The sequence below is a fragment of the Anoplopoma fimbria genome, chromosome 18 (genome assembly GCF_027596085.1).
Source record: "Anoplopoma fimbria isolate UVic2021 breed Golden Eagle Sablefish chromosome 18, Afim_UVic_2022, whole genome shotgun sequence".
NCBI classification, from domain to species: domain Eukaryota; kingdom Metazoa; phylum Chordata; class Actinopteri; order Perciformes; family Anoplopomatidae; genus Anoplopoma; species Anoplopoma fimbria.
This window is the reverse complement of record NC_072466.1, coordinates 13,328,363-13,823,362: the sequence shown is the minus strand read 5'-3', so window position 1 is coordinate 13,823,362 and position 495,000 is coordinate 13,328,363. Positions and strand designations below refer to the sequence as shown.

The 495,000-nt window shown below is 39.3% G+C and overlaps 22 protein-coding genes across 24 annotated transcripts in view; 9 read left to right on the top strand and 13 right to left on the bottom strand.

The window, feature by feature from the left end:
- ptprk (protein tyrosine phosphatase receptor type K) overlaps positions 1-76,525 on the top strand; it is a 107,638-nt gene extending 31,113 nt beyond the window's left edge. Inside the window, 37 exon segments of the mRNA XM_054619123.1 lie at positions 11,560-11,682; positions 18,384-18,544; positions 20,466-20,517; positions 20,618-20,676; positions 24,787-24,868; positions 26,574-26,689; positions 27,135-27,270; positions 27,273-27,308; positions 35,055-35,167; positions 35,911-36,091; positions 43,415-43,597; positions 43,795-43,914; positions 44,546-44,655; positions 44,768-44,966; positions 45,075-45,180; positions 45,837-45,909; positions 46,200-46,322; positions 46,960-47,034; positions 47,376-47,412; positions 53,222-53,357; positions 57,460-57,489; positions 59,878-60,038; positions 63,479-63,666; positions 64,261-64,348; positions 64,604-64,680; positions 66,809-66,845; positions 66,961-67,058; positions 67,369-67,485; positions 67,759-67,913; positions 68,061-68,196; positions 68,887-69,036; positions 69,735-69,908; positions 71,458-71,589; positions 72,426-72,551; positions 72,647-72,810; positions 73,290-73,425; positions 73,577-76,525. Of these exon segments, the coding sequence (XP_054475098.1) occupies positions 11,560-11,682; positions 18,384-18,544; positions 20,466-20,517; positions 20,618-20,676; positions 24,787-24,868; positions 26,574-26,689; positions 27,135-27,270; positions 27,273-27,308; positions 35,055-35,167; positions 35,911-36,091; positions 43,415-43,597; positions 43,795-43,914; positions 44,546-44,655; positions 44,768-44,966; positions 45,075-45,180; positions 45,837-45,909; positions 46,200-46,322; positions 46,960-47,034; positions 47,376-47,412; positions 53,222-53,357; positions 57,460-57,489; positions 59,878-60,038; positions 63,479-63,666; positions 64,261-64,348; positions 64,604-64,680; positions 66,809-66,845; positions 66,961-67,058; positions 67,369-67,485; positions 67,759-67,913; positions 68,061-68,196; positions 68,887-69,036; positions 69,735-69,908; positions 71,458-71,589; positions 72,426-72,551; positions 72,647-72,810; positions 73,290-73,425; positions 73,577-73,630 (4,244 nt within the window). The 3' untranslated portion in view covers positions 73,631-76,525.
- Positions 76,526-85,617: 9,092 nt separating this feature from the next.
- LOC129106954 (disks large-associated protein 2-like) lies at positions 85,618-168,510 on the bottom strand. Its single transcript, XM_054618247.1, has 13 exons — positions 168,393-168,510; positions 122,724-123,874; positions 115,943-116,160; positions 112,615-112,768; positions 111,124-111,343; positions 102,519-102,563; positions 97,348-97,404; positions 92,441-92,799; positions 91,027-91,112; positions 90,459-90,925; positions 90,107-90,198; positions 88,196-88,348; positions 85,618-85,833 (listed from the first exon to the last, which is right to left on the bottom strand). Exons 1-13 carry the CDS (start codon positions 168,508-168,510, stop codon positions 85,618-85,620), a joined length of 3,336 nt encoding a protein of 1,111 aa, XP_054474222.1.
- Positions 168,511-168,560: 50 nt separating this feature from the next.
- On the top strand, positions 168,561-176,956 carry LOC129107592 (cytospin-A-like). Its single transcript, XM_054619091.1, has 13 exons — positions 168,561-168,573; positions 170,869-170,919; positions 171,869-171,988; positions 173,458-173,928; positions 174,270-174,343; positions 174,527-175,149; positions 175,233-175,320; positions 175,469-175,544; positions 175,639-175,675; positions 175,870-175,966; positions 176,098-176,214; positions 176,677-176,736; positions 176,851-176,956. The coding sequence occupies exons 1-13, from the start codon at positions 168,561-168,563 to the stop codon at positions 176,938-176,940; spliced, it is 1,917 nt and encodes a 638-aa protein (XP_054475066.1). The 3' UTR covers positions 176,941-176,956.
- A 1,157-nt stretch (positions 176,957-178,113) lies between these two features.
- Positions 178,114-179,965, bottom strand: grcc10 (gene rich cluster, C10 gene). Of its 2 annotated transcripts, none has more exons than XM_054618750.1 (4): positions 179,861-179,965; positions 179,228-179,281; positions 178,669-178,845; positions 178,114-178,264 (listed from the first exon to the last, which is right to left on the bottom strand). In XM_054618750.1, the coding sequence occupies exons 2-4, from the start codon at positions 179,277-179,279 to the stop codon at positions 178,125-178,127; spliced, it is 369 nt and encodes a 122-aa protein (XP_054474725.1). In that variant the 5' UTR covers positions 179,280-179,281; positions 179,861-179,965; the 3' UTR covers positions 178,114-178,124. The 2 variants fall into 2 exon arrangements, with proteins under 2 accessions (XP_054474725.1, XP_054474726.1); XM_054618751.1 differs by lacking the exon at positions 179,861-179,965 and adding an exon at positions 179,516-179,829.
- Positions 179,966-180,018: 53 nt separating this feature from the next.
- saysd1 (SAYSVFN motif domain containing 1) lies at positions 180,019-182,009 on the top strand. The gene is made up of 2 exons (XM_054618748.1): positions 180,019-180,435; positions 181,283-182,009. The coding sequence occupies exons 1-2, from the start codon at positions 180,223-180,225 to the stop codon at positions 181,604-181,606; spliced, it is 537 nt and encodes a 178-aa protein (XP_054474723.1). The 5' UTR covers positions 180,019-180,222; the 3' UTR covers positions 181,607-182,009.
- An 886-nt stretch (positions 182,010-182,895) lies between these two features.
- Positions 182,896-188,758, top strand: bpnt1 (bisphosphate nucleotidase 1). The gene is made up of 10 exons (XM_054618584.1): positions 182,896-182,933; positions 183,150-183,232; positions 183,628-183,749; positions 183,942-184,046; positions 184,122-184,229; positions 184,396-184,444; positions 185,991-186,082; positions 186,160-186,357; positions 187,310-187,415; positions 187,625-188,758. The coding sequence occupies exons 3-10, from the start codon at positions 183,630-183,632 to the stop codon at positions 187,774-187,776; spliced, it is 930 nt and encodes a 309-aa protein (XP_054474559.1). The 5' UTR covers positions 182,896-182,933; positions 183,150-183,232; positions 183,628-183,629; the 3' UTR covers positions 187,777-188,758.
- Positions 188,759-192,050: 3,292 nt separating this feature from the next.
- Positions 192,051-198,654, bottom strand: LOC129106905 (serine/threonine-protein phosphatase PP1-beta catalytic subunit-like). Its single transcript, XM_054618177.1, has 8 exons — positions 198,572-198,654; positions 197,233-197,364; positions 196,848-197,078; positions 196,620-196,724; positions 196,090-196,161; positions 195,487-195,638; positions 194,247-194,381; positions 192,051-194,155 (listed from the first exon to the last, which is right to left on the bottom strand). Exons 1-8 carry the CDS (start codon positions 198,621-198,623, stop codon positions 194,051-194,053), a joined length of 984 nt encoding a protein of 327 aa, XP_054474152.1. The 5' UTR covers positions 198,624-198,654; the 3' UTR covers positions 192,051-194,050.
- Positions 198,655-201,599: 2,945 nt separating this feature from the next.
- On the bottom strand, positions 201,600-222,578 carry LOC129107591 (phospholipase B1, membrane-associated-like). Its single transcript, XM_054619090.1, has 38 exons — positions 222,499-222,578; positions 222,362-222,413; positions 222,195-222,275; positions 221,844-221,909; positions 221,693-221,754; positions 221,494-221,569; positions 221,296-221,403; positions 220,096-220,155; positions 219,302-219,373; positions 219,042-219,116; positions 218,891-218,951; positions 218,362-218,420; positions 217,462-217,535; positions 217,254-217,297; positions 217,050-217,158; positions 216,715-216,766; positions 216,508-216,588; positions 216,358-216,423; positions 216,166-216,266; positions 215,979-216,060; positions 215,783-215,887; positions 215,178-215,273; positions 214,963-215,034; positions 214,775-214,852; positions 206,310-206,370; positions 205,890-205,948; positions 205,449-205,516; positions 205,319-205,362; positions 204,869-204,968; positions 204,712-204,763; positions 204,546-204,626; positions 204,380-204,445; positions 204,192-204,286; positions 203,396-203,477; positions 203,201-203,305; positions 203,008-203,103; positions 202,836-202,910; positions 201,600-201,884 (listed from the first exon to the last, which is right to left on the bottom strand). Exons 1-38 carry the CDS (start codon positions 222,576-222,578, stop codon positions 201,600-201,602), a joined length of 3,081 nt encoding a protein of 1,026 aa, XP_054475065.1.
- Positions 222,579-228,939: 6,361 nt separating this feature from the next.
- Positions 228,940-233,424, top strand: slc35a1 (solute carrier family 35 member A1). The gene is made up of 8 exons (XM_054618455.1): positions 228,940-229,148; positions 229,353-229,530; positions 230,423-230,582; positions 231,538-231,690; positions 231,851-231,917; positions 232,198-232,374; positions 232,464-232,598; positions 232,773-233,424. The coding sequence occupies exons 1-8, from the start codon at positions 229,139-229,141 to the stop codon at positions 232,904-232,906; spliced, it is 1,014 nt and encodes a 337-aa protein (XP_054474430.1). The 5' UTR covers positions 228,940-229,138; the 3' UTR covers positions 232,907-233,424.
- Positions 233,425-234,009: 585 nt separating this feature from the next.
- On the bottom strand, positions 234,010-243,034 carry rars2 (arginyl-tRNA synthetase 2, mitochondrial). 2 transcript variants are annotated; one of them, XM_054618453.1, is made up of 20 exons: positions 242,869-243,034; positions 242,601-242,674; positions 242,393-242,495; positions 241,531-241,614; positions 241,341-241,441; positions 241,197-241,252; positions 241,029-241,112; positions 240,851-240,927; positions 240,563-240,721; positions 240,312-240,418; positions 239,402-239,497; positions 239,174-239,234; positions 238,491-238,567; positions 237,572-237,696; positions 236,942-237,009; positions 236,705-236,814; positions 235,171-235,266; positions 234,981-235,055; positions 234,767-234,830; positions 234,010-234,109 (listed from the first exon to the last, which is right to left on the bottom strand). In XM_054618453.1, exons 1-20 carry the CDS (start codon positions 242,902-242,904, stop codon positions 234,023-234,025), a joined length of 1,740 nt encoding a protein of 579 aa, XP_054474428.1. In that variant the 5' UTR covers positions 242,905-243,034; the 3' UTR covers positions 234,010-234,022. The 2 variants fall into 2 exon arrangements, with proteins under 2 accessions (XP_054474428.1, XP_054474429.1); XM_054618454.1 differs by lacking the exon at positions 242,869-243,034 and having other exon boundaries at positions 242,393-242,491; positions 242,601-242,662.
- Positions 243,035-243,909: 875 nt separating this feature from the next.
- Positions 243,910-247,669, bottom strand: akirin2 (akirin 2). The gene is made up of 5 exons (XM_054618213.1): positions 247,111-247,669; positions 246,417-246,551; positions 245,644-245,793; positions 245,481-245,552; positions 243,910-244,523 (listed from the first exon to the last, which is right to left on the bottom strand). Exons 1-5 carry the CDS (start codon positions 247,280-247,282, stop codon positions 244,513-244,515), a joined length of 540 nt encoding a protein of 179 aa, XP_054474188.1. The 5' UTR covers positions 247,283-247,669; the 3' UTR covers positions 243,910-244,512.
- A 3,241-nt stretch (positions 247,670-250,910) lies between these two features.
- Positions 250,911-252,335, bottom strand: cnr1 (cannabinoid receptor 1). The gene has a single exon (XM_054618914.1). The coding sequence runs from the start codon at positions 252,318-252,320 to the stop codon at positions 250,911-250,913; it is 1,410 nt and encodes a 469-aa protein (XP_054474889.1). The 5' UTR covers positions 252,321-252,335.
- Positions 252,336-278,841: 26,506 nt separating this feature from the next.
- rngtt (RNA guanylyltransferase and 5'-phosphatase) lies at positions 278,842-360,216 on the bottom strand. The gene is made up of 16 exons (XM_054618230.1): positions 359,777-360,216; positions 358,371-358,480; positions 358,174-358,277; positions 357,939-358,027; positions 354,871-354,946; positions 353,361-353,613; positions 350,765-350,874; positions 348,343-348,444; positions 334,020-334,155; positions 330,278-330,349; positions 321,687-321,851; positions 307,723-307,791; positions 297,165-297,265; positions 291,329-291,395; positions 283,226-283,349; positions 278,842-280,957 (listed from the first exon to the last, which is right to left on the bottom strand). The coding sequence occupies exons 1-16, from the start codon at positions 359,838-359,840 to the stop codon at positions 280,791-280,793; spliced, it is 1,809 nt and encodes a 602-aa protein (XP_054474205.1). The 5' UTR covers positions 359,841-360,216; the 3' UTR covers positions 278,842-280,790.
- A 134-nt stretch (positions 360,217-360,350) lies between these two features.
- Positions 360,351-371,694, bottom strand: LOC129106942 (interleukin-6 receptor subunit beta-like). The gene is given in 17 exon segments (XM_054618229.1): positions 360,351-361,985; positions 362,684-362,765; positions 362,948-363,032; positions 364,473-364,613; positions 364,710-364,850; positions 364,932-365,033; positions 366,355-366,519; positions 366,664-366,880; positions 367,012-367,094; positions 368,202-368,358; positions 368,488-368,514; positions 368,979-369,091; positions 369,184-369,353; positions 369,453-369,582; positions 369,691-369,960; positions 371,466-371,483; positions 371,486-371,694. Coding segments are annotated over 17 exon segments (2,334 nt in total). The 5' UTR covers positions 371,520-371,694; the 3' UTR covers positions 360,351-361,586.
- A 1,767-nt stretch (positions 371,695-373,461) lies between these two features.
- rdh14b (retinol dehydrogenase 14b) lies at positions 373,462-375,725 on the top strand. Its single transcript, XM_054618450.1, has 2 exons — positions 373,462-373,889; positions 374,767-375,725. Exons 1-2 carry the CDS (start codon positions 373,476-373,478, stop codon positions 375,382-375,384), a joined length of 1,032 nt encoding a protein of 343 aa, XP_054474425.1. The 5' UTR covers positions 373,462-373,475; the 3' UTR covers positions 375,385-375,725.
- Positions 375,726-378,096: 2,371 nt separating this feature from the next.
- On the bottom strand, positions 378,097-389,395 carry si:dkey-174m14.3 (uncharacterized protein LOC563117 homolog). The gene is made up of 6 exons (XM_054619016.1): positions 389,298-389,395; positions 386,534-386,695; positions 385,119-385,185; positions 383,649-383,756; positions 383,239-383,319; positions 378,097-379,509 (listed from the first exon to the last, which is right to left on the bottom strand). The coding sequence occupies exons 1-6, from the start codon at positions 389,393-389,395 to the stop codon at positions 378,097-378,099; spliced, it is 1,929 nt and encodes a 642-aa protein (XP_054474991.1).
- Positions 389,396-410,542: 21,147 nt separating this feature from the next.
- Positions 410,543-417,095, bottom strand: LOC129107321 (cytosolic 5'-nucleotidase 1A-like). Its single transcript, XM_054618780.1, has 6 exons — positions 416,885-417,095; positions 416,613-416,780; positions 414,039-414,168; positions 413,796-413,918; positions 412,746-412,930; positions 410,543-412,044 (listed from the first exon to the last, which is right to left on the bottom strand). The coding sequence occupies exons 1-6, from the start codon at positions 416,996-416,998 to the stop codon at positions 411,688-411,690; spliced, it is 1,077 nt and encodes a 358-aa protein (XP_054474755.1). The 5' UTR covers positions 416,999-417,095; the 3' UTR covers positions 410,543-411,687.
- Positions 417,096-428,335: 11,240 nt separating this feature from the next.
- LOC129107588 (synaptotagmin-14-like) lies at positions 428,336-434,485 on the top strand. Its single transcript, XM_054619089.1, has 8 exons — positions 428,336-428,749; positions 428,960-429,137; positions 429,507-429,644; positions 430,888-431,144; positions 431,670-432,107; positions 432,889-433,069; positions 433,460-433,516; positions 434,169-434,485. Exons 1-8 carry the CDS (start codon positions 428,336-428,338, stop codon positions 434,483-434,485), a joined length of 1,980 nt encoding a protein of 659 aa, XP_054475064.1.
- A 2,661-nt stretch (positions 434,486-437,146) lies between these two features.
- On the bottom strand, positions 437,147-466,902 carry extl3 (exostosin-like glycosyltransferase 3). Its single transcript, XM_054618934.1, has 6 exons — positions 466,721-466,902; positions 444,256-446,888; positions 443,404-443,531; positions 442,016-442,160; positions 441,775-441,903; positions 437,147-440,028 (listed from the first exon to the last, which is right to left on the bottom strand). The coding sequence occupies exons 2-6, from the start codon at positions 446,389-446,391 to the stop codon at positions 439,819-439,821; spliced, it is 2,748 nt and encodes a 915-aa protein (XP_054474909.1). The 5' UTR covers positions 446,392-446,888; positions 466,721-466,902; the 3' UTR covers positions 437,147-439,818.
- A 1,348-nt stretch (positions 466,903-468,250) lies between these two features.
- Positions 468,251-473,367, top strand: riox1 (ribosomal oxygenase 1). Its single transcript, XM_054618764.1, has 15 exons — positions 468,251-468,403; positions 468,637-468,783; positions 468,968-469,107; positions 469,281-469,380; positions 469,916-470,029; positions 470,360-470,466; positions 470,557-470,664; positions 470,954-470,988; positions 471,264-471,442; positions 471,822-471,926; positions 472,041-472,182; positions 472,324-472,444; positions 472,624-472,723; positions 472,814-472,900; positions 473,184-473,367. The coding sequence occupies exons 1-15, from the start codon at positions 468,317-468,319 to the stop codon at positions 473,241-473,243; spliced, it is 1,632 nt and encodes a 543-aa protein (XP_054474739.1). The 5' UTR covers positions 468,251-468,316; the 3' UTR covers positions 473,244-473,367.
- Positions 473,368-473,435: 68 nt separating this feature from the next.
- Positions 473,436-475,180, bottom strand: LOC129107264 (NADH dehydrogenase [ubiquinone] 1 beta subcomplex subunit 1-like). The gene is made up of 3 exons (XM_054618705.1): positions 475,112-475,180; positions 474,089-474,233; positions 473,436-473,616 (listed from the first exon to the last, which is right to left on the bottom strand). The coding sequence occupies exons 2-3, from the start codon at positions 474,226-474,228 to the stop codon at positions 473,580-473,582; spliced, it is 177 nt and encodes a 58-aa protein (XP_054474680.1). The 5' UTR covers positions 474,229-474,233; positions 475,112-475,180; the 3' UTR covers positions 473,436-473,579.
- A 204-nt stretch (positions 475,181-475,384) lies between these two features.
- cpsf2 (cleavage and polyadenylation specific factor 2) lies at positions 475,385-484,183 on the top strand. Its single transcript, XM_054618704.1, has 15 exons — positions 475,385-475,539; positions 475,892-476,058; positions 476,149-476,308; positions 476,413-476,518; positions 476,618-476,747; positions 476,843-476,958; positions 477,367-477,554; positions 477,704-477,994; positions 478,161-478,261; positions 478,609-478,812; positions 478,913-479,065; positions 479,255-479,477; positions 479,793-480,107; positions 480,962-481,096; positions 483,235-484,183. Exons 2-15 carry the CDS (start codon positions 475,910-475,912, stop codon positions 483,325-483,327), a joined length of 2,364 nt encoding a protein of 787 aa, XP_054474679.1. The 5' UTR covers positions 475,385-475,539; positions 475,892-475,909; the 3' UTR covers positions 483,328-484,183.
- The last annotated feature ends 10,817 nt before the right edge of the window (positions 484,184-495,000 follow it).

Here is a 495,000-nt window from a genome sequence, read left to right as displayed (position 1 = left end):
ACCTACGGACCACAGTGTAAACATAGCCGTAGCTGTTATTTCACGTTGTTTGACATTTATATACACACGGCCTTCTACTTACCTGACGTACAGCTCCAGTCTTAGTTCATGCTTGTTATCAGTGCAGACATAGTGTTTGCCCCTCAGCACAGCCGTCGTCATGACAGCAGAAGTGTGTAATGTATGTTTATCTCTGCAGACGGTCTCAGAAGAAGATGCTTTGGTAGTCGTCTGGCCCGCTAGCATGTTATTCCCACTTGTGCGTTGTTCCCTTTGTTTGGGCCTCTGTGGTTTCCACCGCTGTGTAATGTGCTCCTTTTCTGTGCTGCCAGTGAAAAGTAAACTTCCTCCAGGACCGTAAATGCTATCGTTAGGTATCTTTTGTTGTTCGACAGAACTGTGTCACAACCACAGATAAAAGAGCTCCTTTGACATATTCTTTTTTTCTATCTGAGATATATATTTTTTTGATTTTTATTGGTTTCATGTGCTCCTTTTCTGTGCTGCCAGTGAAAAGTAAACTCCTCCAGGACCGTAAATGCTATCGTTAGGTATCTTTTGTTGTTCGACAGAACTGTGTCACAACCACAGATAAAAGAGCTCCTTTGACATATTCTTTTTTTCTATCTGAGATATATATTTTTTTGATTTTTATTGGTTTCAGAAGTCCCAGAAACATTTTTCCAATTGTTATTTTAGGCGCTTTTTCTTCTTCTTTGAAGCTGGATGTTTTAGAGTATTTTTTTTGTGTGTTTATTTGTTTGTCTCTTTTCTTTTTTTCTCACTTCGTCTCTGTCGGCCTCTCCAGTATAAGTGCTGTTTCAGGTTGTTCATTGTGTGTCCGTGTGGAGAACCGCTTTTTTGTCCGACAGACTGAACAACAGAAGTGCTTCTGCTGCACAAACACGGGATGGACTAAATCCGACCCGCCAGTCGGTCGGTCAGTCGGTAAATCAGCCAGCCAGCCTTTGAACCAGCTTGCTGGACAATTGGAGAAGTCAGCCAGGCAGTTCAGTCTGTCACCAGCCTCTGTGCTGACTTGCTAAGCTAGCTGCCTCGGATTTAACCTGCTTTTAGCCCCTTGGGTGGGATTTTTCTCTCTGAACTCACACTCAAGTTTCCTTCTCTTCTCACTTTTCAGACTCTTTTCTTCCTCTTTAGTCTTTCTTCCCTCCTTCCCCTTTTATTTTCTGTATATTTTCCTCCTTCCTTCTCCGTCTGGCCTTACTTACCTTGTGTGTGTGTGTGTGTGTGTGTGTTGGGGGTTGGTGTTTAGTGTGTGTTTGTTCTGCTCTTATCTCGTCCACACCAGGCCTGCTTTTTCGGTCCAAAACCTCAGCTGTGCCCCGATTGGCTCAGAAACAAACGGCCTGCTGTCTGCTCTGTGATTGGCCCATTCAAATCCTCTCCAATGGTTAAAGCATTATTTGATTGTATTCTCCTGGTAATTTATCAGTTAGTTATCAGGACAACGTGATGAACGGTTCAGTGTCACAGTGTAAAGAAGCTTGCTGGCTCCGGTGGCATGTGGGTACATACAGGTGTGGGGCTCGCTGCTCCGCCCAAATGCGGACCACCAACTCGTTCTGACCTCATTCTGTCCGGCATTGATCCCCTTTACCGTCCAGGCCCCTTTTGTATAACTCAATGGGATGTGTCCATCTGGCCTCATTCACATTGTGTGTGTCTAACAGCGCTGTACAGTAAAACCTTATGACTCTCAGATCAGTCACACGATGTTTAGAAGAGATCTTTAATAAAAAAATTGAATTGCTTCCATGATTTCTTTTTTCCCCTTTCGAATCATCTGGTTTTAAGTTTTAACAGGCTGTAGTGAGTCAGCCAGTCAGCATGTTTGAGGTCAAGCGTATGACGAAGGGTGGAGAGAAGCAGCCAGTTGAGACTTGTTTTTTGGGGATTTTTACTTAAAAGGAAAAAACCAGCTGTGCTCTCAGTTCTGAGCCGGGCTGAGTGCCGTCTAAGGGGCTCAATAATTACTCCCCCCTGACTCATTGACAATGACACACACACTGACACGGGATCCGATCGTGTGGATGGTTTATGGGTTAGTCTTTTCGGTGACATTGTAAGCTACCGATGTCTAGAGTCATCTTAAAACTTAATTGCGGGCCGTAAAACTTTTCTGTCTGTGTCACTTGAGCTCGCTTTGCTACGGAAAAGCAAAAGGAAAGTTGACCTGTTGTATCAGACAAAAGGAGTGTGTCAATGTTCACAAGTCGATATGTTTTATAGTGAAAATTGGAGAAACTCAGGGGCCAAACTGTGTTGTGACCCAAACTGACATACAGAGAGGGGTGGACAGGGAGACAGTAAACAGAGTATTGGGTGTGGGGAGAGGTAAATGGGTGAACAAACACACAGAAAAGAGGGGATGGTTCAGCTTTCCTGAGAACGAGTGAAATCTGACTCCCCCCGGGGTTTATGGGTGAACTCATTCACGGACAGCGAGAAGGGGGGAGGGAGGTAGAGGAGAGGTGAGGAGGATATCCCAGTTTTTCTCAGTGAACGGCAGGCTCGCCCCCCCGTCTCTCTATCAACCCCACCTCCTCTCCTGTCCTCTCTTCTCCCAGGCCTTATCTGCCAGTCAGTCAGTGAGTCCGTCTGCATGTGAAGTTGCTTTAAATGTCAGCATTTGAATAGTAATAGAGATTAACGATCGGGAGATAGACGCAGAGCGGAAGAGGGGGAGAGGGAACGCACAGGGGGGAGGTGAATGTCATAAAGATAGTGTCTATGAAAGGTTTCGACCCCTGCTAACAGTGCTAACAGCTACCTCTGGACACACACACACACACACACACACACACACACACACACACACACAAAAACACAGTTTACTGATTATAGTGTTCAGACGAAGATAGAAATGAAGAAAGATATGGGGAAAATAAATATTCCCATAAGCCCCTTCTCATGTCAAGTTGCTTTTTTACTACATCCGTGGACTCATTTTTTAGATTGCTATGGAAACGCAGACAACAACGGTCTGACGGGACTTTAAAGTTCCCCTGAGATTTCCAGGAACTTCCTGGTGGAAACATGATGTATTTAGAGTTTAGGTGTCATGTTGACTGTCAAGAGGTAATTTAGGATGTTTATTTATGGCTCTCCCATGAAGAATTTAGAGCTGCAGACAGTTTTAATGCTGATACATTTGTTGATTGATATCTAAATTGACCAGCAGCAAAATAATTCACAATAACATTTATCATTTTTGTGAGGATATGAGGATTTGCAGTTTTCGTGTTTGCGAAATGTTGTGCTAAATTCCTGGTATTACCTGTCTTACTTGAGAGTAAATGCAGTTATCTCGTTGAGTAAAATGTAGCTACACAGGATCTTTTTCCTCTGTCTGCCATGGCGTGTATCTCACACTGTACCGCGTGGGTTTTTACTTCTGTATAATCAGTTCCCATTTGAACCCAGTTTCAACATAGAAACGAGAGCGTCATTCAACAGAGAAAGTCAAAGATTTTTTACAAAGAAAGCTCTCAAAATGTACATGTGCTATTCAAGCTTTTTGTTCGCAACAGCGTTTTAAAAGAACCAGTCAGTTAGTAACATTTTATTGTCCAAGCCTTTTCGAGACATGTCGGCCAATGAAATGCTAACAGGCAACGATTGGAGGTCATGACTGCCTTTCACCGCAGAGCCTGTACGACCAAATCATCGGTTTGTAAAAAAAATAATAATGTGGCGCACGGAAAACTGCTTGAGTTTGAATTTGAATTGAAAAGCGGCATTAACCCCTAAGAGAGGAGCAGGGTGAGGGGAGGAGATAGTCAGGGATGGAAGGACAGAAAGCCTCCTCACTGAAGGAAAAACACACATTTCTGTTTTACTGTTACTGTCAATGGAAACTCCTGAATCAGCTGAACACACACACAGACACACACACACACACACACACACGTCTCAGATTCAATTACAGCATTGTGAGATGAAGGAGAAATTCTTCAGCCTTCAGCACTTCCAATTAAACTACAGCTCTGAGTGTGTGTGCGTGCACGCATGAGTGTCACTGTGTGTGTGTGTGTGTGTGTGTGTGTGTGTGTGTGACAATGTGCATGTGACTGTGTGTCGCTGTGTAAGTCGTGTGTATTTGGGTGTGTGATTGCGCATGCCCGTGTGTATGTTTAACAGGCGAGGTGTGTGTATATGGGTCTTGGCTTTGATGGCGTCGTGCTGCGCTGCAAGGGCCACTGAAGCGTGACGAGTGAGAGTGTGTGTGTGTGTGTGTGTGTGTGTGTGTGTGTGTGTGTGTGTGTGTGTGTGTCAGCCTCTCTGATGTCACCTTGTATCATTTCAGGCTAATTTCACCTATTCTCAGAGAGGGAGAGAGAGAACAAAAAGTAGAGACAAGACAGAGAAAGTAAATGATAAGGTACAACTTTATTAGTGTCCTTGAAGTGGTCAGGGCCGCTCAGTGATTCTCTCTCACACACACACACACACACACACACACACACACACACACACACACACACACACACACACACACACACACACACACACACACACACACACACACAAATACACATTTAATAGAAGAAACACAAGCAACAGAGAGTACAGGGTGTATAACACCACAGTACACAGCAATTTTAAGAGGGCATTAAGAAAGGACAGTATATAATAATACAACACGGATCAAGTGAAGTGATACTATGTCATCACTTTTACATGAAATCCTCTCTTCCTTTCTGTCTCCTTCTCTTTTTTTTCTTTAGCCTTCTTCCTGCATTTGAGCCAAAAAGCTCAAAACTGTTAGTGAGTCACTGGTATAAAATGTCCCACAAAGCCTTATATGATTATAAATCCGGGGTCAGGAAACGTAATTATTAACTCGACTCGGACAAATTTTTAATGAGTTGGAGGGAAACAGTATTACTTGTGGTTGGAATTGGTTTTTAATGATGTAAATGTAATTATTGTCCTTGAAAATTATTTCCGTTTTCAAAATGGAGCTTAGCTTCCTCTTCTCCTCTCTTCTCTTCTCTTCTCTTCTCTTCTCTTCTCTTCTCTTCTCTTCTCTTCTCTTCTCTTCTCTTCTTGGGGTACGGTTGTAAAGCCACCTGGATTTTGATCCTCGTTGAACCATTTATAAATGCAGGAAAGACGGGGATGGAAACAAAAGACAAAAGGCAACGGAAACAAAGGGAAAAAGTTAATCGATAGGCTTAGTTTCATCTCCCAGAAAAATAATTATTTTTTCCCCTCCCTTCTCTCCCTCTCCATTTCCTTCCACCCTTTCCTTCTGTTCCACTCTCTTTCACTCATCCTGTCTTATCTGCTCTCTGGTGATAAGATCTCTGCCTGCAGACTGCAACTGAGCTCTGCTGATAAATACTAGTCACAGTCAGAAAGAGAGAGAGAAAGAGAAAGAGTAAGCACTGTAAGTACATTAGATTCCTGAGCAGATTTGAACTGTTTGTCTTCAGGCGTAAGCTCAGGGCCAAGAAGGGATGATGCATCGGTCTATCTGATTAGCTCCAATATGTATTAAAATGGAAAACATCAGATTGGAATTAAGTGGAATCAACACATTTTTCCTCGTTAACATAACGTGGAAGTAGAAGTTTTGGTAATTTCAAGTTTATTTATCTTAATATATCATATTTCCAGACCACTTCAGAACCTAATAAAGCTGCAATATGTGGGATTCAGAGTATTCATATAACAGCACACAACTATTTGCTATGTAAAGATAACGTGAAGTAACGCCTAGCTGTAGAGAGAATGAAGTCGCTCTCCCTCTGTTTGTGTGGTTATCCAAGCTCCTCCTTGCTTTCTTGACTTAGCTGGCACGGCTTCGCATGCTATTAGTGCACGTTTGTGCATGTGAGCGCCTCGTTGGTTAGATCACGTCCGCCGCTCTGCACTGCGTTCGTACCCCGGGTTACTGCTGATAATGCCGTCCCGACAGATGCCTGTGCGGAAGCCTAACGCCCACCTAGCGCTAACTGTGTTCCCCTTCAGGTCAACACAGTTCGCTTTGTCAGCACGTTTAATCGTTGTCTGCACTGTTAGCACTGTTAGCACCGTTAGCTGATAGCCGCCCACTGAACTGTCACTGTGTGGAGAGCTGTTGAGAGGCAGGAGAAATGCTTCCAATTTTCGTATGCTGCAACTTTAACATGAGTTCTTCTAACTTGACCCCTTTGTAGTTTAAAGAAAACATGTAAAATGAACAAATGTGTCTTTAATACATGTTAAGATAATTCATAGTGGTTTTTTTTTAATGAAAACAATGTTAATCATGATGGATGTTAGAATCCACTCCCTATGCCCTTATACTTTTTACTAGTTCAGTTAACTCCGTTAGTTTTGTATTTTTTTAAACTAACAAGCCATCTTGGTGTTATTCAACCCAAGTTTGGTTCACTCACATTTGTAAGGCGGCAGAGGAACATAGGTTTTAAAGTTATACCAGCTTTAAAGGATTTACAGTGAATGTGGACGGGTATAAAGAAAGAGTTTCCTTGGATATGCTGCAAAACTATATGACCTTATATTGGTCAGACTTTTCATAATTTCCAATACATGTAGTTTACTTTCTTTTTCTTTCTTTTTTTCTTTCTATTTTTCAAATTACAGCAACTGACTCCATGGCAGCAGATCCCACATATTACAGACACATTTGCTTTCAAACTATATTGACTGTTTACAATTTCACATTTGAGTCAATGTATTTTTGCTTCTTTGAACTGATAGCACAACACCAAGGTGAGGATTATTTTTTTTTTTTTTAGAAATCTACTCTGAGACAGCCTAAGAAGAGTGTTCTTTGGCACAAGGGCACAAGTATTGACTAAGCATTCTTAGATTTTATAATCAGACATCTCTTAGTTATAATGGAGTTTCTTTGTCGTAATAGATTTTCTAGAATTGTTTAGAGAAAGAGAAAAGATTCTCAGACCTTCATTTTGATTTAAGCGTGTCCCAGGGACTCCTATCTGTTCAGACCATAGCTGTTGGATCGAATTTAATACTGCCTATTCTGCAGATCGGTTGGATCCGATGGAGAAAAGGAAAAGCTAATCAAACTAGCTATTGTTACACATTATTGCTGCGTTGCCAACTAATAATCTTCATCTAAGCTAATAACCGAGGAATGAACGTGGTCTTCTTTCTTTCCGAGGCGACTCCCTGGGGGGGGGGGTATCTGTCCACCCATGTTTCCAAACAGTTTGAGTCAAAGCACTTTTACTTTGCCTTGCCTCCTGGAGGTGGAGGTCAATGCAAATCACCACAAAATGAGTCTGAGTGACGGTGGCAGATGTTGTGTCTGATGCCATTCAACAATCTTTTAGAAAAAGACTGCGGCTGTCCTGTGTCACTGTGTGTGTGTGTGTGTGTGTGTGTGTGTGTGTGTGTGTGTGTGTGTGTGTGTGTGTGTGTGTGTGTGTGTGTGTGTGTGTGTGTGTGTGTGTGTGGCGCTCCTCTCTCTGCCCTTGAGCCTTTATCAAGTCCTTTTAATTGTTTTATAATGCAAATGAGTCGCCATTATTTCATTAGTGAGGCAGCCAATCACAGAAGCTGATTAGGAAGTGATTAGCATGCAGTCGGTTCTCTCTCTCTCTCTCTCTCTCTCTCTCTCTCTCTCTCTCTCTCTCTCTCTCTCCCTCCGTGTCCTTGCGAATGGAGAGGAGGAGGGCAATAATATCCCATCTGGACACACACTCGTGCATATAGTTGGAAACCGTTGTAGAGATTTGTTATACAACACAATACAGTTAACACATGCAGACGGACCCAGGACGAATACACAAATACATACTGTATTTCCGGGACATGTCAAAAGTGGTTATAATCAATAAAGGTTTAATGGGAAAGAGGTTGGTTGTAATTACAAACCCACAGATGATTACTTTTACACTATAAAGAGTGTCCTTCAGCTCGTTTTGGTGTCACGGTTTCAGTTCGACTATTTTTGGTTCACTCTGGCCGCCTTCATACTGTTGTTTTGCAACAGTAGGCTGCTGTCTCCAGCCAAATAGCTCTAAAAACCCAAGGTATGCCACTGGTCAAACAGTCAGAAACATAAACTGGGTTTCTACTGCATGGCATGGCTCTGCTCTACTGAACTCGACTCGACTCTACTTCCTTTTGGTCCCAGGTCCTTTTCTCTATGCCGTGTTTCTACCTCAGATAGTACCTCCCTAGTGTAGGCGGGATTCTCAGCTGATGGCTGTAGTGACATCATCTTCAACGGGACACTCGCTGAATCATTTCAAACGGTAACCAATCAGAGGATTAGCACTTTGTCAATTGTACGCCGTTGTGTAGGCTACGTGGTGCATTGACTATTTATGTTTAATTATTAAAGGAAACAGTCCTAGAGAAATACTCAATCTAGATAGACGGATAGAGTTGAACTTCTTTTGGGAAAGCCATGTCTCACATCTTGTTTCCACAAGAGGTAAGATAATAGTTAAAGGTCTGCTCTTCTCATTATTGGCAACAACTATCAACTGTCAGATGCATGTGTCTTGTCTGTGTGTGTGTGTGTGTGTGTGTGTGTGTGTGTGTGTGTGTTGGTTTAAGTTGGCAGGACATTGAGGAAAGGGAGAAGTGTTAACTGAGAATGTGGGCGAGCTGGTGTGAGGTTTGTGTGTGTGTGTGTGTGTGTGTGTGTGTGTGTGGAGACAGTTTCACACATATTTGGTTTCTGAAGACCCCCTTTTCAGCAGACACACACACACACACACACACATGGACACACAGCTACTTTGTTAAGTATGTTTGCAGCTGAAAGCAGCGAGAATGTCTATCAGAGGTGTGCAGAAAAACAAGAGGAATGCTTAACGATTGAGCGAAATGTTCTTTTAAACCAGTCAGTAAAGCGGAAACGTAAAACAAGGACATGTTTTTCTTTACTGCTAAGCCAAGGCAAAATACCTCCTCTACCACGGCACTGAATCAGAGCTGAGTGCAACTCTGTGTGTGTGTGTGTGTGTGTGTGTGTGTGTGTGTGTGTGTGTGTGTTTGTGTGTGTACACAGTTGAAAGCCCACAGCACGTATTTTAAACACAGTGGGTTTAAATCCAATTTCACTGTACACTGTATACTGCTTTCAGAGGCAGAGATTCCAAAAAAAAAAAATGAGATTTGAAACTGAATAGAGCTTCTGTATGCTTTCTGTAGTTTGGCGAGGTTAAACAAGCCCAAACAGATGCTGCAGCATACAAACCAAGGCTAAGTGCTTCTGCAATCCCAAAACTACAGCCTAACATTTTGTCACTTAGAGAAAACCCACCAAACATCTGAGGCTTTAAACTCAACTAATACACACATTTTTCTCAGCAAGCAGTGGAATCACTGAGCACAATACTCCAGTCAATGAGCAACAAATAAATGATGTGTCATCTCTTACCTTAATTAGAAATAACGTACGTACAACCGACATTAACGTGACTTTCCGTTAACTGTTGCAGTGACATTGACCTTCCTTTTATTGTGACACTTTACTTTAAACGCTCACCGCCTATTCAGGAACAGCTTCACAGTAAACTGCACTCATTTTGAGCTACTATTATACATCCTGTTATCATGCACATCAGAGATCAAAGTTTATATTGGTCTCTGAAGACAAATGCTCGTCTTGTCTCATGGATTGCAAACTAATCAAAGACCATATTAATTAAACAATCATAGCTGGTATTTAAAAAAAATTCCCACCTTGCTAATTAAACCTGAACATCATGTTTACTGAGCGTCTGAATGACGGAGCTTTTTGGGAATAGTTTGGGAACAAAGAAGCAAAGCTCTACGCTAACAAAGGTAGTGCTGCTGTGCATGGGTTCATCTCAACAACCCAACTCTAGCTTTGTCAGCAGAGGCCTGTTTCTATGCTAAGTAGACAAAGGTTACCTTTCCACATACGGGCGGTTATTAACAGAAAACACACCTTTACTTGTCCCCGCTTCTGATGCCGTGTATTCCTATACACATTCAAACAAACACCCTACAGCTACACACTTTTGCTCTTTTAACCCATGCAGAGAGAGCTACCTGACGGCAAGATGTAAACTGACACACACACGGTGGGAGACAGGAAGCCATGCCGTTTTACGAACACACAGGCACACATACAGCAGCATGTGTGAGACATCAGTGGAATTGTGTTGTGTACGTCCAGGCTGAGTTTATACTAGAATAGTTCGTGGTCGTGCGGTACTCCGTGCCCTCTACACGTCCCCAGCATTTTTCGCATCATGACCGGAGGTAACTTGCTGTGACAAAGACTTAATTGAATTGAATGGGAGTTGCGTGGAGAGAGAGGCCGGGTTTTAAAGCACGACGCCAAGAGGAATGCGATCCAGTAGTGCGTCTCTGAGGCTTTGAGTCACAGCCAACCATACAGCCGGCAGCCGAAGACACTCGCTTTGTTTGATGTTAACTTGTTTCTCCTCCGGCGGCGGCTGTCATCTCTTGGTATCCGTCTGTAGCGGGAGCTCAGATCAGTGTGGTATCTGAGGGCCTGTCGTTCTGCTCTCCATCACAGCCGCCGCAGCCCCGCTCTAGGACACAGGTAGCAGAGCTAGTGAACGCGAGGAGATTTATGTTGCTGGCAGTGCTGGTTGCTGATAGTGCTTCGTGGTGGCTTGCCCTCGTATACCTTCTAACACGCCTCCTGTGTATCTTGGCGTTAAGGTTTGCCACTCTTTCAGTTCCCAAAACACCTGGAAATGTGCACATTTCACAGCCAAGCAAAGCAATAAATCACCGTAATATAGATATTGTCATAAACGACTCATTATCGTCTTGGGTTTGGTTAGTTTCATTAGAGCTGAAACTATTACCCACATAATTACAACTCATGTGTTTATGTACTGTGTAAGTGTACTATATCATTATATCACTACCATCAAATGATATGGAAGATTGTATCTTCTTCTACTTTGGCAAATGTCAAGAAGTGCACAGAGGACACATATCCGTGACCACTAACTACCAGTGACTTGAATCAGATGGTAATGTGGCTTTTCTTAGCCATATCTCTCCTAGCCATTTTATTAACACAAGCCATGCAGCGCTCTTAGCTCAATGAATCAGACGGCCGGCAGTAACCCGCACGTTATTTCTATCAGGCAACATTGCCAGTACAAGCCACATATCATTTCAAGTTGATTGTTTCAGCCAGCCGCCAGGGACAAGTGGCGTCTCTCCGCATTAGAGCCACTTCCTGTTCGAGGCCGGGCCACGGGCGGCCAGCTCACACATGGTTGTCCCGAAGGCCGCGGCGACGGGCACAGATGATCAGCTGAAGGCCCTGATGGTTGAGTCAGAGGTGATCCTGATTGGCCTTGAGTGATGACTGTTGGAGCTCAGACTCCTGGTGTTTTGTTAATGAGCTGAGACGCAGACTCGCACGGGGAAAAAAACAACATACAGGAAGAAAAACAAAAGTTTTACGGGGGATAAACCCAAGGGGGCAATTCATGTTGCATTACAGCTAATTAGATTTAGCTCATTCAGTCAATGATTATTGATGCTATGAGGGTAACTGAATGTTCTTGTGATTTCTCTTTGCAGGGAGCTGTACGTTTGATGATGGCTTCACTCCGTGTGATTACCAGCAAGATCCCTATGACGACTTTGACTGGACGCACATCAACACCCAGGATCTGCCATACGTGTCACCCGACCTGCCGCAAGGTGAGTCCTTCCTCCCCTCTGTCATCCACTTGTTCAACTCCTCCTAGTGGGGGAAAGTATTTAATCAGTCATGGTGGCCATTTTTCCTCAGAACCATTACTTTTAATACCTACGTTTAGAGTTTAAACACTGGACTTTTACTTGTAATGAAGTCTTTTTTAACATTGCATCCTCTCTCCTCTTTTCTTAGACATCCTCACTTCTCCTCTCCTCTTTAATCAGTTGTTATTTTCTCCGTGGTGATGATGAAGGGGAAATTAAATCTTTCTGCCTCAGGGCTGAGGGTCTAATTAACAGAATATGAGGTCATTAATCAACGGCAGGGAACAGGGAAGGTTGCCTACTTTACAATCTTAAAAGCTAAATGTTATAACAATAGCCAGCTATGCATTGTTGAGATATTGAGTGGCATTACAGAATGAAATCCACAGAGTAGGAATGTTGACTGGTGTATGAATAATGGCGTAAACCACAGCGAGGAAGCCATGCTTAAACGTAACAACCACAAACATGCTTGAGTTTTCTCACTTTTCTCTCCATCTCCTCTATTTTCCTTTTCTCGCGTCTCCTTCCCTCTTTTGTCCACTTGTCTACTCTCGTCTCTTCTTTTCTCCATTCACCTTCTTTCCTCCCCTCCTCTCTTGTCCCCTATCCTTTCCTTTCCTGTCCTGTAGTCTCCTCTCCTTCTTCTCGTCTCCTTTAGTCTCTTCCCCTTTACTTTCCTAGAATCTTGGCTCATCTCCTTTCCTGTCCTATATTCTACTTTTGTCTCCTATCCTATCCCATGGTCGTCTCTCTCCTCTCCTCTCCTTCTCTGTTGAGAGAGATTATGACTTTGTTACCATGACAATGTAATACGGTTATTTATCTCTCATGCTTATCATCATGACAACCCAGCGTCGCTGACATTTAGAGAAAGGTTTAGTTCAACACCAGCTCTTTATGATTTTCACACACACACACACACACACACACACACACACACACACACACACACACACACACACACACACACACACACACACACACACACACACACACACACACACACACACACATTTCCTCCTAAAATGTGTGTGTACCTACTACCTGCTGTCTGGTGCATGTGGTCCTGCATATATGTATCCCATTAAACAAGGGTGGGGTGCCTTGCCCAATTGTACAATGCCAACGTCTTAACATTTACTGATATTAATACCAAGTGGTGTCACTACGCAGAGGCGGCCGAGTTGGCAGTTTGCAGATGCTAAATACTTTGCACAGGAGTGCAAAAAGTTATGCCTTGAATTAGCATAGCATTAACTCCTGTAGAAGCTAGGAGGATGAGCAGGGGCGCGAGGATGGCAGGCCAGGTTAATGGTTTGGAGACGTTGGATGCATAAGGGGCGTTGCCTAAAGGTGCAGGAGCATGACCTGACATTTGATGTGTTAATAATGCCAGCAGGGGGAGGGACAGCAGTGCTGTGGAAGGAAAAGGGGGGGTTACTGGTGGGGATTACAGATACAGCACTTGGCCAGGTTTTGTATATGGAAGAAGTAGCAGGGAATGGGTGAGGGGTTGGGTTGGTAGCTTAAACACCTTCCCCAGGGAAACATTGGTAATGCCTATTATTAGAATTGTTGTTTTGTCAGGCAATCCTAGCCACCAGTAATTTAGAAGTACTCTGCTCTGGTCAGTCACCCTGAGGCCATGGCATGATTTAGAGCATAGCCAGCAAGCCTTTTGGGCTTTTGACCCGTTAAACAAAGGGATACCTACTCCCTTAGTTTAGGGGGGGTTGTTAAGAATATTTGGCAGCTCAAAGACCATTGGGGGTGAATTTATTTTGCTGATTAGTAGTTCAGTGAGTTATATATAATCAAAGGTATTGGCACAGAAAAGCAGCCTTCTTAGGGCTTTACGCCGAATCGTTTTCGAGTCATCGGATAGCTCAGCCAACAATTATAGTTTTGTTCCGTATAAGCCACATTGGTTTGTCCCAGTTGTTAATCGCCATTTGTGCTTAAGGCAGTATTGAATGCGGAAGGATGGTTTGGCAGTTTTTGTAATAGAGCTAAAACTATTCTGTGTAATCTCTTTGGGGGTTGATGTTGGCACTAGCCACCATGGCAGGGTCTAGATGCTACGCTGGCAGCGTGCGTTGTGCCAGTTGAACATTCATGGGCTGGGGCTCTGTGGCTCAGTGGACTAAAGCAGATACTCTTGACTCATGATGTTGTCAGCCAGTACCACTCTAAACCTATTTGGCAAGCTATTCTCTCCGTGTCTCTCTCTTTCCTCTTGTTTTCCTCTGTGTACTGCCTAATAAGGGAGTCAAAAAAAAAAAGAAGGTATTTAAACTGCACTAGAGCTTGTTACTCGTCCACTGGATGTTTTAATAATGAGAGAATAATGATGAATACATCAGCACAAACTATACAGCCCAGAAATGTCCATTAAATCAAACCTCTCTGACATCTCTGACATCTCGTCTTGAGCTCCATAAAAGAAGAATTTGTTGCATTGGATGGCATTGGATTTTAAACATGCACACCTTATTTCATCTCAGATTTATTAGTTGATTGTTAAGGGACATCAATGTATTGATAGAGCACAATAATATATTTTTCAAGCAAATATTACAACTTCTCAAATGTGAAGTTACTGCCTTTTCTTTGTCTTTTATGGTAGTGAACTGAAAATATTTGAAGAGACTCCACTTTGGACATTTTATAGGCCAAACAACTAATCAATTGATAAAGAGAAGCATCTGCAGATTGACTGATAATGAAAAAATCACACAACAAATATACATGTTTTTTATGAGAAACCAGAAAATCTCCATTCACAAAGTCATAATAATGGTCAAAAAACAACATTAAAAACAGATCTTCAACACAGGTTTATCAAAATACCAGTGTAATTGAAAGCTTGTGTATTTAGGGAAAATAAGTCCACAGTCTAGAAGCAACAATGGAAAATACTTAATCCACTGTGGATTTTTAACAGGGAACATGTGAAGAAGTGAATGAGAGGCCTGAACATGAATATGATCTGAGCAAAAACAAGCAGTTTTGGTCCATGCCATGCTTTCAAAACAAATGAAATCATCTTAAAATCATATCCACATTTGGCATTCAAGTACATGGATAGTCTTGTATCTTTATTGTGGACGAGCTGCATGTTCTTTGTATTAGTATTTCACTATTGAATTTTGTTACCATAAGAGGCTGAGAGTAAAACTCCCATTTTGCCGCTGTCCTCCATCTACCACGCTGCTGCTACTTTTGTTGTTATGTGACATATCTAGGTCTTAAGGCTGTCTCTGGGGTATTTTTAGCCTCATCGTTATATTGTGTCGTCCTTCTATTAGCGTCCATTTTAGACTTTGGCAGTACAAAGACATCAGCCATTTTAGAAACTGGCAGACTTCAAGTGTCAGATGTTCTTGGCATCAGAAGGTCTACATGTGTGTTGTGTGTAGTTTAATGTACTATCAGTCTTTTATAACTCGTATTTTCTAATACTATTTTTGTCTCCGATTAGGCGTTGTTGTTTTTCTGTAATTTCAGAAGCCATCCAGGGGCAATGCTTTAACATGTTGGACATTGCCTCTTTACCAAGTGTTATTCAGCTATTTAAACCTATTCCTAATCCATTTGGTATAAATTTACAGCAGGTAGCTTTGTGATTAGCAGGTGAAGTGCTAAAGGTTATATTTTTGCCATGTTGTGACATATCTGGGTCCCTGACTGTCTGATAGGAGTATGTTTTAGCTGGCGCACCATCTTGGCAGCCATCTTAAAGGCTCTTTTCTCATGTCACCATCTTAGAATCAGTGCCAAAAATAAAGCCAAAGGGGTGACATCCATCGTGTGTTCATTTTGGATGATAGGAGGACGGTGCTGGCCTTGTATTGTTTCTGGTATGATTGGCTTTAGTCAAGTTTGGATGTTCTCATTTTGTGTCTTATTGGTGACATTCAGAACCAGGAAGTAGAGTCATTTTAATACGGCTATTGCTACAATAGAAGTGTGTGATTTTGTGTCTCTTTAGAGGTAATAGTGGGGAAAAGAAATCAATCAAGAGAGAACGGAAGAGCCAATTTAATACCTAGGATGCAGTGTTTGGTTTTGAAAAGCTGTGTGTGTGTGTGTGTGTGTGTGTGTGTGTCCATGTTTGTGTGTCCATGTTTGTGTGCACCAGTTGAAAGCCTGTTATGTTCGGCTGTATTCTGCAGAGAAAAGTGTTTTTCTCACAGTAGATTATCTGAACAATAAGTGATAATCACTATTGTTCTACAGCTTATTGTATATAGAGCCTATTGTGTATGATTTAACATGCAAATAGATTTAACCATTAAGGATGGAGTGCTGTGTGAGTTTAACTGGAGCACATATATTGTGTTGGGTTGTTTTGTACTGTATTCTATTCTATTCTATTCTGTTCTGTTCTGTTCTATTCTATTCTATTCTATTCTATTCTGTTCTATCTATTCTATTCTGTTCTATCTATTGTATTCTGTTCTATCTATTCTGTTCTGTTCTATCTATTCTATTCTATCTGTTCTATTATGTTCTATCTATTCTATTCTATTCTGTTCTGTTCTATCTATTCTATTCTATTCTATTGAGATCTGTTCTGTGTTATTATATCCTATTAAGTTCTGTTATATTCTACTCTACTCTTTTCTGTTTTTTCTTCTTCTGTTGCATTCTGTTCTGTTGTATTCTACTCTTCTGTTCTGTTTTGCTAATTTTGTTTTATTCTGCTCAAGTACATTTTATTGCAATTGTTTTCATTATTCCTCATTAATCTATCAATTATTATTTCAATGGCTGGACAAATCGCTAGGCTCTCATTTTGAAGCCAGCGTATCACTTTTGCTTGAGAAATGAGTCATAATAAATTATCTAAGATTGACTTGCCCAATTAATCGATCTATTGTTTCTGCGCTAGTTCTATTCAATTCATTTCTATTCCATCCGACCAATAGAATTAAACACTATCATGGCTACTTTCCCTCAGTGTGTGTTGAGCCCATGTGATATTGTGAGATTAAACATCAGGCAGGAAAGGCTCACATTTCATCATATTTCACTGGAACAACATCTGGTTGAAGTCTGAGCTGATTACATTGGAACATCTGGATGGGCTGACTGACCGCCCAGTCGGCCCATCCAGATTACGAATTATTCTGAGCTAGATTTCTAGTCATTTACTATAGGTACAAGGTAAAGTACTGGGAAGTGACAGCAGACATAACAAATTACTTGAACTACATTTGTTCTTGGCTTACTCTAGTGACCGAAAACTTTCAAGGTTGGTCTGGTCAAGGAGTCTGTGCTTTCTGCAGTCATTTTTTTTTTTTTTAACTTATTTTCATTTTGCTGACATGTATCTCTGCTTAAACGCTCACACATTTACAATAATTATTAACTGAGAGCAGCACAGTTCATATACACAAATGAAACGGAGACAGGGAATAAAGAGAAGAGAACACAAAATAAAATATTTCATCAGAATATCAAATGAAGAATATAAAAGAAAGAAGAAAGTAAGAAGCAGCTTTTTTTTTTCTCCTCTTCTCTTCTCTCTCCAATTCCCTGTTTATTTGTTGTTGGCTTGATGAGAAACAGCCTCAGAATCACAAAGGAGAAACAAATGACACAGTCTTAGTAACGGAGGTTTGTTTGTCTGGGGGTGGGGGGGGGGGCCTGATTCTTGTACTGTAAGCTCTAAAGGAATGAGTCGAGAGAGAAACAGAAGTGAGTAAAAGCATGCAAACATAAAGGGAAAGAATAAAGAGTCTTTTGGGGTTTTTGGTTTATGACAAGTAACTCACTGCTTCAAAGTGTTTATGTCAAAGACGAAAGAGCAGAAAAATGAGGAAAGTTTACTTTGGTGTCTGTTTGTGTCCCAGAGGACAGAAATGAGGTGGTCATGGATTAAATTCATAGGTTGGAGTTTAGAGTGCAATTAACTAGACTCAAGCCCACAATGTTGTCAGAGGAGAATGTTCTGGTTTTCTGGTTGGCTAACTGTAATATACCATAGTGTACACACACAGTCATGGATACACAGTAATACCAACTATCAGAGAGATACAGAAAAAGGTCAGGGCAAGATTTAAGATTTTATTTATCACATGCACACCGCAGGATACATAGTGACATATAAAGATACAAGCATCACAAAAGACAACAAAACCAATATCCAATAAAGATAAAACACTGAATAATCACTAATTAAGACCACAAAACCATAAATAAGCAGCATGCAATAGATTTACTGAACTGACTTTAATAACACACAAGGGGAGGAGTTAAAAAGGTGAATGAAAAAATAGCTTTAAAATAGCTTCCTTTTTCACAGAACTGACGCTGATGTCTGTCTTAGCTGTTCATGCTTTCAACACGGATTGTTTTAAAGCTACACGGTAGCAGAGAGAGTTGGTCTACTCATGTAGCTACATGTAACACAGGCGGAGGGCATTTATCCTGCTCTTTGGCAAGTCCAGTCATACACGCTAACTTAGCTCCTCAGAGGGCACTGCTGCTAGTCTGTTCAAGCAGGGAAATTCATCAGTTATGTGGGGCACAAGCACAAACAGCTGCAAACACAAATGAGCTGATTCACTGGTCTTGAACCCAATCCACCACAAATGATATATGTTTCTCTTTTTTTGACCCTCTCCTTGTCTCTCTCTCTCTGTGACCAGGTTCTTACATGTTTGTGGACGTCTCCCAGTATGATAATGGGGAGAAGGCCAGGTTTCAGCTGCCAGTCATGAAGGAGAATGACACTCACTGTATCGACTTCAACTATCTCCTCACCAGCCCTGACGGCTCCAGCCCGGGCACCCTCAACGTCCTGGTGAAGGTAATGAGAATAATCATAAATTAAATTGTATTTATTATTACAGAGAAGAGACTTCTCATACCTTGCAGGTCTAGACCCTATTCTATAGTTTACAGAGACCCAACCGGTTGGGTTTAAAGAGAGAGATTGAGAGAGAGATGCACAGCAAAAACAATAATATCATATCTGTTATAATAATAATAATAATAATAGAGATACTCCTACTACTACCACTAGTAAAAGCCGCAGTGGATATAATGGAAATGATACTAAGAATAGCAGAGGAGCTCAGTGTATCATAGGAAGTCCCACAGCAGTCTAGTCCTATAGCAGCATAACTAGGGGCTGGTCCATGGCAAGCCTGAGCCAGCCCTAACTATCAAAAAGGAAAATCTTAAGCCTACTCTGAAGCTGCGGGTTCCACAGGAGTTGAGCTTGATAGCTGAAGGCTCTTATTCTACCTTTAGACTCTAGGAACCACAAGGAACCCTTGCCTTCAAGGAGCGCAGTGCTCCTGGGTACTCCTAATAGAGTACTTTGAGCTCTTTAAGACATGATGGTGCCTGGCCATTAAGGGCTTTGTAGGTGAGGAGAAGGATTTTAAATTGTATTCTGGATTTTTCACAGAGCTATTATGGAAAAAGAATATATTTTTTCCAAGTTTTTGTCCAAGTACACATGCTGCAGCACTCTGGATCAGCTGGGGGGAGTCTCAAAGGACTTATTGGAGCAGCCTGATGATAAGGACTTGCAATAATCTAAGACTATGCCACATACAGAAGAGGATATAAAAGATATACAGTAGTTTAATTGTCTTAACCTACTGAGACTGTTTGTACTGGTTCAATTGATATGGTTTCACCTGTCCAGTAAATAACCTGCCCATACCTTTTTAATTTCAAGACGTTAACACTAAAACTGTAAACGAACAAGATCATCTGAATGCCTTTACTGGCCTCTACATAGTATATTTCACTGTGTGAGGCAACGTTTGAATTCATGAGACACAAACTGGATTGCAGTATTTTTTTTCTTAGAAAACACAAGGTTCTTTTTATTTCATAAAACACCCCTAGATTAGTTCAAGTGCAGAGTAAAAGCTTTCTGTTTGTCACAATGGCAGATGGTGAACAGAGCCTCTTAAGTTAAAACTAAACAAAACAGAATTTATGGGAAATGTGGTCTCGGTTTTGTGAAATACAACCACAAGTAATGCAGCTTGCACGTGAGAGAGGCTGCTGACTGCCTTGCCTTTACCAAGAGTTTGTGTAAGGTTGCCTAATTAAGCTTTAATAATTCATCTTACAATAAAATACTGACTTTTAAAGTCAGCAAACATGCACTTTAAACACACTGAGGGTCTTTGTGTTTGGATTAAGATGTTATTTTGTTGGACATTCATCAAATAACTAAGTGTGATGAATAGATTTGGGGTGGGCATATCCAATGTAGAGTGGAGCCGCCCCGTACCATGCAGTGGTGCACACACAGTTTATGTTGCAATGATCCAAACTTTTCACAACATTCCTCTCTTCTCTTTCCTCTCACCTCCTTTTTTTTTTTTTTTTTTCTTTTTTTTTACAATTTGTGGAAGAGGTTAGAATACACAACAACTGAAGATTACCATTTTTACTGGTTCTGCCTTTTCCTGGTTCTGAGCAGCAGGGGAGTTATATGAGTTTGAGGACTGCCCTCCAATCTGATGACACGAAGTCAAACCCACATTACCACAAACATCTTCCCCACTGAAGTTCCCTCCACCCTAGAAGTGTTGGTGGTGTAGCTGACCCTGACCTCTGACCTAGTTTGCACAAAAACATGACACTTACAGTGTCTTATTATTTAGGCCATTGTTAATATGCTTTTGTGGAATTAAATACATCTAATGGAAAGAGGACTGTACGTTATATATGTTTTATTTTGTGTTCTGTGTTGTTTCTAGGTAAACAGGGGTCCCTTGGCCAACCCTATATGGAACGTGACGTCCTACACTGGTAAAGACCGACTCAGAGCGCCACTCAAACTCTCATTTCATAACTTATTCTGACACTGTTGGTTTTTTCCCCATGTGTTGACTGTGACGTTGTCTCTCAGGTAAAGACTGGCTGAGAGCCGAACTCGCCGTCTCCACCTTTTGGCCCAATGAATATCAGGTAATTCCCTAAATAACAACCAACAACTGTGTTAATGCAGGCTTCCTTTATCATGTAAATGTTTCTTTATTTCCACTTGGGTTCATGTGAATACAAAAACACCACACACACACACACACATGCTGGGGGGTAGGCAGCTGATTTATCTGTGTTGACTGAGGCTCAGGAGGTGACGATTAGGCTAGAAAGACTCAGATTGAGGTGTGTGTCTGTGTGTGTGTGTGTGTGTGTGTGTGTGTGTCTGTGTGTGTGTGTGTGTACGTGTACGTGTACGTGTTGGCAAGCATCGGTGTGTGTCACAATGCTGGACATTGATATTATTGTCAATGTTGTTGTATCTTCCTGTTTTTAATAAATATTAATAATAATAATAATCATTAAAGGAGTCACAGGGTCAGCCATTAATGAAAGGACCGTTAAAAAAAATGTGCTTGTATGTTTCTTCTTCTCTCTTAATATATATGGCCGTCAGTCAGCATGATCCCTCTGCGTGTGTGTTTTTTTGGCTGGTGTTGACAGATGTGTGCACGTTGTGGGGTAGCTTGTCTCCGAATGTCCTAGCAGGCATACACACACACACTGATCATGTTAACACACACAGCCTGGGGACCCTGTAATATTACTGCAAGGCGAAGTGTGAAAGCATCCTCCAAATGGCCCATCTGGAGCCCAGTCCCCCTCAGTGGCTACGGGGGGGAGATCACAAGCATGAAACTCGTGTGTCAACATGTTTTAATTGAACATAATCAACCCGGTTTGCTGAGGCTTATGTAGGTTTTTCAGGCTATGAAACAGGTTATTGGATTTGAGGCTATGAAGCTATTTTTTCATGTTGGAACATGTTTCTGTGTTAGCACTTTAGCTTGAGTTGTAATGAGACTGGTTTCACCAGGGGAGGCGTAGGCACATGCAGACGCATGTAGGCACGCACACACACAAGCACACAAGAATTAATGTGCACACAAAAGACACACCCATGCGGCATTTTTGAAACCTTGTAATTACAGTTTCGCCTTTATTTCAAGTTTATTTTGTTTAAAAACTGGCTTTCAGATGAGGATTGTGTTCCTTAACTATCACTAGACTGCAATAAAGTTAACACACCTTTGAGTTAATTAGTTGATTGGTTGATCGACAGAAAACTAAATGAAAACTATTTTGATAATCGTTTAATATTTTTTCTCAAAAAAATAAGTATTTTCTTCCAGTTTCTCAAACCAGGGAAGTGCAGTGTCTTGTGTAAAGTTGTTTAGATGATCGGTTCTCGAGAAAGCTGCAACAAGCAATACCAGAGCCAATCCATCGTCCGGATAGGCACTGCACTAGTGTTAGTGAATGTAATATCTAGTGTTTGGACTGTTGGTCAGACAATACAAGACTTTAAAGTTGCTATCTTGGACTAAGGGAAACTGACATGGAAGTTTTTTTCTTATGTAATTTTTGACATTTTATTGACAAAACGTTGAGTCGATAATGAAATTCATCATTATTTGCAGTCGTTCACTTTTTTTAAAATATGAATTTTAGGATTTTGTGTAACTGGCAATGTTTTTGTTTTCATCGCTATAAGAAACTCTTTTTTTCCTTCATTACCTTAAGCTTTGGGTCATTTAACTACAACTTTCTTATGCGGTTATAAACATGATGATGAAGTAACTATAATGTATTTATGTATGTATTTAGAAAAAAAAAAGTTGCCCTAAACCCCGATGACTTGTGACTGAGAGGATTCAAACTATAACATGAAGTGGAAAAACCCTTCTCGTCTGCAGATTCAAACATCGTTGATTCAGTGCCCATATATGCATGCATCAAAATGACATATGCCATTAACTGATAAGAGGATGTTCGCTATCGTCCCATCCCACTCCGGAGTGATGATCTGTCAGTCCTCAGCCGTCAGCGTATCTGAGTTGTTTTCCCCATGTGAGAACTTGTAAACCCGAGCTATCAGTAATCCTTCCACACTCTGATGCAACCAGTCAGGCAGCGAGTCCTCCACACCGACTTGATCGAAATGCCATCTCTTTAGAGGTGACCATGCATTGGACCAATGGATAACAGAATGCAAAAGGGGCTCATGGATGATGATTCAACTCTGCAAAGATTCAAATTGAGCAAATAAATTGCATCGCGGCTGCAGTGACCTGATGAATTGTGAAAAACATTTAAAATCCACTTTTGCTTGATCATTAACAGGTCAAAAGACTTTAGACTAAGTCACAAAAATGAGGCTCAAGTCTTGGAATTGACGGCTGTGAAACACAATTCAGAGACCTGAAAGACTTGAGACTGACTTCCAAATGTTCTTATGACTTGAACTCAAAGCCCTCCAGAGCTTCAGACTTGATTAGTATCTTAATAATGAACATACTTCCTACAAAAAGTGAACTTTTCAGATTCAAAAGATTTCATTTATACACGTGCAAACAAAGGAGAAGAAGTCATGAGGTCATGGCTACCAAGACAAACGTGGTTCTATTAACAAGCAACGACTTGACAGCGGATCGAGGAGGCGGGCAGACAGGAAAGCCAGTTTTTCAGACAGTCAGAGATGAAGGTATTAAAAGTCAACTGATGTCTCTCTGCTGCGCTCCGCAGTGAGCTATGAGTGAAAGATGATAGGGGGAGAGAGACAAGATAGATTGGTAGGGGAGGGAGTCAGAGAGGGGGGGAGAGTGTGACAAGCAGGGGATGATAAGCTATGGGTAAACAGTTCACGGCAGATTTCCTTTTGCAGGTGATGAATGACAACAACTGCTCACCCCCTCACTCTCTTTCTCTCTCCGCCTCTCCTTTGTGATAGCGACCTCCTCTCCTCTGTTCATTACAGCGCACCCCTCTGAGCAAACACTGTAAGAAAACAGAGATGCCAAGCGATGAGTGAGGGGAGAGAAAGGTTTATTTTTTGAAAGAGAGATGGTGATGGAGGAAAATAAAGAGTGGAGGGAGTTTGAGGGCTAACGTCTGGACAAGAAGGAGGGAGGGAGTAGGAGATAAGTGAGGATGAGGAGAGAAGTTATCAGACCATGAGGGAATGAAATGAGACGGTGGTCGATGGAAGCACCTGTTGAATGCAGCATTATTGTAACACTCTACTTGAAATATAGAATTAGGAGAGGCAGGTTAGCATTAGCCACAACAACCAGAAAGCAGGCCGTCGATTTCCACATTCAGCTGCTTTTCTCTTGCTTTCTTTAATTCGTTTGACTCACTATTCCCTCTAGTGTTTTTGTGGGTTCAAATACAGATAATGGATGCTTAAGAAAAGCAATAGATAGGCTACATCCTTTCATTCTCTACCTTAACTGCGTTCTGTTTCATTACTTTGTATCTTTTTTGTTGGCAGCCATTTTATGTGATTACTATGATCCAACAGGAAGTATCTCGTCTATCCTTCTGGACTTGTTGGCCTGGATGTATAAATCCAGCAGCAGTCAGGACGGCAGCTTTGTATTTATCCAGTTTAGTGCACATCACCGGCAGCCGTCACTGACTTTCTATCTATCCTGTGACAACATAGATTGGATCCCTCACGTTGACTGCAAATTTAACTGGTAATAGTCTTGTAGCCAAAATGAATCTAAAACTTCAGAGGCAAAGCTTCTGAGTTCTAACAATACTAAAGAAGTTTGATGGTTGGTAAGGCTTCTTATATGCCAGCACAGCATTTGTCAATTTTCTCCTAGCAACAGCATTTCCAGTGATTTTGCTGTGAATGTATTTGGTTTACTTGTACATTTTGTATGCAATGTAAGCTGTTCTATTTACTGGCTAATGGATGGTCAGAATTGTATTCTTATAATACTAATATACGTTTTAATTTAATAGTAATAATAATATTTTCAAAAATACACAAATAAAATAAGAAAAAATTAAAAGGGTAAATTAAACAGTATATAATTTGATGCTCTCATTTCTTCTGAATTTAAATGGAATATACATTTTATATTTATTCTGTCTCCATTTTAGCATTACTATCTCTTGAACACATCTGCATCTCAATTAGACTGTTTAAATAAAAGATTCAATTTTTTTGAAAATATGGTATATAATAGCAATGGTTATGGAGACAGTAATGCACATCTAAAGCTCCCTCTCTTTTCACAGGTCATATTTGAAGCAGAGGTTTCGGACAGCAAAGCCGGCTTCATCGCCATCGACGACATTCAGGTGCTCAGCTACCCGTGCGGTGAGTCATTAGCATGCCAGCAATTAGTCCTAGCTCGCTGAGTAGACGCTGATAGCTTTGGCCACTAATTAGACTGTACCTGGGATGGTTTCTGTTGCACTTGAATGGGTAGATAAGTGGGAAGGTGACACTGGAGAGGAGGGATGCGGGGAGAGGAGAAAGACGAGTCGTAAGGAAAAATGAGAGAAATAAAAAGGGAGAGAGAGAGAGAGAGAGAGAGAGATTGTGAGAGGGAGAAAGAGAGAGAAAAAGAGGGGAATAGGAGAGAGTGAAGCGGGAAATGAGACAGTTTTAGGGCAATCATAGAGAGAGAAGATTCTGACCACTCAGCACTTTCTCTCTCTTTAACCCACAGTTGCACACACACAGACACACACACACACAGACACACAGACACACAGACACACACACACACACACACACACACACACACACACACACACACACACACACACACACACACACACACACACACACACACACAGTGAACAGTAGCTGTCTTGTCTCATACTGACAGGAAAGAGGTGAGGGCTGCAATCCATTTTAAATTCACGCTACGTCTCAAGTCGTCTTCTCTCCTTCGCTTGAGTGTTTCCTTACTTCCAGAGGCCAGAAAAAAGAGACATGACGACAAACTGCTACTGTTAAGAGAAGTGTCCGTTAATCTAGAGCCATAGGCAGTTTCCTGGAGGGTCCCCCTGTGTCGGAAAGGAAACAATTACAACTCCTTTTGGTCATCCGTCTTGTAGCGGCGCTGAAATCTCTGAGGACAGTTTTGTTTCTTAATAGATTCTATTGATTAAAAGTCACAAAGATAAACTGTCTTGCACCGTCCTCTTGTACCATTTGTGAGGTCCTGGTATCACGGTTGTCCATGCATCTGTCAGAAGTTGTCGATGTTTCTGACCTGGACATTAATTTTGTCAATGAAGTGACCTAGAATATGAGAAAAGTGTTAAAAGAAGAGCCCCAGTCTTTTAAAGGCAGAGGAGCAGGACTCCTAATGGGAAGGAGCAATTAGTACTGAGTCTCCACAGTGGAAGCATTCATTCTCACAGCTGCATTTCTGGACAGACAGGTGTGTGTGTGTGTGTGTGTGTGTGTGTGTGTGTGTGTGTGTGTGTGTGTGTGTGTGTGTGTGTGTGTGTGTGTGTGTGTGTGTGTGTGTGTGTGTGTGTGTGTGTGTGTGTGTGTGTGTGTGTGTGTGTGTGTGTGTGTGTATTTGCATGCGTGCAAGCCAGTGTGAGTGTGTTTTCATTCACCATAGTAGCTGCTATCTAGGATTGCAATCACCTCCCCAGAGTAAGAATATCATAGCTGAACTTCATCTTCAGGGTCTAAAAGAAGGTTTATTTCACAGCTTAGCGTGGTTGTAAAGAATTGGGAGCTATACCAATTATATATAGAGGATGTGACATTGATGTTACCTCCAAGCACTGTTTTTCATTTGACTCCAGTAAACTCTAATGGCAGTAATCATGGACATGATTTTCCTTAGGGTTTTAAAATATCCTGAAATGTATACAGCGTGTTTTGTGATAACCTGACCTGTTTGTATCTGTAACCCCCCTCAGGCTCTGTCACCTCGTCTCCACTTTTAACAGACAAATATGATTAACCCGAAGAACATGTTTGAATACAAATACAAACTGTATAACCTTGGTGTAGACTCTGTCTTATTTGTTTGACCTCATTTGCTCTGTAGATAAATCTCCTCATTTCCTGCGTCTTGGGGACGTGGAGGTGAACGCCGGACAGAACGCCACATTTCAGTGTATAGCTACGGGACGAGACACATCCAACAATAAACTCTGGCTACAGGTACAGCTATAAAACATGCATGTACACACACACACACACACACACACACACACACACACACACACACACACAGAGCGACCCCGGGCCATAGCAGCTAACATGATTAAGAGTTTAATAGCTGCTGATTTCATTATGGTTCTATTGTAGCCATGACCTCTAAACCTGCTGTCAGTGAGGCAGAGGAGAGGTGTGAGTACTGCATATGTGTGTGTGTGTGGTGTGTGTGTGTGTGTGTGTGTGTGTGTGTGTGTGTGTGTGTGTGTGTGTGTGTGTGTGTGTGTGTGTGTGTGTGTGTGTGTGTGTGTGTGTGTGTGTGTGTGTGTGTGTGTGTTTGCACCCGGGCATGTGTGGTCCAGTGCTACCTTGTGACCTTGAGCAAGGCAGTTAACCCTTAACCAGCCTCTGCAGCACCTGATTTCTGTCTGTGTGTTTGTCCGTGCTTCAGAAGAGAAACGGAGAAGATATTCCCGTGGCTCTGACGAAAAACATCAACCACAGACGGTTCGCCGCCTCCTTCCACCTCAAAGAAGTCACCAATCAGGATCAAGATCTGTACCGATGCGTCACTCAATCGGACCGCGGCTCGGGGTGTCCAACTTTGCAGGTCTTATCGTCAGAGGTGAGCATTTAAAAAAATATTTGCAAGGTTATTTGATTGCTTTGCCTGATTGTTGTGTTAACCCTTTATTACCTGTGTTTTCTTTTGTTTTCTCTGATATAATACTTGATACTTCAGTGGATATCTTTTAAGTGGAAACTACAGGGCCTCAGTATCATTGGATGCCAATTGACTGTTTGCTAAACCCCACCCCCTTAGTTACTGTTGCTTCATCCTGCAAGCTTTCTGATCTTGCGGTGAAAGAAATGCCTCTCAGCACTTTTAGAAGTTATTTATTTAACAATGGGGTCTTGATGTCAGACAGAGGTAGCCGACAGCAAGCTAAAGAAGCTGCATTGTTCGTGTATTGCCCTGTAGAGCAAGTAGGGTTTTCAGTATGATAAGGTAAAATGTAAAATGAGTTTTCTCTCATTCTAACACTCTTTGACTTCTTAGCTTAAATTAGGACAACCAAGACAAAGGTTAAGTACCTTATATGCGTTTTACAAGAGAAAAACACTTTTAATTTACCGATGTGTAATGCTCTCTCAAATAATTGTAACTGAAGTTTTATATCCCCCAATTCCAACAAAGAGCAGGTCAAATTCACTAATGTTAGCTTAAATTCTGATTGCATCCAGGACCGACTTCCACACAGCGGTTTATGTTACTCAGGGGATGCGCCATCGCGTACATCACCTTTAACCCCACAAACTAATATAGTAACTCAATGATGCTTCCTCTTGACCTTTGAGGTCAACACTAGGCTATTGAATCCAAACCTTTGGCGACTTAAGGCCCACTTTGATTATTAAAAATTTCCAAGGACCCACTTTCCCAAAATAAATTAAAAAAACAAAACACGACATGACCAAAGAAAGGAGAAAAAAGAACTGGGCTATATGTGTCATGTCCTTGTCAGCTGTAAGCTAGGCTACTGAGCTAGTAGTCAGACAGGCTAACGTTTGCAGCTTAGAATAAAAAAACATTTCTCACAATTTTGGTCTTCTGTTTTTGACTTTCGAAAGGCAAAAAAGAAGATAGTTTTTCACTATTTTGAGAAACCCTAAGCCAGACACACCCTTTATGCCTCCAGTAGTTACAGCTATGCTAAGCTAATATTGGCAATGGCTGTAAATCAGATTGGTTAAGCCTATGGTCAATTATAAAGTCGATTCATATATACTGACATATATAGTGTTCTGGGTCACTTTGTTTTGTGCTTATCTTTCGGAATGTCAAATGTCTTTCCAATCAAATGTGCATTCACTGTGTCTGACTGATAAAATGTAAGTTACTAACACAATATAGACTAATGAGGAGAGTTTCTGTGTGAGTATATTTAGATGTGTTCATGCTAGCTTTGTGTTTGTGTGTGTGTGTGTGTGTGTGTGTGTGTAGTCTGTAGTGTGTAGATGCTTGTGTGGGTGTGAAGCAGCTGCATTAGTGTCTATGTGCACATGTGTATGCCCTGAATGTGTGTGTGTGTGTGTGTGTGAATGGAAACTGTGTGTGCTCCGGCTGTCATGTGCAGCTGACATGTGGTTAATAAGGTGTCACCAATGTGTGTTTGAGACGGGATGCTTTATTCATTCACATCCAATAGCTTACATATTCAATTCATCTCCCACAGAGAGAGACAGGGGAGGAGGGCAGAGAGGGTGAAGGCGAAAGAGATTCAGAAAGAATGATAAGGGAGTGACAGAAAGGAGGGGGGGAGGGGGGAGAAATGGGAGACAGAGGAGAAGCAAAGAGAGAGGTAGTGATGGTGAAGAAAAGTTAAATGTAAATAGTCTTCTCATTATCTCAAGAATATCCATATCAGAATAAGGAATATGTCTGAATATGTAAACAGCCGAGCAGAGTTATGTTTATTATTCTGCATAAGAGATAGCAGACGAGAATGAAATGAGAAATCAAAGCAGAAATGAGCCCCACGTATATTAATTTTCCATTGGTGTGGCTCAGATAATGGAGCTCTTACACTGTCCAGTATAGGGATTCAACTCTCTGTGTCGCTTGAGCAAGACACTACCACTGCCAGGGTTGGGGTTACAATCCCCACTGGGAAGGTTTTCTCTTTAAAGGTAAAATATGGCGGTTTTGTGAGAATCACTTTTTCCTGCAGGAGATTGCTGATTTAGTAAGAATACATAAGTGGGTATTTTTTATTTATCATGAGCATCTTTTCGAAAGTGTGAAGGCGAAGAGGAGCGATATGAGGGATCCACACAGCAGGAGACATGTGTCTTGACATGAATAGGACCAATCTCCATATATGAAAATAGATTGAGGTTCAATAAGCCACATTGAGTGACACGTGTTTAATAGCCAGGCATCGGCTTAAAAAAACCCAAACATCTGCTTTCTCAATCTGTGAAAAGATGCTTTTAGAGCTTTGAGGGATATTGCTGATTATGAATATTGATCCAGACTCTGGTTGATAGAAAGATATCACAATTAAAGAACGAGGACTGCGTGCATGAATATGGAAGGAGAGGAGCCTCATGTTTATTTATTAGAAATATCAGATAGGAGATGAGAGCCAAAGAAAAATCAAAGGAACAGGGGAATATGTTTATTTCCCTTCTTGAAAAGTAAGCTTGTTGGAAATTGGAGATTCCTGCAGGACATTGACAACCATGAATATGGACAGAGCTAAGCTGCATTATTAATATTTTTGCTCTGAATATTCTGCTTAAATATTTATTTATTGTGAAATTGAAGAGAGGAAGGAAGATGAGGGGTGATTACTAGAGGAATCATGTATCTGGTACAAATTTGATCAACAGAAAATGGAAAAAAGAAACATAGGCAAATTCTAAAATATGACTTTGATATATAAAACATGTTTTAAATTACCCAGGCCTTATTTCCAAAGCCTGAAAGTGGTCTGCGGGGTGATGTGAGAATGCCTCGGTTCAGGTATGCATGGGCCTAGTCTATTGATATTTATAATATGTAGATGACAGAGATGTGCCATAATGGTTTTCCTCTGTGTGTGCTGGAGCTGTCGAGATAAGAGAAAAGAAGCACACTTTGTTGAAGCAGAGGTGCATCATGGGATCATGAGAGTGTGACATGGGATTCCCAGATTATTCTTATATTCACATGTTTTTTGTTTTTCCTTTAGCAGAAATATTATTATTTTTCCAAGGATTTATTTATCTTAGTCAACAAAAACTTATTTTGTCCAACAAAAATATTCAGTTAAAAGATATTCAGTTCCTAAAAAGCCTTATTATTAAATTCACAAACAGAAAAGACAAAAAGCAGCCGACTCTCACATTTGAGTTTACTAATGACATTTTTCAATTCTAGTTCTGATTTAATACAAATTTTTCAGTACAATTTTTCAATCTCTTCTGTATAAAAATGTTTTTCTCCAAATTCCTTTTTTTATTCTGACAAAATAAGGGGAATTTCTCAAATATTGGAAATATTCTGAACCCAATCAGCCATACAACAACTCTGCATAAAAGAAATCAGTTTAAATTAAGAAACGTGTTGATTCAGATAAGGAACTATTTGAGGAAGATTATGAATTGGAAAAGACATTCAATGCCATCTTTTGTTATTCTAAAAGAATTTCTAATTTTACCATGCTTTGAGAATTTCATTATCTCCACAAAATTGAGCTCAGATTAACCATATTCTGAGGTTTCCATCAGGAATCACTCAATCCTCCTCTTCATCATCTGATGGATCCATACATTTCACAAAAGCAATAAACGGTTCCCAAACCTTTTTCAAACTAGACGTACAGTTCATGAACAGCTAATCGTTGTGTCTGCGAGAGAGACAAAGTAGTATGAGAGAGTCTGACTGTGTGTGTGTGTGTGTGCGCGTCGGTGCGTGTGTGTGTGTGTGTGTCACTAGTGGTTTGGTCAGAGCCGAACTCTAATAAAGCCTTGCCCTCTGGTTCCTACGGTGACAAAGCGCATCATCATGCCAGCTCGTATCACACTCACACACACACACACACACACACACACACACACACACACACACACACACACACACACACACACACACACACACACACACACACACACACACACACATACTATGCCAGCTTGCATTACACACAACCCATGGCCTAAAAAGATCCTGCAATATTATTGTCACACACATGCACACAAACATGTATGAGACTTAAGAGGACACACAACTGACTTGAATTCTTACAACTGTCTTAAAACTGTAATAATCCACTTCTTAAATTCCCATTCCTCCTTTATAACCCACACACACACACACACACACACACACACACACACACACACACACACACACACACACACACACACACACACACACACACACACACACACACACTCTCTCTCTAAGTAATAGTGACAGGTGAAGCTTCAGGCTTTATGGAACTATAGAAAACCTACTACCACTGTTGGCTGTCGATACGGCCGAACACACACACACTTGCACACTCATACACACACTCCTCTCGTGTTGTGGAGGTCAGATGTCCTCCAGTGAGCTCCATGGTGATGTCAGCTTTAGCACGAGGAGGGGGCTGCTATATAGAGTAGTGAAGGAGGGAGTAAGGGAACAATTGGCGGTTCCCGGGCGTAGCAGTTTGTGAATAATAAACTTCATTGACAAGGTTGCTGACGATGGACAACAAAGTAGAACATGCCTAGTGGCGGGAGTCACCAAAAAAAATACGGCCTATCCTCTTCCTTTCTTTCTGTCTCTGTCTCTTGTTGTTTGTTTACTAAATCATGAATCTTAAATTATAGAATCTACCAAACCCTCTACCAAGGCCTCTGGAGTTCTTTTAATTCTAATTCCAGTAAAGAAACTGAGTGACAGTGAAAGAAAATGAATCACGCAGACGGGTTAGGTCAGAAAACAACACACACATTTGAAGTTTTCCCGATGTTGATTTGTTTTGTTATTAACATTTACATTTGACCCATAAAAATGAGAAATGATGAGAGGGTTCACACATGTGATTAATAATAAAAAAGATGGTGACAACAAACCCATCTCAAAAACAACACCGTTGATGATTTGTTAGATTTTTTTTAGGTCAACTGTACAAATGACAAGCGATGGAACAAAACAAAAGGAAGATGAAGAAAATCAAAAGCACAAGCCCGTTCCAGCTTTTGTTTTCTCTGGAGTCACATAATGACCCACTTACATTCCTTACTGCTTCATTTTATGTGGATTATTTATCTTTTAGATATTCAATAGGTTTTTGAGTAACACACAAACATGTATTCAAGTTAACACACACAGGCTGCAAGCAGACAGACCTACTGTTTTGAATGCTCGAATAGATTTATCTTTGAGTTTTTGCTTTATTTCTTTGTTTCTTTGTTTATTTGTTAATCATCAAGTTGTTGACTTTGGGTTTTTTTGATGGCATTGCGAGATGACATGTTGTTGACGTTGTCGGTTTTCTGAAGTCGCTTCAACATTCATTACCTGGATTCAACTCTGTCTGCATATGTGTGTGTGTGTGTGTGTGTGTGTGTGTGTGTGTGTGTGTGTGTGTGTGTGTGTGTGTGTGTGTGTGTGTGTGTGTGTGTGTGTGTCTTCACTTGCATGTGCTGTCAAACTACAGTGTTTCATCTGTTGCTAAAAAGACACTTCCCAGCCTGCACCTCTCTGACAGCCATATTCAGCACACAAAAATGCAAAGACAAACACACACAGAGAAAAAGAGGTGACAGCAATGCAAAATATAGATATTAAAAGGAACAACACGCACAGTAACACACATGCACACACATATCATTTTAGATAATACTTACTTTGATATGATGTGATTGAAGCTGGATTGGAAAAAAAATAGAAAATAAATCACATTTTCCCTATCATCATACTGATGGTGTGTTTGAGAACGTGGCTGGGAGAGATAAAATCCATATGATTTACTATATGTGTGTGTGTGTGTGTGTGTGTGTGTGTGTGTGTGTGTGTGTGTGTGTGTGTGTGTGTGTGTGTGTGTGTGTGTGTGTGTGTGTGTGTGTGTGTGTGTGTGTCTGTGTGTGGAGAGGTGGTGATTAATTCATGTGTTGATCTGTGTGTGTATGTGTCAAGTAGATAAATCATTGATGCAGAGTGTTTTATGGTTGTGTGTGCGTGTTGTGCTTTCGGTTTGTCAATCATAAATGCGTGACAGTGAGCTCTGATCTGACTGACTGACCCTGAACCATCACACATACATCACATTAACATGCAAGTACAAACATACAGTATTTATTCACTGTGAGCATCACAGGACGCAGTACACGGCTGAATCACAAGATACATGTCGGATGAAAACTAAAATATATGAATATATAATATATCAATAAACTAATTATATGTTTATAAAAACGTCATTGCTCATTCAATCACTTTCGTAGTTCGGGTTTAACATATACAACATTTTAATGTCACCTTTTATGAAATATGGTCATATCCAAGTAAATGTAAGTGATTTAAAGGGAATCTAAAAGATTTTCAATGTCATTATTTTTGAAAACTGGTTTGTCACTTAAACATAGCTAAGTCAAAATTGAATGCCGTTAGATTTACGTAAACCAGTTCAATAAAGCACAAAACAAATTGAAGAGCCAATTTTTTGTTGTTCATATCAGATCATTCTCACACATTTCTCTGCATGACTTGGGGCAAAAGAGGTTCACTTTGCATGTTATCATTCTTTGATTATGCACTGTTGGATTTCATAAAATAGGCAGCAGAAATCAATCTTTAATAACAATTAAAGATGAAACTGATAAGAAATGGTATCAGAGCATTGGCTTCGATGGCAAAATAAGTATTCAAATGTATCACGCATGCAGCCCATGAGAGAAAAACACTCCCATCATATCATTGCTTATTATTTTTTTAAACTGATTGCAGTTCTTTCACCCCTCGCACCAGATGCAAAATATCACGCTAGCATTGTGGATCCTTCTGTAAGTATCCTATCATGTCTGCAATAAGCTGCAGGGAACATTTACATAACGGACACCTATGTCTGAAAGACAGAGAAAACATTCCTTTTAACAGATAGCCGTAAAATTTATACATTCCATGTGTGAAAGTGGCTCAAATTATCGGCCACTACGGTAGACAATTTCCGAAGCTGCTCCCCAATAAAAGCCTCCAGCTTCTTGTTTTGAAGGTGGAAGGCTTTTGATGTGAAGCAGCTGCAAAGGACGTGTTTGCATTAACATTAACTTCATTATAACTCCCAACATCACTGCAAAGGAGAGTCAATGCGTGAAGCGTCATGGCTACGCGTGTTGTAGATGAAAGTGACTGTATATATATATTTGGGTATGTGAAGTGTCTTTGATTGTCTAGAAAAGCACTCGATGAATAAGGAAAGTAGGAACAGGAATATAGGATGGAAACACTCAACGACTCAAAATAACATCAGGTACTGAGAACTTAAAAATACCACTAAATATTCAGCCAATTAGTTCACCATTACATCCACACTGCTTGGTTGTCGTTATATTGCAGGTCATTTCACTTTCCCCTTGTTAAAATGTCCCTTACAGTTTGTGCCATGAGTATAGTTATAGTTAACTGGTGATTTCTTTAAAATGTGAATTTGATCTCACAGATATCACATGTCAGATGTTGCACTAACAAGGCTTTGTGTCACAGTGACTACAGGATGCTGTCCTTGGCGTCACCGCCCTCCTCTGTTCTGCTGTGACCTTGTTTGAGTGTTTCATTCATCCCGTGAGGCTCTTTGAAACCTTCTTTTTTATGATCTTTGTTTTCTCTCCACAGAGCCTCCGCACCCCATCGCCCCACCCCAGCTGCTAGGTGTCGGCCCTACATATCTGCTGATTCAGCTGAATGCTAACTCCATATTTGGAGATGGACCTATTATACTGAAAGAGGTATGTTCAGTAAGAGACCTTGTATGGTTTGTTTTTAAGCACAAATGAGCTTAAAAATCACCATTTATCCTTTCACAGGTAATCCAGAAAGTAGAATGACTTCTAAATAACATATGTCCAAGGAATAGTTCAACATTTTGGAAAATATGCTTATTCTAGTTCTTGTTGAGACTTAGATGAGAATTTTGATACCACTCCCAGAGCTGTATACGGCGTCTCTTTGTTACTCCTCCGCATTCCAAATATGGTAACTTCCGTTCATTGGTTGCGAAAAAAACAACATTGCGACGGCAGTAATCCAAGATGGCGATGTCCTATTAATGAGTTCATATAATAGTGAAAATATTTATGATCATGTCTGTGTATTTATCCAGGTTTTTTTTTATATTGACAACTTTTTGAAAGGAGTTTTTTGACACATTTTTGAAATGCATGTACTTACTTTGTGGCAGACAGTTAGATGAGAAATGTCTAAACAGTAAATAAAAAAATAATATGTAGCCAGTTATCTTTGCGTAAAGACTACAAACAGGGGGAAAACAGCTAGCCTGACTCTGTCCTACTGTAATCTCGTTGTTTAATCTGCACAAAAAACATGAATGATTTTAACTCAATGCATATCTGAAAGCTAATTATATTTTTAATTCATTCTTTGACATTTAAATTGATACTAAGCATTAAATCTGATTACTACTTAATACTTAAATAACTATAATCTGTAATATGTGATTTTCCTCCTTTAGGTTGAGTACCGTATGACATCAGGCAGCTGGACGGAGACTCACGCCGTGAACTCTCCCAACTATAAGTTGTGGCATCTTGACCCGGACACAGAGTACGAGATCAGAGTGTTGCTAACCAGACCAGGGGAGGGAGGGACAGGCAAAGCTGGACCACCACTCATTACCCGGACCAAATGTGCAGGTAGGACACAGACACATACATAGTTAGCTCGACTTTACCTGGGTCTGCTTGTGCACACTGCTTTTTTCTTTCTGTCTGATTTTCTATCGATCTGTCTGTCTACTTATTCCCTTTTTTTTGTCTTGGTATCTATGTTTGAGTTGGTAGAGTGATATTTATACTTTGAGCAGGCGGGGAAAGGGGCGGAGAGGTGTAGCGAGGGATAGAATTGCAGAAGAAAGGAGACGAGAGCCTTAGTCAGTCTGTGGTTGCTCAGTGATCTGAGAGAAAGAGTGATTAAAATACTGGAGCCTTTCTCCACCTTTTTCACTTTTTTATCCTGCTTTTTCTTCTTTTCTCTCACTTCCTTTCTGATTTCTCGCTGCCTCTCCTCCTTTCTCTCATACCTTCAATTCATCCTTCCATACATCTCCTTTTCTACTTCGTTCCTTGTCGCTGCCTACCCTCTTTCTGATTGCCTCTCTCTCCCAATCTCTTTCTCTCTCTGTGGATCAATAGACGGAGGGCAGAAACACTGTCTGACATTTGTAGAAATAAACGACTGAAATATAAACACAGCTAGCCTGAGGCAGAGACGGAGCGATCGAGAGAGGGTTGATATGCAAGAGAAAGAGACAGAAAGAGAAGCAGTGAGCTTGAATGAGAAACAGAATCAAGGAGTGATGGAGAGATGATGAAAAACAATAAGGCTGGAAAAGAAAGAGAGGGAGAGAATAGAAGTGGTGGGGGAGGGAGAGAGAGAGAGAGGGAGGGGCAAGAGAATGATGAAACTGGAGAATGAAAATGAAAGAGAGATGAAAACTCATAACCACGGGGCCTGACTGATGTGTGCCAACCTGTGTGTGTGTGTGTGTGTGTGTGTGTGTGTGTGTGTGTGTGTGTGTGTGTGTGTGTGTGTGTGTGTGTGTGTGTGTGTGTGTGTGTGTGTGTGTGATTATTGACAGAGAGGAAGTCATAGACTTGTTCAGGCGACTCATGTATTGAACAGTTTCCTGTTTGACAAGAAAAGGAAATTAATCTTCCTCTCTTCTGTCACGCAGGAACACATTTGAGTTAAAGACAATTGTGAGCCACATAATGTGTTGATATCAGACCAAAGCAGGGAAATATGATTATGAATTTAGTAGATTACAACAAACAATTATCTATATCTGAATAATTTCTGTCTCCTGATTACAAAGTAAAGAGAAAAAATCTTCTACTTTCTACTTTAGCGCATTTCAGACTCTAGCACTGCAGCAAATTTCCTGATGAAGAAGTTATCTGGTTTCATGGTCAAGTATACTTGAAAAGGAAAGGCAAAATTTGTGGCTAATAGGGCCAGACTATTCAACATCATTTTTATTGAAACAGGTTCATTTCTGTAAACAATCCAGACAAAGAAAGATCTCCCCACATGTACAATCTCACCCTGCTTTTTGTGCCGGTGTACCTTTGTACTATATTTGGATCTTACAATACTAAGTGAGGCCACTTTCCCAGAATTGACTCAAAGCCCAGCACCAGACTGACTGCAACTTCCTGGGGTTCCACTGGTTGCCTAGCAACATCACATTGACAACAACTAGCCGAGAAATAGTCCAGCACGTAACATCCTGGGAATCCACAATTATAACGTTTTAACACTTGGCTTTTGTACAGAATAACATTACATTACATTACAGTCATTTAGCAGACGCTTTTATCCAAAGCGACTTACAGGAAGTGTATTCAACATAGGTATTCAAGAGAACTACTAGTCACCAGAAGTCATAAGTGCATCTCCTTTCTTAAACAAGCATCTCAAAGCATAAGCCAGAGCAAAAGTATAGTGCAGAAGCAAATTACTACGAAAACAATAATTGCAACAGACTAATACGAATATAGTAATTCGAAATAAGTAATAACGAAAAAAGATATAACACAATAAGTGAGCTTTAGCGTTGCTGGTAAAATAATTTATTCTTTATTATAGTTGCTGGTAATATCATTTATTATATTAACTTATTTCCAAACTAGCTGTGTCCCTCTGTTTTCCAGTCTTTATGCTAAGCTAACAGGCTTTAGCTTCAGATCTCATATAACCATCGGCAAGAAAGCGAGTGAGTATGTTTCCAGAAATGCCGAACTCTTCCTTTAAGAAAAAATGTTTAACCTAATTTCTAGAAAGGTAAAATACAATTCTATGTCACACAGTGTCAAAACACTGAGACTCATTTGCATAATTGGGAGTACATAAAATCCAAATGGACACAATTCCTTATACTACTTCCTGACTTTATAATTATTGTAGTGAAAAATTCCTTCATGTCTTTCTCTCTTTGTTTTCAGTGTGGCTAAGGTCATTCAAACTCTCACAAACACCTGTATTTATACACTTATAATAGTACACACACACACATACACACCTGGAGGTAGACTTGTGTGTGTTTGTATTTGTTGAGACACACACACGGGGTAGAAATGTTATTTAAATGGTAATGATTCCTTTGCTTTTTCTGTTTGGTTAGGTTTGTCTCATCCTACCACCTGTAGTTATTGAATATTTAGTTCAATGCAACACAATGAAGACATGCACACACACACTCACACGGGGAAATGTGTGCACAAATACCAGGCTTAAACCAGAGCATGTCACCACACAAAACAGTGTTTAATTAAAAACCAATAAAGTTAATAAGATACAGAGCAGAGCAATTGATATGATAAGAGGAAGGATTTCATCTCCTCCTCTCCTCTCTTCTTTTCTCTTTTCTTCTCTTCTTTTTCAGTTTTTTCTCTTCCTGTTCTACGAATCCCATGCTCCCTCTGTCTTTCCTTCTCTCCCACTCCTCTCCATTTTTCTTCTGTAGTGATTCATTGCTCTTGTCAGAAGGGTGAAAAATAATCAACTTGAAGTGAAGAGTTAGTGTGTGTGTGTGTGTGTGTGTGTGTGTGTGTGTGTGTGTGTGTGTGTGTGTGTGTGTGTGTGTGTGTGTGTGTGTGTGTGTGTGTGTGTGTGTGTGTGTGTGTCTGACAGAAGAAGGTGATAAAGTAGCTTTTAATCCAAATCCAGAATTTTCTGCTGAAAACCTCTTGGTCATGGCAGGTTACACACACACGCACATACACACACACACACACACACACATGGATACACACATGGACAGAGGCATGAGCACACACAGAAGAGAGACGCACTAAGCAGTATCGAGGTGGAGTACAAACACACACACACACTTAGTTCAGAGTATTTCTCGTATGTTGCACAAACTCAGCATCACTTGGATTAATGGAAGAATGGAATCACAAAACACACATTTCCAGACACACAAGCACAGATGTTGTAGGAATCACACACAATATATCACATGTACTTCTTTATACATGTGAAAACGCACACACATTGTCAGCAGTATGACGCTTTAAAGGTCAGGCCCTTGAAATAGCAGCCAAGCGACTTATAGACAGTAGAGTCCGCTGTGTGTGTTTGAGAGTCGGTCAGTTTTACATTCATGTTCTTCGTGTACATGTGGGAGTTTATGGCAAATTTTGATGGTTTTGCATGAATCACTTTCTGCCTTTAATGGGCACATGCAAATTTGTAGATCCGTTGGGGGAAACTATTAAACCTGATTGTGTATAAATCTTAAAAACAGTGAGACCAAAAGCTGGAAAGGTAATTTAGAGTTCATGTTTCTTCGAAATATATAGATAAGACAAAAAGTGACAGTTTTTCAGAATAAAAAATCCATTAATATAACCACAATATTTTACCATAAAAAGACGTGAAAATTAACAATGGGATGAAGAGTCGTGGACGAGCTTAACTAAACTGATTTACTTTACATACATTATGCCAGTAACATGTACAGACTAACACAATAGATGAAATATAAAAAAAAAAACTCTGAATCGGAGTAATATTTTAGGCCTCACCTTGATTGCGCTCTTCAGCCTGATTTACAGTTGACTCAAAGGGTTAACGAGGCTTTTGAGTCATATTTGAGGAGGCACACCGTAGCTAATTAAATTTCCTTCTCATGTCATCAGAAGTTTGTTTAATGACTCGTACCTCGTTGCTTTGACCAAACTGCTTTTCCATGACTAAAATGTTTTGAATGTTGTTACTTCATTCATTTCTTATTCTGAGGTTGTTGATCTCTGGCCACTGGGGGATAATCCCACCATTCATATTGATAGATCGATTCCACGCAGCCTACAAGTGCAAATAACATGAATGTTGCAGCACAAATGTGAACCTTTCATGTGCTTAACTCTGGCCCACAGAGAGAGACCGAGACATGCAGGGAGAAAATGTGAGTTAAAGAGACGGAGTTTCATTTGTCTTCCTCATGACAGTGGAAGGATTACCAGGAACTAATTGGACAGATTAACTTGGATTTAGCTGCATCGCCTGTCAACCTTTTCTGCCCCCCCCCCCCTCCCATCCTCTTCCCTTTGCTTACCTCATTTCTTCTCTGCTTTTCTTCAAGCTTCTTTCTCCCTCTCTGTGGTCTTTTAACTGTTTATTTATTGGCTCCTACTAATGCTTCATGTTGGGGGACAGTTCATTTTTTTTTTTAAATTTCGCCCTTAGCATAGTTCTATTTCATTTAGTTTCATTTCCTTTGCTTTTGTTTTCCGTTCTTTAATTCCAACCTCTGGATTCAGCTGATATGAAGCTCGCCGTCCTTGGTGTTATTGTTGGTGTTTATTGGTATTGTTATTGTTTTCAAAGCTCCATCTGTGGAGAACAAAGCCTTTTAGTTCCAACATGAATCCAGCCGTTTGTATGTCTACCGGAGGAGGGGAAAGGGACAAGGCAGCCTCTGTGGTTTAGTGTTGGACCCGGTCCCGCTTGACTCTGGCCACGTTCCAAACTAGTTATCGTCTCTCCCCGTTCCTCCTCTCGCCCTTTTTTTCTTTCCCTCTTCATCTTTCTCTCCCGTTTCTCTCTCTCCTCTCTTTTATCTTTCACTCGCTCCCTCCAGCCCCAGTTTAATTTTCTCTACGCATTGCTTTGTCTTTACACTCTTCTTTACTCATTTTCTATGCTACTCTCTTTGCCCTCCTGTCGTTTTCTGTATTTCGTTCCTCTATTTCTTCGTATTCTCTCATTGTCTCTCCTCCCACCTTGCTCTCTACTACCTTTTTCACTCCCTACAGTGAAATGCAAGTGTGTGTGTTTGTGTGGGACAGGCAGCTAGTCATATATTTTGGTTTTAATTCCATGTCTCACTGTGAAGCAGAGTTAGAATCAAGACACCCTGAAATCAATACATTGCCCTAAGTCTGTGTGTGTGTTTGTGTGTGTGTGTGTGTGTGTGTGTGTGTGTGTGTGTGTGTGTGTGTGTGTGTGTGTGTGTGTGTGTGTGTGTGTGTGTGTGTGTGTGTGTGTGTGTGTGTGTGTGTGTGTGTGTGTGTCTGTCCTAATAGCCAGGTTTATGGTGAGGATCACAAGTATTGATTTAAACCGGGAAGTCAGACAGAGAGGAAGAGACGGAGACAAGTGAGGGAGAGACAGGCAGAGAAAGCAATAGGTCTCCCTCTCGCTCTATTTAAATGTCAACCATCCAATAACAGGTTGAAGCAAAAATGAAATGCTCTGACCCTTCTGCTATTAGCAAAACACACAGACAGACACACACACACACACACACACACACACACACACACACACACACACACACACACACACACACACACACACACACACACACACACACACAATTGAGCAATAATATTTGCTCAGCAGACAATTACCTGCCTGGGTGTCATCACAACCTTTCTTTCGTCTTTCTCATTTTCTCTCATATGTCTGTATGTCTCTTTATATGAGCTATTTACATCTAAATGACTTAGCAAACGTCAACATGTTTGTATTTCGCTTACATTCCTGTGTGTGTGTGAGTGCGTTTGTCCTTGACGATGCATTGTTATTATGAGAAGTTATATGGAGGTGAGCACACACACATACCAAAGCACACCTATACGTGCTCTGCCCAGATTTAATCTTGATGCTGTCACATCCTGCAGCACACGTCTGTGTGTGTGTGTGTGTGTGTGTGTGTGTGTGTGTGTGTGTGTTTGGGTGTGTGTGTGTGTGTGTGTGTGTGTGTTTGGGTTTAGTGTGAGATTGTCCATGCCTGTGAGTTTAGGCGCGTGTGTGTGTGTGTGTGTGTGTGTGTGTGTGTGTGTGTGTGAGTGAGTGACAGGCAGATAATGGGTTGTCAGAAGAAGCGACAAGTTTGTGTCCTTGTGTTGTCTTCTCTGAGAGAGGAAGACCCTGAGAAAAACAGAGAGCGAGACAAGGGGGGGTTGGGGAGAGCCTCTCTATTTAAGGTGAGCTGTTTTTATTAAAAAATCCTGGGAGGACATAAGGAAGCAGGTGAGTTACAGAGAGAGAGAGAAAGGAGGAAGGAGCATTAACAGGTGATGGAATGACTTACACTGTGGAAGAAGTCAGTTTAGGACAAGGCCCAACAAACAAAACTTTTAATTACATTTGTTTTGGTTGCCCAGTAAAAGGTTCCACTCTTGTCTGGGGATGTCCAGAGCCAATCTGCAAGATCAGTATTAGAGTTAAGGAAGGCATATTTTTCATTGGCATAGGCTGATGAAACCTATTGCCCCCTCAGCTGTAAAGAATATCGTGTGTTAACTTTAAAACAAACTACATCTATCTGATAGCTATAATAACTAGATACTGTTGCAGATCAAGACTTATGACTCGCTCATAACATATGATTAAAGCTTATAGCTTTTTTACAGAAAATGGCAGCTCTTCTATGTACAGCTCCACCCATACTGTTGAATGGCTGGAGAAGCACAACTCAAAAGTCATGAGAATCTAGTGCCCGAAATACAGTTGATTGATATGAGCTAGCAGGAAGCAGATGAGGAAAGGTTTAGTTTTGTGATTGCAGTGTGAGTGTGTCTGTGAGGTGGTGGGTGTGTTCTGGGGTGTTATTGATCCAGTTAAATGAGCCAGTTAAGGTAATTAAAGCCCCGGGCAGGCTGGAGAGAAGCTAGATTACATTGACAATAACAGTTCTGAATTCACGTAAAAGATTGGAAACAAAAGACGTGCCTCGTAGAAGTTAATATATTTGAGAAATGGTTGAAAGGGCAGTAAGGAGCAGAAGTAGATGTTCAAAAAAAAATCCCTCTTGTTTTATCTTTGGGAAAAAGTTGACTCAGCACTTACCTCTTACACCGACAGTGCACAATAATTTAAGTCATCAAAGATAGATGGCATATTTATGATCAGAATGCTGCAGTCGAATATATGGCAATGATCCGTTGGGTTACTGAGAAAACTCATGATGTTCTTTCCATGTGTTCTCCTCTGATTCTCTGTAGAACCTATGCGGACTCCTAAGAGGCTAAAGATTGCAGAGACCAGGTCTCGTCTGATAGCGGTGGACTGGGAGTCGTTGGGTTACAACATCACTCGCTGTCACACCTTTAACGTCACCATCTGCTACCATTATATGACTGCCAACAATCGCAGCAAAGCTGACTGCTTGGACATGGACCCTAAAGGTAATACTCACTTTAACTGTCAATACAGGTTTTATCTGTTTTATATCCTTGTATTTTGTTTTGTAGACGTTGTACAGACAAAACAAGACAGTTTATATACCAATAACTAATCAATTTATATGAAGAACAGCAGTCGTTAGTTGAAGGCCTAAATGCATTATAGAGTAAAATTGGTTTTCTTTTCTTTTTCTTCTCAGCACCTCGTCACCTGGTGGGAAACCTGCCACCCTACACCAATGTCAGTCTGAAGATGATTCTGACCAATCCAGAGGGAAGGAAAGAGAGTGACGAGACCGTCATTCAAACTGATGAAGATGGTGAGATACACAAATGACACTTTTTTCCGTACAATCAAAGGTTGTACTAATGATGAGACAGTAGTGATTGTGCTATAGGCGGCTATACGATAGCTTCTTGCTGATGTAATTCATTCACTAATTAGCCAGGTTTGGGATTAGTGCTATCCATTGCAACAACGTAGTGAATTCCATTTTGTGCAACAAATAGAACAATGAAATGCATCAGACTTGCAAGGTCTCTGTGCGTAACGTTTTTTATTGAAAGGGGTATTACATGCATATAAAAATATCCACTTGGTGTTCAAAGGCCTTGAGGGAAAAAAGTAAAGGCTGTGACGCTGTGATGCTTAAATTTACTGGTACTTTGACAACTTAGGTGACTCAACAAGCCACTACTGGGAAATTAAATAAGCATAACAAATGTTGTTGTTGCTTTTATTTTCTGAGAAAGCCACAAGAAAACTCTTGAACTATAACTTGGCATACACATTAACATGTTTCAGCAAAGTCTTTGCTGTGTGTATTCCTGTTGTTGTTGTTGTTGTTATGCATTTACAACGGTCCTAAACTGACTTCTTTTCACTGTTATTTTTATTTTTATGTTATTTTTATGAGCATTTAATCATTTTGTTTGTGTGTGCGTTAACAGTTCCAGGCTCAGTTCCCAGTCCGTCACTGAGAGCCACTCCATTTGAAGACAGAATTCTTCTTTACTGGAAAGAACCAACTGAGCCAAACGGAGTCATCATACAATATGAGGTACTATAAGCAGAAGTATTGGGGAGCAGTAATTGTTGTCGGAGCCAAACTATCACTCAGCTCAGTGGGGAAAATGTATAAACTGTGATTCTGTCTCTGTGCCCCACTTCAGATCAGCTACAGTGGTGTACGTTCATTTGACCCTTCGGTGCCTCTCCAGCGGCCGGGACTCACAGTGCTGCCCTCCAACGCCACACATCACTTATTTTCTCAGCTCCACCCAGGTGTCACGTACCAGCTCTCTATACGCGCATCCACCTCCAAAGGGTTCGGCCCAGCAACCACGCTTAACGTGACTACTAATATTTCAGGTAGAGAATAAGTTTTAACATGTTTTATTGTGGCATATCATATTTCATATTTAGATAGTCAGCAAGGTGAGACATGGGCACTAATACACACTCATATTCTTTCTTCAGCCCCGACAATAGATGAGTACGATGGGTCAGAGGCCTTTCTGAATGAAACTGCAACAACCATCACTATCCTGCTCAAACCTGCCCAGGCCAAGGGAGCACCTATAAGGTACTTCATACATATACAGTACATACCCAGACCCCGGCTTTGGTCAAAACAGCATGTATTTGGCTAGAGTCCAAAGCTTTGAGCATGTAATTGGTGTGTGTTTTGTACATAGATAGTTTTCTCCATAAAGCAACTAGTAAAACATACAACTTAACAACATCAAGCAGTTTTTTTGTAAATATGTTTGTGAATGATGCACTGGTCAAGCTTGAACATGTGCATTACAATACAATCAGTCATTATATTAATAATGCCAACTATGTTATTTTTGAGGAGTAACATGGAGGTATTCAACCGCCGACAACCGTGGGCGGAGTCATTGTGGTTTCGGGTTTTCTGTCCACTTGCTCAGACGGTTGAACTGATTAGAATTTGATGGCCAAATGTCACTGTGAGCACACAAAACAGTTACTACAAAACACATTGTTAGCCATAACTTACAAAGCAATTTGCTAATTGTGACAATTTCAAGATTATAATGACATTTTGCTTAGACATGGATGTAAACTGCTACATGACTGGTTGGTAGGGGCATACAACCAGTGATAATTATAGTTATAATATTGTATTAGTATTTTATTCATCATGAATGTATCAGTGTTTCACCCCAAAAATCATGTAATAATGTATTTATATTATCTTCTTCTCGTCTACAGTGCCTACCAGATTGTAGTTGAGGAAGTGAATCCTCAGCGAACGCGTCGTCAAGCTTCCTCTGACTGTTACGAGGTGATTATTAATCTCTTCTACATACATGCCATTAACAAGACATGCAACTACAGCCTAATATATCTGATCTATATGTATTTATCTACTAACTTACACATTCAAACACATACAACAAATACATCTTAGAATAGATAGCCACCATTTGGCTCTGTAGACCATTGGACATTTAGATCCCAACTGACATTAAGCAGAACTTTTATTTGTAGAAAAGTTCAACATTGTCTAACATTGTATTTGTAAGGCAAATTTATAGACATATTACTTTAATGTAAATATATCTTCTTTCTCAGGTCCCGGTTTCCTACCACAGTGCGTCTAGCGGTGGATCTCCATATTATTATGCCGCCCAGCTGTCCCCCAGCAACCTGCCTGAGCCGCTCCCCTTCACTGTTGGAGACAACAAGACATATCAGGCAAGCCTTTTTATCTGAGCAACAAATTCTGTGCATAGAGCAGCACAAATGTCAGGTGAAATGATAAATGAACTAGAAATCATAGTAAACTCAAAATGCATAAGTATAGGGATGCGGAATACACTCGCAAGAATGGGAATAGACAAGGTGGAAAACATGTAAGAGTTGCCTTGAGTTTTTATAATTTACTGTAATGCAAGGGGTTTTATTCCTATCCATATGATATGAATGTACCAGAATATCTTCATTTAAGCAAGCGCAGTAGTTCTCGAGCAAATGGTGAAAATAAACATAAATGCCTTTGCAAAAAGTTCCTGGATCCTGGATCAGCACAAATAGAATAACAGCAACAGAATATTTCCCTTTCTGGCAGAGAGTTAAATAAGAAACAGTTTTACAATTGAACGTTCATATTGAGCATGCAGACATGAGAGTAGCATCCCATCTAACTGATTGCAAGAAAGCAAATAAGCATATTTCTCAAAAATGAGATATTGAAGATATCCTGTAACAAAGAGATAAACCAAAAAAAAGCAAAAACATATCCTCTTTAGCAGATATAATAAGTGAAATTAGTATCTGATAATCTACGTATGTTTTGCCTCTTATAAAAGTAACTTTATTTCTCCATCCCCAGGGTTTCTGGAATCCTCCACTGGCCCCGAGAAAGAACTACAACATCTACTTTCAAGCTGTTAGCAGCACGGAGAGGGTATATAAATATTTATTCATGGGAAGAAGCACTAAACACACAGTGAGCTCATATTTCTCACCTGCTTGCTGCTGTGAATAAATACACTGTATGTACACATCCAAAGAGACACTAATTACACTTTAATTACATCACAGCCTCTACCTGCAAGCATTTATGACTTCTGAGAGTACTAAAACATATATGCAGACAACTGAAAAATGCCCCACTTGTTTGTTATTATACTGTGAATACATATGTACAGTAGTTAACATACAAAGTTACATTATCTTGATTAATGCTATAGTGTGTTTGTTGTGGATTTGGGACTAAGGTATTCCTCTTAATGTGTCTTTTTTTAGGAAACTAAGACACAGTGTCTGAGGCTCGCTACTAAAGGTAAGAACTGTCTCTTTTAATACCACTTTATGTCAAAAAAAGACCCCAGATCAGTGTTAACTTTTTGGATTATCACTGATAACATTAAACTAATGTAATGTATTTTTATATCTGGTCAACTACGCTTATTTTATGTTGTTAAATTACTTAACGTCCCTTAATGATTGTTCATAATCTGATATTTATTATTGTGACTGATGTAATGATTGTTTTGGTAGTTGTTTTTATGAGTATTAGTGGGGACAATATAACATAACACAAGATAATGTTTTTCATGTTAGAGAGAGAAAACATGTTCATGTTAAGTATTTGTTTTCACATTAAGCTCCTGTATGTGCACGCCGTCTAAATGTCAAGTTTTTACCAGCAACCATATGCTGATAGATTATCAGAGTGGTTTAATCCCCGGGCAACCACACACACTCACACACACACACAGACAAACACACGCACAAACACACACATATAAACATACACAAATGCCTTCACACTGTTTTCAGGAACGATTTTTAGAAATGCGGCTGATGGATCAAAGTTAGATCTAAGATTAAAAGAAAAATACATTAATGTGTTTTCGATGACATTGACAATCCTAGTGACTGGTGGTGTTGAGCTTCACAGAACAGTGAGGTCATTTAAGGGTATATTTTATTAAGCAACGCAGAACTACAAAGCAAGCAGAGATGAAAAGGCAAATTACATTTTTACAAGCCCATTGATTGTGAACTAGTGATTGTTTTGTTTTTCTGCTTGGAAAATGAGGGATTTGAGTAATTTATTTTCAAAACAGTTTGGGATAAATTTTCTCTCAATCGACTAATAATTTAATCGACTAATCCTTTAAGCTCCATTGTCACCATTCAAGAACAGGCAGCAATTATTAATGATCTTACAGGAGACTGATTGTATTAATGTCAATGTAAGTGTTTAGTTTAAATACAAATACCTTGGACTTGGTCTGTATTCTATAGTGTCGACATTTTATTAAGCTTACCTTTATTAACATAAAAGGTTGATTTCATATTAACAGAAGTCAACATGTTACTTGAATGTTGTGCTTGCAAGTTATCTTAGTTCTACTGCATTATGACTGTTATTGTTGTAAAAAAAAAAGAAGTAGCAATCACTTTCTGCACGGCTGATGGTCTTTGCTTTGACCTTCTGGTGCCAAAGGAGCATAAAACCAGACAGTAAAAGTGGCATAATTTGCAGTGCAATCAGCCATAATTATTGTAGAATGAATCATCATGGCTGATTGATTTGCATATTTTTATAAAGACCAATCAAAGGACAGACCCTGTAAAGTCGCTTAGACAATTAATAGTGTGGTATGTGGCATTGCTCCATGCTATGTCCTTGTCCCTATAAAATGAAACAAGTTCTAAAAGAATAAGATCGAAGTTGAAAATAACTGGCATTGTTCACCTATTTTATCTTTAGGTTGCAGAGTTCAATGTGACCAAGAAGTGTGAGCCTATAGGCTCTTAGGAAATGGATCCCATGGGATAGATCAAAGGAGTGGTTCAATCCCTCCAGTGCCTGTAAGATGTCATGTTTCTGCTCTGAAATAAGAGAAAACGTTGGAAGTTACTGTGTTTCCAGTGTCAACACATTTCAAGAATTGCTGGTGGTTGTAGTTACTAGAACAGGTTGGTTTCTTTGCCAAAGGCTGCTAGAAAGAGATGACACTAGCCTTAGGAGGTCTTAGTGAAGCTTAACTTATTACTCTTTTTTTCTTTTTTTTTAATAAGGCAGAAAGACAGACTAATGGACAGAGAGGTCAGACGAGCGTCCCCTCCTTTCTCTCTCCGTCCTTCTGCATGTGTGTGCACTCAAGCGTGCATCCGGGAGGGAGGATTAAGCGATTGTGGTCCTATTAGGTCATCTGGGGTATTGTGTGTTGTCATTGCTGCCTCAGGGTGTTTTGTGTGTGCGTGTGTGTGTGTGTGTGTGTGTCTTTGTAACTGTGTGGGTGAGTTGTGGATGTTAGTGTACTGACCTGGACAATTTTTTACAGACATTAGGAGCCACTGCCGACATTATGAGGTCAGGTCTTGAGACTCAGACTCTTTTAAAGATTGTTTTTTTCATTTTTGTCATGTCTTGTTTTGATACCCTTTGCCCATTGGCTGATCTGACAGTTATTAGAAAAAAAGTAGGTTAAACCAGTTAGTGTTGGGTAGTCACTAATGCAAAAATGATTTAGAATTAAAGCCACCCTTGTTTACCAACAACAATAAATCTTTTTTCATTAATCCTACATTAATATAACATTTAATTTTAATTCTAAGAATTGTGACCAAGATATATGCAATTACTTTGTTACATTGTTGCTAAAATACCTCAAACATTTGTTGGTATTACCACAATTTACTTAGCGATTCACATATAACCAAATTATTGTAATATTGGCCAAAATATTGGTCTAGCTCTGAAAGAAACATGAGGAAACATATTCAACATGTATTGGTAGGTTCTGCTGTAACCAACATCCAAATGTAATCACCTGTAACGCTTATTTACTTGCTAGACAGTTAAGAAATTGTGCTAGGATCTATCATCTTAAGAAAAACATGGAAATGTTATTTATTTGTCTCCATCTTAAGCAACGTTTTGCACATCACAAGTTCGGTAATAATCTTGGATTTCATGAAGCTCGACTTATGGTAAAAAGAAACCTCAAAGAATAAGACTGATGATATTCTATAGTTTTCTCATTGTCAACAAATCCCATGAAAAGACCAACACCAACAATGATATAGGCATATGCTAATTATAGCATGCATACCCAAAGCCTGATATCTCTTATTCCTCTGTGCTATGGAGCCCCATTGTTGTCCAAAAACTATTAAAAGGCATCTCTGAGCCACACAGTTTACTGGGTGACATGTTGCTTTATTTCCATGAATGTGGGCACTGTAATTTATTTTAAATCGACCCCACATGCATTGTTCTGCTGGCGTAAATATTCGCCAGAGCACTAATAGTGTATTCGTCCGCAGCTGAAAATAGTCCCCAACAAATGCACTATTTAGTCCCGTTTGACTGGCGTATTCTATGATTATATATATATATATGTAATATTATTGAGCTTTTTAAAAAAAAAATGAAACGTATATTTGTGATTTGTGTTATATGGATTTAGTGTACTTCTTAGAGCTGAGTTCTACAGACAAGGAAGGAAGTTGGAAGGAAGTTTTTCTTGGTTTTGGTACTTTTTGTGGAATTTCCTTTGTGGAATTTTCTACCTCACCCTTTCAAAGTATTTCGGCTGACAAACCACTGCTCATGCTTCATCTTTCAACCTGAGTTCCATGTTTTAGTGCAATATCGTTACATAATGACACAGAGCTGGATGGGGACTTTCAAGGATTTCAGCGGCATAAACATTTTTAACAAATTAATATGTTAGGGTTGAAAATACTGAGGGAGATAAAGAGAGAGAGAGATTATGTTTATCTTGATGATATTTTTCATTGGAAGTAGATTATTGTTTGATAGATGTATTGCATTATATTGAGTTATGTGCATATGTCTTTGTGTTGGATTATTTGGATTATCATAATGCACGATAATGTTCTTACGTTGCAGGACAAACTACTCTGCCGTTATGGGATCAGATCACTAAGCTTAGGGGCATGAAAACAGATGCTGGCTCTCTTGCTGTTGACTTTCTGTGCATGATCAACATGGTAAAATCTCCACTACAGCATGCACTCGGTCTGAAACATCATTTGTGAATTATATTCCAAGCAGACGAAATCAGGGAGTTCAGACAATTCTCTGAAGTCATCAGGAACAGAAATGAGTTTGAGTGCAACTAATATACTGTGACATTGGGGCAGAAACATTGGTCAGCTACAGCCAAATTGCATTTCAAAAGCATTTCCCAATGAGAGCATGACTCTAATGATGACCTGAATTGCACAGTGCCAGACACAGTCAAATGAACATTTCTTTATTTGTGTATATGTACTCAATTTCTAGCGTGCTTGCACCTGGAAATAGGAGTATGAGTATTGCATAGAGATCAAAGGTTCAGTAAATTTTCCATCAGGTGATACAACAAAAGTAATGAGAAGCTGAAATCGGTGTAAACTGAGTGTTTGTTACTTGAATTGACCAAGCTCCATAAAATAATACAGACCAGGGATGAACATAGTCAACATCTACTGCTTCTCTGTTACTGTCTTTTTACTGGACTTTATCTTTAAAGTGTACAAGAAAATGTCAAATGGTTAACTTAACTGTTAGCGTCATAGCTTATGTAAGTCAGTTGGTCAACCACTTTGGTCCAAACAGAAATATCTGAACTACTAGATGGCTTGCCATGAGATTTTGTACAGTTATCCATGTTTCCCAAAAGATGAGTCCTAAAGACTTTGGGTATCTTCTGATTTTTAATCTAGTGCCACCAGCAGGTCAAAGTTTTAACTTATCCTTTGAAATCACTCATCTACTAGATGCATCGTCACAAAGCTTGGTACCGACATTCGTGTCCCCCGTCAGGAGGACTTTGGTTATCCCCGGAATTTTCATCTAACAACACCATCAGGTCAACGTTTTAGCCTTAGCATGATGAAATGCTTTAATAGGATGTTGAACATGGTAAACATTATACATGCTCATATGTCATTGTGAGTATGTAAGCATTCTCTTGGTAGCATTTAGCTCAAAGCACGGCCGTGGCTGATGGCAGAAGACTGAGTCTGTAAAGATCTTGTTTCTTTGTTATGTTGCTTAAACTATAACTGCTTTAAACCTGCCAGATGCCTAGTGGTAAACACATACTCTAAAATGTGCAGATATGAACTGTAAATAGCGACTGGTGTGGGTGGAAGCAGTCTCTTTTGTTCATTATTGCATACCAAATATATTAATGGGGAATTTATTGTTAATTTTGGCCTCTAAGCCAAGTTAGTTCCTCAAACAAAACTTTTGGCTATATTTGGATCCTTAATGACAGTTACCATGGCATTTGTGTGTCAGTTGTGTGACTTTGCTTAACAAGGAATATTAAGAGTCTTGATATCTTCCCAATCTTTAGCAGAGGAATGATTAAACCTTTCTGTTTAAATGGCTCATTGGGATTTGTTTCCTTATTACACTCACCACTTTCCAGATGTCAGGGCATTTTGTAAAGACAGCTTGAGAGAAAACATAATACCTGAGGCTGTAAGGTGGCATACCTTTGCAGCCTTTGGTGACACAGGGTTGCATAGATACTTAAAATAGTGGCAAGAATCCATTATTTGTTTAACAGGCTTACAGTCAGTGCAAGAGAGCTCCTTTCTGACGAATTCCACTGTCCAGTAGATTAGTATTGTAAGCTTAATAAAAAGTAGCTTGTTTTATGCACATGTATTCACCAGATGGCTAGCACATTTGCAACAGCCACCATGATAACAGTACAATAACATATAATAATAGCTTCTAGTACTATCTCAGAGGTTACAGTGTTAAAAAAGTTGTTTATTTCATCTTCTGCTGTCCAGCAAACATTAACTCTGTGAGTTCACTCAAGATTTTTTTTTTTTAAAACTACTTTTCTTATCCTTCATTATGGTTCCTTACTCTTCTGCAGCATTTCAAGATGTTGCCAGTCCCTTCGAAGTCATTCAACAGCTTTGCACTGAAGCAACCACTCTTTCAATGGTGGTTTTCACTTTGCATCTTGTAGATACACCAATGTTTAACAAATGGGGATGTAATATGTTCTTGTGTCCACACCTAATATTATAAAATAATCAATAATTACAGTAGTATCCACAGTAATAATGTTGTTTTATTGGCGTTATAAATGTTATAGGTGCTACAGAGGAGCCAGAAGTCATTCCTGACCCGGCTAAACAGACGGATCGGGTGGTGAAGATCGCTGGGATCAGTGCTGGGGTGCTCGTCTTTATACTGCTAGTGCTGGTAGCCATCCTATTGGTCAAGAAGAGGTGAGTGACAGACCACGCCCGCTAAAACAGCTTTAATGGAGAATAGCATCAAGTGTGCAAATACTACATGAAAAACAGTACTACACCAACACACATGCGGATGCAAGAACACACATACAAATGTGCACCTAAATCCATTCTCTTGTTGTGTGTTGGTCCAGTATTTGCTGTAGTAACACCATCTTCCATCCATCCACCATAAACGTTGATCTCCCTTCAGAACCAGCTTCATCACTTCCTGAAGTTTGTTCTGTTTTTAAGGCACTAAATAGCTGATGGCTTGTTTTTCTGAGATCCAAAGCAAAATATGGTGTTTCCAAATTTAGAAACTCCTGCCTCACAGTTGTGTGATTTAGTGCAGGAGAGATCTGAGGCTGTGTTGTTTTTTTGGGTTTTTTTTTCTTGTGCCGTGCAGCTGTTGAATCAAACTAGGCAGAACAACAACCCCTCAGAGCTCAGACTCACTGAGAGTGTTAAAGAGAAACACAGTGAAAGAGATCCTCAAGCAGAAGATGTCAAGTAACTTTTCAAAACTAAAATTTGAAAATTCCAATACACATAGATTATATAAACACATCCAAGACATGATACTTAGTAGAAGCATAGTATGTGGTATTTTAAAGGCGAAAGGAGACGTAGAAGAAGGTCAATTGTGCACAGATAAAGGACATTTTTTAAAAAGTTGATAAAAGAAAAAGAGATAGAGGTGCTGACAAAGAAATACATTTTTTAAATCCACTAAAGCACACACATTGCCTCAAGCACTTTATTCGTTTAAGCTAACACACACACACACACACACACACACAAGAATTAAAGAGTGAAAATTGTTATACTAGATTGTGTGCACAAGTTTATTTAAGAAGAAAGAAAATGTGAACATCTGACACATACACACACTTCACTTCCATCTTGTAGAAAAGCACAGAGAAGCGTCACAGTTGGTCCTGGTGTCACTGTAGCGTTTTGCCCTGTGATGTGTTAGTTTGGTGCAGGGCTCCACCATGTGGTGGCTCAACACACATGCAACATGTGAGTGCAGCTGAGGAGCTAAACAGCAGCCTAATCAGTAGATCAAACTAACAAATTATAGTTATAAGCACTCATAAATATTCCTAATGCTTCATAACAACAATCATAACACATTACAAAACATTTTATAATGACATGAAGTTAAAGTATTAAACTCTCATAGTTTCTGGTCACTCATTTACTTTTAGTTTTTTTAATGATCATAGTGTATTATAAAGCCCATGGTTGTAACACATTATTATTATTATTTTTTATTATTTTTATAACGCATTTAAATAACTAATATATATAACATTGTAATGTGATTATAAGTTACTATAAGTGGTCATTGTTATGCAAGATTGTTACATTGTTACATTTATGCAAGAACCACACACAACAAATGTGAAATTAATCTTACTAAACTTTCTTATTGCGAACAATGGCTAACAATTAATTTCTACTATACAGAATTATAATCCACTATGATCCTTGCAAGAGACATATTTAGTGAGCGACTGCTACTAAATGCTTTATAATTTGTTGTGATTATTGTTATAAGCACTATGAATACTTATGTCTTTTAACTAGAGTTATACAGTGCCATAAGTAGATTATAACACGTACATTTGTTTATGATACATCATAGACATTAACGTAACATTTCCTTTAGAAATCTGGTAGATCTATCGTCCTATTTAAGTTCAGAAGGACTTATTTTAATTGCTTAATAATATCACGTCAAAAGTCAATGAAGCTGTAAGGAACGTGATCTTCATGCTTTAAAAGCAGCCCCGACCCGTCCCCAAGTCTAGACAGTTTTTGCATATAACCTGCTCTCTATTCATCAAACCTGAGTAACTGTGAAGTAACACGAGTCTGAATTATGTCTTTGTACTTTTCAGGACGTACGTGTGCATATGCGTGCATGCAAGTCATGAACACAAGTGTATGCGTGTAATAATTAACCATTACTAAACACGCCGCACTTCCTGTGACCTTTCAATTAAAAGATGGTGTTCAGGGAACCTGAGTGCCTCATTAAAAAGAGAATAATCAGGGGCCCAATTTGCATATTCGGGACAAATATATTCATGTCGAGCACCTTATTTCACATTTAAAAAAATAGCAACTTAAATAGCTTGATTTGCTCATTGACCGCCATGTATCTTGAACACTGTACAAGAAATTTAAGATGAATTATCATCAACTTGGAATCATCAACTGTGTCTTTCAGGAGATACGCTGAAGTATGGCATCTTGCCAGAGGCTCAAGAGAGCAACCATGAAAACACTCTCTCAATTACAACCAATCATGATCTCACTCAGCAAATCAAAAACAATTAAGAGACATTAAATTTCAGTGAGTGATGAACTCTCGTCACCAGAGAACCCTAACCTCTGAATTTTTCTGCCAATTCTCTTAATGATTTCATGCGATCCAGCAGTCGTGCTGCTGATTTAATATGAAAGTGCAATTAATAATGATATCAACAGGCAAGGGAAGATTATTTATAAAGCACATCCAAAGGACCTGAGCCTAAAGAGGACGATTGACATTTTCTATTATTGCAGAAGCTGCTGCTATTTTGTAATACCCAACCGTATTTGAAATTCACTCACCACCATCCCAAAAACTTGACAGTGTTTGATCCACAGTTTGCACTCAGTGGCCTAATTACTGTAACACATATTACTGAGCATTACCTTACCCTCTGAGGATTTCAAGCCTTTTTGATAACAGAAAATAGGTCCAAACGGAAAGGAGTCAACTGTTCTGTATTTGCATGCACAGCTGGGAGGAGCTGATTTCAGTGTGTCTGTTGTTGTTTTGAACTGTAACCAGCTCAAGCAGCGTTTACGCATTTGGGCAAGAGAAGACTTCAAATAAACACCAGCACCAGATCACTAAGCATTCAAGGACTGCCACAGGATGACAGCGCTCTTGTAAAGGGAAATATCTTGTTAACATGTTATATTTAAGTGTATTTCTGACAGGTTGAAGTTATATATCACCAGCATCAACAACTGAAGATGAATTTAATTTTAGGAAATATAATATTTTCAAGTATTATGTTTAATTGTGTTTCTACGTTAATGCTTTGTGTGGTGTTTTACATTACTTTTTAAAGTTACATTTTTTGTTAAATTTATGAGACAATATGAGACTGTGTAGCCACCAACATTGATCAACTCATGACAGCAGTCACTGGTTGAGAAAACTTATTTGCATATCTCTGCATGGGGTAAAAAGTGAGTCCTAAACACTTGGTTTCAGTTATATTGCATCTTTGTTTTGAGCTATGACATAATTTGTGTTGAGCTATGAAAACAGATCTGACGTGTTTAGATTGGTGTGTGAACTAAACTCTCTCAACTGACTTAGAAGTGTATTTGGAAAATGTATGTGATATTATTCAAGGATCTGTGACCCTCATAAGTGTGAAGTAATGATGACAGCATTAATTAGTTTTCCATAAAGGTTTCTGGGGAGATCAATCTTCATTGTCATTGAACCTCTTCAACTTTTAACAATACTGCATCTTTAAAATGGTGGGATATGATGACATTGCAATGACATCATGCTTGCTTTACAGGAAGCAAGCTGCGTGGTGTTACAGATCGCTTTGTATCAGTTTTGTCAAATTATTTACCCTTCATAGGAGTAAGGAAATGGTTATTGGCTGATTAGGGCTAAAAGAAAACTTTGTTCAGGGCCTTTTAGATACAGCAAATTCTTCTTAAAAATAATGCATGAATATTGTATTAAAAAAGACAAGAAAGACCATGTTCTGATAGTTAATTATTAACAGTTATTTGGCATTAAGTAATAGTTTTATTAGTCTTTTAGCTAGTTTTGTAGTATTTATTTTGCATTAAACTTAAGTTTTTGAGGTTTTTGTTTATTTTTTAAATAGGGCCCATAGTTATTATAACAAACCATTGCATGACCCTCAAGTTGTAGCAATCAAAATATGTTTTCTTCTGTTTCTGTTGTTGCTGGTTGGGACATAGGACAATATTGTCCTAATTTGCACATTCATGACCTTTGTGTCTCATTCTTTGCTTTCTGATTGGCTCACAACCCCAGGAGGACCTACTATTCATACTCTTATTACCTGTAAGTAAACAACCAATCAACAATCAGCTCACCCAGCTGCTGTTATCTTATTGGGTGAATTATTAGTGGCTAGTTGTTGTTATTTTTAAAGATGCAGTATACTTTTTTCAAGACAAAACACATTTTCAGCTCTGACCAACCAGCCAAAGCCATCCTCATTGACGCCACGCCAGGGTGGGGGTCAGTTCACTTTCATGTCAGTCAGGTCGGGACTTTACTTATTTTCAATCATTCATATGTAAGTATTTTAAACGCTTAGACAATAAAATTATAATTATTAAAACGTTTTATTTGCAAGAGAATGTTGATGGTTTCATGCCTCAAAATTACAGTAAATGCTAAATGTTAGCAATTTACACTTTAAAGGGACTAAACTGACAACTGAACTGAATTGACCTCAGCCCTGGTGTCCTCTACATGCTCCAAAGTTGCTCTGAAGCAGGCTTTTAAAGGCCAAAGTGGGCCATAAACCAGAACAAAGCAGGCCAAAGTGGGACAACACAGGCCCTCAGGGTGTTATTTGAAAAAAGAATGCTGCACTTGTGACATGTAGCTCTTTGTGTGCATGTAGTCATGTGATCATCCATCCGCCCATCAAGTCACAGGTATCATGGTTACTCTGCTGCACATTCTCAATGTCTCAGTCAGCTTCCTGTGTGGAGCACATGGCTCTGATTTTTGTAGTTGTTGGTGGGTTTTCTCGTGTTGTGGGTACTCTTTACTTCTCTACTCTGTTTCTTATGTCTCTCACTAGCGGTGACCAAAATGGATTCCTAAATGCCTCTTTGCACTTAGCAGAAACAAAAACAGATTATCAGAAAAATATGGACATTTATTCATCAACTGCTAGTCCCAGAATGTATCTGGACCCAAAAAAATGTTGCTTGCCAGTTTATATAAAATATATTTACAGTACTATTACACAGCATATGGTGGTTTATAGTGCATCGCCTTCTTTCCTATTTTTGTCTTATGTTGGACAATACATTCACAAACACCCACACAAGCAGCTACACATGGTCAGCAGCTAAACCAAAGTTCTCAAGTGTGTGTGTGTATGTGTGTGAGTGTGTAAATGTGTGTGAGTGTTTGTGTATTACGTGTGTGTGGTCTTAGAGGTGATGTTGGTGTATTTAGGGGTGAAGAGGTCAAATAAACAATAAAACAAAGCATGCTTTCTGTCGGTTTACGGGGAAGAAGTCAGAGCTGTACATTGTATCAGTTATGCAACAATCAAACATTATTTCTTCATCAAACCTCTTAGAGATTTGTTTACATGTATGTCGGAGCTTAAACTTCTATACAAGTAAGGAACTAACTCTTTTAAAGCAGTTCACATAGAAACATATTAAATGTTTGCTCTCCTGTACAGATGTTGTCCTAACTGATGTACATCTATGGCTCTGGGTACAAAATGTTCCTGCATGCTCCGTCATGCTCGCAGTATTAAGCCCTATACAGTTATTTTTCCTGGGATTTTATGGATTGCACACATTAGGAGAGAGTTAAACCTGAAAAGGATACCTTGGTGTCTAGATTTTAAACTGTTATTTTTCTTCACTAGGCACCATTTTCTGTTGCTTTCAAAGACAAAAAAGGCATTTAATTCCTCATTATAACAAAAACCTGTGAAATAAAAAATCTGGTATTTCTAAAGGTATCTTTCCTAGAAAGCCGGTGTACCTTTCTCTCATTATTCTGGACTGACTATCTATGATGTGCCCTCGAGTCTTACTACTCACATGAAGATGACTCTGGTACTTTGGTTTGTAAATGGTTTTCCCTAAACCTCTACAGATCTAAGGTCATTCCCTTACTGCTGTTTTAATGGGATTTCCTCTCTTTGCTGTGGGATGAAAACCAAATAATTAATACCTTGTTTTTTTTTCTTTTACTCTTATTTGATTTTTTTTTTTTGAATAAAACTTACATTTTTCATCTGACAGCTTATTTGTGGTAGCGAGGTTGATAACAGGTTTTTTCTTTGCTACTTGAAGGCCATAGGCCATTTCCCCTGGACTGTATTAGACGCTACTTTCCCTCCGCTCCTTTGGTTGAGCCTGTTACATGCTGCCATTTACAAAAAAAACTTTCCTCTGCCCCCCTTGCCTGTCCTTTCCTCTTCTCTTCCTCTCTTATTCTCTTTTCCCCACCTTTCTACTTTTCTCTTCCTTGTTGGATCTAAACTCTGCATCTTGAATCAGCAGCCTGCAGCCCCCAGCCTTGCTTTTATTGCCAAAAATGGACATGATACCACCTACTTCATACAAACTATAATGTACTTTACAATTTGAGACTATTCCTTAAAAGGCAGTGGTCTGCAGGATAGCTGATGTTTGTGTTTTTGTTTATAAAAATCCTGACTGTGTCTGTCTCTGCCCCCGACAGGAAACTGGCTAAAAAACGTAAAGACGCCATTGGAACAACGCGGCAGGAAATGACTCACATGGTGAATGCCATGGATCGCAGCTATGCTGACCAGAGTACTCTGCATGGAGAAGATCCCATGGCTGTGACATTCATGGACTCTCACAACTACAACAACAGATGTAGGTTCAAAAACAAGACTATTATTATTGTTATTATTAACCTTAAACATTAGTAATACCATGGACTATCTTCAAAACACAACCTAATGAGTGCACTTGGAATCTAATATATAGTTTTAGCCTTTAACATTCTAACACATCTACTTATTTTCATCTTTCCTCTCTTCTATTTCCACTGATGAGACTTCTCACCTATAGTGATGTTAAAGATCTCAAGCTCAGTCGTCATTACAGCATTTCAACGTGGAAACAACTAGAATTATGAGTCATGATGGATAAACCTTCCCATTATAATTTAACCTGTCCATTACAGTTTCCCTGAGTCTAAAGTGACATCTTCAAATGTCTTGTTCTGTCTGACAAACAGTCCAAAAACCCCAAATATTCAGTTTATAGAGGTATAGCACAAAGAAAAGCAGCAAATAACAATAATCAATTCAACCATATCAGTTATACAATAAATAAAATGGAACCATTGACAGTGTAGAGAAGTTTAGAAAGTTTACGTATGTTTATGTCTGATGTGTGAACGAAAGAACTGCTGATAAATCATTTCTGTCCAATCCATGGTTTTACCAGACCACATTGAGCAAGGCACAAATTATGGGATGGTCCTGTCATAGTTAAATATGATGTATTTTCTAACTCGTGTTTAAGTCATGGCTGGAGAATGTCTCGTGTAGACCATCAGTAGCCACACAAAGATCCTCTTTGAATTGTCCTTAAGGTCCTCATGTAAGGTTTGAGAAAAACTAAAATTGAGGACATTTCCTCACCGTGTTTCCTCCCACAGTGCCCAACGATCCTCTGGTTCCAACGGCTGTGCTAGGTGAGACTTCTGGCATGGTCGGATGTGTCCCATTTACCACCAGCTCCCTTTAGTGATCACCCATCCTCATCTTAAAGCCTTGTAGCCCCCTCTTTGTGCGTCATTACATAGGTCCCAATTCAGTGTGTCCTCAGTCAAGGTCAAAGTTTCCATTACATCCTGTGTTTATACTTTGACTTCTGTGAAGTACGTTTTTGTTGGTGAATAGTTTAGCTTGACTGAAGTTTCAGTACCACAATGTTGTCTCTTATCCACACTTTAAAAGTGCCAAAAACTCTAGTATTACCACAGATATTGACATACATACATACATACATACATACATACATACATACATACATACATACATACATACATACATACATACATACAGAGACATATATACAGACAGACAGACATATATACATACATACATAGATACAGATACATACATACAGATACATACATACGATACATACATACGTACATACAGGCAGTGAATTGAAATTAAACAAAAACAACAAAAATACAAAATAGATGTTTGGATTTCGTTCAAAGGCATCTGATGATGTGTAATGAATTGGAATACATGCGGATGACAAAACTGTAAATTCATCTTTTATCTTTTTTATGCTACCCTAGTGCCAACTCTCTGTGTAAAACATTGCCGGTACTGAAAACTCCTACAGCCAAGCATTTCATCTGTCGTACTGTGTTTTCCCCAGGTTCAATCATTCCCAATCCAAGCCATGGTTTCTGTTTCCTACTGAGTGTTATTGATATTCACAGTAATTACCTTCATTCTCCCTCAGAGACCTCATTATTTCCACAGTTTTGAGTTGTTTTAAGACATGCCATATCTTGTCCCAAAAAACGACAGAAACTGCTGCTTAAAAGTAGGAAGACAATTTGTCACATTGCCATCGCAAAACGACTGCAGATTAAATCTGTGACATCGAGTGACAGTGAATAACTTAGTGCCTGCAGGCCTCCGTGCTTGGCAGAGCTTTTTCCATGCACTGGATCTCGAAGTCTGCTTGAGTATCTACCATCTGCGATATTCCCCAGGCTGAGGAGTGAAAGCTGTAGTTTTTGCCAAGTTGGATGCTCCCCCAGCTCCAATGTTGCACTGCAATGTGTTTATCTTTAGTTTAGTCTAGTGTTGACACTGCAGCATGATGTAGAGTTCTAACAAACCCTTAAGGGCTCCACAATCCACAACGCCACCAAACTGTGTTAACTAACTGGTCCATAGCCTTTAATTTAGAGTGAAGGCTGCAGTTATAATCTGTCTTGGCCAATCACATCACGGAGTGGGAAGAAGTAGCATGAAGTAGCAAATTAAGAGGCAGTGTCGGGTCAAGTTTACTGTTAATTGGCCTGACGAGGGCTCAGCAAACCTTTAACGATCAGTAATGAGCTAACATGTCCTCAGAGCAGATAAAAGCATCAGCTGGATGAAATAAACAGTGTCAGTTAATAAACAGTGGTGGAGATGAAATCACTCAGTTGTTCTGCAACCCCAAGCTACACCATTATACAAGCTGCCAGTCTGTGCTTACTACTGTCTACTCACGTTAACCCCTAGAGAAACACTCACCTGGAAGTTCTGCAACAGTGTCCCCATAATTACCTACCTCTAAAATACTTTTTCAACGTTCAAGCTTCCAAAAAGCAAGGTTAATTATAACATGCTATACTCACAAGTGATAAATAAACCTGCAACATCTCTACACTATATAGCAGATGATTCATTCCTAATACAACAGCAGCATCATATGCTGAAACGTGTTACTGTGGTGAAATGTGTTAATGTTGAATAAAACCAACTACTTTTACAGTTAAAATTGGTATGGAAGGTGCAGAAAGGTTGGGATAGCAGACTGAATTATACAGTATGTTTGAAGCGGCAGTTACTGAATGAAGGGACATAGTTGTAAATAGGACATCGCAGTAAACTTAACAGCTCATTTTAAGTTGTTGTGTCTTGATTATTAGGGTCTTCCGTGTTGCTAAAGGTGTGTTTTAATCAAGTGTCAAATTTCACTTCATGTTTTTTGGACATCTTCCATAGTTTTGTGAGATCATCAGTTTTTTTCGTCATCCATTATATATGAACCTTTGGGGTCCATGTTCATTGATCAAAGTTGCCAATGTAACCTGTTCTTCATGTTTAGAGTCTTACTAACAAATCCTCCCATCCAGCTGTCTGACTGAACCTTTTGCTCTTCTCTTTTTTCTGCTGCTTTAACATGTAGTTCCAATCACAGGTGAGAATACACAGAGAAAACTAAGTGACTTGGTTTGGTTTTTGGAAAATTCTGTATTTTCTTTTGGTATTAGTTTAAAGCCAGCAGCAGGTACTCATTTCGGAAAGATGTAAAAGTCCTTGTTTTGTTGCTTTTGTATAGATAAAAGTAATGTGTTTTATATCAGTGCTTGTATATGACTTTATCCAACCAAAGCTTTTTACTGTTTCATTCATCCCACAGTCCTGATAAGAAAAATTGGATCCGTTTAATACGTGTTTTGTACACTAGACTGTTTAAAACAGCGAAAGCACTGTTAGATGCAACTCAAATGTTTGTAAATTTGCAATTCACCTGACCAGTAATTTCCCCTCTTGTTGTAGATGAGAACCACAGTGCCTCTGCAGCGGAGAACAGCCGGCTCCTGGATGTTCCTCGGTATCACTGTGAAGGAACCGAATCCCCTTATCAGACAGGGCAGCTCCACCCTGCAATCAGAGTGGCCGACCTTCTGCAGCACATCAACCTCATGAAAACATCTGACAGCTACGGCTTTAAGGAGGAGTATGAAGTAAGATTATAATGAACAGTACTTTGATCAGTAGTACTAGTAGCGTTAAAGTGGAAAAAATACAGATGTATTGCAAGTAGAAGCAGTCATGTTAATGTTGTTTTCAGAAGTACTTTTATAACCTTACATATAGCCCAGATAGGGATATTTCTGATTTTATTCTATTCCTATTTTGGTGGACTTGACAGTTCAATACATTAAGATATTTTAAATGTATTGTACACACATTTTTTTATTCAGAAAACAGAAATCTTAGAAGGAAAGTCAATAATGCCATATTTGATGTTTTGGCTTTACATTAAAATGATAAAATGACTATTTAGGTTGAGTTGACTGTTATTACTCTTTATTATTTATTTAGTATTAGTATTTTCATCCTTATCGACTAAACAGTCAAAGTGCCACATACCATGCTTTATTTCCTCTTTTTATGTATCTCATAAGCAGTTTGTGTTTAATAAGCATTCGTGTAACCATGGAATAGTCACTGAAGTACTTCTTTCTGCTAAGAGTCATCTAGTAGGAATGATATATTTTAGGATCCATGACGTGTAATTTTCTTTTGTATTGTTTTGTCTGTTGTTGGTGATACAGAGCTTCTTCGAGGGCCAGTCGGCCTCATGGGACGTGGCCAAGAAGGAGCAGAACCGCACCAAGAACCGCTATGGGAACATTATAGCATGTAAGCAAGCTTTACTTATGTATGTTCACAGCAGAAGTTGCAATGTGCTTTATGGGAGGAGGAAAAAGGGGAAAGGGGGAGGGTAAGAGACAAAAAATAGTTACAAAACATGTGCCTTTTGACATTAAAAAGCGATATGTTCTGAAAAAAATAGCATCTTACTTTATTCTTTCATCCCTATCTCACTGTATTTATCTTTGTAGTTATATCTTTCTAATGCTCTCTCTAACCCTGTTCTCTTGTGTTTTTCCTAAGATGACCATTCAAGGGTTATTCTGCAGCCCATAGAAGACGACCCCTCCTCAGACTACATCAACGCCAACTACATCGATGTAAGTGGAAACGCATCGAATGCTACTATTGGCTCCCAACGAAACCAACGAAACCACACTCCCTCGCTCGTATGTCAGGCCTCTATACCTTTATTGCGTCAACTAGTCATCCATTGTACCATTTTACGCATCCAGCCATCCCCAAAACGCATCATGCATACAGAACATGTGTCTTTCCCAGATGTCCGTTCTTACTCCTGTCTCTCCATGCATGTACATTCAGAATTTATCATAGTATCCTAATGCAAACTATTTAATTTACAATTTAGTCTATATGAGTAACAATAGATAAAACAGTAGATTTAGGTCATTATTTGGATTTAGTTGGACTCATTTTTACAGTGGGACAACCATTTAACATTAGTAGCTATAGAAAGGGAATTGTTTAGAGAGTTGACATAAAGTGTGACTCTAGGAAGCCTTTGGCCAGGCTAAGAAATAGTCAAGTACATAAAACCCTTTAATAACCAAAACTTCTCATTTGACACTTAAGTTTTTATGCACATTTAACAAATGAGATACATATTGCAACATATTTAGTTACCTTTGGTCAGAGCAAGCAAAGCTGCTTCCACCTGTTTTAAGTCTTTACGCAAAGATAAAATAAAATAATCTAATCTAAAGTAACCAGCTGCTGATGCAAGCTTCAGATTTATTGCAATGACATGACAGTGGAATACATTTTCTCATCTTACTTACCTACACAAGTAGGTGATAAGAGTATTTCCTAGTACTTCCACCTTAATGTAGTGTCTGTTTTTTGAATAAGATAATCTGAAAAGACTGGAGTTTTTACTAGTCCATCCATCCATTCATCCTTTTTTATCATTTTTATATATAGTTTTTTCGTCCATTCACCTGACTACATAACTCCATCCAAATACATATCCACCCATTTATCCACGTCTCCACTCTGCTGTCACCTTTACAACAATCATCTGCATGTTAGTCTTTCACATTAGTACTTTTCGAAAATGCTAATTCTGCTTATAGCATGCTCTTCTATAATATCATTACTTTCCATTAAAACTGTCACATGCACGCTCCCACCTACATTAAACTAAAATTAGTATGAAAAGAGTGGACACTCCCTGGTGTATGCAGCTTATTTATGTAAGTACTGCTATGGTTATAGCCGTCATATAACTTGGATTTTCCTCAAAAATGTAATTGTAAACAACCAGCTTTCTTTGAGCTGCTTTTTGCTGTAAGGATGTCAAATGGCACCAGGAAGTGTCCTTTCTATTCAGGCTAATTCACCATTTTTTATCTTTTTTTTCTGCATGTGCTGTTAAAACTTCCATTATATCAGTGCAACTTTTCAGTGCAACTTTTCTTTTTCTGATTGACACTCACTGACATTGTTGTGCTTTCTTTCTTTTTCTTTCTTTCTTTCTTTCTTTCTTCCACTTGTTCTTTCTGCCTGTGGCTTGGGCTATAGATTTGGCTGTACAGGGATGTAAGTATCACTGTGGATTCTTTCATTCATGGCCCTTAACCTTTACAATATACATCCATTCTTGCGCTCATCATTACGTGCATCGGGTCACGTCGTCCGCACATTTTGAGTTGCCGGGGCCTCTGCAGCATGAAAGATTTCACAACCTCTTGCCGTCCAAGCAGTCTTGCTTACATCCCACTATGTGCTGAAATTTGCTTATGCGTAGTTCCTTTTTGTGTTATTGCCATCAGGAAATCCCAATCAGTGGTTGTCAAAGCTTTTTGCACCTGACAGATTGTCTGTAGATTTTGGCAGGGCCTCACTTTTAGCTTAATTTTGCAGCTTTTGATTTGATAATTCAGAAATGACAGGTAGGAGTACTGAGAGTAAAAGTTCTTCCACATACCTGAAGAATTAAATACATAGTGTAACTCATCATGTAGCCCAAAGATGACAACTACATTCATTATAACATCAAAATAATTCAGTTAACTTTACTATAAACTATAATATTTATATCGCCACAGGTGAGAACAAGCTTCCAGATTAGTTTGAATAGTTATTATGTTGCCTCTGGACTTCTTGAACCACGATAATAGATTTTTTATTTTTTTTTACAGATAACATAGTGCTTAATATATATTTTTGGGGATATTGAGTTGTTGTGTTATGTTGTTTTGTTTTCAGGGCTACCAGAGACCGAGTCACTACATTGCTACTCAGGGTAAGATACTGCGACAGTTCTTCATAACTTCTGTTATACAGGATTTAAGACAGTAAGACAGCTTTCTTCACAACCATACAAATTACTGACCATGTGTCTCTGTATCTGTGTGAAGGTCCTGTTCATGAGACAGTTTATGACTTCTGGAGGATGGTTTGGCAGGAACAGTCAGCCTGCATCGTCATGGTAACCAATCTGGTGGAGGTTGGAAGGGTAAGTTCCTCTTTTCCTCTCTTCTTGTGCAGTTGAACTGTGCAAGTCATTTTTCCTGGTATTTTGATAGTGTTAATGTAATTTGAATTGTTGATGATTGAAAAAAAAACTATATGACTGGTGCAAAGAAATTAGCATCCGTCTCTGCTGCTTTTTTGGTAAATCTGCAAAGTTTAAGGCATTATATTATATTAAATCTTTTTTTGTATTACGTAATATGCTATATCTGCAACTTGATCCAGACCTTTGAACACGTTGTATTATAATCACTATACTGTTTTTAATTAAATCTGAAATGCTATTTTAACAGGTTAAGTGCTACAAATATTGGCCAGATGATGCAGAGGTGTACGGAGACTTCAAGGTGACGTTTGTGGAAGTTGAACCTCTTGCTGAATATGTGGTCCGCACATTTACACTGGAGAGGGTGAGTCAAATATGTTAGGTTTAAGTTTGCATAATGTCTCTGTGTTGTTTTGTATTCATTTGAGTCAAGAATAGTTAATATTATGTTAAATATTGAAATGCTTGTGCCTAAAATATGTGGAACTTGACTAGTTGAGGATGTGTTTATCTCTTCTGTTCAAGGAGTTCAACATTAATTAACTGGTTAATAGGTTTGAGTCATATTCAGTGACTGAATATATAATGACAGGCTCAATTAAATGTAATCTAAAAATCTCTTTTGTCTTTAACTCAGCGTGGTTTCAACGAGGTGCGGGAAGTCAAGCAGTTCCACTTCACAGGCTGGCCTGATCACGGAGTTCCATATCACGCCACGGGACTACTTTCCTTCATCCGCAGAGTTAAAATCTCCAATCCACCCTCTGCTGGTCCAATTGTGGTCCACTGCAGGTATAGAAATACATAAAGACCATTATATACTTCAAAACACATACCCTTATATCTTAAATATACATACCATAGTCATAAATAAATCTGCTTTTCTCTCGCAATTATCGCCTTGAAGGATGATTTCTCTGTCTGTGTTTCTCTCCGCAGTGCTGGAGCAGGGCGGACAGGCTGTTTCATAGTAATTGACATCATGTTGGACATGGCGGAGAGAGAAGGTGTGGTCGACATCTACAACTGTGTGAAGGCTCTTCGCTCTAGGAGGATCAACATGGTACAGACTGAGGTGACTGCATTACCCATCCTCCATCTGCATCTACATCTTAGAAAATAGATAGAAAAGACCTAGCCATCAACATGGTGCAGTCTGAAGTGACGACATTTATCTGCCACCCATTCATCTCATTACATAAACACAGAAAACATACGATTTTATGTAATATATATTTATCTGTACACATATTATTGTGACCTGGACAAAGGTTAAATTAAGCTTTTTATTTATTAAAAGCTACTTTTTCAAGAATTTGACGCTGCAAACATTCTTTCATGAAATCATTATGATAATAAACAGAATATTAGTATATCTGTAGCAGTGTAACAACAGTTAATGTTATCTATCATAACAAAGAAACTCACAGCCATCTACTAAAGCAGCATTCAATTCACTCTCTGTCTGCTCATTGAATTGAAGCAGTCATTCGCTTGAAATATCCCAAAATACAATTTCCTGTGTGGAGTGAGTGAAGTAAACCAAAACTCGACAGTCATCATCTCATCTCATTCATAGCTCCATGTCCCATCAGTCTTCACCCACTCAAAGTGTCAGCATGCTCACTTTCATTTGTCATCACAGCTGCTTGTGTTATCCATGTGACACGCTGTGTGTGTATTATTGTTTGACAATGTTTTTATCTAGGAGTGAAAGGTGTGTTTGTATATAATAACATCTATGTCTTGAATTATATGTCTCCAGGAGCAGTATATATTCATCCATGATGCCATTCTAGAGGCTTGTCTATGTGGGGAAACAGCCATACCAGTCTGCGAGTTCAAAGCTGCTTTTTATGAGCTGATCCGCATCGACTCCCAGACAAACTCGTCACATCTGAAGGACGAGTTCCAGGTAAACCTAAATATAATCTGTGTTTTCAACCCTAAAAGTAAAACTCCTTTCACACAATGTTTTTAGAAGATGTGTTTTTACAGCAAAAAAACAATATCAAAATGTCATTAGAAGTACCTCAGGGCATTATAATCCACTCATCAATTGTTATTTTTCAGACAATAGCAATAGTGTTTTTGAGCCTCTGAATGATCATGCAGCATTTTAGCAGTATATTTTGCCACATTTTTAATCTGAATCCTTTTTCAGATTCTCAACCCTAGAATGTTACTCAAAACAACTGTATGAATGCATTTTTTACATTTACAATAAAGCTGTGCTGCTAAACGTAAAGGTTAACTTTGGTATTTTTCAACCTCTAAAATACCTATTTTCCCAAGTTTTTGGGGTCCAACTGACTAATTAGGACAATTCGTCCAGTATGGAGGGAGTACGCTGCAGCTTGCGAGTTTAATTGCGCAGCGACAATGTAATGTTGTGTGAGTAAGTCTCTATTAAACCATAGAAACCAGGTGCCATATTGTAAGCATGCATCCAAAAGAAAGCTGTGAAAATGTCAGAGCGTCCAAAAAACACAAATATATCTAATATAGTGAGTCGAAGCACCACGTGGACAAAGCTTGTTCCAAAACGAGAGTGAATCTAAAAACTCTGCTTATGAACTAACTTCCACATTGTATATCTCTCTCTTTGTCCAGACGTTAAACTCGGTGACTCCTCAGCCTCAGCCTGAAGACTGCAGCATCGCATTGTTGCCTAGGAACCAAGATAAGAATCGCTTCATGGATGGCCTTCCTCCTGATAGATGCCTCCCATTCCTTATAACAATAGACGGAGAAAGCAGCAACTACATCAATGCTGCTCTGATGGATGTAAGTGTATAACACACTCACATGCACATACAGAAAGGTTGTGTTATTTTCAACACATCAAGCAACAGCGGTTTGGGACATTTCCTTCGCAGTATGTGCTTTCTTTTTTTGATGAAAACATTTGGAAATAGCCTTTTAGACAGATGTGTTGCTTTGAACACAATTTAAATTATGCAATGAGAAATGGTATTTTAAAAAACTGTTTATAATGTGTGTTGTCCCAAACTGCAATCAAACAATTGTTGAAAATGATGCACACTTTTTAAGAACTTATACACAAATGATGATGAAAAGAAACATGCAGTACATTGCAGATATTTATGCGCATATGCTTATACAGACAACACACACAGACTCCCCTCCCTGTTTGTGTGATGCTGTGTTTGTGGTTTTAGCAGCAGAAGGCTAGAGACAAATCCAGGTTCTGAAAAGACCACTAGCTTCTCTGGCCACCATCTGATCTTTAACAGCCTCGTTGTTGCAGGACATTGTTTTCATTGGCAACAGTTGACAACATGTTGCCCATGTACCATGACTTGTAAAAACAAAGTCATTAAGTAGGTTGAAATTTAAGGTAAGACGGCAATATCTGGTTATTGTCTGACTTACAATTAAATGTTGATTAGCAGGTCTGTTTTTATAGAAATTATACAATAGATGGAAGATGGAAAGGTAGTAAGGGGTGGGCTTTAGATAACAGTATGATAATGGTTGAAGCACAAAGTGTAATATATGCATGTTGTGAAAAGAAACCTGGCTTCTCTCCAACAAAGCTGTTGGAGGACAAAAATACTGTAAGTGCTGTAAAACTTTCGCATTTTTTAAGTTTATATTTAAAGTTAAGTCACTTACCTTTGGCCTCTCTCTAACCAAGCTCTCAGAGGAGTTCCAGGTAATGGGATTTCACTTCAAATCTCCAATACTGGATTTGTTTCATGGCTTCAGTGTCATTCTGCCACCAGGTTCATATTTAGCAAAGCCATTTACACCCTTAATCCTAAACCTGACCCCCGACCCTTCAAGTCACCAAAGTCATTCTCTCCCATGTCTCACATTTGGCTGCACATTTTCATTCAGGAGGAGTTTGGCTCAGTTCACTTTTAGTTCAGTCAGTTTGTTATGTCAACAGAAGCTTTAGTCTTTTGGTTAATTGTATTTTGTGTCTGACAACTTGGAGACATTTTTAACTGAACATAAAGTAAACTGACCCGAGTAGATGTAGATAAAGATGTATAGTACGCACAATATATTTGTTTATGCGATGCATGCTCCTCACCTTCACATTTGATAGGCCCACTGCATGATCATGTGACCAAACATCACCCCATGTTGCTTGCTGTCCCACAAACTGTTCCACTCTTTGTGTGTTTTGATGTGTGTGTGAACAGTATGAATGAGAGAATGAGAGAATTTTTTTTTTTTTAAAACAAGAATATATAAAAGTGAAGGATGTGTATGAAAAGCATAACTTATTGCTTCATACTGTAAAAATGACACCCCTATTTGTATAAAGGACCTGACTTTATTTTTTGTTGTCTCTTTCCTGCAGAGCTACAGACAGCCTGCTGCATTCATCGTTACCCAGCATCCTTTGCCTAACACTGTCAAAGACTTTTGGCGCCTGGTTTACGACTATGGATGTACCAGTTTGGTGATGCTGAATGAGATTGACCTGGCTCAGGTAATTCACTTTTGTGTTGGCTTAGTATCAAAACTAAATCATTTCATAATGTGAAATATTGGTTGCTCTTTTTCTTTCTGTGAGGATGATATCTTATTTTGAAGATATGACACTAAACTTTTGATAATTTTATTATACTGTAAACATACCTCTACTATATATAATCGGATACACAGGCACAATTAACTAAATAACCACCTACATTATATTATAAGCAGTGAAGGGAGGGAAAAAAACAATATGTGATATATCCAACCGTCAGAACCAAGAATAATCAACAAGAGAAGGGTCTCATAGTAGCGTTCCACAGAGCAAACAGATACTAATATAGGTATCGTCTTTTATTATGGCAAAATGTATAATTTATTTTACGTTTGAATGTTCCACACTTTGCCATTTCTAAGGCTGTGAAGTAAAAACTCTTGCAGACCGCACTGGAATGATTTCTGTGGTCAGCTGTATCAAATAGAAATCAAATTAAACTCCAGTCTGACCAGAGAGGGACCTTTATAATACTTAAGAAGATAATCTTGTCTTGCAGTTATTGCAAATTTGTATTAAAATGCTAATATTGGCTTTAAATGTCCATCCTCAAAATGGACTTCCCACAGAAGTCAGCATACATTAATAGAATTTTACTGTCTATAAGGGTAGAAAACGGAACTTCAAATAGCCTCAAATAGGCATAAACCAAAAAACTTATAAGAAAATAATAGTTTGCTTAAAATATAGAATTTTGCACTGCTATTGCTTTCTGTTTCTCTCTGTCTTTGATAAACTACATTGTTGTTTTTTGCATTTTACTTAATCTAAATGCTGTAACTGTTTCTATTCAGGGTTGCCCTCAGTACTGGCCAGAGGAGGGCATGTTGCGTTACGGTCCGGTCCAGGTGGAATGTATGTCCTGCTCAATGGACTGCGATGTAATCAGTAGACTCTTCAGAGTGTGCAACCTCACCAGGGTTAGTAGATTTATACTGTCTTTATGTGCTAACTCATCAGTCTCCTGTATAACAAAAAACATTCCTATAAATGTGTGTGTTGTTTGATCTTTCAGCCACAGGAAGGATACCTGATGGTTCGTCAGTTTCAGTACCTGGGGTGGGCGGGACACAGGGAGGTCCCCGCCTCCAAACGCTCCTTCCTCAAACTGATCTTGCAGGTCGACCAGTGGCAGCGTGAGGGAGAGGAGGGAGAGGGACGAACCATCGTGCACTGCCTGTAAGTTCACACTAAACATACAGAGTCTCATATACTTCATTTTATTTAGTAAGAGTTTGTTTGTGAAAAACAATCGGTTGTGCTGTAAGGAACTACAGAGAATTCTGTTGACTTTGTACCACTAAGAAAGTGTAAAATATCTGTTATTTAGTTAAAATGAAAATAAAAATAGTCAACAAGGACTAAAAAGGACTTATATCCGCTTGAGGAATGGTAGTTGATAGCAGTTTTCTTGGCACTACACTGTGTTTAGTATAGAAGGTGTTCATGACTCGTGACATTCACTAAGAGAGACACTTCTCTTTCAACAGAAGATCTTTTTGTCTGATGATGCACAAGCTTTTACTGACGAGCAAGATGCTTTGTTATCTGTGTGCCCAAACAGTGCCATGAAAACTGTGAGAGGTGGCAAAACTGCAAATGAAATATTATGTTGTTCATTTTGTAACATATCTCTGTATTATTTTCTGTGTTTACAGAAATGGAGGTGGGCGCAGTGGAGTTTTCTGTGCCAGCAGCATTGTGTGTGAGATGGCCAAGAGACAGAGTGTGGTCGATGTGTTCCACGCCGTGAAGACCCTGAGGAACAGCAAACCCAACATGGTGGATACCCCGGTGAGTTAGAGAGACAGAGAGAGTAACAGAGGGAGATTAGAACCTCAATTTATTAATATACAACATATCCGTCTTTGTCTGAGATTGAACCAAAATAGTAAATATTGACCCAGATATTAAAGCCAGTTTGTCTGTCTTTGTTCGTCTACAGGAACAGTACAGGTTCTGCTACGACCTGTCACTGGAGTTCATCGAGTCCTCCTAAACAAAGGAGACGAGGAGGAGGAGGAAGTGAAGAAGGGAAGAAGATCTTTTCACTTCCCATGTGTTTGATCCTTGGAGTTCGCTTTGTCCCGACTCCCCTCTGTGGTGGCCGTTCTGTAGCACCCATTTTGCGTCCCTACAAATGGCACAAGCGTAATCGGCTCCTTGTACAGTGTTGTAAAGTATCCAAACAAAGGGAAACGCTCAGACTTTTAACAGAGGGAGCTGCTGGGAGTGCAACAGAGAGGGAGGTGTCTACTCCTTTTACTCCTTTATGCTTATTGTACAGCTTTCTGAGTGCCAGCGGGCCCCTGTAAGTTTTGGGCCCCATTTAAATGTTTAACCTATCACCACAGCCCCCCCCCAATGGATTTGATGCCTCATGCTGTTTCAGCTGCAGTACCCAATGTGCACTGTAGATGTCTCCCTCCCCCCTCGCCAACTGCAACCACAGCTTTTGAATAACTGCAAGTTTTCAGTGGCCCCTCATTCCTGCTCTCATGGTCATCATTTCTGAGTAACTCAGCAGTTTTGGGCATCTCATCATGGTGAAGTTTGAATATTTGCAGCAAGTACTTTTGTATAAGAAAAAGAAACTTAATGTTACAGCCTGGCCAAACTCTGTGAATGCTTCTGTTTCTACTTCATACATCAGCAGCATCTTCATGTTATTTTCCTGAGTCTGAAAAGCATGTATTTAAGTTCATAATAGCCACTTTGAACCCATTTGTTACATACAGTAGATTGTCAGACAACTTAATACATAGACATAGAAAATACCCTAAATGTCAATGTAAGAATTAGATGAAGTAGTTTCTAAGAAATAAGACTGGCAATGGAACTAAAACAGGAAGTTTACACAAGGAATATTATGCTTTTCATTAAATTTTTTACGATATCATGAAGTGGCAACTTGAAAAAGGATTAGTGTAGGATTTTCACTAAAATATATACGATCAACAAAAGTGTATCATTGTTTATGTTTTCTGCATTCACTGCAGAGTTGATTTGTCGCATCATGTATTGATCTACTGGATGGAAGTTTTGATGTCTTCTTTGTACCCTAAATTGTAAAAATTGGAACACTTAAGATTTTCTTCAACCATGTGATATGAGCATAATCATGTTTGTTTCAGGGCTGGGCCCAATGCACTTTCAATTCAGCCAACTCACAAATGGGATGTTTTATTTCAAACTCTAGAAAGAACAGATTTTGGGTACGAAGGAATCGGCTTATTGACTCTTAGAAAAGACTGAGAATAAGTGCCATTCCATTTTTGGTTTGAATGGAATTGGAAGTGAACTGACCCCAGGCCTGGTTTGTTTTGTGCACTGGTGGCCAACACTTTTTATTATTATTTTGTAGCTGATGTTTATTCATAAGCCAAAGACTTTGTGTAAATATGTCTATATGGATAAAGCACATTGTTTGTATTTATTGTTTGTTTACTTGCATTGCTTGTAAGAACAATCATTTTCTTCATTCCATGTTTACTCTACCACCAGCGTTTCTTAAACTGTGAGTCGGGATGCAAAATGGGCTGCTAGTCTGTTTCCTCTGGACCATTGAGAGTATTAATAGGATTTAATGAGCCCATAAAGGGTCCAGAGGTAAAAGGCTACACTGGTTCAATTTGGGTCCATGAAGAAAAGTTTAAGAACCCCTGATCAAAGCTGTATATTAAAGCATTAGAAGTAGTTTTTCAGTATCTAGGTGGAATTCAGTAGTATTGTCTTGTTTTCACTTAATGAAACTCTCTGTGATGTTACCGTGGTTTATTTGTGTAAAAGCCCATTGCTCTGTTTGTGGTCAGCAGAACATCAGAGTATTAAGGATAATAGCTCCTATCCCTCTTAATGTCTTAGTCGGGATAAGCTGTTTATCCTCATCATCATATCCTGCTCACCATTATCTCTGAATACACACGGACTCAGTGATGCAAACAGGCTTAGTGAGTGAAACATGCAGGAATGTGAAACAAAAACATTTATCGTGCCTAATCATTTGAATTTCCTTGTTGATACAAGCATTTTAACAGTATCTTAGATCGTAAACCAGGGCTTTGTTGAATGCGTTCTCATGGACGATCAATGTTTAAATACCGTTTGGACCATGACTTGATGTGTTTTATTAATCAGGATGCTTCATGAATTATTGTGAGGCTTTGCAGTCTCTACCGAATATCAGATGTGTTTCTGTTGTGCTCAAGCGGATTCAGAAAAAAAACCACACACTTTATTGTAAATAAAATGTCAGAGGTTCCACTTGGTTGGAACAAGAGTAGCCCGGGTCTACTGTTAAGGATGTTATTGTAAATAGGCTATCATGATAACTCTAAAAGGCTCTATTGTTGGATAAACAGTAGAGATCCAGATGGATACAATGTCAGAACATTAGTTCTGTTGTAGATAAAAAGTCAGAGATTGTACTCATATAGGACACAACTTCAAATTTTGACAGATATTGTTTCAAAAAAGCATAATAGTGTCCACTGAATACAAAACTTTATTCTTTTGGTGGAACATTCATTTTCAGTTTATTTCTGAAGATTTGTGTCCGATCCAAAGGTGGGAGAGAAAATTCACTACGGTAATACAGTTTACCAGTTAGACAAAACGGACAGCCATCTCTAGCATGCAGAGAGAGAAAAGAAAGGAAAATGAATGCAGTATATCAACCTTAACTACACACTTAAGGGAAAAATTAAGGAGCTTATCCTGTTAAGATGCCCATAATTTCTATTCAATAAATCTGAAGTAATGGCCCTGAAGAGTAGTGAATGAAGCAGGTGTCTGGATGAACGGCCAGTCTTGAGTATAGAATTGATATTCATGGTTCATAATTATTCTTGTCTGTAATGTTTGGCTTCTTTGCTGTAATAAAGACCACTTCTTTAATTACAACTTGTGTGCAGTGCTCTTTTATTTGCTTACAAGGTAACTAAATTGAAAAGGACAGAGGTGCTGGCAGTTTTGATCCCTTCAACCAAGCCGATGATATTCAGTGCTCCTACACTCCTTTAGTCCACCCACAAAGGTGTTTTCACTTATTCTGATTAGCCCTCTACTGTGGATGTGTGCAAACTGGACTCGAGGTCAAAGCAGCCAGAGAACTTGAGGACACCTGTGTGAAATTTAACAGAAGGTAAGATGAAGTCAGTATTTGTCCTAACGAATATGTAAATCTGTGTAGTAGTGACAAACCTCTCTGGTCTGGTACCTATTCTTATTGGTTTAAAAATTGTTACACCATAGACATTTTGACTTGTATTTGCAGAAAAAACAGTACATGTGAATTTGTGTGTTGTTCCTCTGCACTTGGTCCCAGGTGGACCTTAAGGAACCAGGTGCTGATGTGACAGTCCAACTCACCAATTACCCGGTCTTTTCCACAGTAGCAGCTTAGCCATAGTCATAGTAGGAAAAGCACAGGTGTCACTAACAACATTAAAAGTCCCAGTAACCCATGACAGTAAACCAGCATGCACAGTACCAGGAATCTTAAAGTTTGAAAGGACAACAAGCATCATATACAGTAGATTATGATTTTCCTTCAAAACTGCTCTATAATTACATATTAGATTACTTGATTAATTTAAATCATCACAGTTGTAACTGTGAGCTAAACATTGTTATATGACACTTCACTAGGATTACCTCTCAGCAAGCGTATTTCCATTTCTTATTATATAGATTGTCAGCAAGTTACTCTAGAGAATGAACACTTAGCAATTCCCCATAAATAACCTTGCCTTTGAACTGAACCTTCTTCAAACTTCCAGTTCTTATAGCGGAAAGAAGAAAGCGCTCTCTCACAACCATGCCGTTTTCTTCAAAAAGTTTAATTTGCATAATTATTTACAACAGATGGTTGATAGCAGTACTTAGAAGAGGCAAAATATACTGAGCCACGTTGATAAAGCAGAAAAATAATAAAATGATATAAACTCTTGAAACCATTTCAGAACCATGAATTAAAAAAACGAAAGTTTGCAATTCATTAATAGGAAAAACTATTTTAGAAATGAAATATTCAGCTTAAATTAATCTTACAAACACAAACTGATCTGTAGAATGCTGTAATACTGAACAGCAATGAAACACTAAATAATACATTCATTTTCACTATCCTGCATGCTATCTGAAGATCTTATAAAATAATGTTGACAAAGGAACGTTAAACAACAAAAACATGGTCAAGAGCGGAAAATAGTTCCATTTAAATTAGGCATATATTATATATTTATATATGTATATTTCTGTACAAATACTGAATATTTGGCATTATATTTATCCTCATTATTGATATATCTAACAATTCAAAATAGTTTTAAGCTAACCACAAACCTTTTATGCTATCAATTTTTTCTTATGTCACATTGCAAAACCCCATAAGACCCTTCTGTTATTTCTAACCACAGCCACGACACAAGACATTTCTCCACCAAAGGCAAACAAAATTGTGACTTCTCTCTCCCCTCATAAAACGTTGAAACAAAAAGAAAAGCACAGATTTAGAAAACATTTTTCCTCCCAGTTATACAGTCACACGCAATTCCCCCCCAAAAAGTGCAAATGTGGACAACATACGCCTGTTGATTCTGGTTGTGATCATGAAGAATTGGTGCAGAGACAAGCAGCGGTGTGAAATAGTATAACTTTCCTTCAGAGGCAAAGTAGACTGATTCACATTGACTCAGGCCCTTAACTCTGCAGATGGGCACTCATGTCTCAAAAATAAAAAATAAGAATTAGTCGCAAAATCAATCTAAGAAACATAAGAGGATTTACAGATATCAAGTATGAGAAAATGTTACATGCAAGCATCTACATTGCCTTAAAAAGTTCTCATTTAACTCAACCATAGCAAAACATTTGCCTATTCAAAGGAATAATTTAGCATTTTGGGAAATACGCTTATTTGCCTTCTTAGATAGAAAAGATTGACACTATATGGAATTACAGCCAGGACAAGTGGCTTAGTTTAAAGACTGGAAACAGCTAGCCTGGTAAAAAAAATAGCCTTCCAGCATCCCCAAAGCTCTCTAATTAATGGATACAATATTTTGTATGTTAATAGCCTACTAAAATCTATGTTAAAATGACAATTTGTGTTTTTTATGCTGCTCAATTTCAGTAAGTGGCGGACTAGCAGTTTACCCTGCTTTTAGCCTTTATGGCTAAGCTAAACTAACCGTCTCATGGCGGGGGAAAACAGCAAGTCACTGTGCCTAGTTAGCAAATAAATAAACCAAAATATCCCCTGTAAAACCCTTTAAAAATGTGTCTGGCTGTTTCCCACAATACGATAGCTTAGCTGTAAAGATATGGATGAAACAAACAAGACATATCAAGTTTAATAGTGAGCTTTAGAGGTGCTTTGAGGAGGATTTTGGTTACTTTTTAGACAGAGCCCTTACAAGCCGTCCTCCCTTTTCCAGTCTTTATACCAAGCTAAGCTAGCCAGCGGCTGGCTAAAGATTCACATTTAATGGAAACATATACGTGTATCAATCAATTTATCTTATTCTCGCCCAGACAGCGAATATGCATATTTCCCAAAATGTCAACAGTTAAGCAGCGGTATAAGGAGGAAAAGCCAACCTTAATATCTAAATTAGGCTTATTGCTTGAGGAGCAGATACACAGCCCAGTGTTAATGCAAGCGTGACATCAATTTGTCTGTTTGACTGGTGACAACAGGCAAAACTCTGATCCATGTCATCAAAAATCACACGATTTATGAGAAGAGAGAGCTAGCAATAGAAAGACATCTTTGCAGTGCAACTGTATCTAAACCAAGGAGAAAAGCTTTCTATGAAAATTGAATGAAGTCTGTAAAGACATCCTCAAGATGGGTATCGGGGAAACTCTGGGCCTTTTTCTTGAGGATATAATATGACATGCTGTTTTAGTGTATATGGGTGTTCATTTTATGCTTTGGGTGTGTGCTGATTGTCAGAATAAATAAATAAAAATAAAGCAAATTTAGGCAAAGTACAAGGAGAGAAGTTGGTTGATTCAGCACCTTTACAAACTTCTCTAAGGTTTTAGTCTAAAATATGATGCTGCAAACTGTGTTGTACAAAGCATAAACAGTTGGGTAGGGGTTTAATAAGGAAAAGTGACCCTTGCAAAGGAACTCTTAACTTATCACAACCATGTATAATAAATTAGAGTATTACTCAAAGTTAGCTGACTTTTTCTTCACACTAGATACTTTAAAACAGCATAAAGTAACTAAGTGATCATGCTTGTATAGGACTGAGTACTGGATGACAATGGCAGCACACGTTTAGCTCCTGTAGTGTAAAGCACGATACACGGCGTGCTTTCAGTGCTCTGTAAATGAAAGGTGATCTGCACGGGGGCCTGCAAGCTCTGCCGCCCCACAGAAGTACCGCTGCATAGTACACAGGCCTGACAAAGTGTACCTGTGGAGATTACAACTACTCCTACTATACCATGTTTGCTAAAACACTTAACCGTGAGGTAAATAGCTGTAGGTGATCGCCCGCCTTTCGTTGTGTGAAAACACTATTGCATTTTTTGGCTGGTCAAGTTTCGTCAGTCTCCAGATTTTGTAGATGTAGATGCCAAAAAGGCAAAAACATCCCAAGATTACAATATCACAGCTAGGAGGAAAAATAGATAAAACCTTTTAAAGAAATTATTTGCTGAAATAAATGCGCACTCTGAGATGTCATATCCGCTCCCAGAAATCCACTGATATTTTATAATTCTCTTTGTTTTTAATGGAGCTGTTTACGCTGTCATAACTCATAAATCCAATTCAAAAAATATAACTGTATCATGGTGAATCATAGCAGAACATCTACATTATCTGAACCAAATAATCAAAGTTAGCAATCCCTCCTTTGAAATCCTCTAGACTGTATTGTGCTGTAGTTTATTACAGTAGGACGTTTGATTAGTCAAATATAAATGTAAATTTATTTTCTGCAGCCGACCCAGCACAGTTTCCAGCCCTTTGTAATGGTATTACGGACAAACCTGCACTCTAAGAGGTGTTGATATCCTTTCACATATCTCAACCCGAAACATTCACTCACAGAGTCATATGAAAATCAAACTGTAAGGCACCTGAGGATTTGTCATGTACATAATTGCCAAACTCCTAAGCCCCTCATAGCATGGTGGGTCAAAAATGAAACACAGAAGCAAAGGAGAGATATCTAGCGTTTTGTCAGAGATGCCGTGCTAATCTAGATTCATCCTAAAGTATACACAACAGGAAAATGGTACTATGATTATAGAGTAGCCCTGCTTTATACCATAAAAACACATCATGTGTGTTTCACGTCACACATACTGTAATAGTGTACACTCGCACTCGCAGCAGCTGGTGTCCCTGTGACTTTTGAGGACATCTTTGCGTCTGATCAGTCTTACCGACATGTGATTGGTGCAAAAACAGCCAAAGTGACATCATTTTTCAATTCAGCCAGTGAAGGAGAGGTTGTGAGTCTCGTTCCTGTTTAACCTTTTCACTTTACTCTGTCCCACTTGGTTTCAGTCAGGCTTTAATGGCGGCGCTAGACAAGTTGACCAAGCAGGAAATGGCATTTCTGTTTGCTAAACCAACCTCATTACCTACTACCAACACTTTATAGATTTTACTCATTCCTATGTTGGCAAGTGAAAATGATTAAAACAACCCTCAAGGAAATTCCTAGCAACACAAGCACAGACTAGAAAATACAAAAAAAGGGGAGCCTGAATTGATGATAATGAGTACCAGATCATCGAATAGTAAACATGATGGAATCACAGTATGCAGTCAGAGGGAAGTAGACTTGATTTGCATGACTTGCAGTCAGATGGAAGAGCAGTTGGACCGTTAAAGTAGCCCATCAGCTGTTGTCAGAAATTAGAGAAGCTGTTGTTCGTTCCTCTTGGGTTAAGACTTAGTAAGGAACCAGTGAAAAAATTAGGACTAATCTATCCAAAAGATGAGTGAAGATGCTGATACTTACAAGGAAGATGGAAGAAAGCATGTCAAAGCAGTGGCACCAAGTGTTGAACAGTGAGAACCAAAATCTGTAAAGTTCTATACTTCTGGTTAATGACTAGTGCTTACACTTTCTGGAAAGCACTACTCTATATCAGTGTTTAGCAAAGCCAGCCTTGAATTCCTCTGAACCATGCTTAGCTGGATTATATTTACTTACATATAAATGTTCTCGCTCAGCTATTCCAAATAAATAAATAGTTTTCTCTTTCAAAATTAGATGGGCATTATAGACATTACTTATTAATGCATTATAAAGTCATACACTGACTCCTAGTTAGAGGTATGGTAAGAAGACTTCTCCCCAAAAGTGTGACCAAGCAGCCCAAGAGAAGCTTAGTGGGTAAATTCTACATTGTAGAAAATGTACAGAATGTGTTACATTCTTTAAAAAATGTGCTGGAGAAGAGATAAGTAACATAAAATAGGGGAAGAGAAACTGAACTGACTATAAAGTGTACAATTTTCACATGAGAAACACCATAACATGTGACACTACACATCAAATTGTAATGGGAGAAGTGGGCGTACTGAAACACAAAACATTTAAGCACTGATATTCGTGGAATATGAATTGCAAATCTATTCTTCAGATTGAATGAAGAGGAAAAGTCTTAATAAACTGAGATGACTTCAAATAATTTAGCTTCCTGTCTAAAAACTGTAATTAAATGGAATCAGCCACACTCATTTGGATCCTTTTTCTCTGAAATACAATATGAATGGCGTCTTAATGCTGGAGGTAAAGCCCCTTAATGGAAGAAGATGCTGTAATATTAAGAAAAAATAGAGAAATCATTGAATTTAAGAGTAAGCCCTTGCCATCTTATCAGTCTTTGTAATTATATAATGCACTTTATTTAGGCAAAGTATTCTTCCCTTCAATTACTAGTCCTTTAGTGTATACTGGGACACAGTATATGTACAGTAAGTAAACATTAAACTACTTGACTTGAATTTGGTTATAAAGAAGGTGAATTACAGAGGAAGATGAAACAACAAGACATCCAGTCTTGTAAATATATTTATTGGTGCATATAAATCTAAACTTCACAAAAAATGTGTACTAATTATTACAGTCTACATATAGAACTTTGTGTAAAAGTATTAGATAATATTGTTCACATAGCTAATTCGTTATCTGTATTTTAATTGTGAACTGTAAGGGCTAGTAGGTGTAAATGTAATATTTTTAATCATTTTATTGCATTCATTATTAGAACCTGATTGAATTGATCCTTCTAGGAGTCCATTTTTTAACATGCACTAAAACAAGAAAATCTATTCTGAGAGAAACATGTTTGAGAAGGAACTATTTTGTTTCAGTAAGGGCACACCCATCTGTGCATCCTGTGAAAAACCTGAAATCACTGTGAAATGAAGAACCGCCTTCAGTGACCTGGCATGTTGTCACAATTTTTTTGTGCCCTTAATTGTTTCACCATAAAATTTACCAAATGATTTAGAAACACTGAATTGAGTTTAATCAAACAAAAAGTAAGAGTTTGTCCAATTTAGTTGGATTTTCAGCAGCTGTTCTTCTCCTGGGAAGTTTTTTTTAATTTTTTGCATCATTAGGGGCTCTACATTCATGAGTGTTTTGGTTAAGGCCTTCTGGTAAGGTAAGGGTCTCAGATTTAGCGCTGATGAAGAAATGTCACAAAGTAAAAGCTATTAAGCCTCAACGCAAGCAAAATAAACCAAATCATAATCCTAATAAGTAAGACTCACTGCCTCGCACATGTATTTACAGACTTCCCCCCACTAGTGAGTGTTATTCTAATTACAACAAATGTTAGGGAAACGTAGTTGCCGTGGTATGAAATATGGACAGGTACAATGCAGTCTGTTCAGCTAGCAGTATGCCCTTGGCTCAGGGTGGGCATATTAGATTTTACTTTAAGGTTGGTGGAATGTCAAAGCCTGTAATCCTTCCCATTTTATGAGTTAATATCAATGACCTCTTTGCATGTTAGACAGGAAGTTAAAACATAAAACCTTCTCCTCACTTACATCACTGAGGGCAAGAGCATTGCAAAGATGATCTTTCCTAAAGTCACAATCGACCACAAGTCATTGGAGAGACACAACGGGCACCATATTAATAAATCTCTGTTTAAAAAGTCCTTGAGTGTGTGTGTGTGCGTGCACATAGGACTGGGTAAAGGACAACATTTTTAGAGTAAAAAGCAGCACCATTTACTATAGTAACTGAATATTGTTAAAGTGTCATTTGCACCTGTCTTTCCTAGACTACATGAGCAGATCAAGATAACAACACAAGTGTTTTCATTATGCCCCACTTGGAACAAAAGGTTGGATGCTGTGTGTTATGAGATATGGTTTCTGTTAGCGAGACAAACACACTGTCAAATCAACCCACAACTGTTTCAACTTTAAATACTAAATGTATACTGTAGATCGTGATGTTGGTCATATGATAGATACTGTAAGTATAATTAAAAGTGTTAGAATCACAATATTGTAATTACGAGAGGCCTGAATGCCATCAGAAAAATAAATGAAAACCAAACAACACAAGGTGCAGGTTATATGACCCTATAGAGTAACATGAAATTCTGTAGTAAATTTTCCATATCTGTCCTTGCAATTCAACTGCAACAATATCACATGATCTTCATAAACTACATTTCCCTTGGAAATACAAACATGAATATTATAAGGTGCAAAATGCATTGTTTGATACAGTCACCTCTTCCTGGCTGCGCAAAAACTGTCTTTTGTTAATAATTCATATTTGTTCTGCACTGGAAATGTATCCAGCAGCAAATAACGCACATAGTTTTCAAATGTACCCAAGTGGGGGGGGGGAATGAAGGAATGAAGGGGAATGAATAAATGCTCAGATGATGGTCTAGGATTTTTAGCCTTGTTTTCAGATCTCATTCAGCAACACTGGTCAGCAGCTGCAGCATGCCTGCTTAAAGATGGATGGATGAAATAAACTGTGCAGCACCTCAGACACGCTGTCAAACATTTTTAATACCATTTCATTTAACAGCAAACTGGCAGGAAATTGATCGACCACGGTATCAGGTTTTAGCCACCTCCATAGAAAAGGCTGTGTGTGAAGTTTGAACCTGATCAAAAAATAATTGTATTTGTATTCTGTTCAGCACGTAAGGCAATAATCAACATATTTTAAAGGCTTTTTTTGCCTTGCTAAGATCATCACTGTGGAAAACATCAATCTCCGCTGCCTCTGTCCCTTCACACAGGGTGCTTCAGCCCAAGACCATTGTTGCTGGTGAGAAAGTCTAGAAAAGTGGCACTTTGTGTTTCCCTTTGAATGTGGCAAGTATAGCATCACCCTTACTCACAGCGGGGCGATGGTGACGATGATGAAGACTGGAGGTGCAACAATAATGGTTATGATCAAATAAATGACTAACTTGACATGATGTTGCTGAAATAACAAAACAGGTGAAATGTTTATGTTGGGATATGGCAGCTCATTCTTGTGGTGTAATGAGTCCCTTGATGGGTTTAAAGCTACACTAGGCAACTTTACCGTTCAAATGTAAGTGGCTCATGTTTACCAATCCAGCTGACCTGTGAACAATTTTTACCTAAAGAATATCAAAGGTGAAAGAGGAAGTAGGTCTAATGCTGGTGTGTCCCTTTTTTGTTCTGAGCTTTGTTTATGACTTTCTGTGGGAAAACAACCGTCCACACCTGACTCATCTGAGATCTAACTCAGGGAAGATTGGCCGTTCTTCCCTATGGCAGCGCCACATTGTCATTTAAGATGATAAAAAGGATGCATTTACGACTGCAATCTTGCCTAGTGTAGCTTCATCTGGGACAACCCAGAGAATGGCGACGGATGATGAAAAAGTGGATGAGCGGTGACAGACGATGACAGCGGGCTGGTTGTGACGAGCTGGTGATTGGGTGGAGGTGGACAAGAGGAGCTGAGGATGAATCCGTGGACCTCAAAGCCGTGTCTGGGCTTCAGGGATGTAGATCTCGATGCTGTCTGCCCTCTCTGTGGCTGAGTTCTGTCTGAAAGAAGCTGCTCGTTTGGCAGCCATGAGGCGTCTGCGGGCTTCCTGTCGCTGGCGGTCCTGAAGGTCCAGAGAGCGCTCTCGCATCACACCACCACGCCCCTTGGACGGCCGCTTTGGCAAAGGTGGTGGCCACTTTCGCTCCTTAGGATTCAGAATGATACGGTTAAACAAGGCAAAGGCTTATTATTAATGCAATGTATCTGACAGAACAATATGACTCACAGGGGAGGAATGCAAACCAAACAATGCATCTCAATCAATGGTGTACAGCTCAAACAATTGTTAGGAGTGTGTACCAGATATTATAAATTATACATCAATTTAAGTAAAGAGCAATACTAAATCTAATCACCTTCTCTGATAACTGTTCTGCTATAAAGTAGAAGTGAATTGTTTGCAGAAAAACACTGCCTTTACACATAATTAAAAACTTACTGAAGCAATATTGTTTTCATTCTAGTGAGGACATTTTTCTATTGTTTTATTAAGTTTGGTCATGGTTTATTTTCCCATTATGGAAAAACAAGAGAGACGATTTATTCAGCTCTATATTTACTAGCATATTGACTGGGGAGAACATGATAAATATTGAATCAGTGCAGATCAATTAAATGCTAATAGGAGTTGTATTCACTACGGAGTGCACAGCCTTGGATAAACAGGGCAATAATCCTTTAACATATGTCCCTTGGTATCTTGGGTACATGTGTGTCGTGGACAGAACTAGGCCACTTTGCCTGAATAGGGAGAATTCATCATTAGAATTCTCCCTATTGCTGAGGCCCTGTATATTTATTTAGCAGAAAGACATTTATGTGAAAGGCATCTAGAAACACTACAGAACATATAAATTGATTAGGTAGCCACAACGACTTCAACATGTGGTTGAAACAACGAGATAGGCCTACATGTAAAAAAAGAAAAAAGCCTGAACTTGTTTAAACCGCGCAAACCACATCAGTCGTTAAAATCTCACCTGAGTGGGAGAATTGCTTCAAACCACAACACTGTTGCCTCATTGGACAAGAGTCACAGGGACCCCAGAGAGTCCCTGTGACACGGCTATGATGTCACCAGGGCTATATAAACTGGCGCATACCTTCACTCCGACCCGTCCCACTCGAGTTGTATGAAAGGAGTTGAAACAATGTTGGTGCTTTAAAGAAAAAACCCTAAGGGATAGTCTTAACTTCGCTGGACAAACATCAGACTGTTTTTGGATCCCAAAGGAGAAACGAATAACTTGCCCCGTGCTCCCCCACTTTAACCTGCAGAAGGAGGATTTGTGTATACAGGTGCTTGTATCCTTGTACTTTATTAGTTAAAGGTGCCGTGGCTTCAAAGCCTGAGTGGTGCCCCTAATATATGTTAATAAACCTATTGATATTCATAAAGTTAATTCATACCAATAATTTAATACGCTCTTGTCAGGGCCCAACATTACTGTTTACCAAAATGTATCTGTGAAAGCACAGAAATTTCACCCACATGACCTACACATCTTAAAACAGCAATCACAAGAGCTTTTGAGTGCAAGGCAAGCTTTTCTGATTGCTTAAGCTGGCGTTAGTGCAAAACTGTGCTTGCCTTGAAGGAGAGAAGCCCAATACAGAGCATCTGTGTCGATGTAGGGGCTCAGCTTCATGGAGCTTGCAATGTGCCCATTAACTGCTGGAGGTAAATAACTCTCTTACAACTACAACTGTAGCATGGAGATAATTATCCAAGTGCCCTGAAGGATCTCTAAAACCCCAATAACGTCTAAATGTCCTTCTTACAAATGCAGCTCCCTCACCACTCTGTGTGTTTATTTTAGCTGCAGGGTATTGGCGACTTAACTGGATGGTTTGATATTCTTAATGGTTTATGTTTTTCATTTTGTACAGTGACAAGCTTTTTTTAAATACTATCAATTGTACGTCAGTATCTAGAATACATAGCCTGTCTGTATGTATGCCAAAACTGTCAAAAGTTACTGGACTTTAATATATAACTGCCTTTTTGAACACATTGTTTCAATTCAGTCTTCAGTCTACTTGCAGTCATGAGTCACCTCATTGATATTTGTTTTCTTGTTATTATGTTGCTCGCTATATACTAATTTCAGCATATGTGTCATTCCACAAACACTGGTTCTTGTAGCAGTGTTGAACACACTACATGTGCATTTTTAAGGTTTAAAATTCTGTGGAATGGATGTGACAATTAAATCTGGACTTTGTGGATCTGATAGATAAAATAAGTCTGAAATTGTTCACAAATAGACACAACTGATGTGTTTTATTTATAGGAAACATTTTAGAAGATGCTACTAGCTGTCTAGGATGAAATGTTGTTTTCTCCCTATAGTTGTCCCTGCAGTGTTATGACAAGAATGATTAACCTCCTGCTGGTCAAAGGCCTTTAAAAGGAAGGCAGATTAGTTTAGTTTTCTCAAAAGCTGAGTGAGTTCAACTGGAATGCATTAAGACTAATTATAATGAGTGTATGGATCCAGTTTTACCTTCTTATCTGTGCTCTCCACCAGCTGCCACTGGTTGCTCTTGATCTGCTGCAGCTCATCAAACTTGGCAGTAACATCATCAATGGAAAGCTGCAAGAGGTCCCAGAATCCAGCCAGGTCCTGAGATGTGGGTCTGGGCATGGCACTGGGGTCCTGAAGAGACAGCGGAGTACAAAATGTTGTGGGTTGTTTTGTAATCTAGTAAAATTATTTTTCTTCTTAGTTATGTGCAGGATTGTAGAACACTAAGTACAAAAGTAAACAAACTATAATAAAGAACCATAGACTTGTACTACCTGTTGTCAACCAGCATTATACCACGTGTATCATACTGAGAATATAAAGCAACGGGAAAAAAGCAACAATTTTTCAAAATAATTGGAAAAGAAAGACAATGCTTAAATACCAAATCAATGTTTAAACCTCCATTTCCTCCATTTTCAGGAAATATTGCTACTCATAGCCACCTCACCATTCCCACCACTGTGTGGCAGTACAGCACAAACATTGGTTCATAATCTCAACCTTCTCCCTTAACTGCCTTTCATTGCATCTTTTTTATAACAGCAGAGTTGTTCTATTGTGTGCTGAGGACAAGTGAAGACAGACGGTGTAAACCAGTACATGAATTACTGTCAATTACTGTTATTTCATTCTACTGTAATTTAGCAGATTTATCTGTATTATCTTTAACATTTACAGGATACCCCGCTGTTCATGATACATTACATTACATTACATTACAGTCATTTAGCAGACGCTTTTATCCAAAGCGACTTACAATCAGTAGTATATTACATGTCATTCACCCATTCACACACTGATGACAGGCTACCATGCAAGGTGCCACCATCAGACTCTAACTAACATTCATGCAACATCCAGTCCACACCGATGGCAAGCCTTGGGGTTAAGTGTCTTGCCCAAGGACACATCGCCCCTACTGATACCTACTGTACCCAGTCGGCTAATGTCAAACCACAACTCACACTCATCTCATCATGCAGACACATACAGACATGTGCTCATTATGACAGACAGTAAACACAGAACTAGTGTGATCTCAGACCAAGAAAAGCTCTGTCAAGTCCAACTTTAAATCACCTTTGGAGTTTTTTACAGATATATCATGCAGTTCCTCCTCAGTCCAGAAGGGAATCAGAGTCATTCTTTCATTCAGACACGTCTGAAAGCTCAGGGCAATCTAAGGCTTGTCACTACCAATGCCAGACTTAATTCATCATCTTATTATCTATGGGGAGAGAGTGTGCGGCCTGAAACCAGCCAAGAGAGAGCAATGCACAGTTAAGGCACACACACAAATGCACAATAAAATAAAACACAAGGCAGTGAGAGAGCAGGTTGATTTCAACCACCTCTACAAGGTTTTGCATTTCATTCATAAAATTTGCCACGCTTTAGTGAGGTGTGATTTAGTGCCTGCCTGTCTCTTTCACTGTCTCCCTCTACGGTATCTGCAGAAACATTCCCACTTATGACACTATCATAGTCTGATATATGCTGACTCTGTGAATAGTTAGCATTAGAAAAGGTCTAAGTTTCTAGTCGACATGAGGGCTAAACAGTGAGAAGGTGTGGCAGTCCATTATTCAAGCTCTGAGATCCTGTTCAAACTGCTGCCTCTCCTAATGGATAGCTTCAACCCAGGGGCTGCTACCTATTGGAATTCCCCTTTCGTTTACTGTTGGGGTCAATAGCGGCAGAGGGACTGCTTCAATATTGATCTCTGGTCTATTTCTGGAAGGCGAACAAGTGCAGCGTCAGGCCGAGCACCTTCTCAGAGCTCTGACAAAGAGAAGCCTATCAACAAGTTTACCCCTAATCCTTTGTGTTTTTTCCATGTAAGATATGTCAATACAGTGTTCTTGTTCACAAACGCATACCACTCACCAGATTCTGCTGACATAGCCAGTAAAACTGCTGAAACTTTTGAGACATCAGTAGCTGAGCACTTCCCACTGCACTCCGGATTTTTCCTAGGACTGGTGGACACACACACATAGAGAGAGAGACAGAGAAAATAAAAGAGAGATTCTGGTTTTATGACTGACAGCTTGAAAAAGGCTAACATGTTGAGTAAATGTCATTCATATGGATCCAATCTTCTCACAAAACATCTATCACGATTCTGTGTTTTCAAAGTCAGCATGACAGCTAATACTATGAATGTTCACTTCGGTTACTTTTATACATAATGCAAAAAAAGAAATGATCGTAGAGCACATATCATGAAAGCATTGACCTGAGACAACAAAAGCAGCTCCCGTTTTGACAAGAATGTAGTTTCCCTCAGGACACTCACTCTCCTCCGTCAGGTCATGCTCCTCTGCTTCTCTCTCCATCTCTTTGCACCATCCCTCCAGCCGCTTGGTTTCATTGTGAAGGAGCTGCATGAACCAGCTGCCGTCCCTGCGGAGGGGCGACACTCGGCCTGTTTCGGTGCTCTCCAGACTGGGCTCAACCAGCCAGGTTTCAGGCTGTGGGCTGGGGGGCCCACTGGAGGGCCTGTAGTCCTCCCTGTAGCTGAACAGGCCTTGTGTGCGCACCGTGCGGATGGCCCCGTACTGCGTGGGGGTGCTGGGCTCAGAGTGGCGACCGAAGCCACCACCGAACTGCAGGCCCTTGTCTTCCATGGAGGGAAAGCCCTCCAACTCCATGTCTGCTTGCACTGCAGTGGTCACACTGTTGGAGCGCTTGAACCTCCCATGCCTTAAATGCACAAGTTAGAGGAACAATCCTTAACAAATGCAACTTTAAATGCAATATTTTTTGACTACAGATATTGTGTTCCTTATATCCGAGCAACATACCGTTTGTGATCCTCCACCTGGATCCCTATAGAGTGGAACTGAGGAAGGCCTTTACTTTCAGTCTCAGAGTCTGTCACAGTTTCCACCTAGTAAATACAGAAAACAGATCACAGCCAAATCTTCAAAATAAACAACTGAAATGAACAGTCACAGCCAAGTTGATGCACATGTCTACCATTCAAAATGACAGCTCTACATTTGGAAATGTTAGTGATATGTTGATGGGATTTCTTACTTATTCCAGAAGATTTGAGTTTCCATCATGAGAGTTAATTGTAACTGTTTTGGTTGCCTACAAATGTCTATTCAGCGTTTGATTGTACTTGGATGATATAGGCCTGATTTGTTGCTGCTCAAACCTACAGGTGTCTTTTAAATGCCTAACGCCAACCAGAGAGGCTCAGTCAGGAAAAATGTGCAACTTCCCACCAGTCCTTCAATGTGGCAAAGTCTACTGAAAGAAATAGCAAAAAGCCAGTGTTTGAATCACAAACAAGACCACTCTGTAATGATACACATTATACATAGTCTGGAAGATGTAATTGAGAGTCCAGCACCAGCTTAAATTATTGCCTTAACTTGGTGTTATTGTTACCAGCTGCAGTGTGGGTAGTTGCATGGATGTCAAGTTCAACCTTATCCTGGATTTTGGTACAAAGGAAACTAAAACTAAAATCATCAACTAGATGGCTCACTGCTGGTCAGTGTCCTCTCTAAACAGCTATATTTTCAAGAAGACCGTACATTTTTTTCGACACCATGCTCAGCATTGTCGTCCGAGGGAGACATTGAGGTACAACATGGTGCACACAGACAGCCATCCAAAGTCAGAGCTAAAAACTTAGGAAAACATGACCATTCAGGAGCTACCTCAGTTAGTTGGACAGTAAGCAATGTCCATGTAATACAGCTTGACACCTGTAAAGGTCAACAAGCCTCCAAAACCAAGTAGAGTACATTACACAGATTGGTAGATTTGGGAATTTGTAATATTCCCCCAAAAAATGACATGATTAACTAATTTGCAAATGTTGTATTGCTAGTTCAACATTGTGAAGTCTAGCTGGGGATGTGGACATTGAGTAAGTCTTCAATAAAGCATCCTTATCCTCTTGTCAGATAATAATCCAATGGTACAATGCAATTGAAACAACTAACTACATACATAAAATGTGCCTGTTGTGTTATAATAAAAACGTGTTGGGTTGATTTAAGTTATTGAGAACTCTGAGCGATGGTTTTACTGTGTTTGGATTTCACACATACATATTAACAATCTGAATATATCCTTTCAGCCAGGACTAGATAGAAGGAGACAGATGAGATTGGTGTAATTAGCATGGAGGCTGGGTAGTGAGTGTGGTGACTGCAAAGAGAGCAGCAAATTGAGTGGCATTATCAGTAATCTTGTTACCTGTATCCCAATAGAGGAACGTGGGGTTTTGAGGTACTCCTCGGCCTTGGACACCAGCACCGCTTTGTCACACGTCTGGACGGAGGTGTGGCTGCCCAAAGATGCATGCCTCTTGCCTGCTGCCGACTCCATGGCCATGGTAACAGCCTTGGTGCTGTCCAGGCTGTCCATGGAGCTGTAGATGGGACGACCAAGGCTATCCGTGGTCCACAGACCGCCCCGTGGATGCCTGCCGTCCTGGTAGGCATCTTGGGTGGACTCTGTACTGCTCTGGGCTGTCACAGAGATAAGAGGCTTGGTGGTGGTGCGCGGGGGCACAGGAGGTGGAGTCTTCTTGTAACTGGGAGGATATGATACCGCTGGATAGCACAAGCAAGATGAGAGGACGAGGACAAGGCAAGACAAGGGTAGAGGATCAAATAAAACATGAGAATGAAAAAATGTGGCCAGAAGCTGACAAGGGCCAAGTGCTGCAGTTCACCTGGATCACACAGTGTGTGATAGAAGAGCTTCATAGCATGATGGGAGATTAGGCATCAGGGCACTTAAGCACTTAAAGCGACGGGAAATGTCAGTATAAGGTGAAAAGCAACAGCAGCTTTGAACTATGTCTGTGTTTATTGGGGAGGTGCAATGAAGGATTATGGGAAAGATTTGCTCCTTTAGGTGCAAATGAGAATCTGATGGTAATCCATCCAGATGGACCTCACAGCAGAGTTGGAAAAGAACCAACTTCACAGGCTGGATATCTCCCTTTTTCAAAGCTATGATAAGCACTGAATTAACATGTAGATGCTCAGCATACACATTTTAAAATCCTGGTAAATAAAGATGTCTCTTTTAAAAGATTACAATACATAAAGTAAATTTGCGTCATTAATTTCAAGAAAATAGCATTGTTCCTTCAAGTCTCAGCATAATGGTTGTTATCCACAATCCCCATTCATGAGTTTTTTTCAAATGTTAACCTAAAATCTTCATGAATCAGAAAGAACATGAAACTGTGAGGAGAATCGGAGTCTTGTAATGACCCTTATGAGCATTCAGCCATTCACCCCTACAGTGCTTCTGATTAATTCATTTAGTCATTCACTTGTGAAGTCTCCTATTAATTTACTCATTTATTACTTTTATACATTTCTATAGTAAAATAAAACATCGATCAGACTAAACATTACATTACCAAATCCAGAAATATTCTTGTGCTTTACCTATTCAACCACATGCTGTATACTGGCGTAAATAAGTGCAGGCAGAGCCCCACACACATACACACATATACATACACACATATATACACAAACACACACGCGCACACACACAACCCACTTTGGATTACAGGTAATTAAGTGCAATAAGAAATAAGAAACCACAGGGATCTCTGTTAAGCTAAATCCAGTAACAGACTTGACTTCCTTCCAACTTGAAGGGGCTGCAATTCTGCAAGACACAGTGGGTGGATACCAAAAATGAAAAGAGCACTGTGACTCAGGCAGCACTCAACTCCACACGTTCTATTTTTACACATTCTACCAATTTGACTTACTTTCAAAACTGAAAATGCTACAGATTGCTTGCTGGTGCCAGATACAAAGTCAGTGACATGAACGTCTGCATTTCCCACCACCAGTATCTGTGTTTCCTGTGGTTACATTGCGTTCATCCGCCAATGCAACACATTAAAGTCAGGTCACTGATTATCATGTGTATAGAACAACCATCAGGATGTTAAAATAACTAGTCCATTGCTTTTCTAAAACATTCTCACTTTCAATTATTTTAATACATATCAAATAAGCGTAATGTTTTTAATCAGAGATATCTGATCACAAAACTGTACCAGTAAATGTAATGATATGAACATTAAATTAAACTGTCACTTGCTCATAATCTTTTTAAAGAAATGTAAAACATATACCTAAAATTGTTTTTCTTATGGAACCTCACTTTGTTTAAAAGAAATCCATCATGGTCCTAACACAAAATATATAATATATAAAGTACAGTATATTCATTATTATATATTTTTATAAAGTATGGCCGAGTTGCTAGCAGTGCGTATGAAAGTGATGAATTGGATTTCTTGACTACTCTTGGGCGATACAAAACTGTGTATGTTACCAACCCTAACTACAAATCTTTGATATCCTATGATCTGCTAATGTGTCGAGGAGATTGTTTGTTTGAAAACTGCATATTTGACCTAATGGTGGCGCTACATGAAAGGTCATAGGGTCTCAAACATTAGACTTTTGTGTAGATCTGCTGTGAGACTGGTAACAGACAAACAGACAAACAATTGAACAGACACATGTTTCTATGGACTCTAAATAAGCCTATCATCAGATTGAAAGTTGAGTCATCAGTTCACATTTCTTCTGCAGTTCATTCATGAATGTTATGCTTGCCTGAATGGATTGACATTTGCAAATACATTTGGTTACTTAGACACCTACATTTATGTGCATGATAACAAAATAAGGCTAATGTTGTTTAGTGTAGATACTTAATTTGCTGCCTCCTCCTAGGTAGTCATACCACCACATGATAAGCTTCTGAGAGAAATGCTCTACTCAATCTGACAAAAAGAAGAAAAAAATCACAATTTCTTGCATTAATATTGACTGGACACCAGATGTCATCCTATAGACCAGTGGTTCTCAACCTTTTTTCAGTGATGTACCCCCTGTGAAATATTTTTTCAGCCAAGTACCCCCTAACCAGCGCAAAGCATTTTAGGTTGAAAAAAAGATGTAATACACCGCGCTCTGCCATCAGTGTCTGATTTATTAAACACTGAAGATTGCATTGTTGCATTGAATTCAGTTGATGAATTTACACTTATATTTTATTGAATATTTATTAAATAACTATTTTTAAAGGATTTTCGAAAGGATGCTAATTTTAAATATATTTTTTAAAAATCTTACGTACCCCCTGGAGTGCCTTCACGTACCCCCAAGGGTACACGTACCCCCATTTCAGAACCACTGCTATGGACTGTACATAATCCCTGCTAGAAGAGCTGACTTGTACTCTGCAAAGTGTCAAAAGTACATTTATTGAAGTTGATTTGAGCAGTGGTTGAATTTAGCTCAGTACATTTACTCAACTAGCATACTTGTGTTCTTTTTTTTTGCTAAAGCACTCACCCTTGAGAGTATTATCATTTAATGCTTTTTCATATTTCTACTTCACTACATTTCAAAAGGGAAATATTCTCTATTTTACTTTACTCAACATTATTTGACAGCCACAGAGTTGACAGCTGTATAGAGAAAAAGAAAAAGGGAAAAAAACACTTTTTTAACACATCTTTAAAACTATAACAGTAACATTTACTAGGTATGGGGTTTACATGTATGGGTCCACATCCTTAAGCCTTAAAACATTGTGAGATCAAAGTTTATGGTCTTCTGTACGGACAAGTCCTTCTCTCTTCACCTACACGTAAGACCTACAGAAGTAAATGCTTAATAATGTTGAGTTAAAAGTTTAACACAAAAAATCTCCAATGAGAAGATGGAAAGGGCAACAAAATACATTTGCAGGGCTAGTGTAGAGAGGTTTCCCTTTGAAATGCTACAGCTGTATTTTAAAGTTTAGCTCATATATTCCAGGGAAGCACAGTGTCCTTTGTGTAGTCAGTCAGAACTTGCTGTGTTTGAATTTGATTGTTTGGTTTAGCACTGCTGCACTGGGCAGTTTGGTAAATAGACCCACACACTGGACGTGCAGCCAGACTAAGTTTACCTGAATGTCATGCTATAATATTGTGTTGCTGCTCTGCTTAAAAGCTTTTGTAGTATTACAAGTAAACAGTGAAGACCCTGGTAGTTTCTTCAAAACAGGCACGTTGACACACCATCTGCAGGGACATGCTTCTGCATCAAAACACAAATGAACCCATCTACCTACAGTTTATCCTCATGTAATCTCCTCCCTGTCCTCACTGAATATCCAATCTAGTTACTTTCTGTTACCATTTCTAACTTCATCAACTCTCACACTGAATCAATAGTGTGCCTGACACAGGCTTATCACATCAGAACGTTTGCAGAGCAACAGACAACTGCCTCCAATAGCATTGTGTTGGTGTTGGCTCTCAGCTGGAAGCGCGGAGCAGCAAGGTGAAGCTCTGCTCCCGGCCGGAGGAGGAGACGCTGCTGCCGGGCGTTGAGATCTCCTCCTTCTGCCGGAGCTTTGTAATGTAGGGTGAAAGTGGCAGCGAAGCCAGAACTGGGTCAGTATGTGGCGGGCCGGGCTAGGCATCGCTGGAGTTTAGCTGAAGTCGTTTCTGGTAAACTTGCATCATTTCATCTGATTTTGTGTGGAATTTGACCTGGTGGCGATTTGTCAAGCTTTGGGAATAACTATATAGAAATAACCCATCTTCTTGCTAATGGTCTTGTTTACTTATCTAGGCCATAAAGAGGCATCAGTAATAAATTGAGACTGTTTCATAACCAGTTAAAGTTCCTCGCAGTGACTTTAACCTACCTGATGTCACCTGATGTCAAAACTAAGAGCCAATCAGCTCTTTGATCAGGTGACATCCAGGCGTTTCCGTGAGTTCGAGAGCAACTGCGGCGCCTGCGTTTAAAAATCGTCATCGTTGCCCACACTTGCATGATGTCAGAGAAAGTCAGGATCAACTCGGACAATAATTTATCCGGCTTAAGATGTGCGGCGATCGATTCTGCAAGGGTTTGGCTCATCTCGAACGAGCAGGGATTTAAACTGGAATATATCAAATTAATATTGACCTTCCTTACTTCCTAAGAAGCAAAAGTAGTCGGACCCCCGTAACTACAGCCACGGATGTATGACTGCAACTGAAAGGTAGTTTGCAAGGATAATTGCTGCAAGGATGGATGAACAGAGAGGAGATGGAGACGGGCTGGTACCTGGAGGAGGCTGAGCGCGGTCCACACTGCAGGAAGTAGGGAGACGAAATTGAATCCCTGCAAGGAACAAGCAACAGCAGTTAGAGAGGACAAACGCAGGCACAGAACACCCCAATGCACAGCTACAGTGAATCTTTCTACACTTACTATAACTAACTCCAAGAGGTCTAACGCTCATTGAAACATATTTACAGAAATCTTTCTAAAGGCCTTTCCAATAGTAACTGTGAGTCAGTAATAGGCAGGGAGAGAGAGAAACACAGATATGCTCAATTTACAGTGTTAGAAATGGTTCACATCAATGTGTTATTCCTTAAGGATGAATGTGTAGAGTCGAATGCAAAATGCATTTGGCCTAAAATGATTTCACATGAGTGAATTACTTTTACAGTAAAAAAACCTCTTATGCACTGTTTCACTGCATGAAGAAACAAAATATAAATGCAGATTTCTGGGCAACAGCCATTATCATGCTTTTGCTGTGTTTCTGTCTCAAAATGCAGACAAAACTTGCAACTTGAAGAGCTATGCTCATAGGCAACAATTCTCCAGGAGGTGCCTCAACCTCCTTTAGGTGAAAACAGATTTTATTGTGAGCGGAATTTGAATGCATTTGTCTAGCATTTGTACTTCTTCCCTTTTGCTTCTGTTGTAGCTAACAATGTTGTCCTAAAAAATATTTTTCCGCATTATATAACCAACGATAGAATCACAGTTCAATTAAGGAATTGATAAAAGATGATCCAAAATGGACCAAATTAGGAGAGAAAATGGAAATCAGCTTTATTTTGTTAACAAAAATGAAGGCTAAAGCCTTTTGAAGAATCAATGTATACCAAGGTTGTTAAGAATTTTGCCCATCTGCATTGCCCTCATATGCTGACCATGTATCATTATCTTAAGATCAATCCTTACAAATCAGGCACATGATAACATGCATCATCTGAATCTGAAAATGGACAGCTACACATTATCCTATTAAACATATAAGACATGGCAGACATCATCTAAACATAAATATGAAACCATAACAAAACCAATTTAACTCACGAGATAATTCATATTTTCCAACTTTGGATATTATACTTTATCAGTATTCAAGTATTATTTTGGTTTATTATCAGTACAGTGTGTCTCCTGAGAGAGGCACAGAACATTGCAATTTGGGAGTTTAAGGCCAAAAAAATGTCATGTACAGACAAAGACTTAGAAGAAGACACACAGACAAAAGTTAAAATTAACTACTTAATTAGCCACTCCACAACTGTAGGAAAATGACACAAACATGACCTTGAATAGGACAATTTCAGTCGCTGGCAAGTGGAATTTTTCTTAGATCTGACAGAAATGAGGCTTAGAAGGAAGGCAAAGACAATCAGACAAAATGTGCTGATAGACCCAGACAAAGAACATGTTTTTAAATGTAAAAGAAAGACAGTCTATCTGTCTATTTTTTCTTTTTAATTCTTGACTGCCTCTGGTGATGCAAAAATGTAGTATATTGAAAAGTGTTGCATGCTGTACTACAGCATGTGGAGTTCCACTTTTCACATTCCCATTTTTCAAATATTATACTGAATTTGAGGACCACACCACTTATATTTATAGCCAGTTTACTGATGTTTATTTCATTTGTATTTGGTTGCATGAGCGTAAGCCATACTTTACATGAAGGGCAAGTACCCTGCTGCACTTAAAATACATGTTATTATAATAAGAGCTAATTCCGGGAAAATGGAATTATAATCACTTATCATGCTCACACTTTACCATGTGAACATGAGTAGTGCAGCTGAGATTCAAGATTGACAATTTAGGTACTATAAAAAACTATTGTACTTACATTGACTTTATGTAAAGTGTGACTTAATATCATTTCATAAAGAAAATATGAAACAGACCTTCCCTCCCGTGCTTTTTCAACAAGGCCTCTCAAACGTTTTGCTCCTTTGTGGCCAAGACATAAATTTCAGAAAAAATCGTTGCAAAAGTTCTGACTGCGTCTCCTCCCCGTCCGACTCCCTCCATTTGTGCCAGAGGCTGTTCTTGCCATAGTTGTGGACTCAGACTGGCAAAGAAGCTGGCGAGACGCTGTTCTTACTCAGGTCAGGGTGGAATGTGGCTTAATGATGTGCAATGACTGACGAGCTGCATACATGAGCATGGGGGCTGAAGATGTAACAAAGTGAATGCCTCTCAGGATTTAATATAACACTATCTTTTTTTTTTGACTCCAGAGTGTATTAACATGGAAACTGAGTGAGTATCAAGCTTCACTCTATTTTAGCAAGGGTGCTGATTTAAAAAAACAACATATTTATGTCTTTTATCTACCATGTATCTTAATTCTAGTAATTGTATCGCAAAATGATTTTCGTCTAAAGCCAAAGAATAATGGCCTACATATTTCTCTAGTCACATTTTAATGATAATGTCCCTCTTTGACAATTTGTTCTCCTTCCTGTAAGAGCAATGAGCAGTGAGTGCCTACTGTTTAATGACAAACAAGTTAAAATTGCATAAATGAGCATGTAGCCTACTCTGACCTTTTTTAATGAAGACAATGTAGCTTGTTTATCATGAGGCATCACAACATCCTTGATGTAAAAATACCTTGAAAAAAAGCATGCACTCAATGATTTCTGTAGATCTTACGTTGTATCAGTTAAATGTCTATTCAGTGATAGATTTCAGGATTACATTCAAATTAAACCTAGTTTGTGTTCAAAAAAATTCCAAAATGTACTTCTTTTATAATTTCCTTTTTCCTGCTCACCTTAATGGCATTTCTTTGGTTTGCCTAAGTGACACATATTGCCACAGGTAAAATAAATAACTGTGTTTAGCTAAAAGAAGATTGATTAAGGGCATTGACTAAGGGGAATTTATTATTTTATCCAATCAGTGTTACTATACCTAACCCAACCATTGTGAAGATATTTCCTTGGGCCTACGATTGAGCTTGAGTATGGAACTGATGGTTAGCAAAGTTGGATAAGTGGATGGAGCTATAAATGGGTGAATGGATGGATGGATGGATGGATGATTTGACATAGGACAACTAGCAGGATTTGAGGTTGTGTATAGCTCAGTGATTCCAGCTGATTCTGCTGGATTTACAAAATTTAGAAAGTAGGTTTGTGTAGCCCCTTTTTCAAGAATCGCACAACAAAACAAGCATGTTGTTCATAGCCACATACATATATACATACAGTGGTGATGCCCCCATGGATGCAAGGTGGATTAACCGTTTATGTATGAAATATAACAACAAACCAATACAAATCAATGGCCCGAAAGTATTATCATTTTAACAAACTTTCTTTGTCATTGCCTTTGCCCCAGTGATGAGGTAGTGGATAGCGTCCTAAATAAACAGGTAACCTTCTCAGAAAAAAAGGAAAAGTAACTTAAACAAAAAGCACAGCTAGCAGCCCATATAAGCTGTAAAGTTCATTGTACACTATGGTCACAAGTGCTGGACAAAACAAAGAACAAATTAAACTTATTCGTGTTGTTTGAGCATTACCCATAGTTGAGTTAAAAAGTCAAAATATGCAAGTCTAGAATGTGGGACTAAAGAGTTTTTAAAATTAAACATGAATTCACCTTAATGAAAAACTGAATCTTCTGGGTAAATTCTATTGTAAGCTTCCTGTTAGGTAAAAATATTTTGCGTGGGCAAGGATGACATTTTGGTCTGAGAATGTCACTAAAATAAAGCCTTGTCCAAAATGTAAACGGTTCATTCAATTGGACTGTTAATGTGCTCAGAAAAGGTGTACACATCATGGTACACATGGGAACTTTGGCCTGGTGGTGGCACTATAGGAGAGGTCGTGGGTTCAGCCAAAACTTTAGGATTCATCCTTTGGGGATCTGAATCTCAACAAGTCTTTAATATGTTGCTTTAAACTAACATGTTAGACAGATAAAACAACTGACAGACCATTGGATATCACCATTCATGGGCTCTGCTGCCAGTTGGGCCATTAAAGTGGGTTTGCTTTAGTAAAGCAATGGCAGCTGAATATAAACTTTGCTACCAAATATCAACATTTCATTATGAACAGACCTTTAAATAGACCTTTAAATAGAATGCTAGCCCACACAATGTGAATAGCTTGTGAAAGAATTGTATGTTTTAGAAAAGCTGTGTAAGACCACTCATAGAATCAGTAACAACTGCCACATATGATACTATAAGTATAATACTGTATGTAGGATTGCGTGTAGACTGCATAAAAAAAGATTACTTCAGTATGCCAGAATCTGCAACCATGTGATCATTTTGAGTATTAAATCCACCTCTAAAATTAAGTTTGAGTATTGGTAGTATCTAACCTTCCCTTTAAACAAATGTTAGAAGAACAGGGTGAATTTAAAATGGCATTAATGTCAAAATCACAACTACTGAAAGCCACTAACTTGAATACATCAACAACTGTACAATTTGAGTATGAAAACCCAATTGATGTAATCTAAAAGTGACATTGATTTGTGCTGGTTTGTAGAACAAAGCTGTTATGTTGTTCATAACCTGCCTTGCTGCATGCCAGGATATTTAAATATTTAAATAAAGTCACACTAGAGTGTGCTGATTTTATTCCCCTCTGTTCGCTTAAAGAAAATGCATACAATGGTTAAAGCAATAGGGTGAATCACTACTGATACTAATGGATTTGAACAGTATAGTAACATAAATCATAATAAATAAAAACAAACCAACCAATAATTTCATGGAATTTGTAAAAGGCTTCATGCACATCTCAGTTAAAGTATATTCCAGTTGTGCAGAAGAGATATTAAATGGAGCAGTTATTCTTGTGACTCACTCTGTTCAAATACAGTAGAGATTTGTACAATAAAATGCCAGTGTGCTAACACAAGGCCAACATGTTGGATGGTAGTCACCAGATGTTTTAGTTTTGTTCTTTTGGTTTGTTGCACTACTACTAGTGCATAATAATGAAAATGTGGAAACAGATGAAAACATTTAAATATATTATACATACTTAGTGAGTATGACAGCATATCCAAGTAATGATATATCTTATTTTTGTGAACAATGCAATGAGTCAGACAAAATGTATGAAAAAGTGTACTAACAACATATATATATATAGATATATATATATATAAAAAAAAGATAGAATAAAGCTGTTCCCTACCAGACCTACCGTACTCTCTACGCCCCCCAGCTAAGCTACGGATGCCTACAATGGGGGAAAAAAAGAAAAATAAAACAAACAAAAAGGTGATAGCTTAGTAGAAAAGCAATGCATATTGAGAGGGTCAAAGTAAAAGACACTGTGCCTGGCCCATGCTGTGTATTTGCGGTGTGTTAAAGTGTGTAGTCCCCCCTACGGACACAAAATATCTTTTTTATGCTATTATTCAGTTTCATCTTTGGATGCCATTGTAAAGCTATGACCCCTATTTTGCCATTTAAATTACCATAAACATAAACATCATAAACATTTTAATCCATTGTTTTATATCAATATATGAAAAATACATAAGGCCAATAAAAGTTGTAAATGAAAATTCACAAGAAACACCACATTAAGCAAACAAAAAAAGAGCAAATGTATCACATACTGGTTTCATTCTTTTAACAAAATAAGCATAAGCTAACAAATGCAGGCTAAACTATGGTTTTCAAAAGGTGCTTCAAAACTTTGACAAAGTCTGATTAACTAAACAATTCAGTCTGAGATCCCTGAAAATTGCAACATGATTGATGCAAAACAGAGAAGTACGATTTCTCCAAGAAACCTTGAATAAATGCAGGAAGAGAACTTAGGGGTAGAAAAGGATTTATATTCAAGCAGTGTTACAGGTTCAGGTGAGATCAGATTCCATCCAAAAACCTTTGTCCTAATAGCTGGACGTCAGAGAGTTGGCACAGTTGTTGCATCAGATCTCTGGATGACAACAAAATGTAAACAAAAACTCATGGGCTAATTGACCACATACTGTCACAGATAAGGGAGACAATTCAGAATTTCTTACAAATAATTATATAGTTCATTACACAAAATATGGTTGCATGGTTAAAAAATAATTTTAAATACGCTTTGTCTATTTCCTCTTGCGTCTTTGTTAAATGTTCATCTTTCAGGTATATATATTTTTAAAATACTACTTTGTTCAATATCTGTATTTTTGCTACATGTCAACTTGTTTTAAAGGAAGGGTAATTTCTTTGGGCTAAATGATGAAATGATAATGAAACACTAGATTAAACTTGTTTAAAGCACAGGTGAGTTCCTGGGATCAATCAATCACCAGTTTGCAGTTCAATTAGATAATCATTTGGAAAATGTTAAGCATTTGTAGAGCATTTCCAATTATTTTATCACGGGCTTTGTTTTCTAAATTTGCTGTACTGTTGTCGGTAAATTAATTGACTGTGTGATACACTTATGATTGTTTTTCTTTTGTATATGATGAAAGCACACGGATGCTACCACTATGCAGGAATCTCAAGAATCTTACCAACAAACTCATTGATGCTAGTTTACACATAAGCTGAAATGGGAAAAAATTTAATGAAACAACTGTCTGCCAGGAAACACTAAAGCAACCTTTAGTGGGGTCCCTAGCTCATGCAAAAATAATAAAATAAATATACTTAAAAAGAGCCACCAATATTTTCTGAAAACATCATTCCATTCCCAGCATTGATGATTTGCATGAAGGCTTAACTTAGATAGCTAATATTAATAACTGCAAAAATTTAGATGACCTAAAATTCCAACAAAGGACTTGCATAGAATGAATGAATGAAGATTGGTGACATCATGATTGGCCAGTCTTCAGCACCTTTAAATAAGTTTGCATTCCCCAAACAACGGGAAAAGATGTAAGTAAGGAATGCCACTGCAATCCCCTCTTAATCATTCAAAAAGCAAAAAAAAAAGAATACTAGCCTTTCCTTAAAAAAACAAAACCATATATACTTTATATATATATATATATATATATATACATATATATATATCATATTAAAATGATGATATGCTAAATGTTCTCACAGTTATATGCCTTTCAATAAAATAATTTACGATTTATGCTAACCGAGCCTTTGGCCGGTCAGTGATTTAAAACTCAAAATTGAGTTTGTTTGGGTTTATAACTACAATAAGTAGATTATAAGCGTTTTAAAATTCTTATTCTGTATTGCAAATGATGAGGAATGGCAACAATACATTGGAACTTATTCCTTACCTATTATTCGTTGTACCAAAACCTTCCAAGAAAAGTTCCCAGTTCCGAGCAAAACATGCCTAAATATAGTGTTCCTCTGTAACACGTATATTAGATTATCAAGGCAAATGAATCCTTTAGCTAGGCATTTAAGTTCAGGTTTAATGAGTTACTGCAACACATGTGTTGGGCGGAGCTACTGCAATAACTTTGAAAGGAAATGTCTGCCTCTCTTTCTTCCATGGCTTCCACTATAATTTTGATCTTACCTCTAGAACAACCATTGTATGAATATCATCTTTTGCAAACTGCAAAGTATTGTCTTTTTGCCGTTCAAGGGGGGAAGAAGATCCACTCTCTTTATAAAGTGAGAGATGATGCCTCTCCTTTATTAAAGGTTCTTTTGAAGGGTTCACATTTCAGTCAGGGGTCTGACACATACAGGCTTCCCATGGTCCTGCGCTGCAGTGATCGTCCAAGATAAGTGCTGTCACGCTTGGAGATGTTTGTTGTTGGCCTCAGTATTACAGTAACTTTGGTACGCCACGTTGGTACAATGGGACAGTGTCCAGATGAGTGGTTGAGGGGAATGCCAGTGGCTAATGAGCAACTATTATATTATGAATAACAGACAAAATGAGCAATTGGCCAAATAAAGCAGATGATTGAAGGCTCCCTGTCATTAAGGTTTGACAGGAGCCCAGCTAAGCCATCACTAGTGAGGCGGTGTTAGTACATTCAAGGGTACTATACTGCACCTCTGGGAACATGTCGGAGAGGTAGAGGCCCTCAGTGGCTCTGATTGTCTACTTATAGGGACTAATGTTTCTCTGTTAGCTTTCAGCGGTGATAAACCAGCCCAGCATAAAAAATACCAACGTTACTAGAGAAACGTGGCATTTAAAGAATGGGAATATCGTAGAATTTTGTCCAAATCCCTTCACATAATTTACCAAAACACTAAATCCAATTCAGTATTTTCCTTTCCTCTAGGAAAAAAAATGAATGGATAGGTAAGACACCAAACATTTAAGAACCTCCAGTCACCACTGCAAGAAAAACAATAGTCGAAACACTGGTATGAACTACCAACTTCCCTTTTGAGGTGCACAAACAGCTATTTGATGAATATGATGAAATAAATGAAGACAGACCTTGAAGACTGGAGAAAGTGCTGTGTTTGGTTTAGAACCACAATTACTATTATAACCCCGCTCAGCGCTGTCAGAAATGGGTGTTATTAACTGCAAACAGTACAAGTATTGAATATAAGTTTCTCTATATACAAAATGGTACATTTATATACATAAACAGAGTTTGAAAATGAATGCAGTTTGTGCAAGAGTGAACTGAAGCCAATACATTCATACTTCCCGATCACTGTGAATCTCCCTTACTGTTTCCTCTCCACATGCTGTTAGACTTAGTCTAGTCAGTCACAATTGATTTATCGTAAACAATTTTAGCCAGGGACTAAGTCCACAAAACCTTGAAACAGTGTCATCCATCAGTATTCCAGGATAAGGCTTTCACAAATTTTACAATAAGTTGTTGTCAGCACTATCTACTTTTTTTACTATCAAATTATTAGTTACAAAATGGATGAAGGCCATGGGAAAGGAATGCTTTGATTAGAATAACTAAAAAGTAAATTATATATCAATATATTCATAAATAAGGTATTCATCTTTAATGCATTCATTAAAAAACTAGGGTTTATAAAGTTATTCACAGTATTTTTTCAGTATACTCAGGTGCTTAAGAGAATGTTTCTACAGGAAGAGAAACTGGAATGAATATGAGCTATTTATTTGAAGAAACAGACCCACTTATGCCTCACCTCACAATGGCTGATTGTTGAGTTTAATCATTAAGTGACCCTCAGATTTCCAATCATATTTACTTGAATTGACTTTTTCTCTGAAGGTTGGGTCTTTAAAACAGTGGAGGGAAGATGATGCTGCACTTGTTGGCACTTGAGGATCTGAGCATCAGCCATATTCTCTCTCACATTCCTATGTCACCTCATTCTTGTGTAAAACAAAGTCAATCTCTTTTAATCAATGGCTAACCAAGACACTTGTTAAAAGATTGCTTGAACAACATTGTAACCTGTTCAAGAGATGACAGACTCTGTGTCTGCATAGAGTAAAGGGACATCTAACAACAACTCTGCCCTGTCTTTCTTGGTAAATGTCAGGTTTTTACCCTGACTTCCTCATCTTGTTTTACCGTATGCGTAGAATGGGAATGATTAGAATGACATAGACAGATATGACATGGGCCCACTAGTGTACTTCCTGCTCCACAGTTCAAGACTGGCGCTTCTGTGACCACCTGTGTGGCCACCTGTGTCTGGCTGCTTCTGGACCTTTTGTTTTTTGGTGATCTCCCATGGGAAATCCTCTATTGGAAGTGGGCTGGCAGGGCTGCCTGACCCCTCTGGGGTGCTATCGGGGGTTCCCTCTATGATCTCAATTCGGGGGGGGTCCATCAAATCCATAATGCTGAAGGGGGCTGGCTCTGGTTGGCACATCACTGACTTGTCCTGCGTATTCTGTCGAATGGACCAACTTGAGCCTGCTTGAATTCCTACGGACACTCTGTCGTCTGTTTGTGTGGTGCTGTCGCTGCATGGCTCCCGGCACAAAGTCCACATGTTGTAGCACTGAGTAAAGTTGAAGAAGTTACTGTTGAAAGTTTTCAATTCCCCGCAGACATCTCTACGCAGCTCCGCCAGTTCATAGCGCATTGCTGAGATTTCATCCTTCCACTGCAAGTTGAAGGCAGCAACCATGTTAGCAGACTCTTTAAAGGCCTGAATGGCCTGAGGGACCGGCGGCTCAGAGGCTATGGGTGAGTCAGAGGGGACCCTGTATGAAGGCGGGGATGTCGGTGGGACGGAGATGGCTGTTACGGTGGAGCTAGTACTGTGGTGGCTGCGAGCAGCAGCAGTCTCTCTCTCCAGCCTCTCCAGCTCCACATAGGCAGAGGAGCTAGCACCGTCATCATCCTCTATCATGTCGTCATTTAGTAAAGAGATCCCATCCACAACATCATATCCCTCTGGAAGAAAAATTTGAATATGCAAAAAGAAGGACATTCAAAGTGAAAGGAACAGCTGGAGTGAGATTTGATTTGGATTCTGAACTACAAAATACACACATATCTATGGAAAAACATACAGTATGCAAGTGGCAAGTAATTCCAAAGACATACAAGATCGGACACTATTTTTTTTTCCTGTTTGGTTTTAAGATTTAAGTGATTAAATCTGTGATGAGCACTCCTCATTGACAGATGTGCTGTTCAAATAAGACTATGTCTGCACCAGAGTAGTACAAAACTAAGATGTAACTGAGTAGTTTCTTAAAATCACAAAATTAGAAAAAGGCAAAGAAACACTCTGTACGTTTTTGATCAATATCTAAGTGTATTTTTTGTGGAGTTTACATGAACATGTTTTGGGTAGTTGCTTATTATCAGTAAATCCTTGGATGAACTTTCTGTGATGTATAGCATTTTACAGAAAATCCAAAATGGGTCAGCTCCAAGTAATAGAGCTTCTTCCTGCCGAAACCTTTACAGAATATATAGCACCTTTTTTTAAATAGGTTCTTGAGTGCCTTAACTAAACTAAGACAATAATGATTGTCTTTAAACTCACATACTGTAGGCTTTCCCCAATGTTTTACACTGCCTTCTCAGTCATCTCAAGGCTTCTTTCCATCTTTTCACTGCACAGCACAGCAAAGAGTGGAATTAAACATCAAATACATCAATCATTATCAAATCATAAATCCATTTTCTATGAACCCTTTTCTCAAAGCATATCGAAGTGATTATTTCTGTGCCATTTTGTGCAAAGGAAAAGATGTAAAGGGAGTAGAAGAATCACAACCCACTGGGTCAAGAAGCAGATATGAACCCTATTGAACATATCAGGTCCAAGGTGGCTGATTAGACCATGTGGAGTAATTAACCCGGGGAGGGGAGGGGTCTCTCCCCCCTTCGGGGCTGCACCAGGGAGAGGCTGCAATCCCACAGTCAAAGACAGCTGACAGACTCAATGCCAAGGGTTAAACTGCCACATTTGGCTTTGTTTTAAAAGAAGTCAAATTTCCATGGAAAGAAAAAATAACGTTCACACATGTACAGCAGACGCATGCTGCTCTCACAAATGATTGGAGACAGTGGCAATGCGATAACATTCAGTGCTATTTTATGGTTGCCATATGAAAACATTCTGAAACGTTTGGGAGGTACATCTTTCATACATTAACACTTACACTGTGGTCTAAGCACACTTAAAATAGAGACATGGTAACAACTCACAAAAGCCAGCATCACAATCATCACTGTTATCAATATTCAGAGGTATCAAGGTTTTAAGAAGAAATCAAAGAATCTGAGGTTTTGTGAGTTGTTTGGAACCGTGTTTGCTACTTAGGATAACATAATGAGATATGTCTACCAACTATATATATATATATAAACTCTATGTATCTATTATTTTTACTGAGAAGGCAGTGCAAAAACACACATATACATAGATATATGTATGCGTGTCAACATTAAAATACCTGCAACAATCATCACTGATGCCTCCAGTTGTTCATTCCACCTGGTTATCCTTCAAGAGATGGATGGTCAAATGGAGAGGGGTTTGCTGCTCGTCTGCCCTATGGAGCATGATGGGATCCCTTCCCCACTCAAGGGCCCACTAGCCTCACCCAGGGTTTGTTTCATAAGCCGCTTAAACTAGAACTGAATACTAACATGAGAACATGATTCCAGGAATCAATGTTTTTCTTAGCCATGGTAGCTTAGTTAATTAATTAATTTCAATGCCACTATTCCCTCAGAACAGTGCAAAGAGTATACCAAATAAATATAATTTAGAGTATGGCTTTACTGGGATGTGACGGTGCTGTAAACAATTAATCACCATCCAGGGAACCCTTCCTCTGGGTTGCTATAACCTTATCTGACATATAATAATTGATGCATCATGCCAATCTTCAATATACAACTTCAAAACATATTGTACAGTCAACTGCTTGTTTTAGTCCACATAGAATTGACAGATTTGGAGCAGAGAGTTAAATGAATAGAGTTCAGCAAATAAGACAGTGGGATTGGAGAACACTCCTTTATCCTCAATACTTGTCACATCGAAGAAATCGTAGATGGAAACCCAATTGAAGATGAAAGGATTCCAAAAACAAAAGTCCAGATTGCAGAAGAAAACAAAATCCACAAAATGAGTAAAAGTGCAAATGTCTCCAATATTCAATTGACAGAAAAGTGTACAAAAACAAGAAAAATCCAGGTCATAATATTTCAAAATGCACGTCATTAAAGAAAAATGTTTCAATAGGGTTCATAGCTTTACTCTTGCAGGTAAACACCAAATGCACTTAGTTAGGGAGTTACTGCAAAGACTGCTTGCACAAAGAACCTGAAATGCTAATTTGATATTGCTTGCACTGTGTCGCACAAAACCTTGACATTCTTGCATGTTGTATTAAAAAAGCAGCATGAAGGACATATAAATATGCAAGTCCATAGACAGAATGTGCAGTTCTCAGAAGATTTTGAGTCTGATTCCACTGTCATATTGTAATTGTGGCTAAAAATAAAAGTATTTGTTGAATTGGAAACTTGCAGTTGAAGACAACAGTGTTTAACAAACTTTAGGAAGTCCTCTAATAAACTTTGCATAAAATTCATTAGTTATTTTGACTGAGACTTGCGTTTCATGCAACACAATACAACAATAATGCAAATAATCAGAGGTTGTACTTCTCAAACTCGAATATACCAGTATAGGTAGACGGTTCCTTTGTGCAACCAGCACATGCTCTAGTCTCTAGAGGTTGTTGACTTACCTTATATTGGTTACAAGATTGTGCTATTTTTAATTTATGAGGTCAATGACCAGGTCAGGTACAAGGCATATGTTAATGTGTTGGTGCAACAGAGCAGGGGGAGGACAGGCGGAAGGCTTGTATCGTCTCAACACAAATATGTCAACAAACTACCGCTCCCCTACCCCTGCCCCATTTTGAACTCCAGCCCTCCCTAAGTAACTGACACGCTTGGCACAACACATATATAACACCACAGTTTAACATGCTTAGGGTAGGGCCTGCCCCTCTTAGGCATGCCATGTAATGTGGCTGTGCTGTGTTGTAATACTGTGTACCGTGAGCGTGTGTTTTGGCATCTCAGTGTTTATGCCACCCTCCCATCCTTCATTAGTCTACAGCTTGGCAACACCACAAGTGACCAACCAGAAGCTTGGCTAATGATGCGTGAATCGTGCAAAGTAACACACAAGCAAAATCCATCTAAACAATTGGGAGTATGCAGAGGCAAAAACAAACACACGCACACCATAGCTTCCAAAGAAAAAATAACTGGGATCATTCTGCCGGCATCGCTGAAGCTCAAGGGTTCCCCACTGTACATATGTAGGTATGTCGAGTTTGTGCGCATGTATACGATGTATGAGGTCATGTAGTCTAAGCCCTCTCTCATTTAGGGGGGGGATTGTTTTACCTGTTGTGGATCTGAGAGTTGAAGTGACAGTGGAGGATGTCATTGAAGGCAAGCAGTCATCATCTTGGGAATAACCAGCCTGAATTGCACGGAGGTAACTGTGGCTTCGAGTGCGGAACGAACCAGGCAGGTCCAAGGCTTCCATGGCCTGGGATTCTACTTCACTAAAAACGGACTCGCAAACTGACTCAAACTGGCCATTGATCTCAGTCTCACTCACCTGAGAGACAAAAACAGGAATAGCAGTCCTTAATTTTTCCTCGTCCTTTCTCTTTCTCACTCTGATTCTTCCCCTTTGCACAGCAAATATGAAGGAGTGTTAGCGTAAGGAAATGCCACTGTCATTCCGACCTTAAACTGAATAAATGTCAAGATCAAATGAAAAAAAAAGGCAGATGACAACAGGAAACAATCATAAATATATTCATATTGTGTTAAAACATTCCATTAACATCATACCCCAAATCTAAGATGTACACTGCAGTCTCAATTCTTCTTGTAGCTCTTAACAAATATTCAAATTTTTTCTAGCTTACACAAGACGAATTCACTTATTTTCAAGAACATGCAACAAAATCATGCCACTAAAAAGGAGCTATCAATCCAATTCTGTTCTCTCCTGTCATGTCCTCTTCTGTCCTCTGTCCACATAACCTTGCTTTGTTCTTATAACTTCAGATTATATCATACTAAATTAAATAACAGAAGAGAGATGTGTCTCACTATTATTTAAGACGTTTATTTCTGCTATTATTAAACTGTGTTGGCACCAGCAGGGGTAAGCTGATTGTACAACCCTTCTTTTGAACAACATTTATTCCTACTTTTGATACTCCTCCTTTTCGAGGGTCTGTTTTTGTGTCACAAATCTTCATAGCAACAATATCTTGTTCCACCATGGAGGTCCAAACCAGACTTGCACAATTGATCCAAATGTATAGATTCATAGCAGGGTATGAAAAGGGAAGATAGCTGAAAAGGTTCATGTGTGAGGTTAGACATGGCGTTACTGTGTCTCTAGCCCTGCTCTCTAATTCTAAACATAAGTAGTAGTAAATACTCTCAATAAACCAAGACAAACCACTGGATATCTGTAGGCCAAATCAGGAAACGATTGTCTAATGTGAAACTGATATGTTAGTGTCTCAATTATGTACAATTTCATGATTCTTAATCAAACAAAATACTTCAAAAAACCCACTATAAACGATATTAGACTGTCTAGAGCTGATTCAGAGCTAGACTATCAGTTACATCATCAACTTCCAGTCCAAAACAGCACAAATTAGTTATGCCCATTGACCTGAGTTGAGACAGCCACAGCTATGTCTTCTAAATCAGCTTTGGACCTCCAATATGGACACCTGTGGATGTTTTTATGTTTCTGTGAAGCCCTCCACACAAAGCTACAGCATACAAAACAACATAACTTAAGCTCTCATTAATGCCTACAGGTGTTGCCTCTGTGCGATGTATGTGTTTAAGACTCACCTGGCTGACGCAGCTAGCCTGACTGAGGGTGCTGACGGCGCGCATGTAGCTCTGGTTGCGAGAGCGGAAGGGCGGAGGGTGAAAGGCGGCAGGGTCCAGCGTGACACTAGGGTGGGGTCGCATATCTCTTGTGGTTTGCAAGTGGTAGCCCTGGCTGAACAAGGACAGGGGGTGGGGATAGATATGATTGCACAGTTCAAAAGCCACATATGGAACATCATTGGCTAGAATCAATGGGCATCGTGTGTATTTTTCTGTTTGTGAAGGTCATGTTAGAGTATCTTTATCTAAAATGAACATCAGCCATCTGAGTGACTCATGACGGTTTCTGAACTGCTGAGATCAACAGTGAACTATTTTTGTAACTAGCTCGAGGTGTCCTATGAGAAAACATTCTTCCATCCCAAAACTATAGAGAGCATGTTTTCGGCTTGTCTCTGGTTCTTATTAGACAAACAATGAGAGCTACATTCGCCACCAAAGGCTAATAAACAGGAGGGCGGATTTGTTTTATGGACAAAAGCTGAAGTGATCAGAACCCAGCTGAGATGATGGTAACAAAAATAGCACAGAGCACTGGGTGGCAGTAGGGATAACGAATGCATGCCGCCTCCCCAGGTTCACAGAATTTGGCTACATCTGAAAGAGGCACTACCTGGAAAAAAACAGTCACATAGAACAACAAGCTGAGCAACAACAAGATTAGTGTCAATGTGAAGGTGATGGAATAGCATCCTTTGGGTCACAAATTAACGGAATATGAGTTTGCAACATGTACATTTCACCACAGAGAAATTATTAAAGAGTATCTGGACATGCCCCTAAAAATCTTTGCTGACCTGCAGTTGTTAAACTTTTCACCTTGCAGCAATGAAGTACAGGTGAACTCCAAAACCCAGTCAAAGGTGATTATTATTATTATTATTTAATAACAATTGTCATAATTATAATAATTATTACTATTATTGACACTGTTTTAAGATCTCTGAAAACTTAACATCTTAACAAAATAGTCAGTAACTTTGATGTATACCCTTCTGTGGGACAATGATTCCTCATCCAGTAAGCCCTAGTACATTTGAGCCTGCTCTCTAGAGGCTGTCATTGTATAAATGTGACAGTTTTGCTACAGACTTGTCAACAACACTGTGATGAGATGAGGAACATAGCCTGTGTAAGATGTTGGACAAATATTGAAACTAGCAGATGAAAAAGGTCACAAACGAAAAAAACAATTGGCACTACAGCGTTCAGCAGAGCATATTGTTGATCTCATGAAAAATGTGTTGATCGAATACTAAGCCCACAATACTCAAGAGCAGGTAAGTGATGTGGTTATAAAACAGACCAACAAGTAATACAGCCCAGCTCTAAATAGCAGCTTAATACAGTTATCCAAGCATGCATACAATGATGTAAGGAACGACAACCAAAACTCTTTTTTTGTTGCCAAGCAACTTGGAATCACCAAATAATGGAAAACCTCTTCACATCTCTCAAGGACAGCTCAACAGCATCAGCAAACAGTTTTACTTGGACAAGCATGTACACAAAGTAGTGAGTCAGAGTTAGATGGTTCAAAGGGCGGAAGCTCTGAATTCAAATTTCAAGGAGGTTGTAAAGAAAATATTTATTGGAGACGAGGTCTACATTTTATGCAAACCTATTTTAATGCTCTCCCTTGGAACCCATCCTTGCAATGCAAGTCAGTTGTGCATGAAACTTGAAACATAATAAAATGATTCTTTAACATCCTAGAACTATAGAAGTGTGTGTGTAGTAGTTTGCATATGTGACGCACACAAAATGTATGGTCACATTTTTGTTTATTTGATTAATATATGATGTAATGTACTGTTAGTTAAAATATTCAATGAAATAGAATAATCTATTATACTAACTTCCTCAGAAGTATATTTCACCCTATGGCCAATAGGTGGCAGTGCAGCGCGCAACGTCTTCCCATAGCCCGGGAAAACTACCAAAGAAGACGCCACAGAACTGCCTGCTTCTTCATTTATTCCTGTTTTCACAGGTTAGTAAAATATGTAAATACAAAATAAACACGATTTAAATAGAGACAAATGTTTATAGAACAATTGTTAAAATTTGTGTTTCATGTATTTGTTTAGAGGCAACGTGAGTTCGGTATTAAGACTGACTGTCGGATGCTAACGTTAGCTTAGCTGAATGATAGAATAGCAGTACATTCCCCTGGGTTTTCTGGCTCCTGCACATCATAATATTTGTAAATAATTAAGTGATATAAATCTGTATGTTCAATGAGTTGTGTCACACTGAGTATGTTGGTTAAATGTGACCGAAATATGTATATTAGTGTTGTGCCTGTTTGTTAGCCTGTGTTAGCGCTCGTTCGTCGTATTGTTAGAGCGGCGCCGCCATTGTTAAAGATCCTTGTCTTCTACAGTAGGTCCATTGTTAAAGATCCTTGTCTTCTACAGTAGGTCCATTGTTAAAGATCCTTGTCTTCTACAGTAGGTCCATTGTTAAAGATCCGTGTCGTCACCTACACCACAGTAGCTGTGGGTCCAGTTTTGCTGTTGTGGAACGGTTAGAGAGGGTTTTATGCCCAGTTGTCCCAGTTATATTGACTGGATGGAGTGTTTAAGTGGGATAGTGAATATATGAATGTGTGAATGTTGCTTATTTAAGTTGTTGTACATTTATGTGATTTTGTGAAAGACAATGCACTTGAAAGAAATATGTAATAAACATAGCCCGGGAAAACTACCAATGAAGACGCCACAGAACTGCCTGCTTCTTCATTTATTCCTGTTTTCACAGGCACACATCATCTGCACACAGGCTCTCTAGCACTGAGACCTGTAACACATACAACATCCTGCATGTCATCTCCACCACCATCATTGTCTGAGTGTCTGTTTATGTGCAACACTGTAATCTTAACCCTCTAACCATTCGTACTGACCTCATAGTAAAGTCTTTGTACCATTAAATGTACCACAACTTTATCAGTCACTGGAGCCGACAGTCCAGTTCCTGACTCCTCAGATTCACTTACACACTTCAACAGAATCTATTACCTTTTATCTAATAATTAATGTTAAAGTAAAACAAGTTAGTTGACCCTAAAGACAACCACCAATTACAGAACTACTCCTATAAATGAGAATATTTTGAAAGAATGATAGTTTAAAAAGGCACATTTCTAAAACGTTGCCTACTTTTGAGCATACCTTCTGAGCATCAATTAATCCTTTTAATGGTCTCATGAAAACAATTGGAATAAATTGTAATCAGCACATAGCTTTGGAATGGACATATTAAGCAACGCAGCCAAGCTTACCTATGGGAGTCTAAATGTGGTCTCTGCATGGCTGATTTGAGGACGAGCGCATCAGGCCGAATGGCCTTCTGTGGGGAGGTCTTAGGGCTGGTGTCAGAGTCACCACTCTCATCATCCACCTCTCCCATAGCTTTGACATAACTGCTGCTGCGCATCCGTCGGCACGGGATTTCGTCATCCTTCTCGCCTGGGTATCCGCTCCACTCATCTTGGGGTACCTGTGGGAGATAACAACCCTGTTTTGAATACTACATACACATTCATACTCATAACGTTATATTACTTTAGTTTAGTTGAGCCGGTATCTGTGGTGAGGTGACTTGTTTAGCCATGTAACAGTGGGTTGAGCTTCATCAAATATACTTTTTGTAAAATACATTGGGGTCCAATTAGACAAAGGGTGTGAGAACTGTATTGAACAACTATTCGGATAAGCTCTGGCTGGAATTTCAGATAATTAGGCTGATTCACATCCCTGGTTTCAAGCTTCACCTCTATTTAATTTCCCTCAGAGTCTGGGATCTCAAATTAAACTCAATGCTTAACCTTACTCCAACCATGACAGTCGATCCAATGGGTTTCTCTAAGCTAAGTTCCTAACTGCATCCATGAACAGGCACTTTGTATCATTCTTATGAAAAACATGGACCACTGTTGGTGAAATGGCACAAACCAACGCAACAAAACGTGACAACTAAAGCAGTAGCTGAAGTCAACAGGATACATTACTCGTTTTTTACCTCCAGTGTTGGAAGTAAAATAATCAAAAGTAACAGGTTACTGTTTTTATATTGCTTTTTCCAATAGTGCAATAGTGAAACACACAATAGCAATTAGACTTTATTACTTTAAATAAGATTTCATACTTTGAGAAATGAAAAATCTGAATTTTATTTGATTCTCTTAGTTTTGTCCAAGCAGACAAATATTCCTATTTGTCAGGAATAATGAAACATTTGTTTTCCTGTTGTCATTACTGCCTGTGGCCCCTAGAGGGCCACCAAGAAGCTGAAACATTCAGACGCAGTCTCTCTTTATGGGGTGTGAAATCATTGCCTGCTACTTTATATGTTCACAATCTGCCATTTTATTCAAGTGTCCAAATTCTGAAGGCATTTATATTCTTTGGTCTAGTGAGTGGTAATAACGACTGCATTGTGTGAAGACAACTGGTCGGGTACTGTGCCTTTCATCTACAAGAGAGATAAATCAACAGCGCTATGGGTTATAAGCAGGACCTTAATAGCAGTGCTTATGAAGTATAAGTATGCTGTTGCCATGTTTGCATGGGTTTCCCTCAGATGTTAAGGTCTCTTTGCATAGTCCAAACATCTTGGTCAAAGTACAGGGTTGGATCAAAAGTTACACCCATACATTTACAGGTTTGTTGAAGATTTTTAGACACGACAAACACCCACTTCTAGATCCATAATTTAAAGGAGTTGTGGTGTATTTGTAAGTCCTAGAACTTTAAATATATTAAATATTTTCCAGTTTCACAGTATGTCAGCAGTATTTCATCATTTCAACAACTACATAACTTTAATAATATCAACAGCCTTTCTCATTCATTATTTTTAATAGAGTTTGTGGTTTGGAATAAAATTGACGTGAAGTAGATTCATCAGCATGTTTCTAGAAGGAGCTCAAATACTACTTTAAATCTGCATGATCATCAAACCAGTTGAATGGGAAGGGTAAAACAACCTTTGAGAATGGCTCTCGTATTGCAATTCAAAACATGGGCATACTCAATTCAAGGATTTGTAGAAAATGATTAATAGAATTTTCCTTCCCACTTTTGGCGGTGATGCAGTTTGTGTATTTTTTTGCTTGCACAGCTAATGCTGCCAATCATAGCGCTGAAGATAGGGCTGCAACTCTTAAATCAGCACACTGTCATTAATGGCACAGCATCCCTACTTAAATTAGCTTTGACTGACAGCCAAAGGAGCATTGCATATGTTTTTGACATGCAGTACCTGAATGTGATCAAAAACTACATAAATCCTTAACATACAAATATGTATGTGACCACAGCCATGACACAATGCAGCATAAATAGCTTTTCATGTTAAATATTCTCATAAGTGTGAACAGTAACTGTTCTTAACATAACAGCATCAGGATAAGTTTAGTGATTAAGTGATTGTGAACTAATTAGTGTACACTGTGTGGTGTTCTGCTACAAACCTCTACACGTAACCAAGTGCTCATGTACTGATAACCAGTAAGTTTTAATTAGATTTTGATGTCATAGAAATCAAGGTAGACTATAACTTACTCCTAAGAAGCAATTACCCTCAACATTTTGAGACTGAACTGTGATTAATATTGACAAATAATTAATGAGATGTAAATCAATGCCCCTCACAAACACAGTGAGGTTTTGTGTTCCCTAAGATGGTGATTTACGATGGCAATGTGTCGCACACTCCATGCTCCGGCACAGTATTGATTGAGTCGTGTACTAAGTACAACACTGTGTCAGTGTGTGGTGCAGCTGTAGCAGTTGTCCCAGTGGACAGGGCAGCCTTAGCTCTTGAAACAACAGCCTGAGGCAAAGGGCTGTCCCTAATGCTCTGCCAGTTACTCACTATGCCCAATCATATAGCTTTGGTGTTTCTCTGCCAGAGTCGCTGAACCTTTTCTCACAGAGAGCAGAGTGGCCGATGGTGGAGTAATTTTCATTTTCATCTGTTTTCACTATCTGCAGTTGTCGTCCATCTCTCACCTTCTCAGTCTTTCCTTTTCTGACTTGACAATCTGCTTCAGCAGGGCAGACAGGTGAAAGACAAGACAGCATTGGGCACTTAACATTAAATTGATGAACTTTTTTTTCTCTATGGGAGATGGTAAGTGGAAAAAACAGGGAAGAACAGAGATGCTAAAAATAGCACCCATTGCTTTCCACCATCATTAATCTAGCATATTTTACTCAGATGTTTTTGTAGTCAAAATGCAAAGGGGTTGGGAAGCATTTAGACCATATGCTACTAGAACTCTCCTTTTGAATCTTTTTGGGCAGCATGGCTCGCTGCCATGTTGCCAGTACACAGCAGCAGAGTAGGGATATGAATGATAATCATTCTGTTTGCTAATGTTGCGATATTTGCGATATCATCTTTGTGTGTCATCCACTTAAAAAAAAGGTTGTGCTTTCCAACTTCACCTAACTTGGAAAGGTAACCTAAAAATGAGCTGACTTGCTTCTGTCTTCCTTCAAAGACCTATCAGTAAAACTATCACACACACTAATTTGCCATGCATACATTTATCCTCTCCCACATGAGTGGAAATAAAATGCAGAAATTGACTGGAAACTAAATTAATTAGGCTCAAAGACAGCAATAAAGTAAAAGAATCATTTTCCTCCTAATGCACCACCTTTAATTGTCTGGGGCTGTGGTTATTAAGGCAGCCATCACTCATGGATGCATCGTGCTAGCTCATTAGCATTATCTAATTTTTGTGCTCATTTGATTCTACACCTGAAGGAGCATGTTCAGCTGTGCCTCCAAAGCAGCTACATAGGCAAGCTGTTTAACACCATCATTAGACACTAAACACTGAGAATACTTAGTAAAAAAACAACCTTGGGATTAAGAAACTTTTTACTATAGAGGGTTAATTTCGTAAAACCATGTAGCAAACACTGACCTGTAAGAACTGGCAGAACAATTTCTTGTTCGTAAGTGAATGAGTCCTGTAATTTCTTCCCACAGTGTGCTGTTTAGTTGTTGGTTGTTGGAGTGATAAAATGTGCAATTTTTGACACTGAATGCAGTCTACTAAAGTCTGAAGTAGGTTGTGAAAGCTTAGTCACCAGGAGTGCAGATTGTAACACAAAATCTGTCCCTGTAACTGTGGCATTTATTTCAGGGGAAATGCTCTGTTGGTTTATTCAGGCATACAGTACCACACTGTCTAAATGCAGGGTGCTCCATAATACATAATATGTTGCAATGACCACTGTATATTAAAGGGAGGAGACCAGCTCAACCTTTACGGATGTTACAGTTGATACTCTAATAGAGACATCAAGAAGAGACAAAGTTCCTCCCCCGATAATCTTTTCAAATCCCCTCCATCGCCTAAGAGATTTCATTATTACACTAAAGGGAAACCACTGCACTGGCTACATTTCAGACAAGCAAGTGCAAGAAGATTTGATTGATTTGAAGCTAGATGATAAATGGAATACTGCAAAAGATTTGCACAGTTTGCCTTAACTGCACATTATACTGTTTCTCATATTGTAAAACATGCTTCAAAATCTTTGGACCAGGCCAAACCATTTTCTATTTACGCTTTGTTACCAAGCTTTACCCCATTAAAATGAAGTATTTCTCTTACACAGGAGACTAAGTAAGCCATAAAATGTTTTAATTATTAGTAAAAGCCAATCCTTAAATTTTAAAGAAAGCAATACAAATGCAAAAATAGAAAGTAGATAAATGTTGTTATTTAAAGTTGGCTTTTAGTGATTTACAGCAGGCCTACGCTTATTAAGTCATTTTTAAAATCACTATAGAACATTTACACAATGAACAATATCTGTACATTGAGCCTCATTGAGATCATAAAAGTTTTAAGATTTATAGCTGAAAATGATTGCAGATTTCTTTGTAATGTACTGTAGGCTAATTCCTGTAGACATCCAATGTCTGTCAGTCGATGTTTCATGATGATCTTTAAGGTTTTCACAACCTTAGTGTGTACCCAAAATATATATATTTATTTATATATATATATATATATTCCGCCATATTGGCCGTCTATGGCTGCTTTTTTCACCATGCGTAATAGTCAGTTTGTTTGACATAATTCTCACACTACAGTACAACTGAGGTTGTTGGGTTAAGAAGGCTAGCCTGAAGACTTGACACTTGCTGAAATATTATGCTAACAGCTTGCCAAATGCAGACCTTTCCTCCTCATCACAAGTGAACAAAGACATAAATGACCCACATCAAACAGATCAAATCCGATGAGCACACAGAGCAATGACCACAACGAGTAAAGATCCCCCCTAACGTTTTCCACTGCATAAGGCTCTCAGTGTGGACACGCTCAGTGCAGAATGTGCCCATGTGGCAGCTGCATGGTCTCTGCCCGCTGACACATAAGCTTGTCAAATGCCAGTTAGAGAGCCTCTCTGTATTGACAGAGTCTTCCTGTCCCCATGGCACACAAACAAGTGCAGTTTGTGTGTCTGTGTGTAATGGTGCACTACACATCAAAGTGCCTGCACTGGGCAAAGATTCAACCTCTTCTTCTCTAAGCATGGACAGAAATGCATCTAGTAGCTTTATGTGAGAGCAGCAATGTTCACTGTCATTAGTAAAAGTAGGGTAAGTTTAATTCAATACTAGTGCATGCATATAAGTAAGTCTTGCAAATGTTTGGTCCAAATGCAAGTGTGGCCAACAAATTTAGCTTTTACCGTGATTGTGTGAGGACAAGCACAATGCTAACAGGGCATAATGTGAAAAAAGGGCTAAAGCAGGATGAATGCATTGTTACTAGAAGGCATATATCATCTTGTGGGGGAGTGGGGGGGAACTTTAATAATGGCCAACCACTTCAGCTCTATTCACCCCCATTACAAGCAGTAGGCCATTTCATTATGGGTTGTCCAGGCCAACTTCTCCTTATAGAAAAGTGTTCTTGGGAGGTGCAGAGTTTCAAAGCACAGCTAACCCCTAAATATTTTATTAAGGCCTGATGATGCCCCTTTTGTAGTTGAAAGCTGAAATACCTGTCACCATATTTTCAATATTTGTAGATCTTAAATCACCTTCATATGAAGCTAATTGAAAAGTGAATGTAACTGTGGATGAGAGTAAGTGCTGAAAATCAAAAAAGAAAAAAAATGTAATCAAAGCCAGCCGTTACCTCAAACACTTTGCTTTTGACTGTGTTTTTGAAGCCAGTATCTGTGGCTAAACTAGTCCAGTCTCTTAATGTTTCAGTGAGATGGTAAAGACAAAGGCCTGAAAAACTGTGTAAAACACTATTTATTTCTATTTTAGTTTACAACCCACTATATCAGCTCTGGCTTAACAGTTCATATTTTTTGTTTAGACACCTAACCTGTGTGTTTTCCATACTGAAGTCTCGCTAAGGTATGCCCTGTATTCTCTTCCACCATGACATTGATTCCAACAATTGATCTCTACATCTTAATAGACAATAGCTCCCTGAGGTGACTACACAAAAGGGAATCCTGGTTAAATATATTGGCTCCTCACTCTGGACACTGTAATTGTCCTTAGGAGAGTAACAGAAAGAAAGGTGGAACCTGAAAAGCCTCCCTGGCAGGATTTCTTATCCATCAATCACTGCATTTTACTCAGAAGGTCCTCTATGGTGATAGGTGGATATTGATCTCAATTATGGTTTTATTTTCAGATAGTTGATGTTCAGGCTTTCTTTGCATTTAGTGCCCTTTCAACCCACCACTGAAATTCAGGCTTGAAATACTGTTTTGTTAGCTCTTTCTAATGAGATAGATATTCAACAATGACAAGAATCCTTTTAATTGCATTGGACGAAGGCTATATATTTTTTCTTTTAAACAAAGATTAGCAACATTACTGTATTTCAAGGTTCTATAGTAAATCATGGGATTACATGGCTTTCTGTTTTTGTTTTTTTTGTTCTGCAGGAGAACGTCCTCCTGTGCCCCCATACAATTGCCATACATTTAACCACTTTTTGTACATTTAACTTTTTTTGATATATTTCCCATTTTTAAACATAAATCAAGTAAACTTACCTGCAGGTAGTGACATACTCGCGATGAAGGTTTGAGGTCCGAGTGCATCATGGGTTTCTCTAGATTAAGCGATGACTTCCTGTAGGCCTCCTTGGCCTGGCTGACTGTCAGTGTCGACCAGGAGCTCCTCTTCATGAATTTGCCCTCGGGCGCCATGGCCATGCTCTCACAGGCTGAGCACTTGACATCATTGTTACTCTTAGAGGTCTTGAGTGACAGGTCTCCAAAGTGATGGCTGTGCATGGAATCTGGGTAGCAGTGGCTGACATGTTCCCCATGGTGCCTGGACATGACACTGGGTGTGCGGTAGGTGCTGTCACTATCCAGGTTGTCATCGGAGCTCCACCAGCCGCCAGAGCGGTGCTTGCGTTCTTTGCTCTTACTCCTCTTGCTACCATGTTTGGTGGAGTGATGGCCATGATGGTGATAACTGCCTCCTCCACCTCCCATATCACCTTTGGTGCCATTCATCTTGGACGATCCCTCCAGGGAGTGGGACTTGGTGAAGAGCTTCTGGACAGAATGAACAAGGTGTCTGATGCGGCCAGGACTCTCGCTGCGTTGCTCGGTGGTGGTGGAGGTGCGCTGGTACTGTAACGTGTGGAAGCCATCGCGGTGTAGTGGCAGTTGTTTCTCAAACTGGTCCAGTAGGTTAGCAGGAAGGCGGTTGCTCTTGGTGCCGGCGAGATGGGAAGAGGCGGCTGCTGCGGCTGCGGCAGCAGCAACCGCTGGGGAGGTGGCAGAGGCTGTGATGGCAGCGCAGTCGTCCCGTGTGGCTGAGTCATAATACTGAGAGCTGTAGTGCATTCTGGGAAAGGTGCTGCTGGAGATGTGGTCAGACACAGCAGCTGGAGGCATCATGACAGGGGACATCATCATGCAGTCCGAGTGGATGGAGCTGCGTGGCGAGTAGCGGTGGTGGAAGTCCATGGGGCAGCTCTCCGTGGGGCTGAGCAGGTAGGATGAGTGGCGGGAGTCGGAGCCATGGTGAGTGTGGAGGTCATGGACGTGGGGGTCATAGTCCAAGCCATAGGGTAAAGGGATCTGGTGCTGGGAGCGGCTGCCCGATAAGCCCTTCATGTTCCTGGCTGGAGGGAGGCGTCTGTCTTCATTGAACTTTCGAGACGGGGACCAAGGCGAAAACTTCTGGTCTGTTTCAGAGAAGGGGAAAGAGACAGGAAAATAAGACATAAGGTAGAAGCAAGTTTGAGCGAGACTTTCTCTGATTGCACTATATTGTACTTTTTTCATCATCCCACTTTATGCTGTTTCCAACACAGTATAGGGAGTGAACACTCTTGCAATGCAGAGACCATGTTAAGTGAGAAGTTGTCGCAGTATAGAAATACTAGTGTGATTATAATTATCAGTAATTATTAGTGTTGAAGTAAAAAGAGCATGTTAACAAGTTGTTAACCTGCACTAAAAGTGCATAATCAATATACTGCTTTTATTCAAGTATGGAGGCACAGATATACAGTATATCTCAAGAGATGTATTTCTCTTTTAAGTCAGGTAGAAATCAGTTCTCTTCTCCTAAACGCAAAGGGTTTACACACTTTGTCAAATATCATTTTATCAGAAAAGATATAATTCCACTTCTGCACTCAAAACTGCCGGGAGCTTTTAAATCTCAATGAAAAGGAATTTACTTCTAATGAATCATTTGTCATAGATTACTGATTATCTCCTTCAAGCTATGATGAATTGAATATTGCAATATTTTTTCACAACTGATTCTATTGTTTTCCTTCATGTCTCAAGAAGAGTTTGATTTCTATCTGGGACAATTAAGAGAATACTACACAGGGGAAAACTACAGAAAGACAACAACTATATAATGTAGATAATATTATTAGTGAGACACGGATGATGTGCATGAACGATAAATGGTATTGATATTAGCATATTGATATATTGATAGTTTGCGCACTTGTAATGGTTAAGTATGTTTTTTGTGTATGCATATTGCTTTATACATCTGGCCCCGGGTTCCTAAACCTATCCCACAGCAATCGTGTAAGCAGTGGGGAACTGACTCTCCTCTGGAATCTGTGATTAAGTTATTATTCTCTCTGGGGTGGTGAACCAGTTGTTATTAGCTGTATGCCTCATTATAATGAGAGGAGCTGGGCACATCTCTGGGCAGTGATCACAAAGAGCAACACATTTTTACTACTAAAGACACTTTGCAATTAGAGAATAAAGTAGCTTTTTTATATGAAGGGTTAAAAAGTGCAGCATAACGTCCTGCATCCTTTTGTTTGTATCTCTGTAAGGCGCTTAAAGAGAAATGCTCATCAACCACTTATACGTTTTCCTATAATATCTTAATAACATCGAATCAATATTTGCAGAGTAAGCTTATAGTTTATTATATCCAACATTTATTGAACTGAACATTAAAACAGAGAAAATAGTTCATGATAAATACCTGCATTTTTATCAAGGCTCTCACCATAATATTATACCCCCAGTTTGTCCTGTAATCCCATTGAAGTAATTCATTATTCCCAAGCTTTTGTTTATTTTAAACGTACCATCGTCAAAGGGTCTTCCAGTGTTTATTATTATTCTCCATTTCCTTCCTCTCTGACTGATGCACAAATCTTAAACATAATTTCTGTTCATCTGTATCCAGGTACAAGGAGACCTCCAACACAAAACTTTTCAATAAAATTAACAGCTTTATTAAAATCATCTGTCATCATGCCTAGCTTCCTGCATATCAATTACAGCTTACATTTTACCAGGATGTAATAAAAACCGTAAGGTAAAAAGGGGGACAATGTTGAAGTGCATTAAGAGTCTGCCATTCCCCTGTAATTAATTACTTCAAGTTCTCTGCAGCAGGAAACCCCGGTCTGCTACAGTGCACATCGTCTTACATAACATTTGGGATCTCTGATCTCACACACCATTTCAAGGGAGCCAGAAATAAAATGCACAGTTGTCATGGCAACCACTGCTGAAAATCCAAGGAACTGTTATAGGATTTTTCAAGGTTGTTTGGGGTGGATCCTGGTCTCAAAAAAAGGGGAGAAAAGACTTACAGTATGTAATATGATACAGACACTATTTCATTTACATGTGCTGCTATGTTTGGTGCATCAATAGTTCAAATACATAATGAATTCACGCACTGGCTTGGAGAAAATTACTTAGCTGCACATTTGATTATCACTTTAAAAATATCCTATAATATTGGCTTTTACAATTTAAATGTCTACACCCAGGGATACCCAAACCTACATTACATCCCTTTGAAATGAATACAAGTTGGGAAACACTTCATTAACCATTAAAATCCACCATCAGTGGGATTTGTTGAGCTTCAGGTTTTTACAACACTACTGAGTAGATTATTAGTAATTATCGTTTTCATTTGATTTATGTCCTTGCCTTGCTGCGTATTTTGGTTTAACTACATTAGAAGACATTAAAACCCACTATTATTCACTAGAGGGTGTAATCAGCCACATATGTGAATCATTTTTACATTTCTTTTCTGCCTCTGTTACAGAAGAGGTTGTACATTTTGGTTGATATTAAAACAGTCTATGGGAAGCAGTAGACGTAGTGTTGTAGTAATAACTTTAATATGCATATGCTACCATCCTTCTGTGTTTGTCTCTTTATCTCATTTTCACCATCATTGCTCACAGAAGTCCCCTCTCACTTTCTCTCAAATTCACTGCATTTAAGTAGATGACATCTACCGGCTGCTGAGGCAACAAAATGTGTCAAATGAAAGCTAACTATAGTAATGAATGCACACAGAGATAGTTAATGTGCGTGTCTGTGTGTGAATGCCCCGTTCTGTTAGATACAGTACAATGTAATCCAAACACGTACTTGCAACATACATCATCAGACAATGTGCCAGTATGACTGTGGAAACATACAACATAAGATGCATTTAACAGAGCAGCTGAACATCCATCGCATATTGCATATTGTTCAAATACAGTTTTAGTAATACAATAAGGAAGTAACCCATTAAAAATGGCCAACCAAAACATTTTATGATTAGCATATAGCATTATCTGGTTGGATCAAGCTGTGTAATTTTCAACACTGTCGGCAAAGATTTTTTATGTTTCAGCAAACCGGATATGTTGAATTATGATGTTTGAATCAAAAAATATGTTTCATATCAGCCTCTTATCACGCTTGCAGAAACGCACAATTTCACGTAGTTTAAGTTAAAGTAACTATTGGTTAGGTTTAGGCAACAAAACTACTTGGTTGAGGTTGGAAAAAAAAGTGAAATAGTTTTGTGTCGAAAGAAAGAAAGAGTGTGAAGTTGCCGTTGAATTTTGGTTTCACACAGGACAAGAATATCAGTCTCCTTGGTGAAAGTCCTGTGTCCACCCGCTGTGAGTGGAATTGCTCGATTGTTATACTCATTATTGTACTATGTGTCTTCTAATATGGTTCGCACAATGTACTACATAACTTGCTCTAACCAATGCTTCTTGTACTACGCCTGCTCAGTAGTCGGCAGCAATGCCTGTTAATCTATCTTTGCCAGTCTTATAAAAGTAACATCAGAAACGTTTCCACACCATCGTCTTTAAGGTTGCGCCATATTGTAAAGATGCTCATGTTATAGGGACAAACCCCTATTTATACCGGTGGGAAACAAATTCAGCAAACATATACCACTACATAGCAAGGCGAATATTATGAAATAAGAAGTAGAAGACAGAGAACATCTGTTTGCTCCCACATAGTGGTGTCTGTATCACTGTTAGCTGATCTTCATTTTCTCTTTACAATCACCCCATGATTCTGATAATATAAACTCTCTTGAGGTGGTTTGATTACCCCATAATCAGCTGTTTAGAGACTAATCTTTCAACCCAAATTGGTCTCTTTAGCCATCAACCATTTAATTTCAATTTGACATAAATAAGAGACAGAAGGAAGAAAATAAACTTCCAAGAAAGGCACTAAAACATTTTCAGTTGATGAATTAATCATTAAGCAGATGTAGATTATAGCTGTAATTATCGTGTAAGTGTAATTATCTAAGATTATTATAGCATTAACCCTCCTTCAGTCCACAGATACATCCAGCCAATCCAGGATTACTGTTGATAAAATTTTATAAAATTTAGAATCTTTAGTATCACATATATTTGGTATTATTAGTTGACAATAATTTTGTAAAGATTTCATGAACACTAATTTCAAACAACTGAGTTTGTTCCTGTGTTTTCAGATGGTGAATAATAATCCAAAATCTTTTTATAGGAACTTAATAAAAAACTCAAACTAAAGGCACAACCCGACAAAGGATCCATTTGCTCTACTAATCGCTCCCAATAAATGTATAGCAACATTTCGAGATCTCTTTCAGGCGTTGTCAAGAAATGGAAAATTGATTGATGCGTTTTACCTGAGAACATTTTGACTGGCAACATTTATGGATAACTTTATCCTCCATGACCTACTCCTTTCCTTAGGGGAATGAGTTGAGCTGCCAATGCTCTGTAGTTTTGAACTTCTGCATTGTAGAACAAAATGTTCACCATTGTTCTTAAACTGAATATTCATATCAACTATGTTGGATTCTACTCTTCACATTGAATGTCAGTGAAATTAAGAAGCCTGTGGCAGATGTCCTTGCCAGAGCAGGAAGCCAGTGGCACCTACCATGAATCTATTGTGAGGATGTGATGGTGGTGCAGTCAAGTTATGGGAGTTCATATCGTATAACAACTTGGTCCAGTATGACAATAAAAGCATACACTGACTTTCTGCCCGAAGAGGTTTGTGTCATCCAATATTTGCAACAGACTGTTCTGCAACTTCTACGAACACATACTGGCCAGTCAACTGTTCTCTGTGTGCGGAGGTGACTTCAAGGCACGGGGCTGCCGGCAGGCTCAACAAACAGGTAAAAAAAAATACTAGCTGTGTCACAGGGCTGAGTCTGGATACCCTGCAGGCAGAAGCAGAGGGGAGGATGAGTTCCTCAGCTCTATCTTGGACAAACCCGCCCACTCTCCCTAAGAGGAGCTGATGCAACTATGGTTGTACCTTTAGCCTCCAGCTCACTCGCCTGAGGTGAACCATGGAGTGTTTCAAGTGCTGTGTTATATGAACAGACTTCCACTCGGCCACACAGCTCTTATTTCTGATTCTACAATAGCACCAGTTTCAGCCACTAAGAGAGTCCTGCCACCTGTTTCGCAAGCAAACCTCCATGAATGGACCTGGACTGGACTAGTCTGCACATTCGCCCTTCTTGACGTAATCTGTATTCTATTTTTTTTTAGCATCTTTTATTTTGTTTTTGTTTTGAAAAAATTCTGTTACGATTCTATCTGTAAAGTGGCAGGAGTGGTAGCCTTTGAACAACCACTTAACCCCGAACTGCTCAGCGTCCAACAGAACATTCCAACTTCCAGGTATGAATGTGTGGATGCAAAGCAGGCCATTTGTGGCAAAGAGCAGCTGCGCTTTGATGAATATTGGTTTAAAAAATGCACATCTTTGTGCACATGTGCATCAATCTACAATAATCTTACAGTATGAGAGGAGAGCTTAAACCAGAAGCGAAGGGAAAAAAAGAGGACATGTAGAGCGGGAGAGACCGATGGACTTCAGAGGGGAGAGAATTAAGCTCCTGAAAGGCTTTTGAGAAAAGCTTTTTTTCCTTTTAACATTTGAGAAACATTTACGGTTCAGAAGATTACACGGGTATGAATATAAATCAAACTGATTAAGTTTATATACTTTATGGAAAAGTGAAAGATTTTAGAAACTATTTTTATTAAGGTGACAATCAATGCTGTAGCTAACATAGTAAATGCTGTTAAGTGTCATAGTTGATTTTTTCTTTATTTTTCAAACAGCAATAAGATCTCTAAGTGCAAATACTCCCTCTTGGCACTTTAAGACCTGACATCGCAAGTCCATGAAACATTGATGAGAGCTTCCTGTGGCACAGCTTATGCAACAGCTATTGTGGTGCATGATCAACAGGTTGTTTCCTCCCTTCCTTAAATGTGCTTCGGATGCAGCATGTAATTATTTATTTTTTTGCCTCAACAAAGATGCCACATATTGGGGGGGGTGGTTAGAGAAAACAAGAGAGCGGGGAAAGCCTCGCTGCTTGCTGGGCTCTCTGGGAAACCAGTGTGATGCTTGCTGCTGAGTTAAAGCTCTGCCGCTGCTCTGCTACAGTCAGCGCCTGGCCAGCATTTCCCAAGATGGTTGCATAACTTGGAATAAATGAGGCCTTCCTCCTCCACACCAATGCACGGCTAGCTAATGCCACAGGGAAGAGCAGAGCAACAGGCAGCCAAACTGTGGAATATGAATCACACTGTTGAAAACATCCTTGAGAGATAATTTATTGATCACCGTTGAGCGAAAACATCCGTTCTTAATAAATCGTTATTACTCGTCCCAGATTGTTCCCTAGCCCTGACCTCTAAATCAAAGACTTGACCTCAGCTGTTTGGTGAGAAGAAATAAGCCGCCATCCACTTGGAAATAAATCATGTCATGCTAAATCTATCAAGCTTTACAGTGATACTAGGGGGCCAAAACAGGAAGAGAGCTGATGTCACTATCATGAGCAGGGACTGCCAGCTTTGATCAACCTCAACCCCCCCTTGGACAGTCTTGTATAGTAGAACCAAGCATTTTGTATTTAATGTTTAAAAGTTTGACATGCAAAATCCAAAACTGTCCTAGGTTGGGAACTGGCCAAGAGGTTAGTGTATCTCAACTGCAAACACTAACCTAAAATGTAAATTTAACAACAGACAAGTGAAACACAGATACAGTGTAGTATTAATATAGTTGGCTACCTTTACAAGCAGAGAGTAGCACTGCTGTTGGCCATACTCCATTTAAGGTCTTATTCAAGTTTAGCTGTGTACATGTTCTTTTCATAGCCTGTAATTTGGTCCATCCCTCTGTTGCCATTAATAAGCCAAGTAACACAATATTCCTATATACCTGAGATGTCTTCCAATAGCTAGAATAACCTACCAAAACAGAGACAAATAAAGCATTGAGCACACTGTTCTTTTTGACTAAATAATAGTTTAATTTTCTGTGCCCACTAATTGCTAGTTGCTTATTGTAGATGTGAGAAGGAACTGAAGTTCAAGGAATGATAATGCGTTAACTTCTGCATGGGTATCTTGGTTATAATCAGTTTTTTTGGAATATCATGGTTATGGGTTGCGCATGTATGCACCTTTTTCCTGCTTTTGAGAAACCTGGATATCCTAGCTGCAGTACCTGGATAGAAACTATACCATGTACTGTAAACAATGTAATTGGACAGATGTGTGGAAGTACTTTTATCTGCTACACTTTTGCCTTCTGTTTTTCAACAACAAATAGTAAGAGCGAGTAGCAAAATTAATATTTACTGCCATGAAATAACCGAAGCACCTTATTGTTATTAAAGGTATATATTATCCCTCTAGCAGTACTGCAGATACTACAGAAGGGAGACAGTTTTAAATGGTAATGTGTGTTTGCTCTCACACACAGAGACAGCAGTGAACATTATATAAGTGGAAACAGTGTTAGATCTTGCAACTGAGACAAAATCACATTCAATTGGATGTAGCTTTGCAGCAGAGGCTGCATTTCACCTTTTGATATACCCGCCCACTCCCTCCCACTACTGCTGCTCTCTCCTCAGCAGGCAGACTCTGGCTGATGTTGTAGTGATGCCACACACCCAGGACACGGCCTCAGTCTCTTCTCTACGCCTTTCATTGGAAGAAAACGCCAAATAGGGAGCTTATAGTCCGTCACTGCTCACTGTGAAGAGCCTTCCACACAATAGATAAGGTCCTATATAAAGTAGAGCTGTAACATACAATCCCCACTGGGTTTATGTGTATCTCTCTACACTTTTATAGATCTGTATACTTATTATCTCCACCAGGAGTTTATGATTTTGTGTGCGTGGGTGTGTGTCCACCTCTTTGTCTGTCTCACTACGGCTACTCTGCTGGACCCATCAGCTTAATATCGGTTGAGCTCTTTTATGACTGTTTGCTCAAGGACCTCTGGTGGTTGCAGTGATTCACACTTTTTGAAAACATATTGTATTGACTGTTCTATACCGTCACTGACTGCTGACTTTTAACCGGCTGCTAGGCGCCCCAAGTGATTAACAACTGCTTCAGTTTGGACTCTTCTTGCAGCCACGGTTTATGAATTGTTCCTGTCTTGAATTTGCACACCTATGTAAAACAATTACATTACATTACAGTCATTTAGCAGACGCTTTTATCCAAAGCGACTTACAATCAGTAGTATATTACATATCATTCACCCATTCACACACTGATGACAGGCTACCATGCAAGGTGCCACCATCAGACTCTAACTAACATTCATGCAACATCCAGTCCACACCGATGACAAGCCTTCAGGAGCAACTTGGGGTTAAGTGTCTTGCCCAGGGACACATCGACTGCCGAAGCCGGGTATCGAACCACCGCCCTTCTGATTGGAGAACTACCTTGCTCTCCACTACGCCACAGCCGCCCTAATTGAATGCAATTGCACGTTTATATGTATAACTCTCACTTAGCAAATGAAAAACGGAACCGAGTGCTGACTACAACAGAGTGTCTCCTCTTGTCAGAGTCCTACATTGTGTTTGGCTGGGGGGGTCAATTGTGGTTTTTATTCATTCAATCAAACATTACAGCAGTAGTGGTCGCAGACACACCTGGTGGAGATCTGCACTCCACGGAGTGCACTTCTCTAGTTGTTCATGTAATCCGAAAGGGTCTGAAATAAGTCATAGTGACCAAATGATCTTAGGTCAGCAATGTCTCCCTTTGAATCCATCAGTTCCAGTATAAATCTAACGAAGTGTAACACATCAAGGCAGCAATGTGAGATGACCATAAATGGTATAATCCCTTCCACATTCAGTCTGTCCCTTATCATCAAGTACTAATCCTAGCCTTTCTGTTGTTTCCGGCTATATATCAAAATATATTACTGCTGATGTTACATCTTAAATCCAGGTGTAGGAGGCTTAGGTTTGGCATCTTGCCTGTCCTCATTCAGGTCTTGCAGCAAATGTTGACACATTTCCATGGAAACTGCTCATGTACAGTATGTAGTCATCAGCAGAATCCTGCTTTATTCTACACATGTTGTGTCATGTGTGTTAACCCATGGCTGCCATTAATCGTAACAGATAGTATAACTGCTGATGCAGGTGCTGGTTTGCTGTTCAAACTAATAAACTGTAGTGTTAGGTTAGTTTAAAATTGAAATTGTAGTAGCCGTAACTTGCAATGTACTGGTATCACTTTCAATCTGCCAAATGCATCTGTGCATTTTCTTATTAATATCGTAAATTGATTGCTTCTATACCCCTGTTCAAACCTGGGATTGATACGTGTCTTGGGTGATCTGATCATAAGTGGACAGCCCTATGTACGTCAAGTTATACCTGGCATTAGAATGCGTCTCCGCATCTGTTTGAGTAACCACTTGTGTATCTCATTTCCTCGCTACATATGCAATAAACAGAAACATCCTTTCTGTTTAAAAATACTTTGTGTCACCACAAAGGATACTGGTAGCTACCGGTAGCTTTTAAGGTGGAATGTTTTCTTGCATGTTATTCAGTGAACGAGATGTCAATATGACAACTTTGACCACTCCATTTGTTTTTATCGACTCTCTTGCATGACAAACGCTTCAGTGAGGATTGGATCTTCAACCACTGAAAAATATAATTATATGAATTTCAACTGAATTATGCAAACTGCGAAAATATTGTTTCCTCACTTGGGAAAAAAATATTCTTTTTTTTTATTCTATCATTCTGATGCACTTCATCAGCAATACAACTATGTACTCACATACATACAAACACATGACTTGAATTGGCGTTACTTAAATGTGGCCCAGGAAATATTTGCGTACACACTGCTAAAATAATGTGGCCATTTACGGCTAGACCACAACTGAACGTGGTCTTAGTGCTGTTCGGATTTCAAATCATCCTAATTGTGTCAAGGGTGCTTTCACACCGGTACTTAGAGCTTTCCACTAGTGTTTGGATCACCTAAGACGCATATTAATGCCAGGTCTAAACAAGGATTATTTCTTCATTCTCAGCGTGTGTGTAAATACCTATATTCCCCAGCATGCATGAAACTGTGTTTGCCCTCAGGACATTAAAAAAATTATACCATCTGTTGTGGCTAGAGACACTGCATAGCTAAGATGTGGTTATCAAGTGCAGGGAAGTCACACTGTGGCAACAACAACACTGACAGAAAACAGCCAGAAAAGCACAAACGGTCCAGCTAGATGTGTGACAGACAAAATGCGTTAAACATCAACCTTAAGAAACAGCATTGCTTGTTGCAAGGTACTTGTCATGATTATGCATTATGCCATTGATCTCTGATTATTACATTAAAGATGGAGTAACATATTTTTGTGCACAGAGAAAAGTACAAAAAGAAAAGAAAATCACATAAAACCAAAAATCATCTCAAATTCCCTGCGATTTCTTTATTATTAGGAAACAGAATAAATAATAAGCTTCTTAAGAAAATGTCCTGATATCTGCCCCAACTGTAATATTTAAGCACAAGCCGGCCTTCATCCTCATCGAGTTTTTAGCAAATGTTTAATTTAGATTGCTTGATCATTTGTCAGACTTCATTAGCAATTGAAAAGTAATGCTCTTGCAATGTATCTCTTACATACACATTTACTAAAAAGCTTCTCTTTAAGTGTCTTGCATGCAAGTACAAAAGTGAAACAATGCCTGTAACCCTCTGTAACCCTTTCACATGTATTCTAACAGCAACACCATCACTGATACTGATATACAGCATTCAGCATACTTAAGCAAGTCATCCAGTCTTCCCACACAGAAGGTACAGAGACACATAGCGACAATGAAACAAATATTGTCAACAGAATTCTAATAACCTCCCTGAAAAATGATAATTCCACAGTTATTACATTATCCCTTGCTAGATAGTCTTTGGCAAAGTGGCTTTTAAAGTAATTTTAGATATACCCTCATTTTAAAACAGCTGTTTAGTAGTTGTTTCTATGAAACGACTTAATTATATTTGGACACATGCATTTGTGGCTTATGCACACAGTACTGGGCATAATACACAGGGGGGGGGGATTTAAATGTAAGTTTCATGCAGCATTGGATGAAGTGCTTCCAAACAACATCCAAGGTATTAGTGCTGTGAGAGTAATTATCAGATGTCGTGTGTACACTAGAATTTGGTGTTTTCTTCTAACTAGAAACAGCCAACCCTTAAAAATGAACACTGGAGATATTATTAGGTTATTTGGTTTAAAGTGTGAGTGATACAAACCAGCCACAGCAGAACCGCTCCAGATGGGACGTGTCAAATCAATAATTTTTAAGAATTAGCTATACCAAGCTGCCCACGATTAAACAGTATATATTCATCTACATGTCAAGAAAAAACTACAACCTCTCTTGGTGTGAAGGTCTAACAATTTGCCATTTTTGATCCTCAGCTTGTGAATGTATTCAGCCATGGAGATCATTAGGAATTTATACTGTCATTCTTTGTTGACTGCAGGTGATGTGCCATAGAAACTGCACATTTTGATAGCTTATTTGTTACATTCTCTTTTGCGAGGCCTTCCGGGTAGCAGTAAAAGCCTAGCACTTCGAGGACAAAGACAGATCATGCAAATTGAAAAATGTTTTTCTTCTTTCCTCGCTGCCAACATGTTCTGTCACGGTTCTGGAGAGGGTTTCCAAGTGTGGGAATTCAAAGGTGTACCACTCTCTTAATTAGGCTGTTTTGTCATGTACCGCTCCATCTGTCTTGAGCCTACTGCAGCAGAGTGAGAGAGAGTGAGGACAAAAGACAGAGAAAAGATGTAGGGTGGGGTGTAGTGGGGAACAACTCCTCCTCCCCAAATACCTGTACAGCCTGCACCAGATTTTCAAACAGCCAGTTTGAAAAGTTGAGCTTTAATGATGGCTTACCAAATGCGAAGCACATGAAATATAGAGGACAGGCCCTCCTCCTGATTGCTGAGCTGAAGACAGATTAAAAGATCCTGCACTTTGCTCAAGCAGAGGCACAGAGAAACTGCCATGAGAGGAGACTTACAATAAGCTATATAAAGAGGATAATACTTTGCAGCAAACCTAAAGAGCAGGATTGCCCCATCCAGCAATGCTTGTTAAAGGGAAAGGTCAAATAAGGAAAAAAAAATCATATCAGTTTAAGTGCTATATTTAGAATATTTTCACCACTTTACCTTGCTGGCAGACAGCCCTCTAAGATGGGGAATGGAAGTCATTATCTTCGATCGCTTCAAAGCTACAGGACTCCTTTGGCAAAAACAGTTATTTTACCTTGCAGAACAAAGGAGTTTCTTGTCTATCGATGCCTTAATTGTTAAGTTTTTTTGTGTTAATGTATGACTAGTGTTTTAAAGGGTTAGTAGAAATTTGCGAAAGTCATACAATAACACAAACAAAGTTCTGCAAGTTAAAATTACTGTTTTTGTCAGTGGAGCATAGTGATTTTGCTGAGATGCATAGATGGACACAACGGCTTTAGTTACCATGCCGGTTCTCCTGTCTGTTTCTCCAAACTGGGGGCCTGCTGACCCCCATCTACTGTTGTAATACCTCATACAAAACCACTTTAAAAACATTAAAGGGCGTTGCTAAAATCCAAAATAAATTCCTAAAAGGAAAGCATGTTTACAGAATTTCAGGATAGTAAAATAAGCATCTACAGCTACTATATCACCATAATTTCCAGCGGCTAAACAAGCAAACATAAAGGGGCCTGTCGGGATAGAAATACTCTGTTGGAAGTGTGTTCATTCACATGTATTATAAATAAAAAAATATGTATAATGTGTGCCCTAACAGCAATCATGATTAATTGTGTTAGATATGTTGTACTGTAGTTTAATTACGCAAAATTACGTCCTTGATATCACAGGCCCGGTCACGCCATTTGTCTAACAAATAAGAAGAGATGGTAGGATAAAAAGGCTTGTTGCTGTGGCAACCACCTATCTCTTGAGTGACAAAGGGAAGGCTGCTTTGTGAAGCCAAACAGAATGGCAAAATAATTTAAATTTGTTAACATAACAAAATTTTGTTTCATTTCATTAATAAGGGATGATGCAAACTAATAAACAGAAAAATCTGTCAAGAAGCCAGGCCTTTTTTCATCTGTAAAAACTAACTATGAGATTTTGACACAGCTTTTGGGAGATGATGAATATCATTAGGCAACAGTTTTTTTGTCACTGTAGGAATAACTCTGGTTGTCAGTTGTGTCAGAAGAGTTGTCTTGTTTCCAAACCTTGGTTACAATGTTGGGTAAAGTTTTCAAGCAGGTCATGTATTGATGTGTGACACATGTCTGTTGCACCAGATACTATGTGAATTGACTCGGTTGTTGAAGTGGAAATGGATTTTTTCCTAAATTCAAATTTTTGCACACGAGTCAATGCAAGTGTATGTTGTTTGCAACGCGGCAGTCCAGCCCTGCCAGCATCATTGATGTCTGATGTCTCTTATAAAGCTTCAAAATGATCTAATACTAGTGCATTCATGCAATTTAAATAAAGTCTAATACAGAAGACATTCAACTTGTGAATGGAATGACCAAAAATATTTATATTTGAGTTTATTTACATCTTAAACCAGTTAGATATAAAATAATTTCGGACAAATGTCATAATTTCCAATTTAAATTTATTTGTTTTATATTTCAGTTTGATTTCCTACTCATTGATATTCTAGCAATTGTTATGAGGATTTCACGGAACAGAAATTGTTAAGCACAATCTGAATCTGAATTGGCGACCAACAGGTCCCAGGATTCATTACTCATGCTATGACCTTCAAAGTGGACGTACCTTGATGTACAGGAAGTCAAACACACATGTGCACGGACATAATCACACAAACACTTCAATAGACAGCTCACATTTGTTCTGTTTATATTGCCCTGACAGATGAAGAGAGGAAGCCAACACCTGGACAACCATGTAGAATAAAGGTCATCTGAGTTACATGTAAAACATGCCATATTTAAACATGTTGAAACAAACAAAAAATCACCCTTTGACAGGCTTGGATGATGCTGTCCCTGAGACAATCCTGAAAATAGGCACAACTGAGGCAATTTGACCTATTCGCAATTATTTATTTTTTACAGTACACTTCCTTATCAACCTTAAGGTTACATTAGATTACATTACCTTACATCCAGCAGGCCAAAAATCTCTGCTACTGTTAGTTTCTGCAGTCCTTAGCATCATTGTGCACAGTCTGCCAGTAGAGAATCTCATTTATTGATTGGCAGTGTCGTCTTTAGAAAAGCTGAGGTATAAATATGTATTCTCTGTATGAGGCAGAGCTCATGCATTGATTTAATTTACCTGGGATCTAAATGCGAATACAGGCTGCAGTCCAGAGCACATTTCAAAGAGGTAACTGAGTTCACCTCCATTGATGATGCTCAGTGATTTTTGATAAAGTGTCACTTGTAGATCAAACTGTACTGTGATTTGATTTTTGATCTTTTGTCAGTTCAGTCAGTTGCTAATGCTACTTTAGGTGCATATTCCACTTTTCAGACTAATTCACTCCCTCAAAATGTGACTTTGAATCATCATTGTGTTATATTAGTCGGTAATTAAGAGGCAACTCAGTTGACAAACCAGTCTATATGTCTGTGTGGAACCAACCTAAACATAAAACTGAAACCAAAGAAAAGAAAATGCTCAACCTGCAACCCAAAGATGTGCAATTCTCCTCAGACGTTTTCTAGAAAATTTGCACTGCAGATTAATTACAGCCTATTTAGTAATTAATGAGGGTTAATGAGGGTTTAGAAGAACTTTAATTATGACTACAAGTTTCCAACCCCAGTTCCCATCCCTCTTGTTATCAAGTGAACTTTTTTTTTATTTTATAGCTGAAGTCTTAACCTGACTGTGATGAGAAAATATACTGAAATACTGGGAATCCCCTCTGGACTTTTTTTTTCCCTTTGACTACAGCAACACCTGTATGACTGTCAGCATGGTGTCTTTAAATCTTCAGGGTTGTCTATTCCACTTGAAGGAGCAGACAGCTGTTAACGACTCTGAGAGGTCCCTTGTGAGGCTTACTGCATTAGACAATTACACGTTACATGTTAACGTTTACCACCCTCAAATGAAATACTATGGTAAATGGGCCAGGCTGTAAATATTAAGTGCTTGATCATACCCATTTTAATAAAGATATTTTTCTTGTTCCAGACATGTTAAGTAAGTAGTAGATCTAAAATGATTTTCATTTGGAAATAGTATTCATGTAACTGATGAATTATTCCTCAACGTCTGTTAGAGCTTAAGCGCTGAAATGATTAGTTGATTAATCAATAAGTAATTTGACGAAAGTAATCTTGCTTAAGTTCTGGTTCCAGCTTCTCCAGTGTTTGGATTTGCTGTTTTTCTTTGAGTTGTATGAAAGTAAATCTGAGTGAGTATCTTTGAATAATTGTTAGTTGCAGCCCTCACAGGCATTCACATAAGGTATGGAATAAGAAAAGTCACAGATACCCTGAAGAGGTCAATATTAAACCACCCGTCACCTATTTGTTAATAAAATCCTACATTTAAAGTTGTGCTTTAAAAGTGCACTTAACAATTCAAATACAAAGCCCTTCTTCGTTCGTATGTATACCATGTAAAATTGATTTTACATGGTATACATAAGAATGAAGAAGAGGAGAAAGAAATAGCATAGTAAGGACCCCCATTACTAAGAATATGATTCACAAGTAAGATGTGAACAGCAAATAATCTATGTACTCTAAAGTCACAAATGCCTCAGGTCACAGATTTATATTGGTCCTGTGCAAATAGGTCATTAGTTACACAGTAACATGAGACTGATATAAAAAAAAAGATTACCCTGTGTAAGGCTGCTTAGCTACTGCAGGACTCCAGAGTGCTGATATCTGCCAAAAATAACGGATTTTGCTTGCTTTCCTTTTATGGTGCTGGTTTTCACTCAATTTCCCTGGGACCTACAGCCAGGAAGGAAGCCTTGAGCTCCTCTGCTGATTAGGTTCAGTTACCTCTAATTAAGCAAAAGGGTATATAGACTTTCTGCTCAGCTATGACACAGGAATACCGCATATGTGACAAATTGTAAAAAAAAAAAAAAAAAAAAAAAAAAAAGCTCACTTCTTTTGATCACAGTTTTCTTTTTTTTGTCAGTGTCGACTTCTCAAGGCTTTGACGCAAGAGACGGTTAAAAAAAAAGAAAGTTTCGTTTGTGTGTGTGGGAGAGGGTGAAGTGAGTTTTGCAGGGGCGGGGGTTTGAAACATATCTTCATGTTGCATTAGACGTAATGACAGTGTGATGCTTCAGCAACACTAATGCTGAGATGTTGGGGAATCCCCTGGATTACAGTTTCACAAATGTGGTGCGAAGGAGTCAACAAGAGCAGCTCCTTCAGGAGAAACACAGTCTAGGGAACAATATTTTATTGGCAGACTACTGTGTGTGACATGTACTTGTAATGTTAGACCATCCCTTCTTGCATCTTGATATTCTAAACTGTGCTATCCAATAACAGAAGAGTTGGAACTTAATTTAAAATTTAAAATTATAGCACTTTGGTAATTAATTAATTCACAAGTATTTCTGTCACCCTATTTATACTCTAACAAATGGGCAGTAATAATATAAACTCCTTACAACCATCTTAAAGAATATAGGAGTTTCAGTAGGGGTTTGGCATATGTAAAAGTGCAAACACTTGCTTAATCTTAACCAATAATTGGCTCTGCTAGTCCATGACGATGTGTCCTTGGGGAAGACACTTAACCCCAAATTGCTCCCGCAGGCTGTGCCAGTGTTGTATGAATGGGTATAAACGTTTAGTTTGAGTCCTGGTGGGCAGGTGGCACCTTGCATCGTAGCCCGTGTCATCACTGTATGAATGGGTTTGAATGGGTGAATGATGACATGTAGTGTGAATGGGCTTTGAGTGGTCGGAAGACTAGAAAAGCGCTATACAAGTAAAGTATTGAAGTGCTACGAGTGGTCGGTAGACAAGTACAAATGATCCTTTTACCATTTACACATAGGGTAACTGACATTTTGCATATCAAATAAGCACCATGACTATAAAATTCAGTCCTCTCCAATGCTGTGTCCTGACAGTTGTGTAATAGAGGGTCCTCTCCTAAAAGCTTCATTATACTGTGCGCTTTTGGGCTCTAACCAACAATCACATTTATGAGAGTAACATGCTAAAATCTTTGATTGTCAGCCAAACACAGTGATCCTGAATTGCAGTGAGAAAGGTTCAGTGTCCAAAATTTAAGACCAAAACCCACAATGTGACGTCACGGGAGGTCAAAAGTGCGGCTGGGGTGGGGTGGTGCAAGGGAGTGAACAAAAAACAGGCAAAAAGCAAAAGGTCCTCAGAAAAAGCGAAGTTTTATTCTTTTATAATTTAACAACTTAGGTAGCTCTGTGGAGATAAGGGTTTGTTAAACTGAATAACGTTAGAAATAAAAGTCAACTTAGAGTGCCCTCGGTTTCACCGGCTACCGGGCCTTCTTCCTTTTAGTTCTTCCTCGTTGGATTCTGTCCTCTCCTTTAGGCAGTCCTCCAGTCCACGTGTGCTCTCTGTGTCTTCCAGCACTCCTTCCAGCCATGTGCTCTCTCCCTCTCTCCCCTCGTCTGTTTCCTGCAGCCCTTAAGTCCTTCCTCAATCAGGTAGCTTAAACACTCACACCTGGGGGAGTGGTGAGGCATTCTGGGAGCTGCAGTTTGTAGATCGGCGGCCATTTTGTGGTGTGGTTGCCGATCTCCAAAGGGAATGTAGCACCCATCCACTACCTGGCCCCTTGTGGTGCCACACTTGCTACAACCCATGTTTACAAACCTGCTAAAGAAAACCGGCAAGACCTCAAACTCAGAAATGTACTTGAAGACACATGCGCAGTATTTAGAAAAAGCATTGCAAGAGATCGTAAGACAACGAAAATTGTTTTTCAATGGGACATGCTTGTTGTGTTACTGATATCGGTCATCGTGATGATTATTATAATGAGCAAAAGGCAAATGCTAAGTTACAGCAGATATCTGCAATTATATGAATCTTGCCGTCACAATGTTTAAATAAGCCTAACAAAACCCCTTCAATTTTAGGTCATTTTCCAACCACCTACAGATAGCAGACTTTAATAACTTAATAATCCACAAACTTCAACAACAAGCACTGCATGTCCTAGACGTGTGCATCACGTTTTAGTGTCCCCAGAAACATTTTGTGTTGTGGTGAGCTTCTTGCAGAGCTTTTTTTCAAATGGTGCGCCCGTGTCATCAACTAGATGTTATCGTGTGTTGTCAAGTTGGTGAAGATGTTTATTCATCTGCCTGTGTTGCATGTGTTTTCTTAATTTGCACTGTGTTAAATTCTAAGGGCCACTGTAGTTTGCCTATTTTCTTTGTACATATTAGCCCTCTTATTCAACAGCTATTCACTACACCACTTCAAATTCTTCAAAATTGATGCTATGCAGTCTCACACTGACTTTATTAGACCCATCTCGCACCCCATCATGTGGTACATGCAATGAACTTGTAAAATCAATTTCATTTCACGATGTTAAGGCGCTATCAGAGGAATCCATGTTGTTGTCCAGCAAAGTTAAAGTTGAAAGGCACTGATAAAAGGCACTTCAAATAAAAGGTACCACATCCTCAAGGGCAATTGATTTGATTCATGGTTTTAGAGTTTTGCAAATTTGCAAATTTGCGCTGATCAAAGAATGGAGAAATAGGAATGTATTGTTCCAGAAACACTGTCCAGGTTCCTGAGGATAACTTTTACAGATGAAATAGAATCCAAAAATGGATCTGAAGCTGAAAGTTGCCTGTCTGCATAAAGGTCATGCCTGCAACTGTGTAGTTATACATGTTTTAAAAAAGGATTACCAAAGATTGCCAAAATCACAAAAGAGTAGCAGTAGATCTAACACTGTCAAGTCTCTCTGCTCATTCTTCAGTTCATCCATTCTGTTTGTGTCACACTTTTAATTTACACTGCAGGCTCATAAAATGTCTTTTGACATTAAAATCTTGTCAAGTGGAGCTTTATACTGTTTTGAAGGTGCCATGGCATTTTCTTGTTCGATTACAGCTGAACATTTTTTTGTAATCCCTTGAAGTTACCTCGTCCCTACAGTCTCACATGCTGACCTAAGTTATTAATGATTAATGATTAATTGACACCATTGTGTGAGGTTAGAACTAACTTAATCATAGGAATAAACAAACTACCTGTAACCTCTTGTACATTATTGATATTTTGCATATCGGGCTTTGAGAGGGAAAGCACAGCTTCCATATCTGGGGCATTAGTTGAAGTGTTGTGTGCACCACACATATTGATTTTACCGCAGGGAAAGTGATTTATCAGAATTACTCAAGGATGCTGGACACCATGTGCATAAATAATAAGGCAGAGCAGCCCTCATTTAATTAGGTAGATCTCCTCTCTCTGCCTTTAAGACTGCATAGACACTCACTCATTTACTGACAAGTATAATTTCTCTCGTGTCCTCCCTACTTCTCCCTTCACTCTTTCATTCTCACACACACACACACACACACACACACACACACACACACACACACACACACACACACACACACACACACACACACACACACATACAAGAAAACACTTGTGCTCTAGGGATGAGTGGATTTGCTACAATGCGTTTGTGATAGAAAAGGTGTGTACCAGCCCAGGGACTGCAAATGGGAATTTTCTAATAGCTAAATCTGGCATAAATCACCTTTTTTTTTTTTTCAAATTAATCAAAATGTTTTTTTGTGCATGGTCCTTGTTTAATAAAAACTAATAATGATTAAAAACAGAATGTAGAGAGGAATAAGATGTCTGAAAATGACTAATGCCATATAGTACCTGCAGTATGCAAATCATCCTAACAGGAAACTAAACATAGAAAGATATAGCTGAAAGAAAAAAGGAAATGCATAATAGACTGCCAAAAAGCCCAGACAGTGACTAATAAACATGCTAGGTTATTTTCAATTTCTTTCAGTCTTTAAACAAAACCCATAGATAATTAAGACACATTTGTTTTATGCGGTGGCACACCTGGGTGTCTTGGTTCAAGTCTAAAACAATATCAACTACTCCTCCATAATTACATCATTAGATAAACAATGCCCTTGGAAATGGTGAGTTTTACAGGTAACGACATGTAATGAGCGGCTGGAAAAATGAAAAATGATTTCACACATTGCAAAAATGTAAACCGCCTTGAGTTAAGTCCAAGTTTTCTTTCATGCCCTTTCAATTAAGCTGCTAAATGAGTGGGATGTTGCACACAATGTTTTAAAAAACAATAAAATGATTCACAGTGGTCTTTATATTCCCAGGCCAAGACAAAAATGGAATTAGACAAGCAACATAAGGGGACATTATATATTTTCTCTTGACTGCCACTGGATGTAGCAACACACAAGATGATATTTTACTAAAAAACAGATTAAAGGATTTCCCATATTTTGTGTTTCAATATTCTCTTCCAGAGAAGAACCACACAACACAGTCACATTATTTTCTCCACTATTTTCAATTGTTGAGCTTTTCCTCGAAACAGTAAGCTGGACATTTCTCTCCAACAGAGCTGGGACAGTTCCTTAGTCTTATTAATTTGTTCACATTTGTCTGTTTCACTATGGAGACAGGCTCCTCATGAAAGTAAAAGCAGGATGTGGAGATAATTACAGTTACAGGCAGATCAGCTGCTGTTCTGAATCCATTACCATGTAATTTGGCTGTGACGGTGACTTCTTGCAAATTTTCCCCATGACAAATAATGAAGTTATCAATATGGCAGCCATATGTTATCCACAGTGAAACGCTGTTGGTGTTCTCACTTTCAGGCAAATAAAAATCCAGCTGAATATAATAAAACTCTGTATCCTAAAGACTTTGGTTAAACCACGTTGATGTGATGAGTTCAGAATTACTTATTTCCTTAGAATTAAAGAATTAAAGGAGTCCATCAGGACTCGATATGCTACTTTATCATTTGTGAATTGTTTAGCCCACTTTTAATCCAACTTTAATAAACATTCTTTTTTTTTTCTTAGAAATGTGTGAGTTTATTGTCATTGAATTTCTTATTTTCTCATAAATTTAAGATTTTATAATTTCAGAGAATAGTAAATATTAAACGTTATTTAAAATGTAACTCTAACGTTATTTCTCAGAAATAGTTTGTAATTTGTTTTGTCTGGATGTACTAATTATATAGAGTAAAGTATCTTTGTGGTCTTTGCTTTCTGCATACATACATACATGTTAATACATTAATCAGCAGCGATTCTAACAGGTTGCCAACATTGCCAAGACTCTAAGTTACACAGCTTCCATTAAATTTAATTTTACTATACACTCCATTCTCAAACCATCCTCAAGGCATTGCAGCCTATTGATCTCACATGAAAAGTTAATCTATAGCTCTAACTATGTTTAATGTCTTGCTGAACTTTTGCTTTTTTTTTCTGCAGCCAATGAGAGGAAAAGTTTGCAGCCTTCTTGGAAACGCCCGGGGAGGGAGGTTGGCTCCAAAAAGGACTGTGTTTGGTGAGAAACATGTATTCAGTATTCAAACACCCACAGTATGAGTTCAAAGAACTTAGCCTTAACTGGGGCTTTTTTTGAATACAGGTATAAGGGTATCCTTCTCAATAAATGCTTAGCGGTTGCCAGGCAACACCAGATTTATCAGTGGGAGAGGGTTTGCAAGGTAGGTTTCACTTACAACTTTGCACTTATCTGAAGAGGAGAATGGAGCACCCATAAATTAAGAAGAGAATGAAAGAGATAAATACAACTAGCTATTAGAGCAACACATGAACTGTAAATTTTACAGCTTGCAAATACCAAATATATCCAGCAAGAGGACAGACACATCCAAATCAGTCATCTTGACAGATGATCCTTTTCCTCCTGTTAATTAAACCACATGAAGGTGTTCACTGAGCCGTCTGGCACCTTAATGGGCCATAAGAACATGCTAAATGCACCATAAAGGGTGACACAGACATTTATGATCAAACACACCTCACTGTGCATCACATCCTCATTTATTGTTGCAACTGCCTTTAACTTTGGACATCCACATTTCATGCATGTTCTCCATCCTGCTATTAGGATTTGTCAAAGGAACTAAGCATTAAACAAATTTCCCAAACATCAAACAGCATCTCTTTTGGATTTTAAGTTTGGGATTTGCTGGTACTTCAAAAAGGCCAACCCAGCGGTGTGTGTCTTTCTGCTCTCGCTGTAAGTTACTCTTCCAGACCTTGTTTTCAGGATTTTGAAAGTGCGAGCCTGTCACAGCAACAGCCCAGATAAAAACAAGTGTGATGACCTCGCCTGTCAGCTGAGCAGCCTTCCTCTCCCCCCGAGAAGGGAAAAATAGACACAGTAGAAGCTCACAGACAGCAGCCATTGACACTGGGATTACACACTGCGCTATCAAAACACCGTTGATGTACTGCAGCTGTTTGCTAGGGTGACACCAATTGTTCTTAAGGTGTTTCTGCTATATTAGACAGTACAGGGAGTAGGATAGTAGATATATAGAGAAGGACAAGTTGAAAGGGATGACACGTAACTGTTTGTGTGGGCCTGGAGTGTCAATACAGCAATGTGTGTGAATGCCTAAAAAAACCCTGAATTGTCTCTGCTTCGACGCCATGAAATGTGTCTTCAGGCCCTTTGTAATGTGAGACTTTTACCCCAGGCAGTAAATAAATCAAAACACACATACAGCCACACGCATAGACCCACATACAGACTGCACGTACAGACATAGGCCTGTACGCTCACTCATAAATGTGAGAATACAAAACCACACACGTATAATAGTAATCAGAATCAAATACCATCTTTGGTGGTGACATTCAGCCATCTCATGACACCGTTTCTACCATTTGAGAGGGAAGCTGATAAAAAAAACTCTGAGCCCTTTACCCCCGATTCCCCTGTCTATGCTGGCCTTTTGACTGCTCAACCATGATTAAGTGACCACCATCACAACACTGTTACAGGGGCTCATAATTCAAGCAAAAGCGACTGTCAAAGCAGTTTTATTATTCCTGGTGATATACTACCTTTTCAGTGGTTGTTTCTGTCGGATCTCTGCTATAATTAGCTACCTTATTCGCCTCTATTGTGCAAATGTGTCTTAACTTTATTGTATGTGTCAACCACGGGAAAAGAATGGGAGAGAGAGCAGATACTAGTCCAGGTGGAGTAATGATCTACCAGTGCGGCCACAATTCCCATTGGTCTAATCCAGATAGCTGGTTTAGTTACTGGCCCTTTAGACTGTAAATCTTTGAAAAACGTTCAAGACTTAATTTGCAATCCTTGTGTGGCCAATGAGCTAAACTTGTGTGAACATGATGTGACGTGAATCAATCAATCAGTACAATATGATTTGCTATGTTAAGAGCAGTTGTGGAAACAGGTAGGTTAATGCTTCATGATTAAAAATGCAGCAATGAGAAATGGAGCCCCTCATACTAACCATCTGTAGTGCAAGTTGTTCAACTATGGTGTTTGCAGTTTGCAATTAAAGGTTTTTTGCTTTGGTGTGTGAGGAAAATGAAATGGATCTATGACAGGCTCAATTTATAGTTTGAAAACAAGCACAACTCCCTCTAACATGACTGTGTCAAAATGTCAGACTTTACTGCTGTCACATTGAAAATGGCTACACTTTACTACTGGAGACTGGGACGACTGAGTCATCAACCATGCCTTCTCAACATAATAGCTAATCTGCCCCATCTCTTGTTCTCTGTGCCGCACACGGCTTAATGAGGCAGAAACCACTTCAAAATGCTTTTTAGCAACGAAAATGTAACATGAAAATCTACAGTAGTTGCAATCAGGAAAGGCATCACTGACTCATCACACAGTGTTTCACCAGAACTAGTGGACAGCTGGTAGCAAGAGTCCATGTCATGCACACAGGCCGAGCCAGCCAGCCCACCCCAAGGTCACAGCCAGTCTATCGCAGAGCACTGGCACCAGAGCAGCAGATGGTGGCGAGATGATGGCCTTTCATTACTCATCCAGCAGAGAAGATGGCTGTCCTTTGTCAGAAAAGGCTTGTGGGGATTCTGCTATTTGCTGCTACACTCAAGGTATTCCATGTTCCAAATGTTTTAAATGACCAAATATTTCTACTCTTGAAGGGTTTTCCCTAAGTAAGTGTGAGGATGGATTTCTAGGGAAGGTGTCCAAAAATCAAGGCCTTTCACAAGACAGAGTGTGACATGTTTAAATCATGTCCGTTGTTTTTAAAGTTTGCAAGTTGAACTTGCGGGTCAAAACTAGGGCTGTAAATTTTATTTTCATTAACGATTAATCTGTCAATAGTTTTCTCAATTATTGGATTAATAGTTTGGTTTTTAAAACATCAGAAACTATTGGAAATTCTATCAAAAAGTCGTAAGTGACATCTTCAAATGTCAAAAGTCCAAAACCTAAAAGGAGAAGCATCGAATGTGAGGATTTTTTTGTTGTATTAATATGTTGTTTGATTGATTAATAATTGTTTATCTAAGTATAGAAATATCTGTACTATACATTTAAAGTGCCAAAAGTGCACAGATGCAATAAAAACTAAAACTTACATTTTTACCTAATTGCAAACCAAATATTAGATGTCCAACCTCTGAGATCAAAGTGTATCTCTCAGAAGTAATTATATCTTGTGTTTGAAAAAACATGCTGATGAGACATCAGTTTCAGTTCTTTCCGGGATGATCATGGACTAAGACGTCTGGACTGGCTGTTTTTGCCCGACTAGCAGGGACCCATATCTTTTAAAAAGTCTCAGCTAATTTTGAACACTTATATTTTTCACTTTTATTTGTTAGTATTAGACCACATATTCCATATGCAAAAATGTAATTGCTTGCCTTAAACAAATCTTAGTTTTGTGGCACGGTAACACACAGCTGTAGAACAATGTTTTATCAATTGTGAGTGTGATGACATCCACCAACATCACTGGCTAATGCGAAATGCATTCTGGGATACTTGTCAACCTCTCAGAGAACAAGGCCTGGTTGTCATCCATCTTATATTTCAAAACTCCATCTTCATGCTAATAAACAAGGTTATAAACCATCTTCATGGAGTTTAAAGGCACTAAAAGTTTCTGTGTTGGAGACTTTATTGCTATGGCAACCGGTGGATTGAATGTTTGGCTGTGTTTGGGCTAAAAATAGAATGGAGATGCACTTAATGCAACACTGTTACTGAAGCAGAGGCTTAGTCACCACCTCCCTCCACAGCACACACATACAGTACTGAGACAAACATAGTGAACCGCATCTCAGCAGGATATTGGAGTTCCCTTTCTAGCTGTGGGACGTGAAGAGCTGAAGGAGAGCGAGAGGAATAGAGAAGAGGAGGTGTGTGAAGGTTTAGTGAGATTGTTGCTAATGGAGACTTTGCATCCTCAAAGCACTAATGTTATGAACAAAGATGAGGCATAACAAGATTGGGCAACACCCAACGGTGCGTTCAAGAAAATTATATAATGATTTTTTTTTACAAGGTAGACAGGGAATGTTTATGCAGTTTTTGAATGTTTGAAGCTGCTATATGTAATGTGTTTAAGACAGACACTAACAGAGAACAACATTTTTTTAAAGATTATTTCTTTTTCATGTCATTTTTATGTTCATATTGGATTCAAAAGTGAATAGCTCCTTTCCCGAAACACTTTTTTGCTCATTGACTCAAACGGTCGTGGGGGTCTTGGTGACAGAGACAGCAACACCTGGCTGGAGTGTTTTTTCTCTACTGTCTCCCTGTATCTAGGCAACAGCCAACCGCCACGATTATTACATCATCTGGCAAAGTGGGCCTCCCATGTATTAATCTCAAGCAACACTTAGCTGAGCTTAGTGAGCGGTGAGCGAGAGCAAAGGGTGCTTCACATGTAGAGAGGAGAGGATGGAGAACAGGGCAGAGGGTTGTGGCATGGAGATGGTTGATGTGTGTGTGTGTGTGTGTGTGTGTGTGTGTGTGTGTGTGTGTGTGTGTGTGTGTGTGTGTGTGTGTGTTTGTGTGTGTGTTTGTGTGTGTGTGTGCCATCTGAAGCATTTCACACAGTAGCACGAGAGAGATTGTATATTACACTTCACATGCTTCTGCAGAGTAGTGACGGACACATCATTGCTTCAATGGTTTATGGCCTCTATCAGGGACCTGTATTAACTAATAACAATACTATCCAAACTGGGTAGAGTGGGTGTTTGTTCCAAAGCACAGTATGACCCATTCAGAGAGTTTTAAAGGCCCGAGATCTCAGTACCGAGTGTTATCGATGAGATAGTGGTGCAGATCAACATTCTGTAACCCCCCTACAGATATATCAGTTATGTTTTTTGCTATGCGGCAATTAAACTCTTACTTACTGACCCTTTGAAATCGTAATAATGTTATTGTGCTGTTACAAACACTGACTATTTAAAGTGACTGTGAGGAACTTTAATTGGTTATTTAACCATCGCAATTCTGATGCCTCTATACGACCTACTTAAGTAGGGACCGTCAAAATCAACACAAAAGAAAGCAAGTTGTAGAAGCTTTAAGGTCATAATAAAACAAGGAAGGAACATTTTCTATTGTATCAGCTATATACTCATATTTGAGACCTAGAAACAAATTATGTAAACTACATGTTTATTTTACCCCCATGTAAACAACATTAATGTGAACCAAAAATGTAAATTCATCCAATTATATATAAACATCCTTTAGAAGGCCACATAATGTGTTTAGGAGACTGGTTCTGTAGAAAAATTGTGCACAAACAAATAGGATCCCGAGGTCTCTCCTCCTCCTACTTGCAGATGCTAACCACGCTGTATGAATAATACATTTAATGCATCAAACAGGCTAATAACTAATACAGTTTGTCATGGCACCAAATGGCAATTAGCTCTGTTTACTCACTTCCTTCCTTTTTTTCCCAGAAACAAGTGTCTTATCACGTGGACAAGATGTCTTTTTCAGCCACCCTTGGCCTTTTGATGTAACCAGATGTCTCCATTATTTAGCTCATTAGTGCTCATCAGTGTAGCTCTGTGTGCACATGTATGTGTGAGTGTTGCTCTTAAGTTATAATTGTGCTTCACTGAAACCAATAATCTTGATCATTGACCATCCCTATTGGTGTATTAGTTGGAAAATGAAAAAACAAAGACTAATATAGAGTTAAGTTTACATATTGTGTTAAACTCTGGCAGAGATTTTCTAACTAAAAGGGCTTTGAGAAGTTGGAGCGCTCTCAAAAAAAGGGATAATATGCCAGTTTCAGCGCTATTTCTTTAGGCGGCTGCATATGCTCAACACAATTGAAAAAAGACACATCAGAAACATTATTTAAACAATAAATAAAGCATATGGTCTGAAGTGCATGGCGCAAATTCACTTAGTTCACTTAGTTCGTTAAACGGTGCATAATCTGGGCACAAAGTAAGGCGCAAGGGCCAAAGGGGTCGTATTTCTTAATTAACCACAGGTGTGTTTTGGGCGTAACATGAATTAGTGTAATCTCCCATTTCCTCAAAAAGCCAGGTGCGCCTACATGCATTGTTTTTCAAATGGTTGATACAGCAAATTGTTAGATAGGGCCCTCAGCCTTATGCCTGATTTATACTTCTGCGGAAAAGCTTGTGCTGAGCTTCGCAGAGATTGTTTGCGGAGCTCGCAGAGAGCCACAGAGACGAGTACGGTCCAAATCAAAAATAAATTACATGCTACGCACATTCCTCCACAGTACTATGCCTGGCACATTTGAGAGGTGCCCACACCAGAACGCATAGGCGCCCAGCTGCAGAAGTATAAATGAGGAATTATTTGATAGTCTCTAGACTGCACAGACTTCATTGTGCAGCCAGGGGACTGACAGACTGTTTCGTTTCCTCTTGGTTTGGCTGCTGGCTACATCTTAGTATTTCAAAGTGTACCTTCACATTCCCAGGTAGGAACCTGTAACTAGAATTGAAAGTGATCTATCATTCAGGGCATTGAGTTTCAAAATTCCCTGCTTTTGGGGTTTCACTAATCAGTTAAATCAATTTGAATTTCCTTTCATTTCACTAGTTGTTGTTTGTTTGTAATAGCGATATTATTTATAATTTGTTATTGCTTTTGGATATAATTTCCCTATTTACATTAAATTTAAAGATTTCAGTGTCTTGACTTCCTTTTTTCCTTGATTGTCACCGTTTTGATACCCTGCTGAGTTGTTTTACTTCAGTTGTATTTTGCTGCACACAAGTAACAGTGTGGCTCTCACACTGGAGTGTGATTCGTCAAAACAGTCTGACACTCAACAGAAGCTGTTTCTTTTTAAGACACCAAGAGCACACTGCAGTGACAGAATATTTTAATAAAGTTGCTGCTGATGGAGATTACACAAACACAAACTGGGGACTTCACACAGCAATATTTCTTATTATGGCCATCTGCAATAACAATAGCAAGCCTTTGTCCTGGTTTCAGAGTGCCTTGGGTAGTAGCTTTGCTGTTGTGAAGGGTTTTGTGTAGGGATAAGAGCCTAAATAGATAGCAGGTCCAGAGGCAAAAACTATAGAACTAAAATCAAATCAAAAACGCTCCTGGGCATTAAGTGATTCATCTAAATTATTTTATTTTTCAAGTACAGGATACAAACCAGCTGGTGAAAGGTTTTTCAGTAAAAGCACGCAAGTAATTCCACAGGCCTGGTTTCTTTTTTATGCAGACAAAGCTCAGCAGCAGCTCATATAACGGATCCAGATACGATTATATGCGATTTTTTTATTTTATTTTTATTGGGATCACCTGCTCAATTTTATTTTCTCATTACAAATAAATACTACCGTGGAAACTGACCATGAAATGTAGACCACAATAATGATGAAAATAAGAGTATCGAACAATGATACAATATGTCTACACATACGCTACCATAATTGTGTTTCTAGGAGAGCAAATAATTACTAGAAAGTACTCAAGAGAGCACCTTCCTTCACCAAAGCTGAGTAAAACTCCAGATGTCACGCTGATTGGTTGATGAGAGACATGATCTTTTGACAATGCCTAGATTATGTCTTCTAATGTTGGTACTTTGTTAAAGGAGGTATTGTTTAAGATTTAAGATTGACAAACTTGCAACCACTGAGGTATAGCCATTTAAATTGATCATCTTACTGTAGCGGCAGCTATGGACAAAATGTAATTTGCAGCATCATCTGGCATCATCTGGCAAACTGTTAGATATTTATTTTTTTCTTTTCAGGTTCATCATAACATGTTATGTGTTAACTTTTATAAATATCAGATGGAATTTGCTGGAGAAGTGGTGAAAATATTTATTTCAAACACTGAAACGGCAGATTCTTTTTTTCCAATTTGCTTCCGATTCCTCTTGGGTCAGATAAAATGTGTTGGGACTTAGAGTGCTTCTTAAATGAGTGGGATGTACTTTTCTTCATACTTTTATTCTCTATATATCTATTCTGACAACTCAAGTCAGTCAGTCTCCCAAAAGTCAGTTCTAGTCCTATACCAGTACTCTCTCCCCAAAATCAAAAAATCTGTATATCATCTTTTATGTACAATAAGGTAATATAAGGCCAGGGATTGCTGTGGGGCAAAACAATCTGCTGTATTTAAAGTATTCACCTCATGGACCATACCCGAACCATCAGTACCACCTCCAAAATCAATCCGGCATATCAGATCAGGAATCATAAAAGGCCACATGCTGGCTTTGTGCATGACATAACTCAAACTCAAACTGAGCAGTTTTTAGAGATATCCTTTTGACGAAAAGACAGACAAAACATAGCTAGTATTAGAGGCTAATAAACCGGATGCACTCAAACTGGCTGGCTGTGTGTGACACTTACTGACTCGACATGTAACACTTGAGAATCCTGAATGGGATCGTGGGGTATTAGTATTCTGCACTAAAACACGTATAGTGTGCTGATTCAAGTGAGCAGAAAGAGCTTTGATTTTTTAATGGGCTGACAGAATAACGGCTTAGAGAGGAGGCCTGTGCTTTTAAACTTCTCTCTTTCCTCTCAGCACACAGCATGACACACAGCAAACACATGCCTGATCTCTAAAGTGGTCATTCTAAAAACCCTGTACACAGATAAATACTCTCTATGACTTAATCTATACTGTTTCCTCATGATTTATTATGTGAAATTTGACAAGGGAAGGTGGAGTTGCCCTCTGGTGGTAGCTTTATAACCTTAGAGAAAAAGGCTATTCTCAATATTCTGTCTGCGAGTTCCCTGATTTTGGTCAGCTAAACACAAAATGTCACTTTTGTTGTTGACAATCTCTACAGCCTCTGTAGTAAAATTTGGTCAGTGACAATAGGAACAAATGTTGTTCTACAGAATGATCCCAGCCACTGAAAGGTTTTCACCCCATGCCGACTCCTCTGAGGAAACCATCACATGCTCCAGAATTTACCATAATTAGTTTTGAATTAAACTGTCACCACCAGCAGGGTGCCACACTGTGTTTTCACTGTTCTCACCTTCATGTGTCATGACACATCAGAGCACAGGCCACAATCTTTAAACCTCTTGTGTTTCTGGGGACGAACACATCCATCTAATCCCACCTATTAAAACGATTAGTTAATGCTGATGCTGCTAAAATGCCTCAAATTGAATGGTTGGATTTCATTTGTGTGCCAGCCCACATTTAGGAAGGCTCTGTTCTCTTAGTGTTGGCATTTCAGAAAATATAGATAGCTATATTATTTACATTGCTGTAAAGTCAGTTTTACCCAGGAAAAGCAGTCTCAGAATATTACAATTATTTTCTCTAAAAAGTATTAACATCTCAATTACCACAATTTTAAAATTAACCAAACTGCTAAATTGTCACACTTCGCTTTGTGAGCTCAAGACCATCCATGAGAGCCTTGATGGAATGAGTGGACTATCCAACATTATTGATATTCCACTTGAAATAGTGCTGATGAGCCAAGGGTTTGCTGTTCAGGCCAGGCGGAGGGTTCTGTATGCCAGCAGCCTGCTGGAAGTAAAAAAACATCTTACATAGGCCGTTTCCAAGTGGGCAGAGCAGTCTGATTACAGGCTAGTTAGGGATTTGCCAAAGGGATTTGAAAGTTGAAAGAATGGTTGAAGAGTGGATTGAAGAGTTTTTGTTTGAAATCAAATACAAAAGAAGTTGAAAACAGTTTTTTCAGGCTGTTTTGTTCTGACTGTGAATGCAGGACAGTAACCTGGAATAAAGCTCCACTTTATCACTGAAGTGATGAAGTTTGGACAACTAAATACAGATTTGTATGAAAGCGAATGTCAAACCAGTTGTTTCTTCTTCACAAACACCTGCTTTTCAGGTGTTTGGACTGAACACCTGCAAAATGCTTTTCTGAAGACGCCTTCCTGTCTGTCGCTCTCGCTACACGCTGCCATGCCCTGCCGGTGTTTTATCCTGTTTGTGGCGCTCTGGCTTCCCCCCCTTGCCTGACTGGACGCTGGTTTAGCACATTAGTTTTAGTACTCTGAATTCCCTGTGTGGACGTGTACCACCTGGCAGGCATCGGCACCCTGCGTGAGTCAGAACACTCAAACCATTAACGCACAGCAGGTACCATGGTAGTGGCGAAGGATCGAGCCCATGTGGCAATGTTAACCTTAGTGTGGATACACACACATAAAACACACACACACAGCATCTCTCTTGCCTGACTCTTACTGATCCTATAAGCGCTCCCCAGAGTGCAATGGACTGAGATGACTGCTACCACCCAGCTTCTCGACAGGCTAACCCTGCACACAGTATATCCTATTATCAGCTATGGAGATGTTCACTATGGATACTGCCAGAGTGAACACACACACTCTCGTATCAATTTCACGCCTGATGGCATACCGATTAAAACTGCAAAGGTCGATAAAGGTGATTCTGATCTTTTTTTTTTTTTTTTTTTTTTTCTGGTATGAATTTCAAATGTAAAATCAAAGACAAAATTGAAAAAAAAAAAAGACATTTTCTTTATGTATCCATTATCTGTTTCTATTTAATATATGCTTTACTATTTGGTTGAGGATGTATTGTCGTGTAGGCAGGGCCGTAGCCAGGATTTCAGAAATACAGAGATCATAACTACAAATTCATCCAGATACACAGCAACCTAAAACTATTTTTAAGTCAGATTTGGTTGTATTTAAATAGAAACAAAAAACATGACATTTCATTTAAATCCTATTAAATTTTTTTTATAATAACAATGTCTTCAATAAAAATGTCAAAGGGGTCATTCTTGGTGATAAACTTACAAAAAACTTTCACTTGAATCAGCAGTTCCCCTTGGTTTTACAGAGCTTTAAAGCATCTTTCAGCTCATTGCTTAGTTGTCCGGTCCACAACTTTACTTGTGGTTATTTTCTGCAGAATTGCTCTAAACACACATCAAACAGAAAACAGACACAGTTAAAGACTAGCTGGTGTACATAGTGGAGCATTTAGCAGCTAAACAGACTGATATTTCCCTCAGGAGCTGGTGGAGACTAAACAACAGAGCTAAAAACGAGTGAATATTGGACTTCCATTCATCAGGTGTCCACAAACACGACTCCACATGAATGTTAATGTTGCTCTATTAGCTGCCGGATGTGTAAATAAGCAAGTGTTTGCTCAGATGTTGAGCTGAAACAATCTGTCAATGAATCAATTAGTCAAGGGACAAAAAATGAATCCACAACAATTTTATGCGTTATGCCAAAACTTCACTGGCTCCGGCTGCGACTATGTGAAAATTTGAGGTTGAATTCGTCCCCTATGATAGTTAACTGAATAACTTTGGCTCTTAGCAGCTGTGAGAATCAATTTAAGGTTCATTTGAAAAGTTTACACAGGCCATATCTCAATTTCCATGGGCTTCTTACAACAAACTTATCAGATACGTCCTTTGATTCAAAGGGAGGATCTATCCTTCAAATAGATGCAGGCTGCATATTGACAGGGCAGAGCTTCAGGATTAGAAATTGTGTTGCTACAGGGATAGCCCTGGCCTTCATACAGCAGGGACTCTCTGTTCAGGTCTGCACTGCATCATTCTACCGAGACAGAAAGCTCCTTTTCGCAGCTATTTTCGACACGCTCCGTCCCCGTGGCGGCCTCTTTGTCTGTCCAGGAATCACTTGTCACCTTTGTCACATTGTAAGCAAGAACCAGAGTTTCTGGCTTTACAGCCCTCGGGGGATACATATATAGTAACCACACACATAAAAAGCCTCACATGTGGCTCACAGAATGCAGCAGGCTTTCTTTCAGTGAGATAACATCGTTCACGGTTTAAAGTCAACCATCTTTAGATCGTCGTCTTTTCACCTTCTGTTTCTCTGTCTCTCTCTTCTCGACCTTGCACTCCAATGATCTCACTCTTTCTGTCACTCTGACTCACTATCTCATGTACCCAAAATGCACACTCTCAAATACTTTGTTCGTAACCACTCACCATTCAGCCCCGTCGTAACACACCATGACATACACGAATGTTCACACTTGGACATTTGCTACAGCAGAGCTCCAAGATTAGCAACCACTACCAGCATGACACATCGGGAGAGAAAGAGTACAACACACATCAACACATATTACAATCACACTACTGGAGATACTGAGCTGCAACACACACCGACTCACATTCACACACACACACACACACACACACACACACAAACACACACACACACACACACTACACTTGAACTGCGGCAGAGCTTAATACTACCACAATAGCAAAAGCATATCCGTCAATGGCGCCATACATGTTTGTTTGCCTGTTTTCACACCATTGTATCCCACACACACACATGCACACCCTGGCCTAGATCCCTCTCATGAAGCAGCACTGTTTGGTAGAAATGTACAGAAGAAGAGGGGGGTGGGGGGGATGCTACAGCAGAGTATCTCCATGGAAACAGGCTGGAGAGCAGCATATCCCACTACTGTCAGAGACTGAGGATGAATCCAGTCTTCATTAGGAAAAGCGAAACCACACCACACACCAGGAGGTTGATTCCATTATTTATTGCAACAGCTTTTTCTCCGAAAAAAGAAAAAACACACACACACCTGGATGAGGGGTTTCCTCATGCTTAAAGTAGTCAATACACTCCAGCTAGATTATTGGTCTTTGACAAGAGATTCTCTTCTGAGGCGTATTTATGCAGATGATATGATTTCAGTTAGTCTCATCCTTGCTCGTCATCGAGTTGTCTTCAAATGTCTTACAGCTACCATTTTACCTCAATCTTTTACAGTAGACATGGAAACATTCTCGAGGAGCTGGAGATTAAATTTAAATCTCCCCTGAATTTCTAAGAATTTGCTGTTGATGATGCCTCAAAATCCGACACACTTAAAGTTGGATTGTAGTAAGTCATGTGCTACAAAATGTAGTGTAGTGTAGAGAAGCCTTTAACTGAGGTTGTTTCAAACTGATATTTAAGTAACAGTGGGTGAGCCTGCATTTGCCATGAAATAAATGTTGCAGAGAGAAATTGAGGGTTGACACTAGCCAGCATATACTTACAAACAGTACGTGGTTGGAGGCATTCATGCGGTCACTCACATCACGCAAACCATTTCTGAGTCTTAAATTGTCCAAAAATTTCAACCACATCTTTTGAAATTATGATGTAATTCACAGTTATCTACTTAGGTCAAATGTGACGAGAGTACGTGTTTCCACAAGTTCTTAGTACAACACAATAAATTGTATCAATCGTGCTTTCTGCTGCCAATATCCAGCTCACTCCTCTGAATGCTCTCTATATTCAAACTCATATTCACTCATCCACTCACTCATACACCCACACAGCTTCTCTCGCTACCTAACATGGTATTGTACCAAGCACCTCTTAGAGGGATTAAACTGGAAACCAGGATTCTGGTTATTTCCATCCAGCTTCTCTTGGGTTTTGCCACAAAACTGAGCATCAGGTGCCAAGGAAACATTAAGATGGGTCACTGTGTCAGCAAAGGAATAATACACTGTAGATAAGAATACATAAGTCATTAGTAAGCAAAAATACAAAATATTCCTTTGGTTCCAGCTTCTTAATTGTGAGAATCTGCTGCTTGTATCTGCTTTATATCTCTGTAAATATAATATTATTGGGGGCTGGACTAAACTAGACATGAAGACATTTTCACTATATATTGACATTTCATTTTTTATTTACCAAATGATTATTCATGAATCAAGAAAATATGATGCTAAACATAATGAAAAGTGAAAACATAGTTTTGCTGTTGCTGTATGTGTTGCGGCCCTACTCAACACATACTGCAGTTAACAGTGAGGGAAATAACTGTACGTATGTGTGTTTGATGTGCAATTATTGGCTATACAGAGAAGATATGCAACAATATATGCCGATAAAGATTGGAACCATTAACTACAAAACAGTTAGTTAGATATGTATGTGAAACAATGGTTACAATAGTCTACAGTGTTTGTAGACATTGACATTAGGCAGGAGAGACACCGAGGTGTCACCTGTGAAGTTGTAACAGTTTGAGATCTAAATAGTTAAACTGCTAAAAGAAACCAAATCCTGGCTCATTAAAATTGGAAAGTGTCACTACCTGAAGTGGTTGTCATCAACACTTTAGCTTATCGTGGCCATAGAAAAAACTGTTAATTTATTTCCATTGTTGAAATCCAGTAAAGTCTGAGGGGAAAAGAGTAGTGTTGTGCAGCTCAGTAGACAGATTGACATATTATACTGCCAAATTGGAAATGTTTTATGTTTGCAGTTTATAATAATACTAGGTTCTGTGGTTAAAATGCACAGTCATCTCCACTATAACCAACAGAAAATTAAGCTTCATCAACAAAAAAACATTAGTTTGAAATCAATACAATAGTGCCAGTTTGACTTCCAGGTGATGTTTTGATCATGTTTAACACCATGGATAAGACAATTTAAAAGCTTCATTATTTTTATTCCAAAAATGTGGATTATCACTTTAGATTTCACAGGACTGGTGACTGGTATTTGTATTGTCCTGCTTTGCACTCAGCAATGAATCAGCTTGTCAGTTAATAGCTGGTTAATCATTCCATCCTGACCTGAAAACCCCTGCAGCAAAACAAAGAGAAGAGATGCCATCAACAGCCAGATGTACTGCAGCTTTAATTCTAAAAACAAACACACACTCTCTGTGAGCATAACGCAGAGGGTATATAAACAAGTTATTCATTTTGTAATCTGTGTCAAATGGCTAAACTCCCATTTACCAAAAAAGGACACAAAAAGCAAACTGAGGGGTCCAACCAAGATCGTAAACGTTACGCTAAATTTCTTGAAATTTACTGTAGATATCAATGGGCCACAAAGGATGAATCTCAATGTTTTCTCTTAGGATATCTCATACTGTAACAGGCAGGGTACCATGAAATTTGAAATTTGGGAAATTAGCATAGCATACCAATAAGGCTGGAATCAGGGGGAAACAAGAGGCATGGCTCTGTCCTAAGGTAACAAAATCTGCCTATCACCACCTACTGATTCACACGTTATATTGTTTGTTCTATCACCAGGAAGAAAACACTCCTAAAAAGTTACTGGTCCCAGCCAAGAAATAGTCCGGCATATAACCCCCGAAAAGCCTCAAGTTGCCGTTTCAACATTTCGGTTGCAGCCTTTATGCTAAGCTAAGCTAACTAGCTGCCAGTTCCAGCTATATTTATATCTTCTTGTCTAACTCTCCGCAAGAAAGCCAATCATCTTATTTCTTGAAATATTGAGCTTTTCATTTAACCGTAGTAGTAAGCTTCGAGCAAAAATGAGTCAGTATGTTGTCCATTTCGACCAACATTTCATTGCCCAAAATTGTGTAATACACATTGCAGCCTCTAGGGGCTGCTGGAGTGGCTTTCCACACTTTATTCAACTGGCTAAATGAGGCGTTTCAGGATGCCAGTGTATCTGCTGGAAAAATCAGAGGAAGAAGCCGCCTGGGAGCTGAGACTCTGCATCTCGGAAATCCTCCTCTGCATCCTAATGTTAGACATGACAAATGACCACCTTAGACACCTTACACACGAAAGCAGCTTGATTCAGTCCACAGAGCTGTCTGAGCGTGCCTGTATGTATGTATGCATGTAGGTGTGCCTTTAGCTCACTGTTTGTACAGTGTATTGGGAGATGGAGCATGTTGCCAGGGCAAATGCTGTATGCACAGTTTGTATGTGTGCCTGTATGTGTCAGGCCACAGGATTAATGCTTCCAGTGATAAATAGCATCTGTCAGTCCTCTGCTGCATATCAAAGTACAGTTATAAAAGAAACTGGCATACTATCTGATCTGTATGCAGACATGAATGAGCGTGCACAAATCCAGGAGCTAAACGGAGCGCAAGACACTGTCAAAGGTTTTAGCACATATACATAGAAAAGCCCTGAAGCCGTGTCAAACAGCAGAATTCAGGATTTGGATACCATTGCAGCACCAGCTCGTCTCCATTTCTTAGTATGGCATTATGAAGGGTCTGTGTGTGTGTGTGTGTGTGTGTGTGTGTGTGTGTGTGTGTGTGTGTGTGTGTGTGTGTGTGTGTGTGTGTGTGTGTGTGTGTGTGTGTGTGTGTGTGTGTGTGTGTGTGTGTGTGTGTGTAAGGTGAAGGCAATAAACCTTCATTAGGTCACTTACAGCTTCAGGCTTTGAGGCTTCACACCCAACTTGTGATTAATAGATTTAAGGATTTGGGAGAGATCAAACTGTTCAGATGTTGGCTAGCAGGTTTTCAGGAATCACAGAGTGATGGAGTAAGTTCTCCTACAATCACCCCTTCATTCCTCTGTCCTCATCTACCTGCTGCTGTAATCCTTATCTCCCCCTTTGTATCCTCATTTCATCTTGAACTCCCTCTATCTATGACAAATAAGGTATGATGACAAACATACATTGACAGGGAGAGCATTTTTCCTCACTTTACAACCAAACAGAACCTCTAAAAATGATTATATAATGATAATCTACTGGTACCATGAAATAAGGTGGTCATGTCAGTCATTTTGAAGCCAGATATTGTGCCGACGTTAGTGGCCATAAGAAGATTGATGGAAAGCTGTTTGGCCACATTGTCAAGATGAAAATCCTCTTGTTACCCATCGAGAAGCCTTTTTGAGGAGCAATCCCCCCCCCGCGCTGGATTCTATTACACATACATATGAACACACACACACACACACACACACACACACACACACACACACACACACACACACACACACACACACACACACACACTTGCACGTATTGCTGTGATTGAAGAGGTGTCTTTTTCTCCAAAACTGAAGACATGTATTTTGCCATATCTGACAAAGATCTATCTCTGGGAGCTTATTTCTATCCGTTGTGTGGAATACCAATTACCTTATCTGCTGTGCCAACTTCTCATCTACCTGTTAAATTCTAACACACAGAAGCCTGTAACAGTTCTGTAGAAAATGTCTCAAGAGAAAAACACAAATAAAAATAAAATAGAGCAAAGACAAAATGCCGGTTTTCTTTTCAATAAGTCCAAGTCTTCTTACCTTGCAGCAAGTCTATGTTCCGGAGACATTGGAGCACATATGCGGTGCGTCTTCACACGATGAGAGGGAAGACAGTCATGCAGAGGTGTTTCACATCTGAGACCGGAGGGGGAAAGCAGGATTTCTCCTCTGTTTTTCTGTTCCTTTCTTCTTATTTTTTTCAAAGCCCTCAAAAGAATGGAGCACTGACAGAGGAGGAGGAAGAGGAGGTGGAGGAAGAGGTGGAGGAGGAAGAGGAGGAGGAGGAGAAGGAGGAGGAGAGGGAAGGCTAAGGAGGGAGCAGTCTGCCAGGCTGGGCTGCTGTGGATCACCTGGAGCAGTGTTGGGCTCCGCATTTACTCCTCCACTGCAGCAGTACGAGGCAGCGGCGCGAGCTGCATGTTGCTCCCAAAGATCGCCACAAAACAAGGACACGGAGTCTCCATATGCTGGATTCAGGATTCTGCAGCTCTGTAGCTCAACACGCTCCTATCCCCATCAGCATGCACACTCATGCTGTCCCTCTTCCCCTCTGGGTTTAAGCATCTCTGTCTCCCTACGTGCCTTTGCCTCACACTCATTTTCCCTCTCGAGGGGGTTTATAACGCGTCAACAACATGTTGCCATGTTATTTGGCTCTCACTTTTGCTGCTCTGTGTCCTCGTACTGACTGGTGCATGTGGTCATACGTCTGGTGCTCTTGGTGATAAAACGTCAAGCTCAATAAAGCCTCTGCCAACCTCTCCCTGTGATGAAATCACTGCTCCGACTGAAAGGGAGGGAGTCGTTCCCTGGTCTTGTCAGGACCCTGCTGACGTCACCGAAGATCAGACACGTTTTTTGGGCCATGTGCAGGTGTTTAAATGGCATACTATCCATGCATAAAGTTACACAAAACGGAACAACAGAAAGAAAGCCGAAACTGAACTTTCCACTTCGTCTGCACCAGATACAAGCAAATTACAATATGAGACTTGAACACTGTCCTGTCTTTCATAGTCCTGAGACGACCTCTTACCCAAACTCGAACTGCAACTTTCACCAGCCGTTACAGCAACACTAGCCCTCACTTTCTCCTCACCTCCTCCCACCTTCCCCAGCCTCTTCTCTGTCCTACAGCACAGTACAGTTTCTAAGGTAGAGAGACAATTTGAGAGAGGATCATGATGATTTAAGGCCCAAAGTAAGACTTATTGGTATTCTGAAGGAGCAGAGGTGCTACTCAAGAGAAATATTAGCGATTGTAGTGGCCAATTGTCCGAAAAATCCTAAAACAAACTTAAATCAAAGGGCCACTGACGCACCATGGGTTTGTGGTTTACGCAGGCAAAGAGGTTAATGTCCAAACAGAATTCCGTGTTGCTGATGATTTATTTGGTCCAACAAAACAAGCAAACAAACAAAAGAACACAGGAAATCCTGTCGCTGACTCTCATGCGCTGGTAAAAAACTATAGGCCCACCTCGGTGCATGCTGGTCCTATACCTGCCTACTCCTATATGTAACTGCAGGTCCCCACAGTGTTACCCAATTCAAAACAAATTACCAAACCCAAAACTAAGTATACTAAACAACAACAAAAACATTATTAAACTAAATGAATGACCATCAATAGAAAAGCTATCTTAATAAATCAAACAATCTAACCTAAATAAGCAAACATCTAGAATAATTAAACATTACTTATGCATAAAATAACTAAATAGTAATATCCTATAAATAGCTCCTACAGCGATCCTTAACTAGATGAAAAAGAGACTCATCAGCAATAGCTGATCCAGATGGAAAGGAAGGGGCTTAAAAACAAAGCTAACAAAACAATGAAACACCTTGTCTATGACGGAGCTTTTAAACTTCTTCTGTGATGGTGACTGTTTGGAAATAGACAAAGGTTTTCAACCATCTACCGTCTGTTGACAACTGTTAAAGGGTTGTGATGGATGGTCACCACCATAGTCTCGCCAACCAGCAGATCTACACCTTAAAGAACTGGTGGTTTTCTATCATTCTACTACATACAGTGCATGCAGACTGACAGCAAATCAAAGTAGACTGATACTGGTCCTCATTAGGTCATTAATCACAGTATATTGTTAGAAATCCCATTGTTATTTTGTCGACCCCCTTCAGATCTTAATGGGTACCATGCTTCATTTAAAAAAAAAAGCTGCTTTCAACGAAAGCAGTTAAAAACTGCACAGTCTAAAAGAATAATTAAAAAAATTCTATGGATATGTTTATTTGTAAATACATGAGAAATTACTATAAAAAGATTTGTTATTTAAAGCTTTTCATTTTAATGAGAACATTTCTAACAGCAGAGATACACAATGCCATATTTGTGATCTGGTGATTCTTCTGCTTTTAGTGCTAACAAATGTACTGTTGCACTGCTGCTGACACAACCTATTGAGCAGCAAAACAGAGCCTACTTGGTAAATTTATTTTTGCAAGATAACACAGCACACAATCTCAAATGGAAATACTGAAATGGTCAGTTTTTGAACAGCAACATAGCAGCATTTTTTACATGTTATCAAGTAAACAGTCCCACCTAGTGGTGTAAAACTTACCTGAAGTTCTTTCTGAAATGTAACTATTTACACATTTGTGCCATAGTTTTAGATTAAAACCAATAGAAGCAAAAAAAATTATAAATGCTCATTTTTAAAGCTTAAACTCAAAGTGATAAACAGCATCACTTCTCCTGCTTGCTTTATATCCCTTAAAATCATCCAGTCCACGCACTCATTAACATTCTGCCTCAACCTTGAGAAAATGATGAGCAAGGTATGATCAAGAGCAAGTTCTCCGGATGGCTGATAAAGAAGAAGAAAAAACCCAGAACAATTCTTTAGGTTATGCACATCAAACAAGCGGAGATGTTCCCTTATCCACGTTCACTTCATCTGGAAACTTTGTGCTGACAAAGACTGTAAAGACACAGAAGGACCCTACACACGATTAACTCACAGATAATCTCTGATGTGTGCTAAAACTCCAACGTCAGCCTATTTGTAATTCCTAATGTCCTATAAAAGACATTTTGAGAATGTGATTAACACATATACTGTATGATCATTGTTTGAATAAATGCTGTCAAAGTTGAGATCCCACAGCCTTTATCTAAGAATGGTGTTATGATTTAGGATGACACTGCTGCATTACAGGCACAAGGTAACGATTAATGCCGGAGCTAAATGTGCAAAATGTCCCTGAGACATTAATGGGCAGAACAAAAAGGTAAAGCTTCAGCGTAAAAATAGCCAACATGACCTCAAAATGTTTGCTCTTTGGTGAATTATATTCACCAACATGCTTTTAGCAACACACAAGTGCTATTCTCATGTCCCTTTAATCTTTAGAATGCTTGTTTTGGTCTCAGTTTGTGGTATTTATAACCAAGTAAATAAAAAATGTACTTATTTTATGGTTACTCTTTCATGATTCCGTCTTTGCCTTTGGCTTCAAAAGCATCACAGTGAAAGTGATAGCATTTGATGTTTTTGCTGATGTAAGCCAGCATTTGATCATCTACGATGCCCAAAAAATGCCAAGAGAAAGGCAGCGGACCCCTGCAGTGCTTTTTCCTTGGATGGTTCTCAGAGCTCTGACCTCTGCAGAGAAAAGGATTATGCAGATTTTACCTAATTTACCACTATCTCCTTTATGCTCTATGCCCACATTCTCCACACATCACAACAACTAACACCTCCATCTCACTTTTTTTACAGTTGATTTGTTGCCTTAAACTGTCTTTTATTAGTTATAGGTTCAAACCTTTCCCATCATACACCAGGCTAGATGGTAGAGAAACATCTCATCTGTCAGATCATGTGTAATTTACACAGCACACACAAAGGAAAGCGGGAATCGATCGTTGTCATTGTAAAAGCACGGCGTTAACAATCTGCTTATCCATAGGATTGTTGAATTGCACTGAAGTATAAAAGCTGTACCAATCAATATATCTGTATTATCAATGGATGGAATGACTATGCGTATGTGAACGTTGTCGTTTATAGTGACAAACCCAATCACGCAGTTTTCTTCAAATCTATGAGTGGAGCATTTTAACATTTTTGACGTCATTGTTAGAAGCCGCAACTTGACTGTTTTGGTTCCGACTCACTGCTCTTATCAGCGTAGTTTACAGCCTCAATAGGCAGCAGTTTACAGTGAAGAAAACTCTGATAGGCCTCCAGCACACTTCCTGCTCAGCACCAAACGGCAGACAAAGTTAGCACCTAGCTGATCAACATAGTGGAGAATTTTGCGACTAAAGAGACAAATATTTAGTTGATGGGGAGAACTAAAAGATGAGTAAATATTACGTTCATCAGGTGGACGCAAACACAACTCCAAAGGAATGCTGACGTATCTCCATGTCTGTTGGATGTGGAAGTAGGCAACTGTCTGCTAACATGTTGGCCTGATCAACTTTATAGCTTGATAATATTCCAATTTTGTGGTTACAGTTTGTTGTGCTGCCCACAAGCCTCCCCCCAAAAAACCTGAATGCAAGTTTAAGTTACAGTTTGAAACACATCTTAAGTATAATTTTAGCATTCTATATTTTTATTATTGTTGACAAGTGAAATTAAGAAGGGGCCAAAACCAGTCGGAGTCGGTTTTTTTTATACTTTTTGACTTCTGGGAAGTATTGGAAAGACATAGGGTGTAGAAAGGTCTGCATCAATAACTACATTTTGGATAGATTCCCCTACACTGATGTTGGGATATAGATCTTCAAAAAAAATCTTCATTCAGCATTTTATCTGGCTCCCAGGCTTATGAGTACACTGGTTCATTTCAGAAAACAGATGTTTTCTGTACTATTACAGAGCCTTTGTTCATTGTAATGAAGGACCCTTTCATTAAGTTCAACAGTGTTGCTCATTGAAAAGGGTTTTAATAGTTTCTGGACCAAAATGTAGGTCTATAACACTTAGCAATGATATATAGCAGGCTTTGGCTACAAAGGCATAACTTAGCATGATCAATTTTGTCTTTTTATGGTATATTTGACAATATGGAAAATATAGAATATCACCAGACAAACACTGATACCAAACACCATCTACAACAGGCCACAATGGTCTCATCCTACTCGTGAAAACTCATCTCTGGAAAAGAACAAAGGAGTTGCCATCATAACTCTCATTCCTTCAGATCCATGCAACTATAAAGCCATTATGCAACATTGAATAGATGTAGCTTTTTATCAAAGTGAATGACTTCTCCTCATTATGTTTGACATAATTGCCCCTCCCACCTCTTACCTGAGTCCTTCTCAAAGAAAAGACAGCAGTGAGTCTGTAGTAGCCATGGTAACACCTGTGACAAATGAAAAGATGGATGACAGATATAGTACAATACAGCTGAGTCACTCCAGGCAAATACACACAGACACACACACACACACACACACACATAGATACATATACACACACATTGACTGAGTGGAGGGGAGCAGCACAATGGGAATGTGTGGGCATTTACAGACAGAAGAAACTCGAGGGAGAAGCTGTAGGTCCCCTCCATTCACAATGGCTTCAATGGCATCCTACACCCTCCCTCCACCTCCAAACACATGTAGGCCCTACTCTAACTCTCACAACACCTCACAGATACATCATGCATCATTCAGTGGTATTGATTAATCAGTTAAGGAAACACCCTGACAAGTGCAAAGAATCATTCAGTGAGTGACTCATTCATGCGCAGCAGAACTTTCTGGCCTTTTACACTTTTTCTATGTGACAAAGTGCGACACGCTGGCTTCACCTGGCCCAAAGCCCCAAACCTCCATCAGACCTGATGTAGAGGAGCGCTTCTTGAGAAAAAAAATCAAACATCAATAACAACAACAGACTTCGCTGCAGGTTCGGTTCATGCACAAACACGACACGGCGAATCCTTTCTTCCTACCTTTTTCAGCGCTGACATCTTCCTCTTCAGAGAAGGTCACTTCTTCTTCTTCGATAGTAAACGGGCGGTAAATGTGTGAGAGACGATCATGTCTCCTGGTATCCGTGAAAATGTTCATCGTCAGGTTCGTTAGAAACATCTGTGGCAGAGCGGCCGTAGTTTCCCATGATGACGGCGGCTTGTATGTTGTTTCTTGTCCGACGCAAGTCCTGATGCAGCTGCAGACTTCATTCTCTGGAGATGAATTATTATTAAGCACTGATGTTGTTTTGGTCACTGATAGCACAGCTCCGCTCAAGAAGGCAGCCAATATCAGACGCCATTTTTACGTCTGCACATACAGTAGCTCACTTGTATTTATAATAATAATAATATATTTGTTGTTATTGTTATTATTATTATGATAAATAATAATTAAAGTAGACATATTGTAACACGTAACTTTTCAAGAACCTAGAACACAAATTGAAACAGAAATCTCTTCAAATGTAAAAAAACATTCAATTTAAGCGATGGCAGCTTCCATTAGATAGGCTAAGCATGACGTACGTAATTCAAAGTGAATAGTGGTTGAATTGCTGGTGAATAAGAGGTAAAACAAAGCATGATCTACTTTATGACAGCTATAAATCAAATGTAGTAAATATTAAAATATAGCACGTATATTAGTTTACTACACATATTTTCAGTCAAAACAAATCCTAGTAACAGAATTTTCAAATCATTTTATCCAGTTTATTTAATTTTCCTTATTATTCAATATTAAACATTCTAAATTTATTTAAGGTGTACTTTTCATTAACTGGGTTAGAAAGTGCCTTACAGCAGAACAAGGAATAAAAGTAAACAGACTAGCAGGTTCCTTCTCCTACGCACCCTAATAATGTTGATCATTTTGTTTCAAAGTGCCTTAAGCTTGGATACCATATGTATGGTAATTCAAGTGAGTGGGATTAGTGTGAGATTGATTTCTGATGCCAAAAAACTGCAGTGTTGTGTACAGGAGCAAGAGGTCACTGAGAAATCATGTGGGTAAAGTGCAGAAAACAACCACAAGCAAAAAACTGCCTGCACCTCTTAACCTTTGCTCAGACAGCTGAGACAAATATATTTGACAAAGTGTAAATCAATCTGCCCACATATTGATAACATAACCTTGGCAACAAGAAAACACATATAAAGTTTTAGTTATATTAAGGGAAAAAGATTGTGGATGTCTGGAAAGTGGTATAAACAAAATCAAAATCCTGAGACACTGCAGCATGTGTTGAAAAACGGCAATAATGATTATAAACACGTTTTCAAGTGTTATCAAGTGTTGTTTCTTATCCACAAAAACTCCTGTGACACTACTCCCTATAGACCCATAGGGAATACTGCCAAAGAGTTACGAAAAAACTTTTTGTGATATAATATTTGTGAAGCTTCACAATGCATACTTAAACAAAGTAACTTCATTCGGCCTTTAAACAAGTTACTGCACTAAATGGTATGAATTACTACAACTATTTGATATCAATTTGGGGAAAACAATTGAAAATAAAATATTGATTTGGTAATGACTTGATGTTTATTGTACTTTATTTGAAAAAAAAAAATGAAACAATAAATCCAGATGTTATTGCCTTTATCATTATTCCTGTCAGTACTGAGTTTCGTCACTGGAGGGCGCCAGAGACAGTCTTCTTCACTGTGCTCTGTCCATGGTCCTGAAACCTTCAAACGTAATCCACATTATAATTAAAAACTACATGATAATCGAGACACTCACGCGATTCCTCTTCATTGTGCTGAAATGTTTAAACCAGGACTAGGTCCAGCTCTCTCCAACTTGCTGAAACAAACATTATAGTGTTTGACAAAGTCGTTTTCACTGCATCAATTTAAATTGGAATATGTTTTGTAATATTGTTTATTTTGTTTGTATTTACATTATATATATATATGTTTATTTATGTATATATATATGATACATATAAATATTACTTGAGCTGTTTGCCTGTTTTCCTTTCACATCTTGTGAGCTATGACCACCTCCAGACGGGTGGAGCTGCAGCCTATTACCTGCGTGACACCACACGTGCATTTAAAGGTAATTAGCCGCCAGCAGGTGTAACTGCCTCCCTGCGATGTTTCCCCACCGCTTGTATTCACAGCAGCAGAATATAATATTTAATATAGCCTAGGCCTGCGTCACACTGTTTAGGGTTTCGCAGCGTTAGTTTGTGTTAAAAACATCTTCAAACATCGCTTTCAATGATGCCATTAACAACATTCATGTCTTCGATCCAACGTGCAGCTGCTGCGGAACCAGTTTGTTTCTGCCTCCTTCTCTTTTTGTCGCATTGGATTTAAAGGCGAAGCGGGGTTGGATATTATTGGGAATTGGACCTAAGTTATAGATGGTGGCTGTGTGGTGAACATGGGATATCAGGAAAATATCATTGTAAGCAACTCGAACATTGTCCTCCGGTAGATTTGGGAAACGGGACGCAGCAAACCGGGGACAAAACTGGACGGGGTCCAGGTAGGATGGATGTAACTGGAGGGTAATGGTGTTTGCAGTGTCCTTGGTTGTTGTTGTTTTTGTTGTTTTTTAATATATATTTTGTTGGTGGAAAAAGCATGACTCCAAACTTCATTCACAAATCGGGCAGTTTAATTTTGCGTGGCTCCTTAGAAACGTCCGTATGTGGCACAGCAAATGTTGAAGGTATTTTATAAATCGATAGGTGTTCATTGTTAATACGGCATACAATTAACTTAGCAACAGCTTGATTTGATAACAAACTCCCTGGTTTTAGAGTTGTAGCTTAATAACACAATACTCAGTTAAAATAATCTGCGGAGGCCAACAGTTAGCATTGTGACTCATTGATGCCCAAAACTAAATCACTTGCATGCGAAATTCCACTGGGGTTAACAATAACATGTAACTTAGGTTAGTTTTGCCGTTTAATGTAGCCTTGTTTTTATTTCGATAATCACAGCAACCTTAAATCGCTAGATGATCAAATAGAGTTTGATTAATAATTCGTAAAGTGAACTCCACAACACTGCAGAGGTGCCTTGTTAGAAAGAATGTTATTGTTTTAACACGTTTGTAGCTCTTTGTTGAATAACAACACATATTTGAATTGCTTCTGCAACAAATGTATGTTTAAAGCTGTATAATTGCAGCTTTGAATTCTTAGCTATTGGGAGGTGGCCAAGAAAAACTGCAGGCAGGTGTCACACTGACTGATGTATTTTCCAAAAGACATTGATGTGTTTTGTGAGACAATAATCTTGTAGAACCCCTTTGTCATGTTAGGGGAATGTTTTGGCTTCCTGACCCAATCCTGCACTAAACATGCCTCTAGCAAAGTCCTTGTAAAGCTCTTTTTTGACATGTTGCTCTCATTTCATTCTGCTAATCAAGAGTTCAGTCGTGAGTCATTCTCATAAAAGATTTATATTTATTCCCTCCCATCCAGACAGCAGTGGGCCTCACAAAACAGAGGACGCAGTGAAGGACACTGAGGTAGCCTATCCAGATACTCACCCCAGCTGGATCATGGGTAACCAGACTGGCAGAGACAGCCATGGCACTACAGGTACTTGATGACAGAAGCGATCAACACAAACACAAAATCTTTTTAGAGTATAGGGGATTAAGAACACTGTTGTTTTTTTAGTAGAGCCTGGGCAGTTTTCCCCACACTTCTTCTGGTCATTATACTGTAAAACAGACTAGTTTTAGGCTATTGTCTTCCTGGCTCCAGGACAAAAAGTGAGAATAAACTGATTTGCAATCGTAACAAAAAAAAGTTTGTATTCTTTTGTGTCGCTAAAGAGTAGCAGTAGCCTTTACACCGAGAAAGGCATCAGCTGAAACATTGTGTTTGTTACTGTTCTGCAATACAAAACAATAAAATGCAGAAAACACACATTCTTACTAATGAAAGTTCAAAACACTATTGCGTGAAACAGTGAATTTCAGTTGGAACAGCAAACTTTACTGGCTTTAGCACAAAAAAAGGGTGAGCGCAGTGATGTTTCATTACATCCCCCAAATTTGAAACAAAAAATTGAAAGACCATCATATCCTTTTGTTTGTTTACCCAAAACACACTCATGTAGTGCAATGGTAGCAAAAAGCATGTTCTGAACTTAAGTATGCCACTAAACCAGGAATAATAATACTCATATGACAAAGCCCAAATGTTACATTTTTGGGTAAATGTATTTAAGGCTAAATTACAATGTGGGGCTGCTGTAGAGGTGTTGCATGTGTGCAATTGCCCTGTGCAGTCCTGCACTGTTTACTTCCTTAAGACATTCAGTCGCTCAGTTTAATTCTCACTTACAGCTGTTTAAAATGCTGGTCTATGTTTCCCTCTCTTGGCTGTCAGTATGCAGGAAGTAGGCTCAGGCTAGAGGATGAGAATAGCTCCCCTGCTGTAGCCGAGCAGACTACATCATGCCGCTGCCAAGGAAATGATGAGTCTGCAGAATCCTGCAGCATAAACACAAGGGCAAGGAGGGGAAGCATGAAAATATCTGAGTCGAAGGAGGTGTAGAATCCTGTAGTGTGCTGTAATCCTTTATAACCAACGCACACCATAAACGGCATACTGTAAGCATCATAGAGAAATCACAAAGCTCTAACATTATTTTTCAGTGACCGGTGACGCTTAAGATCTATCAAAAGACACAAAAAGCTAAACTGCTAAAAAAAAATGATGATGGATGTTATCACCTTGTGGTGGCACTAACGGTAGCTGTTAGATTGTGGGGCAGGGTAAAATCTCCTCTCCTTCTGGATCTTGCCACATGGGGGAACAGTGTGTTGCCAAGACATTGGCAGCAGAGGCTTTTTGCTGCATCAGTCAGACCAGGACAGTAAATAAGGGAGCAGTGCTTAAATCTGCATCAAGTAAAAGAAGAGGGGGGCTTTGCATTCAGCACATTTTTCTTCTATTAGATGTTTGGGTAAGGCTCAGGGAGTCATATTATTCTCCTTTATCTCTCTGATGCTCATTTTGTTTTGCTCTCCATCAGTTTCACATTTCCCCCCTCTTAGTTTCTCCTTTAGATTTCTTCCACACGCCTCCTACCACGCCCTCAGAGGGAGAGCTGACTGCCATGGCCTCATCCTCTGCAGCTTCCTCCAGTAAGGCACAGACGCCATCACCAACCGGCACCAGCACCCCCTCCATTGCCTCTCCACACGCAGAATGGACACAGAAACTGTCTGCTCCCACAGAATGGGCTGTGATAAGCATAGACAGCGGCACCTCAGAGACAAATGTGAGCAATGCAGCAGTGAGGCAAGGGAGGGCAGCGGGCAGCCCGGTCAGCCTGGCCTCCCTGCCTCTATCCAGAGGATCGCCTTCAGAGCAGAGCTGGCAGGAGGGGGATAGTGGACTGGAGCCGCAGGCTGCAGCAGAGAGAGTCGGAGAGGAGATGACCCTGGTTTTATTCAGTCTGATGGAGCACTACAGGACCTCACTAGGCCTGAACCCCAACACTGATGTAACCACAGGAGCAGTAGGTAGGTCCTCCGCCTTCACTGTTATTTTTTTCTTAAAGATACTTTAAAGCTACGGTTGATAATGTTGAGAAACTAGAAAGAGAAAGCTGGATTTTCAAAGTATCCAACTGTTAAAACTAGCTCAATGTTAATGAAAGTAGCTAGCAGCACAAGCTGTAAACTATACTATAGAGTCAAGGCTGTTCTCAGGGCAAAATGTTTGACTTTTTAAACCTTTTTTGTTTTATTAAACATTTTAGGAAAGTGTGTCGCTCTTGACTAACAAACTAATGACCTATCCGGTTGTCATACATATTTTTACTCAACCTTGTGTGCTTTTCTTTGTTCAAATTGTTTTTCAGAGCTGCTCAGGCGCTTAATAACAGAGAAGGATGAGCTGGTTGAGGAGGTGGACACACTTAGGGAGACACTGAGGGTGAGTTGGAGCTGCAAGTCCCATGACAACCTTAGGCCCTTAAAATGTCCTAAAACTCACTAGTTTCTTTCTGCTTTATTATCTGGTGGACACTTAAGAGCCATACCGAGAACAACAGCTTTTAAATTCAGATTACACGGTATATTTTCCATTTTTTTCTCTTTCTTTTGTCCTACATGACAGACGGAGAGGTTGGAGTGGCATCAGTTCCAGTGTGACCTGCAGGTTGCAGTGTCCGTGGCCGACCGGCTGCGGGTCGAGTCGGAACAGGCTCTGGGTTTGCTCCAGGAGAGCCAAAGGGCCGTCAAGAAGCAGCTGGCACAGGCCCTCAGCAGAGAGCAGGAGAAGGAGGGAGAGCTGGAGAGTCTGAGGGCCGAGCACAGAAACGTCTGCTGCAAACTTACTGAACTCACCCTGCAGCGGCAGCTGGAGCGAGCTGGGCTGGACGCTATGCGGGATGCTTGCAAGGTGAAAGACAAAACAGACTGTGATGAACAGGCAGAGCGAAGAGACTCCGAGGAGGGGAATGGGGAGGAAATACAGGAAGTTGTGGAAGAAAAACCCGGGGAAGTTGAAACCGACACTGAAGTCAAAAATGTTGAAAAGCAAAAGCAGGAGAATGAAACAAATCAAGAGGTGGATACTCATGTTGTGGGTCATGATCCCGAGGAGGCAAATGGATCACAGAGCATTCAGCTCAAAGGGAAAGGGGTGGCGGAGGGATACCTTCGTAGTTTGGCTATACATGAGAAGAAGAAAGATGGGAGAGATCCAAGGAGGATTGTGATGCTGTCTGAAAGATCTTGGTGAGTCTACATGAACTCTCACAACACATTTGCCCCCGTTAACAAAAGACAGTGTTATAAAACATGCAAAAACTGTCTTTTAGGAGTCTCTCTCGTATCCGACTCGCAACTGACTCTTCCAGTGAAAATGGGACCTCAAAGAACACAAGCACAACACTACCGCTATGCAAGGTACCACACTCGTTGTGTTGATATTAAATGTTATTTAACCTATTATAATTATATGGATGGGTATCTGAGTGATTAGGGGGGTGGAAAACATTTATATTACTGTATGATCACACTAGGCATATGAAGAACCCGTTTCTTAACTTTCCAGAAAGAAGAGCCACCAAAAGGGAGAAGGATGGACCGCATTTTACAGCGGCAGGACAGCTGGTCCAGCTTTTACACAGGTAAGCTTAAAACCTATCAAACCGCTTTATTGTTATTTTTGACAGTTTGGTAATTGTACAGTTGTATGACTGTGACTGCATTTTTGTTCTGCAGGAAAACAGGATGAGGACCAAAGCTCAGATTCCATCAAGTAACTAACTCTTTAGGGCCTTTTTTTTTATACTGACATCTCAACAGACCCTTAAGTCAAATCAAACATAAAGTCACATTTAATCACAATCTCCATTTAATTTCATTACGTGAGGTTTTACTTTGCACTGTAAAGTTAAGTAACAAATTAAGTTTTTCTTAAAACTGTGTTGAAAGCTTTTCTTGCCCTCCCAGACCTCAGGATGGTTTCAGTGCTCTGCTGAGGCGTCATGGCGGATCCAGAAGAAACTCTCTGCTGCGCTGGTGCCAGAGTCGTACCCAAGGTTACAAGGTTAGAAAGGAGGTTGTAACTATGTTGAAATATTTTGAAATTCATCAAAATCTGTAAAATTAGGGGAATTCAGGGTAAAAATAAATTTTTACCAGTTATATCATGTCTTCATCAAGTACGTTTTCTGGCAGAATATTGAGATCACGAACTTCAGCAGCAGCTGGGATGACGGCTTGGCGTTCTGCGCCGTTTATCACACATATTTACCAACTCACATCCCATACGACACCCTCAACCCAGCAGACAAGGTAAAACTGTTGCCGTTTATTCTCAAAACAAAAGAAACGCATGCCATGAGCAGAATATGTTTTACTTTTTACATTTACAAAGACTTTTCACTCAAGCACAAGTCTCAAAAGCCTTTACAGAGACAAAAAATATATTGTGTATCCAGAAACAAATACTGATAGTATCTCGTAAAAAACAGGCATACAGGTTATTGATCAAGTCAAAATTCTTGTACTTCAGAAGTCATTCCAGGTGGGTCTGATTACTAATTCTGACTGTGAAAGAACAAAAAAAAAATCACTTGTTCTCACTTTATCAATGACAACGAAGTTCTTAATAAAGTGAGTTCAAGTGCTTGACAGTGTGCTGGGAATTTCTTTTTAGGGTTATTTTACAAGTACTCATGACTGAAAGGTATCTCTGTAAAAAAAAATATGCACCTGATAATGTAAAAGCTGCTTCTGACTCAAATGTTTTTGCAGAAGGAAAATCTGGAACTCGCTTTTAAGACAGGAGAAAGTGTCGGAATTATAGCCACACTGGTGAGACATTTAAGTCAATACGTAAAACATTTGTAAAATTACAAATTGTTCAACTTAAACCAGCCAATTCGACTGGTTTTATAATCTTGTCTTTACATGTTAACTGTGTGACAGACAGCAGAGGAGATGCTGAAGCCAGATGGACCCGACTGGCAGCAGGTCCTGGGTTACGTCGAAAGCATTTTTCGTCACTTTGAGATGTGAAGTGGTTTTGTCTTGTGTCGCTCTTCAGGCTGGTTCTCTTCCATCATTGTGACTCAAGGACTGAAAATCTGTTCACCATAAGAAGTAGTGCTACTCATAATAAATCAAAACAGCCAGGATTTAAAATGTGTCAGCAATATTTAACTTTGATCTGTTTCTATGTATCAATACTATGTCCTCCACACAGAAACTAAACTTTGGAGTATTTCTATTTTTCTACATACCATCTATTCCAATCCATGTAGCTGCTGGGTAATAATGCACAAGACACAAATATTTGTCAGATTATAAACACATGCTCAACAATCACTGTCACATTTGTTTCTGGGTGCTGGGTGCACTGATTTTGCACGGTTTTCCTTTTAAATATGAATGAGCACTTTATGATTATTGTAAATATGAGCTGTATTTTTATGGGGATAATTTCAGAATCTGGTTTACTGTTAAGTTTTATTTATCTTGAATAATAGTAGTTTTATCATGAACTACTTCTGCTGTTTTACAGGGTTGTCATGTCTGTAAAAACCCCAAACCTAAAACCCACAAAACAAAGAAATGGGAGCAGACATGAACTCAGATTTTATTTTTTGGAACGGTAATGTTTTAACCTTAAACACTACAGGAAATGTATATGTAAATGTGTGTAAGCGCTTCAGTATTTTTAAAAAACATGGTAATCCTATAACTACGTTGTTGCCAAATGCCTTATTGCAGTAATAAAGTTATGTATATGGAAGTTGCTTTTCCAACATTTGTCTATTAATACCACACAGATTAACAGAAAACATTTTAATATATAACAGAATAATGACATTTTGATACATCTGACAGCATATAAAAATGGTATAATCAAAATTATTTTTAAAAAAAAGATAGCACTGAAGGAAATATTTAAGGTTCAAAAACATAAGAAAATTTGAATGTAACAAATAAATACTGAAACATTTTAAAAGCAATAATTTAATAAAAATGTTGCAAGAATGTTCTAAACCTTAATGCAGGTAAGGCAAGTTTCAACTTTGTCTGAACTTATTAGTGTATAGAGTTTAAAACTATAGTTTTTTCTAATTATTTCTCAGGAAAGGTATATGATAGACAACATCTTGGAATTACAGTACGTTTGTGTTGAACCAAAGAATAAGATGAAAGTAACCTTGCTGTTGACCAATGAATGTAAAGAAGTCCTATGAAGCGGGAATGGCCCCTCCTATAGGTGGTGTTGACAGTGGTGGCAGGAGGAGTGACTTCAGTTTAACTGACATGGCTGCAATTTCAGGGTCCTGGGTTTCATACATCTTCACCAATCTGGCAAATTTTAGGACACCTGAAAGAGGAGCAGAGCCAATCAATGTGATAAAAATGTGTCATATGACTACAGTACTGAGATATCTGCATAAATAGTCATATCATTATAAAGTATTCTGAAGTTGTAAATTAGTATATATCAATTACAAAAAACCCAACAATATGGAGTTTAAAATACTGACATCAATGTTATATCAATATGACAGAGCTCTAATGAATAGCATGATGCATTCTGCTCTGTAGAGTTCCTAGAAGTTCAATCCGGTTGTACAAAATTTCCTTTTACAGAATGATGCTTTGGCTCTGAATTTATGAATTATATTTATGTAAGAGTTTACTCTGTTGCCTGGTCCAATGCTCCAATGCATAGAGTACATCTGTATGGTGTGTATATCTGAATGTAAAATGCTGCCTTATGCTTACCCTCTCCCTCATTGTTGAAGCCATAAGCTTTGATAACCTCTTGCTGAATCTGGGTGGCCACAGGGAGCACAAGCTGCAACATCTTGCCCATGTCGTTGCAGGCACTTTCTCGGGCCTCCTCCATTCTTGCAGTGTTTTCTGGTGCTGAGAAGGCCTGGATCACCTCACTCAGTACCACTGTGGAAGAAACAAACAAAAGATAAGAAGTTGCTCTGCCTCTACAACATGTATATGTAATTGCGATGCAATTAATTTTTTTTAATGTAGTAGATAAAGACATGATCTTGGAAATACAAGTAAACAGAATGTGCTTTTCGATAAAAATTACAAGTGCAAAAAATCCCAACCATCCAAAGACAACAAGGAGCCCCACAGACACAAACACACATAAAATAATTAATGATAAGCCTGAGAAAAGATTTCAGCTTCTGTTTAAATGTAGAGTACAGAGATCCTGGGTCATCCGCCAGTTTGACATGCTGAAACTGTCAGCAATGGGGCACATAAGACCATACGAGCTAGAATGTAAACTTATAAGAATATAATCAGTACTTCTCACCTCTGGTCTGCTCAACAGTGAGGGTAGGCTGCTGTGCTGGAGCCGAGGCCATGTCTGCAGAGAAAAGACATGAGAACAAAAGATGTACGTATGTATGAAATGGGAAGAAAGACCCTTGATGATTTAACAGAGGACTGTTTTAAACAAAATGCAATACTTAAATAATCACGACAAAGAAATCGTTTAAAGAAAATGAAATAAGCTTAGTTGTAAAACTAAAGTGAGTACTTGACTAATCCATTGAAAGAAAATTAATTTTGATTAATCATTTCTTTTTTCAAGTAATACCTGCTCTTTTACTGTGATGATTTTTTTTTCTGCTTTTCTCTACTCTACATAATTGTAAAATGAAAATGTTTTGGTTTTGGACAGACTTAAAATGCCACCTGGAGATGCCGTCATACGCTCTGATAACACATAAGTATTAATAAATATAAACATGACTGTTAGCAGCCCTATTTAGGTATTTTGTATACGAGTCTGGAAACAAGATGACACAAATCATCAGGATATAACAATTGTCTAAGTTAGCTATATCTAACAATACAATACTTTCTCCCTATCGATGGCTTTAAATGTAACACAAGATAACGTGGGCTTAACTAAGGTCGCCGACAGCTGAAACACATATACCTGAACTGATCCACTGATCGATAAACTGTCGCGTTTTGAGAACCCAGCACAAATGAAAAAACCTAGCTGGTAGCTGGACCTGTGAAAACTAGCTGGAAAGCGAAGCCTTTTACGACAATTGGCAGCCATTTGCGACATCACATCCTTCTTTCAGGTAGGCGGAAGTAAAACGTCAACAAATGCCTCTCTGAGCTAGCATCATGATGAAATCTCACCACAATGTCCTTAAAGTCGAAGATAAAGTGAATGACAGTGGACGTAATTGTAATTGACATCAAGTTGTGTTGAAGCAACGGTGAAATCAATACGGTTAGAGTGAGTGCTGGCTCTTTTGCCACGTACACCTAGTAACGTCAGTGTCGATGGAGCAGAGGCTGGCAGAGTTCAGAGCCAGACGACAGGCTGAAAATACCGTGAAAAGGGATGAAAGTGCTGGTCTGCAGTGCATAGCACAGAAAGTAGCCGACACAGCTGCTCAGAATGATACAACAACAACAACAACAACAACAACAGAAAGTGCACAGACTCAAGAGACAGAAGTTATCAGCGCTTCCAGTCAGACTTCTCCAATAAAGGTGAGACACCTGTGACGGACTGTGAATCAGCCAACTACTTCATTCACTTTCTAATTAAATGTTGTCTTAATTATTATTCATCACGTATTGCTAGTGTTCACAGCAGCTGGCTTTTACAAATTTCAAATAAATCAGTATTTTATTTATGGATCTACAATACATAGTGAAACACATATCCTTGCAATGTTAAACACAGACACGAAACATGTAACTAAGGCTGAAAATAATTAACCAATCATGTTATCATGGATTAATCTGTCCATTACTCTATTTTTTAAGTGATACAGTACCAGTCAAAAGTGTGGACACCTTCTAATTCAATGGTTTTTCTTTATTTTCTTTATTTATTTATTTTCTACATTGTAGATTAATATTGAAGACATCCAAACTATGAAGGAACACATATGGAATTATGTGGTAAACAAACAAATGCTCAACAAACCAGAATATGTTTTATATTTTAGATTCTTCAAAGTAGATGAATGAGAAGGCGTGTCCAAACTTTTGACTGGTACTGTATATCATTTGTCAGAAATGTCAGAAAATAGTGAAATTGCCATTACAATTACCCAAATAGCTTGTTTTGTCTGACCCAACACTCCAAAACCTTGTCTTGTCTTATCTGTCTATAATGGGTGTAGTTTCAAAAAGTTTGAAGTGTATCAAATTACAGTACACCAGCAGGTAACAAGTCCTCCCCTCTTAACTGAAAATGCCTACTGTCTCCTAACATGTGGGCAACCAGCAGAGAAGGGCCTGTTTTGTGCCCAGAACCACTATAGGCAATATACCTGTGATGTTGAAAGGCTTTGAACATATTTAACCTCCTGTTGCATCTTCTCTACAGGACCGTAGTGACTGGCTGCTGGACAGTGCTCTGGGAAGATGGCTGGCTTCAAGACAAGTTATTTTCACAAACCTCACTTTGCTCAAAGTGCTGCTGTGGCTGGTGCTGCTCGGCCTGTTTGTTGAACTAGAGTTTGGCCTGCCTTTCTTTGTCATCTCCCTCTTCTACTGGCTCTATGAGGGACTCCGTAGCCCAGCTGAACGCGAGCCTGGAGAACTGAGCGCTTATTCTGTCTTCAATCCAGACTGTCAGCCTCTGCTGGGCACTCTCACTGCAGAGCAGCTGGAGGGAGAGATGGGTTACAGACCTCTTGCTAACAGATGAAGCACTTGTGATTTGCACATTTATATCAAATAATCACATTTTCTGTCCTTACAAAATGTTAATTGTATTCAGGAATATTCAGGGATTACAGTAATGATTTCAATTGATTATTTCTGCATTCCTTATTAAACATCTTTCTGTTCTTAAAAGCAGTTTAATAGTGGCAAAACTGCAGGTTGTGAAAGAGGGCTCTGGCACAACAACTAACTAACTTTGTGCAAAAGTTTTTATTGTTTGAATTTTGTAGAAATGTGGGTATGGCAGTGAGTGAACTGGGGAAGACAGTGGCTCATCCTTAGCCATATACAGTAAAAGGATAAAGGACATGCAGCGTTGAAATTTTAAATGAGAACAAATGTTCCTTCATAAATGGCTTTTCAAGTTTAATAAAGAATTCTGATGTATAAAGAAGTATTGCATGTTGTCTCTACGCCTTGATATCACAAATAACAAACACACCGATCAAAAATCAAGAAATGTTCATTCAAAACTCGCAATGAACTTACTGAAACAGTAATGAGTGTAAAGCTTAAAAGGAAATCGTATCATACAAAATCTAAAGCAAATATCTCTCTAATCCTTTTCTCTTAATGAAACTGGGCGGACACTTAGCAAATATTAGTATTGCTGCGTTCCAGACAACTCGGGGGTTGGAATTTTCGAAACTTCGACCTCCAAGCGTCTGGTACACACATAGACTGTTTCTAGGGTACACTATGCAAAACGTAAACAAAACCATTTCTGTTCATGACAAACTGATTTTTATTTGGCAAGTGTACACAACATTGAACTATCAGCAGTGGAGCGTCAACGTTTTGGGCGTTTTGAACGTTTTCCCGAATAATACTTAACATATCGTTCAGAGATTGTTACCATAAACAGCTACTAATTAAATGGCGAATCACATCATTATTCATGCAGAACTGGTTCTACTAATAGCAGGTTATATTTTTATTAAATCCTGGTAATTTTACTTTTATTGCCTTTTAGTTCAGGGTTTACCACAGACGTGTTTTTAGCATTTAAAATGTTCAATGTACAATTGTTGTTGTTGTTGTTGTTGTTGTTGTTGTTGTTGTTGTTGTGGGACGTCGGACAATTGCTTCTTCGTAAAGTCAGGTTAAATGGATTAGCCGCAAATTTGCAAGTAGGAACTTTAGTGGCGTTCTATTGTATTTTGTATCGAGTGGTTGTGGGAGGAGGTCTGAGGTTTCCAAGTTCCGAGTTGTCGTGAACGCAGCATGTGACTTTTAGCACAGAGAGAACGTTAGATGGTTCACTCCCATCTACTTCCGCCTTTGATTAAAAGCCTTTAGACCACACCAAGGTTGGTTTGATCGTTTCTCTCTTTAGTGAAGACGAAAAGACAGACACACCTTCTTTTTTTTGTAAGGGCAAACGTTAAACTGGAGTTGTATTAAGAGTATAATTAGTTAGCGTGTGTTTTATTGAATGTCATGTCAAGCTGTGATAGCTCACTATTTGTCTCTTGAGTGGTCAGGTTACTATCTTGGCAATTCATCTATCTCTCTTTGGGTCAAAGGTCTTGCTCTTCCTGTAGTTCCCAAATTCAACTCATCGAATTAGAGACAACTGTTTAGTGGCTTCTTCTCCGTGTTATCATCAGTAAGTATTCAATCAACGTCACCACAGTTTTACTGGATATGTATGACTATTGTTAGATTAATATCTCCGATTTGACTAGCTATTAACAGTAGCAAGTTAGCTAAATGTGCAAAGGTTTGTTGCTTATTCTGACTGATTTACGAGCTCATTTTAGTTAGCTAGCTGGCCTAATTGTTATTAATTGTCCACTCTGTAAGATATTCACTGTGAAGGAAGATTCTGACGTTTTATGACAAATGGCAAGAGGTGCTAAAAAAATCCCTTTTTTTGGGATGTCCTTATCATTTTGGACACAGTGTATGGCCATCATCTTTATGTCAATATTAACCATGTTATCATCATGTTGGTCATGATTTTGGATGTGTCCACTCACAACTGTCTGCTCTGTCCATCAGCAATGTCTGGAAGTCCTGCTGTGGTCATGCGGCTGGTGGCCTCTGCCTTCACTGTGGCTGAAAAGGCCGGGAGCATTGTGAGGAAGGTCCTTCACAGTGGAGAACTTGGCATTGTGGAAAAGGTGGGACCAATATATGTTTTGTGTATTTAAATCAGAGCAAGTTAAAATGTTAATGTCTGGGACAAGCATTAATTAAAATGCTTGTCCCAGATGGACACCTTTGCTGTGGAAATCTTGGGCCATTTATAATGCTGGAAACCGACTGGAATCAATTGTTTTAACCTTTATTCTTATTCCTTTATCTGTGCACAGACTGGAGCTAATGATCTACAGACACTGGCAGACAGACTAGCACAGCAGAGCATTTGTGCATCACTGTCCAAACGTTTCCCTAAAATCACCATCATTGGAGAGGAGGTGAGGAGGTGGCATATACTCTTTGTTTAGTGTGTTGGTAAAAAGACTGACTATCATGTATGACTTGTTTATTAGGAGCTTCCAGATGAGGAGATAAAGGAAGATCTCATTGAGAGCGGCTTCTCAGATGAAATCCTTCAGAAGACATGTCCAGAAGAATATAGTGGTCTCAAAGAGGAGGAGGTAACCTCAAATGAAATCAGTTATAAAATAATATTTTTCACTTTAAGTTATTAAGTTAAGAAATAAAATAAAGTTGTATTTTCTATGTACCATAATTGTTAAAAGAAGTCCAGTACAGTTGTATCAATACATAAATGAACTTTGAGTTCTTCTTTCTTAATCTCAGCTTGTTGTGTGGGTGGATCCCCTCGATGGCACAAAGGAATATACTGAAGGTAGGTTATTCCAATATGCTTCTTAAAGAAATCTACTGCCAGATATGTGTGCGGCTGTGTGAAGTGAAAATTCTACAATGTGGGCTGAGACATTCTATTAGTTATCCAGTTCCTGGCCCAGAAACTCACTGAACAAATACATTTAGCACTGAAATGATTTTATTGTTTTATTTTTAAAGTCAGCAGTAGCAATAACTTCTTAGATATTAGGGGCAAAGATAAACACTTCAAAGTAGTGAACTCATTACCTTGAAAGTGTTTATTGGAACCGATTAGCTAATGATTATGCTTACTATAAGTGTAACACCAGTATTAAATATATTTTATTTGCTTTTATTGGTTATAATAAATTATTATATCTGATTATACCTAAAGTCAATGGCCATGCACACAAATGTGTGCCATTGTAAGGAAATAAAGAATGAGGCCGAGCCTCAGTTAACTAGTAATGTACTTTGTTAAGTGCTGTTGTTATGGTAACAGTTTCAGATTTACTGTGTATGCTGATACTGACCCTTTTAAGCTAATGGGGTAACAGACAGTTAAGACTTCCATGTTAAATACAGTTATTTAGTCAATGTCAACATAAATCAGTGTTTCTGCTCGGTGTTTAGTCCCACTGTAATCCCTTGCTATGTTACCTTACATTAATACGATCAAATCTGTTTCATGTGGTGTGGTACAGATTTTAAAGTTGTGGAAAAAAAGATCACTGGTATTTTATCAGCAGTCTGTATCAGAGGGTAGCCTGAGTCGAGGTATAAGAATCTTGACAGAAATATTCTAATTGGTCCATCCCTAAATATCACTAATCAGCACTGAATAACAAAAGTGGTTAAACGCTTTACTTTAACAATGTTTGTTCCGGAAACACAATTTTACTGGCAACTGTTGAACAAGCAGAAACTTTTTTTCCCTTGTGGAATGTCATAAATTATTAATCATTTCAAGGTTTAGCTTTGCTAAATATTGAAAAGTTATTTCACCACGTTTCAGTGAATATAACCACTGCTGCTTAATAGTCCTTAATTTAAATATTTGTCATTTGGCTGTAAAATCCTTTCTGTGCACCATTTTGTTGGGTTTCTTTCTGGCTCCTGGCTCTCAGAGCGTCACTGTCACATTTTACTTTATTCTTCCACCTCTTTGTGTATTCCTGCTTCTGCTGTCTACCCCTCTTCTCTCTGTCTCTATCTCTCTTTCTCTCTCTCTGCTGACCCCAGCGTCAAGGTGTCTCCATCAGCAAACTGAGGCCCAGATACCAAACAAAGGGTCGGACCCCTCTCAGCCTTACAGCACAGCTCTTTGTATGGAAAACTGATAGAAAGATTAACCCGTACAGTGTATAATATAAATTGTTCGGCACAAACAAGGATGCTACACTATAACTTATGGCCCTTTCCTTTCTGCCAAGCATGCAATTTCCATAATGACTCCTACATGTAACTGACCAAATCATAAATATATATATTTATGTCTTAAAATGCATTAAGATTGATGGCTTCAACTGCCTTCCAGCTAACATCCTTCTATTTTCCAATTGAAGGGCTCCTGGATAATGTGACGGTGCTTATTGGTATTGCCTATAGAGGTAGAGCAATTGCAGGTGTCATCAACCAGCCTTTTTACAACTACGAGGTACCGACCAAACTAAATGATCATGTAGCCGTGTCCTGACAGTTGTACCTCTGGTTAATTCAAAGTGTCCTTGTCAGCTTGGAGCAGGAGCAGCTTTAGGAAGAACCATGTGGGGAATGCCGGGTCTGGGTGCCTTTGGATTTGAGCTGCGGGAAGTTCCAGGCGACAGACGCATCGTCACCACCACACGTTCCCATAGCAACAAGCTGGTAACGGACTGTGTAGACGCCATGGAGCCTCATGAGGTTGTAAGAGTTGGTGGTGCTGGGAACAAGGTGAGGTGGATTTAGAGTTGAAAACACAGTGAGTTTTTTTTTTACATGTAAACTTGGATTTTACATTCTTGTGTAGGGATGACGTATACATATAGCAGCAAGCCTAGTCATGTTTCTGATCCTGATCTGAAATTATTTAAAGCCTTTACTATTCCTAACATCTGCCATCACAGGAATGTCTTGCTAGAATTTTAGGATCAGTATGTGCTAGTAAAAGCAAGTCCTGTGTTTTGGGACATTAAGCATTATCTTCTCTTGAAATTAATCAGTGCAGCAAAATTGCTCCAAAATGTGACGCACACAAAGTAAAATGTCTGGCAGATACGGCCAATCTTCTCCTCTATGGCCCCCTTGTGTTTTTAGTGACCAAAAATATTGTAGATTGGTTGCGCACATCCAAAAATCATTGTGGGCAGGCGCTTGCCCAAAAGTAGATAGCAATGAAAATATTAATAAAACAGCAATGAAAATATAGTTAAAGGTCTGTACACTGTAGCTTCCTTAAGCCTAATGTACATCTCTATGCCTCAAAATCACTCTGGTAGTGTTGTGAAATTACACTTTTAGGTCTTCCTGCACAGCATTGTTATTTCTTTGGTGACAGTAACATTAATAAATATTCTGTCAAAATCTCAGTTAGACTAACACAAAACATGTAAGCCATCCAACTTTCTACATGACTTATCCATTGATAGAAAATGTATGGGTTTTATCTTGATCCTCGCTGTCCAAGAACTTTGCTGCAAATTTTAAATACATACTGTAGCCGGAGGCCTTAGTTTTTTCATTAACCCCAAACTGAATGTGGGGAGTTAACCAAAGCTGGCTGGTAGCCTGGCATCTCATTACCATAATTAAGATGTATATTTATTCATATTACACTACCAGTACATATTTAAAAGAGCAAGTTGATGTGTAAAGAGCGTTTGTTTATAAAATCATCTCTCTGCAGATAATCCAGCTTGTTGAAGGAAAAGCTTCTGCTTATGTCTTCGCCAGTCCAGGGTGCAAGAAGTGGGACACATGCGCTCCTGAAGCCATTCTGCATGCTGTTGGAGGTAAAAAACATCAATTCTGTAGCGGCAGAGGATGTTTCTAAAATGCAAAAATGTGTACAAACTATAAATAGGTTTTAAAACCAAACTAGCAGTATAGTTTATAGGCATGTAAAAAAGCATTACATTGTACAAAATGCTTAGTTTACTCATCTTTGAATCACTGCCTAAAAATGTTTATTTTCCCTTGTCTATTTATTTTCCTTTTGCAGGTAAACTGACTGACATGCATGGCAATGCATACTGCTATGATGCTAACGTCAAGCACATGAATTCGGCGGGCGTTCTTGCAACACTACGAAACCACGAGTACTACGTCAGTAGAGTACCACAGTCAGTTCAGCAAGCCCTCAAGTCAGTTTGAGTATCTGTCTTAATCAGAAATCACACTAATAGCAGACATTATTCACAATTAACATAATCATTCAGAGATTTAACACTTAAAATCTATCAACAAATCCAAGAACCTTCTTCTTTATGTGAAAAATACCATGTTTTTGTGTCATGCAGCACTAAATTAACCAGAAACAGAGAGCAGACTTAATAGGACTCACATTTATTTCACTCCTGTCAAACAAACTCCTATAAGACTTGAAATGTCTTAACACACTGTTTTCACTTGTTTACCAGTAGATTACAAAGCCAGAGATTAGATTTAAATATATTTTTAAAAATATGGTAACTATAAGTTAAATGTTCATTTAAGAGATTTAATGGATTTACTTGATTTAGTATTCACTAAGTGGGAACACTTTAATATGACTAGTCAACAACAAACAAAATTATTTTGACTCTTTTTATATTGTCATGCGATGACAAGAATTGCGTGTGAGGTTGACATATACTGCTGTAAAGATTGACTATACTGACGAACATTTTCCAATCCTGGACTGTACCTTCCATGGTCTTCTTATTTCTTTAATTTAACTTGTGCTTTTACACTGACATTTTCTACTTTTCTACATACCTCCTGCTCTCAGAAAACTAAACTGGAAAATGAAACACTTTTATACACGTTGCGTGTCAGCCAATGGATTGTTGAAAACTGAACCTAGATTCAGTGTATCTATTGTAACACGGTGTCAATTATTTTTTTAGTATGCATTTGATACGCTTGATTCTGTCTTCAAATTCCACTGAATTAAATAACTGAAAGAGCTGCAACCCCTTACCAGGATGATAAATAACTGAAATTTCCACTATTCATGTAATCAAGGTGACTTCTATGAATATGTTAAACTGAACTGACAATATATTTTGGTTTGTTTCTATATTTGCCAAGATGTATTCTGACATGTAAACCTGCACAGTCATGTGAATCTGTAAAATAAAATTGTTCCAATTAATTTGCCTTATTAAATAGAGTTGAATGCTCAATGGTAATATTTGTATATGTAGTCCTTAAAGGGAAACTTTGCCAATATTCAACTGGCATTGGATTGTTGCACTGTAGGTGATATATGCAAATGAACGATGTTCGGCTCCCCCCCGTGTTACTGGCGCCCGGAGCTCCCCGCTTACCAGATTGCACATTGTCAACGATACAAGCTAGTTGAAAATCAGCCGAGTTCCCCTTTAATCGGTAGAGAAACTTGCTGACCACATTGGTTCCAAAGGTGAAGGAAACTCTTAAGTGAGTTTTTATGTCATAAACATTATGAATTTTTGTATGACATTTATTTATGTCCTACTTTATTGTTAAATATTTTATGATACTATACGATGACTTTTTATATGACGTACTATATTTTTATATTAAACCAGATAAATCACGACATACTATACCGTGTCTTTTAAAAGATGCTAAATTATGACATACTATATTAATTATTTTACGACACTGACTTTTTTAATTACGTGCTGTATTAATACCTTTTTAATATTACTAAACTTTGCTAAAAAAAAATGAAATACTATACTGTGCGTTTAAGACATTTTTTATGACTATACTATTAATTGTTTAATACTATACTCTGTACGTGGCTCAGAGGTAGAGCAGGGTGGTCCTTGCCACCTTGACCCCCAAATTTCTCCCAATCGCTGTAACCGGCCATCAGTGTATGTCTGAATGGGATTTAAGCGGTCCATTTACCATGTATGACCTTTTCTATGATATTTTTATGATGTTATCGTGAAATACTATACTATGACATTTTTATGGCTTACATACGGTATTCAAGTTAATTTCATTTATATATCGTCAAATCAGAAAATAAGTTTTCTCAAGAAACACATTAAGCAGGTCTAGACCGTACTCTATGATAGATCCAACATTCCCCCATGAAGCAAGGTCCAGAGCGACAATTACCATGTAAACTGTCGCTCTGGAGCTTGCTGGAGCTTGCTCTTGGCTGAACATGGCTCGGGGTGGAAGACGATCTGCCTCAACGGCTTGGATTACGAGAGAATGGGACAGAGACTCTTTTTTATGACCTTTTACAACTTACTATACTATCACTTTTTTTAACTTTTTACCAAATAGTATACTATCACTTTTTTTTAACTTTTTACCAAATAGTATACTATCACTTTTTGCGACATACTATACTATGACTTTTTTTCATTTTTGACATACTGTACTATGACTTTTTTTGACATACTACTATGATTTTTTTATGACCTTTTATAACTTACTATACTATCACTTTCTTTGACTTTTTACAACATACTATACTATGACGTACTGTACTTTGATTTTTCTTTTTTTCTTTTAACGACAAACTATACTGTGACTTTTTTTACTTTTTAAAACATCCTGTTCTATGACTTTATTGATTTTTTCAAAAATATTATACTATGACTTTTTATTTTCAACTTACTATACTATGACTTTTCTTGACCTATTTTTAACATACTATACATTAACTTTTTTATGACTTTTACAACATACTATACTGTGACTTTTTTATGACATATTTATGACATATGTGAATACAACTCCAATCCACTAGGGGTCTGTGTCCTTTGTCCTGGATCTTATTTGTCTTTTAGGAACTGGTTCGTTGTGGAAATGAGCCTCATACTATACTATGAAATGTCTTTTTCCTTTTTACAACATTCTATATTATGACTTTTATATGACTTTTTACAACATACTATACTATGACTTTTTTTACTTTTTACAACATACAACATACTATGACTTTTTGGACATTTTTCAACATACTGTACTATAACGTTTTTCAAAATGCAACACCAAGACTTCCCTTCATACTATACAGTAAATGCGTATTACATTTCCATGACAAACCACAACATAACTTGACAAAAAAAAAATGTAACTCTATAATTTGACATAATTTGACTTTTTAGGACATAATCATGACATCTTTGATACCACTCCAATCCACTAGGGGTCTGTGTCCTTTGTCTTGGCTCTTCTTTGTCTTCCAAGATCTGGTTCGTGGGAGGATTTGCTTGGGCTGGGACCGGCTATGATCACAGCCTTATCAAGGCGCCCTCTTGGCTGAATTGGCTTCTGTTTTTTAATTTTTGCTTCAAACATTTTCGCATATACACAACAGTTGACAATTACTGATTACTGATATCCAATGTTTGTTCTGTTCTTTTATGTTGCCTTGTAAATAAATGTTTATTCATGACCTTTATTCTTGTCTGGTTCAACATTTTTATGGCTTCTCTCAACATACTCCAATATGAGTTATTCAATTTTTTTGACATACTATCCTATGACATTTTTGACTTTATTTAACATACTATACTATGGCTATTTTCTCTTTTTTTTGACCTACTGTACCATGAAATTTTACAGCATACTATATGTGACTTTTTTTGTAAAAAAAAATTGAAATACCATACTATGACTTTTTTGACATACTATACTATGACTTTTTTTTTCTCTTTCGATATTCTTTACAATTACTTTTTAATGACTTTCTGCAACATACTATACTATGATTTATTTTTGTACTTTTGTCGACATACTATACTATGACTTTTGTACAACCTTTTACGATTTACTATACTATGACTTTTTTTTAACATACTATACTATGACTTTTTTTAACATACTATACTTTGACTTTCTTTACTTTTTATGACATACTATACTATGCACTTTTTTTTTCAACATGCAATACTGTGACTGTTTGACACACTACTATGACTTTTTTTACTCTTTTGATATTCTTTACAATAACTTTTTAATGACCTTCTGCAAAATACTATACTATGATTTATTTTTGTACTTTTTTCGACATACTATACTATGACATTTGTATGACTTTTTACAACTTACTATACTATAATTTTTTGTCATTTTTCAACATACTATACTATGACTTTTTTGACATACTATACTAAGATATTTATTTTTACTTTCTACGACAAACAATACTAAGACATTTGTATTACCTTTTTATGACACACTATACTATGACTTTTTACAACGTACTATAGTATGACTTTTTTTAAATGTTTTTTCTTTTTACGTTTTCGATATCCTATACTATGATATCTTGCAAATTTCCCAGTTGTGGGACTGATAAAGGATTATCTTATCTTATATACAATAATGTAAAAAATGTTATGTTTTACAACATATTATACTATGACTTGTTTTTTTCTTTTGACATACTTGTGTTATTCAGCAGCTTAATTAAAGAGAAATAGAGAGAACAGGCTCAACACCTTTTATTTCACTCGTTTCAAACAAACTCGTACAAATCTCAAAACATCTGAACATACTGTTTCTAACTTGAAGACCAATAGATTTACAAGTCAAAAGGCAAGATTTAGATAAATAAAAAATATGTTGCTTCAGTGTTCATTAAGGAGTTGGAAATATAAAACCAATATAACTAGCCAACAATAATCAAAAAAACATCGTCTTGCCTTGATGACTTTGACCTCTTTACAATGTCATGCAATTAAGTAGGCCTGATGCGATAATCACGTTAACGACTTATACAATATATGGACATTACTTCAATACTTTTTACGTTGTCAACTTATGGTATGATAAATTGACATGAACTCAATCATTTTTGCTGACCTCAATATTCCACGTTATGTTTACATGCATGTTTACATAAGAATGTGATCAACATTTTAGCCAACATGATGCAAGAATAAACAGCAGGGTTTTCCCTTTCATTACAAGACTTCTGCAGTGTGTGAATTAAGTTCATTGCTCTTTGAAAGGGTGTATGCTATTAAATTATCATTATACGAGTGGCATAAAAGTATCTTAAAATAACAATATAATAATATTAATATAATAAGACAATAAAATGGTATATCGCAATTATTTCTGGGAAAATACATTGTCCAACATAAGTTGTTATTGTGACAGGCAACAATGTTCAGTGTATGAGAGGTCAACATCTACTGCTGTTAGCATGAATGTACTGACTACTTTTAAATCCTGTACTGTAACACAATTTTGCCATTCCGCCATGTTTGTCATATCTGTCTACTTTTCTACACACCTACTGTACTTGCCTTACTGATGTTTGGTTCCCACATACAGAATTTACATCAGAACTGAAAATAATAATTTAAAACTATTTCATCTGGTTATTCTAACCACAGTGGACATTCTGCACTTGCCCCTTCAGTCATTAGATTGATAAAGAAAATGGATCTAATTTTGAGCATCTAATAAAATATGAATGTCCAAGGGAAGGTACAGCATAGATGGCTGTGAACTTTCAAATAGGTTGAAATAGGCTTTATTGGCTTTTACACAATTATCATTGCAAATGGCAATATTTTGGCAATATTCATTTTTATATCATCAAAATATCTGGATATTATTGATATCTCTTTGAGGATAAAACATTCTTTAGTCGAAGGTCATGGCAATCGTTAACTTGCAATTCTTTAAAGAAATGTCCATTTTGGAAAATATGTTCAATTGTGTTCTTGCCAAGAGTTTATGTAGATAAGAAGATGATGCTTCATGTTTGTTATTCAAGTTTATTTACTCTGTACAAAAAAAAATTTGATACCAGCAACACAAACACTGTGTTTCTGGTAGGTGGATGTTGTTACAGATAACGGAACCAGACTAACTGTTTCCCCGTTTCCAGTCTTTATGTTAAGCTAAGTTAGTCAGCAGCTGATGTTCCTGACTTCCTTATCTAACCCTTTTAAGAAGGTATATAAGCATGTTTCCCAAAATGTAAAACTATTCAATTAAGCAGTGTAGAACTTCTAGTGGGAAATGGCAGTAGGACGAGAAACAATTAGCCTAGTTGTCGGTGAGAATTTATGGATTTTACATTGGCCAGAGCAAAGAACCAGTCGCAATCTCACAAGCGTGCATGCATTCACATTATCACTATGAAAATTGTTAATGTGAAGGAAGAGAAGCATCTTTTCTTAACATCTTGCCCATTCCACAAGAGTTTGGTTTAAATATTGCTGAATGGAGCTAGTAGCAGGGCTGAGTTAATGCAGACCATGACATCAAATAAGAAATTGAAAAATATCACACACAAGTTCATAAAAATACCCACAGAACAAGCAAAAAAGACACTCCTGGAGTTTTTTTTTTTGTTTTTGTTTACAAATGAACAAGCTGACTGAGAGAAGGCTGGAGTGTTTGAGGCAGCCTGCAGGAACGTAGGCCACTGATTAGCCGGGGGAGGAGCAGGAGAGTCAGGGCCAGCCGCTCACCTCTTTTTTGGTGCCTGAGCGGTGCGAGGTGGGGTGACAGGGCGTCCTGAATTCACCCCTCCGTATTGGTATTTTGCTTTTTTTTCTGACGGCTTCAGGATCTGAAAGAAAGGATGATGGTCCTGATAAGCACATTTTAAGTCCACAAATTTAGGGTTTATGTAACCTCACAACAAACGGAGAGGTCTTTACCTGAAAGGAGCACATAAGGGACTCGTCCACACTCATCATGCCACCTGCATTGTCAAACTCCCCGCAGTAGTTGGGGGCAGAGAACAGCGTTACCAGCTGTCGCTTGGCAAAGAACTCATAGCCGTCTTCAACAACCTGTAAGGTGGCAGGATTAAAGCGGAAACAATCATTTCATCAACAAAAAAAAAAAATTGTATACCACTGAAGATATGTTTAAAGCAAAATTGCCAAAATTTAACTGGTTCTAGCTCATACAAAATAGGCAATTTAATTATGTCACCTTGGGCTCCACTTTTTTTCTGACATTTTACAGAGCAAACAATTAAACTGATAAATCAAGTAAATAAATGGCAGGTAATCGAAGGTCTTAAAATCAATAGCCGCCCCTAACAGAATAATGAATAATTCTAATTCTCATGTTTTATTTTAATTTAACAAAAGTCCAAGAAAAATTGCACTAAAAGTCTATCCAGTAGTGCGGCCGATCCACCCGGTCACAGCTTTTTTCTGTCCTGGCCCCTCAGTGGTGGAATGAACTCCCCACTGACGTCAGGACAGCAGAGTCACTGCCCATCTTTCGGAGCAGGCTGAAAACTCACCTCTTCAAGAAGCACTACCCTGAGCCTTCATCGTAGCACTTATTGCATTCGTATTAGTTGTTGCACTTATTGTATTCGTATCAGTTCGCTGCACTTATTGAATTCGTAGTCGTTTACTGCACTTATCCTATTCGTAGTAATTTGTAGCACTTATTATATTCGTATTAGTCTGTTGCAATTATTGTTTTCGTAGTAAGTTGCCTCTGCACTATACTTTTGCTCTGGTTTATGCTTTAAGATGCTTGTTTAAGAAAGGAGATGTTTCCTAAAAAACAATGTATAGATCCAAAAACAATCACTCTCAGACCCTGACCTCATGTTCTCTTTTCTTCTTACATTACTGTGTTCTGGGCTCTTCTTGGCATCAGCAAAGAGCATTTGGACCCCCACATGGAGGTGTAAACCCCAGCCAAGCATAGTGTGCATCCCATTATCATTCTCAGGTCAAACACTGCCGTTTTGCCATGCACTTCGGCATACCAAGGCTCACAGACCTGATGCGCTTGACACAGATAGGCAAAGTGTGACCCCCCACCATATTCTCACATCATTCATTACCAAACTACATCGCAAAAATTCACAGCCATTTGGAAATCGGCAAAATTCTCTTAATCTTAATCACAAAGCAGCACAAGATTTACTTGATGTGCTCGGCAGATGAGGTCCAGGTCGTGACGGTTGAGAAACTTGCTGACCACATCGGCCCCAAAGGTGAAGGAAACTCCCCGATCGTTCTCCCCCCAGCCCTGGACATCTTTATCTGGATCTGACCACAGTAAGTCACACAGCAAGCCTGACAAAAAAAAACAGTTAAGTCATCCACTTTGACTTCACATAATATTACATTTCATTTTATTTAACTATATCAATGCATTAAAAAAAAAATATGACACACTATACTATTTAAAGTTCATATTATCAAATAATATTAATATAGACTTTTTTTATGACATACTATACTGATACTTTTTTATGACATATTATCGAATGAATTAACTGCTTATAATGATCAACCTCTTATATGAATCAAAAAGGTTGGGACAGAATGATTCCTATTTAAATTATGTATAAATAATTTACCTATAGTGATCAAATACACTGGTAATAAGTAGTTAATGAACACAATCAGCAATCTATTATAATTGGGCAATGCAGACATAGAAATATTTACAGCTTGTGAAAGATTCGAAAAGCTGAACAATGTAATTGCCCCCTTTTAGTTCAGCAACACAAACACAACCGACCTGTGTCTGGGACATCCGTGGGTCTCATAATGCGCCGAATTTGTTCCATGGACTGTAGATCAGGTGAGAGCCCTTAGGAGAACAAATAAGTGTGATTTAAATAACAATCCTATGTGAATCAGTGAAAATATCCATTTCATTCATCCTTAAGCGAAATGGAAATGTGATGAGTTAGAGGTAATGAACTGATGCAATAAAAATGGGATTTAAAAAAGTATTACATTCTCAATCCCAGCATAATGTCATGAATGATTCATCACAATTAAAGCCTGTGGTTACATCACATATATTTTAAGTAAGTATGTAATAGAAATATAGAGAAATTATCCGTAAAAGTACTATACCATTTAATTTTAATATTACAGAAAACAATACACCCCTCATTAAATACTGAAAGTTGATAAATAGTTAATAAAATAATTACATAATCCTCTATTTTAAACTCATGTATAGGTACACTTTAGTTTAAGGGAGAAGTGTATTATCCACATTATTCAGTGGCTGCTACATAACAGAGACGCTTTACAAACCTCCATGGCAGCAGAAAATCTTCTCATCAATAATCGCAGCAATGGGCAGACAATTAAAACAGTCTGTGAAGGTCTTCCAGAGCTTTATGTTGAACCTGCGCTTGCCTGAGGAAAAAATTAAGAACAGTGGAAGACTAAAAACAGACAAGAAGCAATTGTAAACCAGGCTGTAAGACTGTAAACAGTATGCACATGTAGCATAACAAACAGGTGGGTTTTCAAACTTACACTCGTCATAGAAGCCGTAGATGCGATTGATGGAGGCACACTCGTGGTTCCCCCTTAGCAAGAAAAAGTTTTCTGGGTATTTGATCTTGTAGGCGAGAAGCAGGCAGATGGTCTCCAGCGACTGCTTCCCCCTGTCCACGTAATCCCCCAAGAACAGATAGTTGGCCTCAGGTGGGAAGCCTCCATACTCGAATAGCCTCAGCAAGTCTGTGTATTGTCCATGGATATCACCTGGAAGGATATGTTCATCTACTTTTTCAATGGTGTCACAATATTGCAGGTAACATTACAATCTCAATCATTAATGTCAAATGAATGAACCGATTAGATAAAGTTTTTGAGTGACTGTGTGTGTTTTTAACATATCCATAGGTGCTGTTCTCACCGCAGATTTTGAGTGGAGCCTCCAGTTCTAGCAGGATCGGCTGGCTGAGGAAAATCTCTCTGGACTTGATGCAGAGCCCCCTTACCTCAGCCTCTGTCATCTGTACAACCTTCCCTGGACGACATCCTCGCACTGCAAGTCAAAAGAGTTATAGCTTAGTGACAGAGAATCAATTATCTTGAAACACTAATATTCCAGTATAGTGATACCATATTCCAGTCAACACAGGTTGTTACTAACTGGCAAGTACATATATGAAGCTGGAAGTGAGTGAGTGAGGGTAGTGACGTAGTGGAGAGTAAGGTAGTTCTCCATTCAGAGGATCGGTGGTTCAATACCCGGCTTCGGCAGTCGATGTGTCCTTGGGCAAGACACTTAACCTCAAGTTGCTCCCGAAGGCTTGCCATCGGTGTGGACTGGATGTTGCATGAATGTTAGTTAGAGTCTGATGGTGGCACCTTGCATGGTAGCCTGTCATCAGTGTGTGAATGGGTGAATGATATGTAATATACTACTGATTGTAAGTCGCTTTGGATAAAAGCGTCTGCTAAATGACTGTAATGTAATGTAATGTAGTGTGGTCCAAGCAGGGCAAAAAGTCTAGACTGAAGAGTTTAACATTTTTGGTTTTGGGGTTAATTATACATTTGCCATGATCAAAATTTGTTTTTGTGTTCATCAGCAAATTCAAACGTATCCTTTATTACCATTCCAAACATGGCAAACAAATCTAAATGTTGAAACTAAAACAGTGGCTCGTTCTGCAGGTTTTTGGTGATCTCCTCCGTAAGGGGGCGTGTCCTGGGAGGTAGCCGACGTGCTAGCAACCCGCCTAGCCAAGGAGAACAGTTAGTAGCGTTACTAAGCAATAGCAGAATTCCAGGGTTCTTAACATTCCACTCCATTCCGTTCGGTTCCATTCCGTCCTTGAGTCTGCTGTCGTTGGTCGGCTCGTTTAGCCGTTACACCGTTAAGTTATACCACTGGTCCACACACATAGCCAGCTAGCTCTCTAGCTTGCTAATGGTTACGCCACTCTCCATTTTTACGCCAAGTGCCACGACCAACGTTAATTACCAATCCAACATTAGCGAGCAGGTAGCTACGAGGGGACTGTGACGTCACAATAGCGTTTTTACTAACGTCTACATTTCCTCCTGAAGCAGAGAGCTTTTACAGCGGTTGACGTTAGCTTACGGTGAACGACAGCAGAGGACGCAAGATGCTAACGTGTTTTTAAACATAGCGCCAAGTTACTAGTTACACATAAGAACGTGCGATTTAGTCAATTCCTCGATGAAGGACACGGGGAAGAGAGGGTGTCACAATGCTACAGTACCTTCCAGTAGTCGAGATATGAGGCTGTCAACGTTCAATTCGCTTTCCGCCATGTTTCTGATACTCACAGGCAGGGCGGGGGAACCAGCCCTGAGTACTGACTTGAAGGCTCAAAAGAGCTTGAGCCTTCCTGGACATGCACAAAGACACGCAGGTTTACAGAAGTGGTGGTAGAGCTACAGTACCAGTCAAAAGCTTGGACACACCTTCTCATTCAATGGTTTTTCTTTATTTTTATTTTTTTCTACATTGTAGATTAATATTGAAGACATCCAAACTATGAAGGAACACAAATGGAATTATGTGGTAAACAAACAAATGCTCAATAAACCAGAATATGTTTTATATTTTAGATTCTTCAAAGTAGTTGAATGAGAAGGTGTGTCCAGACTTTTGACTGGTACTGTATGTTTTTGTGAACTGTACTCGGAAGATTTATTTATTTTTCAACTAATCCCCAATCTTACAAGGTTTGGCAAGTTGTTGTCATTAGGCCTACATTTATCAATCAACATATTGACACAAATATCCGCCTTCCTTATTACCATGTAGACTACTGTTGCTATGCCAATTACTACTCTGTTAAAGCTAAGTAGTGCTTTATAACTAATCAGATGTTTTATTGTTTGCACATTCATAAATGTGTATTCTATCACAAGATATATCATCCTTTATCTTTCAAATTGTTTAAAAGCAGCACATTAAAACCATTTGTACTGAAATAACAAGACAGCTTGTGTAACACGAAATGTATGTACAGTACCAGTCAAAAGTTTGGACACACCTTCTCATTCAATGGTTTTTCTTTATTTTTTTTTTATTTTTTTCTACATTGTAGATTAATATTGAATACATCCAAACTATGAAGGAACACATATGGAATTATGTGGTAAACAAACAAATGCTCAACAAACTAGAATTCGTTTTATATTTTAGATTCTTCAAAGTAGTTGAATGAGAAGGTGTGTCCAGACTTTTGACTGGTACTGTAAGTAAACTTACTCAAGTACTTCACTTAAGTACAATTTCGAGGTATTTTAGTTGTTTTAATATACAGAAAAAAAATATTTTTTAAATAAAATGAATTATTGTAATATTGAATCATAGTCAGTTTTACATTTAATATAATCAATAATCATTAGAAAGGTTATGCACAACAAACTAAAACTTGTAGTAGTAATACTATATACTTAATACATAGAACAACTGTGTGCACATTCCAGGCAAAGATACTCAGGTGCAAGATAAAAAAAGACTTAAATTCAGGCCACAAAGAAGGTCTGCAAACTTTAAGGCTCCAAATAAATATTTGTGAAAGTGAAATACAGACATTTCCTGAAAAATAATCAATTCAAATCACTATCAGCTTCCACAAGAAATGGTTGAAAAGCAAAATGCCTGAACAAGAAGAATAAGCTATTCATTTAAAGCATAAACATGTGCAGTTCCTGACTGTGGTGACAGAAGGTATGGGGACAGAATGCTGACTCAGTGTGTGAGTTTACCTCAAATAAGAAGAGACCTAGAACATTTCTTTAAATAAAGATGCCCCCATGACAAAAATATGTGGAATTCATGAAAGTTTTTAATAAAAATGTGTTTACTACCAAAACAATAAAAAAATGTTTTGATAAAAAAAACAATTGCATTCTTATAAAAATAGCTTTGATGTATTGGCATTTAAAAACCTAAAAATGTAGTTCTCATTACTGATCAGATAAAACTGGTAAAAAGAAAGATGGCATCGAGTTCCTCCATAAGATACAATCAGTTAAAATAAGAAAATGTAGCATTATATCAACTTTAGAACACGGCATATTAAAGGTATATACAAATTACAAGGATTAGGACATGGCATTAGTGTGCATTCACATTTCTCTTTAAGGTTTAATGTTTCCTGGGCAGAAATTGTAATTTGGTATCAACTATAAACATTAACTATCTATTCTGTGTGAAGGCACAATATGGATGCAGCAAATTATTGTTAGATAATGGATGCTGCACACCCTGACCAGGTTGAGGACACCACTAATAGGTTGAGTGTTCTCAGGCTCGAGGACGGCTCAGTGGCCAGCTTCCTTCGAGAAAGGCCAGATCCCCGGTTTTACTGATCCCCCCGACTTACAGTACTGTCTCTGCTGTCGTCATCCAAATCCTTAAATAACCTTGTTGCCCCTTTATTTATGTAGACATATTTTATTTTTTACAACTACTATGTGTAGTGGTAAGATATCTGTCAACCGTCCAGTCAGGCTCCCAAACATTTAGCCATTAACGTTTTTCTTGTGAAATTGTACAACTATTTTTAGAACAGCAACATATTAATTTAAAATTAAAATTAAACAAATTATGATAGTCATATACATACAGACATCTATACATCATAGAGGTACGGCAGCTGTACTCACCTCATAACTGACCGTTTGCTAAGCCTCCTTAGTTACTGATGTACACTATTTTGTCAGAAATCCAAAGCTTGACAGGCCTGTCCTGCCTAGCTGCAGATACTAAACTATGAACATGCTATGATGTTCAGGTTGTGTATGTGATAAGGAACAGGAAGTATGTCCTTGTGTCCCTCAATCACTTTGCTCACAGTTGGCCCATGTTGGAAACACCAAAGAGTTTTTTCAGGACTTCATGGATTGCAATGGTAGGTTCTGGTGTTATATTGATCAGATATCAAATACTGTTGTAACTGTAAGCATGTGTGAAAGGGAGGAAATAATGCATTTGTGTATCCGAGTTTGTCATTCTGTAACAGTTTTTATGGTACCGTGGTTTGATCATGTGGGGGATTATTATGATGAAAAAGACCAGATGAACATACTTTTGTCAAGTTTGAAGATATGTTGAGGTTGGTACATAATTTATAGGTTGGCGTATAAATATAACTACACTGGTATAAACTATAATGTATAGTTGCAAGAAGACTAAAATGAAACCAAGAATTTTGTGGCTATCCATCCAATAGTTGTCCAGACATGTGTCCGCACAAACTTTCATGAAGCTTAATAACAACAACTGCATCAAAAAACAGTTCCTTTCATTTCTACTGCTTTCTCGACTTTACTTTTGCGACGCTGACAGCTGGCAAGAATAAGCCAAGTAAAAACCATGCCAGCCAGTAAACTGCCAAATCCCACAATCACTGGCACCCACACGGGCAAAGAGGAAGGACACTTGACTCCAGTGATGGTTGTTGCTGAATTGGAGCTGGTGGTAGCCGTGGTGCCTGTGGAAGCTGTTGTGGTGGTGGCGGTTACTGGTGGACTTGGTAGGCTGTTGATTTTAGTGAAGATGAAGGGATTGGCCTATAGGAAACATACCATATGTCAGTGCAGAAATATCAGAAATTAAGAATTTTGAAATTTATATGGAAGAGTCTTTGAGAAATTGTGTCCAAATATACTGAAAAGTCAAACCACAAAGACCCACACTTCAGTTTAAGGATTATGGCTTGATCAGTCAAGTAATATGTAGACCAAGCGTGTTCTATATTAAATAGATGAGACATGAAGAAATAAAATATCCGAATAAATAAATAAATACAGACGAATTATAGATCATAAAATTGTGGGATAATATAATACATATTTCAAATCAAGCTCAGAGTTATATTGCTTTTATGTCACTTCAATAGTTTCTGTTTCAAAAGGCCATTTTTACAAATTGTGTTTCATTTCAAGCCATTTTCCCATCGATTGTTTAATTTCATAATTCCACGTTTCTTGGTCAAATCTTTAGGAACTGTTGAAATGATAAAATGACCTTCTATAACCTCTGTTATTGAGAAAAGATGCAGAATGAAAGTAATCATTATATTTCAATTTGGTAACAGACGCATACAGATTAAATCCAATGTAAAACATGGACACACAGAAACACAAAACAAACAAAATACAACAAACTATAACAGCATATAATATAAAGTGTTGTCCATAAAACTGAAGCATGTTACGGGATACACAAAAAGTTCAAATAACTTATTTCCCTAATTGTTACCTCTTATATATTTCATTATATATGAGCTGTGTTTTAAAAATGTATTGGCTTGTTCAACTGTTATGTTATATTTATGTCTGTATTCTGACATATGATTACTTATTTGTTTTATATTCAACACTTTTTTCCATAAAACTGAGACTTAACGATACTTAAAACTCAACTCTAATGAATAAATAAATCTAGTTTGGTGATACAATGATAATTTGATTTGTGGGCAATGGTACTTCTCTCCAGACTTCATAAATCGCGACACATACCTCAGAGGGACAATGAATCTTAGAGCGGTCATGTGTGAAGTTGTTGTAGGTCTGCTTTTTGCCTATGGGCTCCAACTGAAGACAGAAAGAAAATTTCAGAAAAAAACCAAAAAAAAACTTGGAAACACTGGTCATTCTGCTTCAGTTTGGTACATTACCGCTTCATTCTCACCATGTTATTCCACAAGGCAACAGCCATCTCAGAATGAGATCGCTCACTTATGTGGAAACAGTCCACAGAGAAGAAACTTGTGTCAACCTCACCCTCCTGGAGAAAAGAGTTGATGTTTAGCATGGGTATGTTTCATTACTTACTGTATGTCTGGATGCTTGTTTGGATGCATTTGTATGTCTCTGTAACTCACTTTAATATGTGGAATGAAGGAATTTTGTAAAAAGGGTTGAAGGACAACAGCAAAATCTTCTTTTCCATCATAGCGATTTCCAGAAATAAGATGCTGGATCTCAGCCTGGGGGAAAAAAGAGAATTGACGGAATGACCGAGAAAAACACATTAAAAAATATATATTTAAATGATTAATAGAGCTCTTTATTTTTACCTGATACTCGAGATTGATTCTTCTTATCTCTTGAAGCTCTGGGGAGTTTTCGGCTGGGTTGATAACACAGGGACAGCTGGTCCTGTGGAAAAGAGATTATTGTTGTTGTTTTTTTGTTGAGATGAGGAAGGAGCTAAACCCAAATCAAAGGATCAGTATAAAGACCTTTGCTTGTTGAGGCTCTTGAAATCCAAATATAAATGATTTACTGATCAATAGGAAATAGATGATTTTAGAGGTTAACAGTAGTAAGGACTGTTTATGTATCAAAATAACTGAATCTGAGGTATTTACAACACCTCAAATGTTCGCCCTAATAATTGCTTTATGTCTGCATTTCGAAATGACACAAAAATTTGGAGTGAGAGACGTGAACATATCAAATGATCAACACAAACATTGCGGAATAATCTTATCTACATTACTAACCTCTGGTTGGAAAGCTTGTCTTTTATTTCACACATCTGCTTGAGAACATCTTGATATTTATAAGATGCTTAAAGAATAAACTCTCTCTTGACTAGTTTTCAAACATTTAGGGGAAACTTTTTTTGTCACCACTTGGGGTCAGCAGAAACATGTTTTAAACACAGGGATGACGTGTCACCTTTAAATTGAAATACAAACATCACACATCCAGCAGACACAAAGCAACAATATCATTCATTTGGAGTTGTGATGGGTCCACCGACAAATGCAAATCCAACATTCACTCTCCTTTTAGCTCTGTTTTGGTCTCCACCCACTCCTGATATAGATGTCTAGCTGAAACAGAGAGAAAACAGGCTAAACAAACCTCTGCATGAGGGAACAGCCCAGCGTGTTCCTCTTAACTGATTTCAATGGCTCTATCTGCAAGATCTCCACAAGATTAATCAACACCCTCGGTACCTAAAGATACAGAGAGAGAAGAAGAAGAATCATGACACACTTGTACTCATGAGGACAAGAGATGACAATAACTTATAGTGTTTAATATCTCACCTCTTTGTAAAACATGTCCAAACTGAGCATAATATTTTGGCTGTAGTTCTTCGGCGACAGATTATTCTGTAGAGAAATGTGAAATATTTTTTTGTAATGCATCTCAAAAACATACAGGAGAGTGAGGTTAATAATGTACAATACACACATTTTAAAGATCACTTACTTGGTCTAAGCAGTAATTGCAAAGATCATTTCCTCCAACAAATATTGTCACAAGTTTCCAGTCCTTTTCAAAATTCACCTCCTGTGTAACATGTTTATAGAACATGAGAAGAGGCAGACACTATTGAAGCAATCTGATATAATTATTTATCATTGGGAAGTCTTACCTTATTTTCTCTCATGGCCTTGATGAGAGCTTGGACTTGTACTAGGATCTCTCTGTAACCCAACAAAAAGTAAAAGCAAATAGCCGTTAGAGAGGTGACAATGGGTTGTTCGAATTTGTTAAACCCAGGTGAAGGAAATAAGAGAATTTGTACATACGAGGTCTTAGCTCCAGGTACAGCTACGTTGAAGGCCTTCTGTCTAGAGCCCTGGCCTTTGGAGAAACCTTTTAAAGAAGGGTTGAACTTCCTCAAGATGTCTGAGAAGATAAAGAGGAAAAAAGATTGAGTAGGATTGAGTTTTTTCTCCATCTATTCAACCGGGCCCCAGACTACAAGTGAAGCCTTTGGTTAAAGTGGATCCCATTGGGACATTGGGCCTCATGTAAGAACAGAAGACTATCTGTGTATGACTTGTAGGACAGATCTGGACCTAAAATAAAATTGTTTAGAAACTGCCAACATTAAGGTTAAATAGTCTGATCTATGTATTTCCAATATTACAAAGAATGCTCCTCTGCAACATTATGTCGGAGATATTGTTATTCATGTCACATATGGTGACTCACAGATACAGAATATTTTCCCAAGACAAGTGGCATAAACTCACTTGGTAGTGTTGTGACCATCTCCAGAGTATTATCCCCTCCAATGCTGCAAGAAAAGCCAACAAACATCAGCATGGTTAGTAAAATATTATGGTTAATGTAAACCTCATTAACGTAGCATGCATGTCATACCTCCATGATACTCCTTTATAGTCTCTATTGAGGTCGAACAGGTTCTTTGCCTTAGCGCCAGTGCCCGCCTGTGAACAGAGAGCCAAATAATGGAAAATAAAATAAAAATAATATGCTGCAGATGACCAGTGAGACACTGACAAAGTGTTAGATCAAAGCCTAAAAACATAAAAGGGAAGATCATCACCTGTGCAAGCTATCTGCCTGATAACAAATTGATTAGAGAGTTCATAGTGCAATGACACGAAATAGCTGATATCAACGGGTTTAAAGTTGGTGTTAAACACACACAGACACATATACTATATTGTGCACGAAAACTCAAATCTGTCAAGTATTCATCGACTATTGCTGATTAAGAAAGGAAAAAGATGTGTGAGTTTCAAACATTTTTACATTAAGTCTACTGTACTTATAATTTGGATGTTGTGTTACACTTACCGTTAAAGAGTCTCCAAGGGCTGCCACCACCTTGATGTCTGCTGGTCTCAGTTTGTGAACTAGGGTTAAAGACATAAAAGATGTTCAACCTACTGACATCAAGATAAACTACACAGATCATCCCTATAATATGTAATATTAAGCATTTAACCATCACCTGTTATGAGCATATCCTATTTACTTCAACCATTTCCCCCTCAGATTAAAATCATTATGCGTATAATTTGTATGTTATTAGAGCAACTGTTAAATTATCTTGATGAGACATTGTAACAATCCATGTGACAATTGGTTCAGTTGATAGCAGCCCTTTCATTCTTAGTGTCTAGCGTGTATTGCTGTCCTTCTTTCAGCTTTCAGATGAAAGAGGACATTGCATCTCATATCGACTGTCTACTGATAATGCAGAGTCTATCTCACCTGAAGATGGCACAGTGTCAGATGGAGCAACGTCCACACAGGATAAATCACTTCCCCAGTTCTAAAATAGAAAGAAATAACCATAGGAAGTCCACAGAGCCAGAGGACACGTTTATCTACTCCTTATTTTGTGCAACCAAATATCCTAAACTCAAAGATGTTCAATTAATAATCATATAAAACAGAAAATAGATGTTAGAAATGTAAGAAGCTGGAACTGGATAATCTTTGGAATTTTTACTTGATGAATAACTTGAAAATATGAATTGATTACAGAATTAGCTGATGATGTGATAGATTGATTTTATTAGAAAATGTTAAAAAGGTTAACAGGGTAAATTTAGTAGTTAATCTATGATCGACTTGTTGAGCCTTTTTGAGAGAGGACACTGGGGGGTTGATTAGTCATGCCTGCAGCGGCCGGAAGGGGGAGCTCACGGCCACGATGCCTCATTCTCAATGAAGCTGCCACAGAGAAAGCATCGTGTCCGAGCACCTTTATTGATTTCTCCCCTTTTCAGGTGCTAAATGAGTATTTCTGCTCTGAAACTTTGTAATATGTAATAGTATATAAGTTGTTTTGTTGACATGCTGACTGAATGTTGAGTGTTTTTGGCAGCGTTATTGTAATTTTAAGACTGTTCATTTGTATACTGCTAAGCAGCTAGCTGAACCCTGCTTCGTCAGTGGCCGCCACGGAGCGGCATGCGACCAGCATATTGCGCGCATTTTGATTGAGTTTTAGCTCAGTAAGACACGCATTCAAAGTATGATGTTTGAAGTATGTTTATGTTTGTGATTTAATACTAATGTGTTTGTGTGTTTACTTTTGTACCTATGTGAATACGTTGAAAACAATACAGAATTCTCAATGAAGCTGCCACAGAGAAAGCATCGTGTCCGAGCACCTTTATTGATTTCTCCCCTTTTCAGGGTGTAACATTTTGGAGGCACCGCTGGGATGAATGTGAGGAGGACCAGCTGTCCCAGATAGACGTCCCGATCATCATTCAACCCTTTACATCTACAGCCAGGGTGGACGATAGCGTGTGGTGGTTCAACAACTGCGTAGAGAGACTTGAATGCAATCTGAGGTTAACCACGGGTGCCAGGAGAGCTACGTTGTCTCATCTACAAAGAGAAGGTTCTGCATCACATTGACATTGTCCACGGGTCAGAGACTGAAATGGATTCTTCGGAGCTAGAGAACTTGAAACTAGAAGTTGGTGGCGCCCTGTACACATTAACAAGAGATGCTTTGATTGAAGTTTGTGATTTTCTACTTATTGCTGGTTCAGAAGTTGAAAATGTATCAGGTAAAAGTCGCTCCTCTCTCATTTCACATGTCACAAGGCACTTGGAGAGAGAAGAGTTAGATGAACTTGAGGATCAGGGTATGGCAGAGCTACTTATTTTGAATGATAAAATTGATGAGTTGCAACAGGCTGCTAAAAATAGTGCTCTAGAACAGGTAGCCTCAGATGCCAAAGAGACAGATTTGGTGCAAGAGCAGGTCGTTCAGCCTTCAGAAAGAGAACGGTTGCAAAAAGAGATAGAGACTCTACAATTAGCATTAGCGTTATCACTACAGGAGAAACCAGACCAAACCAGTGGAGCCAAGAAGTTAGTGAGTGGGGAAGGTATCAGTGCTAAACAACACCATGTCTCTGCTCAACAGACCCCCCAACCTCGTCTCTCATTACAGTGGAACAGAGAATTTAAAATATCAGGCCAGATTGGTGAGCCAGGACAAAAAGACAAACTTACCTTCTCCAGTCTAGCACACCAAATTGAGCAAGGCATCAGTAAGGGATTTCCTGAAATAGAAATAGTTGATGCAGTGATTAGAGCAATAGCACCAGGCTTACAATTACGCAGCTACCTGGAGGGAAAAAGCAACCTTACCTTACCTACCTTGAGGAGGATTCTCAGGTCCCATTATCAAGAAAAGGGAGCAACAGAACTGTACAAACAACTCACTTCAGAGGTCCAGAGTAGTAAGGAAACCCCACAAAATTTCCTGATCCGCACCCTAGATTTGAGACAAAAAATCCTGTTTGCTTCACAGGAAGCAGAATCCGGTCTAAGATATGATCCTGTCCTTGTACAGAGTATGTTTCTCCATACCGTTCTGACAGGCCTGCAAAATGATAGCATTAGAAGTGACCTCCAGCCGTACCTGCAACGAACAACAACAAGTGATGAGCTGCTCCTCGAGAAACTCAATATTGCTTGCGCAAATGAAGCAGAGAGACAAAATAAAAAAAAAACTACTTACCCAACAGCGGCCAACCACTGTGCACTCAGTCCAGTCGAATGACACACCTGCAGATAAAAAAGGGAAAAACCCAAATTCGGAACACACCAGCAAAACCCAGTCTGATGTACTAAATGAACTGAAAGAAATGCGTTCTGACATGGCATTATTGAAAAACCTATGCGCTGAAGTTGCACAAATCAGAGAGTCAATTCGACAGCCTAACCCAGCACAGACACAGTATCTGGCTTCACCTGTACCACAGGAATACATCCCTCCTCCCCAGTTCCAGTATCCACCACAAAGCCGCTGGCCTCCCCCAGGACCAGGACAAAGAGGAGAGACAGCTCAATACCAACGAGGGTTTGCACCACAGCACCAGTACCCTCCCCCGAATCGTGCACGACTGAGAAAATGTATTGGCTGCCAGCAAAGTGGAAGTGAGTATTGCTCCCATTGCTACAGATGCGGTAGCAGTGAACACTTCCTCGCAGGTTGCAGGGTGAGAGGAACCAGACAAGACAAGGATGGTCCTTTAAACGGAGTAGGGTTACCCCCACGGGACAGGGAGTAACCAGCAACAGTGAAATGTCCCAACAGCACTGCTCCCACTGTGGTGTCACTGCGAAAAACCAAAGACTCAAAAGATGTGCATCCTGTAAAAAAGACATTTACTGTTCTAAAATCTGTCAGGCTGAGCATTGGCCAAAACATAGAAAACGATGTAACCAGCGCTCTCACCCAAGGACAAGTACCACCCGCACCAAGAAAGAGGACAGCCATTCTCGTCTTGTTGCTCTGGTAGGGAAACGGTGTATGGTTGAGTGCTACATACAAGGTCGTAGAACTCAAGCATTATGGGATACAGGCTCACAAGTCTGCATTGTTGATGAAAAGTGGAAAAGGAGACATTTGCCACACGAGAAGTTAAGAGATGTCTCTGAGTTACTTGATGCAACCGACGATTTGAAAATCACAGCTGCTAACGGACAGAGCATGCCTTATAAAGGTTTCATTGAAGTCACTTTTGGGTTAGCTGCAGAGGGAGCCCACCCCAAAGAACTTGTTGTCCCCATGCTAGTGATGAAAGGCGGAAGTCTTTCACAGCCCATCTTAGGCTTTAATGTCATTGAGCAAATAGTAAAAACCAGTGCTACAGAACAACGTGACGCTACGGGAAGAGAGAAGTTGCATGAGACAGTAAAAGCGGCTTTCCCTAGTCTTGGGAAAGAAAATGTTACAGCCTTTATTAATCTGGTGACTGCTGAACAGTCATGTGACTATGTTGTGAGAACGACAAAAGACATCGTATACAAACACACCTCTGTTCAGATTGACTGTAAGGTGCAGACACGGCCACTGAAGAAAGACACCACACTTCTCTTTGAGCCTGACATAAATCCTCAGTGGGCTGAAGGCCTTGAGTTTTGTGAGACGTTGGTGAAGCTCAGAAGTGGTGTTTCACCTTACGTTGTCCTTGATGTGCAAAATCCCACTGATCATGATATTGAGTTGTCAGGAAGAACTGTTGTGGGTACCTTACAGCAAGTCCAGGCTGTGTATCCAGCTACTGTTTTAGAGAAACCCAATCATTGCCCTCCAGTGTCGGTGAGTCAAGTGAATGCAGAGAGTGAGCAAGTTACTGACCTTCCATGGAACCCACCAATCGACCTGAGCCACCTGAATGAACCTGAAAGAGAAGCAGTGCAGAACATGCTTCGCGAGGAATGCTCCTCTTTTTCCAAATCAGATGACGACATCGGATGTATTGAGAAGTTGAAGCTGAGCATATCGTTGAAGGATACGGATCCTGTAGCACGCACTTACCTGTCGGTGCCGAAGCCGCTATATAAAGAGATGAAAGACTACCTGCACAACCTTATTGCGCAGGGATGGGTGAAGAAATCCAACTCACCTTATGCCTCACCGGTTGTCTGTGTAAGGAAAAAGGATGGCAGCCTACGTCTTTGCATAGATTACCGAGAATTAAACAAAAAGACCCAGCCAGATAGACAACCGATTCCTCGAGTGCAGGACATCCTTGACAGTCTTGGTGGCCACTCGTGGTTCTCATTGTTAGACCAAGGAAAGGCCTACCATCAGGGCTTTATTGATGAAGATAGCAGGCCTTTGACTGCATTTGTGACCCCATGGGGCCTGTACGAATGGATAAGGATTCCATTCGGGCTAATGAACGCACCCGCAGCCTTTCAACGCTGTATGGAGGAGTGTTTGGAAGACGTGCGGGACAACATCTGTGTGCCCTACCTGGATGACACACTAGTGCACAGTCAATCGTTTGAGGATCATGTAAACCACGTCAGAAAAGTGCTTCAGCTGTTAAGGAAGTACGGGATCAAACTAAAACCCAGCAAGTGCGAAATATTTAAACACAAGGTCCGCTATCTGGGAAGAGTCGTTTCAGCTGAAGGTAGCAAGATCGATCCAGCTGACACCATCGCTGTGAGAGCCTTGAGAGCCTTGCAAATTTCCCCGCTGCGGGACTAATAAAGGATTATCTTATCTTAAAGATAAGAGACCGAGCAATGTAGGAGAGCTACGATCTATTATGGGCTTGTTAAGTTATTACAGGAACTACATACAGGACTTTTCCCGTATCGCGGGGCCACTTTACAACTTGCTGAAAGGGACAACCGAAGACAACAATGTGCCACAAAACAGGGTAAACACAAGACGAGTTACATGGAAGAGTAAAGGAGTGCTGTCAAACAAACCAATTGTGTGGACGGAAGAACATCAATGCATATTGGAGCGGCTAATAGACTGTCTGGTAGAGCCACCAGTCCTTGGGTTCCCAGACTTCTCACAACCATTTGTCCTCCATACAGATGCCTCAAACCAAGGCCTTGGGGCAGTCCTATACCAACGACAGGATGATAAACTCTGTGTGATAGCCTACGGTTCCCGGACACTGACAGCCTCTGAACGGAATTACCATCTCCACTCAGGAAAATTGGAATTTCTCGCCTTAAAGTGGGCAGTTAGAGAAAAATTCAGAGATTACCTGTATTATGCACCTACTTTCACTGTGTTTAGTGATAATAATCCGCTTACTTATGTCCTGTCAAGTGCCAAGCTCAACGCAACTGGATACAGATGGGTAGCGGAGCTTGCAGACTTCCATTTTACCATCCGATACCGTCCAGGTAAAGAAAATGTGGATGCTGACAGTCTGTCAAGAATGCCTGTAAATATCGAGGAGATGATGGGACAGTGTACCAAAGAGTTGGCATCAGATTGTGTGGCAGCGACAACCCAAGCTGTTGAGACCCAAGACTCCATCTCACCATGGGTCTGTCCTGTACTTACCTCTCTACAATGTACAGCAGTCAGTGAAGAGACGCACAAACCATTCTCAGTTGCTGAGATTCGACAAGCACAGGAAGATGACAAAAACATTGGTCCAGTAATGCAGTGCAAACTGAAGGACAAAAAGCCATCAGGACAGGAACTTAATGCCTTCAGTAAGCAAAGCAAGTGTCTACTGCGTGGATGGGAAAGTCTTCATATTGATGAAGATGGCATTCTTCGCAGGAAGACAACAAACAGAACACAGCTTGTATTACCTGAGAGGTATACGACCACTGTACTAAAAGAGTTGCATGATGAGATGGGCCATCAAGGCATTGATCGAACAACATCACTGATCAGAGATAGATTCTTTTGGCCTTATATGCAAAAAGAAATTGAACATTATGTGGCAAGGACTTGTACTTGCCTGAAGCAAAAGACGCCCTGCAAAGAAACACGGGCACCTCTCACCAGTATTGTCACCACTCCATTTGAACTCGTGTCGATAGATTTTCTCCACTTGGACAAATGTAGTGGCGGATATGAGTATATACTAGTCATGCCTGCAGCGGCCGGAAGGGGGAGCTCACGGCCACGATGCCTCATTCTCAATGAAGCTGCCACAGAGAAAGCATCGTGTCCGAGCACCTTTATTGATTTCTCCCCTTTTCAGGTGCTAAATGAGTATTTCTGCTCTGAAACTTTGTAATATGTAATAGTATATAAGTTGTTTTGTTGACATGCTGACTGAATGTTGTGTTTTTGGCAGCGTTATTGTAATTTTAAGACTGTTCATTTGTATACTGCTAAGCAGCTAGCTGAACCCTGCTTCGTCAGTGGCCGCCACGGAGCGGCATGCGACCAGCATATTGCGCGCATTTTGATTGAGTTTTAGCTCAGTAAGACACGCATTCAAAGTATGACGTTTGAAGTATGTTTATGTTTGTGAATTAATACTAATGTGTTTGTGTGTTTACTTTTGTACCTATGTGAATACGTTGAAAACAATACAGAATTCTCAATGAAGCTGCCACAGAGAAAGCATCGTGTCCGAGCACCTTTATTGATTTCTCCCCTTTTCAGGGTGTAACAATGAGTTATGTTCCATTGATTAATCAACTAACTGTTTTAACACTTCATGAGTTTCTGTGAAATTTTAGCTTCATTCAGGCCTTAAGTTAATCAATCTATATTCTATTTGTACTACAGTCCCTTATCCATTTTGTAGAAACAACAGCTTATAACCTGACTTTTAATTTATCCATTGGTTTTAGAAATGGCTCATATGAAAGCTAAAACCCTCCCAAATTATGTTTAATATACTAAAATAAATTTGCTTCACTGAAGAAAGATTGATCATTTAATGAACACAGAAAGGTCAGATTTTGGCAAGACTCGCCTACAGAGAGTAATGTGAAAATTGAACAAATAATTTACTTCAAATACAAAAATATGTTGCATAACATCAGTGAATTAAGTAGTGGTGCTGTGAGATCCATATTTAATATCTTGTATGACTTCCATGAGCTTGAAGGACTGCATCCATGCGGTTCGACAATGATTCATACAATTTATTGATGAAGTCATCAGGAATAGCAAAGAAAGCAGTCTTACATGCCTCCCAGAGTTCATCAAGATTCTTTGGTTTCGTCTTCCATGCTTCCTCTTTCATTCTACCCCAGACATGCTCAATGATGTTCATGTCTGGTGACTGGGCTGGCCAGTCCTGGAGCACCTTGATCTTCTTCGCCTTGAGGAACTTTGATGTAGAGATGGAAGTATGCGATGGAGCACCATCCTGCTGCAAAATTTGACCCTTTGTATGGTTGGGAATGTAAGAGGTAGCTAATACTTCTTGATATTTTAGGCTATTGATATTGCCTTCCACCCTGCAAATCTCTCGCACACCCCCATACTGGATGTAACCCCAGACCATGATTTTTCCGCCACCAAACTTAACTGTTTTCTGGGTGAATCTCGGATCCATGCGGGCTCCAGTAGGTCTCCTGCAATATTTGCGGCGGCTGTGATGTAATTCAACCGAAGATTCATCTGAGAAATCCACCTTCTGCCACTTTTCCAGCGTCCATCCTTTTAGCAGGCTATGGGCCTTGGCAAATGCCACACGTTTTTTTAATTGCCTTTTGTTTAGTGCTGGTTTCTGGGCACTGATTCGACCATGGAGGCCATTTCGAGACAGAATTCTACAAACTGTCCTGGTTGACACAGGGACTTGAGGTGACCAGGCCTGGTGGAGCTCTGCTGCAGTGGAAAAGGGGCTGGCCTTGGATTTTCGAGCCAACAAACGGTCCTCCCGAGCAGTTGTCTTGCGGGGTCTGCCGGACCTGGGCTTGTCAAAAACATCTCCAGTCTCTTCAAATCTTTTTCTTATTCTTTGTACTTGACGCTGAGACACATTGAAGCCTCAGCAGTGGATCTGGTCTTCAGCCTCTTGATAATCAACGCTTTGGTCTCAGGGTGAATCTTAGGCATGTTGTCAGAGGTCAAGTTGCAGTTGATGTGAAGGTCTGGTGTGCTGGGGTTCTTTTTATACACACCCACTAATTGATTGATCAATTATTGATCACAGGTGAGGCTGTAATCTAGGATTGGGTGCATCATATGACAAGGCGACAAGACTTTTGTCTTTGCAAAAACTGACTCAGTGGGCTTTACCAAGCTGTGAACGTTAGAATGCTTTTCAGCAGTTTCGTTTGGCACCAAAACATTATTTCAAAAGCTGTTGGGATTGAAATTAGCCATTTCTTGTAAAAAAAAATTGATTACAAATATATTTGAGGGGCACTTAAGGTCAACTTGTACCCAAGCGACAAGACTTTTGTCAGGGACTGTAGAAGTCACTTCTCAGCTTCGCAGATAGAGAGGAAATGCTTACTGTTATAGGTCCTGGTGTTGGAGAAGGACCAGCATACATGTAATTGCTGTTGTTATAGGTTCGGATGTATGGTGAAGACTGCAGACAAAGGAGAGGACTTACATTACATGATGGCCAGAGTGTTTACAAAGAAAACACATTCAACAGCATATAAAGCACTGACTCTCTGTTTAATCACAAATTCCCACCTTGGTTGGACATTTTAGGTCAATGTCTACAGAGAAATCCTGTAGGATGGTCTTATTGCCCAGAGGTTCCAGCTATGAAAACACGAGTTAGAGTAATTTAAAATACACTTTTACATAAATTTCTGCTATAAGAAGGGGGGCATATATATATATATATATATATATATATATATATATATATATATATATATATATATATATATATATACACTTACCATGTTGTTCCAGAGGGAGCGAGCCATTTGCGTCTGGGCTTTCTGGCTGAGATGGAAGCAGTCAGCGCTGAAGAAGGAGCGATCAGCACGGCCATCCTGTGGAAAAGGTACAGTAAATGTATGAAACTTAAGGATCATTTAGAGTCAGGTTCTCATATTGAACCTTTATTATCTAGTTAATTTCAGAACCCTGCTAGCCATTTCCCTCAGTTCCCAGTCTTTGTGATAAGATAAACTAACTGGTGGCTGGCTGTAGCTTAATACTTACCATACAAACTTCTGAGTTGTATCAATACTCTCTTCTACTTTGCACAAGAAAGCTTAAGTATGTCCCTAACCACAGCCAAGGTTTTTGTACTGTTGACCTTTGATTGGCCTAATGACAAAATCAGTATCAAAACATTCTAATTTTAGTAAGTGGTAACTGCCAACAAAAAATTGTACGTGCTGTGTGCAAAATCTTTGCCAAACATTGTAGACTGTATACTATAGCAGAGATATCGTCATGATTCTGGTGCTAAGCCTGCAGTTTTGTATTAGATAAGGTGACGAGACCAGACTCGTCTGTGCAGTCAACATATGAAAGACAGAGTTTTGTTACTGACCGGCAGTCTGGGGACGATGATTTCTCTGAAAAAAGGCTGGATGACAACAGTGAAGTCTGAGCGAGTGTCGTACCGGCTTGACTCCACAAGCTCATTCAGCATACGCTTAAATAAAAGAAAGAGAAGGTATCAATGCCTAAAGAGAAACTGGACTTTTTAACATACTTAGTATGTTTTTTGGGGGGGTCTTTCCTACCTGATAGCCTCTATTGATGTCCTCCACCATTTGCAGAGCTTTAGAGTCGGGATTTGGCAAGATGACACAAGGACACAGAATCCTGGAAAATGAGGGAGATCAAGACGTTTATACCACTGTTTATGGTAATTTATTATATTTTCAATATCAGAGAGAATTTGAAAAGGCGGATAAAATGGATACTCACTTTACCAGCCAAGTTGGACATTTAATTGAAGTGTCAACATGCATTTCTCTCAGAGGGGTTATATGGAGAGGCTCTATTAAATTCACCAGAGCTCGAGGCACCTGACGGAAATAAAGGTAAGTTAATGCGCATAAACAATCAACCAGACCAACATGTATCTGAAAATGTAGCTGCAAGTCTGTTAATCTTTACCTCTTTGTGTAGATAATCCAGGCTGTCTCGAACATTACGAATAAAATTCTCTTTAGAGTAAAGTAGCTGTTAATAAAAGGAAAACATTTTTACGTTGTGTCTTTTGGCCCCACATGAAACGACTGATGCATTATCACTCTTAGTACTCACAGAGTTGTAGCAGTGGTCACAGATGTCATTTGCACCAATAAAAAGGCTGATCACCTTCCAATCTGATTTAAAATTGATTCTCTGTGCAACAAACAAGGAGGTGAGGGAATGTGAGTACTATGTAGTGTTGATAAAGGAGAAGTTTTTTAATAGTGGAGTTGGCAAATTTAAAATAGGTAAAGAATAAATATCCACTTGTAAACTTACAGAGTCATTCTTCATCCTTGCCACCAGGGCTCGCACCTGATCTGGTACGTTCCTTAAAACACAAACAAAACAAAATATCACAATGAAATGGCAAATATTTAGCAGACAATTAAAAGCACCTTTGTTTTAACAAATATACTGTATATTCATTAAAATTCTACTTTCTTCCAACTTTTTATAAAATCAATTTTATAACGATGGAATAATTTTCATTTGAGGTCTGGAAAAAGCTAGTAAGAAGACCGTAAGTCAATTTTCATTTCATTTTATAACCTCAATTGAGAATAAATTATATGTCAAACTGTTAACAGCTTTGATCCTCTGATAGCACTCACTTGCTCTTAGCTCCTGCTACAGCCTGGTTGAGGAAAGCCTGATGAGTCTGCTGCTTGCCCTTGCCAACAGAATAGCCCGTCAGGTTGTGGTTAAAATGTTTTAAGATGTCTGTTATAAAAGAGCAAATAACAATAAAAATCCCACAACAAGAGAGCTTGACTTTGTGTTATTTGAACCAGACACAAGTCATTAAAAGGACTCACTGGGCAGCGTGGTGACAGTTGTGAGGTTTTCATCTCCACCAATACTGCAAAAAAACATATTATATAATGTTAAAATTATGACTTAAAATTCCTTTCCAACTAAAGAAATGGATGGTCATAGAACCAAATTCATACCAGCATTGCAAAAAACATGTAACATTGGTATTATGTTGCAATGTTGTGTGATAGTTGAAGAGTCTTAAGTTACCTCCAGGATAAACCTCTGTACTGACTCAGGACATCCAAGATGTTATTGGGGTTGGATGCAATACCGTTCCCTGCCTGACGGATAGACCAGGACAGTGTTTCAGTAACGTGATGTAATAAGACAGAAGTTCTCCATATTTTACAGTAAATGCGTATATCGGGCTCTTCTCTTAATTTAGATATTAAAAATGTGTTACAATTGTACTAAATTCATCTTTCAATTTCTCTAATATGATTATCTTAGAAATATCTATCAAGGCCTTGAGATCTTCGGGTTGTTCACACATTAAAGCCAACTGTTATGTAATTAAGTCTGACTATTTTCATTCTGGATTAATCCACATATTATATTTTCAATTAATCAAATAGATTTTAGTACATCTAACAAATCGTAGTAATACGAAATTATTTGATGTGGTTCAGATACAAAAGACAGGTCATACAACGTTTATCAGCATTCATACAGATCATCTATAATAATACACATCCATATGTTGTATCTTTGCAATACTATCTGCTGTTCTCTTGCACATTTTAAAATCTTTTTTTTTTTACAGCTATATACATATCTTTCTCTTAATTATTAAATGACTGACCTCTACTTTTTCTTGTGGGTAGAAATATATCCAACGTAAATGTATTCAATTTTGATATCCAAGGACAATCTTTCACTTTACTGTATAGAATATAGCATTATCCACTAGAGCTTCTAATATACAATATTTTACTTGTTATTGTACACTGCATTAATAATATATGTTGGTGCTGAAGATGATGGTCGTGCTTCTAGGATCTATTCTCAGTTTTTATTTTACATATTTAATTCTACTTGGTACTTTATATTATAAGGCTTGCACTTCACTGTAACCTATTAACTTAAAAGAATGACAAAATGACTCACTGTCAGAGAGTCTCCCAAGGCAGCCACCACTTTGATATCTCCAGGCCTGAGTTCATGGACTGGGAAAATGAAAGAGACAAGTCAGGACAGTAAAGGTTCTAAACTTAACAAGTTAGACAACACAAGACTTTCAGAGAGACTGTAATGTAAAATAATACAAATATATAATTTTTCATTATAAAATGATAGAAGTAATAAATATACAGATTAGTGACAGAAGAAAGGAAAAAACAATATAAAGTGTGTTTTATATTTTTATGTCAATGTGATGCCTTTGTTTTGTGTTATCTGTTCATGTGTCATTTACAAAAATATTTAAGTTAAAAAAGAAAGACAAAATCTTATCAATCAACTGCAATATGCCTGTCTTGCAACATAACAAGCCTATCTATGAAAAATGGAACATGAATACACCTTATGAATAAAATTACCCACAAAAAAAGCATTATTCAGCTTTTTCCAGTCAATTGAGAGTCACCCTGGCGCCAGATAAATGCCTAACATGGAAGTGTAAACCATCTTACTGTACCTGAGGTGGGTGTAGAGAGTGAGGGGCTGAGGTCTTCACACAGCATCACTGTGCCTCTAAACTGACCGCACACACAAAGCAGATCCACAGTCAGAACTAACCAAGAAGCGTACGAGACCTCCATTTGGGCTGAATACCACACAATACTCACTGGGTGAAGGAGAGGAGAGACATCACTCTGGGAATATGAAGGGGAGTTTCCCTCCGTCCTCAGGAATGGTTTGTTCTATGGGTAGGAGGCAGATAGCCAGAGAGAGGAAGAGAGATAAAAGGAAAAAGAGGAAGGTTGGGAAGGTGTAGAATATTAGCTTGAAACACTGAAACCTATTTTCAAGTACAATACATCTAATGGCTCATTTAAACATGCTGATGTAACTACATGCGTGTAAGATTGTGGTACAGTATACTAACCTCAGTCGGACATGGCAATGCAATGATATTTCCATTGTGTTCTGTCTTATGTTGGCCACTTATGGGCTGCAGCTGAAAGATAGAAAACTTATTGTCTTCATGTTTACGACAGATAGAACAATGACTCCTAATGTTTGTGTATACGTGTGTGTAGTGGTGGAATGTAACTAAGAACATATACTCAAGTACTGTACTTTTATAAAAATTCAAGGTACTTAGACTTTACTATAGTATTCCAATTTTAAACAACTTCATATTTCTACTCCATCACAAATATTATACTTTTTACTGCACTAAATTTGTTTGACAGATTTAGTTACTTTTCAAATTATAAATTTTCATCCCCTTGCTGCCCAGTGAAAACCATGTATCTCCTAAATTTGTGATTATGAATTAGATTCTTTCTGATAAACCAGTATATGAAGTAGTTAAAATTAGCACAGCCATAAATATCTACATCACTTAAATAAAACATACACATTAATGCAGCAGTAATATTAATTAAACAAAAAATCATAAACAATACTTAAACACTGACAGGAATTTTTTGGGGGAAAATGAGCACTTATACTTTTGATACTTTGATTAAAAGTCATTGTACTGACACAAATTTTACTTTAAAAGGGTTTCAATGCATGACCTTTGATTGTAGTGGAGAATTTTCCCAGTGTGGTGTCAGTACTTATCCTTGAGTAAAGGGTATGAACACTTATTCTGCTGCTGTGTTCGTGTTTCTATATTATAAAGACAGAGAGTGCAGGAGGTTGATAAGATTAGATTGCTTTAGGCCTCACCAGGTTTGTCCACATCTGCACCATCAGTGTATCAGCTTGTTGTGGTGCTTGTTGCTCACTCTGTTAAAAGAAAACATACTGTACATTAGATACAGAAAGTTCATATTTAATATGATAACCAGGACTCTGTATTTGTTCCTGTTACAAACTGTTGTTTTTGATTTGGTATTTCATGTTTTATTGTCTTTGATAAATACATTGTAACTTTGCATCATTTCACAGTCACAGGAAGAGATGTTACTAAAATACAAGAGGTATAAAATACTTGTCTTAATTATTTTTCTTTTACAAACATACAGAGCACAAGTACACGTAGGAACAGGAAGTTGTGAGCACACTAGCTATAGAGGTGGTCCCCTCCTTCGTTTTTAGTTTTTAACAGGTAAAGTTAGTGGGTTTTGTTTTCATTTTGGTTTTGGTCAGCCAGCATTGTACTTGTAGCATGGCTGTGATCCTGCGTTCATAGGAAGTTAATTGTGTTATATTTATTACTTCGATGCAGATGCAATTTTCTAAATTGTGTTGTTTTGTATCTGTTTACTGACGTCTTTGAAACCCACTCATCTGCTTCTAAACAATAAATGGTCTTAACAGCCTGATTGCAAAAGTGTTGTGTTGCTCTCCTTTAACCAGTTCTTCGATGCAGCAAAATAAATGGATGAATAAAAATAAAAAGCCACATACAAAGTTAAAGGAAACCCAGTCAACAATGAAATGGAATTTTAAAAAAAAGTATTTTCTTACAAAAGGGTTTTATATTTAAATAAATTGAAAATGTAAACAAGAACTTAGTTGTTCCAAAAAAACATAGCTTGAGTTGACTCCATATAACAACCGTCCTTTAATTTATTCTATTTTATTTTAAGATGCCATATGCTATACTTTAGCTTTAGCCTTTGAAAAGGCCTTTTTCACAAACTATATATTGACGTGTCACATGGCATACTGGGACAACTGAATAGCACAGAGCTATGTTTAAGTTAATAGTGCTTTTCCTGATATGATGAGTCTAAACATTTTTATATATTTAGTATTTGAGATCTGTCCCTTGTTAAAGGAAAACCAGGAGTCAAAGGATACACGTCCTTTCATACACCACTGAGTTTTGCAGCACTAAAGTCCTTTGTGAAAGATGACTACAGCTCCCCTCACCTCCAGTAAGGATTAACAAGGGATGCAACATGGTGCAAGTGAACTCACAGAGACAGAAGAAGGGCCTGTGATGAAAGGTGTGTCCTGCACAATGACAGTGAAGTCCTCTCTGTCCCCGTACCATCGCCTCTTTATCATGAGCTCGTCCAAAGACTCCTGCTCAGTGAAATAGAGTTGAGAAGAACATTTTAAAGCAGCTAAAAAAACAAAATGTTACAGATATTCTGATGTGAATAATCGACAAACCTGCAGAGCATGACTCAGCATGGCCCTCTGAAGTCTGGATTCTCCTTCATTGTTTGTCTCCAAGCATCGACACATCCTGTCAGTATAACAGATTTGCTCATTAAACTTAACATACATATTACTATTCAGAAAAAATGGTGTGTGATTAAGTCTTCAATTTCACTAGGCAAGAAATTAGTAATTTTACAAATTAACTCACTTTTTGTGGAAACTGTCAGGCTCTCCAACCCACAATCCAACACTGACGATGGCTCGCCTCAGCTGCGTGAAACAAAATGTCAGTTGTGTAAATATTAGCAATGCAGTTATAGCTACTGAATAAAAAATACTGTATACAATCTGAAATATACCTGAGAGTGCAGCAGCTGCAGAGCATCATCCACCTCTTCAACCACGGCCTTGATAACAGACTGAAACTTCACAAGAACACAACAGTTGGCGACTTTAGTAACCTTAATATTAATCCGTTACGCATCCCTTATTTCACTGCCTTGTTTTAGCTTTGATGGTCCTTTAAGAAGTTCTATTGTAGCTTTGTGTAATTTCAGATAAACATCAAGGTCATTATTTAAGTTATATAAGTTGGACTCTGTAACTTCAGTGTTTGAGGCAACACAGTTTAAAGAAACAGCTTTGAAAATATATCTATTTTTCCTAACAATAGTTCTGTAACATCAATATTAAAGTATTTTGCTGTTTACCTGCTGCTGCTCACAGGCACAGAGCTGATCCACTTGAGCAAAGAGAAGGACCAGCTTCCAATCTTTATCCAAATCAATGACCTGTAGGAGTAAAAAAAAATGAATAATTTTCCTATTTGATTTTTTAATATCCTTTAAGATGGGAGTGCAGACACTGCAGCACCTACCTGACTGTTTTGGAGGGAGAGGGACACTTCCTTAGCCTGCTCCAACAGTGTGCTACAACAAGGAGATTACAACAAATCATTGGAATCAGCGAGAGTCATTAGTACGATATCTCTTTTCCAGATATTGCTGTCCTTACCTGTGTTGAACAAACTGAGGGGCATACAAGTTTGTTTCATCAGAAGGAGGACTGATGAGTGCAGGATTGAACAGGGTCATCAGCTCTGATGGAGAGACATTGACACTAGTTTATCCCCAACACCGAGGGCTTCTTTTCCCAAATGGCTTTTAGGTGAAATCACAGAAGAGCTCAAACAATTTCTACATTATCAAAGTAGTCAAATGACAGAAAAATGTATCTGCAACAATTATGTGGCCTATCTAGTGCCAACATTTGGTCCTTTCTGAGCTACTGATCATGGTGTCTGGCTGCATAAAGATGACATGCTCTGTATGTAGATATAGGGTTCTTAATTTCAGGTGATTATACACTAAAGAAAACATACATATTAAAATTATATTGCAATTCTGCTAATAGATAAATGTTGTACACTATACTTCTAGATAATTTATAGTAAAAAGGACCAACATTTACTGGTTCTAACTTTAAACAAATACTTATTTGCTGGTTTTGCTGCGAGATACCAAAAACTGAAAATCTTTGTGGTTTGGACAGTTAGCTGAGCAAAACAAACAGTTCAGACATTTTTTACTATTTTATGATATTTCATGGATCAAACGTTTTTTTATGAATTAAGAAGAATATAAGCAAATTAATTGATAATGAAAATTGTTTTTTGTTGCCCTAGAACAGACAGATAAATTGAAGTGAAGTGATATTTGTCCATGATCAAAGCTTTCAAACTTAGCAACATCCAGACGTTTTTAACACCCTTACATGTTACAAATGCTTATAAGCCAGCACATATTTAGTCCATAAATGAAACACTAAATTGACAGTAAAATAAATATCTTAATTTTAATAAAACAATATATTACTGAAAACATTACAGTGTTTCAAAACAGTTGCAAATCCAGGAACAACATTTGAAATCACAAGAAACCAAATGTAAAATAACACTTAGATCAACAACTGTGAATTTCCTGCTTTGTGTAAGACAGAATTTTATCTTTATCAAGTTTTTCATATACGTTCAAAAAGATAACAGACCACAGGCATGGTGTTGTGTTGCCAGTGTATCGGGGTTCATTGTTTCAAATGATCACGATTAGTGTAGATATCACTGTCGTAAAGCTACTGCACAGTAGTGTAAAAGAAGCTCATATCAACCTCTTCAGATTAATTACAACGCGTATTTATACTACTAGTCATTAATTGGGAAAGCTAAATTTAGATATTATACCCAGCAGAGTAATTGAAGCTTTAAAAGTAAGTCTGCTTAATGGCAGCATAAAGAATGAGAGTGAATTAATTAACTTTTTAAAATAATTAAGTAAACTATCCAAGAAACATTCGGCCTAAGTTCCTGGGAACACGATGAACAACAAAATAAAACTTTGAACCTTACCTCTGAGTCTTGATAACGCTGTAGTCAGCTCAGTGCTGCAGGAGAAGAAAAGACCACATGCTAATTCTATGCCTACATTGTTGAATTTCAAACCTCCCGGTGCAAATATCACTTCATGGTTGAAACTGACCCGTGACCTGTGCTCACCTATGCATGTGAAGTCCAATGGAGGAAAGTACAGCCACATCTGAGGGCCTAACGCTGTTAACTTGAGAGAAATGAATTGTTTTAAATTGAATCAAAGCTCTGAGGAACATGGGAATTTGTTATGTTGTAAATCAGAAGTGAAATGTGTTTGTAGTGGATAGAAAAAGGGCTGATAATATGTTTTGGATTTTAGTATTCATATGATTTTCTTCAGTAAAGACAGAAAACTACAATATAGATATTCTCCATTACAAGTTAAAGTCCTGCAGTGAAAATGTTACTTGATTATAAGTATGTAAGTTTTAGAAAACTACAATATAGATATTCTCCATTACAAGTTAAAGTCCTGCAGTGAAAATGTTACTTGATTATAAGTATGTAAGTTTTATCAGCAAAATGTAATTACGTATTAAAAGTATTTCAGTAACGTAGATAGGTCTGTCAAATAAATATGGTGCAAACTATAAAGACATTTCATTTCTGATTTACAACATTTAAAGTACAAGTGAGTCAAATTTCTACTTAATACAGAATAAATATATTCAAATTACACACGACCATTAATGTATTTACTGATTACTCATTGGACCATTTTAGTATTTGCTTGTATAGAATATTCATTGATACACTGAAATGCTGAGTAATCCATTGAAAATACACCCTCGAAATCATTAATGAAGTTGCTGTAACTCAAAATCAGGAAATCCACTGAACTTGTTGTCATAATTAGCTGGGCTCTAATAATCTGATTTACCATTTGAAGGAGGTAACTGAGAGGGAAACATCTGAGTGCAAGGCAGTCCAGTTACTGAAAACGAGAAAGAGTACACCATTATAAACATACATACATATAATATAGTAGACTAAATGTAACTTTCAACAGCAGAACAGCCATGCAGAGTATTTAAATGTGGCGCTCAGCTGGCCACTTTTAAAGTTTAGGTCAAAAGTGGTCAAACTCACTTCTCTTTAGATACACACGAATAAGATACATGCAACATTAGTGGATCAAATATTACTCATGACTATCAACATCATTTTGTTGTCACTTCAAAATAAGTAATGAAATTATGAGATATTATGAAACTCTATAGAAGTTTAAAGCAGTGATAATCAGTTTCTCCAGTCATATTATAAAAACTGCAGTAGAGTGACATGAGCATTAAATTAAGCAAACAGTAGAAACCTTTAGTCCATGTGAGCCCCAGGACTGTGATCAGAACCAGCTGTGGAAGCATCATCTCTCTGATTTTCAGATTTTGTCCTCGTGGATCTTTTCTGCAGCTTTTCCTTCCTCTCTGCTCTCTCTGTTTGGTTCAGCCGTCTTTCTATGTGATTATCAGTTATACCTGGTCAGGATAACTGATAATGACAAATCATAAATATGAGCAGAGGGGAGGGACTGACCTTTTTGTCCCAAGGACACAGCCATAAAGTTTTACAATAAAACAACAACGCTGATAATGAAACTTTTATTGTAATAATGAGTGAGAGTAAACTTCAGGGTGATAATGAAATTCTATTTCTAGACTATGTGAGGATTTTTGCTATATATATTAATATACTTTACAACATAAAAACATTACTGAAACATGACTCTAATATCTCAGAACATGTTACCAGATGACATTGCTGTTGATAAGATAAAGGAAATCTGCAGCTACGCTGTTATAAACTACTACTACTACTGGAAAGGGATAATGACCATAATCAATGCATTTTGAGTTGTAAAAAGAGGTACTTTAAAGTTAAAGCTTTTGTCTGCTAAGCTACATAACACATTATCGGTTCTGCTGTTAGACAGAGAATAGACTAAGTTATATTTCTATTGGTTTAACAAGCAAAACAAAACACATTGTTCTGTAGTTTCGATCAAATGTGCACATCTACACAGCATGACTTCATGTGTATAGGCTTTGTTTTGTCTTCTTATGAGTACAGTACATTTCATATTGTGTGACACTAACTTCCTACTGAACCAGATGTGGGGTTTTTTTTCATATGATTCAATGAAACATTTGTATATACATCCACTTAATTATTTGGATTCAGTGGAGATGACCTGAAAAATGTATTTTAATTTAAACCACCCTCTGCATAATATCGTTATATTGTTGTCATCACAACGACATAGCCTGAGAAACTTGCTCTTTCTTACATAACAGGGATGCTTCAGTGTCGTAAAGTTTGACAATCTCTTATCTTGTCCAGAAGGAGAGCAAACAAGTTAAGAAAACAACTAACCAGCTTTTTAACTACTGTTTTTGTGTCATGAAATACATACATTAATACTGCCTCTAATACTGCCAGCGTTAGTACTGTATTGAATCATTTGGACAGCTGTACACAGTCACATACTGTACAAGTTTCAAGGACTCAGCTGAAGTTCAGTTTGTACTGAAACATTGTGCCCTTGTTTCTCCCAGCAGATCTTACATGCTGCAGAACTATGAACACTGTCTCTTACCAAAGAGTCGACTCCAATCATGATTACTGTAATCGTGATAGGAGGTTGCATTGCCTTTAAAGTCTGTTATCTTCCCTCAAGGACATTAACTTTACATGAACCGCCTGCTGAAGCATTGCTTTTTATCTCCCCAATCTGCATTAATCTTTGAATAGGCTTAGATGGGGTGAACAGTTTGTGCTGGAGTTACACCAGTTGAATAAAGAGAGGATAAGACGCATGAGAAAAGTGCTCTGCTATTTATTAAACTGCTGAAAGAAAATTCAGGATTTAAGTGAAAGATAAAAGTAAAAATCCTTCACTTTTGTGTCTTCTCCTAAACTTAAGAATCAAAGATATTTATCAAATTTTGTACAATTTAAAAAGGGTCATAAATTTAAGAAAGCTGGGGAGGTTTCTTAAGTTTGTCATTGACAACTTCAGTACAAAAACAGAAGTGAGAATCTCGCTTCTGAGACATGTTTTGGAGTGACAAGGATTGACTTTGCTTTCCTCAGTCAGTGTTTTTATTTTATTAAAAGAAGCATCAATGTATGTTCTTCTCTGTCTGCAAAGAGCGCACAAACAGGATTTGTCACTAGATGCAGTGATTTGTCCAGGAGGAGAGCGATCTCTGGGTGGTATTCTGGAACATCGCTAATGGCTTTGGCCTACTGTCTTGTAACTTCAGATGGGCAGCTTTGAGGTTTTTGAACAATCCGGTGAAGACATATGACATGGAGGGTAAATCACACAGGATTTACAGTCAATCTGTTGGAGTTTATATTACACCTATCTTTTTATTTGTATGTTTGACATGTATCACCAGGTTTATCGCATTGTATTGATTTTCTTTATCATAGCTGTAAAGTTAATCTGTTACTTGATTGTAGGATTGTTTTATAGAACATGACAAATAGTATTTGGCTGTATATTGATGTCTGGGTAGCACAACATAAGGTGCGGCCTGTGGTAGCTTTGACCAATGCTAAATTGGTCAATAAAATTTGATAACTACTAACTGCACTTTCTCGTGCTTTCTTTCTATTTTCCCCATCATGCTGTTAACTCTACAGTCACAAGGCTGCATTGTATTAACTTTTTTGACAAATTAAATAAACACAAACTAATATTCATTACCTGACAAACCATTGACTGATCTTAAAGGATAAGGCTGACTTTTATCTATATTTTCCCATCAACAAATACCGAATGTGTTAGTCCGTCTCTCAATACTCTCTGCCTCTGCTTATGGCACTCAGTCCCCAGCCCGTTCATATGAAAAACTACTCACAACTATATAGTTCTCTTAAAAAAGCAGAAAACTGAACTTTCATAGTTTGGGACACCAATGAAGCACTGTGGTAAGCTATATCAGTCTTTAGCTACACTAAACTTGTTATAAGGATCAATGAATGGTTGGTTTTGGTTTATTTATTGATTTGTTGACAATAAGTACAACCTATTATATCGCTAGACTTTTAAAATACTTTAATATATGTGATTAGGACACACTTAAGAGTAGAAACTCTTCCAAGATCCAAAACCTTCTCTTATGTTCTTTGGCTCCATAGCTCTCTGTCAAAAGTTGAATTCAATACAATTAAATTTACTAATTTAATCAGAAAAATCCACTCAGTGTCAGTAAAGCTTTAAGGGAATCCTGAGTGCAAGTAAATACACTTTTTAACCAAATCAAAATTGTATGAGATGTTAACATCCTGAAAATTAACAATCCACTATTTGTGGGTTATTACGCAAATGTTGTTTTTTTTATTTTTATAAATGTTGCACAAGTACTGCAACGTCCAATGCGATCGGTCAATCACAGTCCCTGATGTTTGGACACGTGCTCTCTGCTGCCCCCTTGTGGTCAATACATGGATCTACATTAAGCTACCAGAGAAACACTGAAATACCGGGGAGACTCTGCTTTCAAAACAAAAGCATAGACTCTGTAATTTCTATTAGCTAATGTTATGCATTTTTTTCTCTGAGAGACCATAGTGACTTTTTTTAATTGACAGCATTTGCTAGTTTATGATAGGAAGTTAATGTCTTGTTGACATACCAGGCCACATGTTGCCTTCAAGTGAAACCCATAACCCCCAAGTGTTGATATAAAAATCGTCCAGTTAAAAATCAGCATGTGATTTGGCAGAAACAACATACATTAAATGGCTAATGTTAAATATGCTGACCAGAAAATAAAAGCTGGAGAATTTCAAATTAAATGCCAGTGGCACGTTGTGTGATGCATTCAAGTCCGACCTTAATTAAATGTAAATGTTCGTACATTCCTCCGTGAATCGGTCACATAGCGTTCATACTGGGCAAAAAGATACCTATGAGACCATTAACATAAAGTCAATGGTACAGTGAAGTTTAACAAACTAGCAGAATGTCGGGGTATAGAAAACAAGCGCACGCTTCGGAACTCGCGCTGCATCCTGGGAAATGTAGTCCGCGGAAGCAGCCTAGACCTCCACCATACAGGCTATGGCCACTAGGCAAGGAAACAAGAACCAGGCACATGAATGTATGACTGATGTGTAGCCGGTCGGGAAACACTCGTGTGTTTCAGTGTTGATGGCACGTGAAGTGAGCAGGATTCATCCACTCGCTTTCCCCTCGGACGGACACGAACCAGATCAACCATGGCTGTCGGTGAGTTTAACCAGTCCACAGCAGCTAGCGTGGTAGCCTAGTGTTAGCCCTTAAAGGAGCAACAGTAAAAAAAAGAAACTGAGATAAATGTGAGAGCAAGCAGTTTTGTGCCCCATGTAGTTTGGTTTTAAGTGAACGAAGTGGTAACACTCGTTGTGACTACATTGATACTGTCATTAAATGTTCACCCCTTTCCCTCCACAGAGAATGCGAGCGTATTCTTCAAGCTGTACTGCCTGACAGTGATGACACTGGTGGCAGCGACGTACACAGTGGCACTGCGGTACACCAGGACCATTTCATCAGATCTGTACTTCTCCACAACAGCAGTGTGCCTCACCGAGGTCATTAAATTAATACTGAGTCTGGGGATGCTGTCAAAGTAAGTGTTAGGAAACTGTAACTGGCTCCATTACACCTTTCACCAGTATACTTTAAAAAGAAATACATGGAATACATGGCAAAGAAAGTGACCAAGTAAGTGGATAGAAGTTATGAATAAGATCTCAAGATGAAGCATCACATCGTAGAGGAACCACAGGGAAGGAGGAGAAACACATCAGTCCGTGTGTATTTTCATATACAGTACCAGTCCAAACTATGAAGGAACACATATGGAATTATGTGGTAAACAAACAAATGCTCAACAAACCAGAATATGTTTTATATTTTAGATTCTTCAAAGTAGTTGAATGAGAAGGCGTGTCCAAACTTTTGACTGGTACTGTATGTTCTCAATGAGAGTATTATTATATTATTGTTCAGGTGAGATGTAACAACAGGGTCAAGAATCATATAAGAACTTACAGATTTCCCTAACTCTCAGACTTTACTGGTTTTCTATTACTTGTCTGCCGATTTCAGAACAGAACAGCTATTCTTTCTTATGTTGAATATATGTGTATGTGGTAGTTTCCAATTATAAGCAAACTTTGTTTGTGTAGCACCTCTTAAACACACATTAATTAATTCATATTCAGCACACTCTAAAGTACATACAGGTGACTGAAGTTAATCGTTAGACAATTGTAGTCTAATGCTCATGAAAACCTGACCCACTACATGCATTTGTCATGAACTTTGGACCAATAACAAAATTGTCCTGAGCTGCCTTATTGGTTTGTATGCATCTATGCTTAAACACATGTAGATTATAGAAGGAAATTCAAGAAAAATGATTGAACAACCTCCACAAGTGGAATTAATATCTATTTAAATGAATCATCCAAAGTATTTATAATCTTCATGAGTCTGATTTATGCCTCTTTTCCCAGAGAAACAGGAAGCCCCAGCAGACTGAAGAATGCTTTAGTGGAACATGTATTAAGCAGCCCAAAAGAACTGCTGAAGCTGAGCGTGCCCTCGTTGGTGTATGCAGTTCAGAATAACATGGCCTTTATTGCCCTGAGTAACCTCGATGCAGCAGTTTATCAGGTATGAGCTAAATCTGGTTTCTATGATGTTCAAATGAGTGAACTGAATTAAAAGGAAAGCACTCGTAATACAATGGGTGGTGGTTGAAGGTGGTTAATCCTGTTGTGTTTGTGCTGCACCCACTTTTTTTAATTCAACAATATAGACTGTAAGGTGTTTCAACAGGATATTTAGAAAGGATAATTTGATAACTCACTCTGTCAAATACAGCACTGGTGTATCATGCTTATGTTGACCTCGATGGGTAAAGTAAGATATGTATTAGAGGTTTATTGCTATTGTCTTTGAGAACTGTCTGCATTTATGACGGCGGATACATATTTGACAAAGTGTAGATTAGCTTGCAGTTGGTCTAATCAAATACAATTTTTATTGTATTTTCATTATTGACTAATTTGTTGATTATTTATTTTATTAATCGCTTACTCGTTAAGGTCTACTAAATGTAATTTCTTGACTTATCCAACCAGTAATCCCAAAACTCTAATACAAACTGAGAAAAGCAGCAAATCCTGACATTTGAGAAACTGGAAACTATGAATATTTGCCGTTTATGCTTATCAAATCACTCAACCAATTGATCAGTTAGTAGAATTACTGTTGATTAATTATCCGTCATTCCACTAATGATTTCAGTACAACTATACATGTTGGGGCACAAAAGTTGAAGCTTGCAGACCTCTATAGACTTAGTTTTTAAGGTACAATGCAACTATATAGAAAACATTTACATGAACTAAACTTCCAATACAGTAATATTGATCCCTCCAATGTGGGAAGTTCATGGTGACAGGCGTGTAGCAGTGGTTATTCTCGGCAGTTCTCATAATACACATTATGTATGTGGAGCTGTATCAGTGTGTTGTTGAAAAGGAATGCTCAGTCCACCTAACTTTTATAAATAGGTTTTAAAAAATCAATAGATTTTAGACCTAACTTGTGTTTTCCTGTATAGGTGACCTATCAGCTGAAGATCCCGTGCACAGCCTTGTGTACAGTCCTCATGCTGAACCGCTCTCTTGGCCGGCTGCAGTGGTTCTCTGTGTTCATGCTCTGCGGGGGTGTAACACTCGTCCAATGGCAGCCTGCAGAGGCCACTAAGGTTCAGGTGGGGGTGGCATATATTAAAAATGTAGTCTCATAAACATCCTGCTTATCTGCTTAGATATAATATACGTCCTGTGACTCACTCTATTGTGGATCAAAATGAGAGTGGTATTTACCATCTTTCTGGTGGCTGGTGCCATGTCTTTTCTTTTTTTTTTCAGGTTGAGCAAAATCCTTTTCTTGGGTTCGTCGCCATCGCTATCGCTGTGCTTTGTTCTGGGTTTGCAGGTAAACTTGGCAAAGGATTCAGTGAAAATCACTGATGGATTCACCGTTTTGTCCAATACTGATTTTGCCTCCATACACCATACAAATACTGACAAAAAAACACTGCATTCACCAGCCAAGTAGACACATGATGTGCACTCAAATATAAAACTGTTACCAGCGGATGTCTTTTCTCAATTTATTTGCATTGCTAATCTTTAAGTCATTTTGTGTTTAACGCTATTTGACATTTGAGTATTGACTTTGCACTAACAGTGTTGTGTTCTACTTTATGATTAAGGTGTGTACTTTGAGAAGGTGTTGAAGAGCTCAGATACGTCTCTGTGGGTGAGAAACATCCAGATGTACCTGTCCGGTATTGTGATCACCCTGACTGGTGTTTGCATAACCGATGGTGAGAAGGTCCTGGAGAAAGGTTTCTTCTTCGGTTATACGCCCTTGGTGTGCTTTGTAGTATGTAAGTACGACTAAACCTGCCGGAAGTTTTCTTTTTAATTTCACTTTTCTTCACAGTATTATAGCTGACACTGCGTTTTGTGCTTGCAGTGTTGGCCAGTGTTGGTGGTCTCTACACGTCGGTGGTATTGAAGTACACAGACAACATCATGAAAGGCTTCTCTGCTGCAGCCGCCATCGTTCTCTCAACAGTGGCGTCTGTCATCATGTTTGGACTACAGATAAGTAAGTTAGTTTCTCAAAACAACATTGTTGGTATGCTGAGCCTTTCTGGCTCATCAGGTGAGGTGTTATGGCTTATGATTGTCAATTTTATTTATAAAATAAAGATATAATTTTATTTATAAAATAAAATTGAAATGAATTGTCTTGTTTTGTTACTCTTTCCCTGTAATGCAGCAATCCCATTTGCTTCTGGAGCACTCCTGGTGTGTGTTTCCATCTACCTGTACGGACTTCCAAAGCAAGACACATCAAACCTGAGCCGGAAAGAATCAGACAAGGAATCTAAAAAGAGACTGATCACTGTGTGAGCCGCCGACCTGCAGCACAGAAGTCTCTCGCTGTTAGACCTGTTCTGTGTTATGGTTGGGTAATTTGGGAGCCAAAGGAACACCCAGTTGAGTTCTCTCCGTGTTCAGCTCACCACATAGACGACAGCTTTTGAGCCACTTCAATGTAGATACAAGGAGTCTTTCAGTTGATGCGAAGAAAAAAAACCCACATCTGATCTTTAACTGGCCTTTTATAGCTAGCTGTTTAAAGTTTGAAAAATGATCTGAAGCCTGCAATTCATTTTCAGCCATGCTGGAGCAATAACCAGTAACAGGACTTGGTTACTCTTATTTTGATGCCTCCATATATCTATCTGTTGTAGGGGACGTATAAATATCACATCTTCTTATCATGTCGACTTTTTTTAAAATCAGTAATTAGTTTAACACTGTGCAATATTTGGCATATGTCCATATCACACAGTGCTTATTCTGAATGTGAATGAAAAAATATTTCAAAGAAGGATTACGAGAGACTGCGTATGTTTATAATATCATCTCTCTAATGTATTGAATCTTTTTTATCTCATCTGTGTTGCATTCCGTTTTGAAAGTCACTTTAAAACTTTCATTAAAAGTTAATGGAAACATGTTAACAGCAACTATTTCTGCTCAACAAAAGCGTTAAACACGTATGCCATCCTACCAATGAACTTTCATTTGATTCACCCTTGTTCCAACAATACTCAGCTGAACCAGTTGTACTAGTCTAACCATGAAAACCAGAATTACATCATATCAAGTTACATACGTGCATCTGCCATGAGCATAATAGGAGTTGAGTAACATTCCTATCCCTTTTTGTGTTTGACATGCCTCCAACTGTCAAATGAGGATCTGAAACCAAGTAATTCGCTGGCGAGTATCACAATCTGTGGGTGGAAAATACCTGAGACAATAGAAGGACAAGCAAATGCTCCTGAGAGTTCAATTAAGATAAGAGATAAGATAAGATAATCCTTTATTAGTCCCGCAGCGGGGAAATTGAGGAAGATGGTATTTTATTTAGAAAATGTAAGGCATGTATTTACAGTAACAATTAACTAAAGCAGTTGGTATCATAGCAGTTAAAATAACACTGATAAATTAATACATTCACATTTTATCAACTGGTGTGATGCCAAGTATCCTCATCCCATTGGCCAGGACTGAGCAGGCCCCACTGAACAGCTTCAACCTTGCCTGTTGACATTCAGATAAATGAAAAGGAACGCTTAATCTTTTTTAATATAGGTTTAATGTTTGCAATTAAAAGCATTTTTATTTGTTGTAACGTTCATGAACAGGCAATCACTGATGTTAGCTGAACCTAGACAGAATTAAGAATCCCTTTTCAGGCTTTTTCTCATTAATGCATTAATACGCTGTTTTTTCTGTGACATGGTGCAGATGTTATGCTAAATGATAAATTGTTTTATATATTAATAACAATATTAGCAAAGTCCTTATACTGTAAAAACATAACCTGTGACCATCTGTAAATATAAATGTTTCTAGCAAATTTATTCAGCTGCAGAAAATTTACATAACACCACAAAATGTGTTCTGCTTGCAACTCACAATTACAATGTTGTGCTTTAATACCAAGCAGACCACTAATTCAGAATTAGAGTTAAATAAATACAATAATAATCACAATTTGGATCAGAAATATTTGTGTTACATTTTCCTCAAATTTGTCATAACACAATCCTAATATGTATGTTTGGAGATTTTTTTTATAGTCATTACTTTAATGTCTTTAAGGTGATAAGGATGCACTGACTGAATAATATTTCATGATGGTGCATTTAAAAAGTAAAAAGCTGTTGATATGTACTTGAGTGATTCTCTTCTTACCTGTGCAACATCCTGAGCACTTCCTTTCACCGGCAGCTCTCTGTGTGCTGAGGCGATGAGGTGGCTGGAAGAGTAGGGGAGGAACAATGTCAAACAGTTTTCATCACCACGTCTACAAAAAAAACCCATTGTGGTGACACAGACAGTAAGGAGCCAGGTAAACATTGAAAACCTATAGTACCTGGCAAACCCTCAAGACTAACATCCTTCTTACCATAGCTTCAATAAAAAGTTGACAAGGTGTTTGGGCTGCAGATCCTGGGCCGACTGGTACAACACTTCATCGTAGCTACAAAGAGGATATCCAGTTCCTTATTAGATATTGAGCAAATATTGATAAAACACTGACATACTTATTGTTTTATTATGCAGAAGGAATAAGGGATGAAAAGTGGTTTGCTTACCGAAGGAGGTGCTGCAGGATGGTGATACTCATCTGCTCAAGTAGGAGGGATGGGTCAAATATAACTGCCTCGTCACCTTCATTCCTCCGTATTAAACTGCAGTAAGAACAGCATGATAAAAATGTGTAACAGCAACTTTATAATTCAGCGCCTATGTTTTTGGGGGACATTTGGAGAGTATTTTTATACAATAACAAACAAATGTAGAGTTTTTAATCGTTAACAAAGACTAAATCCAAAGAGCAACTTTAAATGATTAATTGATTAACCATTGCTTCTTTCTCTTCAACATTAGAGGAAAGTAGGACTGAAATCAGCTGGAGTATTCTTTCAAATAAAACCCTTTTTCCCGGCGGTACAAGATTAAGATAATATGTACTTGCACTTAACTTAAAGTGGCCCTATTATGCTTTTACACTTTTCCTTCTTCTTTAGTGTGTTATATATATATTTTTTTAAGGTGTAAAAGGTCCATAGAGTGTAAAACCTGAAGTCCACGCCTAAAAGGAGTTACCCCCCCCCTTCACAAGTGACGTAAAACTCCTTCCGGCTAGTTTTGCCCGCCCTCCAACAACAAAAGAGAGAGAGATGGAGCTGAAGCTCTGGAGGAAGAGTTTTTTGTGAAACGTTGACCAATCACAACAGAGCGGGCTAGCTGACCAATCAGGGCAGACTTTGCTTTCTGGAGGGAGGAGCAAGCACTACAACGGAGCATTTCAGAGAGAGGGTGAGAAGAGATGCTGCAGGACAGCCAGGATGAAAAAACAAGGAGGATTATGAGCATTAACGCATGTAAACATGTTGTAACTGTAACTTGAGATACAAATATGCACCCGGAAAAAAATAGAATAATAGGGCCTGTTTAACTTCTATTTTAGGCCACTTTATACTTATACAGCACAACATTTGAGACTATTTACGGCACTACATTAATCTGACAGCTATTGTTAATAGTTACATTGTAGATTCAAATTACTCTACATCCAAATCATATGATCAGTTTATAAAATATGATCCAATGTCATGATTAAACAACACGGAAGCAAATTAAAAGACCAGTGTATAGGATTAAGTGGCATCTATTACTGATGTTGCAGATTGCAACCAACTGGATACAATATATACCTGAAATAAACATAATTTATTGCTTAGTTGATCAAATAGAAATTAAAATCATCAACAATGCAAAAGTAATTTATAAAGCAAAAACATCATATGTCAGAATCTGCTATTCTCCATTTTAAATAGTTAACAACTGGATACTTTTGTCTGCCATCGGACAAAAACAAGACATTTGAAGTTGTCCCCCTGGGCTCTGGGAAATAGTGATTTTTAGGGGGTTTTTTATAAATATTTTATGACATTTAAAGACTATGGATTATTTAATGAAAAAATGATTTGTTGCAACCCTACTGTAATGAAATTACACTACAAAGATTGACTAAACTAAATTACCAAAATGACAGAATGACTAGAGCACTACTAGAATACCTGAACAGAGTTTAATTATTTTTAGCAGGTGGTGAATACAGACCTGCGGAGTCGAGCATGTGTGTACTGGAGGAAAACTCCTGTGTCTCCCTGAGCCTGCAGCATCCTGTCCCAGTCAAACTTATAGTCTGACTGCAGCGGACCTCTGAAGTCCTGAAACAAAGTCAATGGAAAATAGAATCTCTCTATTCACATTGTGCAGACAAATCAGAAAATAAAACAGTTCAGTATTTGACTTGATAAAAGAGTGTAGAGGTAAGGTTTAACACTAACAACTCACCTGCACTATTAGAGCACTGATTCCCACTTTCTCTGCCGTGTCCTCTGGGTTGTCCATTTCCTTTGTTGCTGTGGGAAGAGCAAATATGGGCTCTTTATTCCCACGTTTTCGTACTATTTGCCATTTTAAAGAGATTGAGAGAGACATTTGCTTTCCTTATAACACGCCAGTAGTTAAATCTTGTCAATCAATATTCTGGCATAATGGAAAAAAAAATCCTAAATTACACTGTGGTTGAGACAACTGGGAACTTCCATGTTGAGCTGGATTGAGCACTATATGTAATATATGCTAACCTCTGTGGCGGTTAGTATACTCGAAGTCAACATACTTGTAAACCAACAGGAAATTGTACTATAGTTTAAACATTAGACATCAATCAAACTGTAACTTTAGGATACCACTGAAAATTAAACTTCACAAAAATGTAACACGGAGAGACACTGTAAAATGCACCACATTGGAAGCAAATGTCGGTTTCAATACCACACTTATGACACAGGACAAACCACTTGTATGAGCAGTATTTTAGGTATTAGCTGCCTTGGGACTATGATAGCACATGCACATTTTGGCATCTGTGCCCTGTGTTGCCAAATAACTGCCTAAATTAGGTGTGGCAGGTCTTACTTTTTGACTGGTTCATGTTGTGGAGCATCCTGGCCCGAGCTTCGTCCAGCACATCCTCCAGAAACACCACCTCCCCCCTCCGGGTATTCATACCTCGCACCAGGCCAAAGGGCACATGCTCACACCTGCAACCAATGGTGGAATATGCATTTATATCCTGTAATTGACTATGATCAAGGAGTACTACACTTAAAAAAATACTGTTACACATCATGGTCCTGCATTAAAAAAAATTAAAAGCAGTTTTATGAGCAAAACTATACTTAAAGTATAAAAAGTAAAGGTAGTCATTATGCAGAATAGGCATTTTTCATTATGAAAAATGAATGGGTGTTTTGACAGATACCAATTTATCATATTTTATAACTTTATTATACATTCTGAAAGAAAATATACAACCTAACTGTCAGATAATATAAGTGGAGTAAAAAGTAATATTTCCTCTGAAATGTAGTGGAGCAGAGGTTATAAGGTGGTATAAAAAGTATAAAAATGATATCCTAAAAGTATACAAAGTTAAGCACCAACACTTCACATGGGACAAAAAGCATTTTCGAAGAAACAATGTTTCTAATTAAAAACAGATGTCTGTTGTGGGTGGGGTGCGGATTACGTAAAGTATTCATAAATTCAACTTGATTGACTTTCAGTGTTTTTAAAACTTAGTTACATAACTTCTGTCAGAAAGGCAAGTTTCCCTGTTATTCCAGACTAGAACACATTTTCACGATTAGAATCTCATTTTAAAACATAATGTGCCTTTCCATCAGTGAAATGTCACTTTTTAAAAACATTTAACAAAACCATTCTTTGATCTGTAAGAACTCATTAACAACTAGCATTAGCAAACATTAGCTAGCAGCTTCCGTAACCTGGTCTATGTTTTGTGTGTGGTTGTGATAAGGTGTGATACTGCTACCTGTCAGCCCAAGAATGTCCCATAGCGAGCAGGATGTGGAACAACTGGTGGAAGTGATTCGCTTGGCTTTTATCTGTCTTAAAAGAAAAACAAACACAGACGTAGCAAACTGATGAATATGCATCAATAGAGAATTTAAGGAAACAACAGTAGTAGTAGCTTGGTTTTAACCAGGCGTACAGGAGTCACTAAATCAAAGATTTTCAGACTTTGGGTTTACAAATATACACACATCGATTTGTATTGTTGTGTTTGGCATGTTTTTCATTATTCATTTATTTCTGCTGCCAAGAAAAACGATAAAATTGACAATATTAGGAAAAAAGAAAGCACAAAATATAAAAAATGCCACCCATTGGCCCATTATTTTTAGACAAACTGACTTATTTCAGCATGAAGCCTTCATCAAAGCATAATGGATATGTTACTTGGTCCTCAAAATAACATTTAAATAAATGAGTATGGCTGCGACCAACTGTTATTTTCATCATCTATTAATTTAACAATTATTTTCTATTCATTATATATAAACCACTTATGACTGCAATTAAATATATTTGATGTTGGAAATAAATGTGCATTGAATAGGTAAAGTTACCCCCAACTGTTCTATCATGTCTTTAAAGGACAGAAATTGTACAAATTAAAAAGTCAATAGAGAGACAGTGCATCAATTTCCTTACCACATAAATCATCTCATCAAAATGGTACTTTTCTTTTCGGTCAATTGCTGCAGCAAGATCTCTTAAAATGCAGAAAAAAATAGAAAATAAGCCATTTCTGCCACTTACAATATACAAATAACTTTCTTCTGCATTATTAATCTCTGCTAGCTCAGCTTTGATCTGTCGTTTTAACAAAATTAAACATTTTCATTCAAATTTTAATTGACCATTTGTACTAGTGCTGACCTGGTGATGTAGAGAGATGTGCCATCACTGCGGAGCACTGTACAGATGCTGCTCATGTCTCCAGAAGACGAGACATCCACTACACCTGTTCCTTTCCTGTAAATACAACCTTGTCAGCTCAGGGTTTGCTGTCATTAATTTAATTATACATCAGTGATGCCGGCAATCATTAAATTACTGTTACAGGTAAAAAAAATACACAAAATAAATATTAAAAATGATTGGGATTAACAATATATTGACGGTTACATATTTGATAAGCACATGTTTCATACTGTTCATATGATACTGTATATTTGTAGCATAGTCATACACACTTTACTTTTTAATACTATTTATATTACCATTATACGCATGTACATTATTCTGCACTTTTACTGTTTTTTGCAATCCGGGTTAGTTGCTTCATTTTGTTGTCTCAATGACAATAGAGTTGAATCTAATCTAATCTAAAGATATGTACTGAGCAGTTACAGGGTCAAAATCAACTTGTCAGTGCTCTCTGGTGGACAAACTGAGTAAAGAAGACTGTTTCTAAACTACCTCAAACATAACTATGGCATTTCTGTGGATATTTCTGAGATAAGATGAAATCAGTTTCTAACTCAAAATATAATTTCAAGATCTAGAAGCATCGAGAACAGCAAAAATCGTTCGTCCCCATTGCAAAATGAATAGATAGCGAATACATTGATGGTCTGCCAAAGCTTTCAACACCCTACACATAAAAAAATCAATGACGGCCAACAAAACATTGAATTACTCATTAAAGCTATCATATGTGTATTTTAGAAACACCTTTGTTATATATGTTGAAATCCTCTTCAAACCCCCCCAAACCACCCATTCATTTTACTTAGAGTGTGTTAGGCCAGCTACTGATTCAAGACCATCACATACAGATACATACTCAGAGGTTTTCATCAGGCCTCGACTCTGAAGCTGCTGCACCACCTCTTGGGCTTGATGTTGGTGAAAGGACTCCCCGGAGTAAATATCAAAGTGGACGCCTAACCGCTAAAAAGATTTAAAAATGAATGTCAAATTTACAGTTGATCATAATTATTCTTCTGACATTTTCTTTATATATATTTCAGAGTTTAGGTTATTCGACCATGGAGTCAGTTTTTCATGCAGCTTATTCAGTCCAGCAGGTTGTACCTTGTAAACATGTTGATACTCGTCCACTGTGATCTCTCTGAACTGTTGCCATAACGACACAGCCTCGCTCTCATGCTGCTCCAGCTGTCTAAAGAAGTTTCTGGCAGCCAGCATAATTTCCTCATTGTGCTCTGCCTCCTTGTTTACTTGAACATAAACCTGCAAGACAAAAACAACAAACATAATTCTGACTATGTGGTTCATGTTTAACACTTTTTATGAAACATCCTCTCATAAAATATCTCTTTGATAATGATTATTTGTCTTTACCCATACATACAAACTCACCTCAAACAGATGCTGTAAGGGATTCTGTTTCAGTTTCTCCTGACATCCAAATAGACCAAACCCAGCACCCAGCAAACCTGAAATCAAAGATGGAATACAAATTCAATAAAATTCCTTCAAAGAGAAGCATTAATGACAAGAGGACACCAGCTGAATACTCAGCACATTATTTACTCACCAAACTGCATACCCCAGTCTCCGAGGTAGTTCATTCGAATAACGTTGTTTCCAAGACACTGCTTTAAGTTAGCAATAAAGTTACCTGGAGGTAGAGATTTTATTTATTTTGCTTTATCACTGTTCTGGTTTCAGTTACTAAATGAATCAAATTTAAGACAAAACTTACCAATAATTGTAGATCTTAAGTGTCCAGCATGAAATTTTTTGGCTATATTTGGAGAGCTGCAACATAAAAACACATTAATTCTGACTGACAATAATCTACAAGTGGAAGACATTGCATGTAGTTAAATAAGTTATACAAACATACCTATACTCAACTAATGTTGTTCCTCTCTTGAGAGTATTGAAGAGTTCACTATTTAACCCAAATTTCTCGCCCTCCTCTTTTCCAAATGGCTCCAACATTTTCTAAAAGATAAGTAGTCTAAAAGATTATAATCACAGTAGAATCAGTCAGATGATTGATTCCACCATCGTGGAAAAGAAAATTGACAAACCTGGACAAGAAGCTTGCGATTCACTTTAAAGTTGATCACTCCACATCCAGCAGATATGTCCTCCACCACACTGTCCTGCTTCAACTGAAAAACACAGAGTAGATTAAAAGGAAGACAAACGGGCTGTTGTTTTTTTATAAACCAGTATTATATCAAGCAGAATAGACTTAGAGTGAATCTACATAGATGAAGCAGGGACTATTCAGTAAACTTTGTGATTTTGGTTCCAGGTGAAAGAGCAAGGACAACTTTATATTACACGTTTCAAACACAGGAAAACTCAGTTTTTCTTTATGTAGAACACAAAGAGAAAAATAACAATACCCATTCACAACAAGCACAAACAAAGGTGCACACATTAATAACATCTCAAGTAAGTTTATTCAAGCAAAGAAGAAAAAAGGCAGCCTTACATGGAAGCAAATGCGGTAATTTGAGGACAGTTGTGTCGTGATAAGCTCTCTTTCTTAGCTCCTGTTTAAAATGTGGTCACAGCTTTGTGACTGATCTGCAATAACTATAATAATAATAAATCTTCTTTGGAATAACAATTATTAAATGGTACAATAAATAAAGTTGGCTGACTGTAAATCAACTTGTAGTGTGTTTCACTGAGATAAACATTGAACCCCAAAGTGCAAACAGTGCATTGGCATGCAAACATAATACTTGATGTTGACCAAAGCTGTCTGAAAAATGAATGTTATGAAAGATGAGATTATTTCGTTGACTCTTTGCCTTGGCACTAAAAATACTTTTTTTGTCCCCATCAACGTGTATGTCCTCTGTAAATAGCAGAATGAAATGCAGTCTTTTTGTGAGCTTAAAACAGCGTGGTGACAACACAAGTCTTATCCTTTACCCGAGTGGCCAAGCCTTCAGTCTGCAGCTGAATGTCACCACTGGATGGTAAAATCCCACTCATCCGTAATGTGCTGATTGATAGTTTGAAGTCAGCAGTCTGCCTGCGGAGTACAAGTTTAGGGAGCTTTAACAAACATACACATATAGAGCATCTGACTCACACTGGCACACCAGAGTACTAATGGAGTGAGTTAAACACACTTAACTGTTTCTTAAACACTGGAACTGCTGACAGAGCTGGTATGAAGGCATCCTCAGACTGCTGCAGCGTGCGGCCCAGCTACACATCGAGACACACGAAAGGGTATAAGATTTAATTCAATATTTGTTTATAGAGCCTGTGCTAACCGTTATGTGCAAGGATCAACAGAAAGTCTTGCAACCGACTTGTTGTGACTTGCTCCAGGGTCAAGGCATGCTGCTAAGTTAGCATTAGCAGACAGTGTAATATTTCAAGACTTTCGGCTTCGTTACCTTTGCTGCTATTTTTCTTCTGAAGAAACAAGCCATGTTTGTTAAATGTGCAAAAACAATATAATAATCATACTCTTGTTGCCAAATTTGCAACAATCAATGTTGCATGATCCATTCACATTGACTACTGTACTTCCGCCTTAACCCCGCTACTTCCTCTGAGCTTGTCCAATCACAGGCTTCGTTCGCAAATAGAACGGGTGTGCTCGATTATATTCTCCGTTGCTCCCGACGGCGAGTAGCGCCTATTCGGACACTTCATTTCGGTTTCTCAGACGTTGTCCTATAACTTTAAAATAATGAACCGTCCAAGTTAAAGTCTGTAGAGCATCCTCGTTGTGATTTATTAGGGGTTCAACAGCTCAAAGTCATTTTAACTAATTCATCAGGACTGTTGGGTGGGGATTGCTGTACTTTGGCGTTTCCATGGCAACAAAAACAACAACTCCGGCAACTATCACGTTCTAAATATTACGTTGGTACATTCAGATTGGTGCAATGAGAGTTCGAGCATTTTGAGCCAAAACGAGTTGATAATTGTTACTAGAGGATATGCCTCTTATAAAACAGTAAAAAAAAGTTAAATGAAAAATATTGAATTCATTAAAAAAAAAAAAATTGAATCACATTCATTATCAATACATTTTGAGCAGAGTGCTTTTTATACTTTTCAAAGACTGCTGCTTTCTAGGTCCCACCGCCTGCTTAAGACATTTCTTTCTGATGGAAATTGAGACATTGTTAGGTCAGAGCCCTTTCAGTGACCCAGAGTTGAAAAACAACAAAAATCATTACAATTCCCTGCAGAAGATATGGGCCCAGTGACAACTGACAGGAGTGTCATCAACTTATCCCATATAAAGGGGACAGTTTGTGAAAAGAGATTAAGTTGTTTGGACATTTAAGATAAAGACAAACAAAAACAAAATTCAAAGCAGTATGGTGGAAGCATGTAGAAAACAGTAAAGCTTATAAGATTTGTGTGATCCCTTCTTACAGTCATACATAGAAAAAAAAAAGAAAAACACTTATACTTGTGTAAACACTTTTTTTATTGTCTTTTCTTGAATCAAAGCCCCTTTATACCTACAGCAAATGAAATCAGGAAATTTTGGTACAGTAAACAAAAGTCACACAAAAAAAATACAGTGTATACAAATGTTATAACAGTAATTGCCAGTACAGTTTAAAAACAAAGCTGAAAAAGCCAAGATGTCTCTTCCTGGAGGCCAGTCTAAAGGCATTCTTGGTTTATCCACTCGTCAATGTTCAATACCTTTTCAAAATGTACATATAGAGAAGTTGCACAACTAACATCCTCTCTGTGAGATAACAGAATTTAACATAAAAAATAATATTAAAAAGGCCAAGTTTGTGGTGGCAGTCAGCCTTTTATGAAGGCATCAGAAAAAAGCCAAATAAATATTGACACGGCAGTTAAGAGGCCACTGGTAGAGTCACAGAGAGTCCTATATCAGTTGGCAGCAGGAAACCCTCTTAACTCTGGTAGACACAGCAAATGTGGATACCACAAACTGAGTCCACATAGAGGCGATATGGCACAGCTAGGAGAAAAGTCCAACCAGACAAAGTCCCTGGAGTAGCCTGCAACAAATTGCATTCTTCAATATCAGACGCTGAAACTCAGGAAACATCTGTGGAGGACAAATAAGACAAGAATGAGGACGCTAGAATATTGACCCATATCATATCAGGAGATGGCTTCAGAGCTCAGCACTGTAAGTTGAACGTTTGACCTGTGTCGGTCAGAGTAAGACAAGTGGATTTAATAAAAAAATTCTTTTTTAAAAAAACAGGCCTTCTTTACAGCACAAATTACTGTTTCATTAAGACAGTCAAGTCGGCCCTCCTGCACTATTATATTTGGCATACAGCTACTGTTAATTGTGAAGCTAAGCAACACATTACACAGCAAGATACAGTCCGCTGTGAAAAAACACTTAACGCATGCAGTGACTAACTCATGAGTCTTGTGTAACAGCTAGTGTAGACAGATGAACAGCAGGACCAATGTTTACTTTCAGGAATCAATAACAATGTGTAAAAAATGCCCAGTTTGATGAATCTAGAATCTGCTTCCAAGTCGGAACTAGTACTTAAAAAACAGCCAACTCTATTCCTAAATGTAGGACTAGGGGATATTGAGAAAATCAAATGCTAATATATTTTAAACCAAATAGCTAGATATGAATATTGCAATGATTTTGTAGGGTTGACTATTGGTGCTGTCACATCTTAACAATGAGATCTTTTTATTAATAATCATCAGTAATGTAGCTATAATGACTAAGTGGGTAAAGGAAAATAAAAGAACAGGTGGAACCAGGATGGTGAACTCTGAAAAATGACATCTTTACTGTAATGCAGCCATTAAAACCAGAAAAAAATGTATGCCATATCAAGATATCAAAAATCCAAGATGATATCTAGTTTCACAATATCAATATCATGTCTATACATTGCTCTGACTTTAAATGTGTTCTTAATCATGTCATAAATCGTGGATGACCGAAAAGACAAAACCGCAGAGACAAATTTCGTAGAGACCCATTAATGAGTTACAAGTGTGATTTTAAAATAAATATACTCACAGCTGGCAGGCTGCTCTCCAAACCTCCGCATCAGTTGATCATGAGTGAATTTGACAAAAGCATCATATTGCTCTGTTGGAAGAATAAACACATTGATTGGCACACGGTATGGATTAATCTCTACAAATAGTTTTCTATACCTTTAAAAAAAATAACACCATACCTGCAAGTTTTGTAGTCAGTATTTCATCGTACTCTTCACGGATTTTGTCCTCTCGCTCTTTCAGCAGTCTTTCACAGATCATCCCAACCTGTCTGAGGGAAAAAAGAGGCTGCTCTTTTCTGGTGGGAGATAAGGCACCGGAGGATGTACCTAGGGGAGTTAATGTCATACAATTAATTCTAGACACATGACATTTAAAAACACAGTAACAACGCTGTAACTTGGTATGGCTAATGATACAATAGACGGTACACAGAAATTTTCCAGTTTTAATGCAAAGCAGGTATGGCAACATAATTATGCTCCTCGTTAATCTGCAACACCTGATGTACACTTCCCTTAGGAGCGTCACTCCATTTCACTTTTTCCACAGAGTGAGGTTGTTAAAAGGTGGAAGGATAAGCTGCTAGGAATTGGCAAAGGATAAGGGATTTCCCATTGTAGTTTACAAATCAAAAGTAAACATGCCAAAGCATCACTGGGTGTGCCAAATCAAATTGCCTACCGAGTGAACATGGCTAAGAAGAAGGCAATTTCAGACTGATTTTATAAATTGGTGACAAAATGTCTATTCAATCTGAATTTCAGGCTTGTAACCATGTGCTATGGTCCATAATGGCATCCATGTTGTCATCATAACCAGGAACTAAACTAACCAGATCATAATAAACGTATGTTTGAGTTGATCAGTAAAATGATTGGTGTATAATAGGTGTATTAAGTTCACCGATTTGTGAAAAAATAGGAAATATCCTCAAAAAGATGCCAGCTACCTGGTAGGGCGGGTCCACTGTGAACATTGTGCAGATCCAGAGGACAGCAGCCGTCTGCCTGCTGGAAAGCACTGTCCAGGTGTCGTCGTTTCTGCAGCCGCTTATACTCCTGTTTGATGTTGTGGAGAATTTCCTCTGAAATAGGAAGGAAAATATTTACTCCATTGTAAAAGAGGCATCTTTGTACAGAGGTGCTGCAACTGTGTGGACACAAAGCAATGTTGATACTTCCATGTGGCCTTGCTGATATATTGAGATAAAGCATGACTTAAATCATTTGAGGAGATGGTGTTTATCATAAGCCAGAAATCAGTGAGCATCGAATACACCATCATCTGTTAATTACTCAAAATCATCACAAACCTTAGTTTCCTGCTATTCCCACACTTGACTTACACAAAGCCTCCATCACATTATAAACTGTCATTCATAAAAAGAAAGCTGCTACAAAATGTATGCGAATTTACAACTGGGCCATACAAATGCCCATGACATCGTGTACAATGTCCACCGACAGGCAGCAGCAACAATTTGATCAATGACGTGTGTTTTGTTTTAACCAGACACCAGTAACGTGGGAACTTAGGGTATGCTAATGGAGATGCTAACTTTGTCCAGGTTACAGTGTATACTGGATTTACCATCCTGCATTTGACACAACTTTTAAATTCAAAATGTAGGTTTAAAATGTTACCTGTGGTGAGTCTGGACGACACTTCCCCGAACGGGGAGGGCTCCATCCTCAAATACTTCTGTGGTGAGGAGACTGGAGAAGAGATCGGGGCGCACCTCCTTCTCTTAGGTGAAGCCTGGCTCATTATTGGATCAAAGTCCAGAGTCCTTTTCAGGGTAGCCCCACAAGCCATCACGCTGAAATGTGTCTAAAAAAACGTAAGACCGAAAGGCTAAAATGCCCTTTTATCTAGGAGAGTTGCTGAGCTGGGCCCCGGTCTGTGCCGCTGGTGCTAGCTAGCGTTAGCTAGGTCAAACGGCAGGAGAGATTCCGGTCAGCCGACAAATTCGCACTATTTTCGTCTCCTGTTGCCTTCTGCTGATTAATCTCACACAGATTACGTTGCCAGATATATCTAGAGCGGATTGTGATAGAATACGCTACAATAAGCTTTCTATACAATCGGATGATTGCAGATTTAGCAGGACTTGCTCCGAGTTGCACCCATAAACGGCTCAGAGTAGTTTAGCTACCTTGTTCCGTCTGGATTGATCGGTTATGAGCATGCGCAAAGACATGGCTATTACTGGGACTTGTAGTTTTTGTTCCCGATCGCGTTCATTGTTTTAGTAGCTTAAATACTACATTTCCCGATGATGTTGAAATTCTTCTGCTTTTCAAATGTTTTGTTTTCTTACAAACCCCCCAAACAACGTCAGAGTTTCATTTTCACTTAAAACGTTTGCACAAAAGCAGTAAAAGCCTTCTTTAATGTTAAAAAAAACTAAGTATAATACTTACAGTTAGTTTTTAAGAACATACTATATCACACTATATGAGCATTAAAATGTACACAAAATGACCTAGTATGAGGATTTGACTAAAATGCAAAGAAGAACAATTATAATGTGTAGATATTAAATGTTATTTCTCAGCCATATTTATGAGTACAGATCAAATATTTAATGTGAACCCATGGTATAGAATTAGGAGCGTATTTCTGGTTCAGAAGAAATAATAATGCTGCCTAAGAATGAAAACATTTGAAATTATAAATTAAAATGAAAGTACACCTTTAAAATGAGTAGCCAACTAATTGTCTGTGGATAATGTATGAATGAATTTAGTTTTCCAAAAGACAAATACTTCTGCAGTGGGGTATCAGGGTATGATTTAGTATGATGAATAATTATTGATCAAATAAAGGACTTGGCCTAAGAGTAGCCTAGTACTAATGCCTAATGCACTTGGACTTTTCAAAGCTTACTCTTGCTTCAAAACTCCCTGTCTGGCTTGTACATTTTAATTTGAAAACAACACACGACCAACTGCACACACAACCAAAAGTTTGAGACATTTCCCTTCCATCATTACCACTTCCTCAACCACACTTCAAACGTATGTAAACTGTACAAAAATGGAGGAGGATGTGTGGTATTTCAACACGTGTCCTCCAGCCATAGGACTTCACTAAACTTTACTTTTTGTGTCATCATTTTGCAGTGTCAAGCTGTAACGTTTACCAAATGTTGTTAAACAATATCAATATTTCTGTTAAGTAATGGTGTTATACTTTGATTTGTAAGTGCTACGCCATTAAAGACTCCTGCAGCTTGGTACCATCTAGGACTGCAACAAAATATTATTTTCATTATCAATTAATCTGCCACTTGTTCTCTCAGCTATTTGTTTGGTATATGAAAAACGTCAAGAAAATGTCTTATTGAGACTTTTACACGTGGTAGAGTAAACCTGCAGATGGGAGTATTTGATAGATAAATGAACACAATCCTGGTGACATCTGTGTGAACATAGCCAAGAGATGAAAAGGGCAGAGCAGATGTTGTGTCAGAGAAATTGCAAGACAATAGCTACCACAGCGTCCTCTGACACCAGAGGATGCTGTGGTAGCTATTGTCTTGCAATTTTTCCCTTTTGGGGTTACAAGAAGTAACCACTCCTTTGTAAAGGCTGCCACCATTGGCAATGACATATCTTCCACAAGGGGGCACTGAAACCTCACAGATGCCTTTAGCTTGAAGTCAGATCATGGCTTGGCTTCCTCTCAGCCTCTGTTCCTCTTGAATCAGTCATTGTTGGATGAATTGAGCGACATGTGCTGAAACCTCCTGTTTCCCACCATCAACTAATCAATCAAATAACTGAAGGCAAAATGACAACCAGCTGCAACTTTATTCAAATGTTTCAAAACAGCAATAATAAAAACACTGGACTGATTGTGGTTTTTAAGTCATAGATTCCTCATTATGCCACCACTGTACAGAAGCCACTTGACAGTTGACATTTTGATCTTCAATACTCAATAACACAAGAGGCAGCAAAGCATACTGATAAACAGCGGTCTGGATAACTTCACACCAAGATAAATGTCTACAGAACAATTGTGCTGTGAGATTTTTAGATTAAAAGTTCTACATCATCTATTAGAAAAATCACAATTTCTCAGATTCTTTTGTAAGGTCAGTTGTTGAGTTTCCACACAATGCATACACACAGACTTCCCAGTTACCAGCTAATCAGAAGACCCTTGTTTCTTTGTTAGGATAAGTAAAATTGACAGCAGACATATTTTTATTTAGTGTTACGCTAAAAGTACTGCACTAGGCCTGTGCTTGGGTTGCTTTTATTTTTTCTAAATGATGCCCCCCTGCAACAGTGGCACTAAAACAACTCACTGCAATGATCAAAAGGCTTGGGTTTGGAAATATATCATCAAGTCACAAGGTATCACACACATACAAGGCAATAAATCTTACATTTGATAAAAGCAGCACAGAAACTATTTCAGTTTGTTACAGTAGTGACCAGCACACTGCGTCCAAATTCAGCTGTGATGCGTTCTAGCTTTGGCCAAAAGCTTGTTGTTGTTGTTGTTATTGTTGTTGTCTTGTTGGCTGTATAGCTGAAGGAGTCGATTTGAACACTATATTTTTGCAAGAAAAGACTGTACAGCTGTTAGGTACATATTTGAACAAAGACACGTTACTCTATAGGTCTAACAGCGAGCGGTTAAAGAAGAGGACAACAGGGACGATCGTCTCTCTGCCACAGAAAAAGCAATTTGACACACTCAAAAGCTGCGAATCCATTTACCTCCATCTCATTTGTGATGGTGATAAAGGTGTATTTTTTATTTTTATAAAGTCATTTCTCAAAATGTCTTCATGCAGTTTGCCACTCACTGAGTGTTGTCAGAAGATGTACTAAAATGAGATGTTTTAATGTAAATTTTGGAAATAAACAATCAGAGTCATTTGAACTTTATTTTTATCATTCCCTCAAAGAAATGTCTCTATGCAACATGTACATGAAGCCTGTAGAAAGTCAAGACAAGAAGATTTGTTATATGTATGGTGCAAGATACATTTTAAAGCCTAAACAACACAGTAAAACATCTCAAATTAAAAATGTCAGTAGCCCCTTATCCCATAAATGGAGATATTTTTTTTTCAAAACCTGAATTCACAGTACAAAAATATAATATGCCTTCACTAACTGGACATCATGAAGTCTGTGGTTAATAGTAGACTTATGATAGTCTTTGATAATCCTTTCAAATTGCGAGTCCTTCCTATGAACTTGCAATACAGTTTGGCACTTTGGCACACCATGTACTCACAGACCAACGCCATGACCAACACCATGTACTCACAGACCAACGTAAAGTAATGCAACCATTGACCTATGAGAGGATGTAAGTCGAGGATTTTATTTCTCTAGGATATCTAACCTCTGCTTTATTGTGTTAAATGGCATTATTCGGGGAAGATGACATTTACAGTTTACCCTTTGATGGCCAATTAGACAGCCTCTGCAGAAGTTTCAGTTGACACAGACATTGTTACTTTAGCTATTTTCACAGTGGTCTTCACGCAGCTCTCTGCAGCCCTGTTGGCAGAAATGTTGGCATTTCTGTTCTGGCAGTCTGACTCGAGGCTATTGTCCAACTGCTGGGCACTGCCCCTGCAGGCATGGCAGGAGCTAAGGAAGGCGTGCCGCATGTCCTTGCTCCTCAAGGCGTAGATTATTGGATTGACAGTGGAGTTGAGCAGGCAGAGCATGCTGCAGAACGCAAATACTGTCTTGATGTCATCATCCATCCTCCAGAAGAGGTCATAGACCATGATGGCGAGCACTGGGCCCCAGCACAGGACCAGCACCGCCAGGATGAGCACTAGGGTCTTGGCCAGACGGATGTCCATGCGTGTCTGCTCAGGGCGTGCGGTCTGCACTTTAGTCCCATCTGCTGAGTAAACAACAAGGCTCTTTTGGGAGGTACGGCTGAGCATGCGCACAGCGTGATGGTGTGCCTTCCACAGGATGTATATGTAGGCGTAGATGATGAAAAGAACCAGCACGCTGGTCACACCGATCCAGAACAACAGGTAGTTCTCATCTATTAGAGGGAATATGTCTGAGCAAACAGAATTGAGACGTTTACAATTCCAGCCCAGCAGAGGTAGCACTGCAATGACGATGGAGATGGTCCACATCACGCAAAAGGCAATGACAGCCTTGGTCCGTGTCACTATGCGCCTATAGGCGAGAGGCCGGTGTATGGAGATGTAGCGGTCAATAGCCGTGAGGAAAAGGCTTCCCACAGATGCAGTGAACGATGCCGTGACTCCACCCAGCTTGAAGAGAAAAACATTGGGGCTGTCCTTCCTGTGGAAAACATGGAAGTCCAGAAAGCTGTAGACAAATATGACACTTCCCAGCAGGTCAGCCACAGCCAGGCTGCCTATGAAGTGATAGGACGGCCGGCAGCGGAGGGTGCGGGACTGGAAGATGACGCAGAGCACCACAAGGTTCTCCAGCACCGTGAAGGTACCCAGAGTCAGAGACATCACAGCCACAGCCAGCTGCTGGCTGGGGGTCAGGATCATGAAACACTCCATGTCCATAAAGTTCTCCCCACATTGTATATTGTTGGTCTCATCTCTGAATGTGCTCCGGTTGCCAAACAAGTCCGTGGCATTGGTGGGGAAGAAGGGAATGCCCTTGAGGATGAGCTCCTCATCTACAGGTACTTTGTCCGGGAAGGAGTTGCTGCGGAAAGCAGATAAGGGCTTCTGCAGAGATAAACCCGCCTTGAAGTCTACATTGCTGAGGGGGTCCTCATAGTTAGCATCATTGGAGCCCAGATACTGTAAACCAGATGTAATAGTCCGGAAGGTGGTGTCCGCCACACCATCCAGCACAGACTTCATGGCTGTGTCTGAGGGAAATACTGCAGTCTAAGACGCCTGGACAACCTACAAATTGATGACAAACATTTCAGACATGTTTGAAAAACCTAAAAAGAATCCCATGCATATTATAACAGGAAATTCAATTTGCAGCAGTGCATACCTTTGATAAAAAAAAATCAATTTACATGAGATAACCTTTACATTATGCAAATATTTGGGAAATCTTTGTTTTGTACAAACATAGATGTTAAAAAAAATCATTTTATAGAATTCCTGATTTGGGATGAACCACACCTGGTCTCTGAGAGCTGGTTTACTTATAAATACTGTATCATGCACCCTGTAGTTATCAATACACATACAATTACAAATCACTGAGTGCTTCTTTTTATACCAGAAAATCTACTTATAAAACTGGAAAGATGAGGCTGAGGACAAAAAAAGTCTCCTATTTTCTAATAGATGAAGAATCAGATGAAGCAATGCAAGTCCTTTGTACCGGACTGGAACACTATAGGAAAAACAAGCTTATTAAATCTGTGTAAAACAATGCACAATATATGCATGCTCAAATTCAAATTTACTGTAAGAGTAAAGAGGTATATGACAGAGGGTTATTACGATTACATAATTCAGAATTTGAAAAGTTATCTTTATATTAGGCGTTTAAAAAATATTGAAATCAATGCAGGAGAGTAGATATATTGTTATGTATTGGATGTAAAAAGCTAAAATGTGTTCAGGAATAAAAGAAAAAAAGAAGCAAAAAAAACGTTTATGCTTCGACAAACAACACAAATCATATAAAGTACAATTATATGAAAGAAAAACAATATCAAAAGCCGAAACTAAACATTTTAAAGAAGAAAAGTGGTTCTTTACCTTACATAATTTTCCAAGTGCGCAGAATCGCCCTTAACCACCGTTAATCCAAGTCAGAAGAGCATCATCCAACCAACACAGATCTTACATTCAGGGAGATACAACCAGCGTGCGTGTGTTTAAATGTGAAATCACTACTATCATCATAATGATTAGTTTCTTTTCAAATGCTATATATTACATTTAAGTGAAGATGTCTGTATGTGTCCTGTGGCTCTTGGAGTGGCTCCTGTTATGTGGATACAGGTTGCTGCTGCTGCTGCTGCTGCTGGCTCCAGCGTCTCTCCAGTCTTTTTCTCTCTGTCTTCACACTTATGAAGCGTCGCTCCTACAAGCCCTGTCACGTGTTTCCATATAACATTATCTGCCCAACCCATGAAGCTGTCAAGTGCGGTGCATATCGGAACAGGGGAGACGACAGTGGTAATGGAGGAGGCTTATAAAAGGACCTGATTTGAATTTCCAAAACTCCTCCTAGCAGACGATGTGCGCCTCGGACAAAGAACCGGCATCACAAAGCACCAAAAAAAAGAACTTCGAATAGCTGTTTTATCTTCCTAATTCATAATTGTGAACACAATTTCTACATTTTGCAGGGACAAAGAGCTGCATTGCTCCCAATAAATCTCCACACAAAGGTCACTTTTAACGTAGGCTTTCCATTCCTATTTTGTGCTTTTAAAAAGGCAAATGTAGGTTGCAGACTTCATTGCTAGTCAGTGTATTTCAGTTTTTTGTGTGAATAATTGACTAAAATTGAGAACCTCAAAGAACAGAAAGCAGACTTCATAATTTTGGTGTTGGCTGAACAGAAATCATCCTCACATGTCTGTTTTCCCCTTTAATAGCCGCTTTTTGCTTTGTGAGTCTGTGATTGTATTTGGATGAAAATGCAAAATGAAGCAGGCTGTTAGGATAAAAAAAATGTCATTTACATATTTTGTAATGCAATTCAGAAGAGCTGAGCATTGAAATGACAACACAAGATGATTCATACACATTTAGTTATGTTTTTTTTCTTTCTGATGTGCCTTCCCCTCGGCATAAACCATTTACTTTTAGCACATGAAATCAGATTACACACCACCAAATGAATGAATCAGATAGCAATAACAAAGATTTGGCCTATGCTTGGCCTTAATCAAAACATATTCAATTCACTGATTATACATAGTCCAATTTACACATTTTCATTTGGCAATATCCATCTAAACATTTTAGCAACATTTTTTAATTTCCTCACACAATGGCAAAATGAACGGTGCAGGCCAAGGAGGCACGAGTTCGGTGTCTTTATTGGCGCAGATAAAATCAGAATAGATGCATTAATGTGACATTTCATGGCCACAGATCGCATCAACCAAACAGAATATGAAAACCTTGTGCTCACGCTGGGACTGAAATGAGGCTATGGCTCCATCATCATCTACATCATCACCATCATCACAGGTGTAATTATTAATATCGCTCAGCTGTGGCTGCCATGTCTGACTGAAATGAACAAAATGTTCTACTTTACAAAATGAGGAGACATTTGCAGTCAGGAAATGAGAGAAATGTGTCAAACAAACACAAATCTTGGGGAATTTTTAGGCTCATAGTTCTGTGAATTAATTTCCCATTTTTGGCAAATCTTCTCCAAGCTGATTCTCATCAATCTTTAGGCAAACTGAGAATGAACAGATCATTTACAGTCGTCATCTGCCGGGCAATACAGATAAAAGCTGAGATCCACATACAGAATCAAACCTGAGAGCAGCCCAAAATAAAAACCCTCTTCCTGGCTGATAACTGGTTATTTCTAGCAGAGTAACTGGCAGATAAATGCCTTGTTCCAAGGAAGCATCAAAGGACTGAGAAGACTCTGATTCACCTCCTCTCCTCATGGCTTCTTGGATTGTACAGAAGCCTGAAGTAATGATGTTCCAGCCTTCAGTTTTCCTTTTCAGCCTTGGAGGGAAACCATCTCCTCAGTCGCACTTTCACTATTAGAGAGCAGCCGTCTGTGATGCTTCAGTGCATTCTAGGGGGAATGTTTTGATCATGGGTTGTAGTTTACCTTTTCATCGTTTGTACCTTCAAGGTTTCGTGTCGACTTCTGTTTTCTACGTTTCTGGGAATGTCAGTGATGAAGTCATTGCATGCAATTAACATTTTAGGCATGTACGTGTAGTCTAGCCAGTAAGCCAAATAACAGTGTTTCTATTATTGAGGGTATCTCTTATGGAAGAAATCCATATCACTGACACCTCAATGATTGACTTCTCTGTGTATTATGTTTCAGTGTTCTTGTAAAATTGCAGAATTATTGAAAAAGCTTTTTATAGAAGGACTGGAACTAATATGTGTTGTTTATCATTGCAGTTATAATTCTCCGAAAAATAAACTATGTTATTATTCCTCTATAATACCAATATTATACCATATCTTGCTGGTGTTCAGCAGGTGTGGTGTTCACTACATTCACCATCATAGTTTAGCACGTTAACATGCTAAAATTTGCTATTCAGCACTAAATACAAAGTACAGCTTAGGCTGATGGGAATGCAATTAGTTTTGCAGGTATTTGGTCATATATCAAAGTATTAGACATGTTGAAATTTTGACCTGATAATCAAAGACGTTACAATTCATCCTGAGGGGGACATAAATGTCCTATTGGGCACGCCAAAAGAAAAGTCAGGGATCACCCGAGTTATTAGGATCATCATATGGGGAACTTAAATGTCTGTAAAAAATAAATCATGGCAATCCATGCAGTAGTTGTTGAGAAATTACAGTCTGGACCAAAGTAGTGCATCGACCAACTGACCATCCAGAAACAGGAAACAGAAATTGAGAATACATCAGCAGCAGCAGTTCTTATACATTTTTAAATGGTGGATTTGACTTAAGCTTGATTTGTATTATTTGACAGCATGCTGAAATATGCAGGTTTTTCTTGTATCTATAATATGTAATTTCTACAGAATGCCCTATTATGTATTCACACCCATTTGATTGACAACCAGCAACAGCTAAATGTGTCTCTGTGTTTTATCTCTGGGGCCTGCAACCTACAATCCTCCCTGTCACCCGTGTTAAAGTGAGTGATTGCCTTTTATGTCTGTTTGGACATGCAGCCCATATAAATATTCACACATCTGCCATAAAACAACTGCAAGAATGGTGTAGAATCAAGCACGATGCAGTCTTACTCCAAACATAACATGACAACACCTGATCTAGCAAATACAAAATGTTCCAGCAAAAATGTTTGAGCATAATTTCAATTCCATCAGTTTATTATTCTGGTCACAGTAACTGAGACTTTGTAATATCCACCACATGGAGCAGTTAGACTTTAGGCAGCATTGTTTGCCAAACTGACTGGTGTACTGTGACAGTTATCTCTGACATTGTTGGCACGCTAACCTGTGAGTGAGCAATGAGCGATGGCTCAAGCAAAGCTCACAGCCATCTGCGTTTTAGTTGTGGTACATAACATTTTGTCCTCCAGTTACTCACTTTGAGTCCATGGATCAGAGGAAAGAGCTCAGGGAGGGAAATAAAAGCTGAAGTCAGGGGAAGGAAGTCTCTATTCCAGTTTAAATTTAACTAACTATTCAGCGCCAAATGTCAGACTCCCAGTCTAGGTCTGTTTGTACCACTTTATGCTATTTGAGCACATTTATTATGCATAGAGAGAAGTGTTCCTCCATAATCAAACAATTCATTTCGGAACATGTCATCAACACCTTCTGTTTGTAAGTTCAAACACAGGCTATTATGACATGAAGTGTTTACTAAGTGAAGATATATGCATCATTAAATTGACATGGGTTGCACTACATGAACTACTTCTTATGCATAAGTTAGTTGTTACTAATTATATACCCCAGTAACTGCCTGGTGCATAGTAGTCACAACTGCGTAAATAAACAAACTATCTAAATGGCAAAATTAACATTAGCTTCCTACATGAAGCGATAAATTAACTTGTTAGTCGGGAATATGATTGTGACCTGTCTGAACTAACACTTCATGTTAACTGAAAAAACTTGAAATTAAATTTCCAAAATATACCTCAAATTACAAAAAGATAATAATAATGTTAGGTGAAATGATCCAATTATGTTGGTCAGGTGTTAGTGTAATTGTATATTTCCTACTCATTCCAAACTTCTTGAAATGTCTACAATTGACTCAAACCAGTTAACTATGAAACAGACAGATTTCTCGATTTACACTTTGTCATGATAGTTACATTTAATATATATGGTTTGTTTGGCCTCCTAAACTGTTATTTTTTGAAGTTTTGTTAAAGCTTGTTGCTGCAGTTGATTGCTTTTTAGGAAGGACTTAGTGCAGATACTTAGTGATTGAAGTGCTTCCTTGCCTCACATGGTTCACATTACAATGCTGCTGGATGAGAGGTAGATAGGAGTTCACTCTGGACTCATAATGCATTTTGCACCAGCCTCTCTATTGCAGTTTGTTCCACATTCAAAAAGGCTTTTTCAGGAGGGAACTTTAGCTGACAGAATCCGAGCCAAAGATTCCCAGATTCTCCTCTAATGCATCAATAACAACCTCATCAATAAGAGAGGCCAACTAAGGGTTGAATAATCAAAATCTGTCATGGATTCCAGCATTAATCTAAGCTTTGTTTCTCGCAGGTACCCATCTGATCTGAATCTTCAAATGGCTGTTATCGTTGAGGACAAACGAGTTCAGCTCATGCTTTTACTAAATAAACCAGGTATTAAGGTTATCACATGGCCTTTGCATGAGTCATCTCAATCTGAAAATATGCCGCATGAACTATAAGAAGATACTTTTGTCTTGTTGCCAGGAAGCAGTTCCATTAACTTAGAGCTCATTTTTCACATGTGGCACTTGCTCATAATTCTGTGTGAAATGGTGAGCAAATTATAGAGACAAATGAGTCTGGTGCTTCCGTAAATAGCCATAAAGTTTGTGTGTTTATGTTGCAGATCTGCAGCTGCACCATCGGTTCATAACAAATTACAGTTTATACTGAACAAGGTCCATACTGAACTTTTGCTCATCATGCTAAACAACGACTTAATCATCAGCACTTGATGATTAATGATGAATACATTAGAAGTGAGGCAGGAAAGGAGGCGTCACCACGCTGTGTATAAAATTATCTGTAGATATATATTGCCATTGTAAGTCCTCCCGCCTTGAAAAATGTCTGTGATTTCAGAAGGTCAACACATATTGCAATTGTGTCGATGCTTTTATTGATTTGATATTTTGTGTTTGAGCACTCTTTTTCATGTACAAGTCAAACAACCTTGCTCTCAATTATAAAAAAAACAACAACAAAACAAACACAAAAACAGGCTGACAGAACAAAAAAAGAAAATTTCCCCTGACCTTTCCTCTAGTGCCACCGGAAGGCCATTTATTTTCACATATCCTGAAGAAGATCTCAACGTCTACAAGCCGGATTGGTAGGTCATTTTGTACAGACATTCATAGTCCCGTGACAATATATCCTTATGACTTTAGTGATCCCCGGACTTTTCCTTTAGGGCCACCATCAGTTGGACATTTGTTGTTTTGAGTGAAATGTATTACTGTTCAATGTATTGCCATGACATTTGGTATGGACACTTATGTCCCTCTAAGGATGAATTGAAGTAACTTTGGTGATCCCCTGACTTAATCGTTTAATTCAGGGGACTTAAACGATAAAGTTTAATTGTTTAAACGATTAAACTTTTATTTGTATTCGACAAATTTGAATTTGTCGAATACTTTACGTGTGAAACTAATGACATTCCATCCCTAATTAACAAATGTTAGCATACTAACACTCTTGACAAAGATGGTGAAAATGGTCAAGATTAAAGCTTCGAAACATCAGCATGTTAATTGTGAGCATATTAACGGGCTAATATTAAATATGTTCAATTTGTCAGTATACAATATTTGTCTGTGAATATACTCTATGTTATTTAATTTGTTGTAAAGTCATAAGCTAAAGTGGATGTTGGAAGATATGCGTTGTGGTAGTAAAATAGGAAACAAAATGAACAGCAAGCAGGAAAAGACTGGCATATCAGCATTTCTTTATCTCCTTGTTTCCACTAAACTTGTATAAAATGCAATAAAGTCGATGTCTCACATGAATGAACACCGCAGCTCTCTCCTGCTGTATGTGGACTGATGGTGCTGCCTCTGCAACCGTCCTCATACATATTTTATGAATCATAAGTCAAGTTGACTAATGTTGTTTAACAAGCTGCACTCTGAGCGGAATATCAGGAGTCATAAAATAGGTTCATTCCTCACCTTATCAGGTGTGGGCCTCCATTGGCTGCATGTAAATCCCATAATCCTAATGAAAGAAGCATATGTGCAACTAATACAAAGTAAAGATTACTGTGTAACAGGACTTTTTGGGGGTTTGGGGTGGGACTATTTCTTGGTTAAAAGCATGTTTTCCAGAAACTTTTAATTATTTTATGTTTTTTATGGATCAAACAAGATATACATGGTGAATGTGGATTGTTTTACTTTTGAACACCTGTTTCTAGTCTGTATTATAAGCTTAGCTAACCAGCTGCTTGTTGTAGCATATTTAATGTACAGACATCTACTCATCTTCTCTCAGCAATAATGCGAATAAGCATACTTCTCAAAATGTATTTTCCTTTAAAAGTAGAACAATGTGGATGCAACACAGCTGAACACAGGTGGAATATAAAACTGGTTTAACACTAGTTAGTCTTTCATGATAACTGGGCAAACTTCATCTGCTGATCAAAAGCTCCAGAACAGCTTCTTAATGGACCTTGAGGTGAGATTGTTTGTAATAAGGGCTGTTTCCAAGGTCAGGAATAACTTTGTAACTGAGCATTGTAAATGTTGTCAAATCAGTCCAATGACGTCTGTGCACTGAAAGCTCCCATGTTGATCATTGTTTATGACCAAAAATTACTGATAATAATAGACATATGGAGATTCAAATCTGAAGATTATTTCTTGTTGTTTAATTGTTCTGATTCCTGCCCTTATTCTGTTATGCATCTCATTCATTAGAATGTTGTTGTGTGTTGACATCCCATCTGTTTTTTCTTCATTTATGTGTTGTATGAGACATTATGCTAGCTTATAAATGAAAGGCCATTAAGTGCATAAGTAGAGGTTTAATGACATGTAGCTGGCATCTCTGCTGTTTGCAGATATTTTGTTCTCCTGGCCTCAATCGGCCATAATCCTCAAATGGCACTGAAGCAGTTTGCATTTCAGCTTTAAACAGTTTAAATGAGGATCAACACCTCTGAGTTGGAGTTCACAATCATCCCTGAACAAAGAGGCCTGTCCTTTTTAGGTGAGGGTGCAACAGCCATCTTGCTGTCTTCAGAGAGTAGGAGACTGACCGGCTGGCATGCACGCTTGTGTTAGCCTGTGGCAGGGAACGGATATGAGCAGGGCAGCTGGTGAGGATGCCCGCTGGGCGCCTCCTGTGTGGAGGTGCTCTGGATAAGACTGACTGGGAGGAAACCTCAGGCTGACCCAGGACTCACTGAGGAGTATGTATCCCATCTGGACTGGGAATGCCTGAGGCTCCAACTCACTAAATCTTACTACTCACAATATTAGCTGCATGTTAATACGAATTTATGAAAGTATCACGTTTAGGTACTCATGTTAAGCCAACTAAATACAGGAAAAAAGTATTTAATACCAGAAAGCTTCTAAAAAGATTTAACTTTTATTCTTCAATACACTTTGAAGCATTTTGGAATCTTTCTTTCTCGTTGTGTTAAAAAAAACAGTAATATTCATAATGTTTGGATCTTATAGACACCAAACATTAACTGTTTTTCAGTCACTGAGATACGTCTTGGGTCACGACAAGGCATCTGAAGGAAATGAGCAAATAACTGCAGCTCCTCCTCTTGAGGTAACTATCAGCAACAACAAGAACAATACTGATCATGCCAAAGTAAACCCCACTAACATTTGCACAATATGTTTTTTTATTATATTCCCTGAATATAAACTTCACGGAGGGAATAAAAGGAGAAAACTGTATGAGTTAATAGTCAATATAGAGTTGATAGTCTTAAGTAAAGTGAAAAGGTAAAACCTAAAGCAAAGGTTTGAAATAAGTCAGCAAAACAGAACCTTTCCATAAAAAATATTAAAAAAAATATGTCAGAAAAGTCATAAGGTAAACAGGCTTTTTATTAAGACAATCAGGAAGACAAAAGAAAATATACAAAACAGATTCAGAGGATTATTTAGTCAGCAGGCTTATGAATTTACTTCGGATCATAAATGATGATAGATTTGATATCATTAGGGAACTGAAAAGAAAAAAAAACTGCATATAAAAGTATGGAGGCCCATAAGGGATCATATTAAAACGAATATGTAGTAATAGCATAATAGTATTCCACATATTTATATCTGGTCTGATTGAAGATAAGAATTAAACGCAATAATCCAATTTGCATTTTCATTTTCACATACTTTTATGGGCTCTAGCAATGACCATATTAAACTGAAAATGGAAAAGCTGTTTGACATTTAATTTTCAATTGTGCCATTGCTGCACGGTGGAGAATATTAACCTGTTAATTCAGATTAGAAAATTAAAAAGCAATATAAACATTGTAATGTTATGCAAGCAATATTTAAGTTGTATATTCAAGGGCTTCCATGTAAATGTACTTTAATAGTGTACCAGACAGACCGAAGTGTAAAATCTGACCTACTGGATGTGTACTTACCTGCCTGTCTGTGAAATGTGCAAACTTCCCATCCCTCCACTACTAAACTAGCAGGACTGCCTTATATATACTGTTGGCATGACAACCAGTGAAGACTGAAATGACTATCACATGACACAGCCAAGGTTGAGCACAGACAGAGCAAGAGAACATAATCATTTTTTCCACAGGGAGAGACTTCACAACAGACAGCGTTGCATCAAATAAAGGGGGCTGGGGGGGGGGGGGGGGCAATAACAAGATGTTATTTGCCAATTATCCCAGGGACATCCAGAAGGTGCATATTCATCCTCTGCTGCACAACAGAGCTGAAGTGGGTATATATTCCGGCCCAGCACATCTTAATCCGACAAGTGTAACTGAGCTGCGCACAAATGGTGCATTACGGCTCCTTGAGGAAAGGTGACGAGACAAAGAAGAAAAGAAGAATGAGTCGAAAATGGTAAACTGCTATCTGAACCAAGGCTAAGCTTGGGAGTCATGGCAACCGTGTCCCTCAAATCTCCCCTTGAATGAAATGTTGGTGTTGCCGAATCATGTGGCCTCTGGACAGATATGGGCATTAAGGGCAGTAATTTGAGCTTCTGTCCCCTGAGACTCCAGCAGAACCTTTACTGAGGCAGACTGAGATCTTCAGTCAATAAAAGGTGCGACAATATCAACATCTCTGTGAATGTAGCGTCAGTATGTTCATGGGGTCAAAATCCAGTATGATGATAGAATTGAGAGCATTTTGCTGTTCCTCAAACATGAACAAATAAAAGATGTTCTATACATTCAATACAGAACAAATTTCTTTTTTCTAGTTTTCGAAATCTGGGGGCCAATTCCATGCCTGTTCAATAAAACGTATCAAAACTATCAGGGCCTTTGCCAGGTTAATGGAAATACTGAGGTCAGGCAACGATATTACCAAGCTAGATTAAAACTAATGAGAAAAAGCAGGTATCACAAATGAAGCAGCTATTTTCATATGAGAATGCTTTTCAGTTTCTGACAAATGTTATGTAGCAAACTAATTTACTTCGCCTCTTCCCCACTATGACCTCCTCCCTCTGCCTCACTCACACATACACCAGTGTGAACACATGTGGACACAGAGATTATCAGACTCTATTAAGTTAATTTAAGTTAAGTTATGTCAATTATTTGCAATGTGGCAACAGCAAAATGGTAGAATTCAGTACCCCTAAAAATTCACATTGCCTGCTAATGTTTACCAGGTTTCTGTGGACAGAGCTCTCCGTCACTGCTTTTGTGAGACATTTAGTGTTTCAGTTTCAGTTTGCCAGCTGTTCTCTCCCAGCTCCAGAATTAGATTTGGGAAAATAGAGCGAATGTTTAATATGTCAGTTATCTTGGATGAGAGGCTGCTCTCTGTTGCAGCATCACTTTGAAGTTTGCCTAGTGCAGCTTTTACTCTTAAAGCTTGGGAAGGAGAGAAACCAGCAAGAGTAGGATAGATTTTAAGAAGTATCCAACCGAAAAAAAACAGCCCAGTGTAGTCAGCTCTTTCCAATAAAAGTAGCTTGCAGTACTAGCTCCGAAAGTCGCTAAATCTAGTGAGAAAGTTGAAAAGTCGGCAACACTGACAGCACGTCCCTTTAGGCCTCCCTCCAAAGCCACTATCCCCAAATTATCATTATGAAAATAAACAACGAACGTGGCTATTGTTAGTTCTTACAGCTGTCAAGCTAGTATCTTGTAAAAGAATCAATGATGCAATGAGTGCACGGACAGAGTGTGTGCAGGTAGACAGGTGGAGTTTTTTTTTTTGCCAGAGCATTTGATTTATTGAAGGCTGTCAGGATCTAAAGAGAATTTCAACAAATATAACTAAACATGTTTCTAAATTACATTACCTACCCTTTAATGAATTGTTTGACATTATGGATGATGAACTTATTCACTTCCTATTGCCAGCAGCTTAATGGGCTTAAAAGATAAAGGTATAGTCTGATTTGTTTTACTTTTGTAAAGAGTCAGGCTTCCTTTTCCCCCCATTTAGTCTTCATGCTTAGCTAAGCTAACTGGCTGCTGGTTTTGGATTCATATTTACCATACGCATATCAGTGTGATATCAATCTTCTCATCAAACCATTTTTTCCCAAATGTCGAACCATTCCTTACATTTCAATATTTTGAAATATTAATACGCTGTATTATGGATCTCCATTAATGCTTCTCTGTGATGATGAAGAAAAGTATCAAGCTTTAAGGTGCAAATTTAAACTTCAGTGACATAAAAGCTCATTTTCTCAGCTGTAATACTATTCACTTTGCATCCACACTGTGTCCTGATATGATTTATGTAGGCAGATTGCATTTACCATCTACGTCCACATTGAAATCAGATTTCCCTTTGCTGAAATGAAGATGAATATAAGATAGGAAGAAACTTTAATTACTCTTCTGTAGAATGCTGCAGCTATCACCATAAAATGTCCCATCAAAGACAAATCTAAATAAGAATGAAAATGGGTCTTTGGAGTTGGACTATTGCAGCAAAACTTCAGCTTTGGAATAGAAAGAAAAACTTATAACACACTCTCACCCCAATGCATCAAATACCGCAGCATGATCAGTGCTCGAGCTTCAAACTATGGCACTCCAGATACTCCTATAGCGTAAGATTTGGATGTGTCGGTACAGCATGTCAGTAAAAGCTTCTTACATGCATAGTGTTTTTTCGAAATAAACTTCCATCTTCACAGGAAGTTAAGTTTAGGCAACAAAACCAATTGGTTAGGTTTAGGAAAAGAGTGTGTTGGACACAAGCCCCTTGGAAGAGCGCCATGTTTTGAAGTAAATCTTTCGTATATAAATATGGATTTGGCTATCAATGCATTTTACAACTTTTAGGAGCTAATGATTTAAATAAATGCTATTCAAGTATTCGCACAAGGAAGTTGATTCACCTCAAACTAAAACTATCCATTGAGTTACAGATGTCTCTTCTCAATGTAAGTCTATGGAAAAAAATATTTTTGGGCTTAATGACATCACGACCTAAACGGAAGTTGTGTTGCCACAAGAGATATTGTCTTTTTAAATCCACAGATTTCTTCCTTGTCAAAACCTGGCAACACAACTCAACACCTGTAAACAAACTTTGATGTGTAAATTTGCTGGACTTACCCTTTAAAACTGCCTTCTTTCTATAGCTGCTAGTACCTGAAAACACGTGTTAACACATCTATTACTTTCACTTAAATTCTGCTTCACATAAAGTTGAGAGATATATAGAAGAGAATATGTGATGAGAAATTATAGCACATTTATGCAGGTATGAAAAAATCATCAGGCATCGTATTGAGATATATTCAAGCCATCCATATATAGAAGTGTCTGTGCGTGTATGAATGTGCCTTGTACATAAGCACACACCTTGGCAAGGATGTTTACATCACAGATTTAGCTTGTACAAAATGTACAGATCTGTGTCTGTCCATCATTGTAACTCCCCAGCGGCAAATACTGCACAGTATGTTCTGTCAGAATTGTTGCATGGACTGTACAAAGTGTGGGACCGCACAGGGCCTCGCACCTCAAGAGCCTCCCGTCTGGCCTGCAAAGCTAGAGTTGTTATATGAAATACAACAACATATAATCTGTATATGGTTCCCCTCTGCTCCGTTTCAGTACCACGGACAGTGCCGTAGCTACACACAGCAAACAGCGCTGCTCATGATACAGAAACAACAGCTAATAGCTCGTACCCTGGCCAATAATTCTGTTGTTTTTGCTTTTTTTTTTTGAAAAGTCAAGTCTAAAATCATGTTTGTGAAAGAGATTTTGTGGTTTTATCCAGAATTTGTTGCTATACCTTTGAAAAATAATGCACCCAAATTTGTATGTATATCTGTATCAGCACCTCCATTGTTATTTCAACCAAAATGACTGTCTTTTCCCAAACCAAGTAGTTTTGCTGCCTAAACCTATTATTAACCTATTATTATTTTGAAAAGACTGTATGCATGTAACCAGCATAAATTGACATGTGTCACTGGCTTTCGTAAGAAAACACACAAAAAATGAGGAGTAACTTATTGTAACATATAATATGAATCGTTTGGACGAAACACAAGTACAGAAAAAAAAGTAAATCATGAAAACGGTAGCTAAATATCAATTTGTTTATAAAGGCATCTCACCAAAACAATCAAACAAAACAAAATACGACTAAAATTATTACCATAAATGATATGTCCACATAAGTACATAAATACAAACTCATTGGATTATAAAAGTGGTTTATAGATGAAACCAGAACACTGAAACTGTGTGTGTGTGTGTGTGTGTGGTGTGCGTGTGTGTGTGAGTGTAGTTTGTACAAGCGGTGAAGCAGAAAGCATAAAGCAGCTTCGGAGGGTGGGAGGTGCTATTTAAGATGGAGTTTATGTTGAATGAGTTATGAATATTTATTATTATTTATTTATTATGAATAATGAATGATGTTGCCAGTGTGGGAAGAAGACTGAGGATGTTGACTGACAGACAAGTTGGAGGAGGTGAGGTACGACTGTCATCTCCCCCTTGTGCTATATACACACCATGATGTCAAAATACAGACTCTTTTTCTTATTTTTTTAAATTAGAAGAGGAGGACGTTTGACATAATTTAAAGAGCTCTGCCTGAGCTGACAAGGAGTGGGACAACCAAAGGGTGCTCATTTGTCAGGACTTTGAACAGAAAATCAAGAAAAGGGAAATGTTAGAGCATTATTCGGGAGTATAATCTAAATTTTAGGTTGTCAAGCACCACGGTTTCTCCTTATTAATTTTGTCCACATAGAAAGATGCTGCCTTGGTTATCTGGTGATCCAAGGGAGGATGCTCAAAAAGTCTGTAATTAAAAGTTTTCATCTGGAATTTTCATTATTAACATAAAAAGTAAACTTTTACTGCTGGCTTAATATATAGTTTAACAGACCCTTTCATCTATTTAAACTAATGGGAGAACACATGGTTTAAATGATTCTGACTTTAGGAGGATTTTAAAGAAATTATGATATTTAAAAAAAGTTAAATCAGGCTACCAAATTTGAAAGGAAAGACAGGGGAGTGAAGACTATGGGGTAGCACTTAATTCTGCAAATAATTATCATTCCAGAGAAGTCTTATTCAGTTTTCTTGCATCATGAAATATGGCAATACAGTAATCCACTCTGAGTGTAAGTAAAATGGCTTTCAATTTTTATCTTATGGTAAAATGAAGACCTTAAAACTGTGACAGAAATGATGTTGCAAATTCTTACGGTGAAATATTCACACAGTAATTGCAGTACGTAGAGAACAGAAAAAAACCTTTCAGATGGATGTGTTTACTTCTCTATAGAATTATTTGTACGGGGGTGGCAATGGATTTATTAAAAGAGCGAAGCTGCATAACAACTTTTAACACATTTTTACGCTGCTGTTGTTTGAAAAGATCAAAGCTCAAGTGAGCTTTAAAAAATGTCTTTAGACGAACAAACCAATACCCAAACAAAGCCAGAAGTGAGGAAAATGTGTCCTAACAGGTGGCACCGTACTTTTATTACAAATTTGGGGCTTTGAGTTAGACTAGACGGCAGCTCTGAGGCGTTTGTTATCTAAAGTGCTGTCCAACTCGAGGGATTAAGCACAACGCTGCCAATACTTCATTATTCTGGATTCTGTGGTTTGTTCTGAGTCTTAGCTGTTAAATCCAATAACATCTACACAATATAAATGCAGTACATACATACAATAAAGTTAGTTTATATGGTTATAAACTAACTTCAGGAACAAAAAACAACCATCTTGTTTCATTTCCTGTCTCTACCTGCAGTATTTAGATATACGTATAACCCCATTTTCCCCTTATTTGTCTTCTTATACCCATTTTCGCCTTTTTTCCCCTCTCTCTCACTAGTAAACCTCAGGGGGGAGGGGGATTGCAGTCATGACATGCCTCATTTACAACATGTTGAGCCTCAACCCGCTGGCTTCCTCGACTCGACCTTCATCTGTTCTCGATACAAACATCGTCTGCCGACCCCCTCATGTGTGACCGTACTTTCATCTCTGTCAGACCTTTTCTGATTCCTCTGTACCAATGAACCAGTCAATAAATTCAGCAGTGCATTTGAGAGAGCCTATAGGCACTATACTTTCAGACTGTTTATATGTTAGTTTGTTAAATAACATAAAAAGCCAAGCTCCACATATTCACAATCGAGCATGTATACTGTAACCTTTTTGTTGACATGTTTTCTAATTGTTTACTCTGGACCAATCAGCTGGCCGGCCACCAGGAATACTCCCCATGATACTGATAGTTCTGGGCCTGTCACCATTAGAGGGCTTCCCAACCTTTTTTGGCTTTTGACCCCTGATCACAGGTCTGAGCTTTACGGTGAACGGGTCCCATTAAGCTGTCTCATCCAATGATACTTCACATAGGAAAGCTCAGGGAAGTGCTGCTCTTTATGGGAGCTGGGGATGTTATTCAGTTAGAGGTTAGCAATAACCCAGCGCAGTGTCCCTAGGAATTATGTCTTATTGGACAATTCTTCACAGCATGATTTAGGTACAATGTCATCGCTAACATTCAGTGCCAAAGCCAGAAGTAGTGTGCTGAAAGTAAAGGTGTGGGGGGTGTCAAACTTTTCACATTCTGCTACATACCTGCAACCAACATTTCCTTTCTTTAAATTGACAGTATGATCTTTCCACATATCTTACCCATTGCAATGTGCAGATATTGTAGAAAGCGCAAATAAAAGAGTAAAATAAAAAAGTTGCCATTTGGACCTTAACCAATATTTTCATTGAATGTAATTTGCACTTTGCTTCCTTGGTTTTTTCTTTTTGGCAATAGGGTTTATCACAGTCAGAAGCTGTCATTTGTCATTTTCCATTCTTGCCGAACATTAAGAGGAGGGGTCTTATCAAATGTTAGCCTGTCAGAGATAAGAAGCTAAAAAGACAGAGAAGAAGAGAGGAGAGTTGAATATTACTGATAGTGAGGATCTATTTTGTCCAGGCAGTGATGATAACCTTCAACCCTCACGCTTTCTTGCTGTTGACAACCGAAGGCGTTCGGTGCATGTTGCCTGTTAGCAGCTGGTACAGCCCAAATGTTAAGTAGCGGTCATTAAATCCCCCTAGACCTAACCGGAAATAATTTTACCAGTACTATCAGTGCTGGGACAAGTTGAAGTATCCAGTATTTCACAAGAGAAATCAGAGAAAAATCAGAGAACATTATATATTTTTTATTCTCACCTTTTTATCATGCACCCCTTGAGCTCAAGTGCACTTTCAGCTTTTGCTTCAGATGGGATCAAATCATTGATCCACCATCAAACAGCATGCGGATATCTGAAAGTATGACACAGCAATTTCAGATCCGACAGTAGCGCTTAGCTGGAAACAGAGCAGGCTGACTTTATAATATACATAGTCCTTCATCTAAAAAAATGAAGTGATTTAGGAAGGTAGTAAGTCCAAAATGTACTGATACAAGGAGACACTATCAATGCAGTCCACTAATAAACCACCAAGGATGCTAAACAACACAGAGCCGAGAGGGCACTCTTTGTCAATGTTATGGAGGAATCAAATCCTTACAAAATAATGCTGTAAAACTTTGAGCTTTGGGTTGCCTCTGTTCGGATAGACAAAGATCCTGTGCAGCAGTTGCACTCCTTGTTTAAGCTCTAATTTAAAAGCTTTTCCCCTAGCTCCATTATATCAATTACAAACACCCCCTCACATTAAAATCCCGACTCAATTTTCTGCTATTGGATTTCAAAAATGCGTAGTTACAAATAGCAGCAATTTCCAACATCTTTTTTATTCTCTACAGCCTCACAGCCAATTGACGGCATGTCTTTTTGAGGCATACAATTTTGAAAAGCAATTTGTAATATCTTAATACTATGTGCGGATTTATTTTTGTTTGGGCGTGTGAATCATGCTTTACAATATCCAACAGCGTGAAAAAGGACTCATTATTGGTCTTTTCTCTATCTGGAGGAGTCACAGAATAAAGACACTGCTACATGTTTTCATTCACATGTCAATCGTTCTGTGCTAGGCCTTTAGAAAAGTGTCAGGGTCTGTAAGCTGGCTGTAGAAAACCAAACCATCTACTGCGGTGAACACACTGTTGGCTAAATGAAGCTTGGAGTTTCCCTCCACTCTAAATGTCTTATCCTCAACTATCAAATACCTCTCAAATGAAACCAAGTCGTGTCATTAGTGCAGCTGGAAGCTGAGCAGAGGCGGAGCTCAACGAAATCTCACAGATCCCTGCGGTGACAGCTGTAGAGGGTGATCAGAGCTACACCAACCTCCAACACTTCTGCTGCTACATTTTGACGGTTTGCTATACAAGCAGATGGGAGGGAGACAGCATTGGCCAAATTGGTCCCACTCGCTTTAACCTATATGGGCGTGTAATTCACTCCAGAAATAAAGTCATATTTTCAAATTAGAGGCAGGCAAGATAACTGATTAGAGGTTCAACAGAAGCAGCGAAGAGAAAAGCATAGCCAGGCTGAGTCATTTAGGTTTGTTATTGTCTTTCTTGGGTTAAAAGATAAATCTGGTCATATCCTATATTTTTCTCATTAACAAAATCCACAATTAATTGATCCCACTAACAAGTATTGTGGTCTAAACCATACATATCATATCAGTCCGTTGTTGCCACAAAACTATTATAAATACTTCAGTGAACCACAAAGTTGGGTTCCTTTATTAGGATGAACATGGGAACTGTAGCATGTTTTGAGTCAATCCAGCATTCTTCTCATTAGTACATCAAATGTGTATCACTACACAACTAAAATAGTCCCCAATAAATAAACTATTTATTCCTGTTTGGGTAAAGCTTAGCTCCACCACTTAAGGCTGTTCTCATACACACGTACTGTTTGTCGCTACACCTACGATCAGAACAATAAATGCGTGTGTAATCCATTTAATTGTGAGCACGAACAGGTGTCATAGTATAATGATCGACAGAGTCCATGTAGGGAGGAGAATGGGATAAGGAGACTGCTATTCGTGTCCTGTGTGAAATTAGAAGTAAACCTTGACTTGTACTTTGTGTAACTTCCTTACTTAAGTAATGCCATTTCTGTAGTTATTTCAAACCAAACCATGATCTCTTACTTAACCTAACAGAGTAGTTTTGTGTCCTTAACACTGCAGGGGCTTGCACAGGTGGACTGATCACTTGCGTTGCTGGAAGTTTGTGCGGAAAATACACGAGAAATCCCAAAAAAAGCTTTTTGTGAGTTAGCATACGAACAATTTGCCAGGCTACAAGCTAATTTCAAACCAATAATAAGTTCATCATTGACAGACGATAGCCAGTGGGTTCCCATATTGCATTTCAGCCAAAGCATTCAGCCTCTTTCGCTCTCATCACAGACTGTTTACCTGCTTTCAACCAAAGCCTGTTGGAATGTGATAAGGCAATATTATGCAGACTACAAACAGAAAAAATAATGCTACTAATTCTAAAATCTTGTCTTGTTGCGTATAAATGCGGAATTTGTTTATATAGATTATGATACAACCCTAGACAAATCATTTTGACTCACACTCATATAATTAAATTCCTAAAGCCAGATTCATTACTTTTGCACTTTCACCTCATACACCACATTGCATCCAAAGTAATTACTAGCAAAAAGTTCACATAAACAAATCAGGTTTTTTTCCATTCTGCATAGCTCATCGCTTTCATTCAATAATAAGTACCCTGAAATAATTTCAGATAAGTTTTCATATTTGGTCTTTGCACATAGGATGTGATGATTTACTTATACTTATAACGAAGAAAAAATATCTTTGAGAATTACTGACAGTTTTCCTGAGAATAACGTATATCAAAACATTTGCAGATTTCCTCTTTAATGTTATGTAACCGAGACCTTATTTGCACCATTCCAAACAAGTTCGAAAGATACTGATGATTTTTCAATCTCATAAACTTTGTTTGAAATTAAATGGAATAATAACGAGTTGTGATGGACTAATTTCTCTGTCTGCACATCAATATTGCACAATAAATCCATTTAATGTCACCACAAATGGCAGTTTTATGAAATATTGGCTATTTATTGGCGACTTTGTAACGAGGCAAAGGTAATCTGTGTCTATTCCTTTGTGTATCTGAAGCACTGATAATGAAACACCGTAGGAATAAATTCATACAATTAGTCACGCAGAGCTAGACAAATATGAGTTTTATTATGTCTGTTCTAGTCTGACTTTTTATTGAGCATCAGTGTAATGATTCAGACCGATCTGCATCAGCTGGTTGGTGAATGGACTATGGTTTCAAATTGGGCTGTGTTCATCACCGTTTGCTCATGAAAGGGAATATAAAGGGAATTTTAGAGACAGAGATCGAAGGGGTGGAATGAGTGTTGAGAACAGAGGAGACATATCAATAATATAAAGATACTTCATCAGTGTATTGTCTCCGGTTGACAGTGAGAGTTGCTGTACAGGGAGCACTGCAGTCCAAAATGACTTGACAGATTCTCCATAGACGGCAGAGTCTTTTCTTCTTAGTCAACTCTGTCGTTCAGACTGCAGTCCTTTTCGAAGAGCTTTTGTCAGGTCCATTTCCTTTACAGCTCCTGACTGGATGCACATCACACCTTCCCACACTTCACTTTTCGCTTTTTCCCCAAACATAATGAGGCGTGGCAAGATGAGACTGTACCTTCTGGCGTTTTACAATGAAACTTTGTCAAGGAAAAGGTCAAGTTCATGTATATGACAAGTGAGAAAGGATTTTGTTCTTTTTCCCACTCCCATCATTTTGATACACAGCAGTAGCACCACACAGTCCTGCAGCGATGCCACATGAAAAATTACTTTTGCTTTCCATCAAATCCAATTTACTCGCCTCCAAATCACTCTGGCGCCTCTTTGACTATGATAATCTGTAGATCTGCGAGACCGAGTCAAGGAGATTCTGGAGATCATGTCTTAGTACAATCATGCTGAGATCTTGGGATGATGCATCTGGAAATTGCACCAACAAGAAAAAAAGTTTGTCACTTAGTTTGTGACAAAGTATTTTTCAGGCTCAAAAATACCTGCAAAGAAAAGAAGAGTTTTATCGAGAGGAAAACATAAGCACATAATTTACAAAAAAGGGAAAGTTACAACACACACAAATATTTTTATGTAATGAAATACAGCATCTCTATAATAATGGGTTGAAATCCATGGAGCCTCTCAAACCCATTTACTGGATATTAAAACTGCCACCATTTGGCTGAATCCAAAAGTGCAGTTAGCACTCGACGCTGCTGATAGCAAAACCCCATCGTCCAAAAACACTAAAAGTGAGCGCACTCATCTGTGTTATGACTAGTGGAAACTACCGCAGAGTAACTACGTAGTCAATAGCAGTATAAAACAGGCAATAAGGTGTTTTGAAAAAGTTTGAGTCACTGCAACCATTAGAGGCCCTCAAGCAGGCAGCCCAGACTGGCAACCCAAAATACTATGCAGTTTGCTGCAGAAGAACGCGAGTTTAGCTTTGGACAGACACAGATGTGCACACTCACTCACAGACGCACACATCTAAGAGATTAAGCCAATGCGAAAGTGCAAAAAAAATGTAATTGAAGGACGTGGCCATTTCTGTTTACTGAAGAATTTCACTACTTATTTGCACGCAGTAAAAAGTTAGCGTCACAAATGGTTGCTGATGCTTTAGAGACTGAAGATGCTCATGAACAGGTTCATCTGGACTGAGCGGTTCCTTGATTCTGTAAAACAATCCGATTTTAAGTTTAATTGTTTCACTTTCTTAGGCTGGAGAGGATTTTCTCCCTGTGACTTTTAGGATTTTATGTGGGTAACAAACACCTTCTCAATTAGTGGAAAACTGCTGCTCTTTTTTGTTGCAGCAGAATATGTGAGTTATGCTGATAAAATGGACGTAAAAGAAAAATCCTGCCAAGAGCAGATTCATACTTTAAATAGCAAATCAACTGCAGTGGAGGCTCATGCAACAGTTTAAAGTTGAATAAATGTTCCTGTGATAAGGATTTGAAGAATAGCAGCAATCATCAAAAAAAGACTGAAAAGATGAAGAAATCCTGAGTATGTGAGAATATTCTTTGCTTTGAACCGATTAGGTTTACATCCTTCCAGACAAACAAGGTTTCACAACACCTGTGAAGTGAAAACCATCAATGAAACAAAGAAAAGCAAGTATGAAAAATGAGGGAAATTAGTACATATTGACAACAAACTGAAACAAACACAAACCCGATTAACATTGTTGTCTGCGACATCAAGTTTACTATAGCAATGACACCCAGGAGGAGCATTAATGGCATTTGGTTACCGTGGGCAACAGATCCCCTGAAAGCCCATGAACTGTCCAGCTGCAGATCCAAACCTGAAATCTCCCCTGTTGACCATGAATGGAGAGCTACAGTATGTGCTCCAGTGCAGCGAGGCGAATCAGATATGTTCTCTGCATAGGTCTGAATTATTTATTTGAACAGTGTTCAACTTTGAACTATTTAATTTTTGGAAATATAAGAGAGTGAGGTTAGTCGAGTACTGCTGCTTTGAGAGAAAATGTTGGTGCTCCTGTGATGGATCATGCTCTCAGTGCACATCCAAAGTACATCCAACTTGCTACTGTCAAGGACTCTCACAGCAATGCTTGATTCATCTCATGTCCCCGGAAACGCAGGTAATGCTCTGTGAAGTTTGCCGCCAACAGGCAAATCACCTAATTTCCTTTTCGTGAAAAATGACATTAAAAGTCCTGCACTGCACTTCCATGAAATGTAAAAAAGGAATGCTCAAAATTGATGTAGCAGAGGCAGGGATAGATCATGACATTAAGTTTACTTTTAAAACAATGGATCCTAAATTTACCATGATGCAACTCAGCAGCATCTCTTACCAAGATGCTTTCAGATAAAAAACAGCACAAAGTTCATGCATTTCAACGAGACCATGCTCTGGGAAAAGACTAAAAAACAAACAAACGTTAAAAAACTCAAAAACACAAAGCTGAACTTTTGTCTAAAAATGTTGGCCAATTAAAAATATGTCCAAGCGCACACTCCTTATTTCTACAGTTAACCCTGCAATAGCTATATTTTACAGAGTTGTATAATCCTGTCTCATAGTATCATAAACGTTAATTTCCGGTGTGATTGCTCGGTTTGAAAAATACCACATCTTTTAATCTCTACACCTCCAGTTTGTGACAAATGTTCTAAATTTTCTTGTAAAATCTGAGAAGTTTTGAAGCGAGGTAATCGCCACTTTTCCCTGTTTGCATCATTTATTCAGAGTCCGCTCTATTAAAGCCCCAGTGACTGGAGGCAGAGTGGCAGGGAAATAAGTGGCAACGATTGCCAACATTTACACTGAAAAGGTCAGGACATTCTTTATTGAATTTCCCTGTTTTATTTTCTGAAAGTGTCTCCAGCGAGTATAACGCACTCCTCCTTCAGCACCCCGGCACTTGCTGTAATCAACATCAAATCACTTTACCAATAAGTTTTCTGCCGTTCCACCAAGTTTGTATAAAGCCAATGACTTTTTCAGCCCGCTGGCTACCGAGGAGTAAAAACCCAGAAAATTAAAGAATGCAATGTGATTCATGTTTTTCCTTTACTCCATTAACTTTTGTGCATGTGAGAATGTCAGCAGGAGGTGGAGAGATACACCCAGGAGGTGTAATTTTCTTTTTGTTTTGTGAGTGACATTTCCAATATCTTTTAGAGTCATTAAGCGTGAAAGCAGTTTGACCTAAAAGCTTTAAACTTGATGCTTTAAACTCAAAACAGGCTGAATTTGAGATGCATATGACTGTTCTAAAAGACTGGTCTGCTCTGACTTGAACCAAAGCTCAACAACAAAGTGCAAAACAATATTGAAAATGCATCTTATGAAAATAACCTTTAACACAATTCTTATAGCTCTGACCATATATTCTACTGGACTCCCAAAGATCTTGCAGTGATGCGACATTGCTAAACAACAAACGCCATCAGTCAGAGAATTACACATATTGAAACATTTATTTGGGGGTAAAAATCTAAAGTAAGCACAGCCGTATTGTCGCTAATCATTTCCTTTTGCATAGGTAACCAGTGAGTTTATGAAACTACGATGCAGTTGAACCAAAGTCTGTACCGCTTGCATCTGTTTCTTATCCGCATTAATCTGACAAAACCTCTGGGTTTGATTACGACCTCTCTGATTGCCTTTACCACCGTTGTGTATTTGACCAATTTTTTTGCATCATACCGCGTTCCCAGATCTCAGCATTTTACTTAGACGAGTTGTGACAATGTTTTTCTAACTAATGGACGTCAAGGGCTGAGCAGTATAAAAATAAAACTCAAAGCTTCAATTAACTGTAGTTTTTACTTTAAAGACAGTAGAATAAATAAATAAAAGACATTTTGATCTACTGTTTTCATTTCCCTAATTGTTTGGTTATTTCTTGTTATGTGCCAAATATGTGTTATAAAAAACATGTTTTAATATAAAAATACCTCTCTTTTCTTTTCTGTAAAAGGTTCAAATAGCTCTTGAGCCGTAGTAGCTAGCATAGGGATTTCATGGCAGGAGGTGTTTGTACTTTAAAAATGCCTCTTATTTCTCTTCCTGTAAAACCTTAATATGTTTTTGGTTACAGGTCTTGGACTTTTTAAACGTAAAATATGTTTAGATTAAACAGATAATTATTGTATTTGACCATTAGCCTCTCATGACGTTATAGCTAGCGGACTGATTTCATAGCAGGTGTGTGTTTGCATTTCAGTTGGCAAAAACTTTTGTTTTGCATTATTCACCCACTTTTGAATGATTTTATCTTAAGGATTTGGTAGAAACTATATCCTTCCCACATATTTAGTTCACTCAGAAAAATGCCACAATAGCCCTAAAGATGCTCTAACTGACCTTTCACTGTTCTTCATTAAGTTATTTCAGGGACTTTAGGAGCAGAAATGCAACAGCAGGCACAACTTCAGTTTCTCCCTCCTCAGGCTCACCTTTGTCATGTTCATTTGAAAATGACATTGGTGCAGAGAGATCAGACATTAACATGACGATGGCAGCCTTGCTGTGCTGCTGTTACAAATGATGGCAGCAGAATGTGCCGTCACAAACAGCCACCTCCTGATTGCTGCTTCTGATGGAGCTTCAGCTTCATCGCCATTCCCCCCAAATAGGAGTCATTTGTTGCCACATGGCATCACGCCTCAGTAGAGCTTGTGAGCAGGAGAATCTGTTATAATAGATTTGCGGCGCCATGCCTCCCCGACTCCAGCAGATGAAACATTCATGTGATTAAATTTCTAATTTCAGCAGGGTAATCAGGTCAGAGCTGTCTGACTTCATTATCAAGAGCAAAGCACGTTCAATCAGATCAGATGATTCACAATTCCGAGATTAGAGCAGTGGAAATTATCACTGGAAGTTAGCTTCATTAACATCTGCAGAACTTTAAGATGAAAATGCAACTAAATAGATAATTTAAATATATTGGGGACATTATTCAGGGAAGTTCACTGAACTTGCGATAAGTTCAATAAATTTAAGATGTTAAGTTGAAGAGTCATACGATCAAACATAACAATCAATGCATGCTGGGAGGTCTGCTACTATGATGATTATGTGGCTTCCAAACTCCATTTGTTTGGACTTCAAGTTCGAGAAACTGTTGCTGGTGATATGAAAATATAAACTAGAAATTCAAGTTTAATTAACTTGAAATGACAATGAAAATAACTCAAAATTCCTGTATCATGTTTCACAGTTTATAAATTGACTTTAATGTATGTATTTATGCCTTGAAACGGAAATGAAATGAAATGAGGCTAAAAATGAGGGGATCTTACATTATACATTATATGTGAAGGAAGATTAGAACTGATTATTTTGTCTTAACAATGATTATGTATTGTTTTTTTGCATTGTTTTATTTAAGATGACATAAATAGGTTCAAGTATAAAAGGTATGGTTTCAAATAGCAGAATCAAACAATAAGTCAGCACACAAGCTGGTTTGAGCTCAACAGAAGGCTTTGCAGCTCAGATCATGGACAGCGAGAACCACATAAATGCATTATTTAAAATGCAGATGATATTGGGATGATAATGGCCTGCAAGTCGTCTGTGCTGATTTAATATGGCTGTGGAGCTCAGCGGCTCCTAGCCTCTGACCACCTGAGCCAAGAAAGAGGGAGCCTCATAATAATCTTTGCTGCACCACCTGCTAATGCAAAGTGTGAATTTTACATTCCCTGAAACACACAAGTGCTCCCCTTCATGCCTTCTGCACTCGATGGCACCCAGAGAAAACATATTTATTGATAACCTGGATCCGCCCGTTCGTGTGCTTTTTCTCTTACTTCCACCCTGGCGATGTTTTCCCAAGGAGAAAGATTCAGAAACCCCTGCAAAGAGAGAACAGGTTGGAATAAAACAGGTTATGTTAGATCAGGCAGCTAAAGTAGCAGCTCAGTTTGAGAGGATGCAGAATGAATTTGAGTGAATTGAATTTAAGAAAAACTGGTATAAAATGTGTCTGCACCTGCTGCAGGAGGGCCGGCAATGTCTCAGCGGAAGCCACCTCACGACAAAAAGGTCAGAGAGGCTTTGATGGGAATCAGTCAGCTTTCATGTGCAGCCAGAGGGGAGAGAGCCTGGGAGTACAGCTCATCCATCTCTGCTATAAGGAGAACAGTCGCCTCCGGCACCAACAGACAGGAATTCAAAACACACATGCATACACATTCTTTTGTGTTTCACTCCACTGACTTACATTTACACCGTTACTTCTGATCTAAATTCTCCATGCTGCATGACTAACTACTGCCTTCATCCTAATCTTAAAATAATCACAAATTCTGACCCCCGGGTCTGAAAATAAGCCGTTTCACTGCATGGGAGCTCAGAAACACTGATTTCAAACAAACTTCCACAACACACTGGTTCTGAAATACACACTTTCTTTAGTCAGACAGAAATAGAAATATTCCCTCAGTGTTGAATCATTTCTGTAGCATCATCCACTTAAGAAGAGAGATTGTCCTTCATAAAAAATAAAACATACATAAAAATAATAAAACTAATGGAGACATTATTTCAACACAAACCAAACCAAAGAATGTCAATAAACCAGTCAGCATGTGAGATCTGCCGAGTAAATCGTTTCTACAAACACTACAGTGGGTGATAAACAGTGCAGATGGGCGACACTCCTAGCAACAAGCAACAACGTGGGCAACGGGGTAAGAAAATGAAACTGAAATGTTCCCTGGCAACAAGGTTTTCCGATTGGGATTAAAATGAAAGAGCGATGATGAGCATGTTTAAAAACTCTGATGGGAAATCATGTTCATTTAGAGAGGTCAGAGGTCAACTACAAGATGGCCAATCAGAGATCGTATGGGGAGATTTAGAATCAAGAAGCATTAAAAGAGGTGATGCCACGGGTCACATCATCAGGGTATAACACAAGCACAGTTAAATCTGGTCTTGCCAACGAAACCAGAGAGCACCAGAGCGGACATTATTCCTTTAGATCTCTGTTTGCATTAACCTTCCAACACTGTGCATGTGCCATACCCCATAGCTCAGGATTGTGTCTTAACCTTCATTCAATAGCCTTGTTAACTGTGGGGCATCACCTTCACACGTAGCCAGCCATCTACCTAAATCCATGAAAAGCAGCTTCAGAAAAATGACGACCAGTGTGAATAAAATTGACAGTTAAACCAGCATTTTTGAACACTGAATGAACGAAAGAAAAATTAAATTGTGGTCATCAGACTTCATATTCACTGTGGCCTGTACAGTATAAACATGCCTGTGACATCCCAGGATGAAACATTTCTGAGGGGCATTGAAAGGTTTAATCAGTGCTTAATAAGAACTTCCACACGAGATCTCAACCCAATTTAACAGTGTTTTTCTTCTTAGTAGATAGTGCTCTCCATCACTATCTTCAAAACATCAATTGACTCATAGATGACTAAAAGTATACACCTTACAAAGAAACTTTGTTGTTGGTTTATGTGTATTTGTCACCCATCTGTAGCTTGATTTCACAGTATCTACTCCTTTGGAGTTAGTTTGTTGAGACTATGTAATCATGTTGTCATCTAACCGCCCACCCAGGTGGCCTTTAAAACAAAAAGACCACACAGATGGGCTTCCATTGGACAAAATCTTATGAAACACAGAGCTGCTTGGATATGAAAACAGTTGGAAACCCCTGACTCAGCATTATGGGCTGAACAATGGCAGCAACATTATTCTGTTAATTGAAGTCAAAACACATGCAGTTTAGAGTTTATATTAATGAGATCTGTGATGCTGCAAATCATTAGTTGAAGGATTGTTTCCTGATTTGAATGCATTCAAACAGCAGACTGAGTGTTAATGATGTTTACTCTTCCTTCAATACAAATAAGGAACTAATTGACAAAACATAGACAAGGTTTGCATTGTCAGATGTTACCTTGTAGCCATAACAATGTCCCTGTAGATAAATAGCTCAGACTTTAAAAAAGATAAATAGGAAAAGAAAAATAAATTAACTAAGCGTCATGATTTTCATTTTAATAAGAACACCAGCAATTAAAGCTACAAACAAGTCTACATGGTAAATTAATGACGTTGAGGCAGTCAATCAAAGGTTTCTGAAGTCCTTGCATGTACAGGCTGAAAAAGCAAATGTGCTGAGGGAAAGGAAGCCTTGAAATGTCTGTTTTCTGTACGGGGGGGGTCAACGTGGCTGGTGATGTAGATGCACACTGTGACTGTAGAGCAGTCCAGAGAGCCCAGCTGTGGGCTAAGGGATGGCCCGGTTGGGTCTCTTTGGAGGAGGAGGGGGCATTAGCTCAGCGTCTGGGTCTGCTGGGTGTTTCCGGTTCTGGGCTTGGACTCCTTGAGAACAGCGGTCCACGTACTTTAAGAGGATGTCCTTAGTGACGGGCTCCTGGATGCTTTTACACACAGCTGGGGAGAGAAAAGACAAACACAGGAGGAAGTCAGGAAGTTACAGCATATATGGTGAAAGGCTTCAGCAGCATCATGGAACACAGTGAATTTATATTTTGTTTATTTTAGAACTAGCAAAAAAAAAAAAATACATTTAACAATGAAACACATAATTGACTGTTTACTAAAACCAAAATACAGCTTTGTCAAACTGAGGATTTTTTTTTACATGTTGGAGCTTCAGAAAGAGATTCTTGACATTTAATGAGTTGGAAAGGTGGTTTATTTTCTTAGCCTTTTTAAAAATGAAAAAAACAACAGCGACTGTGTGTGTTCACAAAGTTGAGAATGATCCTTCACTGGCTAAATTTCAAAGATGCTTCGTCATCGGATCCTGCCAAAAAGACTGTTACAGTGTCGAGGATCCTTTGATTTCTACTGAGACCTTGGTTCAGAGGCTTTTTAAGCATACATGTATATCCTCCGTGCTCTTAAAACACCCACAATCCTAAGAGCATGATGCATTTCCTGTGCCCCTATTTGGAAACAAGGAAAATATAGCATTTAACTTTCACTTTATTCACCTCAGCAGTCCACAAAAATCGTAACAAATTTGAGGCGAGGAATTGGCATTGCTGTATCTTCACTGGTAGTAGATCTACAAGGCCTAACTTAGTTTAGTTAGTTCCCACTTTGGTTGGCCAGCATACTTTCACCTCTACCTTGGTGAAGGTGAAGACTAGGCAAAAAAACTGTTCTGATGAGTTTTTGTTGTTAGTGAGTGTTAAAAATAAAGTATAATCCAGTCTAAAAATCCTGCTTTCCTTCCCAACTGGTGGTGACAGTATGCTTTTTCCTCACAGCATCACAGACATCACATCACAAAGTGTGGTCACAAGAAAATCTGATCACACCTGACACCTGAGTTTTCAACCAAGAGAGAGTTTGTAAAAATAGCTTGCTAGCTACAGCTACTGAAATGTTCTAAATTTCAAATTTCAGCCAGCAAAATGTGAAAGAAGTTTGAAATGAACGGCCAATTGTTTTGGAAACGTACAACTAATGTTTATTGATCAATGTGCCACACTGATTACTGTAAATCATTATGTGAAGTTATGTTATGTTAAGTTTGACAGGCATAGCAACAGTAACTGAGGCCAATCAGATAATTCATTCAACCATGCCACGATTCCAACAAGTCATGAGTGATGTAGATGACTGTGTTCTTGTTTCAGTGTTTTAGCTTGGGGATAAAATCAATACTATCTGTCCAGATTTCAGATAAAAGGTGTTTTGTGCCATCCGGTGTACAAACTGCCTGCCTGAGGATGTTAAGCTCAATAATTCAGGACAATCTTCTTCTATCAATTCAATTCATTCTTTAAATGTATTTTCTCTTGCATTGTGCTTGTGTTTTTATTGCTTCAATTTGTAATTTTATGTGCCACCTTGGAAAGCACTGTAAAGTCAGCATTTAGATAAGTGCTATACACAAATAAGGTTTTATTCCAGTGGTAAACTTTTATTTTTGCATTCTCTCACAGTATTGCTCTCTCTTTGTTTTTCCTCCATCTGTTTTCAAGAAGCTATTATAGCTGTATTATTGTCATATGAAAAAAAGGTTTGTTCAGAATTCAAATTAATCACTCTGATTGTCTTTTATTGAACTGTGAAACTAAATTAATTTTACACTTAAAAGGTGCTTAATCGTCTCGAAATTATATTGAGTATTTAACATGGCAGCAAACAACTACTTGAAGTAAAGTATATCTGAGCAGAGAATGATCTAAAGCCTGAGCAGAGCTTCTCTTGGCTTGGTTTACATAATCTTGCCAGCCTCGTACCTTTTAGTGCATGTGAATCCCTCTAGCCAGCTCTTCTCTGTGCTCATATGATGGTTACTACTAGCATAGCGTCCTAGTGAAGCGCCCACCCAGGATGATGATGATGTTACTGCACCTCCTATACCGTTACAACCCTAGTTCACCAACAAGACGCTATCTTTCTCTGTCGGCTTTTTTGTTGCTGAGCATGTAGCGTGCCGTTTGTTTTGTTCTTTTTCTTGAAACTAGTTTTTGAGAACATTGAGAGTGAACAAAAACATTAAATCTGCAGGTCGTAAAACCAAAACAATGAGCTGAAAGATGCTAAAACGCTCAGAAGAGCTGAGGGGAACTGCAGAGTCAGGGGATAATTAGGTTAATTTAGGTTTGTTACGGCAAGTGACCCTCGGATTGAGGAGACAGTGAGACATTAACTGTCAGACAGAGAAGGACAAAGTCTCACCCATTGCTGTTTCGTAGGAGTTTGGGAAGCTCTTGTCCACCCGTTGCCTCATGAACACCCAGGTGTTATTGGCGAAGGTGCACTCAATGATCTTGTTGTCGTACTGCTTCAGCTCCTTAGTGGCCTGTGAAGACGAAGATGAAAGGACAAAGACGGTTTGTACTTCACCACACAGAGTGAATGAGACACCAGTCATTTTATTTTCTCCTTGCTGCCACCATTGCCGGTGAAAATGATAAACCCTCTCATGTATTTTAAGAGACACTTTCATCGACATGCTGCTGCGCTGATGAATGGCTGTTTTTTCAAACACAATATGAATACGCTGCAAATTATTATCTTCACTTTTGCTGTTACTACTTAGCAGTGGATACTTTTTAGAAGCCGTTAACAGGGAGAGTGACGCTTCAGGCAGCGTTGGACGACAACGTTTAAATGCACACACAATGACAGTGGTGTTTAAAATTAAGTTAGGAAAAATAATTGTTCAGCTTGTGATGAATTATGTTGACTCAGGCAGCAGTAGCAAACACATTTGCTGCTTTCACCTCTCTTAATGGCGAGACGGGCAAAAAAATATCTGGTATTATTTAAATAGGCAAACAAATTGCATTCTGGAGGCTTCAAATGGAAGTGAGCAGTCTCCAATTTTAAACCCATTACCCTTTGAGGAATCAAAAATGATGTATAGCGGTGACTAAACTGAGCAATATTAGGACTGCAGCTAAGTCATTTTAATTCATTGTTTAGTCCATAAAATTCTGTTTTGTTTGACCAAAATCTAAAATACCTAAGATATTAAATTCACAGTGACATAAAACAGTGAAAAGCAGCAATTACCTTTTATTCGTTTTTATAGTAAGCAAGTTTATACTCTTGATGGACTAATTTAACAGATATTGGACATTAAATAAACCAAATGACTTGTTTTAGGATTCTTACATAAATACATACAGATACTCACACAGTGTGATTGTATCTCTATAATGCAGCCCTCAACAAAAAAAGTGCAACAGTTCATTTTCCTCCTCCTGAGCTACACAGGATCACTGACTTATTACATCATATTCTGTTTTGAAAACAAAATCAAATCAACACACTTAGCACTGTAACATAGTTGAAGTATATGAAAATGGCACACGGCGCTGAAGATCAAGCATGAGTCAAAGAAGACATTTGAGCATCTGTTGTTTATTTGTCCAGGGTCCCACTGAAAGGATTCTCAAGACAAGGAAAATGCTAAATCCTGACCTCCTGGGTTCAGTGTGACCGTCAAGATGACCATCACTGCCAGGAAAGCACCAGTGTTTGGCAAGACATTAAAATACTAAGTGAGGGCTCGTGTGATCCCGGAGTGTGTGGCATCTGGGCCCACAGTGGAGGGCGAAATCACACAGGAAGCAAAGAAAATGTGTGAGTAAGAAATACAGAGAGAGAGAAAGATGCTAGTTATTTGATTTAAGAAAACAACCTTGAATCATAAATCATGAGAATGCCTAATTAATCACTGTCATCATTCCAAAATTCAGATTTATATCCAAAACATTTTCTCTGATCCCAGTTTGAAGATAAACAGCACATTAATAAAACTAACTATAACTCAAACGTTTCTGTATTTGGAGAAGAACAGACGAGCTAAAGGAGCGACAGACTCACAAAGCCTTCCTAAAGCTCAACACAGCAAGCTGCCAGAGAACTGTGAAGGGCAGCACAGGCAGGCAGGACGCTCTGCTACAGACTGGGATGTCTTCCTGCTGGTGAAGGGCGACATGTTGGCTGCTGCTTTTCATCGCCACTTGGTGTTTAATCCGTCCAAATCCGTCTCATTATGGCAGCACACGTGTGCCACCAGTTATCAGGGACTTTGGCAGTCGGACTGTTTAGCAGCCAGTGTTGCACTACTGCAGAGCAGCAGGGGTCCATCCTTCTGCCTTTCTATTCCAATACTTGTATGTTCTGATTTACAAACTACAAACAATACTAACAAGAATGAAAAGCAGTACTGCCAGTTGGTACATTTGTTGTGTGGAAATTTCAAACAATCTGCACAGTCTGTTTAATATCTGCTACTTGTTAGAAAAACCTTGGGTGTCCTTCACTTGTAAGAATGTCTTGCTTCGATCATTTTACATAAGAAATACTTTTCTTGAACCACTGCCAGCCCTTGAACTAAAGAAAAAAGAAAGACAATTATCATGAGTGTAATCATTTTAAAAGGAATAGTCTGCACCTAATCGCTTTTAGTTAGTTGAGAACATCCATACCACTTAATGTATTTGCCCAACAGAGCTTGAGCCAGGAGGTGATTAGTTTATAATAAAATCTAGAAGAGGGGGGGCTTGCCTGACATTTTTCCCAAAACAATAAATGTCTCTAAAGACACATGATATATCTCCTTTGTTTAATTTGTAGACAAACACTAATGTAAAATACAGAATTTGTGGTATTCAGGCGAGATACTCACATTATTACTAACATTATTGTTACAGAATTCCCTCACCTCCAATTCTCCAAGCCTGACTTATTATTTGAATATTTGTATTATTATTATTTTCACCATTGGAGAGAGTCCTTATGCTATGCTAAGCTACGCTCCTGGGTCTATAGATCCATTGTTAGCATACAGATAGTGGTATTGATCTTCTCACCTAAGTCTCAAAGAGAAAGCAACTTAGCAGACATCCTAAAAGTCCAAGCTATTTCATTCAGGCACAGGCTCATGTCCTTAAAACCCATTAATTCACTTCCCGGAATCAACCTATTAATTTTAAATGCTGTTCCACCACTTTAACTTCCAGTACGAACTCAGGTACAACAGGACGAAGAGCTTTCAATACTCGGAAGCGCTAAACAAATACGGCATTAATTCTGTATCTGTAAGCAAAAACTGGCAGAGAAAGCAAAATCCTACAGACAACTGGAAGTATATGACCTTTTACTAGCCAGTGCACAACACGTACATTCAACCTGCCTTTTTATCAAATACTGGGATCTGTGGGGACAGCTGTACTGGTACATTGTGCTACAGTTTATTACAGAAAATGTTTGTATTGATACTGAAGTGGATGCGCAAAGATTCAAAGTTTGTAATTTCCTTGCATAGCCGCTTTGTTTTCCCCCACATTGCTCTCCGACTGACCGTGCCCTTGTTTCATTCTAGACTTAATCAAAACCGGCCCGCAGGTCTGCGACATGGCAGCACTCGGGTCAATTTTAATAACGAGAAACTGGATGAAAGAATATATAAGTGGCGAGAAGGATATAAGATGCAAAAGTAGGAACATGAACGAACGCTCCCTCGAAGGGGAACAACATAGCCGATGGACAGTACTAAACTAATGTGCAATCTTTAATATACTAGCAGACAGAATACATTAGACGTCTTCTGTCCATTAATATAATTTCCTGCTAAAATATACACAACTCAAGTGAGTCACTCAGCCAGCAGTGTGTATGTAAAAACTGGAAAACCTCACATGTTGTATTTGTTACAGTGTAATGGGACTCCTGAGAATATATACAGTGGGGCAAAAAAGTATTTAGTCAGCCACCAATTGTGCAAGTTCTCCCACTTAAAAAGATGTGAGACGCCTGTAATTTTCATCATAGGTACACTTCAACTATGAGAGACAGAATGGGGGGAAAGAATCCAGGAAATCACATTGTAGGATTTTTAATGAATTAATTGGTAAATTCCTCGGTAAAATAAGTATTTGGTCACCTACAAACAAGCAAGATTTCTGGCTCTCACAGACCTGTAACTTCTTCTTTAAGAGGCTCCTCTGTCCTCCACTCGTTACCTGTATTAATGGCACCTGTTTGAACTTGTTATCAGTATAAAAGACACCTGTCCACAACCTCAAACAGTCACACTCCAAACTCCACTATGGCCAAGACCAAAGAGCTGTCAAAGGACACCAGAAACAAAATTGTAGACCTGCACCAGGCTGGGAAGACTGAATCTGCAATAGGTAAGCAGCTTGGTGTGAAGAAATCAACTGTGGGAGCAATTATTAGAAAATGGAAGACATACAAGACCACTGATAATCTCCCTCGATCTGGGGCTCCACGCAAGATCTCACCCCGTGGGGCCAAAATGATCACAAGAACGGTGAACAAAAATCCCAGAACCACACGGGGGACCTAGTGAATGACCTGCAGAGAGCTGGGACCAAAGTAACAAAGGCTACCATCAGTAACACACTACGCCGCCAGGGACTCAAATCCTGCAGTGCCAGACGTGTCCCCCTGCTTAAGCCAGTACATGTCCAGGCCCGTCTGAAGTTTGCTAGAGAGCATTTGGATGATCCAGAAGAGGATTGGGAGAATGTCATATGGTCAGATGAAACCAAAATAGAACTTTTTGGTAAAAACTCAACTCGTCGTGTTTGGAGGAGAAACACCATACCTACTGTGAAGCATGGGGGTGGAAACATCATGCTTTGGGGCTGTTTTTCTGCAAGGGGACCAGGACGACTGATCCGTGTAAAGGAAAGAATGAATGGGGCCATGTATCGTGAGATTTTGAGTGAAAACCTCCTTCCATCAGCAAGGGCATTGAAGATGAAACGTGGCTGGGTCTTTCAGCATGACAATGATCCCAAACACACCGCCCGGGCAACGAAGGAGTGGCTTCGTAAGAAGCATTTCAAGGTCCTGGAGTGGCCTAGCCAGTCTCCAGATCTCAACCCCATAGAAAATCTGTGGAGGGAGTTGAAAGTCCGTGTTGCCCAGCGACAGCCCCAAAACATCACTGCTCTAGAGGAGATCTGCATGGAGGAATGGGCCAAAATACCAGCAACAGTGTGTGAAAAGCTTGTGAAGACTTACAGAAAACGTTTGACCTCTGTCATTGCCAACAAAGGGTATATAACAAAGTATTGAGATGAACTTTTGTTATTGACCAAATACTTATTTTCCACCATAATTTGCAAATATATTCTTTAAAAATCAGACAATGTGATTTACAGGAATTTTTTTTCTCATTTTGTCTCTCATAGTTTAGGTAGAACTTGCACAATTGGTGGCTGACTAAATACTTTTTTGCCCCACTGTATATGACTAATAATTTGTCCCGTATTTTCAGATTGACTGTCACATCAGATGCGAGGACAAAAATAAGCTAATAAAGTGTAATTGAGGCAAATGAGGAAAAGCAGGTGCCCATTGTCAGGTTTGGCAGTCAAAAAAGAAAAGAAATACAAATACATTTGTGTTTTTCACCTCACAAACTTTTCATTTATTAGTTTGTTTTGTTGCTCAATATGATGAGTTTTCTGTGGGAACCGCTTTCAATTACTTTGACGGTATTCATGGTTCTCAATCCCACATTTTCATGTAATTTACAAAAAGCTGTGGGCAACAAAAACCTAAAAAATTAACAGAAATGCAAACATATCTTTTAATTTCTGTTCAATCCGAAGTGTTACGGTTGATAAATAAAATGCTAGTTCTCACTCCTTTGATGCATATAGAGTCTTTAAATTAGAGTCTTTAAATTAGGGAAATCATGAATGAAAAAAAAAATTCTGCACTGAGCAGGTGAATTGCACACTGCCAAACTCTCACAGCGTCATCAAAGCGGCTGGCCTCTGACAGAGAGCTGCTCTTATCTCCGTCTCTGGTGACTAGATCTGTCAGGCACCATTCAAATTATTTATGGTTAATGAGCTGTACTCTCAGCAGGCCACATATAGCCCTGCGAAGGGAGCAGAATCCATGAAGTGGTGAAACTTAACCTAAATGGGGAATCAATAGCCATTACTTCTACCAGGCTTTAGCAAAGACCACCTCTTTAGAAGTCAGAAATTTTAATAATGACACCCAGAAGGACTGAAAAGTATTTTTTAGTGGTTAATCTCAATTTGGGTTTCTACTTTCATAGCTTCAACTAGGTTCTATTGATTTGATATCATTGTACTTAACTTAGTAGTCACTGAGATATGTTAAGGGAGGACATGGCTAATAATAGGTACAATGAGGCAACAAGCACAAGTGATCGGACGCGGGCCTGAAGCTGTGATGATTTTGTTACCACTGGAGAGAGCCAGACTAGCTGTTTGCCCCCATTTTCAGTCTTTATGCTAGGCTAAGCTAATCAGCTGCTGGTTCCAGCAACATAATTACTGGACAGACATGGGAGATTAGGGAAAGTACAGGAAGTCAAATATGTTTGACCTCCTGTACTTTGTGTCATATATGTCATATCCGTTTGAACCAACAAAGGAAGTGACAAAAATAAAACTTGCTATAAACCATAGTTATGTTGTAAAGACTATACCTAACTAACTGATATATGAAATGTATATGCAGTGGTGGAATGGGCTTCAGTTGCAACATTACTAACAGTGATAAACAATCAAATGAAGGCTGCAGGACTAACTGTATTTCTGTGATTAAATCACTGAGTTTGTTTCCCACAAAAAAATGTACAATAAGATCAGGAGATACAATGGAAATATAATCTGTAAAGCATGCATCTACACATATGTTTACAACTTTATCTATATATATATTCATTTTAGTCATACCCTGTAGGTACAAACGGGACAAATTGGAAAAAGTGAGCGAATACAGAGGTTTTCAGGATGACATTTTTTTGAATTACAGAAAATGTTCGGGAAAGGTTTGCTTTCTTTTGAATGAGTCAGAAAATGGAAGTTCCGCAAATAACATCGAATATTCACATCGACATTACTAACATGCCCACGAGCAAGGCAATGAATATGAAAACTACTTTGTGGTTGTGCACCACAGGCTGCAAACAAACACACCACAAATCGCTGTGTCCAGTTCTGGCAAGTAATTACCATTTTTTAGCATATTCACACAGACTGTAAAACCACATTTCACAACAAAACTAGCAACATGAAAGCAAGCAGAAGATGACCCCAGGGCTGCAGCTCTGTCTCACTGAGAGCAGCTTATAGACCGAGCAGCAAGTAGAGCCTCTACCTTGTTCAGCTACACAGCCCAGGGCTGATACATGGGAGTCTGGTCCAAAAGGTACCAGAGGGAAAAGCACGACTGAGACTATTAAAAGGCCTTCACATATACATAAGAGTCATTTAGTCAAAGTGACAAATTTCCATATAGTGTAATAGCATTATAGAAATTTACATCAAAATAGTAAATTAAAGAACAAATGGAATTTTTCTATAATTTGCTCTTCAACCTGCTCTCCACCCCTAGATTAGTAACTTCCCATAATATCCTAATGGAGATGAGATCCTAGTGATTGTAGAGAGCACTTGACTGAGTCCTTGTCCCTGGAGGTCAAAGTTCTTCTAATGATGTGTGATCCTATATAAAACAGTGTTTTCATATAGACAATATGCAACAGAGAAATCCTTTAAATCCATGTCACTATGCTAAGTACAGCTGACAAATACCTCTCTACAGTAGAGCAGATCACAGACAGATCATTAGAAATTAAACGTTTAAACGTTTTACCGGTTAATTGTTAGACTATAAAATGTTGAAATTACTAGAGGTCTCCAGGTAATACTAGTTCTGTGTGAAAAGGGATTAGGAATGATGATATTTGGGCGGCTTCGATGTTTGTTGAAAGCCTTCCACATGTGCACTTTTCATCAGTTGATTGTTTACACTGTGATCAAGTGTAAACAATTGGTAAACAAACATGTACGTACTGATGATTTACACATGTTCAGGGAAAGGTATACAGTATATAGGGAGAAAGATTAAATACAGAGACGGTATGGGGACCATGTCGTTGCACTGCACATGTACATTTAACAGGTAACCATGGAAGTGTAAGGTTTGCATTAACATCAAATTAAACCAACAGTAGGTCAGAAAACAGGAAATCGTTTTACTAGAACTCATAAAATGTTTGTATAAATCAGGGGAAACTTATGATAAAGATTTGTCACTAAATAAAATGACCGCAATGAAACTGGTACCATTCCTCATGTCACACAGCAACTTAATGCATTCCCTTTATTCTTGGCTTACTATCAATAAAAAATAAAAAATGACTAAAATCTTGTGCCATTCTAAAAGGGATTTGGAACCACACAGGGGTCTTTGGCTTCTTGGCACAATGATGAATTCAACAAAGCAACACATTTATTTTCTCACCTTCATTTTTGCAAAGGGCCTGTCATAGCTGCCGACGTAGAGTAAACCGACAGTCTGTGGAAGTAGCCTACAGAGACAGAAACATCATGGTTAACACCCTCAACACAAGAGTATCTGAGTGGTGACGACAGTGCATAGAAATCACTACATTGCTTCCATTTTCCAGCTAGTAACAGAACGGCAGAGATGTGAGATAACACCTCTCTGAGCCCTTCTGTCGCTCTGCATAGCTTCACGTTCCTAAACTTACAGAGAAAACTACAGTGTGGGTACGTTGATGATAAATCTGTGGAGAATTTATAGAGATTGAACACAATGTCATTATACGGAACTTTATCTCTTAGCACAGTTAATTCTTTGTTTATATGTACTGTAAACTTGTGTGTGCATCTCTCAGTATCCTGAACATGTGTCAGTGCAGCATTTATCTCATCCCAAAGATCACGCACAACAGATGTCTTAATCACACACTGCGCCTTACCTCCCGCCATCAAAAACACCCCCTTTGTTATTTCCAGACACTATGTCTTCCGTTACGGCTGCGTCTACGAGCACTGGTTTTATATCAGATAATCTTTTTTTTGTTTTAACAGAAATAAGGGGGGCAATTGAGCTAAACAGACAGCTTAACATCAGTACCGCAACGTAGTCTAATGCACCTTATTCAGAGCTTTCACATGGAGCTGAAATCGGAGACCATCTACCCATCCACCCCAGCCCCCCTCCTGTGTAATGATAGCTAGCACAAGCAGGAAGGAAGCAGCAGTAAACATTAAGAGAGCCAAATAGCCATGCAGTGATGGACAGTATCAAATGCCAAGACCTCACAGAGTCCATTCCCGTCATTTGTTCTATTAATACCTCTGACTAACTAGTTGTTCGTCAAATACCACTTTCCTAAACTTGCAGGAATGATCGTGGCACAGTTTTCTAAGGCAACACTAGATAACAATAAGAGTTTACCAGAGGCAATGGAACATATGAGGAAAGAGATGAGAGTTTATACTAGAGCGTCTCAGAAGAACAGACTCTTTTGTTGTTGTTTACCAGCTGTTTCACGATGCTAAGTTGCTGCTCCACTCACAATCTAAATGTTTGAGGTCTTGAAAGTCCTGCTGTCTTAAATTACACTGGAACATTATTTTCTCTAAGTAAGGATCAGATGAATTACGTTAAAATGAAAGACCTTAACAACACAGAACAGCGATGAGAGTAAGACTCCAGCACAAGGCAGGGTTTTTATTAAACAATCAAGATGGTGTTATATGTCACGGTAGTCTTTAAAAGGAATGCAATCAGACTTGTAGAACCAAACGGCTGGAACAATATGTCAAAGAATTTATGAAGCATGAAAGAAAAAAACGTAATAATAGGTACTGTTTGAAAGTAATGGCTGAGGTGCCAACTATAAAACAACTAGTGAGAGCTTTCTTTTCTGCACCCTGCTTAGTTCTCTATGTTTAAAGATGAGGCAGGTGGTGTTCTATAATTGTGTCACTGTCAGCAAATCCAGCGAAAAGACTGAAACTATCCATTAATAGTTCCTGGTAACAAGTATTGCCTGTGTAGCCAAACTTAATAAAGGCTATTCCTGTACGACAAAGACCTCCAATTTTGCCAAATCAATGAGTCACAGCATGGTTGTCATGTTCCTTCATTTCCATGAACATGGGCACTGTCATTTATTTTAATTCAATCCCAAATATTACATACATTATTTCTCAGTAGTGTACTTAACGTGCATTAATTAGTAACTGAAAATAGTCCCCAACAACAAATTTCTCCTTTTTCATTTAAGTTAGCAACAAAACACATTGCCCAGCTGCTTTAAGACCTTATTTAGTGTTTTATAAAAACAAAGTATACAAAGTACAATGTATATTTTTCTTCAGTATGGCCATAGACAGGGTCAGGAAGTTGAAGAGCATAGAGGTACTTAAATGGGTTTCTGGCTCAGTAATTCGTATTTCTGTTGGGGAAATCAATATGTAGAACTCCTTAAAATGGATCATAAATTTTTAAACACCATTTAATGAAGATCCAGTCACATAGTCCTGAATGCTCTGGAGCTCGTCATTGAGTTTTACTGTGTCATACTTTGGTGCTGTTTTGTAAATATTGTTTGCTATGGTATGTGTCATTGCTATATGCTACATAACTGTGCCTATAAAAACAACATTAAAGAAATAAAGAAATATTGAGCGATGGACTAATGCCTTGCTGTTTTTGGTCTTTTACATTACATTACATTACATTACAGTCATTTAGCAGACGCTTTTATCCAAAGCGACTTACAGGAAGTTTTTTTTAATTGATTTGTGGACTGTAACAAAAGTATAAAATATTGACAACATTATCCTTCAAATATGCTGACTAATGCCTAGTTCACTATACACGTGCAATGATTTTTTTTGAGCTTCGAGTCAAAAGACCCAGATCAGAGGAATATTGGTGTTGGCTCAGTGCTCGCAAATCGGCGCTCGAGCAATATGTGTTAACTGTTAAAACACCTATACCGAGACACTTGTCGACGCATCGCAGACACCTTCCAGATATCTAGCATGGTAAATATCTGGGCCTGTCTTGGAGCACCTGGAGGAAACAGGCTATAAATAGTTAAGACATGTGGAAAAAGGTTATTTTATACGCGTTCCAACAGTAACTTCAACATGGACGATTACATGAGTAGTTCTGCGATATGGTTAAACAAAAACCCTGTCTCACTCATAGTATCAGGTTATTTAGCATGTCACTTTCCACATGTGTTTTCAAACATATACTCATCGGGGATTACTCCCGGTAAAAGATCTGTAGTATGTAACCCCCAGTTGCCGGTCAGTCATGTAGTGCGAAAACCACAACGACTTTAAGACTTCTGAATACAACACATTAAAGTGTGAATGGTACAAAGATGTGACAACTTTGAGAGTCTTGTAGTGTGAAAGTGGCTTAAGAAAAGCCATTATGACATGTTACCAATTATTATAAATAATAACTGTGAACATGTGTCCAACAAATTTTACAAGACTGTTCAACAGTGGAATATTATATTCCACAAAATGTGTATGCTGGAGTTCAGCCAACCTGACAGCCTGTGATGACGTGCCAGCTGGAGACAACCAGGTCAACGAGATGTCAACTCCACAAAGCTCTACAGAGCAATCCATTCACGGTTCAGAGTCCAAAGAAAGGCGACATGTTTGTTCTGAAGCATTCTTCATGTTTTTGGAGGACTGAGAAGCTGCAAGCTTAAGCTCTTTTGACATGTCAGATCCACTTTAAGTACAGGGAATGTCTCTCTTTCCCACGTTCTTTTCTACAGCTTCGAAAAATTGCAGACTGTTTGCATCTTAAAACTGACTGCAAAAATAATGCATCTAAAGATCTAACATTCTGACACCATGCAGAGTCTCCATAATGGTCTGAAACTTTTTCCACTTAAAACAATAAATGACAACGCCACGGTGGCTCTGCAGGTGAAATGTTGCAAATGAGATAAATTCTCATGGTAATAAAGTCGGGAAAAAAAGCAATGATCATATGTTGTTAACTTCCCTTTGACACTTTTATATCATCAGTCAGAAATGAAAGTATCTTACTGGGATCCGTTACATAAAATATGGATTGGGATGCTGTAATGAGAGAGCCAATCCAATCCAATCAAAAGGTAACATTCTCCTTCTCTGGGTCCGTCAAAGAAAAAATGATGATGTAACCCTTACTCTTCACCTCTCAAATTATCTTTAAGTCAAGCCATCTATACAATACTAAAGACTGTTCAGTTCGACGCTTGGGAGGGGCACTTGCATGCTTTCTGGGATTGCTTCATCTTTCCATTTTGTTATTTTCCAACTCTCCGCTCTTCCTGCCACACAGTAATCACGGTGTGCCTCCGTGCCTGCTTTCAGAGAAGGTAATAAAACTTGCAAGGCTGTATATGCCTCTGCGGTTCACAAAGACGAGCTCAAGGACTGACTGTGTGGGCTGATGAATAAACAGTAGTTACCTCTGATATATCTGTCCATCTCTCTCTCAGACAGTAACCAAGGAGAGATTTGAAAACCTACACCGAGACAGAGTGAGGTCTGCTGATTGCTCCTCTGCCAGCAAAATTCATCTTTCAGGGAAATATCAGAACATTCTCAAATGGCAACAATGATCGTCTGTGTTCTCCCACACACAGGGAGGAGTCAAGAGGCTGACTAGCCGGCTGGCTTTGGAGGAAAATGCCCTATTGTGATCCTCTCAGTCTGTTGTTGGTGAATGGTGGCAGGCTCACGGCTACAAAGCTGGGACAGTCACCAAGGTCACCTGGCTCTCAGAGGAAAAGGCAGCGTGACCAGAAACCTCAGTGCTAAGGGTCTGTTTGCTCACACTCAGACAATACTCAGATTCATCTGAGGAAAAAGCACCCAGAGCAAAGAGATGCGCGTTGTGCTGACAGAAAAGAACATGAATAAGAGTCGACAAGCCGTGCATAAAGCTCCGTGAGATTGCATTTAGGCACAATGTGCTGTTTTGAGATAAAAGTTAACGTGCTTAGAATTACAATGCTCATAGGCTGATGTTTGGAAAGTACCATGTCTGTCTTTGTAAATTAATGTGTAAGCTGTTAATAAGCACTAAACGCAAAATGCAGCTGAGGCTGATGGGAAGGTTTGTGTCTTTGAAATGAATTGGTCAAGTATTGAATAAAATTTAAATTTGTACCTGATGTTTAGTGATCATTAACGTTATTACGATATATGTTAAGGGGGATATGAATATCTGTACCATGTTTCATGGCAAATAATCCATAGTTGTCGAGCTATTTGTCAAATATCTCTAATGCCAACCACATGGTGGTGCAACAAGAAAAGTCAAGGGATCACCAAGGTTATTAGGATTCATCCTCTGAGAACCTTGAATGTCTGTACAAAATTTGGGGAAAATCCCTTAAACAGTTGTTAAGTGAAAATCTACTTTGAAATGCGGAGGGTGCTAGAGGAAAAGTCAGGGGAGCACCAAAGGTATTTGGATTCATCCTCTGGGCACCATGAACTTTTGTATCAAAAGTCATTGCAATCCATGTGTGTCAACCTGCTTGGTGTGACTCGAGCAAACGTCAAGAGATCAATCCATCCAATACTTGCGGAGCTATTTCGGTCCGGACCAAAGTAACCAACTGAAAGACGCACATTACCTTTCCAGATTACGAGAATGGCTAAAAAGAGATTTTTGTAAACTGCATCAGACTTTTAGACAACTACCAATGTTACAGCTTGCTTATATTTGATACGACTGTATACCAAAAGCTGTATTGATCTCCAGAAATCGATTGTCTTTTCTAGATATGGAATTGTTTTTCTGCAGAGCTCTACTGTTTACCAGGATAAGGTCTAGGATGAGGACCAGTGGATCTGAATAATTTATGTCGCAGAGGATGATAAACATAAAATGAGAAAAAAAGGGAAAGGCAGTACCGATTTTTTCTTTGCACATATAGCAAATAAAACATTGCTGGGGCTAGAGACAAAAGCGCATGTAGGCTATGATGGTGAAAGGAATGAACGTTTGCACACTGTAGCACCGTTACTGTAACAGGAATTGAACCCCAAGGCAAAAAGGAAATGGGAGAAAAAAAAGATTAAAGCATTGCCTTTGATACAGACACACAAAGCAACTGTACAAGTGTGTGTGTGTGTGTGTGTGTGTGTGTGTGTGTGTGTGTGTGTGTGTGTGTGTGTGTGTGTGTGTGTGTGTGTGTGTGTGTGTGTGAAGTACTCCAGTGTGTCACAAAATGATAGGTGCCATTAGACTCATCAGGCAGAGTGTTTCCCTGGCAACAGTGACTTACCCTTCTCCTCCGACTTTGGTGATCTTGAGGCGAAAGTCCACAGAGTTGAGATTGGGCGGCTTCCACTTGAGGATGTCATCACACCTCCCGGCCTTGTATCTCTGCAAGTGAAACCCAATCCCCCCAAAAATTGTGGATGAATACGTATTAAGGTTGCTTTCATGGAACGAGTGCGACCCTGTGGTTTCATGAGTAGAAGTCGTAATGACATAATGGCTGAGTAATTTGTGAGTTCTTAAGCACAGTTAATGAGCTGAAAAGCCTGCATCAAATTAGGCTCCATTATGATACACTGTTGGTATGTAACAATCTAAGAGCAGCAAGGCGTGAAGCTTTATTGATCTAAGGCTAATAGTAAGTCTCTTGGTATCAAAATCGTCATGAAACACGAAAAAAAAAAGTGCTTATTAAATAATTTGTTCAAGTACTCCACATTCGAAATGAAAATTAGAAAAGTAGAAAACAGCACAGTGGGATGGTAAGAATAGCTGTGTAAATACATTACAGGCTGCAAAATAATGATTCAACATGAAAACATTATTCACATCACTACTGTTCAATAACGGGCATTGATTATCTGTGCGTGGCTGACATTTAAGGAGGACATGAAACAAGTGCAGTGGAACATGAGCAATGTAAAGGCAAGACGGTTGGAGGCGGGAACAGATGACCAGACTCTGTCACTGTCAGGTTGCCCGGTAACAGAAGTCTACTCCAGGGAAATGTGTGGAAAACAGACAGGATTCCTCAGGAAAACCTGTCAACGCACAGGACCAAATAAGGGCTTCCCGGCTTCACTTACTAAAGTTTTTATACATTTTTAATGTTTGTGATAAACTGAAGGATGAAGTGGTTCTTAATGGATTGAGAAAATGTTCCTTCTTAAACTTGGATCACCCAGAAAATTACTTTTTTTTCCTGTGCTCATGAAATGTTGAAGGTTCTTACAGGACCACGACGCTGCAAACTATAATGATCTTAAATAACATTGCTGAAGATTAAACAAGCCAACAGTGCCTAAAAGGTGTTAAAATGATCACAACCTTAAATATCTACAGCAGTAAAAGCAAAATACATGTTAATGCAGCAGTAATATACCAAAAACATCATAAGTAATCATAAACACCGACAGGGAACATTTTACTGCACATTGATCACTTTTCATACTATACATATTGCTGATAATACTTAATACTTTCATATTTTTACTGAAGTAAGGTTTGAAATGCATGACTTTTACTTGTAGTGGAGTATTTTCATCACACTGCCTCCCCAATATTTCGCCAGGAACGTGTCTTTTGAACGCCTTTGTAGTCCCAACACAACAATGCATAAAAGGTGGAGATAATGGTGCACAAGTTTGGACAGTCTCTCAGTGAAGAAAATCATGGTGTTGCACTCCGTTGAACACACAAGAAGTGACGGAAGTACAATAGTTGTGCTAACACTAATAAAAGACAGTCAGATCCAATAAGCACTTTGGTTGAAGCATAATGACGTCTAGTGACTGTTTTGCTGGGAATTGTTGATGGAAATGTCGCATATTTGACTTTCAGGTTGGAAACCAGAGTTGTGAGTGATAATCCTTTAGGATTTTTTTTTCTTTCTTTTAGTAAAATAAAACTATAAATAATAATATATTGACATTATTTTTGACCACAAAAAGGGATGACTTAATGTGACTTCAGTTACACTTTAACATGATTGTAACATAATGTATGTATGAAAATAAAATCTTGTTCTGATGGCAAAGTTGGGAAAATATAGTTTTAGTTAAATTGGCGGAATCAAGGGCAGACTGACTTTGTCGATTTAGAAGTGAAGGGAACACGAGTGTGGGGTGTCTTTCTGCTTTGTCCATGGTGGAGCTCTCCGTGTGGGAGGCGTCCTTCATGTGCCTTTGAAACCAGCACACTCCAAAAAGGATATTCACCGCAGTTAAGCTAGAGAGCAGGAAAAGAGTGAATGTCTCTTTTGAAGAACCTGAACAGAGTACATCCTTTCTACTGGATACGTGGGCTTTGGAAAGAAACATTCTGCGATGCAGTTGGTTATGCTCTGCTGCACAGGCATCAAAATAACCTCTTGTGAAATTACTTATTCCTCTTCTGTAGCTCTAATGCCAAATTAAATGAAATACATGCGACGGGTGATTAAGTCCTCGACAGTTGTCGTTCAAATTACTTCATAATTGAGCTTAATAAAAAAAAGAGAAAGAAACATACTTCCGAAGAGCTCAAATCTATAGGCATGGTTTATCTTCACTGTGGTAAAACAATACCATGTGAACCTATGTTAGTAAATGAATAACCACTAACAGAAAATCCATTGCCCTGAGGATCTGTTGAGGCTTGTTAAAATTGATGTGCTACATTTTTCAACCACAGTGAAATTTGCTTTATACATGCCAGCAGAACCATAGCAACACCTCTATGACAACCCAATCAGAATGCCGATTAAATAAATAGCCTACCTTCAAATGCATTCCTAAATGAAAAAGTGCTACCAGTTGCACTCATGCTTTCATTACTATTGTCAGCCTTGTCAATAAGTGACTGCACACACAAAACAAGAGCTTTATTATTGAAGTGCAAAACAGACCTTCAAATTGGAAATTCAGAGGCAGCGACTGTCAGACCGAGGTGAGGAAAAACTGAGGGACATGCATAGTGTGAAAGGAAAAGTGTGGCTGCTTCATAAAAAAACAATGTACAACCCAAATGCCAAAACAATTTAGTGTAATTACTATATAGAAAATACATTTTGGAAAAATACAAGAAAAACATCTTTCTGATTACTTAACAGCCAACCACGTGTTCAAGGTCTAACAAAACATACAGCCCTAAAATGACCTTTAACTTAACCATGATTTAGTATCGTCTTTCAAAGTTATTTTAAGGTTGATTTAAACCAGGTGCATTGTGGAGTTTTCTCGGCCCAATAGCAAGTTATGTTTACATTCAGTGTTTCTCACCAACTGTGCATTCTTGAGGTCTAACGGGTGTGTTGAATGCATTTCTTTGCTTCCAAAAAAATTTGAAAATCCAATTTTTGAATATTTTACATCCTACATTGTTAACATTAATGTTTACAAGCTAGCGGTCATTTTCGCTGCCTTTGTTTGCTTGTTACCGTTAGTGATAGTGGATGTGGTCAGAGGTGTGGTCAGAGGTGCAACAGAAAGATGGCCATTTTTTACCCGTTAGTTTCTGACCATGCAGATATTTTAGTTTTTTGTGAAAACGCTGTGACAATCGCTTTGTAAATTGCTATTGCAGCCCTGTAATACGAGGTTAAATGGAGAGAATGTTTAAGGATTTACGGACGGTCGGCTAGTCTTATCTATTCTGTTCTCCATTTACTATTTTTAACCTGCACCCGCTTATATTTGATGCTGTTTTCTGGACTGCATCTACTTATCTCTTGTTCAAGAATTGTGAATATAACAAACTCTTATAAATTGTGCCAGCTTTGAAAAACACCAGCATGACCTGACTGCAGGCATCATCAGCAGTACTGCTGTGCAAGCACTGCTTGGCTGACTTCGCAGTTCTACTTCAACTAAACATTTTTTGGTGACAAAGATAAAAACTCAAATTAGTCCACTAAACTGCCATCTAAGACTTTATAACTTTCACAAGAAACTGCATTTTCAACATCGTCCGAATTGGCCAGAAAACCAAAAGACAGAAAATACACCAACAATGCTTGTCCAGGCATGAACTGAACATTAAAGCTCCTGAAGAAACCTGGAGCTCACGAGTGAAAAGGCAGGCAGTGGTTCATCAAAACAACATATATAACTTTTACAAGGTACAGGTGCTTGGCAGGTTATCAGGCAGCAGCTTTAGAGATGCTGTTGGGATAGACTTAGATCAACATCAGTTTGACCCCGTAAATTTGAGATTGGTAGGACCAAACCGTAGCCATTCCTTGATGTCAATAAAGGGAAATAAATAACCGAGGGGAGGGAGTTCAACTATTAGAATCCAGCGATATAACAGAAGACCGACAATCTGTCAAGCTATTTGTTACCCTTTTAAAGTCCAGAAATAGCCAGGCTGCATTTGCTTTTGTACAATCCATATTTCCACAGAAAGAAACAGGACTCTATCCTTTCTTCACCTCAAAGTATGGAAACACTGAACCAGAATACGAAAATGTGGAACCACTGCTCTTTTACAGCCGTGTGTATACACCAAGTAGAAAAATGGTTATTTTCTAACCCCCTAAAGCGGTATGTAAGCAGTTCAGTGGTATGCGTGTATTTCTCTGAAAATATATGATAACATAGTAATATTGATTAGAAAATATTTACTTAGACTTCGATGAGATATTTTGGTTTAGGCTGAAGTAGTGGACCGCCTGACAATGCCATGCTGCTAACATGCCTAAAAGGTTAAATTAAGAATTAGGTGCATCACTGTATCAATGATGGATTGCTTCCCTTTAATGTCCAATTTTTGCTCCTAGTTTCTACTAGCAAATTAAACCGTACTGTAACTGAAGTTGCCATGATTAGAATTAGGTTTGGCGTTTCTAAGATAAGATTGCCTTTACGTGGATATAAATATTGTACCTCCATCTCACCACTGTTTTGACTTCTGAGGGAAATTAGGAAAAAACAAGTCAGAAATATTGCTCACTAACATTTCAAGAGCGGTTTTAGATTCGAATGATTTTTTTTGGCAATGATATGAGATAAACAAAAAACCAAAGCAATATGTGCAGCTAAATTATATATAAATACTGGAGTGTCTGCTTAAAATAGGTTGTAGTATAGTGATAGTGGTGAGCATCCACAATACACAAAAGCTTAATACATGTTTCAAGTGTAATTTGATTAAAGAAAAAGCTGCTTGCGGGTATGCTTGAAGAGAATTCCTTTGATTAGCTGAGTCTCATTTCAATAACAGCTTTTTGCTCTGAGGCAGACTTATTGTTTAAGTGTGCTGCAGATTACAGACAAAAGGCTGGGCTTGTCAAATAAATCTGTTCCCCAGAGAAAAGCTCCCTCTGTTACAGCTCAGACACACTGGCCCATTTCTTAGGATCAACATTGTTAATGTAGGCGTCTTTGTGTTTTTTGGCGTTTTGGTGTGAATATGAAAAAATGGTGCAGTGACAGGAAAGATTTGTCTTGGAATAAAGAAGATTGAGGAATTCAAGGACGGGGATTCAAAAGCTTTACTAGGTCCAGAATGGATGTCAACCACACTCTCTGTAATGACTTGAATTTTTGAGTGATGCTGAAATGATTTGAGTTTTTTTTCTAATGTCTTCTTTGTATTTTTGTAAAGAGATCACCATCTGTAGTCCTCTCCCAAAAGCAATTGTACCATCTGTGCCAATGGTTCTGTTATATTTTCAAAATCTTTCCGATTTCCCTTGAACAAAGAAAACATATTCCAAGGACACCATATGTTGGGTGAGATAACGCACCCAGTGACTGCGGGTTGCCACGGGGGCAACCTTTGTGCTAATATTAATGGGCATTCACAGCAGCAAGACCCTGCTGAGATTAACACTGAGACAAACACATTCACAGAAGAAAAGATTAAGATTGCATTGATTGGTGTAGAGAGTGACAAAATCACTGAGTTTGGAAAACAATTGCAATGTGACGCAGTTCTATTGGTCCCATGGACCCATTAATGGTTGATAGTGGTGTTGGTGATTAGATAATGCATGATCATCCTTCTGTTGCAGTGAACTGATGTTAATCTCCCTTTAATAAACAAGTGATGTGCTCGGTAAACCAAATCTTATTAAATATTTAGTTTGAGGCTGATATTGACAAAAGATCCTTGTGCTGAAGCAAAACGTGTAGAGCCGGCATATTTTCAGATCTTCCTCTGTGAATTAGGGATTTATTTCAACCAAACCTGCCGATTGTTGTGAGCAGTGGGAAGACTAAACAAGGTGTGTTTCTAGTTCAGTGTAAGAGAGATACTTGAATCAGAATGAGTACGAGTGTATTTTTATGTGAAGGTGAAGGAATATTTCCTTCATTTAGGTTTTGTGTGTTTATTTCATAGAGAATTCACCACCCTTCACGCAATACATCTTGGGTCATGTAGGCACAGCCAGAATAGCCAGGGAGAGAGATCAGCTTTCTTGGTCAATAGAGCACCCACCAGAGAATTTATTACCACATTTACCATCAGTATTGATTCAACATCCACGTAAAAGGTTTTTAAAAAAAACAAAACAAGCAAACAGCTTCTTGACCAAGAGGGTTTTAAAGTTACTGCCTAACACAGACTTCACAATCAGCTAAACCACTTGAACCAGAAGCTGTTGCAGAACCCCCCCCCCTGCCATGAGTCCCTCTGTTCTTTAATACTTAATGCATTTAGGTAAATTAAAGCAATCAAACATGATTTCTTACTGAAGAGGGAAACACATGGAACTGCCCCAAAGGAGAATGGGCTTCCACATGGAGAACCTCAAGTCTTCACTCTAGGTGGTGGCATTAAGAGCTCCCCCCTACCCCAGCATGTTCTCTCCCACTGCACAGCATCCTTCACTAATAATGGCTTATTTACATAGGTTGGCATATCAAGGGGATCTCAAACAACAGTCACAGTGTCAATCAATAATCCAATGACACGAGGCAAAGGTCAACAAAAGTAAATGCGTTTTAGAAAGTGCATTAATTCAGTAAACCACACAATGCAAAACTTTTCTTTACATGCAAAGGTGACCGGAACAACTTCAAACGTGGAATGTTTGCTAACATGCTGACTGTGCCCGGCATAATGAGAACGTTCAACTGAAAAAAGTGCCAAATAGCAGCAATCCCCTTCATCGCCTTATCTGCCGTCAAGCCAATGTCCTTAATTCTTCCCTGTACATTTTTAATAGCCTCTCTAGTATTTCAATGCCGTTTACTATTGTGCCTTACAAGTTGTATTTTGTGTAGGTCATCACATTACACAATCTCAATATATTTAATTATTCAATATTAAGTTAGGTTTCCTATAACTGACTGTGTAGATGCACTAGCAGAATGCTGCTATCCATGTTCACTGTTTTTCATTACGCCAGCATGTGGAGAAAATCTAAACACTGCAACATAAAAAAAGTATTTTTTTATATTCATGTTAAAATTGCAAACCCATACAGTTGGAACAGAAAATGTCAGGATGGATTCGTCCAATTATTTGGTGATAGTTAGATCTATGACATCACCACAGACTATTTGAAGGTAGTCTTACAAACAGCAAGTGCAGTCTGTCTTCTTGTCATCACCAGGATTGAGGTTGTTAATGGTTAATGCCATTTAAATGAGCCTCTGCTGTTGTATTTAAGTGCATGCAGACATCGTCGTAATGACCACTGTCACACTGTTTTTATCAGCCGAGTCTGGTTATTGTTGTTTTATTGCAAAAATCCTATTTGTTTGTGTTGTCTAAAGTGCTTAAGACTTTCTGATTCATAAAACCAAAACCACCATACAAATGTTTTTGTTTAATGTTGATGTTAGAATAAAAAAAGTAAAGCCAGACAATGTAGCATAATAACTCCTTTTGTAATGTCACATCAGATGGCCAACTATCTGCATCGTCATTTAGTCACATCAGACTTGCCAGCTTTTAAAATGTGGCCCATTTGTTTCAGCGCCTGTGCAGATGGGAACCAGCTGCTGACCTTCAGGAGTTGGGAGAGATTTCCTTCTGTCAGATTCATGAAACTGCAGAGAAGCATCTTAATGAACAGTGATTTGATCACAGATCTACAAATCAGAATGAGCACAGCCAGCTTTGATGGGACACATGGGAAATCTGGGTCTGTGGCAGTAATTTCTAAAATGAGCTGTGTATCATATGGGGCCTTGCAGCGCTATGAAAGGACTTCCATCTAATTCAAAGGCGAGAATTATATTATGAGGGGTGAAAAAAAGCACCTGCCAACAGAATGGACCTGTCCACGCAATCAGTTTTCTTGTTGGCAGAACATTTGCACGTTGTTCGGGCTGATTCTATTCCTGCTTGTAGAAAAGCAATAATTTCAAAAGCACCTGCCAGAACAAATCACAAACCCAGGTTAAAAGTGTTTTCTTAATCCATGACTGGGAGGAGGATGATGTTATTGCAGTTTCCTCAGCCAGTTTGATACACGCCAAATACATCTTTGCACCCAGAGGGCCACAGTGCTTTCCTTCCCTTTCTCTGGCCCTGTTGTTCATGATCGATTAAATGTACTGAAGCTACAGAAGAAAATAAATCAATGGCTGGCTGCATCAACCCTAGTGCACTATATCAAAAAACATTTTCTGGTTTGGATTGTGTTAAGTTCGGAATTCAATACAACCCACTTAACCAATTTAAACATAATTGATTTCTCTTCCAGCAATCATACAGCACTATATTTCCCCTACAGTTTTAAAAAAAATGGTATAAACTGTGGAAACAAGATAACTAAATCTAACTAGCATCCCCTCTTGATTACAGACCAAGCACTTTTTCATAAAAAAGAAAAGTCCAATTTTGACAACAAAATGAGTGGAAAACTGACGGTGGAAAGATTATATTCTACAAGAAACCAACTGAGTAGCAGGAAATGCAAGCACCTGCAAAAATAAGACATTTATGTTGCCATTTTGATCAGGATGCATCAATTAACCAGCCTCAGAGAGAAATCAGCTGCTTGGAGATGCTCTGCTCATGTTGCGGTGGAGAGAAAATGCAGCTGTGTAAACTTGTAGCCTCCAAATTTCATTTTCACATCTCCTGAGACCTGTTGCTAGCTGACGGCTACAATTATACACTAATTACTTCACAAATCAAAGTGAAGAGAAAAACCTGAACTTGTTCAACAACAACAAGAGGGAGGAACACACAAAATATGTTTTCTTTTGCTTTAAAACAACAAAGAATAATCTCACGTGCTAATGCAATCCAATGCATCCAATCCAATTAATATCATTCTCCCATTTGAACGTTCTACCATTTGTACGTTACTTGCATTTCAATATATTAACATAATTAACATTAATATTCTTTTTTATTATATCTGTCACTTCCAGAGACATTCACCCTGTTTGGTGGATGTCCTGTATAATTTATATTTGACCCCATGCATGTTTTATCTCACTATATTCATCCAAGGCATGCTGAACTCGTTTTTTACTGCTGCAATTCTGATATACATTTACATAATCAATATGATTTCAATGAGACGTATACAGCTATGCTGAAAGAAAAAAGCCTCCATGATATTCCTTAAAGGGAAATCCTCATTATTACAAATTCACCTGCTCATTCCCTCTCATGGAAATAAGCCACATTTAAAAGGTTTTAAGAAATGTTGGAAATCATCAAAAAAGAAAAATCAAAAAATAGGCACGAAGAAAATGTAAGAAGTAAGCCGCCGCAATAACATATGGCAGAACATTTCTACATTGCTAGCTGTGGATACAAATGCAAGTTGGGCTTGAAATCACACTTTCAACCAAGAAAAATGCCAAACACCTGAATTAAAATCTCTGATTGGGCTGTGGCCAAAGAAAAATATAGGGTTTCAGTGCACCATGGCAGCATATTTTTGAACTGTTGTTTAACCCTTGGTTGATTATATACCTCTGACTGAAGAGATACTCAACATGTCTGGGGTTTAAGACAAATGAGAAGCAGGTGAGCAGGCACAAAATGTTAACACCGTTACCCATGTAAGCGAGTGCTGCCCAGTTCTTTCATGCAAATCTGTTGGAGTTAATCAAGCCAAAAAACATTTTTGTTGCTTTTGTTGCCATTATGAAATTCGCCATCTCTGCTTAAAGGCATACCAACAGGTAAAATCAGAGACCATGGTGTAAAGGATAATGTCGCACCACTCCAAAGGTAGTTGTCAAGCCATTCTCCATCTCAGTGGAGATACTCAGATGGGGATAGGTGTATGCTAATGAGCCTGAATGTGACAAAGGAAGGGTAGCCAAATCTAAATGGTTTGATTGATTATGTGTTTTCTGATCGAGTTAGCCCATAAACAACAGACTGGGTTGTCTTAATTCAGAGTTGTTGGGTTAGTGGGCTCTCCAGATACCTAAATGTATGCAAACACGCACTGAAAAGGGGAGTTTTTAACAATATGTTCACTTTGATACTATTTGCTGCTCACAGCTAGATTCCTACCTGTACTATTCCTGCACCATTGTTATGAGCGACGCAGTGTTTCATATATTACACTGTGGAAAATTGACCCATGAGTGTATCACAGGCGAAAAGAAGAGGAACGGTATGACAGTCACAGATAAAGGTGATTTTCTGCTGTTCTAACAACCAAGTAACACAAACTGCCATGTGTCTGTTTTACTGTGCAGCCTCTTTCAGAGGGCACTGTGTTTATGTGAATTCGTGTAGGAGTGTGGCTTCCTTTACAATAACAGGGGGCAATACAGATATAGAGAGTGACGAACAGCGGGTGGTAGTGACAAGCTGTCTGATTTTTATGTAGGAGCTCTCTGGAAGAAAAAGCTTTGCCTGAATATCAACCTGTGGCAACTGGGCTACAGCTTTGAAAAATGACAGATTGTCAAACATAGATGGAGGCTTACCCCGCATGGCTGGAAGATAAGTCCGTCGACTTCGTGGCTGACCTGGGACGTGAAGCTGCCTTCCAGTAGCTGAAAAAATTAAAAAAAGGAGGACACAGTTTCAGCCAAGCAAAACAAAGAAAGGTAGCTGAAAGCTTCAGCTGAGAACACATGAAATGGCATTGATTTATAAAGTCAACTATAGCTATTGAGTCTACCAACAATTCATAACCTTAAAAGTAGGCAAAGTTTCAAGATACCTAGAAGGTTTCTACGCGGGAAAACCTGCAGAGTTATAAGTCTGATACCTTGTTTTCATCCATCTAGCCCTGAAACTTAGCACCAATCTCTTTGACTGATAATGCATGACCGAGAGATCAATATCTGTAACTTGACAGCCCAGGTTGAGGACCAGAATGGCAACAAATCCTTAAGTTCCTGATGACTTGGAAAGAATGGATTTCATTAACACAAACCACCAAGCACCACAGTAGACATGGGATGCCCAGGAGACAGGGCAGAGCTCCTACACAACAAAAGCAGATTTTCTACATCACGAAGCACATCAACAGCCATGGCAACTACAGCACGGCACATTAGAGGCAATAAAATGAGGCGGAGAATCCAATCTGCATATGGAAACCGATTAAGAGATCCCCTAATTTAAAAGTGCTTTCATTTCTGACTCTTCTTTCATACAACTCCTCTCTTTCCCTGAAACTGAAGCCTACTTATTTACATTCCAGCAACTACACTCAAGGCGAAGTACTGAGTTTTTGTCTTAAAACACAAATCCAACCCAAATCAAAAACCACAGATGTAGAAAAGAAAAGAACAGATTAGAAGAGAACAGAGACCTTTTGATTCCACTGCAGTGTTTATTGAAGTACATGTGCCTGTTGGAAATATGGGTAATGAGTTCAATATTTTTGTCTTGTTTTTTTATTAATATTATTCAGTGGGTTTATTTTCAACCTTTTTATCATTATCAAGTGTGTTTTGTTACATTCATTACGGCATTCTATTCCTGTTTTGTTCATTATTTTCCTATTTTCCTTTGTTGCAAAGCACTTTGTTCTGCATTTCATGTGTGGAGGTGCTATACGAATAAATTTATTGTTATTATTATATCACATGGAAAATACAAGCATGCTGAAACTTCAAGTAAGATATATTGTTAAACAAAACCTGCTTCATCTTGACACCTCAGAACCAGATACATTAGCTGTTGTTTGATGTCAATTCCTAATTCCCCCCCAAAAATATCAATCCTATTTGAACTTTAAAGTATAAACTCACCCTCCACTGAGGCCATAGAACAAACGTAGGTAAAGACCACAATGCCAAAAAGAGTCTTCATGGCAGATGGGCTGCTACAATAATTTAACTACAACTCTTAAAAAAAAAAAAACACCTTCAGTACAACTTTGGCTAAATTATTTCAGATTCAAATCACTTTACTGTCCATTAGATCTGCAAAACAATATTTTTGTGTGCGAATCAGGTTTGCCTAACATTTGACAAACTTCAGGATTTTAGGAAAATGTAATCCCCCTCATCCTAGCAGGGGTTTCAAAGTCTGACACTGTTGTCATAGTTTAGGGCTTAAAAGGGCCATAAACAGGAAATATAAAGTTTCCTTAGAGTAAGCTAGCTGTGGGCTACATTTTGGATAATTGTCACCACAAAAAGCATGCCGCTAATAGCTAAGCAATTAGCTATTAGCAGCTCCCGTTTGCTATGTACCTGTGGATGTACAAAAGATCCACCGTCCTCAGGAAGTATAAGTCCCAATGAATCACTCAGGTTAAACACACAGCCATACCTTAAGAGTTAAAACTCCAAAAAGGAGTGATCTTCGCCTCACCTCTCTAACATACCTTCAATTAAATATATAGAAGTAAGGCTGAATATTGGAAAAAGATAAGCTCACATCAGTGTTTGGGTTCAATTTCAAACACACTGTCAAAGCAGAGAAGCAAAACATTACAGTGTCAAGAAATATGTGAAGTCAAGTATGAATATGAAGACTTGCAGGCTTTTATGTGCTTACACAAGGTTAGCTGAGTGCTCCTTCTTCAGTGATATTTGAAAACGCAATGAACTGGAATATAGGACCTTCAAATCAATGTTCTAAAACTGAACACAATATGTGAGATAAAACTGAAACTGCACCGTAAATTCAACTATGTCACATTCACAAAAAGAAAACTGCAACAACTTTTATGAAAGGTTGTGCTCTTCATGATGGAAGACCAATCTGAACAGAGTTTATTTCCATACTGCTCTGGCACGAATGGAGACCTGCTGCTGCTTGCAAGGTAGGAAATCAATTTAAAAGCGTATCACATGCCTTGGAAAATGTTCGGCTGTAATGTAATACCAAATGCCAAATCTAATATATGATTGCACACAGAACAGAATCTGTAAGCTTTTCTAAAGGGTAGACATTAAAAGAGACTACAGAATCACTTTTGACCATCAATTGTCAGTGTCAGTATTGCAGCAATATGGATTCTATTGCAATCTTTTGTGTGAAATCCTGTCAAGTAATCATTGCTATTCTATACGTGCATGTAGATGGTGAATATATTTAGGCAGACAGGAAATGGCATTGGTCAATAAAATATAAAGCGTATGCATTAGTGCACTGCAGCGGATATTAAGTATCATATACAAGCCATCAAGACGAGGGAGATATTGAAAGGTTGAACAACAACAATGTGCTTCGAGTGGCCTTTTTTATAAAACACACTGTAAGTCGTCTCCTGTCCTGAGACTATAAAATGTATTATTAATTTATTAACAATGCCTGTATCTCTGTCCAGCTCTGACTTTTCAATTAGCAGGCATTGCCAATGTAGGTGCCTGTTGACTAGGAGATAGCAAAGTAGATACGGACACTGTCAACCTTCATCAGAGCGAGGACGCATTCTCTATCCAGGAGTTGACAGATCATCATCATCCGTCCTGGTGCTGCTCGCAGACTAACCAATTTATAACCTCAATCACAAATGCAAGAAAGTGTGTAATATAACATAATTACATTGGTACAAGACTGGCAAAATATTTCATACACAGCAGCACTGCAGGCTCTCTTGCGAAAGATGCCTTTGACATGTGCCTTTTTGTGCAGCATTAGAGCAATCTGGTCCGTCTCAGCTACTCATTGGGTAACCATCTACTGACACATTTAGTCTGCCTAAAAAAATATATTTTTTAAATTGAGCAGATACTACTGTATACTGTAATTCATCAGATAATATGTGCTGCAAAGCATCTATCCATATTATGAGATGAATGAAAATACAAAGTACCGGTATGAAAACACAAATGTCTGAATTATTAGTTGAAATCAAGAGAGAGCTAAAGTCCTGACGTCTCGCCGTTTAAGCTTCTGTTCCACAAGGATCTGAAACTCACTGCAAGCTCTCAATGAGCATTTTCTGGCTTACAGATTTTTTTTTAAAGTGTTTTCAGGGCATACTTTCTATTGTTAAAAGGTGCTTATTTGTGCATCTCTGAGTTCCAACAAACATGCTGAAAGAATTTCCTTTCTAATAAATCATGTACAAAGCAGATTTAAAACAAACATTTTGAATCCTGCATTGTTCCATAATTGCATGTTCATTTGCTTGCAATGTGCTTCCCTGCCTTTGTTGGCACAGTCAACACGTCTTTGCATGTTACCACCTTTAACTGTCATAAAAATAGGTGGATGGAAACAAACCCTAAAAATGTGATTGTGAATTATTATCTTACTTCTCAACAGAACTTGGACCTTCTGGTTTCATTCCAGCTCGCCGTTGCAGAAAATAACCCATAATGGGTTCAGTGAATCCCTTACAAAAAACACAGCTGCAGAGCACTGCTTTTGATGGAGAAAAATTCTTGTATCGGTTATATTTATACCACAGGATGATTTCACCTTTCCTCAAACTACTTTGATGCAAAACAATGCTACTTCTAAAAAGATGTGTTCCAGGGAAGTAAATGAAGTCATCAGCCCTCAGAGGAGCGAGCATACATTTATCTACAACACAACCACAGAAAAATGTTCTCTCCCTGCTCTATCTGAAAAAGAAAGCGGAGCAACATCAGTGCTCTCCAGAATGATGAATGAGTCACAGCAGATCACACAAAGCTTGACAACCATGCTGACATGGAGAAGGCAGATAGCCAGACTAAAAAGAACTGGTGCCTTTATGATGGAGCGGCATGTAGGCGGTTAGATCTGGGAGTTCCATTTCAGTTCTCTTGCCATCTTAGCACGCCCACCCACCACCTTCGTCAAGCACAATGAACCCTGGATGGAAAGATGAGCAGAAAGAAGACTTCCACTCACAAATCCACCTACACTAAGGAAATTCCTCGGAGTGATAATGCAGAGAGGGGGCAGCGACCCTGCTTTCATGGTAAACCTTTCTAGGAAGGAAACACAAAGTTGTGCCTGGTACAGTAGGGTTGTGTGGGCAGAGGCGAACAGCAAAGCCCCATTAAGAGATCAAGCTTTCACTGCGCACTCCAGGGCAGAGACGGGACAACGGAAGAGCTCGGGGAGACAAATCAACCGCTGACATGCTATGTCTTTCCCCTCGAGAGACTGGATGTCACAGTGATGGAAGTCGGACCATTTTCCTCTCCAGTGTTTCATGTTTGGGCTCATTTCACAAAAGGACACAATGATGAATGATATCTGGCTTGTTGTTTGCCGGATGGCACCAAAGTGACATGAAATGTGCCATTCACCTTCACTCTAATGTAGTCTTTCAACGCAGCTTATTTCAGTAAGCCAATCAGAATCACTTGCAATCAATTCTATTTGACCCTTTATTTTACCTCAATGAAAAACAGATCAGAAAATAGTAATATATGCAAGTTAAATGTCATAAAAATAAAAATAAATGTAATAAAATTGCACACAGTAACCCCAAAATATAAAAATTTATTAGCGTCATAGTTAGATTCAAATGTATTGCTCTGTCTCACAAACAACGGATATTCAATTACTTATTATAATAAGTATATGATTATAGCTGCAAATTGTGAGCTTTGGGAAACTGGAACAAGAGAATATTTGGTATTTTTGAAAAAATGACTCCAGCCATTTATTAGTTATCAGAACTTTTGCAGATTAATTTCCATTTGATAAACCGATCGACTGATTATTACAGCTCTCGTCAAATCTAGAGTCAAGAAACCTTGAACAAATAAATGGCCCAGCAGATGTGATCATTTGTAGCATGAGTGGGAAAATTCCCGACAGTGAATGCATCTGGCGAGAAAAGAAGCAAATCAATCAAATACCTTCAGTCTGTGGGGATCTTGGTCTGTCCAAAATGTGTAAATATATACCAGCTGAACAACCGGGCTAATTAACTAAACATGACTAATTTAGAGTGAATCATGGAAAAATGTATGATCCTTGGGCATTTACTAAGACAAGGCATTTTTATGGACAGTTTCTTGTTTTTACCTTTTAAGATCATTTAACTGGATTTCTGTTTCAAGAAAACTTTCGACTGTGTTGTCTTTTTATGTTCAGCTGCAGCAAAGCATCCCAGCTGGGAAAATTACAGCTTTGACCTTGTCTTTGAATACCAATAACTTGGTGTGAATAACAGATTGTATGGGCTTGTGTACAATTGTTCCACCGGAATATAAAACATGCAGAAGTGAATGGAATGCAGAACAGGTTTCCTACTAATTTCTACTCAAGGTGCCATCGGCGGGGGCTTAAACCAAGGTGACAGCAAACCAAGAGGCAGTAAAGATTTATCATAAAAAAAATAGGTTTACTACAATCAGCCTAAAAACTGTATTGTAAAAAAGACGAACGTGATAAATAAAAAGGATTTTGAACCAGTGGTTTTAAGATTTTAAGATGTTTAACTAGTAGTAAGTAATTTGCATGCATTAGTAAAGGTCTGAGAATTATGCTATTAATTGTAATAAGTGCTAAGAGCCCACATGTATGTATGGTAAATAATTATACACCTTATGGTTTATTAATATGCTTATGCAATGCAATCCAGCATTGCTCTAATTTACAAAACAATGTCGTGGCTCATTTTCTGTGCGATATCGCTAGCTTTTCCTCAGCAAACCTGAACTTATACGATACACACTTTCCATTTCTGAAGTCTTTGGGTTTTTCTGCCGTCTGCTCAACCTTGTGGCTCTGAGGAGGTTTAGGTGCGGGGCTGAATCAAATGCGGAAAGAATGGATTGATATTCCAGTCAGACTACAGGGCTGCTGCTGGAGGCTCCTTTCAGACCTAATGGGAAATGCGCTCAGAAGCCGGAATGCAGTTCCCCATTAAACGAAATGCACACCGCAGAGTGCATAGGCAGGGCTGCTAAACCTCTGGCTGGTTACAGTCTGAAGAAGTTTAACGTCTTCTGACAGCTTATCTTTTGATTGGAAATAGGCCATTTCGTAAAAAAGATTCAGTTTTAATCATACATTTATGATAACAGGGAAAAGATGAACAGAGACCTTACATTTTTAAGGATTAGACCTAGAGGGGATAATAAAAGACAGCTAAGGGTGATGAGAAATATCAGGGCACTGCATGAAATTGAATTGTGATATGAAAAAGAAACCTGCAGCAGACTGGACAAGTGTCCTGATGAGTGACTAGCACCTAAAACCCCCAACCATGAAATTAGAAAAAGTTAGCAGCAAGTTATTGTAACCTGAGGAACCAAGAAGGGTTTGCCCTGAAATTCATAATCTCAGCTGAGTCAAAGTTTCAGGCAATCTTGGGTTTTGTTTCAGTTTCTTTTTTTATCATCAGAAATGGCCATCAACATGAATAAGCTCTGGTTATCAGTGTTAATAGGGAGATGGGTTTGAATTGGGCTCAACGAAAAGTTTCTATACCCCACCACTACATTCACTATATGCCAACATTACATTAATAAAACTAAAGTCTCTTTCCCATACGGAATTCTGCCTGAAATAATAGAAAACAATTTGAAAGAAAGCTGCAAGTAATTTTTTTTTTTTCATTAGAGCAATCTACAGACTATTTCTGGATTTATCAGTTGATCGATTGTTCCGTAGAATGTCAGCAAATTATATCACAAGTTTCCAGAGCACAAGCCAATGTTGTAAAATGTCAAAGACTAACAAAGACAAAGACTAATAAAAAAAGTGAATATTTACATTTGAGAAGCTAGAGACAGAAATGTTGTACTTAAAAGCATAATCTACAATCAAAACAGCTGGCGTTTCATTTTCTGACAAAGTAAACTTTTCATTGACTAATCATTTTAAGCTTAACGGAAAAAATATATATTTTTCAGGATAACAGACAATGGATGTACCCACTATAATTTATTTATATACTTTTGTTAAGAGGTTTCAAATAACGTGTTTACGCTCAGATAACAGCTAAGCCTGAAGAGTGTGTGAAACAGAGGATGACAGTTTAGATAGCAGGTCACTATCAGGCATGCTATTAAAACGTTGATGCCCTTCAGAAGAGTTGAGGGTGCAAAAGTTGGCGGGACAGAATAGTGAAATCGACAATAATGCAGTTAATTCCCCAAAAAAGAAACCATACAAGGATAAAGTTCTCATGTTGCAGAGATGGGACTCTGTGCTGAAGCTGTACTACTGCCAGTTAGACACCTCGCCGGCCTGTCTCCGGGAGAGAAAAGATAAACCATCAACCACAAACACACAGCGGTGCTGAGCACAGCCCACACACTCAGACACATTCATACAGACAGCAGACAAAGAGTAAGTGTGAAAAGGCAACAACCACCAGGCAGCCCTTCTTTGGGCTCCACCAGCATGTGTGCTGTCTAATTTACAGTAGGAGAAGAGACTCTGCCCTGAGCTTTGCTTTCTAGCTGGATGTCAGAAATTTCCAATAAATATTACTTCATTTTTGGAGCATTAATGACATATGCCAGAAAACACTCATCAACATTGGAAAAGGAAGCAAGGAAGATTGGATTAATTCCTGGGGCGCGGACCTTATGATGAGAACTGCCGAACCACTCAGACAGACCAGAAATAAAGGAGTCAAGAGGGTGGAGAGCAGAGATGGAAGCTAAACTGACCTTAGGCTATTCTATCACCCAATCTGCTCCTTGCTTATGCCAGATCACAGTAAAGCTCAGGATAACCCAGCAGCAGAATGTCTGTGACTTTTGTGCCCACATCTTTACAGAGACCATATTAACAATAAATTATCCTTGAATGAGCAAAATAGTTGCCTAAGCAGAGATGAACAAATGAAAAAAGTCTAGCTAGTTTTTAGGCCTTGTGTGCACCATCCACACAAGGCACAAAAACAGCAATTGTTCACTCATGACACATACAGTGGGAATAGAGAATTGTGTGGTTTCCTCATCATAGACTAAATAAAAACATTACCACCATATATTGACGTACAAAAATTCCCCAAAATATAAGGTGATAAGAATGTAGGATGCTCCTTTTCATTCATTACTTTACTCTCACTCGTAATTACTTTGCCTAAACTGTCTAGACTGTTTATACTTATTGTATTGTGTGTGATGACTAATAAAATATAACTACTTTTTTTTGGTTTTTGCATAAATGTACTCCCATACCACCACTGAAAATACACACAAAATCATAATAGTATCACTGTATTTTATATATCCTAAAATAAAATCGGATAAATTTGACTTTAAAATAAGCATAACACAGAAATGATTACATTAGATATCTTAAAAATTAAGCATTCAAGAAAAAATGTGTATGTATTTTTAAAGCAGCAGTGCTGTTTGTCTCAGAACAGGAGAGCAAGGTTCTCATGACGTCAACAAATTGGGACAAACAGAGAAGGCAGACAGCAGATTAAAGACAGAGTAGGTGGTCAAATGCAGAATGAACTAAAAATGTCCAAAGAACATCTGAAGAAAAACACCTGTTGACAAGAAACAGAGGATGTTTGTTCCTTTCCCTGAGTACATCAGCCCAGGAAGGCACAACGGGAGCAGGCAAGCATAACAAATAAAATGAGCCGCTCCCCTCGATGCCTGCCACATATTCATCCGATCTCTCTCCAGTGAATCAGACCTCTACTGTATGGATGTGCTGTGCATCATCAGATGTTGCGTAATGTCTTGGGGGCTTTGAACAAAAATATATATCAAATATCAAATATCAAAGCAAACTGAGGTACACAAACATTAGTCATCAAGTCCATGTTGTGTTTTCTTCCAAGCATCCTTAGCCCTTATACAACAGTCAACATGTTTCCCTCTGTGAGTGGGTGCAGCAGAAAGAGAGAGAGGATGCAGGTGATAAAGGGCAGCTTGTTCTTGAACCTTACAGTGGAGGTTTGGCGTATCACCAAGGCAGAGGAATGCTTTATTTGCACAGTATTTCATAAACTAAGTAGGACAGCAGCTGTGAGACATGAAAAGTTTATCTTTCCCCGCCGAAAGAGTTCCCACATTTTGCTGTTCATTTTAACAAATAAGATTCTGTAGGTTTACAGGCCAATAAGGAAGCTTTAATCATTCTCGAGCAAAAGGCTTATGACAATATTGTGAAGTGACAGAAATACACATCTATATTTGTATTTGAGCTGATAAAGAAGGCATGGATACACCACAAACTAAATCAGATATCCAGCTTGGATTCAACACAATACCAAAGCTTGATTTTGTTAAAGCACACACACATAAAAGAGAGGTTGGAGACCCAAGGTCATGCCTTTCCATCTCAAACAGCTGCAGACTCGACAGCTAACAGAGGTGAGGTCAGTGGCCAACAGGGAAACCTGCAGACTGACAGCCCTCCACTAATGAGACATGCTGTTTTTGATCTGGCCTGGCAACTACAAAACTGCAAAGAGCAAGACCATGAAGGGGACATTTACATGGATTCGATGTCTGTTAATGACAATGGAGCCCTCGTGAAGTTACGTGGTTGGCTGCAGTTACTCGACATGCTGTCTGGGATCAACACTTTGGCCTTCTACACAAGCAACAGACTGAGCTGCAGTGCACGCTGAGATTTACACACAAAATGTAATGTAATATTGTCTATTTGAAATTGGTTTACATCTGTGGCAACCTTTTCAAAGTGCATCTAATAGCATCTAATAGCCATCATAATATCCTTATATCAGTGGCATAAAAATGTTTTAGAATGTCAATAATATTGTTAATCGCAATTATTTCTGGGACAATATATCGTCCAACTGTAATCGTGACAGATCTAAACTCATGTCAAGACTTGTGTTAGCTTTAACTCTGCACTGATTCTGCAACCCATCATATGTAGACATTAGGGCCACATGACAGCCACATGTGACACAGAACACACCACAATTATATTAATGATAATCCTGAGACCACGATGTAGAAAACAATAAGCTTTACCCTTACCACAAACTTGGCATGGAAGGAGTATGACTCTATCAGGAAACACACAATCAGAATATTGAAATCCACAAAATGTCAGGATAGTCTGGAAAGGATCGCAAAGATCCTAAAGGTAGGTTTATAATTCAATTAAATTAGATAAACTATTCAGGTCTAGAGGGGAAACCAGTTTAGTCACCCATGCACTGTGAGGTCAGCGCCCACAACATACGTATATTATACATACTGCTGCAACAACACTAGTGACAAACACAAAAACTCACAGATAGGCCACAAGGACATTAGTGTTGCCCAGCCACTAAATTGAAAAAAAATGTCTTAATACAATCAATCAATTAATGAATAAAAGCAAACTATAGAGACACACTTAAAAAGGGGACCAATAAAAAAGGCGATAAATATGAGATAAAAGAAAAATACAACACATTTAACACAAAACCTTAATGAAAGGGCAGTATCACATGTCATTCAAAAGTTTCCCAACAAAAGACTCGCTGACTCGCTCTATGGAGCATCTTGGCATCCTTAACCAGTCACTCAAAACACGTTTTAGACAATGTGCCTGTCAAGTCCATAAACAGCAGTCAAGATAGAGTCTTTTGACTACTTTTGGTCCCACTTTTAAAAGATCTTTTGATTAAACAGCAGCAGCAAAGTAGCTCCCAGTACAAGACAACCAACAGCCCACCAAACAACATAGGCACTCTGCAATAATGCACATCAGCGATTCAACGTGATTTCATTATTTTGTATTCAGTACATACTCTAAACCTTTATCTCAGCCGCCGTGATTACGTTTAAGCTCCATAAAAAAACACTGCAGTCTTGCAAAAGTCTACAGATAACTACTTTTTAGGTCTCTATCCAAATTCAATCTCATTTCAAAAGGGTATTTCAAGATGAGATCTACTCTCAGGTAAGAAACTCATTCTGTCACCTTAAGTCATTCTCTCCTATCTGGGCTCCTGGGAGGAGGTGGGTGATGGTCTGGTGTCAACTCGAGATACCGGTTTCATTAGGGGAAACTTTATTCAGCTGACACCTAATTTCTTGAGAAATATGATAAATGAGCCAAGGATATGAGATATTCTGCAAAGAACAAGGACAAATTAATACCAGTTAATATCCTTTTGTAATTTTAAAGTTATCAAATGGGACATTAATAAATCTGAGTTACATTTAATTACTGTACGCTTTCTGCAAATGTTAGGCTTATTCAAACAGGGTACACCTTAGAGAAGGTCTCAAATGGTCCCCCCCCCTTGATGTTTTTCCTATTTTGTTACATAACAACCTGGAATTAAAGTAGATTTTATCTGAATTTTATGTAGTAGCCTCACACAAAAATAGTCAAAATTGTTGAAGTTCAATGGCAAAAAAAATAAAACACTTGTTTCTAAAATTTCTAAAATTTTAAAAACTGAGAAGTGGCATGTGCCTTTTCACCACCTTTGCCACGAAGCCCCTTAATACGATAAGATCTAGTGCTACTACTATCCTTCAGAAGTAAGTAAGTAAATAAAGTCCACCTGTGTGTAATCTAAGCAACTCATGATACGTAACATAATCTAATGGAGCACAATTAAATCCATTCTTACAAAATAGAATATGGCACCACAACAAATTTGTCAACAGAGGCAAACACAAAAAGCAAATATATAAAAATGTGACAGTTTCACATTATTTATCAGTTTGTTGCTGTCATTATGACATTTAAAAGCATTCATATTTTTCAGCAGCATTTAGATTATGTACTGTAAGTGAGAGGCTAAATATGCAAAAAGCAATTAACTGTCAAACAGACAACACCAACTGAGTTCTGAAGGTCCATAAAATTCAGAATTATTTTTATACACAAAATGCATTTTGTCAGCCAAGTCCATTCAACCTTAACAAAGGGGAAATTCCAAAATGTGTTTTCTGGTTGTGCCAATGTAGAATTTCTGTGGTACAAAATGAGGGCCTTTGTTAGATAATTGGACAAGTGGTGGAAGCATAAAGAATAAATGGTCCCAATTGGTGGGAAATGGAGACATGAATGTGTAAGAGCCTGAGCTGATAAACAGCAGCCTAGCAACAGACAAAAGCCATCATACAACTCTAGTCTGTGACTGAAATATCCCTTAAAGGACTTTCTGGTTGATGTGCCATGAAGTGGAGGGTTGTAATGCTATGAATTAATAAGCCAGATTCCAGTTTCCCTCTTCTAATGTCCCATACAACAGAGATATGACTGTATGGGGAGCAGATGGCAACTGTAAACCACAATAGAGCAGTCAGAAACCAGACATAGTTCCAGTGACTTAATTCCTAGAGTATCTTCATCAACATCCCCCTCTGAGGGTGGGGGGGTTGATCTTTGATACAATTTCTTAGAGGAGCAGACAGCCAAGGGTTAGGCCAAAGGTAACCCAACTATTCATACTAAGAATTTAACAAAGTACAAAGAAACCAGGATATCGGTGTTGGCAGAGGAAGAAATGCGACCACAACAAAGAAATGTCTAAAACTTTCCCGCCTTCATATACTTTGATCAACAGCGAATGTGCAGTGCCAAGATTTCCACTGATCTTGGCCCGACCAAACATCAAATTAATTGTGCTCTGACCTCCCACAGGCCTGATATTAGGGCACAAGTGCAGGCCTTTGATGAAGGCTTAACAGCTATTCAGAGGATAAAAACTTTGCTGTCCTCAGCCTGTGAACTAGCCGTTAGTTTTTGTCTCACAATTGGATGGAAAATGCAAAAAATACGATCTGAAGCAAAATAGTCCAGAGAATTTATAATAAAAACAATAATGACTTTCATCTGCAGTGTATTGTCATGCTTTATTCCCCTGCCATCTTTTCACATTAACTTATTATACGTCATGGTGTATTCCAAAGTCAAAAATATAGGAGGAAGAAGGCTCAAGAAACGTGTTTGACCAATTAAAGATACCCATTACAGCAAACAGCCCCATGACAGTTGATGGGCTATTAGAGGTATTAGCCATAAAGTATTGACTTGTTTACAGCCAAGAACGAGACATTTAGAAACTGGGTCCTCCAGCTAATTCCTAAAAAGGTTAGCTGGTTTCTGGAAAATGGGCTGCATAAAAATCGGAATCTGCTACAAGACTAAATCTTGGTTGAGCTCAAATTCCACAAATACTGAGCTCTCACTCCAGTTATACAAAGTGTGAATGACAACATCCCAAAACTCAATTTCTCCATCCCCAGAAGGACTCTGAAGGGAAATGGTCAGCCTTCCCTAAGTTTACAATACACAGAAAAAATAGCTGGACAATCCAAAATGGCCTCTCCAGCATCTTTTAGAGTAAAGCACCTTAGGCCCGACTCTAGGGGGAGGCCAGTCTCCTTATTCTGGGGAATATGTGCTTTCCAAAAGAAGCTGGTACATAGATGTCTTTCAATTGCTTTCTCTCTCTGGCACCTCAACTGGGGCATTGAAACACATATTTCATTTGGAGATGAGTTTGAGGTAAGAATTTTGAGTTAACTGTATTAAAATGTATTTGTGTGTTTTGACTTGGTCACATCTGTGAAATAAATGGGGAGAAAAATGGGTTGGAAAGTGTAAAAGATGCTTTTGTTCACGTTACCTTCCGTGCTGCATGAATGTCAAAGAAAGGTTTATTTCGGACACTGAAGGGCTCCTTGGTTTTGTCGATCTGTCCAATCTTCATCTTTTCCATCCTGGGTGAAATGATCTCCTTTTCTATGCATAACAGCCGGATATTGAAATCACACTGGCCGACAGGCTGTCCCTGAAACACAAAAAACAAACTCAGTCATCTCTTAAAGTAACCTGGAAATTAACTAAATTAGACACACAAACTATGTGTACTCTTTGCTAAACAGATAAAGAAAAGTAATTTAAATACAATCAATAAAATAATACAGAATAGTATAGTCTATTTAGGCTGCACTGTGCACTATCTCCAATATTAAATCAATAGCATATATCTAACATACATACTAAATCACTTTGGAATTTACAGATTAATGAGCTGTAAATCCACTGCCATGGCAACACTGTTCATCTAACTTAACTATTGTGAGTCAGAACAAGAAAGATATTTTAAGAATAGACCTATACACCAACTCTAAGTTATATTTATTGCAGCTTTTTGTTGGAATCCTTTTTATTCCATGCATTTGGGAACATGGTGATGAGAAACAGGATTAGCGCTGAAAATTAAAAAACGAGTTGGTTGACAGAAAATACAAATTTCTATCGTGATAAAAAAAAAAATTACTTGAGAGAAAAACTGATCAAGTAAAAATGTCCGAAACTATCTGGTTCTAGCCTGTCAAATGTGAATATTTCTGGTTTCCTTTTTTCTTTTCTTTAGGTTTTAATATGATACATTTTTGATGAGATAGTGACTATGTAAAATTGGGAAAATTATGGATATTTACTATTTTCTGGCAATTTATGGAGCAAAGGATAAATGAATTACTCAAATAAAAAGAACTATGCAACCTTGGCAGGCACAATAACATCCTCAAAGAATCAATATAAACAATCTAAGTCTCTTCATACAGCTCCTATTCATAGCTAGAACCTAGCCGAGCAGTATGCAGGCGCATACAGTAAAACAACAAGACCTTTACAACAGCTGAGCTCATGGGAATGTCAACGCAAAAAGTAGACAGTGCAGTGAAATCGTTTTTTTTTTTCCGTTGTCACTATGACAACAGCTACCTCCCCTCATTGGTCAGCTACTTCTTCTCAAGGGATAAGAACAGCGACCTGAGCCGTCAGACAGACAGGGCCACTGCTGCTTCTAGTTATCAATAAGCAAACTTGGCTGGAAAATAAGAACAGCCAAGGAACAAATTTAAGAAGCAGAACTGTATGACCATTTTTAAGTGTTAAACGGGGGCAGAGGAGTTGTGACTCCAGTCAACTGACGGCCACCACAACATATCTCTGTTTTTCAATTGACAAAGTGATTAAACCCCATTGACTCACTTTTATCAGCATAAAAAAAAAAAAAAAAAAAAAAAAAAAAAAAAAAACTAAAAGTAGAGGACAAAATATTTTTATAAATATTGCCAGATGGACACAGACTAAATGTATGACAACAATTTGACATTTAATATTGCTCACAAGTTATGGGAAAGGAAAAGACGGAGCTCAAACTCAGCAACCAAGCTGTCTTTTAATTTGCTGCCAAGAGACTGATAAATTGATGAGAGGCAAACACTCTCTACGTCACCCGGCCATCATGTGCAGAAAAGCCTATTTAAAAATGATTTCCGTGCACTTACAAATGTTTTGTCACATTTCAAATCTTTCACCCAAACTGGATGTTTTCTTGATGACTTGAAAACGGTAACTCTTTGCTCCTTCGAATAAAGAAGGCATTATTAAAAGTTATTTACACAGTTAATATATGATTACAAAAGGAAGCATTAGATTTGCTGATGGGAAAAAGGAATGGAATAATTTATGAAAAAATGATTTGCTCTACTGTAAACCTTTAATCAAAGCTGTGTGTTTAACACTGGGAGGGATACCAGACAAGCATTTGGCTTCTTTTGTAAATTCTAAGATTTTTCTGTGTACATTAAGCAATTTTTTCTTTGTGGACATTGTGTGTTTTTACCCTTTTAAAAAAGAAGTCTTCCAATAACAAAAAATAAACATATACACCTTTATTGTGCCTACACAAGTGGGTTATGGATCAGTATTTCCTGATCTATATTGAGAGGCACTGAGCAAGAAGGTGTGACTTGGGGGAATTTGTATTCTGCTCTGTTACTGTTTGGTAAAGGCCACTTCTTTTCTCAAGAGCCTTCTATGGAATTATTGGACCACAGGGGGAGGAAAGCAATTTCATTTCAAAGGGGATGAGGAGGTGGATGGCCAATAATTAGTTAAGATTAGATACAATTACTAGACTGTCCTGTCTCGTGAGTCACACATATTTTACAAAAAACAGTATAAAAAGATCAGCGCAGTCTTATGTAAGCAATTACAATGTCAAGCCTAATAAATGACAAAACATATTTAACCAAGTGCCAGCTCTGTGTATAGAAACAAGCCATTACAGTGTCAAAGACTGTGAAATGTATAGAAATGTGTTACTTATGAGAATATTTTACTCAATTTTGAATGAAGACAGCACCATGTAGGGGTGAAGCCGTGGTAAAAATTTAGAGCTGAAATTTTTGATGACTGACAGAAAAAGCTCTTATAATAGCAATTTGAAAAACAAGTAACCGTTAAGGTAATTGAAGTAACAAAATAGCCAAATATGCTCTATGTTCCAGATTCTCAAATCAAATGATTTGTAGCTTTTGGGTTTTCTCTAATTTATATGATTATAAATTGAATTGCCTGAATTCAAAATAAACAACTTAGTCAGCTTGGGCTCTGAGAATGGGTGATGAGCAATTTTACTATTATTCTGGACTCAAAAATGTGTTTAAGCCCATGTAAAATTAAGTATTTAATCAATCTAAGGGGTTTATGGTCCACAACAGGTAAAAGGTAGAATAGATATTGCACTAGCAATCATCAGGAGGCCTGAAACAACTCCTTTGCGATGCCCACGTTGCCCTGTGTCTGCTGCATGTTTAATTAAGCAATTGTCTGGTTACACATTAGCCCACAGAACATGATAATCAAGTATTATGCCATGATTGTGTCTCTGTTTCAGAGTCAATCCGACTTACTCGATGCAGCCATAACTCGACAAGGACAGTTTGGCATCAACAAATAAGGTCAAAGGCAAATAAAAAGTAAAAAAAAAAAAAAAAGTTTGAAAAACTCTAAATTAAGCTGCACTTGGAGGACTTGTTTTTCTTTTTCAGTTTGACTGCAAAAAAAATAAAAACACACACACTATATTCTCCTGGAGCAACAGCTGGTATCATGTCCCACACATTCTGCACCGTCTGTCAGCCGTGTTATCAGGACAGAACAAGATGTAAGTGCGGATGATTCAAGGCATGTGCTGTCCACGCCTGTTCAACAGTAAAAATACAGACGACAAGAATCTTGTTTATCCCACATTTCCGGGAAAAAAGACCGATCATATCGGTGAAATTCCCTTATGATTGTTTTGATCTGGTTCAAAAGGTGATACTTCTCGATGGCCATGTACTTATTTGTGCTGCTACACTTTGACTTAATGTCATCACTGTGGGTTTGAGCTAGGCCAGAGCCACTGTTTTAAAAGCACACTGCACCATTTATGACAAGCAACAGCAATGGCTGTTTGTATAGTAACTGATACTAATCTATAAAGAAATGCTTTTATCTGCTCTGATGCTGATAGTGCAGATCGCCTGAGGAAGCCTCTGCCTATATCATCTCCAATTACTACACATGTACTGTAAAGCTCACCAATGAAACGATTCCATAGTAAACTTCTCACTTGTGAAAATGTGCTGCTTGTCTTTGTCTTATGTAATAGTAAACTGAATATCATTGTATTCTAACAAGCAATGTGGAGAAAAAACTTGTTGCATAGACTCAACATTTGTTCAACAGTTGATCAAGAAACTACTCTGCAGATAAGTAGATCATAAATACAATCCTAAATTGCACCCGTACAAATCTCAGTCAGTTTAAGATACAAGCATATGCTAGCTGTGCTAACTAACAATAAATGTATATCACTTTTCTCAACATACGGTAATGAGTTTAACCACCATATTTTAAAGATTCTTAAAATACTCAACATTATATAATGGAACATGAATCGACAGATGCATTCATCACAAATGGAAAAACTAAAAACATTGTATTCATGTCCAACAAGGAACGATTCAGTGGATTTCTTACATGACCCTATAATGGGTAAATTGAAAAGTGTGCATAAAGAATCTCTCTCTCTATATATAGATACTCATTCAATGTTAAAAACTAGAGAGCAGCAGAACCTGAAATAAAGCCTTCTTCAGTGTGAGGCTGTAGAGGCTGACGGATGCCCTAAAGACTACGGCAAATAACATGTTAAAAAGAAAACTCTGACAGTGCTGGGAATATTGTTAAAAGCTGTGTGACTGCCTGGGATGATTTGGAATAAATTACATTATACCAAGGTGACAAAATCAGCGTTGGGACCACTCAACGAAGCTTAATGTGCAGCTTCCCTTGGGATTATTATTTTTTTTTTTTACAAAAAGGCTTTTAGGCTGTTTTGGCCTGAAACTGTTTATAAACACATACTGTATCCATTTGAATCATAGGGCCAAAACTATTGCACATGCAGTATCTTTTTGCAGATACAAAAATATACCTACCTACCTACATACACATGTTAATGCCATTCAAACTATGACTTCCACTCCATGTTTCTTATGTTGGTCTATCCTCTATGTTTCTTTGTTGTTGGTGTTGAGCTGTCTGAACACAGCAGCCTTTTCTAGCTCTAAATCTAAATTAACGTGAGCAGGTTTAAATCAGACCTTGCCCACAGGAGAGCTTCCATCTTTTTCCACCACCTTCCCTTAGTGCCTATCATTATGAGCTAGGGTCTTCATTATCTGGCCACTGAATTACGAGAGCCTTACTTGTGTACTTATGTACAGATGTAGACTGGCAGGTCGTAGGCCACAATTTATGGTCTATGTAGTCCCTGTAGCCTAGCGTTTCTGCTCCTTTATGAGACACTTACTTACTCATTAACAAACGCAAATGGGCTTACCTCTTCATCTCAGATTGAGTTCCAAAACAGTTAAGGAAATGCATTTCAAACACAGCAATGAGATGTCAGATCACTGTATTTAAACATAGTTGCAAGATAATTTGCAGAAAGAGAGAAGCACTTTTTTCAGAACAGACGTTTTGATACTTTGATACTACATGTTTAATGCCAAACACTGACATTTTTTTCAAATGAAAACCAGTAAAACAACACAAAACATTCTTTGGGTCAGCCGTGGTAATTAGAAGACATCTGAGCCAGTGGTAGGGGTTGATAACAAAGTACATTAGTATATCCTATAGAAAATGCATTGCATAAAACGAACTGCCTCATTACATAACTGCCTCCTCAGCTACATTTTAGTACAAATATCCCCATAATAACCACTTTCATTCCTTAATCAATCTCCACATGTTACACCACATGATCAACATGGAAGTCTGATGAAGATAATCACGGGTAAAATGCAAATGAAAGTCCCAGCAGAGTTACGAGGATGTGGTGCAATTTATGAGCAAATTAATAACGACGTTTCCGTTTCCTGTAAAGTCATTGTTAGACACTAGTGGTGTATACTTGCTAGAGAGCAATAACACCTTGATACCAGTACTAGTGTTTACCGGTCAACCTGTACCTCTTCTTATCTGCAGTGCGTCACTAGAGTGATGCTGCCTTCGGTTTGAAAGGAATGATGCAGACCATGGACTATTCTTAGGGTGGCAAAGCCCTGCAGAGCGACAGACTGTACCTGCAGACAAACTTCTCAAGTGGAAGTAAATGGGGCTGAAATCAGTAAAGCATTCCATACCTCCAAAGGTAATGTTTTTTGGGTGAATTTCACAAGCATTCTATCTGCTCGGCTGTTAATCTGATTGAGATGATTATCTTTCTCCAACTAAAATGAGATTACTTTTGGCAAGATAAAACATCACGGGATCAATCAAGTGTCAGGACATTGACGGTGATGTCGAGTGAAAACCTCCACAGTTTTATTTCTAGATAATAGCTTTCTATAGTAACCTCAAAATTAAGGACCTATATGTAATTGTGGTGGTGCTTTCATCACATCTTGTCAGTTCCCCCACAGCGGGGGAGCCGACAGGGACTGACGAGCTGTAACAACTTTCCAGGAGGACACAAAAAAAGGCTTTTAATAGTTTGCAGCATGAGCAGAAATAGATTCCTTCCATGTCTCAGGGTGATAGTCAGGGTCAGTCAGTTACATGGTCAGAGAGGTACACATCAGTACTACCAATATAATAACATTGACTGATGACCGAAAATATAAATTGCTCTGACATGAACAGCACAGTGTATCCACAAAACAGTAAAGTCTGACCCTTCACTCCCTGCTTAATCACCCATCACGGCGAGAGGACACACACCTCTCATCACGCTCTAATCAACAAGAATCCCCGGACAGTGCTGTGTGTGACTTTCCAAACAAGTAAGGTGTCACGTAGGGCTTGGCAGGTGGCGTGCTCTCCCTCCTGCTGCATTTCCATCCTCGGTCTCGGGATTGAGCCTCGGTGCCAGGGAGCGGCCCACCGCAGATAATGGAGCAGGCTAATAATGGCTGGCAAGGATCAATACAAGAGCGCTTCACTGATGGCTCGGGGGGGGCAGCCATGTGGAGCTGCTAACCTCTGCACCATTTTATAGAGACGTTCCCCTCACCACTGGAGCCTTTATTGAGCCGCTTGCATGTTTGACCCTCCTGATCAATGGAGAAAAGGAGGCTACAGACAAACATAATGGAAGGAGTAACCCTACTCCTCCGCCTCATCCTGAGGTATTCATCAAGTTTTTCTAAGTAAGAGGCTGCTAAACTGAGGCTTGCTTAGAGCAAACCGTCTGCTCATTTGTCTCGGTGCTTGTCTGCTTGCCATTAGCAGCATTGGTTGAAGGGGTGAATTAATTTACTGTTTGGAAAAGTGTTAGCAATTAACAGCCCTTAAATGCGGTCCTGAGGCAGTTCTCAAGACGAATGGCCATGTCAAAATAATATACAGTGGAAACCTCTTGTAGGTATTACATCTGCACGGGTCCGATTGATCACTATAAGCAGATGATTATTATAAAATCTTTTTTTTTTATTTTTATTTATTTCTCATGCAGATAACCATAAATAGAAATTTGTATATATTTTACATTAATATAAAGTATTCAAACAGAGAGCTTCACTATTTAATTACTTTTGTTGACAGTTTCAAAATACGGAAGTTGTTTTTAATTAGCTTGAGCTGTTTTTAAAAAGGACAGCTTCATCCACATGTGCTTTTCTCGCCTGCATTCGTTTCCTGTCTCCATCACTAGCAGCCAAGACTTTTTCTCGTTGTTTTTAGTTGACTAAATGAGGTAGCTGAGGAACAGTTTTGCTGCTGCAGTGCATTGGCTTGTTTTTGGCAGTTTGTCACAGGCTTGAAGGAGACAACTTGTTTCATTGAGAGACATTTACTTTCTTTGCCCCGTCACAGTTTCAAAGTGCACTCAGCACCAGCCAGACAGGTTACCATGAATTTAAGTAGGCTACAGTCGCATGTCTTGGGAATAAAATACAAAAAATAAAAAAGACAGTAGTTTAACTTTTCCCCCCCAATATGCTGTCATGTATCAAAAGGACCCAAAATGAACACTGTAATTGGACTACTTCATTAGTATAAGCAAAATATTTAAACAGCATTTGTATAGAAATGATTCGGTCCCAAGCTTTTTAATACTATAAGCATATAAGCATTTTACAATTCGACAGTAAAAACATCCTGTTACACATAAAAGCTAATTTCCCATGTACAGATGCACCAGGAGAATAACTGCTGCCCAGCTATAATTCATGTAATGGACTGATGATCAGCTTCACCTCAACCCAACACAGTGACTCTGACAATGTTTAAAGTTTAGATTAATATTTAATAACATTTTAGTTCAGCAAAACCAATTTAAGTGGTAAAAGCACAAAGACCTAGCTTATAAATATTCAGTGTGGGTCAGACGCCCTTCAGCCCCAGTGTGGTGCCTAAGGTAAGGCTTTAGTAAAGTGCGCTTCTAGTACGTGACAGTGTGGCGGTTAAGCAGAGTCACGCGCTTCCCTCCAACATGCAGACTGACACAGCTTGGTCATGCATGTGCAAATACTGCAGAGCCTGAATGAGCACGGCTCTGCTGCCTGCTATAGAGCCTTGAAGCAACCCAACGGGGAATTAAATATTTCAGACTAGCAGGATATAAAATCCCATCAAAGCTTTATACCGACGAACAGCCGACAGCTTGCACTGATTATGTATTCTACCAACGGCTGAGAGACCAAGCCGCAAAAATTACAATTTCCTCTGCTAAACTAGACCCTTGTTAACAGTAAATTAAAAGGAGAGGGCAGAAGGAGCTGTTGATAGACCACACATGCTTCAAATGTTTCTATTTGTTTATTATGTTGGTTAATTCTGTCTGACCTCTTAGTCTGTCAGATTCCCAGGAGAAATAGCTCAAAGAAAAGACAACACATTCCTAAACGGCCCGGGGCTACTCACATTGAATTTGATGATGTCGTATATCAAATAGCGGGGGACGGGCTGACCATTCACCTTGTCGATGATCATCTCCTGCACAGATAAAGACAAGAGATAGACATTGTTGTTATTGAGATAAGTATACATGATTGAGGGGAGGAGAAGTACAAAATATATAGGAAGAAAAGTCCTTTATCTGGGCAGAATTAAGATCACATGTGGTTCCTTTGTGAGAGCAGTTATGGAGGATGAAAACAGTGGGACACCAGGGGGTGAGCGCTATCAAGAGGGTGAATGTTCAGAGAGGGAGATGCCTGCAGGGATGAGGGGGATAGCAAGGAATAGGGGAGGTGGGTGTTTGCCGTGTGTGTATATGTGTGTGTGTTTGTGTGTGTGTGTGTGTGTGTGTGTGTGTGTGTGTGTGTGTGTGTGTGTGTGTGTGTGTGTGTGTGTGTGTGTGTGTGTGTGTGTGTGTGTGTATGGTAAAGAAGGACATGAAGCAGAAATAGCAATGCGCATCTATAATGCAAGACTCTCAAGTTGAAAGTCAGGTGCAGCGGTGGTGCAGGACACCCAACACACACGTGGGAAACTTTTCAAAGAACTGTTACACAACCAGCCGATATAGTGACAGCAGAGATGCAGACATCACCGCAGCTGAAGTACCGTTTGCGAAAGTAAGGTCTCAACTCAGACGCTTTACCAGGTATATATTTAAAAGCGAAGCACTACATTTAGAGCACTACATTCATTCCCCTGTCCCTCATAAAACTTTCAGGTGACCAACTATGCTTCTTCTGCTGTCACTGAAAGGTAGAGGGGAGGCAGGTGAGAAGTTGCTGAAAGGCTTGGCAATTATATCAACACTCGGCATCCATTTTGAACCCAACTGAACAAACAAGGTAGTGTTAGGGTTGAGAAGCACCAATCGATCGGACAGGCCATTTTTCAGCTGACCGGCCAGTCAGTATCATATTTCTGTGTTTTTAGCCGGTTATATAGAAGTTCTTCAGCTTGAGTGAAAAATAAGCTGTAACAGTAAACCATTTGAAGGAACTAACTTAATCACTCAGTTATCATATTGTCATTCACTCGCATGCATGATGCTCAGAGCAATTGTGACTAATGACCTATTTAACTTCCTAACACTAGCTCTAAACTACTTAAACCAAGATTTTTTTTTTTTTTATCAAAGCAAGTATTTAAATAAAACTATAATACTTTATTTGCTATAATTAAAAAAAATGTGCAAATAACCATTATAGATAAAGTAAAATGATCATATTTAGAATTTTTGACGGTTTACACAGATTTTGTGATGGTTGAAATAATTGTTTGGGGCTGTGGTGAAAAGATGTTAGTCAAGAGACCCTAGATGTTGATTTTAGATTACAGAATCAGCAAAAATAGGATTCTGCAGAATAAAAAAAAAAATGGAAATTGGAATTGGTGTTTTTTTATTGACAGGAATATACAAAAATATAGATTGATTTATTTAAATTCATGTTGTTTAAGATTTTGAAAGATGGAAATTATTTTGGGTAATTTAAGTTGCTCAATGCTGCAGCCCTCTTTTGAAGTTGACATTTTTTAAATAGTCCACACGATCAAGCTGTTTTTATTGAAGTTGACTATATATGAGCATACGAGTGCACTGATAATGTGCCATTTTCAATTAATTTCCCTCACAGTGTTGCCCTAGTTCTGAATTTCTCTCCTAAAGGGCCTGTGTGGACATAACAGTTAAGCTACTGCTGTTTCATCTGCGCTGCATGTTGTTTAGCGCCAGGCCTGTTGAGATGATGGAATTATGTTTTCTGAAATGGAATTTAAATGTATTATTAAGATGCACTGAGCAAAGTCTGTTGTGTTTTCCAGATGTAAAGACATGTTGTTTGCAGCTCCTTGTTCCATAAATTATTCAGATGTGTTTTGTGAATGTGGATGAAAACCTGCTTTAGAATCGTAAAATATCAACGTAGTGACAGTATTGTCACCCATTGGCTTCGGACATCTTGAAGCTGAAGTGTATTTGGAGCTAAGGTAGGACGGGAGTGGAGCTAGTGCGTACAGTCTGCACAGTTACACATTTCGGGATTCATGCAGAGGTCTGCAGACTTGGGCAGATGACAAAGTTTACATCAAGCAAAATCACATGAACCAACGCAGTCACGTGGACGCCGAAACCCGGAATTGGTTGTAGGTCAAGCAAACATGTCCCGAATTTTCTTTGACTTTAAATATCCCCATCATGAAAACAATTCACAAAGCTGCCTTAAAGATGCACATGAGAATAAGTGAAATCATCTTCCACTTTATATTTAGCTATAGGTGCTGGGACTTTTTTAAACAGCCCTCAAGAGTGGTAGTGTTTGAACACACCTGGCAGCCAACAATGAAGGCACTTAACATTGGCTTCACAGGTAGCAGTGGAAAGCACTTGACTACTAGCTTACAGACCAAACATTTTTTTAGATGTGCATCCCTACTGGCTGACATGATTTAACTCCACCGGACAGGACAAAAGACATCAACAGTAAATTGCCAAAAAAGCCAGACCGGTGGAGTGGAGAAGAGGAGTGAATGGCTGGCATACAGATCTCTGTAGGAGGGGTTGGAGAGAAGCAATGATGTCATACCAGGAGGCTGCCATCACTGTGCATCTGGTGCACTGAACAGTTACACAGAGAGCAGTGGATGAATGCATTTATGTGACCAAATGGAACCGCCAGGAATTCAATCTGCATTGCGCACTTGTCCAATTTTGGAACTCAAGTTGATGTAAAGCTCATTAAAAGCTGTCCAACAAAAACAGCCCGTCAAGACAAAGACCAGTGCCTTTGGGCTGAAGATGAAACATATCAGACAACCCAGCTGGGCCTCTACAGGGCTCACCATGCAGCCTGTCTGAACTGAGAGCTAGAAGCATCGACAGACGAATAAACAAAGTCAAAACAAACCTTGTAGCAATCTAAACTCGCGTCCGTACCGCTCCTTAAAAGTAATGCTAATGCGCTGCAATTAGATGTGCTGCCTGATGAGGAAACTAAATGCACCGCATCAATCAGCGACTGTTTAGCCAAGAGGAAGCCCATACCTATTTTGCATTAAAATGCTAAACTCAGACAAAACAAGACCAGGATCAAAACAAAAACAATCAAAGGCGACTTATCCGTCATCTCCCCGACTGGAATATCAAAAACAAAACATTGCCAGACATTTACAAAAAGCTGAGGTTTCCTTTCCCTGTGTTTCCAGTTAGGGAGTGGGATAATGACTCATGCATGTGCACCTGCTGCTGCCGGGGAGCTGTGTGACCTCAACAGCTCCAAGTCTGAGCCTGGTATTAAAGGTGAAGAGAAGTCAGCGACCCCCGTCGTCACCCAGGGGAGCGCACCGCTGAGCGTTACAACACAACGCAGTGTGGAACAGCGTGGCGACAGTGAAAGAAAACCGTGAAACATTTCATAAGGTATTTCTCCAGGACACGGGTGCTCATTTTCCTTTCAGCTGCCTTTTACAGGCTCTACTGTCGGACTGAAACACGGTTTTCTTTCACCTAAGGTTTGGCAACCGATGTCAATTATCTGCAAGGCTAAGCGGCGGGGTGGGAGTGTGAAAAGGTTGGCGATGGAGGGGACATGCAGTTTCAGTCAAGGGAGAAACCTCTATGGGATTACAGAAAAGCAACCAGAGAATCTTACATGGCATAATATATAATAATCCAATAGAAAGACATGAATTAGGAAGGAAAATAACTCACCCCATCCAATAGAGTATTTGATAGGTGGATACGTGGATCCTTCCGGAACGGAAACTCTAGGTTCGCCATGTGGAAGATGCTGTTGTCTCTGTCGACCATGAATACTTCATTTTTTCCGTTGATCAACATCATGTACCTGCAGGAGGAAAAGATGAATAATTATGATACAAAGTAGCAAGTTGTATTCGCGCTGGTCACTGTGTTAGAGAGACTCTGGATGGACCACTACGAGCTAATCCGATATCTTATGTTCATAGACGACTCACCGATATTCGTTGTGGGCGCCATAATTACAATGTTATATTGCAGATCGCACTGCTTGGGTCTGATGACGTGGTTTGAGAATTTTCTTTAATTTAAAAACATTTTTTAATTTTACATTATCAATCATTTGTTTCATTATAGTTATATTTAATTGATTGAGAATATGCAGATATTTTTCCATTTCAGTCAGTGTATTGGATTGTTAACTCTATTATGACCCTTGTGACACTTTATTAATACATTAAGCACTTCTCTGCTAAAAGTGCATTCCTCCAGGCAAACAGAGCTGCCTATAATTTTCTTTAGTTTGTTTATTTGGAGGGCTTTAAATGGTAATCACACTTTAAAGCAGAATTGCTGTGAGCGAAGTGAAACAACACTTAAGATTATAAAATAACAACACTGGTTCCACGCTGCGACTACAAAACAACACAGACTGCTTATATCTCCAATGTGCAAAATGGTTGTGTTCAATTCAAATAACAACAAAAGACGAAGCTGTTAGAGCTTTTATAATGCCTGGGAAGATAAGTAAGATAAACGAACAGGTACCTGTTAATTGTATCACATTACCAAAGAAAACACTTTTCCTTTTATCTAGCCGTCCTTTGTGGGAACCATCATTGCAAACGGTAAACCTTGTTTTTAGTTTTTACACTGGACTGCTTGGCAACAAATATACACATAACAACCAACTTTAACCTCTTCTAACTGCCTCAGTAGGATTTAAGAAAAGTAAAAAAGTAGTTTCTTTGGTTCACAAATACTAACTGGTCAACAAAGCCACATCGAAATGTGTGAACAATGAATTGCATCAGTCGTCGCTGGTTTCCTTGCACCAACACAAAAGCCTTCCCTTGTAGGAGATCTTCAGATTACATACATCACCAGTGTTTAGATGATTTGTCTGCATGAGCACGAAGCTCACCTAATCCATGGCCAGTCTTTGTAGGTGAGGTAAGGCCTTAGAAGCAGAAAAAAACAAAACTTCTGAGGGTATAAACTAAAAACTTTTTTTTTTTTGTTTGCCATGGTAATCAAGATCCAAATCAATATTCAAATGCAGCTTATTGTTTTGATTTTTTTAATTACATATGATGCATTACCTGAAAAATTGCCTGTGTAATACGGAAAAGCAATCCCACATTATTCATTAACACTAATTATGATAAATTATTCTTAGACGGATAGCGCTCTTTGTTGTGTGTAGGTGCAGCACTAACCCGGCTACTGAAACACAGCGGAGGATATTGATCGACAGTCTCAGCAAGTCCAGGTCTATTATTTTATATGTTGGCATAGGCTAAAGGTTATCATTGATTCATTTGTTTATATTTATGACAAAATTCATTTTTATGGGATATCTTTGTAAGGTATTTGATACGATTATTGCACATTTTGTTGTTGGTGTCAATAAAAGGAAAATGTGTCCTCATCTCATTTGACAAAAATAGCGAAGTAAACTAAAATATAAGAGCAGCGACCAAACGTTTAAGGAAAGTAAGACAGATTGTGTTATAGTCGTTGTCGGCGAAGCTTAAAGGCCTCCAAAATGGTATTCGGGACAGCGAGAAAGGACTCTATAACAATCATTAGCAACTTCAAACTCCATTTGGCAAAACAAATGCAGTCATTAGCAGTAGTTCTATTATATATATATCTTGTTGGTATTATTGGATTAGACTGCATTACACTGCAAGGGTTTTTCTGCAATTTCTGTATATTTCCCTGTTTTGGCCTCTGTAAAATGAAGTAGAACCAATGGAGAAACTCCAAGGACTGCTGGAAAATTACTTTTTCACCCACGAGTGCACTCAATTGCATGATTCAAAAACCTGAGAGCAGTGACTGTTATACTGCAAAAAAATAGCTGTCAAAATAGGCCAGTTACCTAATACAGTGGGGCAAAGAAGTATTTAGTCAGCCACCAATTGTGCAAGTTCTCCCACTTAAAAAGATGAGAGAGGCCTGTAATTTTCATCATAGGTATACCTAAACTATGAGAGACAAAATGAGAAAAATAATTCCTGAAAATCACATTGTCTGATTTTTAAAGAATATATTTGCAAATTATGGTGGAAAATAAGTATTTGGTCAATAACAAAAGTTCATCTCAATACTTTGTTATATACCCTTTGTTGGCAATGACAGAGGTCAAACGTTTTCTGTAAGTCTTCACAAGCTTTTCACACACTGTTGCTGGTATTTTGGCCCATTCCTCCATGCAGATCTCCTCTAGAGCAGTGATGTTTTGGGGCTGTCGCTGGGCAACACGGACTTTCAACTCCCTCCACAGATTTTCTATGGGGTTGAGATCTGGAGACTGGCTAGGCCACTCCAGGACCTTGAAATGCTTCTTACGAAGCCACTCCTTCGTTGCCCGGGCGGTGTGTTTGGGATCATTGTCATGCTGAAAGACCCAGCCACGTTTCATCTTCAATGCCCTTGCTGATGGAAGGAGGTTTTCACTCAAAATCTCACGATACATGGCCCCATTCATTCTTTCCTTTACACGGATCAGTCGTCCTGGTCCCCTTGCAGAAAAACAGCCCCAAAGCATGATGTTTCCACCCCCATGCTTCACAGTAGGTATGGCATTCTTTCTCCTCCAAACACGACGAGTTGAGTTTTTACCAAAAAGTTCTATTTTGGTTTCATCTGACCATATGACATTCTCCCAATCCTCTTCTGGATCATCCAAATGCTCTCTAGCAAACTTCAGACGGGCCTGGACATGTACTGGCTTAAGCAGGGGGACACGTCTGGCACTGCAGGATTTGAGTCCCTGGCGGCGTAGTGTGTTACTGATGGTAGCCTTTGTTACTTTGGTCCCAGCTCTCTGCAGGTCATTCACTAGGTCCCCCGTGTGGTTCTGGGATTTTTGTTCACCGTTCTTGTGATCATTTTGGCCCCACGGGGTGCTCCTTGGGCATTTCCTTCGACCTCATGATTCTCATTTGTTCTGACATGCACTGTGAGCAGGTCTTATATAGACAGATCTTGCGTGGAGCCCCAGATCGAGGGAGATTATCAGTGGTCTTGTATGTCTTCCATTTTCTAATAATTGCTCCCACAGTTGATTTCTTCACACCAAGCTGCTTACCTATTGCAGATTCAGTCTTCCCAGCCTGGTGCAGGTCTACAATTTTGTTTCTGGTGTCCTTTGACAGCTCTTTGGTCTTGGCCATAGTGGAGTTTGGAGTGTGACTGTTTGAGGTTGTGGACAGGTGTCTTTTATACTGATAACAAGTTCAAACAGGTGCCATTAATACAGGTAACGAGTGGAGGACAGAGGAGCCTCTTAAAGAAGAAGTTACAGGTCTGTGAGAGCCAGAAATCTTGCTTGTTTGTAGGTGACCAAATACTTATTTTACCGAGGAATTTACCAATTAATTCATTAAAAATCCTACAATGTGATTTCCTGGATTCTTTCCCCCCATTCTGTCTCTCATAGTTGAAGTGTACCTATGATGAAAATTACAGGCGTCTCTCATCTTTTTAAGTGGGAGAACTTGCACAATTGGTGGCTGACTAAATACTTTTTTGCCCCACTGTATATCATTACGCGCACAGGTGTGCCAGGTTGCTAAAGCATGAAGCACGAACATTCAGACTCTTAACACTTCAACCTTTTAGACTTGTATCAGCCTCACGCCTCTATCTTCACTCTCAATGTTACTACACAGGACACAAAATATTCTTCAAATAACACAAGGGCACACTTTTACTTTAAGGTATAAATATCTCTGGAGATGTAAGTGGTAAACATTATCCTTTAACAGCTCCAATTCCATCAGTTATAATATAGTATGAGGACCACATCTGGACAACATGGTCATAGATCATTTGAAACCTAATTGTAATTTCAAGCAATCATCCATCTCTGCATGTGCTGCCCATTTTATAAAGACTAGGCTAATATGTGGCATATGGGCTTATTTTCTGGTCTGATTGGGGTTAATTAAACTAGAGGTGAGTGATTTGTAGGGGGTCAGTTTGTTGATTAGTTACATTTAAAAAAAGGGTCTCACAGTTTTTGAATAAACAGATTATATACAGACTTGGTGACAAAAATATAATAGTCTGGAAAGGCATGAAAGCAAGCATCTGTACCTCTGTACCAAATGTTTTTGTTTGATCAATAGAGTCGTATGATCACAGTGCTGGCAGACATGATAGGCATTTTAGAATGAGGGACAGAAGACTGACAAAATCCTTGATCCTCCCTTCTGTTGGTTCCCAGAGACGAGCTGAAAAGATGGGCTACACCCAAAAAAACAGGCACCATTGTTGCCTTTGTGTTATTCCTCAGAATAGTCTTCAACTGTAACAGTGAGACTGCTGAAGGATCTTTATCCAACTGCTTTGTACTCACTGTCATTTACTGGGATTTATATTTTGTCACATGTCATTTCTGATGGCAGAATCTTTATTTCAATATAAATGTATCTGGTATAATGATTGGCTTTATGGTGTTCTGTAATATTAGCATACCCAGCATAAGCCCAGAACTGTAGGCCAATAAACATGTCCGGGTCATTTTACAATATTAGAAATAATTTACGCATATGGAATTAAACATTCAAGGTGTGACAGCCCACTCAATGCAAGACTCGAAAGCCCGTTAGCAATCTAGAAAAGTTCAGCTTTATGTAAATGTCTTCTGACAAGTCGGAGCAACCACCTGGAGACAACCCATCATGGTCGTTTTAATTCCCCTTCATGAAATAGAAGCCCAGTCGTTTTCCGCTTAAGATCAACTATGTAAAAGTGCTGGTCTGCGCAGTCTTTCCCATTCCATAGGATTACAACAACAGCAAATTGAATAAGGTAAGCAATGCCTGGAAACACATCGCTTGGTAAATTACGTTCTTCAGCTTTTAGATAAGTACATTTTGTCCCTCATTTCTCACACTGTAATTAAGTTGGACAAGAATATCTTCACTGATGGTATGGACATGAGGAACGATTACAGCGAGATCCAATATAACTATGGGCATGTGAGTGGTGTTTTAAGACGGACTTGAAAAATGTGAACCTGTCCTTTATCAATTAAGGCTGGTGAGAGGAAAGAGAGACCCTTAAACTTTAAGGTAGCTTTATTCAGTAAAAATTGGTAAGTATTAGCTGTATCAGAAGACATGGCTCATCGCTCAGCAATCAGTGTCAGCCAAGAAGAAATGGGATTGGGGATCTCTCAATGTTTTATATATATTTTTTTTTCTGCTGATGCAATTCGTGACTCAAAACTGTGATCAGTCTGAACAGTGAGTTTTGTTATCAACTACTTGCAGTTAGTGGTTTGTTGCTATATTACTGATGTGAATCCTATGTATAGAGCCTTTTAAAGATGTCAGAAAATTGGTGAAAATTCCCAGTGAAATATCGTTGAGCCCGATATGACATCTTGAAATATCTTCTGAAAAACAGGCCATAACCCATAGATAATCAGTTTACAACAATCTACCTAGAAAAGCAGCAAATCTACATATTTAGAAAAACTAAACACAGCAAATGTTTGGCATTTTTCTTAAGAAACAACTTGAATAATTACCCGATTACCTTAATTGTACCCAATACATTTTTCTAAATGAGCATTTGATTGATTGACTGGCCTATTTCAGCATTAGGTCTATTGCATCGTTTTGTTTTCTGGTTGATTAGTTAGTGGTGGGTTTATCTGGTGAGGCATGGTGCTGGGAGCTCACACGCACGCACGCACGCACGCACGCACGCACGCACACGCACACAGTAAATGAAAAATATGAAATGAAAAAATCTATTAGCAATCTGATGGCTTCATTACAACCCAATTACACTTTGCGGGCTGCCTGCTGCTCTTTAACACAAAATACCAAGTGGTAATAAGCAGGATGGACTAATATCCTTATGTCGCAGCCCTGCTACGTTTCCTAAGGTTAAATATTTCAATCAATGCGACTGGAAATAGAGGCTAATTTTCTTGTAACATTTCTTGTCTTGTTGACATATAAGAGAATTTATGCCATAAAAATGAGTAGAAAACTTTGATGGTACACAAACTCAAATATTACCATAGGCTGAAGGGATGCACACCTTTGAGGGGAAACAAAGTCTGATGACAGATTTGAGCTTAATGACCTCCCCACTGACAAAGCTATGCATTTCTCATGCCTGCTGTGACTCTCAATCATTATCACAAAGGGATTAGATGTAATAAATATGCCGTCAATACCAGCTGGTTCAAAGTGGGGAACTTGACAAGCTGCCAAGCATTAGTGTGTGTAGAATAATATACCAGCTGACAAAAGTCAGCTCTGAAATCAGAATTTTACTAAGGTTGTACTTAAATGTAATTTAAGTTTTCCAAATTCAGTGTGGAGCTGCAATTTATGTTTCATAAACGATTCATCTTCTCAATTAATAGATTTTTTTTTTTGTTAAATGCCCATCGAATACATTGGGAGGCCATGCAGATGTTGTTCAAATTGTTTCGTTTGTCCGACAGTTATCCTCAAAGTTATTCAATTTACAAAATGATATGACACAAATCATCACACAGGAGAATCTGGGACCAAACCATGTTTGGTATGTTATAAAAAATGTATCAATTATCAGAGTAGGTGCCATTTTTGCCATTTGTGTCGATCCAACTTTATTAAAAAAAGCAGCAAGGCTGAATAAATGAAGGTGAACTGGGGGCAAGTTCAAATATTGGAAAAAGTGAAACTTTCATATTAGACTGCAATTTGGATTCTCACATGAAAAGATATTTAAAATCGCTTCGAAATCTGCACAGAATTACACCCCATAGATGATACAAAAACCTATGAATGACTAATCATAGTGTGTGTTTTGTACAAAAGATTGTACAAATTTTGAAGTCGGTGCTCTCTCTTCAGAGGGCAGTTCTTTAGCACTATGTCCATTACATTTGAGGCATTTGAATTTGACAGCTCAATTTTTTTAAATTGCAGTGAATATTGTTGTAATACAAGTAAAGTTGGGTGGGGATGAGAGGAAAAGAAAACAATCAGCTTTAGAAATAGCCAGCCATTGATTAAATGCTCTGGTTTTTGTACCTTTGGGAATAAATGCGTAGGTAGAAGCCACTCCCTTAAAGTAAGTGCGTGATCATTTCTATAAGGGTTTTTATTTTTTTTTTTTTGGGGGGGGGGAAGTAGGATGAGAGGCTAGACATGTAACCTAATTATTTCCATTACACTCGAGTGCTCCTCGACCCTCAACACATTGTTCGGTTAAAAGATATCGGTGGAGAGCTCAGAGCGATGACTCTGACCCCCCCTCCCCCTCCGGTCACGTCAGGAGGGAGCAACAAAACACAAGCCTTAAGATATAAATCAGGGTCGTCCAAAAGTCCTGTAGAAACTCCAAGGAAAAAAATAAAAAAATGTGGGAGGAGAAGGAAAGAATGGTGAGTGGGCCAGATATAGCCGAGTTAAATTTTCGGGCAGGGAGTGGACATGTTGGAAGCATTAAAAAGACATAAAATGCAAATTGCCACAGTCAAGAAGATCCTATTGTGTGAAAAGGACGATATCTTTTATCCTCAGAAAAGGGGCCGTTGTCTGAGAAGATCAAACAGTGTGTCGCATCAGAGAGGATCAGTCAACCAGTGAGGACACAACAGGTCTGAGCTCAAGTGGCTCCCCTGCTGTCTAATTGGCCAGTTAGCCGCGGCTAACGCCGTCAGAAGAAAGAATAGGGAGCCCATTAGTGCGGTGTTACCCCCAGTGGTCCATTTCTTCATCTCTCCCTGAAATACACTGTATTTTCTTTTCATGTCCTATCATACTCAATCCAATGGTGCTCCTTTATTCCCTTCCAGCCTGCACTCTCCTTTGCAATCCTGTCCTCTGATGGGTGCTGCGAGCCTCAGATTTCATCCTCATCCAGCCCCTGTCCCCCCCGAGCACTTTAGCCCTAATGAGGCACAGACGGCCGTTGTGTCGGCTTTGACAGTCTAGTCCCGCGGCATGACTGACAGCATCTGAGCTCCAGGGGAGGCCTGAGATCAGATCCAGCAGCTTTGCACATCATTAGTGGAGCGTCAATGGGCGGCACCGCACTGTTAAACCCAGAGAGGCCAGGGTGATTTCTCATTTAGAGAATAGAGTTAAGAGTAGAAGCAAAAATATCTACCTTCCGATGTCATGGTTCACATGCTGCAGATGACAGATATTTTATTCTTATGCTAGATGTGATGCTGTTCCGGTGTTTTTTTGAGTAAGTAACATGCAGAAGAAAATGCAACAAATGGCCCAAACTATTCAAAATATAGTGGAATTTAGATGTTCAGAAAGAAAATAATTCCATGTTTGGGTCTCATCCAGTGTGTAGGAGACAGCCCTGATGCTTCCCATAGAAAAGCAGCCAAGCAGCTGTGCACTTATTCAGAGATTTGAAGTTTAACCAGACGTACATTTGCCAAAACAACCATTTAGTCCTCATCATTGAAGTGTTTTCACTTGTAACTATTTTACAGTTTGAAAACCGAGGAAGCATAAGTCACACGTTTGCACCAATGTTTTGGCAAATGCATTTCTGTTTTTTCCCTACCTCCAATGAAAAAGAGCTGCTTCCCTTGGGCTTTCTTAAATAATATTTTTGGGGCTACGAAGCATTAGTGCAAAAATATTCAGGGGTATTACTGAGCTTTGAAGGGACAATGACGATGACAATATTGTCAACAAAAGCGGTCCGACTTTCCTCAAAATTGCTGTCATCATTTACCAAAGCCCACATATTTTTGATATATGAGAAATCGAAATAGCACGACAAACACTGAACAGGATGCTAACCTAGCCATAACCAATTCCTTGACCCAATGAATCTGTGAAACTACAGAGAAATAACATTAGAATGTAACAAAAGTCAGGTCTTAACTAACCATAGCCCATATCTCTGCGAAAGAAGAGTGACAAATAAAAAAGTAATGGATTTAGAAATGAACAAACTGTCTCCTGAGCAGCAGCTGAGTATGTGCTTAACAAAGCTCAACAAAACCCACATTATTGCTTTTGCAACTTATGTCCCAGTGGTTTCTTTGATACACAGCCTTACAGAACAGATGAACTCCTAAACATAAATGAGCTGTAATGGAGTTTACAAATTTCCTGTTTGCAATACGATTTGTACTTTTGTAAAATAAATTACTCCCATTTGTATCACTCACCATTTGGAACAGCAATAAGCAGCCCAGAGTTTTAGTTACAATATTATCCTGAGAGAGAGGCAGAGTTTTGGTGCAGTCTGGTGCACAAGCCGTCCACTAAGAAGGGATATTGAAATAATAAATTTAGTAACCAACAGAGACAGTTAAACAAAAGTAATAATATTCTGATAATAAGCAGCCAATAAACAGAAAATAGCTTAAACTCTCTAAATGAAAGATCTAATCTGGCACATCAAAGTAAACACTGGATTGTTGATTCCTCATTGTAATGGAGTGACTGATGTGGTGTTGATAGGAGAGGAAGTTGAGTAGGAAATTAAGAAAGTATTTCTCAAGTCCAATTTCTCTAATACAGTCCAAGTTGAGCAGCATTGTTTGTTTAAAGTCCCAAACACATAATTGGTCCCTACTCCTTCTCCCAGTCCTCTCTGGGGCTCAAACCAATCTAGCCCTGACAGAAGGCTCGACAACAAGTTGATTAAAAATCCAACTCAGCCTATTTTTTTTCCCTCTTGGCAAATCCACTGAAGTTGCTGTCCTTTCCAAAGCCCATTAGCAGCCACCTCCTTGGCAGATAGCAGACAGCGACCATTTTTTTTCACTGTATGACTTGTCTGTGCATTAGGGAAGGCTTAAGAATGGTACGATTTATTGTTATTGGCAAATATTCAGTAAAAATACATTTTCCTGGGTCTCTAGGAGAACTGCATTATAGTCTTAGGCAAGAGGGGTTGGTTCAGTACTCTGTCACCATATTGTGCATTTCCCCATGGCCATAGGAAGAGGATGCAGTTGCGCTGGAATAGTCCACAAGGGACTGAGAGAAAGTCTGTCCTAGCGTTTCACGTTGTTGAAAGTTAACAAATTTGCTCACTTAACCCTTTCCTTGCTTTTGTATGCAAACTATGTTTTTCTTATCCTCACCCAAGTTACAATGGGTAAGATGGGGGGTTTTAAATGGGTTACACAGTGAGGAGCGCTGGCAATATGCAAAGAGAAAAATCTTTTCAGACCACCTTGAAGAGAAAAATGTCCTATTAAAAATCCATTTCAGTTCTTAAAAAATGCCACTGGCTAGAAAGTATGACATCTAATAAGAAATTATCTGCACACTCTATACGACACATGGCGAGAATGACAAATTACACCGCAGCACTGCGATCAGTGAATCTTATTGAAAATGTAAAAAAACTCAAAACTCATCAATATTATCTAATGCACTGCAAGTCCTTCACATGCTACAGCAAAAAAAAAAAACAGAATTTATGCTTTTTCCATCATTAGAGAGAGTTTAGGATTAATAGAGCAAAATAAATGGTGATTAACAGTGGAATCAATCATCATTGCTCATGTGCACTGACACCAGAAGAGTCTGACTCGGCTTTAACGCTGCTGTTTGTTGTCCATCAGTCTGAGTTACTGCCCAGATTTAATGAGGACCAACAACTGGAAGACATGTGTAAGTTTAATTATAAAAAATCTTATATTATCTATTTTTTTTCACCAAACTGTATCTGCTATTTTGTTTATACAATTAAAAAATAATTGAAAAGATGAAGGCCTATTGTGCTGATGAATAAAACACCAAAGTGGTTCTGGTGAGGCACTGATAAGGTAGCAAGCTTTTAAAAAAAAAAAAAAAAAATCCATTCCATTTTCTCAGCTCAGTAGAATAAAGTAATATCAGACAAGCAGCACCAGAACAGACTGTCCCTCACAGCTTCCAGCACTGCAGCATCCTTTCTACAAATTCATATAACCTTTGTCAGACATACTGTACAGCCTGTGTAAAAAAGCAACAGGAGACTGGCACCATACTGACATGACAACAACAAAGACAATCAAAGTACCAAATCAACACTAAAGCTCTGAGGTTGTCTACACAAGGAAGGATATGAATAGAAACTCAGTTTTTGTCACAGAGTGTCAACAAATTTCAAGAACTTGCAGATATTCTGTGCATGAGTTAGAAAACATATTTATTTATCAGAAGATAGGATGCGGCTCCAAAAAACACATTATTGCATTGGGAGGAAAAAATTATTGATGGGACACCACTCTTTATGTTGTTATACTTTACTGTTGTTTATATGATTAAGTTAAGTTTTACTCACTGCACATCTCCAAGTTCCCTACAGAGTCAGAAACATCGACTGGCAATAAAGACTGCATGTATTAGGGCAGTGCTAACATTAAGTATGGCTATAAAGGTAGGCTTTCAACGATCCAAGAGACGGGGTCCAAGCAGGAGGAGATATGAAAAACTGAGTGCACCAAGACCCTCTCATCTCTAATGCATCTCTCTCACACACTCACACTCACACACACACACACACACACACACACACACACACACACACAGACACACACACACACACACACACAGAATTACACTTTGGATAAATAAATTAGTATCTGTAAATTACTCAAGCACAAAATATTCTGGTGACACTGAACTCTGAAAACAGTGTCAGAGCTCATATAAGGTCTAAAGAGACAACAAACCAATCACCTAAACTGAAAAAAGCCTTCAAACGGACCTTATGAGCTTGTGATTATGACACGGAAGTTCATGTTCATGATAAGCTTGGCGTGCAAGTCGTGAGAACGCCGGTGCTAAGCAACAGCAACTTGGACCCTACCATTCTACCAAGTGGTGTTCATTTGTGAAGATTATCTTGCTGAACAACACGTTTAAGTATAATAAACTTTTGTTTAACACAGAGCTTATCTTCTGCGAAAATCCAATCCAATATATCTAATGGAAAAATCTCATTGGCTTTTTGAACGTCATCCTTGCAGTACTTCATTTTGTAAGCTGGTGAGCAGGTAGCATAATGCAGGAAATGTAAAGGCATAAAAGATAAGTTGGGAATATCAACATTTTCCTCAGATGTGTACAATTATGAAGAAAAACTTGAAAATCACAATGTATCAATTTAGCATTATCTAATAAATCAATTACCATTGCCTCGGCTTTTTCTGAAAACGTCATCAAATACGTCACAACCCATGCTTTCAGAAATGTTCCACTTCCACCACGACCCCATGTGAAGGCAGCATCAGTCTACTTTCTGACTCCCCTCTCAGGCTTTTGCACTCAGCAGTTCAAAGGAAGCTAGTCTCTACTGAAAACGTAATTATTTTAAAACAGATGACAAAACTGGTTGTAACAGCACTTGTTGGGGACTATTTTCAGGCGTGGAGTGATACATAGTAGATACAAGAACATTTTGAGTATTGACTTAAAATAAACTATGGAGCCCACGTTAATCTTAATGAGGGAACATGTTACTCAGTGCTACAGTGTGACTCACTGATGTGTTTTTAATAGTCTTTGGAAAGAAGTGAGGTCTATGGCACAGAGGAATACGATATATCAGGTTCTGGCTACACTGGCAGTATTTCAAGTTGCTAGAATTTTTTTTTTATGAAACCCAAAATCACAAATTGAACTCTAAGGGATTACCAATATGTACAACACAGAACACTCTCAATAATTGGTAGCAGGACACATCAATTGTTAATTCAGGGCTTTACAAAATACAGAACACAGCTAATGTAATCCTTGAGGCACAAAATTTTAACAAAGGATTCTCCACATACAATTATTCTGCATTGAAATGATGTAATTTTCAAGTTCATTGTTGAAATTGTTAGCTTTCTTCAAGTATGGAGCATGTCTGCTTTTTTTGTAGCGTTTATGATTAAGTCTAAACTTAATGGAACACGAAAGGTGTTATTTACTACACACGCACACACAGACACACACACATTTCCTTTTCCTGGATTCGCTGATCTTGTTTTGATTATTAAAAAAAAAGCAACTTTATTCCATATGTTGCAGGGTAAGTCTATAGTTATAACTTCTGCGTTATGTTTTACTTCTTGAATGTTCACATTTGAAGAGAACATAATATATCATCTTCTCAACATGTTTCATATCCTATAGTTGAGGGATGACTCATACCTAACATTATGCATACCATGTCTCTCTCTCTCTCTCTCTGTTTCTCATGACTGAAGAAATATGGCGTCACTACTCACTACTCAGCGAGACTCTTCAAGTAGCCGGAGGGAAATTGGGGGTGAAGGACAAGAGCTCCATGCAGGAGGTGGAGAACGCAGCATCACTCTCTATACACATTTGGGAGCAAAACTTTCTAACAACACTCTCAAGCATTTGCAGATGATGGCAGCCCTTTACACTCCTCGACAGCCTCTTGTTCAGGGGGGCAAATCTGTACTCTGCTGGTCTCTCTTAAAGGAAATTGAAGCGCCGATATGTAAAATTCTGAAATTGACTGCAGTCATTAAATATTCACCAGCACATTTGCACCAGCTAGAGACGCAGTGCTTCACAGCAGACTAGTGGAATACTAAAATTCCTATTCACCTGCTCAACACAAGCTTTTGGCAACTGAGGCATAAACAGGAGAATACAACAAATTAAACCTCAAAAATGTGAGAGGAAAGTCACAACGCCTTGTTGCATCTCTTATTCCACATTGGACACGGCCATCCTGTTCAGTCTGTGCCTCCATCAGTGAAGCCATTTTACAATTCCACAGGTCACATCTCCACAGCTTAATGATTACTCGGATTGACTTGTTATATGAAGGTACTGTGATTAAAATCTAATGAGAAACAGAAGTCATGTTAGCATTCCTCTCAGTCTTCACTAACAAGACAGAGAGGTAAATTAACACCTCTGATATACAGCCCTGCTGGACAACTCCCATGCCAGTGCATACGTACTGACTCTCAAAAGGAGGCTAATGATTGAGAGGAGAAGCCAATCAGTCCGGTCAGAGACACAAAGACCGATGCCGTATTGACAACTGTAGATGAGAAGACATTTATTGTAATGACCAATACACCTACCGTGTGCCATCAGCTTTCCAGCTGACTTTGTATGGATTCTGTTCCAGGAAACAAAGGTTTTGTCGGTCCATGGACACAGGCTGAGCACCAGGAAAACCAGACCTGCAACAACAATCAACACGCACATCTTATAACTGTGTTTCTACAGACGTCATGTGATCACCAGCTCCCACCACTCCGACCTCTGTTATTAATCTATGACATGCCGTCACCACTGCACGCACTTCAGCTAGTCTGAACTTAAAATAGAACTTATGACCAGAAGCCTCTTATATGTGGGCTGTGCAACGGCAACAATCTGGCGATACAATACGCATCATGACGCACAGATTAGGATTCAATGTATAGCAATATATTGCGATACTGTAAGCAAGGAGATATATTGCAATTTTTTTAATTTACTTTTAGGAAAACCGTCATCGTATAGGAACACATCCCCATATGTATAAAATCAGAGTTAAAAAGAGGAGTTCACTTTTACAACTTTACGCTACTTATTGTCTCAGTTTACGTTGTTTTGTTAGAGTGGATGGGTCAAATGGCTGAAGATAGATTAGAACGCTGCCATCGAGCGGTCAGGGTTTTTAAACATAATACAAATGAAACCACTGTCTGCCATGAATCTTGCATGTAATCTATTCATTAAAAAAATTAAAAAAATTCAAGCGCTTTTGAGAATCAATACGGTAACACAAAACATAATACTGTGTAACTTCGGTGTATCAATATATTATAACATTTTGGTCGAAAAAAGTTGTTTTATAAGACCTCTATAGAGGAGTTTAACTTGGTTATTTCCTCTTTAACTCATTAAATATTTTTACAACATTCAAATAGGTTAGGGAGTAAATATAAATGTAATATCTTAACAATATCACAGATTACTTAATTTGATATTGTCAACGTAATTGTAGGAAGAAATATATTACATAAGCTTTGTTCTTTCATGTTTCAATATACCCCAGGAAATGTAGTTGTTGCCAAGGCAACAACAAATTGGCATCCTTTTATGAAGCTGCCAGGGCAGGGACATTTGGTGAAATTGAGACCAGGCCACATGTGAAGGGACAGGTATGAGACGCTGAATCTCTATCAGCTACAAATCAGACATCAGGTGGTAAAGAATCAGATGATGTGTAATATTTAATTTTCATCTTTTCAAGTGATGGCAGAGACTCTTTAGTACCTGCTCCGCCTGGATTCAGCCAGGACAAGACGTTATGTAACAACCAAGCCCCACCAAAACAAAACAAACCCGCACTTTGCCTCTCTGGTTTCTAAGTGCACTCCAAGCTCTTGGGAGTCACTGCAGTCTGCAATTAGAAATGGCACTTCACTCTGCTGAAGTTGTGCTAATACTTACTATAGCAGTCACTATATTTGGATCTCATTATATTATCAGATACTTGCCCATACAGGTAGAACTAAAAATCAACAACTTTGGAAACAGCAGCTTGGACTTCTGTTGTGACAAGATGCAGCAGTAGTGCTGACTCCCCGCAATTTCTTTTTAAAAAGCTACAGCTGCAATTTCTCCAGAAAAGAAAAAAAATTGAATCCCTTACTCTGCCGCCTGTCTGTAAGTGTCAATGAAAATTTTTATTCCAGGGCTGTCCCAGACAAAGGATTTACATATATGAATATGATTGGTGAAGTCTTGGGGGACGGGGAGGTTTGCTCATTGAACCTCCTCTCTTTGAGCTTTATTCATCTGTTGAAAATTAGTAAAAAACAACATAATTTGCCATGACGCATGCGACTATTGCTTATCTGTTGTTCAAGGATAACGGACAACACTGTTTGTTGTGTGTAGTATGCGTAGGTGTACAGTAGGTATTTGTGTGTGTACTTTAGGTGCGTCACTTTCCATGGTACTGAAATGTATATTGTGTATTTCCATAGACAGACAGACATGGTCTCTTAACCTGCTTGCTTTTCGCGGTTCTTAATTCCATTTTTGCTCCGATGAATAAATCTATTCTTTTCTTTTGAAAGAGTAGCCTTATGATGTTGTTCATTATCCTCTCTGAGGCTTTCGCAGAGTTGCTGCTCCAATGATCCCACAAATTTGGATAATGTAACTTAAGGTGATTTACTCAAGCACATTAAGGAGATTTATAGAAAGCACGTGAAATATTTTTAAATCTGTATTAACAGTATTTATCAAAAGGCTGGAATTTAAACCAAAATAGTCTATATATCATGATTTATAGGGGGAAATCAAGCAATTCTATATAAATTCACACATTCAGCACCACCATACAGCCCGACTGGAATGAAACTTAGACTGAATAGTTAACTATAAGGGATCACCCCTGGGAGATAAGTGAGTCACCTGCAACACAGTACACTACACCCACATATACAGTATGTGTAAACAGAGCAACAGAAGAGCGTGATGAGGGCAAAGAGAGGTTCTTACCTTTCCCACTCGGCCATCCCTTGACACATTCTTTGGATTTCTCCTAGTTTGGGTTGTGTGGTGATCTGTGTGACGCCTTTCACTGTGATGCCTTCCAGGAATACTGCACCCTGGGAGATAAAAAAAAAAGAAGAAAAACAGAAGGTTGAACTTGGATTGAATATTAAAGACACTCATACCCTCCCACACAAATGAGAAAAACATTCAAAATCCCTGTGATGCTTTGCAAACAGCTGCTTATTTGTTTTATAAATCCCTGTGTGCAGAGACAACAGGTAGAATTATTATAAATCCAGTTTTTCTTTTGAGCTATACGCTTTTAGAACCATTCTCAGTTTACTTTTTTTTAATGAATCCGCCTCATGAACCCTTTTCCTCTGCTTCATCTCCCAGGAAACTAGACTGCCGCCTCTTTCGTCACCCCCTCACTACCTTCACCCCTATACTCCTGTTTATGCAGATATCATCTCCTATCTGCTTTGAGTGAAACACTGACAACATCTGTAGCACTCCTTTCTCTGCTAAGAATGATTCTTGCTCGTTTACTTGACCCATTTCTCCTTTGACATGACCTTTGACCCCTAAATCTGACTAGTTGAGACCTGCCTACTGGTATAATATGATAATATACGCCAATTAGAACAAAAACAGATGTGGTATGATAATATATGTCACCCCAAGAGCCAATGGTGCATATTATTTAAGTATGATGGCTGCAGTGAAGAGAAAGCCTCATGGTCATATTAATCTTGTTTTCCACCTTTAAGTTTAGAAGGAGGTTAAAGTCTTAAGTCATAATATGTAAAATACAATTTGAAATTGTATAAAACAATCTAAAAAAAAAAAAATCAAGGCAAACTCAGCGGCAGTATTTAATTTTGGATAAGCTTGTAAGGATGGGGCTGGGCAACATGGTTAAATAAATATAAACACGATATAAATATATGTATATGTGATATTTTCAGATATTGATAAATATGTATACAAATGAATCCAAAACCACATATAAAACAATCAAACTGACATGCAAACCAATGAACTGTGTTCTACTGTAAAGCTTTACTTGAAACCAAACTCTGCATGTGAAACAGCGTGTCTAGACAGAAGGTGTGAAGCACTGTAATGACTAGTCAATTAAACAATTAGCCAAACAGCAGTACACTAATTGGCAAGTGTTTTGATAATTACTTAATTGTGTGAGTAATTTTGCAAGCAGAACTGCCAAACATTCAACAGTTACATCAGCTAAAAAAAAAAGAAGCATTTGTTGCTTTTCTGTGTCTCTGTTTTGGACTGATGTTCGGATAACACAAGACATTTGAACCTCCCTAGTTTGGACAACAGACATTTGTAAAAAGATATGCTATGCTCATATCATTAAAACATGCAATATTATTCCAATTAGCTTATATTCATGTTCCTTCTTAAAAGGTTTTACCATATTTCAGTGGAGTCCATCAGAGAGAGAGAGAGAGAGAGAGAGAGAGAGAGAGAGAGAGAGAGAGAGAGAGAGACACACACACACACACACACACACACACACACACACACACACACACACACACACACACACACACACACACACACACACACACACACACACACACACACACACACACACACACACACACACACACACACACACACACACACACACACACACCTTGTTGACCAGTGCGGAGAAATGCCCTGATCAGAATAGCCTCAAGGTCCTTGAGGTCCAGGCCTCCATGATTATTTCCTAGGAAGCCAACTGTCTCTCTGCATTTGAATGACATAAAACTACTTGAAACTGACAGCTATCATCTGTGCGGTTGAGGTGAATGGAGACAAGAGTGTGTGTCGACCGCGGTGTCTCTAGTGACAACACACAAAATCTATATGAAAACTCAAATCATACTTGTTGATATATGCAAAGTATTTGAAGATATTATTGAAAACGGTCTGCCATTCCTTAATGCTATTTGATGTTATTTTGGATTTCTACAATCAATGATGATCATTTATCAGATGCAGCTGACACAAGTGTCGGTAGCATACAGTGGGGTCCTCTCCTCGCTAATATCTCAAAATATTATGAATGTATTCTCAACTTCTAAGAAAACACTGATATATATGAATGTGCAGAGAGTTTTGAAATGAGCAGAAATCGTAAAATAACGCAGTCCACAAGAGTCTGTCTACTCTGGCTCTTCCATCTAAACGTGTCTAATGTGTAACTCCACTGTTAGATTTGTTAGATTAAGGTTTTCAGCTATCTGAAGTGTTACAAATCAACAAATGTATGTTCTGATTTAATTTTTATTACATTTTTATTTAATTCTAAACAATGTTGCTCTTGCCTTTCAGTTGGCTCTACACTGACTGCTCGAAATGTTGGTGATACCACTTGAATTTAAGCTTCTTTTAAGCTTCCAAAATGAGTCTGGCATCAGTTCAATGTAAACAAAGAAAACGTATTATGTGCAAGAGCTTCATCACTTAGAAACACAGTCTCCCTACAGACCCTCCCTCACTCTGCATGAGGCCCACGTTGTGCAGAGAGGGACCAACGGTACTTAACAGTCCATTTCCTGGAGCTCCCCGGAAGTCTTACCAGTTTTAGCTTCTCTTTCTTTCGTCTGCCGGGCAACGACCCCGAGGAGCTGGGGCCCGACTCCTGGACGACAGAGTTACCGTCGTCGTCCACTTCCCCGGACTCGTCGTCGTCGAAGCACCAATCGGGGAGCGCGGGGGCAGTGGGCGCGTCCTCCTCGTCACCATAGCGACGGAAAAGCTCTTTGAGGTACTCTCCCTTGTAGATCCCTGGGGCCCGGGCCACGGTGAAGGCGGCCACAGCTGCCTCGACGCTGATAAGAGACAGCAAACACAGCCAGGATATCTTTAAAAAGCGGGAATCTTTTTTGTGTAGTGTGTGTGTGTGTGTGTGTGTGTGTGTGTGTGTGTGTGTGTATATATATATATATATATATATATTTATTATGTTCTGTCATGACAGAATTTCTCATTTGACCTGATTTCATCACAAGTAGGTGGAGCACCTATTAGTCAGCAGCTATTGTAATAATCAATTTACCATTTAAGTAATTTTTCAAAATTCAAAACATTCAACAATGTCTCCAAATGTCAAATGTGATAACGTGCGACTGTTCCATGATTAGGGTTATTGAATTAGGGCTAAAGCTGAGGGAATATTTCATTATACATTAACCTGACGGTTATTTTGTAGATTTTATTAAGTCTTTAAAATGGTCAAAATAGTGAGAAATCACAATCACAAATTCCCGAAGCCCCGGATAAAGCCATGACATGTCTTGGAGTTTATTTTGAGAAAAGCAGCAAACCCTCACACTGACAAAACTGAAATTAGGATCATTGGCCATTTTCGCTGGAAAAATCAATTAAACAGTTATTTGATTGATCAAAGAAGTTGCTGTTTATGTAAAGTGTCTCATTGTTTCAGCTTTAGGGTTTTAGAAGGTGTGTAAGATGAAAAAAGAAACTTTAAGACTTTCCCTTGGGCTCTAGGAAATAGTGATTTCAGCATTTTCAACGATGAAAATAATCTTTAGTTGCAGCCCTGAGCATAACTTCATGTTTTTTTATCAATGACTAACCATCTCCCGTTAAAAATCATTGTGCCAGTGTTGATCATTTGATAGTAAAACGATGTCGCACACACATGACACTGGACTAGGGCTGTAAATGCTCTCAGAATATTCATTACACAGGATGTAGTGGGCGTCGGGAGGGTTTTATCCAGCCTACATGTCGACAGCTTCCAGGGATTCAGCCTTCTCAGCCTGCTGCTCCACCTCTGACTAAAGACACATCCTCGCCCTCCCCTGCTCAGCTGCTTTAAATTATTTAACATCCCGGTCACTGCTAACCAGCCAGCTTCTTTGTAAAAGCCTGTGTTGATTTGAACTGACAGTGCAACGTCTCGTGCCGTCACCCATACAGAAACTACCAGGAGAAGACGAGATTATCAGCTAAAAAAGGCTGACAGGGGTGGGAGGGGTATGTGTCAAAGTTTTTGTTGTCATTCAAGACAACTGGGAGGATTGTGAATATATTGAGTGATTAAAAAAAGTGTCATCTCTTACCTCCAGTCCATCTTCTCCACCAGGTAAGCACACATCAGAAAGCCTGTCCGGTTGAAGCCATGAGTGCAGTGAACTCCTTCAAGAGATAAGAAAAAAGGCAGCACAGAGGTTAAAAACTAAGGATCCCACTTTATATTAAGTCTTGGGGATTATGCAAACACTGTCTTGGTAGAATATGCTGCACAATGTTCTCCAATGTGTTCCCCTCTCCCATCAGTACTCTTTGTTGTACAGAGGCCATGTTTTGAGCAGGGGCATCAAGGCATAAACTCAAAAACAGTCACAAGAAAATCCCTGTGTCCTCAGAAGGGTGATCATTCCCTTATACCCACATCAAAAACCAGCCACACACAGACGAGACCAAGATATCGATTAACCACTCAGGGTGGTAAAGAGTGGATGAAATAAGCGCTGGAAAAGGGGGAAAAGAAAACACACTCTTTACAGGTGCTCAGCAGGGTTCAAACTACACAAAATAAAACTATCCGACCCTCATATTTCCCCTGCAAAGGGAAGTTTGCCTGCCACTGCTAATGGAGATGAAAATGAAATGAAGCAACCATAGGATGGGGATCACATTTACAAGCCCAGCTGTCTAGTTTGGACATGTCTACCACCGAAACAACAAAGCCTAATCACCAGCTGACTAAAGACAGGACATTACAGATATGACATTCACACGTTCATCTCTTGATGTTTGAGCAATTTCATTTACAAGCGAGGCATCAGTTAGTTGGTAAGAACAGATCTGGACGGGGTTAAAGGATTCCAGAGAGAGGTACAGGAGAGAACCCTGCTGTCAATACTGTGAAAGTGCATCTTCTCGACCCATGTGTCCATGATAAGTATCTCCCAGGATGTCGTTAGGCTCCATGTCGCAGCAGAATATCGTTCCAAACCAACTTTTTGACACTAAAGTGTGAGGGAGCTGCTATAAAACAGGAGAAATGAGGAATAAAAATGTGTTTTTGTTCCACTAGAACACCCCTAAGCCGTTTAGATCTTGACCCACCATTTTTATACATAATGTATTTTGACACAAGCCAATTTTTATAAAAAAGTAGACCCAGTTAATTATAATTATAACCCGACTCATGCAGTGTGTTGAAAAGCATTCACACTTGCATGAAGACTGGTAACATTAAGCAATCAGCATCATATGATATGATGCTTATAGATGATTATGTCCCAACTCATATTAACACACTTATAAATATCAATAAAGTGAGTGATGTAACATGCATCCCTTACTGTCATGGTTCCATGAAGTAAAAAAAACTCAATACAGTTGAAACAACGGAGCAAATCCATCCCACATACAGACATCTAAACAAGTTTGCCTTCTGAACCAAATTTATTTAGTGAGGGTTTTGGCTTGGTGCCTACTGATGTCCTTTCACCTTAAAATCACCTACACAGTGTTCACTGGGAGAGGAGTATTGTTTCTCATGTGAAACTCCCACACTTACTAGCAACATAGTGACTTACACGGCACTGTCTGTGTTTTGTTTTTTAATAAAGGATGTTGGTTAGAGAGCCATGCCCTTTTGCAAATGTGCAGATGCCATGTGACGTGTGAGCAAACCTCAGGACGGCCATTTAACCTTCAGCTGCTACATGGAGCTACTCTGTGTTCATCAGCAGAAGACCGATTGTACCGAGAAGCTATCAGATGTTTAGGAGAGTAATAACTATATGAATATAAAACATGCACCTCTTGTCTATTTGCAACGCAGAGTAACGCTGCTCTCTGCTGGACACAGTAGTTGAGTTGATGTAACTAACAGCTCTATGAACAAACATAACAATAAACATGTAGTTTCACAAAATAAATCTAAATCCATTAAGTAGTTTTATCCATCAATATATTATTATCACATAAATAATGCTAATAAAGACAGGCATTACTTGAAAATCTTAAAAGTCTGTTTCAGTTAACCTCATCTATTTAATTTTATAAATAACCTTTACTTAAAAGGGAACACCACTTTTCCAATAATATTATTTCCAAGGCCAAGGAAAGTTCAATCAATATGTCTGAGCATGAGCTGCTCTCGCTGAAAAAGGCAGAAACCAGAGAAGTACGTCTCAAACTTATGTTGTCATCGCGTATAAAATCTGGAGCTGCTCCACTGACAATGAATGGGAGACTGGTTTTCTTATTATTTTTTCTCAGAACATTGCTCAGGGTGCACTCAGTGTCATCTATAATATATTTGTCAATTCATTGTCCGTGGAGCAGTTTTTGCACTCTAGCTTTTGAATTAGGGAGAGAGTTGTAAATGTTTACTAACATTTTAGGAATGTCTTAGACCATTGATATATAGAAATAACATTTATGAATCCTGAAAATGGGTTTAGTTATACATCTTCTTCATAATGTTAGTTAAAAACACAGAAACACGCAAAGATACTATCCTTTTTCTGAATGTTTCACTTTTGAAATTAGACTACTTGGTACACTAATGCATCCCTAAATCTATCTGTAAATCAACAATGCCTATTTTCACTATGTAAGTCTGTGAGGAAATCAAAAAAAGATCTACTTCTGAACTAAATATAACTTAATATTTATTACAAAATCAATTTGCAATTTAAAGAAATGAAGAAATGTTACAAAGAAAGAAAATAATTTCTGCTTTCTTTTCCATCATCATGCTCACGTCCCTTGTATGAGAAAGAAATTCAACAACCTGGTCCAGAGTTACATTTTCACAGCAGGCAGAACTGAGCATTTCATAATTTCCAAATATTCAAAAACTACATAAACAAAGGTAAATCACGCAAAAAAAAAAATCTATCAAATCATCAAAGAGGTGCAAACATATTGCTCAGATCAAATACTCCAGTGACAAGTATTGATTCCTCTCATGTACTTCAGATTCAACAACAAAACACACATAGTATATGACGCTGCTATGCCATATCTCAAGAATTTCCAGGTTATTTAAGCCCTGTTATGAAAACAAGTTCACAGTCAGAAATTAATCTCTGATTATTGACAAAAATACAAAGAAACACAAAATCCCCATCTATTTGCTCTGACTGTTAGGCTGTGGTTTCCTTACCTATCAATTCTTCAGGATTCTTCTCGATGAAGTGTTCGCAGAGCCTGATGAACTTTGAAGTTGTCTCTTTTGTAGGGCATTCTCCGTGGCTGGAAAAAGCAGAATGACACTGGTCTTAATACATTACCATTGATGAACTACAACTCACAATTTGTTTAACTCATCGAAATCTGGGTGTTGAAAATTATTATTATTATTATTATTATTATTATGATGACAGTGAATTTACTCGTACCCTTTACACTGAAGCTTCATGTATTTTATGCCTTCTTTTTCAATTTCGCTGCGTTCATAAAAACGCGTAGTATTCGTCAAATCCACCAGCAAACCCATTTTAACCTGAAGAAAGACAAAGAGAAGACATGGTGAGATGTAAGGGTTTTCCCACTTCTAAATGTCACTCTGAACTTCAGTCTTTACAGAGTTACTTACTTTTAGACTTTTTAAAAAGTTGGACAGCATGCTCGGGTGAAACCTGTTCTCTTCTGCAACTTGGTCATCATATCTGGGACCCAACATCGTTTTCATTGGCAGGAATTTACCTATGAAGGAAAATACAAGCAATGAACGGGCGGTCCTCGGTATAAAACTAGATAGCCAACGCATTGATTGGTTGGCTCAGTCAAAGCTTATTTTTTCTCAACAGGATGACATTAGCCTTAATTGAATTACTGAATTCTGCCAAGTCCAGTCAAATAAACTACGAAAGCTTGTCAACAATTATATTACAGATAGCAGGTTAAGTGCTCTGGTCGTGTTAAATCAAGCCTGAAATAGCACAAATGTCATATTTGTAGGCATAGATGGTTAATATCCAACAAAATGTTAGAGCTGTGCCTTGAAACATAAGACCTGTCTAGACTTTATTATTGACATACAGTACCAGTCAAAAGTTTGGACACACCTTCTCATTCAACTACTTTGAATAATCTAAAATATAAAACATATTCTGGTTTATTGAGCATTTGTTTGTTTACCACATAATTCCATATGTGTTCCTTCATAGTTTGGATGTCTTCAATATTAATCTACAATGTAGGGGAAAAAAACATATATATAGCAAATGAGAGTGTAGCTCGGTTTGGCAATTTGAGATACAAGTAGACATGTTGTTGCACATGGCTTCACTAGATAACGACCACCGCTCAGCATCATCCACACTACAGCCACGGTTTGTTTTGACACGTGACGCGTCGACAGTGCAGCTGGCCAACTCAGTATCACTCCTCTGTTGCACTATTTCTAGACGTAAACAAATGGACGAAGCACAACGCACAAATTCAGCTCTTGTTCAGAATTAAATTAGGAGTTAATTAAATAACAAAAAGCACGCTTGTTTGCAAGGAGTTGGGCATAGGCAGCCCGTTAGCCACCGGTGCCAAGTTAGCTAAACAAAGCGCGCTGGAAACAAACCAAACTCCATTTAAACATGAAGCTAATTTAGTTATTCTCGCTACAACAGGACAATGTACCTAGTATTTAAATAAAGTGTGAGCTTCTGTTGTGCATTAATGTCATTTAGTGAGGCAGGCACCCCCAGTGCATCCCAACCATCGCGTGATTTAGAGACCGATGCATTAGTTTGGCTACATGCTCGCCTTCGTCACTATGTTGTGATGCTAGCCTGGACATTCATGCACGACTGAAACAAGACAGAAATCACTGCTTAGGTGCTACTTGTTACATCATGACTGTTTGGGAATCAAAAAGACTGATAATAACGTATCCGAAGGGGTCATGGAGATGTTAAACTAGCATGTTGTGTGCGACCAGGTTGCTTGTAGCACTAGCACCACGTCCATTAAGCTGCTTAACCTCGCTGTGTTGTCTCCTCTCACCTGCCACAGGTTGTCCTCTCCTGGGACAGTTCCGCCACCGAGGAGGGGGTCCAGTGTGTGACATGGTCAGTGGAGGCTTTGGTGCAGTAAGTCGTTGGTATTAACTAACACCTCGATGCTGCCTCTCTCAAAGGCAGTGATCCCGGGGTCTCGTTCACCCAAGCACCGCGGACTGAGGGCCCTGCAGCTCCTGATTCAACACAATCATCCAGTAACTTCACGCTTGCAGTCAACTCTATGACGGGCCGGCTGGTAATCTCACGAAACATAGGTTATCGCGACTCGCCGCCGATTAACATCCTCAAAATGATGTCATATTTTTAGTAGGTTTTCCTGAAATCCAGATAGTTAGCAATTAGCTAGCATCACGTCACACCAGTCACCAAACGAGCCTTCTACTACGAGTTAATGTCTGCAGCTCAGGGGACATCTCGCACCACACTGCCACCTGCCGGCGTGTACGAGGAAGTACCCTGAAAGTGATACTGAGTTGGCCAGCTGCACTGTCGACGCGTCACGTGTCAAAACAAACCGTGGCTGTAGTGTGGATGATGCTGAGCGGTGGTCGTTATCTAGTGAAGCCATGTGCAACAACATGTCTACTTGTATCTCAAATTGCCAAACCGAGCCACACTCTCATTTGCTATATATATGGGGTTTTTTCTACATTGTAGATTAATATTGAAGACATCCAAACTATGAAGGAACACATATGGAATTATGTGGTAAACAAACAAATGCTCAATAAACCAGAATATGTTTTATATTTTAGATTCTTCAAAGTAGTTGAATGAGAAGGCGTGTCCAGACTTTTGACTGGTACTGTATGTTTTTGTGAACTGTACTCGGAAGATTTATTTATTTTTCAACTAATCCCCAATCTTACAAGGTTTGGCAAGTTGTTGTCATTAGGCCTACATTTATCAATCAACATATTGACACAAATATCCGCCTTCCTTATTACCATGTAGACTACTGTTGCTATGCCAATTACTACTCTGTTAAAGCTAAGTAGTGCTTTATAACTAATCAGATGTTTTATTGTTTGCACATTCATAAATGTGTATTCTATCACAAGACATATTATCCTTTATCTTTCAAATTGTTTAAAAGCAGCACATTAAAACCATTTGTAGTGAAATAACAAGACAGCTTGTGTAACACGAAATGTATGTACTTTATTTTATTTTTTGCCCATCTTGATATTCTGTTGAAAACAATGAACCTGGTAATGTTTGTTGCTTTTGCATGTTCAATAAAAATAAATCATAAAATCATGCCAGTTTTCAAACTCCTTTACTTTGTGAATATGTATTACATGTTGCAGTGTCTGTTGGTAATTTATACAGTTTGACCCATTAAACAATTGTAATATATAAACATTATTTTAAATGTGTAAAAATGCATAAGATCATGTCTGTAAACAGCTTGAATGCAGCTCTGAGGCCTTTTGGGACCCATTTTACACAAAAAGACCTCCTCATGCATATTTAACATTTGCAGTGAAACAATACATTATATACAGTTAAGCAGCTTAATGTTTAGTACATTAGTTCATTGTTAAAATGATGCCAAATTGTACAGAAGAGTAACGTATAGCTATAAATATTACAAGTTGCTATCAATAAAGTATAGAGAGTAGCATAATGTACTTTAATTTACACAAAACATTTATGACCTGGGTTGTGAAGTCTGACATAAAAGTACAATCATTCTTCTTTACCTTCACTCCACAGTTGGCACATTGCCAGGCAGGAAAATGCCTTTGGCAAGACTTACCACTAATATTGTTTTGTTTTCTTAATTTCCCTCATTTGCCCTGGTCTTGTTCATACCTGTCCAAAGTTACGTAAACCGTCATTGGCGCTATTTTTTCTATCTGTTTCACTTGAACACGCTTACATTGATTTATGGACTTCGAGGCAGAGCTTTCCGCAGAAGTCTGACTTCGATACGGGCTGTTCTCTGGAGGAAGCAGGGCCGTGGAATCATCAGGAGAAGATAGATTCTGTGTCTCTACAGGTTCGGCTGGGTCTTCTGGCGCTGGGAACGTGGTTGGGTCGACATATTCCTCTGTCCCATCACTGGCTGGGTTACCATCCCAGCCTGTAGAGAGCGGAGAGGTGGACGCTTGCTGAGTTTTCCCTTCGTAAACCCTGTCACAGAGGCTTTCTGACGGATTGCTGAATGGCTGAATGGGACTCATTCCCTATGGACACATTCACACAAACACACACAGGAAGTGGATTATTCAGGAGATAACACCATGGTTACAGAATCATGACAGTGACCTCTCCATCTAAAACCATCTGAGCAGGTGTTCATTCTAATCAAAGACTTCTCCATGAAATGCTGTTTAACCAGAGAGAAGTGACCTCAAGGATACCAAGCAGTGGAATTAGCTGGTGTCTTTTTTTGAGTACTGATGGCACATCATGGCTGAACTTGGTGGATATTTGTACATACAAAGGCTGATTCCAGTATTTTAGACCCAATATATTTATAAATGTGACATACATCTTAATTCGTTAGATCTTTATGTTGAGAAGCTCAATTTGAAGTAGAGCTGCACTGATGATCATTTTCATTATTTCCTCAAATGAACAACGTATTTTTTTTTCCTCTGTAAAATGTCACAAAATAGTGGAATACTCTATGTCCATTATAATTAATCAAATAACTTTTTGAATTAATAAATATTAAACCTTGATTTACAGACAATATAATCTTGAACAGATTTTACTTTTTTGGTGTCTGGTCAAATTCTCCACTGCAATTCATCTATTCGTTTCCATGACTACAACCTGTTCATATTTTCCTCCTCGACACCAAAAGAACTAGAATTGAAGCGTCTCACTCCCTTTAACCATTTGAAAAACGATGTAATTCCCTCCTCACTGAGTTCACCTCTTGATGGCTTGGTGCTGGCCACGACGCTAAAAAGCTGCGGCCGGGGTTAGGCACTGGCTTCTCCCTGTATTTCTTCAATCTAAAAAGCAGATTAAAAACAGCATTACACAATTTTTCAAGATGTTGCGCTCATAATGTGAGGATTATTTCCTGTATGACAGCAAAATGTAGTTGCTGACCTGGAAATGCTCTTGGTTCAGCTTATTTTTTAGAAACAAATCCACATCATATCTTTAGTGACAATAAAATATTAAAACTCACCGAACAGCACAGCATAATCCAAGGGATATCACAAGAAGAATGACGATGCTTCCGCTGACACTGGCTGCTGTGATGAGCTTCGGATCTACGGAAGAGTTAATAAATTATGTTGAATATTAGTTTGGTTGGCACGAAAAAATTACTCACTTCTCCAGAACTCTGTGTAATGCATGAAGTATGTTACTGCATCAAACATTTTCCTCACACTAATGGGAAAGACGGGATGATTTATGACTTTTCGAGCAACAAGGAGCTAACACCCAGATTTGACATTTGTGATATCATACTGGTTTACAAACCCCAAACAAATAATGAGATATAAAAAAGTACTTTTATTTCATGCAGACCCTTATTCTGCCCACATCTCACAGCACCTGAACTCAGCTCGCAGCTGCTGGTGTCCAGGAACCTCCAGTTTGTTTGAGTTTCTTGATACTTTCTTGACACAAAAACAGTGGCGCTTGTTTCATGGCTGTCACTGGAGGCTGAAGAGAACCTGTGGTTATTGGCCACAGATACATTTTCTCTCCCTCAAGGCCCTCCATGTCTATGTGTTGTCCAAAAGCGCACGCAATTTGACACTGACTTGGAGCAGGTTGTTGTGGCAGCTGTTGTGAGCCAGATCCGGGCTTGATTAAAGCCAGACTGTGTAACTTTTTCCAGGACAGCAGCTACTGTATACACAAGTGACAGTACAGGACAATGGTAAATGTCATAAAGTTTGTGAATTGTCTTACTATAAACCACTATAAGCTACTGGTTATGCTGCTTAACTTAGGTTTTAAGTTAAGCAGCAAAACCCCTGATGGTATGGATTTGAGCAAGGTTGTGTTTGATTTACCAATGCATGTAACTCTTTTGCTTTTGTTTGCAAGACAGATATTGTGTTATTTAATCTTTAACAGATGACATAGTATCTCTTAAAAAGGAAGGTGGCTGTTGTGAGCATCTCAGCAGGCTGTACCACGCACCTAACATGCCAAAGCAACAACACAAGTGATGCATCTGTTTGAGTTAAGTGCTGACAGTAACAACATGGGAAAGTTTTCGCTTCTGACTCCAGGCTTATCAAGAATTGCTATGAGTTGTTTGTAACCAATACCCCAAGGCTCTTCCAGACTGGCCAGAACAATCTACTCCTGAAGGTGAACACATTTAAACACTTCCCCTGAAAGGACAGTTCTGTCAGCTGGTGGAGCCTTCTCGTTCATGGAGATGTTAAGGATTGTTACATTTTCACTGGTATGTTGTGTTGGCGCCAGTGTTGGCCTTGGCTTCATTGAAATTATAACCCAACAGAGGGAGACAACTGTGTGTATCAAAATTGTTGCACATTATACCCCTAGTTCACCGAGTGCAGGCCTAGCAAGACACTCTGCGCAAAGTTGGGCTCATGAAAATAACGGTAAAGGTGCACATACTGTAGCTCACCTAGGTGCAATTCATTAGTACATCCAGCAGTTGTGCTCATATAACTACGTATGGCTCAAACGTGTGTAAAATGTGTGTCTTACAGAGTACTCACCAAACATGTTGGTTTTAAAGAGCGTCTCAAGGCTTTTGGTAGTCCCAGTCAGAGCTGTGGCTTCGACATGGATGTTGTACTGGGTGTCTGGATCCAGATCTTTCAAAGAGATGGTCTGCTGTGTGCCATCGACAGTAACATCTAGAAGAAAACCACGACAGAAATGTTTTAGGAGAAACAGTAAGAGGAAATATTCAACTCATTTGTAAACTTAAAACAAGTCTGAGGTGGACTTACTGAGCTGTGGTCCTCTCTGTTTACTATAGAAGACATTGTAGGTGACAACAGCACCACTGCATGCCCCCTGGGATTTCACATTCCAGCTCACAATGGCACTTTTGTCCTTAGCCCGAACTTGGATCGTGAAATTTCCTGGATCTGTAGGGACCACGTTTTTTAAAATCAGTCATGAAAAAAAGAAACTTCTACAGAATCATAATAAATATCTGAATGACACACCTCCTACTCTGGAGCAGATCTGAAGGGCTTGTGTGCCATGACCCGTCTTGTCATCGAAGAGGGGAGTTACTGTAATATTGTATGATTGCTTATCCAGGAGGTCTGTAAGGAAGGGGAAAAGTGATTGTTAAAACGCATTAAAGTGTCGGCCGGTCAGGTTGTCCACTTCTTTTGACCAGACTGAAATATCTCAAAGACATGGATTGTCATGACATGTCATGTTCCCCAAAGGGTGTCAACTGGCTTCGGGGATCCCCTTAGATTTCCACCTAGTGCCACCACAAGGTTGACAAATTTATGGTTGTAAATTCTATTAGGGGGATATTTTTTGCCTTTTAAAGATAACAACAGTAGAAAAATGTTAATTGTTTTGTTTTTAAGTGAAATGTCTCAACAACAATAGAATAAAACTGGTGTGTCATTTTGTACAGGCATTAAAGGTGCAATGTGTGTAATGAGGCTGATTAGATCCTTCAGTAACTGCTGTTACACAAGTAGACTGATGACTATAAGTTAAGATTGTATGGACCAAGTAGTGGAGATGAAATGTCGACCCCTATTTCTTTGGAGCAGGTAGCCTGGCAATACACATTTAAAACTTTGATGATACCCAGACTTTTAATTTAGCCTCATCATCAGGTCAAAATGTCAATTTTGACATTCTTTGTCTCTTAAACTGCTAACTAACTGCTAATACGCTAAACTAAAATGGTTTAGCTTTGTAAACATTATACCTGCTAAACATCAACATGTTACATGTAATGAGGCTAACAATCCTAATTTTAGTTGATTGTTCACAATAAAAGCGAAAGGTCATGTCAAGGATGAAAAAAGACAGCTTGAGAGAGTGAAGTTCAAACCCTGGCTCCTCTCTCACTTCATCACCGCTGGTCAATCATAGAGTGAAGTGGGTGTGAACATCTGATAATCGGTTTGGGAAAGTTACAGAAACGTTCAGACACAGGCGACCTCCCGTAAATCCTACGACACTCAGGTTCCTGAGAGTTTCTAAAATCATTCAACAAGCATTTCTGACAGAGTTCAGTGGTAGCTTTAGTCATGTTGGATTTTAGAGAATTAAGCGGGAAAGCAACAGAGAAGACTGCAGCGTGTCCCGCCTTGTGAGAGATGAGTCACAGTAATTGTAAAATCCACATTTAAAATGTAAAACGCATTACAGACCAGCTTTCAAAAGTCTGTTTCCACCAGTGAATCCATTATTTGCCACACCCAGACGATGAAAGATAAGCAATTAATTGATCCGATGGTAAAACAGATGAAGTCATAGCCCATAAATCAGCATGGGTCTGATGATGACTCACTCCATGGAATACTGTGGGAAACATAGAGCCGGCTGGATGTGACAGCCATAAAGTGGTAATTCAACATCAATCAAACATTTCGTGTCTGTTCGATAACCTACCAGACAGGGTTGCATTAGTGTCGTTGCTCTCCTTCCAATAGTATTGATTCCCACTGTGAGTCCAGTCGATAATGTAACCAATGACAGGCTCAACAGGAGCTTTCCAGCTGACCAGAATAACGCCTTCAAGCGTTGAGGTCCGGATGTCGGTAACTTGAGGGAGGCCTGCCAAGTGAGTTCAAGTGAAATGAAGCAAATTGCTTGAAACAAAATCCCCAACATGCATTAGGGCAAAGCATCGTTCCATTATAATAAAGCAATTTGATCCCTAGATTGTGGTTAGCCAAAATCAATAGCATTAAAACTCACTCTCTCCAATGGCTGGGACATAAACAGAGTCCTCCACAAAAAGGGTATCATTATGGAACACTCTGAGTTTTATTCTGTGTGCATCTTGGTTCACATGAACATCACAAGTTGAGCTGCCACACAAAGTATCCGTATAATTCGCTCCCATCATGTGTTCCTTGTAGGGAGTCTGTTTGATGGTGTAGGTATATGTGTCTTGGCATGTTGAAGGAATCTCCTGCGTAAACAGTTTGAAGAACTTTTGATCAATAAGTTATGTATGGAGCATGTCTCTTAGGAAATGTAGGTTGTAAAGCTGAATTATGAGTTTAGAAATGTGGGAATTTAATTTGAAAAGGCTTTCCTTACTGTCCACATGGCATGAACTTTTCTAAGTCCATTCTCCTCTGGTTCAGCCACCTTTCTCCACAGGCGCAGCTTGACATCTCTCTCTGTAAAGGGTTAAAATATGTCACACATACAGAAATATGATGATACAGCAATACGATAACTAAGTTAATTAAACAGTTTTGCTCTAAACTAAAGAGAACAGGACCAATGCTACACTTGAAACTGAAAGCAAAATAGCCTTAAGCTCATGGTGACGGCTACAAACAATAGTGTGGTGTTTCGGTTTTCTCTGCAAAGCAAATCCAAACTATTAATCCTCAAGTCTGTGAAAGCTTGATTCTGTGTCATCAGGCAGATCTCTGTAGTAATTTCAACACAGTGTCTGTTAAAATGTGAGTCACACAAACTACATCTGCTACAGACTTAACATTTGTCGTAGGTGTTTCCTAAAATATTCCCAATCAAGTTCAGACCTGCAACCCAAATGTGTCAGATCTGTTTTCCCTCACTGAATTTTAAACATTCACCATTTCTACACAATTTTGAATATTAAAATATTTCCACAAGACAACACAGAAGTGAATATAAACATGAGTAGTCATTCTAGTTGATGGGGATACTTCAAAAAATGTATCTCATGTGAGATATTCCTGACATGGTCTGTATCTTGTTTGTTTATTTGCACTTATCAATAAAACATGAGTGTCACAGTAACATTTAAAAAAACAAATACTTGAGATAAGAAAGAGCCACGAAGCTTCTGACTTTATTCATAAGGAATCCCTGTTAGCTGTTACCTTAGTGGCAGCTACATTTTCCTTTATCACAGACTGCAGTGATAAATCCTAAATTGTCAAATATTCTAATATTTGGTCCTAACTTAACAGGTCTGATTAAGGTCTAAATCAACTGTGATTGAATTATTAGCAACTCTATGCTCCAATATGATGCATATATGCATACAGTAATTTACGACTAAAAGCATCTAAGGATGCATTTCTAAGTTAGCTGATAACACAGTATGAATTTCATTTAGTTGATCTTCATGAGCACCTGGACTCAGTCTGTCACCTACATACCTGACACAGTTACTAAAAATAAAATCCCAAAACTCAAGAACAATGAAAGATATTTTAACGATATTTATGCAAAGTTGATTTAGTAGACTGCTTTTATCAGTAAAGAAACTGTTTCGACATTGCTCTTACTGTTTAGTTTGGTCAGAACTGTCTTCTTCTCGCTCCAGTCGCTCCAGGGGGCCTCGACTAAAGCACAGCGGACTGAAAATGTGTAGTTACGGCAGGAATCCAGTTTTTCAATGATCAGCTTCCCGTGACCTTTCTTTAGAGTCTCATCGAGCACCCACTGGGAAAAACAGAGAGAATTTCGTTAGAAACATCCATTCAAATTCTGGGGTAGTCCCAGAAGGTCCAATGTTGAGTACATTATTATACTACCAAGACAGATCTTAAACGACCACAGCTGTGCTTTTACCTCTTGAGGATGTCTTTCATCAACAGCCTGGAACAGAAACGGCATCAATAAGTCATTAAGGAGAATAAAAAAAAAACATCTGAATCAAAATCAGCTGTTCTACATTTGTCCTGTTTTATATCCATTGGGAGAAAAACAGCTGAACAAATGTTGGTGTTCTGCCGGTGGCAGTTATGTTTCAGTTTAACATTCGGTTAATGTTAATGTTAATGTTACGTAGATTGCTCTTTTTAGATATGAGATCTGTTTCATTGTGTGATACTTTGTTTCTTCCTGGCATGAGGGAGATTGTACAGATACAGATTACTCTGAATCCAGCTCAGTCCAGTTGCTAGTGTGCTGGTTCATTTCTATAATACCTTTGGTCCAACTGTTGTTTATCGTGTTATGATTTGTGATCACTATCGTTGAATGTTGTGTTTGATTCCACACTGAGTTGCTTCTGGGCAAAAATTAAAACGCTGCATTTAGGAGATCAAAGAGGGACTTACCTCGCTGTATTTGACTTGACAGTGACACTCTTTTGAGAAACTTGCTCGGATCCACTCAACCAACAGATGATCAGAGAAGGCAGTTATATTTAACCTCGGACGGATCATTTTCCCTGAGGGATTACGACAGCTCATCAAAATGCAGAAACATACTATGTTAAAACACAGAAATGATATTGAGAGATATATTTTACAAGTTACTTACATATGTGACCTGGGTAAAATTCCCGAGGTTCAGAGTAAGCTTTCCAAGCAGCAGCATTAGCTCTCACAATAATAGTCATATTCTCAAATAAACTTATTCCTTTAGATGTGTTGCATTGTGTTATAGTTGAATTGCAGATCTCAATCTGGGACGGATCTGACCCAGAGGACCTGAAAGAAACACATTTTGTTTTAAGTACATAAATAAGCGAGACAAAGAATTGTTCCTGCATTAGTTCTTACACAAAATGAGGAAACCAGGACACCCACCTCAATACACTGTAGTTTATTGGCGCTGAAGTATTAACCTGATCCTCCCAGTTGCATGTGAACCGGTCTGGAGCCAATTCCTGTGACTGATCTTCATTATGCAAGATACATGATATTTTGCTGGGTTTAGCTGTGAAAAAAAGCAAATCAGCATTTGCATTGTGCATTGCATTTAATGTTATTGCAAGCATCTACAGCCATACCAAGTGTATATAAGAGCCAAATATCCAGTTCTTACAGTACGTTCTGATGGTGGTGCCTCCAACGACTTGCTGAATATCAGCATTGTGGCACTCCAGTGTCGCGCTTTGATGGGTGAAGTTCCTCAGTGACAGGACTTCGTATGAGGAGTTGACAGTGCTTGACAGGCTCTGATTTATGGGTCCGTTGTTCAGTGTCCAGTAGAATTTGCCAGGGAGACATGATGTCTGGCACACTATATCAATATCGGATCCCACTTCAATGTATTTATCTGTAGGGACAACGTTGCAGCCATTCCCATGCTGGCCTGCAGGAAACGGTAATGTGAATGTTAATATTTAAAAAATGCAAATGTATTCTAGTTCTTTAAATTCTAGTTTGACGCTTTAGGAAATACACCTGGTTGTTTTCTTGCTGAGAGTTAGATGAAAAGATTGATATCACGCTCACATCTGTTTGGCAGGTTAGCTTAGCTTAGCATAAAGACTGGAATCAGGTGGAAACAGTAAGGTTCGTTAGTTTTATAGGTGCTGGTGGACAGATTTTGCACTCCAACTAGGCCGAGGGTCATCCATGGTGGTGGAAAAGGTGATGCATATTTTGTGGTTTGTCTTTCTGTTTCCATATGCTGTAAAGTGACACAACATCTTCTCTAGCGTCCCTCCAGTTTATTTCAGTTTTATTTTTTCGACCGATCACTTCACACTTGACTGCATCTTTTCTAAGGGTCTTTGCTTGTGATATTCGAAACTGGTCAAACAAACAATAAAGTGCAGATGAATCTCAAAATCTACTTGCATACCAATCTTTTTCAATCAAATGAGTTAGATTTGTTGAATGGTTGTACCTGATAACTCAACACTTCCCGTTGCTGCTTAACAAACAGTTGCAGGTTGAAAGTTTTCCATTTCAAAGTGCAATTTGAAGACTTCAGATTGCATAATGAAAACCTTGGCATCGCAAGATACTTAATTACAGCCCCAAAAGCTAAGAAGTGCCATTAGCAGGTTAAAAAGATCTGCTTTGTCATGCACCAGACAGCACATTGTTTGACTTGATAGTTGTAGTACAGTTCATTATGTTTTGGACCAAGGTAGAAATTACTTTTAGGTATGGTTCAGTTCACACTGACTTTTTACAATATTTATGCTCTCTGGTGTCACCAATAACTCAAACTAGAGCTATTGGTATACTGTTGATGTTATTTAGACTAGTTTTACCACGGATGAATCTGATTCACAACCTACTACCATCCAACTACGGTTGAGGCTCTTTATTCACTTGGCTGTGCAGATGATCCACAAAACTTTTACTTAAAAGGACTGTTCTGCAAATAGTGTGCTCATCTTAGAAAGATTATAGAAAATATCTGCAGCTACACCTGAAGTCTAGCAGTTGGTAGTGTTGTTTCTTTTCAAAAATTTGTTTCAACTTAAATGATTTGTGAATGTTAAAAAAAGAACTACCAGTAGAAAAAAACTCCAAGAAGCCTATTTTCAGTGGTGGAAGAAGTGCCCGGATAGTTTACTTAAGTGAAAATGACAGTATAATCGTGTAGTAATGCTCTGTTCAAAGTAAAAGTCTTGAATTTAAGTTTTTAATTTAACAATTATGATAAAAAATGGTGATTGGATGAAAGAAATTACATAATTTGACTTTATCAAATTATTTCTAGCTAAATTCCAACACTTGTGTTTATAAACCCACGTTAACCTCGGTGAACAATAAGTTATGAAACCAAAACAAGCAATTCCCATGAATCACAGAACCGTCTCTGGCCAGTCAAATATCAAATATAAGCGTTTTACTTACCGTTACAAATGGAGGGGTTGCAGACAAGATAAATAGGGCTAGAAATAAAGACATTTCTTTTATCCCATTACCAGAAAGAATGAAAGAAAAATGAAACGTCCTTTAAAAAAAATAATACTTTTGAGCTGTTAGATAATCAGTTGCGCAAGATGGAATAATTAAAATCGCCTTTTATTATACTTATAACACCGACATTAATACAGCTACGCATTTTCTCACTAACTCCGTATTTTAGCCATCAAGTAACAGGAACTAAAGCAAACCCTGAAATACACGGGATGTATTACCCAACTGGAAATACAGCGAGCCAAGAGGAAGTGAACTAACTGGTCGACTGCCTCTCAGACTTCGATCAGGTTTTTCCTGGAGACACGTGAAAGTAACGTAAGACAACAAATTCAACAAAATACTCTATGACTCAGTTATGAGTCACAGAGTATCACTCGCTACTGATAACAATAAACACTAATTGCCTGGCGCATATTTGGCTGCATCATATCTTGCACTAATGGGTTCCCAGAAGAGAGGTTGTAGATTAAAAGTAGGATGCAATAACAGATAAATGGAAATAACATACGATTATAACCGAGAGAATTTCAAAACTGTTAATGTAAGACTGGGACTTATAAAATAATATATATGATATATATGATGTTTGATAGCTCACATCTAATAACTTATATGCAGGAGAAATCCAGCGCCCAGCAACTATACAAGGAAAGAAGTTCAGTTTCACGTTGTGCTGTGAAAATAAAAGTGGATTAATTAACTCAAAACCATGATGGATGCAGTGCATACAAAGCACATAAGAAAAGAGGAAGAGAGTGTCAGCAAACTTATTTCACACTCTCACATGCCAAGAGCGCTTTAACCATGGAGTCACCTGTTAAGAGAAGAAGTAGAAAGGGTATATAGTATGTATATAAGTAAATATCAGGTCCAGTGGGCAAATGTATTTATAGCAACTTATTAGAAATAAGGATCCCCAACATCTGGTCCATCAGCCAACTCTTGGAGTGAATTACTGATTGTATTTTATAAAAAAAACAACACCAGTATTTGAATGTGGCATGACTGATGCAATATAAACGATGAGTACATATGCTGACTTTATGATTCAGCAAACAATATGCCACATCTCAGAGGTGGCTTGGCTTGAGATGGTTGAGAGTGAAACAGCCCATTTTGCCACCTTGCTGCCCTGCTAATGATCATAGAGCTCCACCTAGTGTTCAATGCACATATTACACATATTACACGTACTGGAATTACAAATGGGTGAACTAGACAGGCTGAGAAAAACACTTCTTAAGGGATGGACAATATTTAAGTCTTCTCGGTATTAGCATGACGTTTTGAAACAAACGTAACGCTTTATTTAGTAAAAACGTGTAATAGAGTTCGGTGTCCAAAATACCCCGGAAGTAGAATCCGGGCTTCTTGGGCTTTGCTGCTGTTGTGACTTTAGTCCAGCTGTTTGCTTTTAGCCTACTCGTTTAAAATGTGTTGATTATGCAAATTAGTTTTATACAATACAAACCCACAATATATATATTTATATTAATATATATATGAAATAATATATCAAATATAGTATAAAGAGAGATTATGAGGAATACAGGAAGTATATATTAATTAAATAAATATTAATTATTGAACTGTGGAAAAGGGGTAGGATTAAATAAGTGTTACACTTCTTCCTACTCCTTTTCAGACATATCAATTGAATGTATGTAATTTTTTTCTTTAGTGAAATAATTGGCACATCGCTTTTGTTTATTGTAGTGTCATGTTTTTTATTTTGTTTGGTGTTATTTGTGATGTTTGATTTGTATTTTGATATGTCTGAAATAAATAAATGAAATCAAAATGAAATCAAATATATATATATATATATATATATATATATATATATATATATATATATATATATATATATATATATATATATATATATACAAATACGTGGGTGTGGAGCATTTCCGGGTTAATTTCATAACTCTTGATCACATGACACACCAGCCATTAGGCAGTCCTGTCTCGCTCCCCGCTGACCCGTCACCGGCCCTCATGTCCGCTGCGGTGATAGTAGCCGCGGTCGTCGGCGGAGGGGTACTGCTCCTCATGCGCCGTCTGTTCCCGCGTCAGAAAGCTGTGCAGCTCCTCCGGTATCCAGCCGACACTATGCGCGGAAAGACGGTCATCGTGACCGGAGCTAACTGCGGGATAGGGAAGGCCCTCGCCGGGGAGCTGCTGAAGCTCCACGCCCGGGTCATCATGGCCTGTCGGGACCAGCGGAGCGCCGAGGAGGCGGCTAAGGACATCAAGAAACAAGCGGGAGCAGAGCAGGGGGAGGTGATCATCAAACACTTGGACCTGGCTTCTCTCAGATCAGTCCGAACATTTTGCAAAGAAATCCAAGAGGTAAAACTGAGACGATAGGCCAGGTTGGATGGAGAAGTGAGCCTTTGTTTAGCTGCTGTCTAGTTCATTCCAACCATTGTCATGTCCAAAACAAAAGAGGGTTTTACATGTGCTTTATCTGCAAGGGGACTGTCCTTGGTGCTGAACTTCAGTATTGAACCTCACACCACTGTTAATAGGTATCGGTGTGATCACCTATTAAATAATAAGGATGAGAGAGTCTTGACAGCATCTACCAGCTAATTTCTACCAGAGGTCTAGATAGAAATATTGGCTTTTAAAGAAAAAAGATGTAGTAAAGATGCACTTTCAGTCCTTTAAACTAAGCCAAACATCCTCTGAATGATTCACAACAAAAATTAAAAAGTGTGAATTTAGTTTTATCTCAACTAGGGCTGTAACTAAGGATTAATCAACTACGTGAATAAAACACACAAAAAAAGTGTCCATAAACCTTTTGCTTATGACTTGAGGAAATTAATTAACTGATCTATTGTTGTTCTTTATTTAAATGAGACTCTTTAATTAGTCTCACAGTTGAAGCCATCTCTTGTGATGAAGTTCAAACGGAAGTAATGTTTTAATAAAGGCAGGTACATTACAAAGTTTTGTCAGATAAGCCTGTATATGTTCAGCACTTGCTTCAATGAAAGACAAATGTAGAATATATGGTGTGCTACAGCTGGCTAATAACACTGATTCTATTTACACTACTTCTTATATTTATACACAATATATTACTTATAGTAGCTTTAGATTTAACGAAGAAAGATCTAAATTTCCTTTTGTCTATATATGCAAAAGGTATTTTAGTCTTTGATGTCATTCATTTTGAATTGCGGAGTTTTAAATGATTTAAATTTCTCTGACCCTTTAGGAGGAATCCAGGATTGACGTGCTCATCAACAATGCAGGACTCTACCAGTGTCCCTACACAAAGACAGAGGATGGTTTTGAAATGCAGCTAGGCGTGAATCACCTGGGTCACTTCCTCCTCACTCACCTCCTGCTGGACCTCCTGAAGACCTCGGCTCCCAGCCGCATCGTTGTGGTTTCCTCGAAGCTTTACAAGTACGGCCACATCAACTTCGATGACCTGAATAGTGAAAGTAAATATGACAAGGCGTTCTGCTACAGTCAGAGCAAGTTGGCCAACTTGCTGTTCACGCTCAAACTGGCTCAGGAGCTGGAGGGCACGGGGGTCACAGTCAATGCTCTCACCCCAGGCATCGTGAGGACCAGACTGGGCAGGCATGTTCAAATCCCTTTCCTGGCAAAGCCGCTGTTCTTCCTCGCCTCGCTGTTATTTTTTAAGAGTCCATTGGAGGGGGCCCAGACTCCTCTCTATCTGGCCTGCTCCCCTGAGGTGGAGGGAGTGTCGGGGAAGTGTTTCGCTAACTGTGAGGAGGAGGAGCTGATGGACAAAGCTACAGATGAACAGGCAGCCAAGCAACTGTGGGACCTAAGCAGCAGGATGGTTGGACTCGCTAACTGAGCAGAGTACTGTAATGTGGACGGTATGTGTTCTTGGTCCAAAAAGTAGCCCCACAGACACGGCTATGCAGAAGATGGCTTGTGAAAAGGCTTATTATAAATAATGATATAATATAATGAATGACATGTTGTTCCAATAAAGTGTGTACATTTGTAAGTGAAAGTGTGCATTGCAGTGGGTTGAGCAGAGAATGTATAAAGCTTTGAATAAAAATGTTAAAAATGTCAAACAGAGATGAATCTCTTTGTGAAATGATTTCTCATTTCATTTACCTGCTCATTAATAACTTACCCTGTAAGAAGTCTTCATCACGAGCATGAATATAAGTTAAAGGCCAATAAAAACACCTCGTTACCTGTATGTATACGTTGACAAGAAATCTGTGTTCTCCTGCAGACTGAGCTGGGGAAATCTTTCTGTAACCTGTCTATGGAAAAATGGTTTCTTGTTTCATTACTTGACATTGAAGAAATCACCTGACTGCAGAAATATGTAACCCAGCTAGTTAAGACTACAAGAGCATCCACATGAAGTTCAGACCTTTTGGCTTCCTGGAAAGACACTCGGGGAAACAAACTAAGATTCTAAGACGACACACAAGCTTAACAGTATTTTACTGTCAAAACTACTACAAAACAGTGAAGGAAATCAGAAACATTTCAGTGCAAACAGTTGTGGAAAAAAGAACTACATCTCAATCATTAGCTATGTCCAGCAAACCTGATCAGTCTTGGTTTATGAATACAAAACCTTGATCTTTCCTTATGGCAGAAGTGACCAAGATTCACACACACACACACACACACACACACACACACACACACACACACACACACACACACACACACACACATCAGGATCAAACTCATCAGCTTATGGCATACATCAAAGACAAGCTGAGTTGTCACCTTCTCCATTGTGAGGTCCAATTATTGGTTGTACTGTGGAAATCCTCAGAAAAGCAAATCTATTCCCAGTTCAGTTATTGTTCTTGCTTTAGCATGCATTATGCATTGTAAAAAGAAAGAAGGGGTGGGGGGGAAGCTGTTAATCTAGTTTCCCTGTGTTGATGTGTTTGAAGTGTAAATGCCTTCTGCTGTGTCTGAAGGAGACTTAACAATAAGGTCGACAATGTAGATCAGTGAGATGCCGCTGCACCACCACTCCCTCCTGTGGAAGGATTCAATCTCACATGTAAATCATCTTTCAGCTCGGCAGGAAAGAGATATAGCAATAAATACGTATGCTATACTATATGAAACTTCACAAACATGTCATTAACCAAATTTATTTATTTACATTGTAAGGTATTCTTGTTATTTTGTCCACACTGTGTATATGTAGTGCCAGCATGACACTGGTACTATGCAGCAGAAGAGAAATTGCTGCTGTATGTGGAGGAATAACTGTTATTTAGTGTGTTTGATATCACAATAACTCACAGCATAACAAACATTTCCTTGTAGTATTTCCTTGATGACTCCTTGGAACACACAAATAAACCTCTTTTTGTTTTAGTTTGCTGATCTTGGCATACATCCGCCTCTACAAACGTAATTTTGAATTCACAACAGTGATAGTGCAGGGCTTCCTAGTGACTCAGCAGGCACACACCACATGGCTGCATCAATGTGAGTTTGAATAATGAAGGATCTCCCTCTTAGTTTGATCACTCAACTTGGATCAGCAGACATGTAATTATCTTTAAACATCCATTTATCATATATGACTACATTAAAGTGTTTTTCAAATCCCCCCACAGCAACATTAAAAAAATTAAAGGAAGACGTGGGAGCGCATATGTATAACTTGTGCTTTATTAGGCGAACGAAACAACCAAAATATATAAACATGCATTGTTTTAAAGAATCAGGGTTACAGTGGCTTGATGGGGTGTGGGCATCCAAATCTGAGGTAGAATGGGGACAGAAAAGCCTCTCCGTGGGATATATAAGAGCAAAAACAAAATAATACTGACTGCTAAGACAGATCTCAAAATGTTCCATCAATAACAATATAACACACCCACCGATACCGTCAAATTCAATCAACAGAACAAAAACTAAATGTATGTTTCTCATTTAAGTGATTCATTGGTTTTGTTGTCCTAATATGTTCAACATTAACATTTAAAGCCTCAAAAGGCCAGCACTGTTTCAGTCCATTGAAAATAAGGACTGAATCTATGTGCAGTTGATACGCGCATCAATTCTCAATTAAAATACCTCTCTGAGTTTTTGAATATAGGATTGGCAGTTTTTACTCTATGTACAAGTTCCAGGTTTTTTTAAGAGGATTTGCATTTTTGTTTGATTGATTTGGATGTATATCTTGCTAACAGCTACATACAAAATATATCAATCAATTTTTAGTTATAAGTATATATTTATACATTTGTAATTTAAATACATACACATTCTTACAAATTTCACGTGCTGCTTGAGCTCCTCACCGTCCAACTCTTGTAACTATGACTTAGGGTACTTGCTCAGGACAATTGTAGTGTAAACAGTTGCCATCCAATGCCATACGATCAAAGCTTTTAAATACTCAGCAATAGTTACGTGTTCATGACACTGAATTATTCGGCCACTGGCTGCTTTCCAAACCATTTTCTCTCAAAATGATCGTGCTAACAGAAGGCGTAGCTGGACGTACCAGGGCCTTGCGTCTAGCGTCCTATCGAGGATGAAAACCTGATTGGAAGGTCCATCAGTTTAAAAGTGTCCCATAAAGCTGGGCCTTGGTCAGACTGTCCTTCCTGGAAAGTCCCAAGGAGCCAAATTTTTGGTTGTATGGAGGAGGAGGGGGTGGGGCCGGTGGTGGCGACTGGCTGGCCTGTGCGGGCAGGCTGTGCATTTCCACTTGGTAGTGCTGCAGTTCTGCGGCCATCTCCAGGGACCTCTGGTTCAGAGACTCGGTAGAGCTGTTGGGGCTGGGGTCTACATAATCCGTGCTCTGGCCGCCAGCTGCCACGTTGCCCTCCCTCTCTTTGGAGCTCCCTGAGTGGTAGAGACTGTGCTCCGACCCCTGGCTGTCCTCGGCTCGGTACAGGTGGGCTTGGCTGTGAGCCTGCCGCAGCCCTTGGCTGCATTCGGGGCTGGGGCCGGCGGCTACCCACACGGGGTCCATGACACCCCCTCCGTGATGGTAGCAGTCAGCCCCCTCCTGGAAGCTGCTGTAGAGCGGACCAAGTCGGATCTTGGAAGGCCGGACGGAGAAGTGCTGCTCTGAGAAGCTGTAAGGGGAGGCCCGGCCCGGGCTGCGGTAGGTGTGGGCACTTAAGTCCTCCACACTGAGTTGTCTCCATCGACCAATCAGCTCCTCCTCCTCGGGGGCAAATGTGCTGCCTCTACGACTGTCTCCATAGGCGACGCTTGGGGATGAGGAGGGAGGGAGGGGCTCATAGGGCTCGCTGAAACAGGAGGACATGGTGCGGCTGTAGACAGGCGAGCTGCCGTTCTGGTGGTGGCTCAGCTCCGTCTGCTGGAAGGGATGTGCGTTGGCAAAGCCTCTTGGACTGTCCCTCTCCCAGGATGAGTCACTCTTCCTCTCATAGTCCCCTGCATCTCTCCACTCCATGTAGAGGGAATGGTGGTGCGGGGAGGAAGCTGCACTGCTGGGCGGACCGTTGCCCTTGTCCTCGGACCCACCTCCACTGAAGCTGGAGTAGGAGCTGGAGCCTGCACCCAGTGTGGCGGGTAACTTAGCAAAGTGCTCCTGGGAGAAGCCAGCCCTCAAGCCCACCGAGCCCTCCTCAGGGTTGCTGTCGGTGGAGATTTGGGGCCCGTATATAAGCTTCCTCTGACCGTGGAGATCCATGCTGGGCCTCCGCTCACGGTGCCGGTCATCAGGGCAGTACAGCGCCGTGTCGCTGCTGTACAGGTCAGACTTGTAGGCTGCGCGGAGCCCCAGCCGCCCTCCTGGTCCCAAGCTCTCCAAGATGAAAGTATGGTCCTGGGCTTGGGGGCTGGGGGAGCGGGAGGCCTGGCTGCTGCTGCAGGCCTCGTCTGGTTTCTCGAGCACTTTGCCAATGAGAGAGGCCGGGACAGAGTCGGAGTAGGTGTGGCAGAGAGGAGACTCTTCCATGTGCATGGTCAGACGCTCCTGAAAATCAGCCGGCAGCTACAAGTGCACAGAAAAGAAAAGGGCAGGAAGATACATGTGACATAGGTGTGGCTGTACCAACAGATGGAGCTGTGCTGTAGCACTACTTTCTCTACTGATGATTGTTTGAGGAGGGTTTTACATACTACAACATTTACAGGCTTTGAAATTGTATTCAGTGTAAATGCTTTTTACTGAACTCTTTGAACACTTGAAAAGACTCCTTGGATATTTACTTTAATCAGAATGGTCTACCAGGCTTTCTACATTAAAGGTGCATCAGATTTTGTGACAGTTGTGTAAGTTTATTGCATGTCACACTGATCGATGGGTCTAAAAAAAAATGTTCTCCCAATCTGTGTCAGATTGTGCAATGAATGCATGGTGAATTTTAAGCACGTCAATGTAAATAAAAAATGGTGAATGAAAACCAGAGACACGTCATCAGCTCACGTCATGAAAATGCAACTCTGAAATGTTTCTGTCTTTGCCGGAATCCCACAAAAGTCTTTTTCATTATTCAGTTGCTGGATTTTATACATTTTCCTATTTTACTGGGTAAATATACTGGGTAATATTTTTTTTCTCCAATTCTCCAAGTCTCCAATTTACATCCAAGATAAACAGAAAACTGAAGATTTGTATTCTGATATTCCCATTTACTTTTGCCCCATCGTCTTTGTTTGTGAGTGTTTTCCTTCCAAAATGTAGCACGCTGGCCCGTGTATTACCCTTCATTTTATGTTCATTTTATGTTGGCTGTGGTTTAAAGATGTGGGTTGTAGCAATTTGTGAGAAAATTGGTTCCTAAATTTCTGACAATGTCAGTATTTTGCAGAAGGTTGCCTTTGGTCAGTGGACGTGTCTCCATGTGATCTAGGACCACGTTTTGGGATTGATCCAAAAACCACATCGTGAAGGGGCCTTAACATGAGAACTCTGTATTGCAGGAATACTCAGTGTACATTTGTAGTAAGATATCTATCTCATACTACAGTTTACTTTCTTAACTAAATATATTGCAGTTTCTGTCCCTGTGCACTGCAGTGTGTCAGTTCATAGTACAGTAGTATGAGTATGCCACCACAACATACACCTCTGCATTTACCTCTCTTGAGAGCCGTAACAAAGAGAAAAATAAATGTGAAAATGAAGGAAAACTTGAAATCTTGAATAAAACAGAAGTTGCTCTGTTCTATATGCACTTCTCAATGAATAAAAGCCTCCATCTATTATATGTGCCTCTCCATAGCAACAAGCATTAAGCAAATTGCAACGCATCATCAACAGGAATCTAGTCAGTTGTTCCTAATTGGCAATGAGCGGCAAGCTAATTTTAACTTTGTAGATAGAGGAAAGACTGACACGTAAATACATTTTATCAAAACAATTTTACTACAACTAGAACCAAACTAAATGCCACTAATTCTGTCCACACATTTCTCATTTGGGTTTGTTTTGAACATGATCACAATTAGCTTTTATTTGGCGTTTCAGAACTCAGAGCCTTATCGTTTCACACCCTCTCTGTGGTTGTTTTGCAGCAAAACAAACGACTGGAGCACTTCAGTAGGCGCTGAAGAGCCACTGCACTCCTCAAAATGCTGCAGCACAATTCATCAATATGCTTTCGATTAGCTCCCACCCATAGGAGACTGGTGGACATACAGAGCGTGCATGTATAGCCTCTGACCTCCACTCTGTTTGGCAGCTCTGCATACCAGTTTTTCCCTCTATAACCAATCCTATTCTCTGTACAGCGTGGGTGTGTATTTGTTTGTGTGTAAATTGATATTTAATCAGCCTTACGCAACCAAATGCAGTTTGCATTGATATTTCCATTCAGCCATATGGGCTGAAAACGTGGGGAGCCATCCTTTAACCACGTGGATGCTTGCCAGCTCTAAAAGCCACCCCTGTCACAAAGGCGAGGCACAAGGCCAGGGCTGATGCAGCGGAAAGTGGCACCAAGCTGGCCCAGTGTTAAAACACTCATCGATACCAACATGCATCTCTTTTTTCAAGAATCATCTTGGTAGCATGATGAGGCTGCAGTGCAGTTTTAGTCCCTTGAACAGTTAACTGTCCCTCACATTTGTGCACAAATTGCCTTGAAGTAGTTTGTGTTGTGCTTCATGCTTAATCATTCTCATAAAATGACATGATCACTAAACTCTGTGCACTATAATTACACTCTGACTTAGCTGCATGTTGGGTGACAGGAGGAGAATGACTAGAGAGGCCTCCTGTCTTACTGATCAGTGCAAACACAAGATTTGTGCTACTTTTGCTTTTCATATCAAAGCCTGCATGTAATATCAGTTAATTTTCAAAAGATTAATTGAGAATGAAAGGAGAGATGAAACAGTGAAGACATACCCCGTTGCAAGTAAAAGTCATTAATTTCAAAAGCATCAAAATATAATTAAATTACAAAAGCGCAAAAATACTGCAGAATGGCCAAATTCAAAGGAATAAAAAATTATATAATTGTATTTGAATTATTAATGCATTCATGTCTAACATCACTTTCATGTAGCTGGTAAAGGTGGAGCTACTTTTAACAAATGTCTAAATTGCTGGGTTGCCAAATCTATAATTATTAATAATTAAAATGTTAATAATGTTTGTATTAATAATCATGGCATAGTAACTACAGCTGCATAATATGTGTAGTGGAGTAAAAAGTATGTTCCCTCAGTAATGTAGTGGACAAAGTTGCATGAAGTAGCACTAAAGTACCTCAAAATTGTATGCAAGTACAGTACTTGGATAAATGTACTTAATTAATTTATATTACTGGTTTATGTTGGCAATTTGTAAACTCTAAATGACATTTCTATTGTTTGGCAATATAATAAATGGACAAATGTATAAGAGGAAAATATATACTCAATGAAAAGCAAAGTTAAATGTTTTAAATAACTTTTAAACCCTCAAAAAGTAAAGTGACTGTTGAATTTGCTTCTGTAAATATATAATACCGGAAATAATTGAATAATAATTAGTAATATAATAATATTTCCATCAATTTACTTGTTATAATGTTGTAATAATTATTTTCCAGCATGAGGTAACCACACTTGAATGGTAAATATAATATTGTAATACTGTATGATTTTTAATTCATCCACAATAAAAACAACATGGCTTTCATGGCATAACTACTGTTTTTTTAAAGTAAATTATTATTTGTCAAAATGTTTAAGGTAGCATGTTCAGCTGTGTTAAATTAGCTAACAACCTTTTCAAAGTTCTTCCCCTTCTCTCAGTCGAAGGTTATTTAGCCACAGAACAGCTTTACTTCTCTAATCTCTGGCCTTCCTGCAGTGACTGACAGCAGTCATCGCTCCGCCATGTCTCGTCTCTTATCTCCTCTGCCTCTCAAAAGGACAAGATGACCTTCAGTTATAGTCAAGACAGCACTTTTTTTGACCGTCTTTATGTCATGAGCTGAAAATTCATCTTAGTGCTGCTCAAGAAACTCCTCACTCACACCTCCTCTGCCTTCACATATAACAGCTATTTCTCAATTTTTTTCCTGTGCCTATTTCAGGGCAAAAGGGTTTTCTTGTGACTTTCAATGACTGTTACACTGAAACTTATAGGGATTTGAGGTGACTGAAGTCTTGATAATATTGATGAATCATGTAAAAACATATATTAAGAAGAATTTAAAAAATAAAAAATAAGATTCGAGCTTGATTAAAAGCCTGAATGACGCGTAACAGTCAGTATAGATCTCACCTCAGAGAGCTGCGCCCTGTAAAGAGACTTGTTGCACTGGAGAAGCTGAGCAGCCAGGTTACAGTCCTTCCTGTACATGTCCTACGGAGACCAAATTAAAAGACAAGAAATAACATTCAAGGATGAATATGCACTAGTGTTGGTGATAATCTTTATCATCACAACTGATTATTCTACTCCTGAAACTTTCTTTGCTCTGAAAACTGAAAGTTTGACTGTTTATAGCTGGAAATATCTCTTTTTGCTTTTATGCAGAATTATGAAGGACCAAAGGTCTCTGTCACTGCTCATCTGTGTCAAGTTTTGTAATGGCAAATTTCCCAGTTTTTGTTCAAGGCAGGTAAACAAATCAGAGCTATCAATATGCTTTATTTTATTCTCTAAAGATGAAAATACAACGAGGCTCTTACATTGTCTTCTTGTAGCTTCTCGATGGTGAGCTTTGCCTCCATCAGGTGGTTGTTGAGGACGAGGATCTCTCTGCTCAGCGCATGCTTCTCATCGTCATGGTGCTGAGACTGATGACAAGAGAGACGTTTATACAAATTACCAGCATGGAAACAAGACTTATAGATTTTTAAACACTTAGATGTTAACATTGAAGTTTTCAGTTGATACAACACTCATCAAAGCATGTGTCCCCAGTTTTGACAATCTTTTAATTAATCAAATTCCACAACAGTAATTCACAGAACTGAGCACATTTGCCATGACTTGTCTATGTTAAGGATTATTATTAATATTTCGTAACTGAAAATATGCTTTGATGACTTTGTTACTTTTTTAACATGGTGAAAAGCCGAAGAACCCTATATTGTTAGTTCCTTTACTTCTAAGAGTGTACACTAAAGATACATAAAGCAACTTCACACATTGATTATATAAGTGGCAGCAAGAGATACTGGAGCTGATTTTTTGGTTACTAGGGTAACCAAGAAACCATGACATCAGTAAACTGAGCACTCCGCGGAAGAACATTTTTTCTCTTCTTGTTGGCTAATGAAGACTTTCTGCTTTCTGATTTACCACCTCTGTTTGACGTTAGTATGATATGAGAGCTGCAACAAACAAAAAGTGGCCTTGTCTGCAGTCGTTTTGTCTCTCTTCAGGCTCTTTCTCTGTTGAACCGTGTAGCTGTGCAAGTACGAGCACACACAAAGTATATCACTGTGTTTATCTGTCTTGTAATTACATCCTCTCTTTGTGCAGGGCCATGGGGTCAGATGGGTTTGTGGCACCTCTGGAGTAAACAAGCTTTACGATTGCAGAGAGACTTACTCAGCACCTCTCTCACCCTTGAGAAGGGAAGACGTGAGATGAATCAATAACAGCTGATGAGGACGCTTCAAGAGAATAAAAAAGCCTTTGCCGTTTATTTAAAAAAATGACAGTTTTCCTTGTCATAAAAAGTCGGGTGACCCTCAGCTCCTTACTGACTTGGTATCTAACTGCTGAAGCGTTGTAATCACGCAGAGGGCAGTGATGATTATTATCTTGCTCTGTAACAAACCCATTGCTGAGCGTTTTCAGCTGCCTATTCAACAGCAAAGAAACCTGATTGTCATACAGTGTTCTCAGGCCAGCTAGTTAATTGCATCTTTCCACTGGCAAAAGCGGCGTCTGACAAATGAAGTCAGGTGCGACGCACTAAGGAACAATGGGTTTGCTATCACGCTGCCATTGGAAGGAGGACAGCCAATTGTAATAGGCCATAATTAACGTCAGTGGTACCAACAGCGGGGCATATTCATATTCAAATTGGCCCCTCCAAATGCTCTACACCATGTCTAAACCCCATGACTTGCTGAGGCGCTTCTTTTTTGTTAGCAGGGACATTCAAATGACTGGATGTTTCTCAAACATGAGGTGTACACACTTACATTTCTGTGGATTTTTTCCTCCAGATCTTGGTTGATCCTTTGCAGTGCTGAGTAGCTGCTTTGTATTCTAAACGACACAATAAACGACATTGCTCATTTGCAGATAATAGTTTGAACATAGCAGCCTGAGACTTCTCCAAAGCATATCAGCATTCTCAGCAGTACACAAGTCAGAGCTAAATTACATGTCACGGTTTCAGTTTATAGCACTTGTAAGTCATTTTCACACTAAATGACCTCACTCTACTGATATGAGGATTTAGAGAATGTTTTATTCTGAAATATGTCACCCAGAAGGCAGGTACATACTGTTTAAGGCAAGATAATGGCGTGAATCACAAACTATGAGCATTGGATCCAAACCTGGGGAGAGAGGCTTTTACGGTGTACCACAAGGTGCATAGCTTGGTCCATTATTGTTGTTTTTTTTGCTGCGTGAATGCATTTGGCTTTGCTCCAATTCAAGCATTGTCAAGATTACGATCTGCTTTTGACATTTTTCAGAAACCCCTTCTGAACGTGTACCAAATGCTGTACCAAATGCTGATATGACATGATATGATATGATGATATGATATTTGTTTCAATCACAAAAACCCACATTTCCAAGAAAAAATATGTCCTCTTCCTTGTACTCATAAACTAATACTAAATAGTATTTGAATAGGGTCAAAGTTACTTTGTTAATGATTTTTTAAAGGTTCATATTTCCTTATAATCTACAGGGTAGTAGATAGTTTCATAATTTCATACTAATAAGGAAAATAGAGACAAAATGTGTCGCTTGGTTTTTTGTAATAAATGTTTCTCTTTAGATGCCTGTGCTTCATTCTTGATATTCTCATACTATGAGACAAAGTCATCTGGTCCTTCATTGCAGCAAGAGTAGAAATACATACGTTCCTTTCTATTAAGGCTATGTGGGACTCCTTTTAAACATCAACAGTATATTACCACTCTCCTCAATTTGAAAGCTGCTGTTCACTGGACCAGAGCATAACACAGGCTAACTTTAGACATCCATGGGAAAATACTGAAAGTTCAGTGCATTGCTTCATAGCATATAACTGAAGTGAAAAACAAAGGATTTATAGCTTGAACGTCTCATCTCACTGGATCAATTTATCCTTTTAACTGTGGGCATTGTTGGAGAAGGATTGTTTTGGATTCCTGTTTATATTCACGTGTGACTGGGCTCTTTGGTAAAATTTTCCCTGTCTATCCATGTTTTCCCTCTGTACTCAGATTTCTCTTACAATAGCTATTTCAGTCTAAATCAGTTTTAGATTTTTTTTCACAAACAACACAAAATTAAAGTTTCTCATACTAGCTTTAAGTACCATTTTGAGGCACTTGTACATAAACATATATTGTGGATCCAAACACTTCACCACCGTGTTGACCAGTATTTATACCTGCGCAGTTTATCAGTAAACTTGTCCAGCTCCTCCTGTGCCCGCCGCAGCTCCGTCTCCAGGTACTGCCGCGTGGAGTCGAACTCACTCTGCAGCAGTTCCAGCTTGTGTGTTGTGTAGGAAAGCCTCTTCCGTAAGTCCTCCTTCTGCTCCAGCAGTGAGCTGCACACACACACACACACACACACACACACACACACACACACACACACACACACACACACACACACACACACACACAGCAGATGATTGTGTTCAGGACATATTGTGCAGGAAACAAGCTTGTAAGTTGGGTATATGCTTATCTAAATGGACTTATAAGGGTCTACATATCATTTTAATGGACCCCTGAGCGGCCATGCAGTGGTGACGAGAACATCATGAGAGGGTGATAAAAGCAGAAAAATTGTGTGAGAAAGTGCTTTGTGTGAGGAAAACATGGGACCAAAACACAGATCTCTAATTAAGAATCCAGGCAGGGGTAAACAGGGACACAGAGCTTTTTATATATATCTTTTGAGCATTAGATCTTTTTTCTCAGCATTAAAGATCATCACAGAAACCCCATCATCACTGAGAAAAAAAGATGATGAAATATGAGCCAATGAGCTCTAATATATCACACAAATAGACTGTGAAGGCTCAGATTTACGGAAAAGAGATACCCCCCACATGTAATTCAGCCAGACAGCACAATGATGACTTTTTTTCAGAGCATTTGCATTACTTGGACCTCATCTCATAAAAGGGCAAGTGTGAGTGGAAAAAGCGGAAATGTCTGTTGCCTTGATGGATATGAGTGTGCACGGCTGGGCTTAATGGAGCCTGTATTGACGGACAGATGGAGGAAGGAGGGTAATGACTCTATCTGCAGCCGGATAACAGATAGCAGAGAGAGTGGAATGGAGATGTGGGGCGCTCTTATCACTTCCTCTCTTTGCCTCCGTTAACAAGATCATAGATACACAAGGTGGGGGCTGAGGAAGACTGAAAAAATATTAGGGACAGATTCCTTTCAATGTTTTTCAGGTCACTAAGTGGAGGTGCTATCCAGTTCCTAGCTCATTAATATGCATGATAAGAACTACAGTTGGGAAGAATAAATACCACCAGCCACTTTTCTGTAATTCTGTCTTGTTTAATTCCAGTTACATGTTTTATCTTATTAACCACTTTAGAGAGAGTTTTAATGTTGGACAGTCACATAAATAATACAAATAAGCAATTTTTGATATGAATTGATTCACAGACACACAATACCCAGTGGTATTTGATGTCACATATATACTGTATAGAGTACCATGCATTGGCTTGCTTTCCTTTTTTTTTTTCTTGACATTATAGGTGATGCAACTTGTGCCATCAAAGCCCATGTGGGCTGGGAGCCTTGACGATATAAAAAGAAAACATTCATTTATTCATATAGTAGAGATGCTGCAGAAAGATACATTTCTCAGAGACGGAGCTGCTCTAGAGGCAGAAAACTCACAAGCCTACTTAAATTTCAGTGTGCAGGGTCAAAGAATTTTTGGCTACAAGTCATCATATCTAAAAGACAATGCATTTAATTTGTTTAATCTCCAAAAACTACTCAAATGAGAATTGTGTGATTTGATACTATTATTATGGTAAAACTAAGTTTAGGTTAACTAATATTTCTTGGCTTAAAGACTAACGTTTTGATGCCAAGTCTTTTAATAAAGTTTGTTGCCTTAAATCCATGTGTTACATTGTACTTTGGACCTCCTGATACAACATTGCCCTATTCTGAGAGCAGCAGACAGGCCTTACATTCCTTGCGAGTTTGAGCGCTATTTACTCCCTATTTTTATTTCTTAATGAAAGATATTAAACTACGAACTGTAGTTGACTGTTGGTAGAAGAAGGGACATGTAGGTTTTCAGCATCAATGTCACAAGTTTTAAAGGCACCGCCTTCCTTCCTAAGATGCTTTGTGACAGTACGACAACTAGAGGTGGAAAAATATAATAGTAATATAATATACAATAAAGGGCCCTTAAAAAGCATTTACTTTTGTCCACAGATTGCATTTGTGTTGCCAGTTAGCTAACTTTCGTTTCTATCTTTCTTACTTTCTGTCCTTTTAAATTATTTTTAACTCAATCAAAAAAGTATTTCTGCCACAGATCTGCAGCAAGACATATTTGTACAAATAAAGCTCCATTTACCAAATAAAAGAAAATACAGTTCTAAACTAAGCTAAATGATGAATAAAAGACTAGTAAATTGGATTAATAATTACACACGGGATCTGGAATTTTGTTTAATTTTTTCAGGTGGTTGCCATGAAAGCTGCTGCATCTACAACGAAGTCGGTGAGTAAAACAATACCTGCCTACGAAGGGATTCAATGAGTGTCTCAACTGACTGCAAGGCATTTCGGTTCTGCGTTACCCAGCAGCCCCTCACATTCTGCTTCTCTTTGATTGACAGCCATTAGCAAGGGAATACAGGTGTTTGTTGTTTGATAGAGGATAGGTTTACGTGAAGTAGCTCCAGGGATGAAAAATCCCCCATTAGTGACCTCCTCTGTGAACAGAAGCTGAGTCAGACATAATGAGTGCTTTCATTCCGGTGAGATGAGATGACGAGGCAGCATGACTCCTGGGCTTGGATAAGCGGGATGAGGCCACTTTCGCATCACCGGGTGACTACAGGAGACACCTTCGTGGGCGGATGAACGGACAAACAGATAAAAAACGAGGAGAGATGGAAAGATGGCGTCTGAGAGTTACTCTCTTACCTCTTTTTCGGATGTTTTCCGCCATTTCGGGGGACTTTTAAGGCAGTTTTGCCAATGTATATCTTTTTCATGGTTTGTCTGTGTTCCTTCCCTCTCATGTGTTTATAGGGGTTGACCACAGGGAGCCATCATATGTGTTAGTTTCCCAAAGGAGACCAGCTAAGTGTGGCCAGCAGAGTTACACTAGAGTAACTCTACCTGCGTTGATCCTGCCAAACAAAGTAAACACACAGATTTGCAATTATTAGTAACTACAGATCAACGAGGGATCCTGTTTGAAGGACAAACTTGATATATATTTTGCAGTGATAGTCATTTAATGGCAAAATAACCCACAGTTTTGTCCTTGACAGGAATGCTGAAATAGCCTTAAACTGTAATATATTAAAAGTTACAGCACTATAAAAATCTTAAAAGGTTAAAATCCACCCAGGGTGTTGTAGCTTTTGGTCTCATTTTTTTTTTTTTATGTTTTACTGTGTTGTGAAAATAAAAGTATCTGGGACATTGGTGTAAATGTCAAGCTTTGGTCTCAGTCCTTCAGACTCAAAGAGCAAGGGATTCTTTCTTTTCTGCAACAAAGTTCAACAATCAAATGAGGACAAATCTACTGAGGGAGAGGCAGGATATGTTCCACAGCTTGCACCTTTGTGGAATTCATGTTGGTTAAAATAAAAATGTTACAACCTATTCGTACTTTTTTCCTCAAATCCATGGGGGGGGATTGTTTGCATTAACCTCTTCTAGCCCTCTTTACCATTGAGTCAGTTCTTGTAAGTCTGACAAAAACATAGTGTTTTGTTTAAGCACCTATTCAATTGTTTAAAGTTTAGAGTGTGGGCTTAGAGCATAACAATTGGAAGTATATGATGGCCATTCTTGTGTCCCGTAAGTTGCTGCAGCAAACTTTTAGGGTTGATATTATTTGTTACATAGATTTAATCTGAGGTAATGGTTCAGGAAGTATTATCGATTGCATTTTAACAATGGTCTGGCAACATACTGAAACTACCTGATACCTGTCATCAGATATCGATTTAAATGTTTCTTTAAACAAGAGAAAAGAGCACAGAGACAAACATAAAAACAAAAATCTCTCATGTGAAATGACTAAAAACTGTCTCAATTTAGCAGATGTGATTTTGCTCTAAAGTAGTATCCCATTTTTCATAGTAATAAGCTGACAGCTCAAAATGTTTTCAGGGCCCTTAAAATAGAAAGGGAAATGTATTTGTAGGTTTTATGCTGCTTTTGTGTTCCCGCTGGACACAGTCCTGCTTCATATCACTGGTGCTTGATGAAAGGCCTTTGTGACAAGCAGGCTTATCAGTAAAAACAAACATCCCTCTATTCTCTTTGTGGCAGACTTTATCTCTTACATGTCCAAACAAAAAGGACATGAACTGACACATCCACCCTGTGTTGAATGAAAAGAGTTTTGACAAGGCCGAAGCTTCTTTTCCAAATATTTCTACAATCCCCTCAATCGAGTGTGTCTCGATGGATGTCCACAGCACAGGTGCAGCTGTCAGCTTGCAGACAAATAGTGCGTGTTATTAGATGAGACGGCGCGTCAAAGCTTGATCAAAGCTGCTCTGATGCGAGCGCTGTACTGTCCACTCGGAAAGGAAACAATGACAGACGGCGCATGTGACTGCGGTTTGGGGTTACAGCCGTGGAAAGCCTCACGTTTGGGATGTTGTATCCATAGATACGGTACACACGCATGAGTAAAAACCTGATGACATACAGAAGAGAAACATGTTGATCCACTGACACCCAGTTGTTGTGAGGTGATTTATGCTGCTGGCTGAGGAGGCAGCCAGGGAGACATGTACTCCTCCAGATGGTGACAGCTCACCACCGCCACTGGAGCCTTCACTCCAGCTGCTCCCCTCTGAGTCATAGCACACCGGCTCTGGATGTGTGTGTGTGTGTGTGTGTGTGTGTGTGTGTGTGTGTGTGTGTGTGTGTGTGTGTGTGTGTGTGTGTGTGTGTGTGTGTGTGTGTGTGTGTGTGTGTGTGTGTGTGTGTGTGTAAGATGTGGTGGGTGTGAGCATGTTTTCGTGCATGTATGAGGCTCTCGGTTTGTTTTCATGCAGTATGCATGCGTCTATACGCCTCTGATTGTGCATCTGTATGTGTTTTTCATGTAGGTGTTTGTGTGCTGCGGCATCAGCTGTGCCAATTCAATCCCCTATTTCAAGGAACGTAATAAACCAACAGTCTCTATCATGAAAGTCAAAAAAAAGGACAGCTGTTGGCGACATATCTCCGGCCACGTCAGGTGTCCGCTGTCAAACTGCCAGCATACAACAACTCTCCCTCTCTCATTCACTCGCTTGCTTTTTTCTTCCTTCAGCCCGATCCTTACACTGCAGCAAAAGCATAGACGGGGCTCGTTCAGATGGCGCTGCCTGCCACCCACTCGTGCCATGCTGACATTTGAGAGGAACTCAGAACATTGAAAAGAAGAGGAAGGGGAGGTGGTAGAGGAGGAGGAGGATATTAAAGTTGGGGAATGGGGAAGAGGGTGAAGCAGGAAGCGTTTTAGGGGGGGGGGACGCCAGCTAGAGTAGTCGCAATTTAGTCAAAGACAGGAAAGAGAGTGGAGCCATCACTAAATTAGAGAGGAAAAGCAAACAGAGTGGGTGTGAAGTCATAATTTTGTCTTTCTCTTTCCTTTCCTCTCCTCTCCTCCGTCTGTTCTGTTTCTTCCTTCCTGCCGCGCTGATTGCATCTACCTTGCAGATAGACAGGCTCTCAGGAAAAGCCCTTATAAGAGGCCCAGACCTCAGCATTAGAGCGGGGGGAACCCAGGCGGCTGACTCATCCTGTAGCAGCAGAGGAAGGAAGACGCTCTTTCTGCTCCGTATCCACGCAGATTAACAAGGTAGCTAACCCGAAGCAGTCACTCAGCACAGTGACATGTACACTATGACTCAACCACCTAATAAAGAAAAGAATCAACTCTAAACTTAGGGCACCAAGAGTATATGTGCTGTGTGGGTTTATGTCTCAGCTGTTTCTCTGTCCAGCATTGATTAACTCTGGAGCAGACAGCTAAGTAGTTACACACCAACTACCAACATCATTAGTAGCAGCAGGGGATAATGACCTGCTGAACGGATTTCATGTGCTGCTGATGGCACCCGGCAAATGGGGGGGGTATAATCACAACAACCATCCCGAGAGGATTTTCCGAATACAAACACAAAAATATACACAATTCTGTTGCTCTTCTGATACCCAAAAAAGTCAACACACAGAGCCGATTGAGTCCAACACCAACACCAGATCAAGTTGAGGTTTAGGCTTAAAATAGCTCTGCATTAAAAATCTAAATGGGTTTTGCCACAGGCACCAAAAGGGAATAAGATCCCAAATTAGGCATTTTTGGAGTGGAATAGCTCTTTCACAGTTTTAAGAATGTAGTTCTAAAAAACACCATTTTTTAGGAACAATCATTGTTCTTAGAATGTAATTTTGAGGGACTTCTTTCGCTCCTATTTCAGAGTCGGAACTTTCCCAGCACAAGAGGAACTATGTGCGATGTAAGCATAGGTTGATGGGTCGAACACATGAGCCAATGAAGCATCAGCAATCACCATTTTCAAAAAACCTGTTAGCAAAACGACAGACAACACAAAACACAAACAACAGCTTGTAATGAAAAATATGGAAGAAAAGGGAACTAACCCAGTAGCACAAACGGTAACTAAGCCGAAGACTTTCGTGACGGCTATTTGGATTCCGTTGATAGGATTTTGGAATGTATGTGTGTGCGAGCGGACATCGGTTAGCATTCCTATAAGTGGCGCTATGCAATCAGAAATAAGCCGTTCAAGGTTTGGTCCGAAAAAGAAAATGTCAGGTTTTGTACACAACAATGAATTTTAATGGAATATTCAGGCATTTTTGGGAAATACACCATTCTGTACAGTAAATATAAAGCTAAATGCAACAGCCAGTTAGCTTAGCTTAGCATGAAGAAACAGGGGGAAACAGCTAGCTTGGCTCTGTACAATGGTAGAAAAAGTTGCCAACCAGCACCTCTAAAGCTCACTTATTAACACTTTGATGTTGAGTGAGAGGTAAATGTTTTTGTAAAAGGTGAAAAATGTTGTGAAATAATTTTTTTTAACATTTCAATATTTTAAAATATCTCCTAAAGAGTAAAAATAAAGATACTGAGTACTATAATGATGTTGTTGTTAAATAATTTAATAAATATGTTAACTAAAGTTGTATTTTATTAACAACTTTATGGAAATCTAAACCTTGAGTTCGTATCCCAACTTATATAGAATACATACAAAATAATGTAAAATGCTGTCACAAAAAAAGTCTCTCAAAAGTGTTTTTCATAAATAATTAAATAAAGAAAAAATACAAGTTTGGAGTAGAGTAGAGGCAAGAAAACCCCCAAGCTATAAGACCACTACCCCACACACACAAACACACACACAAGCTGTTCTACAAAAAACAGCGTCTGCCTCAAGACAAGAAAATTATGTTACGGTGCCAGTAAATCCTACTGAGAGCTGGCCTAGCAAAGCCACTGAGACCTGGTCTTCTTCCGATCCAGAAGATCCTGAAACATTTTACTCAATTTGAAACTCAAGTTTCCTGGTGATAACTGTGTGTTCCAAACCAGTGAGTCTGAATTGCTTCAGTATTTCATTTTTTTCATAACGTAAATGGTAAAGATATCCTTATTCTGTCCACTTCCTTGCATTCAGTACCATCATTTTTTTGGCTCCCAAATTTTTGGTTGAACAATCATTTTTATAATAAAAGACGTTAGTAAAATGTTGTGGCATATACGCAAATAAGGCTCGTTCGCCATCTTTTCAGCCACAACAAAAAGGAGATGGGACGAAGAAGCACAAGCAGCTTTTCAAAAGGGTTCAGCTCATTAAAAATAGAACAGAGACAAACACACATACATGCACACACACACACGCACACACACACGTACAAGACACACCCACTCACGATCACAACTGGTGTTTACGAGTGGCGCTCAAATGGACAGGTAGTGATTAGACACAACAAAGGAACCACCTCTGCGAATCTGCTAGCCTGCAGTGTACCCCTCTGTGTTCTGTGTTTCCATGTATGTCAGTCTGTATATGTGTGTGTGTGTGTGTGTGTGTGTGTGTGTGTGTGTGTGTGTGTGTGTGTGTGTGTGTGTGTGTGTGTGTGTGTGTGTGTGTGTGTGTGTGTGTGTGTGTGTTTGTGTGTGTGTGTACATAAGCATTAGCCTCTTATACATCACAACTGTATAGCAGGCGGATTGTGCTTACAGGTCCATCCATGACTCTTAAGAGGCAACCTAAAAAAGTTTCAACTCAGGGATGCATGAATGGAGCTTTTACGACAAAAAGGAGACTATACTGAGAGAATATAGAATGCAATAAAGTGCTAGCAGGTTTACAGCATAACAGCAATAATTAAGTGGCATATTAAAAAAAAGATATGAAAACTGTGACCTCCAGTTTGGGATCATCAAATGCAAACAAGCAACAGAAAAGAGAAAAGAAAATATGTATTTATGTGTTTAATATATTTATGCTGCTGTGATTTTACAGTGAAAATAAAGACCTAAAGCAATAGTTAAAGATTTTGGGGAATAAGTTTATTTATTATAAGGCTACAGCCAACAGCTTGTTAGCTTAGCACAAAGACTGGAAGCAGTTGCTTTTCTCTGTCTAGGAAATGAAATCCCCATTTCATCTTGTTCGTTTGTCATCTATAACAATTGAGGTGTAAAACAACAAGTTGCGGTTTTACGGGGTTGATGTGATAGCTGCAACTTTTCATCCATCTAATCTATTACTTTAATCAAGTAACAGTTCCTTTATAAACTTCTTTAATTTCATATTTTATTCTTCAATTAAAATTTGATGAAACATTCTCGTTAGTATTTTTTGTCTGGATTAAACAAACATACATAAGATAATGATAGATATAATGTGCTAATCGTCGAGTTTAAGAGGTGCTGATGGACCGATTTTTTCTATCTTGAATTCAAACTCCACTTGTGCCACTATCACATTAGCTGCTCAGCAAGATTCTTAATTCAAACTTAATTAAATTAGTGTCATGTTCTCTTAGTTCAGGAAGGAACTGATTTAACACATACTGTAGATCACTATGTTTATGTTCAATACAAGTCAAAAACTTGAGCTATGGCAGCTGGCATATGCAGTGAAGCAATTAACATGGTCACCGTCGCCAGGAATAAATCTGACCTGTGCGATCTGACCGCTGGTGCTGAAGAGGGCAAAGGGGAGGAAGAATAATGGGGTTGAGATGATAAGATACACTTAATAACCCCAGATGAGCTGTCAGTGCTCCACCACAGGAGGAGAGAGAGAGAGAGACCTAGACACAGAGTGGGAGAGAGAGGCTGACTGTTCAGACCACAGAGGATATAGAGGAGAGCATTAGTCTGTTAGACCAACAACGTCCACTTAAGCAGATCAAATCTAACCTCTCTTCAGACCAGCCTCTCTCCCACACCACTTTCAAACATATAAGTGTCTGCTATTGCTCTTCTGTATCATCGCTTCATCTATAATAAAAGTGATTCACTGGATGCCTTATTCAGCTGGGATGATGTAGTTGCTAAAGTGTTTAATATTTCTGGTATTGATATTAGTTAGAAATTGCTTTACGTGGTTCAGCATGAGCAGAAACTACCATCTGAACAGGTAGAAAAGACTTCATCAACTTGGCAGCCAGATAGCTTAGCTTAGCATAATGACTGGAAACGGTGGGTAACAGCGAGCTTGGCTCAGTTTAAAGGTAACAAAAGCTCCCTGCCAGCAAGTCTAATGCTGGCTAATTACCATGGATCTTGTTTGTTTGAAAAACAAAAGTGTAAACACGGCAATTCATTTTGTGCCAGCCTATTTCTCAGTGACTTCCTCAGGTGTCTGGACAACAAAACGAGGAAGGAAGTCACTGCAACGTGTTATTAGAAACAAACCAGATATAACGTGTACGTTTGTGAGGGTTAAAGGTGCTGGTTTGCAGCTTTCATTATTTAAAGACCGAGCCAGCAATTTCTACATTCAGATCTTTATGCTAAGCTAACCGTCTCCTGGCTGTTGATCGATATTCAATGGACAGACCTCAGAGTGGTCCTGATCTTCTCATCTAACTCTCAGCAACAAAAAGGCATAAATCCAAAAATGCCAAACAATTTATGTCAAAGAAAAACTTGAATAACAATGGGGTCACTTAATTTAAGTGAAAATTATGTGAATCACTTGCTTTGGCTTCCCTCACCAAATCTCAACTAAACGGAAATTAATGTTATATGATCCAAAGCTCAGGAAGAGCTACTTAATGGATCTGGACGTGGGGTTTGTTAAATTTAGTAATTGTTTTTTGAGTCTTTTCATTCAGGTTCCTAAATCCCTAAAACTATGTCAGACTTTTGTTCTCATGCCACCCAAGGATGTAATTTCATCATCACTCCGTAAGCTGCATTCAATTTCTGCCTGTCAACCATCCTGGGAGAGTTGCTGTCAATTTTTTCTTTTTCCCCCAAGTGGGGTCAATCTCATTTCTAAAATAAGACACTTCAGCAGAAGATGGCTTTGAGGCACCTGCTTGAATATTCTGACCGCACTTTTAAAAACTCTTAAAAACTTTAAATCTGTTTATCTAACCGAAGACTCCTCTGCTCTGGAGCTCCCTGCTGTGCTGTATCTCCATGTAAAATTTACATCTCTATCTCCACCATAGGGCCCCTGACGCAGGAGCCCAGCCAAGGGAGGGACAAAAATGAGAAGGAGAAGGAGAGAGAGAGAGCAAGAGAGGAGATAGGAGATTTCAGGACATTTCATCACTTAGAGTGGAAGGCGTCTTGGAGATGAGATGTATGGGTGGAGGTGGGGGTTGGGTGGGATGGAGATGTAGAGTCAGACTCTCAGGTAGATTGAGCAACCTTTTAAAAACTTGGCACAGTGTATTTAGAGGCCACAGGTGACCTTGTTTCCTAATCAGAACAGAGTGAGGAGAAAAGACACAGGACGACCTCCTCTTATCTCAGCAGAGCCGCTTTAATTCAATTAAAGCTGTGACACAGTGGTGAGGGCACTTGATGCCTGATATTGGAGAAACACCCTGTCAGATTAATTACCCCCCTCATCGGCTGGTTAAACGGCTTTTAAACTCTAATCTGCCTGAAATCGTAATAATACCATCGGTAATCGAACACAAAAGGGAGAGCTCTGGATCTATTTCCATCTGCGCCGGATTAATAATGGTTCATTAGTAATAGTATCAATTACGACATGTCTACTGTAGGACAGTGAGGTGAAAAGGAGAGAGAGGGAGAGGAGGGAGAAAAAGCAGAAAAGAAAGCAGATCCTTTTCTGCACGTCGTCATGTTTGCTTTGCTGCCTTAATTCCCGTGTAATGCAACTTTAATCAGAAAATTGGGTGAGCACTTGTAATTTTGTAATGAGCTCGTTAAAATCTGTTTATGCAGGCATGTGAAGGCATTAGTTCAGTTATTACCTAGGCTTTGCGTGAACATTTGAGACTGTCAGGTTTATTTAAATACACTAAAAAACACTGATTAGAGCTCTATTGCTCAGTTGTTCTGGTAAAGCAGCGCTGCCATGCAGAGTAATTAATCAGTGGCTTTAGGTGCATTCCGACAGGTGACTGTCTGAAATCATGCAGAAGCAGATGTATAACAGTCAAGGATGGACATTTTTACTACTATAACACATTCAAGAGTAATTTCAGAAAACACTCTTGATATATTCGTTAGAGAAAAAGCTTTTACAGTAACGCAACATACGCTGCAGTGAATTTTCAAGCCAAGAGATTCCCTGCATACAACCACCAGCCTTGTTCTGCAAAAACAACACCCTGTTATCTTTGACAAACTATCAGAAAAGCAGATTACTCATAACAGCACCGCATCAATGAACAGAGAGCACGAACTGACGCTGTGAGTTCAGCCACACCACATACAGATGAGCAAACATATACGCACACATCAAAACACACTCACACAGACACAGCCGAGCCAGTAACAGTAATCCAAATCAAAGATGCAAACAGTGAAGCAGTACCTTCCGCTCACGCAGAGCTTCATCCTGGAGACCGAGAGATAAAAAAAATCCTGCCTCCTGAGCCTCGCCGGGGAAATGGAGAAAACCCCCCCTTCTATATGCTATCTGGATTGGCTTACCCAGCTCTCCCTTAAAGCTCAGAGAAACCCCACCACATGCACACCAGCACACCACCACCACCACCACCACTGCCACTGCTGCTGCCGCCAACACCACCACGCCAATCCAACACCAGCAGCAAAAGCAGCTGAGCAGGGGGGGGGGGAGAGGAGGGGGGGGGGGGGGGGGGGGGGGGGAGCGAGGGAGAGAGACTGTGCAAGAGTGGAAAGACAGAGAGGAAGAGTGGGAGGGAAGGAGCTTAAAAGGAAGACGACAGGGAGAAAGCGGGGGCGGGATGATAGAGCACTGAAAGATATGTGTGCAGAGACAGAGAGAGAGAGAGAGAGATGGAGAAGCTTACCTGATAGTGTCTATGTTGTCCATCTCTTCGTCGGGCACCTAGAGGAAATGACAGCATGTTAGTGGAGGGGACCCATAGAAACCGGCCATGGAGCCGCCAAGTAGAGCGTCGCTGCAGCGCGAACACAAATCATACATATTCAGCAGGCACGCTCTCTGTTTCCCCCTCTGTTTTTGTTTATTTCTTCCCCTCTCTCTCTCTCTCTCTTTCTCTCTCTGTCTTTCCTGCTCCCTCATTCACTCCTCTCCCTCTACTCATTCTCTGCTCGTGAGAAAGCCCTCATCAGGCTGTCTACATCTGCGCTTTCTTGAGGTGAGAAGAGAACAATCATATCATGGCAAGAGTGTGAGAGGAGAGTGTGAGAAAGAGAAGGGAAGGAAGGAGGAAAGGGGGGGGAGAGTGGAAACCTCCATTGCAGCCAGACTGCAGATAGATGGCGAGGCCCCCCCACGAGAGATACTGGCAGCAACTCAATATCCTCGTCTAGGTGCTGAATCGGAGGAAAGCGAGAGCAGAGACGGAAAGAGAGAGAGGGAGAGAGAGAGAGAGAGAAGAGGAGGCGGTGTGGAGAGAGATGGAGAACAGAGGGAGAGAAGGGGGAAGGTGAGGGGGAACAGGTGGTCCAATCTGTTGAATCTAACATCTCAAGTCCCAGGCTGTTAGGGAGAATACGTTTTGTACGAGTCTGCTGCTGGCCCCTTTTTACTGAAGGCGATGAATTATGCAGAACTCCCCAAGTATTGTCATCTTCATTCAGATTTAGGGACGCGGGCCTGATCGAGTGTGGCGACCCATGCTGCCGTGTTTTCATGGTTCATGATTTGGTGGAAGGCTGGAAAGTAGGTTTAACTATCAGTTAGTGGGGGGGGAGTCGTGCACGTCCAGTAGTCCAACCGGTGCAAGGACATTGTTTGATCTCCAGGGTTAGTGGAGAAACATAACCGAGTCAGAATACCAACAGGAACACGCTTTTCTTAATCCGGTGGGGGATGCTTAACGAATCAAGTTTGCATCTCAGGCGAGAGCACAGCTGAAGGTTGTGTGCCTGTGAAGAATGTTTCGTTACTGCGCTCTCACTTGTACAAGGACTCGTGTGAGGAGAAGAAACTTTGCAGCGACACACATCCACACTCTACACCAAGATGAACGCCAACAGGCTCACATGCCTGCCTCTCTCAGCCCCCACACCGCCCACCTTTTTTTCAAGCAGTTGCTAAGGTGACGGCAAAGGCTGAATTTTAATCAGACAATAAATTAAGGCAATGTGATCTTCTCCTTTATTATTAAACGGCAGCGGTGCTACTTTCGAAGATCTGTCAAGTATGTTTTGGGTTCAGAGAGAAACACGTACAGAGTGCAAATTAAAACTCTTTGTGAGCGCCGCAATTGTGAGCACCCCTGGACAAAAGAGATTGTCCAGGGGTGGCAAAAAATAGTGATGTTTGTGCTTAATAATGACATTTTATGTTTCTTAGTAACTGAAATAATACATTTTGAAATAAGAGGAGGATAGCCGGATGGATTAACATCTACCACTGAAATGAATGTCATGCTGAGACTAGAAATACACTCACTTTTGATGCAGTAAATGCTAAGTGAGCCTCCAGGCCTGTCTGTCTGTGACACACACACACACACACACACACACTGCTGCTGTACATATGGGGGAAACCACCGGTTGCTATTCCTAAAAGACAAACAGTTGGTGGAACAGGTTCTCTGCATCCACAGCCATTTTAGCAATGTTGTGTCTCCAGCTGAGAAAATGATGGATGTCACACAATAAATGCTGCTGAGGGGGCTGAGTCAGTAAATGACTGCATTGTTCAGTTTGGATTATGTGGAGGAGCTGCTGACGGGTAGAATGCTGATGAGCAGGTAGCCATTAAGCATGTTCAACGGTGTGCATGGAGCACCGCTGATGAGAAGCGTGGTAAGTGCCGTGTAATCATCGCGCAAAATACCACTTGATTGATACTTGAGACCTCCTGAAAGACTCTAAAATCTTATAAAAAGTACTTATCATTTGTAATTGCCACTTAAAATGTCTTTAATATGATTAGGCTACTATGTCCGGCAGTATTCATTATTCAAATTGAATACATGCATTGACAAATATTAAAACTGAGTGCAAGAAAGGACTTTCTGCCGTAAATGACACCAGCCAAAAGTTTGCACAATGAGAGCCCGTCTTCCTTTTGGACAAATTTGATCCAGAAGCGTTGTTAGCAGAACATTGTCTCTCTTCTTCTTGGATGCCAGGACGACAACGCGAAGAAGCCGAGTCCACTGACGTGTGTGAAGTCATCAGCCAACAGTTGCCTATTTAGATACGGAGCAACAATAGCATTTATTTGGAGTGTTTTTTCCAGCCACCTGACAAATACAAGTCCAATACTCACTCTCCTTTTAGCTCTGTTTTAGTGAACATGCTTCACTAGCAGGTACAGTGGTTTTTTTGAGTGTTTTCACTAAAAACCGCTCCCAGCTGCAACTGAGAGCAGTGAGGGTCAACAGAAACAGTAACTCTTTTTTCCCTTTCTTTCAGTGTGTATTTGTACATGAGAGTGTGTACATGTGTATATAAATATATGTGGGGCTTGAATGTGTTGATTGAAAGTGTGTGACTGTAAATGTGCTTGTGTTTACCGTATTTTTTTACTTGCATTTGTATATTTTTCTTGCGAGACATGAACATGAGCAGATTGTGGAAACAAATTGATAATAAAGGCTAAGTTTCTTTCAGATTTTTTTTCTATGAAAATATCTTGCCCTCTAAAACCTTTTTGAAATATTCAGATTATTCCTGTATGCTTTTGTTCGAATCTTGATTGAAATAAAACCCCATCGACCCGATTGTACAAAGAACTAAGAGCATTATGACTTGCCCATTTCTTCCTGTACCTCTTTACGCTCTGAATAATAGAGCAGGAAAGCCCTACAAAAATCAAGAACAACTCACTCAAGTCCTCCAAAGACTTGATTTATTCAGGCATCCCTTCAAAACTCTTTGAGAAACAATTTTCAGCTCCAATCATAACATATGTTCTGAGGCCTGGCTTTGATTAATGACTGGGACGACTTTCATCACTCACCATGTTGATGCCCTTGGGCAGAGAGGCGGATCTGTAAGGGTATGTGGGGAAGTCGGGATGAAACTCCGGAAAAGGACTCGTCATCTCAAACCCTTCACAGAACTGTGGAGGAGGTGGAATCACGTTGTTCTCGTCTATCTCCACCTGTAGTGGTGTCTCAGCTTTCACCTCCAGGTCCGCTGTATCAATGTCCGTCTCCAGGTAGGTTTTCTCTGCTGGGTCAGGGGGAGTCTGCCCTTCATGGGTCATCTTCTGCTCGAGGAAAGGGCCCTGCTTTTGGGCCATTGAGCAGGGCAGCCTGGGGCTCCGCTGTGCCGCCGCTTGGATCTCCTCTTCAGGCTGAGGTGGACTTGTGGCGGCGACGCCGGAGGGAGAGACCGCTTTCCCAAATGCCTGCAGGCTGTTTGGATCGAGCACATTGGACGTCACCTCATCCAGGAACTGTGAAAACTTCACTTTGGCTTTGCGCTTTTCTTGCAGCAGACACTGCAGTTTTACATTTTTAGCGCCACTGTGGGTCCTTGAAGAGCCCCTCCCCTGACACAGCCCACCCCTCTCTGGCGATTCACAGTGTTTGTCGTGGTTGCTGCCTCTGTCCTGCTCCGCCTGTGGATGAGCTCTGCCGTGAGGCCCTCTGGAAGGACATCCTGCAAGCTTCCCACACCTTCTCTCCTCTCTCAGGCGAGTTTGAAACGCTTCCTGGCTTTGCTTCTTGATAGAGCTGTGCAGGAGGCCGGTCACCCCTGAGCTCCAGCTGTGCAGGCTGCCGGTGCCCTCGCTGCTGCATCCTGGGCTGCTGCTGGGGGCACTGGGGCAGGACGGATGGCTGGTGGAGGACTGGTTACATGAGGGGCCTATCAGTTCCTCCAGCCAGATATGATCACTGATAGCGCCGCAGGGGGCCCAAGAATTTAGTGATGGCTGGCCCGGCTTTGCTCTGCCTCTCTGGGACAGGGTGCAGGCTGTGCTGCTCGTCCCGTCCATTGGCCTGAGTCCTGTCTACACCAATGTGTTCTTTCACTAAGTGTAGCAACTGGCAGATGATCAACGGTCCAGTGGACAGACCCAAATTTAAAGAGTTCTACCCCAATCCTGTCTCGTTATTGTGCAAGCCTGACCTAGAAGAGGTCCAATACATTTCACTCTAGGCTGAACAGATGGCCTCCTTTAGTGCCAGAATCACCCCCTGCCATGTCAGGCGAGGACATCCTTGACTTCAATTTTAATGCAGACAATTATGGCGGGTTAGGTCAGTCCAACAAACTCACATTTTTGTTTTTTTATATTTACCCACAAACAACATGTTATGTTATCTTCATTTTGAGGCCAAAGTCAAATACAGATGATTTCACAGCTTCTCTGCTGTTATATTGCAGAAGCTTCAAGTTTGGATTTAATGAGAGGGAGTTTTAGCACAACCGTAGCAAGTGTCTTTGCTAGTTGAGCCGAGCTCACTCCGAGGGTGCTGTTCTTAATTAGACCGTCTATTGATAGCAGAGCAGCAAAGCTTTTACAGCTTTTTCCAGGTCAGTGGTCGTAGAAGAGCATCGATCCAACACAGCACATGGCAGCTGACACACAGACAACCAGACTAATGGACAGGCTTGTAGAGTAATGGATTACAATGATCTTATCAATATCTCTCGTTAGCAGAACAGCGGTGCTCTTGCAAGCACTAAAAGACATAGTGTACGTATGAAATGGAAAAAGACTTTCTAATGTAGAATAATGACTAGCTCTCAACCCCTGCCTCCGGTCCTTATGCTAAGCTAATGGTCTACATGCTCTATACTTAATTTTTAAAAAGCAGGTAATCATTTTTTAAGTGTCAAAATATTCCTTAATGAATATAAGGTATTTAAATAAATTGTTTATTAATATTTGTACAAGTTCATATTGATAATTCCACAATCTAAAATTACTTTCTGTTTCAAACATACAGTGCATATTTTAAGAGTTTATTTATAAGCATTTCTATTTTTCTAAGGATAGATATTGATAAGATCACTATAACCAATTACTGTATTCTTGGTATTGATCCTTTCAATCTAACGCTCAATGACAAAGTGAATAAGTGTATGTCCTAAAATTGCAAACTATTCTTTTGAATGACATACTTACATGGAATTTGCTTTTATAAAGAAACAATAAATATAATAAATAATAATGACATTTTGATTCCTTTTTCCACTATACGCATATAGTGGAGTACATACAATTGTGCATTAACACACACTGTCATGCCCACACTTTTTATCAGTGACTACAAAACGTGTAGTTTGCTAACTTAACCTACTTGGCCATAGCTTCGGGATCTTGTCCTCATTCTTTATTTAATCATCTTCTGATATGCATGCAATCTGTATCATGATGACACACACTGAAGCATGTATTCATATGGGCATACTGTAGCTCTAATGTTCTTCAGTATTCAGGTGGTTACATAACTGCATCCATAACACCTCTGTTAGTGTTTGCATGAGAGGAGTTAAAAGTGACTGTGATTGGCAAGTGAGTGGCAGCCATTTGGCTGAAATGAAATGCCACATATCAAGCCGGGTAGGGCAGAGACTCCTTAATGTAAGCCGCTAAACTAAAGCACAAGAGGAAGAAATCTGAACTGGAAACAAAGGCTCATTAGTCTTTTAGAATATGCAACAGGAGAAACCAGCTTCCAGCATTTTTACCTCATGCTGTGTATAACAATGTACAATAGTCTTTACTGTTTTATTCCACTTCAAAGATGGCTTATCCATAATAATCTTTTATATTCCAAGCCATTATGATCTAAGGAGACCTACAACCTGTCCTACCTATGCCGTCTTTGCCCGAGTCTTCGCTTGGATCGGACCGGGATAATATACTGTACAGTGTATCTTGTCATGCAGGAGCCAGACTGTTTCGGTCCCCAGGGGTATCATTAGCTCCGCATCTGATATGTAGGGTTTGAGCCATGACTGGATGGCCTGCTGTGCGCATGCGTTCCTCCAGACTTGGGCCCCACACCCTGCCTGCTGCTAAAGCCCAGCCAGCTCACAGGACACCCAAGGGACCCCCCCTGTCTGGTACCAGGGAGGAGCACCAAGCCTCCAGCTCACAGACATATCTCTATATCATTTTCTCTCCTCGGTCCATCCTGTTTCCCTCTTTCTTCGGGCCCTCTCCATCGTGCTGCCATTTCTCACCATTTCCAGACTTCCCAGAAAGGCTCGGGCCTCTCCTATGATGAATGTCTTTAATAATCTCTTTTCAATCTCAGGAGGAGGAGAGGGGTGGGAGCCAATTTAGAACTATCGCCCTGACGGGAGAGACAGTCAGCCCATGGCTGCCGGAAGGTAATGGTGCTGAAATGGCTTCTTGCTACAAGCGCAGAGGTGGAGATAATTGGTGATGCTTGCTTGCTCGGTGGTTGCACTGCTCTTCTCCTCGCTGGCTAGTTGTGTCTCTGCCCGGCTGGGCTGAGCCTCTGCAGGGGCCACAGTTTCTTGGTCCCTTACTAAGCCTGCAGAGCGGACTTAATGCCACAGCTGATCAGCTCTGGCCATGAAGAAGTACGGCCTTGTGCCACTCAGCTGTTTCTATGGCGATGTGTTTTGTCTCTGCTTGGCCTGCTCTTCTCATCAGATCAGCTCTCTCACCTGTCCACACAGCCTCATGCTAAACACAGGAAATCAGTTTGATGCTTCTTTTAAAGTCAGTCTAACTTGTGGGTAAATTACAGCAAAAAAAAAAAAACAGCATTGAACATACATTAAAGATGAAAAATAACATAGAGCAGACCGATCCCTTCCACACAGGGCGGATTAATCTAAAACCCTGGAAGAAAAAGTAATTTTCTATTTCCACTCTGCACCGTTTAATGTTTTTACCCTACAAACTGATAAAATGTGTCAGTGAATTAATAGCTTGTAAGAGAGGACCAGATAGCCCGACCTAAAAGTTAAAGCAATGTGCTATCAACAGATTCACTGCCTCTCTCCTGCTCGTCCTTCAAAGCAACACGCAAAGCAGCGATTGATTTCAGACTGTTGGAAGCATTACCAGAGAATCACCTGTTCCCATCTTTAGGTCTGCATATTGGATGTTTGTGAATGGAGATTTCTAACTGGGTCTTATACCTTAGCCGAGCCTGTCAATAATGGCAGGTGCACTTGTGAAAAGCCCAGATGAGGAAACAGCGTGTCGTCAGATTTGGCATCAGTAATCCATCTCGTGCAGAGACACTTGTCAATGCCTCCGGACCTGTGGGGTCACTTTCAGAGAGCCACACTGTGCAATCAAATGGGAATAGTCTAAACTGAATAAGGGCCAGCTCATTCAGGCGGTGTAGAGGTAGGTTTCCTGGGATCGCTGCATAACACACAGTAAGGTCTGCAATAAAATCAGGCAGACAGCAATTACAATGGCACATAATGCATACCACAAAGGGCAATAAGGCATCTGTTTCAAGCAGGAAGCCTGTAAGCACAGACAGAACCAGTTTCATCTTTACAAAGCATCCACCAATGGCTCTGTGCTAGACTATGGACTTGTTAATATGAAGCTTTAACTCTTGTGGGTTCGGAGTGGATGTACTCTGGATAATATTTCTATAAGGACGCGCTACTGGGGAGGAGGACCAGCTGACCTCAATACATGCCATTATCATACCACAGTTTTCTGTCAACAGAGCCCGTCATATCACTGCGTATGAGCTCCGCCAACTCAGTCACACAACAAATGGTCTCTAAAGCATTGTGCCGCAGATTCACTGAGTTGTTATCACGAGAGTGTTCACAGACTTCATGATTGAACAGATTAAGAAAAGAACGCCACCTGCAGAAACCCTCACTTTACAGAAGAAAAACGAATGCAGTCTAATACAAAGGTCCTGAAGGGCTAAGGTCGTCTTGCCATTATGCTCAGAATAACAATGCTGATGGTCGGCAGCTATGTTTACCATGTTTGACATTCAAGTTAGCATCTAACATTCGCTGATTGGAACTAAACATAAGCACAGCCGAGGTTGATGCGAAAGTCATTAATGTTGCAGGTATTTTTTTGTCATAAACTAAAGTATTGGACAAATTACAATTTTGAAAATTGTACAATTCATCCTGAGGGGAACATGTATGTCAGCTCCAAATGTCATGGCTATCCATTAAATGTTAACAACATATCATCCTCTGGACACCATGTATAGGCTATCCGTTGTATTTCAGTTGTAGTGACATTTCACTAAAAACAAAATGTTATGGTGGCGCTAGAGGAAAAGTCAGGAGATCCCAAAAGTCATTAGGCTTAATCCTTGGAGGAACAGGTTTGTATGTGTAGCATTAAATGGTGATCCATCCAATAGTTGTGGAGATATTTTAGTCTGAATCAAAGTAGTGGACAAACAGACCACTATGGACATCCAAAAAGCCAAACAGTCAAAATGTTTACTTCATGTAAACAAATCGAAAAAGCTTCTGCACATCAATGTTAAAAGCTTCAGTATATTAAACAGATAACAAGTATCTCATTATGTTTAATAAATATTCCCAAGATATTGTTTAAGCAGACATCAAGGCACCCAGCAAGGTAATGTTGGCCCAAATAAATTACTTTGAAAAAAAAATCTACCTACAAGTTTTTGGCCACCAACCAAGGAAACATATTTAGAGCAAATTGCTTGTCAAGAAGATGAATGTAGCAGCAGAGTATGAGAGAACTGTTTCCAGGCCTATTTTTCGGTAACTTCTCTTGTGGTGTCCTCACACACAAACACACGCAAATGCACACACACACACACACACACACACACACACACACACACACACACACACACACACACACACACACACACACACACACACACACACACACACACACACACACACACACACACACACAACAGGGTGCCAATTATAGTAACTGTGTGATGAGGTTTCTCATAGTGAGGCCCATGCTACCTTTGCCTCTAATCCTTTGTTATTAATTATATCTTCAACAAGCCTACACAGTTCTTGTGGTGTCAGCACCGAGTATCCATGGCAACAGCCGGTTGGTCGCGGCTCTCAGGGCTGCATACACACACACTCTGCTGCCTGACAAAACCATGCTTCGCTGCAAAGATGCTCCACTGACAAGATGAATAACTCAACTGTAGAGAAATATAATAAAAATAAAATAAATCCTCCCCCCTGAGCGTTGAGTTTTAAGCCTCAACAGCTTCTCCTCCTCATAGTCTGGCAGGAAATAATATTCACTGCTATCACTATGGTGACCAAACCGATAAAAATGCCTGTTGCTAAATCCAAATATTGCAACAATTGAAATAAAGAATGAAAGACGATTATAAAAAAATCAGTGGTTGGTTTAAAAAAAAAAAAAAAAACAGTGGTTGGTTTTAACTCTGTACTGTACTACAAATTTCAGGTATTTTATAATTTTATATTTCTAATCAACCAAATATATTGTATTCTTGACACCACAACATATATTACTTAGTTAGTTCAAACGTATAAAGGGACTACAAGACACTGTTATTGGTATGAGATCACAAGCAATTTAGTTTGGGAACCACTTGTTTAATTTTAACATGACTTAAAAGTATTTTAAAAGCTAATTTTAAGTCTTGCAATGTATAATATACTAGCTACATAATTACTAACATAATTAGCCAAGAAAAGTACCTCCACCACATTTCTTAGAGAATTATATTGTAACTGATGTTTGCCAATACTAAGCTATATTTAAGACAAAAATTGTTGCTTTAGACGATTGGGATTTTATTAAAACTCCAGTAATATGAGATATAATTCATATTACAGTTTTCTGCATAGGTAACGTTACTATTACTTTTGATGCCTCAAGCTGATTTTTCTAATAAAACTTGGGAGTACTACTGTAACGCAAGGCTATTTGTGAAAAAAAAAAGTTGTGTAGAGTCGTTATATTAGTCGTAACACATTGCCTTGAGTGATGTCAGTTGAGTCAGCGCCGGTTGCGTCACATTTTAAATACAAACAAATATGGATGTATGGAGGTATGCATTCTGGGTCATGTAGGCTCCAAGTTTTATGCACAATCCTAGCTCTGTTGTAAACAAACAAAGCCGCACAATACTACTTTAGCCAATCAGCAACAGTTAGTGCACAATACAGGGGGGAAGTCATGGATGTATAAAGATAAAGGAGAAGCAAGAATAAAGAACGAAAGAAAGAAAGAAAGAAAGAAAGAAAGAAAGAAAGAAAGAAAGAAAGAAAGAAAGAAAGAAAGAAAGAATAAAATAAAAAAAGAAAGAAAGAAAAAGGCAGTAGGAGCAAGAGCTAGGGCGTTAAATCTATTATTAGTTTTTGTTTGGGTTTTAAGTTCAAATATCAATAATCTTTCTCCAGAATAACTGACTCCAATTTTAAGACAGCTAAAATAACTTCTTACTTAACTTGCTATAAATACCTTATGTAATTTGCTGTTTCTTTAGTAAAAGAAGGATAAACATCAGATATTATTAATATAAATCTGGGACCACACTCAGGATAGCTCATTAACTTCCAATTAGGCCTAATGTTAGTACAGAGAGAGCAGAGTGATTTGCATCTTATTCTTGCTGTGCTTTGCAGTAATATGTTGGTACCTGGAAAAAGTGGGCCAAGTGGGAGCTCAGTTATTTATTTATTTAAAAAAAGGGGGGAATATATCTCAAAGCATGTTACATTGTGCAAGTTGTACATTTGTTTTCGTCTGTTTGGGATTTAATTACATTTTTAAATATTGTAACCCTTAATTTAGATTTTACTCTTATTACAGTGATCTGCTCTCTAAAAAAAACCCAAAACATTAACACAAAAAGTGGGGTTTCTTTGGTTGTTACTCCTCTCTGTAAAATCCCAATCTAGTTAAACAGGAGCTCTCTCTTGTGGCTTCATTCATCACGTACATGTAAAATGAGAGTCGACTTCCGTTAGCTGAGGTTGGAAAGACACTGAGGAACATTGAGGTTTAATGACAAGAGAGAAGATGGACGAAGATAAGCTGCTAAAGTTTGACTTCAGCTGGTTTACTTACTTTCACAAGGAAGTGGCTCCTTGCTAAACAGGAGACTGTAAGCAGTGTTTAAAGCATCAGTATGGACAATAACAGATAGACAGCACCATCTACTGCTGAGATGTACAAAGACCAGTGGTGCAAAAAGGCTCTCTAGATGCTTTATATAAGTTAACGTATCAAAACAACATGGTAAAAGTCCTAGATTTAAAATGTAATTGTAGAGAAGTAGGCTATCACCAGCTTAAAGTTTAACTTCTTTATATACAGTTTGTTAGTCTCGTTCAGTGATTTCCAAGCAGACCTTTTCTGTAATCTTTGCTTTTTGTGTGAAATGTTGGATCATTCAACCCTTTAGGGCCTTGAACATTTATGTAAATTAAACCATTCTAGAAGTCTAGAGGGGAAATTATTATTTGGAAGAACTGCCAACAACTCAGACATCTAAAACATAACAAGGAGCCCCAAAAAGACTCTGCTTTTTGTGAGAGGTTTAGATTTTAACATGACAAAAGCTCAGCGTGTTTTTAATGCAAAACTTCCAAAAATTGACTAAATGTACTTTATGACGTTCCACCACTGACAAAAACAGCCATTGCGGTTCCTCCACGTTCATTTATTTCTCTGCACTCAAAATGCCAAGGCTAGACAGAAAAAAGATAAATGGTGCAAACATCATGTTATCGTGTACACGATTACTATTAACGCAGTAACATCACATGATCTGGTGCTGAGGAATGTAACCAGACATGATACTGACATTTACAAACAAGTGTTACTGTAGAACTCCACAACGATGTATAGTTATGAAAACATTTACATATTTTTGCAATAAGAAAATACGACAAATTCAATCTGCAAACATATACAGAATATGTAGACAGTCCTATGTAAAAGAACTATAACGTGACAGAAAGTGAAGTTATAGTGTGCTGCCTGATAATGAGGTTCAGTTTCAAAGCGTAAACAACTCACATAACATAAGTATGAAAAAGTTTGAGGAGAAATATCCTCAAACTTTAAGTCCAAGATTGATATAGTTTGTGCGCATCAATAGCAAAGACAGTAACAAAGAAAAAATGCGTTAGTGTTCCCTGTAAGCCATAGACATTCTACCCTTAGAAATGCTCTTTTAAAACTAAAAGCTGATATTAATATGCCCAAACAAATTACCAAAATAATTCCAGACACCAATTATTTTAGTAATTTTGACCTGGCGTATGAGCTTGAAGTCTATTAAAGAGTCAATGCAGAAGAAAACAAAACTACTACAGCAGATATATTCTCCCGCAATGATTATGCCAAGGTACAATAGCTAAAACCAAGATAAAGAAAATGACATGTTTATTGTATAAAAGTGTACTGGACATAAACTTAAATGTAAATGAGAAAATAAGCTCCCTCTAAAGGTGAACAGGTACACAGATAGTACAGTTAGAAGGGACAGCTGTTTATTCTCCAGAACAGTATTCAGTGAAATAGTTTGTGGCATCTGGTGTCAATCTTGATTTGAAAATACATTACCCCACTCATCAATAAAACTTTAACCTCATGAAAACAGTAGAAAATATTTTATAAAAACCCCCAAAACAGGAAACTTTGTAGATGACATTACCACTTAATAACCTCAACCTTTTAAAATTGCTGGTATTCTTTTTTATTTTTCAGGAATGCAAGATTTTATTTTGGAGCGTAGTGGATATTTAATATTTCAGCCAGTTTTATTCCTTTTTCGCAGGCTGCTCGATGGGTTTCTCCTTGTGGTACTTCCCGTAGGGGACGTGTGCAGATATGGTTCCCAGTTCTTTGGCCCCCTCGATGTGGAACATCTGGTCGTCAAAGAAGATGTGCGGTTTGATTTTCTGCAGCAGGGGCCCTTTGGGAGCCCCCTCCAGAAAGAAAGCCTCGTCGATCTCCAGGCCCCAGCTGCGGAGAGTCTTCAGGACTCGATTCTTGGAGCTGGCCTCACCGCGGGCCGTCACCAGGAAGGTCCGGATGGGGCAGGTCATGCGCTCATTCTTGGCGTAAAATTTTCTCTGCAGCTTCCCCAGAGCCACCAGGAAACACTTTAAGGGACCCTATAAGAGCCAAATAATCAAGTTTATTTAAAAAAAAATTTGAAAAACACAGGGACAGATAAACAAAGGGAAGAGGAACTAAATGCACACACGAGAGTGCAAAAAGGATGCCAGAGTTGATTTTAAACTCTAAGCTCTATTAAGAGCAGGTTCCTAATCCCTGCAGACATTCTCCAGAGCCTCTTTTGGCCCCATAGAGGTGCTGTTCTAACAGCTATTAGATTTAATAACTCATCTCTTCAGTTTTTTTGCTTCTTATTGTCATTACTTTCTTTGTATTTTTGCTGAACCATGTGTATTTATCTCTCCTGACACTTCATTTTCCTGGTTTTATGCTTTTGCATAAATGTGAATAAATAAACCTAAACAAAACTGTTTACATTAGACGAATCCCCCTGAGAAATCTATTAGGATTCTATCAACTGAAGGCAAATACATATGGATAAAAACAGCAAAATAAAATTTCCTCTGAGACCCACACAGAAGGATTTGTTTAAGACTGTAAATGGCAGCGTAAAACACTGCATCAACAGTATTCAAGAAGAATTAACTACAAGGAAAACTTGTTTTTTTATGATTTGAAAGAATACAGTCAGAGAGGAAGGATCAGCATTGGATAACACAACTGGCTTATAGATGTGAAGCTCAGTACGAGGCTATGTTTGGATCACTTTAAGCACATAGAAACAAGCATCAGGTACCTGTGGGAGAGGTTTGTTCTCATACTCCTTCTCGTGAGCAAGGAAAGTGTCCAGGCCTTGTTCCTGCGTGATGTTATCGGACTCGTCTGAGAAGAGGACGGCGTCGCCATCAAACGCCACTCTCAGCTGAGTGTCGCTCAACTCATTCTCCCTCATGGACGAAAACATTGTGGCTGCAGCAATGCCTGAAAGAAAGGAGGGTTGGTTAGAAACAGCTGCAGGCGTCTTCAACTTCCTATTTTGATAACAATTTGTTTAACTGCCACGTTAGGTTTGATTACTGATACCTCCGTCTGTCACTGGAGAGTTCAAATGTTATATCTGCACAGTTCAGCAAATATGGTCTCACAGATACCACCAAGTTAAAGGAAAATTCTGAAAGATTTCCACAGATTATCCACAGACCTTCAACTGTAGGAGCTTGTTCTTAAAGGTTTGTGGATTATCTTCAGTAACCGGGTCAAGATTTCTAAAAAGAAACATTCCTTTTGAGTTTTTCAAATGTCATTTTTGGGCACTTTGAGCACCACAAGCCCAGAAGCTAGAACCTGCAAATGTTTCGTAATTTTTCTTTGATGAGTAACTTGAATTGATGAAAGTTTTCATTCGATTAATCAACTAATTCCAGCACTACATTTGGACGTCAGCGTTTCATATCGGTCTGTCCTGTGTTTATTGGACGACAGGGAGCCATGAATCACACAGCTGCCCTTAACCAGCACCTTCTTGCTGCACAGCGTGGGGTCGAGGCTTCCCTCAACAGTGTGAATGAGTCACACACACACACACACACACACACACACACACACACACACACACACACACACACACACACACACACACACACACACACACACACACACACACACACACACACACACACACACACACACACACACACACACACAGTCATCATGCAAGTGTGTAAATATCAGTGAGGTACAAACACTTCTCGGGGCTGCTGAAAGCAATTTGTGAATCAAAACAACGTTGTATGAGATAGAGATCAGCGTTACATAATCCAGCAGCAGCAGCAGCAGCATCACTTACCTTCCTCTATGGCCTCTGTGACTTTCTCCGAGTCCTTGGAGAGGTAGAGGTTTGTCATGTAGGCCTTTAGGTAGCCTATAGGACTTTTCCCTCCGGTCATACAGAATCTCTCTATGGTCAGATCTGTCAGTATAAAAGCAAGTTGGAGATATGTAAATAAGAATGACTAGACCGAGTGCTGTTTTTGATTAAGCCGCCGTCATGCTAATCAATCAACAATGTCTGGTTTAAGACGCAGCGTACCGTAGTGATTAATGCTGTTAATGAGGCGTACTCCAACTTGGGCGTGGTTGTTGGTCATTAGGACGATATCAAACAGCTCCTCGCTGTCCGGGTAGAGATCCCTCAGTCGTGAGTTGACTTGCATCAGCGCCTGTGTGAGAGGACGGACTGCTTCGCATCAAAAGGCAGGATGTTGCGTCAAGAGCGTTCAACATAAGGTTACAACACAAACATTACAACATTGTACCACAGCTTACTTCAAGTTTGTCAAAGAAACATCATCATTTGATATCTTAAATTTACCTCAAACAGAAGAAGCCACATTTGTGTGTAGTTATTCAGTCGTCAAAAACTTTTAACACATTGTGGTTTTTTTGCTGGTAAAGGAAATAAATTAGCGGATTATGGAAATAATCAACAAGCTCCAGCGCGTCATTGATCAGTTTTTATCCAACATACAGGTAGGATTACTTTTGCAGAAAGCCAAACAATGCCCATAACCCACAGTGTCTGTTGCCAGCTTTTGGTATCAAGTATGTATGCTTAGCCGCCGAGTAGTTTTCATAACAGCTGAGGGAATACAATAACAGCGTGCAATCACTCTTCTCCCGATGTTCCTCTATTCCAGGGTGATAACGTCCGTGATAGTTGCTTAACACATTCAAGGAACTACACATAAATCAACCTTTATGGGAAGTTGTACAGTAGTTTTTCCACCTCCTACACCCTTCAAAAAAATCCTAAAAATGTTGATTTTATGGCTGAAGAATGGTGTGAATTAGACCTGTGTGACTGCATTTCAAGAAGAATCAACCAGTTTTTAAGGCGAATACTTTTTCATAGGGATTTAACTTAGTTTGTCCCGGCACTGTGCATATCAACCAGCAAGGTCTTTTTCAATATAAACATTTTCCCCTTACACTTACAGCTTTATGATTGCACTGCATCTGACTTTGCCAAAATTCAAATACCTTCCTCAACATGACTCATTGAGGTGTGGCCTGATGTATGTGTAACATGCCTTTAAACCCACCCTGTAGTCCATTATCACAAAACACTGTAGTCTTGTTTTTTTCCACAAAGCAAGTATTTCCTGTTGTGGACTGGGACAACAACGTGCGTTCAGGTGAAGCAGTAACTTTACATTCCAGACACCACGCCCTGCAAACAGAGACCTTACAGCGGGGGTAACACTACCGGGGTGTGGTGGAGGTGGTGGAGGTGGTGGTGGTGGGGGGCTATACCTTAACGAAGGGGAAAGCAGCTCCTGGCATCAGCGGCTCTCCTTCGTGCTCCACCTGATAAGCCACGTACTTCTCCAATCCTTCTTCCTCGTAGATCTTCCTCTCTGCCACCATGTTGAAGAGGGTGCGAGACGAGACCGCGATGGTGACAGCATACTGGGGTTTAGGCTGAGAGTGGATGAGGGGGGAGAAGTGCTGTAGTAGTCTTTGTCTGCACTTAGAAAGTCACAAAATGTGTGCAAGAAAGTGTGTGCAGTAAAACAGTTTGAAATATAAAAGTACTTACAGGTGTCGGTTTGTTTGTTTTGAGATTGTCAGGAAAAGCTTTGGCCTCAGCCCAGTCCTTCTCCTCTCCGCTGTCTTCAGTTGGAGCTGAATCGTTTGGTTTGATTTCACTCATTTTTATAAACTTTGTAAGTCCTAAAAAAAAAAAAAACCCCGATTAAGTGATGCGACTGATGCTTGGAAACTTTGCGGAAATGTGTTTTAAATTTGAAAAAAAAGAAAAAGAAGCCTGGTGTATTCACCAGTAGTGACGTCAGCAGATCACTTGCATCTGGTTGGTTCGTGACAAAGAGACACGAAAGCTGTAGGACCTCCCCTGTCTGCATACTACAGGGGACTGTTGTTGTTGTTGTTGTTGTTGTTGTTGTTGTTGTTGTTGTGCTGGGTCCCTTAGTTTTAATTAAGAAAAATCAATGCTACAGCATACTATTAAATATGTAATTTAATGTCTATTATCCATAATTGAGAATAAATACTCAGTTTTGTCTCCCTTTCTTTCTTCTGAAATAAATAATAGTAATCAATAACTCTTACTTAAGTACTCAGTGTGTTTTTGCAGTGCCTTCCTTTACTGATATGGTGACAGTAACACAGCTTTACCCTCAGTGCAATATACCCCATAATGCTATGCAAATTACAGTAACTTACTATAAAATATTTGGCATTTGGTGCTATTTTACTGCAAAAAAATAAAATAAAATACAGCAACAGATGTTATGCACAGATTCTTGGGTTCGGAACCTTTTTGTGCAGAATATTGAAATATTGAATTTGAAATGAAGTGTAGCCTTCATATTACTTGAATTGGTAAGTAGTCTATGGTAAATTGGGAGTTAGATACATGTAGGCCTGTATTTGTTTCATTCTGGTAGACACTTTTTGACAAAAAAAGTAATGAAATAAAAAAGAAATCCATTATGCTATTTCACACCAGTTGAATGATATTGACCAGTAACTTTACATTCCAGACACCACGCCCTGCAAACAGAGACCTTACAGCGGGGGTAACACTACCGGGGTGTGGTGGTGGAGGTGGTGGTGGTGGTGGTGGTGGGGGGGGCTATACCTTAACGAAGGGGAAAGCAGCTCCTGGCATCAGCGGCTCTCCTTCGTGCTCCACCTGATAAGCCACGTACTTCTCCAATCCTTCTTCCTCGTAGATCTTCCTCTCTGCCACCATGTTGAAGAGGGTGCGAGACGAGACCGCGATGGTGACAGCATACTGGGGTTTAGGCTGAGAGTGGATGAGGGGGAGAAGTGCTGTAGTAGTCTTTGTCTGCACAAAATGTGTGCAAGAAAGTGTGTGCAGTAAAACAGTTTGAAGTAAAAAATACTTACAGGTCTCGGTTTGTTTGTTTTGAGATTGTCAAAAAAAGCTTTGGCCTCAGCCCAGTCCTTCTCCTCTCCGCTGTCTTCAGTTGGAGCTGAATCGTTTGGTTTGATTTCACTCATTTTTATAAACTTTGTAAGTCCTAAAAAAAACCCGATTAAGTGATGCGACTGATGCTTGGAAACTTTGCGGAAATGTGTTTTAAATTTGAAAAAAAAAAAAGAAGAAGCCTGGTGTATTCACCAGTAGTGACGTCAGCAGATCACTTGCATCTGGTTGGTTCGTGACAAAGAGACACGAAAGCTGTAGGACCTCCCCTGTCTGCATACTACAGGGGACTGTTGTTGTTGTTGTTGTTGTTGTTGTTGTTGTTGTTGTTGTGCTGGGTCCCTTAGTTTTAATTAAGAAAAATCTAAAAAAAGTAATGAAATAAAAAAGAAATCCATTATGCTATTTCACATCAGTTGAATGATATTGACCATTGATACTAATTTCAATAGCGTCCCAGTGATCAAAAGAAAACAATCAAATTTTGTTTGGTTGAAGATATTGCGAAATTGTAATTAGAAGTTTTTTCTTTTTTATTGTTGTACAGGGGCTTTTACTTGAAAAGTAAAGGATCTTAATACTTCCTCCACCACTACAGACAAGTCAAAACAATTCTAAATCTCAAATTATAATTTGATTTCAAATTTGAAAGGGTGTTTTCAGTCTTTCTGTAAAACCAACACTACTTTCTCTGAGACAGCTTACCTTACCTTAGAAAGGAATATATACCTAAAAATCTTTCTCATGAACAATAAGTGATTCATAAAAAAATTGCACCGTGATTGTTGTCAATTATTTGTCTATATTTCTTTCTAATTAAAAAACCTTGAACTCATCAGTCATTTGTCTGGCCATATACAGTACCTTTGAAAAGGATGAGGGAAACAAGTTCTTCATCAGGATACACTTTTTCTCTTTATTCTTCTATTTAGTGAACAATTTATTTATTTACATGTAACTATTAAGATGTATGTAAAATTGTATGATTGACTGTCAATGTAATCCCCTGTGGAATGTCCCAAATGGGTCGTATGGTAAATAAAAAGCAAATTTGATATAATGATAAGATGTATTGATTTATTGGATTTGGGCACACAAAAATAATAATGTGTATTAAGTAAAATTCATTTTTTATATTCCTTTAAGCATGAAAATATATGTACTTAATCAAGATATTTTCATTTCATTTCAGCCTCTCTTTTTGAGTTTGATTCTTTCTATTTTAATTTTACTCAACTTTTTCTGCCTTATATTTCTAATTTAAAGAAGTTCCTCAGATATAAAAAAAATAATTCCAAATGTTTATTGTTCAAATTATGAGAGTGGGAGGAAACCGGAGTACCCGGAGTAAACCCACACCGACAGAGGCAGAAACTCTGCGGCTATTTGCCCACTGCAGCTGCTGTTGTGCTGCTTTATGGGATGAATGTGATTAAAGTGAGCGCAGCAAGTAAACCCCCAATGAAAGCCAGGACCTGGAGCAGATCTTTCCACCAACAGCGGGAGGAATCCTTCTTCACAAGCTGAGCAGACAGCTCTGTGATGTGGGCCTGCAAAGACTGGACGATGCTGCGTCCACAACTGCATCCTCTAATGTTATTAGAGACTCCAGCAGCTTCTTACCGCAAAACTTCTTCTGCAGGTCTTTAAGTACGGCTTTGCACATTTTCTTGGTGCTCTTGAAATCAGAGCAGAAGCCTTTGGTGATAGTGAGTCCCTCCATGGTCTGGTTTACCAGTCTCTTTGTGTGGGGGACCCACTCCTCCTGGCTGCGGTTCTGGAGAGCGTGACACTTGGTCATCACTCTTACTGTCAGAAGGGAGACAAACAACCGGAGCTGGTCCTCACCTCCTGCCTCTGTGCTAGTTACAGATGCAGTAGGATGGGCAGACTCCATGGGTGTTTGAGGTTGGTCCATGGTGACTTCAGAGATGTTTTTCTTCTCTTGGAGCATCTCTGGTTTATCTTTCTCAGATTGAATGCTTGTTTGTGGTTCTTCTTCTGTTTTATGCATGCGATACCTTCTTCAGTACTCTTCAGTCGTTCAGTGGTCTGTGCAGTGAGATCTGTTCCCAAATGTGCTAAATGATATGTTTGTATATGTTATACATTAAAGGCTCATATAATAGTCTAATCTGTGCCTTTAATGCGTCATCATTCTAGAATCCTAGAATGTGATGTCACACACAACACACACACACACACACACACACACACACACACACACACACACACACACACACACACACACATACACATACACATGCACAGACATTCTATTCCAAAAACAACAACAAAAAGAAAAAGAAAAACTCCAGAATAAGAATATATTATCAACCATCACCATCATCCCCACCTATAATCAGTGGTGGAACAAGCTCTCAGATCCTTCAGCTAAAGTACCAATTGAGTAAAAATACTCTGTCATTCTTAAGTAGAAGTGCAGAAATATTACAAGTAAAAGGTCTTTAAAGTATTCAACTAAAAGTATTGTGCAGTATGATATATCATCATATATCACAATAGAACCTCTCACAATTATGTTGTGACCTTTTGGAGAGGTCCAACACCTAAACTGGTAACCACTGCCAGACTAACTGACTAACTGTAAAGTAGTTAAAAGTAACTCCACCTCCAGCAGCTACACCAGTTAAATGATGAGTAGATATTGAACAATCTAATAATGGCATATAGGCTATATCAGTCACAGGAGACAATTCACTTCACAGAAGTACTTTTACCTTTTTTTTGACCTTTTACCTACTTCTGTTCTTTCACTCAAGTACAATCTTGAATGCATAATTTGTAATGTAGTTTTTTCTTCTTTATTGTTGTACAGGGGCTTTTACTTGAAAAGTAAAGGATCTTAATACTTCCTCCACCACTACAGACAAGTCAAAACAATTCTAAATCTCAAATTATAATTTGGTTTCAAATTTGAAAGGGTGTTTTCAGTCTTTCTGTAAAACCAACACTACTTTCTCTGAGACAGCTTACCTTACCTTAGAAAGGAATATATACCTAAAAATCTTTCTCATGAACAATAAGTGATTCATAAAAAAATTGCACCGTGATTGTTGTCAATTATTTGTCTATATTTCTTTCTAATTAAAAAACCTTGAACTCATCAGTCATTTGTCTGGCCATATACAGTACCTTTGAGAAGGATGAGGGAAACAAGTTCTTCATCAGGATACACTTTTTCTCTTTATTCTTCTATTTAGTGAACAATTTATTTATTTACATGTAACTATTAAGATGTATGTAAAATTGTATGATTGAATGTCCCAAATGGGTCGTATGGTAAATAAAAAGCAACTAACTAACTGTACTGCAACAAATAGATAACTTATGATTCATGATATATATATAGAGAGAGGTTTCTTTATTTTAAGTTCATCTTGTTATATTGCCTTACAACCACCATGTTATATACATTGTATATTTTCGCCTGTGTAGGCTATTATTTGTAGCCTGCTTGTGTCTTTTTTGTTTACTGCTACTGCCATCACTGTCTCTTTGTCTTTAATTACTCCTGTATTACTTTGACTTCTAATCTTATTTTAGTTTCATATACTATGTATATTATCATTTATTTTTTGCTTTCTCTATTAATCTATTTATCTCTGTCTATGTGCTGCTGCAAAAACTGATTTTTGGCCTCTGTGGATCAATAGAGGCTCATTTCATCCTTTTTATCCCACAATTTTTAATATATGTTCAATATTATGCCTAATAGCTTACATAGTGCCCCTGATATTGAAATAGCAAATGCCTATGCACTCTCTCTCTCTCTCTCTCTCTCTCTCTCTCTCTCACACACACACACACACACACACACACACACACACACACACACACACCGTCCACTGGCACATGAATGACCTCCCTCCTCCCTCCTCCCTCCTCGCTCCTCCATCACACCCCCCCACAGTTGGTAGAGTCCGGGACGGAGCATCATGGCGATTGACGGTAAGTACTCGGTCTCAGGTGTCCTGCGGGACTCATGTGAAACTTTACTCTCGGCGGAATGAGAATGCTGCTATTAAAAAATAATACAGATTTTATTCAGAATAAATGTTATAGTGAAACCAGTTCCGGGTTTTTTTAATTTATTTTTTTAAATCACGCCGTGCCGCAGTGCTCCGGAGCTGGGACGGCTAGCGGCACGAGGCTGATGCTGAAGTGCGGATACCCGCGCGCTGATGCAGGAATGTTGTGATCCCTTCACGGGATGCGCGCGTGCTCTCATATCGCACAGCCGCGTGAAGTGATGCTCAAGTGGACACGGATGCGGACAGCCAAAGCTCTGATCTGACCCAGTCACGTTGGTTCAAACACGCCTGTGACAGAAATGAAATATAAAATAATTGTAATATTTATTTTGGGCTCCGACCGAAAATATCACAGCAGGCTGCTTGTTAGCAATCACATGACAACTTTGTTTTGCCACTGTAAAAGAACGACATCACCTGGCGGATGAATATGGTGTTTTGTTATATTATTAAAAAATAATAACGACTTGAGTTCTAAAAACCAACCACTGTTGTCAGATATCGGGTTCGTGACCGGAACACACAGGACACCGAGCAGCGGCAGGAAAAAACGGATGCTGGCAGTGAAGAGTAGGCGCGTGCCCTGTCCTGTCCTGTCACGGGCACTGTTCTTTATTATGTCACGTGCAGCCATACGTGCAGCCTTGTTTGTTGATACACGTCACCTGAGAGAGAGAGAGAGAGAGAGAGAGAGAGGGAGGGGGGGGGTACGGTTTTATAAAGACATATCGGCAGTGACTAAAGGAATAGATCTGCAACTCACATTTCATAGGCTATATATACAAATACGCAATCAAAATTAGGGCTATATTATTCATAAAGCAATGGTTTATTTTTGAAAGTTAGGATTTAGTGTATCATTCAAAATATTCCAATCAGAGTGCAATATGTCTTCAAATATATTTAACCATAATTCAATGGGGTCCCCGCAGATCCCAGTGGACTTCATTCTATCATTACAATTTGTTTGTCAAATGATTTGCTCCCAATTACTTCATATCATTGTCTCTGTCTTAATTATTGCTTTAAAATATATATTGTATCTAGTTATTGGGGGGGGGACCCAGTCAAAAGCACCCAATTTCAGCCAAGTCAGTTTATAGATAGATAAACTGTTTGCTGTGGGTCCTCAGGCATTTTGAAGGAGACAGACATAGATGCAGCTGAAACAGATTTCCTCACAATGTGCAAATTAACTATACCTTTCCTAAAATGTTGAGGTTTGTATGTAATTGAGTTGGTATGATGAAGGTAAAATGTGTGTCTAGTTAACCTATTAAATGGCTGAAGGACCTGCCCTGATGATGTTGTACTTTGTTGGACTTCATGGAATTTTTATTGTTTTTAGCTCAGTAAAAGTGAGAAGTAATTTTGGGAAGAATCATCTTAAAATAGATTTTCCTGATTTTATTTGTTTGATGGCGTCAGCACACAGGCCCAGCTATTTTTGCATCTTGAAGCTTGCGGTTTTACTTTAACCAATTACAAAACCATCATCACAAACAAGCGGTTCAGTGCTTCGATATTCGAAACACATACAAGTAGAGTTAGCCTACTCAAAAAAATACTGCTTTATATGACTGCAGAGGAAGTCATTTAAGATAATCTTCTTCCTGCAAAAAGCCCTCTTGTAAATCATACCTTTGATTTTAAGGATATTAGTGAACAGTTTGCTACATTTTGGTAAGCTTTTTGTCTCTGGAAGCCAACAGAGAGATTCTCTTACATAAAGTGAATTGGTCCAGAGGGTGTCTGTCTGCTATGTGACATAACACAAGTCGGCCTCAGAGCTTTCTCTCTTTCTCTACCTTTGTAGATACCTGAATCATTAAATACTGAGGTGACGAGGCCAAGAGGGATGATGTGTGAATCAAGTGATGCAAGTGTCAGGATCCTTCATTAAATTAGGCCTCAGTGGGACTTTGAAGAAAATAATGGAGTGAAAAAAGTAAAACCTTTTAAAACCATTTTCCAGACAATGCAATTAGATTATATAAATTGGTGATAATTAGGTGAAACACACATTTAACTTATTATATCTTCATGCTGACAATGTCCCAACAGGTCCCAACCGGTACATACATAAAGACTTCAGTATTCAGAGGACATTTAGACCGTGGTGTTGGGAAGCACAATTATTCCTGAATTATTACTTATTATGAAAAATGCATTGAAGTAATAATCACTGCATTTAATATGAATATTGTAAAACATGAATGGGCACAATTTTTACCCATTTCAAGAGATTTATACAATGAATTTAAAAAAAAGTTTTTTTCAGTACTTTACCCACGAATGTCCATTAAAGGAACACCTAGACATTTTCGAAATAGCACTTATTTCTCTCCCATTCTCTCATTCTCATTCTTTCTCTACCGAGAGTTGTATGATTATTAAGATTATTGTCACTCATACCTGTCCGTTAATTACTGTATTAAGCTGGAACCAGGAGACTGTTAGCTTAGCTTAGCATACCGACTGGAAGTAGTAGGAAACAGCTAGCCTGGACCTTTCTAAAGGTGAAAAAAAGCCTATGAGCACCTCTTGAGCTCAATAATCAACACAGCTAATAAAAAAAGTCCAGAACATATCTCCCCATTAAACAAAAACATGTGATTGTTACACTTTTGCTTTTGTATGTTGGTATGCTAGCTGTTTCCCCCTGCTTCCAGTCTTTGACCTAAGACAAGCTAAGCTTACCGGCTCCAGGTTTACATTGCTGAGAAAAATATCCTACAATATCTATTATACAATTCCGGCCCGTTTATGGTCATTAACCATTTGATTTGGTTGAGTTTCTTTTTCTTCATTTTTTCCAGCTTATGAGTTTTATATTTCTTGGCGTAACCATCTGCCAGCCTCCCTAACCTGAGGGATGAACATATGTTTCTACCGTAGCCTACATGGAATCATATTTATAACCTCTGACTCCCAACTCTCTCTCTCTCTCTCTCTCTCTCTCTCTCAGGAGGGGGGAGGAACTGTGGTGTTCATGAGCTCATCTGTGCTAGACGAGGTAAGGCCATGTTCACTTTGCAATTTTTGCAAAAAGCCTTTTTTCTGTTTGTGTTTGTTTTCATTCGGAGCATAATGCCGTTGGTGCTTAGTTGTACTCCACGACAGCACTTTAAAAGCCCAAAGATTGCCTTGTCAAAATATTTAGCTCTCAACCTTCCTTATTCCTGTGTAATTCCTCTGAAGTTTGGTGTTTAGAAAGTGTCTCTATTTAGACTTCACAAAGCATAATGTCTGCATGTGAATTATGCACGGCATATCAAGTTTTGGTTGACTTCAGCAAAAGAAGGCAGCTGTGTGTTCATGATTTATTCAGCACGGAGGTTTTGTTTCGTATCAGAAGTCCATGTGTAAGCAACATTTCCAGATTACCTGCTTACCTTTTAAACAACATGCCCTACAAACTAGAGCCAGGTTAAGTATGCACTGTTTTAAATGCTTAAAAGTGTGATAAGTTATTACATTAATGAATTAGTGACGGTTCTGGCCACAATGAGAATATTTCAGTATCACAGTGATGTAGAAACACGACAGAATGATTTGTTCCCCTTGTTTTTATGATACAAAAAACATTTGATCTAAATGAGCCCACGTTTCCTCCGAGGTTATTATTCATTTGCTGTTTGCACATTGAATGGTTCAGTGACTGTGTTTTCATGTTTATTAGTCGGCTCGCTGGAGTCATTACCTCGAAATTAAAAAAAAAAAGCAGATTGAATCCCGAGGCTCAGTTCAGAGTCCTGGGTTCAGCCTCAGTTCACACGCTGTAAAAGATTAATTTCTTTAATATTCTTTTCAGACACACAATTTGCACATGCACACACTCAGAGAGAATGGGATGGAGTGAAAGAGGGGCAGAGACAAAGGAACGGGAGTGGCTGAGAAGGATCCACTTTAATCTGTTAAGAGAAATATCAAGCTTTCCTGAGAATGATGGGTACTATATCAAAAACCACTGACAGCAGGGTGAGCTGTTTCCAAGGCCGTGTTGCTACCTCTCTACTTTCCAGTGTACATTGACGGGGGCCTCAGGTTACCTCAGGTGTCTAAATTATTCAGCTGTTGTTGACATTTACAGAGCAGGGCCATGTATGAGGTGTTATCGCACCATGTGAGCATGGGGCCATAAACTGTGTCAATTCGGACAGGCGACTGCGGAGGTCATTCTGGCACCATCGACACAACCGTCTGCAGTGAGAGTTGATACGTAAGCCTGGCAAGTGCTGACTGGGACTGGGATTTATTACATGTCGGATTACTTCAGAGCAGGACAACTTTGTTTTTCCTCTCTTCTTAGATCATTTACTATCTATAGCAGCAGAAGTACTGATAGTGTTTTTTTGAGAACAGCTGGCTATAAAGAGGATATTCCTATTGAGGTAGGTAAACCTCTGCCGCCATGTCGGAGCTCTTATCTCTCTCCTACTTCTCTTGCCATTGTTGGGAATTTAGCATTCATTACTTTGGCGGTCGGCAAGCAAGCAGCAGAACTAGTTGTCAGGCTGCAGTGGTCTCTGCCTGTTGCCATGGTGAAACAAGTTTTGACCATCATTTTCAGTCTGTAGTCAGGAGGGTTAAGAAGCTATGTCTCTCTTTTTCTCTTCTCCGTCTCTCATTTGTGCTCTCAGTACCAATACAAGTTTTCAGACTGTTGACCAATTGATGAACATTTAGGCTGTTGTTGTGGTTCAGTCTCGGCGCTCTCATCAGTTTCCTTTCCAGACACAGCAAGCAGCCAAAAAAACCTCACTCTGTACCTCCTCAGCATCAAACAGGAGACAGACAAAGTGAGCCACTAGCTGGTGAACACAAGCATGCAGCAGCTAAAGAGCCAGATATTTTCTTCAAGAGTTGGTGGAGGCCAAAAGAGACCTGAAAGGAGAATTAATATTGGACTAACATTCGTTGGGTGGCCAGAAACACGACTCCAAATGGGTGCTTATGTTTCAAGACAGAGGTTAGAAGAGAAAAAAGCTCTTAGGACAAGGATTGATGTTGCCCAGGGTTGCTGTAGTGTCAATTACAACACTAACACAAATACTAGAAAGTGGATGTACTCGATGCGAACAGAGCTTTTTCCAGCGTAACCTGTAACTACTCAAACTGATGTTGCTATGCCAGCTCTTGGCCTTGTAAGGGACGTTATAGGTTACTACTTTTGGAGCACATCGGAGAGCAAACACACCCTTTAAGATTCCTTACAGTTTGTTTTTGGTGGTTTGGATTTTTAGAAAGGCTCAAATAAAGTGAAAGTGATACTCTTTAAATGCAAAGTATAGCTCTACAGCACGATACTCACCACCCCAACATGTGGAGTAGTCTATAGCTCGCCTACGGTTGCTAAGCTACGATTGGACAATCACTGCTCATGGGAGGAGTTTAGTGAATAGAAAACACCTGTGTTGGTGTCTTCATTGGTGAATATGTCCATATAATTGTTGGATAAAAAAAACTGTTAATTGGCTCAAGAAGTACTTAAACTTAAAATCCAGACCTGCCAGGTGACAGAGCCTTCGCTTCCAGTGTGCTTCATTTTACATGCTGCCCTTTCCACTGAGGTATTTGGTCTTTAGAAAAAGCCTACAGCTCATTGACTGCTGTTTTCTTCAGCTACTACACTGCATATTAAGTGCAGGCCCAGTGCGGTTTGGCTGGTTTACCCAGTCTACGTTTCAGTTAGATGCAGCCCCTTTGAGGCTCTCATAAAAATAGCACATCAGCGGCGCAGTGCTGCATGGTTACATGAAGTATGGTTGGCCTACATTCACTGCTGTATATTGTATCTGTTATGCCTTTGAAGTGGAACAAGCACTGACTGTTGAAAAGCACAATAGCTGATGTTGACCCCCGACTTACGAGTCAACATTTTAGGAGTTTGACTACCAAATACAACGCGTATCATCAAATAGGTTTATTTGTGGTATCAAAGTGGAGTTGTTTACAGCTTTGAAAGCATTTTGTTAGCTTGCCGCCTTAGGTGTTTGTTTCTATTTATAGCATATTCTTTTCTTAAGAATAAACTTGGTTTGGAAATGTATCTCTTACATCAGTATTATGTTTGTCTAATTTTTTTGTTTCCTCCTTTTTTTCTGTCTATCTTTCCTTTTCCTTCCCCCGACTCTCCTCTTCCCTCCCTCTTTATTTCTGTTCTCCTCCCTCTTAGTCTCTCCTGAGCTTCTGGGTGTCCTGTCTTCCATTGCAGCCTTCATGGCGTTGATGGCTCTGTTTTTTCTTTACCTCAGCAACAAGCTGTCAGTGGGGAGTCCGGCAGATCTGTCACATCTCAGTGGCTATAAGAACAACCAGCCAGGTACTCAACACATATGTAGATCTACCACAGTGGCTGCATTTACACACAATATTATCGGCTCATTTAGTGCAAAACATGTGCATTTCCTCTGAGTGAAATGGTTGCTCTTATGCAGATTATAAACTGGGATAGCAATGCTCCCAAAACAAAAAAATATCTATCACTAATATACAAATGACAATTTTCATTGAAAGGATAGAAGCATAAGGGAGGAGGGTTTAATGCTAATGTTACTTTGCATACAAAATGTGTTCCACCATAAGTGGGTTAATTGTATGTTTGTATGCACAACTGTCCAGCTGTGTATCTGACTGCATTTTTCCAGAGTAAGGCAAAGTGCGAGGTCATGTTTGTATGATTTATTCATAATTCAGATTCAGCTTTACATACAAGAATAACTTCAGAGCCACCATTTTCCACAGATGATAATTAATGCCTAATTACAGTATAAGTCACATTTTTTTATTAATGTTATAAGCCGCTTCAATAACAGGACGGTACAATCAAAAGGGTTGCTTCCTCGCTCCAAGAGTCTCGCTCCTCCTTCTTCAATGATGGCCGACCTTGATTAATTTCTGGGTCACTGGATGGAGGACGGAGGAGTGAGGAACGGAGGAAGCATAATTAAAGCACCCAGAGTCGGAAATGTGAACAGAGAACTGTGTGGAAAAACACGGAATGAGTCATGAATGTGTAAAATCAGAGTTAAGAGGATGCTTAACTCCCAACAAAACTGAGACCATAGAATTCTGATTTTCTTGTCTTTTTGCAGTGCAGCAATGATTAACGTACATATTATTGTCATTGTTTTCGACCCTATTATAATGTCTGAAACAGTTGAATACAAAAACACTGTGAAAAAGCTCTTTTTACCAAATATGTTTTATAATCTTTACAATCACCACATTGGTTTGAACTCAGCACACACTGTGATGCTGCCGCTACACCCTTCTAACCACCACATGTCCGTGTCAGTGCCTCTGATGAGCTAATCTAGCGGCCAGTGTGGTGACGGGATCCCCGGCTGAGAGATGGCCTTCTTCAAGAGCTTCCAGCAGAACATCCCATCTGTCAACATTTCCTCCCTCCTGGACTCGGTCACCAGCCGCGTGGATGACCTGGCCAACGCCGTCAGTGACGCCACGTACGCTGTCAGCGACCAGCTGACGGAGCAGGTCACCACTATCATCAGCAAGGTGCAAGACGAGGAAGATGGGGAGAACAGCGGCCAGGAATCTGGTCAGATTTCCACGGCACAGGAAGGAGGACGCAAAGTAAGCAACGCGGCCTCAAAGACCAACCAGTCCGGTGATGCTATCGAGGCTGAGAGCACTGCGAGCCAGCTGGAGTGGGAGTGGAGGGACGGATGCTGGCGAGTGAAAAAGACAGAAGCCGAGTTAGCAGAGGAAGAGAAGAGGAAGAAGGAGGAGAAGGAGGTGCAGGAGAAAAAAGAGCAGAGGAGAAAAGAGAGGAGAGAGAAGCAGCTGGAAAGAGAAGCCAAGGCACAGAAAATCAAAGAGGAATCCCAAGATGGAGAGCAAGAAGAGGAAGCAGATGCTTTAGAGAAAAAAGACAACAGTGGTGGACAAGACAGAAAGGTGAGTGTCAGCGGAGACAGCTCAACCGCTCAAGCACCTCCATCACCTGGTTCTGAGTATGAAGGCAGGTTATCAAAGCAGAAAAAGCAAAAAGAAGAGGGAGAAGAGAAGGTAGAGGTGGCGGACAGCCTTGAGAGAGAGGGAGATGACGAGGAAGAGGCCGAGCTTTCTAAATCTCCCTCAACAGTGAAAAGGAAAAAGGCAGACAAGAAGAAGAGGAAAGGAGCCAAGGAGAGTCCGAAGAAATCAGAAGAGGCCTCGGATGTGGAGAAGAAGAAGGAGAAAGGGAAGAAAAGCAAGAAGAAAAAGAAAGGAAAAGGTTAGATGGTGTGCTGCTTCCCTTTCACCGCCTGGGTCTCTTCTTCTTCTTCTTCTTCTTCTTCTTCTTCTTCTTCTTCTTCTTCTTCTTCTTCTTCTTCTTCTTCTTCTTCTTCTTCTCTTTGGAGTCACAAACTGATGTTCTTACCCTGAAATTCAGCTCTCCAGAGTGCTGTGTGCCAGTTTCAGCATCTGCATCTTTGTTCTTGTCTCTCTTCACTGCACATATTGTGTTTTGTAAGATGAATGTTGTGTTTGAACAAAAGTCTCTGTGTGTTCTATCCAGAGGGAGTTTTATCAGACAGCGAGGAGGACAAAGGCCCCGAGGCTGTGGCCCAGCAGAACACAACTTCTGCATGGAGCAACAAAAGCAAACAGTCCACTGAGCAGGGAGGCTACAGCAGTGAAGCCTCCAGCGAACGGGGTGAGAGGGTGTATAGTTCTACAAAACTTTTTACAAAAATACAAGACACACTTATGATGAATAAAAATAAAAATAATTAAAGCACATAACGTAAATTATAGTTTAAGATTGATCAAATAACAGCAATAATCACTGGTGGACAAGTACACAGATATTCTATTTAAGTAAAAGCAGAAATACTACAGCAAAGACATACTTTGTTACAAATAAAATTCAGATATTCAACATGTTACTTAAGTAAAAGTACAAAAGTATTTGCACGAAATAAACTTAAAAACTATGCATAAATTGCTTTAATGTTAAAGCCAGTAAACGTAGGGCTATTAAGTACTATATACACTGCTGGTCAAGTCTTTATCCATAATAATAAAAATATCATCATTTATTTTTGATTTTATTTTTGATTATTAAGCTGAATCTGCAAAGTATCTTAAGCTGTCAAATAAATGCAGTGGAGTAAAAAGTACAATAATCCCTCTGAAATTTAGTGAAGTAGAAGTATAAAGTAGCAGTAATACACTATAATACAATTTATATAATCTATATATTAATACATAATAATAAGGACAAGATAAATACATAATATATATATATATATATATATATATAAAGACAAAAAACATTGGACTCAAGTACAGTACTTGAGTAAATTTGTTGGTACTTTGTTACTTTACATCTCTTCAAACTAAAAAAAAATATTAACAGACAGAGGTAACATTTATACTAGCCTGATATTTTTCACTTCACACTTAATATACTTATTTATATTATTTCCCATCTGGGGAGTTTCAGGGCCAAGATTATCAAACAACTGATTCACCTCCTATTCATTCAAAGTTTGACATTATGGTTAATACATTTATTCAAGTTATGTCATGAGTTGTATTGATCTTCAAACTCCCAGCAAGAAAGCAAACAAACGTATTTTAAAAAATGTCAAACTATTCCTTTAATTGTAATTGAAATTACTTAATTGTATAACGATACACGGTAACTTATTCTTTCTTTGCTTTTTACAACACTTCATTGGACCTACATGATGATTACACAGAGTTTGAACACCTCTAGGCTGTGTCATTTTTAAAGTGGGGTCGGCACAGTTTAAGAGGTTAACTTGACTCTGCGGTCGACTATACGTTGCATACTTAATGGTTATTTCTGCTGAGCACAGTATGTCTCCGATAACACACCCTATAGTATCACATTCCTCCCTCTGCATCCCTCTTTATCATTGTCGTGGAAGCAGCCAACAGCATCCAGAGAATAAAGAAAAAGTCCTCCGTCAGTGAGCCCCAGCCTCCTCCGTACCAGGACGAGGGTTCGGCGGCGCGCGTGTCCTCTCGTTCCCGCTCGGAGCGAGCTGTCCGGAGGGGGTCGTCCCCACAGCACTGCGACAGTGAGGCCAGCGAGGCCAGTGTAGACCAGGACACTGAGAGCTACCTCAACAAAGGCTGTGAGGAGGACATACCCAGTGACAGCACCGCTGTGCTGGGACCAGAGGTGAGATCAGAGCTGCTGTATGCTCCCCTCTCTGTCTGTAACCAACTCTTTATAGTTGTTTTAGTTTATAGTATTTATATATAAGGATATGGAATGGAAAAGGTTGGTGGTTTTACTTGTTTCAGAAGGAAAACAAATGAAACAGCATTGTTACAGTTTCTTCAGTATATCTTGATATCACATCTGACCCAGTTCCAAGAATTATAACCCCTACGGATCAATATATTGGTTTATTTATTAATAATAGGTTCTCTGACTTGTCTTCGTCACAACAAGAGCTGAAAAAAAAGTTTTGCAGCAGGAAACATTTTTCTATTATTATTATTTCAATATTTTTGATACTTACACAACATAAAATCAGCACCACAAAACTAAAAGAAACAGAATATTTGATTTTAAATGGTTTTCTTTTATATGATTTGACTTAACTAATACTAGTCAGGAACAGGAGTAAGTTGATGAAGATCCGTCTAACAGGTAAGAGTCCCTCCTCTTTCATACTCTGATTCTCTTTCCTCCATTCAGGACGGCTCCGGTCCTCAGCTCCCCACTGCCTACGAGCCAGAGCCATTCGCCAAGTATGGCACCCTGGACGTCGCCTTCGAGTACGATTCCGGTGAGCAGTGGTTGGCAGTGACTGTCACTGCGGCAACGGACATCCCTGCTCTCAAACAGACGGGCAACATCGCGTGGCAGGTCCACCTGGTCCTGCTGCCAACCAAGAAGCAACGGGCCAAGACCGGGGTGCAGAAGGGTCCGTGTCCTGTTTTTACAGAAACATTTAAGTTTTCCAGAGTGGAACAGGAGGCCCTGGGGGACTACGCTGTTCGATTCCGCCTGTACAGCATCAGGCGGATGAAAAAGGAGAAGGTCCTGGGAGAGAAGGTGTTCTACCTGACTAAGCTCAACCTGCAGGGAAAGATCGCTCTACCTGTCACCCTGGAGCCGGGCTCCGAACTCACAGTGAGAACACTTTGGGAATTTCTTTCTTTCACTCTGAATAATATCTGAAGCCATAAATAAGTCTTTGGCTTCAACGAAGGACACTTTTCATAATCTATTCTTCTTCTTCTTTTTATTTTCTCAATTCAGTTTTAGATGTCTTTTGTTCAAATCCAATCAATATTCAATTCACCATAATGTAAAACAATGGACTGCAAAAAATCCTCGCATTTGAGGAGCTGGAACTGACAAATGTTTGTCCCTTTTTTCTTGGTTATCAAAATAGTTAATTTCCCATGATTAATTGATTAATCGACTAATTGTTTGGTTTTAAATTAGTTTATGTTTAAACAAGATTTAATTATTTTGTTAAAGGAAGAAGTTTCCCTGCATCATTAGATGCACTATTTCAGTGAGACCTTCACACAAAATGTCAAAGAGATCTAGCATCTAAACATTTGCCAATTAGTCTTTGTACAGCTATTGATGAAGTGAATGCTATTAGTTGAGCAGGTATTTGAAAATGAAAATGAAAATCAGCTTTATTTGGTCAAGTACACTTACACACACAGTTACATATATACACGAAATGTCTCTTCTGCATTTGACCCATACCTGAGGAGCAGTTTTATTTGGTCATAAACCAAATTATTAAATATCAATTTTTTTTAAAAGTGATGGCACTAGAATGTAAAGCCAGTGGGTCAACAAATGTATTATTCATTCTGAAGGGGAAAGGTCTGTACTATATTTCATGGCTAGTAGTTGTTTGACTAACTCGCTGTGTGTTTCATCCTGTTAGGGTTGCGGCTCTGTGGTGAGCGTTTCTCGCAGTGCAGGAGCTCTGTCCTATCGCTCTACTGAAGACTCTTCCATGCCAGAGATCCTCCTGGGTCTCCTCTACAACTCTGCCACGGGACAGTTATCTGCTGAGGTCATCCAGGGAAGCCACTTCAAAACCACGGCGTCTGATAAACCCGTCAGTACGTACACAAGTTTCATGTTAAATTGTTTCATTCTTGGGTTTTGTGCAAGCTGTGTTTGAGTTGGCAATGTACATTTTCTTTTCAGTAAAGTTCTCCCTTGTAATTTGGCTTCACCAAAGTGTGCTGCTACACTAAGCAATTGTTTTGGCAAAACGGACGGGCAAGACTCCCACCAGCTGACAAATTGTGCACCATTACATTTAAATATTAATTGGCAACAGCACCAGCTTTTTAATAACCTAAGTGACTAAAGCCAAAGTGCTAAAGCAATTGCTGATTAGTATGAGAGTTTCCAATGAAAGCTGACCTTCTGGTGTGTATCACAATATTTAAACTGCTTCCTGTTTTTCTTCTTTCCACCTTTGTGTGCCGTGGTGTGTGACACAGACGGTCTGTTCTGTTGTATAAAACACTTCGTAGGGGGGCAGCTTTATATCATGAGAGGTAAGTCAGCAGTGAATTACTAGTAACCTCATCAGTGTTAGGAATCTTTGAATCATGTGTAGATAATAACACGTCACATATTCGCTCCATTGGATTCATTTCTATTAATGCGCAAATAAATGATGAAAACTTGTAATCCTCAAAATATTTGGGTGGTTTATCCTAATTTCAGAGCAACATATTTTTTTTCTCTTGTATGTAGTTTTGGTTTTATTTGTCTTGTTTGTGGCGCTCTCAGCACTAAGAAGTTGTAGTAGTTTCATATTTAACTGACAGATATGAGAGTTGAATCAATTTTGAAACCTAATTTTGGCAAGAAGTGCGGAACTATTCTTTTTCTTGGTATTATTAAGTGAGCCGCTTAATAATACGAAGCACGCTCTACCTGTTAAGCTACCGGGGCAGCCCTAAAATGTATTCATTAATGCTGTAAGTACCAGTCTTAAGTCCTGGTCTTCACTGAGTCCTGGTTCAGGTAACTTCCATGCACTGACTCTACTTCCGAGCTTTAACCTTTTCTTTGATTAGTGCGCATTCAAATGTAAAAAAACGTGCGCCTATATAAAAGGGCAAGCACAGTTAGTTTGTTGTAGTAACAAAATCCCGCCACACGATGGCGCTCTCTCATCGCTCTCCCACACTTCCTTTTCAGACACCTACGTGAAGCTGACCATGCTGGACTCAAAGGGGAAAGAGATGTCCAAGTGTAAGACGGCCGTGTGCCGCGGCCAGCCCAACCCCACCTACAAGGAGACGTTCTTGTTCCAGGTGGCGCTCTTCCAGCTGTCCGAAGTGTCTCTGGTGCTGTCGGTGTTCTGCCGCCGGAGCAGCATGAGGCCCAGGGAGAGGCTGGGCTGGGTCTCCCTGGGCCTCAACAGCACCGGCGAGGAGCAGCAGACCCACTGGACTGAGATGAAAGAGGGGGAGGGACAGCAGGTCTGCCACTGGCACACCCTCACCGACACATAGGGGGAAGAGTTACGAAGACTGACGATGACAACATTCCCTGGACGGTCAGAGTTTGTGGGGAGCAGGAGGCACCTTGTGAGATGTGTGATGTGTGTGTGTGTGTGTGTGTGTGTGTGTGTGTGTGTGTGTGTGTGTGTGTGTGTGTGTGTGTGTGTGTGTGTGTGTGTGTGTGTGTGTGTGTGTGTGTGTTGCATACAGGTGTGAGAGCGGGCATGGGTTCCCGGTCTTCACTGCCAGAGACTGCATGCATTGAAACCCTTTAATGTGCAGACTGACTTTATTGGTAGAGGTGGAGGTGGAGGTGTACACTCCAGCGCCAGCCTTTTTATTGACACGACGAGGCAGACTAAAAATGAATTACATTATAATTACTGAAAAATACCAAGAACAGAAGGAGGTTTTCCAGTAATTCTGCCTTCAGCGAGATCTGCATGTACACTAAATGTTTACTGGACAATGTTAAGACTCTTCCAAACATTTTCTGTCTCTGAATCTTGGACCAAAGAGCTCGGTCCACGACTAGCGGACTCCTCCCTGTTTTTCTTCTGGGCTTCTCTGGACCTCAGCTGCCACCAGCATACCAGACATTTCTCTATCAGTCATAGCCATTGACAGAAGAGAAGGAGATGAAAAGACTGTTACAAAAGGGCCTACAACATGCTGCAACTATGCTTACAAGCGACGCTTTGTACAGTTTGTTTACATGCACATGACATTATGCAAGAGTCATTCATTGGTTTTTCCCTTTTTGTGTTTAATTCAGTTCAATCAGTCAAATGGTTTACCAGATGTATGGGTGTCTCTTTGGGGATTGTGCTACACAAAGACAGCTTTTTATTTATTTTTTATTGTGGTCTTGCATAACCCGGTTCTCTATGCATCTGACGCCACTTTAAACGAGGGGAATGAAATTCTGTCTTGTGCTCTGAGCGCCGAGCTTCTTGCAGAATTGGACACAGCTCTGCAAGCCACTGGTATCAAAGAGCAGCTTCCTTTCCTGTGTAATACAGATTGAGCCTGTTTCACCATTCAGCCTTCTGACAACTCAGCCATGTTCATTCATGTAGAAACACGGTGCTTCCCGCTGAGGAGGGATATGCAAAAGCCAATTCCTCCTCCAATAAACCTGGCTGTCTCTCTGAGGACTGAGGCAGTGGCGATAACAGCAGCGCTGGCTGTGAATTGAACTGGAGTGGAAAAATTAAATTAATGCAAAAAAAAAAAAAAAAAAAGATAAGGAAATATTTTCTTATTACAAGTGAATGGAAGATGGATTATTGAATAAAGGCTAAAATAAATGGAAAACATTGTCCAAAAGTGTGAGAAATCTGGTTTTACCTGCGCTGTTCTCATCTGGATCAAAGCCAGTCTTTAACACTCATCAAAGAAAAGCTATGAGTCAGAAAATCCCCCCAAAAACACATCTGAAGACTTCCCAGCCACACCCCACGTCTCAGTCAAAAGTATGAATACCTCTCTCAATCGCTCTGCTGGCTGAAGCTTAAGGGTGTGGGATGCATTCTTCTTCTCCTCGTCCCGGTGATGTCACATGTGACCCCCCTCCTCTGGCTCTGGGGTTCTGTAACCACACCTCGCCCCGGCACTTCTGCTGCAGGGCCGCATTTCTTCCAAGTCAAGTTTTATTCATTATAAGAAGAAAATACAAACTACATGTCTAGCATTCCTGCCAGATAAACAATTGGCTTTTGACGCGTAACCATGGTAACCGCATGTGACCAAACGATGATCTGTAAAGAAAAATCACAAAAGTCTGAACTACTTTTAAAAATATATTAAACCTGGCAAAGGGAAATCTAATCCGGACACTTCAATTGAAGCGTTATTGACATTACAGAGCTGTACACCATTGTCTGTTAGAAATGTGGTTGTCATTACCACATTGCATTGTGGGATATTTATGCAGGGGTAGTGTCCAGTGTTGGCAATCCGTTTTATTTTACAGGAAATAGTACGCAATTACGCAACATCTCACATAAGCCTACTGTTTTAGTGTTCTGTATATGCTGGGATGGAATTTCAGACAGAATCTTAGTAAGTCACATACAATATGCCAGGATGCCCCTCTGCATCTGGGCACATTTTGCAGTATGCAAGCCATCATGCTTCTCTGTCTATTCTGACCAAATAATGATCGAACGAACAACATAAAACATATATATTTTTTATTAAGTTATAGAGGTGCTGGTGGGGGTTTTAGCCGCTAGCTGTAGCTTCATCTTCACCACATGTTAACTCGACAAGAAAACAAATAAACCCATATTCCCGAAAGGTGGAACAATTATCAAATAGTGAAGGTGCAGTAATGTGTTTTGCAAAGACGGAGAAAAGAATGAGGCCATAATTCCAATCATGTTTTAACAATGTTGAGAGTTTTTATTTCCATTAATCTGGCCTTCAATGGTATGTTTGACACGGTCATCAGTCCACATCAGTCTGGCACAAGCCCAAGCAGCGTTGCAGGTGGCTGGAGCCTCACCAACAGTTGTGATTCAGACCCAGGAGCACATTGTTTCACAGCTCCTAACTACTAGCAGGGTGACTGCGGCCTTCCAGGGAATTTTCATCCTGCTCTGGGCCACGGAAAACCAGCTGTGCCACAGATCCTAGAGGAGAGGAGAGAGGAGGGAGAGGGGAGGGGAGGGGGGGGGGGGAGGATGACCAAGGACTGGAGGAATGGGAGGCTTTGACTTCCAACGTATCAGCTGCCCCCATTTATGCCCCAGGACAGGTTTAGTCAGCCAGGTAATTATGAGGCCCCCAGAGCTTCAATAAAAGTGTTCAGGTGTGACGAGGTTTGGAACCAGGCTGGTTTTTTTTCCATCTCTGTTGCAGCTAAAGTGTACATTATCTGTATGGTCATTTTACACCAGTGTAATTAGGAATTTCGCTCTTCATCTATCCTGTTTGGCTAAAAATGCCTAATCAAATATTTGTATATTTCACTGGAGAGGCCAGAGAGCAGCAGCAGCAGCAGCAGCCACCTGGAGCAGGGAGACATTTGGCTTCAAAGACATTTTACTGCTTCCCCACTGACTGTTGCAGAAGCTCAGTTAAGGACATTCTGTTACAGGTCGACCTTCCTAACAATTAGTTCATCTTGACATCTATAAAACACAATGGTCTGACTGAGTGCTGCTCTCAGGTCAGTTCCACCTCAAGCATTCAGTGGCATGAGCGAGTTCCCCTTGGCAAAGAAAGATAAGCTCACGGCTCAATCAGGTTGGAACGTCTTCGCGATAAGGAATAATAAACTACAACGTCTTGTCATTTTATTGAATGTGTCATTATCAGTTTAAAAAAATCTTTTTTTTTAACAATATATTCAATAAATATACAGGAACCATGGACTTATGAGAGTTTTTGTGTCATAAAAGCATCCTCACAGTTAGAACCTTTTAGGATGGGAAAAAAAATTAAAAATACTAAACTTATCCAAATATATCTTTTCAAGGGGATTTCTTTACGTTGATCTTTTTCCTCAGATTACAGGAATTAAGTCTGGTCAAATAAAATACTTTGGATTTATAATACATGATGGGAAGGACTCCAAAGGATTGACTCCTAAAAAGTACCATGCAGAGTGGATCAGGGTGAACCAGACTGCATCCGTTTAGCAGCCTTTCACACTGTGCACCCTGCAAACTACGCTGTAAAGCAGCAGACATTGTACCTATTTGGCAAAGAAAACATTCATCAAGCAATGGTAAAAAAAAAAAACAAACATGGCCCAGGAAGGTGAAATAACCATGGTGGGACAAATCTAATACTTCTGTCTCAGAACCAGAGCTGGCAATATATTAAGACAATAGTTTAATAGTTTATGCTTATTTGGTCTCTGGTGGAGGGTTAGATGAGAACATCTGGGAACACCGTCTCATTTTGACACAATATTTTTAACGCATTTAAGAAACAAGAAGTTAATTAGTGAGCTTCAGAGGTTCTGATTTTGGTACTTTTTGACAGAGCCGGGCTAGTTGTTAATCCTTGTTTTCCAGTCTGTATGCTAAAATAAGCTAAGCTAAGCTAAGCTAACTCGACAGATCTGAGAGGCAAAGACGTTCTCATCTAACCAACTGCCTGAAAGCAAAAACGCTGATTTCCTAAAATGTCAAACTATTCCCTTTAAACTTTTACTTTATTTTACCATAATCCTAATAGCACATTTAATCTTCTTTATAATTACATCACATTTTGGCAACTGTGATTCTTGACTTTGTTACACTTCAGTTAAGGGACATTGCAACCGTTGATTGGTTAATTATTAATTATTAATTATTATTATTATTATTATTATTACTACATTTAAAACATGACTACTTCAACCTCGGACCAATTTTACAAACATTAGTAAACGCCTTAGAGCATAAAAAACAGGCCATTTCAAGTACTCATGTAAGAGCGCAGATCCTGTAAGCAGAACAAAACGACAAAATTGCGGCTGGTTTTCATGACAAATTTGAGGCATTATGGTGACCGCTGAAGTGAATTCCTTCCTGAAAACGTAACACTACTAAACATGATCGGGCCAACTCTTCAGTTGAGGTCCTGTCTCGTTCTCAGACTTTAAAGCCTGAGTCTGATCTCCCACAGGCCGAGGTTCTGGAAAATGTCCGTTCAACAGAGATTTATACATTTAGACATTATATATATATTAAAAAAAAAAAAAAAAAAAAAGATAGAAAGAAAGATTGTTCAATAAAATACTTCTGACCATCAGTGCTTCTCTCACGTTCACGAACAAGAAGAGTAGTTTGTAACTGTAAAATGGAAGAAAAGAAAAAAAAAAACGCAGTGTCAACCATGTGCTGCTGCCACTTTTGACCTACTAACTGAAAGTGTCAACAAGCTGCTGGGCCGAACTGCTGTCCGTCACTGATTCAGAGACTGATAGCTCCAGTCAGGTAGAGTTTATCCTGGGAGAATATCTGTACACTGTGTACAACTGTCCTTTTTTTTCCCTCAGCAGGCTGTGAAGAGGTGCAAATGACATCTGTAGTGGTTGATGATGGAGCATGATAGAAGAACATGAAAAAGGAGGAGTGACATCCACTGAAAAGGCTCATTTTGTTGGCAGTGGTTCCTTTCAGCTTCCACTCCTCAGATCTTCAGTGGAGTTGTGGATTAGACTACCAAACCAACAGTTTTTAAGGTTAACTTGTTTCTCCCACCAAAAATCTTTCCTTCTGTGCATTTATCTGGCAGTCCATCCATCCTCATCACTGCTCGCAGTGGGAGCTGCTGGTCTTATAAATACCTCCAGTCCTTCAGTCCTCTCTGCTTTTGGCTCTCTGCTGGGCCACTCAGCCCCGATGCTAGATGAACTTGAAGCACTTGGTCTTGTCGTGGGGCAAACGAGTCTTAAAAAGCACAGAGTCCACGCGAAACTGCGTGTAGAGCAGTGGCATGTAGCCGTACACCTTGACGAAGAAGTTGATGCACTTGTGGCGTTCGTGGAAATGCGAGTCATCGTGTGAAAGGGCCTGAGGGCAGCCGGGACAGCGGAAAGTCCAACGCGATGTTACCTGATATGGATAGAGATAGAGAGAGAGAGAGAGAGAGAGAGAGAGAGAGAGAGACAGTCAGCCTGTATGTCATTAATGCATATGGTACATCACAGCATAATGCTCAACATCCATGTCGGGTTTATCGGATAGCCCTTTTCACAACTTGCAGCTCCACTGTGCCGCTCAATCTGGAAAGCCGTCTTCGTTAACGTTGGCAGCTCTTTATTTGATTTGGGGACGTTTAGAACCCAGTAACCTTTGCCAAACTCGTTATCAGAGAGAGCGTTATGGTTGCCAAACAACGTCTGGTCCTCATCCTAAAAGGCTTGATTTTTTTTCCAATTTTAAAAGTCAGAACATACTGTTAGAAAATTTGACCACATATGTAAGCTAAGGAGCCAAATGGGGTTATTTTATAATAAAATAAAAGTCAGATCTTCTATTTTACTCACACTACTACCAATAACTAGCTCTACACTATAATAAAATAACATTGCCGTTTCAGAATGCAGACTCTTTTCAATAAATCATTTTCCAGGGCTTTTTCAGGGATTAACTAGCTTCTATGACGGAAAAGGATCGCGTCGTACACCAATATTTTCCTTGCTGTGGAAGTCTGATATAAAAGATATGCGGTCTATTCCATGATAAAAAAATCAACTATTAATATGCTTGGAAAAAATTAGCCTGGTTCGTTTTTTCCACTGACAGGCTCAGATTGTTATTATAAGTGTCTGAGAACATTAGGAAAAACGATTATCTTTCTTTACATTTTGTTCGATCCGGTCTGTTTGTTATTGTGTTCAACCAAATCTCGCTCAAGGAGATGTCTCTGCAATCTCCAGTTGTTTCCACATCAACGTCAGATAATAAATAATAAACCTTCTTGAAGGGGTTCTTGCCATAAAGTTGTCAGTCAATAACATCATAACCTTTGCATGTCAGTGGAAAAAACAAGTCATTTTAGAGAGCGTACATTGACTGCTAGGAATTGCTCCGAGTGATTACACTGCAGCCCGATTTGCGGCTGCCAACTGCAGCGTTATCCCCCCCCATAATGGACCAATTTCCATAGTTGTTGTCCCCGTTGGTCACTTAGACACGAAACATTGGGAAACTATGGTCTAGGTTTAAAAAATACTGAAGTCACCCTTTAAAACTACATCAATGTTGTAGAAAAAGACAAATATCCCTAAAAGCCAAGTTTGACTGCTGTTAATTCATCAGCAGCTATGCATAAAAACAATTCGTTTTCAGTTTTATTTGGGCTAAAAGAAAAATATAGTCCCTCTCCATTAGGGACGCCACATTCAAACGTGCCCCAAATTCATTATTCACAAGGCTTATTCCTAACAGTGAATTACTGTCATGCAACACACTCCACCAAAGCAGTCCTTAATTCCCCTCTGAAATACCCCTGAATATTAACACACCACTTTATCAAAAAGAACTTAAACCGAGGGCTGCAATAACATTTCTGCTCCAACAGCTTCCATGGCTTGATTGCTATAATTATTTGTCTAGCCAATACGCACAGCAGTAACAAATGTCCTTCCGATAAAAATCCGGTGGACAAAATCAGGCATAACGCACCAATTCGATCCTGTGTTTTTGATTTATCATTTGTGGGGAATATTGGATATGTCAATTTGAGTAATGGCAAAGCTAAGTGGGCAAAAATATAAATACACAGCACCCTGAGGCAGACACAATGTTTGCTGGTGCTGAGCGGAGCACAGCCGGCCTGCATGCTCCGTCACTGACCTTGATGGGGGGTTTGCGGGTGATGTGAGAGACCAGGAAGTTCATGGCAATGTCCTCGCAGTTTATGTACTCGTCCACCATGTCCCGGATGGCTTGGGGCATCACGTAGGAGTACAGGTAGGCGTAGTACTACAAAAGATACAAACACGAATTGAAGAAGTGAATGATACGGCTATGAGACAGCAAAAAGGTAAATTGTGTTAAATGCTGTATGTCTTTTTTTTGGAGTATAAGATCTGACCTTATGGAAGAAAGCAGCTCCTGTCAGGACCATGGAGAGCTCACAGGAGTAGTTGGAGTTGTACAGCCAGGACTGGTGGTTCACGTCCCATGCATGATACCTCCCGGGGAAACCCACGATGCGATCTCTGGCCTCACGCCACACTCTGGGAGACACCGCAGAACTCAGAGTCAGCAGAATTCTTCTTTTTAAAATCAAGTAATTAAGACGTGACGGGGCAGAATTAATCCGTCTTTTATTGACGACATTATCTTATTTGTCACTTTTTGAATGGTCATTAGTTTGGTTTCCAAGTGTCCGTCTGTTCATATGCCACCATTTTACAATCCATCTGTTTAAACTTGTTATCAACTGTTTCCAGGCAATGTGACAACTATTTCCCCCTTGGGAGCAATTAAGTAACCATTCATTTGTCTTCTATAAGTATATTAAAGACCAAATTGTCTCTCTTGGCTCATAATCACACATAATGTAGCCCAGTTACTGCAGGAAAGTATTGGACAAAAACACTGTGTTTCAGTTAATCAGATTAGATACTTGGAATTCCTTCTACAGACACAGAAGATGCAAGAAATGTAAAAAAAAAAAAGCAATGAAATGTCTCAAATGTGACACAGCTTTAACGTCTAACAGTCAGCTGCGTGGAGTGGAGGAAACATTCCTGGGTGAGTTTGAGATAACTCACGACAAATGACCCCCTACACACAGACGCACACACACACAAGCTGTTAAAGCACCAAGTTGTAGACGAGTCTGGGGGAGGTGTATAAATAAATAAATATAAATATAATAAATATCTCAAGATGCTCGTTTAATTGGTTTAAACACGGCCTTCACATTTAGCTCATCTCGGTACAGAACTACGAGGCATTGGCCTTTTTATTTTTCTCTGGTTTGGCCTCAAGCAGTTGGTTCAGTTTCTTTGTCTAATTTAGCAGTTTCAGGAATGCGATGCTTTTCTAATTTATTTAGGACATTTTCTCTTCTCACTAGAGACTAAGCATCCCGTATATTTTACTGCATTTTTTTACCTTTCATCTCAGAATTACTCCTGAGGAGAAAAAAAAAAGCAATCTAAATTAATTGCCTTGACAATGCAGTGCCTTTAAAAAGATGATAACTTAAGCAAAAAAGTAGCTTATGTTTTATATTTGTCATTAATTAGGTCGATTTTCTTTTGATAATTTTTTCTGTTTATTAATTAAAAAAAACACATTAAATCCACTCGGATCAAAGCTTTTTATGTTAAACTGTAAAATGCCAAAAAAGTAATGACATACCCCCTTATGTTACCACAGCTAAAAGTGATGGCGAAATTTTGTCTATAGGCCGTTCCTCTTGAATATATGAATCCCTTAAAAAGCGTGCATTCTGACAATATCACTGACCTGAACCCGAACATGATCTCATCGTGGCGTAGATGAGCATCGTCGTCAATCGACAGGATGGCCTCGGTTTCCACGGCGTCCCAGGGAAGGAAGCGGTTGTTGAGGCTGTTCTTTTCTGTGTGGACGACCTGCAGGAGTGGACAACGTTTCTGTCAGACATTTTTGTGAGGACTGATACTTTAAGAATTCTAACTTAGAGAATCTGCAGTTAGTATAGTTAAGTACATTTCGAGTAATGCTAGAAACCAAAAGTTGTACTTCTACATGATGCATATAACTTTAAAATAGTTTGTGATTGTTTAATGGGACCGGACTGCATATGACTCATTATATTACCGACACATCTTAGCACAGAGGTATGACATACATGGGCTTAAGTGCCTATGAGGTTGCCATACGATCTAGGTTTACATGTCGCCTACAGAATCAGTAAATATACTGTTCAGGCTAAGTGCCAAATAACACCAGAGACTCGCAATGACAGATACGGAATCTATTTCTTTAGCTCCTCTTTCACAGTGCACCACATGTCCCTGTCACTAACTAATAGTGTGAATATGAACCACATGAATATTTTATTTTCCGGGCTTAATTCAAAAGCACAAATTGTATTATTCATGGATGTCAGACTTCTTCACATCTTTTAGTAAAGCTGCTGGTAATTGGTACGGACTCCTGCAGAGTTTCAAAGAGGCACTGATCCAAACAGCTCAATGTGATGTACTTCAGGTTACTTTTTTTGCACTTCAGAGGGACAGGATGAGACAGAGATGTATTCCTTACACAAGAAACCGTCACTATTTAGATGAATATGTGAACATTTGTTGAACTTTTTCTGAAAGGAGTGCTCACCACAATCGGCAGGCCGATGTCTGGCCACAGCAGGTCATCTGAAGGAGGCTTGGGCGAGTTCCACACCACCACTACTTTGTTGAGGTACGGCAGGCCATTAAGTCTCTCCAGAGAGTTCATTAGCACCTCCTCCCTCTCATAAGTCAGCATCACCACGGTAAACTGTTCTCGGGGCACATTTCCTCCTAGAGCTGCCTGAAACTCCTTCCCCGAGCCTCCCGTACCTCCACCGATAGGCCTAAAACCAGTACCTGAGCCAAGGAATTTGGCTTCGGAGGGCAGCACGGGGTCCAGAGGGGTGTGAGGGAACAGATGGAAAGGCCCCGGGGCCCGGTTCCACGTTCTATAAGTTTCTGCAGCTGTGTATGTGAAGTTGCGGAGGAAGCGTGGCGAGGCGTAGGGGGGCTCTGTCTCGACAGGACCCAAATCCAGATCCCCGTTGTCAGCCAGGTTGGCATCAGTACCTGCCATCTTCCCTGCTTTGTGGGGAATCTCGACGGCGGGCTCTTCTTTGATGGGTGCAGCAGGAACCTGGATGCTGGTTCTGATGCTGGCCAGGAGGGTGTTGAGGACATTCTCCGTGGTGGAGAAGTAGGTCTCCCACAGAAAGCGGCCCTGACGCCTCATGGCCAACATGTCGTTGTCCGATAGGCTGCGCAGCAGGAAGTGTAGCTCTGTGACGCGAGGCTTGGGGACAATAATGGCTGCTTCACTCCAGCGAATAAACTGGTGATACGGCAGCCTGGAGTGGTCGCCCAGCACGACTGGAATGGTCCCTACCTCTAGGGCCTCAAAGAGCCTCATCCCACAGCCTGCTGAGGCCACCAGCTGTCCGTCCCCTGGAGCGATCACCAAGCCAAAAGTTGAAGCCTTGAGGACCTCCAGCCTGTCCTCCCTCTCTCCACAAAGAGCCCACTCGGTCGGCAAACTTGGCCGTGGGTTCTTGCAGGTGAACTCCACCAGCACCTGATCCAAGTGGCTGTCCTGCACCGCCTTTAAGGTGCCGATGATGCGATCGTCGTAGTCGGCCGGTGGGTCTCCTTCCATTTCCTCCTCGAAAGACTGAGGGGGTGCCTCCTGTAAGCTGCTCCTCAGCGACTCCACCCTCTCCCCCTGGAAGGTGAAGAGGTATTTCCTCTTTACGGGAACTTGAGGGGGCACCTCCAAAAAATTTGGTTCTGAGAGGGCATGAACCAGTGGAGAAACGACCAGGTCAAAGCCCTCACGGTACTGCTGCTCCAGGAAGGTGGACTGAGCGACTGCCGCCCGTCCTGTGCTCACATTATACAGGAAGTTCTGTGTCATGGACTTTCTAGAAAAATGCACCAGTACATGATTGTGTCCATCAGACCTCCAGTAAGGGAGAGCTTTTAGTTGCTTCTCCAGCTCTGAAGGAGATGGCGGTGGGGAGGAGGACTCTTGTAGCTCTCCTACCAACACCAAATACAGACAAGCGATGCTGGGGTTATCGGTTATATAAATGTTGCTCTTTACTGAAGCTGCAAAAGCCTGCTTCACCAGTGGGTCAAGATAATCCGCCCATGAATAGGAGCCCGTGTCGTAGACATACACAGGAAAGCCAGACGTAAGAGGGCAGCGCGCATAGTCGAAGCAGGAGCGTAGGCGGCAGGAGCGGGCAGACTTGGGTGGTGGCAGACCCGGGTCCTCCTTGTCCGGCAGCAGCCTGACTGGCAGCGATAACTTGGGCTGGTTCTGGGCCATCAGTTCTTTATATGAATGCTCCGTCTGGCTGATAACGTTCTTTAGCTGCAGCAGGTCCTGCTTGGCGCTGTCGATGCTCCGCTTGCAGGCCTCGATGCGCAGGTTGAGCCGGGCGATCTCCCCGTTGAGCTCCTGCCTCTTGGCCTCCAGCTGCAGCAGCTCCTCGCTGACTGACTCGCGGATCCGGCAGAGGTCCTGCACATGTTTTGCCTCACACAGTTCACCGCCGGGCCGCGGCCCAAAGATGCGCTTGTCGGGACCCCCAGCTTCGTCGATGGTAGTGAGGTAGTAGTGGGCGATGAGTGGGAAGAAGACCAGGATGAAGAAGAGCATGAAACTGAGCCAGGTGAGGCGCACGCGCCGTAACACCCATGGCTGGCCACCGGCACCCCCTCCACCGCCGTTACGCTGCATTGTTGACTCTCTCAGTCTGCTCCTCGCCCAACCAAGGAACCGTTGCTATGGGGATCAGCAGCAGCCATGATACGACCTTGTCAGCAAGGTAGTGGGATGGATACTAAATCATCAAAGCTGGGCTGTGGCTCTGTCCTTGTGTGAAGGTCATGTGGGACCGTTTACCTCCTCTCAAGAGTCCTGTGAATATTGGCTCGAGGTTCAGCCTCACCTGTATTCGAATATGTACTCTAATGTGTTATAGCCCACACAAACTAATGCCATTTCTATTGCAAGGTTCCAATTGTTCCAAATCTATGTCAGAAAACAGTCCTGCGTCTGGAGAGGGGCTCCCCTCGATGGGTGATGAGGTGATGGCATGGCTGCTCACAGATCAGTGAGATTGCTGGGCGGGCCGGTTGCTTCTATCAGGGTTGTGCTCATTTTCTGGCCCCTTGTCAGGAATTCCTCTGGAGATGGGGCTTCTGAAATCTTCTCTTTCTTCTCAAAACAGGAACCTGGGAGAGAATATCAAAAAAAAAAATGAGTGACAATGATTAAATCATTATCTGTAGATCAGAGTGACTACTAGTTAAGAAAGAATGAGCTGGATTTAACAGGTAGAACCCACAAAGACGTCTTATTTTATGTCAGAAAATATCATACATTTTGCATGCACCTCTCAAAACTTCAAGCTACTTTGAGCGAAGCAAACCTCCCATATGTCCTGGATGTTAGTCACTTTTGTATTTTGCATTATTAAAGACAGTCTTCTGAAATGCTAAACGGCCCCAAGGTAAGGTCCACAGAAGCTTTTATTTATAGTCAGGCTTTCCGTAGTCAGCCACTGTAAATGTTTCTTTGTAAAGCAAGCTCTGCAGCTCATCCATTTTTTTTCCACCGCATTATGTGCATGATTGTTTAGTCTAGGAAAAAAAAGAAATCATCAGTGTGCTGCAGAAGACCAGAGGGTGTATCTCTTTTTCTTTCTATATCTTCTCTTCCTAAGTCACAGAGAAAGAGAACACAACGGGGGAGAGCCGTCACTGTTGAACTACACACAGCAGGCGAGCCAACACCACCATCACCTCCAGCAAATCTCATTAGAGGCATCCCGACCTCATCACCGACTCAAATTACTGAGCATCCCTGATAACGGTCCATCTTAGAAAGTGATGTGGATTCCTCTTCGCTGGCTCAGAAGAGAAAAAGGCTCAGGCTTTCACAAAGGAAACCAGCTGCACCTTCAGATGCAGACTACTGTGCTATTGCCAGTTTCATTTCAAAGTTTTCAAGATGCTCCAAAGGCCAATGGAGGTGAGCATTCAGAATATAATGGCTTGTGATTTATGTTAAGATCAATGCAAGAGTACCCATAGATACATCTTCCTTAATAGATAGGAGCTGGTTAAAAAAAGAAAGGAAAAATCCAAAACGTGAGGAGTTGTTTTCAGTATGCAGATGTTTTTGAAAAAATAGCTCTTGGCTAAAATCCAAAGTAAAACTGGAAGTTATATAATAGTCCCTTTAAACAGGCGTGAACGTAACTGAAAGATTCTTACATCTTGAGCATAATTAAAATTTCAGCACAGATTTTTCAGATTTTTTTCCTGTCCACAAGCAGAAGGCAGAAGATCTATTGCTCAATCACACCACAGCACAAACCCAGAGGATGTTCTGTAGGCCAAGAGCCAAACAGCCCTCATCACATACAGTGCTAACCCGACAACACTGACCGGGAGCCTCGATAAAACAGTGCAGTTCAGTGACGCCGTCGCAGAGGCGAAAAGGAACGCAGGTGGTGTGTTTACCTGCTGCCGAGATAACAGCTCCTCTTGATAAGGATGTTATTCCCCCGACTGGTGAATTCAAACCTCTGTGGTTGGAACGCTTTCATTGCTGCCCGGCTAGATCAAAATGTACAGATACCATCTTTAAAAACAAACAGAGAAAAAAAAAAAGCCTAATTCTGTCACAGTCAAGAAATCATTTCTCCGTGCTGCCTCCATGTGACGGGCATTTCTGATGTTTAGAGATTACTTTCTCCCCCCAGACTCCTGAAAAACAGCATCTTGCCACACAGCTGGCGTGTGCGTGTGTGTCTGTGTCTGTGTGTGTGTGTGTGTGTGTGTGTGTGTGTGTGTGTGTGTGTGTGTGCACTCGCCTGTCAAGGAGAGGAATGTGGAAAGGTACTGGCCAATCACATGGCAGGCACGTGATTTCATCTTGCCTAAAATGACCGCCATCCTGCTGCTACTTGTCTCCTTCTAGCTGCATGTCTGAATGCACCGTAAACCTTACATACCATCAGGCTGCATGATGTTAGACCAGATACACAGTTCTCTGCTGTCAAATACAATGTTTTTATTATTTGTAACATCTTCAAAAACACACCTCAGTCCACATTTTTTTTTAATCAAAGGGCTGAAAATAATTATTTTCATCATCCATTATTTTCTGAATTAAGTGATTCATTATTTTAACGGATAATAATGAAAACTGGCAATTATAATTCACCAGACCCCAAGGTCTTCATATTCTTTATTTTGTCCCAACAATAATCCAAATCCCAAAGTTATTTAATTTACAATGATATGAAACTGAATAAAGTAGCAAATCTTCACTTTTGAGACGCTGAACAGATAATGTTCAAGCTGACAACAACGACAGAAACGAATAGTCGAATATGAAAATAGTGATATAGTGGATGATTCATTTTCTGTTAATTGACCAATTCATTGATTGACAACTTATATTTTTGATTGTGAAATCCTTCAGTCTTAAAAATATGAAAATGCTCATCAGTATTTCCAAGCGCCTAAACTCCCTTGTTCAAATGTCCAAACCGCAAAGAGATTCAATTTACAATGATATAAAACTGAAAAAGCAGCAAAAGCCTCAAATCTGAGAAAGCTGAAAGTTGCAAATGTTCCGCAGTTTCCTTTGATAAATGACTTTATCAATGCATCTATTATTGTTGATGAATGATTTTCTGCCTTTTGACTAATCAAATTCAGCCCTATTTTATGAGTTGATTTCAAGGTCGCAGATTCAATGCCACACAAAAATACTTTCTAGAACACCTGAAACATATTGCTTTCTGAGTCCCATCATCAATCATAATACAGTTGTGTTTTCCAGCAGCACTAAGCGTGAATGCTTCTGGATTACCTGGATATATCTGCATTTAAAATAGTGCCAAAGCATTACCAAGCCCCTGACTAGAGGCTAACTTTGCCAAATGCCATCTCAAGCAGCAATTACAGAGCATCACACTGCTTCAGTTACAGAAGTGAATATTCGGTATATGATCGGCTGCAAATGTGCAGCCACAGTCAAATGAGGGAACAGAGTAACCCAGGTTAACATTAGACAAGATGCTCTGGTCCTAAGAAGTAACCACAGGCCAGTGGCCTTTAGTGAAGTTAGGTAGGTACATGTACAGTAAAAACTCCCAGGACATCGGACCTTTTGAACGCTGACTCTCATCCTGCTGCTTCGTGACGTGCCCGAGGTGCAGAGTGACCGAGTGGCGACTATCACAACAGTCTGATTAATTGCTGCATGACTGCCAGTGTCACAGGGGTGATGGCAGACAGATGTTGGCAAGTGCTGTTGCTAGGCCTAATCTGGAACCAAAAACATGCTGGTTTAAAAGTCCTGCTTCTGGGAAACAGAGCAACACACACACAGATAGAAACTAAATCTCAATCTCTTCAGTTGTAGTTTTCTAATCTGCAGAAAGTCTCCTCTCTGCTGCAGTCGGCTTAATCCGACTGCTGTCAGCATGGAAAACACAGAGGAAAGCATCGATCGCTCTGGATTTACTTTGTGGGGATCAATGATAATGCCATCATTACCTGCCGCTGAGCTGCAACGCGGTTCGGTGTTAAGCACCTAAAGGGCTGCCGTTGGAGCCATTTTCACTTTAACGCTTTGGGCATACAAGACGTGTATGAGAGAGCTATTAAATCTATTTGCGCTCAAAGAGAGATACGGATATGCTCGTCCTTGCCGTCACCTTTTACAACACAGTCTGCAGTAACAATATTAAATGGAGCCATCGGGGGAAAACAGATGTTCCGATGCCAATTTTTCCTTTCCTGAACTCCGATACCTGAAGTTGTGTATCGACCAATACAGTGCAGTACCAATCGGATACCAGTGCGTCAAAACAAATATATAAATATCATTTTTTGAACATTTGTGTAATACTAACCCTGTATGGATGTGATAGGATTGCTTAGCATTGTTGTATAGCATGGCTCAAGTCGCACCCTTTTTAAAACATATCAAGATTATAGTTACTGGTGTTGAAACTAATTTGTGTCTGTGTGTCCCCCCCTAAAAACTAAACCCTTGCAGACTTATATGGAGCCGTTTTGCTGCTGAGATTTTCCAGAGTAAAATATTGACAAATTGCTGACAATTCGCTAGATCTGGCTATTGTTAGGGCTGCACGGTGGTGTAGTGGTTAGCACTGTCGCCTCACAGCAAGAGGGGCCCGGGTTCAATTCCCGGGCCGGACAACCTTCTGTGTGGAGTTTGCATGTTCTCCCCGTGTCAGCGTGGGTTCTCTCCGGGTTCTCCGGCTTCCTCCCACAGTCCAAAGACATGCAGGTTAGGTTAATTGATGACTCTGAAATTGCCCGTAGGTGTGAATGTGAGTGTGAGTGGTTGTCTGTCTCTATATGTCTGCCCTGTGATAGGCTGGTGACCTGTCCAGGGTGAACCCTGCCTTCGCCCGTTGACAGCTGGGATCGGCTCCAGCACCCCCGCGACCCTTAACTGGATAAGCGGTTACGGAAGATGGATGGATGGCTATTGTTACACTTTCCGCCAGCACCTGCTCAATCAAGTACTGTGCATGTGCAACTATCACCAGAGATGTTTAAAAAAAAAAAAAAAAAAAAGGCGAGATGGCTCACTCCCTAGTTTCTTCCATCATCCTTTTCGGACGCAGCAGTCTTGTTAAACTAACATGCAGGGTGTATGGATTGGGCAGAGAGTGACAGACGTTGTTGTTGTTGTTGTTTATGTGAAGAGTAAGTGAGCTGATAAATATGAAGCGATAACACAATTTTGGATCGGTGGATAGACTCAAGTACTTGCCGAAATCCAATCCGGCATTTAAGGTTGTAGCGGATGCATTTCTGATACTGGTATCATAACAACTCTACTGGGAAATACTCACTGTATAGCTGCAGAGACCAAGTAACACATTATACTATATTATTCTTTGCAAAGATTTTGCCATGTTGAATTACTTCCTTACATTTGATGATTTATCTTAAAGTGTGTAAATATTTCATTAATCATACTGAAAACCAATACTAATATGATATACTATCCAACCCATATCCAGAAGGCTAAACCCTGCAACATGTTCAAATCTGTAGTCTGTAGTCTTCTCAGGGGACAGGAGAAGCTAAAGCACAGCCGCCCCACCGATGACCCAGATAAAAAACCCTTTTGCTCCACATGGTTAGCAGCACTGAGCAAGCAGTGACTTAGTCAGCGAATTACTGGTCAGGCCTAAGAATAACGCTGCCTGTATTAGTCTAGCAGTCTGTTCATTTGATTTAGAGGTCTGGAAACTGACGAGATGCATTCAACTCAGGTTTTAGTATCAATAAAGATCAAGTTCCTGGCTCAAGTCAAGTCAGAGAGCGTGAGAGTATGTAATGTTTGCAGGCACTCAGAGATGCATCGTGCTGTGATTAGTGTCAAGAAGATTTAGGCAGAATATCTTCATCTGGTCTCTTTAGAATAGCAGTTGCAGGTGCCGAGCTGAGAGCCTGAATGAAGAAGTGGGACGCTACTTTCAAGTTCCCAGACATTCGAGGGCGAGCGCTTGTATAAATGTTTGAACAGTCTCTCTGCATACTGGGGTTCTGAGACAGTCCTGAAACTCCTTTATGAAGAAACAAAAAGCACAGAATCGACATCAAACTATAACAGGTTTTTACTTTACAACAACCAGTTCAATTCAAGGGTCGCATCTCATGTGGGGAAGACGGGGAAATGCAGATGGAGCAGCTGGTGAATATTGAACTTTCTGAGAAGTGACATACCTTTCCTCAAAACAGGATGATGGTGTGTGTGTGTGTGTGTGTGTGTGTGTGTGTGTGTGTGTGTGTGTGTGTGTGTGTGGGTGGTTTTTTTCCGCCTGTCTGTGAGGGATCTGACTGAGCTTTTGACAGATAGTAAGATGAACTGAGGGATTTAAAGGCTGACAGAAAGATCACACAGCTTGTATTTTTAATAAGGCCCCAGCTAGCACGGCTCAAAGACGTAGGTGCTGCAAGGGCTGAAATATTAAGAAGATGGATCTTTGAATTTTCTTTTAATGTCTCAAGAAGAAATATCTTTTTCTAATGAGAAGACTGACTTTAAGAGTGATTTTCCACCCCAATTCAAACGCTCTCTTCCACTGCTTAATGTTTGATTTGCTGCTTAATCAATCTGAAAAATAAATAATAAACAAGGACAAACAGTCATAAAGTAATGTGTAATTCGTCAGACAGCCTCCTTCATCATCAATTATTCTTTTCCTAGGTGCAAACACTGAATCTTAGGCACAACGGTGCTTTTAGTGAAACGCTCAATTCCTTATGCCAACTGGGTCACAATGACAATGCTAACATCTTATTTATGTTCATCTTACTTATATGTGTTAGCATGCTAACATTCGCTAATTAATACTAACCACAAACTGCAGCTGAGGCTAATGGTAATGCAATTACTTTTGCAGGTATTTTGTCACCAGAGTCAGGAAACGGTTTATTGCCAAATATGTTACACATACAGGGAATTTGGTGCATAACAATAAACACAGTACAGTGCATAAATCAAAGTACTGGAAAAACTGAAATTTTCACCCAATGATGGTCTACTTAAAAGAGACTCACAACACTGTAGAAGGCTTGCTTTAAATACCAGTTTTTACTGTTCGAGATTTAGAAAAATTGCAACGTTTTGAGCCTGAATTGGATCCTCATCAAGTTTTTGGGAAGCACAATAACAAATGTTTGGACAACAACTGGAAAAGACAAATCTGTGTGTTTTTAGCACACCGATTGTTGGGTATATTTCAATGAAATAGAAAAACTTGAACCTTGTGATAGCACTAGAGGAAAAGTCAGGAGACCATCAAACTAAGCAGGATCCATCCTCTGGGGACCATGAATGTATGAACAATATATCATGGCAATTTACTGAATAGTTGTTGAGATATTTCAGCCTAGACAGAAGTGGTGGACTGACCAAACATTTAATTCATCTATCTGAGACACAAAAAGCTGTGTCCATATTAGCCACACAGTATACCCAAACCACATGGTGTAAAAAAGAAGAAGACAAAGGTCTCTTTCTGCTGTGTGATAAAGTTACACAAGTTAATACCGGAGTATTTCTCTGAAGTCAGCCACTCATCACTTCCACGGCAGCTGTAGGAAGGTTAAATATACTGTAGGGCTGGGACCACTTATCGTATATACAGAGAAATCAATAAGAAAAAGAACTTAGTGTGCTCCCTTTCTCTATAAATAAATGTTCTTCACATGTATTATATTACAATAGGTGCTGAGGGCAGTGAGAGTGTTTGTTTATCACTTTAAACCTTTTCATATGGATTTTCTTAGCTGGTCAAGGTCATAAATGATCTCACTAATCATTCCATTCATTCAACATGGAGCTGTCGATAAGTTGACTGACAAAAACATCGATTAGTGTGATTGAAGCCTATGTGATAAAAGTGATTGTCATTTTGCTTGGAAGAAAATACCAAACACTGCCTTCGTCCAGCTTCTCTAAAGTGTAGATGTACTGCTTGCTCCACTTTTTTTTTTTTAAAAATCTATATTTAAATTGAATAACTTTTGGGTCTTCAACTGTTGTTTGGACGAAACAAGACATTTGACAGTTTCTACTTGGGCTTTAGGTAATAGTGAGGCATTATTCACTATATTCAGACATTTGATTTGACTTATTCCTTAGTTGCATCCCTCAGCTCTAGTCTAAGTAGAAAAGAGATACTAGTAAAAACTGAAGCATGTGAATGTTTTAAATCCAAAATATACAACATTTTTAGCTTACTGCAGCAGAGAGCACACAGTCTCTCTGGAGGTGATGCTGCTGCACTCCAGAAACTCATCATGGCTTCTGGGACTCCATGTTATCCTGATGCATTTCTCCCCTTAAGGGGCTCTCGCTCATTGTGCTTGCAGACAACCCTTCAAATAATTAATTGTGATTTCATGGAGAGGATCGAGGTAGGGCACTCCCCGTGGAGGTGATGGGTGGAAAAAGATGGAAGCAGCTGCAGGGGATAGCACAGTCATAGTGCTGTGTGAGGGGAGCAGCTGTTGCAGCCATGGATCACAGCTCATCTGTAGACGGCTGACTGAGCCATCTCAAGGACTTTTTTTTTCCACTGGTAAATTACAGATGTGCCTGTAGGGCTGTGGAGTAGTTCTTCAAAGGGAAAGTTAGAAAATGTAGTTTTTAGTTTTTTTTAGATCTAAGAATCAAGTACTACTTTATTAAGAGAAACAACTGATGTGATAGTCAAGTGCTGAAACAATTACTTTGTGATCAAAATTAAACGACAACCATTTTGATTATTTTGATCATCAAATATGTTTTTACTTTATTTTGTCTTCTACCACTTATATTGAGAACAGGTGAAATGACGAAGCCAGATGTGGCTGTGAAAATGTCTTGTGTGACTTATACAACATTTTCTTGTCTATGTGTGCAATTCTATGTGTGCAATTCTTTCACTCAGAGTGTGGCTGATATGCAATGATAACAATGGCTTTTTGACTGGTAGACTACTTGTTCCTTTACAAAGCAGTATGCCTCAACTTCTTTGGGTATTCATTCCTGCCTTACATCATAAGTGCAAATTTATTTAAACCACCAAATTGGACAAAACAACTATTTTCAAATTGGGTTTACAAGAGATTCGAATTGCCATTTTAAACAATTTCCTTGCATTTTATAGTTTGAAGTAAGGCCTTATCAAGGATTACAATGCTTTCACTTTAGTTTTGAGAAACCTGAATACGATGGCTGATACTCCCGACACGGCATTTTGTCGTGTTATAGTAGGAGAAGCACAGTTGTATTTCTTTACATTAATTATTCCTGCATTCCACCAAGAGTTGGCCCTGGTATTGTGCATGCTGGCTCTCTGAATTATAGCTTATTGGGAAATTTAATGGAACTGAGCAATCGTTAATGTTACCAGTTTCACCTGTGCTTTTCCTACAACAAGTCTAAATGCCTGTGGGGAAAGAGGTCCATTACTGAGTAAAAAAAATCTCAATGTAATATTGTAAAATGTAGTTTTTGGGGACACTTGAATACAATTTTTGGAAGGAGATGTTTTGGCAGCAATATAAAAGAGATATCACTCAATGGTTTATAAAAATCTCTAATGGTTGATATATTCATGGAGTTTCTCAGTATATATATATCGTCATAAAGTCTAATATATATATATATATATCGTCATAAAGTCCAAGCCTAATGTGCTTTCTTGAAAACATATTACTTTGCCATACAGGCCAAATTAAAGAGATTTTGTTAAGCCCAGTTTAGATAATGGCCTTTAACTTTAAGTACCACATCCTGTATTAGCACTGAAAAACTTTCCAGTTATTCTGGTGGGTGCTGCTTCCTGCTGCTCCTTTAATTACTGTATCTAATAAGGCTGAAGAGAGGACAGTGAGGCCGTTATGATCATCAGGAGTATCGGTACGGTGATGCCCCGGCACACAAGCAATTAAGGTCGCCCTCCATGTGGACCCCTTCCTACTCAGTGCGAAATACGAGCGTATTCACCTTTATCTTTGAGGGAAGACAAATACACATGGAGGCAGACAGGAAACGCACCCTTCACTGTCCTGCTGTTTGGAAACAAACGCGTCTGGTTATGTGTATTTATAACTTTGCTCAATAGCATTTTAGCACGGCAGAGACAAAGAGAGAGAGAGAATGAGTTCATAATGACAGATGGGCCTGGGTGCCTCCCATCCTCCAAAGCTCCTGCAATATGACAAAGATTACACAGGAGAGCAATTCCCAAAAAAAAGTGCCCATGTCTTAGGGGATAGCACATGTTCCACTTTTAAAAGACACTCCAAGGTAAAACAAATATCAAAAGTATCCAGAAAATTCTTATGGCGACTTTATCACAACTGACGACCAATCTGTCAGCATCTTCAGTGATGAGGCTCATGCGTTTGTACGAGCTGGGAGAATGATAAACAAAATGTATGGCAGTGGCTTTGCAGCGAGCGCTAATCTGTCACTGAAGCCTCTGCTGTAAAAACTGCTGTGGCACAAGCTGCCCCCAAAGGGGTGAGGCGAGGAGAGACTCACTGTGTTGGTGCAGACTGAGAGTGTGACAGCCAATTAGAGTCGGAGCAGACGTACAGACACACAGGACTCCCTCATTTTTCAGCAAACAACAGCTCGCACATTTTGATAATGAGCTCCGACTGCTAGAAAAAAAAAACGGGATACATTTTTAATTCTCACTTGCTTTGTCGTTGCCAGAAACTCTCACAGTAGGCAAAAATTGAATTGCGTGTTCTTTGGTTTTTCCTAAAAATGGTTCGTTAGCATTGTTACTTTGCTCCTCCCGACAGGGTTAGAAACTGAAAGCTGTTTTTTTTCCTTTATCCCTTTATTATGGTTTTACTTCTTTTTTCTTTTTTAAGTAAAACAAAATTGATGTTGGACTAAATCTTTTTGAACCAAAAGTGCAGTAAAAATGTGTTTATTTGAATGTTTAAAAAACAAACTACAACTAAGTTCTACCACAGAATGGCAGTCTACCGGTCCACAGAAGAGGGGAGGAAATAAGTGAATGTGAATGTGTGAATGTGTTTAAGTTACAGACTGAATCTGCATAGTTTAAATACAGATGTAGATGAGTTTAGTCAGGACTCGAGGCAAGATTCACTACTAATTCCTCTTGATGTGGTGTGTAAGGCAGCGTTTGACTAGCATTTCTTTGCTTTTCCAATTCCTGCAAAGTCTGGTCATGAATTTATCTTTTTTTAAATTGTATTTACATGTGGGCTTGATTGCTTATGAGGTTATTTAATGGAGCTTTGAGCTCACGCTGTGCATGCCTTGAGAATTAAATGTATTTTTAAAGTGACTATGCTGAAAGTATTTCCTAAAATGTCTATAATGTCGTCTACATCTGGAAAAGGAACTGCAGTGCCACTAAAGCTTAGACTAAGTGAGGAGGATTACTTTTGACAGTATTGATTAGTTCTTTTATCATTTTCACTTTATCTAATCAATGCAAGTCATGTCGGACAGGGTGAGAAAGAAGAAAATCACATATTTTTCATTTGACAAACCAAAGTTCAAACAGGCTTCTCGTCCATGTCCTGTTATAAGACATGCCCACATTCCTCATGACGCACCAACTACATTGTAAAGCGCCTGTCTTCAGAGGGAATTTCTGTGCTCAAATGCCTGCAACTGGTGTTTGACCCATTCATTACCAAAAATCTAATTACAGGCTGCCACATGGTACTCATTTAGCCATTCGCGTCTCCATAATTACTTTAGGCAGAGATGAAAAGGGACATGAGACTCTGAGACTACAAACAGGCCTGTCATACACTGTCTCAACTGGCAGAAACACTTAAAGTGTGACCTAAAACGAAAACCGGAGTCATGTTATTGCCTAAGTTCCTTTATTTATTTTTTTACTTAACTGTATTTATGTTACTTTATCTGAACTCTTAAATCCCTTTAAAATAACTTCCAAATACAGTACTTAAATAATCACAATTTTTTTTTACTATTTTTGTTACATTTTCTTCTTTTGTTGGGTTGTAAGATTCAGGCAATGGTATCCCAATTTCCCTCACTGATCAATAGTCTTTCCCTTCATCAGCAGGATAAGCATCGTGGATTTCATGTTAGCCCTACTGCTTTATACTAAATCTCAGATTTCAGCCAAAATAAGAAAGGTTGTCTGAGTTTTTCTGAAGCAGGTGCATATCTAATTGGTCATGCTACATGTATGCAGAGTTAAATTAAAGTAAATTCCTTTCATTAATCAAGGGACTTTTCACAAGCCATCAGGTCCCAATTTTGAAGGGCAGGGCCGACCTTGATTAGTCGCCTGGTCCTTAATCTCACTTAATCTGGAGCAAAGTGAATGCAGCAGGTCGCAACTACAAGAACTTCAACAGCTCAATGTTACAGCAGTTTGTCCAAGACCAGAAGCAAAATGAGGTCAGGAAGAAACATGAAGAGTCTTTTTGTATTCAAGAGTGGAAGCTGCGTCAGCGATTGAATACACCAAGTTCACTGCAGACTCTCTAGAAACCTCTTTCTTTCTCTCAGTGAAGCAACATCTAAAAAGATGGTTCAAATAAAAGCACATTGTCCACCACATCCTGTCCTTCTATTTATAAGTAGGGTACACAAATCGTTTAGACGAGTACATGGCGGATGGAAAAATCAAAGATGCAGCTGGACTCCCTTGTCTTAATATTCTTCATTTCCTGAAGCCAACCTAATAAGCATTAGCTCTGTGGGTTATATCGAGTCAAAACTGTCAATAAATTCTTGGGTGGAGATTCAGAGGAAAGCATTATTGTCACTACTTCAATGCTATTTATACACATTTTAATCATTTGAGAATCTGTTGATGGGTAATAAGTCAACACCACTATGATGTAGAAATCGAATCGTAATCCAATACTGCCACAAAGCAGTCCTGCCGTGGCCTAACACAAGCAGAGATGTTAATGGGATAGCTACCACGGTATAAATGATATGGCCAAATCTCTGACTAGGGATGTCATTGAACAATCAATTTACCGTTAATTGCGTAAACAATTTAACCAATTAAAAATATATTAACTGATAATGCAGATGAGGCATGAAGACGAGGGACCCGAGGTGGAACTGTCAGAAAATGATCTGTTGATTTGCTGTAGCATGCAGTTGCACTTGAGCTTCTTACTTTTTAATGAGATTGAGTGATTTGTTTTGTGCCCACCCGAAAATGTTTAGAAACTGTAAATCAAACGCACCTCCCTGCGTGCCTCTCACTGCTCACTGAGGCAGTCCTGTTGATGAACTCCTTAGCATAAAGTTGAGAAAATTCCACAGAGTTGTTGTTTGGTGGCTGTACAGTTAAGCTATCTGAGGCTAACGCTAAACTAGCATCATGACAAGAGGCAGCTGCTCATTTAACGCAGGCGGAGGTTCGGATAGCAGGACTCGAATATCAAGCATGCTTCCAACAACATCAGCACAGAAGTGCTGAACTGTGTGAGGGAAACATCCCAGCTGAGTTTAGACGCATTTAAGCCATGGCAGTAAAGGGTCACATAAAGCGACGTTGTTGTTTGTCCCTGGTTGTTTGTCTCTGTACAGCTGAGCAGCGGCTGGACAACGTTGGACTAGTAAAACCAGTCAGACTGAAGGGGTAGGGGTTACCTGTTTTACCTTTTTTGGTTAACATTACAGGTGCTTACTGTTGAAGGCTAAAGCAATTTGGAATAAATGTTAATTCATTGTTAAATATGTCCAACACATCTAGTCTGATCTAATTAAAATACTAAATGAAGCTGGGAGTTGCTGTTTACTGAGTAACATTGAAGAATACAACTGTAATACAATTGTTTAATAGTGACAGACGGGAGCGCCACGATTTTAAAAGGAAGTCAGTTGTGTTTTTTAGTTTATCATTCAAGCAACTTGGTGTTTACTTCACCTGTTCTTATAACTCCTAATGTAACCTCTGATTTTGTGGAGGACATAGGAAATCATGTCAGTGGTTAAAACGATTTTCTAAAGGAAGAAATTGTTAATGATTAACTGACTATTGATTGTTAAGACAACCGACTATCGGTTAGAGAAATGGCGAAAAATTTGCATCACTATCTCTGCCGGTTGACAAATGTATGCCGTCTCACTGTGTGTATCGTATAATGACCAACCCCAGTCAATAAGTGAATGATCTAAGGAGAGCGCAAAAAAGAAAATTCTACAAATGTTCAAAGCAGAAACGTTTTTAGCCTTTGCTCTTTCTGAATACTAGTAAATTTGTTCAAATTTTCAACATATACATGTTTTGCAATTTAACTATAATCTGCTAAAAATATGAAAACTTCTGAGACTCAAAACACACGAGCGGGGTTTCTACTAATCAAATGAACAAGTCAATGAGCTCATGTGTTGCTCCACTTCAGACCAGATTATCTTATTGGATGGGGTATGTAGAGGGAGGGAGGGAGAGAAATGTGAGGTTACGTACCGGTCTAAAGCCTTAAAACTACTTCTTTCATTACAACTTGATGGACACAATACTTTAAAGATGAACATACCAGTGCATTCATGAAAAGCCTTAATGTAACTGTGAGCACATTGGGGGACTGGGGACAACTGTCTACAAATGAGGGAGACCAACAGCTGTTGTCACCTGTTACTATCTACTAACACCATCTTAAATGTCTCATAGATAAAAGTCTGCCATATAAAAACAAACATGTTTAGGTCATTTTCCACAGCAATAAAAAAAACAACGTTTCAGGGCCGTGGCATTGTGCATTTACAGGCTAACAGGCACGCGTGAATGGAAGAGCACCATCGTTAGTGTTATTACATACACCTGTGTTTTTCCTGCTATAATCAGTCAAAAAGAAAACAACGTATATTTAGAACAGAACCCCCCCAGTATGTCCTCAAGTACACCTGCTGGTTTGTAGGCAGCAATACTCCCTCACTTATTTTTCTCAGTGTGGTATTACATCTAGAAATGTCAAAAAATAATAATTTATTGAGCCTTTCGCCTCCGTCTGCCCTCAGAAACCTGTGAACAGCCGAGCCCTCTCAACAGCCTGCAAATGGAAGTAAAGCTCCAAATATTTGCCTTGACGACTGAATCTTATTTTAGAGGTCTGCCAATTCCCTCTCCCACTATTAACAACTCTGTTACAGCCCTGCAATATCAGCAATTTGGATGAATCCATGAGACAAGTTTGTTATCCACGATAATGACTAAGAAAAATAACCTATGTCTGAACAACACTCAAAGGGGATTTAAATCCACTGGCATTTCTTTTGTAAATATGAAACCTTTTTGAAAATACTGACTGTGGATTTTAGGTAAAAAATAAAAAAGGGGAAAAAAACAACTGCCTGGATGCTACAGAGTAAGACATGCAGCTGACTCTTGACAACTGAATAACTAATGATAATGGACATTATGAACAAAGCGAAATGAAAAGTACACTTAAATCCATTTCTCGCTCCAGTTATTCTTTGGCATATTGCATTTAATAGTAGTGTTTCTGCCATTAATGGCTGCAACTGGAAATTGTTTCCATTATCTTATTAATGTACCGATTAGTTTCACAATGAATCGTTCTTATATTTAGTCTATGAAATGTCAGAGAAGAAATGTCCATCAGAGGTGAAACATCTTGAACTGTCTTGTTTTGTCCGACCAATAGTCAAAACTAAAAAAAAAAAAATTATAAAAATTGAACACAGGCAGAAGCAGCTAATCATGAGTTTTTAGTTGAAAAATGACAAACAATTATTAAAAAGATCGTCAATGATCGGAAAAACTGTTAGTGTTGGTTTTGGCTCCACTATCATAAGTTTAACTTAAATATTGTGTTAATAAAACACTTCCTCCTTTGACCTGGCTTTCCCCTGTACATACTTTACAGAGAAAACAGCCAAAAATTAACACACAAGCCCCGAAATCCTGCCCCTCCTAACAAATAAATCCTCTCGTTATCTCCCCGTAGCAGTGGCAGCACCCTCGCTTGCTGAGTCCTTCTGAGAGCTCTTCCTCTCCCCCTCCTGTGCATGCTGGCGTAGACCATAACAGATTGACTCAGCCCGACAACAGCTGCCAGAACCCTGCAAGCCTCGGCCTCCAGACGCTGATGGATTGTGGGAGGGGAGCCAGGGTGATTAGCCCCTGACACGAGAGAATTATTTGCAGTGCACCGCCCCAAAAGAGATTGCACCCGAGTGTCAACGTGGGGCATTCACGCTACTTTCAGTCGTGTTGTTAACGTCCACTCAGCCTTGAAATCCACATGTCAACAACGAGTCGGGGCAATGATCAAACTCATCCCTACCTAGAGGGTGATTTGTTTAAAAGAAAGCACTGACAATCATATATTCACTTTCACCTTGCTGCAAAGTTTATTTTTAACTGCTTCCTTCACATGAGGCACTTACCTTGAGCTTGACAGTGACATGCACTAACTAAGGTCCACTGGAGGGAGGGCAAAATGGTGCTTCTATTTGAGGAAATATTGCTGCTTGGAAAGTGAATTAGCTGAGAAATCCTACCGCTTGACTAGCAGTCATGGCACGCAGAGCTGCTGTTTGCTTACTTTGCCAAAAGTAAAACTAGTCCTGCCATCGATCTTTTTTTCCGCCCGGCATTTTTCTGGTCTGACTGCTACAAGCTGCCACATCTGTTCCAGTCAGTACTCTCGCCACTAATTTCTTTCTTGCCTATCGCAATAATAAAAACATAATTAAATCTTGCCGTCATTCAATAAACATTCAGGAGAATCTGTCCTAGGTTAATGTAGCCTAACTCTTCCTGCCTCTTAAAGCAGTTATTCATTAGAGAAGAGGAGCTCGGGAACACTCAGCTATTCAAGTAGAGTTAAACCTCGGCACTTTGTCAGAAGAGAGCAGGAGAGTTTGACAGAAGTCAAGAGTCTGCGGCTCGATTTGATGATTCATCCAGACCCTCATTACAAGGACATGGCAATTAATGCCCAGGCCTCAACGTTCAACACCACAGACTCATTCTTTTCACTCGCACAGTGAAACGTTTTCAGACTACAACTCAGGGCTGCAGTAAAGAAGTATACTCCATCCCTGACATTAATAAAGCGATGTGCAGCACTGTCGAACAACATTCCTTACACACCAGATGCAACTGAAAGGATTCAGGAGAAAGCCCTTTGAACTGAAATTCTGCCTCAGGGCACAGGGACCTAATTGTGCTTCAACAAGCCTCCTAACAAAGTTCACATTTTAACTATTAGACAGCCAAGTAACAGTCATACAGCATTTTGGGACAGATATTTGCACGGGAATGTCATTAACGCAATAAGCGCTACATTACTTTTTACAAGCAACAATGACAAGCAAGTATAACATACTAGGTGCACTGGCATAGATGGAAAGATTTTTTTATCAGCGGTTAACAGACCAGTTAGTTAGTCCAAACCCAGCTGCCATGCAAGGTAAACTTTATCGCTTTAGGCAATTATTTGACTGGCTACAATTACCTTTTTTCCCTGCAGACAATGTGACGTGTCATGGCAGAAAAAGATGTCACGGTCTCAGGGCATTGGCGTTGTGCGTGCTGGTTCACCGTCATGGGTTACTGGGACAATCCAATGGGCGCATCAATAATGTTTTCAGCTACACCTCTGCTTTTCCCCCTGTGACAGTTCTCTCTCTCCTTTTGGTGCTGAGCGAGTTGTCTATGGTGGGTTTTTAAAGCTTTAATGCTAAAAAACAGCTACCTGCTTGGGCCAAAAACGACCATATGAGAGCAGTAAGAGTGAATCAAAACCGTAAAGTTCAGGCCAGAGAGCTAAACAATGATATGAAACTTGCTTTAAGGCTCTGTGAAGCCAAAGGGAGACGTTCAAAGACCCCTTTTACATTGTCATTTCATACATTGTTATTCTAAAAATATAAATTTGAGTCACTTTAAATCAAAAAATGTAATTGAAAAGGGCATTTGGGTGTTTGCATGTCATCAGCACCTAGATTTGAGCTTTAATTTGCAAGAAAATGCCTTTTCAAATTGCTATCTAGCAGCTTAATGAGATTTATTTTTATCATTTCCAAATATCAACATCTGTCGCAGGCCAAAATATATTCTACATTTATAAAAAAGTAAATATTTTGCCACTGGAATGGCATCTATATGAAAAATTCTGAAAATGTAAGCATCAGGCAGGCGTCCAATTATTAGATGAGGGCAGCACATCTACAAGAATCTTATCACATAATGAAATGCTGTTTTTGCAATTATTCTGCATTGTGGCATTTGTTAATAACCATGTGACCACAAGTGAAGAAAATAAATCACTCATAGACAGCAGGCTTTTCATGCGCCTCAGAGTAAAAGATCAATATCCTTTTCCACAATGGGATTCACAGTGCCTCATACAGTAATATGAATGCATGCTGTGGTCCAGTCCAACCATAAAAGGGGAGAGTTCAAATCCTACATTGTTTGTGTATTAATAAGGTGATAATTATAAAAATCCATACGACCATCTTAGTTTATGACAGATCTACATTAACTAAAAAAATCCTTTTGCTTTTTTCACTGTTTACACATATTGAAATAAAATACTGCTGTTGTGTATATCGCAGCGCAGAAGAGTCTCCAACTAAAAGCACCCATCTGCAACCAAACCAACGCTAGCATCTGCTGTCATACATTCACAAAGTGTGGCACTGACTTTATGAGAGTCACATGACCCACAAAAACTACAATCTAGACCGTTGTCTGGGGTAACTTTCGCCCGGTCCTCAACACCTCACACAGACACTGATCTAATAATGCACGACAAACATAGCTGAGAAAATAACAAAAAAATGTAGAATCTTTGTATTGGAATGAGGAAAGAACATGCAACCCCGACAGTGATTAATCTGACTCTATACTCTTTGACTTCCTCTATTCATCAGATTCATATTTTGTGTTTCACATAACTAATTACTTGCAATTCCTTCTTTGTTTTCTCTACATCATCAGATTCAGGACATCACAAATGTACACACTCAGCAACTTTATTTTCCCAGCTATTTTCAGACTTTGAGATAATACAAACATACAATGAAATTGACTCGTATTCAACTCATTATCTATGATATATTATGTGATTTGACAAAAGAATCCTCCTGTCAAGTAAAAATACACAAAGGCATGCTCTGATGATGCATACAGCCATAAATAAACAGACCACACAGCTCCGGGCCAACAGCTCTGGTATGATCGCTGCAAGTGATCAACTTTTGGCCCAAATATCGGAGTAAAACTGATTTACTGGTTACTGAAACATGTCATAAAAGCAATGCCCCTGACAGGAAACCTCAGTGTTCCCACTTCCATCCTAAGCCTGGCCTTAATAGAGGCTACTTGGGTTCATTTGTCAAAATACAAGAGGTTGGCTCTCAACAGACCTCTAATATTCTCAGGATTGCTCTAATACACCCCTGCAATAAATCAACCTCTGTGTGTGTGTGTGTGTGTGTGTGTGTGTGTGTGTGTGTGTGTGTGTGTGTGTGTGTGTATCTGCTATTTAGTGAACTCTCATCTATATAGATGGGACAAAACGGACCGAATAAAACTGATATTATCAAAATGAATGAGCAAAGCATTGAGTGAAGTCAAAGAGATCAGCAATACCTGATGATCTCCTCTATGGAAAATAGATCACTCTGAATTTCATAGCAAATAAATGATTACAGTTATTTACTAACTTGATGAAATGGCAAAGGTGCACTATGACTGACAGAGCAGACATGTTGAGAGACCCTTACCTTTATCCTAACACAGCAAACAGAACAGCCATATTCATAGTTTTATAACGGAGTGTAACTAACAGTGTTTGCGTATTGTAATGATGACTTGTATGTCGCAGACACAATAGTCGGTGTTTAAAGGCATGTTGACTTAACATTATGCTCATTGTGGTTATCATTATTGGCATAACCAGTCTGGATGCCTGCCAATAATCCGGTCGACTCTAAATTGTTAGTTTTTAGTTTTTTTTGAATGGAGCACGGTGTGACATTTTACTCATCGTAAAAGAGGGCACGTTTTTTTTGGGGGGGGGGGGTTTGTGGGTTTAGAGCATCAAAGCTGGGGGGCCACATTTTACAAAATGTGTTCACATTCTCAACATGTGTTGCAGTCATACGACGGACTACAATTGACATGTAAGTTACCATCGTTGACGTGTACCTCAGCCGGGATCAAAGCAAAACACACTCACGACTTGCAGCGGCTACAGAGAGCGACTCTGCTGCCCGAAAAGTCTTCATAGACACGATCCACCTCTTACATTCACATGTAATCAAAAGCTGCATTTAAAACACAATGAGGACAAGCGGACACGCGCCTGTTGTATTAAATATGGACAGGCAGGGGGTTGCAGGGGAAACACACAAGGGGCCATATGTCTCATCTGGCCAATTAGCTAGCCTGCTAGCCAGCAACCAACACAACAAAATGCATCTGCTCTCCACTACACGAGCAGAAACAAGGCTAGCTTCAGTCGCTACTCACCCCGGCAGAAGAGTCGGGGATGTCCTAAAACAAACGGAGTCACAAGTAGCGTGGCAGGTTTTGTGATACCGTCAAAATCCGGTTGTGCTGAATCTGAGCGACTACAGTCACCGGACAAGCCTGCGGCGCTGCTGCGTTTTCAGCTCGCACCGCTCACAGCACCATTAAAAGCTGCATTGTTGGAGCGACGGCCGGACAAACAGCGCCGACAGCGCGCCGCAAGGCATTGTGGGAAACGGTGTTCACTAAACGTGTCGCTCAAACGCATGAACTATTGGGGAAATACTCCACCCAGTGGTCACTGTTGGTACTGTGTGGTGATGTTTTATATGTTTCTATAACATTTTATTTGTCTTTGGGTATTTATATAGAAAATGATTGAATGAAACGAATGAAAAGCAAAACAGCACAGAAAGAGCATACACAAGGATGCTGTAAATGTACGATTTTTTTTTTGTAGATGTTAAAAGAAATGTTTACACTGTTTGCACACATTTTAAATTTTAAATACTCTCCTGCTATACATAGTAAAGTTTTCATTCCTTTTGTGTATTTTTATCTGTAGCTGAGGGCTACCAAACGGAATTTCGTTGTATCACTACAATGAAAATAAAAACATCTTTATCTTTATCTTTATGATGAAAGCAGAGACATGAAAAACAATTACATTTTAATCATTATGAGGGTGGGGGGAATTGTATCAGAAGAGCTTGCTGAAACGCAGCATTTGAAATATAATAATAAAGAAATACACTTGAACTTAACATAAGACAGGTAGTATGAAACCAATAGACCCTTTATTGTTACTGTGCAATACAATAGTTATAATAGTTTCTGTCTGTATATATAATATTTTAGTTACTGTGGATTCTTTACTGGTTTTTATTGCTCATTTGCTTATTTATAAAACTTATTTTTGATCTTGTATTTTTTTTACTATGTCTCTCGTTTGCACTATCCTTTATGCTGCTGTAATCCTGTAAATGTCCCCGCTGCGGGACTAATAAAGGATTATCTTATTTTATCTTAAAATGGCAGTACATTTTATAATCCTCACTGGGAATATATGTACAAATTAACTGACTAAGTGAGATACAGGATCTGCAACTAAGTGCTCATGTCCAAATGTAAGAGTACAGAAACAAGTAAGAAAATATTCAGTTTGTTAATATTAAGCAAAATATTACTTAGTTATTATCTGTTAATTTGAATGTTAGTCCATAACTATCACTTGATGGACCATCTTCACCTTGAAATTCCTTTGTTTTTTTAAAGGGAAAATACTCCAATCTATTTGCTGATTTCCAAATGTGTTTTGTTGTGCTTGTTTGCCCATCACTGTGTCCATGTGTTAATAATCTCTGGCTGCTGGCTTGTATGTGAATTTAAAGAACTACTTTGGGGAGAAAAAAATCAATAAATACAATGTTTTGATCAGGTGTCCAGAACGTCCAATAAGCTGGTTTTATGTCCTGACTCACTTGTAGTATAACACTGTAGGCGTCAGTATTGAGTCCGTCAGAGAGCAAACGTGCACAAATAACGGTAAAAGAAGACTCACCAGCAGTCGCGGGCTGATGACGTACATTCTGGAAAATGGAGAGAAAACACATGTCAGCCTTTGCGTTGTATCAAACGTTGCCTGCAGACTTGCCTGAACCGGCTACGAAGCCTCTCCGGCAGGTAACGTTGGATGTTATTGGAGTGATGTGGTAGAAACATGTGTGGTGCTTGGTGCTGTGCTCTGTGATGGACTCACAGCTGCAGGAGGGACAGTGCTGAGACAAGCACGGTCCCTCTGATAGACAGTCCACGCTGGCTGTGAAACCATGACATCTACTCTTCATTTCTCATAGGCTAACTATGTATCTATTTTCAATGTGTTTGGCCTTATGGCCACTTGTATGATGTTCTAGGTGGCAGATAAGAAGAAAAGGAAAAAGGAGAATGGGGCCAATAAGGTCCCCACAGTAAAAGCTCAATTAAAGCCTGAAAGGAAGAAAAGGCGAAAGAAGCTTCTTAAGTCTCCACAAAGAGAGGAGAGCCTTAAGGGAGTTACAGAAGTAAGTTTGTACCTGCTGCAAAGATGGAAGCCATGGGTGCTATTTTCACACCCAAGAAGTTATGATCTGTTACTCTGACTTCTTAATTGTTTATAATAGTAATGTTATTATGATTATTATTTTGACGCCAAAACGACCATACTGTTCAGTTATGGTTCAAAGAGTCTTTATGCTTCTGATGCAGGATGAGGAGTGTGTAAATGGAGATGGTGAGGCTTTGGATGCTTTGCTGGCCGACCTGGCAAAAATCAACAACAGTAGGGAGAGAGCGAGCAAGCTGTTCCAGTGGCTCATCAACCCCATTCCTGCCAAATCCTTCTTCAGGTACGGATGAATGTTTTGGCAGGGTTTCTCTCATATTTAAAAAAAGATCAACACAGTTTTTTTTTAACCCAATATTGGTACAAAGCAGACATTTTGCATAATAATATACCCTGTACAAGGTGTCATCTTTTTCTTGGAGTATTCCCCGACTAATATTTTTCCTCTTTCCGTAGAGAAACATGGGAAAAGAAGCCCATTCTGGTTCAACGTAAGAATTCCGGTTATTACAAGGGACTATTCTCCACAGCAGAGTTTGATCGCATATTAAGACAGGTAAGGATCTGAAACATTTCCTCATCCATTCTTACTTCATCCATTATTTCCACACCTGTGTTGGAATTTGTCCGTTATGTTATCATCAAGACAGATCTTTTGACACACTAAAAGAAATTGTACACAGTCATTATTATTGTTATAGGACTCATGGATGAAAGTGTAAAAAATTAAGAAGGTACTGTCCTTCATTTAACGTGGGAATGTTTTGGCACTTCAAGGATTGCTCTCCACCATTATAACGGTCTGAAAAACTGATCTTGCTGAATGGTTAACATTGTTGTGGGACATTGACTGTTTTGACTCTGTAATCCCCCAGACTAATAAATATCATGGGAAGTTGTATTATGTTTGGTCTCATTTTTTATTTATACAAAGAAAGAAACGTAATAGGAAGTAAATAATTGTATTTTTTTTCTTTGGTAATGAGCCGCCCCGTTTTTGTTGTATGTGAACCTTTTCTTTTTGTTATGCTCTTTGATATATAATGATGATCTGTCATACTGAACTACATGTCTGTGTTGTTTGATTTAAGGAGGATGTTCAGTACGGAGTGAACCTGGATGTCACGAGCTACACTAAGGGTAGGAGGGAGACACACAATCCTCCGGGGAGAGCTCTGCCGTTCACTGTCTGGGACTTCTATAGGGTAAGGCCATACTGATGCAGGCACCAGATTATTATACAGTATGTGATTATGACTAGCATTCTGTATTTTTACATTCCTTATAATTGGACCTTTTGCAGCATGTTAGCTGCACTGGCTTTTTTATCTATTGGGGTCATTATAGTTTCTTCTCACTTTGAAATTTCCAAGGACCACCTTCATTAAGGAGCAGTTGGATGTATGTTTATGCAATATATTGATTAGATTTTTTTAAAATAATTTTTGCATTAAGTACATAAAAAGTAGCATTGCACCATCTGCATGGCGCACTCATCGCAGATTTGTGATCATTATCATATCTCCATTTCCCAGAGCGGCTGCTCCCTCCGCATGCTGAATCCCCAGTCTTTCTCCTCCACGGTGTGGAACGTGCTGTCGATCTTCCAAGAGCAGTTTGGCAGCATGGCAGGAGCCAACGTGTAAGGATTTTGGACAGAAATAGTCTTGGATATTCATTTTGGATGCTATCAGTAACTGCTAAAACTGTGCATTTTCCCTTTTTAAACCAGATACCTGACACCACCTGGAACACAAGGCTTTGCTCCACATTATGACGACATTGAGGCTTTTGTGGTGCAGCTGGAGGGGAAGAAACATTGGAGAGTGTACAACCCAAGGTGAGATGCAGCAAGGGACCTTTTTAAAAGAGCAGCATCGAGTTTAATTTACACCGTTTTGTACAAATGCAGAAACTAATGGATCATTTTCAATATTTTGAGATGGAACACCAAGTCATGTGAACGAATCCTTTGCATTTGGTAGCTAATTCAGTTTACACACTGTACATTTACTCTATGTGACTAATGGTACACAAAATGTATATCTAGTAGATTTATATGAAGTTAGTAAATAGGTGACTGATTGATTCCATGAAACGCTGATGTTGTTTTTCTGTCTTTTTCATAGGACAGAAGATGAGGTCTTACCTGTGCTCTCGAGTAGTGAGTACATTTTTTTTAATTTAATTAACAGTTTTTTCCTCCTGTAGTAAAAACCATTTGTCTCAATTTGGTTGGGAAAAGGGGTTACAGAAAATGTTTTACTGTTTGTTATTCGTGACACGCCTCTACACAGAGAAAGGTAGCTAATTGCACAAAGGTGAAGGAAGTTCTCATACTCAAGGGCTCCCTCCTGCAAACGCTTCAGAGCTGATTAACCATATAGCACACAGCCATCATCTCTCAGACGGGACTGACTGCTTTGTGTTTCACTCCAGCAAACTTCAATCAGAAAGACATTGGGAAGCCGATCTTGGAAGTGGTGCTAGAAGCCGGAGATCTCCTTTACTTTCCCCGGGGATTCATCCACCAGGGCGACTGCCTCCCCGATGCTCACTCCCTCCACATTACCATCTCCTCCTACCAGAAGAACAGCTGGGGGGATCTGCTACATAAGGTGAAACTCACTGATCACAAACATACATGGTTTACAAAGAGCAGCATCAGTGCAAGGGCACATTTGGCACTTGTACTGATAAAGCATTACAGGTATAGTGCAATAAGCAATAGCATTTCCCTTATGATACCAATGTGAATTAACCGACAGACACTTCCAAGTTCTTCTTGTTGAGACGGTGTAACGCGTGTGCTACAACAATCCATTGAAATCAAGTGGGGGAAAAAGATAATTCTAATAGTTTTTCATGCGCAATATTCCAGCATTTATTTCAGATAAGAGTAGTGCAATAGATAAAAAATACAATTAACCACTTTAAGTAGGTTTTCATGTTGTATTTTTAAGGTCTTTCCATGTTTTGAACTTCCCCTTTTTTCAGGTGGTTCCAGCAGCATTGGAAATAGCAATGGAGGAGGATGTGGAGTTCAGACAAGGCTTACCTTTGGATTACCTGACGTACATGGGAGTACAGAACTCTGACAAGGTAGTTCAGCAGTTATTTACTATTTATTTGTCATTCCCGGTCACCTTCACAGTACTTTGCTTTTCACCAATTACCAACTAATGACCCAAGTCCTCCTCATGCACGTGTGTGTAGGATGACCCACGAAGGACAAAATTCTTTTCACAAACTGAGTATCTGATGAAGAAGCTAGCAACTTACTCCCCGGTCGATGCTGCCGTGGATCAGAAAGCCAGAGGCTTCCTCCATGACTGCCTCCCTCCCATGCTCACACCAGGTAGATGATGCATACGTCAGTTCTTGGAATAAACTCGCTTTCAGTTCACTTAATTCAGAAGAAATATGAACTATTGCATAAAAGTGTAAATGATTGTAAATTGTGTTGGATGCTTGAACGGTTTCATGCCATCTCCCACAGAGGAATTGGCCAGCAGTGTGCAAGGAGCATCTGCAAGGTGGGAGTGTGGGCAAGTCATGGATGTAGGTTCACAAATCACTACCCAGACCCGAGTCAGAGTTCTCCGTGCCGGATGTGCCAGGTAATAAGACTTTTTATTACATTTCAGATAATGTTCACATCAGGCGGGTTTGGAATGGACTATTCAAAATGTAGAGTATAGTGTCTTTGACTGTATGTTGTCAAGAAAACCTGATTCAATGATCCATTAAAGCAGAAATGTAAAAAAATAATAATTGTCAATGTCATTTTTTTTCCAAGGCTATGCAGTGATGGAGAAGCTGTTAATCTCTACTACACGACAGAAAACTCCAGAGTTTACCACAAAGAGGAGCTCAAGAGTTTTGAAATAAAAGCAGAGGTAGATTGGAAGATGTTTGTAAATCATCATGTTTTGTATTTAGTGTCCCAATAATGATGTCACAGACTAATACTTGTTTTTTTCTTTCAGCACACAGATGCCATTGAGTTTCTGATCCATTCGTATCCCAAATTTGTGACCGTAGGAAGTTTCCCATGTGATTCTGCACAGGACAGGGTATGTTGTTTTAAGTGCATACGGTCTGTGCTGAGATGTGATGCTACTCCATATTCAGGCATGTTTGTGTACTGTCAGATTTTAGAAGGAGGGGTCTTGCTTTTGAAAATTGATGCTTTTGGTAATAGGCACGTCTTTTCTTACCCCTTTCCTGAATGTTGATGGTTTTATATAACATCCCATTTTAGATATATGTGTATTTTAAATTATTATTATTATTAGTGCCCCTGTTTTTGTGAAATCAGCTGTTTAAGTTCTTCTTCTTTTTTGTTCTTATCCCCAGATCGCTTTGGCCGAGTTGCTCTTTGAGAGGGGGATTATCCACACTGCAGAACCTCTGTAGTGGCCACAGATTTAAGTCTTGCTGACTGCATGAATAGATTGCCTCTGTACAATATAATGCAAAACCACATTTCCCCAAGTATTCTTCATTGGCTCTGAATTTCCTCTCTGTTTGGCATCAAATAAACCAGTTTTTAAAAAGAATGAAACGGTGTCATGTGTTATGCAATAACAATTACAAGCAAGTACCAAATTATTTTGATGATAAAGGGCATGTTTATTATCTGATTATACAACTGACATACTGAGATAGTCTTCTTAAATATTCTGGTTTGAGGGACACCAATCAGTCATTCACACTACAGATGACAGGACACATTATCCAGGTAGGGGCGGTCTACTTCCAGGTCACCTCTTCACTAGGCTTCAGCTCCCTAAAGAGAACAGAAGGCAGAAAATTGCATACGTTTTTACCCAGAGCAACACTGCTGGTAAGATGACCTGCTTAATGTCAGGCCAGTTTTAGAAATGCTTATTATCAAAACCTAAACAGCTTATTGTGCTCCCATTTTATGTTACTATTGAACTGGCAAATTGACTTGGTAAAACACCAACAACTAGAGGCTTCTGGGTTCCATTTCTAATGTTTATTTGGGTTAAGTGTTGTAACTGTTGTATAGCTGTTAGTTAACTGTTGCACCTCCAACTACATGTCTTCCCTTTATCACTGAGCATTCAGCTTACTTATATTCATAGTAATTAGTTCAAAGTGGAGGTCATGCAGTAGTAAGAATCATCATCACACAAATTTTAAATAAATGTCACTGGATCCTTAATCCACTGAAAACCATAGGGGGAATCGGTTTAACTTTAAGACAGAGCTGGGAAATTACTTTTTATTCTTACCTGCTAAACAAAAAACTTTTGTTCCTGAAAGCTGTCAGCTTCTGGTCCTGTTGTTTGTCAAGGTACCATCCAATCACAAAGCCCATGGGCACCAATATGTTCACCCAATGCTCACGGGCAAGTGCTGCAAAGTTGACCATGGTTCCTACAGAAATAAGCAGAAAACGCATTGTAAAATGAATTTTGTGGCACTGATTTCAAACCCTGATCTCAAACAGGTGGCCTTATATTTGCATTTAAATGCTGATCAGCCCGTTGAAACAAACCACTACAAGTTGTTCACTCGATGCCACCATTACAAAATGTACTATAACATTTCATGAAAACCCAAAGCTATATTCGATAGATTGCTCTGCCAATTTTGAAAATGACTTTGTCCAGAGTCCCTGAAGTTCGTGAATAACAAAATATATAGGTAACTAAAAAAGAAATGACTAAATATGTTTCCCCATCACATCTGAGTAACGACACAGGAGACAGGACTACCAATTGTTTAAGGAAGGCTATCTGTATTTACAGAAACTACACAAAACGTGTGACACTAAAGCTATTGCACTAGTAAAGCTGATCTGACATATTTCTTATTTGGGATTGATAGGATTGCACAACTTAAACTGTATGTGACAAATCCTGATGACCACCTCTAAAACATTGTTTGTAGCCTGTGGGCGACCTCATTTGCCTGGACACTATTTGGACTTTGTGCTGACAGAAACGTAATTGAGCGTGTTATTTAGTCCTTTCATTGTTGCTAACGTTTGTCAGACAGAGCTCTGAGCTAAACCTCATTTATTAACCTTTAACACTGAACGTTATAATAAAATAACCAACAAAAAGGTCCTGCACCAAGCTAACTGGTTAGCTAGTCGGCTAGCTGGCTAGCTAGCATTAGCAATGTGTATCAGGTTTTTGTTGAGAATGGTATCTACGTTAAAGCAACTGCTTTGTACTAAGCCCAATTCAACATGATACAGTACAATGACTCAAATGTCAAAGAGGCACAAGGGAAATATAAAAGATTACCTTCTGTTTACACCAAGCCGTGGCCTTTAGCTCTTCATCCACCAGGCAGAGGACATTGGACTGTACCAACTGTGAAAATGCGACAGTGTCATTTGAACTATCCCAAAAAAAGAGTTACCGTAATGGCTCTTATCATGGGTAATATTTTCAGTCGCAACGTACGAACTAACATCATTTAAGGACATTTATTAAAACATACAACGATAAAATAAGGATTTGGTGTTTAGACGTAAAAGTATTTTTTCGTGTTAACCCCACCATAGTTGGTACGCTCCTTTGCCCTTTCACACATGCAGCGGTAAACATGTCTGCTAGTCAAGTGTGCACTGTGAACGCTCGCCAAAATGCCTTAATGTTTGAATTATAGAACATTTACCAACTCTGTTTCAATATCAACGGGAGAAAATTACATTATCTCACATTTAGTGGTACGTTGCACCTTTCTTTACCGACCCAAGTCACTTAACGTTACATCCCAAAGCTAAGTGTAGCTAGCATGCTAACTAGACAGGCTTTGCCGGGTACCAGTTACTTTGTTAACGCTGCTAGCTGTGGCTAGTAACCAAACTGCTTGACTTTTCAAATGTGCTTGTTTTTTTACCGACAGCCAAACTAGGCAGACACATATGTAACCACCCGTCACGTGTCTATTGTTGTAGAATTAATTGATTGAAGGGAATGAGTGCTTAGTGTTGATTAAAGTGATTTTTGTTTTGTTTATTAGGATGCTTGTTGTGTGGTAAGCTTAACCTCCTGCTAATCTCATTTTTTTACTTTCAGCGTGACAACTGAAGAAACATGACTTCCATCATCAAACTGACAGCCGTGTCAGGGGTTCAGGAGGAGTCGGCCCTCTGCTACCTGCTGCAGGTGGATGAATTCCGCTTCCTCCTGGACTGTGGCTGGGATGAGAACTTCTCCATGGAACACATTGATGCTATGAAACGGTAATTGTGTGGTTTCAATCTTCTGATTCCATCACTTTGCCACACTGTGAAACAAACAAGTGTGTAATATCTGCTTTTCTCCCCCTGCAGATATGTTCATCAGGTCGATGCCGTGCTCCTTTCCCACCCTGACCCCATACACCTGGGAGCCCTGCCATATGCTGTGGGGAAACTGGGTCTAAACTGCACTATTTATGCTACAATTCCCGTCTACAAGATGGGTCAGATGTTCATGTATGATCTATATCAGGTAGGTAGGGGGTGTGGGGAATGTAATGCATGTAAAGTTATTTATTAGAGCTTGATGGCATCATTACCATTGATTTCTTAATCATTCTTCTTCTTTCCACACAGTCTCGCAATAACAGTGAAGATTTCACACTGTTCACCCTCGATGACGTGGACTGTGCTTTCGATAAAATCCAGCAGCTGAAATACTCTCAGATTGTCAATCTGAAAGGTGAGTGAGCTGTAGACCAAGTTAGGTCAGGACAGTAGTCACCCCTGTTTATGTATCACCTATTCCTCAGTGTCTCACATCTTTCTTTTTACCTGACAGGGAAAGGGCATGGTCTTTCCATCACTCCACTTCCAGCCGGTCACATGATTGGAGGCACTATTTGGAAAATTGTGAAGGATGGCGAGGAGGAGATTGTTTATGCTGTTGACTTCAACCACAAGAGAGAAATGTGAGTCCACTAAACATTGACTGAAAATTTGATTTTTTTTAGTTTCTAGTTGGCTGTTAGCTCAAGTCCATTTTTACTCTGTTTCTCTATTCTAGACACCTCAACGGCTGCACGTTGGAGAGCATCAGTCGTCCTTCTTTACTGATCACAGACTCCTTCAATGCTACATATGTACAGCCACGTCGCAAACAGAGAGATGAGCTGCTCCTTAGTAAGTCATCTTCACAAGACTCTTAAGTAGTAATGTGTGTATTCAAAAAATATATTTATTCAATTGAATTATTTATCATTTAAGAAGTATTGCAATTATATTATAACATGTCTTGTGGTGTAACAAAATAATATTTAATCCTCCATGAGATTCAAATGGTCAGTATTTGTCCTGTCTAATATTGTGTAAAAGGACTATAATGTTTGGTGTTTTAGACCCTTAGCAATTATCTTGAACAAGGATTAAATTGCATTTTGCAAACTGTAGATTTTTCATTTATATTATGATTTTTTTTTTCTTCTCAAACCCTCCTCTTTTTCTGTAAAGGTACTCATTTTAAAATGAATACAATGGGATAAAAATGCTGTTTTTGTTTGTAAATATTTCCTCTTTTTTTTTTACTCATAGCCAATGTAATGGAGACACTTCGTGGTGACGGCAATGTCCTTATTGCCGTGGACACAGCTGGGCGCGTGTTGGAGCTTGCTCAGCTCTTGGATCAGATTTGGAGGACAAAAGATGCTGGGCTAGGAGCCTACCCACTGGCTCTGCTGAACAATGTCAGCTACAATGTGGTGGAGTTCTCAAAGTCCCAGGTATCAATCACCTATTTTACACTTCACAGGATATTGTAGTATTCCTTCCTTGTGACTTCACCAGGAGAGTTCAGATTCAGAATCACGTTATTTGCTGAATACAACAAATGTGCACAATAACATGAGCTTAATCCACTTTCTCCCTGAAGGTTGAGTGGATGAGTGACAAGCTCATGAGGTGCTTTGAAGACAAGAGAAACAACCCCTTCCAGTTCCGCCACCTGACCCTGTGCCACAGTCTGGCAGACTTGGCGCGGGTGCCCAGTCCCAAGGTGGTGCTTTGCAGCCAACCTGACCTCGAGTCTGGCTTTTCCAGAGAACTCTTCATCCAGTGGTGCCAAGACGCCAAAAACTCTGTCATCCTGACCTACCGCACTACACCTGGAACTCTGGCCCGCTACCTCATTGACAATCCTGGAGAGAAGATGTTGGATCTGGAGGTGAGACCGGCGGTCACAATGCTGATTTATCAGATTGTTTCTCAATGCAGTGTTTTCCCCATGAGAAGCTCTGTTCTGTCACATTCAGACCCCACTGAGAAAGCAATAGAATGTGTCATTTTATCATTTACATCATATCCATCTTTCACTCTTCTCGTTATGGCAGGTGAGAAAAAGAGTGAAGCTCGAAGGCAAGGAGCTGGAAGATTTTCTTGAAAAGGATAAAGTTAAGAAAGAAGCAGCTAAAAAACTTGAACAAGCAAAAGAGTAAGTAAGAATAAACATGGGTCGACTGGGTGCACGAGGGTTGGATGTCTCCTTTTGATGTTGCTTTATGCCTGGTGGTGTCACAAAACATGTTATTCATAAAATGTTACCGTCTTTTAACAGCTAAAACAGGAAATTATGTAAAAAGCTAGCAGAAATGCAAATCTGGTGCTCCAGCTTGCAAATATAAAAGAGGCTATTTAAATGGAGAGTTGCAAATGGGAGATGAGTCATGCCACTTTAAGACAACATTCATTCTCTGCAACTAAGCAAAATATGTGTTGCCTGTCCTTGGGGAAAATGAGACTTGTATGTACACAGTTAATGTGTATTTCGTGCATTTGCAGGGTGGATGTTGACTCGAGTGACGAGAGCGATATGGACGATGATCTGGATCAGCCAGCTGCAGTGAAAACTAAACACCACGACCTGATGATGAAGAGCGAGGGGAGCCGCAAAGGCAGCTTCTTCAAACAAGCCAAAAAGTCTTATCCTATGTTCCCCACACACGAGGAGAGAATCAAATGGGACGAGTATGGGGAAGTCATCAGGTGCTACAACTTTGATACACATCAGATTACAGATGCATGAAGAGAATTTACACTTAATATTTGCTGCCGTCATCAATAACTCATTATTGTTCTTTCGCAGGCTAGAAGACTTTCTGGTTCCTGAACTGCAAGCCACAGAGGAGGAGAAAAGCAAACTGGAATCTGGGTTGACCAACGGTGATGAGCCCATGGACCAGGATCTCTCTGTTGTTCCCACCAAATGCATCTCAAGTGTAGAAAATCTTGAAATAAGGTGAGTGATCTTAAATCCGTCTGCCTCTGTGACAAGAACTCTGCAGGTTTTAGTTCCCATAGGTCTTTGAAATTTAAGACATTTTGGAAGAATCTAGGAATTAGAAATCTTATCTGCAAGGATATTAAACAATGTTTGACCATTCAGGTGAATTAAAAAGCTTTATGCTTACTTGTAATTCTTCTACAGGGCGAGGATAATGTACATAGACTACGAAGGTCGCTCTGATGGCGACTCCATCAAGAAGATTATAAATCAGATGAAGCCCAGACAGCTGGTGATTGTTCGTGGGCCGCCGGAAGCCAGTCTCGACCTGGCTGAGTCCTGCAAGGCTTTCAGCAAGGACATCAAGGTCTACACACCCAAACTGCAGGAGACCATAGACGCCACCAGTGAAACACACATCTACCAGGTCAGCCTCAGAAAAAGCCTGCTTTTTATTAGAGTGAATATGGCTGCCTCTTTCTGATGATTAGATATCCAAAATTGTTGTACTTAGGACTTATCATGTATCCTTAAATGTGTTTAATAGTTTCATGAAGCTAAAATATTCTGCTGTGAAATAATAAAACCTGATAAAACTTTATCAGGTCATTTTTTGTATGTTACATCTAGTTGGTAGTTGAGCTAAGAATTAAACTGCTACAAGGTTGATTTTTATTTATTTATTAGCAAAGCACAAAATCAACCTTCTATGTTCATCTTGTCTCATCTTCTTGCGTTAAAGGTGCGGTTGAAAGACTCCTTGGTGAGCTCGCTGCAGTTCTGCAAGGCCAAAGACACAGAGCTAGCCTGGATCGATGGCGTGCTAGACATGCGCGTGGTGAAGGTGGACACAGGCGTGATGCTGGAGGAGGGTGTGAAGGAGGAGACAGAGGACGGCGAGCTGGCCATGGATGTCGCCCCTGATCTTGACATCGACCAAAATGCCACGGCGGTGGCAGCACAGCGAGCCATTAAGAACCTGTTTGGGGAGGACGAGAAGGAGGTGTCTGAGGAGAGTGATGTCATTCCCACGCTGGAGCCACTGCCTCCACAAGAGGTGAGGCAGGAAACGGACACAATGTGGTTGAGATGATCAATCAGTATATCGGAATATGAGTTTAGGGGTTTTCGGAAATGTGTGAAAGTTTATGTCAACATCTTTTAACAGTAAGCTCAACAAATTCTCTCCACCCTGCTTGGAATAAGAATTCATGTTTTTTTCCATTACCTTGTTTAAAAATTCTTAGAATGTCATTTACTCCCTTTTTCCTGATTAACAAATTTAGATGATATGAATATGCAAAGGTATTCACTTCAAAGGTTTAATTGGTTGTCACAAGATGTCTCCCACTTCGCTGAGAAGCACATCCACCTTGAATACAAGCTGTAGGTTATTTGACCATGATTATCTTCCCCACTAGTTGTGCTGTCACAAATCATGCTCGTAGAGACGCGTATTAAACTCAGACTGAAGGTGAGCACAGAGAAACTTTCCCCCTTCAGCACATGAACATGAAACACAGCCTTCTGGTGTCAAACTCTGCATATACATCATAATACTGAGCGAAGGTCAAACATCGAAGTGAAGCAACAATGAACAAAACGTATAACCTAATTTCAAGAGTCTTTGCAGGCATGCAAATTACTAATGGTTAAAAATTGTACAAGCAAAGGATGCATCTAGCTGCTGCAGCCAGTGGAAAGCCAGTGTTCATGTGCTAAGACTCCATGTTGTCAAGAAAGAGGTTTGGACACAGTTTGCCCAAGGTGAGTTGATAAGAAGAGCAGTGAGGAGATAGCCATTGGGCTCGGATTGAGAAGGCAATATAACACAGTTCCACTATTATGTGTACACAAGGGCATATAAGCAATTCAGACAGCCCTCAGACTCTCTTCCGTTCTCCCTTTCAGATTCCTGGACATCAGTCGGTGTTCATCAACGAGCCTCGCCTGTCCGACTTTAAGCAGGTCCTGCTGAGAGAGGGCATCCAGGCCGAGTTTGTGGGAGGAGTGCTGGTATGCAACAACATGGTGGCCGTTCGCAGGGTGAGTTGTCCTTCCCACTGGCTCAGTGAGTGTGCTATCCGTCAGCTCCCTGCCAAACTCGTCACCACTCGCCCTCTACAGGGAAAGTGGCCAGCACAGACATATGACATAGGCTGGTTTTTCGCCAAAACAGGCAGTGAAAATGTTGAGCCGTATACCAAATTGATTCATATTTAGTTCTATGTGCAAGGGATATGCATAGTTGATATGTAGCCTTTTTATTGAAGTTAAAAGCATGTGAAATAAAGGTGCTGTACGAAACACTGAAAATAATTAAGTGTCCAACAAATTTAAAGAACTTTAAAGGCCTTTAACTTATCGCAAAATATACGTCCTCTCACATCTCCTGTCTGTAGCCTTCAGTAACTTTTATTGTACCCTTAAAAGCCCCAACAGCACACAAAAGTTATTTACAACTGCAACAAATAGGCAGAGATCGAATACTTTACCAATGATGTGAGTATGTATTGCCTCAGATTCTGTTGACTGTAAGCCATCAGAAGTAGCGATACACTGAAAATTGTCAGAAAAACACATGCTTATATGGTTGTAAACCAATGTGACACATTTAGCTTCTCTGTTTGTTTGATGATGGATTGACTTGCATCCCAAGCAAGCAGCACCGATCAGTGCAAGTTGTTTTTGATGGCGTAAATACAGCAGCTGGGTCTATATAGTGATATCGTACAGTAAATACAGGAGCTGAGTCTAGAGAAACATGTGCAGCGGTATCCATTGAATGTATTTCTGCAGCGGTATCCATTGAATGTATTTCTATGTGTGTTATTGGCAGTAAACTAAAGTCAAATTGTTACCACGACAGTTAAGTGGTGTTGTTTGCAGTGTCATACAACGTGGTCACTGTAGATTAAGAGTAAAAAGTATTTACCAAAATAAACATTAAATAAAGAATTATAAAGATTATTGTTTTGCCTTGGAGGTGGAATGTAATTGATCAGAATTTCACAAAACCTGTGAAGTTAAGTGTCTTAAAATGAAACAAAACAGTGTGGTTCTTCACGGTTTATTTCAGGGTTAAGAAACCTTTGGTACGAGTGGCACTATTGGCACGCGGTAGATCAACTAATGGAACAAAAGCAATAAGATGCATGAGAGTTTTTTGGAATATTTAAAGTGCCCTCTCATCCACATTCCAAATGACTCCTTCACAGCCGTTGGCGGTTGCGCGGCCTGTTATTAGAGGTAGTTTCATTGATTTCTTTCCCCATCCGCATTCCGCAAAGACTTACCCTACTCTGCCTTTGATTGGCTGGTACTCGTTGCCTTCTTAGCAGGATTTTTTACGTTTATTGCTGATGAACAAGATGGTGTAAGGTTGGTAGGGTTAATCATTTCGGATGTGGATGGTTTTATGATGGTAGCTTCTTGTCTAGTGCTCTCATATATAATAAGTTTTTTTTTCGATTAGATAAAATGGTTTATTTTTTAAATGTTATGCATGTTGCCTATATGGATCGACTAGAATTACAGATCAGTTGGGGATTTAAATTTGATTGCGGAGTCATAAATTAACTTCATGTTATGCTTACTGTTGATATGGCACACTGATTAACAAGAACATTTAATAATGGCACTTCATATCAAAAAGGTTGCAGATCTTTAGTTAAGGTTTATTTACTTCCACCCTATGAGATAATATACCAGTGTCTACCAAAAAGTAGAACATTAAACACAAGAGAAAAACAAATGCAGCCTTTTTAAGGATAATTGAAAACCCAAGTGGCATATGAAAACATCTCACCTCAGAAGAAACGGGCAAAAAAAGAATCACAGGCAGAACTTAACAACTAAAGGAAAAGGGAAAGTTGGAGTGAGCAAGGATACCAACAACAAATGCAAAATTGACAAGAACTTAAAATAGACACAACCCAGAAAATGAGATCAAAGAGAAGGGAGACTTTTAAAGGCGTGTGTGCTTGTGCGTGTGCTACTTAAAAAGAAAAACTTGAAGCAAATCGCTTCATTAGAAAGTCTGTGGGAATGAATTGGATGCATATTTATTTCAGAGGTCAGCAGGGGGCTGTACAGTGCTTGTATGTCTATGTTTTTAAGGTGAAACAATGTCGTACAAAGTGTTAATGAATGGACCTGTATGACCTGTGCATTTTTGTGTCCAGACGGAGGCCGGGCGCATCGGCCTGGAAGGCTGCCTGTGTGACGACTACTATAAGATCCGGGAGCTGCTGTATCAGCAGTACGCCGTGGTATAGCAGCAGCAGCAGCAGCAGCAGGAGGAAGAGGAGGAGGAGGAGGAGGAGGACACGCTGCAGAAGAGCATACAGCTGCAATACAGAGACTATTCTTACGAGGACTTTACCCAGAGGAGAAGAGCGTACCACACTCTGCCTCATTGGCAGCTCCAGCTGTTTCACTGCAAACCCCTGTTGTATATTTTCCCTTTTTATAGTTGTTTTTTTTCCAGATAATGATTTTTTTATTTTTTATTGTTAGTTTACCCACACAAAGCGAGAGGCGGATGCTGTCCCTTGACTGACCTCTCTGTGTGTGAACAGATACTACAACTCCTCCCTCTGTACAGTAACATCCTGAGATGCACTGGATGGACTAAAGAATGTGTTTCCCCCTCCTATTCTGCCATTAAATATTTTTTTTTTTCAATATATGCTTCGTCTTAGTTAATTCTCAGTTAGGGCTGGTATTGAACCTCATTAATTTTTGAGTAAAATGACCGAAGCATTAACAATTAAAGGTTGGCATCAAATTCTTGGCACAATTCTTAAACTCTGTTCTCTTCACTAATTCCCTATAGACATTGTATTTTACTCTTTAGTGAGCACTAAATTGAGAAATTGTACACTTATGTGACATCATCATTTTTTAGCAGCATTGACAAGTTTAGTGTCACACAGCTGTGATTTTCCCATCCATCTGTAAAGTAATGTCCTTGTCAAGGAGATATTTCATTGTTGAAATTTTTAAGCTCACTATATGGTAAATATATTTTACACGTGATTTCAAATAAAATGGCACATGATAGATATACTATATTACTACTACCACTATAGAGAGACTATTCCACTCCTAGAGTAAAGCCTTAGCCTAGTACTGTATATTATATATTAGTATTCTTTGATCATACATTCAAGTTAACAGGAATGTTTGGTCATTTTAGAATTTGTCTAAAATAAGTTGTTGTTTGGCCACACATGTTTTTATTGTTGAACTCCTATAAAGCTGGCCGCTCAGTGAGAGACCGACCAGAAGAAAAAACGGGGGGGCCCTGAGTTTTAGCTACTAGTTTAGGTCAAGTACTAAATAAATGCTGGATCCTAAGCTTCCCACAATGCAATTTGATAACATCTTCCATTCAGCCGTCCCTCTCTGATAAATGTAACGCAGGCTAGATTCTGTGTTTTGATGCTTCACGACAAAACAAAACTAACCCTTTTTCTCAAAATTGACAAATGTCCTCCAGAGTCACAGGAGACAACTGTTTATTTAAGAGGCTAATTAGTCATCATGAGAATTTACTGACACTAATGAACTGTTCATGTGTAAAATCAGCAATTTATTTTCTAAATGAAAAGTGAATATTACTCAAGTTAATGTTTTGAAAATAGAATTTTCAGTGCAAAATCTGTACCATAATGATACCCGGCTCTGTCCTTATTGGTGTTTTTTATTTGCATGTGCTGTATCTATCAACATACAGCATTTACTGCCTGCTAGTCCAACTAGTTAGTGCAGCAACACCAGATGGAGACATTTTTCAGCTGCATCTAACTTTCTCCTGAATACCCATATCAAATCTGCCCATGCAGCAGGACCATCTGTAATACAGTGGTGAGATGACACTGTCCCTGTAGAGATAACTGGGATTGAATATAATTCAGCCCTACTATGCAGTGTCACAAGATTACTGCTCTTCTCTTCGCAACACAGCAATAAATAAAAAAAACCTCCCTGGCTGTTCGTGACAGGGTAAAAAATAAATAATGAAATGCTACGGCAGATTGTTTTCTTATCTTTTTCAGGCACACATGGATATACAGCCTCACCTCATCTGTGCTCCAGTGAGGTCTAACCGGCATATTAGAAGAAGTTGGGGTGATAAGAGGGGGGGTGTTGCTGGCGTTGAGGATGGAGGGGGAGGCTGGGTGTCACTGCCGGAGTAATGTGTTTCGCTGCAGCCGTGGCGGCACATTGACTTGGCTGATTACGTTTGCAGCGCTGTGTGAATCCCGGGGGTAGATCCTTAATACGGGCAGCTGCGGAATGCCACTTTTATGGATATACCAAAACACCCCACCCCACCCCACCCCCTTCCTGCTCCCTGCCTTCACACAACTCTTCTTCATCCAGAACTCTCCCAACATCAAATGTGCAGCATAATGGTGGATACTCCTCCTACACTTATAGCCTGTTAAGCAATCACTGGGGGGCACACACACACACAAGTAGGACAGTGAAAGCAGTGTTAGATGTGTGTGTGTGTGTGTGCGTGCGTGTGTGTGTGGGGTGATCATGCACATGGTTGGAGGAGTTACACTTGAGCACGGATGGCTGGCTGACGTGCAGGCCTGTTCTTACACAGTTGCATAACATACAGTTTTGCACTTTAGAAACATTAAAATTTAAATGCTCTTTTTTAATCCGTGGCTCTCACACACACACAAAACACACACACACACACACACACAAAAACTTTCATGTCCCCCCCCCCGGACCTCAGTAACCTGTGACAGACAGAAACTGAGTGAGAGATAGAGAGCTAAAGTGGAGATGAGGAGGAGGAGGAGGAGGAGAGAGAGGAGCTCTTCTGTGCCACAGAGCATGCCAGCCCTGCCCAGTCACTGCTTTTCATTTTGATAATTGACCGGCAACGCCAGAAATGTCCATCAGCTAATCCTCTTAGCTTTCATAATGCTGACTCTGTCACAGAAGCCCCTGTTTTAATGTAACGAGCAGCTAAGCCCAGGGCACAGGGCAGAGTCTCCCTGGGGCTCTGAGGCCGCTCTGCCCCCTGGAGGCCACCGAGAGACCTGCTCTCAACTCAACAAGTGCCCTGTCTATCTGTCAGAACACGTCTAATCCATAATTTGACCACCCCTCTACTTTCCACACTGTACTCTTTGGCACAAAGCGGTACTCCAAAAGGAAAATCTTGGTTGTGTATATTCATTCATCTGTGTGGATTGGAGGATGAATGAATTTAATCCCTTTCGCATTCCCGGTGGACTCACTAAGCAGACCACTTAATGCCAATGACATCAATGTAATAATGTGAAAAGGGGACGGGTTTCTATGAAACCTCACAATATTCAAATGTAGCATAAGGCCCGAAAATCCCATGATACCCAGCGCTAAAAATGGAACTTGTCGCTTTGCCAAAATGAACGTCACGTTGAAATTTCTTTTAGCTTTATTACGGTTGTTTTATAAGCTTCAGCAAAGGTTGTTAATGAAGACAAAGCAGTCCTTTGACAGAATTGCTAGATATTTAGAAATGTGGTGCATCTCTTGCCTCCGCGCTTTTGTTTAACGTTACCATTGTTATGCTTTTATCTCACCATCGGAGAAAATTTAAACTACAGAAATCATAAGTCTGTGCAATATTTTAACGCTCTAATTTCAACATACATGCCAGTGTCTTAGTTGTTATTTAGAGTCTGAGATATATCGGTCTTTTTTGACAGCAATCTCTCACGTGGTGAAAAACTACAGAGCTGACAACAAACTGTAAATGGTTGCAAAGCAGTTGGCAGTTGCATCTGAATGAAATGAAACTGGCAACTATTTCTCTAAAAATCAGTTTGAGTAGAGTTGCCTTTTAAACAAGTAGATTTTTGGACTCTGTTCGTTCCCTTTCCTGTATTCAGTCTTTTCATTTCCATCCCCTAGCCACAAATCTTAATTCCCCTCTAGACACTTGCATGCTTTTTCCTCTATCTCTTCCATAATTCCTGCCTCTGTGGCTAATCCTCATGTGCCAGCATCTTTCTATGGTAATGGTCCTTCAGTAAAGGAACCACTCCTGCCCACCCCTCTCTTTAAGACTCACATAGAAAAGGCTGTGTTGAGCAGGAATCCTGAATTACACCATTACGGAGGTGATCCTCTTATGCAACCTGCTCTTCACACCCGTCCACAAAGCGGGGATGCTCACGAGCACAAATCCACGAAGGCACTTGCTGCCAGATTATCCACAGTCCACAATACTGCAGCTGCCATGTTTCCTTTTTTCATGAAACAATGGGTTTTGTTTGGTGCATATCATGGCTGGGACTCATCCCGGCTGGCTCTCTGGCAGAGACTTTTGGATGACTTAGCGATCATGTGTATGTGACTGGATATTTAGGACAGATCACATGAGATTGTTTTGCTTGGCTTGTGTACAAACAGCGCATTCTTCTCCTTACCAGAGCACAACAAACCTTGTCTGTAACTTGAGGCCACGCAGGCAATAGGATCGGGGAAACACGTTCTTGGATGAGGGCAGAATCCGCCTCTTAGCAAAACTGCATTCAGGGCTGACATGTGGTTCCAGCCAGTCAGCAGAATGCAACCTGGCTGGCCTGCTCTTTCGGCTCAGCACATCAGAGGGAGCCGGCCTCATCTGACGTGACATCGCTGACACCACCTTGAGAGCAACAAGGAGACCCTGCCGATGAGGATTCGCTCCCTGTGTTTACCCCTGCAGACGTCTCTCCTTAAAACTCAGCATGACTCTCTGGCACCACACGCGGGCCGTGTAATATGGCTGAATCATCCGCAGTGAATGATGCCGATGTGAAAATGAGAAGAGGCCAGACCGAGGAGTGAGAAACCAGAGAAGTGACTCAGCACTTACAACTGTTTATCACCGTGCTGTTCAGTGTACATGCCAGCACTCTGAGTGGTGGCATGCAGACGTTAGTCAAACAGAATGTCTAAATTATTCTGCTTGCTTTAACTTGTAGCAAAACATAGGTGAGCTGCACCGGACAAATATGGACAGTGTCCAATCCATTTTCTTTTAACGCTTTCTGTCACTCACATTCTCTTTTGAGGCCAATTCTAGTCATCTCATGCCCGATACAATGAGTGCCAGAGCTGTAGACTTGAGACTTGAGCCAGGTTTAAGTCACAAAAACGGTGACTAAGTACTTGACTTGGGGCTGACCGGTTTGAGAGTTGACCTATTGGAGACTTGACCGCCTAAAGACTTGGGACATGAGAGCAAAAACAATAAAGTTCTCAAGTCTTACCTGGTAAAGTGTGAGTGCAGGGAGCACTCCTGAAGACCTTTTTCAACTCCGTGGTGGCATCAGCCATCTTTTATGCAGTGGTCTGCTGGAGCAGCAGCATCTCAGCAGCAGACAAGAAGAGACTGAACAAGCTTGTCAGGAAGGCCAGCAGTGTGCTGGGGTGTCCACTGGATACGGTGGAGGTGGTGGGAGACAGGAGGGTGATGGCCAAGCTGTCATCCCTGATGAACAACACTCCCACCCCATGCAGGACGCCCTGGCAGCTCTGTGCAGCTCCTTCAGCCACCGGCTGCTTCACCCCCGGTGTGTGAAGGAGAGGTACCGCAGGTCCTTCCTTCCTGCTGCTGTCAGGCTGCACAACCAGCTCTGCTCCCAGCAGACCACATGACCACATGACAATAATAACATGACAATAAAAACCTGTGCAATACATTACACATTACACTGTGCAATAATAGTTAAAAAGTTAAAAACAGTTAAAATAGTTGTTGTTTTTTTCTCTGTCTGTAAATATAATATTTCAGTTATTGTTGTTTTTTCTACTGTTTTTTTTGCTTATTTATAATACTTGTTTTATTTTATTTTTTATTTTTTATTTTTTTTTATTTTTTATTTTTTATTTTTTTTATTTTTAGCTTGTCTTCTTCTACTATGTCTCTTGTGTGCACTTTACGCTACGCTGTTGTAAGTCTGCAAATTTCCCCGCTGCGGGACTAATAAAGGATTATCTTATCTCTTATCTTATCTTAAAATCTGATTCAATAAAAAAAAAAAGGAATGACCCTGAATATGTAATTATTAGGCATATGCATTTCAAGAACTCTAATACGTAAAACCACTGTCAACACGTGAGCCTGGCTATTGCATTTTGACCAGAGTAGGTGTGATGAAATGGTATCAACTTAAGGATCTACCTATTAGCTTTATTTGGATCCACCTCTCAGTCTTCATCAGCAAAATTGTGAACCAAGACAATTGCTATGATCATCCCCTCCCTTAGACAACCGCTTCTTATCACGTGACAAAGGCTCCACTCATGGCTGAATAAACCTAGAGGGGACCCCAGACCAAAAATGGAATGTGGCCGCCTAAATGACCCCTCACATCTATTTTTTAATTTGTGGTTATTTCATTAAGGAAATAAGATAAGCTGATTAATAAAGGCTTTAAAAACTAGATTTCAAATGAGTATCCCCTCTACAAGAGAGCTCTCTAGATTATGTAATAATGCAGATGTCACCACAACCCCCTGGGATTTGTGTTGTGCTTTTAGTGCTGCATACTGTATTACCAAACGAATTTTGCAATTATTCAAACTACTACAAACATCACGCAAACCTGGAGCCCCCCCAGTGGTTCCTGTAATCAAATGAGATATGTGAGGAAGCAAAGGAAAAACTGGTTTGGGCAGTAGGGATGTGAAAACTGAGTCAAAGAGGAGGTGAGTGGATCAGGTGAACTTGAATATTGGATGTGTTTAAGGCTTAGTTTTTGTTCTCGTACCGAGTTATAAAAACTTCATTTAAAAATTTGATGTCTCAGGTTTATTTTCTCATACATTAAAAAGCTCCCTTCAGAGGCACAGCAGAAAGGATCCAGCTGTTTTCAAACCCTGAGCGGTATTCTCCATGACGAGCTAACTCATCTTCATGTGTAAAAAAGAAAAAATGTCGGGATGCCACTTTAAAAACATTTCGGATAACTTTTTCCATCAAAAAGCACGTTCCGGTCCTCGTGCCTGCTTTTGAATAATGCCACCATGACATTAACAACTCCTACTCATCCTCCTACTACACAGTGCCTATAACGTTTGTGTCCAGTATGGAGGTGTGCAGGGTGATGAAATCACACAGCAGGGAAATCTACTGGCTCACTGGCTTTTATTGCATACCCTTCCACCCCCGGCTCCAAGTGAATGAAGGAACTCACCCTCACTTGCCCTCTGCTTTCAGAGTACTGCTGGCCGCATTAATAAAGACTTTGTGGCCTGTTCCTCCAACTCTGATACTATCTTTCCGGAATGAATGGGCTGCATGTTTCTGCTGGCATAACCTCTGTGGTCAGTCTGAATGGAACTCTCCACTGCTCCTTGCAAGGGGGAAAAGGTGGCTCTTTGCCTGCCTACCCTTTTCTTTTCTGCTCTGCAGACAAAAGAATAATGAAGTTATTTATGTGCAGCTCATTACAGAAGGCTAAGTCTCCTTGATGTATCCAATTGTTTTCCTCTAGCCACAGTTTGTCATCAAGCAGTGGAGTGCCCCAAACGATAAAACCTTCATACAATTTCACACGGCCCTGATGATCATGCTCAAATGACTGAAACCATTCTAAAATGTAAAATAGATAGTCTTGGGCCCAGGTGATGAGGGTGATGTTTGTAGGAGGGAATTAAAAAAAGTGTAAAATAAGCAGGTTTGAACTGTTAATAAGGTTTATCACCACAATAATGGTAAAAAGAAAGAGCTTAACATAAAATGTAATAATAAGTGACATGTTGAGATATTTCATCAGACGTGTTGAGGAGTTATCTATTTTACTATTTGTTATGAACACCTAGCAGTATAAAGCAGTCCATGCAACACCTCCAACTACAGCCTCAAATTGAGCGTGAGAGTGCATTCTTGCCTTTGATTCAGTAGTTTTGACAACAAAATGTGAAATCAAGGTCATCGTCCTTACGACGACATCTCACACTCACCCCTTAGCAGATACAAGCAGCCACAGAGGTGAAGGACCAATTTCTGACACCATCTCAACAAAAAAACAAAACAAGATAAGCTAAACAAAGATAGCATATTGCTTGGCTACTGTACTGGATTGCATAATATACAACAAGTGTCACATTTTGTCCACCTCGCGGAGCTACTGAAGCACCTACTACACACCTCTCGGGCACTTATCATGATCATTGTGTTATGACACAGAGTTATTTTGAGGGATAAAGAAATACATCACCACCAGAAGGAATGAAACACATAATAATGAGTAATGTGCTGTTTTCTGGCGCTTATACAACCGTATGTAACTGCACTGCATGGATCACAATGTTTGGTGCAGATGCTGGCCGTCCTGGGGTTGGCTGAGTTGCCTTATGTTGACGACAGCTGTACGGGTGAGTTTTCATGTCCTGGAAGATGAAGAGAGCAGTACAGGTGATGGCTGCTGCCTCCAGAATACACAGATTAGACTCTCTGTTGCTCCTCTCTGCCCTGTTTATTCTTCACACCTGAACAGGCAGACAAATAAACCTGCAGTGCTGCCACAGAATGCTCAACACTCACGATTAATATTTCATTTTTTTTCCTGCAGCTGACTGAGGAGCTTATGCAAGGAGTAAAAATCAGCAGGTCTCCAGAGACATTTCCTGTGTGTGTGCGTGTGTGTGCGCATGTGTGCATGTACGCCAAGCTTGTACTGTACTATTAGTACCAGCCATCGGCTAAAGTAGGCTCTGCTATAGTTGGCAGGTTGAGATAAAAAAAAGAGGTTCATCAGGGTTTTGTCTGTCTCCATCTGTTTACTTGCTTCAGATAAATAGTAAAATATAATTTTCAATGCCAGCAGTGTATTAATTGAAGGTGTCACGATTCCTTCTTTGGCTCAGTGTCACCTCTATCCACCGCAAACATTACTCAGCAGAATCAACCCCACTTAAACATGGGATATCCCAGCATTGTGTAGCCACGACAAGGACATGCTGTATTCCAGTTTCCCTTTTCTCCCTTTGTATCATATGAACAGAAAATGTTAAGCTATATTCAGACTTATATCAGATTTTTCAAAATGTTATTTAATTACCTTGTTTTTGAAGGCTTTAACTTGTGATTTATCTGAACGTTAAAAAGACAAAAACAGGACTTGAGAAAACATTCTCATTACAAGGTGGAATTAGTCCTCCAAATAAAATAAAAAGACATACGACAACATCACTTTTCTGCCTCGGTTGGAGGCGGGGAACAAACAGCTGTCTATTCCCAAGATACTCAAGAGTCAGTTACTTTGAAGACATCATCCTTAGGCAACCTTAATGAGAGCGATGGGACCAAAGCTTCCTGTTTCTCTTTTGAGATAGAACCGTTGAAATGTGGAGATGTCGTGTAACAGTAACACAAATTGAGAAGAATCATAAAGACAGCGATTTTGACTCAGTAATGCCAGTTGCACAGTGTAAAGTTTGCTACCATAGCTAACATTAGCCACCAAAGGCTACTAGTCATACTGGAGAAGCTTGCAGTGCACTGTACTGAGTAAAAAGAGCATTTTATTGCATACAATATTTACTTCTTATTAGTGCTTAGAAGGCTATGTCACATAGTCTTTCTTTACAATGCTCAGAAAAAAATGGAAATTTGAATATCTACAATTACATGAAAACTGGTAAAAATCTATTTGCAATCGGAAGAATAAGGAATACAATGAAAATATCAATGGACCTTGTGGGGCGATGATTTTCTGGACCGCCAAATTTAACGGGATCTAACCAAATGGGACAATTTGAGTATTTTCTGTCTTTCAATCAGCATTTCAAATTGTATGCCGTAGTTAAGTGTTATTATTGCAAATAGCAGTTGATAATCATTCACTATCTGGTGACACAGACTAAGCTCCATTCTGTGCATAACCTTTAAACCTCTGAAAATCCATCTACAGTGCATTGTTGAAGTGGGAGATACTGTCAGTACTTGATTCAAAAGCCTACATAGTAAATTTTGCATTGAAAAAATATCTCCTATTATTTCAAAAACATACTGTAAACTGTGCCATGGTTCTGCTGGATTTCAATGCATTAAACCGGTGAATAAACACATGAATCATCGCAGCAGTAATGGAGTTGGAAGCTGACATGAGCAGCGCTGAGTCAACCGTTGTGCAACACTCACACAGTTCATTGTTAACACCCTTGACATCAATTCATTAGTGATCTGCAGTGCGAGGACATGACACATGCTTGGCATTTATATGAAACAACACATCCACATTACACCGACTGCTCCTTTCGACATCTGCCCACATTAAAACACTCCTACAAAGCCAATCTCTTACCGTCTCCCGGGGCAGCTAAAACCACAGCTCACATAAGTTGTCATCTCTGCTGCGGATCAGCGGCCATTCACTTTGGTCCTGCAGAAGGCAAAGGAGGCCATGTATGTATGTTTGACTAGGCCAGGGAGTGTAGAGCAGCGGCTAAATCTCTGTAAGCAGGCCCTGGCAATGCTCCCCAATTGCCTGCCTGCTGTGTGGGCAGGGGCCTGGAGGGGACTAATCCCTTGGCATCGGCATTGGTCACACATGTTGATGTGTATGTCTGCCTGTGTGTGTTTGTGTGTTTGTGTGTGTGTGTGTGTGTGCATGCAGAAGACCCAAGCTGCAAGATGAAGATGAGACCTGGTGCCAGATTCAGAAAAGCCCTGACTAATAACCTGCAACCCCTTCCATGCTTAACTAGCAGCCTTCACACAAAGTCTCGGATGCTCCTCGGAGATGAGGGTCAACATTTGTTGGAGGTCTGCCTCGTACTGTACCAACAGGGACAGCCCTGATCTTACATAACCTCGGTCTGCGGGAGATTGCGTCGGAGTGTGAGCCCTTTGACCCTTACATGCTGCTCTTTTTTTTTTTTTTTTTTTTTTTTGCTTAAGTGGGCATGCAAGAGCTGACACGCTGTTTCAACTTTGTCAACCTGTTGTGTGTTGATTGACAGTTAAGGTGACCCCGCGGCAGGCCTGGAGCCAGCTTCCTGCTCTGCAGCCTCCCAAGTCCCTGAACACGTATGTGTGCTGTTTGTAATTTTAAGACAACACTGCACTCAAGTGTTAAAGGAACAGTTAGACCTTTTGGGAAATTATATTTATTTCCTCTCTCGCTGTGAATTAGATGAAATGACCGATAGCACTCTTATGTCTGTCAAAATCCGCCTACCATCACCTCTAGAGCACACACACTATATATTATAAACACCAAGAAATAGTCCAGCACATGTAAGTCTTTTCTTGGGGTTTGTAAGGATTAAACAAATAAGATTTAGATGTGTTGGTAGGCAGATTTTGTTAGTTTCAAACAGAGCTAAGCTAGCTGTTTCCCCCTAGTAACAGTCTTTATGCTAAGCTAAGCTAACTCCTGAATGTAGTTTTCTTTTTAAGCTGCAGACAAGAGAGTGGTTAAAATCTTCTCATCTAACTCGCCGTAACTCAAGCGAATACGCGTATTACCAGACGTGGAATCATTTCTTTAAAGTTCTTGTAAGTGGAATCTATTTAACTATTAAAAGTTCAGTAATTGGAAGTGACTTAATTGTTCCAGTAGCAGTCTAAAAATACAGCTGGGTAATAACAGAGGGGATCTGCATTAGAGCGAACAGCAGGGTTTTTCTTACTAACACTTCTGCAAAATGTGCTTTTCAAACAACTGTGAGCCTCTCCTCTGTGTGTTGTTGGGGGAGGACGCAATACAAGAACAGCAGATAAAACAGATACTATCTTGGGAATATCCCGTCTGTTTGTGGTACATTTTCCTTACCACAACATCAAAATTGCATCATCATAACAACTGGCTATACTTATATCAAAGCATAATGCCCAATTACATATTGGTCTCTCCATAGAACGTGCACTTCGGAGTCCAGGGACTATAACTGTCATATTATTTCACTGTTATATGAAGTCACAGCTCCAGGTG

Excerpts from the sequence above, each read along its gene's own strand:
- LOC129106954 (XM_054618247.1), bottom strand. The coding sequence starts at position 168,510 with ATGAACATTTTCACGGATACCAGGAGACATGATCGTCTCTCACACATT. Across the intron at positions 123,875-168,392 it reads AGATGTCAGCGCTGAAAAAG|ACCAGAAGTTTTCGCCTTGG; the intron begins GTAGGAAGAAAG and ends TCTCTGAAACAG. Across the intron at positions 102,564-111,123 it reads AACTCTCAGATCCACAACAG|GCATCCGTAGCTTAGCTGGG; the intron begins GTAAAACAATCC and ends CCCCCATTGTAG.
- si:dkey-174m14.3 (XM_054619016.1), bottom strand. The coding sequence starts at position 389,395 with ATGAGAGGGAAGGAACACAGACAAACCATGAAAAAGATATACATTGGC. Across the intron at positions 383,757-385,118 it reads AGGAAAAAATCCACAGAAAT|TCTCAGCACCATGACGATGA; the intron begins GTAAGTGTGTAC and ends TCTTGTCATCAG. Across the intron at positions 379,510-383,238 it reads ACAGGGCGCAGCTCTCTGAG|CTGCCGGCTGATTTTCAGGA; the intron begins GTGAGATCTATA and ends GTGCACTTGTAG.
- bpnt1 (XM_054618584.1), top strand. The coding sequence starts at position 183,630 with ATGTCTGGAAGTCCTGCTGTGGTCATGCGGCTGGTGGCCTCTGCCTTC. Across the intron at positions 184,230-184,395 it reads GTGGTCTCAAAGAGGAGGAG|CTTGTTGTGTGGGTGGATCC; the intron begins GTAACCTCAAAT and ends TCTTAATCTCAG. Across the intron at positions 186,083-186,159 it reads AGCCTTTTTACAACTACGAG|CTTGGAGCAGGAGCAGCTTT; the intron begins GTACCGACCAAA and ends TGTCCTTGTCAG.
- saysd1 (XM_054618748.1), top strand. The coding sequence starts at position 180,223 with ATGGAGCAGAGGCTGGCAGAGTTCAGAGCCAGACGACAGGCTGAAAAT. Across the intron at positions 180,436-181,282 it reads GTCAGACTTCTCCAATAAAG|GACCGTAGTGACTGGCTGCT; the intron begins GTGAGACACCTG and ends TCTTCTCTACAG.
- LOC129107264 (XM_054618705.1), bottom strand. The coding sequence starts at position 474,228 with ATGGTCAACTTTGCAGCACTTGCCCGTGAGCATTGGGTGAACATATTG. Across the intron at positions 473,617-474,088 it reads AAAAGTTTTTTGTTTAGCAG|GGAGCTGAAGCCTAGTGAAG; the intron begins GTAAGAATAAAA and ends TGTTCTCTTTAG.
- LOC129107592 (XM_054619091.1), top strand. Across the intron at positions 175,150-175,232 it reads ATGCTGTCTGAAAGATCTTG|GAGTCTCTCTCGTATCCGAC; the intron begins GTGAGTCTACAT and ends ACTGTCTTTTAG. Across the intron at positions 175,321-175,468 it reads CAACACTACCGCTATGCAAG|AAAGAAGAGCCACCAAAAGG; the intron begins GTACCACACTCG and ends TTAACTTTCCAG.
- extl3 (XM_054618934.1), bottom strand. The coding sequence starts at position 446,391 with ATGCAGCGTAACGGCGGTGGAGGGGGTGCCGGTGGCCAGCCATGGGTG. Across the intron at positions 443,532-444,255 it reads ACATCGGCCTGCCGATTGTG|GTCGTCCACACAGAAAAGAA; the intron begins GTGAGCACTCCT and ends CCACTCCTGCAG. Across the intron at positions 441,904-442,015 it reads GAGCTGCTTTCTTCCATAAG|TACTACGCCTACCTGTACTC; the intron begins GTCAGATCTTAT and ends TATCTTTTGTAG.
- rngtt (XM_054618230.1), bottom strand. The coding sequence starts at position 359,840 with ATGTCACACACTGGACCCCCTCCTCGGTGGCGGAACTGTCCCAGGAGA. Across the intron at positions 297,266-307,722 it reads TTATCTTCCAGCCATGCGGG|AGATACAAGGCCGGGAGGTG; the intron begins GTAAGCCTCCAT and ends TTTCACTTGCAG. Across the intron at positions 291,396-297,164 it reads ACCAAAGTCGGAGGAGAAGG|GCTACTTCCACAGACTGTCG; the intron begins GTAAGTCACTGT and ends CTGTCTCTGTAG.
- akirin2 (XM_054618213.1), bottom strand. The coding sequence starts at position 247,282 with ATGGCTTGTGGGGCTACCCTGAAAAGGACTCTGGACTTTGATCCAATA. Across the intron at positions 245,794-246,416 it reads CAGTGGACCCGCCCTACCAG|GTACATCCTCCGGTGCCTTA; the intron begins GTAGCTGGCATC and ends TAACTCCCCTAG. Across the intron at positions 245,553-245,643 it reads ACTGACTACAAAACTTGCAG|AGCAATATGATGCTTTTGTC; the intron begins GTATGGTGTTAT and ends TTCTTCCAACAG.
- cnr1 (XM_054618914.1), bottom strand. The coding sequence starts at position 252,320 with ATGAAGTCTGTGCTGGATGGTGTGGCGGACACCACCTTCCGGACTATT.
- riox1 (XM_054618764.1), top strand. The coding sequence starts at position 468,317 with ATGGAGAGAAAACACATGTCAGCCTTTGCGTTGTATCAAACGTTGCCT. Across the intron at positions 470,030-470,359 it reads CTGTCTGGGACTTCTATAGG|AGCGGCTGCTCCCTCCGCAT; the intron begins GTAAGGCCATAC and ends TCCATTTCCCAG. Across the intron at positions 471,443-471,821 it reads GGGGGGATCTGCTACATAAG|GTGGTTCCAGCAGCATTGGA; the intron begins GTGAAACTCACT and ends CCCTTTTTTCAG.
- slc35a1 (XM_054618455.1), top strand. Across the intron at positions 230,583-231,537 it reads TCGATGCAGCAGTTTATCAG|GTGACCTATCAGCTGAAGAT; the intron begins GTATGAGCTAAA and ends TTTCCTGTATAG. Across the intron at positions 232,375-232,463 it reads CTTGGTGTGCTTTGTAGTAT|TGTTGGCCAGTGTTGGTGGT; the intron begins GTAAGTACGACT and ends TTGTGCTTGCAG.
- rars2 (XM_054618453.1), bottom strand. The coding sequence starts at position 242,904 with ATGGCTTGTTTCTTCAGAAGAAAAATAGCAGCAAAG. Across the intron at positions 241,113-241,196 it reads CTTAAGATCTACAATTATTG|GTAACTTTATTGCTAACTTA; the intron begins GTAAGTTTTGTC and ends CTCTACCTCCAG. Across the intron at positions 240,722-240,850 it reads CCTTACAGCATCTGTTTGAG|GTTTATGTTCAAGTAAACAA; the intron begins GTGAGTTTGTAT and ends TTTGTCTTGCAG.
- rdh14b (XM_054618450.1), top strand. The coding sequence starts at position 373,476 with ATGACACACCAGCCATTAGGCAGTCCTGTCTCGCTCCCCGCTGACCCG. Across the intron at positions 373,890-374,766 it reads TTTGCAAAGAAATCCAAGAG|GAGGAATCCAGGATTGACGT; the intron begins GTAAAACTGAGA and ends CTGACCCTTTAG.
- LOC129106905 (XM_054618177.1), bottom strand. The coding sequence starts at position 198,623 with ATGGCGGAAAGCGAATTGAACGTTGACAGCCTCATATCTCGACTACTG. Across the intron at positions 197,079-197,232 it reads GGCTCCACTCAAAATCTGCG|GTGATATCCATGGACAATAC; the intron begins GTGAGAACAGCA and ends ATATCCTTCCAG. Across the intron at positions 194,156-194,246 it reads CCCTTATGTGCTCCTTTCAG|ATCCTGAAGCCGTCAGAAAA; the intron begins GTAAAGACCTCT and ends CCTTTCTTTCAG.
- LOC129107588 (XM_054619089.1), top strand. The coding sequence starts at position 428,336 with ATGGCCTTCTTCAAGAGCTTCCAGCAGAACATCCCATCTGTCAACATT. Across the intron at positions 429,645-430,887 it reads TGAAGCCTCCAGCGAACGGG|CAGCCAACAGCATCCAGAGA; the intron begins GTGAGAGGGTGT and ends TTGTCGTGGAAG. Across the intron at positions 431,145-431,669 it reads CCGCTGTGCTGGGACCAGAG|GACGGCTCCGGTCCTCAGCT; the intron begins GTGAGATCAGAG and ends TCCTCCATTCAG.
- cpsf2 (XM_054618704.1), top strand. The coding sequence starts at position 475,910 with ATGACTTCCATCATCAAACTGACAGCCGTGTCAGGGGTTCAGGAGGAG. Across the intron at positions 477,995-478,160 it reads AGAAGATGTTGGATCTGGAG|GTGAGAAAAAGAGTGAAGCT; the intron begins GTGAGACCGGCG and ends TCGTTATGGCAG. Across the intron at positions 481,097-483,234 it reads ACATGGTGGCCGTTCGCAGG|ACGGAGGCCGGGCGCATCGG; the intron begins GTGAGTTGTCCT and ends TTTTGTGTCCAG.
- LOC129107321 (XM_054618780.1), bottom strand. The coding sequence starts at position 416,998 with ATGAGTGAAATCAAACCAAACGATTCAGCTCCAACTGAAGACAGCGGA. Across the intron at positions 412,931-413,795 it reads CACAGAGGCCATAGAGGAAG|GCATTGCTGCAGCCACAATG; the intron begins GTAAGTGATGCT and ends CCTTTCTTTCAG. Across the intron at positions 412,045-412,745 it reads AGAACAAACCTCTCCCACAG|GGTCCCTTAAAGTGTTTCCT; the intron begins GTACCTGATGCT and ends TGGCTCTTATAG.
- grcc10 (XM_054618750.1), bottom strand. The coding sequence starts at position 179,279 with ATGGCCTCGGCTCCAGCACAGCAGCCTACCCTCACTGTTGAGCAGACC. Across the intron at positions 178,846-179,227 it reads CACTGTTGAGCAGACCAGAG|TGGTACTGAGTGAGGTGATC; the intron begins GTGAGAAGTACT and ends TTTCTTCCACAG. Across the intron at positions 178,265-178,668 it reads CTTCAACAATGAGGGAGAGG|GTGTCCTAAAATTTGCCAGA; the intron begins GTAAGCATAAGG and ends CTCCTCTTTCAG.
- LOC129107591 (XM_054619090.1), bottom strand. The coding sequence starts at position 222,578 with ATGACCCTGTTCAATCCTGCACTCATCAGTCCTCCTTCTGATGAAACA. Across the intron at positions 218,421-218,890 it reads ACTCTCTACACCCACCTCAG|TCCATGAACTCAGGCCTGGA; the intron begins GTACAGTAAGAT and ends TCATTTTCCCAG. Across the intron at positions 215,274-215,782 it reads TCATCGTCCCCAGACTGCCG|GATGGCCGTGCTGATCGCTC; the intron begins GTCAGTAACAAA and ends CCTTTTCCACAG.